The 576,716-nt window shown below is 40.9% G+C and overlaps 17 protein-coding genes across 28 annotated transcripts; 8 read left to right on the top strand and 9 right to left on the bottom strand.

Moving 5' to 3' along the window:
* Nucleotides 1-26,380: 26,380 nt before the first annotated feature.
* Nucleotides 26,381-106,073, top strand: LOC137290239 (potassium voltage-gated channel protein Shaw-like). The gene is made up of 3 exons (XM_067820996.1): nucleotides 26,381-27,387; nucleotides 87,098-87,363; nucleotides 100,632-106,073. The coding sequence occupies exons 1-3, from the start codon at nucleotides 27,081-27,083 to the stop codon at nucleotides 101,703-101,705; spliced, it is 1,647 nt and encodes a 548-aa protein (XP_067677097.1). The 5' UTR covers nucleotides 26,381-27,080; the 3' UTR covers nucleotides 101,706-106,073.
* A 15,190-nt stretch (nucleotides 106,074-121,263) lies between these two features.
* Nucleotides 121,264-138,667, top strand: LOC137290692 (very long chain fatty acid elongase 4-like). Of its 3 annotated transcripts, none has more exons than XM_067821772.1 (8): nucleotides 121,264-121,610; nucleotides 129,995-130,072; nucleotides 130,837-131,024; nucleotides 131,701-131,781; nucleotides 132,673-132,729; nucleotides 134,672-134,786; nucleotides 135,389-135,516; nucleotides 137,189-138,667. In XM_067821772.1, exons 2-8 carry the CDS (start codon nucleotides 130,009-130,011, stop codon nucleotides 137,381-137,383), a joined length of 828 nt encoding a protein of 275 aa, XP_067677873.1. In that variant the 5' UTR covers nucleotides 121,264-121,610; nucleotides 129,995-130,008; the 3' UTR covers nucleotides 137,384-138,667. The 3 variants fall into 3 exon arrangements, with proteins under 3 accessions (XP_067677873.1, XP_067677874.1, XP_067677875.1); XM_067821773.1 differs by having other exon boundaries at nucleotides 121,586-121,797; XM_067821774.1 differs by lacking the exon at nucleotides 121,264-121,610 and adding an exon at nucleotides 124,111-124,245.
* A 9,954-nt stretch (nucleotides 138,668-148,621) lies between these two features.
* LOC137290238 (potassium voltage-gated channel protein Shaw-like) lies at nucleotides 148,622-197,977 on the bottom strand. The gene is made up of 3 exons (XM_067820995.1): nucleotides 197,659-197,977; nucleotides 164,278-164,543; nucleotides 148,622-149,767 (listed from the first exon to the last, which is right to left on the bottom strand). Exons 1-3 carry the CDS (start codon nucleotides 197,975-197,977, stop codon nucleotides 148,694-148,696), a joined length of 1,659 nt encoding a protein of 552 aa, XP_067677096.1. The 3' UTR covers nucleotides 148,622-148,693.
* An 11,863-nt stretch (nucleotides 197,978-209,840) lies between these two features.
* LOC137290240 (potassium voltage-gated channel protein Shaw-like) lies at nucleotides 209,841-264,286 on the top strand. Its single transcript, XM_067820997.1, has 3 exons — nucleotides 209,841-210,835; nucleotides 250,114-250,379; nucleotides 261,722-264,286. The coding sequence occupies exons 1-3, from the start codon at nucleotides 210,517-210,519 to the stop codon at nucleotides 262,781-262,783; spliced, it is 1,647 nt and encodes a 548-aa protein (XP_067677098.1). The 5' UTR covers nucleotides 209,841-210,516; the 3' UTR covers nucleotides 262,784-264,286.
* An 8,960-nt stretch (nucleotides 264,287-273,246) lies between these two features.
* Nucleotides 273,247-281,921, bottom strand: LOC137290491 (nuclear inhibitor of protein phosphatase 1-like). The gene is made up of 7 exons (XM_067821466.1): nucleotides 281,842-281,921; nucleotides 280,438-280,498; nucleotides 279,108-279,261; nucleotides 277,823-278,043; nucleotides 276,909-277,047; nucleotides 274,877-274,941; nucleotides 273,247-274,212 (listed from the first exon to the last, which is right to left on the bottom strand). Exons 1-7 carry the CDS (start codon nucleotides 281,883-281,885, stop codon nucleotides 273,865-273,867), a joined length of 1,032 nt encoding a protein of 343 aa, XP_067677567.1. The 5' UTR covers nucleotides 281,886-281,921; the 3' UTR covers nucleotides 273,247-273,864.
* A 3,508-nt stretch (nucleotides 281,922-285,429) lies between these two features.
* LOC137290237 (CAP-Gly domain-containing linker protein 3-like) lies at nucleotides 285,430-338,172 on the top strand. Of its 2 annotated transcripts, none has more exons than XM_067820993.1 (13): nucleotides 285,430-285,705; nucleotides 308,141-308,411; nucleotides 309,669-309,924; nucleotides 310,452-310,595; nucleotides 311,752-311,951; nucleotides 312,519-312,654; nucleotides 312,871-313,008; nucleotides 329,285-329,410; nucleotides 329,894-330,017; nucleotides 330,225-330,313; nucleotides 330,906-330,960; nucleotides 331,693-331,787; nucleotides 332,901-333,891. In XM_067820993.1, exons 1-13 carry the CDS (start codon nucleotides 285,524-285,526, stop codon nucleotides 333,191-333,193), a joined length of 2,109 nt encoding a protein of 702 aa, XP_067677094.1. In that variant the 5' UTR covers nucleotides 285,430-285,523; the 3' UTR covers nucleotides 333,194-333,891. The 2 variants fall into 2 exon arrangements, with proteins under 2 accessions (XP_067677094.1, XP_067677095.1); XM_067820994.1 differs by lacking the exon at nucleotides 285,430-285,705 and adding an exon at nucleotides 290,062-290,264 and having other exon boundaries at nucleotides 332,901-338,172.
* A 216-nt stretch (nucleotides 338,173-338,388) lies between these two features.
* Nucleotides 338,389-395,548, bottom strand: LOC137290235 (dedicator of cytokinesis protein 7-like). 3 transcript variants are annotated; one of them, XM_067820988.1, is made up of 48 exons: nucleotides 395,467-395,548; nucleotides 392,733-392,880; nucleotides 391,783-391,958; nucleotides 388,985-389,053; nucleotides 387,389-387,506; nucleotides 386,837-387,052; nucleotides 385,607-385,692; nucleotides 385,350-385,416; nucleotides 384,258-384,407; nucleotides 383,126-383,191; nucleotides 382,156-382,351; nucleotides 381,440-381,639; nucleotides 381,121-381,214; nucleotides 380,546-380,708; nucleotides 380,305-380,422; nucleotides 379,388-379,458; nucleotides 378,027-378,171; nucleotides 376,769-376,870; nucleotides 376,470-376,556; nucleotides 375,443-375,659; nucleotides 374,542-374,697; nucleotides 373,338-373,511; nucleotides 372,920-372,999; nucleotides 371,930-372,025; nucleotides 369,972-370,112; nucleotides 364,263-364,376; nucleotides 363,656-363,972; nucleotides 362,902-363,211; nucleotides 361,562-361,738; nucleotides 356,234-356,518; nucleotides 354,808-354,955; nucleotides 353,668-353,770; nucleotides 352,974-353,073; nucleotides 352,288-352,422; nucleotides 351,228-351,380; nucleotides 350,434-350,592; nucleotides 349,652-349,828; nucleotides 348,960-349,076; nucleotides 347,207-347,350; nucleotides 346,677-346,808; nucleotides 346,263-346,397; nucleotides 345,771-345,860; nucleotides 345,031-345,121; nucleotides 344,297-344,442; nucleotides 343,677-343,820; nucleotides 343,023-343,132; nucleotides 342,463-342,621; nucleotides 338,389-341,598 (listed from the first exon to the last, which is right to left on the bottom strand). In XM_067820988.1, the coding sequence occupies exons 1-48, from the start codon at nucleotides 395,508-395,510 to the stop codon at nucleotides 341,544-341,546; spliced, it is 6,681 nt and encodes a 2,226-aa protein (XP_067677089.1). In that variant the 5' UTR covers nucleotides 395,511-395,548; the 3' UTR covers nucleotides 338,389-341,543. The 3 variants fall into 3 exon arrangements, with proteins under 3 accessions (XP_067677089.1, XP_067677090.1, XP_067677091.1); XM_067820989.1 differs by having other exon boundaries at nucleotides 386,837-387,049; XM_067820990.1 differs by lacking the exon at nucleotides 356,234-356,518.
* A 3,313-nt stretch (nucleotides 395,549-398,861) lies between these two features.
* On the bottom strand, nucleotides 398,862-403,402 carry LOC137291233 (cyclic GMP-AMP synthase-like receptor). Its single transcript, XM_067822530.1, has 4 exons — nucleotides 402,842-403,402; nucleotides 401,466-401,682; nucleotides 400,511-400,729; nucleotides 398,862-399,397 (listed from the first exon to the last, which is right to left on the bottom strand). The coding sequence occupies exons 1-4, from the start codon at nucleotides 403,400-403,402 to the stop codon at nucleotides 398,862-398,864; spliced, it is 1,533 nt and encodes a 510-aa protein (XP_067678631.1).
* Nucleotides 403,403-407,143: 3,741 nt separating this feature from the next.
* On the top strand, nucleotides 407,144-437,140 carry LOC137291731 (uncharacterized). Its single transcript, XM_067823224.1, has 9 exons — nucleotides 407,144-407,286; nucleotides 409,090-410,075; nucleotides 411,030-411,143; nucleotides 413,885-414,062; nucleotides 415,467-415,584; nucleotides 416,661-416,878; nucleotides 417,530-417,727; nucleotides 432,621-432,789; nucleotides 434,511-437,140. The coding sequence occupies exons 2-9, from the start codon at nucleotides 409,108-409,110 to the stop codon at nucleotides 434,816-434,818; spliced, it is 2,271 nt and encodes a 756-aa protein (XP_067679325.1). The 5' UTR covers nucleotides 407,144-407,286; nucleotides 409,090-409,107; the 3' UTR covers nucleotides 434,819-437,140.
* A 6,747-nt stretch (nucleotides 437,141-443,887) lies between these two features.
* LOC137291232 (uncharacterized) lies at nucleotides 443,888-459,947 on the top strand. Its single transcript, XM_067822528.1, has 8 exons — nucleotides 443,888-444,052; nucleotides 448,351-449,055; nucleotides 449,426-449,530; nucleotides 450,419-450,524; nucleotides 456,322-457,542; nucleotides 457,735-457,975; nucleotides 458,138-458,365; nucleotides 458,830-459,947. The coding sequence occupies exons 1-8, from the start codon at nucleotides 443,949-443,951 to the stop codon at nucleotides 459,327-459,329; spliced, it is 3,210 nt and encodes a 1,069-aa protein (XP_067678629.1). The 5' UTR covers nucleotides 443,888-443,948; the 3' UTR covers nucleotides 459,330-459,947.
* A 3,817-nt stretch (nucleotides 459,948-463,764) lies between these two features.
* LOC137291363 (uncharacterized) lies at nucleotides 463,765-470,082 on the bottom strand. Its single transcript, XM_067822678.1, has 5 exons — nucleotides 470,033-470,082; nucleotides 466,903-469,773; nucleotides 465,833-466,058; nucleotides 465,254-465,493; nucleotides 463,765-465,122 (listed from the first exon to the last, which is right to left on the bottom strand). The coding sequence occupies exons 2-5, from the start codon at nucleotides 469,276-469,278 to the stop codon at nucleotides 464,611-464,613; spliced, it is 3,354 nt and encodes a 1,117-aa protein (XP_067678779.1). The 5' UTR covers nucleotides 469,279-469,773; nucleotides 470,033-470,082; the 3' UTR covers nucleotides 463,765-464,610.
* A 1,829-nt stretch (nucleotides 470,083-471,911) lies between these two features.
* On the bottom strand, nucleotides 471,912-481,781 carry LOC137290241 (F-box/LRR-repeat protein 12-like). 2 transcript variants are annotated; one of them, XR_010957200.1, is made up of 5 exons: nucleotides 481,468-481,567; nucleotides 476,040-476,200; nucleotides 473,750-474,657; nucleotides 473,295-473,386; nucleotides 471,912-472,723 (listed from the first exon to the last, which is right to left on the bottom strand). XR_010957200.1 is itself a non-coding variant. In XM_067820998.1 (3 exons), exons 1-3 carry the CDS (start codon nucleotides 481,563-481,565, stop codon nucleotides 473,954-473,956), a joined length of 963 nt encoding a protein of 320 aa, XP_067677099.1. In that variant the 5' UTR covers nucleotides 481,566-481,781; the 3' UTR covers nucleotides 471,912-473,953. The 2 variants fall into 2 exon arrangements, 1 of the variants encoding a protein (XP_067677099.1); XM_067820998.1 differs by having other exon boundaries at nucleotides 471,912-474,657; nucleotides 481,468-481,781.
* Nucleotides 481,782-481,804: 23 nt separating this feature from the next.
* Nucleotides 481,805-508,779, top strand: LOC137290922 (fatty-acid amide hydrolase 1-like). Of its 4 annotated transcripts, none has more exons than XM_067822126.1 (18): nucleotides 481,805-481,920; nucleotides 487,884-488,099; nucleotides 488,809-488,922; nucleotides 489,492-489,548; nucleotides 490,792-490,881; nucleotides 491,221-491,292; nucleotides 494,688-494,749; nucleotides 496,181-496,387; nucleotides 497,158-497,198; nucleotides 497,750-497,874; nucleotides 498,243-498,368; nucleotides 500,043-500,140; nucleotides 500,686-500,785; nucleotides 501,428-501,471; nucleotides 502,440-502,479; nucleotides 504,726-504,837; nucleotides 505,046-505,194; nucleotides 506,091-508,779. In XM_067822126.1, the coding sequence occupies exons 2-18, from the start codon at nucleotides 487,884-487,886 to the stop codon at nucleotides 506,202-506,204; spliced, it is 1,767 nt and encodes a 588-aa protein (XP_067678227.1). In that variant the 5' UTR covers nucleotides 481,805-481,920; the 3' UTR covers nucleotides 506,205-508,779. The 4 variants fall into 4 exon arrangements, with proteins under 4 accessions (XP_067678227.1, XP_067678226.1, XP_067678229.1 ...); XM_067822125.1 differs by having other exon boundaries at nucleotides 481,822-481,958; XM_067822128.1 differs by lacking the exon at nucleotides 481,805-481,920 and adding an exon at nucleotides 485,029-485,126.
* LOC137290923 (cyclic GMP-AMP synthase-like receptor 1) lies at nucleotides 508,714-518,388 on the bottom strand. 3 transcript variants are annotated; one of them, XM_067822131.1, is made up of 5 exons: nucleotides 518,267-518,388; nucleotides 514,216-514,464; nucleotides 512,620-512,845; nucleotides 511,911-512,138; nucleotides 508,714-511,377 (listed from the first exon to the last, which is right to left on the bottom strand). In XM_067822131.1, exons 2-5 carry the CDS (start codon nucleotides 514,462-514,464, stop codon nucleotides 510,869-510,871), a joined length of 1,212 nt encoding a protein of 403 aa, XP_067678232.1. In that variant the 5' UTR covers nucleotides 518,267-518,388; the 3' UTR covers nucleotides 508,714-510,868. The 3 variants fall into 3 exon arrangements, with proteins under 3 accessions (XP_067678232.1, XP_067678230.1, XP_067678231.1); XM_067822129.1 differs by having other exon boundaries at nucleotides 518,207-518,300; XM_067822130.1 differs by lacking the exon at nucleotides 518,267-518,388 and adding an exon at nucleotides 516,074-516,089.
* A 2,792-nt stretch (nucleotides 518,389-521,180) lies between these two features.
* On the top strand, nucleotides 521,181-549,780 carry LOC137291521 (vitamin D3 hydroxylase-associated protein-like). The gene is made up of 18 exons (XM_067822886.1): nucleotides 521,181-521,246; nucleotides 527,921-528,136; nucleotides 529,859-529,972; nucleotides 531,153-531,209; nucleotides 532,293-532,382; nucleotides 532,551-532,622; nucleotides 533,242-533,303; nucleotides 534,702-534,908; nucleotides 535,679-535,719; nucleotides 536,028-536,152; nucleotides 536,760-536,885; nucleotides 537,419-537,516; nucleotides 539,038-539,137; nucleotides 541,339-541,376; nucleotides 542,445-542,484; nucleotides 544,106-544,217; nucleotides 544,303-544,445; nucleotides 545,906-549,780. The coding sequence occupies exons 1-18, from the start codon at nucleotides 521,223-521,225 to the stop codon at nucleotides 546,020-546,022; spliced, it is 1,782 nt and encodes a 593-aa protein (XP_067678987.1). The 5' UTR covers nucleotides 521,181-521,222; the 3' UTR covers nucleotides 546,023-549,780.
* Nucleotides 549,781-558,084: 8,304 nt separating this feature from the next.
* LOC137290287 (uncharacterized) lies at nucleotides 558,085-564,334 on the bottom strand. Its single transcript, XM_067821089.1, has 4 exons — nucleotides 564,231-564,334; nucleotides 562,492-562,641; nucleotides 561,672-561,999; nucleotides 558,085-560,972 (listed from the first exon to the last, which is right to left on the bottom strand). Exons 2-4 carry the CDS (start codon nucleotides 562,621-562,623, stop codon nucleotides 559,564-559,566), a joined length of 1,869 nt encoding a protein of 622 aa, XP_067677190.1. The 5' UTR covers nucleotides 562,624-562,641; nucleotides 564,231-564,334; the 3' UTR covers nucleotides 558,085-559,563.
* Nucleotides 564,335-571,478: 7,144 nt separating this feature from the next.
* On the bottom strand, nucleotides 571,479-575,426 carry LOC137290571 (uncharacterized). The gene is made up of 2 exons (XM_067821607.1): nucleotides 575,362-575,426; nucleotides 571,479-574,441 (listed from the first exon to the last, which is right to left on the bottom strand). Exon 2 carries the CDS (start codon nucleotides 574,434-574,436, stop codon nucleotides 573,195-573,197), a length of 1,242 nt encoding a protein of 413 aa, XP_067677708.1. The 5' UTR covers nucleotides 574,437-574,441; nucleotides 575,362-575,426; the 3' UTR covers nucleotides 571,479-573,194.
* Nucleotides 575,427-576,716: the final 1,290 nt, after the last annotated feature.

Below are 576,716 nucleotides of genomic sequence, written 5' to 3'. Positions count from 1 at the left end.
ACTGCTGTGTATGAGTCATATACTCTTGTGAACTGGTCGTGTCATCACTCCTGTGTACTGGTTGTATCATCACAGTTGTGTATGAGTCATATACTCTTGTGAACTGGTCGTGTCATCACTCCTGTGTACTGGTTGTATCATCACAGTTGTGTATAAATCATGTATTGCTGTGTACCAGTCGTATCATCATTGTTGTATACTGGTCATATCATCACTGTTGTGTATCAGTCATCTACTGTTGTATACTAGTCGCATCATCCCTATTGTGTGTAAGTCATGCACTGTTGTGTACTGGTTGTATCTGCACTGCTGTGTACTGGTTGTATCATCACTATTGTGTATAAGTCCTGTACTGTTGTGTACTGGTCTTATCATCGCTGATGTGGACTGGTATCATCATTGCTGTGTATAGGTCACGTACTGTTGTGTATTGATCATGTCATCACTGTTCTATAGTCATAAACACAGTTATACTCTTACAGCCAAATACCATTGAACATGGAACCTAATTAATGGTTGCTTAGTGATTTTCGCTGTTTTTAGTTATGTTGATAAGATAGGACACTGTACATTTTGTTAAATAAAATACTCTGTTGTCTGATTACAAACCGTATCAAATACGGAAATTACAAAGCATCGATATCACGAAAGGAGGCTTTTGTCTATGCAACGACCGTCCTTTTCCAAATACCGGGTTCTGACATTTCCTTTGCTTCCAATGAACCCATCATGCCCCATCTCACGTTTATCATTTAACCCTCCACATGTTCCTCATCAGCGGGGTCTGATTTTAACTTCCCACCGTACGGTACGCATGACACTGTTTCTTCACTCCCTCCTAACCAAATCATTAGCCCAACTCGCGTTGTCGCCTCGCCACCCACTCCTTCCGACCCTCCCTCATTAGATCCTTTCCTCCTGCTGCAAGTTCATCTCCCGAGTCATCTTTAATTCGTTGACCAACTAATGTTTTATGCATCTTCTTCGCAAACCAATAATCAGATCCGCCTTTGCTCATCAAATAGAGGGGTCATGCTGTTAATTATTCACGAATCCGCAAATAATTAATATAAATAAGACATATGTCGCCAATGTTTACGTTAGAAACAAAGTTGATTGCTATGTCAGCCTCAGATGCTTGTGAATCATCAGCTAAAGTACCGTTGATCATCCAGGTTCCATTAAATATGTAAAGGTTCTTCCATTTAATGCGAACTTTTGAAACAAAGAAACACCGTCAGCTTTGTATAACACACGATTTGCAGTCTTGATATATTATTGAAGTTTCAACATCTGGCGTAAACTGTAGCATGACCTTGGGAGCTTTGAGTCAAAAGGGTTAAGTGAAGCGTGCTCGAAACGTAAAACCTTGTGTTCACATGAAGTATTAATGGTATGAAACTTTAAAGTTCCATTTGGGAAATCTGCAATTTAGGAAGGATGAACAGCCATCTTTACTGGAGATATGCTGACGGGAGGCACGTGGTCTTCTATATCATGATAATGTTCACGCTAGACTGACCACGTCTGCTGACGAAGTTATAAATATAAACGTATACGGTTTCAATGCAGGTGGGTTTTTTTAGTTTTTTTACCGTTGGAAACAAAGTTGTGTAGACGTTGGAAACAACCAGGTGTATAAACACATATATCTGCACCTGGAAACAAGTTAAGCACCCCGTGTAACTTTTACAAATTGTTTTTCGGATATGACCCAACCCAATTCACCCGTTTGGCCCCAAAATGATACCCATTACAACTATGGAGCTTGAGAGAAGATCAGGCGACATGGAATGTGTGTGATGAGACAAAAACGGTCATGTATAACCTCACACCGCTGTACAATCAGTAGGTAGTGTCCCCACCGGGTTTGAATAACTTTCTGTTCATTACGTCGCATAACCCCCGATAGTTTTGTTGCAGTGGAAACTGTCTCCATTCTGCTTGAACAGGTGACACTCGTGCAACTTACCGTCGCCGGATGAAGTACCAAATGTGCTTCAGGAAGTTTAGGTCTGTGTCACTGTATTACTCTTCTTGTCATCCATAAATACAGGTCTTATAGTAAGAGGATGGTTAGCAAAATGTGGAACAGCAACTGGATCCATCACTTCCTAGATAGAGTGATCACACCGCCAAATTCCCTTTGTGACCAAGTCAAGTTTAGTATCAAGAGAGACACATCCTCACACCAGAAGAATCTCCATCTAACAGTTAGTTGAATGTTTCACTGCCTGAAAACTCTCAAGCGTCCATCAGTTCTATACAGAAGGAATTGGCTGTCATCAGACCAATATATTCTTCCAAGTACTCCCGTATAGAGACCCTGCGATAGGGTAACAGAGGTGCGTCAGAATAAAGCTTGTGATGAATGGTCTCAGCGTCTTCACCATCAGACATCACCTTCGGTCGTCCAGAACGTGGGAGATCCTTCACATAATTGGTTTCCATGTATTTCCTGACCAAATACTGACAACTGTGGTGGACGTTCCAACCAACTGCTTTAAACTAAAAGACAGACCAGAGTTATACATGCCAATAATTTGGTCGTCTGGGCATCTGATTATCGTCTTCCTACCACAGTTTCAGAAAAAAATGATTGAACATTATACAAAATACTGATTGAATTATACCAACATGTGGAACGTTCACAAGGTGCACTTGTGAGGTTTTTTGGATTTGCACGCGACATGCTCCACAGGGTGTGTTTTGGTGACACTTTCCGGGAGCATAATAATATAATAATAAATAATATATTAAATAAACATTGTTATCATACGCATCACCATACAAAATAAACAAGCTGGACGTGGCCCGTGAAGGTCCCGGGGTAGAATAGGCCTTCAACAACCCATGCTTGCCATAAAGGCGACTATGCTTGTCGTAAGAGGCGACTAACGGGATCGGTTGGTCAGACAGCTGACTTGGTTGACACATGTTATCGGTTCCCAATTGCGTAGATCTGTGCTCATGTTGTTGATCACTGGATTGTCTGGTCCAGACTCGATTATTTACAGACCGCCACCATATAATTGGAATATTGCTGAGTTTGGCGTAAAACTAAACTCACTCACTCACAATCTGAACGTGAACATGGTCCCCTAAGCGGTCAACATATTTATCATTGCTGAAGTTTGATGAAAAAAGAATCATGTCACAATTCAAAGTTGCTAACTTTTCGACACTGAAGTGAGACTGGTGATCTATTTTATATGGAAGTCAGAGACTTGTTTCTGAACTAAAGTCATCAGTGTTTCCATAATGTTTTTTGGTTAAATTCAATTTACATTTGCCCGGCAGTTCGGAACGGCTGAGGGATCGACTGGAGTAAAACTTGGCTTTCAAGAGCCTTACAATGTTATCAAATCACGTGACGTCATTCAGGGAAGAGTGTAAAGAGATATATGTTGGGTGAGTTTAACGTTTTGGTGGAAACAAGAGAACAAGAATTAAGGAACCAAGCAACCAAGAGAACCCATTCGTAGCTACTCGTGTCATTTCGGTAAGCCGGATGTAGGTTACGGAAAGAGGCGAGTAGTTACGAATGCAAGACGACCATGCAAGCCATATTTTAAAGCATTGATATTTGAGATTTTTCTTATTTGAACCAACAGCTGGTTCACATTACACACCAACTGACGTAAATGTTTCACTACGCGTCTTTGAAGGGCCTGGCACTCATTCTCCAACAATCTAAAGAGTGAGTGAATTTAGTTTGACTCCGCTTTTATCAATATTCCAACAGCAACACGGCGGGAACATCAGAAATAAGGTTCACTTTTTGAATCCATATGTGGAATCGAACCGGGTTTTCTACGTGACGAGCGAACGCTTTAACCACCAGACTACTCCACTGTCCCTCAATCGAAAGAAACTAGTGCCCGACTGTTGGCAGAGCTTTTATTCCTGTTTAAAATTAGGTTGTCCCAGTAAGCACGTGAAACATGCTTCATCAGAGATCTGGATGTGTTTACATTCCGCAACCCAATTGAGCTCCCATGAGACTTCTGGAGTCGTATACGGTGATAAAATTTCCATTTCATCAAGTCAGTTGATCATGATTTGAACAGCATCGAACCACCAGGGACCCATTTCTAATGAGATAGTGGCGTATCATCACAGCACATTGGTAGTTGCACGTTGAAACGTGCATAAAGGATCCGGGTACTGTATAACACTGTGTTGACTGAGTCAGAAAGGGTCATCACCATGGTTGGATGGGATTCTCTAATACATAGAAGGCAAGCCTACTTTGAACTAGAGCAGAGTGGAAATGTGCTGGCGGGTTTTGGTTCATATTGTTCCAACTATTATTACGTTCTATTTGTGACAATTGCTACATAGAAGCGAACTCTTGGGATTCATTGTTAGAAGAGATCCCCTTCGATCTATGTTGGTCGCAAGAGGCGGCTTAATATACTGAAAAAATAAAGAAACGCAATTTTCGAAACACGGTAAGGCAAGGTAAAATTAAGAACATTCGCACTTTTAATTTCATTTTATTTGATCTGCTTTTTGTTTAAAATGAAATTCGTCGGCACGTTTTCACTACAAACAGACTATAGTTGGATTAGGGTCCCCTTGCCTGGAGTTCGGATCCTAGATTCGCATTATGTCCAGTGACCTCAGAGCGTAATATCTGGGGTTTTTTTTCTGAGGGTGTGGATGAAATAGAAGATGAAGGATAGAATTGGTCTTCAGCAACCCATGACTGCTCATGCTGACACTTACTAAGATGTCTGGATCAGACTCTGTCGTCCAGAGACCGCCACCGTATAGCTGGAAGATGTGGCGATAGCTTACAAACAGGCAGGTATTGTTTTTGGTTATTTCAGCTCTACGGTTTGTAAGTACTCGAGTTTGGATCAGACAGCTCATTGATCAACAGCATGAGCAACTATCTACGCATGGGGGATATGATGGCATGTGTCAACCACGTCAGCGAGTCTGACCACCTGATCCAACTAGCCGCCTCTTACGACACGCATGGGATACTGAAGATCAGTTCTAATGGGGTCTTCACGGGTTTGACCCAATGTATTGATTTTTATGTTGTAAACATACTATTTGATACAATGTATTACCTTTCGGATTATTTTTATAAAATGTGTTTCATTTCAGTAGGAAAAGCAACACGGGCGGCAGTACATTATCAATGTTGTTAACCGAGACTTATCCTGAACTACCCTCGAGGCGTTCTGATTGCGACGCCGATGTAACTGGATTGTGAAAGCTGCAAAATGGCGACTACTCTTTGCAGAGGCGTAGTCCCACACGACGATGTTGTTATTAACGATGCGGAGCACAAGTCTCTGTTTTTTAAGCACAGTTGTTTGAGAGTGTTCCTGTGCTTGCCGTCGAGATGTCAGAGTCAGTCGTGTTTTAGTTTCATTTCAATCCTGTAATCGCCGCCACAAAAGCCTTGAGTCTGTAACAGCTTGGGGCAAATCAGATGCTCTTGGCATTCCCGTTAGTCCTAATATCGATACGAATGATTACATGGCCACTGCCACATTACATACCATCACAACGAAGGCCAAACTAACAATGTGAGGCATCTGGGTAATTGTCCTCAAGTCAGGTTGTCACAACAAAATGAAGCAGGCATTTGGTTCGTCATTTGAAGTGCACTGAGTAAATTCGTCGCTATCACGACGTCGCTGGGATAGTTGATGTTTTGAAGTCTCCGTTACCGCTCCTCAAGCGACACCAATGCAGGGACATCAAGCCTTGGCTTTGTATTATCCCCGAGAGGTGTAAGGATCAACATCGAGCGAGCATTTCAGCCGGTTTCTCGGTAATGCGCAATTGTTGTGCTCTTTACAGCCAACAGAATCAGATTCGGCAGATGATCCAGGTCGGCTGTTATGTTGTTGGTCTTTTAGATATTGATGAAAAAATATGCTTTGACCTCTAGACAACTGCAGGCTCTTCATCGACAACGCCGACGGCGTAGACTTCTTACCCTCATCTCCACTACGGATGCTTCTAACTGTTGTATCTTCTGCCTGTTGTTACCAGTAGTTATTTGGCGTCCATTGTGACTGTTCCTTTTACTAGTAGTGAATTGACGTCTCCTGTAAATGCCGTTACCAGTAGTGAATTAGCGTCCATTGTCACTGTTGCTGTTACCAGTAGTGAATTGGCGTCTCCTGTAAATGTTGATATTCATAACAGTTGATTGGCGACTCGTGTCACTGTCCTTATTGCTAGCAGTGAATTGGCGCCTATCCGTGCTGTTAATAGTAGCTATTAAATGGCGTCAATCATTGACTGCTCTTGTCAATAGTAATTCTTTGCTATTACTGTAATGATTACCAGTAGTTGATAGAAATTGATTGTTACCATGTCTGTAGTTGCTTCTAAAAGCTAGTAAGTATTTATTATCTTTGTTAGTTTCACAAGAGGTTAATAGTTGATGTACTGCTTCATCTTAATCAGTTCCAATGTGAGACAGGACGGACGTCCCAGAGACTCTCCTCAGGGGTGCTTCTTGCACCCGGTCCTCCATCCAGCTACCCTAAGCTACCAGCTTCATTCAACCAATGTATAATTTACGCGCTTCAACCAGCCTCATTCAACTAATGTACGACCTGCGTGCCTCGACCTGAAGAACCCCATTCAACCAGTCTATGACCTGCGTGCCTCGACCAGCCTCATTCAACCAATGTATAATCTACGCGCTTCAACCAGCCTTATTCAACTAATGTACGACCTGCGTGCCTCGACCTGAAGAACCCCATTCAACCAGTCTATGACCTGCGTGCCTCGACCAGCCTCATTCAACCAATGTATAATTTACGCGCTTCAACCAGCCTCATTCAACTAATGTACGACCTGCGTGCCTCGACCTGAAGAACCCCATTCAACCAATCTATGACCTCCGCGCCTTTCCGTGCACTAAGAAACACGAAACATCACAATGCCACCATGATACTGCTTCAGCAATTTTATAGCTGTTCAATTTCCCCACTGTCATGATTAAAATGAAACATACTTATTCACATAATACCCTCATAAAATACTTAACGATGGCATAACAGACAGCTTTGCTTCCTGGACGTGAATACGCACATTTGCCTGATTTCCCAAGCTCCTGTAAAATTACGACATTACGGCGTCCAATCCGTACTTATTTTCACATTCATTGTGTGATTCCATAACATAGAAAAACACTTCTAGCTCCCTGCCGCTAAATCTGCCGGCTGCACTCAGAGGCACTACAAATAAAGTTATAACCCTATCAGATTCGCACTTTCATAAATATCCACTTTGCTTTTGAAATTTCCATTTCGAGCCATCAAGTAGAGAACCAAAATTGATTCTGACCTTTCTCGTAATCTCTGTTATCATTATGGAGCTTACGGCATGATAAAGAAACCTTCAAAGACTTATATTTGTCTGTTTTTAGAGTTTGTTGTTATAACATCATTGATATACTTCTTACGGAGTCTAATCGGCCAGCACAGTCACGTGGCCTGTGACTTAATCCTGATCCGCAGTTGAGCCATCACTGCATATAATTCACTGAACATGGAGACCCTTCGACCTTTCTGGCCCACATAAGAAAAATACTGTCCAGCGAAAAATTCATAATACAGGGTCATATCTTTTATTCTTGCTTTTTTTAGTATCGTCGTGGTTATTGTAACGTGACACTAATTGTAAAAGGTACCTTAAACCGCCGTGACATCCGACATTTAATGCTGCTTTTTTCAATCAGAACGATCCTTTCCAGATGGAGGTATATCTCTGCTGCCGTGCTGCATGTCAACGTTCATCTAGTTATGTAGCTGGATGTCAAACTGGGTGTCTGAGCGGAGCGCTTGGTCATATAGTCTGGTGTACGAGACGGTGGATCTGCTTGCTTTACATTTATCCTTCGTGATCTATGGCTTGGCTCTCATATAATTCTCTCTTGTCTTAGCGACTCAAAGAGACCGCCGGGACATAGAAAAGGGATACACAGACATCTGACGATATTCATACATTTTCACAATAAATTCTATCCATTCTGTGTTTTACACATACGTAACTTCCCAAGATTTCTCTTTGGAAACATTTAAACAAAATGGCCATACGTAGTGTGCTTTTTGTGGAGTTAGGTCACTTTACGCTTGCTGGAGACATATCAGAGACAAGCACTGTCTTCATTTACACAACTATCGTAAAACTCCGTCAGTCCTCCGTCCATGAGAAATTGTTTGGAATAACACATTTTCGATTTCAAGAGTTTGTCTTCTTTAACGCTTTATCATCAATGAAACCAGTTAAGGAGTCTTCACACACAAAGCTGTACACATATCCAAAAAGCATCCACAAAGAACACCAAATGCTTTGTCTTCACAGCCAATGTAAGGGGACATATCTCTACAGGCATTGCAGTGATAATGTATTCTGTTCATGGAAATGGACAAGCAAGGATAGGAAAAGAAAAGGAAGGAAGGAAAAGGACAGCAGAATCCGGACGAATTCGAGAGCATCAAAGATGATCCAAGATCAGGAAGGTTTCGGCTGAAACCACCGAGGAACGTTTTGGTAAAATACAAGGCATCATCCATAGTAGCTATAGTCCATGCTGTAGATAGCTCGATGTCAATAAGTTTTGAGCCTTGAGCATTTTTCATACCCAGGTGTCACAGCCTATGGTACGACATTGAACCTTGGGGTGTAGGTGATGTGGTATGTAAGTTTTGGTATCCTAGTCTCAGAAGTTATTGAACAGCTCACATTGACAGAAAGAGACCCCCCTCACGGCAGTGAAAATGAATAAAATTGAGTATAGAGCAGTAATTAAGTTTTTAGTTCTTGAAGGAAACTTGACGAAGAACATTGAAGAAAGGCTTTCAGCAGTTATGGGAAGTCTTCCCCTTCATCTGCTACCATCAAACGATGGGTCAATGAATTTAAGCATGGTAAAGAGAGTCTTGATGATGACCCCCGTCCAGGTCGCCCAACAACAAGCACTAGTAAAGAAAACATTGACAGAGAGCATTGACTTGTGCTGGAAAATCACACTCCACGAGTTAGAGGAGACCACAGGCATTTCACACGGACCCATCAAGACAATTCATCATGAACATCTCGTCATGTCTAAGGTGTGCGCAAGAGGGGTGCCAAGAATGCTTACAGATGAAATGAAGCAAACAAGGGTCACCATACTCCATGCTAACCAGATACAACAAGAATCCAGAAGATTTTCACTTTAGGCTGGTAACCTGTGATGAAACCTGGATCCACCACTATGATCCTGAGAGCAAACAAGAATCCATGGAATGGAAACATGTCACTTCTTCCCGGACCAAAAAGTTCAAAGCCTCCAGATCAGTGCAGAGGGTATCTCGACGGTCTTCTGGGATAGCAAAGGCGTCATCCACATATACACCTGGAAATTAATCAAGCAACACCCCAATTTTTTCTATTGGAGCAACTTTGAAGTGTTCTGACAATCAAAATATGCCGGGTTGATATAGTTTGACACTTTTTTATTCAACAGACGATCTCTGACAAACAACTTAAAGGGAAAAAGTATCAAGACTTTGCTTTATTGCAACGAAATCCAAATTCTTAAAACTGTCTTAAATTCATGAAAAAATGGACACAATTTACTATTCATCCACAGACGTTGTTGTCAGGTGTATTAACACAAATGTCACATGGAAAGAAAGAACAGTCATCTGAGAGTCTGCACACCGACTTTCATCAATATCTAGTGTGTCCTCCCTGCGCACGCACCACCGATTCCAGACGCCTCCTCATTCCTTGGATGAGTCTCCGGATCTGATTCTGGGGGATCCTGTTCCACTCCTCATGCAGGGCAGCCGTCAATTCGTTGAGATTATGGACTGGTGGGTCTCTCTGCCTCACACGACGGCCAATAAAGTCCCACAAATGTTCAATGGGGTTGAGGTCAGGGCTCATGGCAGGCCATGGAATTCTGTCAATTGCATTTTGCCGCAAAAAATCATTTACAGCATGCGCCCTGTGAGGTCTAGCATTGTCGTCCATAAATATGGGTCTCGTTGCCAGAGGATGGTTCTCAAAATGAGGTACCACAGCCCTGTCAAGAACCTCCTGTTGGTAACGAACACCGTTAAGGTTGCCACGGATGGTAATGATATCCAACTTGCAGTTCATGGAAATGCACCCCCATACCATAACGGAACCTCCCCCAAAGGCCACAGTCTCCTGGATGTTCCGTGGAGCCATTGCTGTGTTCCTCTGCCTCCAGACCCGAGTACGACCGTCCACCATGTGCAGCAAGAACCGGCTCTCATCTGAGAAATGGACCTTCCTCCAAGAGGCAATGTTCCAGTGCAAACGGTCATTACACCAGGCCAGTCGGGCTGCCTTATGGGCTGGAGACAGTCTGGGTCGCTTGATTGGCCTCCTTGCCCGGTATCCTGCAGCTTTCAGACGATTCCGAACAGTCCTGTTCGAGATGGGTCTCCCTGGAAGCCACTCCTGTCTCAACCGAGAGCTCGAGTCGAAGGACCTGCGCCGTACAAGTCTCAGTAAAGCTCTGTCCTCCCGGACTGTGGTCTTCCTGGGTCTTCCTGGTCTAGGCAGGTCTTTAACTTCATTAGTGGCCCGGTATTTTTTCAAAAGTTTTGAAATTATGGAATGATGTCGTCCGATTTGAGTCCCGATTTGTCTTAGAGACATACCAGCATTCCTCATGCCGATTATTTGCCAACGAGTGGCCTCTGATAATTTCCTACGTGCCATGACATTGAAATGAATGAAAAACCGAATGCAATCGACAACCTGCGCTTGTAAACACCCCAGGGAAAAAGTGCATTTTTCGAAAGTTGAGGTTAAAGCAATGCACGTGCGCTGTGCAAGCTTCACGCGCGTCATATCAACCCATGAAAAGCTCATGCTGTATGTCAATACATCAAAATTGAATAATCAATCATCAAAATTACTTCGTTAAACTTTGTTAAGTTTTTATGTGTCTTTGAATTTGGTGTTGCTTAATTAATTTCCATATGTATAGATTACTTACCAAAAGGAAGAACAATGAATGGGAAATATTACGCTAACTTGTTGAGGCAAGTGCGACAGTCAATCAAGGAGAAGCGCCGGGGCAAGATCAGACGTGTTATTCTTCTACACCAAGACAATGCTCCAGTACACACCTCTCGCGTTGCAGCCGCTGCTGTCCAGGAATGCGGGTACGAAATTTTGCCGCATCCCCCCTACTCTCCAGACCTGGCACCAAGTGATTACCATCTGTTCCCAAATCTCAAGAAACATTTGCGTGGTCGTAGATTTCAGGATGATAATGAGCTTATTGCTGCTACTGAGGCTTGGTTTGAGGACCAAAATGGCGCCTTCTACAGAGATGGCATCAGCGCCTGGCAGAAAAGATGCAACAAGTGTCTTGACTCCCAAGGGCACTATGTTGAAAAATAAATGTGGTTCATACCAGTATTTTGTGTTTTTCTATGCAAGGTTCAAACTTATTGACATCCCCTCGTATGAGTTAAGGTCATCCAGAGGATTGACCTCGATGACGAAGGTTTTACCACGGGGTTTCAAAGACTTCTAATTTCTGATCCGTAACGCTTCGGGTTCTTGTACTCTCGTAAGATCCGGGTTAGAATTGGTCTTCAGCAACCCATGTTTGTCGTAAGAGATGACTAACAGGATCGGGTGGTCAGATTGTTATCGTATCCCTGCTGCGTAGATCGCGGCTCGTGATGTTGATCACCGGATTGTCTGGTCCAGACTCGATTATCTACAGACCGTCCCCATGTAGCTAGAAAACTACTGAGTGCAACAACAGCAACAACAAAATGTTATATTCACTGGATTGGTGCGGTTATTTCGTTCTATTACACTTTTTAGCATTGCGTTAAGCCCGAAACATATTAATCAGTGCACTCGAGAATATCCAAAATATCAACCTCTTGAATGAGGCATGTGTTCCTTGTTTGAGTATGCTGGAAGCAGACAGAATGTGATGTAGGTATCCTGTAGGCCACGCAAATACGTTGGAAGTCAGAGGCTATATTTTCGAAGCTGTCTTAGCACTAAGATAGATGTAAGTGCTACACATTAACATTGACTTACGATTGTTTTAACACTAAGACAGCTTCGACATTATAGGCCCAGTTCACCTCGAAACGCTTTCAGCTATTCTCTTATCTTCATACAACCTTCCAGCAACAAATCTACAAACCAGTCAAATTAAGTAAAAGTAGATGATACTCTTTGTTTTTGACGAAGGCTGTGGACTTTTCAGACACCCCCATAACTGGAATCATTGGCTCATTCTATACATGATGTTATCTTTACAAAGAGACTCTGAGAATTATTGCAAAAAATCAACAATGAATACATACACATTTTCCTTTCACCATGGCGACGACAGGGACTCATCAGCACTAATAACCACATTGTATGACGTGAGTGATCATGTCCTCATGGGCTCTGGACGCAGATTAAAACAGCCACTCTTGAACAGCCACACATAAATGCTTGGCAGAGTGTAAACCAAACTTAATCGGTAATGTGTAACTTATATGTGCTTGACGGTCTGCAGCATTGAATCTGTATGCTTGACGGCCTGGAGCACAGAATCTGTATGCTTGAATACGAGTATTCCACACATCATGTGCTGAAAGGCAGATTCTGCGCAAGCGTCATGCACGATCATGGAATATTAACCTGTCCACACATTATAGATTGTTGCAAGGTGGCGGATATATACTGAAGGAAACAAATAAGTAAACACCACTTCACGACAATGTTCCTGTATTTATTCTCAGATCTCCTCCCTCTGCGCTTTTAAAAACCTGGTGATGGAAACTGTGAAATATTGGAAGATCAAGGTTAGAACTGGTCTTCAGCAACCAAGCTTATCCTTATAGGCGCCTAACGAGACTGCGTGGTCAGGCTCGCCGACACAGTTTTTCTTATAATCATCGTATCCTGCCACGTGAAGGTCCGAGGTAGAATAGGTCCTCAGAAACCCATGCTTGCCATAAAAGGCAACTGTGCTTGTCGTAGGAGGAGACTAACGGGATCGGGTGGTCAGGCTCGCTGACTTGGTTGACACATGTCATCGGTTCCCAATTGCGCAGTTCGATGCTCATGTTGTCGATCACTGGATTGTCTGATCCAGACTCGATTATTTACAGACCGCCGCCATTTCAAAACTAAATTCACGCAGTAATCTTATCCCAGTGGTGTATATCGATATTCATGAGATCAGTCACAGAGTTGTCTGATCCAGATTGGAATGCTTAGCAACTACCCCCGGTTGCAATATTGACTGCGATGTTAAGGAAGAAGCAAGAAAAGCGTATCGTAAGCTGTTTTAAAAGCTGTCTCGAATAGTCACCTGTATATGTGCCATCATGTAACTCTCTGTTCTTGGAGTATGTGATAACAAAGTATTACTTTTAGGTAAATATATCAGTAGAAACTGAGGGACAAACTGTCGAGATAGTTGAGTATATGACCATCTTGGTACATTATATCCATGGTTGTTGCCAACCTGCACAGATTAATATTCTAATACATGTTATATTTTGGTTGACAATTTGTCAGTAAAGTAAAGATTCTAGTAACATTGTTTGGTCGCGTCCCACCCCGAGTCCACCCTTAGAGTCAGACACCTAATCGCTAACACGCAAAGTCAGCGATCTGCCCCATTTAGCCACTGCGGCTTTCATTGGACACTATTTTCTTCAAAACTGCTCGTGGTCTGCAAGTACTGAGTAAATTTGAGTGACGTAGACACCATAAAAATAAAATAATACAGTAAAAGGTAAGTATCGTTGAAGTTATAAATACACTGTGGAATTAAAGATGTCTTAAACAGTTTAATGGTTACAGTTTGCGCTGAAGAGACACTACACAAATTACGACATTGAGGAAAATTGAATTTGTCCAAATAGATACTTAATAAACACAGAACGACCTTAATACGGGTGTCTTTGGCAAACCAATAGTGTTCTTAGGATAAATACAGCGGAAGAAAACAATATCCGTTGGGGTCATATGCGAATATGAAAGGTCAATTAGGGACTACTTTCACTGTTGACAAACAAAAATGGCGCCGTCCTTGTAGAGTCAGACTTATCCGTCGGGAATATGAAGAGACTGTTGCGGTAAACTTTATCATTATCTCACTAATAAAATAATCGTCTTAAAAATCGAAAATACGAGTCTAGCTGGCACCTAGCAGAAGCATGTCACACGTTTGGGCAAACAGTTTGCAGATATAAATTGCGAAACAATTTAGCGGGGACTCTAGCCAGGCAGAGTTGAGTCAGTATCTATGTTTGTAGACATGGGAGGCTTGGGTCTTTTCCCCAGTTTATAACAGCAAATTTTGAAGATAATAGGGGTCATCTAGGACGCTTAGGGGATTAGCGTAAATACAGTACGCTTTAGAGATGAGCGCAAACTAGGCACGCTCTAGACATGACAGTGTTTAATGCACGCTGGCATATATTTTCGACAATAGTTTGGCATGTATCATACATTGTAGGGCACATGCACTCACTGTATTTCCCCAATAATGCAGTGAAATACTTATTATCACTTACGAAGTGCCTGAGATCGATAATCAAAACGAACTAAGAACAGCTTCCAAACGACAACGCGTTTGAGAAAAATGAATTATTTATTTTTAGAGAAATATAGTGTGACATAGTACCTTTAAGTTACACATTTCTTAGTAGAGTCATGATCTCATATATACTGGGCAAGATAATCTAGGGATATTGGTATTTCCATGTTTCATATTTTATCAGCGTGTCAATGAATGAATAGATCATTACTCAAATTTCAGAATTTGCATATGTCTGTATTTTTGTCCAGTATACGTAGTCTTCAATAGTGATGTTCTAATAATCATTATCATTGTCGTTTATGCTATTCGTTATTAATAGTACAAATATTTTAAGGAAACGTCACAAACGTTTATGCCACATCATTTGTCAGCATCATCAGCTGGTTCCTACCGAAAAGTATGGACAACGCCTGGACTGATCATTTCGATAATAATCACCATATTGACGTTAATTGGCTAACTGTCTTTTCACAACCATCACGTCCGTCATTTGTTTCCACACTGCCATGAAAATGACATTGTTTTGTAAATGAGACTATTTCGTACACTTTGTCAATAGCGATGTATATTTCATCGTGTTTAGTGGAGTCATACTGGGAAAAACCTACGGGATGAAATATGCAGTATGTGTAACGTATGGGCTGGAGTTTTGCCAGTCAATATTAACCTGACGTGGGAAACTCGATCCTCTGGGTCATTACTATGCATTGTTTGTATTTACATAACGGTTCTTTTCAAAGGAGATAATTACAGGTTAGGTGGAATTTGTCATGATGTATTTTCGATGTCACGATTTTTCTTATTGCAGCTAATATGAATATAGCGTTATTGTCATGACCCCAATTTTTATTATATTTATATATGTATTGAGAAATATATTAACCTTCTCTTTTCTAGGAATAACAGGTTATTTCTGTTCAATCTGATTAGGGAAAAAACACCATTATTTCTCCTGCTTAGAAAAATACCATTATTTCCCAGCGTCAGTTTGGAAAACAGCCCTCTACGCGAGTGCTACTGTGCGGCATGTAGCAACATGCAGATCCTCTTTTGGTTAGCCGTAGGCGCTACCAGAAGGACACTGCCTACCCTTTTCACAGACACCGTGTCATTGTCTATCGGAAGTGGATATTTTTTTCGCTGTAGCTGCAAAGTCATATGCCTTTAATTGAAACTGTAAGTCGAAACAGTATTGTGGAAGCATCTTTCAAAATACTCATTTCTTGTGGAAGACAATTTCTGTGAGTTTCATCAGATATCATTATTTTAATCGTGTTTTCATTATCAAGTTTTCGTGCATTATTTTCAAATATTAGGAAAAAACACTACAATCAGTTCCTGTCAGCATTGTAGAGGCATTTACACCTTGTATTGATGTGCTTCCAATGTGCAAGTTCTGTAATAAAGTCTTATTGCTATAGTTTGTTTGTTTGTATCTTGTTTAATGCCGTACTCAACCATATTACAGATATATAACGTCTGTAAATAGTCGAATAATCAAATTTGAATCAGACAATCCCTTGATTGACATCATGAGCATCGATCTACACAACTGAGATACAATGGAATGCATCAGCGATGTCAGCGAGTCTGACAAACCGATCCCGTTAATCGACTCACATGGTTTGCTGAATAACAATTTTAACTCGGATAATACGAATACATCTCATAACTGTCTTATTACGTTCTGTAATATAATAATGATCATCTGTGTGAAGATAATGAAGGCCATTGCCGCCCCGTGTCACACACATTACCCCGAAGTCACATTCTCTCACTATCAAAATTATAATTCTCAAATGACCGAACGTTCGCCATATTCTAACCATACTACAGACCAGGGCCCACTTGCACAAAGCGATTTTAGCGCTACAACTATCTTAAGCCTATGTTGGAGAATGGGGGTTACAATCATTGTAGCGCTAAGATCGCTTTGTGCAAGTGGGCCCAGAGGCTTCTCTCACGAAGTAACCCTAACTAAGGTTAACCTTAACTTCCGTTGTTTAACATTTCACTAAGGTTACCTTAGTGACTTACGATCACCTTAATGCTTCGTGAAAGGAGGCCCTGTGTCTTCCTTCACCCAGCAGCATTTGCTGAGGTTAACCTTACCTCACATTTTTTAACATGACACTAAGGTAACCTTAGTGACTTACGATCACCTTAGTGCTTCGTGAAAGGAGATCCAGTGTCTTCCTACACCCAGCAGCATTTGCTGAGGTTAACCTTACCTCACATTTTTAACATGACACTAAGGTAACCTTAGTGACTTACGATCACCTTAGTGCTTCGTGAAAGGAGATCCAGTGTCTTCCTTCACCCAGCAGCATTTGCTGAGGTTAACCTTACCTCACATTTTTTAACATGACACTAAGGTAACCTTAGTGACTTACGATCACCTTATTGCTTAGTTGAATAAGGGCCATTTGCGAGTAGCCTTGTGGTTAAAGCGTTCTTGATGAAAGTGCGGGTTCGAATCCTCCTGGTAATATATGTGAGTCCATTAATGGTGTGCCTCGCAAAGATATTGCTTGAATATTGCCAACAGGGGACGTAACATCATGCTCATTTACTTCTATTCTTTTTAAGACCAACTACAGTCCACCCCTTTATAACGCTTACATTTTTCCAACTGAGGTTGGGTGTAACCTCTAAATGAAACAAGTCTCTATTTCATCAGGTCTCCCCGGAAATCCTATTCAGTTTAAATGGGTTTGTTTGTTACTTTCTAAATTGTATATATTCACAGACTAAGCGTTAGTCTAGAATCAAACCCTATATGTGAACAGTATATTTCAGTAACCTGCCGGTATGACTACGCATGAACATTTTGCTAATTAGCGCAAATGACGCACCAAGAATGACGAAGTCGTTCATGCCGCTGACGTTGCGTGTAACACCGCTGGCGCCCTGGCCTCCATTAGACAATAGCGTGTAATGAGTGACGGGAAGTAAAGAGGCTGGGATTCCTCGCAATATTTCTCATGGATCGTTCGTGTGGACATTCATGACGCCCAATATTGCACAATAAGCCGAGTACTGGAAGAAAGATTATCGTTCAACTATTGAATTTCCTTCATAAAACGTTGGTTTTATTTCTATCGCCTGAAGTCATAAAAACATTTCATATTCCAATCCTAATCCCATATCTCAAAACATGACATGTTATTACAGTTATTGTTATTGTTATTATTATTACATGTCCTGACGTCAGAGGCATTCAAGGTTGGCCGCCCTTTTCTACCAACGATTAAATGACATATAATTGTTATAGGACATGTCACAAATAGTGTATAACATAAATAATGAAACTTTTATAGCCAGTTTCTTGCAATATTCATCGGAATGTTCGGAAATTAAATGGTTTTATTTGGAAATTCATACAAAGAAGTCAACTCAGCAGTATCACAGACTTCAAAAGTTATACAGATTTCATCGGCTAGATCCTTGCCTAGCTTGACTTCCTTTCAGGAAATGGTAATGAAATTCCACGAAGAATCACGTTTGGAAGGTACCTGACTTTCAATCAATAGTTGTTGCATGTGAGTTCCTCATATAAGGAAGAAGGCAGTACTTGAATAAGGCAAGTAGCTGTCAACGACTGTATGCCACAGGATTTAACATGTTAATACACTCGCGATAGGTTTTGTGAATAAACATTAAAGTCGAATGAGCTACAGTAAGTCGGAACAATATTATAAAATGGATCCAGAATATAGAAGCCGTGGCATGTCATTACTGTTTAGCTGTTCTTAGTCATGGGGAATTCCTGCTATGACTTGATAGCTGACCAGATGACCGACCGGAAATGTAGACATTAACTGAACATCCGGTCACTTACTGTGGACCGCCGGAAGTAGCTCACTCTGTCAAAGATGGCGGTTTATGTGCACAAGGAAGGCTCCAAGAATGAAAACATCACTTAGGCCAGTTTCCGGCTGAGGAGGACTTGTAGTTCGGTTGTGTCAGGTATTTTTAGAATACAGGGTTCATGCGATGTTATGTCAAAAATGCCTTGGTTAAGAATTTTGGAATCAGACGGGGGTACCGAAATCAAGTAATTGGACAGACCGGTGTGTTTGTGGCTTGTTCCGCTTAATCTTTGATTTGTTTGTCATGGCATTTCCAAGATAGTACGAGAAACGAAAGTCAGGAACAGCCAGATGAAACCTCAGCCAGTCGGCTATTGGCCTTGAATACCGTCTCTTTCGAAGACACTCCCGCGATTCGTGCTTCATTATCAACGCTGTAAGCCGTTGGATAAGATTTTTCCAAGGGCGTGTGCAGCGTCTTATGTGTAAAGGGTTCAGATTATGGTATTCCCTTTTTCAGACTCAATTTTCTCACAGGAAGACAGCGGTCCATACAAAGCAGACGCCCGGCGCGTCTGTAGATTGTCTGTTATCTACAACCGGTCATATCTGTCTGCAGAAGTTCTTGAATGTCACCAGAGGAAGAGGAAACGTCTGAAACTTAGGGATAGTGTGATTCGACCAAGCACCTAACAGATAGATTGGATTTGTCTAAATCTACAGATTGTTTCACCTGGTCATGATTGACTGACTAAAAGCTATAGCGTGTGTGTGTGTTTGTATGTGTGTGTGTGGGGGGCGGGGGGGGGGGGGGGGGGGTTCACTATAGGTGTTGGTGTTGATGTTGGTGTTGGCGTCACTAACATTAACAGTCTGTGTATTTGTCCCCGATTCTCTGTTACGCAGGACATGTGTGAAATACGTACTGTGATTGATGCAAGGGCCCCACTCAGATGAGTTTATAACTCATAACTCAACCGAAATATTGTGTGTTTGATACGCTGTCAGATAGCCATTCTCGTTAGTCAGAAATAAAATTTCCTATGAAGTGAGTGAGAGTTATCAAACAAAGCCATCTAACGGCGCTTTGTTGACATTATTACAAAACATGTCTGGTTATAAATGAATATATTTTGTGGGTTGATTGTCACTTATCCTTTGTATGTTTTCTTCTGCAGTCTCTTTGATCAGAGCTGTATCGTTGCATCGCTGTTTTGAGTTTTTTTGTTTTGTTTTGTTTGGAACAGAGCATATAAACACACGAGATATACTAACGTCATGCGTATACAGACTCCACAGACATTTCATGTACAAGTGGCATTATTCTTCAGACTGTCTCATTTGGTGCGGGATGAACTAGAGGTAGTAATGACTGGTCGCTAGGGATGTAGCATCACCTGTAATTACGGCGTCTGTATTGGAGATATGTGATTTTGTCTCCAATACTCTGAGGGACAATTGCGATTTTCTACCATTGTATGTTAAATGTAATGTTGTGGAATAATGGTGCTTTTTATGGTGTTTCTTCTTGTTATGGTGCAGACGATGATCAGTGGATAGTCTGGTCCAGACTCCATTATTCAAATGCCGCCACCGTAGAGCTGTATTACTGAACAGTGCGGCGTTAAACAACAAACAACATGTTGTAGTGTTAATTACATGTACATGTACAAGTACGTCACATGTAACACAGACGTGACAGACGTTGTATGACCTTATGTTATATAAACATCTGACGCTCTCCACGTAAAATATGCACCTGGCGATGCATTATAAATGCCGGAGGTGTATGTGCAAAAGACGTCACAGATTTGACATGTAAAACTGACGTAAGTACAACGGACTCTGGATGTAGTACTGGCACCCTGTCATGTGTACATTATGCGTTGATGGACAGGTACTAAATGTACAGTGGGCACCACAAGCGTATGTAACACTGACGCTACATGTGCAATAGACGTCACACAATACGTGGCTGACGTTGACCTTGCTTTAAGCGTTACATACGGTGATGTTATCTCTACAACAGGTGGTGCCATCATAGTACATACCACTGACGGTATGTGTTCTACGGCACACTCACATTATGGCTACGTAACAGTGTAACAAAACTGACGTAATGCGACAGGACAGGCATTAAACGTACAAAGGACGTTATGTGTACAACTGACGCATCATGTGCAAACGTTGTGAGTGCAAGGGCCGTTATAAGTAAAGTGAACGTTACAAGTACACTGGACGTGATTTATACAATGAACGTTATAAGTGACGTTATAAGTACAATGGACCCCATAAGTACGATGAACGTTACTAGTACAACTGACGTTATTAGTACGATGGACGTTAAAAGCGTAATTTACGCCATAAATACGATGGACGTTACGTGTACAAAAGGTGTTGCAGAAATGTGGTCTCCTGCCTAATTTAGTAACATACTGGGATCTAATTGGATCTTACACCAAACTGACTTCCAATATCCATTAGATATATTTGAATTGGGTAGATTATCTACTGGGAGCACACACCTGGTAATCGCCAGTCGGGAACACTCTGCGACTGATGCCGGCGTCAGTTTTGGGCATTAATTACCTGTGACATTAATCACATTGTTTGCACGCGGACCTGTCAGTCACCACGCCACCACTAACTTCGATCGATTTGTGGCCAGGAAATTACTGGGTTGACTGATGAAGCCTTGAAAAGGTAGGTCTGGGCAAATAGAAGACTTTCCCGAGGCCAGGTAACGTATTCTGTGTGCGCACGATTGTATGACTTATAATGAATTATTCACAACGAGAAAGTTCCATTATGAGATTTTTGCATTTGATTTGATTCACATTTTGGTGTCGTGATTTGATTCACATTTTGGGGTTTCACATTTCGACTGATATCTTGAAAAGGCAAATCGATTCACATTTTAGGGCTGTGGCTTGATTCGCATCGTGGGCCTTTGGTTCGATTTGACATTTTTGGGGTAGTTGTTCGATTCACATTTTGAGTAGTTCGATTCACATTTTGGGGCTGTGGTTTGATTCACATTTTTGGGTAGTTGTTCGATTCACATTTTGGGTAGTTGTTCGATTCGCATTTTGGGTTTCTGGTTCGTTTCACATTTTGGGTTGTGGTTCGATTCACAGTTTTTGGGTAGTTGATCGATTCACATTTTGGGTAGTGGTTCGAATCCCATTTTTTTGGTGGTTGTTCGATTCACATTTGATTTTGTACATTATGGGTTGTGTTACGATGCATATCTTGAAGTTGTTGATTTGATTTAAGTCTCAGACTGTGATTCGATACATTTTGTTACGGTCAAGCACGACGCACTCCTTGTGGTTGAGGTTTGATTAACATTATTGCTTGTGATCTGATTCTTACTTTTGGATTATGATTCGATTAATATGTTGCTAATGTAATTCAGTTCGCAATCCAAATGTATGACTCGATTCACAGTTTCCTGTTCTTTATTCGATTTACCATGAAATATTTTCAACAACAAATCTCTCCCTCCATACGACCAATGGAGCAGAGTCAACGTAGGTTCTTTCGTTTCTGGTATTTGGTATGCGATTCAGTCCTGGTATTTACTCTTTACAATGTACATCGGCAAGAAGACATTTAACGTATCGATTCCTTCAGTGCTGTTCGCAAAAGTGCGCCAGCGAAAGCAGACATATGTTTTGTGCAGACTCTGCATTGCCCAACAACAATTTCTTTTGTCATTTCATGTTTTGAGTTAAGAAACAATTATTTCGCAGCACGTCAATGCTTCTGGTAACTTCATCATTGTCCTGGAGCCGTGATGGAAGGTTCAGACATTGATACAGAACTCGAGTTTGTAGGGATTTAGGTAAAGAATGGCAACCTGCATGTACAGCAAGAAGTTATTTGATATAAAAATCAATATTAACATTTAACTGTTTTCTTTAAGAGCACCATGACATTTGTCTGGGAATGCGGAGAATCCGCCGGTGAACGTTTTGGTACATTTTAGTATAAATCGTCATACTGGTTTCATGTAGTTAGGAAACTTTTTTCCAAGCTTGTATTGTTGATGGAGTAGTTCCGTTTTAAGTGTTTAAACTATGTAACACCCTACGTCACAGTCACGTGGTCGTGACGTGATATCATTCAGGGTTTGATATGTTCACAAACATGCAACAGTCCCTCACGTCAAAGTACATATGTGTATTGTAAGTTGTAGACTGGTCACGAGGGAAACATTAACAAACATCGAGGGTACCTCAACCCATGGCCCACGAGGCACCAGTGAAGAAAGTATTTATCTTACCGAACACCCAAATGTTAATTTTGAACTGTTTGAAACATGGGTATCGGAGTGTACTTTTCGGCCAACCTGTACGAATCAAACGATTCAAATCTTGCATCTTCCTGTTTTTCTCCAGCAGGCGTTGTGTTAGTAAAGTCTCCGCGGTGTAATTCCATTTCTTAATATTCACAGGGACTACATTTGAACGTTTTGTCAAAATTTACTTATTGGAAAGAGACTCAAATGTTTTCGTAGCCATCGCTAGATTTTGCGGACGACACAACAAAAACAGATTTAGAGTTATCTCCCTTCCATCGATTTCCATTCGCAAAATACCGGTAACTGTCATGAAGTACCGAATGAGTTGCTATTGGCAGAGGGGGGGGGGTTAAGGGGGGGGGGGGGGGGGGTTAAGGGGGGGGGTAAGGGGGGGGGGGTTTGCAATGCACCTCACTTGTACACAGGGTACATTGAAATTAATAGAAGATCGTTCAGCCAGTCGGACAGCGACATTTATGAGTGAGGTAAGATGTTACCGGTCGTCCTTCGTCGTAAGTTTGTGCAGTTTGTGCCACGACGTCATGTATATATAATGTATACCGTCACACAATTAGCATCTGTGTGGTCACAGTCACCAGTAAAACTTCATGCAAGGGTATGGACCTGTAATGGGATAAGCTGACCAAGTCAATAAACACAACTGCCTCATTTCTTACTGACTGGGTTCGATCCTATTGCGCAACATATAACAACAACCAGTCCAGATTTTTTACAATATCTAATTCAACTCTATATACAGATATTTATTAGTGTGATGTAGTACATTCAATCACTTGCATATTGCAACACGTCTTTCCTTCTAATGCCTGCAAACAGATGGTGCAGCGTGCTCCGTTGTACAGCATGATCCCGCAAACGGAAATCTGAAAATCGTGGAAATCTCCAAACGAGGCTCGGACGCTGAAATGTTTGGTGGTCTGGTACGGACTTGATATTATATGAATTACATTGTATGTTACAGAAAACAAACTAAATAACCGCAAAGGACGCGTAACATGTGCAACCAGTGAGCAACATTTATTGTGAACCATTGTATAACCTCCTCCAACAAGACGTCTGTGACGTCATAGTTAACGACATGGTGTCTAACCTCGACATAAAATGTAGAAATACCATTTTATTAAACTTTAAAATGTAAATTAATTTCTAAATGCCATATTTCTTATGAAGCAAGAAATTTGAATTCGATGTAACCATAGTTGTTTGTAGCGTCTGTTTTCACTTTCACTCGAGAAAATTTGGATCTGCTGAAAAGTGGACTGGTTACTGAGACTCATGTTTCGGTTTGTTTGAAATATTCTGTGAGTGAGTGAGTGAGTGAGTGGGCGGGTGGGCGGGTGGGCTGGTACCTTTACCACGAGCATGGGTATTTTGTTGATGTAACAGAGCTAGAATCATGCAATATATGAAGCGGAATCATAGTCTCCTGGTGAGCACAAGGGATGCAACTCTGCACATCCTTACACTACCCGTACCCACCATGATGTCATGGTATTTCGCGTGTAATATATTATGCTGTAGGAGTGAGCATAAATTCGTAATATGCGTTTGTATCTGAATATTGGTCTGCTATACCATTGAAAATATTGTTATAATGTAGCATTGTTGATATGGTTCAAGTCCCACAGTGAAAGAACCACATTAGTTTCCTTCCTTTCGGCCCCGCTGTCCGTGCCACCAGTCTATGCTTGTCTGATCAGGATTGGGTGGTGAGTCTCGCTGACTTGGTGGACACTTGTCATCTTATCCCAACTGTGTAGATCGATGCTTATGATGGTCACTGGATTGTCTGGACCAGGCTTGATTATTTACAGACCGTCACCATACAGCTGCAATGTTGTGTTTGACAATGTGTCCAGTTATCAGAAAGCACCACTACGTAAACTCGTATAACAACAAACAACACTCTCTGTCCAGGGCCTCTGATTGGAAAGTTTTGCATGAAGTCTAGATGTTCTCACGTTCCATTGATTCCACACTGTCACCGTGTCTCCTTTCCACGGTACTCGGGACTAGTAATAATTGTTTCTCTCAGAGATACATAATACTTGTAATGTATTTCTTTTTTTGCTTTGGTACATTTATATCATTCAAACACAACACTGTTCATATGCATGGCACAATGAAACTAAACACGATAGAGATTAAATGAGATAGGATAGGTTATGTAAATAGGCTGTGGCGTGATGGCCAGAAGGTTGTAAACTTGCAGTATTGGCATACAGTGTACGCATCGCATTTGGCTTTGAGACTTTCAGGGGTTAGACGTAAGACGTATATTTCGTAGTTTAAGATAATTCCTTTCTTATGATGAATATGAAGTTGAACACCGTTGCGTTTGTCATGAACGCTTCATTACATATTTTCAGAAGCTGAGTCTTAGGTAGATATACCCTGAAACAATTATATCCAATATAGGCAAATCTAGAATATGTGGTAAGTCTAAAAAAGCGTTCCAGGAATTTGAAATATAAGTCTTTTGGATTTTTAAATAATTATTTATGAATACAATTTAGTTAACTATTTCGTAAGATATGTTCATTTGAGAAACTAAATATTAATCTAAGCGTTAGTCTGTAGAAAGAGATCTCGGATCCACGGTATTCAATTTTCCAAGCGGTTGACATGGGTTCTCATGGCACCGGACAAAGACAGAAACTCTGCCTCTAGCGTATTTATTTCGCAAAGCTATCACGATAAGCATTCCTCATCGGACCATTAGGCACGGTATATTCCCCACATGTATGTCCATCGTCGACGATGTCGTTAGACCCCCTTCCCCGCTTCGTGTGTCCCCCTCCCCTACTGTGTTTGCAGCATCAGTGACTGCGTTAACTCCAGGAATTCTGCCCATGACAACAGTAGCGCTGATTACTCGAACATTTCAAGCTGTGGTAATTAGTTTTCATGGCAATTAGTCTTATAGAAGCGGGCAATGGCATCATCACATTTTGGTTAGCGGTTCCTGGAAGCTGCTTGGTACCCTGTCAGCACGTAAGTGTTATATCCTGATCCCTTCCATTGGCAGCTAGTATTATCAGGTTTATCTCAACAGGATTATATTCTTAAAAACTACAACATGCAGCTCAGATTTTGATAAAACACAACGACCTCAATTACACAGCGCCATCATAATCCAATAATTTGGGATGCCATCTTTGTACTTGAAGTTTGAGACGAACTTGACATGAGGGAGGAAGGCTTTCTGGTTGTAGGTACTGTTAGTCAATGCTGTAAAAATCGATACACATTGTTTAGATACAGGGAAATGTGTGACGTCATGGCTGCAGCGTGAAGGTTCGAATGCCTGGGGACCCTCTTTGATCGAAACCCTTCGTACATGTGGTAGACTGGAACATACCTTCTGTCATTGATCTGGAAGGTTCGGCCTTGTGAGGAGCGTGTCAGCAACATGCAATATTAATGTATGATCAGCAGAAATGATGTAACCACCATTTATAATTATGCAATGGGGACATGCCAATTACCCCCTCACCCTTTCCACCCCATCCAGATCCCACACCTGACTCACGCACCTCCCGTGGGGCTCCATCTCACCCAACGTCGTGCACAGCTTCCGGACATCGTCAGCTGGTGGCCGATCATGTAATATGTTAATATGCATTATAACTCGGCGATCGTTGCCGTAACACAAGACCCCGATTCCACCTACCAAACATATCAAAAGGAACGGGCGACGCTACTTTGCCTTCCTTGTTACCATAGCGACTTGGTCGCAGGAATATCCTTGTATCGACACTGATAGGACGATGGATGTCCACATGTATGCGAGGATACAACAGCAGATCGAAGCGGTCGGCATTACTGTGCAGTAGCCATACCAGATAGCAGCAGGCTAGAGGGAGAGCGATGCGTCGAACTGGCGCCTGACAGCAGTGATGTGCGTTAGTATAATACAAGCTGCATTGTTCCAGGTCCAGCGTTCAGATGGCAGCACGTGTACCCGTCAGTGATTTTCTGGACCTACCATGTCCGTCAGCGATCGTTTAACATGTGGATATGTGGATACACTTTTCGCTCTGGTCTTAGGACAACGGTGTGTACAGTCAACCGTGTTTTAGATCTTGGTTTATGTTTTATTTGAAACAAAACAGAAGGCTTGGTGTATGGGTGTGTGGGTGATCATGGATGGGGACGGGCCTCCGTTGCTTTCTAAATGTGTAGCAAGTAGCGTTAGCTGCCCCCCTCGGGTGCTCCCCGCCATGTTCCGGTGAGGAGCGCCCCCCACCCCTCATCGTGTCTGCTGTACAATGAACAATGCTCTGTGTTAATCTATTAATCCCCAGCGTATGGAATACCGTTGTGACCAAACGCCGTGCACAGATCCAGCATGAGCGACCCCGAAACGGACGCACCCCCCGACAGCGACAGTGCCGCTCTTGTTGTCGACGACGACGAGAACAATCAAAATACACCCAAGAAATCTCGGAAGAGGTTGTCGGGGGATGATCAGCGGATCCTGCTAAATGTTGGAGGGGTGCGACACGAGACGCATGTGTCTACTCTCCGCAATATACCAAACACGCGCCTGTGTCGCTTGGCGGAAGCGCACATCCTTTCTGGGAATGGAAGACAGGAGTACTTCTTCGACAGACACCCTGCCGTCTTCAACAGCGTCATCGACTTCTACAGGACAGGTAAGGACTCCACCTGTTGTACAATAGGCATAAGTGCTTCATGTGAGTCATATGTCATGATAATGGTGTGCATAATTGATGTTTACAGTTTCGTACATTTTGGCACATCTCTGAGGTCTGTGAAAGTTACTTCTCTTTTGGGAGAACCAAAGCTTCGGAATACCATACAAGAGAGGTTTTTACATTGCCTAAACGGCACCATGTTTTTGTAGCTTTTCTTGGCTGTAGTTCAAAGGACCCTTGGAGTTTCTTCGACACAGTTCCGAGGATTTGTTTAGATACTGTAACATTTACTCATAGATTTCCTTAAACATTATGGTTTATTTTAATGCATGTTCTTACATTCTGTACATTTTAGTTGTAAATTGTATTAGATTCGGAACCATTTACTCGTGGATCTCAGAAACAATACTACAGTTTTCACTGATGGATTTCCTCAGAAATAATCCTGTAGTGTTTTCTTGTTAATTTCCTCAAACGAAATCCTACAGTTTTTTGCTCGTGCATTTCCTTAGATACAATCCTATAGTCTTTACTCATGGATTTCCTCAGAAAAAAATCATATAGGTTTTACTCGTGGAATTCCTTAGATACAATCCTTTAGATTTTACTCGTGGGTTTATTCAGCTGCAATCCTATAGTTTTTATTCGTGGATTTCCTCGGATACAATACTATAGTCTTTACTCTATAGTCTTTACTCATGGACTTCCTCAGGAAAAAAACTATAGTTTTCACTGATGGATTTCCTCAGAAATAATCCTATAGTGTTTTCTCGTTGATTTCCTCAAACGAAATCCTATAGTTTTTCGCTCGTGCATTTCCTTAAATACAATCCTATAAAAAAATTTCTCGTGGATTTCCTTGGATACAATCCTATATTCTTTACTCGTGGAATTCCTTAGATACAATCCTATAGTTTTTACTCATGGATTTCCTCGGATACAATTCTATAGTTTTTACTCGTGGTTTTACTCAGATGCAATCTTATAGTTTCTATTCGCAAATTTCCTCACACACTATACTTCTTACTCGTGGATATCCTTAGACACTGTACCTTTTACTCTTGGATTTCCTCAAATCACTGTTTCTACTTGTAGATTTCCTCTGAAAGTGTAGCTTTTACTCGTTGATTTCTCTGGATCCTGAACCTGTAATCAATTTCTCAACTATAATAAATCCACCTTCAGTTAGAGCGATGTCTCCTAAAATGCAATGATACGTTTTACCCTACTGCATCTCCAAGCCCTGAACCCACCCACACAATACCCACACCCTAATTACACCCCACCGACCCTGAGATTATGTCACAGTCTCACTTCATCGTGTATTGATCCGTGTATCTGCATAACAGAGAATGTCATGTTTAAATGTCAGCGTCACCTTCGTGGGAAGAACTTTAATCTGATTATAATAGCTAGCCTCCAGGGTCTACCGAGAGAAGAATTCTGTCACAACAACACCGTTCGCCATTAACGGAATATCAAAATTTCTCCATCAAAGCACACCATCCATAGGGGACGGGATGCTAAATTAGACTGTGTGTGGGGTGGTTGAAGAATTTTATCATATGACCGTCAATTTGTATCGCCGCGTGTCTCCTGGTTGATTTTCTTACGCTTGTCTAACGAGCCCCCGATGGCAATGAGAGTCGTGATTAGGCCTCCGTCACAGACGACGGACGCGCAGACAGACGCTGCAGCGCCGTAGGGTGTTCTGATCTCGTGTGACCCCCGCCAAGCTCCCAATGTCATGAAAAACAAATCCTATTTAGACAAACATGATATTGTTGCTTGCAACCATTGATCAATAGAACCACACAATGCCGTCTTGTAGTGGGGCATATGTCCTGTGAGGTACTCGTGTTGTTGGTCTGGATAGGGTGAGTGAGGTACTGCCCCCTCAATGTTTGAGGAAGGGAGTGGGTGGGCTGGGGTGGGGTGAGGTGGGGTACAGGATGCCGTCGCAGGTTTTGGATGAGGCGTCGGCCACAACGGGTGTTTTGGGGGGACTGAGAGACTGTTTGAGTGATGGGTGGGGCAGGGTAATGTCCTAGACGTTTTCACTGGAGATAGGGCACGACAGGTGGTTACTCAGGGGTGGGGCAGGGTGGTCTTTCTCTTCGTGACAAATTTTACATAACGTGTACTGTGTATTGACTTGACTGAAGATGAGTGGAATGGAGAATGAGCGGTGTGACTACACGATGGACTACCTTAGGAAGAGTGGGGCGATGTCACAACAAGAATGGATGATTTTGGAATTAAGGAGTTGGTTGAAAACTAGCTCTAGTATATGAGATATTTCTGGCGCATGGACCTGTTGCTGACTGGTAACGAAGGCCGTTTGAAGCTATGAATCAGTAAGGCTGAAAGACTAGCTCGACCTCGAGCTCAAGACGAGTCGGCTAGCGGCAGTTCCAGTGTCCATTTTGTCAGTAATATATCGGTTTGTTTATTGAAACGGGAACTGGGGAGATCATTGAGTCACTACAACAGTTGATCATCCAAGATTGCAGTTGTTTATTTCCGCTGCTACTTACTCATACTAATTCACATTCCGACAGCTGGTGCATGGTTTTGTTTGTGTTTGAATTTCTTCTGTTCAGGGCGCATTTTGCTAACATTGCCAGCTGTCAACATATACGGTTTCCCTGGTGACTCGTTATTCCAATGTTGGCACGCCGGCGACCTATATTCACATAGGGCAAACCAAATTCCTGATAAATATGTTAGTGTCACCGTTCTAAGGTGTCAACATAAATGGATGTAGCATGGGTACCCGGTAGTTATGCATACCGGTACAGTACAGTGTATGTGTGTGTGAGAGTGTGTGTGTGTGTGTGTGTGTGAGAGAGAGAGAGAGAGAGAGAGAGTGTGTGTGTGTGTGTGTGTGTGAGAGAGAGAGAGAGAGAAAGAGAGAACAGGGTTCAAATATCATGATAATGACATTTAAAACGATGTGTTTTTGTGATGCTGTAACCTGGCGACATGAAGCTGAGAGGGCGATTGATAATACCTGAGTGCTTAAACTTTTACTCTGCCATCCGGTAGTTAGGGTTCGATTCCAAATGTGGGCACAATATGTCGTCACTTTTGGTGTCCCCGCCGTATTTTGCTGAAATTGCAGCCTGTCCTTTTAAGCCTAACTCGTTCTCTCAGTCTATGAAGACATTTCCTGGAATTCTGGACCATTAAGTCTTTGGTATATTGCACTGCCTTTAAACTACACCAGGCGCCATTGTGGACAAGTGCATCACTCTTTTGTATAATGCATGTGTTGAATGACACGTAATGGAAACAATGTGAGCATAAGGTCAGTGTTTCATTCAAGCGTTTCTGCATCACGACTTATTTTAATTCCAAACTATTCTTCCAGGACGTATATACTTAGGTCATTCTCTGCTGAGGCTACGTCACATCAGAAACAATTTTCTTCATCAATCACATGTTTGTCTGGTTTGTTCACCGACTGCCGTTACATGGTGTGAGTTATGGGTGCAGGGTCAGGCACAACTACTTCCAGTTTTGACATACTGCGTGAATCCCGAGTAGGGCAGGGCATGTTAACCCCTGGTGCCAACACCTGATTTAGAATTTTGTTGTTGTTTTTTTGTTTGTTTTTGTTTGTTTGTTTGTTTGTTTGTTTGTTGTTCTTTTTGTTTCGAAGATAGTCAAGACTAGTAAAGTCACGTCCGGCATTTAATATACTGAAATAGACATTTACTGCTGATTCGCTTGTCTTACTCGTTTATGCAACTATCACATTAAAATCTGACGCAGTTGCGACCTTATTCTTTTCTTTTTCATTTAAAAGAATTGTGCAAATAACTTTTGAATTCAATTGCGTCTTACATGTAAGACCATGCCTGTGATAACCTAGCTAATCATAAAACAGACATTTTTGCTGATTCCCTAGTCTCACTCGTTCATGCGACAATCATATTGAAACAATACAATCTGACGTCAGTCGTGACCTTAACTAAATTTCCCCCTACTTTTAGGAGAATTGTTCATACAACCTTTGTACTCAATTGAGTTTTACATGTTGGGCCATGCATGTGATACCCTGAAATAGACATTTATTCTCGATTCACTAGTTTCTCCCGTTCACGTGCCTATCAAACAATGCAATCTGACGCCAGTCGCGCCCTTTAATAAGGTTTGCCCTGTTATTAAATGTATATTGCATTTTTACCATAAAACTGTTGTTCCCACACATCGACCCTGATATGTAATTATATTGGCGACATCTGGTGCCAAATACCTGACAATGCTATCCAATACCACGATTCCAGCGTCACGTATTACGTATTAAAGTTAAACAGAACATGGTCCAGTGGACCTGCATTCGCCAGATGGCAACGGCGGATAAGGTAAATGCAATAAGGCATCATTGTCACGTACTGCACGGTGGCCCAGTTGAATCTCCTGTACTAATCCAGTGAGTTATGGACCTTTCTAGATTGTATTAAGCTTTAAGACTGTATACGCGGATAAGCATGCTTCCATCGTTTCATACTGCATCGAGACCAGTGCTTGTGTGAATCGTAACCCAAGATAACCAGCTTAGGCTTATTTTTGACAGCTGACAACAGCTGCTGAGTGACCGTTATGACCATTAGTATTTACAGTCCATACCGCCATTGTATTTGTAGACATGTAGCTGACCATGCTCCAAGACTGTACTGACTGCTACGCCCACTGATGTCTAGAACTACTTTCCTTTGATAGAGGCAAATCTAGATAGGGAAGACCAGTCTGTTATTATTTATAATATATATATAATATATATTTATTATTTTTTTAAAGAAATAATTATTTTAACTATTAAGCATTACCTTGGAGCATGTGAAAGTCTCTTGTATTGTGTATTCCGTCGTAACTTAGCATTAATTCGTATTGAATAATCTGTTAATATTTTTTAAAATATAATTCCTTTATTTCTTTGTTATATTTGGCTTCACTCTGAATTATTTTGCTAAAAACATTCTCTTGTTAATTTGACACGGAACATTTGACACCAGTCCCTTTATCTGGAAATAAGCCTACGCCCCACGTGCAATACGTTGTGTGTGCAATTTCATTCTTAAGTCAGTGTTCATATATTTAGAGCCTTTCCGAGAAGTGAACAGTGTTCACTAGTTCGTGTTCAATTTGCTGTCATCATACATTGTGACGTCATTACAGAGTACGCCCAAACTATTGTGTGTATTACGTCAACAAAGATGACGTAAGTACGCGAGCGGTTTTGGCTTTATAAGCTCGCTCACGTGAACAATATGCTGGTGGAAAATACAGTGTCGACAGCATTTTAAATGTAAAAAAATGTTCTGTGAAGTCATACATTGTTATACATTGTCTTAAGATTGACGTCAGTTTATTCCAAACTCAAGCACATCCTGCTTTCGCAATCTTCAACCCTCTATGGCTGTAGTATTGTATTGATGTCCGAGTTATACAAGAACATATTCGAATGCAGTCATAATTCGTAATAATGCAGTGTCGCAAATCATGTGAATCAGTATTTATCTCAGTGTTAGCCCAAGCCTGTAGCTCCATCTTATATATTTGCAGCAATCCTTCGCACCAGTTCAGTGTGACAACGGTGCCATGACTACTATTCAAAAGGGCGCTGGGGTAACCTAATGGTTAGAGCACTCGCTCGTCACGCAGAAGACCCGGGTTCGATTCCCCACATGGGTACAATGTGAGAAGCCCATTTCTGGTGTCCCCCGCCGTGATATTGCTGAAATATCGTTAAAGCGGCGTAAAATAATGTTCACTTACTATTCAAACTCTATGTCTTAGTGTCAGCTCCCTGCACTGCCATATATTGGAGGATGGCCTTTCTACGCGGTCCTTGCTGACACACATGTGATACATATTATCCGGCTACCGAAAGATGATCACACCAAATGCCTTCCAGTCATTACCAATTCATAACACAACACGAACGAGGTTATTACTATGGTCATCAGTTAGGTCTAGGGTGGCTGTGGTCGTCACATAGACAATCATTAGACCTCTAAATGGCATCAGCAAGCTTTCTTGCATCGGTTTGTTTTTGTGTTCGTCAGTGATATACTCACTGGGAGATGCAACCTTAGACCGTCGACCTGTACAGGCGCCGTCAGAAGTATTATAATACTTTATGATCATTACACCCACCATCATCATCATCCTCATCACCGTCCACTCCACAACCATCGTCATCACCACCACCATCCTGCTCTTCCTCATAATCAACACCACCACCACTATCATCATCATCATCATCATCACCACCACCACCACCACCACCATCCACTCCACCACCATCGTCATCACCACCACCATCCTCCTCTTCCTCATAATCACCACCACCACCACCACCACCATCATCATCATCATCATCATCATCATCATCATCATCATCATCATCATCACTACCACCGGCAGCAGCAGCATTGTTATTTTTGTTGCTGTTGGTGCTGTCGTAGTCAACGGCATCTTCATCATAACTTTATCATTGTTGCTGAAGAAGTCGTCATCGTCTCACTACTTGCTCCAAGGTTCGACCATACCATGTAAAATACCTTGCCATCCCACTCCTTTTCCGTGTCACCTTTACATATATCATTCCTCGACGCTATGATATTCGATCCAAGTCAGTCTAACTTAACAATAAATGGATGGAATATTCATCAGGAGCCAAATTATTCAAACGCAAAGCGATATATATTCTCTTTGATGTTTGTAGAATCCAAAGTCGCGTGTTTTTAGAAGAAGGGAACAAAGGAGTTCCGGACGAAAGGGGTTGAATCAAAAATGTTGGTGATACAATTCCTCAAAGTTAAACTATTTGTTTTAGTTAAAAAATGACGCATAATCCCAAACACCCAGTCCACTGGACTCGAGTAATAAATCAAAGGATCTGATTCCATTTATATGTCTGCATGACTGATGTGCTCATCCCATAAAAGTTTGCACAGGTTAAAATGTCGAGAGAATACATCAATCAATTCAATGCAGTTGGCGCATGGTAGTGTACATATGTTTGATCTACAGGTCCATCAGTGTCGTTCTCAATACCGTACTGCTATCGCAACACGTTTTTCAGTAATATTTAAAAATATCGGTTGTAAGAAAATCCTTTAAGATGCAGTTTCTGCAGCCAAAAATGTATTTTTAATGACGGCGTAAGTGTCCAGTTCCCGATAGCCCCTTCAATAAAAAAGAGTATCCTCTCCTTATTTCCTCCTGAAGGTCGACATGGGTGACCCCCGTGGGTTGAACTCACAGATGCCGGCCTTTTCACAGCAGAGCTGGCGAACGGAAACTGAACGGAGCATCAATGTGCGGGCAACATGCCACTTCCGGTAAACAACATGACTGTATATGCGGGTGGTTACCAAAACATGGTTACACTGGTAGTTTCCTATAGTACAGCATCTTAGTAGTGGCATATGTGTTCAAAACCTATCAATGTTTGGTGAAGACTTTGAACCGCTCCTGTTCATGAGTGTTTTGCTTTATTCACGGGTTTTACACATTGGTGTGAGTGAATGAGCTCTAAGTGTTTCTTTTAAACACCGCTTGTAAATGTACACTCAGGTTCCATATGGCACCCCCTGTTCCTGCGTATGAAAGATTATGAATGTGTTGTCAGTCTCCATATCCCCAATGCTTGCCAGGCTACCATCTTGTGCTATAGGCCTTGACTTGGTTCTGCCCCACGCCAAATTCGTGCTGACGTCAGCAGTTTGAAGGCCATGCCTTGACAGTGTACGACGGTATAATATACTTAATACGAGTGATCAAATCCTGTGTATTGTAAAGTGGATGTGATTTTGTTGTTGATGTCTTGCAATCTCATTACCACTGTTTATATTAAGTAGAGCTGAGCTTTGTGGTCTGCCCTTATTTCTACAGTGGGAGAGTTACCAGCCCACACCCCCATACCAACTATACGACATTATGATTACTATTCGCCTCCACATATCGCCACCTCTTCTGTAAACTGCCAGATCACTCAAGATTGACGTAATGAAGCAGTTTCCAAATGATTGGAATTAGAGGTCTTTGGATGGTCCGATAACTGAGGTCGATATATTGTACTGGTAGCAACAGGAAACTACTGCAATGACTAGATACCTTTGTGGTAGGACTGAAAAAAGAAATCTGTTTTCGTTATTGTAAGTTCAAACCCGAACTTACGGTTGTCTCGAAATAAGAGCTTAACCCTTGTGTATACTTTCTTTATTCAGCATATATAGTGTGGTGTCGAACCTCTGCTAACTCGATGCCACTTCAACAGTTTTCTTCTTTCAGAGGAGTGCCGTAGTTCTTACTGAGTCTGTACCCTTCTTTGAAAACCTCAGGTATCACGCTGAAGACCCGGGTTGGATTCCCCACATGGGCACAGTGTGTGAAGCCTCTTTTTGGTGACCCCCCTCCGTGACATTGATGGAATACTGCTAAAAGCCGCTTACAACAACACTTACTCAGGAATATCGGGGGAACCAAAGGGAAAGAAGAACTACAGCGCATCAGTGACATTCATGAATGATCACACACCAGAATGCATTGGTGGCAAAGTCAGCTGACTGCCTTGGCATTAACTGTCTTGTAATGACTTAACGACTAGTTCCCTTTGGCAGCTGCATCAACCTAATATTTAATCGAAGTGTGTGTTTCTTATTGCTTCAATATTTCGTTCATAACAGAACACCGTTGAGAATGTGATTCATACACACTGACGCAGCCCTGCCTCCCTCAACTCTCGTCAGGCTCCACTTCAAGCGCACCCAGGACTCGTCAACCAGTCCTTTACTATTTTCACTTATTTCACAATCCCCTCGACTCTTACACCAAATTACCTAATAGCTTTCAACGGAATCTCTTTATTATCTATTTTTTCCTTGTTGGTTTGAGCTGTGGATTGCGTTCCACGTTCGCTGGTTCCATCATGGCAGGAGTATTCTAGGTCCACCATGGAAGGAGTATTCTAGGGCCATCATGGCAGGAGTATTCTAGTTCCATCATTGTAGGAGTATTCTAGGTCCATCATTGCAGGAGTATTCTAGGTCCATCATTCAAGGAATATTCTAGGTCCACCATTGCAGGAATATTCTAGGTCCACCATTGCAGGAGTATTCTAGGTCCATCATTGCAGGAATATTCTAGGTCCACCATTGCAGGAATATTCTAGGTCCATCATTGCAGGAGTATTCTAGGTCCATCATTGCAGGAGTATTCTAGGTCCATCATTGCAGGAGTATTCTAGGTCCATCATTGCAGGAATATTCTAGGTCCATCATTGCAGGAGTATTCTAGGGCCATCATTGCAGGAGTATTCTAGGTCCATCATTGCTGGAGTATTCTAGGGCCATCATTGCAGGAGTATTCTAGGTCCATCATTGTAGGAGTATTCTAGGTCCATCATTGCAGGAGTATTCTAGGTCCATCATTCAAGGAATATTCTAGGTCCACCATTGCAGGAATATTCTAGGTCCACCATTGCAGGAGTATTCTAGGTCCATCATTGCAGGAATATTCTAGGTCCACCATTGCAGGAATATTCTAGGTCCATCATTGCAGGAGTATTCTAGGTCCATCATTGTAGGAGTATTCTAGGTCCATCATTGCAGGAGTATTCTAGGTCCATCATTCAAGGAATATTCTAGGTCCACCATTGCAGGAATATTCTAGGTCCACCATTGCAGGAGTATTCTAGGTCCATCATTGCAGGAATATTCTAGGTCCACCATTGCAGGAATATTCTAGGTCCATCATTGCAGGAGTATTCTAGGTCCATCATTGCAGGAGTATTCTAGGTCCATCATTGCAGGAGTATTCTAGGTCCATCATTGCAGGAATATTCTAGGTCCATCATTGCAGGAATATTCTAGGTCCCCCATTGCAGGAATATTCTAGGTCCACCATGGCAAAAGAACCAATGTGCGTGTCGGTCACTCCAGGACTCTGTATAAGAGTATTGCATGACCACAATCTACATTTGATATGTGCTGATGTTGGCCTCAAGCGGGTGCCTGCAGGTCGTGCACCGGAGGGATTTGGTTATACCACTGGTCAGAACAGGATCCCTCGGCCAATGGTGCGTGAACATGGCAGTGGACGATAACGTTGGCCTCAAGCGGGTGCCTGCAGGTCGTGCACCGGAGGGATTTGGTTATACCACTGGTCAGAACAGGATCCCGCGGCCAATGGTGCGTGAACATGGCAGTGGACGATAACGTTGGTCTCAAGCGGGTGCTTCTATGCAGAACATAGGAGAGTATGGTCATCACAGAGGTCAAACCATGATCCTCTCCACGCCAAGTTGCGTGGGACACGACATTGGGCAATAGAGTTCACTACCTCAGCTAAAATTATACTAACTTCCAGACTCACGCTCCATATCCCTGCATTACATGATTGGCCGGAGAAAACAGAACTCTACGACACTCCAGGGACGACCAACGCAGAAGAGGCCACGTGCGTGTGTCCAAATGGACAGTTCCTCTCGCCCCTCTGACACCGTTGAGACTGATAGGCCTCGCTAGCATGTTGAACGGTGTTGCGAGCCTGCTGAAATCGGGAGTAGGTCTCTAAGGGCTTTCGAGTGACGTCATTACCCTGTGATACGATCTGCACAAATAACGACAGCCAGTTGCTCGCCATGAAAGCCTGGTGATGAATTGTGACAAAGTGGTTGGTTTCTTGGATGCTCGTTGCTCTGATGGCTCACACAGAGGTTTTGATGTGGTTTGTTTTAATACAAATGTCCCGAGGGACTGGGAAATGGGGGAAAGTTCGACTTGTTTTCTAATGAGTTCTGATCAACGATGCCAATGAAACTCATTTTGGACAGTTGTTGGAGATTACTAATAACAATGACCCGCGACAAGCACCAGCCTCATCTGTCTTCAAAACTGTGGCACATCCTCGATCCATGGAAACCAGTCATCATGGATCTCATCATGAAAGTTTTTATTTGACATCATTTTGCAGAAATGGTAACAAAATATCTAAAAAGAACTCTTCGACTTTCATGAAGAAAATCATTATTTCATGTTTTTGCTTCTTGGTATATTGAATATGCCTTTAGAAAGGGATGATAGCACACAACATCTGTTTGTTATAACCACAGACATTGTAATTCCATTAAATTAATTATCTGCAATTTCAACGAACAAAATTTCATGTTATTGCATTCCCGGATATAACACGGATTTCATTAATGATCTGTATACAAAAGTTCAACGAGTACACTCTGTCTGTCATGCTATGATGCGTCTCGCTCTGTTACCCCCATGCTGTTTACATAGAGCAGCGCGTTCTACCAAACCAATTTCGCAGCCATAACGTTGTATGGCTTGGGATATATTACGTGTCTCCTAGCAACTGTATAAAAGCGTTTTCATTCATGATGTCTATATTGCGTATTTGTAAATTGCCAACGAAGTGTGTGAAAGAATTTACTTCTCTGTGCTATCATAAACTGTCAAATCTTGCTGATATATCAAAGAAGATGCGTCTTATTCCTCTCGCGAGGAAACAGTTAGCAAGTCAGATGATGACATCGGTTTCTGGTTTCTGACATTTATGGTGATCTCTGGACAAGAAGCATCTTAAAGACACGGTGTCCCTATTTTGCTTATTTGCCTTCACTTCCAGTCTGATGGGATAGGACCCGTGAAGGTCCCGGGGTAGAATAGGCCTTCAGCAACCCATGCTTACCATAAAAGGCGACTCAGCTTGTCGCAAGAGGCGACTAACGGGATCGGGTGGTTACACTCGCTGACTTGTTTGACACATGTCATCGGTTCCCAATTGCGCAGATCGATGCTCATGTTGTTGATCACTGGATTGTGTGGCCCAGACTCGATTATTTACAGACCGCCGCCATATAGCTGGAATATTGCTGAGTGCGGCGTAAAACTAAACTCACTCACTCACTGATGGGATAGATTACCCTCAGTACATATACTGAGGGTAATCTATCTCATCAGATTGGAAGTGAAGGCAAATAAGCTAAATGTGGATATATAATATATATGTTGTATTTGGCTTGGCGTTGCGATACTACGAAAGGGGTGAACGACTCTGCTTATGGATTGTGGCGGTCAGGTTTTGTTGAGGGTGGGCTTGGGTTAGAGTTGTGGAGGGCTGATTTCATTTGGGCAGAGATTTGGATCAGTGTGAAAATGTGCTCCAGTCTGAGAACGAGAACAAGTTTTTAAGAACTGGGTTAGAGAGTGTACTTTGGAGGATGTGTGGTGGGGGGGGGGGTGGGGGAGGGGGGAGGTAGGGGGGATATATTGAGAATGTTAGGTTGTATGGAGTGATGGTGAGGTTGGAATCGATGAGGTTGGATCATTTGCATTTTATCTATGCTGTAAATCCAATATCCCATACTTTTTATAATGGTATGTGTCATAAAGGTGATGCAGTGGGGTAGCTGAGTGGTTAAAGCGTTGGCTCGTCGAGCCGAAGACCCGGGTTCCAATCCCTACGTGGGCACAATATTGTGATGCTCATTTCCAGTGTTCCCCGCCTCCATATTGCCGGAATATTTCTAGAAACGGTGTAAAACCATACTCACTCACTCACTCACTCACTCACTCACTTGGCCAAAGCTGACACAGTCACAGCTACAAATCACTCAGGCGGAAACCTCCTCGAATTGGACTCCACTTAGGAAGGAATCCATGAGACGTATCTCTAACAATATGCTACCAACCGGCTCATCGACCGTCTTGAAGGTGGTGTGCAACGGAACCCGGATCCCACGGGTGCTAAGTATCGGCAATTTGTTAAGCGTTTAGCACTGGTCTGGTTTCAGTGAGTGTCTGGAGACCAATATACAAGACAGACAGTTGCCTTCCTTCTGGAACCTTCCTCGGACAGTCCTGCCCAGCTGGCACGAAGGCTGAGCCAAACGGAGCATAGTTTTTTCATCGGGAACATGAAGGCTGCAATGTAGACAGGTCCTCAGGGACCTGTGACCCCCATCAGCCCTTAACCATCATCAGATCACGTCCACTACGTTCAGGACAGGTTTACATAAATAATCATTGATGGCTGAGCCACTCTGTGTCACTTGATGCCTGGGTGAACTGGCTCTTCAGAGCCTGGGGACGGAGAATTAATACTGGTGAATGCAGATCAGCTTAGAATGTCCTGACCGTAATAGCATCTTTAGATTATTAGATGCCATTGAATTGGGAGGCAGGTAGTTTGTAGCTGCTGGTGGTTGTTCGATATGCTACTGATGTTGAAGCCATTGCTGTCGTTTCCTGTGTCGTCATTTAGCGCTGGCTGACTTATATGACGAATCAAGGACGCACTGGATGCCCCACGCTGGTTTAATGGACGTAGTCAACGGTATATCGTTTATGATCAGTGGTGCAATGAAGGTGGTCAGTGGCATCACCCAAAGTGATGGTCGGTGTTTTTGACCATAATATTAGCACCCCACAAGAGTGTCGGTGTGTTTGACCATAATGTTATCACCCCACACGAGTGTCGGGGTATTGGAATATAATGTTATAACCCGCCATGATTGTCAGTGTGTTTGCCTATATTTTTATCGACGGACCTGATTGTAGATTGTTTGACCATAATTTTATCACCCTACATGATTGTCAATGTGTTTGACCATAGTCACCCCACATGATGTATTTGCCCATGTTATTATCGACTCACCAGGTTGTCGGGGTGTTTGACAATAAATGCATCGCCCCATATGATTGTCACTTGCTTGATAACATTTTCAGAACCTACACCGAAATGTCGCTCTCACTGTAATGAAGACGTATTGTTTTCCGTCCCCCGGCTGCAAAGAAGTTATAGGACCTGTGCCCAAAACAGCCTTTTAAACCTGTTTAAACACAATGACCTGTTTAAACACAATGACCTGTTTAAACACAATTAAAGTATATGATACTTTTTTCATTCCAGTTTATGACAATCGACAGAAACCCGCCTTGGATGTTTTAGCTGCTATCGTAATTCCATACATTATAAGACACATGTCTTTTATGATGGTAACAGGTGTGAATGCAAAGGTTGTTTGCATACATTTTATGCTGAGGGTTTGCAATATTTAAGACATCGCCATTGTCTCTTTCACTGTTTTGTTAAGAGATTACCAAAAGCGGCGCAAAACTAAACTCACTCTTTCTTTCACGGAACACGATATGGTACTGATAAACAAGGTTATATTTCAATATCAAAAACAACCGTCCACAAAAACTGTCGGTCTAGTTAAGTACGAAACCTTCAGATTTTACGAGGTTTAACAATAATATCAAAAGTGTATCTTTTCTATCAAAAACACACGTCACTGTCCTGATTAACGAGGTTTCATTTAATATCAAAAGCGATCCCATCAAAAAGCTACGCACTCCCCTCGGGACGTAGGGGCGCGATTCTCGAGCCAGCCTCAAAACTAACGTGCCCTCCAGGCCAATGAGTTTGCGCTGGTGAACGTCATTCCATCACAGGAGGGAACACCAACGACAGCCGCCTCATCATCGTTACCTAATGCTCATGTCTCTATGAAGCAACATAGACGTGAGATATTGATTTATCAATAATTGTTTTGCTTGGGATTGAAATGGGAAAGTCGTCAGTGGTTAATGTAGCAACAGTCGTAGGTTACAGAATGGCAATTAATAGTACTGTCTCAGATGGGTTATTCATGTCTGCTGATCACTACACGAGCTAATGTTTGTTTAGCCATGAAGGGTCACAAATTAGGAACATTCCAGAACATACAGATCATTCTAGAACATACCAGAACATTTCAGAACATACCAGAACATTCCAGGCATGACAGGTAACCAGACGGTGTGAGCGAATACGTTGTTTGTGTTTATTTGTGTTCTTTGTTCTGCAGATGTGACGTTAAATATTAACTCACTCACTCATTGTTCTGTATGAAAATACAAGTACAATCATCTTACTTTGGGGAAACTGTTCTTTAAAACTGCAAGACAGGACTTTGTTGTATGGCTGGGTAATTCTGCAGTAATATTCCTAGTCTGTCGTACAGACCCTGAAGCAAATATATCAAAGAAAGCCCACGCAGGTCTAGAAAATGTGGCAAGTCTAGATTAAAGTCTCAGGGCTCCATTTCATTGTAATATTATATATGTTCATTTCAGAGACTAGTTGTTAGTCTATCCGGCTACATGACATCGGTAAATAGTTGAGTCTAGATCAAATAAAACAGTGATTGACATCATGAGCATTGCACTCAAAATGTAATACTTCTGAAATGTTGTTTTAAACGGCGAAATACAATATTTACTTACTCCACCTATCGGAATGGCATTACTAATAAGGTCGTAAATGAATTTAATATGGCTAAATAACCATGTACAAAGTCATGCCATTATTTATATGCGGCGTCAATGGGTGATACTGTTTGTTTATTTGTTGTTTGTACGTATGCCACATGTTGTTTTTGGGATTGTTTGTTTCATTCTCTGTTTGTTAGTGAACCTTTTTTTGACAAGCCAGCGATTTGTATGCTTGTTCAAAGCGTCTGTATCTGGTTTGATTCCATTATTGTTAAAGATACGTAAAGCCCACAGTCGTCGTCTCCCACCGCGAGTGTAATATGCTAAGGTGATGTTCCATCAATGTTGTGACACTCAAATATTCCAAAACCTTTCAGCTAAACTAACTAGCCTTAACTCCACGTGAGAAGAATAGCCAATTTAAAACTTGCGATCATTAATAAACGGTGAAAGATTATACAAATCCGATTAATGCTCATTGTAATAGTTTACTACTAATTAATAGACACACTCGCTTTTGAAAACCGTTCTAGGGGGTTCGTATTATGGCGCAACGTCAGAACGCTTCAAATCTAGGCGCTATAATGAGTCATTTACAATGATATAACGATGCGCTGTGTAGTACATGTAACCCTGAATAATATTACCACGTGATTGGCACTCATGGCGGCAGAGCCATTGCTCTAATGGTGCCGTGTTGAAAGCTGGAATAGATATTAGGTTTGCTTCATTATTGAGTGTTTCAGCGGATTCTAATCTAGAGCTATTGGCATCTGAGAAGAGTAATTGGTGAAAAGGTGATTGCTTGTTATAAGGACATGCGCATATCCGTTTGCTCTGGCTCACTTCCGGTTGATACAGCACCGCAGCTCGTTTTCGTAACACATTGGGACCAAATTGAAGCTGAAATCTATTATTACCGCACTGTGTGATTTCCAAAACAAATTTGGGCAGTTTATAGTGTTTTCGTACGCATAATGATGGAATTAATGTGAACTCTCATCATGTAGAGATCCTGCATAACCCGTCTCGGCATATGTGTGGCAGTGTGGCAGTGTGGCAATATGGCAAGGACTTAACCTCGTTTCAATTACCAGTTACAATTCCCCGGAGAATAGCAATACAAATTTGCTATTAGATATTCGAAGAATTCTGCTTTTTGTACAAAAGTTGACTGAGAATTGACCGTCCCGTACATTATTTTCCTTTCACGTTATTTGAATTGACAATTTTCTTGCACTAAATTCTTCATGTGGTTGCCTAACGTATGATGTCAAAGAATATTCCTATTTGTCCTTCTAAACACGAGTTTGCGCACTGCGGTGTATAAGTAACCAAGTTTCCATCCTTGCATTGAGACCAGGCGGGACTCAGTGGGAACGTATGTTTTAACTCGTGTCGATCGATTGTTCACGTGATCAACGTGGATAGAAATCAGTTAGGAACTCCATGCACAGTTGTTATGGCTGTGTACACGCGCTGCGCGGAGTTTAGTGTGGTGTCGAGGAGGAGTCTGCAGTGAATACGTGCGTGTGTGTGAATGTGTGTGCTCGCATGTCAACGTGTATCGAAGTGTCGAACTTAGGTCGAAGTATACAACTATGTCAGATTGCAGGTCAAGTTTATGGATATGTCGAAGTATGGTTATGTCGAAGCTAGAATCATATCCAACTGTACAATTGTGTTGAAATATACAGCAATGCCGAGTGTACGACACGATTTTGAATGTTTAAGCACACGGTTATGTCGAAGTAGTCTCGTTGCCATTTACGATTGCCTACGCCGCTTCGTTGACGAACCTCTGGTGACAGTAATATTAATTAAATACACGTTTCAGTGGAATCGATCCACATGTGTCTCCCAGTTTTGCAGGACTTGTTAGAACGAGGACCTGTTCACCGATACAAAGTTCCACACAATGCGCAGTCATTAGTTCAACACACATGTTCGCCTCACCCCAGACCGGAACATCACACAGATTCAAAGTCAGCAAATAAAAGTTGAATAGGAAATATAATTTAATAACAGTCCACAAGCTTTTACAATTTACCAGTGACTTCTCACAACGGGCTAACACTGCCATTATTGTCGGGTTTGCAGTTATTTTCCCATATAGTACCGCCATGGTAGAATAAATAAACATATTCTACTCTGTTCATTGTAACGTAATGAACATCAGGCCAAGCGCCATGTTGAGTGTGCATATCAATATTTGCGTCAATAAATTTACATTAACGATCTCGCTAAACATTTGCAAATGGTTTCCAGAGTCGCCAACGGGCCGTGACAAGCTCTTCTTCCGGTTCCAGAGTGCACCGCAGCTGTTACAGCTCCGTACAGCGTGATGGTGACTCCCAAAAGATGTCTACTCTGCAGCCGTCTTTATTAGACGCTGAATCAGAGCTGCTAGGGTGTCTCATTGATATCTCGCAGCTCTCGATCGGACACGCCTGACGTAATAAGTATAAATAGCAGAAAAGAACAAATTAGAGTTATTAGATAGTTTAGCGCAGAGCTTAACGAAGCGAATAAAGACGCCCTTGTCTGGTCAACGAATCACTGACGACTATAATAGTAACTGTTATAGGTAATTGTTCAGAAGGCGGACGATGACGAATACAGTGTCTCCCATCTCGGCTGACACTGATGGAGTAGCCGTGACTTAAATAGAAACGGGATAAGAGTTTGGTTAGTGCGTACGTGACACACGTGACACTGCTACCCCAAATTTTGCTACTTTTTTATTTTAAAAAATCTTTATATAATTATATTCCTGTCATCACAGAAGACACGTAAAATTTACAAAAATATAATAGCACAATTAGTGATGCAGTGGAAAGAATGAATGAACGAAAGAATGGAAGATTCAGTTCCAGAAAAAACAGAAGCATTTATTGTATGTAACTAAATTTGTACATAGTGGAGGTGATGGGCCTTCACACATTGTGGGGAATCGGGCTCAGGTCTTCGGCGTGACGAGCGAACGCTTTAACCACGAGGCTACCCCACCGCCCTCTATGTTAAGGCATGGGAGTAACGACCACTTTTGGTCTAAAACAGATTTGCACAACGGCACACTGCTCGCTGTATGTGGTTGAAGTTTCGAATTGTATGTGTCTGGTGTTTAACTTGCATTCCCAGCTGTATTCTGTTCCTCGGATAAAGGAGACGTGTTATTCTCTGGAGTTGACTTTTATATATTTTAATTCTCAACTGAAAATTGCAACACTACAAACATTAGATATCAAACGTTTAGTTATTGACGGTCATGCTCGGATGGTTCTACTACTGAAGGCCCTGAGCACAGCCTTGCGGTTGAATGAATTGACAGAGCAGCGTTTATGTTGTTGTGTTATTGACTAGAGAGACAAACAGCTGTTTTCCCCAGGGCGTTCCCTCCAGCTGCAGTTGTTGTATTGTGTACCTCCGATCAGCTTCACTGAGCTCTGTTTGTATGTTAGTGCAGGTCTCGATAATACATAACGTAAAGTTTTCAAACCAGAATTGAACGTTTAGCGAAAATGGCGGTAGGTTTAAACGATAAATTATAATGGTGATGGTGGTGGTGATGGTGGTGGTGATGGTGATGGTGATGGTGATGATGGTGATGGTGGTGGTGATGTGATAGTGATGATTTGGTGATGGTGATGGTGGTGATGGTGGTGGTGATGGTGGTTATGGTGGTGGTAATGGTGATGGTGATGGTGGTGATGGTGGTGCTGATGGTGGTGGTGATGATGGTGATGGTGATGGTGGTGATGGTGATGGTGATGTGATGGTGATGATGTGGTGATGGTGATGGTGGTGGTGGTGATGGTGATGGTGGTGATGGTGGTGATGGTGGTGATGATGGTGATGGTGATGATGGTGATGGTGGTGGTAATGGTGATGGTGATGGTGGTGATGGTGGTGCTGATGGTGGTGGTGATGATGGTGATGGTGGTGATGGTGATGTGATGGTGATGATGTGGTGATGGTGGTGGTGATGATGGTGATGGTGGTGGTAATGGTGATGGTGATGTGGTGGTGATGATGATGCGTGTGCGTGTGTGTACGTGCTCTTCTTTGTAAGAACTCTCCGCAAATCTAAACTCGAACCGGCATAGTGAGGGACTTTAACAAAGTACAGTCCACTTAATGCCAATCGGTCATGAAAAAAATAGCCTGTTGCTGACCGACAGAAGTGGAATTTAGTTGAGAAGAAGAAAACTATCACATTTTAACCTTCGGAAACTGTCAGTATGTCGAACTATTTGATGTCGAATTTCGAAGTGTTATTGTTTGTCGGTGTTGTTGAGCTGCAAGAATACATCCACCATACAAACACATCCACTACCGGGAAACTTTGTGAACTGCTGTTCCTGTTTATGAAGTCGAGAGTTAAAAGTCTTCAAAATGAACACTGTTTCACTGCAAGTCTGTTCTTGAGACCAGGGCCCACTTGCACAAAGCGATCTTAGCACTACAATGATTGTAACTCCCATTCTCCAGTATAGGCTTAAGATAGTTGTAGCGCTAAGATCGCTTTGTGCAAGTGGGCCCAGTTCCACCTTCAAATAACTTTTAGAAAATTACACCGTTGAAATTTGTCAAATTCGAAATATTTTCCCACGAAAATACATAATTATTTCTGCTCTCTGGTTTACAAGTCACAACGCCTCGTCGTCTTTGACCAGTTGCAACACTAAATGGTTATGTATAATTATTATCAACACCGGATTTCGTTCAATAGATGTACAGCCTATTATTAAAAACTGCAATCAAATATTTATAAGAACATGCATCGAGCCCCAACAATATAAAATTTCAATTTGACTGACTAACCCCTACATGTCAAAATCGAGCGTTTAAAGTATATTTGCCATAAGATGCCACTAATCCTTGTGTAACTGGTGACGTGACGTCATCAAACTGTGGGTACTTTATAGTTACGTATTCAGCAATGCGTCACCAGTTTTTGTTGTAGAGGCATCAGGTCAACTAAAATGATTGGACAAGGGCAATCCTGGTTTTGCTTGGTGCCGCATGGTTTTAATGTCAACGTGCACTGGGAGTAAACTGCAGCTCTTAAATCAAATCCTGCCAATTAACGAGTTAATAGTTGGCCGAAAATAAAATATTGAACACACTAAACACATATTATATCTCTGAGCGCTTGCTTTGTGCTTCAGCGAATGTTATACATTATTGAATTCTAATGTGAAATAATGTGTCGACGAGTGAAAACATCCTTTGTTTGATCGTGTTTGAAATTCTGAGACAGGATTCGGTACTGTTTTTCTGTATTGCAGTCAGCGATGTCCCAGGTGAATTTGTGACCGCTGGCGTCAGGCGTACAGGGAACGGCAGCTCCAGTCGCGAAGACAAGTCACCGAAAACTGATTTGAATATAATTGTCATAGCCCAGTTGTAGAACTGACATTTAAGTCTTTACATTTCCTCAACGCTATCCTAAGGGGACGAGTTTTCTGCATAGGCGAATGTGTTACAACGCATTCCAGTTTTTATGACGTTTCGGCGATTGATTGACAAGTCTATATGCATCGCGCACAAAATCAATACAGTGTGTGTTTCTTAAGTAGAAATGGTAAAACTTTAATATCCCTACACGGCATCACTGTTGCTTTCCGCCTGCAGCTAGGCAGGAATATCAATTCTCTGGAGATCACATGAGGATTCCAAGGTCACCGCTGTGACGTTATCCCCGTTGCCGTCACGTTCCGGTTATGGACGCACCTGCGTAAATATTTTAAGGCTGTTATTAACTTGACGCTGAGGTAACGCGTTATTAGATATTCTTGTGATGGGAGGGACAATGGAGGAAGGCCATCCGAGGAAGGTCAAAAAGGGAACAGGAATGGTTTATTGAAGACGTGAATTAGTGCAGAATTTTCAAGGTCAAGGTCCTTGACTTATTGCGGTCATATATGCAGCAGACCACGAAATGTAATAAATGTAGTCCTTGAAGATCAGGATCAGAATTGATCTTCAATAGAGAGTGATCTTCAGTAACCCATTTTGTCGTAGGAGGCGACCAACGGATCGGGTGATCAGGCTCGCTTACTTGCTTGACACCAGCCATCGTATTCCATTTGCGTTGATCGATGCTCATTATGTTGATCATTAGATATACAAATTCATAAAAAAATCAAATCTTCTTTCTATAAATATGGCATCAGAATAAATATAATGTGCCTGCAAGTTCTGAAACCTCTATTTCTGCATGTCCATTTTCCAGGGATGCCTTCATATCACAGGCGACAAACGTCGCCCGCCGTCACCATTACATTAACGTTCTCCTCCCCGGAACAAGTACAAGGGCGGGGAATAATGATACAATATTGTCTTATTTAGTGTACTACACGCTAGCGGACGTGCATCCCAGCACAATAGCGTGTGCATATATCGGATCGCCATGCATGTCAGCGGATGGAGATCGATTTCTCAATACCCGGGGACTTAATGCATTGGAGTTAATCTTGGCGGTTAATGGCTCTTATGAGAGAGAGAGAGATAAAGCGACTTATCTTTTCGAGTCCAGAATCCGCACGTAGTTCTCAAATATCAAATATCAGGCTTTGTTGTTGCAGTGTGTTGTGGCCCTGTCGCTAAGTGGCTGTTCATAGTCGTAATAACATCATCTACCTTGATTCACGTCATATGTATGCAATGGGAATTAACTATGACAGGGCGTGGCGATGCTTAAAAGGGCGATACTCTCTTCATGATCCATGCTACACATGCAATATCCACAATAATCATTAATTACCCTGTCTGCAAAAGTGAGTGAGTATGCTTTTACGCCGCTCTAGCAATATTCCAGCATCACCGTAACGGAGGACACCAGAAATGGGCATCACACATTATACCCACATGGGGAATCGAACCCGGACTGCTGCATCAGTGACAAGAGATGCCGGATACCGATTTTGACAGAAACCAAATGTTCCTTTGTTTTGTCAGGTGAACAATTGACTACAGTTACATATGTCAGTGACGGATGTTACCAATATGGCAGGATAGGTTCACCTTTAAGCGAACATCTGTTACCGTTATTATTAGTGATACATAAACAGAGGTTCAAATTACAGTCGGAATTGTAAGTCGACTCCGCGTACAAGCGTCCTTTTGCAATGGAACAGTATGCAAAATTGAGTGGCTAGCAGAAATCCAGTCGGGTCAGTAAATCTCCACTGGGATTTTCATGGAGTCATTTTGTACATGTATAGCTCTCCCCAACTTGTTTAGTTATGATATATTTATAAATCATGCAAGATGGTGGTTTGATAAAAACGTACATCATGTTAGTCATTTTAATGATGAAACTCGTGTTTACATTCAGATTTCGGGCTTGTGAAGTATTTTGTTGGCTAGTATCTTTCAAGCAACGCTAGCCCTACTGGCTAGCATAATTTGGAAACTAATTTGCACACAGCTATGGGAAGGTTTTAATCCCTTCACTTAGACCACTATGGCTAAACCCACTAGTATACACTCACAAACCAAGAACCGGAATTCGAAGGATCACAGGCTCCTGGTCTGCATAATGAAAGTAACTCAGCATAGTCACATTTCCGTCATATTGAGTGACACATAGCAAGTGCAGGTGATGTATTCAACTTACACATTTTCTTGAATGATATTAATTTATCATTTGGTCTCTATCCAAGACCACAAAGGTCCACCAATCTTGCAGACATCTGGAAATCATTCACCCATCTTGTGTAGGAGTCCAGTCACATGACTTATTTCCTCCCTGAAGCTATACACCTGTCAAACCGTTCATGCGCCACTAATTCATGTAACTGAAATGAAAATATGTTTGGATATAATAATGTTAAAAATTAAACGTGTATTATTTCGTATTCAGTTCATGAAAACTTCTTAGAATAACTGTTATTATTCGTAATATTCATTTGCAAAAAATACAATTTCATTCATTCATTTGTTCTTCCATTTTTTTCATTTTGTTAAAAATACCTTAAAACAATGCTGCGTTAATAATGTACTGTTAAAACCATAACAGTAAATATTTTTTTCGGTGTTTGCATTTGATTTTTTTTCTAAAACATTAATTGAGAATACAAGCACGGATGTAAAGCTTCTTTCATGATAGCATGTTTAATCAAGCCATCTTATATTCCTCTTAACACCGTTATCACTGATGATAAAATGTTTCCGAAACTTCAATTACAAGGCGCAAGTGGTTCACAGGATCTTCGATTCACGTCTCGTGCTGTTGTATCAAGCTCGCATGCTGATGACTCCGACAGGACGTCCCAGAGGGGTCGTCACTCAGCTATAAGTAGTTGTTCAAGTGATGTCTAGGTATCTTAATCTTCGGAGAGTTTGGACCTCATTATCAGCAGTTACAACTCTCCCAGAACACTGATATAACCCCAACTAAGGAGCTTTTATATCGAGGTAAACGAGCCCTTATCTGTTCCTAGAGGATTACCCAACGCTTTCCATGGCTGCAATTTACGTAACATGCGTGTTTTCATCTCAGTTTGGTTATTTTTACTCCAGACTTTGAATTAGTGGCCACCGAATTTCACACATACCCTGTAAAGTCTCTCCTGTCTTAACGTGGTGCAATCGCCGTTCTCTTTCATCATGCCGTGAGTATATCACGCGATTTAATAGTGTTTCGTAGCCTCTGTTGGACCAAGCGTATGAACGACTCCCACCTCGACTCCCACTTCGACCCCCACCATCACGCCGCCGTCCCTGCCGACGTCTCCCAACAGCTCAGCTCTGCATGTGATAACCTCATGTCGCTCTGGCTACCTTATTTATTACGTGATCTGGCACAGTTCGTGTCTTGGAAGGGGACTGTAGGTATTATTAATCAAACTGTTAAACCTGCAATGTCAATCAATACAAACAGAATGCTTGTTGGCTCTGTCATCAAGACTTTGGAATAAACCCCCTACGTCTTATCCTGCCGGGGTTAAAGAGTATTAGAGAGTAGAAGGGATTGCCTTTACCACACCCTGACGCATAACTATGCCCCTTGAAACAAACCTGTATCTTTCCTTGAAGCATATCTATATCATCATTTGAAGTAATTCTGTATCATTGCTTGAAACCTATATCATGCATTGAAGCATACCTATATCACAGCTTGAAATATACGTATATCTTTCCTTGAAGCTTGTCACTGTCATCCCTTGAAGCATGCACGTATCATTCCTTGAAGTTTATCTCTGTCATCTCTTGAAACATGCCTGCATCATTCCTTGAAGTTTATCTCTGTCATCTCTTGAAGTTTAACTTTATCATCCCTTGAAACACGCCTGCAGCATACCTTGAAGTTTATCTCTGTCATCTCTTGAAGTAACTTTATCTTCCCTTGAAACATGCCTGCATCATTCCTTGAAGTTTATCTCTGTCATCTCTTGAAGTTTAACTTTATCATCCCTTGAAACACGCCTGCAGCATACCTTGAAGTTTATCTCTGTCATCTCTTGAAGTAACTTTATCTTCCCTTGAAACATGCCTGCATCATTCCTTGAAGTTTATCTCTCTCATCTCTTGAAGTTTAATTTTATCATCCCTTGAAACATGCCTGCATCATTCCTTGAAGTTTATCTCTGTCATCTCTTGAAGTAACTTTATCTTCCCTTGAAACATGCCTGCATCATTGCTTGAAGTTTATCTCTCTCATCTCTTGAAGTTTAATTTTATCATGCCTTGAACATACGTATATCATTCCTTGAAGCTTAGCTATGTCATTTACTGAGGGATACCTATATCATCCCTTGTAACATACATATATCATCCCTTGTAACATACATATATCATCCCAAGAAGTAAACCTATGGAAACGTATCTATTGATATACCGTCAATCAAATATATATCCTCCTTTGAAGCACATGCATAATAATGTTTCCTTGAGTCACGTCAATATCTTATTGCATTCGATTGAAAATATATATGTGACCTGTGCATGGCAACAATATACTTCCCGACTTTGATCAATCCTGGATATTTTGACTTCGACACAGCCGAAGTGAACGTTGCTTTGGCTGTGAATGAGCAAATACTTGTATCCCCTCGCTGTAGACATCAGCTGTTAGTACCAGATGTCTGCGATCGATACCTATGGCATTCTCTACCGTCCATCTCCCCCTACTGATTCCCTCAGGGGTATTTAAATGGCCATTGCAGTAATTAATGTCCAGTTGTCTAAGCATTTACTTAAGGGTCCACGGCAACGGGATTAACATCGCCACGATTGCGACACAACAGCAGCAATTGTAGCCACCATTAGTTCTACACACCGAAACCTCCTTAATATAGACCCCCATTCACTGTTTCATCGGCGAGAATTTAGGGCCATATAGAAGGGATCTTTCTCGGTAACGGTTACACGTTAATCCGGATTATGGTGATCCTGGTGAATTCGATGGGTGCGGACCCGTATTATCAGGAATCCTCTTGATCTTAGGTTGTACGTGACGGGTCCATCTCACGTGTCTACATGGTTACAATAATATCACATTATACAATATAATATCAGCATGTCCAATCTTGAACAAATGCACAGATAGCATGCATGGCGGTTCATACAGGAGAGGGAGAGGACTTGCTCGCAATGGAAAACAGACAACATATAAAATGTTCATGACAAATTACACATGTATCCTCCTTCCGCCATTCTTAACTAACCATAGTTGATTTGTATGCCCTTGACAACGTATTGTATAAGCATTATAACTGTATATGAATAACTATATAAAGTGCACGTGATGCCAGCTTTAAGTGGTGTGCTTATATACCCCGTTACTAATATATACACATATATTTATAAGGGAATAACGTGATGTAAGCATTATAACTATATAGAATAGCAGTATCGAGTGCACGTGATGTAAGTAGTATACCTGTAAAGAAATACCGTGATGTAAGCAGTATAATTGTTCATATCAATAACGGTATCATTTTCCCATGGCGTGAGTAATATAACAGAAAACTATTAACGGTATCAAGGATGCATTGCACTGCTGACTGTATAATTGGTTCTGGTGTACTGCCAGTATTAGGTAGCCGTGGTGTGAGCATTATAACAGTATGATATTAACCGTATCATGAATATATTGCACTGCTAACGGTATACTGGATCTCGGGTACTGTCAGTATAAAGTACCGTGGTCTGATTATTCTAACGGTATAGTATTAACGGTATCACAGATGCATTGCACAACTATATATAGGTATAACTGATTCTAGGGTACTGTCAGTATAAAGTAACCGTGGCGTGATTATTCTAACGGTACAGTATTAACGGTCTCATAGATGCATTGCACAGCTATACGCATAGGTGATTGATTGTCGAGTACTGTCAGTATCAAGTAGCCACAGTATGAATTATAGGCATGCTGTTGCAGTATGCCGTGTGTCTGTTGTGTGGTCAGCTGCATGTTGTGGCTATATCCCGTGATGCCACACCGACTGTTGAGTGTAAACAGCTATCTCCAACAGCCCGACTACTCCCAGCTGCAGTGATATTTACCCAGCCAGTCATCGGGTTGAACAGATCACAGAGCGGGGGTGGCGATATTGTGAGGATAACAATAGGATGTGTCAATATGGCGGGTCTGATGTGTACCACGTGTCATCTCCCTCCTCATCCCCCTCGACAGCACCTTCTCTAGTGCGCGAATTGCATGGGCTTTGACTAGCCGTCATGACGTTGTGAAGCGTTGACGTCGTATGCCGTCACGTCGCCGTGTTCAACTATACGCCTTCCACCGTACATCTGTTTATCCCTCTCCCGTGCCGTAAAAAATAAACATAAAAATGAAGATCAAATCTAAATTGACATGGCAAGTCTAGAGTGCCTCATAATTCTTCTTGGTTCCGTCTGGGGTGTATTTTTGAGTGTTAACTGTGCCCCCGCTAAACTGGATTTCTTTAATCAAACATCACCGAGTTACCGTTGGTGTTTACTAAATCTGTTTACGACCACTGTAACTGATTATGGTTACTGTTTACCGTTGCTGTTACAGTTACTCTTCATGGTTACTGCTACGGTTTAGTGTCAATGTTTATAACTCATAGTTGCATCACTGAATGAGGAATATAAAATACGATACGTTGCTGACAATACGATTATACAATAATTATTACAAAATATGATTATGAGCAATTTCTGATATATTACACGATAAATAAATAAAAACATAAACGATCCAACAAAGCCACAGATAAATAAATAAATATAAATAAATAAATAAGAAAGAAAAAAGAAAGTTGGAAAGAAATTTAGAAAGAAGGAAACAAACTTGCGATTACATACAGAAAGAGATAAAAATGAAACAGCTCCGTTTCTATAGATGGGCCCACTGACATTTGACCTTTAGCGCGCCATGCAGCGGTGCGGGGAGCGACTCTTCTCCCGCCATAAATATTTGATTGGCATATCTAAGCTCCAGGCAATGTTTTTTAGTTGCACTATTTTTGCAGTTTCCCAAAGTGAATGTAGGGAAAGTTACAAAATTTATATAGTTCGCCATGTTTAGGGATAAACTAAACCATCATTTCACATTAAAAGGTATTATCGCCACAGCTGAACCAAACAAGAAGCTCACATTCCATGAACATAGAAAAACGTGTTTGTTAAATAGCTGCACTTACCGTCGACTCTGCACAGAGTTTCATTACAAATCAATAGATGAGGTCGCTACCGGTGTGGACGATGTACCCCCTAAAGCAGCCTCGTCACGTTTACCATTAACCATCTATTCAATGCACAGTTGGTCCGTTCCAAGCAATTTTTTTTAAATTTCATGAAGGTTACGAGGCAACGGCCGCATCCTCTGACAACGAGCATATTATAGTCAAGTCCGATAATGTGATTAGACCGAGCCTCGTGGTGCTTGAAGTATTACATTTCGAGAACGTGTACATGACAAATACTAGATGTATTTTCATTTTAAAATTCATTGTGATTATTGATTGGTGGGTAATCTGAAACGCCTATCCCAATAGCCTTTGGTGGCATGGCGCTGTATTTGTTTAATGATGTTACATGTTGTATTATATAGCAACAAAAACTCAATTAAAATATTGATTGTCCTTTATAAGTGATATGCGAGTTGAAGGATTCACGTTTACCTTGAGGCTCAGTAAAGAATGTGTGTAATTCGTGTTGAATGTCAACGAGGGAGAGGGTGACACACAGCATTACAAATATTATGTCTGCTAAACTCTATCGGGGGCGGAGCGGTAATGATTCAAGGTAATGATTGGATACCTGTAGTTAGAGCTCACCTGGCCTTTGCTGCGTTCTTGCAAGTCATGAAGTGCTAGTCTTGACTGTCAGCATTAGGCGAGCATGGCGTGGTGAGGTGAGGTGAGGTTATGTCTGTATGGTTGGATGAGTTATGGTGAGGTGAAGTGGGTCGATTTGGGTGAGGTGGGTCGGTTTGGATTAGAGTGAGGTGGGTCGGTTTGGAGTGCGGTAGCTCGCTGTGGGTTAGAGTGATTTGAGGTGGGTCGGTTTTGGGTGAGGTTGGTCGGTTTGGGTTAGGGTGAGTTGAGATGGGTCGGTTTGGAGTGCGGTCGCTCGCTGTGGGTTAGAGTGAGTTGAGGTAAGGTGAGGTGGGTCGCTCTGGGTTAGGGTGATGTGAGGTGGGCCAGTTTGAGTTGGGGTGGGGTGAGTTGGACCGGTTTGGGTCGGTTTGGGGTTAGCGTGAGTAGAGGTGAGGTGATTTGAAGTGTGTTGTGTTGTGCTTTGATGCGGCGTGCCCTGCCGAGACATAGAGTCAACTCCACAATATATCATAGCAGCATTAGAAATGACATCAGAGCACCACAGTAATACTGATTCATGGCATCAAGGTACCACACCAACATAGATTCATGACGTCTAGGTACCACACCAACATAGATTCATGACGTCAAGGTACCACACCAACATAGATTCATGACGTCAAGGTACCACACCAACATAGATTCATGACGTCAAGGTACCACACCAACATAGATTCATGACGTCAAGGTACCACACCAACATAGATTCATGACGTCAAGGTGTGACAGTGTTTCTCATACACCCTACGCAATCGAACCAAGACTATTTGCTTCATACGCTCAAATTTAGGCGATTGAAAATAACCTATTGAGAACAATTAACACACTTTATCAAAGTTACCTTTAGAAAACAGATTCCCAGGTCCTTTCAGTACATTATTAGTAATTAGTATTCCAATTTACTTAAAAAGAAAAAAAATATCTGCTACGTCAATCCATACCCAATTTAATCCTCCTTTCCAAATGGCGCCGCAGATTCAATATCCGTTTAGATTATGGAACTGATTATGAAACCATTTTATCCCTTAATCATCAATTTGTTGGCTACTGCGGATATGTGTAATCAGGCCTAGTTAAAAGACAGGTTAACAGTGCATTAAGATTTCCTAAAATGTGTGGTGGTGATACAAGTTTGTCGAACTGTTGTGCTGATGAAAGATGTAGAGTGCCCGTTCGAGTTTTCAGCCGAGTGCCAGAATGCAAAGCTACAGATTACTGAAACGAGTCTATTCTACACACATACACAGATGAAAAGTTGGTCTATTTACTGTTGGCTGTGGCCTATATTACTAGTCAGACTGCCAGATCCTGGCTGTGTACGGGAGACCACTCACACGAAACATCACACCCAAAGATCGTCAAGGTGTCTGTGATACCCAAGTCCGAGACAAAGGGGTCTTTTGTGGTCAGAACTCTCGTGACCTTTCATAACCTAATGATGACCTTTGCGGAGTGTTTATCTGTGGTGAAGCAGATGACGACACCGTCATGGGCGTCTTCACACGTCAACGTGGACGATGTCTCGCACTTACAGGACTTATTTTCACCCAAACCGAAGACCAACCTTACGTGGAGGATTGGACATGTGACATGGGGTGACATGATAGGGGTCTGTGTTTTTGCTGGATTGTGGAGAAATTGGGGAGGGGGACTCATGGTTGAGGAGGGGATGGAGGAAAGTGAGGAAGAATTAAATTTGGAGGAGGTAATAACTGCAATGTGTTGTTAGAGGGATGGGCGAACTTGAAGGTATTCTTCAGTATGGGTGCCGGTGACATCTAAGTATAAAAGAAACACGAACAAAATATTGAGTGAGTTTAGTTTTACGCCGCCTGTTGCCTTTTCCCGCAACATCAGGGGGGAAAACAGACATGGGCTACATACATTCTACCCATGTGGAATCGAAACGGGACTTCAACATGACGAGCAGACGCTTTAACCATTAAACTACCCCAAGTCCCTCCATGAACTACCTCTACAACAAGAGTCCTGGTTATGATTTAATCTCATTAAGACGATCAACAGGCTCACTGCTGTAGCAGTGTGCGAGGAGATCATCAAAATGCGTTAAAAGATGGTGAGGGATTAAGGTGATAAATCGAAACCTGTATGTATTCTTTAACCTTCTGTTATAATGAACCTATAATTTTAGTTCATCATAACCGTAGTACGTGTTACAACAACATTTCAACAACAGGGGGACAGGGGACAGAAAAGTATTCCTCATATCCGTCGTTATTAATGTGGTTTATTCCAAAATAATTTTGAACGCGACATAGTGTGCGCAGGATTTTTCAAAAACACATCAAGCTCATGTGTCCTATGACCGATAGTGAATGTGTTAAATCCATAAGCATACATGGCCGTAAAGCATTGTACCTGAAGCCAATTACTGTCTACCTGGCTAAGAAAGTATTTAAATTTTCAGTGAGGATGAGGTGGTATAATATTCAGAAGCCTGCCTCTATGTTGTATCAGTGTATGTATGTTCCCTGTGTATGCGTGTTTATCAGTACGCTGATTGTTTCTTGTCATGAAATCCCATTCTCTCGATCCTCGTTACTTGGCTCGATATAGCTGAACTTCGATTCTCCGAAAGACCTCGTGAATTATTGATAATCATTGGTGCGTTTCTCTGTCACAGTATTCCCTATTCCGGACATTTCACCACAGTGAGGGGCGGAGGGGTAGCCATGTGGTTAAAGCGTTCGCTCATCTCGCAGAAGACCCGGGTTCGATTCCCCACATGGGTACAATGTGTGAAGCCTATTTCTGGTGTCCCCCACCGTAATATTGCTGGAATATCGCTAAAAGCGGGTTAAAACTAAACACAGTTACTCATCATTGTGTTAAAAGCCATCCTGTCTTATTTCGGGATGTCTTCCCACATTGAGCAGACTCATGATGATAAAACTGGAATACTGTCAAAGCGGTGAAAAGCCAATCTCACCCACTCACTCACACATTCAGCTAACACACCACGAAAAGCTAAACTACCTTTTAGACCTTATCCTTCCGCACTTCACTATTATATGTGCTGTGAAGGTACCAGACAGTAAGCTTGTGAATGACTTGTCTACTACCATAAACGCAAACTTAGTTATCGGGAGTTAAACGTAACATCCATAAGTGAAATGAGCATTACCGAAATGTTCTACTATACAATCGTTCGTGTCTCAATACAAATATTTCCTTTATCGCGCTGAACGTCTTCGACTGGGCATTGTAATACTTGCACAATCAGCAAGAAGCCGATCACTCTGATCCTCCTCTGATTAAAGAGATGTTAGTTGATTAAATCTCACACGTGTTGCTTCTATCCTTGACGAGCCCGTGTCTGACATAACTCTCAAGTTAAATGAGAGAGTTGGTTGTATGGTTGGCGTTAAAAGCATCACTCAGCCACATTCGTACTAGTGAGTGAGTGAGTGAGTGAGTTGAGTTTTACGCCGCACTCAGCAAAATTACAGCTATATGGCAGCGGTCTGTAAATAATGGAGTCTGGACCAGACAATCCAGTGATCAACAACATAAGCATCGATCTGCGCAATTGGGAACCGATCCCGTTAGTCGCCTCTTACGACAAGCTGACAAGCTTTTATGGCAAGCATGGGTTGCTGAAGGCCTATTCTACCCTGGGACCTTCACGGGTTCATTCGTACTACATGGCGGCGGATTGTAAATATACTGAATATTGGTATTTTCATGACTGATATTTCATCAGTGTGTCAATGAATTAATACATCGTTATTAATAATTTCAAAATTTACATATATCCCTATCTATTTTTGTCCAGTATAATTGAGTCTGGACAGGACAATCTAGTGATCAACATCAAGAGCATCGAAGAAAACAGAGGCTTGAGATCAAGCCATCTCCTCCATGTATATTTCGTGCACCTAATTAGCAAGATATATATATGATTGTTTCTCTGGAAACACTTTAATGTTCAGTGTTCAGAAATAACAGCTGTTTTGGGCACATGGTCACACAGGCGACTCGGACTTGAACTGAAAAATACTACCCATCAAAGGTTTAGACTCACTTATAACACTTACTATATGCTATGTATCTATAGGTGGTTATAACGAAGATGAATTTCTCCACTAACTTGGGGGAACCAACGGCAAACTGTATGCAAATGAACTGCCCCAGGATCACGCATCAAATTGCTGAAAAGAGAATATCGTGCAAATATCATGCATGTGAATAGCTGCATCTTGGTGTAAAGTTTTGGTAAGAATTTGCCAATTTTGACTGATTTTCAGTCGCGGTGGCTGAACGGGCTAGGCGGCTGACTTTGTGTGCTGGCGATTAGGTGCCTGACTCTGAGGGTGCGGGTTCGAATCCCGGATGGGACCAAAAGAAGTACTAGAATTTGTACTTTACTGAGAAAGTGAAATCCAAATATGACATATGTTGCATTTACTGAACTCATGACAATCTTTTCAACGTTACGCATTTGTTTTACAATAAGTCAGTTCATATGTAGACGATGAATTTAAACAACATGGAATATTGTATAAAACAGCTGACAAAGTAAAATGGCACCAGTCTAAACTTTTGATGGGCAGTATGTGTGGGACATCACGCATTGTTGTGTGACAGGTAGGTTTTAGTGGTTGTCAAGTAATCGTGATTCAGGCTTGTATATGTCAGAGTGAAATATTTCAGGTCACGTCTATAAAAAATTCAGGATTCTCAGAGACTTTCTACCAATCTTTTTCGAATCAGAAACAGTCGACCATGTTTCAGGGTCGATTGTTACAGTAATCATTCGACATAGACGTTCCAAACGGATCTGTCAGTTGGTCGGTGAGGTGGACGGTCGCAACTGACCTGTGACGCGTATAATGTAAACGACTTTTACAAAATGAGTAAATGAGTATATTTTTACGCTGCTTTATTCCATCACTATCACTATCATTGTATAGGCTTCACACATTGTACCCATTTGGGGTAATCAAACCTGGTGTCTTTGTCCTGACGGTTTAACCATATGACTACCACTGAAATACATTAGTGAACATGCCAGAATGCCAGATGTTAGTAGTACACGCTTAGTAACTGCATTTAATATACCAAGCGTGAATATCTACTGAATGTTCCACCGGATAGTTGTAATCCGTTGTTTATATTATCGACCACTGGTTTATCTGTTCCACGTTTAATGGCATCACACATCGCCAGGACACACCTGTGATATTCACGAGCTTGCAGAATGCCTTATCCTATTCAAATCATACAAAGGCAGCTACACTACTCCGCGCGAGGCACGACTTGATAGGAACATTAGGCTTTCAAGATAGACGTTGTTTTGTGATGGGATTCCTAACAGCGAACTCCGATCACTTGCCGTACCCTTCAGACTAACCGTGTCGCGGCGGTCGGCGTCCGAAGATCAATCCCCTAACTTCAGATCTGATGTACAGTATTGAAAAGAATTGATGGCAGGATTACACAGAGCTAGACAAGAGGTAATCCGATTGTCTGTTAGGTTACGGCCATGTTCAGACGGCCGTCAAGAAGGGCACATTACAAAGTTCAAGGTCATTAAGAACGCACGGTGGATAAAGACTAATGTGCACAGCAACATACAGTCGAACACAGGAAACAATGAGGAAACACTGCCTAATGCAGGAAAGATACCGCACCACCAGTTTGTTTCCTTTGTGTAAAAAAACTATTAAAGTGAGACAAAAATTACGTGCAAAGATGAGAATCCACCAGGTATCAAATCAAGGCATGCTGTACAAACATACACTTTTAAGATAGTGAGTGAGTGGGTGAGTGGGTGTGGTTTTACGCCGCGTGTAGCAGTATCCCAACAATATCATGGCAGGGGACATTTGGAATGGGATTCACGCATTGTACCCATGAGGGAATGGAACTCGGACCTTCGGGGTGACGAGCGAACGCTTTAACCCCTAAGCTTTACTACCGCCCCACGTTACTGGGAAGAAATCAGTCGTCAAAACATTGCGAACTTAAGGTCCAAATCAGACCTAATATATCCCATTACAACACGACGTCACCGAATGATATTTCTTGTGTTTCATATTAGTCAACCGGAACATAAGTTGTGTACTTCATTTTGGCAGGTAGTATGTGTTCTGAACATTGTCATGAGTGCTGAATCTAATGTTTTGCTGGGGTTTTTTTTCTTGAGGAGACGTTGCCAGTATCGACCGTTTTGACAGGTTCAGTTACGACCTGCGTTGCGTGTATGTACCGTCACGTGAGTGAGTTGAGTTTAATACTTATTGCACAGCGTTCATCCCAAAGCGAGTGTCGTAACACGGTAAGAATATAATTCAAAATCTCAAAAATTGGTCAATTAATGGTTCTGCCGAAAGACGGCCACTATGCGTTCACGTCTGAAAGAACATTTGTCCTTGAACATATACCTGAAGCTTTGGCGTAATTTCTGTATGCATATGGTTCCTTCGAAAAGAAAATCGTGAAGAAATCTAAGAGCTTCATGGTAGGCCTGATATTCGAGCATTGTTCTCCAGGGCGGTGGAATTCAGATCTTCAGACATTTTTATGTGGGAGTAATTCCAGGTAATGACAACGCCCGTACCTCACCCATCATCCCATCTCCCAGTCCCAAAGACAACACCCAGGACACACCAACACACTCGCAGGAAACTCGACGACAGAGTATCCATGCACCTCAGCCCTCAGTTCTCTTCGTGAGAAATCGTGTTCTCCAGAGTTTAGGAACCGTCGACGGAGTTACTCCCCTGTTATCCGGTTAAATCAGGTTTAATACTGAAAAGGTTCTGTGTAAACTAAGCTTTTCTAGTCTGGAAGCAAACCCCAGAAGCAAGAACCGATTGCTAATCAAAGATACCAAGCAGATACCATGGCGTTACCATTTTTCCTCTCGACTTTGCAGTATTGCACGTTTTCCTCGACCTCACCCCCGTCCGAGAACGGAATGGTGCCGCCATCGACAGAAAGCTCCACGGCAACCGTTTCACTCGACATGCCTCGCATGTTTCCAATGGCTGTCCCAATTCATTATTGATATTATACGGAGAACCTTTATTTTATCAGTTGCAATGATTCACTGGCTCCACGCAACATGGGTTTTCTTCTGTTGCATTATTGAGTAATGTCTTGTTGGAAAGTAGATTTCTGAATTTAGTTCTAACATTCATATCCGAGTTTCATTGTGAAATGACCGACGCGTGGGACATTGTCGGAGTGAGTGAGCACTCAGCAATATTCCAGGTATATGGTGGCGGTCTGTAAATAATCATGTCTGGACCAGACAATACTATGATCAACAGCTTGAGCAGTGACCTGCGCAAGTGGGAATTGATGACCTGTCAATTAAGTCAGCGCCTGACCGCCCGATCCCGTTGGTCGCCTCTTACGATAAGCATGGGTTGCTGAAGATCAGTTCTAACCCGGATCTTCACTGGTGGGCCATGTCGGAAGAGGAACATGAGTGATCCAAGCATCTTTGGCGACGATAGTCGCTATGTGAACTTGGCATGCTGTGGGATTACAGTCGTTGCTTCGGATCCCAGTTTCGTATCCATCATGTTTCCAGGTTTTTCAAGCAACCTATCGCCAGCACACTTATCAGAGAGACACACAGAGTCCGTGGTCAAGACTCTCACTTGTCCAATTTTCATTATTTGTAGAAGGCGCGGTGGATTAGGTGGCTGAGGGTGTGGGTTCGTATCCCGGATGGCACATAACCCAACAACTATACTAGAACCTGTACTTCAATGAGAAAATATAACATATGTACATTTGATCACTTTCCAAATGCCATTGTTTATGTATAGAATGGGGTTTTACGTCTCTATTACCAATAATCCGTCAATACTATCTCTAGGGATCATGTGCTTATTATCCATATGGAGAATCAAACCCCTAACCTCTGACGTAAGTATCAGTACCTTTAACCACTGGGCTACCTTTGTTGCACGTAGTAATTCTTTCCAATACAAAATACGTATCTGGAGTCAAAGGTCAAGCGAACTGCCTCGTCATCACCTTTTCCCATCGTCCTTACCGTCCTCAACGTCGTCGGCGGCGACCTTGTCATACCAAGGGATCAAGTGGATCAACTAAGTCCAGGCAACACAATTAACTCCGTCCCTGAGGATGATAATAATCCACAGATGAGGGCAACCCGTACACGAGTATGGGCATATCGGCAGTACCTAGGATCCTGAAGGGAGGAGAGGTGATGGTGACGTAAGGAGAGGACTTGTTACAGGGTTGATGCCGACGAGGGATGTGTGGAGCTCTGAGCTGGACAGATTCCATTAGCTTCAGCAGTTGCCTGAACTTCATCGTGGTAGAGACGAGGTGATGAAGTCCACGCCGCCTCTGCTCAATTATCTACAGTTTGACTGTCTCGCGTCTCGAAGAAACGCCAGCAAGAATAAATGGCAGTGTTCAGCAGACACAGATAAAACGCCTGGGGTTGTGACATATTGTACGTTAGAGGTCGATGTTAAGTGGAAATACAGTTTGTCCGGTCGGCTCCATAAGACACTTGTACAGAAAGGTACTTGTGGGGTATGTAACGGGGCAGTGAAAGAAGATAGTGGCCAAAACGTGGTAGATGCCTGGTTTCCTTTTCATAAAAGAAGGTTTTAAGCCTGTTAATGCTGTCCACGGTCAGGTCTTATTGAAAGCAGCGTAAAACAAACCTTTTAATTCCTAGTGGAGAATTCCCAGCCGAAGGAATAGAGACCAAGCTGGCACCGATATTGTCCTTGGTAATCTCGATAAATATATATGTATATAATATCTATAAAACATGCAGTTTATATGTATAAAACGCACAAATATGTATGAACATATATACCCATATTCATCTCACTAAATCACTCACAAGATATATGTATAATATATTGTCTCGGAGACTAGCGGCCGTTGGCAACACCCCACCTCGACCAAGGCGTGCGTCGCCGGCACACCAGCTTGGGGAACACAACAGCTCGAACCTTCAACATGCAATATTATAATCAAGTCTCTCTCTAGACGCAGACAAGATCGATATTCCTTCGGGTACGTATCCTGACGTCCGGTAATCGCCATTGCCGACCCACATCCTACTAAACGAAGCACCGTCTACACCAGTCAGTCACAATGCGGCGACTTAGGTCGACTACAGGTATAGTATTGACATGACGAGGTTGAACCCATAACTGTCGACCTGCACTTGGTTATACACGCTGTGTCTGCCTTTTTTGTATAGGCGGGTTATAGCTAATCTATAATGGCACTCGTTTCAAGGAATCGCATACCATTGTCACAATTACCATCACAAGCTTTAATGATTTTGATTTGCACTTCATGTAACAACTGTGCTTTGTTTGATTAACTTCGATAAACATTCTGGCAACGTTCTACTTTGTGTATCCCTGTTGACTAGAACGAGATTAATTCCCATATACATTTGATTGTATATTTTTTCTTCGTCATGTTTGTAATGAAAAGAAGATTTTTTTAAATGATTTGTGTGAACAACTGATGGCCATATTAATGAGTGTATTGACATTATTTGTACGGACCACGCAGGTCTGGTTGATGTGGGAGGAAAACCCGAAGTAATACATATCTTACAGGCTGCTGACAAAGCTTTAATCGGGATGAAAACAAGATTCGTACTCAAGCCAATAGGATATTCTAATTCTCAGGGGATGGATTGGCCTTTTTGTAGTATGCGGGACGGTGAGATAGCTTAATGTCAAAGCGTTCACGCCGAAGACCACATGGGTACAATATGTGAAATCCCATTTCTGGTGTCCTCCGCCGTGATATTGCTGGAATATAGCTAAAGCGGCGTAAAACCAAACTCACTCACTCACCCTTGCGGTATCCCCCTCGTTGCATGGACAACTGCGCTGAACGTGGGCTTGAAACGCACGCGCAAATACATTCCGTTACCAGTTTAACCAAAATGTATGTCACATCGGAGTGTTTACATTAGGCTAGCTTTGAATGAATTGTGATGAATAATATAAGTCACGTGGTATAACCATTTGACTCCCCTGGGTATCCAAGATGCGATCGGAATTTGTCTTGGGTATACAGTATCAACTCCTGTAGGAATTCCTAGTAACGATTGCTTCCTACCAACCTATGTCTTTCGAATACCGGGTGGTCAGGCCGGGACGACTTGCTTGATTGCTTGTCATCGTTCCCCCATGTGTTTGATCGATGCTAATGCTATCAACCACGGGTTTCCGGGACTCATATTGATTAGGGCCGAACTGTTAAGGATTCATCGTGTTGTTTGAGTACTGTGCAGCATAGTGGTTGAGGTGTTCAACGTCCTGGTGTAGACCCGGGTTCGATTTTCCGTATGGGTACAATACTAGAAGCGGCATATAAAACAAATTAACGCACGCAAGAACGCACGCAAGCACTGACTCACTCCGGCAGAAACTGGTCACTTTATCTAACATCTATTAGCTCACTAGACGCTGTGTGTGTTGACTGGAACCCTATCCATATGAACACTTTCCCAACCTCATTGTATAATTAATGGCGACGTGTATACGGTTTAACAATTGAGATTGGAAATTATGCTACAGTGTTCATGTGGTGTTCTATTGCCCTCACTTCCAATTTCAAAACGCACTAGTATATTTGTGTGAAAACCCTAAAAGCGAATTACCATCGATCGATGTATAGTGAAAACATCGCCAGTGTATAATGTTGGAGGCCGCGTATGGCATCACCAGCTAGCGACAGCCGTGCTGTAGTCGACGTACGCCGCCAAGTTCATTTAAAACACAATTTCTCTCTGTAGACTTTTAATACCGTTACTAACTATGGCTTTTGCATAATATTTACAGCCAGGGTTGACGGTTGTGAGTCGAAATCTCATTTAACGTTAACTAGGATGTTGCTTAGGAACGGCTTTTACTGGGTTTTAATATACTCGGTATAATTGGCACCAACATCTTCTGGGAAGACATGTCTGTGGGGTCTGAATGGTAAAAGTAGAACTTAGCATTGCCCTCCAAGAAATCAATTACTTACAAACATACACACATATAGTGTGGTCCTGTGTTTGCGAGATAGCAGGCGGTTGCATTGATCGCAGCTCACAGAGGAATTTATAGCTTTTCTTATCAAATATTTGATACTGATGTTATTGTCTTTAGCCTGGTTCCGTAACTAAAATAGATTCGTTTAGTTAACATCCCCATACCACATGTACAGGAAAGTACATTTCAAATACCTTGATGTGACGTGAAATGCTTGTCGTATCTTTTTTATCAAATCCATTTGTACTTTGCTGAGACAAGTACAATATCACCCTGCACGAAATGAAACTGACGTGGAAGAAAGTCTCGACCAAGACACTTTGATTATAATGAGGCGATGTCGTGCTTGTTCCCTTAGTGGTTAGACGTTTGTGAAGTTGATGAAGTTGCTCTTGGAGACAGTGAGTTCAGTGCATGTAATCTACGAACCTCTTCCAAACACGCATGCTGATTCAAGCATTTACCATTTATCTGTAGCCAATGAATTACGAACTAATAGGACTTTATGACGATCACAGGTTTTTCTGTTATACATACATACATACATACATACATACATACATACATACATACATACATACATACATACATACATACATACATACATACATACATACATACATACATACATACATACATACATATGCATGCTTGCCATGTCTCCACAGAGTTTTCAGCAAATTGCCCCAACAAATAAAACCAGTTTTTTTTCACAAATCCAGAACGTGACCTACATTACCTTCCTTGCGTCCGGGTCTCACCGCCGTACTTGTAAGTCCAATGTCAATAGCTCTGATTAGATCCAGTGCAATTAGTCACCTTAACAGATACGCTTACAGACTGAACACTGACAATTAGGAAAGTCCCAGCTAACCCGTAATTAGCGTTGGTCAGACGCCAGAGACGTGTTACTGACGCAAAGGTCCGGTCGGTTTCCCAGCTAGAATATTGAGGAAGGCTATTGGTGCCTGTGATTGCAGGTTATTTCTTGGGTGGGCTGGCAGCATTTGCTTGCCATACCCACAACCTGGGGTCGATTCTTGATATGGTTATCAGTGTTTGTAATTGCAGGTTACAGCTGGGGAGGGCTGGCGGTTAAAGCGTTCGCTTGTCGACTGAATCCTTATAAGGGTTCATTGCGGGTCAAGCAGTTTCTGCTTTTTTTTAATTGATTCTAAGGGTCGTAAATCGATACTCACTCACTAGCAAGTATTCCTAGCGGCACGATCGTCGAGAACCCTTATTTAACCTTGAGCGTAACGGACTTAGCGCTAAAATAGCTTTTTGCATCCTGGCCCTCGGTTAATGTGTGTTGAATGATCTATAGATCACGTTTTACAACATCACCATCACCGTGCATGCTCGTCATCGACTCCAGTGAATCAAGGGTTGATAGAACGAGCAGCAATGACATCCAATCCACAAAGTCACACTGTAAACACCCGCTCTAGTTAAGGATCGATAATATGTTTTTTCTTAATCTGGTTTTCAAAGGATAGTGTGCTCAGGAAAGTAGAGAAATTGCACTTTGCTTCAGGGTTTACAGCAAATGAAATACTTTTCTTCAGAAAAATGTAATGCGTGGTCACAAAGTAAAGGTTTTACCCCTTTCTGTTCCACATTGAGAAACAGGATCCTTTATGAGACGTGTATGAACATAGGCAGGAAGTCTATATTCTTCATGAATAAACCGAGACATTGACATTTATTGATTCTTAGTTCTATTATATATTTGGTTAAGGTTAAATATGTTCATATTGAGTTATTCCTATCAACTTTGAGGTATGGTCAGAGAGTTCGTTTTACATTTGCGTCCTTATGCGTAAAAGGAAGCTATTGGTTTGAGAGGTTATTGGAATACACTCAGTAACATATTGATTGAAAACACAGCTGATTTGCCCGCTCTCCGTCACCGGCATGTACCTGTGCGTTCTTTCAACTGCAACGCCGCACCTATTACCTCTAGTGTCAAACATTCAGCTATCAGTGCCTCGCCCAGTCATGGCATATATTTAACTGGGAGTGCCTCGCACACCCCTGTGAAACAGTCAGTCGTGAGTGCCTCATGCAAGCCCATGCATGTCGCACTCAAACATCGTGTTAGGCGTTTAAAGCAAATGTGCCTTACATTCTGTTATAACAGAAGTCATTCACGTATATTCTGTTACAGAAGCAGTCATACTAGTACTCGTGTATTCTGTTACATTAGTAGTCATACTCGTCTATTCTGTTATGGTAGTAGTCATACTCGTCTATTCTGTTACGGTAGTAGTCATACTCGTCTATTCTGTTATGGTAGTAGTCATACTCGTCTATTCTGTTACGGTAGTAGTCATACTCGTCTATTCTGTTACGGTAGTAGTCATACTCGTCTATTCTTTTACGGTAGTAGTCATACTCGTCTATTCTTTTACGGTAGTAGTCATACTCGTCTATTCTGTTATGGTAGTAGTCATACTCGTCTATTCTGTTATGGTAGTAGTCATACTCGTCTATTTTGTTGCGGTAATAGTCATACTCGTCTATTCTGTTGCGGTAATAGTCATACTCGTCTATTCTGTTATAACAAACGTCAAACTCGTTTACGGTGTTATAGCAGTATTCATACTCGTTTATCTGTTTTAGCAACACAAAACCCATTATTCTGTTACATCAACAGTCATAATCATTTATTCTGTTATTGACAACAACATTGGAACATTGCTTAATATATTTTGTTAGCAACAGCAAGACAATGTTTTTGCATGAATGAACGAACAACCGCGCGTAAAGTTGCTGATTGCGCATTGGATGATGCAGCATGATTGGAAATAATTATTTTATACGACTAAAACAACATGTAACCTTCCATGGTGTAATGAAATTTTATGCCGCAACTGTGTTCAGTGTGTCCCATAGACTAAGATGATTTGCCTCATTCTGAAAAAATAACTGTTCGACAAGCAATATGACGAAATAAATAAGCTATTTCACTGGAAAATACAAATTCAACTGCATATACCACGCTTGTACTGATGACTGTTAGAAAGAATAATCCGTCTTTATAACCCAGTGCTGGATGACGTGATAAGACGCACGAACAAATCGTGTGTATTTTATCGTGTATTTCAAGTACTGAAAAGAAAATTAACCAATTACTACAAGCACGATCTCCATCTTTAATTACCTGTGCATGTCTGCACAAGTATTGTCCATCTGATGAGGCCAAACTTCCGTTTAGTTAGAATTAGTTGGAGCGTGCACATCGTCAGTTGATGAGGCAACGTGATGCATGTAGAAAATTATGTTAGAATATACAGCGATGACGTGCACTGCTGACTCAAATTGAAGATACGTGTATTCCGTGAACGAATTAACTGGTTCGTCGTGGTCTGAAAATGTCACCTCATAGGGGGCAATTGTATTTTCCTCATTTTCTAGGAAAGTTAACTGTTATGAAACAGTAACAATATCTCATCAGTATTACCGTATACTGTTCCTGTTGTTGCAGTTCTTGGGGAAGTTTAGTAAGACTCGGTCCCCACATAGGTACAATGCGTTAAGCCCGCATCTGTGTACTGCGATGTGAAATTGCTACAGGCGGCGTAAAACAATACCCTCTCTCACTATTAATCCTATCGATATCGCCAACATCGGTGTCACCATTATCAATATCAAAAGGAAATGAGCGTATTCCTAAAGCTTGGGATCCTTTCCCTATAGTCTGGTTCAGCCTACTTACGGCAGGCAATTGTTTCAGAAGAACTGTTACAGACCATGCGGATGAACATAATCCTTGGAGTCATGACGTAACCGCCAGGCAGATTCCTTCGAATAGACGGTGTGGAACTTCCGACTGTCATTATGTCTTTATGGCCTTGAGTTATATCGAGTGTTATTGGACCGCTCCACACCCAGCCTCCACAGACATATCCCATCTACATCCCAGAACATACACACGTCGAATAATCACCTAAACGCGTTTCATCATGAGAATTGAGATTATACATTGTGGACATTATCGTCATGCAGCCCTGTCACTCTTCGTCTAGCCGTCTAGACGAGATTCGGTTACCGAAAATGGAAATGGTTCTTGTTGGAGATAAACTAATATTTTGAATATGTATTTGGGTTTTTTTTCGCCGGACCCATAGATCGCTTTTGGTATATGGCATTCTCCCACTCCCTTTTTCATTGGTACAGGTAGAACTACAACCATGTATTGCTTTATTAACGACGAACGCGTATCTCAGTCCTCAGTTTAAGACCTTAGCTTGGCATCATTCATAAATAAGCACTGACAGATAGTTTATGGATAATCGGATACAAACGATGCAAAACGATACATAATTAGTTAGTGTAAGTTCATGTTTTTCTAGTTTGTGTTAAATAAGGCATAAGTCGTCTAAGGCGCCGTAATTCGCTGTTCAGAGTTACGTCCCTTGGCACATACGAACCTAAAAATCGTTGGTTCGATTCCTATTTAGCCCCGATAATGCTTATTAGCACCATAGCATTGTTCAAGGGTTTCACTTGAGTGCGGAAATTCTTAGATCTACAGAACGTCGGGCTTCCCTCTCACTTTAGACAGACACGCATGAATATAAGTGGAATTCTGTTAAAACGGCCGTTGACTCCAACTTACTCTTATTTGTTTTAGGATATGATTTATCAGACAGTATGCGATGCAACGTAAAATACAACAAAGGGAGCAAGCGTGTGTTTCTATATTGAATCGTATCAACATTTATATCAACATTCCAGATAGACAGACTACAGTGTATTCATCCTGAAACAAAACTTATGATAATGAGATACCCTGCTTCAGTTTTACAGTTAATCCCATACTTCCATGAGGCCAAGCGCAAGGCATGGTAACAATAACTATCCTCCTTAAGACATAACACGACTGGGGTCGATACACCGATCTTAAGTTCTGCGGTCAGACGATCTTCCCTCTTGATCACTGAGGCTACCATAGACTTAAGGCAGACTGAAACAATACATTTCCTTGATAGTGTATACCCTCAAAGGATTGAAAGGTCTAGATTTGATTAGACACCATTCGGCATCATGTAGCAGGGTTATTTCTGCGAACGACCTGAAGCATGGAACAACTAATGTACCCAAAGGTAGTTTCAAAATCCGATTTCCGTGTTGCAGTGAATCAGTTGGTGATTTGGGTTTAGACCGCTTATAACCATATTCCTTGAACGTCAGGGAGGGGAACACCAGGGATACACTTCATGACTAGAACCCTTTTGGGGATTCGAACCCGAGAATTTGTCGTGACGAATGGACCACAGGTGACCACACCGGCTCTGTGTTGTAAAAGTCGTAGCAATCTGGTGCACTCAAGCTGGCAATGCTCTTGCTCCTCCTAAAGTGAGTTGGTCACCACGGGAGAGCTTAAGAGCTGAATCTAACTACAATGCGCCGTGAATCAATTCATTGTGTGTGAAAGGGCGTTGGATGAACCGAGATGATCTTCAGATGACTTCTCTCACTGTAAGCGTTGGCTGATTGCCCCTGCACCATTGAGTCATAATTCCTGACTTAGCTCAATAATTCAGTCTCGCTCTCACGAGAAGTTACGAGAGATATTAGTCTCGTTCTCGCGAGGAGTTGTTGGAAATATAAGTCTCGTTCGGAATCTAGGCGCGTGATTCATCTTATCCTTGCAGGGTCTTGTACACATGGCACTGTGGCAGAGCACGTCACCCTAACGCGTACAACGTTATAGTCATGTTAGTATTAATCTGATATCTACATATTGGGGAATAAGAAACCAGAATAATTCCTATTATTATCTTACTGTGCTGCAAATACATGCTCAAAGACGTGACCCTATTACTAAACTCATACTCGAAGTCCCGCACAGATGCACACTCTTGATTAATAAGACTTTACCAATGACCATTGCCTTTATATTCTGGCACGTCTCAGTGCAAACAAAAACCGTAAATCTTGTCCCTTACATTTACATCATGTTTGACCCATTTTAGGCGTTATGGGGCTCTGAAAGAGACGGCGTTTCTCTTCCCTGACTACTTACACAAGGCACGTGGCAGAGCAAATTACAGACTCTCTCAAATAGCACTAACCTATAATAATGAAACACAAATGAGATATGTTCTTGGGTGCTCAATGTGCTTGTTCCACCGCCCTCTGTTATTACTTGCTTTCGTGACTTGTAGCATTTGTTGAGCGTGGGAGTTAAAATTTTGTATTAGTATGTAACTTCGTTTTGTTCAATGAGCGTTTCGGTGTAGATACTGAAGTGGTTTGCAAACAAACAAGTGATCAATATCAGGAGCATTCATCTACGCTAATGATTGGGATACGATGACACGTGTCAACCAAGTCCGCAAGTTTGAACAATCAATCCCGTTAGTCGCTTCTTAAGACAAGCATGCGTTGCTGAAGACCAGTCTGAACCCCCATCTTCACATATTTATCTTTACTGAAACGTAACATAATAAAAAAGAGAGAGTAGTGCACTTTACCGGGTGCAATTTTTCCGAGTTTTCTTTTCGGATGGATATACTCGCACCAAAGGTAAGCCAACCCGAACCTTTACTCACTAACCCTAAGGATCTAGAAAGGGGGTGCCCAAGGGGTAAGGATCTAGAAGGGGGGTGCCCAAAGGCAAATGATCTAGAAGGGGGGTGCCCAAGGTCTAAGGATCTAGAAGGGGGGTGCCCAAGATCTAAGGATCTAGAAGTGGGGTGCCCAAGGGCTAAGGATCTAGCAGGGGGTGCCCAAGGGCTAAGGATACAGCAGCGCGCTCATTAGCAAGCGCTCGTTAGTCCCAAGGTAGCGCGCCCGGTAAACTGCACTCTAGCCAAAAAAGATTCACAGTTGCATTTTTGCAAATTCTTTTGGCCAGATTTACATAAATATCTGATATGATCGCTTAACGCTGGCTATAATAATGGCTCACTCTCTGTAAGCCAGACGTGAGGACTAATAACCTGACTAGCTATTCTCGAAACGTTCGTAGCCCTACGAACTTCTTAAGCCCATTCTTAACACACTGGCTACGATCAAAGTTAAGAATTCTTAGGGCTACGAACGTTTCGAGAATAAGGGTCCAGTTTCCCCCCAAAGAACATATCAAAACAGCGTCTAAAAATTGGTGAGTGAGTTTGGTTTTACGCCGCTTTTAGCAATATTCCAGCAATATCACGGCGGGGGACACCAGAAAAATGGGCCTCACACATTGTACCATGTGGGGAATCGAACCCGGGTCTTCGGCGTGAACGAACGTTTTAACCACTAGGCTACCCCACCGCCCCTAAAACTTGGAGGGTGATATCCCTATTACATGTCTCCTATAAAATAGCTTTTTCAACAATAGCAACTAGAATCAAACCAGTATTACCCGAAATAATAAACGAAGACCAGAAAGGTTTTATACCAAACCGATAAGAGAAAACACAAGACTCATTTACGATGCATATTTATATCCACTACATTAATGACATAGTTGACAACGACGGAAATTATCTCAACCTTTTTCCCTTCTGAAGAAGTACCATATAAAAAACTTCCTTGAATATCGCAGCATAATTAAATAAGTTGACTCTGTTGTTAAACGCAGACGCATTAAACTCAAATCTAAGCTTCAAACGCCAATTCTGACGTACTTAATCAAAGAAGTATGTGAAACGCAGAAGGGTTGTAGAATATTCTATGACACTTTAAACACAAACATTTTCGATTAAGACCAGTACCCAAATTCGAAAATGGGAGAACAATCTCAGATGCAATCTGACTGAACAAGAATGGAAACTCATACATTACATACCCTTCCACACACATGCAAACAGCAAACTACGGTGGTTTCAATACAGCATCATTTACAGAATACTACCCACGAACGACCTCCTACATGATATGAAATATGTGGACAACAATAAATGCGACTTTTGTAAAATTGACACTGAATTAATAACACACCTCTTTAACGAATGTACAAAAGTTAGTCATATGTAGAGGAAATTAGAAGAATGGATCAAAGGGAAAACAAGACTAAAGCTAGATTTTACCAAGCAACATATCCTTTTTGGCTATCATGAAAAACGAAATGATGTTAATCTGATCAAAAATACAACTAACTTCAACATCTTGCAAACTATCAAAACGACCGTCATATCTCCAATATATCAAAAGAGACATAACCAATAGATATAATATAGACAGATATATCTCATCCTTTACTTGTGGTTACACCAAATTCATTAATAAAATTTATAAATTCATTAATAATTCTGCCTATTTACCTGAATTGTTATACCCATTTTGATTAGATACTATGTGCATTGAGCCATGAACTATAGAGTTATTGCGAAACATGTACCGATGAAAAGATACACAGAAAAGAAAGGAAAAGAAAGGAAAAAGAAAAAAATGTTGCATATTCAGTGTACCCATCGTCCTTTACAGACTGTGTAAATTTCCGTCAAAGGATGTACAGAAATATGTCTACTGTACTGGTGTCGCTACGTATTCCTATAAGTAGAGTTACTTCCCCTGTTCACTCCATGTCATGACCAATTTTGTCAGTTTCTGCTGTTGAGGAACATCTCTGTGCGTTCCTTGTGTGTGTGTGTGTTCTTCAAGTCTCTTGTCACGTTCCTCTTCGACGGTAACAGAAAGAAAATGAATTATTGATTATGCACAGAAATGTTGCTTAAACTGGTGTTGGGTCTCCCTCTTTCAATTCCTGCCAAGCTGGAGCCTAGTCAGGACTAGGGTAATTGTCCGTCTGTCACCTCACGTGTTGTGTTCATGTAACCCATTTACAACCTAGTTCAGCCATCTATCGGTGGTGGAAAACACACTTCTGTTTGTCTGAGACAGTAATGCAACCTTAGATGGTGTCACAGACCCACTTACGAAAGAATGCTTCCACTTACTGGAGTCGGAAACCCACTCTTGTTTGTCTGAGACTACCTAATGGTAGGATAGAGTACCTGCGTTAGAAGGACTTCGCCAACGGGTGACATTTCTCTGTGTGTCTGTCCCTTATCAAAACGTTTTTCGTACGCTTCCACGTAGCACCAAAAACTTACTTCTCTGGTGACGTAGCCATAAGAACCAAAGAAACATGTGCAGAGAGTTTAAAAAGGCAGCAGTTCCATATTCAAAAAATATACATATATCACTGGTGTGACATCACAGGCAGAAAAGTAGAGGTTAGGCAGCCGAAGAGTAACTTAAACAACGCCCCGACGTCTCCACTGCTGAGCTGTCACTGTTCCTGGAAGCCATTACGTTTGTTACTCCTTTTCACGTCTCTCAAGATTTCACATTTATTTTTGAACATTTAAATCGATTATGTTTTGAGACACTGAGAACATCAGAGAAGGTCCGATTCTTCGTTTTCATCATCATCATCATCATCATCATCTTCTTCTTCTTCTTCTTCTTCTTCTTCTTCGTCGGCGTCGTCGTCGTCTTCTTCTTCTTCTTCTTCGTCTTCTTCTCCGTCTCCTCCTCCCTATCCGTGTTTAAAGACTATTACACGTGTTATCCTTGCCCAACATTCTGCAGAAAGTCCTTTCAGTTCTTACACTGTACCCATGCTTTCGTCCGTCCTAAGTCTTATTTTAGATTTCTTTACATGCCTAGTTCTACGCAATCCGAGACTGAGAAATGAGGAGACGATTGTGCATTGATTCCCCGTGGCATTGTGTAAGATAGTCAACATCGTCAGTTGGTTTTGTGAGCAAAGCGCTACTTGAACATCACGAACAGATATGACTCTTCCTTGGTATTTCAAACCAACGGCTTCATCCGAGCAAAAGTTCATCTCCAGAAATAAACACACATTTTACGCCATTCATTTATATAAGACCTTTTGTTGAGCTGATGAATACTTTAACATGGTGAGATTCCTATAAATGTCATCTGAAAGCATGTGCTATCCGAATAACTGGATGGATTTTTGAATTTCAATAATCAAATTAGGTTAATATGAGTTCTAAATATGGAATGTGAACCAGTCGACCTGATGCCGATTGATTGGGGGTAAATACAGTGAAAGGCAGATTAAGTCATAGAGAGTATCTTCTGAAATAGATGGTTATGATCGTAATAAATACGTACCTTCACAGTTGCCAATCGATAAGAGGAGGGGGATCTAGGATCGGTTGTTATCTTGGGTCTGTCCAAGTCCGTGAGAAGTGTCTGTGCTCTGTTGTTGCAGCAACACTCGGAAGATCTAGGAGTGTTTCTGGGATGCTTCGCCAACAGCTTCAGTGTCATGTCGATAATTGGATGGATTGTTTTCTCTCTGTCATACTGGTGGATTAAATGCCTTGTAAAACTGCGAAACAGTTTTTTTCTGCCTTCGTCGCCGTATCTAATGTCCTGTACCTGATATCCGCTTCCGTCATGATATTGTCACACCCTTTAATCATGATGGAAAGGTTACGCGCCTTAGTTGCGCCAGGATCTGCTGTCTTTCAGATGGTATAATCGCCTCTTTTGGATTTTTGATCTGATGTTATTACTCTGTCCTTTCAATGATCTATGAGGCCGTCAGTTTTGACAGCGCTTGCTGATTTTGATAGGATCGAGCGCTGTCATTGCGCTACACGTCTTCCGGCGTGGCGTAACAGCTACAACATTACATTCAAAGACCGTAACACCCCCACCCCCATCCACCCCCGCTCCAATATTGACAATATTGTCGCATCACTATTAGCTGATTAAGAGACAAGTATGTTGAATATTGTGGCCGTTTTGCATCGCTGGTCTATTAGTGAGTGAATGAGTTTCAGCAAAATTTCTGCAATATCATGGCGGGAGACACAGAAATAGGTTTCACTGATATTTTACCCATGTGGGGAATCGAACCTGGATTTTCGGCTACCCCACCACCCCTTGGTCTAAGAAGCAAAACATGCTCACTTTTGTATTGAACACTTGGTGCCATAGTTTATTGTTCAGTGGATCCATCCCTATCTTTTATCAGGTTTCTCTATACCATGAGAGATGGTGGAGTAGTCTAGTATTAAGAGCGATCGCTCTTTACGTCAGAGATCCGGGTTCGATTCCCCTAATGGGTACCATGTGTGAAGCCCATTTCAATTGTCCCCCGTCGTGACATTAATGGATTATTACTAAAACGACCTAAAACTGAACTCACTCAATCTATAACGCTAATGCATACACGCTTTACACCAGGATACCGATTTAACAGGTGTCTACAATCGTTTAGCACAAAAAACGGCCCGAAAGCCAACATTTGTTAAAATGCCTGGTCAAGACAATCAGTAACATTGGACAATGGGCGCATTTAAAGGGTGATTTAGGCCCGGTTTGAGAAATCAGTCATAGTGCTGAGATGGTGAGTGAGTGAGTGAGTTTAGTTTTACGCCGCACTCAGCAGTATTCCAGCTATATGTCGGCGCTGAGACGTTGAACACTGTAACTTTCATAAACATTTAAGAAGGTCAAAGAGCTGCAAAGGACTGATTAGTGAAATGGCCTCCTGAGTATCACTGAGTAGCGTTCAGGGTCCAGTTTCATTAAATCATTCTTCATACCGCCAGTTCTTTAATACAGATTTACGACAATCCTAGTGTAAAGATGGCTTTGTGAAACAATCCCAGGGCGCCACAGCCAGGCGCTGTGCAGCAGGTTATGCAGTTGTTCGTGGCGATCGATACATCATCATGGTGTCTCAGTATGAACATACAACAGTGTATAAACTAGATCATCTGAACGTCCTCGTTTTGAAATAATTCAGATAAATGTCAAACTCGCTTCATCGTGAGGGTTCTCCAGATTCGTTTGCTAGAGTCCTGGATAGTTTCTCTTGAACGTGTGTACTTGATCCTCAACCGGATCAGATAAGTGGTTTGTTTATGACCATCGTTTTTCAATTACGAGTTTTGTAGGTGAAGAATACGTTTACTCGGTAGTCTGGACAGCTAAATGATCTACATCAATATGGCAGTATGGAGTGAAGTTTGATCAATAACACTTTATGCGATACTCCAGAATATTTTAACAATATATGGAATATTAACTGAATCCAATTTAGGCTGTTTGTCTCGACCTTTTCTCGCATCCATAACAAACGTGGCAGATAACTGTATTTGTCATAGCACATTAAAATTATTAATGTTTTGTGTATAATTTTGTGATATGTGTGTATTTTTCATAATTTCAGTGAGTTGCACCAGCGTGACATGTAGTTTGGACTGAAACTAATTTGAATCACACCATTCGTGTTTGAACATACACGTTGGTCAAGAGGAATAACACTGACCACATGTCCAGGTCTTGTTATATATTTGATTAATGTGGTCCCACCTTAGGCAAGAGAATTCATTCAAAATTGCCTCTGTTCGTCCAGCAGAAAATGGGTACCCGGTGGGATACATCATGTCAGTATCAACCGTCTTGTGCCTCACAAACAGACTGGATTTTCCGGAGTAGTCAGGTGGTGGGCTTTGCTTGTTGGCGCTATGAGCATTCACAGAGCGGATGGAGTTTGGCGCTTTATAGATTTATAAATTAGCAATATTATTATTATTATTAAACTACGCAATAATGAACATACATCCAGGTCAAGTATAATAACGATGAACAATGCTTCAGGTCAGATTACACAGAAGTGATCATTTCTGCAGGTCATGCGTAATGTTGAGCGCTGATCTAGATGAAATTGCACAATGTAGCAGACAAATATTGTCTATAAAACCGATCCGAACTGTACCAGGTAGACCAGCTAGGCGAAAATTGAATCTGTGTCCGATAGCATGAACATCGACCCGCACTGGGAACTAAATCTAAGTACTAAATCTACCGACTTTGGGTTAATCTAGAAGGTCACTCGGTCATTAGGTTCTACTCAGCTGGTGCAAAACGCCCAGGGACCAATTCTGTCTCAGAGCTCATTTTATTTCCGGCTTTTCAAGTAAGGCTTTTCAAAAAATATTTGTTTCTCGTTACTTTAGGAAAAAAACATGATATGGAAGACGGAACGGATTTGGTTTGGAGGCTTAGAAATTTATAAAGGTACGATTGATTGTTATGTATCAATTTTTCTTTGATTTCTGCAGCTCGAAGTGTTGTCAGGCAGAAACGTAAGTTTATCTGGCTGAAATCGCAACGTCCTGCACAGAGAAATTACTTTTTGCGGCAATCCACCTTTCTGCCTGAGTGTTAATTGCCCTATGTTACGGGGAATTGAGGTGCCTGGCCTGTCATATTATGTCGAAGTGCCGTTAAATATCTACACACAGCTGAAAATGAACGAAGGAACTAAATAAGGCATATTTGGGCTAAAATATCAAACCCATATTTCAGCAAGCCGGTTAACTTGTTAACTATTTCTAAAGACATATGCATGTTTTATTACATACCACACAGTTACATGCCCGCCATATGGAGGTTGGTTGGTTGGTTGGTTGTTTCTCGCCGCGCTCATGTAACATTGGTCTGGGTTGTCGACTCACCACGAATGTGTAAGAGTGAGTTTAGTTTTACGCTGCACTCTTCAATATTTCCAGACAGTGAGTGACTGAGTTAAGTTTTACGCCGCACTCAACAGTAAATAATCTAGTCTGGACCAGACAGTCTGTGTGATCAACAGCATAACCATGAGAAATGCGACACTCAAGACATCAAGAGGACTACAGCCGTCTCTTGATCTGCAATGACTGTATATCAGAGCACAACCAGAACCTGGCAGCCACCCAGGATCCGTATTGTCAAACTCTGGAGAGAACCACGTAACATTTCAGCACCAATCCTGATATTCGTGTCGTTCTGGCGTGTATGTGATCGTCATAGACTCGGCTTCCTGCATGCCACTTGAAGTGATGATGAGATATTCATTGTTCTGCCTTGTGTTTTCTAAATCTGAACCGAACTACTGTAATTTATTCCATTTTGGGGCTCTAGACATGTTTTATGCAACTCCTGGTCTCGACGGTATCCGCTGTGCAGATGATAATCTCTAATGTATGTTTTATTCAACATTTCGTCTCTGCTGTATGTTTTATTCCACTACAAATGTCAGTGTTAAGTTTTATTCCACAATCCCTCGGTATGTTTCATTCAACATTTGGCATATATATATTGTTTATTATTCAACATTTGTGTATATACTATGTTTTATTCAACATTTGGTGAACATATAATATTTCAAGATTTGGCCTATATGGTATGTTTTATTTTTCTTTGAAACACAAAGCTATATCTTATTATCAGACAATGGGTAGTGTTCTCGGCAGGATTAAGCCAACGGATATTTTCGGTATCCGTTGGGGTCATATATGGATGCCGATGCAAATTAAAGAGGTCCTACGCAAATTTTAGGGACTACTTTCACACGGGAAAAAACATGGCGTCACGCCCATCTATCGGCGATCGTGTCCAGATTGACTGCCGTGGTTACGGTACTGTGAGTGACTTGATGGGAGAAAATTGTTGTCTCGTAATGAAAGTTTAACTGAACTCTTCCCAATTCCACACGTGTTTTGTCATTTTTCAAACTAAGTTAATATCTGTTGGCAACAATACGCTCTTTAACATAAAAGCTGACTGGAAACTACATGACGTAACGCTGTCAAATGAGTGATCAGAAGAAACTGCTCGCCAAGCCTCGCTAAATAATGTTTAGTCCCAGTGCAGGATATTAACCATTCCGAAACACACTAGCGTGATAACCTATATTCACAAAATCTGACCTCAAAGTATGTTTAAGCCTTTAGTCTCTATGGCTTAGTCAAATCCGACTTTATACCAATGTCGATTCATTAACATTTATGCTGTCAGCGGTATGTTTTCCACTCGTGGTTTACAGCAGACTTTTTAATTTCAATTCTCGTCCCAAAAAACATCTTCTTTCCAGTCCAGATCTATATATTAGTTACGTTTATGCCATGACTTACTTTTCATTCAACTGGTGGCGGTGGGTTAGTGGTTAAAGCATTCGCTTATGTTGCCGAAGGCCCGGGTTCGATCCCCACATGGGAACAATGAGTGAAGCTCATTTCCGGTGCACCAGATTATTTACAGACCGCCGCCGTATTGATGGGAAACTGCATTAGACAACAAACAAACAAACAAAGTATTCTGCTCTAACTTGGTTTCTAAGCAAATATTAAATTTAGTTTGATTCCACATTTCACTCCTTTAAATGTGTATTTTTCCTCTCTTGGTCTTGTTATTTCATGCGTGTTGTTGAAAATAACGCTCATTCGCCTGTACGTCAGTGAGGTATATTTTATTCAACGGGAAACATCGAAATAAGGATCAATGATGTTTCCAAGTACCTCATGGGATTTGTATTCCACAGATTCCCGTCTGGTCTCGGTACACTCTTATCTGAGTAGATGTTTGACATACGCCGTTATGCAATGCGCGCTTACAGTCATCAAAAGTAAAGAGACATGTGAAGTTTAAACAAGTTTGAAGTGCCAACGGATCCACATGCCAAATGTGGCGTTTAAATAACTTTGAAGTGGTAAAGTCTCTATTTGCCAATCCACCAGATACTGCGGGAACGTACAAGGCTGGTATGACCTTACTACACCGAGTTACTCCAAAAATACAACTTATATTCGCAACCTTGGGATGTACATGTATACCCATCATCCCTTTGGACTTAGAAAACAGCGTTTACAAACATTGTCATTGCATATATCAGACTTTGTATCATAGGCCCGTGGCCTCTCCTCTTCCGTACTGGAATAATGGCAGAGATAGTTGTCTTTATCTGCTGTCGACTGTGAAAGAGAGTATAGTTTTACGCCGCACTCAGCAATATTCCAGCTATATGGCAGCTATCTGTAAATAATCGAGTCTGGACCAGACAATCCAGTGATTTAGAAATTACTTGAGCAAAATTATCATGCTAGATGACCTCTGTTTAAAAAATGGAAAATATGTATGTGTTGGTAACGTTCGAAAACATATGGCGTTAAACATGTACAGGCGCTTAACTATTTTCAAACTATTTGTTGAGGAGGGAGGGCTAGTTTCTTCATAAAAGACATCCCCCAAATTCCATTATCATACAGGATTATTTAAAAACTTCATTTTCAGACGGTTAACATCAGATATTCAGTGTACCAAAAATATTTGGAGCCGGAAAGAAATCATGACATTTTCATAAGTATTCCTTGATTCAAACGCAAATGGGTAATTGTATATTCACAACCGTGTAAAACAGATGCTTACTGTGTTTAGAAGAATAATACTGACGCCTCCGACGTCGCCTCAACGTCTGGGACGGCACTCCGACGTCGCCTCAACGTCTGCGACGGCAAAACGCGTTAACTACTTAGCACATGAGGATTCTCAGTCTGCCCTGTACAACATAACCTAAACTGTCTCGAGCTTCAGTCCCTGGTATATTGAATACAGATGGAAGTGGCATCCCATGAGACGTCAGTGGGAATTACACTGTTCAACCTCCGGAATCGTCAGCCTCGGCAGTTTGATGTCGCTATCTAAAATGGCAGATGTTATAAAATCAATTTTTATTAAACACGATGTGGCCAGTATCATGACCATAGTACATATAGTATCTTGGTCAACAGAAAATCGATGGTTTTGGTATACGAATGATATCGACTCAAATGTCAATCATGTGTATGGCAAGATGGCATACAGTGTGATGACACGACCTTCGAACTATTTCAGGGAATAATCAGAGAGTTTAACAATCCAGTACTGAAGACGTTTGGCATTTTCAATCATGTACGTGGTTGATTTTGAAGTTCTGTAGTAATGGAAAGTTCCAAACAAGTTTGTTGGCAATCAACATAACGTGATCTGATAGCTGGACGGATCTACAGTATCTTAGCACATTTCATTCAGGGATCAAGGTCACCAGAGACGATGTTATCAACAAGGTGGGAATACCCATTACAGCTCGCTTGGTTACAGGGAAATGTTTAATCATCGACCATGAATTATTAACCTCTCCATCAGTTCTTGAGAGATAATTCATTTTTGTCCAATGTCAAGGCCGCCGTCAAGATTATAATCGTCTCAAGTCGGACGCGTGGTCACTTGGCAACGAGAGTATCCAGGACAACGTCGTATCCCACCTAGACCAAATGGTGTTTGCTTTTTATCATTTGGAAGGCTGGGAATTTTAAAAATCTGTTTGTGGTGCTATTCCTACCACCTATAATTCCTGTCACTCCTACCAGCCGTATGAAATCGTAACATCAAAATTCATACCCCATAAATCAAATCCATACCCCATACATCAAATCCATACCCCATACATCAAAATCCATACCCCATACATCAAAATTCATACCCCATACATCAAAATTCATACCCCATAAATCAAATCCATACCCCATACATCAAAATCCATACCCCATACATCAAAATCCATACCCCATACATCAAAATCCATACCCCATACATCAAAATCCATACCCCATACATCAAATCCATACCCCATACATCAAAATCCATACCCCATACATCAAAATCCATACCCCATACATCAAACTCCATACCCCATACATCAAACTCCATACCCCATACATCAAAATCCATACCCCATACATCAAAATCCATACCCCATACATCAAAATCCATACCCCATACATCAAATCCATACCCCATACATCAAACTCCATACCCCATACATCAAAATCCATACCCCATACATCAAAATCCATACCCCATACATCAAAATCCATACCCCATACATCAAAATTCATACCCCATACATCAAAATCCATACCCCATACATCAAATCCATACCCCATACATCAAAATCCATACCCCATACATCAAACTCCATACCCCATACATCAAACTCCATACCCCATACATCAAAATCCATACCCCATACATCAAATCCATACCCCGTACATCAAAATCCATACCCCATACATCAAAATTCATACCCCATACATCAAAATCCATACCCCATACATCAAAATTCATACCCCATACATCAAAATCCATACCCCATACATCAAAATTCATACTCCATACTTCAAAATTCATACCCGATACATCAAAATTCATACCCCATACCTGACCCTTTAAACTTAAATGAAAAAGGTGAATGTTAGTGATGTTGGTTCCCCACATGGGCACAATGTGTGAAGCCCATTTTCTGGTGTCCCCCGCCGTGATATTGCTGGAATATAGCTAAAAGCGGCGTAAAGCTAAACTCACTCACTCACTCACTAGTGATGTTGGTGTAGTTGGGTAGGGCACATGCCAAAGATAGATATTTGTACTACCCCTCTCTCCTGACCTGGTGTTACCTGTCTTTCCGGTCAGTTTTGTTTTTTTCTCGTTTATTTTCCTTTTTTATATTACTATTGCATTTCATTTACGTGGTATTGCCCGATGCTGGTATTATCCGTTTCCTCTATTACTGGGTGTTTCACTTTTTCACTTGGTGTTTCCTTTTGACTTGGAGTTTTTCAATTTTCCTTTCACTTGGAGTTTCCCGGGTTTTTTTCCGTATTTGGTGTTACCAACCCTTTCTGTTATCCGTTTTCCTGTTACTTTTTAGGTATCTGCTTTCCTGTTACTTAGTATTATCCTCTTTTATGTTACTTAGTGTTATCTGCTTGCTATTGTTACCTTGTACTATCCGCAGATCTGTTACCTGGCTAGCTATTCTCGAAACGTTCGTAGCCCTACGAACGTCGTACGCGCATTCTTAACACATTGGCTACGATCAAAGCTAACAATTCCTAGGTCTACGAAGGTTTCGAGAATTAGGGCCCTGGGCCTAGATTTTTGAAGTTCTCTTAGCGTTAAGACAGTCGTAAGTGCCATACGTTAACATTAGCTTACGACTATCTTAGCGCTAAGAGAACTTTGAAAATCTGGGCCCTGGGCCCCGTTTCACAAAACTCTCGTAAGCCTAAGATCTCGTAACTTTTCTAGTAGCATTTGTACCTGGTATACTGTAACATAGCAGGTGCAAATGCTACGAGGAAAGTTAAGAGATCTTAGGCTTACGTGAGTTTTGTGAAACGGGGCCCAGGGGTTTTAAGTTTTCCTATTACTCTTGTTACGCGTAATTTGTGTTCCTGTCACTCGCGTTGCTGTACGTCGAGTATTTTGCCAGACGTAGCTGCATTTACTATTAAACAAGATCCACTCATGACTGAAAATGATAATGACACCAGATGTTCATCAAAGCCTTCGTTTAAATATAAACCTCCGCACGCAGTGTTCAATGACCCTCATAAACAGACCCTGAAAATCCATCGACCGGACAAGAAATAGTTCTCTTTCAAGTAATTGCGGATGAGGACATTCTCAAAGTGTGACAAACCTCTAAGGCAAATTGAAAGTTGTATCCTTGGGCTCACTTTGATTCTTAAAATAAACTTCATAACTTATCCGAAACGCAGTTGAAACACCCAGGGCATTCAATGAGCAGATGACTACGCTTCGATTGTCCATAAGTTGAAAAACACTCCTTATCTTCTCACGAATACAGGCGAATAAAATGAACCTGTCGCCCAAGCATCTCAAGGAAACTCTTGTGGGAATGCAGCAATGGACGAATTATCACCATTTTCATTGCAATCATATTTCGCTACAATAAAGAATCTCCACTGTGGGCGTCGATGTACACGTGCTGCACCATACATGTCATAGTTGTCGTGCCTAATCAAAATCTATGGCTACTACAGATTTCATTTAGCGGCCTAATGTCATATCATTGAATTAGGTGTCACGTGTGTTCATGTCTGTAATAACAGAACCTTTTCATGTTTAGGAATTATACGATCAATTTGAAAAAAAACAGCAACAAAGGTACGCTGGCAGATGATGGCTTTGCTTGTTCAACAAATACTAGTTACCGAAAGACGATCAAATTGATTATTAGTTTATCGTTGGTCCAATGAGTTTTGTATTTAGTATTATAGCACAAGATCCCATTCCCGGTAATAACACCCACTCTCACCCACCCACAAACACAGAAATACCACTCCTTTATTTCCCCAAACGTTAAATGATAAGTCCCTAATATCATTTTTACGACATTCCAAAAACGAATATCTCTTCCGTTTTAGCTCTCTTATCCACACATCGTTCTTACCTGTTACAGGTGAGCTGCACGTGCCCCTAGAGGTATGTGGAGCTGTCGTGAAGCGCGAGCTGGACTTCTGGCAAGTGAACGAATATGAGATCCGAGCCTGTTGCTGGCGCCATTACCGCTCCTACATAGAGAACCAGAGGATCCTTGACTCCTTCAATCACTCCCTCAGGAAGGAACAGGTGAATGTGGACCTGAAGGCTCTCACCGGCTGGACGTATTGGCAGACCAAGATATGGCTCATCCTAGATCATCCCCGGACGTCCAGGGCAGCTATGGTAAGAAGACAATTAGACTGTAGATAAAGTGACATGCAGTGTGATGTGTTTCGTGTAGATATGAAAATGTGTATTTAAGCGTTTAGGTACGATGATATGCAGTGTTTTTTATCTTCACGTGTTAATTGAAGGCACGAAAATGTGATGTTAAACGTTCGTTACGATGAAATGCAGTTATATTATCTGCATGGTATTTGCTGCCAGAAGCTTCGTTACGATGAAATGCAGTTTTATGATCTGCGTGGTATTTGCTGCCAGAAGCTTCGTTACGATGAAATGCAGTTTTATGATCTGCGTGGTATTGAAAATTACCATGACATGCAATGTTTCCAACTTATGTTGATGAAGTCATATGTCGATGCGCGGTCAGGAATGTTAATGTGCTGTCAGCTATGAAAGAGAGAAATGTTAGGACAAGACATTTACTACTATCGTGTTTGAAAATGAAATGTTATATTCACAATGGTTTCAAAGATGTCTTCCTTTACAACGTGACCTAGTTAGTCTATACTTGCCAATACAAACAATCGTTTGAATTGCCAAGTGTAATTAAAGGACATTTTCCCGACCTCCTTTCTTATGTAGCTCAGATCTTGAACTTTAAGGCATTCAATGAGTGATGCTTTAAAAGATGTCTTCTAATATGATTACCAAATTGCAGCTGAGCTCCTGAACCTGAAGGCGTTTCAGATGAAGTTGCAACTTTTAACCTCACTGAATTAAATGGAGCTTGGGTGTTTGTTCTCGATTGTACGCTGCCAACACGGCTTCAGTGACAGCGAACTGGCAGCGCATCACAGAAGAGATGCCAACGTGAAAGTGACTGCACGAGACATCATGTCTTTGATGTCGTACCGACGAGGCGTCTATCTCACACCTCCTCTGCAAGGGCAGATCGTTCAATATTTGATGAAATATCTGCAACCGAACAATTAGCCCCATGCCGCAAGGCCGCTTTCTGCACACAAATCTAAACGAAAGCTGAACTCTCAGTGGGCACAGCCAATCACCTTTGCCTGTCCATCATTCTAGAACCTCTGCACTCCACACCAGCACTCCTCCACATCAGCACTTGGTACCATTGTTCCGGTATGACCCGCACACGAAACCAAAGACCTGAATCCTTGATTCTTGAAACCATTTTGTCATTAGCGATCAAAGAATATTAAAAAACATGTTGTAAAGGGCTAAAGCGAAAGATAGGCCAAGCGTTTAAACACTTAAACGGTCGAGCGATATCTGATACCCTTCTCAATAAAGGAAGACGTCGTTAATCGATGTAACCAGACAATGATGAGTGCAAGAAGGTCACATGCAATACCATTACTGAGAAGTAGGATGATTGACTGTCCACTAGTAATTAGCGGACACACGGTAAACTCTTATCAGATTACTGTCTGGGAAAGATTTGACTTAACCATATCCAGTCCAATGAAACTCTATTTACCTAACAGGTGGTGTATTCAGTTCAGTTTTGTGGCGAATATTTAATAACTGTAGCTGACAATGTCTCGTGTTATAGCTATAATGTGAATCTCTAGGGCCACAGTCATTATGGTGAAAGGCTTAAATCTGGAAGATTGTAGAATTAAGGGGAATTCTGACCAAACAAGACCTTATACTATTATATCATATAGATAGTTCAGGGCTTGTGTTGCTCACTGACGTTGAATGAAGATATGGTCAATATCCCATTGCCTAATGCTGAAAAGCCAATCGTGTTTTTTCCGCTTTACTGATGTGGTTAGATTGAAACAAGAAAAGAGGCGCTCTGAATCAACAATTATAATTCCGTGCAATTTTCCGAAAGTGATTACTGAAAATTGGTTGAGGTTCGTTTTTGGCAGCAAAGTTTGGCATTGATGGAACGTTGCACGTTGTCTATCCCTCTACAATAGGCTCTTTTTACAGACGACCAAGATGGACAACCGTCTGACAATTATTCAGATACGTTCTCGCAGCATCTCGCGGGGTTATGTGATCTTGAAAGGTGGTTAGGGAAGGGAGAGAGAGGGAATGGAAAGGCGGAAAGATGTCAGTCAGAAGTGCTCGTCTGGCTGTGACGTTCAACACCACGGGAACACGTTGAATAATTTATGAACACACGCATTGTTATCTATACGCTTTACCTTTCTTTAAGGACAAATCCAGATCGTAGGTTACAAACACACTCTCCATGCAGGTTACAGCTTAAAACAGGCATTTGAGCTCTGTGACTCACTCGCGGTTCCGCTTGCGCTGGGTTCTAATCCCAATTCCTTTTTCCGGTGTTTCATTTACGTGGTGTAGGCCTACTATCAGAATCACTGAAGAATCCCTTTCATATTATAGTATGTATAGTATTAGTATTATCAACCGAAGATCACAAGCAGGGCAAATTTGAGATTCGAACCAGGGTCACCTGGTATACAGGATGCATCAGATTACATATCGTATACTAGTATTTTAATATGCTCTTACAGATACAGACTAGAACCGGTCCTTAGTTGCCCATGTGTACCAAGAAAGGTAGTCAGGCTGATACATACCATCGTATTTGAAATGCGTAAATGTTCATGATGTCAATCACTATTTCGATACAAAGGATTAGTGACCGTTCTGACTTATCACTGGCTGAAGGTTCAGGGTGTTTGTAAAGGATGTATTTTCCTTTCTTCACAACTGACTTTCTCTGTTGAAGACTGTACTTAGGTTAGCATATGAACAAGTCAAGGCGTCTAATACTTCGGTCTTCGTGTTCTTTGCTTTCTTATGCAGTCTCCTCTGCAACCCTTTACAACGAAGGCACAGCTGCCCCCGTGAGATGGATCAAATGCCCAATAACATGGGTGTCTTAATGGACGCGTAGCTATTGAGTATCTCGTTTGGGCATTGGACATGACTTCATACAGGTTGTCTGGGTATTTTTGAACAATTTCTGAGGTTTGAATATAGGCTTTTAATCTGCACGTCTCGGAACCACTGATGGGAGTATTGAATTGGACGGATTTAGCCGAGCCATGCCCGCTTGTTCGTTGAGCCAGTTTAACCGATGGCTACAATCTATCCTGCCTTGCCTCCAAACTGCATCACTTCCCAGCTAACAAATCGCAATTCGTTACACTCCCCTCATACAAACGGCCAGATATCGATCTCTTGTCGTCCAAAATACCAACTTTCTGGAAAAAAAGGAAAGATTGACGATATTATAAATAGGACGAGACAATACAAATAAGGGAGCATCATTAGAGGACGTCACACACTGGAGATTAAATTGTAATATGTAGCTGGGTGAATCACCACATAACCTTTCACGCTCGGCACCCTCTTCATCTTGTGTCAGTGCACTCCACACTCAACGAACACAAGTGGATGCGAAGTGACTGATGTTATTAATTAGTGTATAATGCGATTTAATTAAAAATCCCGTGGATCCATCACACGGTGTGAAATAGGATACGAGGGATTTTTTTAAATCTCTAGTCGTCCATTTGGTGATATTTAGAAATTTAGAATGGTCTCAAACTATACAGTGTTGTTTTTATTAAAAAGAGCAATTGTGTTGGACTGCTTGCTTTTTTCAGTGTTGATCAGTCGGGCAGGTTCCATGTTGATTTCAAGAAGCGAGAAAGGAATTGCTCTTTGCTTTGTCGGTGTTGCGTGAGGTATTAGGACCATATCGTATTTAAAGGCACCTTTACCGTTCCTGATTGTTGCTCCTGAAACAAGTTTCAAAGACAAATGGGTGGCTGTATGAGGCAGTGTGTTCCGGTAGCTGGAAGGTAATGATAATCATTGTGACACTGGACACATACATGTGCTTCAAATTGGTAATGTTATTAGGTGACCTTCCAGGTGACCATCGTGTCTTTTTTGACATTCCATGTTTTTTACAGTGGTCAGTAGTGGCACTCACTGTTGTTCAGGTAGATCAGACTTGTACAGGCGGGTCTGTGGTGGCACTCACTGTTGATTAGGTAGATCAGACTTGTACAGGCGGGTCAGTAGTGGCACTCACTGTTGATTAGGTAGATCAGACTTGTACAGGCGGGTCTGTGGTGGCACTCACTGTTGATCAGGTAGATCGGATTTGTACAGGCGAGTCTGAGGTGGCACTCACTGTTGATCAGGTAGATCAGACTTGTACAGGCGGGTCTGTGGTGGCACTCACTGTTGATCAGGTAGATCGGATTTGTACAGGCGAGTCTGAGGTGGCACTCACTGTTGACCAGGTAGATCAGACTTGTACAGGCGGGTCTGTGGTGGCACTCACTGTTGATCAGGTAGATCAGACTTGTACAGGCGGGTCTGTGGTGGCACTCACTGTTGATCAGGTAGATCAGACTTGTACAGGCGGGTCTGTGGTGGCACTCACTGTTGATCAGGTAGATCAGACTTGTACAGGCGGGTCTGTGGTGGCACTCACTGTTGATCAGGTAGATCAGACTTGTACAGGCGGGTCTGTGGTGGCACTCACTGTTGATCAGGTAGATCAGACTTGTACAGGCGGGTCAGTGGTGGCACTCACTGTTGATCAGGTAGATCAGACTTGTACAGGCGGGTCTGTGGTGGCACTCACTGTTGATCAGGTAGATCGGATTTGTACAGGCGAGTTTGTGGTGGCACTCACTGTTGATCGGGTTGATCGGATTTGTACAGGCGAGTCTGAGGTGGCACTCTCTGTTGATCGGGTAGATCGGATTTGTACAGGCGAGTTTGTGGTGGCACTCACTGTTGATCAGGTAGATCGGATTTGTACAGGCGGGTCTGTGGTGGCACTCACTGTTGATCAGGTAGATCGGATTTATCCAGGCGAGTTTGTGGTGGCACTCACTGTTGATCGGGTAGATCGGATTTGTACAGGCGAGTCTGAGGTGGCACTCTCTGTTGATCGGGTAGATCGGATTTGTACAGGTGAGTCTGAGGTGGCACCCACTGTTGATCAGGTAGTTCAGATTTGTACGGGTCTAAAATTATAGTCTGAGGTGGCACGTCATCTTGTACAGGCGGGTACACATTTTAGAACTGTACAGGCTAATCTAAGTTGGGATTGTTCGCCCATGTTTTATATGCCTATTTGGCCATTCGAAGTTTGATACGCGGGTCTAATTTGACATGCAGTGTTGTTGCATGTCTCGATGCCCTTTCACATCCGTCCAGATGGTTTTGGTTATAGATGCTGTCTCAGGCCCCCACTGCCTAGCGTCGCAATCACGTGGTCTATATTATCAATGATCTGTTATAGGTTACCTTAATGTCCCTTGCCACCAAATCATGTCAACTGGGACGGTTTCAAATCTCTCGAGATCCTCCAATTATAAGGACCCGAACGTGCAAATCCTGCCACTGTGACGTCATATATTGTGGCCATGATTACACGAGCACCGGTCTGATGCAATACGGCAATCTCACCGCAGGTCTGGGGCGTTATTTGATTGCTTTAGCTCGTAATTGATCGTAGTTTTATTACTTCACCTCTCACAACCCACCTCCCAACATTACTTCTTTTCCCGACCGACCTCGTCCCTCGATTAGTCTGCATCAATACCAGCTTTCTTCATTGTTTCCCAGCATTCCTGACTGAAAATGGGGGAGAAAGGACGAGCCTCACATCAGTCCTCACTTGACTTGAACGGCCTCTTGCAATGAAATACTACCCACTATATTGACAGTTTGATAAGAACTATCTTCCCTTGTCTGTTATGTCCAACTCAAAAACTGAAAGGACTACCACTCGATGGATGTGCTTTATTAAAAACATCCTTTACCGAAATGGAAACATTAACATCTGGGATAAGGAACATTTCCATAAATAGAATGGTGTGAATATCATGTTTGTATGCGTTTGCGTGACCTGGTTGTTCAGAGAAGCCAGAGGGGTTTAGAAAGGTCAGCGAAACGAAGATTCCATAAATTATTCATAAACTCATGGAACTTGAAAGGTCATTTATCAAACCTACGAAGGAAACGGTACTTCAACTTGTTTACATTTAGACATTCGTGTTACCGACAACGGAACTAGTAATGAGGATCGATTGAAACACCTGTCTTGAACGGTTCATTCTAAAACCATAATCACCTACGCAACCATTCATATAGCCATTTTAACATGGTGCATATTTTGGACGCACAATTACAATCACATGTAATAACTGTTTTAAAGAAACTTGTAATCTCGGTAGAGTGGTGGTAATAAATGTTTGACAAAAAAAACGTGTTACCTCAAAATATTAAGGAGAGTCTCTTAAATAGACTAAAGCTCTGGATCCCGATACACAGCGTGTTCGTAGCGTCATGAGCTATCGTAACTATTCTGAGGGACAAAATAAGGGATCACATGAAGGCACAGGTGTCCCCTTGTTTTCTTCCAGGTTTCTTCACAACCTGTGCGATGCAAACCTTGTGAAGAAACGTGGAAAAAGTAAAGGAACACTTGTCCTTTCATGTGATCCCTTATTTTCTTCCCTTAGTATATATGTTTTTTCATAAGCGTACGAACGGCGTAGTGCTACTAACACTTCGTAGATTAGCTCCTATTCTTAGAATAGGACATTGTGTTTCACAATCCGTATACACTTATTATCATACATCAATATGAGTTGGATAGCACAGTGGTTCAAGCGTTTGCCTGGTAACCCACGTGTTCGGATCCCTTACAGGTACGTTTTCAGAACACTACTGATAATGGACCCCGTTGCGTTGCGGCTGAATACATAGCGTAACAGACTATTCTATTCGCTTCTCATCCCCCAAATGGTGACATTGAGCGATACCCACTGGCTCGAAGACTTAACTTAAGGCGTTATTTGATACATCACAATTAAATTCACTTTCTGTAGACGACGCCAATGTTATATCGATTGCTACATCTTAATTTAATCTATCACTCAAAACCAAGACGTATTTATCGAAATTGATTGGGAATTTAGTGAATTTAGTACAGCACCATTGTTATTTTCACGTATATCAAGACAGCCATCTTGATTTTTTACGTCATGCAAATGCGGCTGTTAAAGCAAGTGTCATTCCGTTATTATCTTTTGTTATTTAATATCTTTTACAGGGAATTTGTTGTCGAAATCCTTATTGATGACTGCATTATCTAACCAATGAACATTCAAATTAGGTCATTCACTGCAATGTTAAATTTAGTAAAACTGGACCATCTCAAGCAAAACAAAACACAAATACAAACCCTGCCTTGCGTCATATAGCAAGGGTTATCACTGAATGAGCCATCAAACATCTGATATCTGTCCTTTATTACGTCATGCGTGCTAGTTACAATGTTGCGACGTCATAGGGCGTTTACTTTTCTGTACGAAATGTACGATCTTTCAAAAGGTAGGTCCTTTACGCAGGATTTGCAACCATCTGCTTACATGAAGACAGTGTGTAATAATTGTAATCATTTATTTCTTTGTTTGTTTAATACCAAATATATTTATTTCTATACACCATATTTGGGTACTATTTATCACTACAGCCTGAAGTTGTTGTTGCAATACTGGAACTGGGGATTAAAATCGTGATGTCAGGCTCACTGACTGGGTTGACACACGTCATCGTATCCCAATTGCGTATAATCGATGCTCATGCTGTTGATTACTAGATTGTTTGGTTCAGACTTGATTATTTACAGAGCGCGGTCATATAGCTGGAATATTGCTGAGCGCAGCGTGAAACTACAACCAACCAACATAAATCCACAATCAACTGTATTATGAACTTGTGTTCAGCAACACATACAGAGAAATGGCTTTTGGACCTGGTGGACAAATTCGTGACCTCCATACCTGCGTGTCAGTGTACTCTTGTAACTTTTGACATTCCTGATATCAACCGCTGTTTCGTTTGCTTCTGCCGCAATTCTCCAAGGAATATATGAGACCCGGCTGCAAGCAGCATGTAGCACACACAAACACTAACCAGACATGTCGACTAAACAGACATTAACCAGTACGTGCCAAGGGAGACCTGTTTTCAGTTCTCTCCTGGCTCTCACCTAAATTAAAGTTATCAGTACCCTCCTGGTACCCACCTACATTAAACTGATCAGTTCCCTCCTGGTACCCACCTAAATAAAAGTAATCAAGTCTCACCTGTTACCCACCTAAATGAAACTGACCAGTGCCCTCCTGGTACCCACCTAAATTAAACTGATCAGTACCCTCCTGGTGCCCACTTAAATTAAATTGATCAGTACCCTCTTGGTACCTACCTAAATTAAGCTGATCAGTACCCTCTTGGTACACACTTAAATAAACGTAATCAAGTCTCTCCTGTTACCCATCTAAATTACACTCCTGGTGCCCACCTTAATTAAAGTCATTTTCCTGCCCTAGGACAACCTGGATTCCCGTATCGCGATTCAGCACAAGGCTATAAGAGGCGCTCAAGTACCACATGGTCCATCTTTGTTGTGTCCCTGTATCAGTCACAAATAATACCTTACAACAGATGTGTACAAGAACCTGCCTCCTTATGGGAGGCCTCTGTGGAGACAGTGTATGTGGTCTGTCTGATAGCAGGTGTTAGAGTCAGATTAAAATACAGGCCATTATTCCGGTTGGAGCCAATGGCATACTTACATACTGACACCACCTCATTCAGAGTCATCTTTCGCTGGCGGGGTTACAACCTAATGTCATTCGGACGTGGAGATGTATGTTTTGTATTTGTGCTGGCTCCGAGAGAGAATTCGCGGAAGAATTCGCGAATATATAGATATATCTGGCCTCAGAGTGCTGGGATCAGTATTTGGATTCCTTTATAAAGTAGGACATTGTGTTAGACAATGCGTCCTTCAGAAAGCAGTGTAGTTAATATATACCACCAATCAAAAGATTAGACTCACTAGTGTAAATATAGCTACTAGTTAACAGTTCTAAACTAGATTTCTGCAAAATATTCCATACTGTTTCAAGGTACAGTTTACGCATGAACTGATGTATTGTAAAACAAATTGATAAGGGACAGATTATTGTCCTGAATTCAATAAATGATTAAACACAGTGAAAATTGGCCAATTCTGCACAAAGTTTAACCCAACACGCAGCTGTTCACATGCACGATATTTGCACATGCGTTTCAGCAAGTTGTTGCATTATGCTCGTGCAGTTCATCTGCATAACCCCCACACACACACACACACACACACACACACACACACACACAAGGTAGTGGAGATATTCATCTTCGATGTAACCACATATATCTACACATCATACAGTGAGTGTTTTAAGTGAGTCTAATGCCCGTGGTCTTGAATGTCTGGTGTGCACTTAATGATAAACAGATCCAGATCATTTCTATCATTTGACAGATTACATTACATATATGAAGCAAACAGGGTCCGGGTGATCCTGGCACAGCCAGACTGGATAGCCAAATCATGATCTTGGGCAGGCAGTCCAGACAGCGAATAGAATCTCCACAGAACCTTTCCCAAGGACTGTTCGGAGAAAGAGAAACATCATCATCATCAGCAGCAGCAGCAGCAGCAGCAGCAGCAGCAGAATGATCTATAACCGTTGTTTTGGTGTGAACCAAAGCCTAGGACATTCTGGAGTTTGTCGAACGCGATCACCCACCCACCTATACTCCGCCGCCGGCGTCGATTAATTCCTGATTTGCCACCCAAGACAACACGGTGAGTAGTACCACTGGGCATGTCTGGACAGCTAATGTCAGTCATATCTAGATGCTTCAAATCAGACAGGTCCACGGTGAATCAACATCTGTCTGAGACCCAGAGGATGCCTGTCCGGCACAAGCAACTAAACAAACCTTATCGAGTCAATGTAAACAAGAACCACATCAACTTATATCTTTCTTCGTGATAAACATCAGCCGGTTGTAAACTACACTGACCGTTCACACTTTACCAGCAACTGAAGAGATATGTATCTTATGATGCACGCCAGTCTCTTAATGTGTATGTAGGTCTACGTTATGTAATCAATAAAGCTAGACATACATCACTTGGCGTATAAAGGATAGAAAATCAAGTCAAGAGGGTGATAAGATTCTATGGAAGTGGATCCAAACTGAAATATGACAGTCCATAAATCAAGATGCACAATATTGGTTGATGGAATGAATAAAGAGATCAATAATACACTATCAAAGTAATATACTGGCTATATTAAACATGCGATTGATACTTTGATCAACATTTCAAGCAGATAGTGCATGATGCAATGAACCAGTTCATCGAAAATTATCCCCAAGATCTACGTAGTCACTTCTCACAACATAAGTCTGTAGACATCTGTCAGATACGATTAAACTGCGATAGGCAACAGCAGAGAGAGAACATTTCTGAAAAGGAGGTACAGTTGGAAATCTGTCAAACAACGGCAAACATGGAGCATTAACGTTGGAAATCAAACAAGAACAGACCGGAACTCTCATGTGGAGGAAGTAACGACGGAAATCTCCTTGTCAACCAACAGCAAACATGCATTTATGTGAAGAAAGTAGCGGTGGAAATCTGCCTGTCAAACAAGAACAGACTGGAACATTCATGTGGAGGAAGTAGCGCTGGAAATCTGCCTGTCAAACAACAGCAGCCGTAAGACATTTGTGTAAAGAACATAATCCTGTGTCAAGTCCATTCTGTCAAATACAATTAGATTTCAATGAGATGACATCACGACGCTGAAAATATGATTAGAGCGAAGAATTCAACAAAATGCTAAAATCAGGTACATCCATCTTTCATTCGTTAACAGTAAGCTCGCAGCGAGGAAAATTAATTTAGAACATTAAGACTTTCAGTGAGATTTAGTTGGCATTCAAATCAATCCTCTCGAGAGCACGTGCTCCAGATTATGCACAAGCAAAAAACAAACGCTAAAGAATTCAGCGCACACATCAAAATCCTCCTCATTTGCATAATCTCTTCTTATTGACTTCATTACATCGGCAATATTTTACAAGCGGACTTCCATTGTTGCCATGTGTCTGGATTCTCCCAGTAGAACAAATATCACACATCATGTTATTTATAGCCAATCAACCACAATCCCATGAGAGGTTCAGACAGAAGTAAGTTGATAGCACACCGACTGTTTCACTTGATCACGATACCATGCAAGCTGCAGATGAACATAATTTTATTTCATTTTGGAAAACTGGTTTCCATCACTTTGCTGAAACCACTTGCATTTGTTTACAATTGATGTCATTAATTAGTTAGATGGAGGTGAGAGAAGCGCCTTCTTATGGCTATTTCTTTGCTGTGCTCCTTGTGACTAAGAAGGTTGCAACAAGGGCAGGCTTTGACCTAGAGTTTAAAACTGACATGAGTCATACTTGAAATGTATCACTGGCCCTTTGCACGCCTTCTCCCGACAATCCGGCTTCATATCTGAAAAAGGAAACTTTTATTTCCTCGTCTCAAATTCCATTAATCAAAATTGTGTCTGTTCCCGGCGTGGCTGGTTTGAATGTACGTGCACTATGTATCTTTAGGATCTGCTGGTGGAGCTAATTTGTGATCAGGACACAAGAGATGAGTGTTTCGCTCTGTGCACACCCCAAGCGCCACGATGTCGCGCATGGTGTCTCCCCTCCTTCTCCTCATGCCTCCCCACAAACTAACCGTTCTTAGAGGATCATTCCCCAGCCAGCCTTAACATTGATCAGCCAAACTGTTCAGCATATTTTTGATGGTGTAAGAGGGGAGACCCGTGTTAACCCACTGTAGCTAACCCGAGGCAGGTGGACTCTATGAATCTCCTAGCGTCAACAAGGCGAGGATGTCAATATCGTTTATAGGAAATCATTGACGGTCGGTTGGGAGACATGTTTTAGGGATTATTTCTGTTGACTTAGAGCTCTGTATTACGTCTTTGATTATTTCTGTACTCTATTGGAGTTGTCAGCAACATATGATTGGATCACAGCCTGCTTGCCATTATGAGTGGAGAGAGGGCACAGAGATGGGCGATAACTCCTGATATTCCCTTTGTGTACTCAAGAATATGCTTGTATAATTCTGATGTGTCTATTTTGTTTGATTGGTATCTAACGTGGTATGAGAGCGACCTGGAAATCGAATTTGAACTTGCCAAACCGGTGATCGATACTATCATCAGCGTCCAAGACGTCGACGACATACAGATAACTATGCAGCCACCCTGATCACCTGATTATCACCATCAACTGTCCTCTACATCACCATCACCCATCCTCTACGTCACCATCACCCATCCTCCACAACATCACCATCACCGTTCTTCTACAACGTCATCACCAATCACATACAACATTGCCATCGTCCATCCTCTACAACATTACCACCACTGTGTTACACGGTGTCTCTGCTCCACCTTGACACCTTGACACATCACGCCCTGCAGCCATGGCTCCAATCTCCCAGACACACGTTCCCTCAACGTAGCCTAGTGACTACTGTATCATATGTAATCACGCAATCGATACCTGGTTACCGATGGGAGTTTCTATCGCGTGTTGGGCAACCATTTATCTTAAACATCCGTTTTCTTCAGCATCTCAGAAAGCATGTTATTTCCCGCATAATTTGAATTTCGATACGCTGTTTTGATCTTAGCCTGGCTGCGCACGCATCTTTCACTGGCTCCCTCTATCGAGTAACGGTGACTCTAATCTACAGAGTGATGAGTTTGTGACTCGCGGCGGCGCCATCGACAGACTTGACTTTGATGTCAGTTCGTCAGAAGTTCGCTGTCTGTGCAACATCTTAACCAACAGCTTGAACGCTCTCGCCCAAAACTCCGCGTTGACCTTTACCGCACAAATCCGGCAAAATAATCATAGCTTTCTGATGTTTGCAAAGCGCTTTTCAGATGTGCTTCTTGGTCATACAGATCCAATTAAAAACCAATCTATACTTTTGATCTGAAGTAACTGCATTTTATTGGGTGTTACACTACAACTGCATGTAATGATGAAAAATGACACTATAAAAACAGCTTGTATGTAGTCGGTTGATTGAACTGCAATGTAACTTGGTTGATTACGTTGATTTCACCGCAAAATATTCATATGTTTCGGTTACGTATTATCTTTGTTGATATCATTATTATTTGTTATCTTGTTGCTCTTCTACATAGATTAGTATGTATGCTACCCTACTGGTTAAACTGTTTGCTCGTCACGCTGAAAACCGAAAGACTTTTCCTCACATGGGTACAATGTCTGAGGACCACATCCGGTCTCCCCCGCTGAATTATTGGTTAAACATTGCTCAAAGTAAACCACATTCATCATTATTAACCCTGTTGTTTTCTCTCTGGCAGGTGTACGGTGTGACGTCGTTTCTGTTTGTGGTGACGTCAATCGCGGGATTCTGTCTGGAAACGCTGCCGGGACTGCGACCTCGACTCAACGTCTCCCAACCGTGCGACGGTCAACAAGAGGGCATTGCAAGCGTTCTCAGTTCCCACGAAGCCCTCAACGTCTTGGACGTTATCTGCACCGTCTTCTTCACATTGGAACTCATACTCAGGTTTATATTTGCCCCCAACAAGCTCAAGTTTGTTCGGTCAATGATGAATATAATAGACTTGCTGGCTCTTGTACCCCTGTACGTTCAAGTGATATTCCAACACTCTGCTCTCCAGGCGTGCTACCTGAACGAGCGCCTCGTCATTGAGATCATGTTTATATTGCGCATCATTAGGATGTTTCGTATCTTCCACCTAGTTAAACATTACCAGGCTCTCAAAGTGCTTGTTTATTCTTTAAAGGCCAGTTTACAGGAGCTTTTGATGTTGTTTATATTTCTTCTTATTGGAATGCTTGTCTTCGCCACAATGATTTACTATGCAGAAAGAAAGGATGCTACTAGCCCGAGTGATACTTTCAACACAATACCAGTGGGCTTTTGGTGGGCTATCATAACAATGACGACAGTTGGGTACGGTGACGTGTACCCCAAAACACCTATTGGGTACATCGTAGGGACGGCTTGTTCAGTGAGTGGCGTGTTGTTGGTGGCGCTTACTATCCCCGTCATATCTAATAACTTCACATTGTTCTACCGGCATGTTCAGTCGCGAGGGGACTCTCACAAGGACGCAGACGACTCCTTCACAATGTTCAATGACAGTTCTCACACCATCGTAAGAAAAGCCTCCGCAGCCTCTACCCTGGTGGAACCTTACATGAACGGTTCAGTCGGTATCCATGACAATGAGCTAAAGGACAAGTCGTCTCCAATTTTTGTTCCGATTGCCAAGTTTTCGGATGCCAATTCCATGACGGACATCGTGCTCCAGAAGTCATTGTCAGATTACAGCCTAAGAAGGGATCCCTCCGTGCGCGCGCATTCCGACGACGGCGTAGGATATGAAGGGGAGACAATCCTGTAAGCGCCACTGTGTAGGATCAGTTAACACGGTAGATTCAGCTCTAGATACAGGCAGTCGTAAATTCGCTTTATTTCAATTTCTATGATGGTGGTGCGGAAACGGTCATGGTTTTGTAATACGGCTGGTGAAATGACCAGCAGCCGCTACTGCCACAAACCACGTTGCGGGTTTAATGTCGTCACTACATCTCCGTGAACAAGTGACATATGCACATTCCGTATCAGTCAGAATGATTACGTTACCGGAAGTGATTACCCTAATACAGCGCCATCTCTGCGTAAGAGGGTCAATATAATTGACCACTTGTGACGGAAGAAACTAAATTGTTCGTGGAACGTAATCTATGACACTGGCAATAACGAAATATCTGTTCTTAATTCTTGAAGAACAGCAAATAATCGTGAGATGCACGCCCACGACTGATCAATGGACTAGCATATTGTGCATGACGTCATCGTAGCTATATGTAGATCCTGTCAATTTCAAAATTCTGGCGGCGAGCGCCGGAGATGTATATACCAGCCATATTATTCTATGCGATCCACTTTTTATGCTATGCAAGTTTAATGGATTTCACTTAAAGTGTTGCTGGGGTTTTGACTTCAAGAATTTCACAACCATTCTGTTTACGTGGAATGACGGATTAACCAGTTTTATATAATGCCAAGGCATGGCATTCCTATACTGAATGCTTTTGTATTGGTAGGCGTAATAGAAAGGTTTGTGATATGCAATTGCAAATATATGTACTGTGTTTCTTGCCTTGACGGTAGCATTCCTATTATCCGAGATAATTGTAGACTAGACTATCGGGATTCTCGCTCACCCTTCGTTATTTCGCTTCAGTTCACATGCAAGTCTTAGAAAACCATTATTTTGGAAGGTTTATGTTTAAGAAAGGCGGAAACATTCCTGAAAGGTTGAGAGCGTTGGACTGAACGAAAAGTCGGAATAACGATGATGACCGAGTTTTCCCGAATGTCACGTTGGTGAAAGTAGCTAATTAATATTACTTACATGCCAGCACGTTCTTCACGTTCTAGTGCACATGCGCACATTCCTGAAATAGACGTGAATATGTATCAGTTCACATTCACTGAGAAGGACTTCTTTATCATTAGATGACGTGTTGTGTTATGACGTAGTTCCAGCTTATGCCATCGGTACCACTCGTGGGTACACATTCAGCACACACCGGTGAGATTTGTACTCAAGGCGATAATTTGAGTGTAGTTAATGTATTCTAATAATAGCGATAATTGTGGAGGGTTACGTGCTGTCAATTAAAAACTGATATATTTGTCTCTTTTAATCTTGACGAGGTGTTTCTGTGTGTCAGCGTGTGTTGCAGTGTCCGATGCAGTGTCCGATGCAGTGTCCGATGCTTTAACTGCAGCCTGTGCCCATTCAGCATTCTACCCATACGAACAGTGCATGTTATCCTGTGGACGTTATACATACTCCTATTGACTCTTTGGCTTATATTATACTTTAATTGATCTGAGAAGCAGCAAAAATAATAGAGAAACAACTAGTCCTTCCAGTGTCTGTATCTACTTTCTACTTAGTCCCGATTCACTCTGCTCACATCCCTTCCTTCACATGCCACAACCATTGCTCCACCCCCTCCGCTCTCTCTTTCCCCTCTCCCCACTTTGTCTAGTTTTAGTCCCAAATCACAATCACTCTTGTTATGGCATAAGGATGCCATAGATGCTTTTATGTACGGAGTTACGGACCTTTCTCGTTTCAGGACCTTTTACAGGATTTCCACATTGGGATAAAGGTTTAAAACTTGCGCCACCATTTGACTTTCTTCCATGACAAAGCAAATTACATAACTAAAACGTAGCCGTAAGAAGACACGCCATTATCCCTGTTAGTATTTCGTCTTCACTCCTTCCTTCTGTATTCCATAAACTTACACCGTTTGCATCCTCCCATCTTGCAACCTGGTTCACTGACAATGTTTCAGAATGGCGATTGTAAGGAAATAGTGTCTCCGGGAACTCACCATGTAGAGCCAGAAAGTGTTACGTTTTCATAAGGGAAACTTTGAAGACTTCATCTAGCCGTTAAAGTAGTAATCGTTACTGAAATGTCATATGGGGAACCTTGAATGGTGTCAGTTTGGCCGTTTGGGTATCACACTGTCCAGAGATCCGTCATAAGGTTTTAATTTGGTCGTGAAGGTAGCAGCAGTTCACAAAGATGCCATGCAGGAAACGCTGAATTGTAACTTTGGTCGTTCAGGTAGCAAGCTGCTGAAAGAGATGTCATCCGTGAACCATAAATGATGTTTATTTGGTCGTTAAGGTATCATGCAGTTCAGAGAGACGTCTTAAGGTCTGAATCTTGACCACGTTTTAGTTTGGTCGTTAAGGTAGCAGGTTGTTCACGTAGATGTCATGCGGGGAACTCAAGTGTCCATTTGGTCCTTAAGATACCGTGCTGTTCGGAGAGATATCACTAGGGGAACCTTGACCACATTTCAGTTTGGTTCTTGAGGTAGCAGGCTGTTCACGTAGATGTCATGCGGGGAACTCTGAATAGTGTCCATTTGGTCCTTAAGATACCGTGCTGTTCGGAGAGATATCACTAGGGGAACCTTGACCACATTTCAGTTTGGTTCTTGAGGTAGCAGGCTGTTCGGAAAGATGTAATTAGGTGAACCTTTGACGTTTTAGTTGGTCATTAAGGTACCATGCTGTTCAGAGGGATGTCACACGGTTGGAACCTTCGCAGCTGTTTGGCCGTTAAGGAAGCAGGCAGTTTAGTCAAACGCCGTCAGGGGAACCCTGAATGCGTGTTATTTGGTCGTTAAGATTTCTTCCTGTAAAGTGTCATTCTGGCATCGTCCAATTCTTTATCGTCAAGACACCAAACGCTTTTCTACAATGACCATCTTTTGCTGGATACGTCAATGCACGACAGATGAGTGAGGGTGTTTAGTTTTAAGCCGCGATTTGCAATATTCCAGCTATGCGGCGGCACGACAGATGGATCTTCTGGGTTCATTCTATCACCGGAGTTTTACCAGGAAATTTATGGAAAGGTGAAAACGGACGTATCCTCCGCTTGAAGGTCATAGTTATAACTCATTCAGGTCTGCCTTCGTGGACCTCTGTCGACCTTCTGAATCATCTGCTACACTGTTATTGCTACGGGACCATGGGAAGAGGACTTTCTGCCAAAATCAACTTCAGCATCCTTCAGTGGTTTCTTCAAATTGTATTTTTTACCTCCCAGTTGTACACCTATATATATAACTTACAGCGGTGTAGTATCTCTCATCGAAGCACTTCATCATATGAAGCATATGCTAACATGGCAGCTTTTTCTTGCTACGTAGTTCATTTTGACTAGTTTAATAGCAGTTTCCAAGTAGTTTTTTGCAGTTTGTATCTTAAGATTATCTGATTGACTTGTTTTTTATTATAGCTCATCGACTACTAGTACGTCTTTGCCACGTTTACTTTTAGAAGTTTGTCACTTTTATGAAGACACTGCATTCCATCTCATCCTTGTATTGAATACTTGTATTCTTCCCACCAGCATCATCATTTCCTCACCCACCCACCCACCCACCCACCCTCTTTATAGTCTAGATCCCACCGTTTCCACCTAGACATACGCTGTAAATCAAGTTGAAGACATGAGTCGAATTATGTGTATATATTATACCAGTGTATCAGAAATCATGTGCTAGTATGTTTTGTTATTGCTGATTCTGTTCTTGTAGATTATATTCAAGGACAAACCATGTTTCAGCTTGGACCAAAATTGTCTTTTTCCTTTGGTGCGGGTTCACCTTGTTTTTTTTTCTTTTTATATTGCATTTGGTTAGCTTATGTTTCAGTTGAGTGTCTTCCAATCATGCTTGTCACCTGATATCGCTGTCATGCAGCTAACAGTACTGTATATTTCCCATTTGTCTTTCTGCACTACTTCCCCCGTATACGAGAGTTGTATACGTGAACCATACATCCCGCCCAGTTGATTCTGATCAACAGCAGGCTTCAGTAAGGGGAGATAATTGCATCTTCTAGTCTCCAACAGGGGAGACTACTCCGGAGATACTTTATATAGATCCGTGTCTTTGCGATGACATTACGCGTGTGCACTGTGATTTTATCTACTTCTGGTTTGCATTTTGCTGTAGTTAGGCGTTGACGACCACCTTCAGCACGCGCGGAGTCAGATCGCGAGTGACGTCAGTGTGCACGTTTTGTCTTGCCGCCTTCAGTTTGTATTCTTGCTCAATACCAACTTCGTTAACTCTTATGTTTCCTATTCCCGGGAGGAATGGACAGCAGACATCTTGTCTCGTCTGCAAACCGTTAATAAATTATTTTCTTGAACCACAAACAGTGTTTGTTGAAATATATATATACTGTCTTGAACTCGGATGTGTCCGAACAGTACGGTTGTCTCGAAGTCAAAGTAAAAGTCTTCCTGGTTTAGTCATCCTTAAAGTTGTGTCTAACCTCGGATAGCTCGAAGGGACCTTGACAGTGATGTGTCTCACACGTTCGATGCCAATATTATACGTAGTGACCCCAGAGTCTGTATCAGGTTTAAATAAGTATATTGTGTGTCACTATGAAAAAAAGACCTGCAAACGACATCGAACTGAAAGATCGTAAACATAACGTCTCATTGCATGTAGCTGTTTCGGTATCCTCGGCGTCACTGCTCATAGAAGCTATCTATATTATCTCTATGTCAATATAGCCACCTATAATGTATTCTAATACAGGTGCAGTGGAACAACCACAAGGGAACAATTGCATAATTTCCCTGCTGGGGTATTGATTCGCTATCCACGAATACAAAGTAATTATGGGGACAGGTAAATATTGCAGCAAAGGTACGTTCAATATTTACAACCACGAACTACTGCCGTTTTGTGAGCATAGTGGCCATTTTGAATAGGGATGTTTACATTGCTTTTTCGTTGCTGACGACGTGCACAGCGTCAATGGCATCAACGACTGATGCTTCACAGAGGAATGCTAGTGTGGGTAATGTGAAACGATTTTGTGCACATATAAATTCTAATTTATTTATACTGGGGATATTTTTCTAAAGGTTAACAGCTAACAATGGAGATGTTAATTAATAATTCCAAGTGCTAAAGGTTAGTCCTGTCTACAGTTTGACAACATGTTAGCCTTTAGAACATAGTCAAACACTGACAACATGTTGGCCTTTAGAACATAGCCAAACACTGACAACATGTGTACACCTTTAGAACATTGTCCAACACTGACAACATATGTACACCTTTAGAACATTGTCAAACACTGACAACATACGCAGACCTTAAGAACATTGGCAAACACTGACAACAAGTGTACACCATTAGAACATAGTCAAACACTGACAACATATGTGCATCTTTAGAACATTGTCAAACACTGACAAAATGTGTACATCTTTAGAACATTGTCAAACACTGACAACATATGTACACCTTTAGAACATAGTCACACACTGACAACACATGTTGGCCTTCAGAACATAGTCAAACGCTGATAACATGTGTACATCTTTAGAACACAGTCAAACACTGACAACATATCCAGACCTTTAGAACATGGACAATTAAAGTCATGTGTGCGTACGAACGAACTGACGACTTGAGTACACCTACGTTCACAGAAAACATGTTCCGTGAACCTACGTAAGAGCCCTTTATGTAGACATTTACGTAGACTTAGATACTTTAAATTTGAACGTACGTACGTAGGTACTAACGTGTCAGGTATTTATGACCGGCATTTTGGTATTTATCACAAAATCATATCATAGAGTGCATCATGCTCGTGAGAACGGCCAACCCTCGCACATAAATGTCCGTTTGGTAAAGGCTTTTGTGGTTAACGTGTGTAACGGTTGCAAGATCAACAAGTCCTCCACGTCGTTCACGCCGTGGTTCCAAGACAGGGCGTACCTCTGACACTCGTCAAGGGTCCAAGAGCTTAGTCACGATGAGTCACAGCTGTGGCGGAGGATCACAAAGAATAAAATATTACACGTAAGCGGCTTGTCAAGTTCCCTATGGTTTTACCACACGCAATGGGGCCATTATGATCGAGAGGTTAGCTGTGTGGGCAATAAGAAGCCGTTGAAACCGTTTGCGACACACCAAGATTCCAACAGAGTATCCATTAATAATTAACATTTTAATTTGAGAAGCGCTTCCTGGTTCATTTAAGCATTAGGTTAAGGTCAATTTGTTACAAGGTGTGCCTTTGATGTTGTGGTCGAAGTATTCTGTTCACATATTCATGTTTAAGCAAACTAGCTGCTATGGCAGTAGATAGTTTCACTTTGAGTGCGAAAAAAAAGTTCGTAGCTCTGCTCACACAATGACATGCATAATTATTGAGGGTTTATATCGAACTATTATTTACGTCCACTCTCGATTGCAGAGATGAATACCATGTTCAGTACATCGGTACAATTTTGACTTAGCTGTATGACATTAAACGTAATGACATTAGGATCATAGATGATCTTACCATACAAAGGGCAAACCACTACCAACACAGTTAATGACAAGGATAGTATCTTACTCGACAGAGGTATTCACTGTCAAGGACAAGGTCATACCCAGCACATCTAGGATGTATTGAGCTGGATAGTGTCTAACTAGGTGTATTCACTCTCAAGGACAAGGTCATACCCAGGACATCTAGGATGTATTGAGCTGGATAGTGTCTAACTAGGTGTATTCACTGTCAAGGACAAGGTCATACCGAGGACATCTAGGATGTATTGAGCTGGATAGTGTCTAACTAGGTGTATTCACTGTCAAGGACAAGGTCATACCCAGCACATCTAGGATGTATTGAGCTGGATAGTGTCTAACTAGGTGTATTCACTCTCAAGGACAAGGTCATACCCAGGACATCTAGGATGTATTGAGCTGGATAGTGTCTAACTAGGTGTATTCACTCTCAAGGACAAGGTCATACCCAGGACATCTAGGATGTATTGAGCTGGATAGTGTCTAACTAGGTGTATTCACTGTCAAGGACAAGGTCATACCGAGGACATCTAGGATACATTGAGGTGGGATAGTGTCTAACTAGGTGTATTCACTGTCAAGGACAAGGTCATACCCAGGACATGGACTGAGTGAGTGAGGTTCGTTTTACGTCGCACTCAGCATTATCCCTACTATTTGCGGCGGTTTATAAATAATCTAGTTTGGACCAGACAATCCGCTGATCAACAGCATGTGCATCGATCGAACCGATGACATGAGTCAACCAAGTCGGCGGGTCTGACACCCCCCTCCCCCGTTACTCGTATGTTACGACAGGCATAGTCGCCTTTTCTGGCAAGCATGAATTCACGGGTGAGGACATGGTTGTTGAATAGACAGGGGTATTCACCGTCAAAGTCTGGCCAGACTTATGCATTATGCAATAGCAGGATTCATAGACACAGTTGAGGTCAAACATAAGTATTCAAAGTGCACTTTCAATAGCTCACATTAAACTTCTCCAACTCTCTGACAGTAAACAAAGCGTCTCAAGGGAACAAGTTCTCCACTTGCAGCTAAAAACAGAATACTTCAAATACGGCAAGATTAGAGGAATACCCGTCATGTTGAAAGCACGGTCGGCTGTATATCCCTGGCTTATGGGGAGATTACCGGCAGTGTGACCGTAAGGCAGATGTGTGCTTCTGTGAAACACACAAAATGGTAACCTTGCGCCTCGTATTTGAAATCACGCAAAATCTGTGTAAATCATTAATAATGACATCTCGCACATATCGCCCTTCTTTATTCGCTGACCAATACCAGTGCTGATAAGAAGACAGTTTAATACCATGCACATGAATTTGATAGTGTTGCTGACTACTGTTTTTCAATGACAGGGCTCATAAACTTGGGTTCGTTGAGATAAGTTGGTGAATCAATATCTGTGATCAATATAGCGTAGTGAAATTAGAGGCAACGGCAACACTCAGACGCAATGCATTGGATTATTTGTGGAGAGTGTTAACCAACTAGAAAGCTAAGAACATTAACAGAGCCATGAATTCAAATAAAGGCAAAGTCAAGGCGTCGTTTTTTCCACGACATACGTCAAACGCAGACAGGACCGTATTAAGGATTCCATTTACGTTTTGTGTCATTCAGGCCTTCTCACTACCACCCAGGACCGACAATTCAATCCGCCCCAAAAAGAAGTCCAGTACTAGGATGCTATTGATTACAAGGAAGTCACACTTTCACTTAATGAAGACGAGTTTTTCTCCCAATAAATTAACGAGTCGTAGTGGACGCGAGGTTACTGTAAAGACTCCAGTGAGATCGCAAGTGGGTAGGATAAAAAAGCACAATTAGACGTGATCTACGGGCTGTGATGCATTACCCAGTAATGAAAGCTATTTCTATTTGATTACAGAGCATAGCTTAGCGCCCCGGGTGCCGTTGTGATCTTAAACAGGAATTTGCATTTTCATCATCTCAAATCATGTCAAATCTGAACAATTAAAAAAGTAGAGGAAGAGAAATTATTCCTTTTTAACGGTGCTTATCGCGTTAACATGCTAATCTGCCAGAGTATGAAGGAACGCCGTTAATCTGTAGTGCCACAAATATTTTTTGGATTTCTTTGAAAAAACAAACATGAAGTAAACGTGAATGGAACTTCTATATATAGTTACATCGAATAGTTCATTCGTTTAGAAAGAAATAGGAAACTAATATCATCGCTAGAAATTAAGAAAATTGCCTTGGGGCACCTTTGGTGACGCACCGGAATTTTTAAAGACACTGTGTTGTATTTTGTGTGATGCACTAAGACGGAGAGTTTGTGTGATGCATTATGGAGTGAAGATTGTGTAATGCATTATGGAGTGAAGATTGTGTGATGCATTATAGAGTGAAGATTGTGTGATGCATCATGAAGTGAAGATTGTGTGATGCATTATGGAGTGAAGGTTGTGTGATGCATTATGGAGTGAAGGTTGTGTAATGCATTATGAAGTGAAGATTGTGTAATGCATTATGGAGTGAAGACTGTGTGATGCATTACGGAGTGAAGATTGTGTGATGCATCATGGAGTGAAGATTGAGTGATGCATAATGAAGTGAAGATTGTGTAATGCACTACGGAGTGAAGGTTTTGTGATACACTGTGGAGTGGAGGTTGTGTGATGCGTTATCAAGAGGAGATTGTGTGGTGCGTTATGAAGTTGAGGTTGTGTGATGCATTATGGAGTGAAGATTGTGTGATGCATTATGGAGTGAAAATTGTATGATGCATTGTGGAGTGAAGGTTGTGTGATGAGTTATGAAATGGAGTTTGTATGATGCATTATGGAGTGAAGATTGTGTAGTGCGTTATGAAATGAAGGGTGTTCGGTGCGTTATAAATTGGAAGATTGTGTGATGTATTATGAAGTGGAGGTTTTGTGATGCATTATGAAGTGGAGGTTGTGTGATGCATACTGACGTGAAAATTGTGTGATGCATTATGAATTGGAGGCTGTATGATGCATTATGAAGTGGAGATTGTGTGATGCATTATGAAGAGGGGATTGTGTGGTGTGTTATGAAGTTGAGGTTATGTGATGCATTATGACGTGAAGATTGTGTGGTGCGTTGTGAAGTGGAGGTTGTGCTATGCATTATAAAGTGGAGGCTGTGTGATGCATTATAAAGTGGAGGTTGCGTGATGCGTTGTGAAGTGGAGGTTGTGTGGTGCGTTTTGAAGTGGAGGTGGTGTGATTCATTATGAAGTGGAGGTTGTGTGATGCATTATGAAGTGGAGATTGTGTGATGCAATATGAAGTGGAGGTTGTGTGGTGCGTTATGAAATGGAAGTTGTGAGATGTATGATGGTAGTGAAAATTGTGTGATGCATTATGAAGTGGAGATTGTGTTGTACGTTATGAAGAGAAGGTTGTGTGATGCATTATGAAGTGTGGGTTAATGATACATTATGGTTAGGAGGTTGTGCCTGATGCACTATCATTCGGAGGTTTTATGATGTGTTAAACTCTGTGAATTGGTGACGGCAGGATGTTGTATTGTATGACGACATGAGTCAGTATGACGTCATGGCGGTATGCCGCTTTACGGCAATGTGGTGCACATCCACAATATGGTTGTATCACATGTTTTACTGGGGTGTCAGTGAGATTAAGCTTTAGTTACTTAATGATACACCACGCTTAAAGAAGCTGCGTAGAGTTGCCTTTTGTCATCGTGATGAGGATCTGCATGATGATACAAAAATCACCATGGTTATCTCAAGGAACCGTATGGGGACACATTATGACTTTAAGACCGATTCAAAGACATGTATGATAATACCTTTTTACTTTATGACTGTGTATGACACTTGTATGGTTCTCATGGACCTGTATGACGATACATTAGGGACCTGTATGCGGCAGTATCATTACAAATGCCGGTTCCGTAGACATGTGTAATATTACATTCTGACTTCATCTTCTGTCAAGGACCTTTATAACGATACTCTATGAATTTATGACGCTGACAGGCCGCGGTAAGTTGAAGGCTCGCGTCAAAGAGATGCAACTGAAGTAATTCTTTGTGAATTAATTCATTACATTAACATGGTAAGAGGCAACTAACGGGATCGGGTGGTCAGGCTCGCTGACTTGACACGTGTCATCGGTTCCCAATTGCGCAGATCGAAGCTCATGTTGTTGATCACTGGATTGTCTGGTCCAGACTCGATTATTTACAGACCGCCGCCATATGGCTGGAATATTGCTGAATGCGGCGTAAAACTAAACTCACACACATTAATATGGTTTCCTTCTCAGTCACTTATAATTCACAAAGTATGCTGAGATGTTGTTACCAAATTTTACGTACATGTGCATATAATAATTGTGTTTACCCTACAGCATCAGCTCAATACTACTAATTCATACAATACTGAGGGATGGCGAACTAAATGGATCTGCTAATAATGGACGTTTCTCATGATATCACCCACTGGTTTGTCTGTCGAAGACACACATGCCCACCTTACAATTTATTCAAAATCACAGTAAAAAAGTGAGTGCGTGTGTATGGTTTTACACCGATTTTAGCAATATTCCAGCAATGTCACGGGGGACACCAGACATGGGCTTCACACATTATATCCATGTGGGAATAGAACTGGGGTCTTCGGCGTGACGAGCGAACGGTTTAACCGCAATGCTGCCATACCGCCTCAAGAGTGAAAGTAAAAGCAATATATAATTATTTTACGTCCACTTCAGTATGCACTCTGCTCCCACCGATCCCTATGTAAGGGAGGTAATTCCCAACACCTTCCTGCGCCACATTATTTAGATATTTCTACAACGCTACACATATTTTGGCTGCTGTGTCTTCACCGTAACTATTTATTCTGAACCCCTACTATGCGAATGGATTTGGTATTAAACATTGAATTATTTTCTATTTGACTGACTTTTTAGAAGCTGCTGAATGAAAAGAAAGGTGTGATACGTTTATGGATAGGAACTTACCTACCGATTTACATACAATACTAGTATTATTTCTCGCGTTCTCAAGTGAAGATCCGGATCAGAACTGATCTTCAGTAACCCATGCTTGTCGTAAGAAGCGATTGTACCCATGTGGGGAATCGAGCATGTGTCTTCAGCGTGACAAAGCTTACAGCTAGATTTTCGTAATATAGATATTAATAAATGTATGCACTGTATATAAACATTGACTTAAAAGACTCAAAACTAATTATATCAACAACAAAAACTCTCGGCCACAAATCAGATTTATGAATTGAACACATAGTTTGCTGGAAAATCATATGACCAAAAATCAGCATAATCATAACAATTTGCCCTCAGCGTGTAGTAGATGGTTAAATATGGCAGCATGTTAAAACTCATGTTGTACGTGGGGTTCACAGTAATACATGGGATTAGCGATCACAACGTGTTGCTTGCTGAAGGCGACGTCTTTAGCCACGCTGCGCAGTGGCGTTCACGTCCTCCCGCCAGGGAGCGTTTTGAAGCGAGAGAGATTAAAAAGTAAGCATGTGGGACCACGGACATATTTCAGTTACTCCTGTATTAGTGTCGCCCACGGTGTCTATTTTGGATTGTATACGATGAGATCATGAGGTCATGAGATCATGCACGTTCTAGCATGATTCAGTGAATGTTTCCTTTGAATTTAGGCATTCATGGTAATCGTGAAGCCAGCTTTTTTTTTGAAGTCCAGAAATGTCCATTTCAGAGTCATGCTCATTATAATTCACATGATATTGTGACGTCATACCTTCTTACCGACATACGCGAAGATCGGGATTAAAATTGAGCTTCGAACATGCTTGACGTAAGAGGCGGTTAATGGTGGTCACTGTCAGATGTGGTTAATGCATGTCACCATATATAAATACATGTTGTCACTGAATGGTCCGGTCAAGACTTGACCTTTAGCAGACCGTCATATACTGAAATATTGCCGCTTGAGTTTCAAATCCGAAATGCTCACTATTTGTTTGTTTAAAAGTATTTGTTTATCGACTTTTGAAGTAAGACGTACCACCATACAACTCGTTTTACTCTTTCGGCTCATGGTGATAAAGATTAAACGATACACACTTTGCTGGAGATAAATATAGCCATATGACAACCGTACGTAGTTACACGGATGGTACTCACGTGATCAAAAGAACATGGCTATGTTTGTCAACAGCAAAACGGATATATCTTCAAAAGCGCCCTCTGCAATATATGTAGTGAGAGAGTGAGAGAATGAGTCTATATTTATCGTCAAATCTGCAATATTGTGACGAGAACAAGTAATAATTACATTGTAGATCAAGCAAATAAGAAGCTAAAACCCTGTTGTAAAACAGTAAGAACAGTAAAACCACTCATATGTGATATATGTAATTATTGTAAATAATATTTCATCACCGAAATGACTTGTTTTAACATTAGGAGCATTAGTACACATGGGGCTAGCGTCTTCAAATAATCATCGCGAGTTTTCGTGACTATATTTCAAATCGTCAAACTTTTACATCGGCAACTATTACACAAGAGAAGGGACACTGATACACGTCACAGAATGGTGTCGTGCTTTTGTATAAACTCCAACTTTCAGCACAACATCACAAAGATAGCAAATATGTAGGACTCGAAACCATGACCGCAGTGATATGTCACGGCCAAGGGAGGTAACTTTGCGATGCAACGATTGCCGTGAGAGCGTATCCAGGCAACATACTTGTTTTACGATAACGATGCAAAGAATAAAAACAAACAAGGAAATCGTGTTGTGTACATTAAATGCCGTTACCTCACCACAGATCGATAGCAGTCACAATATGCAAACAAAGGTGCTATAACGGAGATGATAAAATCTACATTAATGAGACCGAATATAACGCAAGGCCTCAAAATACAAGGGCCCGGGATGGAATGCAACGTCAAGCCTGACCACGTAACCCAGATGACAAGCCCCCCACGACAAGCATGGGTTTGACCCGCATGTTGTCAGATTACAATTCTGTGCCATCTGGAATGTTCCAATATATGTGTACGAACGTAAAATGGAATGACAACAGAGTCATGAATTATTCATGTGACCCCTGACATACGTATGTGAATATACGAACGTGTGTATTAATAATATCATACACTGTACATGGATACACAATGCCATTTAGGAAGTTGTGAAATGTAACATCTGTTTGGGATTACATTTTCTCCGGCAATCGAACTTACACCCACGTTTTCAGCTATTGGAAGACAATAACGAACCATAGCCCAACCCTCCCCGTCTACATCATAACAAGAGCCCAGTAGGGCCTACATAGGAACAATGCCTCAACCCTCATGAGCTATACTGGAACAATAGTCCAACCCTCATGAGCTATACTGGAACAATGCCTCAACCCTCATGAGCTATACTGGAACAATAGTCCAACCATCATGAGCGATATTGGAACGGGAGTCCAGTCCTCATGGTCTACATGAGAAGAATGATAAAGCCAGCATGACTAAGTGAACGAGTGAGTTTTCACAGCGTCCTGTGAGTGAGTACGGCATTATGCCGATTTTAGTAATATTCCAACTATGTCATGTCGGGTGACACCTGAAATGGACGCTAAATATTAACTCACTCAACTCACCGTATCAATGTAAAACATGAACTAGACCGCATAAAAAATTAAATGTTTCTCGTACACATTTTTTTCAAAAGTTACGAAGGTGGTAGAACTTTATTTTCAATTTTTCATGGAAAAAGAAGTGACAAGGGAAGAAGACATCTGTATTCTTTTCTCTCGGAAATACGGCTTGGGACGTTTAGCACATGTTAATGAGTAGATTCAGTGACACTCATGAAAGACCCGACATCCCCCTCGTACAGGACCTCTGCGACTACGTCACGAATACCTGGGTGGACGATGATGCCTTGTTCCATATGTCCATGTGGAACCAACATGGTAATGCCTGTTCCCGCACCAATAATTACTTGGAGGCATGGCACTCTAGATTGAACAGGTCCCTTGGCAAGTCCCACCCACACCTGTTCGACTTTATCAGCTTGTTGAAGGACACTGAATCAACAGAAAAAGCTGCAGTTTTTTTATGCCTCCGGCCATCGTTTGAAATTGAAATTGTAGACTGATGATGGTGTTAATACAATTATAATAGCGATAATAGTGACAGGCAAACATGAGCAAAATGTGTTATATCTGTTATACAAATGTCTCTATGTCATATTTATCATGTGATCTACTATAAATACAATATGAATACATCAGTATTGTGTTATGTTATTCTCATGGGCAATGCCATTTCTGAATTAAGGGTGGCCTGATTTTTCTCATTCTGCCTACTCTTTTATTATGTCTGTAGACAGAATGAGAGTAAGCCTTCTTACAGGCACTCATTCTTGTAGTGGACAAATGGATGATCGGGACGCGGTCAAGTGATATTTTTTTTTAAAATGACAAAAAAATTGTTATGCACACAAATAAAAGTGACGCGCCGATGCCCGAGAAACATTTCACTTTTTTATTTCGTCCTATACTACAAAGAAGTGGATTGATGAATTAAGACATATAAATTGGTGCATTCTGAGCGTCTGTACTATCAACATACAGATTGTATTGTTCATTAGACTTTCAAAGAATCATTAAAAACGGCTGTATATCTCTAAATAATTTTGTTTCGTGATTGTGTCAACACATTTAACACAAGCGTTTTTCATCACTTCACTCAGACAAGTAGCATAGTGAGACAGCTAAAAATCACTTGAAGATTAGTATTTATTTTTAATCCTAATAAGCCGGGTGCATTTTATGGGCCTGAAAACTTCACAAAGCACAGGAAAGGCGGGGTCAAAACCAAATCCATTTACACAAAGTGAAACAGTTTCCAAATATCCAAGAAGCATACAGCTTTGCACGAACCAGTCAGATTTCGTCCCCTCAAAGTGAGGTTGAATTTCATTACGAAATGTTAGATCAACATATGACGGGTATGTCTACACCAAGCAGGACAAAGATGTGTGGTAGCTACTCGTATGTAGGGGCTGTAGGGCAGCCTAGTGGTTAGAGCGTTCGCTCGTCACGCCGAAGGCCCGGGTTCGATTCCCCGCACGGTCATACCATCCAGATATGTCTGAGTCATTTATATCATGAACAGAAACAATGTTGAAAGTGAGTCGGGTACTAGCGAAAGTACCCTTTGATAATGGAAGCGAATTTGAAGGACTTATAAAACACGCATAATAAAAGTGTGGCAAAGGGTATGTTTTTACTTAAATTTAGATATTTTTTTCTGGGTTACATCTTTTTATTCTGGACTACAACATTTCAGGGCTTGTTCTAGTCCCATCATAAGGGCCATGGGGTGTTGTCCAACGAACCAAATAACATTCTATGGACCGTAAACACGCTTAAAAGTTTCTTTTTCTCTGAAAATAATTAAAAGCCAAATTAATAATTTATTATACATTTACCTGAATGTTTTTAGAGAGTTTGAGAATGAAATCCTTGCGTTCTTCACTGAAATAACACTGAATGCCATTTGAATAAAGCTCTGTTTGAAAGTGACAATATTTCAGTATACGGTATTCCGTTAATTTCAAACGAGATTTATGTGAGTTTGAGGTCCGTCAAAGGTGCTTTTGTAGCCCAAACCTGTAGCTTTACTTCCTCTAATCGATTTATATGACAAACTTGTTAAACGTTAAATATATACTATTTATCGACAATTGACTATTATTCAAAAAGTGGAAAGTTCTTTTTCATCAAGTCGTGGAATTTCATGTTTATGGAATGAATGTATCGATTGCACCATGTTGTCATAAAAAGACACACCTGACAGTAATTACCAGTAAATGGAGTAGCCTAGTGATTAAATCGTTCGCTCGTCATCCTGAAGGCCTGGGTTCGAATCCCCACATGTGTACAATTTGTGATTCCGGTGTTCACTGCAGCGATATTGCTGGAATATTGCCAAACGTGTCTCACTCACTCACTCACTCACTCACTCACTTAACTGAGCTCAATATATCAATAATTATCTTTTGTATAACTAAATTAATCATGTTGTTTTATGGTGCTTATATTAGCTGTGAAGATATTCGGCAATGTCTTTCGTTTGTCAAACAAAAGCTTTACTTGATAATCAGTATACAACAAAAGCCTAAATATATACTGACGCTATAGCTGCCAACATTAGTATAACAAGTCAGGTGACCTCAGTAAATGTGTTAATGCCTGAGTATCACTTGGACATATACACATTTTACTTAGCGTCTACGTACAGTCACACAACGTTGTGTTGCAGTAGTCAGGACTAAAGGGAAAGTTCGACTTATCCGAGGGTTCGACATATTTATCAACATAGAAATGACACATCGAGACAAAAGGGTGCATTTGTACTTATTAAGGACTTGGGGTACCCTAAAAAGAGTTTGAAAAACCCAGAAATCGACACATCTAGTTCGGGACACCAGGTTAAAAATATTGACATATACAAGGAAATCGACAGGGACCGAGAGATGAGTTCGACACAAGCGAGAATTTGTCTCAGCCTAGTTCAAGATGTCTCCCACTGTAACGACATACATATCCGAGTACATAGAACATACATTTAGAAGGCACACTTACCCGTATGTAGACAAGATGTGTACCAGTACATAGAACAGAAATGTCCATACATGTAAGGCAGTTGTTATTATCATACAGAACAGTTATTCATCTGTATACAACAGATATCAACACCACAGAGAACAGGTGTATGTAAGAAATACGGCCTAGAATAAGGGGATATATGTTTCATCATGTATGACAAATATCGCCAAGTATCAATGGCACGCATGTCGCAGTATATAGAACAACTATCACAAAGTATAAAGGACAGAAATGTCACTGTATATACGACAAAGTACCGCCAAAAAAAAGGTCACGCATGTTGCAGTATGTAGGACAAAGTACCGCCAAGTATAAAGGTCACGCATGTTGCCGTATATACGACAAAGTACCGCCAAGTATAAAGGTCACGCATGTTGCAGTATATAGGACAAAGTACCACCAAGTATAAATGTCACGCATGTCGCAGTATATAGGACAAAGTATAGCCACAAAAAGGTCACGCATGTTGCAGTATATAGGTCACACATATTGCAGTGTGTAGGACAAAGTACCGCCAAGTATAAAGGTCACACATGTTGCCGTATATAGGTCAAAGTCCCGCCAAGTATAAAGGTCACGCATGTTGCAGTATATAGGACAAAGTATAGCCACAAAAAGGTCACGCATGTTGCCGTATATAGGAAAAAGTACCGCCAAGTATAAAGGTCACGCATGTTGCAGTATTTAGGACAAAGTCCCACCAAGTATAAATGTCACGCATGTTGCAGTATGTAGGACAAAGTACCGCCAAGTATAAAGGTCACGCATGTTGCAGCATATAGGACAAAGTACCGCCAAGTATAAAGGTCACGCATGTTGCAGTATATAGGACAAAGTACCACCAAGTATAAAGGTCACGCATGTTGCAGTATATAGGACAAAGTACCACCAAGTATAAAGGTCACGCATGTTGCAGCATGTAGGACAAAGTACCGCCAAGTATAAAGGTCACGCATGTTGCAGTATGTAGGGCAAAGTACCGCCAAGTATAAAGGTCACGCATGTTGCAGTATGTAGGGCAAAGTACCGCCAAGTATAAAGGTCACGCATGTTTCAGCATATAGGACAAAGTACCACCAAGTATAAAGGTCACGCATGTTTCAGCATATAGGACAAAGTACCACCAAGTATAAAGGTCACGCATGTTACAGCATATAGGACAAAGTACCGCCAAGTATAAAGGTCACGCATGTTGCAACATATAGGACAAAGTACCACCAAGTATAAAGGTCATGCATGTTGCAGCATGTAGGACAAAGTACCACCAAGTATAAAGGTCATGCATGTTGCAGTATGTAGGACAAAGTACCACCAAGTATAAAGGTCACGCATGTTTCAGCATATAGGACAAAGTACCACCAAGTATAAAGGTCACGCATGTTACAGCATATAGGACAAAGTACCGCCAAGTATAAAGGTCACGCATGTTGCAACATATAGGACAAAGTACCACCAAGTATAAAGGTCACGCATGTTTCAGCATATAGGACAAAGTACCGCCAAGTATAAAGGTCACACATGTTGCCGTATATAGGACAAAGTACCGCCAAGTATAAATGTCACGCATGTCGCAGTATATAGGACAAAGTACCACCAAGTATAAAGGTCACGTATGTTGCAGTATGTAGGACAAAGTACCGCCAAGTATAAAGGTCACGCATGTTTCAGCATATAGGACAAAGTACCACCAAGTATAAAGGTCACGTATGTTGCAGTATGTAGGACAAAGTACCGCCAAGTATAAAAGAGACGTATGTCGCAGTATGCCGGGCCTTTGCCTGATACATTAGACAGACATGGTCCTGTGGATGCTGAAGGGGGTTATTGATGCAGACCGAGTCAATGTCTTTGTAAAGCCGAAGTCAGGGAAAAGCTGGTGCAATCTGCGCTGTAACATATGGGAGATTAAGTACTGATGTCGTTTTGATTCTTTAAAGATGTGGGAACAAAGGCCGACAATATTCAGGTTACAGACAGGTCACATGGTTAGCGGGAAGGAAGTGCATGAAAATATTATATTCTAAAGTAATTTTATTTGCAGCCGTTACCAGGGAGGGAACGCAGAGAGAGAGAGAGAGAGAGAGAGAGAGAGAGGGAGTCATCTTTGACCTCATCACAAACAGCAATTATCTTTACCCTCATCACAATAAAAAAAACACTGCCATCTTTACCCTCATCACAAACAACAAAGGTATCTTTACCCTCATCACAAAATCAGCATCACGAGTGCGTTTTCACTCATCACTAATATATTGCACCAATCGATACCCATGACTGAAAACCGTCCACACATCTTCAATTCACACACGGGCAACACTTACTCTAGACTAACGCTAAGTCTCTGAATGCAAATAATTTTGAGAGCAACAAGTACTCCCATTTTGATTGACGAGAAGCTCCAGTGAGGCGACAGATTCAGAACCTGCTCTTGCTTCATTTAGGGATTTAGCAGTGCAGAAAGAGCTGGACAGCATGGAAAATAATGTGTTTCAGGGACTGTGAGAAAGACTACACCCACTCCAGCAATAGAATTGTTTAGCGCGATCAGCATCGATGCACAACGCATCCCAACAGCGCGGGTCGGTCGCTCTCAGCTATTGACTACTTGGACAGGCCGGCATTCGCCACTGGCGACACGTTGTTAGAAGCTGCGGGCGTCACATACAACCAACAGCATATCCTGGCCTCTGACCCCAGCCTAACCTCCCGGACTATCTCCAACCAGGTAAAACTTCATTGATTGCAAAAGTATTTTCTGCGCGTATTCCTAGTATTGATTGACGCCAGACATGGAAGTATTTGTATCCAAGGGCTACCGTCTAGAGTGAAGCATGTGCGGTATATCCATCGCGTTCATTATTCGCTGGAGATAGAAACCGCTGGTGTCACCACAGCTTGGAGAACAACATCAGGTAGGTAACAGCTAGTATGGAGGATACATTAGTTAGCCATGATAACACAATACACGTCCGTGTTAAATGTTGATGTGTTTACCTGATATATGAAAAAAATCACCAGTTCTTAATGTGTCGAATGGCTGTTTGTCAAACGAGATGCTGCTCAAATATGTTTGGTACCAAATTCCATTGTTTCATTGTTTGGGTTTTTAGTAACCGTTGTGTGTTCATTGTGAAGTAACAGTTGTGTATTCATTGTGAAGAAACCATTGTGTTCATTGTGAAGTAACCGTTGTGTGTTTATTGTGAGTAGCCAGCAGGTGCAAAAACATCGTCCACAGTTAACCTCTATCGGCATCATTTATTCATAATTAGTATCATCGCCATCCTTGATTACTACGTGTTGCGGTCATCATTTAATACTACTAGTATCATTAGTAGTACTACTAGTATCATCATCATCGCTATTTTCATCCATATATCAACTTCAACGGTTCATGTACATTGCGGCCATTAGAACAGCACACTGCTCCATGTTCTGTTGACATCACTCAGTAACCTATTTGTGAGTCAGTGTGCTTTAACTCGTCTCTAGTCCGACATCAGCACAGATGTTGAGTGTCGTGCATAACGCTGCGCCATGGGGATTACGAATATATATATAGCCCACATCTCCAGTATTTGTCGGGAGACACTAAAAATATCCCCTCGGCCTCCCGGCGCTAATTGGCCAGTAATTATCCCCCTTTGACATGTGTTTGTACATTGTGTTGACTGAGCCGAGCAACTCGCATTGCAAAAAATGCGAACACGCCCCAGATAGATGCTGCTGAACTTCTGTTTCAATAAGCAATTAGTCTATTCACAAATGTCCATATTTTCCATGCGTTTTGTGTCAGGAGTGATAGTTGACACAGATCTCAGTATGAGACAGTCATTACAGAAATGTCGATAATAGTATTGATATTCTGTACGCTATCTGTACCGTGTCACATTTGGGTGGCTTTTGTATTCAGCGTGTGACGTTTTCAAACGTTTTAGTAAGGACTATCGAACTAAAATTATTGACAAAACTTCCTTTGAAACTCAGACAAACAGACAGACATTTTTTTTATTTTGTCTCACTTCTGTACTTATAGATTATTACACGTGCAATTGTGCTATACGGCTTATACGCAAGGAGTGTGAAACTGTGTATTGCCCGACCGGGAAAATGAACATTTGAGCAATAAACCCGGTAAAAGTGTGACGGTCCTCTTCATTGACGTCACTGGCGTTTAACGACACAGACGACAAAATTACAGAAACAATGGTTGCTAGGCAAAAGTCATATGTGCTCATACGATATATATGGCACTGATTATGTTTCACCATATTGGTAATAAAACATTATATAATGCATATAAGCATAGAGCATAAATACAAGTACAGAACCATTTAATATGAGTCATGACAGACAATAGTCATTTCAAAATCTTATTTTATATTTCCCCGTACATAGATATAACATAGTACATGCACGAAAAGGGTTAAAAAAATATGTAAGAATAAGAAACAGATTTTGGCAAACAAGTAAAACAATATCAGCACTTTTGACACAACAAAGAATTCTTGTATTCCATTTCTGTCTTGACGAATTCGAAGAGTATTTTGCGTGGCGAGCAGACAAAGCTGTACTAAACCATTTTTTAAAAATCTTTTTACACTGCAATAACTCCAACTTCACTCTTATTCCTATTTTAACGCCATTTGGCAATGGAGTAGACTAGAGCTTACATGGTTCGCTCGTCATCCTAAAGGCCTATGTTCGACCCCCCACCTGTGTACAATTTGTGATTCCGGTGTTCCCTGCAGCGATATTGCTGGAATATTGCCAAACGCGCCTTAATACTCACTCACTCACTCACTCACTCACTCACAGCGCGACGTGGTAACCTTGTGTTAAAACGCTAGCTCGTCACACCAGCTCGTCACACCAGCTCGTCACACCAGCGGCCAGGGTACGATACTCCACACGGGTACAGTGTGTGAAACCTAGTTCTGTTGTTACCTGCCATGATATTGCTCACCGAGAAATAAAACCACTAAATGTTCACTCTGAATGATTTGCCAGCAGTGATATGTATTTGTACATTAAATAACGATTTGTATACATGATGCATGAAAGACGACACGTCGTCTAGCTGACAGAGTGATGTAGTGGACGGTGTCCCCGACGGTGTCACGTACACATATCCATGCGTGTGGTAAACATATCTGTGAACGAGGTATGATGTTACCATGGAGACAGAATACGTGAAATTTGATTTGAGCTCGTTAGTATGCAGTATAGTGCATGTCGGTGGTACAAGAAATAGGCGTTATATATTATACACGGAAACGAACTAGGCCCGTCATCTTGACTAGCGAATGCTTGCTCCATTACACCTCTCACCTGGCTGACTAGTACGTGACAGTGAGTGAGTAAGTATGGTTTCACTTTACCAGTAATATTCCAGCCTTATCACGAGGTACACCATAAATGGGCTTCCCACACTAAACCCATGTACGGAATCGAGCCCGGGTCTTCGGTGTGACAAGCGAACGCTTTAACCACTAGGCTACCCACCGCCCACAAATTTGCTTGACACAGAATACAAGATGGCAGTAACACACCATGGCAGGTCAAACAGAAACTCTGATGTTTCCATTTCAGCTCTGTTTATACCAAGCTATCCCTTCATTGCAACTGTAGAAATTGGATAGATTGTTAACCAGCGGTTTCTCGTTTAGCGTGGTAGACATTTGGTAGCTTTACGGCAAACAATCCCTTGATTCCTGTAGTATACGGGAAGATTCATAACAAGCAGTCCTGTGACCGCCATTGCAGGTATTGGATAGATTTACTGATATAATAGATAATCAGTAGGTATTTTAAAAGTTATCCTTGGTGTGCATGGTAGATACTGGTAGACATATAACACGATATCACTCGATGGGCATGGTAGATTTTGGTAGGTATGTAACAAGATATCCCTTGGGTGGCATGGTAGATATTTGTAGGCATATAACAAGATATCACTTGATTTGCATGGCAGATATTGGTAAGTATGTAACAATATATCCCTTGGTGGGCATTTTAGATATTGGTAGGCATATAACAAGGTATCCCTTGATCTGCATGATAGATATTGGCAGGTATATGACAAGGTATAACTTGATGGGCATGGAAGATATTGGTAAGTATATAACAAGATATCTCTTGATCTGCATGATAGATATTAGTAGTTATATAACAGGGTATCCCTTGATCTGCATGGTAGATATTGGTAGGTATATGACAAGGTATCACTTGATCTGCACAGTAGATATTGGTAGGTATATAACAAGATGTCTCTTGTTGAGCATCGTAGATACTGGTAGGTATATAACAAGATATCGCTTGATCTGCATGGTAGATGTTGGAAGGTATATAACAAGGTATCTCGTGATGGGCATGGTAGATATTGGTAGACATGTAACAGGAGAACAAGCGGAAGCTTGTTGTTCAGACAATATAATTACTCGGTCGTGATAATTCTCTGCACAAAAGGTGATTGCGTTATTATTATTGGTCCAGCCGAAAGCAATTCACGGATTTTTGGTGATGCTTGTAGTTCAATTAAGCTAAATATATCAGTGAATACCATGTAACAGTCATTTCCACTCTTAAGAATTTAAGCAACTCTTTCAGATTTTATTACAGAATCATATCACTAGGTGATAACATTTTTTTCTAATCAATATGCGCATGTCAACAAAATTCATGTATTATTCGTATCAGCATGGTTTGTACACACATTTTGCTCTGGTTCAGCGTCAGGAATGCTGTAAAACACCTGTATATTTTGGATGACAGAATATGTTCCCTTGTGTAGAAGAATTTCAGGACATTCATGGCACGAAACTTTTTTTCTGGGACTGATGGAAATGCCAACCTGTTACTGGCACAGTATAACGTCAGCTTTGTATTGTTCTGTTTTATCGAGTCAATGAATTGATACATGTTGAATGGCTTGCCGATTGTTGCCGATTCCTTAACGTGGCCTTTGGGGGTCGAAGTTGTTCACATGGCACGTCCTTTGACACATCCCACGGTCTAGACTGTCCATACCTGCATTTTCAAATTATTGCAGACAGTACGGTATGATTTGAAATTAATAATTAACACATCATCACCATCATCATCATCAGAGATTTCGGAATTAATTTTATGCAAACCAGAGCGTTTCTGATTTGGCAATGAACATCGTCAGCGGTACCGTTATATATCATTACAGACATACATTGTTCACTGTTTAAAATCCAACTTACTATTGTCACTATTTTGGTAATATTCCTACTATGGGATAATCAAGTATAGACCAGGGACTCTAATGAGCGTCTATCTACGCAAATGGAATAGGGTGATATGTGTCATCCAAGACAGCAAATCTGACCCCTGATCCCACTTAAAACAATCAGGGGTTGCAGGAGATGATTTCTAACCCGGGTGTTTGCCTCTCAAACACGGGCTTTAGACCGCTCACTGCTAGTCAACCACTGAAACAATATTCAGCCGACTGGGAACGTATGGCAAAAGCATGTAAGATGTCTCCTGTTTAACATGGTAGATACTGTGTAGGTTAATAACGAGTAATCCCTTGATCACCGTACGTGTAGTAACTAGTTAAAGTAAGCAACCTCATGACTGGCGTACCTGTTCTAAATAGTTATAGCAGCCAGCCACTTGGCTGGCGTTCGTGTTCTAACTTGATAAATCAAACAGCACCCTGATTGACGCACGTGCACTAACTAGTTACAGCAAGCAACCTCGTGATTGGAGTACCTGTACTAGCTAGTTAAGTCAAGTTTGTTTCAAAAGTGGGTAAGTCTTAGGCCCAGATCGGTGATATATATATGAGAGACGTTACCATTGATGAAACATCACGTAACACGATTATGTCAGACATCTAATTACCATCTACTTAACATTGGAAAACTCAGATAATAACTCAAAAAAGATTCGACGTAGCGTTGCGATGATTGTCTGCAGAATAGACTACTGCAATAGCCTGTTTATCAATATTAACAAAGACCACTTAGAAAGACTTCAAGCCATTCAGAACTCTGCTGCAAGAATCATCTTCAGATTTTCAAAGTCTGACCTTATAGCATCGTTTCTGAAAGACCTCGAATGGCTCCCTGTGGGTCCTCGCATAGACTTTAAAATTCTTCTGACTGCTGCAAGTGCTACAATGATCTGTCTCTATCTTACTTGCTGCACGCATACTCTCCATCTAGATCCGCTCGATCTCAGCAAAAGCATCTCTTTATAGTGCCAAAGTATAAGACAGTCACATTGGGTAAAAGAACATTCGCCTACGTTGCTTCGACCTGATGGAATGTGCTGCCTACATCCCTCAAAATGGCTGAATCCCTTCCTTCAAGCATAAGCTAAAGATTTATCTCTTTCAAAAGACTTTTCTCAACATTCGCCTTGTCTGAGCAGCGCCCAAAGCATACTACAATGTGAACAGATGGGCTTTGGAAATGCATTCATTAGTGTTTATCATGATTTCAGGCAATGAGAATATTTTGTCTGACAAGCAGTGCTTTGTATACCTAGATAGTTAAGTTGATAAGAATAGTTTCATTATTTGTGGACATCAGTATTGCAAATTTGTCATATGATGGATGGCAAATGTAATTTTTTTCGGGTATACATTTGGTTTAATTTCTTCATAGGCACTACAAATACAAATGAAATGATATTCATTCTAGATATAGCCTTTTTTCAAACTAAACAACTAGCAAGCAGTCCCTCGAATGGCGTACTTGTATTAGCTAGTTTTATCGAGCAATACCTTGACTGATGTACAGTAGTGAGTGAGTGAGTTTAGTTTTACGCCGCACTCAGCAATATTCCAGCTATATGGCAGCGGTCTGTACATAATCGAGTCTGGACCAGACAATCCAGTGATCAACAACATGAGCATCGATCTGCGCAACTGGGAACCGATGACATGTGTCAACCAAGTCAGCGAGCCTGACCACCCGATCCCGTTAGTCGCCTCTTACGACAAGCTGAGTCGCCCTTTATGGCAAGCATGGGTTGCTGAAGGCCTATTCTACCCCGGGTAGACCTTCACGGGTATCGTAGTACAGTAACTATCACTAGCTACTTATAGCAAACACTCCCCCATTGGCGTACGTGTACTAATTAGTTATTAACAACGCCTTCACTGATGTGGTAACTAGTTACAGCAGTCAACATGGTACGTTATTGGGCAGGTTTGAAACAGGTAGCTTCAAGATGGGTGTGAGTGGTTTGGGTTTTGCTACGCTTTGAGCAATATTTCAGCAATATGACACCCATGTGTACACATCTGGGGAATCGAACCCTGGTCTTCCAACATGACAAGCGAACACTTTGACCACTAGGTTACCCAACATTGGCGTGATAGATATTGGGGGGTTTATAGCAAGAAACTAGTTGAAACCGATCGATACTTCAAAATGCTAACAACCATTATCTTGTTAAGGATGGTAGATTTGGGGGTGAAATATTAACAAAGAGCTCCATGGCAACGTATCAGCTAAGATGAACTTGGAAACCCCTGAAACCTGCTCTGGTCGTCATCTTCTATCAACCTGACACACCATCAAACTCTTCACAAGGGACTCACTAGATCACTAGAATTGCAGTGTAGAGCGGCTCCTTTTGTGATTATCCGCGTGCGATTTTAAGATAAAATATGTTTAAATGCATTTGCTGAACTACAAAGGATTGACGGTGTTCAAACACTCAACTAGTGTCGACGGACAAACCATTAAATAGGCATTATATCCACTGACCTTGAGGGAAAGGTTAAGGACACCGAGTGGTCTGAGCTTCACGCAAGCTTCGAACAAAGGCGTTCATTCGACTGTGAACAGTGCGCCCATCGCGCTCTGTTGATGTAGTATACACGAGGAGAGAATGGTTGTCGGCAACACGTTCACATATGCAGAGGAATGTCATCATACAATTTTATTAAATAAGTGCATAAAAGTTCAGTCTGCGTGTTTGTGATTGTATGAACATTTTAAATAATGAAGCTCGTGTCATCGATTTCATTTAATTAGATTTTCCTGTGACTCGGCATTGTGAATATAGTGAAATATTTAGACCTGAGACCATGTCAAGTACAACCAATTCAGTTTTAAAAAATCAAGCGCAGATCCTGGCGCGGCTAATGGACATAATTCTTCAAATTACGATGTTGTTCACGATTGTTTTTCACTTATGCACCACATACCATGCATGACATTGTATCCCAAATGGTAGCAGATATATTACGGAATCAAGCAACTGTATGACCTTTTCATTTTGACATAGGGGCGGTGGGGTAGGCTAGAGGTTAAAGAGTCTGCTCGTGACGCCGAACACTCGGGTTCGATTCCCCACATGGATACAATATGTGAAGCCCATTTCTGATGTCCCCTTTCGTGATATCGCCGGAAAACTAAACTCACTCACTCATTATGACATAATATGTCATAATATACCCTAATCCCTTTCACCTTTCAAGCTAGGTTTGAAAATGTTGTTGACGTCAACACAGTTATCTCCCCCTATAGCTAAGCTCACATAGAATGTCGCTTGTGTGAGTAATCTGATTAGACGATACGTGACATTCCAATCGGGCTAAAAAAACAAAGAAATGTTGGTGATTGGGCCAGATTTTTAAAATAAATAATAGCGTGGAGATATTATGCCCTGCGTAACGTGGATGACTAACACTTTCAGTAGTGTACATTTAAAAAACAGGTTTTTGTATAGAAGTAAAAATTACAGAGCCTGTTTCTCTGAACTAGAAATATTGTGTTACTGAACGTGGTAAATAATGTTTTTCACTGAACACCGAAAGTTTCGAAAAAATGAAATCTTATGTAAGTAACTTTTCATGTTTATGTACTTTATTACAAACTTCACAAAAAACAGTTACGTTTCTTTTGCTTTTCAATATATTTACGTATCTCTCTTCAGAGATTCAGTTAACAATTGTTTTCTATCGCCAAGTTTTTGAGGCTCACTCACTCAGATGAGGCTTTTTATATGTCATTTCCGTCTTGCTTGTAGTCTTGATGCAATATAAACGTGGATAAGAACGCTCCTTCAAATGTAAGAAAGGTGAAAATTATACCTAGCACCTGTGTTCTCTGTCTTCAGTGCCAAGCTTCATCATGCTGGTCCAGCAGCTGCTTGAGGATGTGCAGGGATGGTACAACGACTCTATGGGAAAAGCAGGTACGTCGACGTTGTCTGGCAGTGCCACGGGGACGACAGAGACGTCGTGTGCTGAAATGCACGACATATACTGAACAGCAAAAGAAAGGCAATTCTGTTTTGAAAAAGTTTTTAGATAGACGACGTAAGCATGAAAGCTTACTTTCATGTGATTTCAATTTACGAAACTTACGAGCGTTTCTTTTGCTGCTCAGTATACAAGATATTCATTGGACAGAAACAGAAGCGTTATGTAGTATTTTCTTTGTGTTTTGGTTCTTGTTGTTTTCGTTGTTGTTGTTGTTGTTGTTGTTGTAGTTGGTGGTGGTGGTTTTGGTGGTAGGAGAATTCAGTTCCATGACGTCATCATACAGATGAGTTTTGGCGTTATAATAAAAAACAACCTATACAATTAACGTATACTGAGAACTTATTTTTGTTGATCACTGGATTGTCTGGTCCAGACTCGATTATTTACAGACCACCGTCATGTAGCTGGAATTTTGCTGAGTGCGGCGTAAAACTAAACGCACCAACTATAACGTTGAGAATCTTTTCTACGCGATTGGGATAGGATGCATCAAATATGACGGATAGCTGTACGTCTCTCTCTCTCTCTCTCTCTCTCCCTGTGTGTGTGTGTGTGTGTCTGTCTGTCTGTCTCTCTCTCTCTCTCTCTCTCTCTCTACACCTTTGACATATCTGCATATGGATAAAATGTCGGACTGGTTGTTTTGGTATTTAATGGAGGCCGATATCTGAGGTTTTCTTCTTTGGTCTGTCAGACCCCAGGGCTGTTGATCTACCACTCGCCCAGACCCCCGGGCCCATTCTCTCCATCCTCCTCCTGTACATCCTGATCGTCATCCACGGGCCCCGGATGATGGAACAGCATAAACCTCTTCAGATAAGATGGCTCCTCATCGGCTACAACTTTTCAATGGTGGCCCTGTCCTTTTGGATATTTGCAAAGGTAGGACTGAAAGTGAGTGAGTGAGTGAGTGAGTGAGTTTAGGAACACGAAATACCTCTGAAACGTTTACGAAAAGAGCCACCAGAGCAATAAGCTATTGGTATAGAACACCTGTAGAATTATCCTGTTAATATTGCCGCTAACAGTATCTGATGGGCCAAGTGTAAACAGTAACGAAAGTAGAGTTCAGAGCGAGTTTGCCACTGTGGTTGTGTTTAGGATGTTTAGGGTAAAGATGACACTATGTATGTGATTAGGATAGGTCAGCGAGCCACAGTCACAATCCAGTGATCAACAGCATGAACATCGATCTGCGCAAGTTAGAGTCGATGACTTGTGTCTACCAAGTCAAGCGAGCCTGACCACCCGATTCCGTTAGTCGCCTCTTACAACAAGCATAATCACCTTCTGTGGCAAGCATGGGTTGCTGAAGACCTATTCTATCACTCACTCGCTCACTCACTTAGTAAATATATGCGTGAGGAAGCCCGATGTTAATAGGGGGTTGGCTGGCAATGGCGAAAAAACAGAATAGTTTGTTTCATGGAACTTTTTGCAACATCAGAATTGTATTTATAGAATGGATTATAGATTGTATGATGGTGCATAGCAATAAATTTCACGAGGATTCTATTTTGGAATAATGTTTTGTTTAATATGCGCAATTATATTTCAGACACTCACAGCGGCGATCCGAGGTCGATTTAGTTTGATATGCCAGCCTGTGGACTACACAGATAAACCAGATGCTGTAGAGGTGGGTGGGAGAGTGAGTGAGTGGATTTTTGCACGCCGCACCCAGGAATATTGAAACAAAATGGCGGCGGTCTGTAAATATTCTAGTCTGGAGCAGACAACCTAGTGATCAACAGTATGAGCATTGATCTACGCAGTTGGGATGCGATGACATGTGTCAACCCATTTAACGAGCCTGACCACCCGATCCCGTTAGTAGCATTGATTACTGAGGATCAGTTCCGATGGTGGGTGGGCTACACAGTTCATTTTCACAGTTTTCACGAGAGTGTCAATGGTCCCTGCACCCCACCTCTGGATCCGCCTTTGCTACACGAATGTCTTGTATAGGGTACCAGTCAGCTGTGTATTGGGTATTAACCAGCTGGGATACTATGTCGCAGTTAATCATGAATGCTCTGCTGAGACAAAGTGTACTGACACAAGCCACCTTTGCTTCATCATGCCGAGCGCAAGGCAGGGTGACATCAAGTACCATCTTTTAACGTGTGATGGTGCGACACGAAAGGGGATCAACCCCCGACTTGGGAAAAAGAAAAGCTCATTGGCGATGTTTGTATTCAACAACGTGGTTGTAGCAACATTCATCTGTGCTTTACATGAACTTCGTAAACACACATACGCACATACGTACATACACACATACGGATTTATTCGAAATATTCTAATTCAAGAGGAGTCATTTTGTACTAGTGTTCTTCTAGTGTTCGAACGCATAAAAAATGACAGCGAAAGAAAAAACAGTTTTGCACACCAAATGTCTTCTGTGTCCTGGTATTTTGTGCCCGGGATTTGCTGCCTTTCTATTCTTTCAGACTGCTGACTGGCGCTTCTGTAGACACGCTTCCGCCACTGGTAAAACTGTGTCTCATCTTAGCAATCTTTATTTCAGGCTCTATATACAGGATGGCTGTTTTTCTTTTCGAAGATTCTAGAACTTGCAGATACGGTAAGACATATATATTTTGAGGGATTAAGGATAGTTTAGCAGATAAAGAGTTAGCTCATCCCGCTGCAGGCCCAGGTTCGATTCCCCTCATGACTATACAGCTCTCAACACATAATATTTCTCAAAAGCGTAAAACGATTCTCAAAGCATATCGTGTTGTCTTTTTGTGGGGTGGGCTCCTAAGGGTAGGAAGGGATGGGGTTGTTTTTTCTGTAGTTATTTTATTTATTTATGTTTATTTATATATAACGATATTTAACATATAGAAATCACTGTTGGGGTGATTGATCAGCACCCAACAGATATTTCTACAGACTCTACAGTTTCTACAGAGTTTCTATTTTGATAAATATATTTCTGTCTTAAACTTCTAAATTCATGAAAACCTGCATACGAAACATCTGATAATGAAGATTGTATAACTCCTTAAAATCAGTGCCCATTTCGGTGTTCCCCACCGCCATGCTACTGGAATATTGCGTAAATATAAATTCATCCACTCAAGAATCACTATTTTTTTTTGATTATAGCATCAATTTTCAAAAATGGTTGGGTTGTTTGTTTGCAAATTCTTCTCTGATCCAAAGCAGTCTTACCCGATATTACTCAGTCGCAGATTCCTGTTTACTAACTGTTGCAGAAAACAGTGATATATATAACTGAAATATTATATAGAGATCATTCGATCTTCAGTTTTTCAAATGTAACTTTTTTTCTCACTGTTTTTTTCCTTTTTGCACACCCGGAGTAGACTAAGGTCCTGTTAATGAAATTGTGATGCTCATGTTGTTAACCACCAGTTTGAATGACGTGGGGTTGTTTAGTGCAAGTCGGTGATCGATATGACTGTTGCGCCTGTGGTAGATATACAATATTGATTCATTCATCCATCCAAAACTTTAATTAGGAGCTATCAATTACTGTACCCGCGAAATATAATTTAGTGTCAGGTATATTTTGTTGTACGTATTAAACTAGCTGTTGATTTTTATCAAAATGAAACAAACACATTTGATTCATTTCACTCATTACAGAGTATTTATTCATCCCCAAATGGTACAACCACATTGGAGAATGTGGTGCATCTATTAATCGTGTAAGAGATTAGTGGGATTTTCGTCACTTTAATGATATTCAAGAAACGGGTCTGGAAATGCCAGATTTGCAATAACCGCACAATTCAGTGATATTAGGATTCAACAAGCAAATGCTTTAACCACTACGCTAACCAGTTTGACCTTAATTGTAATACGCCAATTTGTACCTAAAACGCCGATGCTACTATTGATTTTATACATTTATTAGGTCTCCGAAAGTCAACGTATGAGAAACTATGGCAACACGAAATCAGTTTCTCGTACGCGACAGCTGTCACCGTTGTCAAAGTCGTCAAAAAAACCGCCATTATTGCGGATCCGTACACATCGACGTATAGCGAGAGCAGACTCACCTCGCCTGTTGCAAACTGTCAGCCAATCATTTGGCGTTCAGCTATAATTCAATTGTATACATTTATGATTAATAAAACCCACGTGTCGACAAGAATAGCATGTCATAGAGGCAATAATTGGAATGACATTGTGTCCCACTTGTAGTCTTTGTAAAGCAGACCTTCCTTAATGAAATATGGACCAGGCCGTTGTGTTGCGTTCTATTGTTGCAGTTTTGATCAGGACTTGTTTTTGCTTTTTGTTAATACTCAATTTTCACATCGAATACATTTGACAATAAACACACAAGAAACCTGATGCTCTGTAATGAAAAAAAGGCCCTTAGTTTAAAATGAACCTTTTTTCGTTTGTTTGTTTGATTTGATTTACTTTGTGACCTATTTTCTAAAGAACAGTGGAATATATTCCTGCAATGTTTATTATTCTAGGCAATCTTGTTCCTATTGCTTATGTGTATCAACTACATGGTTGTTGTTGCTTTTGTTTTACAGATATTTTTCATTCTACGAAAGAAAAATTCCCAGGTGTCGTTTCTACATGTGTATCACCATACAACCATAGTAGTGGTCACGTGGTCAGGCATGAAATTCGTATCAGGAGGCCAAAGTGAGTAGTCGCTTCGCGGAAAAGACAATCATAAACGTATTTATGTTAAGTCAGGGTTATAATTAAGTGAGAAATCTTGTTCGATGTTTTGGAAAATGTTCCTTGTGGAATAAAAGGATATTCCTTGTCCTAAGACACTAAATCTAAACTGTCTAACGAGTATGAAACAAACTGAAGAGGACGCCTATTTAAACGCCACGACACTAAGTATGGGAGATGCAAACACAATAAAGAGCTCCAGAAATTATTTGAAACTTAATTCATCAATGTAAATCTGGAGTAGCGAGTGGCCAGTTGTAGCCATGACGCTTAAGAGCGCGGTGGGGTTACCTAGCGGTTAAAGCGTTCGCTCCTCACGCCGAAGACCCGAGTTCGATTCCCGATAGGGGCATAACGTATGAAGCCCATTTATGGTGTCCTCTACCGTGATATTGCTGAAATATTGCTGAAATATTCCTGAAAGCGGCATAAAAACCGAACTCCCACACTAACACTGGCGAATGGTCCCAGGGTGTATATCCTCATGGAGTAGAGATATAATTCTCTGCATGGCTGAGGATGATGGTCCTTTTGTGTAACTCTGTTTCACTTCTCTATGTCAGGTTTCGTGTACCCGTTGCTCAACTCGCTGGTACATGTTGTAATGTACCTATACTATGGCCTGTCCGCCATCGGTCCAAGCATGCAGAAGTACCTCTGGTGGAAACGCTACCTCACTATATTCCAGCTGGTAAGTATCACGGCATTACGTGCTGTAGTCGTCACTCCTCGCCTATAACCGCAAAGTCTTCTCAATTTGATCATTAATCGGTCCCGCAGAATACAGAGTAATGTTAATCCACAAAGAATGAATTGGCAAGTGTGCACTGCTAAAATGCTAACAATATGTTTGTCTCCTTTTAAATCTTATGCTTTAGATGTGTATTTGGAAGTAGGATAACTATTTCTAGCCAAAACATCAATGTGTTTGGATGATTCAGCTACTTTAAACCATGCTTTGCTAACCGCTCTCTGATGTGGACGACGTTTGCCATGGTGAATGCTTGTTCCAGTAGTTTGGTGGTGCCAACAGTCATAAATTGTTGACATAATTTATTCAGTTTGCCTAAGTCTTTGGACGTCTTCTTGACCAGTTAAACATAGGTTTGTAGCGCAGAGTTGGATAGCTACAAAGGTTTTCAGTTCGTGAAGTCATGATTCTTGCTTGATAGAATTTCAACTTCGTCAAACTGTATGCGATGGCTGAGTAACATTTCTTGGTGATTTGAGAGGACTTATTTGTTGTCTGCCTTGGTTGTTGATATTTCATGCACTTTTATTTGGGTATCTAGACGGGAGGTTTTACCTGTGTAAGAGACATCCCAGTCACAATTAATCGTGTCGATCACTCCTTCGTGGGCCTGCTTTTGGAGGGTTTGTAACGACCATTAGTTTGAAGGATGATCCTGAGGGACAGAGAGCTTGTTAACAACGTTTCATTTTTACTTGACTGTATTAATATCCAATATCAGTATTCAACAGCACAGCATATATCTGGCATTAAAATTGTTTGAAGTCATATGTCCATCTGAAATGATCTCCGATTTTCTACCGTAACACACGGCAAAGTTACACTCTGATGTGTCCAAACGTACACAAATCATCACTGACCTTTCATACAGTCTTCAAATCACTTACCAATGCCAAATTGCTCTGGACAATGAAAATCAGAAGCCTTTGTTCGCGTTTATCGATATATTAATTAATGTACGCGCAATATGTTACCCGGAAACCGTTGGGAGCTGACCTACATTTGGCAGCGACTGGAAGTATAACATGTACAGCATCATCGTAACCCTCCTCGTCCTCGGGGTGAGCCACAGCGGCGTCTAACAGGATTCGCCTTGAGAGGCGACTTACGTCAAGTTGACTGGGGTTCATTTCCCAACACGGGAACAATGTATGAAGTCCATTTCTGACGTCCTCAGCCCAGACGTTGCTGGAATATTGCCAAAAGCGGCATACGACCAAATGCATTCACCGTCCTGATTTTGTCTTTAGGTTTAACTGCGCGAACACATGTTCTTTGGTTTCACAAACGTTGTCAACGTCCAGATTTCGCCAGACGTTACGCTTATACAGTGTAGCGTGACTGAACATCTTGTGCTAAATGAACACGTTGTTCTTATTGTCGAAACCACAACCCATTCTCTTTATCGATCAGACTCGGTTCACCGTTTTGGTGCCACAACTGCATGGATCGATTCTCATCATGTCAGTCACGATATTGCGATGTCCCGATTATCTACAGAAAACCGTCACTTAGCAGGGAATATTACTGAAGACACGTACATTTTGTAACTTTTATGTAATTGTACTCGATTTTTATAGTCACGTGTTTGTGTTGGTTGTTTCTATTCCAGACCCAGTTTATACTCATGCTTACTCACGCCGCCGTCAACTACTTCGTGGAGTGCGACTTTCCCAAGTTGTTCGATAAACTACTCTTCATGTATGCTGGCTCGATCATGGCGCTGTTCCTTAACTTTTACTTCAGAGCATATATCCAGGGCAAGCGACCAGTCCCTTCCGTCAGCAAAACCCACAAAGACAAATAACAACGAAATCTTCATAGCAGCCAGGTTGTCTGGGAATGACTGCAAAAAGTCAAGTGTTTGGGTATTTTTCTTTCTTTTTTTTTTTTTTTTTTTGCTTTTTTTTCATTTTTTTTTTATTAATTCCTATGTCCAGGGAACATGCAGGTGTAAATGATGTGCTCAAAAACATATTCTTCCATGAGACAAGAACAGTGTTTTCCAATCTTGAAATAAACAATATTATCTTACTTGGGTTTACAGAAGGGTGAACGTAGTTTTGTACACACTTGAGCACCCCTGTGTTCCAGCATTGTTACTTGATAAACCGGCAATGACAAATACGAACGCCATCATATGTCCCATGGCCAGAAAAGGGTCCGAAACATAATTTTATTCAGTGATATCCCGTTATTTTGAGTGCCATTAATTAGGTCCCCGTGCCGATATTAGACCATTAATTCTGATGTTGAGCTGGAATAACGATATTGAACCGTATCTGCATCAAGACGCCTGTTTGAGAAGAGAAGGAATCCCTTTTGTGACTTTTCGTTTTGATTTTCGGTGGCATGTCGCTCAGAAATGACAAAATATCCAGAGCAGTATGGTGAGGCGACGTTATTATTTGACATTCGGAACTGGTCGTTTAATTCCGTTTTCAACAGAGTCCTTCACTCTCTTGTACCGAAATCCCAGAGGCTTCGACTCTGGTAAGAGAGACTAAGAAGGAAATGTTTGTTAAATCAGCAGAGAATGATCCGGTATGTTTGAAAACCTTCATTAAATAAGACTAAATTCAGTGCATGAACAGGACGATATTAACGTCTTGACGCCATCGGGGTATTTCAGGTATTGTATGGTATTTGTGTATTCTGCATTAACGTTTTACTATTGCTGTTGAGATCTGCACAGCCTACAACTGTCGCTCAACTTCATCTCCCTTTAAAGGACTGTCCATGTACATTGTAATGAGAATCTGAACTGTGTTTAAAATGTTTAACGTCTTAAAAGACACTTTCATCGCATATGGGTATTTTTTATATTTTCTCACTTTTCCTTTGTCATATTTATTATTACCTGTGACGCGTGCGCATATGCACGGCATGTGTGTTGCGAGAATGGAATATGTAACGGTCACCCGTACGTCAAAAGTCAGTATGGATGTGTATATCAATCAGGTTGCGAATGTCATATGTAAGCGATATCTGCCTTGAGGCAGCCTGTATGAAAGTGTATCGTCATAGTAGTGAAGGTTATGTGTTTATTAGCTTTTGGTTGAGTATATTTATGAATAAATATATTTCAAGTGATTCAGTGGCATTTTCATTTTGGACGAATAATTAGGTCACGCACCATTAAGGAATAGCTTAACCTCATTGGTTGAAATTAAAATGGGTGGGCTTGTGTTGAATTTACGCATTGAGTGGTGTCGAGGAAATTTGCATTGTCTGTGTTAATTTATTCCCGTGAAGACCCGCATTTAGAACTGATCTTCAGTAAGCCATGCTGTCGTAAGAGGCGACTAACGGGATCGGGTGTCAGCCTGACTGACGTGGCTGACTGATCGTATCCCAACTGCGTTGATTGATGCTCATGATGTTGAGCACTGGATTAACTTTTCCAGCCTCAGTTATTTACAGACCGAAGTAATACAGCTGAAACACTGCTGAGTGCGGAGAAACGTTCGTCTGTTACATGCGCTAAATCCGAGACGTTCCAATTTCTTCGCTCCGCTCCTAACAATCATGGCGTTTTGAAGTGCCATTAAGAGGTGAACCACTAAACCATATCTGTTGTGTTTTGGCAACATGTACACAATGTTTATACTTTTCAAACATTTCCGTCATTTCTTATTTTAGTTTTGGGTGAGTTTAGTTTTACGCCGCACACAGCAATATTCCTGCTATATGATGGCGGTCTGTAAATAATCGAGTCTGGATAGGAGACTCCTGTGATCAACAGCATGAGCATCGGTCTGAGCAACTGGAAAACGATCACATATGTCAAGCAAGTCAGCGAACCTGACCACCCGATCCCATTAGTCGCTTCTTACAAGCATAGTCGCCTTTCGTAGCAATTATGGGTTCCTGAAGACCTGTACTATCCCGGATCTTCACGGGCAATAGGTCGATAACCTACATCTGTCCTCTGTTCTGATAACAGAAGATTGAGTTGAAATCTTCAGGCCGATCCTTGTAGGCTTTATGTATGGCAAATGTATAGATCACCTATTAATATACGAACATATGTATACATTAATATCGTGTTATCCCCTTCTTGTAATTTATACATTCTCAGATATTCTTGAAGCATATCACATCTTTCATCCACGAACACGACTACTGTGGAAGCTAAAAAAACCAGCATCTGTCCAAGTTGTCAATAGCGGCATCTGTCCAAGTTGTCAGCACCAGCATAAATTCTCAGTTCCACCCTAGGCTTGTACATTTGTCACCAGCTCTACAATCCAACACTGTCTAAACCGGACCATTTATTCCCCCGTCACGCCCAATACCCTGGTTCGATTCTCAGTATGGATACCATTCGTGAAAGTAATTCATGGTGCAACGGCTGTGATGTTCCTGAAAGCTTACTCTGTTATCGAACACATACTCGTCAATCAAATGTGTTCAGCCAGTGTATCACTATGATCAACATGTGTGTACTGGCGACCAGTACCAACAATAGACAAACTGGATTTTGTTCGATTTAGTGAGTGCGCATGCATGCGTGCGCTTGCATGCCAAGGTTTTTTCGTAACACGTGTTTACAGCGATCGGCCCTTTCTGATCACCGAACCAAAACGTTCCACGATATTAAAAAAACAGAGGCGTTCAGCCAGGTACTTGTGATATAATTCTGTGAAAACTGGTGTTGATGCCACACCGTCTACATGGGCGGAGGTTAAAACAACTGTTCCTCCTCTTGTGTAATGGCAGGTGGGGCTTTGAATAGCCCCACGGTTAAAGCGTTCGCTCCTCGCGCCATATCAATTCGTCGCCGAAGATCCAGTTTGGATTACCAGTGTGTTCAAAATGTGTGCAGTTCATTTCTAGTGTTCTATTACTAGGACAGTGCCAAGAGCGACGAAAAACACTACTCACTGACTAGCTGTTATCTTACGTCAACTTAATCATATATGCAGTGATGAATGAGTTTATCTTCAAGCCGTTTTTAGCCATATTCCAACAATATCACGGCATGGGACACCAGGAATTGGCTTCACACATAGTACCCATGTGGGGAATCAAACCGGGTCTTCGGTGTGACGAGCCAACGCTTTAACTACTGTGCTACACCACCTTCCCGCATGAACTGGTACCTCTTTCGAATGTGAAACTCTCCCACTGGTGCTGAAAATCCTAGAAACACTATCAGCGGATTCGAATCCATAAATATAACACTCTGTTGTCATTAACGATCTTCGAGTATTTGAATCAATAAAAATTTGCATAATTTGCAATGTCAGTTACACCTGAAATTAGATCTTCCCCGAGCAGCAGATGTTAGTGCTATAATGGAGACCTGAACCCATGCATGACCGGTGTCACCAAAACACGCCGAATCAATGACACATGCCAGCTGACAACCGCCATTCTTCACAAGACACAGAAACCTTACAGTCATAATGCTTTTACCGACGTTTCATGCCAATCCAGCCGTGCGCCATTGACGACCTTGGTCTTCATGTTGCCCGTACTGAAAATAGCCAGTGATCTGATTTGGCTGTAAAGAAATTATGTAAATAAAATTGCTGGTTATGTAGATTGTTCATTGTGTTGTATGTGAGTAAAGTAAACAATACATTCTAATATAGGTGGAAATTCTCTGCAGATTTTGCCTTGGAATTGCATTGTCACGACATTTACTGCTTCCGAAGACTCTTGGGGCGGTGGGGTAGCCTAGTGGTTAAAGTGTCCACTCGTCACGCCGAAGACCCGGGTTCGATTCCCCACATGGGTACAATGTGTGAGACCCATTTTCTGGTGTCCCCCGCCGTGATATCACTTGAATATAGCTAAAAGCTGCGTAAAACCAAACTCACTCACTCACTCCGAGGACTCTTTCTCTCAAAATAGTAGTTCTGACACCTGTGTCGAATTTTGTAGCGTTATCTGTTGGTTTGGAATACGTACATACTCTTAAAGCGGTATTAACAGTCCGCATTGTTGAATTCGTCATGGCACGAACTTGGTATGTTGACCTCGTTACATCCCCGTGCCCCTTATATTCAGCTGATACCCAGACAGTAACACAACTATATAGTTTATACCCTGGTATTATCTTGGTGTTACACGCGCATGTTGTTTTGTCGTATTACTGGTTTTATTTGAAGGTATCTACTTTTTATGACTATCGCTTGACATGAACGGATCAAATTTGTATGCAAACGCAATATAATAACAATTCAAGTAGAATGTACCAGATGGTTTCTGCTCCAGATGACAGATAATGCAGTAAAGCTGCCTCGCGAACGCTTTCCTGGATGATAATGAGTGTTGCGGTCTTGGGCCCAGTACATGAAGGGAGTGGAAATCGTTACGGAAGTAGTGTATGGAGCGAGTGTAAATTGTCACGGAAGTACGGGGCGAAAGTAAGCTATCACGAAAGAAGAGTTCAGAGAGAGTTTACTGTCACCGCACACACCGATTGCATGTGTGATGTGTTGGGTAGAGTTAGTGTTAACCGTTGTTGTTGTTGTTGTTTTAGAACGAATGGATGTTGTTGTAAAATAATCCAACGGATTAAACTTTTTTTTTTATCTATGTCAATCATTTATAAGTCGAAATCCCTCATTCCTAATTTTCAAGTATCCTATTTACCTTCCACTAAACAGACGAGGCCATTTGGGTAGCTTAGTGATTTAGGCGTTCGCTCGACACCCAGTTGAAGACCCAGTTCGATTCCCTTCATGGGTACAATGTGTGAATGCAGTGGGTTTTGCACTGTAAATTTCAGGCTAAATCACTTGATCTGTAAATATCAGACAACCCAGTTATAAACATAATGAACGTGGATACGAGCGTACTATGATACATATCAACCAGATAGCCTGATAATCCCATCCAATAATTTTGCCTCTTTCAAGAATGCATTGTTGAGGTCCAATTCATTGTGGATCCAGTTCATGGTTGATCGATCTCGTTGAAGTCGATCTTTAAAATAAAAACAAAACGTGGATTTGTGTTTCAAAGCATTTTCATTGCATAGCATTGTAGAGGAGCAAATAAACATCCCGCCAGACGGTAACCCATTCACGTCGGACCTAGAGAATTCATGAGGAAGTCTCGAGAGCAGAGGCACTTTCAATAATCAGATAGTTCTTTTAAGTGATCCTATATGGAATGTCACAAACATGTTTGAGTGTAGGGATACTTCACACAGTCCATAAAGTGAGCAGACATCGCCGTTGAACATTAAGTTCAACCAGCTTTGTTGTAGCCGTTATACTGTTAAAATATGTCGTAATTTCTGTCCTTCGTTTTAACTTTGTATTTGTAAGTGAATAGATCTGAGCCGGAGATATATGTGTTGCGTATCATCACAATAGCATTTCGGATGAAAATTTTATCTTCGACGATTCAAGGAAATGTCAAGGCGGTTAGCCGTGACTTGTACATGGCGCACATTTACTTCATTCCCTAGCTAACCATTGGAGCAGGTTGTTGGAAAAAGGAAGTCACTGAGAGGATGTTAAAGGTGAATTGTTCCTGACACTGCTTCAGGGCATACATCTTCCCCTGAATGAACTTCTGTTTATCTATTACCCCTGTTACCAATGAATATGTTTTATAAATGAGACGAGCAATGTTCCTTGAATATGCCCGAGTGATTATATCTTAATGACCTAGCATTCATTAGTGGGAATCTCCCGGATTTACTCAGTTGATGTCTTTGGATTTTCTTTTCATTCGACAGAGAACTGGATATTAACGCCCAAAGTTAAAAGCTGTTGGGTTTGTATCAGTAAGAGGCACTAGGCTATTCGAACCGTCTGGTGGGAGCGATATGTTTATAACAGTTGTCACCAGCCTCATCTTCAACCAGTAACATGTCAATGCTGTAACAGAGTGGAAAACTCCAAAAAAATCATATGATCAAATTACAAACAAGCATAAATATCAAATGAGTCGTTGTGTCAAAGACCCGCCGTACACATAGCGCAAGACACACCGCGCAGAAGGACGTGGGCAAGGTGGTATACTTTGACGTCCATGTTGCAGCCTATATCCACAACTAACACATCCTCACGACAATGACTTTACAATGCGTACATTGGCAACTGTGAAGGAAACAACTTGGCACCATGTTGAAGAAATGCACTAACATACGTCAGTTGGGACTATCTGTGATGTATACCGCTCAAAATTAGTGGGTTTTTTTTTCATTAAACTGTTAATATGTCTGAACTGCCAAACTAATCGGACATGTCGTGACCCAGTACTTGTAGGGATATGGATGAATCGGGTTTTCTTTATGGCAATATGGAAGAAACATGTTTTCCTTGATTTCTTTTAAGTCCACATTTGCGGGGTCCGGATTAACAAGGTCTGGGTTGGTGGGTTCCAGATTAGCGGAGCCTGGATTAATGGGTTTCAGATTAGCGATGTTCGGATTAGTGGAGTCCAGGTTAGCGATGTCCGGATTAGTGAGGTCCAGATTAGCGGACCATGTTATTTGGTCCATTTGTGTTTAGAAACTCTTTGTCAGGACATATATGTACATATAAGGGTGATTCGTATTAATAAATGACCAAATGTTCTGTAGCTCATCTTGAAACTCTTGCTTAATAGAGACGAAGCTGTAGTTAATGTGATGCAATATTTACAGTCAATTATACCATTTGAAAATTTAGATGGACAATAAGACTCATTAATATACAACATATTCTAAATGGATGAAAAAACTTTATGGATGGTCCACTTATAGAAACATGCTTGAAAATGATATAAGAATCTATACCAAAACGTCGCCATTGTTAAAATGCAAAAGTTGATCATCCATAAAATTTTGTCACCTCTGTGCCACCAACATCTAGAATGCCATTCAGACAAATATTCTAAAGGGCATGCAATCCATATACTGAGTACATTTTACAAAAGGTTTCTGCAGTCACAGCCGTTTGAAATGTCACCCGTATCTTAACATCTTATCAACTGATCGTACCGACACTAACATATAGAATTAAGTAATATGCGGCACCTTCACCCAATAATGAACCCAATTGTTATCCCAATATAATACAAATGAATTACAATCGCCAGTGCATTCATACGTATCCTGATTCTAGAAATATACATGGTTTACAGCAAAGTTCGACGGCATCACATGCACATATTTTAAACAGATCGATGAAAACATACATTAATTGAATATATTTGAGCTATGTTAAGAACACCCACAACTGGAAGGCTGAGTGTCGTAACGTCAAGAAGCCATGATATATTAACAAGTCGTTGGGTGTTCTTCTTTGAGTAGTATAATTTAACTCCTGAGCAGATGGATCGTTGTTGACGATGCCAATTTGATGTCAGTTGAGTAAAGTAATCATGTATATGAATATTTTGGGCTCAGATACTGATCTCTACAATGGGTGTTGAGCACGACAAATATGGACTAACTAAGCGGCGACACCGTTTAATCAGGTGGATCTTCATGCACATCAATGGGAATTCCAAGGTGGACCCTTGAAATGAACTGATCATGGTCTTCGTGATCTAAGATCCTTAGCACTTATAGAATTTCAACAATTCTGACCGGTTTGACACTGCTGATGATAACTACACCTTATCATTGCCCTAGAGTCATAATCAAGTATATAGCTTCCACGTGATAATACTGGTACCAAAGCAGTCTCTCTCACAACTAGATATCTATGAAACCCAGGTTGTGGAAATAATCGGCCGCCAAACTGAATGTTTGTTTGTACGGTATGATGACAATCGAATACACAGAAGTTATAAAACGTCAACACATTTCAACTGTCAGTGTCTTTTTAGAAAGCTAACATCTGATTGATTTAAGTCGCATCAAGTGCTTTGATTGGATGGTCAAAGTTTACCCAGGGTTCACCTGACGCGACCTCAGAGAGAAGTGTCCTCAGCCCTTTGTGCAGACAGGTTTCGGATTTCAGATCATCACGTAAAATGCTGTTACAGATCAGTATCCACAGGTGGTCGGGAATAGTATTTGCGGGAAATACGAGAAGATATTTTAACTTGATATGGAGTGGTAAATAAATGCCTCTGTCACGTCTGACCCTAGAACAATTGTGGTGTGAAAGAATGATTTGCCTCAAGAGAAAGCCCCTTTCACGTTTAACACATTGTCACATGAAGAACCTGGGCGGTCGGGATATATAGAGTGTGGGGTATCTTCAGTGTCGGTTCAGGCAAGGATACATAGCCTGAGAGTACAAGGTGGCTATATATCAAGTGGCTTTAGACTTGGACATACAATGCGGGGTATGAGCTGGGATATGTGGTAAAAGCTGGGATATGTGGTATAAGCTGGGATATGTGGTATAAGCTGGGATATGTGGTTTGCTGGTTCAATATTTGATGTACAACGTGAAGGAGCTTACCTTAGTGAAATATTTGATAATAAAAAATGGTAATAGAATCCGGATTCTTGCGCTGAGTACGGGGTAGCACAACGATAATGTCACTATCGGGGTGTAAATGGCGGTGCTGTTTAGTACAGCAGTACTCATGATCATGCAAGTCTTGAGTCTGTAAAAAACATACACCACACCCAACTTCTTCATCGGTGCCATCCCCACCCCAACATCGCGATACACACAGCATTAGCGTAGCCTACAGTCATACCAACACCCAGGGGCGGATACAGAATTTTGACAAAGGGAGGAGGGTGGGGTGGGGGTGGTTGCACACTCTTGAGAAAGGGATGGGGTGGGTTTGCACACATAATTTTCACGCGATTTTCAAAGGTCGTTTAATAAACTGAACACACACACATACAATTACACGCCTGTTTTCAAGCATTCGTTGACGAACAGCTTCATTAAAGGAATGCGGAAAAGCACCTGCTTCATTGAAGCAGGTGTAATATAATGCACAAAGACCACAGTCACAACACTGAGATCAAAAGCACTGAAAGTGGAAATGAGGTTGTACATGGGAAACAAAGGCGCACTCACGCACTAGTGGCTCATAACGGACCTTTCATTAATATCCTCTCAGCTATGATGATGACTTTGATGGCGATTCACATTTGACACGAGTATTGGTTCATTATATCACAACGTCAGCTGGATGGCGATTGACTATGGTGGATAAAACAAAGGGAGACGAGCAGGATAGATCTGCAACCGCTCTACTGGTTTGATGTTTCCATGAGTAATCGGTACCATTCGACCCTTTCCGTAACTTAACGTAACCAACCGGAAAAACACGAGAGGTCACGCATATTTCGTACAGATTTCAAAGAACTTATACAGGTTTCAGTGGAGTTAAATAACAATTAACTAGTCACGAAAAAAGGGGATAGGGTGTTTTTGCCTGAGTTTTTAAAGGGAGTATGAATTGGCATGCTTTCAGAATTTAAACAATTCCATAAAATAAATTACATACATGTATCACAATACTTGAACAAAAAACAAATTTGTTTCCTTTTCCAAACTACTTTTGTAACGCATAGCAGCTGAAACCTAAAATGTTACATGAACGGCATTTTCTTTGCTTTTGTTGATTTAAAAGGAATATATTGAAGTGAACAATATAGCCAGTGAAAAGAACATTACTGACGACGACCGTGTTTTTTCACCTTTTATAGTAGTAGTAGTAGTAGTAGTAGTAGTAGTAGTAGTAGTAGTAGTAGTAGTAGTAGTGAGCGAAGGAAGAGGAGTAGTTATATTAATGGTAGTACATTTACAGAAGTTTTTGAGATTGAGCATTACAGATCAGAGTTATCTCCCTTCTACTATCAAGCTTCAGTCGGGAACATGGTGACGGGGCGATCCATACTCTTTCATGTGTTTCCAACTACTACCAGCCGGAGAGAGGGAAGTGAAAATTGAAACTGTCAACATTTTTGTACAACGATAACGCTACTGCCGAGTGTAACATAGTTATTATTCGAAATATCAATAAGATCATGAAATGCTCACCACGAAGCGCCATTAAACTGCCTATTCTATGTTTTGTCAAACCAGGATAACAGATATATTTATAACATCGAAGTGTTTAAATTGTTTTAGTTTTATAAAATCATTCATATATAATGTGTTAATAATTCTATAGATTTCACAGTAAAACGTCTCATGTCATATAGACATGTAATGACAAATATGGTATATAACGATATGAGCTTCGGTTTAACCACTTTCAATTTTAAATATTAACTCAGGTGTTATTGCTACTGTGTATCTACTGGGCTGTTATTGCTTGGGAGGTGCATTAGGGAAAGCGCCTTTCATGACAACTGTTACTATTGCATCAGACTGGTCTAACCTGAGAAATGAGTAGTGAGGGAACGAGTTATCTGAGAGCATGAACACACCCGTTGTCAATGCAGGTTCGTTTCAACTACTTTCTTCCACTACCATATAAGGTGTAATGTCCCTGCGTGGTTCAGATACTATTCTAAACCAACCAAGCAAGTCAACCCTTTCAGCCAAAGAGAAGCCAGGGATCGTTATGCCAATCACCGTTCAGCTTACAAAGGCAACATGTTATTTCCAACGTGCGCCATGGCCTTGAAACCTCTGCTCCAAACAGCGTTGAATATTAAGCGTCGGTAGGGTTTAAAGAAAGGCCATGGTCCTGCACGGAGTTTTTATCCTTTCTGTCCGTTATTTTATTTCCCGATGGAAATAAGACGCGCGTTGCATGACAAATACCGCATATGTAATATGAGCGCTCAATGGTGTCAGCTCTCAACAGCATGTGCTTCACTGGAACCAAGCCTTGGCTGGTTCAACATAACATTCACGAGTGAAGGCAGCTGTTGCTTACCCGTCAAGAACCAGTGATGGAAAATACGGATATATCCAGTATTGATTCAGCTCTGTACGGCCGGCTAGTTGTCGCCCTTCGCACTGCAGAAAGCATCGAATTCACATATAAATCACAGAAAAAAAAGCTGAAAAAGTAGGCAACAGAGTCCGTTGTCACCAGAAATCATATAATCAAGTACATGGTCTCTGTTATCACACTGCTGTCGGAATATGGACTTAGAGTTCCTACAGGCTTGAGCACTAGGTTGAGATGCCACTATGAATAGGGAAACGGTTCATCTTACTTCTCCAAATCACAAGAATTCCAAACAGCGTCACGTTTGACACCAGCGAGTCATGGCTGACACACCAATGCGTCATACGTGCGTCTCCCCTTGACACGATCCTCCATCGTCTGAGCGTGTTTTCGTGGAACCATTTTGATGTAGGCTATACGAGGAATCTATATTCTTCATTATCACGTCGCTGATGGACCCGTTTCGGGACATTCTGGAGACAAGGATCGGACTTGTCTTATCACTGCCTTTGTCTCGGGCGTTACCGTTCATATATGGTTCTACCACTGTTGACGCTACCGAAGGGGGGCGATCAGTTGCAGAATAATTAGGCATTTGTTTAAGGGGTATAAGTGGGTCCTTAGACTCTGCTTCCACGCGTCTTGGTGCTTGCGATCGGGACCTGACGTGAGTATAAAACAGACTGAAGTTATTGGATATTACCGGAAAGGTCAAGGCCACAAGCAGTACACCACAAACAGAGCAGGCTGTTCCCACAATGTATCCGATTGGAGTCCGTGGATAGATATCGCCGTATCCTACCGTTGTCATGGTGATGATGGCCCACCAGAAGCCCACGGGAATTGTGTTGAAGGTGTCGCTGGGGTTGGTGGCGTCTTTCCTCTCCGTGTAGTAGATCATGGTGGCGAACACAAGCATCCCGATCATGAGGAAGATGAAGAGCATCATCAGCTCCTGGAGACTCGCCTTCAGGGCGTACACCAGCACCTTCAGCGCCTGGTAATGCTTCACAAGGTGGAAGATACGGAACATACGGATGATCCTTAGGATGAACATAATCTCAATCACAAGTCTTTCGTTGAGGTAACAGGCTTTCTGGTCCGATTTTTCAAATATAATCTGAACGTACAGAGGGATCAGGGCCAGAAGGTCAATTATGTTCATTGGCGAACGTACGAACTTTAGTTTATTCGGGGCTACCGTAAATCTTAATATCAGCTCCAGTGTGAAGAAGACGGTGCAGATCAGGTCGATGATGTTGAGAGCCTCGTGTGAGGTGACGACGCTGGATATGCTATCAACGCCGTCACATTTGGTCGTCACGTTGTTCGCTCTCCTCAACGACGGCAACGTCTCCAAACAAAAGCCGGCGATGGAAAGAACAACGAACAGGAAGGACGTGATGCCGTACATCTGAAACAGAGAGTAGATAGTGAGAACCCGATGATATGAGTAATTTGGTTTGGTATGAGTTTAGTTTAACGCCGCATCTGTAAATAATCGAATGTGGACCAGGTAATAAAGTGATCAACATGACCACAGCCCTACACAATTGGGATGGGATGACATCGATTGCTGAAGACCAATCCTACCTCGGCTCTTCAACGGTTGATACAGTGAGTGAGTGAGTGAGTGGGTGGCTGGGTGGGTGAATGAGTGAGTGAGTGAGTGCGGCGGTTGGGTGGTTGGGTGGTTTTGGTAGAGTGGGTTGTAGGGTGGATGAGTGAGGATTGATGTTTTCTACTTAAAACAACTTGTCGTTCACTAATCTACCCTACGCCTGAAGCTACTGATCTCTATTGTTCTCTAGGCGTGCAGCATATATTTCACCAAGGTTGGATCATTCCCACTGAATAATGGGTACCAGTGACGCATAGTATACTCCTAAGCGTAAGTAGGAGTTTCAAAGTGAGTGAATGAGTGACTGAGTTCAGTTTTACGCCGCACTCAGCAGTATTCCAGCTATATGGCGGCGGTCTGTAAATAATCGAGTCTGGACCAGACCAGATCAACATCATGAGAATCGATCTACACGATAGGGATACTATGAACCAAGTCAGCAAGTCTGGCCACCCCATTATGCTGGTCGCACCTTACAGGCATGGGTCTGTGAACTACACCAATTCTAACCTGGAATTTCACAGTTTTTTAACGGAGTACGGAATAACGAGATATCACATGCAGAAAAGGGCTCAATAAGCAAAGATAGAAAAACAGGACCTATGAGGCTTCAGATGAAATCCAGCTTATGCTTAAACAAAATCATTCGTTATAAATTCAATGAAGAGTATTCGAAAAAGTAACACGTCGGCTCACTCTAAGGTTTTCATCGGAATACTAGGGTTCCTGGGTTTGACTCTCAGAGTTGTTATAATCTTTACTTTGGGTGTGCCATCAGGTAGGTTGCAGCAAAGTAACAAGTGTCACTCCGGGATTCCCTCCCACATAACGCAGACACGCCACGATATAGCTGAAACACTTGATTTCGTATGTTCGTTCCAAATGCACTGTCTTGTAAAGCAGATTTGACCAATAACAAAACAAACTTTATCAAATTCCAGCGCCACACATATCACCTTCAAATAACTATTTGTTTCATTTCAACAATCATCAAAGAAAGATTTATACTTTCTTTTGCCTGAATGGGTGCTACGCACCTGTAAAAGTGTTCTGAGCGATAGGGACAAGGAGGCGGTGGGGTAGGCTAATGGTTATAGTGTTCGCTCGTCACGATGAAAACTCGGGTTCGATGACCATATGGATACTATGTGTGAAACCCATTTTTGTGTCCCTCGCGGTGATATTGCTGGAATATTGCTAAAAGCGGTGTATAACGAAACTCACTCACTATAGCGGATAATTTATTAAGCCTAAATATAAAGTGAAATGTTTCTCTGGCATCGGCGCGTCACCTGTATTTGTGCTCGTAACAATATTTCATTGACATTTTAAAAAAGCAATTTAGAGTCGGCCACGTCATCATACATTTGTCCACTATAAGAATGAGTGTTTGTTTGAACAAATGTGACTGAATCTATAACTCATTAACACGTGCTAAACTTTCCAAGCTGTATTTCTGGGAGAAAAATATTATAAATGTATTCCTCCCTCGTCACCTTTTTCTATCAAAAAGTCCTACCGCCCTCATAAAAAATGTGCCCGAGAAACATTTATTTTTCTTATGGAGCCTAATACTGTCGAGAATTGGATACTGGGATATGGTGCTAGTCAAATCAATGTGATGGCCCAAACTTTCTTCTATCACACCCCGGGCGTCCTGACCCAGTAAAAAGTAACTGGAGAGTTCGGCTTCATTACAACCACATCACCAAGTATCTCCTCCATGAGTTTCCAAGGTCCTTTGGAAGTCCAAGGCAGATGAGCCGTAGTCATGCACGAACACTGAAATTGGCAGGCTGGGTGATTGCTTTCCAAAGCCGCCAGTCCAGATGTAAGTCGGGCTAATCTTGTAGAACGAAAGGATGGAACAAAAGCTGATGAGACTGGTGATAGCGGTCGGCGCGAAACGCTAGAAACGTAGACAGCGGGGTAATTGCAGGGTAACGGGAGCTTACATACACTGGGGACGTTGTCTGACATTATTCCGCCTTCGTGTCACGATCGACATGGCCCCTTATGAAGATTAGCGTCAATATTCATAGACTTTTATGCTTACTGCCAACCTATATCTTGCGAAAGGAGCGGGTCGCCCAGTCGTCTAAAACACAAGTCGCAACGAAGAGCTACCTTGGCGGAAACTGAGACTGTTGGATGGAATCTTAGATTTTTCGTAATTACGTTTCCAGGTTTGTTACCAGTCACTTGGGTGTTAAAGGTTTATGAACTGCATCACTTCTGATTTCCTTCTTCATCAATGATTGTTAGCAGTGTCAACCTCAAGCGAGGATAGGGCTAGAATTGGTCTTTAACAACCTGTGCTTGTAGTAAGAGGCGACGCGATCCGAGGGTCAGACTCGCTGGCATGGTTAGCACATGTGATTGCATCCCATTTGCGAAAATCGATGAGGTCAGACTCGATAATTTTCAGACCCCTGAGTTCGGCGTTAAACAACAAACAAACAAAGAACTAGTATGCTAACATCAAGTCGACAAGTTTTAACCAATCATTTATTCTGTTAGTCCACATGACCAAACCTCTGCCCACTCATATCGTCCTACCGCCACAGAGGGACCAACACAAGGAACTCGGCACCACATGACAGCCCCGGATTTCACATGGAATTGAACTGAATTAAAGACTACAATGTCATGTCTCAGCGGAAGAAGTTACAAGGAGTCTGATGATGTTTACAGACCGGTATGAAATGCACGTCTTATTAAAGTAGCTAGAATTCGGGGAATGGCAAAAATTCCTTAAAGTACATAAAATAAATTTACAAAAAAAAGAATTCTTTCTGATGTAGAATAATCAAACCATTGCATCACAGCAGAACATATATCGATCGGAAATATCTTAAAATAACATTGTTCAAATGTAATCAATGCCGCATGAAGCCAAACGCCACATCCCACTGACGTCGCCGAGTGCATGCGACCGGGCGTTACAATCCTAATGAGTCAATGTGTGATGCTTTAATTGTACTGAAACACGATCGTCTACACTTGCACTATAGAATCAGACAGTCAGGTCCATGGCGAGATGGTATCAACGTCACACAAGAACGATAACACCCATAAAAGTCATCCTTTCATCACACACCAAACCCCACTCAGGTCTCATAATGACCGTTTCCGAAAAAGAAAACAAACAAATCTAATATTCCGATCCATAGTCAGAAATGAAAACAAACAAATCTAATATTCCGATTCATAGTCATACTATTTCGCCCCTGCGTCCATTCCCCAGTGCCCAGTTTTCTACTGAAGTCTCGCGAGAACTGCGATCATGTTTAGACACCCGGAGTCTCTCTGCTGGAACCCAAGATGGCTTCTCTAAAATTGGTTTCAACCGTTACAGCTTCCCGTGTCTACCGGCGAGGCTGTGAAGTTTTTATTGGAGAAATAAGAACAGTGTTTAGTTCTACTGTAGAACTGTCGTAGAACAGGACGAGGGAGTTAAGTGAATCTTGCTCTACTACTTAACACCGAGCTGTCTTCAAGAGATACACCAGGCGCGATTGTAAATGGAAGGGAAATCTAATTTTATGACTTCTTTTCTCTTAAACCAGAATCCGAGGCAGTTAGACGAACTTTTATGACATCATTGGGAAAACTGGTGGAAATTATATTCGACTTCTGTATACCTCTAGTAGTAATTTTCATGAATGACTGGATATTTTCGACGAACTGAAGTTTAACTTAGTGCTAAAATATCCGAGAATCCAATCGAATGCTCCTAGCATTTTTGTCATACTTTATTTTACATGTGAATATAGCCAAGAACTCGGATACTGCTGGACGTATTTACAGTAATTATCACTGACGATATTTTTGTCAGTAATTCACTAATTTGTCAAATTTAGATGTTCTACCTTGGTTATTGTTTTGTTAGGTTGACGTTATCTGAAGGTTTTCACGTAAATAACTGAAAATAACTGACCATTAAACGATTGTGTATGACGTCTTGCAGCATTAGGTCTGTTCAACTCATGGCACCACGTGAGTGAGTTGGATTCTACCCGCTTTTCGCAATGTTCCGGTATTATTACGGTGGGACCTCACACATTGCACCTTCAAGGTGACGAGCAGACGCTTTGACCATTAGGCTACCCCACCACACTCCAGCACATGAGGTCAGCAAATAAGGGTCGTGAACTTAAATCATATTCACGAACCTACATTTTTCTTAAATAGTTCAAAGTACATTTCCCAAGAAAATACATTTAGTACAGCCCGAGCGTTAATGTTAATGCGATGCGTCACAGACCATCAGCAATTCCATGTTGAATTATTCACTACGTCAAGTACTGAAGAAGTAAAGTGGTACTAGTGCTTCCTTGCTCTACTCTTTGAGGAACAAAGAAGACATTCATCAGCCGAATGGGTCGGCTTTGTTGTAACAATACGCCAATTGTAATACATGCCTTTTCGATATTAACCTCCTTGCTCTCAACATAGTCGTTCAATACCCATGACAAAAACGGCACATGAAACAAACAGGTAAAAATATCCACCTCCAAGACTCAACTTAGAGAAAAACATGTGCTAGAAACTGTAGTGATTGCTTTGTAAGAAATTCTGACCACGTATCATGCACTCGACCAACCACAAAAGAGCCAGTCATGTATTTTGAAGAAGTCTATTGACTATGTAATCCTACAAATGGGACCATCAATCCTCAGGATAAATCTAGCTCATAAAAAAGACCAGTCGTAACATACAAATTAAGCCATTATGCAAAACACAACGCGCAGCAGATTTCCAATTTCTATGGTGATTTCACGAGTGTTTAGGGAGCGATGTTTTCGACCTGTCAATTCGACTCATTTGCTTGATATGCGTCAGACCATTCTTCTAACTGCCAGTTGACGGAAGCGTTTAGAATAAAACATCTCATCTAACTCTCATAAATAATTTATGGTTAACACGTCTTTGATTTTCGGGGACGTTCAAGCCAACATGGCCTTGACACAAGGCTGGCAACAGATGGAACAAGGCGTCTTATTCGGAAGGGGGGTGGGGGAGTAATTCTGAACACTTTCTATTAATGTCTAGTGAATGCGGCACATATTTTATTAACATATTCAAAGAACTGTCAACTGGCTGCTCTGTGCTGAAGTACACAGCACCCGTGGGCAACAGGGACACGTCTCTAGCTCTCTGCTGACGAGAAGTTTTCACTTTTGTTTATTCGTTTTTAAAGCGGCAATATCCCAGCTATATGTCTGTAAATAGTTTAGCCGGGACCAGACAATCAACAGTATGAGCATCAATCTGTTCAAATGAGAATGGATGACATGTGCCAACTAAGTCAGCGAGTCTGACCACCCGATCCCGTTAGTGGCCTCTTACGACAAGCATGGGTTAATGAAGACCAATGTTAACCCGATCTTCACAGGTGGGTGTGATGACAGTTTCAGGAATATCGGGCACGATATCGTTTAATAGCTACGTAATCGACAGTCATTGTACTAGCTGATGCTGTAGCAATAAAGATGCTATTTGCGATGTCTTTTCAAACACGCTGCGATGGTACTACGCCAAGATGTCGCGGAACGCCGCTCATGATAGTGGAACCAGTCTACAATGACACGTGAGAGTGTCTGATTGCGTCTGTTGGTAGCGTTTTTACAGCCAGACGAATGAGACACTTTCTTCGAAAACTGCTATCTGTAAACTGTCGTTAAGACAGAAATAAACACGTCGATGTTGTTAATACATTACGTTGTGTAACTGGCAATAACACGGTAACACACTGAACATGAACGGCGGGTGACGAAGCCGGTCGATGGTGATTAAACGTGAACATGCACACAGTCTTCATGCATAAACATGAGCACTATTACCGGCAATCCATCTTTGTCTCTGAAACACAATTGATTCACTTCCTCCTCCGCTACCGACACTCTGACATGCCAGCGTCATCAACAGGACTGGCTTTCTCCTTCCAGCACGCCCACGCGAACACATGCACGCACACACAGACGTGGTGAATCATTAACCAATAATAATTTGCCTTATCGGAGTCGATTTGTCCCAAACTTTGTCTTGTTCTCCTCAGTTTTATCAAAACGCAAAATATCCTGACATTTATAACTACAAACCAAGTATTTTTCAATAACATGGATTCTTGACCGTGACCGTGAAGCACTGGCCCGTGAAGTACCGACTCGTGGACTAATCCGTGAATGGGTCCACGTTGAAGGGGTCCCCGTGAAGAACTCATATAGTATTGACCCATGAAGTACTGGCCAGTGTAGAACTGGTCACATAGTACTGACCCATGAAGTACTGGCCACAACTAATCATATAGTATTGACCCTTAAAGTACTGATCAGTGAAGAACTAGCCACTGAAGAGTTAATCCGTGAAGATGTAAACCACGATGAACTAGCCCATGAAGTGCAGTCCATGGGAGGGAATGTTCATCCACAACCCTAGACTGTACAGAAATACCATGGCCCGATGTTCATCCACAACCCTAGACTGTACAGAAATACCATCGCCCGATGTTCATCCACAACCCTAGACTGTACAGAAATACCATCGCCCGATGTTCATCCACAACCCTAGACTGTACAGAAATACCATCGCCCGATGTTCATCCACAACCCTAGACTGTACAGAAATACCATCGCCCGATGTTCATCCACAACCCTAGACTGTACAGAAATACCATCGCCCGATGTTCATCCACAACCCTAGACTGTACAGAAATACCATCGCCCGATGTCCATCCACAACCCTAGACTGTACAGAAATACCATCGCCCGATGTTCATCCACAACCCTAGACTGTACAGAAATACCATGGCCCGATGTTCATCCACAACCCTAGACTGTACAGAAATACCATGGCCCGATGTTCATCCACAACCCTAGACTGTACAGAAATACCATGGCCCGATGCTCATCCACAACCCTAGACTGTACAGAAATACCACCGCCCGATGTTCATCCACAACCCTAGACTGTACAGAAATACCATCGCCCGATGTTCATCCACAACCCTAGACTGTACAGAAATACCATCGCCCGATGTTCATCCACAACCCTAGACTGTACAGAAATACCATCGCCCGATGTTCATCCACAACCCTAGACTGTACAGAAATACCATCGCCCGATGTTCATCCACAACCCTAGACTGTACAGAAATACCATCGCCCGATGTTCATCCACAACCCTAGACTGTACAGAAATACCATCGCCCGATGTTCATCCACAACCCTAGACTGTACAGAAATACTATCGCCCGATGTCCATCCACAACCCTAGACTGTACAGAAATACCATCGCCAGATGTTCATCCACAACCCTAGACTGCACAGAAATACCATCGCCCGATGTTCATCCACAACCCTAGACTGTACAGAAATACCATCGCCAGATGTTCATCCACAACCCTAGACTGTACAGAAATACCATCGCCCGATGTCCATCCACAACCCTAGACTGTACAGAAATACCATCGCCCGATGTTCATCCACAACCCTAGACTGTACAGAAATACCATCGCCCGATGTTCATCCACAACCCTAGACTGTACAGAAATACCATCGCCAGATTTTCATGCCATCGCCGGTTGTTCATCCACAACCTAGCTAGACTGTACAGAAATACCATCGCACGATGTTCATCAGCCATGTCTTACTGTAATAACCTATCCTTGACAATCTGTCCAGCACAGATAACAACGGTACGTATACCAATATATGCATACCGGGTCCTACAGATCCCTACATCCCCACACTCGTCTGGGGACAAAATGCTTCTTCGTCTAGGTCTTGATTGGAACTGTAAAGTTCTTCACCGAAGTTTCAATCTGAATTCATTTTCGAGGTCCTTCCTCTATTTTGGGATCAATCAATCGATTTACCGCCTATCACCCTCCCGATTCTCGTCTTCCCCTTCATCCGGGCACCTATTTCAGACGACATCACGACAGGCGCGTCTCCTTGAACAGAGAGAGTTATTCAAAAGCTGGCAAGTTCTCCACAAGAGTATCATCCCATCTTGTAATGCGCCATTTATTCCTGTCAGTAGTCAAGTTTGACCAACCTATGGGGATAGACCAAGTCCTTTAGTGAAATAAATTGCATTAGTTGGACAAAATGGCTGATGAATGTTTAGATGAATACAATGTCCATGTTCACAAAGCGATACGTGACGTTAAACACACTTCAGGTCGTGTGACCTCACGTCATGTGACTGTGCCTCCCATTCGTTGCTGGCCAGACGGCAGCCGACCATTTTATTGATGAGTGTGATCTCGGAAAAACAATTCATTTACTTACAAATACATTACTAAGGAAAAGAAACAACACAATAAACATTTGTTTTAAAACCGACCAAAACCTGGATGCCATCCTAATATGGCTCAACAAATAAATTATGAGTAGTCAAAAACGATCTATCTTAGATTCACTGACTCATCTTGCTTTGCAAACCCTGGTGCCAAACCAAAGCTATATTGATTTAAACCTGTTCATGCAATAACTAAGCATACCCTGTCACTAAATCTAGCGATCAATTTTACCTGGATTCCCTCCCAGTGTCCAAACAACGCGAAATCACCTTGGTACTGCACGAGATGTCCTCGTTACGAAATGTACTGTGCATTTAACAGCCCCGGGCAAGGGAGGCATGCGGAAATACTCGGCTTTTGTCGGCAGCGATAAAAATACCCATAGATTTTTAACACATATGTGTGCTCCGATGTGGAGGATATCACTGTGTCAATACTGGGTCATTACATATCCCCCATGAACGGCGACGTAGCCTAGTGGTTAAAGTGTCGCTCGTCACGCGGAAGACCCGGGTTCGACTAGTCATGAAGCCTGGTTAGCTTCAAACAAGGAACCTCGTTAGCCAGAAAAATGAAACTCACCAACAATACGCAATCTCGCTTTCGCTGCTTTCACAGAGCGACAAAACATACCATCTGTTCGAGGATAGCCTCACATCCCCTTAAGTCTGTCGACAGACAACTTTGAAGAGTTCATTGTTACTGTTTGCTGTCTATCATCGGTCATGTCATCACTAAATGTCTATTTGGTATTCAATGAACCGATCCATTTTCTAGCATAATGACTTAATATTCACAAACCTTGTATAAAGAGTTAGCTTTTATCCTTCGGTTTACGCAATCGGAGCATGCCCAATGAATAATGATGCCTCGGATTGAATGTTTCTTCTGTAGTTTCCCGAAATAATGTCACACAATATGGGTTCTATTCAACATGCAATTACTTTTATTCTTTCGGGGATATTGGTTATCCGAGACTCTGAATACAAAATAATTGTCAAACAATTGTTCGATTTGTTTCTCAAATACATTAACTCCACCCAGTGAGCCTTTCATTTTATGCGGATGTCGATTTAAGCCACAGAGCAGATTTATTCCTATACATTATCCTTAAAATCATGGACACACATAATGATTGCCCTTCATCCCGCAGAAATCAATTTAACGTGGAGAAGGAATACATGTCACGATTTCATCAGACAGACTGATTGATTATGAAAGTAAGGGCGCTCTCTATATGTCAATGGATGCATGTACTTCACCAAGGTCCCAGGCACTTCGCCAAGGCCACATAACCTTTATCCAGGTATTATAAACTTCACTATACTTAACTCAATTCACCAAACCCGCATGACCTTCATCAAGGTGTCGTGCGCCTCATCAAGGTATCACGCACTTCACCAAGGTATCACGCGCTTCACCAAGGTATCACGCACTTCACCAAGGAGTCATGAGCCTCACCAAGGTATCACGCACCTCACCAAGGTACCACGCACTTCACCAAGGTGTCATGTACCTCACCAAGGTACCACGCACTTCACCAAAGTATCACGCACTTCACCAAGGTATCACGCACTTCACCAAGGTATGATGAATTCTGCCGAAGCCGCATGCACGTCATCAAGGTATCATGCACATCGCCAAGCCTGTACGACCTTCAGGAAGGCCTCACATACTTCACTTAGGCCTAATGCACTTCACCAGGGCCTAAAGCACTGCACCAAGTCCGAATGAACTCCACACACTTTAGCAAAGCCTCAAACACTTTACTAAAGCCTAATGGACTTCATCATAGCCGCGTGCTTTTCTCCAAGACTGTATGAACTTCAACAAGGCTGTATGAACTTCAACAAGGCTGTATGAACTTCAACAAGGCCGTGTGAACTTCAACAAGGCCGTATGAACTTCAACAAGGCCGTGTGAACTTCAACAAGGCCGTGTGAACTTCAACAAGGCCGTGTGAACTTCAACAAGGCTGTATGAACTTCAACAAGGCTGTGTGAACTTCAACAAGGCCGTGTGAACTTCAACAAGGCTGTAGCTGTGTGAACTTCAACAAGGCTGTATTAACTTCAACAAGGCTGTATGAACTTCAACCAGGCTGTGTGAACTTCAACAAGGCTGTGTGAACTTCAACAAGGCTGTGTGAACGCCCTCAAGGTATAATGAACCTTACCAACGCAACACCCCAAGGCCACATGTACCTCACCGAGCCTCGCCGATCTGTCAACTCGCTATGCAACGACATGAACTTCAACGATCTAACCATGAACTTTACTAAGGCCACATGTACTTCACCAAGACCTCATGCATTTGTCGAGGACGGACGTACTTTACCAGGGTCGCATGTACTAGATTTGTCAACTCAGTATAACCTGAGTACTTCAACGATTCTAGCTTCGCTGAATACACAAATTCACAGCACGCTAAGTTCCTGATTCCTCTCACGTGGCGATAGACCAGACTTGTTGATTAACGTGGCCTTCCCCGGGGTAAACAAGTTATGGAAACAGCTGGTGTAATAACCAAATAATCGACACACGGATAGTATGTAATATTTATGTAACAGAAGAGAATCGGTGAAATTATAATGCTATTTACCAGGAGCCTAAAGAAAGGTAAACAGCCTCACAAAATATGTCACACAGAAAGGTCTAGCAGGACGAGCCACTGACAATGATAAATGTGATTACGTCTCTAATTAAACTCAGTATCGCGTTGGATTTGAATACGTTGCAGACACAGCCGGTCCGCGTTATACCGATATCACAGGTGCGATCAGGGACTTAGCTTTGAAGCATTCGATGACTGTTTTCAGTCCTCGTTTTGATCATATATTTTTCATTCCAACATGATTTCCAAGTGTGTATTTGTTCTATCTGATAGCATGATTACAGTGGAAGCTGTCTGATCCGGCACGCATTGGGACTGGGGAAACAATCCGTTTTCGACAATGTGCCGGATTGCAGAGCTGATGATAGATGCACAAGCCACGGAAGATACTTGGATTTTAAGTCGGGGTTGACAACTTGCTGGATTAGACAGGTGCCGGTTTTGACAGCTTCCACTGTACAACCATCGCTTGAAACCTGGCATGAAGATGGATGGAAGGCATGAATATAACAATCTGCCTAAACCACCAGCAGTTTGGGTGGGAAAGTACAGACGACTCCCTAGATCACCAAAAGCGAGCGAAATCATTTGGGAACACCTATTCTAGATATACGTAACCTTTCAGTTGTTAAGATGTTGCCCGTAACTAATAACATCAGTATCTAAACTGTAGGTTAACTATTACGTTTCGTTTACGTCAGTAATTTTCCAGCTGTAAAATGCTGACAATTTTAACTGTCCCACCCAATTAGTACGTTCCTATTACATTGGTCTATAGTGTAAGTTGACGAACCGTTAATACATAACCGGTCACAACTGGCCTTAAAACCTTAAACCTACTTGATCATGGTCAGAAAAAGCCCGAAAAAACAACAGCACAAACTACAAACACTGTTTTCGGTATAATGCTTAATTCATTAGAAAGCCAAGACATCGCTATTACTCACAGACGCATAAATAAAACCTATGCATTAATCATTGCCTTGAAGTGCGGCTTATTGATCAATAAAACATATGCATCTTTTAGAGCGCTGCAATGTGACTCATCAATCCACATACATGTCCGCGAGACACGTTAGCACTGTCTTGTAGGGAAACAACGGTATTCAGAGGAACATATCTGGATTAGTATTGCAACCACCCGGCGACCAGGCCGGATTTGAACACTGACATAGGTATTGTTATTAGGGCTGGTGTTGAATATTGATTAGCTATTGTTAGTGAGGTGATTAGGACTGGATTTGAATGCTGATTGGGTATTGGTTAGTGAGGTGGTTAGGACTGGATTAGCACATTGATTTGGTATTGTTACTAAGGTGATTAGGGCTGGATTTGAATATAGATTACGTATTGATTAGTGAGATGATTAGGACTGGATTTGAATACTGATTGGGTATTGGTTAGTGAGGTGATTAGGACTGGATCAGCACAATGAATAGGTATTGTTAGTAAGGTGATTAGGGTTGAATATTGATTGGGTATAGGTTAGGTATTGCTTAGGTATTGGTTAGTGATGTGATTAGGGCGGAATTTGAATTGTGATTAGAGCTTCGATAATATGGTGGTTAGGAACTGTTTAGTGTGGTGATTTAGACTGCAATAGCAGTTCTTGGAGCAGTGATGAACTTGTCTTGGGTCGTGAGTTAGTATTTGATCATAGGTGGATTTGGGTAGTGATTAGGTTGGATTAGTAGAGTTGGTTATAACTAGTAAATATGGTGGCAAGGATTGGAATAGTATGGTATAGGCTAGTAAGGGGTGGCGGTTTGTTTATCGATTTCGCAAATTAGGTACATATCAGGTACAGTATACGATTACATTTTCCAGTAAGTGAATTTCTGCAACTATCCTTTTGCACGGAAATAAATTAAGCTGCAGGCAGATTCAGTAGTCTGGTCATAGTGAGTTCATTCTGTTTTATACAAAGATTCAAGTCGCTAATCTTACGACCAGTAATTAAATCACATGACAAAGTAATTGGAAATTAAGCGTCTCACAGTTGCAACATTTATACAAGATAATCATAATCGCAGTGTTTAAAAGAGAGTGCTGCCAAAGAACGCATGCTTTGACCACAAAAGTGCGCATGGCTGCCATTGCACAAAGATTAATGTATTTTGCGGCAATTACTCAGAAATAAATGAACATTGCTCCATGCCGACAAAAGGGTATATTCGATGATCTGAATGTATTCTGTGGTCACTCAAGTTTTTTGGTTTCAAAGCGACCAATGCCTAACAAAGATGTTTTTGCAACTGGCAGTATATTGCCACATTCAGAAAATGTAAATAACCGCTTAGGGCAGCCATATTGAAAATGTGATCAAAATCATAAACACCAGGTGTGCTATTGTCATCAACCACCGAGATGACATCTTGCTTGAGATTAGTTTCAGAGGAAACGATCCGTAATTAGTCAAAACCACATGCTAAGGAAGAAAGCTCGCGAGACTAGGCTTTCAGATAAGCTAAAGTGAAAATTGCTTTACATATTCATAGGCTTGTTGGTGAGCTGAGAGTATACATTCTCAAGCGTTAATGTCAACCTAAGACGAACCACTAGATTCTCAGCGCAGACTTCCGGGTCAGACAGTGTAATAGTATTGATAAGGCAAGGTGATTGGGTTTAGTCTTATGTAAATGCATGGAGATACAATTTTGTAATTATCGTCTATACATGTACTGGGGTCTTTTTTACAAGGCTGAGCTTAACGAAAGCACTCTGTTACAACCTTGAATCTCGACTACCCGGCCTACCATGAGCCTAATATGGATCGAGATACGTTCAGCCTATAGGGCGACAAGCTGCTTAATTGAAGTAAGCATGAAGAGCGAGCGACTACTGATTCGCTCTGTTAGATGCTTCGTCTGTTGAGGCCATGTCTACATCCTTGTGTCGTGTGAAAGTGTGACTCTCATGGATTAGACTTTGGAGTGAGTGAGTTCAGTTTTACGCCGCTTTTAACATTATTCCTGCAATTTCATGGCGGGGGACACCCGAAATAGGTTTCCCTTATTGTTCTCATGCGGGGAATCGAACCCAGTTCTTTGAAATGGAGGCTTTGACCACTAGGCTAGTCCATCGCCCTCAGACTGAGGAAACATTGCGTTTAGTCCTATCACGTTGCTGGTGCAGTAGTGAGTGAGTTTAGTTTTACGCCGCGCTCAGCAATATTCCAGAATGGCGACGGTCTGTAAATATTCGAGTCTGGACCAGACAGTCCAATGAGGAACAGGATGGGCAACGTTCTGCGCAATTGGGAACCGATGGAGCGCATAGATATAGTGGTTATAGCTGGTGTGACGCTATTTGCTAGATGTCCTCATGTAAGCGAGGACCAGCAAATCAGGAACACCTGCTATTGAGCTGTATACACCACTTACCATAGCCAGACGAGAAGTTCTCGGATGGTCCAGAATCAACCAGATTTTTGTCTGCCAATACTTCCATCCTGACAATAGGTTCAGGTCGACTGTGAAGCTTTCCTTCTGGAGCGACATATCAAACGAATCAAGGATCCTCTGGTTCTCTATGTAGGAGCGATAATGGCGCCAACAGCAGGCTTTGATTTCATGCTCGTTCATCTGCCAGAAGTCCAGCTCGCGCTTCACCACAGCTCCACACACCTCCAGGGGCACGTGCAGCTCACCTGTCAAAAAGGATTCGCAAAATGAATGCAACACGAAACAGGGTAGACATGTTTGAGTATCATTACTTTGTGGTGAGGACCTGTGTACAATGAGACATATCGCCAAGACAGAGGCAAGACTGATTTGGAACTACTGCTTTTGGATGTGACATTTCTATAGAGATTCCGAGATAGGACTGGTTCTGACGTAAAAGCTTATTTCAGGCGTAAAATGTCACCTATAAACTGTACACACCATTACGTGGTGTGTGTTAATTGTGAAATGTCCACAATCTATTGGTATTAACTGTAACCTGTCCATCGTTCCTGATTTTTACTCTTGGTTTTTCCCTTGGTTGGTATCGCAACACCAACATGGCGGTAGACAGTCTGGCCCAGACAATCATGAGGAATTGCGGTACTGGGATATTTAATGTCATAATACATCAAACAAGTTGTCGTGTCTGATGATTCAACCTCTTTAGTCGTCAACACAAACGGACCAATTCTAACCCGGATCTTGTCAGGTTCTTGTCGTCGCGTTTGGCATAATCATTGCTCAGAGTCGGGACGGTTCTACATTTTCAACTGTGGAGGATCTGTCTGAACCGTAATATCAATGCTATGGAGAACAAGAACCATTTCAGACATTTTTTAAATTCTTATTTATTTTTTTCTCATATTTATTTGAAACACATGAATCTGCGAGAAAGATATCTCCCTAAACTGTATGGATTAAATTTGCTGTTGTCTTCTTGTATTGACAATACCCTGGATAAATATCATTCAAATAACCTTAGGTAAGGTAAAACTGTTCCGTGTGGCACTCATTTGATGTATAAACCACGTTTCTGATGCTTATAGTTTGACCAACTCCGTTCCGTGAATTCAGAAATAATCATTCTTCTGCTATTCTATTTCCATTTTGATCATCCACGCCGTATTTATTAACGTAACAGGCTAATAAAATGTCATATACTTTAATCTATATATACATATGATATATGGTTCTTTTACAACTACACATATCACGTGGTGTTTGGAAAATACGTCTTTATCAGATTATATTACAATACAAGTATATAACCGATATTACCTTTTGTGATACAACTCAACTTTCCTTCCACAGACATCAAGCCTGGTCGGTTTACAAACCCAATATCGACTAATGTAGCGAATACGAGGAGAAGACGACTTAATAAGGGAGATATAAAAGCCAGAAAGAAAATCAAATATCAATCATTCTCCAATGATGATACACACACAGCAGCAGCAGTGCCTTCTGTGCTATTAAACGCTGAAATCTTACTATGGCAGACTGTGTGATGGAGGTTTGTAAGGAGAATTGGCAGGGCTACTCATGTTGGCTCTCTGTGAAGCCTGGTTGTTACAGAGGAATGACGTCATCAAGGCCTCATAACACTGATCATCCTTTGGTATGTCCCCCAGTTATCGTTAACTCGAACTCGAATCGTAAAAAAACGCCATTTCTCCTGCGATTGTCACAGTTTTCGGGCTACGAAAAACGTCCAGACCAGCAATAGTGTATGCTGAGGGGATTTGCTTTGTCTGGTAGCAACTTCGCATTCATGGTTAACTTCTGATATCATGATATTCTATAAACATGTCTGCGTACGTATTTGTTGGGTCGGGACTTGTTTAGATGGGCTCAAGCTATGAATGTAAGTAGTGTTTTTTTACGCCGCAGTCAGTGCATCCATATTCTCCATACACTGAAGGTAATGGTCCGTACGCTCGAAACCTCAATACACATAATGTGGTCCGTACGCATTGCCTCTCAATATATTAAAGGCGGCGGTGGGGTAGCCTTGTGGGTAAAGCATTTGCTCGTCACGTCGAAGGCTTCGGTTCGATTCCCCTCATGGGTACATTATGAAGAACATTTCTGGTGTCCCCCGCCGTGATGTTGCTGGAAAATTGCTTAAAACGGCGGAAAACCAACACACTTACTCACTCAATATGCCATATGCTGCCTGGACTTTTTCTTTCTCCAGTTTTTCTATCCGATACATGTGCAGTATATCCCCGATCACATTCACAGAATAAAAGGCCATGCTTACAAGACACATCTTTATTCTACTCCATACTACCAGGAAAAATCCAGTCCTGCACAACGTGAGCTGTAATCGATTCTCATCAATCATGTTTTCTGTTGGCCTCCTCTATTTTCACTCATCTCCCAAATGTACCAGTCTTTCTTTTTAATGACTCTCATTGCAACCAATACAATGTAACTATGTCTGCCCGTAAACGTGCTCCGACTAGTCTTAATGGTGCTAGTATTACATCATCTCCAGTCTCATGGAAACAGGAGTTTTTGCGTCTGATATCGACGGGATGGGAACCAGTGGACGAAAATAACCCGTTCTCTCTTGAAGTAATGTTTCAACTCACATGAAGATATGTGTGTACAACAGACAGTGACGTCACCGCTAATGAAAGCAGGCTATAGCCACATGAGTGTTACCACGATATGCATGTAAAAAGTCAGTTGACAGTGGTCCTGTGGACAGAGCTCAGATGCCGAATCAGCAGAAGATATTCAATGTCGTGGACAGTGCTTGGATTAGTGACTGTGTTTGGCTCCTGAGAGTTTCTAGGAATTCAGTCCTGCCCAACACACCTTAGGAGTGAGTTTGTTTAAAAGTGCCCCGTTCACCCAGCATTAAACGGGTACCCGGTGGGAAAAGTCACATGACTATAACCTGTTACCGTCTAACAGGCAGCTTGGGTTATCCGTGGTAATAATACTTAGATTCTGATTATGTGGCGCGAGCAATCACTTGGTGTTTGGATGGTATTATCAAGTCGACATAAACCGATATTTCATGTGTATACAACACTGAGTATCCGTGACATCCTTGACTGATAAATTGCATAACAAGATCAGCTGCGTCTGGTGGAAGATCACGTAAGTTTCTCACAAGAGATGTTGAACAAGAGCTTTTTCTGACCAGCAGACCATCTTGTTATGCCTGGTCCATTCATCAGAATGGTCTTCACCCTTCCACAGGTTGTCTCATGTATCGGCCGTTTGTATCCTGGATCACCTGTAATCATATCAGTTTGGTGAAACATCGTCCTTAATGCTAACAGATGGTAGTCGCAATGATCGTGGGTCGTCTTGGAGGCTCTTACACCCAACCTGCAAACTTCTCAACCTTGGCAAAGGAACATCATCCATACAGCTGACACCTGCAGACTTTTGTTGTCAGCATGTGCTCGTGATTCAGATGCTGAAAGGTACTGAGAGGTTGAGGAGGTCAACGAATTTACTCCCATCACACTTCTACTTTATGATAAAAATGAACACCATGACCGAGGGTCCATGGAGCGTATGATTGATGTAGGAAAGGATAGCTATCCGTCGTCCAGTATTAATTGGAATAAATATGCTTTAGTGAAGGCTCTGACTTTAGACATATTGTCACCTATTTTGTCACTGTTCGGCAATATTAATGCATGTTTCGCTGGACCGTTTCACAATCATTAGTAAAACATTTTTGCTTAAAATATCGATCACTGGATTTTCAAGTCCAGTCACTTATTTATAGGTGTGTCTTCAAATAGCTGGAGATTTGGAACCGTAAAAACAAAATGACGAACAGTGAAACCAGAAAATTACGTTTTAATAATGTAGTCAAATTTGGTTAGCAGTATATGCTTATAAGGACACATTTTAAGCTTGAAATAGAACAAGTTGTTTTGTCGTTTCATCATAGCGTTTACTAGAACACATGCTTGATTTACTTAATACCCAATAATCTATTAACGAACGCATAAATAATGATGGGAATTGCCTGCAGCTCTCGCAGACACGCATCATGGGATAATTAAATAACACAGATAAGATCGGAGGCAATCACCACGGCCTGCTCTGCCTTTCGGTTGGAGATCTAAAGATTAAGATTCAAGTCGTGAAATCCCTGGCAGTGAATCATGCGCCACACAGGCTCCCGAGTTGCTCAATTCATCGTTGTGGAAAAAAGCACCACAGTCCCGTGCAGCTCGAGATCAATGTATACGCACGTGCTGCCCGTGCAGATGATCAACTGAAGGACATAAGACTAATTTCCCTCTTCAGCTTGAGGGATGGGAGTCAAACTGGCAATCTGGATTGAGGGTTATAGCATAATGATGATGATCAAATTGGTGTTACGTTACAGGAAAGTTATGTATTACGTTGTAACGGGCTCGTAACGTGTCGTGCACATTTGAACATTAAGTACGTGCAGTTATTGTGAAGACATTTTATTGAATTTTAATTCAAAGTCTGATATTTCGCCTCATTTAGGTCGATTAGACTTTTTCTCAGCTTCATTTTACATAAACCTCTGTCAACGTGTTAGAGTTCACGCCGTCGGGGATGTTGTTGACGATGCTACAGTTAGATGTCAGACTTTGCAGGTTAATGTTTACTGCTTCAAGCGTGGTCGAAACACGATAACGTACACGTCATAGTTTACACTCCATAATAAATATATTTCTAGACCTTGGTAACTGATCGTCTGTGACCTTCCCTGAAGGAAATATGACACATGTCAGTCAACGGGGATTAGCTACGTGTGTAAACTCTTACGACCACTTTCAGCAATATTAAAAAAATTCTGCAGCGAGTGAGTGTGGTTTTACGCCACTTTAGAATTATTCTACCCATATTACACACATTGAAACCACAAGTTTCAGTCAAATATGTATTTGGAATATCCGCACGGGACGACGGAGAAAACTTTACATCTTGTCTAAACGTATTAATCTTTAGCTAGTGTTGAGTGGTATGAATAAACTGTATCTGCATTGTTTTATGAAGATGACGGAAGGTGTATCTCTAGAACATGGAAGAAACACCACCATCTGTTATGTTGTTCAGTTCTGCCCAAATGCTTAATGTTTTAACTGAGATTGGCTCAGCTCTGGGCAAGCGTTAACCGTAAAGGAACGGAACCTGTTTCAGGAGATAATCGCCACTAGTTGTTCTTTGTCGTTGACGATTAGCCTATAAGCAATCTACATATTCACTCTATACTGATATATTCTGATATATACACTGATACAGTCAGAATCAACTGAAGAATAGATCAACACATGGCATGAATATTCCCGACGAGTCGCCATCTTTAAGTGAGAAAATGGGTGATTCGGGCAAAATCACCAGAAAGGGATCCACACTTTGTACCCAAATGGGGAATAGAACCCGTGCCTTTGGTGTGGCGAGCGTCCACTTCACCCACTAGACAACCGCTTTGTTCAAGACATGTTTTAAACCCTATCATCTTTCCAAAGGAAAGCAAGACAGTTTGATTTGATTTTGGATGGAGCATCCTCAGTCTAGTTCCATCTTCACGGTGTACATGGTTTGAGGGGACAGGTCATAGGTGTAGTGAGTGAGTGAGTTTAGTTTTACGCCGCACTGAGCAATATTCCGGAAATATGGCGGCGGTCTGTAAATATTAGAGTCTGGACCAGACAATCCAGTGATCAACAATATGAGAATCAATCTGTGCAACTGGGAACCGATGACAACCAATCGGTGTCAACCAAGTCAGCGAGCCTGACCACCCGATCCCGTTAGTCGCCTCTTACGACAAGCATAGTTACCTTCTGGGTAACGTATGTATGAATGTATGAATGTATGAATGTCAAGCCAGAAAGCTATGATAGTATGATCAGCACGTTTGAAGACATTGTCTCTGATTTTCGTTTGTTTTGATGAAATATCTGTTTCTGGTTCTCAGCCGATATCAAGCAGTGTGATATAAATGATACATATTTTATGCGTTGACAAACATAACTCATTCACTCTTGATAGTGATATGGTGTAGAATTGCTTTTCTCAATCGTGATCATCTGTGTGCCGGGTGTTCCAGCTGGCACGAGTTGTCGTTCTTGGTCTTCACCTTGGCTCTCCTAGAAAAGATTCCCTCAAGTCGATACCAGCGTCTGCATGAAGGTAATTCCATTTATGCTGGTTCTGCCATCAGCCAAACTAGGTGTTAATGAGCCGACAACGCCGGTGTTAGTAGGACAACGTCCACATCGACCCTGCAGCTCATGTCGTCACACCTTTGGCGACGGAAAGTAGAGACGGAGTATTGAGCAAACAAAATCGTAAATTTTCCGTGGAGGTTGTGGCTTACAGTGAACAATAATTTCTCTGAAAGAATTTGACACTGTTCTTCCCATGCTGAACCGACAGAAATGTTTCTGTTTCCTCATTGTCATATTCTCACTCATTGGGTGGCTACTAGCCCAGTTGTTAAAGCGTTCGCTCGTCACGCCGAAGACCCGGGTTCGATTCCCCACAATGTGTGAAAGCCATTTCTGGTGTCCCCGAAGTGAGTTTGCTGAAAAATTGCTAAAAGCGACATAAAACTAAACTCACTCACTTATCACTCATTGGGACACCCAGTGTTTAAATTAATTACTCCCTATACCGGAAGTCATACGATTCACCACATGAACACCTGTTTGCACCCTCGTCGTGCTAAGGTGTCACGAAAGTACCAGCCTCATAAACTACGATTATTCTTTGGTTGTACAGAAATGAAAAGAATGATCAACAGCTCTCGATTAGATCAAAAGAGCATCTAAAATTGTATAAATGGAAAATCAGTGATGACACCAGGTGTTCGCATAAAGGTGGTACTCGTCACTCACACGATTTGCATAAAACGTGAATGCTGCATCCTCCAAACGGCAGTGCTCCTGCCATGCGACCTCGCAATATAAACAAATCAGACAATCCAGTGATGAACAAAAACCCTGGACACTTAATGATTTTGTTGGTACTAGAAACGGTGCGTACATTTTGAATTAATCTTCTTTGAAAAAAATTCTGCCACTCATGAAAGAAGAAGAAATGGGGTGTAACAGTCGCTGTAAGAAACATGTCTAATTACCGCCTAAAGGACGACGCCATTCCACCAGCAGAAACATCGACTCAGTCCATTTAAATATTGAAGGTGAACGCCAGAGAATAACCAGTATCGAAACAGACTCAAACTGTAGACGAGACAAAGTGACAGTTATCGGAATGGATCACGATGACGTCTATACAATGTAAGGTGGTGCTTGACGTGCTTGGACCTGGGTGCTCGGCGTGCTTGGACCTGGGTGCTCGGCGTGGTAAGCAAACGCTTACCCACTAAGGGTTCCACCAGAGCCCCTCTTTCAACTGACTTCCCGTCTTCCCCCATGTTCTCACCATCCTTGCATTGCATCTAATATCGTCATTCTATTTATTTTTCTCTTTCCTGAATCTTTTTCGTCTAACGGTTTCATTTTTGTGTCATCATCCCACGCCATTGTTCTGTCTCTTCTTCCCTCATCATCTTCTTTGTCTCGTCTTCATGCTCTCTTCGTGCAAAGTTCATGTACTGGTATTTGAAGTACTTGGAGGTTCTATAACACCACTCCTCCACTCCTATCTCAACTCATGGCTTGGTGCTGACAAAACAAACCACCTGTCGCCCTGGCATGACGAGCCACGGTCGTGTCCCTTGCAAACAAGATGTATCACGCGACTGGCAAGGAACCGCATCAAGGATACACAATCTGGATACTTTCTATTGATTATTTCCAGAAAAAACTCGGGTTTTCATTATGAGCGAGCTTACACTGACAGGCTCGACATATTTGCCCACAATATCTGGCGCAGGATCAAGGAGCATCCCTCATCTCGCCCCGCCGAGCCTTGCCTGAATTATAGCCAAACTGCTCAATCAAATTTGTACAGCATAATTGAATTCTAACGACACGTGCCGAATAAACCAATCAGCAGATGGTTAAAGGAAAAACCTCCATCAAATATTGCACAGTGAGTGAAGGTGAAATCGACCCATAAGTGTCAACTTTGACGTATAATGCATGGCTATATGACGTGTTAACGACTACGCAGCGTATTTTTCTAGTTTGCTTGACCATATTGGCATAAAAACATATACACTCCAACATCACTGAGTCGAAATTCAAGGCACCTCTGTAAATACCACGAGTTAGAAGAAGTTTGAGACAGCCTGAAACAACGAAAGAAAGAACACAAATGTACACAAATGTACCAAACTCTACATCGCGACAACGTTAGTTAGACACGTCAGTTTAACACAACCGTGTTTGACAGTATCCCCCAAAATGTCATATGTTACTTTAGTGGTTGCTTTCCTCTTTCGGAATGTTACATACAAATAAAGATACCGACAGAGAACATTGACATCAGTGTTGTGGGCATGATCAATACAGTTGCCCAGTAGGTCGGAAAACCAAAGACCCAGACGTTATGAGTCCAGTTCACAAAACAATCCATTAATACTAGTTCCCCTTCGCCATCCCGCCCAAAACAAGGCATCGACTCCATCAGACGTGGATGGCTAAATATGAATCGAATCCCGTTTATGTGATTGCTGTTTCAATGTCAGTGATCCCGAAACCAGGGTCAGATTTCCCAATGGAGGTGGTCAACTGACTTAGGAGGTGAATGATCCAATTTCTCGTGGTTATTTTAGTTCGAGCCTACAATCTGACCACTGTTTTGACTTGTCTTTATCTGGTCAGTCTCAGGGCAATAACACTGCTAATTTGTCTGATGGCCAAATCAGATGAACAAACACTACTTTAGAGGATCAAGTCTGCTAGACAGCCGTGGCGCACTATTGTCCTAGTCTATTGTTTACGTTAAAGCTCGGCTGAAATAATGAAGGACAAATCTTTGAAGGGCATTAAGAAGTAGAAGGCACAAGAAAAGCCAGATTGATGGATGTCAGCTTATTTATTGTGGATAACACGACCTTTCAGAGTGTATGCTCCGAAACGTTGTGTCATCCACAATAAAGAAGTTGACATCCATCAGTCTGTCTTTTCTTAAAATGAAGGATAGTAAGACACACGTATTCATCCGTCGCAGGATGTTCTGGCTTGAGGTCAGTCGGTACAGTTGTGGTGGACACAATGTCTTTGGCAGTATGAAACTGGACGGATAACGGTTCCAAGACATACATTTTTCTTTGAAATGACAAACCAAAGAAAACTTCACAAAACATATTTTTCAGGACATCCGACTCTTTCTCGAAAATAGTTTCATCAACATTACAAAACAAGAAAAGCGCCGAAAAGTTGTACACACGCTTTACAGCTGATATATATGCGACATTACCAAATGCGAAGCACAAGTGACAAACCTGGTCTGTACCTGACCTGAATTCCTGTGCCAGTAATGAAATATTTAAAGCATTCGAAAATGCACATTATTTTAAAAAAAATTACAAGAATCAGGATTAAACCTCTTTAATTAGAAAACTGGTCTATAAAATGAAAATTGAAAATTACAAAAACATTTACTCGAATGTGAATGTGAACTATAAAGTTGACAGTCTAATTATGCAAAATACAAACTATTGTGACTGACTGACATCTAAGACAATGAATAGCCTCTAAGGAGAGCATTTAGAGCGTCAAAGTCTCTGCATTCTAAACACCCAAGAATTAGATCCAAATTTAAGTCCGTGGGCTAAAGTTTGCGTAGGCCTAAACACGGGAATTCCGAGAAATAAATGTTGTTGTTTTTGTGAAAAATGCACTTGCCTTTGCATGTATTTGTAGTTGTTACCACTGGAGGGGTACGGTAGGTCATATTTCCCCGACACCTAATCTCAGTACCATTAAATAGTGACTAATAAACACTCATGTCTGAATCCTACTTTTTTATTTTTGACAAGGGTTTTGTTTTTTGTGTTTTTATGTAAGATTTCCTATGATTTCGGAAATGTTTCTGGCGGGTTTTTTTTTGTTCACTCATATCTTTGTGTCATGTATGAGTTAGGTGGGTGGTGGGGTTTGCTTAATGCTCAAGGGATCCACTCGTCACGCCCAAAGCCTGGGTTTGATTGTGTACAATGTGTGAAGCCCATTTCTGGGGTGCCCCGCCGTGATAATGCTACAATATTGTCAAACGACGCGTAAAACTCAAATCACTCATGATCACTCTATGATCATTCTTTGAGTAATGATCGCTCTTTCTTTCCCTATAGTTTAAACACGTGGACTGGACCATTTGATAGTGCAACTGACCACTAAGACCGCAAGTGTGGATGCTTGAAAAAAGGTTCTGAAACCGTTGATTTGGGCCACTGCGAGGGAAATGGCCCCGTGTGAACTCCGATGAAAGCACATGCTGGTCTTTTGCTTTGAATAAAACACTTAACAATTGTCCTAGGTTCATTGTTATTTCCGGTATCATGGGATTATCATCACGATGTGCTGTTTCAATGTCAGGTTTCTCACCGCAGCGAAAAGATGTAATGAGATTTCATTTGTAAGAACAGGGCATTGGTTGTTATGTCAGGCTATCTGATTGGCTAACGAACCCTCATGCAAAACCCCTCAGGCTGGTCTGTTGGCATGTATTGATGTTGTGATATTTTATATTAAATTACACATTAAATATTAAACACGCTTCACTGTGTGAACCAGCATGTGTTGCTGTTTAAATATGTTATGTGTGCAAGTCACCACGCGCAAGAGTTGAATGCATCGTACATTTGAAGTTGAAGAGCATATTACACATCACCAAGGATTAATGCCGAGTGCTAACTCGTACACCTAAAATTAATGCTGAATGCATCCTTGTACACCTAAGATTAATTCCGAATGCTACCTTGTACGCCTAAGATTATTTCCGAAGGCTACCTTGTACGCCTAAGATTATTTCCGAAGGCTACCTTGTACACCTAAGATTATTTCCGAAGGCTACCTTGTACGCCTAAGATTATTTCCGAAGGCTACCTTGTACGCCTAAGATTATTTCCGAAGGCTACCTTGTACGCCTAAGATTATTTCCGAAGGCTACCTTGTACACCTAAGAATATTTCCGAAGGCTACCTTGTACGCCTAAGATTATTTCCGAAGGCTACCTTGTACGCCTAAGATTATTTCCGAAGGCTACCTTGTACACCTAAGATTATTTCCGAAGGCTACCTTGTACACCTAAGATTATTTCCGAAGGCTACCTTGTACGCCTAAGATTATTTCCGAAGGCTACCTTGTACGCCTAAGATTATTTCCGAAGGCTACCTTGTACGCCAAAGATTATTTCCGAAGGCTACCTTGTACGCCAAAGATTATTTCCGAAGGCTACCTTGTACGCCAAAGATTATTTCCGAAGGCTACCTTGTACGCCTAAGATTATTTCCGAAGGCTACCTTGTACGCCTAAGATTATTTCCGAAGGCTACCTTGTACACCTAAGATTATTTCCGAAGGCTACCTTGTACGCCTAAGATTATTTCCGAAGGCTACCTTGTACGCCTAAGATTATTTCCGAAGGCTACCTTGTACGCCTAAGATTATTTCCGAAGGCTACCTTGTACGCCTAAGATTATTTCCGAAGGCTACCTTGTACGCCTAAGATTATTTCCGAAGGCTACCTTGTACGCCTAAGATTATTTCCGAAGGCTACCTTGTACGCCTAAGATTATTTCCGAAGGCTACCTTGTACACCTAAGATTATTTCCGAAGGCTACCTCGTACACCTTGTGGAACATTGCTAATGTACCATGATTAAATATCGATTTCTGATTGAAAGTGTTATTTCATCTTCGGTGCTTTCTTCCCCGAGGCAGCTGATCGGTTGTTGGTCGGCTGTACAAGAAACTCTCATCTGAATCACTGAATAATATACAATCATTGTTGTTGGTGATACATGAGTTGTGAACCACATAAACAATAGGCTGTACAGTACAGTACAATACAATACGAAATATTCTGTAATATATTGCAAAACTATAAAAGAAAAAAAAATCATTCGAAATGCAATAGTCTCCTAAAAACAAGTATTGTATCGTGGAGAGTGACACAGTGCACTTGGTATTGTATTTTCTATGTGACAGTAATCTCAGTGTTTCAAACAAACACAAGAATATGAATGATATTTACTAGCCGACCCGATTTCTGATTGATACGATACTTTCTTCCATGAAGCAGCTGAACGGTTGTTGGTCGGTTGTACAAGACACTCTCATCTGAATCACTGGATAATATACAATCACACTGGTGATAAATGCAGTGTCAACTATATACATTACAATACAAACTATTCTACTTGTCAATATTTTAATAAAATAGAATAGTTATTTGAAATACTGTATTCTCCCCAAAACAGGTATTGTGTCGTGGAATAGGGCGCAGTGCACTTGGTTACATACAAATAATTCTGCTTGTTTAAAACATAAAAGAAAATAATCATTCGAAACATATTTGTTCTCCTATATTTTTTATAGCAAAAACAATAACAAATATTCGTTCTCCTAAAACCGATGTTGTATAATGGAAGGGGACACAGTGTAGCCGGTTATATATTATTGTGTTTTCTGTGTGGCAGTAATCACGGTGTTCAAACAAATACAAGGATATATAATTAATGATATTTACTAGCTGACCCGATCTTCATAAACAGTTGTTAATTTTGATGCTATTTTAGAAAATAAGAATATTTCAGCACAAATTCTAGAAAACATGGTTCGTGTCCTAGCAATACAAGAGAGATGCAACCTGCCACACACTGGTATGACAGGGTTTCAGACCAGCACTAGATGCAGAACACAGAGAAATATTTGTAGACAGATTAGGAACTGCTAAACCAGGAATGATCCTGACGTGTATTTTGGGTTTTTTTAACTGTGGATAGGGGTAAAGTTGAGGGCTGTTTGTCTTCAAACGTTGTCTGATATTGTCTGATGTCAGAATACATTAAAACAAAATAGGTTTTCACAATACCAGTACCAGAAGTCATGTGACAATCTTCAGTACACGAGGGACGTGTCACTGTGACATTAGCTGGAAACAGAGTATTAAAAAGGTCACTTCTCTGTTAAAGAAGACCCGGATAATTGTATCTGTAGTGACACTAAGTGGCACTTACCGTTATTGTTACCTCGACGTTTGCCAGTGGCCGGTAATCACGTTATGAGAATACACCGTTAAACATTAATGCCCCGGTATTGTTACAAAACAATGGATTATTCAGCTGTTATCTGTCATTGGAAATCAGTGATTCCCTTTCAGCCAAACACAGATACAGCACCTAAGTACGAGTGCACTTATTGTATCATGGCATAGTGAACCAGTTTAGACTGGATTTAAATCTCTTTACGAGCTGAACACGAGAAACTTGTCTCCCTCGGTCACGTTTATCGGACGAGTTTGGAACTTCCAAATATGATAATAGCCATAAGAGATATTGTCTGTTAGGGTCATGGACCGTACAACACAGTTTGGTCTGGAATAATTTGTGATACACTCCCGTTTTATGTCTGGGATACGAACAGGCATGTCTTCTGTAAGTAAAAACTTCAGCTACAGCCCTGATGAGAAAGTAGCTTGGGTATTTGAACTCACGTTTGTGTCTTCCCCTGATGACGGTCATTATGGCTTCTGCATCAGATACAGGAAGCATTTAGTGAGGAAGGTGGTCTGGCTGGGACAGCGGAGGAACTGGTCGGGAAATTGAATGATTAATTACCACGGGGTGACGTCATTAGCTTTGCTGGTACTGAGAGAATCTGCGTCACAGCTATCTTGTAATATTGGATGTACATTGTCGAATGGATTAGGAAGAAGACCTTGGTTAAAGATGCGATTGTTCCCCAAACACTTATCAATTTGCATTAATCACATTGATCATGGTATGCACTACTTTCAGTCATCCTGGTGGTCATCGGGTTCATTTGAGAAAATTGGGTTTCGACGAGAGAGAGAGAGAGAGAGAGAGAGAGAGAGAGAGAGGCAAGAGAGAAACAGACAGACAGACAGACAGACAGACAGACAGAAAAAAAGGAAAAGGAGAAAACTAAATACAGACATGTTAATCCTAATCAGAAAATACATGTCATACATTACTGCATGCGGGACTCCCAGATCTCGCCAGATCAAGATTTGGCATGTCCAAAACATAGCTGCTGTACAGGGGCCGCGTACTCTTGCAACTACACTGGCTGCTTTAGCAGTTGGGATGCGAAGATATCTGTCAAAAAGCCACCATGACTGATCCCATTAGTTGCTTTCCACAACTGAGTTGCTTTCCAGCAACAGGATTGCTGAAGATCAGTTCTAACCCGGATCTTCATAGATGCCTAGTTTACTCGCAATGCATTGCTTGGGTTTGATAACTCAAACAAGACCGGCGACATTTGTTGACCGTTGTTTTGTAAAGGCCGGTCGAACACTTTGGGAACGCTGAATACCCGGACATGGGGGCTATGCATGAAGCCCATTTCTTGTGTCCTTCGTGGTGATAACGCTTGGGTATTGCTAAAAGCTAAATACCATATTCATTCACTCACTCAGTGCCAAAGAAACTGAACGAATATCTGTTCTAGTCAGCCAGTTCATGTCTCTCTGCTCATCACCAGAATCGTGCAAAAGAGTCTTTGAGCTGGTTCCATGCTAACAGATGCTTGATATGAAGAAGTACAATGAAAACATAAATAGAGTGAGATCAAGCTTTTGACAGAGGGTTATGGAAGTGGCTCGAGACAGGTTAAGACCTGGAAAGAGTAAGATATGTGTGTTTGTGTGATAGTTCCGGAAGCAAAGGACCAGTCATGTAATTGTTACTACCGCCTTAGAATACGCTGCTGCAATATGCACGAACTCCATCATCCACTGGTCACTCACTGACCACCTAATCAGCACAAGGAACAAGGGTACAATCAACTGCTCATTTACACTCATACATATCGACATCCAGGGGCCAGCCGTTGGCTGTATACGTTCATTATGGCCCATATTATATGCGCCATTCAGATCAGAAACACTGGCTATTGAGTCTTTGCAGAGACACAGATCATCGATGGATGACGTCATAATTGTTTACAATCTCACACAGGTCTTGTAGCCATCGAAGTATTGTCAGTCCGCACGGCTTGGACAGTCGGCTGTGAAAGACAATGCCAAGATCTGGAGCTCAACGTTTCCTCAAAACATCGAACGTATCTAGAATCTGACCACACTGATCCAGCTTAGGGTTAACTCCAGTCTTGGCGATCTCGTTGTAACTGTAGTTGTAATGAATTACGTGGGTTTTTGGCTTATTCTAGCGGAGAAGGCGCCATAGTATGTTTGCCAGAGGGTCTGGGGATCTGTAGGTAGCTTTGAGATTAAACATTCGCCACAGAGATAGTATATATACACAGTCAGGCCAGACGAGTAGCATTAGATCAGAAAGCAACCATCGACTCACAAGCTGTAATCTCGTTAAAAGAAGAACTCAATTTCCAGAATTGTTAGGCAAGAAAGATGGAACTTCGCGGATTCTCTGGGTGACATGAGGACTAGAAAGGCATTCGAAGTACAATAGAGGTAATGTAGAAGAATATTTATTGATTATGTGGAGAACAACGGAGATCTGATGTTTCAGTAAATAGATTTAGAACACTGAAATCAAGGACGGACGTGGCCGGAATCTTCTTCAAAGCTATCCATAGCACCTGCTGCTGAGGTGAGGTGAAGATGTCTTCACATTCAATATCCGAGTCAGTAATTCGTTTAAGAGTATTTCTGCCTAAAAGCTTCGTGCCTATCGATTTCATCTAATGCAGTTTAAAAAGAGCTTTGTGTGATCTATCATGCTATTTACTGCTGCACATCGGACATGACCAGCCATAACGGTTCTCAACAGGCGCAATCAGTGGAAGCTATCTCCAAGGTCGTCGACATATCTGGCAGAAAGGATGATGTTCCTGTGAAGTGCTAAAACATTTAAAAGTTCGCCAAATCATCAGATATATTACTAACACTTCGGGCCTCGGGTCAAGACGTGAAACACAATGGGCTGATTGAATGCGGGGGTTTCTAGGTTAATCTTTCCCGGAAAATTGAAGATTGTGAGTAATTGCACCACCAGTTAGAAGAGAAAGGAAACACTTGACTACGGATCACAAAGCTTGCTGAGGTTTGTTGTTCTGAAAAAGCAAAATCCTACTTGAACAATCCCATAAGGGCCATATTGGCCGCTAACAGATATTCGGTGTAAAATATATCGCATTCAGATCTGACAATGTCAAAAAACCACTGGCCAGGATCGGAGTTGTCCCCCTTTGGCTTGAATCGCTGCTAGTGTTATCAACCCCTGGTCCAGGCCCAATCATTGGCCGTTGTCATTTAGCTAGAGTATTGCCGCCTACACAATTACTCTGTGCCCATATCCACAAAGCGGCCATACAAGTTAAATTCCTTAACCATTAACAAGGGATATTAAGCTTTCGGTAGTTTTGTGCAAACGATCCCTGGTCAGGAGAATACTTTTTGTGATGAAATTATTATGTAAATAATATTTCGTCTGTATGACGACAGCGACACACCTTTGTCACATTGAAACTCTCTTTGTCTCATTGAAACATTGACTCTCGCTTTCCGCTGAAAATGCTTGGATTAACAAATGTTCAGATAAATGAACCATGGTTACGAAGTGACATTACTATGCCGTTTGTATCTTGAAGGTTGGTCTTTCGGATTAACAGTGTTCTGATTGTGGAGGTTTCGCTTTATCTGAAAAGTCATCATAATGGCTTTGAATGAGATAAAATGTACTCGCAAATTGTACCAGAAAATAAAACCTCTTCTTTTGATAGACGGACAGCGGAAGTTGACTTACCTGTTGATTAAAGTTAGCCCACCATAAACTTGCCTGCCAGTAGCAAGGGTATATCCAAATACAATACAGTAGTATGATCTCATTTGAGACAACGAGTATGTTTACAAGTATATTTGTGGTATCGCAAGAGATGACAGTTCCTGAGTAAACAGATAAGGCAGCTCTAGCCACCGTAAAATATTGCTACAGTGAGATGTTTGGACTATCTGCCTGATGAACTCAACGCCGCAGTAGGTGCACGTGTAATGACTTCTAGGACGAACAGGGAGTCGATTTCCTTGTTCATGAGTTTAATAGCTATACATCTTCAGAAAAGATAATAGAACCTTGTAGAACAGATAATAGAACCTTTCTGCCTTTCTGTACCAGACAATCTTACTTCCACCGACACCATTACTGGGTTCCTTGGGGTGAAACGTTTCACACTGAGGAGGTCCGAACTGACATAAAATCTTAAGTGTTCTTAAGTGTCGTAGCCCATAACACCTGCACTGTATCAGCGATTACGTAATGGAAGGTTTTTCTAGGAATAAGAAACAAAAGAACGTCTAAAATAATTATAGTGACTTCACTGGCAAGAACAATTTGATATTGACCATAATAATCTATCAACATTAAACAAGTAGACCTAAAAACTAACAAATTAAGATGCGGCAAGGGAAGATGGAAGTCATTAATAGAGTCTGCGACGGAGCGGAGATTGTGTCGTAATGGAGGAAAGCGCCCGATCGATCCCTAACTCTGTGCAGAGAAATACACCGGAAGTGGCGGACAAATGCTTTGCAATAGGTCACGTGGGTGATTGATTAGATTCATCATCACGATGATAAAGACGCATTTATGGTTTAACGGGATCCTAGCGCAGGGGTTCAGAGCCTACAAGTCAAACTCCCACCGATCCTGTCGTCTGATAGGTCAAAGGACCTCTTCTAAGTGTCTGTTTAAAATATTAATTGTATATATTCGTAACAGGCACAGTTACAGATGTATTGATCCTTCAATTAGACTCGATACAGGACATTAGAGAAGATGTTGATCTCAATGATGTTTCTGGGCGGATGAGTTCTGAAAGCTTCTCCCAGTGCCATAGATTTGCGTGTCTCTTGTGTGCCGTCATCTTTATTCATGATGGTGACTTACGTCAGTCACTGTTCATGGAATCTAGTAAGACCAATTCCAGCAGGGAATGTGCAGACGTCAAGTCATGGGTTTACTCTCACGGGGATTCTGACACATACTGCATTGCAAACGTCGCACACCACTTGAAACAAAACCTACTAAAGGCGGTGTCAAGAGGAGACAATCGGAAGTGATGTCTCATATATTGGTGACACCCTGTAAAGACATTCAAATACCTTCCTAACTTACTCATCTCGCACTCTATGATTGTTAGGCGTTTAATGATTACCTGCTGTTCCATTGCGAGGATAACATATCGTAAAGAGCTTTTAAATGTCACCTTGGCTTATTTACGTCTTTCAAAAATAGATTAATGTGAATTGTCAAATGATTATCGGTCGTTAAGCACTATACAGTTTCCTCTCGTTGATTAAGTTGATTATATCAAGGGTTTGAAATAATCACATATCGACATGCCTTCAGTGCATCCGCTTCTCCCTTTAAACGATTTCCACACAGGTGTTTCTTTCAACCGAGCGATAACGAGCCTCCCGATATGCAGGGACAGGAGAATGTTAAAAAACGACACCATCAACGACATGGTATTCCAGAGAATAAGAAACCTTATAACCTGTATTATACTTCTTCCCCAACGGCGCTGTTTTGTCACAATATATGGACTAGTACAGGCAAATGTCAATCCGAGATAACATGGAGCCGATGCACTTGAGGTGTTACAAGACAGTAAGCAAATGATATTTTACGCCGCAGCAGTATTACACTTACACAGCAGTGTCTTGAGAAGTATAAACTGACATCATGGATGTCAAATGTGTGGTGATATCATTTGAAATCGGGGGCGTTTGGTAGCCTAGTGGTTAAAGCGTTCGCTCGTCACGCCGAGACCCGAGTTCAGTTCCCCACACGGGCACAATGATTGATGCCCATTTCTGGTGTCCCTGACGTGAAATTGCAGGAATATGGCTGAAAACGGCGTAAGTCTAAACTCACTCACTCACCGTGTGAGGACAGCGGTTTAAGACGTCTAACCTTCTCTAAAGAGTGTCCAATAAGGGTTTTGGACACGAGTGGAGTTCACATACAGCGCAGGATACCTTACTGTGATGCTTTCATTTATGATAACCGTGCATACAGTGATTAACTAAATGTCACAAGTATTTCAAAATTCACAATAATACGTAAGACAAGTAATTTATCACCATGGCCTATACTAAGATACAATTATGGGCTAGTGTTTTTATACGTATTGATGCGTTACGTATAAATGATTCACGTAATTTGATCATGAATTGACGGGGAAAGGTCACTTGAGATGATTACTGCGCGTTCATTCAATAATTTGTCATTTGGAATAATACCGATTTACATAAAATGTGCCTCTGTTGTTGATAGAGTCGACATATAGGTAAGCAATACTAATGTAACCTTGACCTTCAGTACGCAGAACGTCATTTTGTTGACGCCAAGGATCGGGCCAGATCTCAGCTCTAAGGGTGCATAGCACCGCGAGTGTGCCGTTTCCAGCAATGACAGCTAGCAGAACGCTGCACATTTATTGATTAGAGAATCCACCAAAATGGCATCATGAAGAACTGCGATAGAAAAACTTCATTCCCTCTGTGGATCGCGCGTGACAAGGGACTAGCGTCGGTTTCTTCAAATGAGGCAATACAACCTGTCGCTTGGCTTGCCTGACGGCTTCGAATAGCTTTTACGTGGTGGCAAAGTCATTACCAACCCAAGCACCTCTCCGAGCAAATTAACACTGCCCTTAGTTGTGCAGGCGAATTCGACCCTGCCATCAGTACTGGCCAAAACAGGAGGAGGTTAAACTGAACTCTGGTGAAACAATGATGAAAATGAAACATTTTAGGACAAATAAAGTGGCGGTTTTGGCACTGATTGTTGATCAGAATATGATAAAACTCCATAAGGAGCCTATACTTTGAGATTGTCTCTCGATCTAATCCTTAGCTAGTATGTCGTCTATATCACGGCTTGTCTGCATTATGTGGGAGGGAATCCCGAAGGGGATATATATATATATCAGACACACACACGCACGCACGCACGCAAACACACACCGTGTGCTGATGGTTACCATGGGAATGAGTTTAGTTTTACGCCGCCTTTACCAATATTCCTGAGTCAGTCGCTGCAAAGTTGCTCAGTATGACACGGTTGTCAGTGATGTGTTTGCTGCTGACGTCACGGCTACCCACCTTCAGATCAATCACTGCCGCTTGTAAATAAGATCAGACAATCCAGTGATTGATGATGTTTGCAACGATACATCAATACAATCAAACATCTTAGCGCCTGAACGACTGGATTGCCTCATTCTACATATATTATTCAATATTATTACAGGAAACATTTAGGCAGTCTGTTTTCCATTCTGATAACATAACATGATTTGTTAATCATGATATATAACAGCTAGACAACAGAGACCGTTACAATTCACCACAAGCGGAATAATAGGCCGCAAAGGCTGCCGCTATCAAATATGAATGGCGTCATGAAGATTCCCCGGACTAAACTAACAGTATAGTTGTTAATTTCACTTGTGGAACCCAGTACCTGGAACTGACATCGCTGGTCCAGCGAGACGATTGTGCCAACACACTTTCCATTATTTAACAGAGTAAATGGAGTTGCAGCCGTTGCTGTCGTTGACGCAACTGTTTGTCCGTGGAGCTGTTGGCGTTGACAGATTCCACGAGGAGGAAACAGCATCCATACTATAGAATACGTACAGCCAATCTAGAGATGGCTCAACACACTGACAGAGTCATTCTTCACTCACGACAGCAACACATTACATTGCTACTCCGGTTTGTATTACACTACATAACTTAATTGCTGAGGTAATAGAGAACTGTTGTTTGGGTAAAGTATGGATGTAAAATATTGAGCCATAAGGGATTTTTTTACCCCCAAAAATGTGAGAGAGCATCTATGATATGTCTCATTTAGTACCTTATCTTGGCACGGGTACATGTTTTTCTGCAAAAAAAATGAAGAGGTGATATGCAATAAATCGAAGCACCGTGTATGTAACCAGCAAACAACAATCGTTCTAAATATCAGCCTTTAGTCAGAAAAAGTGACCACTGTTCAGAGAGATAGCGAGAGAGAGAGAGGAAGGGAGAGTGAGAGTGAGAGTGAGAGTGAGAGAGATTAACTAAAAAAACGAAGCCATGGGGCCCAGCAATAATCAGAAGGCAATCATTATGCTTTTTTTTATTGAAGTCGAATTCATTAATGAACACATAATGAAAATGTTATTTTTTTTATATAAAATCCATCATATGTGTGCGATTATGGTGATTATATTTTGATTTTTCTGACATTTTTAGTGCCATGGAGTACAAGTTTTGGGGATAACTTCTGTCATCATTGATCATGCGTTTGACTCTCTCATTCATTCATGATATATCTGTGTTTGGCAGCACCTACCCGTGTTTGTAAGCTTCGCAAAACGAGCGAGTGAGTTTTAGCTGAGCCACTTCTAGCAATATTCCAGCAAATGGCCTTCACACTTTGTGCCCATGAGGGGAATCGAACAAGTGTATTCCGGATGATGTACGAACACTTTAACCTCTAGGCTAAGAGGAAGAAACCAAGGGACGTTGTCCCTACACCAGGCAGGCACTGACGGACATGACTGAAATTCTGTCCAAATCGGCTTACTCAAAAACATGGCTCACATCTTACATGCACACTGGAAAATAACGTGTTGTTTGTTTGTTTGCTTGTTTGCTTGTTTGCTTGTTTGTTTGCTTGTTTGTTTGTTTGTTTGTTTGCTTGCTTGCTTGTTTGTCTGTTTGTTTGCTTGTTTGTTTGCTTGCTTGTTTGTTTTTGTTTTCTGCTTGTAAAGCTACAACCACCAATGCTCCTGCTGTAGGACCATAAACGTCTGCACCAAACAATCCAGTGATTTACATTATGAGCATGGACCTACACATTCTGAATAGGCGAACACACGTCTACTAAGTCTACTAAGTCAACATCAGTGCCCATTCGTACCGTTAGTCGCCTTTTTACAGTGAACATGGGTTGTTGAAGATCTGTTCTAACATGGATCTTCACAAATCATTTCGACCAGTAGTGAAAATAACCACATACGACCATTAAGAGCCTGTGTTGATGACGTCACTAACGCATCTCATGTTCAAAGGAGATGCTAACAAGCAGGATGAAGGAGAACGCAGAGGAAGATGAAAACATCATCAAGAGCTATCAGACCTTCAGTGGTATGTATAGTCCAGGAATAGTCATGATGCCGTGCAGCATCTCTCTTGTGATAACCCCTCACGGCAGTGGTTGGGGTGTAAATATAATACTGAACGCTGGAGGATAATCATCCTCCCTGTGACTTACGGGTAAATATTAAATAGTGGTGAAAGTGAAACACCACGCGCAGAAAATCTGACGACACCATGTGTTCGGAACTTAAACTACCACAGTGTTCTTGACGGCCACTGAAAATGGGTATCAGTTTGAGTCGGAATGATGGCTCCCTCGGAATGTGCCGACAGTCTTTTTTTCAAGACTCTTTAACAACCAAACAGTGTTTTGGCCCCGGAACATACCCATCATGCCCCAACTCCCCTTTCAGATAAATCAATATCATTATCATCATCAGCAACAACAACAGCAGCAGCAGCAGCAGCAAATCAAACGACATCCTTTTTTCAGTTACATCTAATGTTGTGTTGCAGATTTAAACTGTAAACAACACATCACATAAGCATAGTTGGCGTCAGTGGCGAACGTTCACTACTTTGTGTAACCAACAAGCACGGTGTAAAAATAACTAGAAACATTACTGGGGCGTACCGGGGCTCGAACCCAGGATCATAGGTTCCTGGCGTGCATAAGGGAAGCAACTCTGGTCACGGAATCTGTAAACTGCTGGAACATTCGTGCTCCCTCCAGTGAGAGAACGTTTGGCACACACTGTCTACGTGAAGGATCGGGTTCTTTGTCATTTCCATGAACTGGACGCCATGTCAAGATGTCTGTTTAATTTATTTCCTGATATCAGCGCAAATGATGCCTTGACGAAAGGTGAAATCGATTGGCGAAATCCACAAAGGAGAACGATCGTGACGAGAACAAACTACAACCAGACTGCAACTGAAAACATGTCAGAGTAGCTTTATGATCGTCAGAATAGTCTTTTATGAAACCACAGGACACAGTGGTCATGTTGGTGACAAAGGCGTGCACAGGAAACAGCGTTGTTGATGATTTAAAGGGAGATTAGGCGATGGTTAAATGGCAGTCCCAGCACAGTTTGAGGCAAACAGTAGGGAATACAAACACTTCGTAAGAAATCCCTACAAAACTCAGAGTCCAGTGTACATTACAAAAATATGTGACTACGATCCCTCATGTTACTATTATGTATCACTTTTGTGAAAGTAAGTGTTGCTTGTCTGGCTACAGACAAGTGTCGGATATTTCAGTTGGCTTAATTTCATTACACGAGTCAAAAAATCGGGTTAAAGATCACCAGAAGTATACATAGATACAATGGTTCAGCTCAAGGCAACAAACGATACAAAGACCTAATTGGAAACATGTCACGGCCTCTAAATCAAAGACCCCCTTTAAACACGAACAAGTGTAATAGTGAGTGAGTGAGTTTCATGCCGCTTTTAACAATATTCCAGCGATATCATGGCGGGGGACACCAGAAAATGGGCCTCATACATTGTACCCATGTGGGGAATCGAACCCGGGTCTTCGGCGTGACGAGCGAACGCTTTAACCACTAGGCTACCCCACCGCCCCACAAGTATAATAAGGTAAACGAGTGTGATATTTCATTTTAAGGCAAGTTTAGTTACTTTGCCTGTAATACACAATGTTTATATCAGAATCCTAGTGTGGGCAATATGTCTAATATACCATCTTGTACAAAAATTAGGTCAGTTTTACGCCGCCTTTAGCCACGTATGCTGCAATATCATGGTGGTGGGCACTAGAAATGGGCTTCACATATTATACCCCTGTGAGGAATAGAACCCCGGTATTCGGCGGAACGAGCGAACGTTTTAACCTTAAAGCTACCCTACCAGTAGTATAGAGGCCTATACTGCTCCCACCGCTGTGTTCGTAAAAACACGTACTGTTCGTTCGCTGGTCAGATAAATACACCGGTTGACATCAACTTCGTTTGATTACAAAAAATGCTCCAAACTTATATTGTTTTATTATTGTTTTGTTGTAACAATGTTCCAGTCTCATTCGCAGTAATTGAGCCGCCATGACCGCACGTATCGTTCACACAGCTGTAGATAGCCAACACTGACCCGACCAACAACTTCCGTTCCACAAAGTATACAGAGCCATTAAATACAATAATAATATACTGTTGTTGTTTCAACAAACCAGATATGACAGTGTGAAACCACAGAGGTGAAGACAAACATTCTGAGTTGTGTCTGCCAACATCCCCGCGTCATCCAGCGTGCAGCAATATTTTTCTGGGGGTGAAGTGTTTACATCAGCCGAGCCTCAAGATGAACGTCAATCGTGTGCAGACGAGACGCTAACAACAGTTATGTCTGTAGGTGCACGGCTGCACAAAACGACCATAGTGGTAAGACAATCGTATCTCCAGTTGACTTCCGTCAAGAATTGAGCTTAGTTTCACGCCACTTTATCAATATTCCAGCAGTATCACGGCGGTGGCCACCAGAAATGGGCTTCACACATTGTACACATGGCATGGGCAATCGAACACATCTGTGACGAGCGAACGCTTTAACCACAAGGCTCTGGACACCAGAATGACCTTCCAATGTTGTATTCCTGTGGACAAAGGAAGCAAGCCTTCTGACGTAACTAGTGAACGTTGTTCCACCAGGGCACAAAACTGTCCAACCTTAGGACTGACGGCCATGACTGGTGCTGGGTGTGACATAGGCTGGTGATGTCACTGTTTATTATTATTCCCTTAAAGCAACCATAAGTCAGCTCCTCTTTCTCCTACACTTTGAATAGCTATGTCACCGAAGCAATGCTGTTCATAAACACTTCTCGGCTATGACAATTCATGTACACAGGGGTGAGAATTATCTCTGTGTTGCTATGGCTTCATGGGAACTACATCACGGAAATAAGCTTATATACACCGAAACCTGTGATGTTTTACTCACTACGCTACAACTGAAATGTGGCTGGTGCAACTGGGTTCTTGTCATAGGTTGCACCCGGTGCAAGTAGGATAGCATCGCTTGAATTCAGCCCTCCATATTCTCTTGGAAATGTTAAGAGCATTCAGTTGTTACCTTTTTTTTTTTGATTACAACATGTAACATGTGACCTGTACTTTGAAAAAATGTGCAAATAAGAAAAAAGAAGATACAAAATCGGAACTCTTTGTGCGAACACCCGATGTCATCAGTTTTCATTGGTCTGGTTCCCGGATCCACAAAGCGTTCATAGCGCTACGACATTCGTAAGCCTAAGGTCAAATGAAAAATGTTCTGTGTCTAACAAAATATTGCATAAAATATAAGTTATTTGAACAGTTAAAAGAATAATCCCAAATAACAAGTAGCAAAGCACTTTGCATGAAATGCCATGTCATGTTTCAAGTGTGGCACGTGCACTTTGCGAACAATGAGCTAACTCACTTCTTGCATGCTCGTTCACACTTGATGTTCACACATCTGACATTGAAAGGACGATATGGAACCTACTCATTGATTTTTTGCCTCTGAATATTGTACAAATACGTTTTTCAACCTTAACTGCACGTACGCCATGCCACGGCTTATAGAAAATCAGCGTCTCCGTTGAAGACGGAAATGGGCCAAAATGAAGTGGCCAGACATCGGAACACGATTGCATCTATAAGGAGACGTTCTCAACAATTAAATACTGATGAAAGAAAACGCCACAAATCATATTTTGTTTTTACATTAGAAATAGCATAACATCAAATAATGCGCAGTTATTTTATTCCATTAGTACACAGCATGGGCCACTGCAGGTGACAACACTTTCTTTTCATGACAGCCAAATGTCATATAACGTGCAGGAAATACAATTTCTAAAAATGAGATCTACGCGAAAATAATGTTGTAATTAATCTTAATGATTTCCCAAAGCACAAATCTCATCAGATTATTTCTCTGTTCGCTTCACTAATTATCGACCTCCTCATCAACGGCATCATGGCCACAAACAACACGCAATGCTTATTGGAACTAAATTTTCAATATATCAAGGCATGAAGGAAAAGGCGAGTTTAGGGTTGAAATAGATATTCTCCGCATGTTATATTATAACCATTAGTCACAAACAAGAATTCGTTACTGGCAGCCTCCACTGGGAATATATCGATCGATGATTTCATATGTTTTCAGGAAATTTAGTTACATGCTAATTCTCTAAATGAGACAGTCGTGTGCAGACGCGTAGCAAGGATATACAGTTCAAAAACATATGAATCCCAAAAGGCAACAGCAACAGGCATGTGTAAGCCCGGGTGTTTTCAATAACGGTAGCTACGCTCCTGGTTTGTGATCTCTAGAAATGATACAGCTGTTTCGATAGAGTTGTGAAGAAAGGTGACGACAATACAAGTCTGTGAAAGTCGAATGTTAAGCCACACACCGGTGTGAAAGGGTGACGGCAATACGAGTCTGTGAAAGCCGAATGTTAAGCCACACACCGGTGTGAAAGGGTGGCGACAATACGAGTCTGTGAAGGTCGAATGTTAAGCCACATACCGGTGTGAAAGGATTGCGACAATACAAGTCTGTGAAAGTCGAATGTTAAGCCACACGCCGGTGTGAAAGGATTGCGACAATACAAGTCTGTGAAAGTCGAATGTTAAGCCACACACCGGTGTGAAAGGGTGACGACGTGAGGATGTGACAAGAAAAATTAACCCACAGAAAAGTATGAGGTGATGGAAACACGAGATTAGTTCAACATGATTAAACATATCTGAAAACAGTAAGCAAAACTGTAAATATTATCTCTACTGAGTAAGGAGCTGATTACAGGGGTCGGAAATGCAAACAGTGCCAGAAGAATGAGGGCATGTCATGGCATCCTGATGGTACAGGACCATGAAGATTAGAACTGGTCTTCAGCAACCCATGCTTGTCGAGAGATTCGACACACTGTGGTCAGGCTTGCTGACTTAGTTGAAACATGTCATAATTGCTTAGATCGATGATCATGTTTTTGATCACTGCATTATCTCGTCTCCATTGTTTACAGACCGCCGCCATATTGCTCTGTTTGAGGTAAAAGAACAAACAAACATACAAAAACTGATACATTTAGCCACAAGTCTGGCTGGTCCAGGAGGAGATTGCATCATTGCACGAAGTTGTATTTATTATCGAGTACATATCTGACTGACAAGCACTTGGCAATGTACCACAACAAATGTTCTTTTCCAGTCAAGGTGAACCGAAAATCAATCACCACCAAGCAACGTAAGTGCAGGTGCTGTTTTCTCTCGTGGTTTAATAAGGTCTTTACACACTTCAGGAAAGAACAGAAGCAACTAATCAGTGAGCAATTCTTGCATGTAATCTATTCATCAAGCCCATCTTAGAAATGTATGGGCAGTATGAAAACAGTAAATGACTGCAATGAAATATATTAATTTATAGGTAACAATGATTTTGAAAAGATAAGACTGGAACTGTACATGTTTCTTTTTGTTTGTTTGCTTTTTTTTCTCGAATAAAAACTGGTATTTTGATCCGTACATGAAACCCGGGCTAGTTTTGCAATATTATGGTGCGGCTCGGTTACCAAAGTGACAAGGGTGCTTGTCCGGATTTTACCTGTTCTTGTGGAATGGGGTTTGCCACATTTATTAAACACGTGTCACCATGAAACAGCGACACACAGCCACATTTAGGGTAGTCTGTTCTCCACGACCTTCGGGAACAAAATGGCTCCTTGTGGCTGTCTAATAGTCCGACATTATTAACCAGTCTGACTCCAAAAACAACGTTATTGCCACGTGTGTTGTAGAGGTGCTGACATCCGGTAATGAATAAGTCATGTTGACTGTCGTGTTGCGTCGCTCTTATCAAACTTGTCATGCAAAGTACCAGGGACAGCCGCTCCTTTAGCCTTCATCTTCTTTATCATGTTTGCGTCGCGTATATCTTTAGCGTGTTTTTGGACTATCATTAAAGATGGCCGACCTGCCGCCATATTGGATCCTGCACATGCTGAATGTCGGTATTCTGTATGTTTTCACGTGTTTAATGGTATAATATTATTTAAATTTCATCTCTTTTATTAGTTCTGTGATTTCATGGGGGTGGTAACTGTTATATTCTCGGCTGGTAAAATATATTCAATATTAATGAGAGGCCCGGGAACCAGTATGGTGTGGAGCCGTATCACATATCCGATAGCTGTACTTGGTGCCCACATGATGGAGGAAATATCTTCCTTCAGGACTTCATAATGTTAAATTGTAGACAAACCTGTGGTTGATCTCATGAACACCGACCCTTGGACAAAGCCAAATGACAGTGTAATTAGATGAAGCAATATCTCGAACATATCGTGTTGTTCCAACACCAGTAAATCCTGTCGGGGCCTATGGGTAACTAAGCGTGACTTAAAGCGTAAACTACCCTCCGAGACCGTTGTACTTTCAATGTCATTTAAGGGTCATCTCAACAAATAATTAACATCTTAACAAACAATTGATCTTCATATACCGAAGACTCAAACATTTCTGTTCTTTAAACATATCGATACTGATTTATAATGTTTTTCAATGGGCAAATGTTAAGGCTTTGTTTTAACGGGATGGAATTTATCGTTGCTTAAATAATTAAAAAAGGCTGTGTGCGCATTAAGTCAGCAACAAACAATGACAACAATTTCAAAAAGTATGTATGGAGCAGGGTGTTTTTTAACATTTAGAGCACAGCATCATATACCTCTGTTACTAAAAATGTAAACTTTCTAAATAACAGTTGAAAGGGAGAAAAAGGGGTAGTCATCATATTGGAACAAATAAATAGATGTAACTGTGGATCCTCACTCTAGAGAGAACGTTTACACAAAACCACCAGATCCTGGTGCCCATGGGTACACAACTCTGCAAAACGGGACTTGCCTGCGAAGATATTTGGCAACCCGAAATAATCCACGATAATCATTCGCAACAACAAGAGAACACGCTTCACGGACAAATGAAATTTTGTATTATAAGCGACACAAGACACCATCTGACAGATATGATTCTAAAAACGTCTTTCATCGATAACGTATTGTGACATAACAAAACGTTCCATTGGTTCTTAGTGAGTGAGTGAGTGAGTGAGTTTAGTTTTACGCCGCACTCAGCAATATTCCAGAAATATGGCGGCGGTCTGTAAATAATCGAGTCTGGACCAGACAATCCAGTGACCAACAACATGAGCATCGATCTGCACAATTGGGAACCGATGATATGTGTCAACCAAATCAGTGAACCTGACAACCCGATCCCGTTAGTCGCCTCTTACGACAAGGCCTGTTCTACTCCGGGTAGACCTTCACGGGTCCCATTGATTCTTAATCTCTTTATATCTCAATGTTTGTATTGGAGATACACTACATTAATCGACATTTAAACAACATCAAAATTAAGACAAAAAAATAATGCCATTACGCTCGAATTGTTCGTCTTATACAATACTTTCGTCTTCTAATCACAGAAGAAAAGGGATATTTCAAGTAGGAATATCATAGTGGCATTTGCCTTGCCATCATTCAATCGCCTAAGTCAATTTCTGTGGCGCCCAATAACTCACATGGGTTTAGTGCGCAAACCTGAAGATTAGTAGGCAATAACACCGAGATGGAATGGTCTCGTTTGAGTAACATTACCGAGTCAGCAGCGGAATATAAATATATTCTGGCGCCTGTCAGCGTTGATGAAGAGAGGGAAAGATTTAAGAACGGTATTGCTGCTACAAGACGGGCACTTCAGTTACAGTGTAACGGCACCGGGCCGGTAGTGAAAGGGCGTTATTCAGGAATCCTGATCGTCCAAAGCATAACCCATATCTCCGTCGATTGTAAAATCAGAGGTCGTAAACATATTTCAGATAAACATATAAACATATACAAGTAGCGTTTGAATCGAGATGGATTATTGGTTCTTCGTCAAGCCATATCTACTCTGTTGTATAGATCATCTTGACACCCACAGTGTCCGTTGACAAGCCATATCTACTGTTATATAGATCATCTTGACACCCACAGTGTCCATTGCCAAACCATACCTACTGTTGTATACATCATGCTGACACCCACACTGTCCTGTGTCAGACCATTCTGCTGTTGTATACATGATCTTGATACCCACACACCTCTTTGTAAAACCATATCTACAGTTTTATAGATCATCCTGACACCCACACACTCATTCGTCAAAACATTTCTGCTGTTGTATACATCATCTTGACACCCACACACTCTTTAGTCAAACCATATCTACAGTTGTATAGATCATCTTGACACCTAGACTGTCCTAAGTCAAATCATTTCTACTCTTGTATACATCATCTTGACAACCACACACTCTTTCGTCAAACCATACCTAATGTTGCATACATCATCTTGACACCTATATTGTAATTCGTCAACCACATTTACTGTTGCACAGATCATCATAACATCAGCACTCCCTTCGTCAAACCAAATCTACTTTTCAACGTATCATCTTCTCCTTTGTCAAACCATACTTTGTCAAACCTACTGGTGTGTATACATCATCTTGACACCCATACTGTCCTTCGTCAAACCATTTCTACTGTTGTATGCATCATCTTGACACTGCATTGTCCTTCGTCAAACAATTACATCATCTTGACACCTGCACTGCCCTTTGTGAAACCATACCTACTGCTGTTTACATCATCTTGACACATACACTGTCCTTTGTGAAACAATACCTACTGATGTATACATCATCTTGACACCTACACTGTCCTTTGTGAAACAATACCTACTGCTGTATACATCATCTTGACACCTACACTGTCCTTTGTGAAACCATACCTACTGCTGTATACATCATCTTGACACCTACACTGCCCTTTGTGAAACCATACCTACTGCTGTATACATCATCTTGACATCCACACGTTGTGGAAGTAACACAGATCGTAATCGGCATAGTTGTTAAATAGTCATGCTCATTTAAACCCATGTCTCCTTATACGTAGCACCCAGCACTTCCACAAAACACTTCCGAATATTTTAATCTTTTCTGGATAATTGTAGGAACGAACAGTCAGATCGCACGTTAACGTATATTTTTACTCGGATATTTCTACATGACGTCGGTCTGTAAGTAGACGAGTCTGGTCCAGACAACCAACTAGGTGTGTGTGGTATTATCAGCAAGTGTCCCGAAAGCAGGATTTCCGGACAAACGAGGTGTCACTGTATGTCCATTGATCACCTTCTATTCCCTTTCAAGACAAACAGTGGCATGTCTAACCACACACCGCGAAATGTAGGTTTGTCAGTCACATGTTAGTCTCGGCGATACACTCATGGACCGATTGTAGAAAACAGGACATGAATCTAATGTTTCGCTTACCTAGAATAATGTTAACACGGACGATTCGACTGGGAACGGCTCTAACTATGGTTTGCTGTACACATAACAGCTGAACTATGTTCTACCTTCCATATCGTAACACAATCACTCAGGGGAGTTTCAGCCAGAAATGTCTTTGATTTGATTGTCAAGCATGGAACCGATCAATATTTCCTTGCACAGTTTTTGTGCAAGAAACAAGGAGACTGGACACCAACGAAATCACCATGTTATACAAGCATCTCGGTACCATTAACCACAAAAATGCACATGGAGGTGCAAAGAAGGTCCCCTACCCTCTGGAATTATCCCTGGAGTTGACGACCCCTGACTGTCAAAGCCAACATGTATCATATACAGCAGAGAGATCCAAGCAGTTGTAATTCCACCACTCTTGAACCCGAAAGCTGCAATGTTGGCCGCCATTAACAAGGGGAGGTTAACATAAAACGTTCTCACTTTATCTAGGATATTTACAGAGCTATCTATTTATAACTGGGTTGACAAAGCAGTTATTTAGGGCTGTGAAGATGGGATTAGAGAATCTCAACAGTCAATAATTGCCTAACCTAAAAACAGCTCTTTGCAATATTTTAAGAAAACGTAATTTAAAAACCCTGACAGAACTGTCACCTCGTTGCAAGTCTTGTGAATTGTGAGTCTCAAACACGTGTCCCTCCCATCATCACAAGCTTCACGACGGGATTAGGTCGGGACACAGACATCATTACAGCCAGTCTCGCATCAGCTCGCTATCATTGCCTCATTCAATGTATACAGTCTTTGTACCTGGGCGTCTTGCGTGATGATGTACAATAAACACGGAAAAATCACATCTCCAAACTCTCACGGTATTGATTTTAAATATGGTGGACATGTGAAGATATACCTCTTGTCATGCGGACATCCTCAGGATAAATACATATGATAATCATTAACGTTTACTGAATAAAACCTGCCTATAACCCAGTGCACCACCAGCTGTGGGTATTTGGCCTGCCTATGTGCAGTGTTATAACACACTGTGAAGAGAATGACACTCGACGCCTATCACACACAGTGGATGCTTGGTGAAGGCCGTAACACATGCAATGTATTATAAATCGTGATTAAACATAACACTTTGTAGACAACCAACCTTATGTTTCCCAATGGCGTCCATGTGCATACTTAAAATGTTTACTACTTCGACAAGCAATGGCAACCACTGTACATTTTACCCAATTTTCAGAACCAAGTGAACACAAATATTATATATATATATAATATTTGTGTTCACTTGGTTCTGAAAAATATATATATATATATATATATATATATATATATATATATATATATATATATATATATATAGATAGATAGATAGATAGATAGATAGATAGATAGATAGATAGATATATAGATATATAAAGAGATATATATGTATGTAAAGAGATGGATGACCATGGTATCAAAGTTCCTCACTTCTGATCTGTATCCTAGATACATGGGTGGATCGAGTGTAGGGGTGGATACGAGCCCTATTACATTGTCACCAACGAGCCCTTGGTGGTTAGAGATGTCCGTCGGGAAGAATGTGTATGAATAATTTAAATTTATAATTCCTGCAAAGACAAGGAGGATCATGACACAAACTTTCCATACTTTTGATCTGTTTCCCCGATCCAGGTGTGGGTAGAGTGGAGGGGTGGATACGAGCCCTAATACATCATTGTTACTTACCTGTCCTGTAGAAGTCGATGATCGAGTTAAACACGGCTGGGTGTCTGTCAAAGAAGTATTCCTCTTTCCCGTCACCCAACAGGTGGTTCTCCGCCAGACGTGACAGGCGCGTGTTGGGCACGTTCTGCAGCGTGGACGCGTGCGTTTCGTGCCGCACGCCCCCCACGTTAAGAACAATCTCCTCGTCATCAGTCAACGACTGTCTGCGGACTTTGAGAGGGGTGTTCCCGACATCGTCCTCGTCCACAATGAAACGTTGAATATCCTTGCCTCCTCGAACATACGCACTCATGTTTAAAGTTGCATGGGTGATTATCATACTTTGCCATAAGGGATATCAACTTTCTCCAGCCCTCTACATCTTCGGTAGCCCCCTGCCATTCTGGAGCCACTGACTCCAAACAGAACTGGAAGTAGAGTTGTCTGCTTCTGCTCAAGCCGTCTGCTACTGCCATCCAAGCGGCGACATTCCATTCATTGGCAACGGCAACAAGAAAGGCTGTCTTACATGCTCAACCTGTATGGTTGCGGCTTTTAATAAAACATAACTGGTCCTACCATCACGGCCAATGGGATTCACGGGTTATCCGGAGGTCACGTATTGTATGATGCAGAAATCCACGAAATATTCATCCTGTTTTTTAAAGTCCACTTCACTTAGACAAAGACAAAACTCCGTGTGTGGGTAGCTCGGCACTGTACAGCATAACGCTCAATCTGCCACAGCCTGCCGCCCGACCCTCCGTTTCTGAACACAGCTCTTCGATCGGAGAGCTACCGTCTGAGCGAGATGAGACGATCCCATGTTGCAGCACTGTTGTAATAAAGCATGGTATGTGGTGAAACATTGAAAATTTTACAAAATCGTCACCATGGCTACTGCGAGTTCTTGCAGACTATCATATCACACAGTGCTAACTATTACCTCACAAAACCGATCAGTACAAAAATGCCCTTATAGTTAGGAACGTCGACGTCGATGAAGACTAATTATATCTAAGACATGACTTCCTCTGGCGGCAGTCTTGTACATGCTGCAGGCGACAAATGACGCCCTAGACTTGGCGCTCTTCCGACTTGACGACAACAGCTGAACAGCAATACCTATTCGGACCAATGTGCCGTTTGACTCTTGCCTCTCAACCATGACAGTTGGTGTAGTACCCAAGCAAGGACATCCTCGTTTTGCCAGGCTGTAGGACACAATGTGATTTTTTATTATTTTATTCTTTGGTTCAGTTTGAGTAATTAATATACTTTCTGTATTTATGGTGAATTTGAAATTTGTTTAAGTCACGATATGGTTTAAGTATCGCCCATGTGACTTAAGGTGTGACTGTCTGTGACTCACTTCTTGTGGTCCGGGGTGGGATGTGTCCCCAGGATCTCATTGCCAGTCATAGGGGCCGCGTGATGAATGCGGGTTTGAATTTTGTACTGAGCAGTCGTTGGTCGTCGATGAAGGCGTCAGAGTTGATCGGGTGACCAGTCAGGTTGACTCGGTTGATGACGTGGCAGCGGATTGTGCGAAGGGTTGCCCATTAAACAGTGAACTGTTTGGTCCGGATTCGATTTTCACTTGCCGCCATCGTTGAGAGTGATGTTTGTGACGTTGAGACACACGCTCGCGCACTCACGCTCAGACGCACGGAAAGACACAGAAACTGGCACTCACTTTAGTGTATCCTCTGTTTCATGTAGTACGATTTCACTTTAAATGAAAGCAGCAACAATTGGACTAACATCGACGAACATTTCAGGTATATCTTTGGTTAGTATGGGTGGTAGCCTAGTGGTTCAAGCGTTCCCTCACCACGCCCGAGTTCAATTCTCTACATGGGAATAATGTGTTAAGTCCATGTCTGGTGTTCCCGGCCGTGATATTGCTGACAGATAACTAAAAGCGGCGTAGAACTCAACTCACTCACTTATATGGGCTAAAATCTTTACATTATGAAAATCATCACTCATCTGAATGGTTTAGTATATATCGTCGTTCTCAGATATTTGTGTGAAAGAACATAAAGCATAATACTACCTCTATCAAATACCTCATGTGTTCCATTACTTTAACTGTGTATGTAAACGAAACGTAGCAATACTTGATTGGAAATCCACTAACAGTTGGTGCGTGCCTTCACAGGGATCCCCAGGTCAATAAAGAATGTATTGGTGAAGAAGTTCCAGATGCAGCCTCAGCGGTAGATGTAGCTTCCCTTTCAAGGTTAGATTGACCTTGAGCTGTTTCTGGTTTCCACCAGATGAGTTTTTCTCATGTGAAGGCCAAACTGATTTTCTTACGATATTTACAAATCGATATCATACTTCGAGATTGATATCACCCTCTTATACAATGCAGGCGAGCGACACGATACATATAACAAGAGCCTTTGAACAGAAGTGGCTTCCAGAACAGATTAAGACTTGTCAGTGAGGGGACATTTTCTGCATTTGGTTGTCGATCTATATTTATGTGGTTCTTTCAGCAGTTGCAATATAGGGTATGTTGTGTTCTTGTTGTGTTTCACAGACGTCATTGATATTTCACGGAGGGTGAACATTTTACTACCTCTTCGCTCACATTTTCAAAGTTTCAGTGCAGCAACTTGCTTTCGTTTTGTTTCACCCACTTGTCTTGGTTTTGTTTCTCCTCCTTTCCACATTTTCTTCCACCTTACTTTCAGCCCACTTTCCGGCCATTTTGCTTCGGTCGTTTTGTTTTGTTTCAACATTTTTTTTATCCATATTTGACATTTTGTTTCACCCATATTCCACATTTTGTTTCACCAATTTTTCCTCAACTTTTCCACATTGTTCCCCACTTATACAACATACAATACAACCGGAACTGTCCACGGACACACACGAATGGTAAAGAATACAACCACATCGGTAACATATCAGCGCGATTCCTCCCATACATCCACTTCCCCCAAATACCTTCCCCACCCCAGCTGGCACACACAGAAAGACAGATGCACGCACGCACGCACATACACTCACGAATACATACCCACACACGTATATACACACAACAAACACGCCATTCTTTGGCAGAAGAGGTGGGGAGGGGGGGCTCCGACACGAGTTTGTTGCTGGCGAAGATACCTCACCCCAGCAGACAGGCAGATAGACAGAAAGACACACATATATACTCTCTCTCTCTTTCTCTCTCTCTCGCACAAACACACACACACACACTCACTCACACACTCACACACTCACACACACATGCACATATACACACTGTCAAAGAAAGTTGGTCATGAAGTTCTGAGAATTTTTGTCTTGGTGATACAAAAATCGTTCAGATCATACTGTAACATCAATCATTCCCATATTTTTGTGCGTTGTATTTTTGTATTTATCTAAGTTGGATCAACATGGCGTTAGCCATCCTTGTCGAGACAGATAACCAGTCCATCTTTCCGTAATGAACACTCGACAATTGACAGTATGCTCGGAATACGAGAACACAATTACTGCAATCTATAATAGACGAAGCTCAGTCGTAATCATAACTCCTACATGCAACGTAAAAAACGTGTAATATGTAATACGATAATATTTCTTACAAAGAGATTTATTGATTCCGACCGAAATCAAGGTGTCTGCCATCATTAAAGAAACATTCTCAACAATGTATGTTCATCACAGGAATTTTTGAGGAATGCTATATTTTGTAACATTAATCTCGGTGCTGTTCATATTTGTGTTAGGAAGACTCGTTTTAAATTACGAAAGAAATGCACATAATTTAGAGCCGTCTCGGGGTCTCTTCTCTGAATAAACAAAGTGCCTCATATGTCAAAGAAATTCAGCTGAGCTAAAACAAAATATTGTAACTACTCCACACCATCGATCAGACTTGCTAGAAGATCTCGGTTTTATATTAAGTCAAATTCTGTTTACTGCAATAATTATGTAAACACGACGCAAACGTGACAGGCATACAAAACACAGGGACAGTGTCGTAAGCAATGATTCACTGAAACCAACTGTACATCGTCTTCGTGAATGAAAGTACACCGCAGTGTCGCAATGTGATCAGATTACTGTCGTTCGAAAACACCGCAAATCTTCAAAAATATTAATAAGCATCAATTCTACTCGGATCTATTTCGGAGCTGGCATCGAATTCAAATTGCGCAGTACTCTTGTCCATAATTAATGTATCTTTACTGAGCTGTATCGATCTAGCGGTAAAGAGGCATTGTTATTTACCATTTCTAACATCTTCTTCCATTTGTTTTGTCTCAGTTTCCGAATTATTTTCTATTTGATGTTTTAGAATCATGGCATGGGGAATTCTAGAAGCGATATATTGCTTTGTGTCATTTTTAGGGTTGTTTTAAGATTAAGACTAAATGCACGCAGGTTAATGTCACGGTGTTATGCTGGTGTCAGTCAACAAATAACCGTTTTGACCGTATCGATGTATGACTTGTCCAGTTAACTAAGGAGTCGCCATCTATACTAAGCTTCAAAAGAAACGTTACCCACCTACCTTTATGAATCACTAAAAACCTATCATAGATATTTTAGAAGGTACATGTATTAGTTTACAAGAAAGCTGAACAACACAGTTTTATGCAAATCACGAAAACAAATTCTCATGTGCATTCATATTTACGAGAAATGCGTCTTTTTCAAACGAATTTCAAACGAACTATTTTCGACCATGCCAAAATAAGCCAATAACAGTGATTTAGATATCAAAAGGAAATGTTATAATGACATTTTGCTTTGAGACAAAGATAAGCCTTTTAAAGTCACCATTTTCAACTATTAAAACAAGAAACAGCTGTTGTAGATTGTGTAAAAGTAAGGAATCATTCCTATGATTTCAGTCTCTGAAAACATTTTCTGCCGATTTGCATAAATGAAAACATGTAGAACGTGTATTTGATATTATGAGAAAGTGTTCAGGAACATCACTTCACGTGTATAATGATTTTACAGGGTATAACGACTAGAATGCATGGTATTGTTACTACAGTGTGTCTTCTGTAACTTGTATTGTTATCGATTTAGTGATAGTTATTATTAGGTCACATGTCGTTTTACGGTAATAATATTTTAGTGGCACGCCTTTTAAGGTAGCGCTCTAGAGGTGCCTCCCCTAAGGCGCTCTTCTGCATATGAGTATTTGTTTTTGACTGTTGGTAAACACAGGCCAATCGCGAAGCTTCGATACTTCGCTGGAATGCTCAAGAATCAGTGACTGTGTATTTATAAGGCTGGTTATTGTGTTGACCACACACACACGGACATTTACTGAAGTTGTCAGTTTTGGCCTATTCTTCGTCTGTGTGCCTCTTTGTGTGGTTGCCAACACTGACTTAATCTAACATCGCCGTCTCACATTCAGTATACCCGTTTCTCACTCTCAAATCAAGACTTTGGTGAGCTGATATTATATTTGTGACCCATTATTTCAGATTTGACTCTGCTGTATTGTACTTGAAAACCTGTACTGTAAATCTTTGTATCTTGCTTGTTAATTTAATTTTGGAAATGTTAGGCTTGAATTTTATATTTATTTTTTTTGTATTTTGCTGGTTCTGAGGGGATTACTTATACATTTTTGGCGCGCCAACTTACTCAGCGTAACAAAATGATACCCATGTAGGAGAATTGTGCTACGATTTACAGCTGTAGAGAAAGAGCCACTGGAATGATGCAGCATTTAGTGTGTTTGAGCCTATGACTTACTTCTTTCTGTTATGTTTCTAGGTTTGTCACGAGATAAACCCACGTTTGCGGGTTTCACCAAATAGTAACATCTGCATTACTTGGGACTTAACAGCGTAGGCTCATGGGATTATCTCGTTTAGAACAGATTGGTAACTGGCCTCTGCCGTGTGGCAGGGTACCAACGTGGTAAAGATCTTAGGCCTTCATCATTTTGAGCTTTAACTCACTTAAACTCATCCATCGTGATGTAACTGGTATTGTGTTCAAAACAACGTTAAACAAGCTCACTCACTGTTTCTGGTCAAGTGGTTGATGGCATGAGAAAACGTTCACGAAATGGTTCACGATACACCATAGTAAGGCTTCGTTAAACAAGCTCACTCACTGTTTCTGGTCAAGTGGTTGATGGCATGAGAAAACGTTCACGACATGGTTCCCGATACACCATAGTAAGGCTTCGTGTCCTCTACATCCAATTGTAGTATTTTACGATAAGCATTTCGAATACTGAACATCAATTTTGCCCGAAACTCCAAACATGAACGGGCTAAATGAATCTTTGTCAGTTTTTCGGATTCAGTATGTGACTTCTAGCTTATGCAGGTCATAACAGGACAGTTAATGGATCTGTAGTCGGGTCGTTTGGTGACTGGTGTTCACAGTATCAATCACGGGATTGTTCAGTAGGCCCAAGCTCCCGATTAGGTCTTTCCTAATATTCTACCCGTGTCCGTGGATTTCATAGCCGCTGGTTTGTCTTCTGTTGGACTTCCTTAACCGAAATGTTGTTCAAAGACTCTTTGAACCGTACATGTGATAGTGTCATTGAAAGAAAGCCATCGATCGATACAGTATTCCCTATAGTAACATGTGACGTAAATACATCACGGGAGAATTCCCCATCTGCAAAAAACTAACACTGTAACAAAAACATCGCCCAAAACGGAACGAAATTTTAGGATAAGGCAATGCTGAGAATGGATACTCGATGACTGCCTCGGAGGCTGGCAGGCCTTTGCTTGTTTGTTTTGTTATATTCCCTGAGTCCTCCTTTTATATTCACCCATGTAAGAAACATATTGGTTTTTAATACCCGACAAACCGTCCCGGCAACATAGGCGCCTTCCGGTCTGTGTATCGATGCTTCAGTGAGTCGACAAATAGAACATTCAAGAAAGGTCAGAAATAATTTAATAATTAATCACAATGAATTGATCACAGTGTCCATTCATCCTACTTAAATGTTGACCACATGACCCAGCTATTATTGCAGCTACTCAATCGACGTTGATAAAATCAATTAATCGTTCCAGAGCTGCCTCAAAGACAGATGCCTGTCTGAAAGGCCAGATTGTAACGATGTATATTTGCTGTCTTTAATGGTAGTATCTCAACGGAATGAATATCCGTCAAAGTTAAAATGGAACTGATATTTCTTCATTTGTTCAGATATGAGTCATTGTGACCCGAAAAGCAAAGTGCGACTTGCCTTGTCAAAGAAGCAAAGCCTATGTTTACAAAATTGGTTCAACAGCCGGCTTTCATTACAAAACATTTCAACTGCAGTATATAGGGTCATCTGAAACTGAAAATGGGTGAAAAAAGTGACCCCCCCGCTTTTCAAAAATGTAAAATGTGCGTAAAAGCCAACACACACACACACACACACACACACACACACACACACACACACACACACACACAAACAAACACACAAACACACACACACACACACACACACACACACACACACACACACAAAGAGGTGTGTCCGCCCCAAATGCAGACAGCATTAGCGAACATTTTCCATAGCGTCTGTCAGAGGTTGCAAAGTCTAACAAGCTGAAGCTTTAGTAACAGATCGTTATGTAACGAAGGCGAAATTTATAACACGGTGTAGCTTACGTCTAACGTTGGTGAGTGAGTGGATGGGTCAGTGTGTCAATGGGTCGGTGAGTTATGACCATCTTGTATACATGATATCCATGTGGCAGAGAACGCAAATGGCCATCGTTACCATCTGGACTTTTAGAATGACATCTTCTTGACATCACATATGGAAAGATTAATTGTTTTAATCATCGCCAATTTTACCACCTCACAAATAAATGGTCCATATGATCAACATTTAAGTAAACGTTTAAATGGGATGAATGATCAATTCACTGTGATTAATTATTAAATTATTTCTGACCTTTCTTGAATGTCCTATTTGTCGACTCACTGAAGCATGGATATACAGAACGGAAGGCGCCTGAGCAACGAGGATGAGATACCGGATATTAAAAACCAATATGTTTCATCTCACTGATGGCTATAAAAGGAGGACTGAGGGAACGCTGACTTTCCTAAATGCTAATTGGACGCCGTTTTGGGCGCATATACAACGGAAGAGCTGAGCAGAAGAGAACGCGAGTGTGGTGTATTTACATCATGTGACACTTTAAGTCTTCAAGCCTTTGGGTATTGATCAATGACGTCTTGAAATTATTTGCAGATTGTCGTGACAATAATATTGTCGCGAAAGAAAGGCGTGCATGCACTCTAAATCTCCAAAGGGCTGTAAAAAATGAAAACGAACTCAGACATCCTTACGTCGTGTTGTTGTTTTTTTCAAAAAGTAACGGGACATTAAGAAAATGCAAATGGAATTCCCTGTCTCGTTTCAATGGGTGTCTTAGAAATGATATATACGCAGGTCTTTTTATCGCTAGATCGATACAGCTCTGTAGACATACACTAAACGTAGGCAGTATTATGTATTTCCTGCTTCAACCATAAATTGTGCATTTCCAATAAGGAAAATTGCGGCTATATATAAAAATATATTTTATTTCTTACGAAATACATAAACCTGATCACAATGCGCCACAGCGGTATGTTTCCCTCACAAAGACACAGTGCAGTTGGATTAAGTGGCTCATTACTTGTGACACGGCCCCTGTTATTTTGTACGCCCCTCAGGAATACAAAATTTCAGTTGATATTAAACCGAGATCTTCTAGCAAGTCCGATCGATCATGCGAAGTAGTAACAATATTTTGTTTTGGCTCAGCTGAAATTGCTTTGACATAAGAAGCACTTTATTTATTCAGAAAAGAGACCTCGAGACGGTTCTAAATTATACGAATTTCCTTCGTAATACAAAACTAGGTTTTTTCACTCCCACAAACATGAACAGCGCCGACTTTAATGTTACAAAATATAGCATTCGTCAAACATTCCTGTGATGAACATACGTTCTTGAGAATGTTTCTTTAATGATGGCAGACTCCTTGATTTCGGTCGGAATCAATGTCTTTGTAAGAAATATTATCGTATTACAAATTACACGGTGTTTTTACGTTGGACGTAGGAGTTATGATTATGACTGAGCTCCGTCTGTTATAGATTGCAGTAATTATGTTCTCGTATTCCGAGCATACTGTCAATTGTTGATGGTTGATTAAAGAGAGATGGACTGGTTTCCTGTCTTAACAAGGATGGCTATCGCCATGTTGATACAACGGAGATAAAAACACGTCAGAAATATAACGCACGAGAGAGAGGGAGAGAGAGAGAGAGAGGGAGGGAGGGAACGTGTATACGTCTACCCGTCTGTCTGTGTGCTGGGGCGAGTTTGTTCAACAGCAACACGTTCTTGACGGAGGACCCCTGCCAAATAATGACGAACGGATGGACGGCATTGGGAAGTGTCATTTCTTGGAGTGTCTTGATGACGTAGGGCTCCCTGCCCTTTAACACAATGCCAGTTACCTTGACGCCTATACAGAAAATGGATTACTGTTATTAAAAGAAAATATCTTTACCTGATGGGAGAAGGACTCATCGTGAAACGGCAAACTTACAAGGTTCGTTGATGTCAATCTAATTGTTGTGTGTGCGTGCGTGCGTGAAATATGTTGCAATATCGGCTGTACTACAACCTACACTAGCCTAGTGGTTAATGCATTCGCGCGTCACTCCGAAGGTCAGTTTCGATTCCCTGTATGGGTACAATGTGTAATGCCCATATCTGGTGTTGCCGGTCGTGATGTTTCTAAAATGTTGATAACAGCCGCGTAAAACCACACTAACTTCCTCACTGTGACACATGCTTCATTTCAGTGGGTGAAACAGAGCGTGGAATAGTGGGTGAAACAGAACGTGGAATAGTGGGTGAAAAACTTTTAAAGGTGGGTGAAACCAAGCGCGGTAAATTGAGTGAACACAAAATGGTAAAGTGAGTGAAACATGTGTATGCGAAACAAAGGTTAAACAGCAATCGAAGAGGCAGTAAAATGTCTACCATCCACAAAACATAAATCGAATACAGTGTGTCTAGATCCTGTAACATGACAACAGAGCGCGTACTGAACGAACTACGTAATTAATTATCGATCTTCATCTTTCGCTGAGGCTGTAACTGTGGCGTCTTCGCCGATACAGTCTTTCACCAGTTCTGAAGTACTAGTTGTAACTGGTTTCCACTCATAACTACCTGTTCGTCCAGTCTTCATATGGGGAGGCGTTAGCTCTTCACAGCGAAGACCTGTGTTCAATTCGCCACAACGATACAGTGTGTGAAGCCCAATTCTGCTATCTATGGAGGCATTATTATTGCAAGAATATCGCTAAAAATAAAACTAAACACACTTACTAAGTCTAATCTTAATACTCAGTACTGAAAGTAACCGAAAAAATGCGGCATTAATACACAATACATTAACACATCGTAATAATATGGGATTATATAATACGCATGGTAATGACAAAATGAAATAAAACACTTAATCAAGAATACACCGTTTCAAAAACATTCAGACAGGAAGTCTTAATAATAAAAAGTGAAACAAGTTATTATACAGGGAGGACTGAGTGAGTGAGGTTATTTTAACGTCGCGGTTATAATCATTGCGGCGATATAACGGTGGGGGACAGATTTGGCATTTACACATTGTTCCCATGTGGGGAATCAAACCCGGGTCTTCGGCGTTACAGTTCAGGGCCTAGATTTCCCAAGCTCTCTTAGTACTAACTTACGACTGTCTTAGCGCTAAGAGAGCTTCGAAAATCTAGTCCCAGAGAGTGAATGCTGCATCAAGCCGCACATGACACCTTCGGAGTTACAGTTCAGACAGTGAATGTTGCATTAAACCGTACATGATAGCCCGCGGTATACCATAGTATCGGTTCATTCAGGACCAACAACATCTTGACGGAGGATCTCGGATTGATTAATAGATGGATGGATTGCTCAAGGTACTGCCAGCTTTTCAGAGAGTCCCCATACATACACTGCCCATCGTGACCACACGCTTAGCCTCACTTAAAGTACTCACTTGATGTTATGTTTATAATAATAATTATTATTATATAATTGTGGTTAAATCGAAAATTAAGTTCTCCACTAACTTTGGGAAAACAACTGGAAACTAATGCAGAGTAATAGAACAAGGATCATGCGTCAAATTGCGTGAAAGCATGTGAACAGCACCGTTTTGGTGTAAAGATTTGTTAAGAATTTCCTTTTACGTTCTCATATATTGAACTCATGACAGCAATCTTTTCAACGTTATGAACTTGTTTCGCAGTGCATATAAGTCCATGTTTATACAGTGCCTTGAAACAGAATGGAATATTTTGCAAAATCTAGTTCAGAATTGTTGACTGAAGTAAGTGGCTACGTTTATCACTAGTGAGTCTAAACTTCTCATGAGTAGTATAGGCCTTTTCAAACACTCTTACACCGCACTCAGCAATATTCCAGCTATATGGCGGCGGTCTGTAAATAATCAAGTCTGGAGCAGACAATCCAGTGATCAACACCCGATCCATTTAGTCGCCTCTTACGACAAGTATGGGTAGCTGAAGAACAGTTCTAACCCGGATCTTCATGAGTTTAATATTGATGAGAACGACCTAATGAAGTAAGCTAAATTAGCCCAATCATCGTGTCCTTCTGCCTGACAGACCCGTGAAGAACTGAGCTAGAACTGGTCTTCACTAAGCCGTGCTTATCGTAAGAGGCGAGAATCATGTGGTCAGGCTCGCTGTCATGGTTGATCAGCGTTCGAAATAACCTCTAGTCCGGTAGCCCGATGCTAGGTAAAACTTCAACGGGCTAGTAAAATTAGAATCACGGTAGCCCGGTTTGCTAGTGATCCTGAAATATTATTTCATACACTGCTCTTGATCGCTAAATTATCTAGTCCAGATTCGATTATTTTACACAACGCCGCCATGTGGTTGGAATATTGCTGAGTTCTGCGTTATAGAACCACCAAGCCAAACAGCTTGCCACAACAAGGCTGTTCTTCTTTAGGCAGTACATCAACTGTCAAGGAAGACAAGCGACAGACAAGCTGCATATTGGTCCGAATAGGGCTTGCTGTCACACTGTTGTCGCCAAGTTGGAAGAGAACCAAGTCTCGGGCGTCATTTGTCGCCTGCAGCAGGTACAACGCTGCCGCTAGAGGAAGTCATGACTATAGGCTATAATTAGCACACATTCACATCTACGTCCGTCGATGTAGGCATAAGTTTTTTTACTGATCGGTTCTGTGAGGTAATAGTTATATTAGTTTGGTATGTATGTCTGCTAGAACAGGCCGTAACTATGGTGATGGTTTAGTTTAACTTTCAGTGTTTTAACGGACTCCACGTTTCATCCAACAGTAATGCTACATGGGATCGTCTCATCTCGTTCAGACGGTAGCTCTCCGATCGAAGAGTTGTGTTCAGAAATGGAGGGTCGGGCGGCAGGCTGTGGCAGATTGAGCGTCATGCTGTACAATGCAGTGCTACCCACACGCAGACTTGTGTCTTTGTTTTACGCCTCTAAGTGAAGTGAACTTTAAAAAACAGGATGAATATTTCATGGATTTCTGCATCATACAATACGTGACCCCCGGATAACCCGTGAATCCCATTGGCCGTGATGCTGGGACCAGTTATGTTTTATTAAAAACTGCAACCATACAGGTTGAGCATGTAAGACAGCCTTTCTTGTTGCCGTTGTCAATGAATGGAATGTCGCCGCTTGGATGGCAGTAGCAGACGACTTGAGCAGAAGCAGACGACTCTACTTCCAGTTCTGTTTGGGGTCAGTGGCTCCAGAATGGCAGGGGGCTACCGAAGACGCAGTGGGGAGGAGAAAGTTGAAATCCCTTATGGCAAAGTATGATAATCACCCATGCAACTTTAAACATGAGTGCGTATGTTCGAGGAGGCAAGGATATTCAGCGTTTCATTGTGGACGAGGACGATGTTGGGAACACCCCTCTCAAAGTCCGCAGACAGTCGTTGACTGATGACGAGGAGATTGTTCTTAACGTGGGGGGCGTGCGGCACGAAACGCACGCGTCCACCCTGCAGAACGTGCCCAACACGCGCCTGTCACGTCTGGCGGAGAACCACCTGTTGGGTGACGGGAAAGAGGAATACTTCTTTGACAGACACCCAGCCGTGTTTAACTCGATCATCGACTTCTACAGGACAGGTAAGTAACAATGATGTATTAGGGCTCGTATCCACCCCTCCACTATACCCACCCCTGTATCGGGGAAACAGATCAGAAGTAAGGAAAGTTTATGCCATGACCCTCCTTGTCTTTGCAGGAATTATAAAATTATTCATACACATTCTTCCCGACGGACATCTCTAACCACCAAGGGCTCGTTGGTGACAATGTAATAGGGCTCGTATCCACCCCTACACTCGACCCACCCCTGTATCTAGGATACAGATCAGAAGTGAGGAACGTTTATACCGTGACCCTTCATCTCTTTTGTGTGTGTGTGTGTGTGTGTGTGTGTGTGTGTGTGTGTGTGTGTGTGTGTGTGTGTGTGTGTGTGTGTATTCATCCTGACTCTAACCACTTAGTGTTTGTTGTTATATTATTTTATTTATTATATTTTATGTTTATATTTGTGTTCACTTGTTTGGAAAATTGGGTAAAATGTACACTGGCTGCCATTGCTTGTCATGCACATAGAATGAACGCCATTGGGAAACATACGATTGGGTTTTTTTTCGGCCGATATTATGTTTAATCGCGCTTTAGAATACATTGTATGTGCGACAGCCTTCGTAAAGCATGCACAGTGTGTGTCGTTCTCTTCACAGTGTGTTTGAACACTGTACATAGGCAGGCAAATGCCCACAGCTGGCGGTACACTGGGTTATAGGCAGGTTTTATTCCGTAAACATTAACGATTATAATATTTATTTATATTGACGATGTCAGCATGACAGGAGGTATATCTTCACATGTCCACCATATTTACCGTCAATACAATGAGAGTTTGGAGATGTGATTTCTCCGTGTTTATTGTACATCATCACGCAAGACGCCCAGGTACAAAGACTGTGTACATTCAATGAGGCAATGATAGCGAGCTAATTCGAGACTGGCTGTAATGATGTCTGTGTCCCGACCTAATCCCGTCGTGAAGCTTGTGATGATGGGACGGACACGTGTTTGAGACTCACAACCGTGTCGCATGACCCTGTCCTTGTTTCTTTAAATATTGCATTGAACTATTTTGAGATTAGAAAGATACTGACTGTTGATCTTGCATAATAGAATCTGCACGGATTACAATCACTGCTTTATCGACCTAATTTGAAATCGATGGTTTTGTAAACTGCCGAAGTGAAGTTGACACCTTTTTAGGTTGTTTTTAAATGTTGACGTTACTTTTTGACGTTGGGTCCAACGTTCCAGCTTACAAGAGAGGTGGAAATGTCTTACAACTGCATGGATCTGTCTGTTGCATGTTCCCTGTACTTACGCAATTCACGTTGAAAAGAACAATATGGAGTCGTAAAGATGCCTTCAGAGAAAACAGACCAAAGCCACTTGCTAACTGGGATAATGGCCAGTTGGTAGTACAGCGTCTTGGCCCGCGGCACGTCCGTTTTGGCGGTTATCGGTACCGTTGTTTTTTAATCAGTTGGATATGTATTCAATTTGTGACAGGTTTCCTTGTCTCTTGTACAAAACCTGTACAAGGAAGTATCGATCAGCTCCATGGTAGACAATCAGATCAAAGAAATTTCCCTGAGGGTTTTGTCACGAGTGATTCTGTCTCGAACTGATGGTAGGACATAGTTCAAATGTCCCATGTACGTTTAAACCTGGTTATAGCAGGTCCCAATGGAATCGTCACTCTTGACATAATTCCAGGTAACGAAATTATATTTTTCTACAACGGTCATCGAAGTTATGGCTGAATATGGTTGCACGTGCTTGAGGTTGTCCTGAAGGGACTAAAGGATGGCAGTGATATATGTAAGCGTGGATGTTACCAGTGGAAACAAATGTTTTCCGTACAATTACTGCTAATAACAAGCGCACTTGTTGATGCCTGTGACTGTGTGCCAGATTCGTGGATCAATGCTAATTTAGTCAATCACATTGTCTAGTCCAGGTCTGAACTACATACAGTTCGGTGCCATGTAGCGAGTATATCGCCGCATATTTGGTTAAATATCAAAGAAAATGAGTGGTAACGTCCTGATTAAACCTGTTTCCCTATCCGTACGAGCCACAGCTGTGCTCTGTTTTATTGTGGGGCATTTGTGGGGTTTGAATATTGGGTTTATGATATATGTGTCTTTGTCTCATGGAACATGCCACGAATAATGTAGAGGACGTTGAAATGAGTGTGACGCTTCATACAATGGTGCTCAGTGTGTACCTTAACGTATTGGTTGCACCCCATTTTTAAATTACTTTTAGAACCTGCAACTCTTTTTGACTAATCAGGGGTATGAATACAATCTCCTGCATGCGGGTAATTACTCCGTCACGCACAATTAATTGCATATTCATCAAGCTAACGTGAAATTCAAGGTAATTAATACTTTTCTATACTTAGTGAACTGAGTGCTTGCAATGGGAATACACGGTGTTGCTGCAAGCGAACGAGTTAACTGTTTGAGTACTGAGAAAATTCATTTGAATTGCATTGTTGAGAAACTTAATGTGTTTGACTGAGAGTTTTTGTTAGTAACTGAATATTGTATGGGAGTATTTTTTTATAATTTGCATGCATGCAAAAATGTGACCACATTTTCAGAAAGAGTATAGTAGTAATACATGTAATAATTAAAGGTATACTGAAGATATTTGGGTTTTAGAGTTTCTGAATATTGTATGAATTGTATCATTTGAAGTCATGTGTACCAGCATGTGACCAAATTATCAGAAAACACATACGAGTAATACACATAACGATTAAAGGTATGCTGAATATTTTTGAGGATGTTGGCTGAATTTAGGGGAGTTACTGAATATAGTATAAAATTACATTTTATCATTTGATACCCGTGAAGATCCGGGTTAGAATTGGTCTTCAGTAATCCATGATTGTCTTAAGAAGCGACTAACGGGATCGAGTGGACTTTGCTGACACGTCATCGTATCGCAAATGCGTAGATCGACGCTCATACTGCCGAACATTGGATTGTCTGGTCCATACTCGATTTTTTGCAGATCGCCACCATATAGCTGGAATATTGCCGAGTGCGGCATAAAACAACGAATGAAACCAACCATTTGAAGTCAGGTATACCACCATGACACAACAATACCAGTTAGAGGTATAGTAGAAGCCAACAGCCACTTTCCTGTCGTGGATAGTGAATAAAATTTTACGCCGGCATAGTAGTATTCAAGATGTATCGCTAGAAAGGTTTGAGGAATCAAAGGCAAGCCTTCTGCGTGTCTACCTGTGTTTCACACCATATGAGTTTCAGATAAGACCAAGTTACACGTGAAGATCAAGGTTAGATTTGATCTTCATTAACTAATGTTTATCGTTATAGGTCGTTTGAGGATCCTTTGATCAGGGCCCCGTTTCACAAAGCTCTCGTAAGCCTAAGATCTCGTAACATTTCTCGTAGTATCCGTAGCTCCTGTGTTACAACATAGGAGGCACAATGGCTACGAGAAAACTTACGAGATCTTAGGCTTACGAGAGCTTTGTGAAACGGGGCCCAGGCTCGCTGACTTGGCTGGTGCATATCATCGTGTCCCAATTGCCAGGGTCGATGCTCATGATTTCGATCACTGGATTGTCTAGTTCGGACTCGATTGTTATATGCCACCTTTCAAGTAACCAGCAAACAAACAGAAGGTACGAGCCATTACGTGAGGACTACCAGTGGGAGATAGTTGGTACTGTGGAAAGGATTAGCAGAAACCGAGACTGCTAGACTTTGTTTGTGTTGTCATATGGGACAGGTAGAAAATACACTACGAGCATGGAAAGGTGGAAATGAATGTTTGTCGTTATACGTCATATCAGCGATATGTTGGCGGTCTGTAAATAACCCAGTCCAAACCGGACAATACAGTAATTGACACTGTGCGCATCGATCTAGACAGCTGGGACACGGTGATGTACACCGGCGAACCTAACCTCTTGATCCCGTTAGTCCGTTCTTACAGGTAAGGCCTACTGAGGGGGAGTTGTAACACGGATGGGCACGGCGTCTGTAGGTGCCCCTCTGAAAACTCTGTTGGAGGTAGGATGATGCATGCAACAGTAGACATGGCTTTAAGAAGGTCAGTTTTGGAGTCGACAGGAATACAAGACTAGATATATTTTCCTTTACGCTTGTGTTTACCCTCAAGATGCATAAAGCGCCAGATCTGACTTTGAAAACTTGTAGATGAAGTAGGTAGTAAACGACAACGCAAGATTCTCAAGGACGTTATTGTATCTGAAATCTGTCTGATATTACAATCAAGGCAGTCGCTGAAGGGTAAATGGCCGATCAGGGGCTCCTCTCACAAAGCAACCTTCACTAAGGCTGACCTTAACCCTCATTCCTCAACATTGCACTAAGGTTACCTACATCTAAGGTAGATTTAGGGCAATATTAAAGAATGGGAGTAAAGGTTAACCTTAGTAAAGGTTGCTTTGTGAAAGGAGCCCCAGGTGCTACATCTTCCATAGCGTCTTTACACGGCATCACGGTACACTAAAAAGCTGCCCGTCTTGCAGCAGCGATGTTGTGCCATACCGTTGTTAAATCTTTCCCTGCATCGTGAATGTTACGAAGACGTCAGAATACATGAATATTCCAGTAATATTACTTAAACGAGGCCATTCCATCTCGCTGTTATTGCCTACTAATCTTCAGGTTTGAACACCCAACACATACCAGGAATTGGGCAACACAGAAATTGACCGAGGTGATTGAATAATGACACGGCAAATGTCGCTATGATATTGCTGTTGGAAATATCCCATTTCTTCGGTGATTTGAAGACGGAAGTGATATATCACACGAACATTTCGAATGTAATGGCAGTATTCTTTGTCTCAAATCAATGTTGTGTGAAGGTCGATTTTCTCACACTCAAATGTCACGCGAGGAGGGTACCTGAAATACAAACGTTTAAAGTATTTAAAGAGATTAGCATGCAATAGAACGTTTTACTATTTAAATTTCACAATACCTTATCGATTGAAGGCGTTTTCGGATTTACATCTATCAGATGGTGTCTTGTGTCATATATGTTAAGATTTTTTATTTGTCCATGAAGCGTGGTCTCTTGTTGGTATTAGCTATAGTGGTTATGGATTATTTGGTTTTGCCAAGTAATATACAGGCAAATCCCCAGCCATGTGTCCCCAGGGAACTTGAATATACTGATTTTGTGTATATGATGATTTTTATGCTTGGTGTATTGGCACAGGACATGTGTTACTGTGTTTTTCCAAAGCGGTTCATTAACGACTCGCCTAACTGTGGATCTATGAAGATCAGGGTTAGATTTGGTCTTCAGGAACCCGTGCTTGTAAGAGGCAACTAACGGGATCTGTTGGTCAGGTCCCCTGACTGGGTTGATCCATGTTATCGTATCCCAGTTGCGTAGATCGATGCTCATGCTGCTGATATGGTCCAGGCTTGATACAGACCGTCTCAATAAAGCTGGTATTTTGAGTACGGCGTAAAACTAAACTCATTCACTCGCCTAACTGTAAACAGCCCTCCACTGTTGCATCTATGTATTCGTTATTTAACCTATTTACCATTTCAGGGCCGTTGTATAAGCACACAGTATATTTTTCTGGGTGCCGTTTGACTCGTACTTGAAAACAAAGTTGTATTTGTAGCGAACGGACCCGTGTAGTTATCAATAAAGATCAGATATATACTGAGTCAAAAAAGAAATTTCACAAAACGTAATTTTTAAAAATGATGAAGATGTTTTCTCTAATGATACATCTATGTATCCGAACTGAGATCACTATCTTTCGACTCTAGATAAACGTTAGCAAAACCCACTCAAACCCATCCATTCGTCGTGCAAATTACGTTAGTGCCAAATCAGATCTTGCACGTGCAGTCGATCACGTGATCTTCGCATCGAAGTTTTCTTCATTTGCACGTGTTTGCATTGGCCTCAAGAATTGAACAAACACTTTTAAACCACGGTTTTAACGGTACTTTAAATGCCGCAACTGTCAAATGTGCAACGTGAAAGTGCCGTTGGCATGTTCCAAGCGGGAAGATCAGTTATTGACGCCGCAAGAGCAATGGGATGCAGCTGTCGTACTGTATATGACTTGCGAGGTCGTCTACAACAAACTGGCACCACTTCTGATCGCCTAAGGTCGGGTCGTCCACGTGTGACGAGCAGAAGACCGTCAAATAGTCCTACGTCACCTACGTGACAGATACCTGCCGGCTACACGAACCAGGGCTGAGATGATTAGAGGTCGACTGTCCTCACAGACCATTCGAAATTGGTTGTAGACTGCCAGTCTCCATTCTCAACGTCCATATCGTGGACCAATACTGACTCCGTTTCATCAACTTCAACGTCTGCTGTGGGTCCAACGTCACCTCCGATGGACCCAGAGAGACTGAAATCGAGTTGTCTTGAGCGATGAATCCAGGTTTACCCGCAGATTCGCGGACGGCAGCCATAGAATCTGGAGACGACGTCGTGAATGGTATGCCCAATGTTGTACACGAAGTCGACAGATTCGGAGCCGGAAGTTGCATGGTGTGGGGTTCTTTCTGTGGGAACAACCGTTCCCGACTTCTGGTCATCCGTGGAAACCTCACAGCTGCTGGTTACCCAGGTTACCCAGGTGCTCACCCCTGAACCAGTTCCTTTCATGGCGGCTCATGGCCCAGGTCTACAGTTCCATCATGATAATGCTCGGCCGCACATCGCGATGTTGAGATTTCCTTCAAAACGCTGGAATCAACGTCATGGACTGGCCATCGAGGTCACCTGACTTTAATGCAATAGAGTACGTCCGCACATACGTGTGGGATGCACTTGGGAGAAGGCTTCGTGGTCTTCGGAACCAAACTGAGAATTTGCAGGTGCTGCCTTGCAAGAGCAATGGCGCAGAATTCCCAACCACGTGTTCACATGCATCAGGCAGCCGATGAGGAGACGGTGTTTGACAGTGGTGAATGCACGGGGCGGCCATACACAATACTGAACTGAGAAATTCTTGTGACTTGACATTCTGTATACCCATGTTTTTGGAACGGCGGTGTAGCCTAATGGAACTGATTGTGGCACTGTCAGTCTATCGAGTACATCAGACAGATCTCAGCAATGAAATGATAACAGTTTGACCATCTTACCATCTCTTGTTCTTTTATAGTGCCCTGAAGAAAGAATGTGAAGTTTCTTTTTTGACTCACTATATTAATATATGGATTATTCTATGTGTGAAACCCACTCACCGACTAACTATGTAACTTTGCTACGGGCCAGTGAGTAATTTTTTTCTGGGAAATTTCGTCAGTTTTTATTTTAATTAATACGATGTCAGCGACGTGTACAAGAAATTATTTCGTAATTATATATTTACAATATGACGCCAGACATGAACGACAATATGTATGTCTGGTGATCTTTTGTTGTCAATATTTATTGTTAATTTAATGTCCACACAGCCCATTTGCAGTATTTGAGCAACGTTTTTTCCCACCTGTTAAAAAATTAAGCTGTATGAGCTGTCACATGGAAAACGTAATCAATGAATATCGATATATATTTTAAATATACAAATGTTTGTCTTTGGCAAATATATACTATGTAATTGGATTGTGTTCACATATTTGTGAAGATGTTCCTTTAATGACAATGGAAGTGTATCTATCACCGGAATACGTTTAAATTTTACGTCTAAATCGTGTTTAATATTCTATCTGAATCAGTTGCTGAAAGAACACGGGGATTTAATGGTTCGTCTAATTACTTTCTTTGTGTGCCAAGGTCGATGTTCATTATATCAGTCACGTGTTTACAAGGGATAATCATTTCTGGACTTGCTCTAAGAAGACCATCATGGGAATGTTATGTCCAGCTATATATATGTAAGTAACAGAATGGAATTACACACTGGAATTGACTTGGGCGTTTGACGTATCTTTTAAAGATAAGGTGGCCTCTTTTCCGTTTCTTACCTGTTTAGTGGTGACTGTTTAAAAACCGTAAAACAGTTTTGCGCAGTTATATAGCTATTATTCTCCGCCCCAATGAATCTTCTCCACCTACCTATGCTTTTATGAAACAGCTAAATCCGTTTGGAATGGGTGTTCAGTTGTTTTATAGAAGAACCCTTGAAGATCCCGGTTAGAATTGATCTTCAGTAACCCAAGCCCGTCGTATGAGGTTACTAATCAGATCAGTGGTCAGGTTCGCTTGGATGACAAATGGCATTGTATTCCAATTGCGTAGATCAATGCTCATGCTATTGATCACTGGATTGTCTGGTCCACACTCGATTATTTACAGACCGCCACCAACTAACTGAGTGTGGCGTAAGACTACATTCACTCGTTTTCCCGTTGATTTTAAGTTTATTCCGCTGACTAGCCAGTAACAAAGTATGTCGGTATAATTTCAACGCTATCCCGTTCTGTGTATTCATTGTACAAGGGTTACAAGTTACCCTACCGTTGCATGTCTCTGCCATCTGTCGTCTCTTGGAGAATCCTCTGTGAGGTATTACCTCGCGGGATGCTCATCTAGGGCAGGTGTACATTCTCAATAATTAACGGAGCATCTCAATTACAGAACTAACGCTCAGCATTGCCATGATTAATAGAAAATATTGATTCAAAGGGCAGTTTACCATACCACACAAATATATGTATCTGTGTGCACATGTGCTACCGAATTCAAGAAAACAGAACATGTTCTTTTCTCAGCCAAGAATATAAAACATGAAAAAGCCACAATTTATAGGAACACAACTAATTAAGAGGATCAAATAAAGAAAATAAAAGACTACTAGTACTATTGCACCATTTAAGATAAAGCATATAGTCGTCAGCAGAAAAATAATTCAAAATGGCGGCTGTGGGCCACCTTTAAAAATACTCTGTCCCTGGTGAGATCAGAACACCCTAGAGATGCATGCAAAGAATATGTAGATGACGGCTCAGATAAAAGTCATCATGTGCACAGCAACGTTGGTGAAGGTGACAGTCAACATGACTTATTCATTACGGCAAGTCACCACGTCAAAGGACATGCAACGGCGACGTTCCCGGGCCCAGACCTGAACAAAGATCTCACTATTAAATAGTGGAAAGGACCTGTATTGTTCCAGATGGCCGTGGTCACTAATGCATGTACTAGACCAGCGCCTGTGGTTATGTATTAAGGGACAGTGTCTCACTTGCTTTGAATTCTGAACTTCGTTTCAGCGCACCGCCGCCATTACGGAGGGCCATGAGGAAACAGCGAAGCTGTATTGCCAATAACGCCGGTCCCACAGCTCCGAAATACAGACTGCAGGTGCCAACCGCGTCTCTTGAATTCTCAGTACTATCATTTTTCATTCGAGGCTCACTGCTCACGCCTGCCTCCCGTAAAGAACTTAACACCAATCTCAGAATCGAGAAAAGGCTGCGATTTGAAATTGAATTAATGAAAAAATATTGAGTTTAGTTGCGTCTCACGTGTAACGCTAGTATGTTATGACTGCCCATTTGAGAAATTTCAGTCCTTGCGTTAACTGGTCACACATATTGTTGCGAATCGAACAGTTTCCAGTTTTCAGACTGCCAATACTTTTCGAAGCTTGGTGTTATGAATAAAGGGCATGCAATCATGTCTCACCGATTTGTTGCTTTTAATCTTTCCTGCAGTGTGTAAAGACCTAATTAAACCACGAGAAAACAGCACTTGCACTTGCGCTGCCTGTAGGTGATTGATTTATAGTTCACCTTGACTGATCATCTGTAGATGGACATTTTCAGTGGCTTGGCCGCCCATCCATCGCCGAAAGCTACGTTGTAAACGTCTTCAAAGAAACTACATACGTAAATAAGCAGGCTTGGGTACATCTCCACTAAGAAGGGACCGTGATTGGTTTTAGTTCCCCTGAACGTGATTGTTTTTCAATTACTTGACTGTTGGAACATGACTGTTGGTGTCCCTCGTGGATATGATTGGTTTTAGTTTATTGGTTGTGACTGGTTTTATACCACCTGGTCATGGTTGGTTTATCTCATTCAACAACACATTCAATAACAACTTGTGTTGTGAGTGAGTGCGTGGATGGGTGAGTTTGGTGTAGGTGGGTGAGTTTGGAGTAAGTGAGTTATTTTCGGGCAAGTGAATGGATAGGTGAGGGAGGGAGTGACCACTGAACGCAGCTGTCAAATATATTACTGCCTTTTTGCTGCGTTCTTTAATCATTCATGTCTGGACCAGGCCAACTCGGGAATTAACACTTCTTCACGCTATACTGAATCTAGTTGCACAGCATGGTGATCAGGCTCCTGTAATACCTTCGTTATTCAACATTCATGGTTTTGGATCTAATGGGTTGTCAGATATATTTCATCCTGTAAAACTAAGTACTGTTTCTACGTTTGGAAGTGCAACGTTTGTCGCAAACACCGATGAATCTCGTCAATTTGTAATGGCTCACCTTACCGCGATTTCTCATATACACGTATATTCTGGGACTTTTGTCTTAACATTCTGATGTTGACACCACCTCACTCTGTTCTGTAGGTTGAGATTTATCCTCCCTACCTCGCGTTGTCGTCACCTGTCATAGTATTGTCAGAGTTAATATTCGCGTTTCAAAGACTCGTATTCCAGTCACCTTTCTTCACACATTGATCCTTCAAAACTCGATATTCTGGCACCACGAAGAACTTGCTATCAAAACATCGCTTTCATTTCAAGAGAACACAAATGTCTGTCTCACTTAAAGATTTAGCACATGATTGAAATTCCAGGACACAGATGAAGTCATCGATTGGGTTCATCCCAATGGAGGTTACGATGTTAGCCAACTATTTTTCTTGTCAATTGGGACCCGTAATGGTTCCAGGGTAGAACAGACCTTCAGCAACCCATGCTTGCCATACAAGGCGACTATGCTAACGGGATCGAGTGGTCAGGCTCGCTGACTTGGTTGACACATGTCATCGGTTCCCAATTGTGCAGATCGATGCTCGTGTTGTTGATCACTGGATTGTCTGATCCAGACTCGATTATTTACAGACCACCGCCATATAGCTGGAATATTGCTGAGTGCGGCGTTCAACTAAACTCACATACTCACTCACTCACTCGTGTATATTGGTCATAATGTAACGCGCGGAAAATAGTTTTCAACCCAAATTCGTGTTTCGTTCCCCATCACTGTTGGTCACATAGAAACATTTGCTTGCACATATGCTCCAGTAAGTCTTGCGTGTCTTCAGTGATTGGGATGTCGTGTGTGGTTGTGGTGTCGTGGCGGGCCGTCGTTGATGATGGTTGGTAATTAGTGAAACAAGAATAATGTAATCTTCCTGGGAAGTGGAGTGGAAATCATTCAGATTAATTTCAACTTTGATCAGGGTCCCGATGCACAAATCGTTTGTAACTTCACCACCTGTCACCTATATTTTATCATAGGCTTAAGAATGACGTAGCTCTACGAACATCTTGTAGGACCTTGGCTAACTATTCTCGAAACGTTCGTATCCTACGGACTTCTAACTTCTTAAGCCCATTCTCAACACATTGGCTACTGTCAAAGTTAAGAGGGCTACTAACGTATCGAGGCCCATGGGCTCGTAGCTCGACGCAGTCGTTAAATCTCCTCTTAACGTATGGTTAACGAACGATTCAGTAACGTCGGTAAAATAAGTAAGTAGTGTATCGCATAGTATTTGCTGAACTATCCTCAAACGCTTGGTAGGCGTTCCTTGTGAAAGCGTAATTCGAAAAATTTCTCGTGAACGTTGCTTCTATTTAATTTAAGAGTGTTGTGACATGCATTACTTTGCATGAATATCAAGGTTCTGGGTTTTTTTCAGCTGTTAAAAGCATAGGGTGAAATCATGACAATTGAAATATTTTGACAGCAGGTCGTTGCATTCGCAATATTTACGAATTTGTTTCTTGTTGTGTTTTGTTTTACACGTTGCTCTTTCCTGCTGAATTTTCGTTGATTTGCATCTTCATTGTCATCGTTTTCATTGTCATCCTCATCTTCATTGTCATTGCTTTCATTGTCATCCTCATCTTCATTGTCTTTGCTTTCATTGTCATCACTTTCATTATCATCCCCATCTTCATTGTCATCAGTTTGATTGTCATCCTCATTTTACTTGTCATCGTCTTCATTGTCAAGTTCATCATGAAGGAAGTGGTGGGCCATTTTCAAAACAAATATCGTGGGTAGCCGAGCCGTTGCCAACTACTATTGTGCAACATTTTGAAGGTTCAATTAGCATGCACCCACCAGATTTGTAAAGACAACGGAATCTCATTTTCCAAATGCCGATTGACCTTTCACTAGTGTTTTACGCTGAGAGATGTAATACCGTTATGCATTTGGTCTGGAAGGACTCAATAGTCATTAGCCAAGGAGCACATGCGCACCGACTGTTTCCTAGCAACCAACTATCTCCCACCAAACCTTCTTCAGATAAATGCTTCAAGCTGCACATATTCCACACATGAGCATCGTGAGTGGCCTTGTGCAACCATGTTTGGGATTTGAAGTTGAGCCCCATTCACATTTGGAACATTTCTGCCACAGTATCCTTCCCTAGGCACAAGCATGTGTTCATCGTTTGTTGGCGCTTTGGGACCATGGAACCGCCTTAAAATCCAAGTATATTCTGAAAGTCAACTGTTTGGTTGAAATCAGCTTTCATTTCCTGTTTTTCAACTTGTGTTTTGGTAAAATGAAAATTATTATTGGCATGTTTGCACAACGATGTTGAGACATCTTGGAGCTGTCATTTTTAACGAGCCTTGTCCAGTTGCATAATAACTCCCAGTTGCATAACACGAAGCGCTGTCACCACTTGTAGCGACGCACTACGGACATTTGGCCAACATGTAGGGCGTGCAAAACCATCTCTGATTAAATCACACAATTAAAACATTTATGGTGTGTTGAGTTTGCGTCTTGTTTATATTTCACCATCATTCAAGTCGCGGCATACACTGCTGACGTTACGGATTCTTGATCTGTTCCCTTTCTCACGTACAGATAAATTGCCGTTATAATACACTGATATGAATTACGACCAACGTGCCTTGAAATATTTCCTAACTTTTAGGGTTGCTTCGAGTTACACAACGACAAAATCAAGTAAGTTTAACGATTATCCTTAATGAAAGACAATCTCAGGACTGCTTCGAGTTACGAAAACCAGATTCTTGAAAATCAGTGATGTCATCAGGTGTTCCAAAGGTTTCGGATCCTGCTTCACGGGTTACAGTCACGACTCACAGGTTCTTGTAGTTGCTCAGCACTGTTTTCCACATCGTATTTGGAATAGCGTGCCAAATTACATATTTGGGTTGCTTTAAGGTAATGTCTTTTCTAATAAAACAGAGTTTTCCAGTGTGGTGGTAGGGGATAAGTGTCATCTAGTTACGGCAAAGAATCGGTTTAGGTTTGCTTCTATGTGGATAAGGTGAGGATGCAATTCCGGTGTCATCGCGTTGATATCCCTGAACTATTTCCATACAGGCACAACATGATATTCACACTTTTGGGACTGAACACCATCTCAACTCAAAGGTCGCTTTGTGACCTTAGGGTCCCGTTCCACTAAGCTATGACAGAAGTCAGTGGAAGGGACGACAGTCTTAGCACTATGATCGTTTTGTGCAGCCGGGCACCGACAGATATGAATGTTGTTAGCGTCTTGCCAGCAGGCGACTGGCATGCAGCTTGAGACTCGGCTGATGTAAACACTTCACTTCCTGACACATGTTGCGGCACGCTGGATGGCGCGGGGCTGTTGACAGACACAACTCACAACGGTTTCCACTAACATTTACAGACTATCATATCCAATTTGTTCAAACAACAGCAGGGTATTATTATTGTATTTAATGGCTGAGTATATTTTGTGGGACGGAAGTTGTTGGTCGGGTCAGTGTTGGCTCTCTGCAGCTGTGTCAACGATTCATGCGTTCATGAATTATTATCTAAATGCTGATAATAATGAGAATGTTAATAACGAAGTTTTTCTAGGCTTGATGTCATGCTCAAATCGCACAATTAAAGTGAAGGACATTCGGATATTGGTCATGAATATGTCGCTCTCTCGAATAGAAGGTAACTTGTTTTCCGTGTTAATTTTTCGAGGCCTGAGTTAAGCATATAGTGGTTATTCTTAACGTTTAGACATTAGAATTACACACTTATATTGGAGCATGGACTTACATGTGTATAACTGACTTAGCGGTTATCAGTCATATCTAGCCTCTACTTGTGTCTCTCTATCTCTCTCCCTCTCTGTCTCTCCGAGCGCAACACAAATATTCATTACATCATAGTCAAAATATTAAAACAGCAATATGAGTTGCATGCAGGTATTGTAGTTTCACATGTATGCATAATTCAACGTAACCGATATGCCAGCCTTACCATCGTACAGGCTTTTACTTATTTGTTAAATTATCGATCTGAAATGTGCACTACCAACATATTGAACTACCCACGCACAGACTGATAACACCTGTTGCCATCAGTGCTATGGTTTGCTGCCCTCATATAACATGGTTATCATAGAGATCTTGTGGTGTAACTGGAACCCACCATTCAGTAAGATAATATTGATGATAAAGATTTAATGACAGACCAGTCGGCCTGTTAAACCACATGCACCTTATCACAACTGGCAAGGGCATCTTTTGGCCATTTTACTTCTTTTTGCAAAACAGCTTTATGAGGTTTATGCCGCTTTTAGCCATATTCCAGCAATACCACGGCGGGTGACACCGGATAGTGGGAAAGGATTGCTCACGATGAAATTATCTGTTAATATTATAGATATACACCTTCCTTATGAGAATGGCCATCGACAATACAATGGAACTTGTGGGAACGTTAACCCTTGCCATTGTGTAGACGTAGGCTGTCCACCCCACACACATGCTATAGTGTTTTATGCTTGTTGTCCTGTACATTTGCAATACATTTGCCATGGCGTTTGATGTGTATATGTTTTTCTCCTACATGTGCGTATTGCTCCTGTCTTGATGTTTGAAATATAATGTTCAGACTTACACGCAATGTTCTTGCAAAGGGGCATGACATACCTTTTCCTCACTACCTCGTAAGTCAAAAAGGATGGTATATTATTTATGTTGATCTGTGTAAGAGTGAGTAGGTGAGTTTAGTTTTACGCCGCACTCAGCAATATTGCAACTGTATGGCGGCGGCCTGTAAATAATCGAGTCTGGACCAGACAATCCAGGTGATCAATAGCATGAGCAGCGATCAGCCCAAATGGAAACCGAAATCATGTGGCAACCAAGTCAGCGAGCCTGACCACCCTATTACGTTAGTCGTCTTTTACGACAAGCATGTGGTTACTAAAGGCCAGCATTCTAACCCGGACCTTCGCACGTCACTGGTATAAGAATGCACTATGGCGTGACGTTCTCACCTGAAAGAATCGGCTAGTCTTTATCGTCCTTTGAGTCATTAGATTGAATGCCGTTTGTGAAGGGTGCCACCGACGTGACTGCATCATTATAATTTGGTTGTTTTTGACTGTCAGCCAGTCTAAGTAAACGTAGCCTCAGTACTTTTCGTCACACTCCACTACTGAGACTAATAAAACCTTTGAGATTGACCAATCAGAACACAGCTTACGGAACTGAAGAAATAATCCAGTTTAGACAACGTGCCGGATAGTAGAGCTGATGATAAATGTTCAAGCCAGAGACGGAACTAAGATTATATGCTGGTGTTGACAGCTTGCCGGATTGGATAGATGCCGGTTTTGACAGCTTTCACTGTATATACAGGCGGACTGTAAACAATCGAGTCTGACAATGTAACGTCTGACGACAAGCATGGTTTGCTGGGGATTAATTCTAACCTGGATCTTCTCGTTTCCATCATATCGATACATAACAGTGGCACCAGGGATCATAAAGACATGATTCTGATAAAGTACAGAGTTGTGTAGGAACCTCTCACGAAGTGCATACTTTCACATCTGTTTGCTTCAAACATGTGGCGAGTGTCCCTTTAAATCTCCCGTCACTGTATAGCTGGAATAATGCCAATGTGACGTAAAGCCTAACTCAGTCCTTTAAATCATTAACAACTCTCTTTCCTGTGCACGCCATTGTCACCGACATGGCCACCGTGTACTGTGGTCTCAGAAATGACTATTCTTACGATCATAAGGCTACTCTGACATGTTTTCAGTTGTAGTGCCATTATAGTTTTGTTCTCGTCACGAACGTTCTCCTTTGTGGATATAGCCATCGATTTCACCTTTTGTCGAGGCATCGCTGATATCGGGAAAGAAATTAAATAGACAGTTTGACAAGACTTCTAAATCACTGGGACGAAAAAAAATATGACAAAACTGTTGCGAGTTTCTGTGTTGTCCTATTTACTTTGGCGTTCGTTTGAGTCACGACGTTTTGTTTTTGGGGTAGAGCGCAATTCATTGGGAATGTTATGATTCAAACAGACTCGGGCTTACTCATCACGAAGTGATCATACTATTGTCTTGGCATTTGTAATGTAATTATTTATCTTTCATAACTGTGTAATGATAATCACACGTGTGTGATGGTTTCCACAGATCAGTTATCATGACATATAAATTATTTGTTCCTGGGTGTATTCGGTGTCCACAAAATCTATTTATGTAGATACGAATCAATGTGATTATTATTTCCTCAGGGTGGGACCCTTGAAGGTCCGGGCTAGAACTGATCTGGAACCCATGCTTGTCGTAAGAGGCGACTAACGGGATAGAATGGTGAGGCTCGCTGACTTGACTGACTCATGTCATCGATTCCCAAATGCGCAGATCGATGCTCATGTTGATCACTCGATTGCCTGTTCCAGACTCGATGATTTACAGACGGCCGTCATATAGCTGGAATACTATAGAGAGGCGTGTTAAACAACAAGCAAACAAACCAGTTCTTTAATCTTGCTAAGTGCGTTTCACGTACCAATTATGGAAATGTTATGCGTGATACTATGGGTGTATTGTTGGATAAGCATATTGTAAAGCGGGATAGATACTTTTCGAAGGAAAAGTGATTAAGCAATGAATATTGTATTATCCCCCGCAACAACGAAGTTCCGGCGGATATAGAAACGAGTTCCGTCCATGCATGCGTCCCTGCGTCCATCCGAGGCATATCTCCCACACTATTCGTGATAGCTTAACCAAACATGATTCATATGTCAGTCGTGATCCCTAGATGTGCCTTTTGGGAATTAGACCAAGATATGAATGTTATTTTTCGCTGACTTGGGCTGTGACTATGAGGATGTCATTTTGTCCGGAGCAGATCTTCCGAGCTACACATGCTAGTTTTATCAAACTTGGTACACATGTCAGGCATGACCAATAGACGTGCCATTTGATGGTTAGACCCAGATATGATTGTATTTCTTTGACTGACTAAGAAAGTACTAGGTCATGATATATATTTTAAACATTCATAGAGACAGAAGTATAGTTTCCACCGATTGTTAAGGATGAGCGTGTATATCTAAAATTTATAAAGTTTCACCAAAATTTGGAAAACGTACTTTAAGGTAATCCAAATTGACCGTCACTGACCTGTGGCATCACCTATTGTAATTTCTTTATTACCATGTCAAAGTTGGCACATCGGCGGGGGATGTCGATGACTTGTCTTTTGTTTCAAATTACAACTTCTGATTCTTTTTACGACCTGACGCGTTCAGAAAAACGTTTATTCTCGTAGTAACATAATTCTTACTTAGTCCAAGCATTTTGACTCAATCCCGCAAAGTCTCATATCCAGGTTGTGGTTGAAAGGAATGATACATTAAACCGGCGCCATGGCTGTCAGAGGTACGCCAAAGCATCGTACACAGTGTGTGGGTGAAATCACCAGACAAGCAGATTCATTTGGATGACGTCATGGGATCAATTCAGCGGTCCGTGCTTACGTAGGTTTTATCCACCTTCCCATCTTTACCCCCCCCCCCCCCCCCCAACCCCCCCCTTCCTCTGTCCCTTTTCCTGATCAAACATACTAATCTAATCATATTGTATAGAATAACCATTTATCTCAACTTAATCCAGAAAAATAACATCTAATTGGCAAGTCGGGGATTACAAACGTCGGTCGTTTTCCGAAGAAGTCGAATTCAACCTTTTACACCTTCCCTAAGCTCTGTACTTGCGCGGCGTCAGCCGTTTTCCGAAGAATTAGAATTCAACCATTTACACCTTTCATAAGCTCTGTACTTGCGCGGCGTCAGCCGTTTTCCGAAGAATTAGAATTCAACCTTTTACACCTTTCCTAAGCTCTGTACTTGCGCGGCGTTAGCCGTTTTCCGAAGAATTAGAATTCAACCTTTTACACCTTCCCTAAGCTCTGTACTTGCGCGGCGTTAGCCGTTTTCCGAAGAATTAGAATTCAACCTTTTACACCTTTCCTAAGCTCTGTACTTGCGCGACATCCGTAACCAGACGTAATCGTATGTAATGCTAAATGACAAAGTGGTCTGAGAGTAGATATACAACAATTCTCTTCTATTTTGCGTGAAAAACTCAATTCTAAATATTTTACATCCATACTTTACCCAAACAACGAGTGTCTGTTACCTTAGCAATCTAGTTAAGTGGTGTGATACAAACCGGAGTAGCAATGTAATGTGTTGCTGTCGTGAGTGAAGAATGACCCTGTCAGACCCATCTCTAGATTGGCTGTACGTATTCTATAGTATGGATGCTGTTTCCTCGTGGAATCTATCAACGCCAGCAGCTCCACGGACAAACAGTTGTGTCAACGACAGCAACGGCTGCAACTCCATTTACTCTGTTAAATAATGGAAAGTGTGTTGGCACAATCTTCTCGCTGGAGCGGCGACGCCAGTTCTGGGTTCCACAACTAAAATTAACAACTAATCTTCTTAACACCATTCATATTTGATAGCGGCAGCCGCTGCGGCCTATTATTCCACTTGTGGTGAATTGTAATGGTCTCTGTTGTCTGGCTGTAATAAATCTGTCGTTAAAAATTCATTTTATGTTTTAAAAGGGAAAAAATATAGAATGTAAGTATGTATTTTGTAAAAAACACCATCTGATAATACATGTAGTACATGGCATTTGTTGATTTCGTTTTTTCGTGAAGGATCGTTTCAAATATTGACACGGGAGAAGGGAACGAAATATGCAAACATGTTTCAAGTTATAGGTGACTGGAAATTGTAAATATCACAGACTAAGCGACCATGTTAAACTATCTTAAATCTGCCACAGGTGATAATTATTATCAGACATAATCCGAGATCAATATCCCTTGAGCTGTATCGCTAATCACCACGCTTGTTGCAAGCTGTTGATCACTGGATCGTATGGACCAGACTCGCTTACTTACATATCATCGCCATATAGCTGGACTATTGCTGAGTGCGGCGTAAAACTAAACTCACTCTCTCACTCACTCACTCACTCACTCACTCACTCACTCACTGACCCTAACCAGCTTTACTATGTTTGGTCAGTGTTTGGTAGCAAGGTCAAATTCGACTGCACTACGAAAGTCAGCGTTAATTTGCTGGGAGAGGTGTTTGGGTTGCTAATGGCTTTTCCACCATGTGATAGTCATTCCATGCCGCCAGGCGAGCTGAGCCTCAGGTAGTATTGCCTCATTTGAAGAAACTGACCTTAGTATCTTGTCACGCGCGATCCACGGAGAGAATGAAGCTGGGTTTTTTTTCTATCGCAGTTCTTCATGGTGCCATTTTGGTGGATTCTCTAATCAATAAATGTGCAGCGTCGTGCCAGCTGCCGATGCTGGAAAACGGCACACTCGGTAGCTATATGCCCTTATAACAGAGACCTGGCCCGCTCCTTTACATATACAACACCAACGCCAATGATACATGTCGGTTGTTTAAGGTCGCTCACGGCTATATTCCAACTATCTGACGGCAGCCCGTAAAACAGTCTGGAAGAGACAATCTAGTGGTTGATGTTATGAGTATCCATGTAGGCAACCGGGAAGCGATGACATACGTGGATTGCTGAAAAATAATTCTAACCCTAAGCTTTACTGAGTCTGATATACATATGAATAGCCGATTACTGGTTTGTATTGATAATCAACATATTTGATGTTTACCGGCTTTAATCGATATGTTATCATTAATGATTAAATTAATGCATTAGTCAGTTCAAGTGGCCGTTTTTTCCGTCCAGTTTTGATCAAATTACACGAATAATGTAATATATATACACACACATGAATTGTAATACATAACACGTGTTGCCTTTAACCGTGAATACTAATGTAATCGTAACATTTAATTTAACACTGGATAAAAGGTTATCATAAATGAAAGCTACTCGTGCCACAGCCCCTTAAGGCACATTCGTAGAGAAGGTGATCAGCTTGTGACATTTGTGATCGCTGTCCTCAAGGAGCTCAAACAGTGAGTGAGTTTAGGTTTACGGTGCGTTCAGTTATATTCCAGCATATTTCACGGCAGGGGACACAAGAAATGGGCTTCAACCACATTATGCCCATGTGGGGAATAGAACCCGGTCTTCGGCGTGACGAGCGAACGCTTTAACCATCAGGCTATCCCGCCTCTACGACCTCAAACATCATCATCTGTGCACATCATCTCTCCACAACAAACGATGTCACCACACCTTTGACTACCACAGTGCCAGCTTACACTTCACAAGACATGTTTGAGAACGCTACTCGTGCCACACCTCCTTAGGGACATACGCAGGCAATGTGGTCTTCGCAGGCAATGTGATCTTCGTGTGGCGTTTGTGATCGCTGCCCTAAAGGACCTCATGAGTGAGTGAGTGAGTTTAGACATACACACGGCGTCCTTGTGTAAGTGTGATACTGCTGCGGCGTAAAATATCATTTGCTTACTAACTTGTAACTCCACAAGAGCATCCACTCTGTTGTATCGGATTAACGTTTGCCTGCACCACAATCCCCTACTACTGTGACACAGCAGCGGTGTTGGGAACGACGTAAACAACAGGACCTATATTCTCATGGAATACAATGTCTTTTGTGATGTCGTTTTTATCATTTTCCTGACACTGAATACAGAGACACTTGCTATCCCCTAGTTGACAGATACATCTTATTGGAAATTACTTGGAGAGAGAAACATATTTGAATATGCACGGATGCGCTGGAGCCGCGTCGATATCTCTGTCGACACGAGACAACTGGGACAGAAACGACTTAATTCAACGAGAGGAAACCGTATAGCACTTAACGACCAGTAATCATTTAAAATCACTGAAAATTCCCATTATTCTATTGTTGCAAAGTTTACGTAAGCCAAGTTGACATTTGAAAGCCCTTTGCGATATATTATCCACGCAATAAAAAGGCAAGTAATCGTTAAAGAGGTGGAGTAAGCTAGGAGGATATCTGAATGTCTTTGCAGGGTGTCACCAATGTCAAGGAGGCATTACTTCCTGTCGTTTCTTCTTGACACCGAGGTTTCATTTCACGTTGTGCACGAAGTTTTCAATGCACTGTGTGTCAAAATCCCGCGAGAGTAAACCCAAGACTTGTCGTCTGCACATTCCATGCCGGATTGGTCTTACAAGATCCCAGGGAATAAAGAGCCGGCACACAGGAGACAATCAGATATATGGCACTGAGAGTTGCTTTCAGAACCCATCTTGCTGCCGCCAAGAAACATCATTGAGATCAACATCTTTAATGTCCTGTACCGAGTCTTATTGAAGAATCGATACATCTGCAACTGTATCTGCTATTAGTATATACAATTAACATTTTAAACAAGCACTGAGAATAGAGGCTTTGAGCTATTAGACGACAGGGTCGGTGGGAGTTTGATTTGTAGGCTTTAAACTTCTGCACTACGAACCTATTAACCCATAAATGCGCCTTTATCATTGCGATCGCCAAGGTCATAATGTGGTGATTTTGTCTGTTTTTGAGATGAAGCGTCTAATCAATCACCCACGTGACCTATTGCAAAGCATTTGTCCGCCAGTTCCGGTGTATTTTACTGCACCGAGTTAGGGATCGATTGGGTGCTTTCCTCCATTACGACACAATCTCCGCTCCGTCGCAGACTCTATTAATGACTTTTCTTGTCGCATCCTAATTTGATCTTTTTTAGGTTTATTTAGTAAATGTCAGTTGGTGGGTTAATGTGGTCAATGTCAAATAGTTCTTGCTAGAGGAATCATTATAACTATTTTAGATGGATGCATTTCTGAGGATATTTTTCATTTCAGAAATTCCTAATGCAATGCATTTGTAAAAGACTATGATAGTTATGTTATCATTAATGTTTTATGTCACGTCGGACCTCCTCAAACTGAAAGTTTTTTATCGTAAGGTAGTTCCGTGGAAGTCAGATTGTTTGGTTTAATCAGGTCCGTTTATTCTCTTCTGAAGCTGTAAAGTGTCATAGTCAGTATGGGACGATGTGTTAGCCTAGTGGATAAAGCGTTAACTCGTCACACCGAAGACCGGGTTCTATTCCACTCATGGGCAATCCCACAAATATAGCGGTAAGCATATTCATTGTCTGAACTGTTGCTATTTGATCAACTTATTGCATTGCGTTTGGATGCATTCGCTACTAGCAGTTGAGGCTATGGTACATTTTTGTAGGCAATATTTCAGCAACACGTAAGTCAGCCTCCGCTGGGTATCCATGGATACAACACATGGTTTGCTCTGATGCAATGTTCCAAAAAACGTGTGTTCTTACCACACTCTAAGTCAGAATGATGATTTTTTTTTCAGAAAAGGTGATAACCTGGCACGAATAGGGCAGGGAATGCACACAAAGTTAAGTCAAGTCAAATGATTGTACAACATGGACGTTTGTGAATCCAGGCTGTTGCTTGTTCCACGGGTAATGCCGTTGTCATAGAGACAAAACAATTGTTACCTGATCATTTTGTCCCAAAGGGTATTTTGGTGACCAGGGATCGTAAGCCTACGTCATGTTAAGGCATTCTATTTGTGCGCTAGAGTGAATGAGTGAGTGGCAGTGCTCCAGCTATGGCATATGCCCATAATCGGCCTGGACTAGTTAAACCAGAGGTTGATACCATGAACAACGATTCAAGCCAAAGGGGGATAACTCAGATCCTGTTCAGTTGACTTTGGACATATTCAGATATTCATAGCATATCATGTTACGCTGAATATCTGTTAGCGGACAAAATGTACATGTGCGATTGCGTGGGATTTCGCTGGCACGAAACTTCAACGACATAATCCAATCCATCGCAGAGAGCTTGTGATCCATGTTGTTTTTTTCTCCTCCGTCTGCTTCTTCAGTAACACACAAACTTCATTCCACGAAAGATGAATCAATCAGCCCATTGTACTTAACGTCTCGCCCAAAACACGTGAGGCACGAACTGTCAGTAACATCTTATGATTAGACGTACTTTTAAATGTTTTAGCCCTGGAGATGAACATCATCCTTTCTGCCAGAAATGTTGACGACCTTGGGGAGGGCTTTCACTGATTGTGCCTGTTGAGAACCGTTATGGCTGGTCATGTCCGATGTGCAGCGCCAAATGGCATGCTCGGTCACACAAAGCTCTGTTTAAACTGCATTAGATAAAATCGATAGACGAGAAGCTTTTAAGAAGATTCTGGCCACGTCCATCCTTGATTTCAATGTTCTAAATCTGTTTACTGAAGCATCAGATCACTGTTGTTCTCCACATAATCACTGAATATTCTGGTATATTCGATATAGTGTCCCTTTTTCAACAATTCTTGCTTTCCTTCGAGGACCCACCCTTCTTACGTAACAATTCTGGAGCAGGCCATTGAGTTCTTTTGACGTTGATGTGCCCTTCTAGTTTAATGCTGCTTGTCTGGCATGACTGTGTATATATACAATATCTGTGGCGAACATATAATCTCAATGTCCAATACCCAGACCCCCTGACAAACACACCATAGCGCCGTTTTCACTGAAATATGTCAACAACTCTCGTAATGCGTCCAGCTACAACGAGATCGGCAAGTCGAGGATTAACCGTAAGCCGGATCAGCATGGTGAGACTGGGTCTGTGAGTGTTTTCGATGTTCGGAGGAAACGTTGAGCTCCTCGTCTTGCCGTTGCCCTTAACAGACGGCAACAAGGTACGAACAGACAATACTCGATAACTTCAGGACGTGTTTGGTTGTAAACACCCATGATGCCATTTATGGATGAGTTGTGTCCCCTGAAATGACGCAATAGTCAGCACTACTGACTATAATGAACGTTCTCTGTCAACAGCTGGCTCGTGGTGTCGACATGTATGAGTGTAAATGAGCATTTGATTGTGCCCTTGTTCCAGTTGCCTGACCCACGTTCTGACGCTCGTGATGATAAGGTGGTCAGTTAGTGACCGATGGAGGATGTTGTGGTACTGTATCTCAAGGCTATAGCTTGCAGAAGAATCACGTCCATTTCACTCTTTACCAAAAGTACAAATCATGAACTGAGAGTGAATAATGTACTATAGCAGCGATCACACACTGAGCACGTGTCCTTGCTTGCAGAAGAATCACGTCCATTTTACTCTTTACCAAAAGTAAAAATCATGTCTATTTTCAGTCTGAACAGAGAACTGAGAGTGAATAATGTACTATATTGGCTGACCGGAATACTGGGACAGATGTGTTTTAAGGCCCATGTTGATGTATCCGAAATGTACATATCATGACGACTGGATGTTACACACCGCCATATAGCTCTCTCTCTCTCTCTCTCTCTCTCTCTCTCTCTCTCTCTCTCTCTCTCTCTCTCTCTCTCTCTCTCTCTCTCTCTCTCTCTCTCTCTCTCTCTCTCTCTCTCTCTCTCTCTCTCTCTCTCTCTCTCATTAATGCAAATATATAAGTGTTTGGGGAACAATCGTATCTTCAACCTTGGCCTGCCTGTCTTCCCAGTCCATACCATATCACGTCCCATCCGACAATGTGCGTCCAATATTACAAGAGAACTGTGACCCAGATTCTTCCAGTACCGGCAAACCTAAATGACGTCATCCCGTGGTAATTAATCATTTAATTTCCCGACCACTTCCTCCGATGTCCCAGACAGACCACCTTCTCGCTAAATGCTTCCTGTGCAGAAGCCATAATTACCGTCATCAGGGGACGACACAAACGTGCAGTTCAAATACCCAGGCCAATGTGTGTGGCCAAAGCTGTATCTGCGGTACAAGGTGCAGAAGAGGTGAGAGGTCGTATTCTCACCGAAGCGGCCTTCTGGTTTTGCTGTTTGGCCCATAAACCTGACCGACATTGTCTTTCATGATTGTTATCCTATTCGGAAATTCCGGACACTTCCGATTAACTTGACCGAGCGAGACATGTTTCTCGTGTACAGCTCTTAAAGAGATTCACATCCACGTTAGACCGTTTCACTATGGTGATACAGTAAGTGCGCACTTAGGTTCTGATGTTGTGATTGGTTCAAAGAGAATCCTAAATGAAAACTATCTTAATATTTCACTGAGCTGTATTTGATGGATTACAGCTAAATAATCCATTGTTTTGTAACAATACCGGGGCATTAATGTTTAACGGTGTATTCTCATAACGTCATTACCGGCCATTGGTTAACGTCGAGGTAACAATAACGGCGAGTGCCACTCACGATCACTGCAAATACAATTATCCGGGTCTTTTCATCGAGAAGTGGCGTTTAAAATACGCTGTCGCCAACAAATGTCACAGTGACACGTCTCTCGTGTACCTACGGAAGATGACACGTGATTTTTTATACTGCTATCGTGACAACTTATTTTGTTTTATGTATTCTGACATCAGACAATATCTGATAACATTTTAAGACAAACAGCCTTCAACTTTACCTCCATCGACAGTGAAAATACAACAAAATAAATCAGGAACATTCCTTGTTTAGCAGTTCCTAGTTTATCAACAAATATTTCACCGTGTTTTGGGTCTAATGCCAATTTGAAACATTACCATCCAAAAGGGTGACAGGTTGCATCACTTCTGTAGTGCTAGGACACGAACAATGTTTTTTTTAGAATTTGTGCTGAAATATTATTTTCTTCATCACAAATAACCAACTTTTATAATATAAATCGGGTCGGCCTGTAAATATCATTCATATTCTTGTGTTTGTTTGAAACACTGAGATTACTGCCACACAGAAAATACAATCCCAAGTGCACTGTGTCACTCTCCACGATACAATACTTGTTTTTAGGAGACTATTGCATTTCGAATGATTTGTTTCTTTTATATTTTTGCAATATATTACAGAATATTTCGTATTGTATTGTACTTTACTGTACAGCCTATTGTTTATGTGGTTCACAACTCATGTATCACCAACAACAATGATTGTATATTATTCAGTGATTCAGATGAGAGTTTCTTGTACAGCAGACCAACAACCGATCAGCTGCCTCGGGGAAGAAAGCACCGAAGATGAAATAACACTTTCAATCAGAAATCGATATTTAATCACGGTACATTAGCAATGTTCCACAAGGTAATCTGGTGACAGTGCATTCTTGATAGTATTTACACTTGACCACAGATTTGTAGGGTTAATGCCCGATCACCTTCCCCATCACAACATAGGGCGTCAAGGACGATGTGCAGGCAGTATTAACCCTTGACAGCCCATACAGGGAAACACAATTCATTAACCCTTGATGATTCACACAATGAGGCAACCGGTTAAAATCTAGCTTAATGGTTTGATACATGCTTGTCGAAATAGGCTCCTAAACAGTTGGGGGACTAGGCTCACTGACTTGATCCATGCATGCAATCGTATTGCAGTTGTGTAGGTCGATGTTTATGATGTCCTGAAAATTTACTCGACATTAATCCTTTGTGTATCTGGGCGTACTCGGCATTAATCCTTGGAGTACTCGGCATTAACCCTTGATGTGGAAGTATGCACTCGGTATTAACTGTCGGTGTACTTAGGTGTACTCGGCATGAATGATTGGAGTGCACGTTTACTCCAAACTAACTGGCAATCATTATCAGTACGTACTGGCCCATGTAATAGGGTGCTCAACTTCAACATATGAAGCGTTCAACACATGCACTTTGTGACTCACTTACAAGGTATATTTAACAGTAACACATGGTGGTTCAGACAATGAGGCATATTCAATAATTAATGTGCAATTTAATATAAAATATTGCCATGCACAAAAATGCCGGCAAATCATCCAAAAGGTTTATTAGCCAATCAGAAACTATCACAACACTTTAAACCACGTTGCTCCAAATTCTTTGAGCTGTCTTGAAAACACTTGACATTGGAACAGCACCTCATGTTGAGAATCCCATGAAACCGGAAATAACAAAGAACCTAGGACAAGTGTTAGGTGTTTTATTCAAAGCTTAAGACAAACGTGAGCTTTTAGCGGAGTTCACACTCAATTCCCACGCTGTGACCTTTCAGAACTTTTTATCAGGTTTCTAATATGAACTTAGTATTCAAGGTTAATCGATTTCACGTGTTTAAGCTATGAGTATGGGGCCATGGTGAAAAGGATACGTGAATAACAGCAAATAACAATGTTTCCAAACTCATGGGAAATCTGATGAAAACAAAATCCCTTGTACGATTTTGACAACCTCATGAGTGCTTATGAATCACTATCAAATGCTACAGGTACAAGGTATTCACGAGATGGTACGCCTATCCTGTCTCACCCGTTACACACGCCACAAATGCATGCAAAGGAAAGTCAATTATTTACCTGAAAACCTCAGGAACAATTACAGTGGAAGCTTTATAGGGCGGTTTATCCAGCTTGCTGGATTGTAGAGTTGGTGATAAATGTACAAGCCACGGGTGGAACTGAGACTTTATGCTGGTGTTGACAGATGCTTCGTGAAATTGGTCCTCCTGTCAAAGAAATATATTTTAAAGCATTTAACGAAATATCTTGTATGAATCCCAGCTCACACTTAATGACATCGGATTCGTGAAGATCCGGGTTAGAAATGATCTTCAATAGTCCGTGAAAATCGTTAGAGACGACTAACAGGATCGGGTGATAGGGCTGCCTAACTTGGTTGGCACATATCATCGTATCCCAGTGCGTAGATGGATGCTCATGTTGTTGATCATTTGACTGTCTGGTCCTGACTTGATTATTTACAGACCACGGCCATACAGATAGAATATTGTCGAGAGCAGCAACAACGAAACTAAAACCCAACGACAATGTGTCCTCCACTGTACCGACTGACCTTCAGCCAAACTTCATTCATGTCCTCTTGTCCTTCATTATGTAGCCCGAGTTAGAGCGTTCGTGTTAGACAAAGGCAATAGTGTGTCACGGCTCTCTGACAGATATGATCCTCTGAGGTAGAGTTTGTTAATCTGATTTGACCATCAGACGAATAAGCAGTCCAACCAGATTATTGAACATCAAACGGTGGTCAGATCGCAGGCTCAGGCTAGAGAAGCAAGGGAAACCCCCGAGAAGTTCTACCATTCCTTTAATTCCTGATAGGTCAATTGACCACCCACCTCCATTGGGAATGATTACCCAATGTAATTGACAAATGACAGTGTAACAACAACAATGATAGATGTATTTGGCCGGATGGTGAAAGGAAACTGATATTAAGTGATTTCTCTGGGACCTTGGTCCGTGACCTCTGGGCACATGGTAGTCCGACGTACTGGTCAGCTGCATTGACCATTTTCATAAAACTAACTTCGTCTCTGCTGGGGTGTCTATATGCATATACATCCCCGAAAGAAAAAAGCAATCCCCAACGTAAAACATGTTTCAGTGATACTGTTAAACATCATTGTGTCGAATTAACGTTGTGTCGAACTTCGGAAGTAAAAGCTCGGTTCATTGTACTTCCTGTACTTAAGAATCTGGCTGTGTCGAACTTGGAATTGCTCGACGTATTTACGAGGTCCTTCGTGGATTGTATGTATGTTATGCCGATGAGATAAGGTTTTGATCGGAGAACGATGGCAAAGAAAGTGGTCGTTATGTATTATATGTATTACGATATTTATTATCAGTCAAATTTGGCATTTAACGGTCGATTTCATATAGTCATCTTCACTCTTTGTGCAATATTTGTGCAGGGGTTTTTCCTCTAACCATCTGCTGATTGGTTTATTCGACACGTGTCGTTAGAATTCAATTATGCTGTACAAATTTGATTGAGCAGTTTGCCTATAATTCAGGCAAGGCTGAGGGATGCTCGTTGATCCAGCGCCAGATATTGTGGGCGAAAATGTCAGCCTGTCAGAGTAAGTTCACTTATAATGAAAACCCGAGGTTTTTCTGGAAATAATCAATAGAAAGAATCCAGATTGCCTGTCCTTGATGAGGCTCTTTGCCAGTCGTGTGAGACGTCTTGTTGGCTCGTCATGCTAGGGCACAGGTGTTTTGTGTTTCCTCAGCACTAGCCTTGGGTTGACTTGGGAGTGGAGGAGCGGTGTTCAGAGGCTGAAGAACCTCTAAGTACTTGAAGTACAAATACATGAACTTTGCACTGAGTAAGCCTGAAGAGGAGACAAAGAAGAGGATGAGGTGAGAGTGGGTGAGTTTAGTTGTACGCCGCATTAGGCAATATTCGGCTGTATGAAGGCGGTCTGTAAAGAATCGGATCTGAACTAGACAATCCAGGGATCAACGGCATGAGCACTGATCCACGCAAATGGGATAACATGGCACGCGTCGATCCAGCACTGTGACATGCGTCGACCGAGTCAGCGAGCCTGACTACCCGATCCCCTCTGACAAGCATGGGTTGCTGAAGACAAATTCTGACCCAGATCTTCATGGATGGATGGGTTAAGAGGAGACAGAAAGATGATGTGGGAAGATAAAGCAAAGATGAAAAGGGGAATATTGGAGTGAGGATTGCGAGAGAAGACAGTGGAATGGTTAAGTGCCACTATGGCCCGCGACCTGTTACGGCTGACTGAATACACGATCCAGTCTGGGAGTTGGTAGAACGAGGTGGCCCAATCTGGGAGGTGTGACACTAACTAATTAAGGAGAGCCAATTAAGCTAGAGAAGCAATAACGAGATTAACCACTTTCACACTATCCATGCTTGTAAAATCATTTACTCCCGCTTCTGAAGAAGCAATGAGGATGTTAAGTTCACTTATATGGCTGATGTTATTGATGACTTATGTTCACATGTAACATGAATTTCTAACTGTTCATGTTATTGTCTGTTCTCTTTGTTCAGTATTTCACTATGCTGTAATGGAGTCACGGTCCATAGTGGAATCCTTATAAGGAGGTGTTCCATACTGGAAGCCTTATAAGGAGGTGGTCCATAGTAGAAGCCTTATAAGGAGGTGGTCCATAGTGGAGCTAAGAGCAGAATCAATCCAAAAAAAGTGTGAAAACAAGTCGGTCATAGTGAGACTGGCCATACTAGGAAGTTACCGGTGAAATAGCCCAGTGGGTACGCGTTTGCCTGTCACACCGAGCACCGGGGTTCGATTCCCGACATTGGTACAATGTGTGAAGCCCATTCCTGGTGTCCTCCGTCGTGATAGTACTGGAATAATGCCGTATAAAATCAAATACACTCACTCGCCGAAAGAAATGAAGAATATCGACAGTGAATGATTATGATTATTGCCCATCTAAACTGTGTAAGGTTATATCTAAATCTGTCAGCTTTATGTGCATGTTTTTCATGACCTGACAAATGCACCGGACCGTGCACACTTCACTTTGTCTTGAGTCAGCTACATGGAACATTCAAGAGAGGTTATTCCTTTGTGTTGACGGTTTATTTAGCTGGGCTGAGTGTTGTTCCTGCTGGTGGACTGACGCCATCCTGTAGTTTCAATGGATTCTAACAATATGCTGATTCTTGTTTAAAAATATTTCGCCGAGATCTTAAAACGTTCTTCCACTGTTTTAGGAAATGAACTTATTTCTTTAATGTTTTCGTTACTTAGCTAAAGCAGAAATTCTGCACGTGTTAACGGCAGATGTAATTCAATTGGAAATGCCGTTTTTAGTACAGTGAAAGTGGTTTTTCGCTGCTTTTAGCCAAGTACCTGCAATATCATGGCCCGGACACCCTAACACTCTGACCACCCAACTTCCAAACCGCAAATCAGTGCGATCTTGGAATATAGAAGAGGACATGAGCACTCTTTTGTGGCACAGCTCTACAAGGGAGAGATTGGCGATGTCATGATGTCAATGCGTATGGCTACACAACTAGAAGCTATATTCCAGCAATGCAACAGCGGGGAACACAAGTAATTGGTTTCACCCATTTGTCGCCATTGCACTAAAGGTTTTAATAGCTTTTAATAGCACTAAAAAGTGGGCTAAATATTCGCTAATGCTAAAAGGTGTTCAAGGAGTCGAACCAGAACTTTCATCGTGGTGGCCGAACGTTTTAAACAATAGGTGTCCCAGTGATTGAGTGAGTAAGTTTTGTTAGCAGTATTCTAGCAATATCACGACGGAGGACGTTAGAAATGGACTTCACACACTGTAACCATGTCAGGAACCAAACATGGGCGAACGCTATAAACTACCCCAGAGAGTGAGGGGTAATGACAGTGGACAGTGAGAAGACAAAATCAGTTTCCATTAGACAAAAGAATGCCTAATACGGAGCATGTCCGCTGTAAGCCACAAACTACCTAACAATTGGACATTTTTACGATTTCGTTGGCTCGATACTCCATCCCTACTTTCTATCGCCAGAGGTGTGACGACACCAACTGCAGAGTCGATTGGGACGTCGTGCTGCTTACATCGGCTTTGTCGCCTCATTAACACCCTGTTTTGCTGTTCGTCGAACCAGCCTAAATAGAATTACCTTTATCCAGACGACGGTATTGACTTGAAGGAATCTTTCCTAGCTAAGCCAAGGTGAAGGCCAAGAACGACAACTCGTGCCATTTGGAACAGTCACCATCAAATGACCCTTAATGATCTCACTCAACGCTTTTTGTAGAGTGTATAAAATGGACTTTATCCGTGATTCCCTGCACATTCGTTTTTTTTCTGGAGCAGGACATACAAAACCGTCCAATATTACTTACCCAGACTTGGCACATAGATAGATCTGGCGGTGAACTGGTGCCTTTTCGTAGTTTGAGTTTGCGTTTCCATGGCAACAACTTTGACTTCAATCGGTGGTAGTGCACCTCTCCGGAGCAGAACCTTAAAACCCATTCAATACTCTTCTTCCGTTTTGCTTATTGCTCACCAAAACATTTGACACAATCATAACTAGACGACATTTGAGATTGTTTTGCCATTACAAGATATTTAGTGACCTGGTCTTCCTGTTAATTTTAAATCTAAATATAGATTGTTTATTGGTGGGTGAGTTTGGTGATTTACGAAACATCCATCGATATATCAGTTATATCACATCGTTTGATATCGGTTGAAACCCGGAAGCAGGTATTTTGCCCGTAAGAACGAGCATGGCTGTCAGAAACATAGAACACACTATCTCTTTTTTCTGGCTTGCCTGTCATGCTGCCCGTAAAACCAATCAATCTTCTTTACTTCCATGGCCTGTTCGGACGACGTGAAGTTTAACACGTTGATTGGGGTTTAAGTGAAATTGGAGCTGAAAAAAAATCTAATTGGCCTAAATGGGAGGACCTCAGACGTTGAATCAAGAACGACAGAAGAGTGTGAAACAATGAATCTATTTTAATATCCCCTCGGTCAATAAAATAAACTTATACCCTGTTCCGACTTACACGACACGTCATGGCATCACAGCAACGTATCGACAGTCTAAGCATCATCGTAATCGCATTATCAATGAGCTTCCACTCAGATTACCAGTTTGACTCATGCTGAAGAGAAAAATTAGTGTTAAGTCCCCCAGTTAATCATCTGCACGGGCCGCACGTACGTATATGTTGGTCACGCGCTGCACGGGATTCTGGTCCTTTTCGCATGGTGATGAATTTTTGCGGCTGACTAGCCTAGGTGGCGCATGAGTGACAGCAAGGAATTCGACTCGAATCCACAGTTTCAAATCTCCAGGCAAAGCATTTGTCTAGTTATTGGATCGAGCCTTTTTAAATCCTCCTAAGATGCCGATCTACGATTATTATTTTTACGTATAGTTATATGTCATTAGGTATTAAATACATCAGCTTTACAGTGTAAACAACAAAACAGGTTCTTCTATGTCAAGCTTGAAAAAAACGTTGTAAAGAATGTAACCTTTAGCTCAATGATGCAATTGTGGCTTATTTGATGGCAATTTTTATTTGAAGTAAATATACCAGTCTCGACCTGACAATCCAGTGATCGATGTTAGTAAAAGTCCACCCAGATTGTACCGCAGTAGATTTGACAGGACAGATGATGACAGGATAGATGACAATATATCTAAAGGTACCATCTTTAGAAAAGCATGTTGAAATTTGTCCTTGGCAAAGGACAAGTCGTCTCGTAGGCGTATTGTGCCCTCCTCCACCAAGTACTGAACAGTTAGTATGCGATTAGTACAGTAGGGTTCATCATTCCATACTTCCTCGGAATCAAATATGCAGCTGGTCAGCAAATGGCCTTTAGGGTGATGTTTTCTTGAGTATTAAGAAGTGACCACGGACACGTTGAATGTGAGAATCTGAAGATGACCCAAGATCAATATCATCTGCCACCCTTAAGGAAAATGTTTGAGAAATACGAATTGGTCATGGAGCAATGCTCTATGGTTGGAAGGATTCGAACAAAAACAAAACATTGAAAACATTCGCTCTAACGACCCACTTGTTCAAGCATGATGTTGTCTGGACAATACGTGCAGTCATGCAGTATGCACGGAACACGTTCTGAAGTCTGTCCTGAAACTTATCACCTTTCGGTCAAGCTTTGATAGAAGGCATCCATGCCTCGAACACTGTGAACCAAGGTTTCCGGAAAAAGCTGATCTGAATCGCTTCATGTTCATAAATTCTGTTGAGAATTTTGTAGCAGACGCAGCTGATTGTGTTACATGATTTGTCAGGATGAGTCATGGAATCACCACGCAAATCAGAGATTAAACAGCAGGCAAAGTACGGACACAATGTAGAGGTGGTGGCAAGGTGATGGTTTGGTTTTCTGGGATTTCAGATCAATCAGATCAATTCAGATCAATCCGGAGAGAACTGAACAAAAAAACTAATACGCCGCACTCAATATTCCAGCTATGTGGCGGCGGTCGGTGTATAATCGAACCTGGGTCAGACAATCCAGTGATCAAAGATATGAACATCAATCTACACAATTTGAACACGCCATCCAAGTCAGCGAGCCTGACCACCTGATCCCGTTAGTCGCATTTTACGACAAGCATGTGTTGCTGAAGATCAATTCTAAGCCGGATCTTCACGGGTTTCTATTAATTTAATGCATCCATATATTAATATCAGATGAAGTATTACTTTAGGAGAGAAAATGTTATCTACCTCCGCCGGTTCCCTCCAGACTATAACAGACTCTAAATCCCAATGTCCATGAGACTGGAGACGATATAATGTCATTGCCACAAAAACCCTCCCCTCTGTTTGTGCACTTGTGATGAGCATATATAGTTACGTAGCCCTGGAATCAATGAGAATCATAAAAACAGTATTCTCAAAGACGGGTACATTTGGGAGGTACGCAAAAATAACTCTTCGAGGAGACCAAAAGAAAACATGATTGATGAGAATCGATTACAGCGCATGTTGTACGAGACTGGATTCCTCATGGGCGTATGGCGAGTAGAATTAAGATGTGTTATAGAGACATGGCCTTTGCTTCCTTGACTTTGATAAACCATGTCTGTGTCGGGAAACTAAGTGAACTGGTTAACAGCTCCAGACTATATTCATTATACTGAGATCCTGACGTACTGACCACCTCCTGTGTACTCAGGATTCAGGCGTTCAGATCACCGTCAGCGCACTGAGGATTTAAGGCGTACAGACCAGTCAGTGTATTGAGGTTTAAGTGGTACAGACCAGAGTCAGTGTACTGAAGTTTAAGGCGTACAGACCAGAGTCAGTGTACTGAGGTTTACGGCGTACAGACCAGAGTCAGTGTACTGAGGTTTAAGGCGTACAGACCAGAGTCAGTGTACTGAGGTTTAAGTCGTACAGACCAGAGTCAGTGTACTGAGGTTTAAGGCGTACAGACCAGAGTCAGTGTACTGAGGTTTAAGGCGTACAGACCAGAGTCAGTGCACTGAGGTTTAAGGCGTACAGACCAGAGTCGGTGTACTGAGGTTTAAGGCGTACAGACCAGAGTCAGTGTATTGAGGTTTAAGTCGTACAGACCAGAGTCAGCGCACTGAGGTTTAAGGCGTACAGACCAGAGTCAATGTACTGAGGTTTAAGGCGTACAGACTAGAGTCAGTGTACTGAGATTTAAGTCGTACAGACCAAAGTCGGCGCACTGAGGATTTAAGTCGTACAGACTACGTCAGTGTACTGAGGTTTAAGGCGCACAGACTAGAGTCAGCGCACTGAGGTTTAAGTCGTACAGACCAGCTTCAGTGTACTGAGGTTTAAGTCGTACAGACTAGAGTCAGCGCACTGAGGTTTAAGTCGTACAGACTAGAGTCAGCGCACTGAGGTTTAAGTCGTACAGACCAGCTTCAGTGTACTGAGGATTTAAGTCGTACAGACCAGAGTCAGCGCACTGAGGTTTAAGTCGTACAGACTAGAGTCAGCGCACTGAGGTTTAAGTCGTACAGACTACAGTCAGTGCACTGAGGTTTAAGTCGTACAGACTAGAGTCAGCGCACTGAGGTTTAAGTCGTACAGACTACAGTCAGTGTACTGAGGTTTACGTCGTACAGACCAGAGTCAGCGCACTGAGGTTTAAGTCGTACAGACTAGAGTCAGCGCACTGAGGTTTAAGTCGTACAGACTAGAGTCAGTGTACTGAGGTTTAAGTCGTACAGACTAGAGTCAGCGCACTGAGGTTTAAGTCGTACAGACTAGAGTCAGTGTACTGAGGTTTAAGTCGTACAGACCAGAGTCAGTGTATTAGGTATAGACAATGCTTTATTACCTTAAAGGGAATTCGTCTTTGATCATGGGGCTTGAGAAAATACATATGAATAACAACATAAAATGTGAAATTGCTAAAAACAGTAAAAGGAATAAATATGTACTTAAAAAAGATAATCAGATGAATGATGATAACTGGTAATCGACATTTGCTTTAAAATGCAATACTTAGATTTACAAAAGACGTTCTTGGTGACTGGTGCTTTGTAGCGGCGGCCAGACGGTAAAAGCTGATAATCTTGGTTTAAAAAAATGTATTGGTCATTGATCACTTTTTTAACATGTTGAAAGTACTTGCCGCTCATACCGAAGTGAAGATTATCGAAAGTGACCACGGGTATCTTATTAGCTGAATGTGTAATTCACATTCACAATATGTTTTTAGGCGTAAAGACCACCTTAAGTGTATTGAGGTTTAAAGCGTAGAGTCCGCATGGGTCTCATTGAGTGTTTTGAGCCTTTTTCGCGGGGACTAGTTTCATCGTACTGGGGTTCCAGACGAAGAGAGCACCGTACGTGTGCGGACCAGTAGCTTCAGGGCATGAAGAGTATGGATGTAGTGACTGCGGCATAAAACAACAGCATTCAAAATCATAGTACTGACCAGACGTAAAGCAGGGTAGCGCTTCCTAACAAATACATAAGCAGGCGTGCCTTTAATCCATCATGAGAAGTCAGTCAAACAGCTTGCACAGCTTAATGAAGTTCTTACCCAACAAACACCCAGCATGACTTTACCGCCATATTGGACTGACGGGAGTTATAGGCTACTAGCGGGAACGGGTGATTGAACTCGCTGACTTGGTTGACATATGTCATCGTAACCCACTTGTGTAAACCGTTGCTCATGTTGGTGATCACTGGATTGTCTGGTCCAGACCCGATCATATACAGGCCGCCGCCATACAGCTGAAATATTGCTATGCACGGCGTAAATTAACAAACCAACGCCAATCGTAAACGTAGTTGTGTTTTAACAATGCCCGTCAGTCAAACAGAACGTATCAAAGCACATCAATTATTAAACACGTAACATATCAGCCGGGTTCCTATGGGGTTAGTCTGTTACGGTTTACGAACGTAGAGGATGCTATAGGGACAAGAGGATGCTATAGGGACATGAGGTCATGTGATCCCGTTCATGACGTCATTCCACTGTAACAATCTTCACAGAGAACTCGTATCAGTAGGTCTGTCAGTTCCTGCTACAGCCGTTCCGTCCCCATCACACCGCCTGCAATGGGAAGCCCTCAACGTTTAATAGCGTCAATGAAGAAACACCACTGCTTAAGTATCGTCATTGGAGAATGATTGATAGTTGATGTTCTTTCTGGCTTTTGATGTCTTTCTTATTAAGTCGTCTTCTCCTCATGTTCGCAACATTAAACCAAACTTCTTTGAGAGAAAGTCGAGTTGTGTTAAAATAAAGCCAATTACGGATTCAATAGACTTAGTATCTGATGACAGATACTGAGTGACATGCGTGGCGTCCAAAGAACTCAAATGATACCATTGGCATACACAGACTGAAGACCCGTGAAGGTCCCGGGGCAGAAGAGGCCTTCAGCAACCCATGCTTGCCATAAAAGGCGACTATGATTGTCGTAAGAGACGACTTATGGATCGGGTGGTCAGGCTCGCTGACTTGGTTGCCATCGGTTCCCAACTGCGCAGATCGATGCACATGTTGTTGGGCACTGGATTGTCTGGTCCAGACTCGATTATTTACAGACCGCCGCCATGTTGATGGAATATTGCTGAGTGCGGCGTAAAACTAAACTCACTTTACTTGCCTTACTTTATTTGCCTACTAACGTCAATATATACGACCTTCAAATCATGTTGTGAGTAGAATAACAGAATATTGTTTGTTATTGTTTATATTCCGCGGACACGACAGAAAAATGTGGTTATAGTAAACAAACAGTAGGGGTATAACATGGTTACTGACATGATAAATGCACATAGCATGCTATTATCCCCCGCAACGCAGGGGTGGGGGATTACAATGCACTCCGTCCGTCAGTACGTGCGTATGTCCGTGGTAGTGTTCTTTTCCGGAGCAGACCTTAAAAATCACTCACTATTTTTTCACCAAACCTGCAAACCTGGCAGAAAAATAAACCGGGTGGGGAACTGGTGCCTTTTGGATTTCTGAATAATATCTTTTGTGTTCCCATAGCAACAAGTTTTTCTTCGCCTGATATTGGTGGTAGTGCTCCTTTCTGCAGCAGAACTCAAAAACCTGTCAGCACTCTCCTTCCACCGTGCCATAAGAACACCAAAACATTTGACATAATCATAACTAGTAGACATATTCATGAAGCGACTTTTGCGATTGCGGAGAATATTGACGACTTTGTCTTCTTGTTTAATTACTTTTACATGTGATGGAGACATGCACGAGTCAAATTGAAAAGGTGTCAAAACATAAAGTGCGTGTGTTTGATAGATAGCTTTCTCGTAAACCACTGTATTTAGAACAAGTAAATGCTAAATAGAACTCGTCCTGAACAGCATCACGATTACTGATCAAATGGGCTCTTCGTGGCTTGGAATAATCTTATACGGTCCCATTTCTGTGCAAAATGAAACGAAACCGAGAAAAAAAATGGTTAGAAATGGTCATCTGTTGAGCCACAGGTGCAGCAACAGTCAAGCAACACGTGCATGTAAGAAATGACTATCCATGTAGTAGGAGGCAACAGGCGGAAGTGGCGTTAGACAGGCTGATTTTGTGGCTTCATCCTGTCGTTGTATCTCATGATGTCAGTCGCTGTTCGATTATTTACAGACAACTGTAGACATAAGCAACTGTACAAACTTACAAATCAAGAAAGAACGACAACGTACAAATCAAGAATAAGGCACAATTTACGATCAACACGTGGAAATAAGGAACACTGTACAGGTTACAGTTGATGTCGACAAATCTGGGGCAATTCACAATTGCTATGCTGCACGGAGGAATCTAGAAGTAATGACCTCCTACGCCAGAAATGACTTCTTGTGAACCAGTGTGTCATAGGGCTACGACATTCGTATGCCTATTATAAGTTGAACGAGACCCAGTCGTGTATTCTAATCCCCTCGAAAATGTAATAGCTGGTAGCTGTAGTTCGAAATCAGACTGGGTTCTGTCTAGGAGGTATGTCTCATAGCACATGACACTCAAAATAATTGTGGACACTCAAAGTAAGTGTGAACATGTCTAGCCTGCATTCATTTTGCGAATCCTTTTTGACAGGTGAGCTGCACGTGCCCCTGGAGGTGTGTGGAGCTGTGGTGAAGCGCGAGCTGGACTTCTGGCAGATGAACGAACATGAAATCAAAGCCTGCTGTTGGCGCCATTATCGCTCCTACATAGAGAACCAGAGGATCCTTGATTCGTTTGATATGTCGCTCCAGAAGGAAAGCTTCACAGTCGACCTGAACCTGTTGTCGGGATGGAAGTATTGGCAGACCAAGATCTGGTTGATTCTGGACCACCCGAGAACGTCTCTACTGGCCATGGTAAGTGTTACATCTATTGGCGAGAGCTGGTCCTCAACTTCCCGAGAACATCCCTTCTGGCCATGGAAAGTGTTGTATCAACTGCCGATAGCTGGCTTTCGGTCACTATTGGCCATGGTAAGTGTTGTATCAGTTGCCCACAGATGGTCCTCGGTCACATAAGGACATGCCGCCTGTCCATGGTAAGTGTTGTATCTATAGCACACAGCTGCCCGTGGACATCCCGTCTGGCCATGGTGAATGTTGTATCTATTGCCGACAGCTGGCCCTCGATCACCCGAGGAATCCCCGTCTGGCCATGGCACGTGGTGCATCTATTGCCGACAGATGGCTCTCGATTACCCGATGAATCCCCGTCTAGCCATGGCAAGTGGTGCATCTATTGCCGACAGATGGCTCTCGATTACCCGAGGAATCCCCGTCTGGCCATGGCAAGTGGTGCATCTATTGCCGACAGCTGGCCCTCGATTACCCGAGTACACCCCGTCTGGCCATGGCAAGTGGTGCATCTATTGCCGACAGATGGTCCCCGATCACCCGAGTACACCCCGTCTGGCCATGGCAAGTGGTGCATCTATTGCCGACAGCTGGCCCTCGATTACCCGAGGAATCCCCGTCTGGCCATGGCAAGTGGTGCATCTATTGCCGACAGCTGGCCCTCGATTACCCGAGTACACCCCGTCTGGCCATGGCAAGTGGTGCATCTATTGCCGACAGATGGTCCCCGATCACCCGAGTACACCCCGTCTGGCCATGGCAAGTGGTGCATCTATTGCCGACAGATGGCTCTCGATTACCCGAGGACACCCCGTCTGGCCATGGCAAGTGGTGCATCTATTGCCGACAGATGGTCCTCGATCACCCGAGGACACCCCGTCTAGCCATGGCAAGTGGTGCATCTATTGCCGACAGATGACCCTCGATTACCCGAGGACACCCCGTCTGGCCATGGCAAGTGGTGCATCTATTGCCGACAGATAGCCCTCGATCACCCGAGGAATCCCCGTCTGGCCATGGCAAGTGGTGCATCTATTGCCGACAGATTGTCCTCGATTCCGCTTGGCCCATGGCAAGTATCAGTTAGTACCAAGGTTCCTCGTCAACATGTAGGTAGATAGATGAGTCACATTGCAGCGCTCTAAAAGATGCATATGTTTTATTGATCAACTAGCCGTCCTTCAAGGCAATGATTAATGAATAGGTTTTTTTTATGAGTCTATGAGTAATAGCGGTGTCTTTACTGTTTAAGGAATTAATGCATTACTGTTTGTAGTTCGTGCTGTTTTGTTGTGCTGGCTTTTTTGATAAAGTAGGTTTTCTGTTCAAAGGTCAGGTGTGACATGTTATGTATTAACACGGGTCCGGTTTGACAGACAGACATAGGCCAACTTGATAGGGAGGTGCGAATTATATTAGGCAGGTAAAATAGTTTGTATTTGATCGAAAGTTGAAAATGTTCATTACTTTCCAGTTTATTTGTCAGATAATTCTCTTACTATGTACGAGCTAAATTTTATTACAAGGGGCGCTGTGGTAGCATAATGGTTAAGCCCTCGCTCGTCACGCAGACCCAGGTTCGATTCCCCACATGAGTATAATGTGTGAAGCCCTTTTCTGATGTACCCTTCCGTGATATTGCTGGGATAGTGCTAAAGCGGCGTAAAACCACATTCACTCACCCACTTACTGTCATTGTCATAGGCTTCCTGTAGATGTAGACCGCCGTCATATAGCTGGAAAACTGCCAAGCGTGGTGTTAAACACAATACAAATAATCAGGTGAACCTTCAAATTGTCTTTCCTAATAACACCGACCGTTTTCAGCGATTTAGGGAGTCGTTTGTAACTTCATTCTCGCCCAAATTGATGCTGGATCAGGTGGATGGTAATATATGTTTCTTCCTCCATCCAACTTGTCAGCTTCGAGTGATGACTGTATGTAAACTGTCGGGTAAGTGAGATATTAAAATATGCACTTGAAAACTGGATTTGACCAGAGACAATATATGGTCTGTGATCTGACCAAGATAACAGAGGTCACCAGAATGTTAAGAGACCGAAAACTAGCCGAATACTACGGCAAATGTCCTAAATGCAGTTGTGTTACCCATTGCTTATGGTGTACAGCCCGTTTGATTTCATATGAGACCGATGAAATGCTCACTAACACAAATCGGCGGTGGGTTGGGAGTTGGGGGAGAGGTGTGTTGTCAGTTGTCATATCTACAGCGTATTCTAAACCAACGTGATACGAGATTTAACGAGATATTATCATATCTGCAGGGTATTCTGATACATGATGATGTCAGTTGTTGAAATCCCCATGTCATACTGAGTCGACAGAGGGAATACGTCCGTCCTCGATGAAGTGCTTGAGTTCTTCGTGACGTACCCGTGGCCTTAGTGATATGCATGCAGCCTTGGTGACGTACCCGTGGCCTTAGTGATGTGCATGCAGCCTTGGTGACGTACCTGTGGCCTTAGTGATGTGCATACAGCCTTGGTGACGTACCTGTGGCCAGAGTGAAGTGCATGCAGTCTTAGTGAAGAGCATGTAGCCTTGGTGGAGTACATGCTGCCCTGGTGAAGAACATGTATCAATACACATATAGACAGCGCCATTGCTTCCAGAATCAGTCCGTCCTCTCAGTGAAATCTTGACATGCATTCCTTCTCCACGTACAATTGATTTCTGTGAGATGTAAAGCAATCATTATATATGTGTTTTCGTGATTTTAAGGGTAATGTATATGAATAAAACTGCTCGGCGACTTAAATCGACATCAGCATAAAATGAAGAGCAATCTGGGTGTTGTTGTATTTCAGAAACAATCGAATTAGTTATGACATTTCCTTTGCATTCAGAGTCTCGGATAACCAATATGAATTAAAAATGTAACTGCTTGCTGAATATCAGACGATATCATTTCCCGAACTTTCTGCGCATGCGCATACAAAATTACACAGTCCGAGGTGTCCATTTAGAATGTCCCAATTACGTAAACCTGAACGATAAAGGACCCTCTTTGTACCAGATATGTGAAAGGGATTTACAGGTATTTGTCATTATACTAAAAATCAGGTCGATCAAATGGAAAACAAATAGATAATATTTAGTTACAATATGGTCGACGCTGTATTTCTTTCGTGCAACAACAGACTGTAACAATAAGATCGTGAGACGCTGTGTTTATCGACAGATTGAAAGTGACGTTACGCTGTCGTAGAACTGCAGATAGCGCCATATGTTTTTCTGACCCCCAAGAACATTACATTTGACGTGTTCGAGTTTTCATTTTCACTTGTTTGGCGAGATTTCACGATTTGCAGTTTGCTAGATTCTGTGTTTCTGGAAAATAAGTCTTCAAGACGGTACAGAAGCGTTCATATTTGAGACTGGCGAGGTTTCATAATGGAACTGCTCAGCCATTGCTAATTTGACTTCTGCACATCGGAATATAATATTCAGTGCTAAACACAATCTTCTGCTTATGTATTACCACTGCCGAATCTCACCTTGCACGGGGCAGCTAAATGCTAAGTGAAGACATCTCGTGCTGTACTCGCGTGATCTCATGTTGTTTGGACACTGGGAGGGAATTCAGGTAAAATTGATCACTGGATTCAATGGACAAGTCATGCTTAGTTATTACATGAACAGGTTCAAATCAATATAACACTGATTTTGCACCGGGGTTTCCAAAAGAAGATGAATCAGTCATACTGAATCTAAGTTAAATCGTTTTGGGTGCTTATAAATTGTTTGTTTAGCAATCTTGACCTGGTCTCTCATACGGAGGCTTGCTGGACTAATACGGTTATCGTTGCTGGACTGTGGGTCCTAGTGCCAAGGATCTGATCCCCAGCAGTATATGATGGTTGTCAGAGGCCACCAACTGGATCAGCTCGTCAGACGCCGTGTAATCGTGTCGCGGTGTTGAGCATCGTTGCTCACCATATCAAGACTGAAGATATGTGGACTGTGATTGTGTGTGCGTGCGTTTGTGTACAGGAACTGGTGTGGCGCTGACGATGTTGATGATGCTGGCATTGTGAGAGTCGAAGGAGGTGAATCAATTGTGTTTCAGAGACAAAGATGGATTGTTTATGCATGATCGGCTTCATCAACGCCTATCTTCATTTTCACTGTGGTACCTTTTTATTGCCAGTTATACAACATAATGTACTTATAACACCGATGTGTATATTTCTGCCCCAACAACAGTTTGAATTTATAGATGGCTGTTTTCAAAGAGAGTGTCTCATTCGTCTGAGTTGGAAAACTAGCAACATGCACAATCAGACAAGACAAATTATATGTTAAAGTAGAATGGTTCCACCGTTGTGGGCGGTGTACCGCGACATCTTGGTGCGTTCGACAACCTGTTTGAAACGAGCAGTTTCTGTGGTCACGCAAACAGCATTCTCACTGCAGCAACATCAACCACGGCTGTCGGTTACACAGGTATGAACGACATCGCGCACGACATCCCTAGGAAACTACTACCACCGTAGCGCTTCAGTGGAGAGCAAGTGTCGTGCATTTGCGGAGCGTCGTGTTATGCAGTACATTGTAACCGGTATAGAGAGACGTACTGCCAATATGTTAATGAAATAAGTGCGGCATTCTCTCCACGTGGACAAACAGATGATGGGAAAATGAAGTTATAAGAAAAAGTTAATAAGTTCCCTTTCCCTCCCCAAGGGTGTGACGTCTTGTTTAATACGTTGCCGGGCCATTTGGGGGGAAAAGTTCCCGAAAATCAAAGGTGTGTTAGCAATAAATTATTTATGAGAGCGAGATGAGATGTTTTATTCTAAATGCTTTCTTCAACTGGCCGTTAATAGAATGGTCTGGCACATATGAAGCAAATGAGTCGAACTGACAGATCGAAAACATCGCTCCCTTAACACTCATGAAATCACCATAGATATCGGAAATCTGCTGCGGGTTGTTTTCTGCATAATGGCTTAATTTGTATGTTACGACTGGTCTTTTTTGTGAGCTAGATGGCGACGCATTCATCATGTCCAATCAGGAGCTATCTTGGGGATTGATGGTCCCATTTGTAGGGTTGCACAGTCAATAGACGTCTTCAAAATACATGACTGGTTCTTTTGTTGGCGGTCGAATGAGGACCATACATGCATGATATATGGTCAGATCCTCTTAGAAAACTATCACTTCAGTTTGAGTCGCAAGTTTTTCTCTAAGTTGAGTCTTCCCGGTGGATATTTTTACCTGTTTGTTTCATGTGCCGTTTTTGTCATGGGTATTGAACGACTATGTTGAGAGCAAGGAGGTTAATATCGAAAAGGCATGTATTACAATTGGCGTATTGTTACAACAAAGCCGACCCATTCGCTTTGAAGTAAGCCTCCTTTGTTCCTCAAAGAGTAGAGCAAGGAAGCACTAGTACCACTTTACTTCTTCAGTACTTGACGTAGTGAATAATTCAACATGGAATTGCTGATGGTCTGTGACGCATCGCATTCACATTAACGCTCGGGCTGAGTTGAGAACAGCCACATCCTTCATTTGATCGTCGCTTCTTAGAACCATATTATATTGTCGGACACGTGAAAAACCGGCTTGGAATTGATCTTCAGTAACCCATGCTTGTCGTAAGAGGCGACTAACAGGATCGGGTGGTCAGACTCGCTGGCTTGGTCGACACATGTCATCGTATCCCAACTGCGTAGATTGGTGCTCGTGCTGTTGGTCACTGGATTGTCTGGCTCAGGCTCGATTATTTATAGACCGTCTCCATGTAGCTGGATATTGATGGGTGCGGCGTAAAAACTCATTCATTCATATAATATATTGCTGGATGTATTGGAGAGGGTCTTTGCCACTAGGGACCACTGTCCAGCAGCGGTAACATACCAAGTGTTCCTATGTACGGGGTTTCCAACAGAACCTGGTCCAAACCATAACACCTCGTTTGGCAGAGTAGCTTCCCCTTACCGTTGGATCAGCTGATCATGATACGCCATGATTACCTCCCTTCTGCGGATCATCATCTCGCTTCTGCAGTTTGGTTTCGATTCATTAGTTAATGAAACTTTCTGCAAACATTCCGGTTTTGATTTCAGGGGCGGCTGGTATCTCAGTTGTCTAAGGCACGACCATGCAGAGCTGCGTCCCTTAGGCTAATTAGGATCCAATATTGAGGTTATTAATTCCTGTTTCGCATTAATTTCTTTCTTAGTCTCATCAGCATGCCCATCGCCAGTGGTGTCCTTCCTTGAGAGTTTCTATGAAATTATGTAGACACTCAAATTTACAATAGGAAAAATGTTTCTAATAGGGGCCAAACCCACTTCGGACAATGAAAGAAAATACAAACTTACTATATATCATCTAATTTGTTTTTTATTGAATAGTGATCTACATCTGTTCACAAAGCGCATTGAAGTAGTTTCATATTAAAATACTGAATTTGTATTAAAGCAAGTAAGCTACGAATTACAAAGGTTTGCGGATAAAATCTAGCAAGTGAATTAAGTTAAATTAAATATCCAGCCTTTATGAGATTGTTTCTACTTGCAATGTAGCAAGACTTCATACACAATATTTCAAGGTTCAGTTGATCAAGTACTTTTCAATTATTCACGACAAAACAATAACAAAACAACCCAAAACAATAACAACATTTAAAACAAAGTTGTCACTTACTGACGACAAAACTTACATTCAGTGAGAATTACTGTCAATACTTTCGCCTCTGCCTAAGTCCGACTATTGATCATATGAAAGGTAATATTTTGCATTAGTCATTGTTTAGAAACAGTTTATTGGATAATGAGATCACGGACATTCGAATACTAAGTTAAGGTTCGATGGTTCGTCAAAAATATCCAGTCATTCATGAAAATGACTGCCTGAGGTACTTATCACGTAAGTTGAACGAGGTCATTATTTCCACCAGTTTTAAAACTCACGTCATAAAAGTTCGGATTCTGGCTTGGGAATGAAAAATTCATAAGATAAAAATTCCGCTTCATTTACGCCCGCGCTCCGCGTATCTCTTTAAGAGAGCATGATATTAAGTGGTAGCGGTAGATTCACTTTACTCCCTCGCGCTGTAATTGACTCTGACAGTAAAACACAACACCATGTTGACATTCCGTCAATAAAAAAACTAGAATCCCATTTTCATCAATAGTCACAACCTGCCGCAACAGCTCAAACCAATTCTGAGAAGCCATCTTGGGTTTCAGCACAGAGACCCCTGATGTCTAAATCATAATGGCAGTTCTCGCGAGACCTCAGCAGCAAACTGGGCATTGGGGAGTCGACGCACGGACGAAACAGTATGACTGGGGAGCGGAATATTAGATTTGCGGGATACCGTTTTTGTTTTCTTCTGGCGGAAATGGCCGTCACTAGCTCTCAAGGGGGTTGGATGTGTGATAAAAGGATTCTACCGGCGTTATCTTGCTTGTTGCGCCTATCTATCATTGCATGTTGATACCATCTCGTCACGGACCTGCCACTGACTGATCCACTAATGCAAGTGTAGACGATCATGTTTCAATGTTTCAGTACAATTAAGGCATCATACACTGAGTCATCAGTATCGTAACGCCCGGCCGCGTGCTCTCGCTAACGTAAAGGTGATGCGGCGTTTGGCTTAATGTTGCCTGGAGTACATTTAAGCAATGTTAGTTTCAGATATTTCTGAATAAGCTATCAGCGATCAATATGTATTTAGGCGGAGTATGACAACGGTGTGGTTTTATATGCTGCTTGCTACATTTCCACGTCTTCAAGGAATTTGGTCATTTCAAAAATTCCAACGATTTAATATGGTTGTCATTTAGTAAAGGTATACACAAGGAACTTAACTAAGCATCCCCTGTATTTCTGCAGTGATAAAACTTAAAACTAATTGTGGTGACCACGATGGAAAAGCAGAGTTTTTCTGATCCGTATGATCCCTTGATTCATAAAAACATGAATGGAATCCATGTTGATGTTACTATGATAACTGCTCATTTTAAAAAAAAATACAATAAACGCTAATCTTCATACAAAATCGTGTCTGTACAAGCATGTCCAATAATGGTTAATGCTGAATTCACTGGTGAATGTGAACATTTAAAACGTCATTTTGGCGTGTCTTACATGAGTCAAGGTCAATACCTGGTATAACCTCCACGAGACTGTATGACAGCCAGGTCTCTCCTCATCCACCCCGTCAGCCTTCTGGTCCTGTGAAGAGGCAGGCTACGCCATTCTCCTTGAAAGCGACTTCCAGTTGGGATAGGTTATGTGCAGGAGGACCCCTTTTTCGCACAAGAGGACTATGATATCTTCCAAAGGGCTAAGATCAGGACTCATTCAATCGTGAGACGTGTCCGGGGGTGCTTCACTAAGTACTTTGTGTGTACTTCCCGGTGATGATTCTGTAGGTTCCGCGCTGGCTTCAGTATCTGGTAGATTCTATGGAATTTCATTCCCATTGGAAAATCTAGCTCACTCATCTAAATGCTTGCCCAGTTTTGCCGATTATGTGATCTACAGTGGAAGCTATCTAAACCGGCACTCACAGGGACTGAAGAACCAATCCGGTTTAGACAACGTGCTGGATTGTAGAGCTGATGATAAATGTACAAGCCACGGATGGGAAAGAGATTGTAAGCCAATGTTGATAACTTGCCGGATTGGACAGATGACGGTTTTGACAGCTTCCATTGTACATCCAATGTATCTGTGACTTTGGTAAACTCTTAGAATACATCGTGCACTCAAAGTGAGGTGACAGTCTGACCATTGTGCCAACAACAAAATTTATACACACATATGTTGCCTCATGCTGTTTCATGGATGAAGTTCTTGTTTCATATGAAACTGTGTCAAGAGACGTCATACTTGATAATCATGCTTTCATGTTCCATTTAAGCAAATCATTCTCTTTTACCAATTATCGTCCACTTTTACTTTTAATGGATGCAACTTTTTATGTTTCCTATTTAAAGCACTGTTTCGAGTCAAGTAAAATTCATATGCGCTGTGCTAGTGTCTGGATATGATACTGAAAACTGTTGGTGACAGAGCTGGTGTACCAGACACTCTAACGCATTAGTTCGAACTCGCCATCACACAGTGTGCATGGTTCAACCTCATAGGGCCCGTAAGAAGGTGACGGCATTTAGTAACTAGATCTTAGTAATGTCCAGTGACAAACAACGTTTCGAATGGACTCAGTCAGCTGACAGAGGAATCGATACTCCTTGCAGGAATGATAAATTTCCGGTGTAACCGTCCCCAAATTAGTCAACTATTACGACTGTCAGCAGCTGTGACAACCAAGGGTGGTTGTACGTTTGATCTGGTCTAGTAAAGTCATATCTGGCGTTCGCGCCATTTGAAACCAGAATTGGTTCGTGAGCATACGCTTGTCATCGGAAATCTAGTGCTAGAAGTAAGCTGGGCCCCGTGTCACATATCGTTAGTTGGCGCGCTCAAAGAGAAACTGGAACCAGCGTCGTACCGGAAGTAGCGCCTCGGAGAATTACAGACCTTGTTAAGGATGTTCGGAGTGATGAAGTTCGGAGGCCTTTTCACCCTTGAAGAGCCCTTTTCACCATTGAAGATCCGGCTTTAAAATTGGGTTTTCATCACCCCATACTTGTAAAAGGTGGCTATCGAAATCGGGTGGTCAGAGTTGCTGACACATGTCATCGTGTCCCAACTGTGTACATGAATGCTCATGATGTTGATTAGACTGCCTGGTCCAGATTCAATTATTTATAGACTGTTAAACAACAACCAACCAACTGTACACCTTTAGCACGTTAGCCCCAGGTTGGTGCTAACAAATATTGGAACGTAATCACACCAAATCTAAGATTCTAGCCAGTGTCATTCTTTCCGCCATACTAGCTCTCGTTGCGACTTTTACGGTGTTATAGACGACTGGGCGACCCGCTCCTTTCGAAAGATACAGGTCGGCAGTTTGCATAACAGTCTATAAATATTGACGCTAATCTTCATAAGGGGCCATGTCGATCGTGACACGAAGGCGGAATAATGTCAGACAACGTCCCCTGTGTATGTAAGCTCCCGTTACCCTGCAATTACCCCGCTGTCTACGTTCATAGCGTTTCGCACCGACCGCTATCACCAGTCTCATCAGCTTTTATTCCATCCTTTCATTCTACAAGATTAGCCCGACTTACATCTGGACTGGCGGCTTTGGAAAGCAATCACCCAGCCTGCCAATTTCAGTGTTCGTGCATGACTACGGCTCATATGCCTAGGACTTCCAAGGGACCTTGGAAACTCATGGAGGAGATAGTTGGTGATGTGGTTGTAATGAAGCCGAGAGTTCGGCGTGATCAGCTACACTATCCCAGTTACTTTTCACTGGGTCAGGACGTCCAGGGTGTGATAGAAGAAAGTTCAGGTCATCACATTGACTTCACGGTGTTCGATATAAGTCATCTGTTTGATTCAGTTATAGACAGAGACTCCCTTAGCAATATTCCAGCAATATAGCGACGGTCTGTAAATAATCGAGTCTGGGCCGGACAGTCCAGTGATCAACAGAATGAGCACCGATCTGCGCAATTGGGAACCGATGACATGTGTCAACCAAGTCGGCCAGTCTGACCATCTGATCCCATTAATCGCCACTTGCGACAAGCATAGTTGCCTTTTATGGCAAGCATGGGTTGCTGAAGACCCATTCTACCCCGGGACCAAACGGTGCATTGCCCTCTAGAGTTGAAACGGACATGGAAACCTTTCTAGAATAGTTGTCTCTGGATAGGTTGGGGGTGAAGCTTCGTGGACGGGCTTGAGAAAACGTCTTTCCATAGTTAGTCTATCTCACACTCCCTCAACTGCAATATTTTCTGTAATGCGAAATATCTTAATGCAGCAAATCGAAAATTATCCTCAGGTTCTGTATCTCCCATTACTTTGAGGCTCATTTATAATCTAAAAGGGATTATGTGTTTCTATTAAAATGATAAAAATTCAGAGAATACGCGTTAGTCTATCAAACTACAAGATTGTATGTAACACGTGCCAACCGCTACCACACACTCGCATACACACTCATCCATACAACCAACTCTCACCTTATTCACCCATCCCCGCACCCAACCAACCTCACCCCCAACACAAGCGTATCACACGCACCAGCATACCCACTCGTCCGTACAGCCAACTGCCGCCACTCACTCATAGATTCGTCACGTATTCACCCACGCAACCAACTCTCGCACGTACGCACGTACGCACACACACACACACACATTCTCTCACTCATTCAGTCACACTCACACATTCACCGAGTCACAAACTCAGTCACTGCTCTTTGTTTCAGATGTACGGCATCACGTCCTTCCTGTTTGTCGCTCTATCTATCGCTGGCTTTTGTCTGGAGACGTTGCCGTCCCTGAGGCCGATGACCAACGTGACGACCAAATGTGACGGCGTTGATAGCATATCCAGCGTCATCACCTCACACGAGGCTCTCAACATCATCGACGTGATATGCACCGTCTTCTTCACACTGGAGCTGATATTAAGATTTACGGTAGCCCCGAATAAACTAAAGTTCGTACGTTCGCCAATGAACATAATTGACCTTCTGGCCCTGATCCCTCTGTACGTTCAGATTATATTTGAAAAATCGGACCAGAAAGCCTGTTACCTCAACGAAAGACTTGTGATTGAGATTATGTTCATCCTAAGGATCATCCGTATGTTCCGTATCTTCCACCTTGTGAAGCATTACCAGGCGCTGAAGGTGCTGGTGTACGCCCTGAAGGCGAGTCTCCAGGAGCTGATGATGCTCTTCATCTTCCTCATGATCGGGATGCTTGTGTTCGCCACCATGATCTACTACACGGAGAGGAAAGACGCCACCAACCCCAGCGACACCTTCAACACAATTCCCGTGGGCTTCTGGTGGGCCATCATCACCATGACAACGGTAGGATACGGCGATATCTATCCACGGACCCCAATCGGATACATTGTGGGGACAGCCTGCTCTGTTTGTGGTGTTCTGCTTTTGGCCTTGACCTTCCCAGTAATTTCTAATAACTTCAGTCTGTTTTATACTCACGTCAGGTCCCGATCGCAAGCACTGAGGAGGGTGGACGGAGAATCTAAAGACCCAGAACCCCTTAAACAGATGCCTGCAACTGATCGCCCCCCTTCGGTAGCGTCAACAGTGGTAGAACCATATATGAACGGTAACGCCCGAGACAAAGGCAGTGATAAGACAAGTCCGATCCTTGTCTCCAGAATGTCCCGAAACGGGTCCATCAGCGACGTGATAATGAAGAATGTAGAATCCTCTTATAGCCTACGTCACAATGGTTCCATGAAAACACGCTCGGACGACGGAGGATCGTGTCAAGGGGAGACGCACGTATGACGTACTGATGTGTCAGCTGTGACGCACTGGTTAGAATTCCTGTGATATGGAGTTATTAGAATAACCTTTACCTTTTCACGCCTGTATAACCAACGCTGAGAACTGTCCACATTCTGACAGCAGAGTGACAATGTACACCGTTTGCCAACTTACGAGATTTTAACTTTTCTTCTGTGATCTATGTGTGAATTTAACGCTTTCTGCGGGGCGGAGGGCAACTAGACGACTGTTCCTTACGGTCTCAGTACGGGATATTTCCGTATCTTCCACCAATAGTACTTCACGGGTTAGCATCAACAGCCTTCCTCCATCACCCATGAATATTATTTTTAACCAAACAAATGTTTGGTTCGAGTGAACCAATGATGTTGAAAGCTCACAACAATGAGTGCTAAGATAACATTTCCCATCATTCGTAACTGTTCGTGTCATCCCGGCAAGCCGAATGGCTTCTTCTTGTAGGTCAGGGAATCAGCCGAGTAGTTACTAATGCATTTCCCGTGCAACGTGCGTCAGATTTCGATTGGGTAATATAATGAATGATGTAAAACTGAAAGAAATGAGCATAACTTCATTCATGACCTTTCCTTAAGTCTACCATTACCTTATACTGAACACTGTTTGGAGCAGAGGTTGCGCGCACGTTGGACGAGGGATATTGCCTACGTAAGCTGAACGCTGATTGGCCAGACACTCGCTGGCTTCACTTTCACTTAAACGGGTGACTTGATTGGTTAGTTAAAAATCTGAACCATAAAACGATTTGACACCTTCCATGATGCTGGTGGGAAGTAGTTGAAACAAACCTGTGTTGACGATGGGTGTGTTTATGTTCTCAGATAACTCGTTCCTTCACTACTCATTCCTCAGGTTAGACCAATCTAATGCAATAGCAACATTTGTCATGAAAGGCGCTTTCCCTAATGCAGCTCCCATGCAATAACATTTTAGTAGATACGCCTAGTCAGCGCCAGTTTAGCAATAACACTTGAGTTAACATTTTCAAAAAAAAAATCATTGAAGCTAAGCCCAAAGCATCATAAACCGCATTAGATATTTTCCAGTTCTTTAGTGTAAAATCGCTTTAGTGTAAAATCTCTAAACTCCTATAAATCTTAGAAGGTTTACATACTTAGATACATAAATAAATCTGTGAGAACATAAATTTGGGGATATCAATACAATTCCTGATATTCAAAAGTGAATAGATTCGCCGTATATCTGCCTCAAATTTAGGTGATTTGATATATTTAATAGTTTGGAATACGACAAAATGTATCATTGATCTGACAATGTACACAATACGGCGTTTAACAACGGCTAGTGGTAAGTGTGGTGCCACATCTTGAAGGTCGTTGTCGTTCTGGCAAGTTCACCGTTTGTTCTCCCACCGCCTAGAACTTTCATTTCCATGGGAAACAATCAAACGTTTTCATAAATTTTTTTTTCACAAAAGTCCAGTTGTGCTGAAAAAGTGCTAATACCATTTCTCAATAATAAAAATCCTAGTCATCTTGATCTTCCTTCAGCAATGTTCACTAATTATTCAAATCAGGGAAAATATCGACGTAACGAATCCGTTTGAACTTTGGTTCTCCAGAGCTTACTCCTGTCATATCTTCCTACGTCACGCAGGAAGATATAACAGGATTAATATCTGTCGGAAGGGACTGTGGTATCATGGTTTACATGCCATAAACTTTTAAACACATAGTCAGAGAGAAAACGTCTTTTTAATAGTGTATTTTTATTTCATTTAGCCTGGACGCTTTCTGGTTGTAATTTGTGATGAGGAATATATAAAAGTACAGAATTCGCCCAGTAGCAATGTTCCATCTAAAGCCAAATAGACTAAGGGAGGTAACTCTGAACTGTAACGCTTGAAATCCTCACAGCCGAAGGCTGCTATGACTACTATCCCTAATACTGTGCGTTTGTTTCTGTCATTGGCAGTTTGTTCTTAAATAATGTGAACGAACCTACATTAGCTCATATATTTATATGAAAGTATTCTTTTCAAATTTTCAAAAATGATTCATTTATGCAACATAATAAGTGTTCAGCTGTTTAAAAGTAACGAAAGGAAAACTGCCGAAAGCTGTTTCTCTTGTCTTACCTGATGGACCATGTCAGTTTGTATGGACCCAGACTCGACAGGTGAAAAAAACACTTGGGTATCAAACCCTTTACACCTTTATCTAGTTCCCGGAGTCTGCTGCGCTAATGCTTCGACACATAAGCGTTAGCGCAGCAGACCCCGGGAACCAGGCTGCTACACATTTATCCTGATTGTCTCCCCTTGTTTCAACCAGCCACTGGTGTCCAAGGGACATTGTGATATTACGAACCAATACTCATGTTATCATACTCAAATGGCTATAATGATATTCATCATACTGACGTCTTTAGAGATTGAATGCGCCCAGTATACAACTACATGGAGTTGTGTAGGGGTGTGGTTGTATGGGATAGGGCAGACGGGAGGGCGTGTTGCTGCTTGAGGTGAAAGCTTATGAGGAAACGTATCGCACAAAACATCCCACGAAACTGACATGAACTTCAGTTTGGATATTATTACTTGTATCACCATTGCTATGAAACGCTGTACTCTCCCAAAAATCACACCAATTTCGTTACCACTTTGTAGCATTCGCTGTTTGATTATGGTTCTCCTGGTCCATGTTGCAGTTCTATGTCCCGGCCTGACACCCTTCATTTTGTATCCCAGTTTATATCCACCAACTATATATTCCATTTTAACACATATCCAGCTTGAATCACCGCACTATATATGCTGCTTCGATCTCGCACTGTATATCCAGCTTGGATCTCACCGCACTATGTATGCCAGTTTATACCTAAAACTATATATCCAGCTTGAATGTCACACTATATGTGGCTTGAATGTCATGCTTTTTATCCAGCTTGTATATTGCACTGTATATAAGGCTTTAATCTCTCACTATATATACCCCTTGGATCTCGCAATATATATCCAGCTTGGATCTCGCACTATATATCCAGCTTGGATCTCGCACTATATATCCAGCTTGGATCTCGCACTATTTATCCAGCTTGGATCTCGCACTTTATGTCGAGCTTGGATCTCACACTATATATCCAGCATGAATCTCGCACGATATATCCAGCTTAGATCTTGCACTATATAACCTAGTTTAAGCTCACTTTCTCTATGTATTAGGTACATAACCCTGCACGCTAGCACGCTTTATTCCTACACTCAAAATATCTCGGGCGACCAGAGCATTTTACGTGACGGGGAGTTTTCTTAACACAAATAATTGTTTGCAGGCACATTCACTCTGCGGATCAAACCTAGTGTATCAAGTGACGAATATGGTTTTACTTCAATAGCCCTCACAGCCAGATCTTAAATTCCGAACAATAACAGTATTTTCGAAGGTCTGAGAACTCTTCTATGTGGTGGTCACATGAGGTGAGGTGAGCCAACCCTGATTGATCACCCAATTAAAGTACACATTCGTCAGTTCTTTAACCAATCAGATGTCAGCTTTTTAGAACGATTAGGCTTCGTTACGTTACCACATCGATCGGGAATTTTGTGAAATAATTAACCCGGAAGAAATATTCCTTTCTATTTTGCTCGACAGCTGTAGACTGTCGAACGCTGAAAGATAGACCACATACAGAACCGGTTTCTCTATTTCTGAAGTTCAGAAATGACATGTTCTGCTCCTAATTCTGTACTTACTGATAAAACAGATCCCTCATGCTGACTGGCTGAGGATAGGTTCGCCTGACGATACTTAGTATGGAGGTGTCTTCAACCAAACAGCTATCGTATCTTAATGAAATATCTAATTGCACTGATACTGGTCTTGAGGCAAGTTGATTGCAAGATTGGCACACAGGAAAGTCTTCGATATTTGTTCGTACACAACGTAATCTTTTCCCGAAAAGTGGTGGAGGAAATCCTTATCAGTCTCGATGACTTTCCTTTGTTCGTGTGTTAATAGATAGTGCTAGAGTTTACATAATTCACATTGTTGTTCTTGACTATTCAAGTGTACTTGACTATCACTCCATTGATAGGACTATTATAAGATGTAATTATAACTAACACAAAATATTTTTAAAAATGACTTAATATGCATCGAGTTTTCAAGGTCAGCAAAACAGGAACCACCTGAACATATACTACGGTTTCCAGTATAAGGGACAGATTGCAATGTTCAGCATCAACATCAACAGCCGAGTTGTTATGGAGTAGCCGTTAGTTGAAGATTAAAGAACAACTTTTGTTCTAGTTTGTCCAGTCTAGGTTACGTTAGGCTCAGTATTATTCGTTACACTTGATACAACATCGTTGAATATTGACAAAAACGCTACAAAGAAGTGTTTTCTTTTCCTTTGGTTTGATTTGTTGTTTTTTAATTTTTTATTTTTTATTTTTTTATTTTTTTATTTTTTTTATTTTTTTATTTTTCCCGTTGTTGTTGTTGTTGTTTGGGGTTTGGGGAGGGTAGGGGGTGATTGTTTTGTTTTATTTCATTTTTTTCAGAGATTCATTTCAAGGATTACTCAGGACCTACAGCAAAGGTGACGTAACTATTTCCCTCTGGTGCATTTACAGTATAAATGTGCTGATATTTCATAACTTGTATGTATTAAATTATTACCAAACCATACAAACAACATTCAGTTTGATGGTCAGTGATTCAACATCTCTTTATTCATAGATGGATGGTAGTGAGGGATACCGTTTTGGTACCAATATTATGTCGTGCCATCTTTAACCCAATCACATCACAACAGTGTTTCTTAGCCTCCACTCTCGCTTGTTCTTTCTTTGCACCAAGGCCAATATGTGGAGTTCATTGTTGTGTCACCCGTGAAGGTCCTGGTTAGAATACTGGCCATACGTAACGCATGCCTGTCGTAAGAAGCGACTAACGGGATCGGACTCGTTGACGTGTATGACACATGTCATCGGTTGTTCATGCTGTTGATCACTGGATTGTCTGGTCCAAACTCAATTATTTACAGACCGCTGCCATACCACTGAAATATGTCTGGGAGTGGCGTAAAACTAAATTCACTGACTCATTGTCATGTCGATCATTGTCATTACCTGTCATTGTATACCTGTCATCTATAGTTTGGAATGAAAGAAGCGGCTGCTCCACGAAAAGCATAACTGGCGATGTTTATGCCATTCTATATATTTTCTTGCATTGTCGATCACGGAAGTTCCTCTTGCCTTATATATATCTCCACCTTGTGCGTTCTTTGACGTATATTATCAATTTGCCAAAAGTCCTTCACCTTTCACCTTTGAGGGCGATTATATCCTCCTGTCAAGGATCTTTATCCTTGATCGTACTTCATGGTATTGTTTTGGTTATGGTTCTATATTTTTCTAATTGAACTTTTGAATTTATATAAGGATGAAAGTGATTCGGCTTCAAGAGTGTTTTCCAGGGCCCACCTGCTCAAAGCAATCTTAGCGCTACGACTGTCTTAAGCCTATGTTGGAGAATGGGATTTACAATCGTTGTAGCACTAAGATCGCTTTGTGCAAGTGGGCCCAGGTAATGATGTTCAGTGTTAAGTGTCGATGGCTATGGCGTTTACATATTGAACGAAGTACAGAAAACTCGCATCGAGTTAGGCAAACACGAGTTCTTCACTTTCAAAGAAGGTTGTATATCCAAGTCCTTTTAGTTTGCCTGTCCAAAAACGCACCTTATCATATGACGAAGGAGTTGCATTTTGCCGTCCGTTGGTCTGTTGCACAGTGAATGATCTAGTGATATATAGCTGTTTGCTAAGTATTGGCATATGCCAGGACAAAATAAGTTAGGGATAGTGGTAATTTTATGACTGATATTTTAATCAGTATGTCAATGAATAAATACATCATTTTTCATAATTTCAAAATATGAAAATATCCCTAACTATTTTTGTCCGGTATATATTACTGTCCTCAACTGTAATAAAAACAGGCATCGTGTATTTCACATTCCGTCGTCTTTGGAACGCTGCTACTCAAATAAGTTTGAAACCCGACATTTTTTCCTGACTTGTCAATCTATCATGGCTTGTTGGAGTTGCAATTCTCTGACTTCCAGTATGTAGGCATGACGTGTATTTTCTCTCTAGCTATTTAAACATTATATATGTCAAAGTACCTACTGTTCCTGTAACCAATATTATAATTGTATGAATATACTGGTGTTTAAATTGAATTAACTTTGCTATGGTGGACTTGCGGTTGTTTCAATGACGGTGGTCTTTAACTGCGTCACCTATTTCTATATATACTGAACAGCAAAAGAAGCGCAAGTTTCGAAAATACAAAATCTCATAAAAAGAATCGTTCATGTTTATGTCTTCTAATTAAAAACTTGACTAAAAACAGTGTCGTTACTTTTGCTGTTCAGTTTATATTGTCAGCTGTGACCATAGCGGTCACAGTCACTTGGCTGTGACATTTTATTGATGGAAAAATAAAATATTAGCTGAATCATAGTTTATGCCCCTTAAGACCTTTGAAGATTCGGGTTAGAACGGATCTTTAGTAACCCATGTTTGTCGTAATAGGCAACTAACAAGATCGGTGGTGAGGTTCGCTGACTTTGCTGACACAACTCACTGTATTCCAAATGCGTAAATCGATGCTCATGTTGTTGATCACTGGATTGTCATGTACAGACTCAATTATTTACAGACCGCCGCCATATAGCTGGGATATTGCTGAGTGCGGCGTAAAACTAAACTCACTCTTACTGTATGATACTGAGTAACGTTACCTGAACTTCCGATGGCATCACCACCTTTTAATCCAGTTATACACCGCTATGTCGAATGTGAAAGGATAGAACGTGCGTACTTACCCTAGGTTCGACACAGCGGCTGACAAAGGAATACACAGAGACAAAGGATTTAGTTTCTAGGCAACCTTACCTTCGTCACAAAAGCGTTTAACTGTTTTAACCGAATGATGCCTGTAGCTTTTCTGTGTTAATGGTATAAAGTATACTGCCCATCAAAAGTTTAGATTCACTTGAAGCGCTGCAGAATCTTGTTCAGAACAGCTGAAAAAAGTAAGTAGCTATATTTACGCTAGTGAGTCCAAACTTTTGATATATAGTGTAGTTAAAAGGTAACCTACAGAGTCCTTTCGCTTTTTCCAGAATACCACCGCTTGTCAGTATTTATCACGAATAGTCCCCAGCAAACTGTTCATGTGTCATTCTTGAATTCGTTCAACATGGTAACAAGTTGTTTTCCTTCACAATTGCCAGTGTACGCATTGCAAGGTCGTGGTCGTGAGGATGTAAGATGTTGGTGCAGTTGCAACATGAACGTCAAAAACTTTACGCCTCACCAACGTTTCTGTAAGTGTGTCTGCCGAGCTACGTTCTCACGTAAATGGCGAAACCTAGCGCAGGCGCAACAGACCCATCGAACCAGACTGTTGCCGAGCGTCATGGTTACGGCGGATCTATGACACTACGGCGCTTTCACTATTTACGCTTGTTTGTGATTTGATCATATGATTTCTCTGGAGTTTTCCACTCTATAACAGCATTGACATGTTATTGGTTGAAGATGAGGCCGGTGACATCGATTATTTACATATCGCTCCCGCCAGACGGTTCGAATTCGCATAGCTGGATCTATGGTGCAGTGAAATCAAACCCTATAATCCAATTCTTGGGGTGCAAATGTCCGCTTCTCTGTCTCATTAAAAGAAAAGACAAAAATCGAGCACTCTTCTGGAAGCGCCTCACCGGGGAATCTTGAGTTCTTAAGACATAGTATACTTGAATATATTGTAGAAAAGTGTTTGTCTCTTGTTTTGAAACAAATTACCTGAAACCGACGACCATTAAATGTAGTTTAAAAGTTCATTTTTACATCGGAAATGCCATCTTGACATAGATGGTTAACACATCTTGATAACTTTTTCATCTCCATGATGATCCCTTTTACTTCCTAATATAAAGTTTAAAACTTGAGACAAATATTATAAGACACGGTGGAATAAATACTCGGGGTAGCCACGACTTGTTCGATCTTTATCGACCATCTTTCCGGAGATTCGCGAAAGCACCGCTGTTGTGAGAGTTGTCAAGGTTACCGAGGTCTGGCATGAATGGGTTACCGTCTGGCGGGGTGTCTATTTGCTCCTCTACAATGCTATGCAATGAAAACGCTATAAAACATGAATCCACATTTTGTTTTTTGTTCAAAGATCTTTGTAGATGGCGTCAATCATTAAATTATCTGGTCCAGTCTGGTTACAAACAGATCATCGTCGTAAAGCTGGAATATTACTGTGTGGGAAAGAAACAAACGAAAACTTAGTTATGTTTCATCACTAGGGAGGCAGTATTACATGTATCACTGTTTATTTGAGCAGAAACTATCGGGTACATTCTACTTGAAGTGTTATAACACTGCGTTTGGATTCCATGATTATACACATATTCACAGCCTTCTCAAATTTTACATGTATCGTGTGTGGCTAAACTGCAACCTATACCTTGCCAAGGTCGCCAGTAATACAACTTTCTGACTCGCCATACGCATGAAAATACAAAGAGCACATTTTAGCTCCGCCGCACACATTCATTCCTGTGATGCTCAACTCAACAAAGTGGCGCAAAAACGCTTACGTTTCTAGAACCAACACGCATTTTAGATGTAAGTATGTAAATCAGTGGTACATCTGTTCTAGCTTCCACAAGTCCCTTTAATGATCGTTCTAATTTCCTGTGCACTAAAACATAATTGTCAGGCTCCCCAACTGGATGTGCCCCACCTGCACGTTATGCATTGCCAGACTCATCTTTAAATGGCTTTCTAACGCAGATATTTTCTGACTGGGTATGAAAAATTAAGACTTTATTTCATGACCATCTGGTGTTGGCGAAAAAAGTGGCCATAAAAATATCGGAATTTAGTGGATTTAAATATATCAGGAGATCAGGGGCCCTACCCACAAAACGTTCGTGGCATTACATCATTCGTAAGCTAATGATAAACTATAGAGTTACGGTAAGTCGTAACGAAGCTAATGATAAACTATAGAGTTACGATAAGTCGTTACGAAGCTAATGATAAACTATAGAGTTACGATAAGTAGTAACGAAGCTATAGAATTACGATAAGTCGTAACGAAGCTAATGATAAACTATAGAGTTACGATAAGTCGTAACGTTACGAAGGCTTTGTGGACCTGGGTCTAGATTTTCGATGTTCTCTTATCGCTAAGTTAGTCGTAAGTGTCATGCATTAACATTAACTTACGTCTATCTTAGCGCTAAGAGAGCTTCGGAAATCTAGGCCCAGCTTATCTTGTTCCTTAAGCATGGCACCACAAGGCTGATTGAATAATACTGCCTTCTGTAACAGCTAACTTCACTGGTCAGTAGCAAGCGTCTGATGTCTGTGTGATTCCCTTATTAGTCCTGGGCGAGGATTTGAGGTTACGTCAGTGACGTATTCAAGCCGTGTGCATGAGCAGTTGCACGAGCTGAGGAAAAGGTTTAACTCACGACTAATGACCTGTTGGATGGCAAAGAAATCTTTGAGTGAGTTTTCCGCCACACTCAGCAATATTCCAGCTATATGGCAGCAGTCGAGTCTGGATCAGACAATCCAGTGATCAACAGCATGATTCGATCTGTGCAATCTAAAGTTGTATGAAAATCTAAAGCTTTTTGATGTGACGACAGCCAAAACAACAAGTGATTTCCTAATGCCACCCTCATACTTTCAGTCACGGCAACCATGTCACGTGACTGTCCTCCCGGGCCCATTCCACAAAACGATAGTGGCGCTAGTGGTGTGATCATACTCTTGTGACTATCGACTATCGTTGCGCTGCAATCGCTTTGAGGAACGGGGACCAAACCAGGGTGCCACTGTACAAAGCGATCTTAGCACTAAGGTAACCGCAACTCCCATACCTTAACATAGACTTATGGTAGTCTAGGTGTTCAGTCCATTTTGAACAACGACACCCTCAAAAGTAACAAGCCAAAATAACACTGTCTGCTCCAACATAACTATGGGCCACCTCGAACACCTCGCCTAGTCTCCAGTTGCCAAACCAAGCCAAATCATTTGTTGAGGTGCATGACAGACATTGAACTGGAATTCAAATGAAAAAAAATACCATTATTTCTGTCAAGTCATAGGATTTATTACTTTTGAGGAAGTAATTGTACTTATGAGGTCATTTGTCATCTAAAGGGAGACAAGGCTTAGTGTCATCCGTAGCAAGTCAGTTGTAAATTGATGATTTTTGACAAGCAAAAAATACCCTTCAGCACTGTGGTGAAAATAATATAATGCTGTTCTTTAATGAATCTTGATCTAAAATGTCACAGCAATTAAGGTATGTCTTGAGGTTGATACAAAGGAACCTTCATTTTTGAGAAGAGCTAAAAATACAACAGATAAAAGAATCTCATTCCATCATGATGTTTAATGAGACATTTGTACAAGTGAGATAAGAGCTTTCCAATGACATTTCCATGATCACAATATAGCGAACAATGACCTTGACCTTGACCATTATCTGACCCTGATGGTCCAAAAGATCAAAAGACACCTGCATCTTTAACAACGTCTAACATAACCAAATACTTATAGAATCGTCTACTGCTGCACTAAATCTCTTAACTAGAACCTGAACATATAGACCAAAACATCTGACAAAATATGTTGTGATTGAAGACCCAGGTCCACTACAAGACATGTCTAAAATCAACATGAACAAGGGGCTACATAATCAAATAATCTCTAAAAAATGCAAGATATTTGATAAAGCAGTTCAGCAGAAGATTACTTGCATACCTTCAAATTGTGCGGTACTCATGATTTCAATTATAAATATCCATGTATGAAAATGGTCCACCCACCCTCGTAACTGATTCAAATATGTACCCCATGTTACACCTAACCCATTCTAATCAATCAAGTTTTCATACAAAGTCCCTTACCCCTCCCTCCCTCCCTAAGCCCACCCAACCATAAGCCCACCCTACCATTACCCCCACTCACCCCATAACCCTTCCCCTATCCTACACAAGCAAATTGTGAGTGTGTTTCCTTCCTGGCCATGCTTCTTTTGCATACTTCTTCTTCTTGGGTTCCTTCGAAGGTTCCTCTGGTGTGAAACCCACAACTGGTGCTGCAGTGACCTGTGGCGCCGCTGTGTCATGATCTATGTCTGGCGCCAGGTTTGGCACAGGAAGCCCTAGTTTTGTGGCGATACTGTAAGTGCTGCTGAGAGTTGACCCTGCTGTGTTCCCGCCCACTGCAGGAAGGTCACCATACAGGTTTGTACCATAGGAAAAGTTTTGAAGTCTCTTTGTGATATTTTCTGTCATGCTGCCTGATGGCTGTGCACTGCCATCTAATTTGGCTCTCTGAAAAACAGATGTTCAAAGTTATAGATTGAGTATGGCTTTATGTCTTTCTAGCAATATTCCAGCTATATGGAATTGATCTTGAGTTTCTTGAATGCAAACCCTTGTAAAAACTACATGAGTGATGTTTTATTCTCCTTCTACCAATAATCCAGGATGTGACACAAAATGGGCTTCAGACATAACCAGTACACCCAAATGCCATGCAAATGCTTTAACCATTTAGCTACCACAAAGACCTTATTTAAACATTAACCATTTTGCATATATACACAGTCTGTAGCTTTGAGCATGTTCAGTTTGTTCTGTCAGTAAAACTGTTTCATTGACTGACATGCTGATTGTAGACGTCCTGTAGAGATTGACTCAACTGAAGTGAGTAATCTACAAAAGTCATCAGTCTCATTTGCTGTAAGTTGTGTATAGCAATATTCCAGCTATAGGGCTGCGGTCTGTAAATAATCACCTTTGGACCAGACAATCCAGCAATCAACAACATACACATGTCAACAAAGTCAGCAAGCCTGACCACCCGATCCTGTTAGTCACATCTTGCAACAAGAATGGGTTACTGAAGATACTAGCCCGAATCTTCCCAGGTCATTAAGTAAAGAGTGTGAGTGTGCAGCCTGGAATACCAACACAATCAGCTGTTATCACATACCTTCGTTGGGATGATGGTTGTTTGTACAAGATTCCTGAAGCGACCGACTGATGGATCAATGTCCTCTGTAATATAACAAATATTCGTGAATTCTAGAACTGTTTCAGACAAGAGGATATGAAACATACCGAGAGTGAACATGCAGGTCATCAAATTATGAGGGATTTTCTGCATTCTACACAAATATATATTGTGCGTTGTTTAACATCACACTTAGCAATGTTAAAGCTATTCATCCAGTCTCATGTAAGAATGTCGAGTTTTGATTGATTCGTGTGAAATTGATAAAACATCATGTACACCAATCACGATCCGCAAGCAGGGTCAATAATAGTCATGTTATCCCACCACGCCTCGGTGACCACGCAAAGTGAGAAAAGCATGCATTGCCAAGCCTTTAGTAATGTGTGCTGCATTGAGGTAACCAATCAGCTGGTGTCAACATGGCAGCAAGGAAACATTTTGCCACAACAACTGAGGATGAAATTGAAGCAAAAAGTAGATTCAATGTGTGTTGTTTTCTTTGATTTAGTAAAAACATTTAGCCTGATATATGCAATATCACAACGTGTCTTGGGGAATACAGGGTTTTATCAGTCCCCAATATGGTTGTGTTCCCTGAGCCGGAGGCTTGTAGCACCAAGATTAATTATCAGTCAACCTTTCTGTTCTCCATAATCCATTTTGCTTAGGTGGGGAAAATGCAGAACCTGTTTACAAGCTTCATCTTTACAATTTTGTGAAAAATTGGAATTCCTCTGCTTTTTTTTTTCACATGTAAGGAAACAATGTAATAATATCCTTTTACAAAATATGTACTCCCTTTCAGAGATGCGAATTCCTGTGTCCTGTATGCATAAAAATTAACAATGGACACAACAATATTTATTAGCGTGTCCACAGTGATGCAGAAAACGTCCAAATACTTTTTGTAAAAATTCAATCAAGTAACAATCACTTGTCATTGAGCCATTTATAGTATCATTTGCAATCTAATTATTGCAATATGATGATGATGATGATAGACAATACAATAACAGTAACTGAATTACAACAGTATTATGACATATATAACAATAATATTTACTTGTCTGTGACCCCCATTTTGTAGCCCAAGACTCCTAATAATCAAGAGAGTGTGAAGGAGTTTAGTTTTATGCAGCACTCAGCAATATTCCAGCTACATGGCAGTGGTCTGTAAATAATGAAGTCTGGACCAGGAAATCCAGTGATCAACAGCATGAGCATCGATCTGCGCATCTGGGAACCAATGACATGTGTCAACCAAGTCAGCTAACCTGAACACCCACTTGATATATATATTTTCATTGCAAACGGAGTTGTGTCCCTTCCTACAGAATTTCTGCAATATTATTTTCAATTGTGATTTGTTTGCTTGTTGTTTAACGTTGCTCTCATTAATATTCCACCCATGTGGCTGCTTATATATAAATAATCAAGTCTAGTGATCAACAGAATGAGCATCAAGCTGGAATGCGATGTCGTGTAAACAAAGTCAGGCTGCCCTATCCAGTTAGTCGCATCTTACGACAAGCTGAAGTTGCTGAAGGCCACTTGTGATACAGATCTCCACATTTATTTTCCATTATCACAACCTTAATATTCTTCCATGCAAACAAATTCCCATTTACATAAATTTCAGCAAAATGAAACAGAACATACAGAACAGGGTCAGAAACTATGACCATATCTTTTATAATTATTAGAAACTGTCAAGGCTTTGCATTATATTGCTAAAACTGACAATTCATACAATAATGTGGTGACCATGGCAACAGTGGACAAACTCATATGACAACCATAAAAGTGATGAAGTTGGATGATAAGCTCAACTACATAACTGCATCTGTAACACACAAACTCACCTGGGCCTCCTTTCACAAAGCACAACGGTGATCATAACTCACCAAGGTAACGCTGTCTAAAAACATATGAGCTGAGGTTGCTTTGTGAAATGAAACCCTGGGCAATAACAAACATAAGACCAATGAACAATGCTATTTATAGTTACCTGGATTGATAACCTCCTCTTCATCATTAAACACAACATGACTTGACTTGTGTTTCCGCTTCAGAGGATTGGGGACATCTGCAACTTCCACTAAGGATGCTATACGACGATTGTGAGCTGTGTTGAATTCTGTGAGATTCTGTGGAGAACACAATGTATGACAAAGTTTTGTTTGTTGCTTAATGAGACAAAACAAAGACATGTTTGAATCCATGAACATAGGGTGCTGACTGGATGCCATCACACTTTCTTAGTAAAGTACAGATTCTAGGACTATCATTGGGTTGAGTACCTACTGGGATTCAAACCTACACCCTCAGTGTCAAGAACCTAATCCTCAACACAAAATCCGCAGTCTAGCTTATTTCACCATGGCAGAACATTGGGCAACTGGTAGTCCTGAATAATCCCCTCCACTCTAATAAGTGTTAATTTGCATAACTCATAGCCAAAATCTATGAAAACAGAATGCCATTTAGGAAGTGGTCAATTGTAATGCATGCTATATTTTAGATTACACTAGTTACACTTTCTGTATAGCTCAAACTCTGGGGACTACTGACATGTAAAATCATACACGTCCCCAATTTTAGATACCTTAATTGCTTTAAATTATCAAGTCAAAATGTAATTACAGAAAGTCTAATGGACCCAGGTTTTCCTGTCAAGCTTTGTACTCTTTCAGCATTTAGAGTTAATTTCTATCCATGATCAGTAGGCGCAGTTCATCTTAACTTTTACAGAAGCCCTTTAGCCGACATGAGTAAATTTGGTTTAATGCATTATTCCAGCAATATCATGGTGAGGGACACCAGAAATGGGCTTGACAAATTGTGTGGGTGACTGACCCCCACCACTAGACTACCCCATGCCCCTTATGCAGCATAAAGTACATGTGATTGTTGGGTACTAACATCAAGCTCTGTTTCTGATTCTGGTAAACCTAATAAGCTGCCTTCATGATCTTCTATCCGTTTTCCATCTTTGTCTTCGTGTGGTTGGTTTGAGATTCCCTGTGGACGTTCACGTATAATATAGATTCTTGTTGAAGCACCAAAATGAATTTCACTGTCAATTGGGACTTGCTGAGGTTTCCGTTTTTCAAGTCGTATCTGACCAATGAACGTTCCATGTGCTGTAACAGAACAGTATTCAGCAGATGTAGAAAAATATCTCATTTACCGATGAAGGAAATATTTTGAAAATTACACTGAATTATACGTCAAACATTTTTCATTCATCAGTATAAAAGTTAATATCATCCCGGTACAACTAAGGGATTTAACCAATTATACTGGATCGTCTATGTCCCATGACAGGTCAGGCTAAAAAATTAACTGGGGTCACTTTAAGGATATCCAGTCTGACAGCTTGTTCACAGTAAAATGATAGTACTGGATTTTAAGAACTTATAAATATTAAGACTGCCTTGTACATGCATTCATAACACATCAGAGAAGAAGAAAAACAGCCTCAAAGTACAAGGGTAGGTAACTCTTTAACTTCGGGTGACTGTTGAGGAGGAAACAACTACAGCAATAGCTACAGTCAACTGAAAAATTGCAATAGTTGTGTCCTTGAATTATCTCACTTAAGTCATTTCCCAAATGAATGTATAGTTTAAATGAAATAAAAACAAGTTGAAGTTGTTTAAGTCTCTTCTAATAACTGACAAGAAACTTGAAACCATAAATAAAACAGTTAACACATAAAATCAATCATGATGGAGCTGCAATATTTTGCACTGCGCATACATTTATCAACTGAAGTCACTTGTTAAGCCATCAACAGTCACACATACTATCAATGCATCGATAGTTTTTCATTTCTACCATGGATTAATTGCTGTTGGAGACTCAATGATTGCAATCCATAGATAGTTTGACACATCGTTACTGCCCTATCTTTAACACATGCTGATGCTAAGTGAGTGAGTTTACTTTTATGCCACATTCAGCAACATTCCAGCTATAAGGTGACTGTAAATAATTAAGGCTGGACCAGACAATCCTGTGATCATCAGCATGAGCATTGATCTACGCGATTAGGATACGATGACATGAGTCAAGTAAGTAGGACCTGACCACCCAATCCCATCAGTTGCCTCTTACGACAAGCATGGGTTGCTGAAGATCAGTTCTAACCAGGATCTTCACGGGTTACTGATGCTAAGAGTTATTAAACTGTTGATATACTTACTGCTTCCAAGATCCATAATAAATGGTCTGGAAAGATGTTTGTGCCAAACAAGAGCTGCATGTACACGAGAACAGGAGGCATGATCAATACAGAAGTCACAAAGCTGCTTGTTACGCCCAAAAAAATAACATTTCTTCTCATCTACCATTAATTTCTGAAACACAAAGGAAAGATACAAGATTAGATTGCTACAAATCATCCAATCAGTATCAGCCAAGTTTAACATACATGATATACATTGCATAAAGAAGATTTGTGCTTGGAGCTTAGCTGTGTTGCACAAAGCATTGTATAACCCAAAACAAATTTGCATGTGTTTATCTTTTCAGGACTTGATTTAAATACATAAAACACCTACTAGGACAGCCTGTTACTGCAAAAGTGCAACCTAGTGTTCATGACTACCGGTACATCAACATAATATTTTTACTAATCCGTGTGTTTTCACATAATGTCAATCTTTGATCACACTCAATCCTTTTTAGTCTTGTTTATCCTATGACACTATGAACCCCTAGGTTAAGCGTAATTTGTCATACTTTAAATTGTACATAAACTCATTACAATGATACAAGATCAATTCTAATTTCTACTTGTACTAAAAGCAATCTGTAATCCTTGTTACTATCCTACAGTGCATTCTAGCTGTCTGATGCAACTAGGTTTTGATGTGACCATTCACGTACTACCAGACAGATCAAGTAACTCACATCAAGCTTGACTCAGTGACTGTATTCATGAAATACATTTAACTGTGGGTCATATGATCATGATACTTCATCAGTTGAAAATGTTAGACGACTAATCATGCTGATGGCAAGTAAATCCTGGATCTTTCAGAAAGGGTGGTTAACTTGACAATATAACCAGGCTTTTCAGTAGGACAAAACATTTTTGTTATTATTTTTATTTTCATTATTATTATTTTTACTATTGTGGGGGTTATCAGTACTATCATAATTACTAGGCCTAGTGAACTGAAACATAGATCATTTGTGTGAGTTTCTTTACTGTCACAAATTAGCTGTAGCACTGCATCAACACACAAATAGGCACCATGCATAGGAGTTCTGAGTGACCAGGCATCATGTTTTTATTATTATTTCAGGGAGCATGTATGATGTGATGATCTACTCCATTCAGGGTTTCATTATTGAGCATATGAATTAGAGTTAGTTTTGAAGGCTTGTACATAGGGATCGCCTTATGAGTGAGGTCCCTATATTTTTGGCAATATAGAGTATTTAATTCTTAAAAGGGTGAGATGTCAAACCTTCTAAATCATACCTGATTCCACCACTGAAAGAAATAACAAACTGGTCTACTTTACCTGAATCATTTTGCCATCTTTTGTGACATCCAGATGTAACCCTGGCTGAGGTTTCCCTGCCCTGAAAATGAAATCTAGAGTCAGTAAAGCGGGAATAATGAAATAAGTAGTTAAGACTAAGGATCATATTTCTTATTACTTGTGCATACTAATCAGGCAATAACCAGCCTTGAAACCAGAAGTCAGTAGGTTAGGGATATTGTAAAACTATACTTCACACTTCATTGTATGCTTGCAGCCATAATGATGACTTTTAGTTTATCAGAATGACAGACGTCTGTTGGTGGTGACAAAACATGGTGGCATCTGAAAGCTTATTTTATTCGTACCTCTAATAAAATATAACAGGCAGTAGAATTCAATGGTTGGTGGGTAATCGCAAACACATCATTTCTTTTTTGGGCTGTACACCACATTATCAATGATTATATTTCATAGGGAAGAGAGGTGCATCAACAGTGATAAATTCATTATACTTTTCACACTTACACTACATTAGACTTCAGGGTATTGTGAGGTGCATCAATAGTAATGACATCATTAATTCTTGGGTCATCTGTTACAAGAGTGGCCAGTGTGGATTTGGTGTACTCAGAATATGATCATTATCTGCATGATCTGTATTAAAATTGAGGCAACACAGGTAAATATGTAGAAAAATGCCAGAGCCTTGTGACACTACTCAGTACTTGTGTGGATATATGCACACTATAAATATCCTGTAATAATGATGAAGAGTTTGAAATAGAATGTTGATGGTTGCGGTACATGTTATACATCTATTAAGTGCAAACACTGTGGTAATAAGTACAGTTTTCTAGGATTAATTATTCATGCATGTTAAGCATGTTGAAACGCAATACTTCTTTCTGCACCAAAAGCTCAAATCACCACGCAACTTCCTATGGGGCCCTTCCTATATATATATCTATCTCTCTCACACACAAATGGAATGTGAAAACAAACATGGCAGAAGCATAATTTGCATTATAAACGTATTACTGAAACACCGATTACTCAGAATTACATGTACTATGATGCAGTTGCAGTCTCGAAAAGCCATGGTGCTGAACAATCTTGTTCCTTATCAATCTGAACAGACTAAACGCATAATCTGTCAAAATTCTTTGCTAAATAATGTGCGTATGTACCTTCTCTCATTGTATGCTATAGGCCTGCACAAAATCACAGACCAAGACAGCGATAGAATAGTAAATGTTACGATACATTTGGTCAATCGTCGTTTGAGAAACCTGATCACCTACACACATTTATATGGGGTAATTAGAGCATCTACACAGTTTGTCACTTTAGAAAATAAAAACAAGTACATCGTTATTAAATCAACCATTCCTCAAAGAATCGATTTATGTGCAACAAGCTGCTGTTTGCTAATGAACATACCAAGTTGGAACCTCAAAATTGTTCGTAAGTTTATCCGACGCCATTGTGATTGTTCTGCCCCCTGTGAATGACAATCGCGGGCGAGTAACTCTAGTCCACAACCATCGCGTACCGCTAGAAAATAATATATCGTTTGGAATTAATGTCTTGTTAAATAAACAAAATAATAATACGTTCTCAAATCGGTTATTTGGTTGTTCATATTTTCAAAGTTATTCAGTCTCTTCATACATATGTTTACTCATGTTTCACATCAAAAACACAGATTCGAATTCTCTGGTTTCCCCGTTCCCATGGAAACGAACACAATGATAGAGTTATTTGGCATCTTTTTTTTTCCAAAATAGCCAATGCAGAGTTAGAATGTGGTTATAGTATTAATTATTGTGCATATGACGAAAGTCAAATATCATGCAAATCACTTAACTGAATCTGACAAAACCTTCTGCAACAAGAGCTGATGAATATGGTTCAAGGTCTGTTTTTTCACTATGTCGAAAGGAGGTGCGGTCATTTGGATTGTGAAAATGATTAAGAGAATGGAATGCTTTCTAATCGAAATTTCATAAATGATTTTCACCAAAAGATCAACAACTCAAATAGAATATATTAGAGACAGAGTGCATTTCTAATATAAAGCAATATCATGAATATTTTCATTAAACGCTCCACTTAACACATTAGGACTTCGAGAATGATATATGAACATCGCGTGACAATGGTTTCATTAAACATAACCGAGGTTGTGTAAGTAATAAATACTGTGTACATACACTGGCCCAAAAAAGCAACGCATAGGTGAAAATCCAATGTTATGAGAGATGATTTATTAACTTAAATTGCACAAAAAGTAATGGAACTTGAGCAATGATAATTCACACGGGTATTAACAAATGTGTGTCAAGACATATACAATCATTCACAGTGGTATTAAGCGTCTCTATTTTCCATGGCATAGTGAGAAAGTCAGTATCTGGTGTGACCACCACGGGCATCAATCACTGCTCTGCATCGCCTGGGCATTGACTGTATAAGACGTCGTATCCGCCTTTGTGGGATTCTTCTCCACTCATCTCGCAACGCATTCACCAACTGTAGACGTGTCTGTGGCTGCGGCTGTCGACGTCGTAACCGTTTACCCAATTGGTCCCATAAATGTTCAATTGGGTTCAAATCCGGCGATTTTGAGGGCCATGGAAGAACTGTAATGTTGTTGTTGGCAAGGAAATCCGTGGTAATGCGTGCTGTGTGCGGTCTTGCATTGTCGTGCTGGAAAATTTCCCTTCTAGCGTCAATTGTAGGAACAACATGACGGTTCAGAATTTCATCCCGGTAGCGTACAGCATTGAGATTCCCTTGCACATGCACCAACTGTGTCCTGCCGTTCATAGATATGCCTCCCCACATCATTACACCTCCACCACCGTGTCTGTTGACCTCACGAACGCACTGTCGAGCATATCTCTCATTTCGACGTCTGTAAACACGCATCCTTCCATCATGTCTGTACAGCAGAAAACGTGACTCATCGCTGAACCAGATCCTCCTCCAATTCAAGAGGTTCCATGCCCGAACGTTCCTGCACCACTGAAGACGTGCACGACGGTGATGGGGATGCAGAACAGGTCCTGCATAAGGTCGCATAGGTCGAATTCCATGCTCTCTTAGGCGATTCCTGATGGTTTGTGGAGAGACTCTACGCAGCCCAGGAACGTGATCAGCGGTATACGTAGCAGTGACGGCCCGATTACGCAGATGAAGCACCCGGATGTAGCGGTCTTGTGCTGGAGTTGTCACCCTTGGTCTCCCACTCCTTGGACGGTCTCTGGTCGAGTTGTGTTGCGTGTATCGTTGCCAGAGACGGGAAATCGTGCTCTGCCTCACATTCAGACGTCTGGCAACTGATGACTGACTTTCCCCAGCTTCCAGACGTCCAATGGCTCTATTTCTGTTTTCTTCATTTAACCTTGGCATTTTTCGCGTCGCATAGAAAGAAATTCGAAGAATGAATCGCAACAGGACCTGTCCCCTTTTATAGCCATCATAATCAAGATTGAGATCCTGCATTTGCACGTGCATAATGCTTTCAGATTTTCCCACGTGCAGATTATACAAAGCGTTTTCAAGGTGCTGTGGTGTGGCGAATAATCACCAGAGGTTGTGTTTGTTTGTCTGTTTTGGTTGTATTGACTATAAAAACACTTAATATTTACATTAATTGTCATTCCATTCCATATTTTCCGAAAAAATCTACTTTAAAAATGAGATTTCAGCTATGCGTTTCTTTTTTGGGTCAGTGTATAACACACGGATATCACAAATATTTGGATGTAAACCCAAATTATAACCCAAGTAAACACTCTCTCATGGAACAATGTAATATCACCAATATTTGAATGTAAATTGAATGTAAACCCAAATTATGACGCAAGTAAAATCTTTCTCCCCCCCCCCCACCTCTCTCTCTCTATCTCTCTCTCTCTTTCACTCGCTCGCTCTCTCTTTCTCATAGAACAATGATGTAATCCAATAGTCTCATTTAAAATTTAATCGTTCACTTAAAATCACGGCGTCACAGTCAATAATTATTGTTTGCATAAATTTACAAAAGGGAGGTGGATATACCACTGTGTCGTTGTTCCAGCGACAAGGGGTGTATTTTAATCTCAACTAAAGATGTCAAGGACTGTGTTTACAATCCACCAATAGTGTCTGACAGTATCATAGGCGCAATGCTCCACACAGACACCATTTTCGTTTTATCACAATGTAAAATCAATATCTTGAGTGAGTGGGTTAGTAGGTGGGGCATAGCTCTGTTCAGAGATTCGAACCCACGACGATGGGATTCTGGCATACCCAAGGGATGCAATTCCTCTCAGTTTTCTATAGAGCATGAGAGTATTTCCGTATCTCATAAAAGACATGATTGTTTGTTTAACGGACAGACAGTGATCAACAAAATTGATCTCAATCAGGATACGATGATTTCCTGTCGACCAGCGGGTCTGACCATCCAATCCCGTTAGCGCTGGTTCATGAACACCACTTTTCACCTTGATCTTCACGGGTTCAATTATTGAAGAGGCATGCATGTACACTCATTGAATATTCTTTCAGAAATAAAGCCCTGCCTCACCAGGAGTTGCATTGACTGGACGAGCTATCTGAATAGACTCCTGCAATAATACTTGAGGACGGGTATGAATTTGGGTAATATAACAGACATAATAATAATCGCCACTGAGAATTTCACACCTCAGAGAAAGCAATCAAGAGAACGGGGGATCCATTTTGGAAATGTCGCAAGTTTTCACTCATTTGAGGGGACGCTCATCATACTCAGTAGACATCCAGAACCTTGGTGAACACAAATATGAGGATTTCCATACTACTGCGACTCAACGGAGGATGCCATGGATAATATGGGTGTTGGTGAAGAGGACACATGAGTAATGGCATAATCTGTAAATAATGCAACATATCAGCCGTTATCCACGTCGAAGGATGCGGTCTTACGTTGTATGTACTGTTATCTATAAGTTTATCAACATGTGAAACGTACACAGATAACAGTTTCCGTGACTGTGGGCGACGCACGTCGCCGTGGTTCTTTTCAAGTCCTTCTGGCCTCTGCAGAAGCCTAATGAGCTGTGTTTACAAGTAGGACCTAGTCTCAGCTATGGAGGGGGAGGGCAGTGAAAATGGAGACTGGGGGGAGTCGGTGGCTGTAGAGGGAAACGACGACATCGAGTTGACTTCCGACGATGAAGAGGATCTTAAAGCGTTCGAGTTGTGGATGCAGGACCCAGTTGCAATGGAGTCAGACGAGGATGTAAACTCGGAGATACTGGACATGGACCAGTGAGTTGATTTTTTACCATATGATGTTAATTCTTCTTATAAATTTCAGTGCTAGTAACATAGTTGCGTAACCATACTCGTCTGCACGCGAATCTGTCCATATACGACAAGAAGGCGGCAAAGGAAACAAAAACTTCACCTCGATGACATGAGGATGGCTGCTATGTCGTGTTCGAGAACAAAGTGACGTTAAAGAGAAGAAGTACAGTCAAATCTAACAATATGATATCATATTTGGTTAAATATCAGGATGAAATATCCTAAAACATGAAAATCTGGGAGAGGTGGTGAAGTTATTCGCAACTCCCGTTTCGGATAGTAAACAAATATAGTCTGTGCAAACAGGGAAATAACTAGTGCGTGAATGAATATACTTTTTACCGCCTGCATTATACCACACGAGCCATATTTGTATGTTCCTTCCATTTTTAAGTGCGACTGGCGTTATCTTTATTTACGATGATACTAACACTTAAGCATGATTTTGAACAAATGCCATCATTTCATCCTACGTTAGAGAAAGTCGAGCAAACATTGTAAGTAAATGGCCTGTACACAACACAGTGATGATCATCATGATAGTAAGGGAGTTCTATTTTTACGCCGCTTCTTTGCAATATTCCTGCCAAATCACGACGGGGGACACCAGAAATGGGCTTCACACATTGTACCCATGTAGGGATCCGAACCCGGGTCTTTGGCGTGACGAGCGAAAGCTCTAAACGCTAGGCTACCCAGTCACTTTTAATGTTGTAGGTTGTAGTGATTTTGATAATAATTAATGCATGAACTGACGTGTTACATCATAAGGTGCAGCAATCGCAGGGTAGGGTCTGAAGTCGTATTTCAATAATCAGTGCAATATCTCCAGAGACAGTGCACGTTCCATGTTTATTTTATTATAACCTACGTGCACTTACTCATTTCTGGCGAGACAGTTGCCGAGCTTTGCCCTTTCCTTGTTCCTGTAATGGCGACCCAAATACGCGACCTAGAGGGTTTGTCTCGAGCACTAATGTAATTAGATTCTAAGATTCGGTTTTCGCATAGCTTTCCGCGGCTGACTTTTTAGTACTCATTAGTTATAACTTATACATGCTGAAAACATTCGAACCATTTCTGAACTGATTTAATTTTTGTTATCACATTTTGACTGGACTGTTAGTGTTATATCTTTGACTAGATACTTTGTGTAGTCGACCCGTGAAGATCCTGGGTTGGAATTGGCCTCCAGCCACCAATGCTTCTATAAGAGGCGACTAACGGGATCAGGCTCGCTAACGTGGTTGTCACACAGATCACTGAACTGTGTGATCCAAACTTGATTATTTACAGACCGCCTCCATATAGGTGGAATACTGCTGCGTGCGGCGCTTAACAGCAAACCATTCTACCGGTCAGGAGATATTGATTGTCCTCCATCGACTATCAGCCGATTTAAAATAGAATGTCTTCATCATCGTTGGTCCATCAGAACGGTCAGAAATCGTCTATAATCGGCAGAATAGAGACGAGTTATCAGCCCTCCAGAACACGACTAGCTTCGTTTCATGCCCGACGTCACTGGAATTTGACGTCATTGGGAAGGGTCTGGTCCGACCAAAGTCAGTTTATAACTAATGGCCGAGCTCGTGCACCACATGACATTTTGAAGCAGGTACCGTTTGGCGGGTGTGGATGTGGCTCTCACATGACCCTAAACATGACCTTCACCAAGGTCTGAATGGACAGTCATCACTGAGATCGTGATATCATACACAGAACCAACTCCTGAACACAAAGTCTGTCTGCATGGACGACAGTGCTAGGCCATAACATGAATGTGTCGATGTTTTACGTCAAGACGCGGTAGAAGCCTACCTTGGCCGCCTTTAATACAGATCTCAAACCCATAGAGCATTTCGGGACATTTTTGGTAGCTGGATACGCCAGAGATATCCCCCAGAACTAAAATATTGACGTATTGGTATACAACTCCTCATAAAAAATTCAAAGTCTAATATGTCAATGACGAGCATCGATCAGGGTTGTTATTACAGGTGGCGCAGGTTACACCAGATTTTGTCATAGCTGTGATTTCTTGTTGACTGTTCGATAGAATCTGGAAAATGGTGGCTCTTGTCAGCGCCATTCGCCATAGTTACCAGCAATGCAAAATGACTAAAAGTTTGCCGCGTTCGATTCTCTGCATGATTTCAGATTTACATACCGTTTACCTTTCGATTTGACTTTTTTTATATATTTCCTCGAGGGTCAGTTCAACAAGATAGGAACTAGAATTGAGGTTTTGATAAGTCTCTATGTTATGATTAATGGTAATATTTTGTCACAATGAAAGTATGGTTGTTGCGATACAATTGTCCATGTGTACATCTCAGGTAGACTTAAAGGCTCAATAAACTAGGACAAACAACCCTCAAAATATGTCACAAAAGCGTTGATAACTTGATTTTACATAATTTCACGATATTAACATAACACATGGGTTAATCGGAGATGGATAGGACACAAGAAAATCGAGTTGCGACTTTTCAGGGAAGTAAACTAGCTTCCAAAAGAAACGCCAGTAAACAGTTTTCTCCACTAAAACACAACAACAGCAAATTATGGTAGCAAGAAGCGCTGTGTTGTAAAACACAACCATTCAGCAACAGTTCTTGAAACATTCCAGTTAGAAAAATAAAACAGTTCGTGTTCTGAAGGCACGTGGATGACACAGGGGTGCAGTGTCCAGTATTCGATCACCAACGCTGAATCCTAAACTGCCCTGAACAACACGGATGATTCAGTATCGTGTCTGATCACCCCTAGCAGTGATGCAGGCTGTAACGTGACGTCGAGTATACGAGCCGTCTGTCGTCGTCATCGAGGATTCCTTTTGCAGAACAACTACCAAAGCGTCCCAAGTCAATGGCGACTGTTGACGTTTCCGAATACGTTGCCCCAGTTGGACCCAGCGGTGTTCGATTGGAGACAGATCGGGTGATCTCGTGGGCCACTGTAGCAGGTTAACGTTGTTCTATTAGTGTTGAGGAAGTCATAAGTGATGCGAGCTGTGTGAGGTGTGGCGTTGTCCTTTTGAAAAAGTCAGAGTCCCTGGGTGACCTGGCAGGTAAGACAGCACCACAAGCCGTAAAATCTCGTCGATGTAACGACGTGCGGTGAGATTTCCGTAGTTGATGACGGGATCTGTCTTCTGTCCCCACAAATTCCGCGTCAAACCATAATGCATCCACTTCTTGGATGCAAGCGGGTACCGTCCGTCCGCCCTGACGTCGGTAGATTCGAACACGACCATCAGATTTGAAGAGCTGGGGCCTGCTCTCGTCACTGAAAAGCACTCTTTCCCAGTTTCGCTGCAGCCACTGCATTACGATCCTGGGGTACGTCAGTCTGGCACGTCGGTGTCGGGGCGTTAATAACGCCATGCCCGATGACCATGCTGACGGAGTCGTCTTGCTACGGTCTGTCTGTTGACTGCATGTCCAGTGTTATTGTTGCTTGGAGACGTCACAGTCACGTTGCGTAAAATTGATCTTGGGTCTGCCACTTCTGGGTCTGTCGGCAGTGTGTCTGTGACAAGTCTGGCGATGGTGGATTTACACGCACGCACTTGCTAATGTTTTGCGCCCATCTGAAGCATACCGATTGCTCTTTTGCTCTTTCCCTCTGTTCTTTGGTCAATCGAGACGTACATTCATTCATTCATTCATGTGTACGAATTTATTTAACTCAATAATCTTCAATGATCATGCACTTGTTCTCTGGGAATAGGACCCGTGAAGGTCCGGGTTAGAATACGCCTTCAGCAACCCATGCTTGCCATAAAAGGCGACTAGGATTGTCGTAAGAGGCGACTAATGGGATCGGGTGGTCAGGCTCCCTGACTTGGTTGACACATGTCATCGGTTCCCAGTTCTGCAGATCGATGCTCATGTTGTTGGTCACTGGATTGTCTGATCCAGACTCGATTATTTACAGACCGCCGCCATATACTTGAAATATTGCTGAGTGAGGCGTAAAACGAAACTCAGTCATTCACTGGATACGGGGTCAGCATGTGCATTTGGTGCATTTGGTGATCAACCTAGATTTTTAAAAATTGTTTTTGTTGTATTTGTTGTTTTCAACAACACTCATAGTTTTGCATTTACGAGTTCGTTTATAGATCTGTAAGAACAGGAATCACTTTGCTGCAACATCTTACTTGTGTATTGAAGGGTCCGACTCGTGATTTGACCACGTTGAAGCAATCGGTGAATATTCTGGATAAAGTTTACGGTTAAACGCCCCAAATAAAGTCTAGCCGGTGTTTTGCATGGAGCAGCGAGCCACGTGCTTCACGAGAACGAGGTTGTTGGTATATATTCTACTTCCGGTATGAGATGAGCAACGGGACGAGACAAAAGGCTGCTGGTGTTATTTGTATGTCTGTGTTTTGCCGTCCGGTTTTCAGCATGATAACAGATTTCTAGCAACCGCACCCACACCTGCCTGGATATGCATGTGTTGTGACTAACACTAGATCAATAACGGTTGCTGACGATTGAAGGCCCGAGGTAAACACTTTGACATTTCTTGAATACTGCTACGTTCAGAAACAACAGTTGTTGGCACAGGAGTAGTTGATCCTGGGGACGGGCGATTTCCAGTGTACATTCAATAGAAATGACAGTGGCATATGGACAGATATAGATAAATGATTGTCATAATATTGACACATTAGTCAATTATAGCGAGAAACATTTTGAATGCCGAGAGAATGTCTGAAAAAAAAAAACCCAACCAAACACGGCGGGTAACTGTCAAGATCAAAAAAACAACTTTGCATGGATTGCAAATCGTTTAATACTAATATGTTTGTTATGCTGTTTACTTGTACACATTTCCTTTCTCACGGCATGCTTAGTTTAGATTTGACCATCATGTTTCCGTTGTCAACACAGACTAACAATGGCAATGAGACACAATGGTCTTGATTCCAGTTTCCACAGGCATATATTTGATATATTTTGTAGTGTGTGTTTATGTTCTTGCTACATACCTGAAACATTTGTCTGATCAGAGACCATAGATAATCTATTATATGGTCTCTGGTCTGATCAAACCACATGCGCCACATTTCCTGGAATGTGCAACAGATGGATCTGTGATATCATTCGTTGCATTGTCAGTGCCATTATCAGCTGGTAATGTCAAATTGATACACAGTCGTGCCACTCTAGAGTCTGTTTGGTAGAATTGGTGTACCGAGTTTAAACAGTCATGAAAAGGCCAGAAGGGACTGCACCAGAAAATGTGATGCCAAAGTTTCAATCTCTGTCGAGACATTGTAATTAATGCCACATGTGAACATGAGACACAGGGATTGGGAAAGGCAGGGGCCATGGGCCATTTTGCACATTGGAATTAAAAATGTCCCATTAAAATTTTTAAATTTACTTCTGATACATGAGCAGTTGCCCAGTCTAAATACAGAAAATGGCTAATAATACTGAAAATGCCCCACGGTCAAAGTTCTCTATCCCAATCACTGGAGACATTGCCTCTTTGCATGGGTACTTGTAACTATTCTGGAGTCATTGAAGGGCTTTTAGAAGTGATACACATAAATGCAAGAGTTTTTATGGATAACAACTTCTTTATGGTGAAGGGACACAACGTTTGTCCTTGTACATACAACTATGAGGCCCACTTCCATATGTTTTCTCACCATCTTGTTATATGCCATAGCTATTACCTCGTCGATTATGCCAGGAATAACACTCCCTGGCTTCCATCTGTCCATTCTAACTCTATCCACTCACTCAGTGCTAATTATACCCCGCTGGCTTACATTTGTTTTTCTTACCAATCATGCCTGGATTAAAACCCTCTGGCTTCCATTGTTGTTCGTCCACTTAACTACTGGTTTCCTTTGTCATATTGTTGTTGTTTCAACATGTACATATATAGCTGTCTGTTCGAAATTGTTTCAGTCCCCTGATGGAGTGAGAATATACTTTGCAGTGTTGTGACCCTTCACAATTAAAGGGGCACTGATGCGGAGCATTTTCCGTGGACTGGTGTAAACTTTTGTTATTGTTTTTCTCCCGTGAGTACCCGGATGATATCCCAGAATTCGTGACTGGTTCGTGACCTCTGCTGCGCAGTCCGTAAGCGCAATTGATAGTTTAATTATAGACAGATCAACTGAGGTGAAGTCAATTGTACTTCATTACAAATGTATTATGAAAACAAATGAAACACTTTGAAGGTTAATCATCTGCCAGTGGTAGAAATGGTAAAAAAAACTATTAGGTCGGAAAAATAACGAAGCCAATGTACGTCTCTATATTTTGTCTCATAACCCTAATTAGTTTATTGTCATATTTGTATGATTCTGAAAATTAATAAAAGAACACACGATTTGCTTATACTCATAGTAAATTTCTAACATAACAGCAACATTTATACATTGTATAGATTGCCAATGTGGATCCTATTTCACATACATACGCGATCTAGTGTGTGTTTTCTGTCATAAAGATTCTGCTGAATGCTACAACAAATAAATTAAAACAAAATGCAAACAATGAACGTTAAACAGACTAATTTTATAGCAACAGTGTCAGGCTACTACCTTGTTCAGGAATGTATCCATCAATATCCACGTAAAAGAAATCGTATTCCATTCATCTGCAGCTGGTAAATAATCCTGCTCTGTGTCGCGTGTCTTACAACTGTCTCACTTGCGAAAAAGTAACACATCGTTTCACGTCTTTCGTTGGTGAAAACTAGATAAACCTCTCATTGGTCTCCCAAGATAGCACACCTGGCAACTAATTGTATGATGTCCACTATTCTAAGTAATTTAGTTGACCAATATTGAGCAATCAATCAATCAACGCAAGGGTGGTTAATTCTTTGAAGGGAGGATGTTGTTTTTGCACTCACTCTTTACGACAGGGTGTAGCCATCTACACACACTGCCTTTTGACAAATCCGCTAGAAGATAAAAGTAATTAATCAATCAGTGTGTTATCGGTTAATCCTTTGATCGATGTTTGTGTTTGTAACTCAGGTGATAAACCCTCTTGCATCACTTACATGCACATATTACATAACATACAATACATTTGCCATTACAGACCTTAGTTTATACTGTTGAGTATTTACTCCAGACAGGAGAAATGCCACATGGGAACCTTTGTTGAGTAACCGAAGTGGTGTTGCTACTAATTATACCTGTTATAAATTCATGAATTGACCATCAAGAGAATGATGACACGTGTAGGTTTACACCATCAAACGCGAGTTACAGCAAGGAAGATGTAATCTCTGTGTCGCATGCAGCCTGAAAACACTTATGGGCCGAAACTGTTTTGAGGATACCAACGGAATTTCGTTACATAAGGAATACACACAGGCATTTGGTGTGTACTTTGGTAAATAAGTGAAATAAGTTTTTTTTACGTAAGACAATTTTCAGATTTCTCTACCAAAGCCAAGGTCATTGTTTTTTTGTTTACGAATTCAAATAAATCAACTGTGCGTTTTATTATCATAAATAATAAACCATTGTAGCTACCATAGCTACCAAAATTTACGTATGCTATTTGCTATCACAGCTCAACCAACACTCAAAACTACCTAAATATAAAGCTTTGCAATCTTCCGTACTGAAACAAATGGCTTGCTACGTTCCTGTAGACATCATATTTTCATGTAACATGATTAAATATCGAGGTTAAAAACACAGAAATAGGATCAAATTGGATCAGTAAGTATACCATCCAAGCATCCGAAAAGAACTACACTGCTGGGATATATGGTTACGATCAGACAAGGAATACCATGGATGTTTTTAAACAAATGGCATGTGATGGGCATCCGGCCTCCTGACTGTTTAAGTGAAGAAATTTTGCTAATATGGACAGGAGCCCAGTTCCTTTGTCCGTCACGGTCGAAGGAGTGGGCGCTGACCAATTTGCGGTCTGCTTTCGTAATTAGACCGTTGGCGAGAAGCATTATTCGCTCCGCATCAGTGCCCCTTTAAGTTGTCATCCATTAAAACAATTGTCTTTACTGGAGTCAATACATCATCATTCACATGTATCATGATACTGAATTTAACAGGCTAATATAGTCAATTTTAAATGACCTGAATCCCACTTGCAAGGAGTGGAGGTGAACTGGTGCCGATCTGGTCAAGCCTAATCCAGGGGCAGATACAGCTTTTCAAGAAAGGGGTGCATGCTTCAGTTTCACACACGTTTCAGTGGTTATTTAACAAAATTTCAGGACAAAGGGAATGTGCACCCCCTCCTCTGGATCTGCTTATGTAGTCCCTCTTTAATAAGTTTGTGATGTGAACTCCACATCTGTCAAATATGTAATGCAAAGGTCACTGCATCATGTCAGTGACTGACTGTTTCTTTGTCACGTTCACACTTCCTGTTCATTAATGAATGTCGCATGCCAACATTCCAAATGTGGAACACGATGGCTGTCGACGATTGATGATAATCTTATAATCATGCTAACAAATACAATTGGTTGATTGACGGGTTTTGTAATTAGTTGATTACCCAGCTCCAGTGCAATGACAGATTGGTAGAATCCATAATTAACTGATGATTTGTATCAAATGTGTTTTAAAAAATCATGTTCTTGTTGATCAGGGAATAATTACACATTCCTAAATTATAAAATCTTCTTATGGACATGTTTCCAAAGGAATCGTGAGTTGAACTACAGCTATAATAGCAGTCTATTAAACATTATGAATTATTTGGTTTGAGTGAATCTATGCTAATTCCTAATGCCATGTTTGCAGAAACTGTTAAAAGTTCAATGGAATGTTGACTAATTTACTCTTGACAAGCCTATAAGGTTTTCTTCCTGTTCTTATGCAGAATAAAACTACAGGACAAAGTGTTTGGATGTGACAGCTATATATTTGTCATTTGAACAGTTAATCAATGTTCATTAATACAGAGTGTCTCTGAAATCATTGTCTCTGAAATCACATCACAAAATATATTGTGATACTGAATTACAGGATTGGTATCACAATACACCTCATGAAATCATAAGAAATAATGGACTCACTGAAATACAACTGAAAGTCTGAAATTTAGTAGATGCATCTGCAACTTCATTTTCCACCATGCTAACAGGTGGTGCTACACCATCACATGACCTTGCCCTCAGTGAAAATGATTCATGACCCACGTCTGTACCAATCCTGCAACAAATACATTTTGAGGGAAATACAGAATGTTTCACAAACACAAAGTATTGAATACAAATATTTATTTTTTAATTACTTAACATTTCAAGTCAAGGAATTAAAATAACAAACATGTCATTAATCAGGTTGAAACATTCCAGTGATATTTTCTGTAAATCAAAATACCCTAATGACACCGCTGTATGGACTGCCTCAGCAAAATGGCACAAGTTATGCTACAGCATGGGATATTTTACGTTTTTGTATCTCCCTTAGATAAACAAACTAGTTCCAAGCAAAAGCATTGTTGTTGTTGCAAGTATTTCATCTCAGTGACCAAAAATAATACATTGATTTCCTGAAGTTACACAGTTTGATTACTGAATGTGGGAGTGATTATTTGGAACACTACTCTTCCAAACTCAGAAATCTCATCTGTATTTGTCTCGGTTGTGTCAGTTTCTGTGTATTTGACACAGATCATGTGTCATCCTGATAGCTACACCTTCTGCCAATTACCTGTGACCAGCTGATGAAGATGGGTATCATAAATGTATGTCATAAACAGATCCTGAAAATATATATATACAGTCAAAAACCGTTGTCTCAATATTTACTGGAGCAGGGCCCCAATTTTTTAAGCTCTCTTAGCACTAAGATAGCCGTAAGTGCCATACATTAACATTAACCTACGACTATCTTAGTGCTAAGACAGCTTCGAAAATCTGGGCCAGGAAAAAATATCGACTGAACGAATATCAACACATTTCAGTTTGGCATATCATCACATACCAACATGACAGAAAACAGTAGATTGCATGTCTGTTATTTATTTGTCCCCACTGTGATCACAAATACACATGGTAATCTTGATATTATGGAATATGAAAAATTTCAGGAACACTGCTGTTCATGAGAGAACACAATACTTTTAGCTAACTGAGTTGGCCAAAGGTCAAGACTTGTCACTTGCCATTGTTATGTCTATGACATGCTCACTTTGGAGGGACAACTAGAGGTGCTATAGCTTTTTCTTCTTTTGGTGACGACATCTTGATCTGATCATAAGATTTTAGTATTTTGAAATATTGACTAAATATCCATGTGAGCTATACTGCATTTTCATTCAAAGGTAAATTTATGTACTTCAAGTCTTCAAGCTTAAGAACAGGTTGGTTTCCCAGTAACTAACAGTTACTGAATACTGGTCAGGGATTACCACAGCGAGTGACTGCACACCGAGACATGGGATATTATATACAGGTACAGGCATGTTACAAACTTTCATTATCTTGGGGTTTTTTCTGACTCTTTTTATTTTTTGTGTATTTCAGATTTTGACCAATAAGACAAAAAAAATTGTATCAGAATAGTTTCTGTATATTTTCAGAGTTGTGAAATTAGAACCAAACCCTTCAATGATTAAAATTCCTTTATCAAACATTAATTGATGAAGTAATGTGTTTGTATTAGACATATTTCACTGTTCAGAAACAAATGGATTGATCTCCCTGTCTCCCTCAATGTTGTATATGCTGTCTCTGTCCATTGCAAATGTCAAATAGACACCAGAGCTTTTGTAGAAACAAACTCAAACCTAATTATTCCCATGCTATGTACAAATACCACTCTAATTGCACTGAAACAGTTTAAGTACTCTTCTCTTTGATCCAAGTTTGTGGAAAATCAAGTAGGCAAATACAAAGGGTAACTGACCCAGGACTGAGGTTTATTTAGGCATTGGCAAGCTGTTCTGAAAACCATAAATATGCTATAATATAATCTTGGCTAAAAGTGTGTCATTGCATTTGATGTGTAAAACATTTGCACCAGAGAGAATGCACCAGACAGCATGGTAACAGTGAAGTATTTAATTGCACATGTCTTGGGTTTAACTTTGCATAGTGTGAAATCAGAGTTATCTCCCTTTTACCATATTTCCCTGTAGACTTGTTACCCATTGGCCTGATAGAACAAAGAAGCATTGTAAACCAATATACCGGTACTCAAAATTGGTTTGTGTTGTTGACAGTCATTTTACAAATAAGTATTGGTAACTTAAAGTAGATCTGAATGGTGACATGCTTCAACAAAATTTATCCTCTGGAGCATGTTTAGATCAGTCATGAAAAATATGGATATACAGTATGGTTCAAAATTATTGAGAATAGCTAAAGCATTTCATATTATTAAACGACAACAAATCAGATAAAATTGAATGTATTGTGAAAGTGAACTGACCTTTTCATATTGTGTAGGTAACAATTTAATATTTTATCAAGTCTCCTTGAGCTTCACGGCACAGTCTAAGACGGGTAGGCATACTTCCTATCAGAGAGGTTAGTGTCTCGTGAGTTATGCTGTCCCAGTATCGGACCACTTCTCTCTTCATGTCTTCAATTTTTGTCAACCCATTCTGATTCACACATTCCTTCATCATCCCCCAAATGTTCTCAATGGGATTTAAGTCAGGACTATATGCAGGAAATGGTAATGCAGTCACATTTTTCTCCTGAAACCATTGCTTGGCATGTTTTGCGGTGTGTTTAGGATCATTATCTTGCTGCAAAATCCAGTCATTTCCATAAAACACATGTGCACTTGGAAGGAGAAAATTATCTAATATGTTAGTGTAGCGTTGACTTGTCAGATTTCCCTCAAACACACACTGCGGGGTCGTTCTTAATAAGGATATCCCTCCCCATACATGAAACTTTGGGCTGTATTTAGGTCGTCGATACAACGGTGCTGACGCAGACTTTGTCCATATTTTCACATTATTGGGATATACCCATATTGAGCTTTCATCAGTAAAAATCACATTTTCCCAGTCAAAGTTTTCATGTGCCAAACACCACTCAACACGCCTGTCTTTATGTTTTTGTTTCATGAGAGGAGAAGGAATTCCAGTCTTTTTCTCCCATCCAAGATCAATCAAATTTCTTCTAACTGTAGATTTTGATACAACTGTTGATCCCCTTTCTATCATTTCATACCTGATGTTGGAGATGCTTGCCCTTTGCTTTTTAGACGCTAAAATTCCCAGCCGGACGCGATCTGAGAAGTCCAATTTTCTGGGTCTCCCTGCTCCTTTCTGGTGCCCAAAATCCTTTCCCTCTTTAAAATTCTTCCTAATCCTATACACAGTAGAAAGAGGAGTTCCTGTTCTCTCTGCCAATGTATTTACATCATCAATTCCTTGATTACACAACTCAAAAATCAACCTTCTTTTATCTTCAGCAGACATTGTTGACAGTGCTGAGGAAAATGACGTCTGCTACAAATTCAGGGGAGGTAACTCTAATTGTACTATACTCAGTAGGCCAAGATGAGTTATCTCCCTTATACCATTACTTAGTTTTAAGTATCAGTGAATCAGTTGAGGTGTTAGGATAGCTCAAAGTAAGAAGAAGAATTCTCAATAATTATGAACCAGACTATATATACTCTAGTGGAAGATCACGTAAATAACTATGATTAATTTTACCAGAATGTACTGGTTTAAGAAATGTTAATTGGCATCCCTCACTTTGAAGACACTGATCCCTCATGTGTGACTTTTTGAGGAAACACTGCAGTGATACATATTATGTGTCCACATCTGGTGATATGTTTTCATAGTGGTGATGATGATGATGATGATGATGATGATGATGACATAAGAAGAATAATACCAATCAGTAAGATTTATTGTTTATTTTCTCTCAGTTGCCCCATAAGACGCATGAAAAGATGTGTGTGTAATCAGAGACTTTATGTTGTATTTGTTTATTATATAGTCTCTGGTGTAATACATTCCCTAGGAATTATGCATGTTAAGGTTTGTTTGTGTGTTGTTGTGGCCATGGTTTGTTGTTTAACACTGGACTCAGCAATATTCCAGCTACATGGCCATGGTGTCTAAATAATCGTGTCTGGACCAGACAGTCCAGTAATAAACAGCATGAGCATCTATCTATGCAAACTGGTTTCAATGACATGTCAACCAAGTCAGCAAGTCTGACCACCTGATCCCAATAGTCACCTGTATCTTTAAGAGTATATCAATTAAGGAACCCTGTTCACTGATAACAAGGTCCATGTTTTCTGAAACACAGATATGTAATGGTTTGGCCTATGGTGACCAGTTGATGTAGACTGACTCTATCTGCATCAAATTCCTTTCTAGTTTAACAAGTAGGTAACCCACATGCTTACTTACAAAGTGTTTCTACTCACACAGCGCTCTTTTTGAGCCAGTGAACTTAAAGCCACAAGATATCACGCTTACTGGATATTGATAGTTTTCTTTAGTGTGTGTCTGAGGGGTTTACAGGTTATGGGTTTGGTAGACATTGTTTATAGGGTAATACAGCTTAGCAGGTTTTTTTCTGTTCCTGTACTGGACATAGTGTGTAACATATTTTTCTTTACCTCTCATATTGTTTGGGCATCGTCGTTGTCATCATCATCATCATCATCATCATCATCATCTAACTGCTGTTTGTGACCCTACCTCCTCAGGCTGCCTAAGTTGTCACTTGCCCACTGCTTAAGTCCAGGTAATATTTGTCAATTCTAGACAAAAGTTCTACTGATATCAGTCTATAGAATATAACTGGAAATGATGCTAACAGTAGGTTATGAAGTGAACACAAGTCAGATCAGTGTTGTTATTGTTGATAGAGGCAGCTGTATCTTTGTATCCATCCCTGACAAACTTAGTTATTGTGTAGATATATCATGTGTCAAGACAAAAGAAATTCTGTCTACACTCCATGAAGTAAATATGAACTGATCTATTAACTGTTCAGCATTTAATTGCCTGTCATCTTAATTACCATGGTAACAATGTAACATTTTCTATGGCTGTGAATTATTAACTTAGTGTTAACAAATTTGATACACTTTTTGCATGAAAAATTTATAATATGCCAATATTGATGTACAATGACGTCAGTAGCATTTGAGCTGAAGGCAAAAATTGCTGTCGGTTTCCCATCTTACCTGCATTAGCATGTTTAAGGGATACTCTAACACCACATTTCCGTAAACGTTTTAGGTGCTGGAATTCATTGTGCATTGTCACCACCCTGCTTCCTGTCAGGAAGAAAATTTCCTTTTCTGTTGCTTGATTTGTCAACATGACACTGTAGGCTTCACCCAGTTTTAAATTTCTATGACGTGCCACTTTTGGATTTCATCACATGGTTCTGTTTATCGCTTCAACTGAGAGGCTGTGATGTGACGCAAAGCTACACTTAACTCTACTACATGCATTAATGCACACACCTGCAACAAAACAGTCCATTGATACGTCATCACAGCCTTCTAAGTAGAGCACAATGGTCCCATTGTTGTCATGCTTTGGCTATTGACTAACATCAACAGGTGGTATGTAACTTGTAAAGCCAACAGCTGATCATATGGCATATAAATCCATAGCTGTTACTCACTTGGAAACAGTAATTTATCTTGATCAGGGAAAAACAGCATCAATGCTGTAATCATGGTGATAGACAGTGCAGTATTAAGTAAGTCCAGACCAATTTTATTTCTTGTTTTATGGATTTTTGTCCTCAGAAAGCCCCAAGGCAGGAGGTGAAAGAAATAAAAATAAAATCACCAATCAACATGATCAAAGTAATATTCCATTTAAGTACTCAAAGTATTTTACTTTTTGCAATTTATGAAGTGTATATGTGGCAAAAAAACAATCTTTAAAAAAGATTTTCTTTTTAGTTTACATTTTTGGCCAATAAAACGAAAGGATTTTATTTTTGAGAGGGAAAATATACTGTTTTGTTTTCTTATTCTAGGAAAAATATGGCAGGCAAATTCATAAAACAAGAAATGACATTGGTCTGGCCTAAACAACTAATGCAGTGAATGATTAATCATGTTTTTAGTAATTGAAGAACTAAGTATTTCTGTCATTAGTTTTAGGAAAGGATTATTTTTGTACATGAGTTTTCAAGGAGGGAGAGTGAGTGAGTGAGTATGGTTTTATGCTGCTTTCAGCAATAGTCCAGCAATGTGGTGAAGGACACCAGAAATGGTGTTGCTCATCATGCCAAAGAGCTGGGTTTGATTCCATTTGTAAATACATAGCATGAAGCGAATTTCTGGTGTCCCTCGCTGTGAGATTGTGCTGGAATATAAACCATACTCTCTTACTGACTGTCGCAGCCGCTAGATGGCTGCTGTAATCCCATACAAACGCTGTATGTTATGTACTACCCATCAAAAGTTTAGACTCACTTGTCTAAATGTAACCACTTACATCAGGCATGTGTTCTAAACTAGATTTAGCTAAATATTTCATATTGTTTAAAGGGATTGTTACCCACATGAACTGATGTTTTGTAAAACAAATTGATAATGTTGAAAAGATTATTGTTGTGATTTCAATAAATGTTGAAAATAAATGTAAATAAGCAAAATCTGAACATAACTTTGCACCCAAATGCAGCTATTCACATGCATGCTATTTGTACTTGCTTTTCAGTAATTAGATGCATAATCATCATGCAATTCATCTGCTTATGGTTTGCAGTTGGTTTCCCAAGAGTTAGTGGACAAATTCTTCTTCAGTGTAACCAGATATATTTGCATAACATATTTTCAATGCTGTAAGGAAGTCCAAACTTTTGATGGGTATTTTATAATAGAATATATTTTAAACGCATTTTGTTGTGAGATACATTATCAGTTAATGCAGTCTTGTCAAGCAAAGACTTGGCTCAGTTCGTCACATTGGTTAAATGTGTGAAGCCTGTTTCACTAGCATTCACTGCACATCAACTGATACCAATTTCCTGGTTAGAACTAAAGGTTTTGTATTGATGACATGCTCCATTTGTAAACCTACTCATCATTTACCTGAATAAGGCTTTATATATTGATCATGCTGTAAGAACTCAATATATATTGATTAGGATTTCTATTCTAGGCAGTTGTTTCCCAGTCCCCTGCCATTGGTCAGCCCCTGGGTAGTTGGGGAGAGTAGGTCCCCCACGCCGAAACAGGGCCCTTCACTAGTCCCTTGCACTGTTTGTTGAAGGACCTCAAGTTTTATCTACAAGTCAGTCAATCACATATTGATACCGGGCTGGCCTGTTTTGTTAGTACAGTCATAAAGTGCCACCAGGAAACGTGCTAACAAAACAATTTATTACGGTTTCATATGGGACGTGAATGGCCGATCACTCATCCCTCAGCTGTGTGCCTTGGGACTTAGATAGCCGAAGTGCTGTACCGTTGACAGGGAGAGTGGACCCGATTGTCACAGAACTTAGATCACCGTCACTCTTTACTTAACGTTTCTGTAAACTGTAAATATCCTTGATAAATAGTCTGTTTTGATCATGACTGCACCACATGCAACTTGAGCACAGGATGCTGTGGATTAAGAAATTCCCTTCAATGTAAGTATATAGCTTTCAGTCTTCAATATTCATGGCTAATCGATAACAGCTTCATGACCTGGTGCCTATTGTTGCTTTGTTCTTGATATTGTAATCAATACCATAAGTTCAAAGTAGACTTATCGTTGAGGAATGAGTTTTTTCTCTTTGTGTTTGATAGATAGACATAAATATATTCGAACTTTGAAACTAAGAGTGCAGTATATCAGGATCTTAAACATTTTTGTGGGACAACATATTAAACTGTGTTTAATGTCCCCTTAGCGTAAGATGTATTGTTAAAACTGTCAGCTGTCAAAATGTAAATTGTATAACACAAACAGTCTCAGAAGTTTTTAAACAATTTATGAAATTTTACATGTATCCATCACCATTATGAAATAATGCTACCAAGCTTCACTGGCCATGAATGAAGTCTGCAAAGATACAGCATTGTATTTTAAGCCAAGTGGGATTTGTTCCGATTTTATTACAGGTTGCATATTGTAGATCAGACTTTTATGTATGCAGGATGTGTGTCATGAAAGCACTGCATATCAGTACAAATAAGGCCTGTGTATATTTGAAACTGAGGTTCAATTTTACAACTGCATGTGTTTATCTGATTGTTTAATTGACATACAAACATAAAGATTTTTCCTGTATTCTTGAAGATTTTGGATACCAATTGGGATTCAACCCAACAAAAGAACTAGAACTACTCTGCTAAGAAAGTATAATCCCAAATCTAACCTATTTCACACGTGGTTAAAGCGTTTGCTTTACACACAAGCCCCAGGGCCTATTTCCCATGTGGCCAGAACGTGAAGCAAATCTGGTTCCCTCCATGATATTGCTGGAAGATTGCTCACAGAGCAATAAAAACCAACTCATTCACCAAACTGTGCTTAATATCTATAAATTTAATAGCTCCCCCCCCCCCCCAATATGAGCCGTAAAGTGTTAATTTGATGTGCTAGTTGTCAGGTGATATATGTGCCAGATGTAATAGAACGCTCACTAACCTCTTTTATTTTAGTAGTAAAGTTTATTTAAAAATGTGTAATGTCAGAAAAAGAATTCCAATGAACAGCACAGCAAAATAAAATGTCATAAAGCTGAAGTTACTGTATTAGAATCTCACGAAGATAAGGTGCCTTAATTTCCATTACTTCGCTCCTAGGGCTAAAATCAGATTAGCGTCTTCATAAGTGTTTATTGTCGACATCCCTGGAAGATGTCAGGTTTATGTCAGCTGAACTCCAGATACATATATGAACTTCTTTGTGGTGGTTCTCAAAGAATATTCAAGTTTTGAATTTAAAAATTTACATTAGAAAGTGCTTATTATTCCATGTTTTATTTCCAGGTTGATACATAAAGTAGGTTTATGCAAGCTGTCTCGCACGGAGTGAATTATTGGGCTGCATGTTGCTGACTGCTGTTGCACACGCTACTCTTAGTTTAACATTGGAATGACCCTTTAACATATTGAGGTCAGCGTGCTATTTTACTAATGTCAAGAATTGATGGAAATTATTTGAGTTGTAATGGTACAAATGTGGAAAATTAATGAATTGTTAAAACTTTGTTTTGTGATAATTTATTTATTAGAAATGATTTTATTAGGATTGTGTGTGTATAGTGAAAATTTAGAATAGTGTTGCAGCATTTATCAGGGTGCAGTTTCATTTTCAATTTACTACAAGGTTGTTGCAGATGTGACAGAAAAAGAATTGTTGGTCTACATGTTGAAAATAATCATGTTTTGTGTTAATTGTATGGAAATTGTTCGAAAATATTTATCTGCAGTGTGAAAATTTAGGAGACTAACGTTCTGTGTTGGAAAATGAGAGGTATATGATGAGAATATTATAGCACTAAAAACATTTCTCCCAAGTCCCATGCCACACTATAAAATTTAGAGCTGTTATGATTTTGTAGGATACACCTCTCATTTTCCAACACAATGTGTTTGCCTCCTAAATATCATTGGCTTTCTTTGCTGATAAGTGTTACTGGTTAAATGGATGTTTTTGTCAGATAGTGTTGGTCAGCAAGTGGTTATGATCTATGGTATATGAATGATAAAGAAGGTGTAACTTGGTGACTTCAATTGCAGGCCATTATCAATAATGTAGAATAGTGCTCTTAATACTGATGTCAAAATTTGTAGTCCACACTTGGTTATTTACAAACCAATATAATATGGCTAGCATATTGCTGTCTGTATCGTTGAACAAGACAGAAAGGAAAAGTTCTCTGTTTCTTGGTAGATTTTGTTCTATAGCCGATTGAACATGTTCAACTTTTGGTCATGAGTCTGCCAGTGGTTAGGTTGATCTTTAACTGCTTGATTGGCACTGAACCTGAAAGTGTGCCATTTGATGACTTGAATCAGAAATACTCAGACTGCAGTCTGATCTCAGCATAGTAACTTAATATCCCTGATGAAGTATCTAGGAAAAAAAAGATATGCATTAAACTGACAAGTGCCCCAGATTTGGTTTCAGCGATTCAAATATGGCATCATTCTTAGTTGACATTAGTGTTGTTATATGGACTTTTCGTGGTCGGTGACTTTAGACACTAGTCTGAAGCCCGAGTCAAGGAAAATTCTGTGTGGTCTAGTGAGCTCTGATGACAGTGGTGTAAACTATATATAGCAGTAAATTCTACCAAAACTGATGCGAAGTAGTTAAGTAGCAGAGATTGAAACATTTTTACACTGACTGTTGTTGACTTAGCTTTCAGGACTAGACAAAGTCTTCTAGACTTGGGCGTGGACTAGAAGCCAAACTGACAGATTAATAGGAAACTTCAGAAGTGACTTTCTGTCGAAGAATGTTGCCACTGGTGAATACTCAGTGCCTTTTAGGAGGTAGACAAATGTAACGTTATATTTGGGATTAGACATTCCTTGTGAAGTACAGGTTCTAGTACTGCTAGAGGTTGTGTGTCATGTAGGATTTGAACCCACAATCTTAGAGTGATACACAAAATTGTTAAGAAACAAACCACAGCATTTTGTATGCTGGTGATTAAGTGCCTGACCCTCAGAGCGTGGTTTTGAATCCCGGATAGGGCTCATCCCCACAAAATATTATTTGTAATTCCAAATATAGCATATATTTTGTTGCCATGGTGACAAATGCTGTCAAAATTCATGAAAAAGCTATATCTGCTCACCTGGTTGATACAGAGAGTAGTTGCTTGATGTCATGCTGCTACAGTGTGTACTCCATTTTATCATCGTACTGATTGTATACATTTCATAACTCCCAGTGTGATAACAATACCTAGTGTTATTACAGCTGGTTATCATGTAACATAACCACCATGTCCCCTGCTTTGCTTAAGCTGATAATATTCAAGGATTATGTTCTCTGGACTGAGAACGCCAAGTGATCATGAACGCCACTGACTGACTACCTGTGGCGATTGTTATGGAATACAATAGTCTAGGTATGAGTTAATTATGCGCTCAAAGGGGGAATTCCTTACTGGTTTGTTGGGAGTGTTTTATTGCAGTACGTGTCCGTGTTCTTACTAGAATGACCCCAGCAGCTTGACTGACCAACCCATTTGTTTGCTTTTTGTCCTGAACTAATGACTTGCTTAATTAAGACTTGGAGATAGCTTGCAATGGATGCCTTCCATTTACAAGTAGCAAAGGTCCGGTCTCTTAACCCGAAATCACCCAGAATGAGGTACCCTGATCTCTCAAGATTATGCAAACGATGTCGGTAAGGGATGTTTATTTTAGTTTTGTGTTTTTTGTGTTTTAGTTTGACATGGAAACTGTCTACAAGGAGTATTTTGTAAGTGAATGCCATATTGTTTTTTTATTCATGTATCATTTATATCAACTTGTGTGATATACAGGTCTTGTCTGTGATCTAGCTGGCAATGTGTTGAAGGCACATAAAGGGCAACTTAGCATGTGTTATATGGTATGTGGATTAGCATTGTGTCGACATGCTCAAATAGGATTATTTGATATTTTATCCTGAAGATATTGAGTATAGGACTATATTACTTAGGTGACATTGTTTGCAGTTTACGGATTCGATAGACTTTTGTAGAATGCATCAGTCAAATAGTTATAAAAATGTGAAATGTAAATTTTGTTTGAGAAATTTGTTCTTTGGAGACTTAAAATTGAAAGCTTAAAAAATGTCTACTTTTTCTATTAACTTTGTATACTTTCTAAATAATAATGTAGGAACTGCATAATGTGGCTCACCCCTGCTATCTTCTGTAGAGAGTCATCTTGGAAGCAAGTCTGTGTATATGTATGGATATGTATGTGCCACATATATACTAAATACATCTTACTTTTACCAGTGTCAGCATTTATTATTTTCTCCACTTCTCACACAACTTTATGCAAAGTAAACTAAAAAACTAGAATAGTAATAGAAACATATTTTCCTAAGTGAGTGTTTGGTCTTATTGGAAAACATATTTTGTCTCAAAATCATGTGTACATTAGTCTTTGTTTAATCCCAAATATCCATATATGAGTTAGCGGACAAAACAATCAGTCAACTTTTGAACTTTGAAATAAAACTTTGACTAATATTGTGGGCATGGTATTAGGTTCTCCTGCTGGCTCAGCTCCTGAAATTCACATTTATGTTATTTTTCAGTTTGATTAGGACTAGATAGAAACACTCTTTAATTCTTTCAGTTCATAAAAGCTGAACCACTACTTTCCAATTTAAGCTGGTTCATACTGATGTATTTGAAACTTATGTCAATGTGTTTGCCTTGTTTTGACAAATCAGATCTTTTCAAGTCAATGCTCCAAGTAGTATTGGACCGGTGTTTGAACCTCACTGTCTTTTACGTCTTAAACTCAAAAGTGGCATTCTTGAGAGTGGCTTAAGTGAGCCAGTGTTTGTTGACAAACATTCAGTTGTGTTCAGATGGCCGTGTAACTCCACGTGACATTTCGTCTTGTGTCCAGTAAGTCAAGTCAGGCTGCTAATCCATGACCTCCACCTTCAGGAGGCCATTAACAGCTAGCCTCCCTACATGTCTTGTCCCTAACGACATCCCTCATCCACCATCATCGGTATCTACATGTAGGCATGTTGTGGTGTAATCTGTGTGCAGGCCAGATGGTCAGGTCGCGTGGTCACCTACTTCACATCTCACGTTCATCTTACAGTTCATCTTGTGGCAAGGGATGCTGAGTCTTGGATCTTGACATGTTTGTCATCCTCTTGGAAATCACCATTTGGATTTAACAGAGATCAAACAGTTTTTTTACAGCAATTTAATGTTGAAGTATTTTTTTTACAGTCTGTAGAAATACTCGTGATTGAGTGAAAAGAAACTGCAGATTTTAGTCTGTGTGAAAAACTTCTTAATCTACTACTGAAATTGTCTGTAAACAGATTTTTCTGTAGTTTTAGGGATGATATGTTATTGCGTGAACATACCGGTCTCAACAAAAATATGTTATACTTTGTTTTAGATTAGTTCCTGAAACTGAGTTTTTGTGCTTGATGATGATAATTTTAACAGATCTTGCAGGTTTGCTAAGATAGGCTACTAAGGCTAGTTGGATTGTTAGACTGAAGATGTGGGTTTGATTCCCAAATTGTTTTTTCAGTAATACTAGTTGAAACAAATTTTTGTCTTTGGTCATCTGTGGAATATAGCTGTTTTGCCAATAAGATGTATGTTGTATTTAATCATTCACAGTTGCAGGGAATCTCCCGTATCTTTTTTGTCTAGCTTCCTCATGTTGACAGGTTAGTCTGCAAAGCAGATGGTTCCTGGTTTTATTGTATTCTCACAAATAATTATTCCATTGCCTTTACAGGATGACCCTTGAGGAGGAGGAGGACCCCCCAGGACGAGCCCTGCCCCCTGAATCTGACCCCCCTGTCCTCATCAAGCCAATGATTCACCCGTGTGTGGACCCCCCACTCTGTGAGTCCTGCCATCGACAAGAGTTATCTTTCTTTGATCCCGGTTGTCCAGGATGCCGGGAAATATTGCTCAATCCAAATACGTCCGCACCAGAAATTTTTGCCGTCCTCCGCCAGTGGACACCCCAAACACAACAAAACCTGGAGCTGCTTGTGGATGAGGTAAGCCACTCCTGCAATAACTCAAAATCCCAAATGCCTGTAATTTTTAGCCATACATGTGCAGGGACTGGTTTATTACTCATTCAGATGAGCCAGTGGGTATTCGTCACATTTTACTGCACTTGACGTGTTCTAAGTTTTAGTTTGGATATTTGGGAAAAGGAACTTTCATCCCACATAACAAGAAATGACCAGTCCCTAAGTAGGTCAGCATGGGTAATGAAGGTTTTCTCATTTAGGGTAGATTGTTGGGCTACCTTAATGATTAAAACCTTCATTTGTAACGCTGAAGACCCAGGTTCGATTGTGCGTGGATAGTGTTCTGGTGTCCCCAGCCATGATATTGCCGAAATATTGCTGAAACTAAAAAAGTGTCATTAAGCCATCCTCACCAATTCCTCGAGATTCGATTCTCAACATGGGTGCAATGTTTGAAAACCATTTCTGGCGTTCCTCTGTGTGAAATTGCTGGAATATTGCAAAAAGCAGCATAAAACCCTACTAAGTCACCAATCCACTATTACTTTACGAATGCTGTACAGTTAAAGAGTACATTTTAATTGTTTTTGTTGCCATGTAATTTAATAACATGTTTCAAGGAAACATTGCAGGAGGCTGTCATATTAAATATTCAGTTTCAGTGTGTAGTTCATTTCCATTCATGAGCTGGCCTTGACAAGTTAGTGAAGAGTGACTGAGTTATTGAGATAAATCCCCCCAAAAAGGTGGTGAAATGCCCAGGATATTTAAACAATAGGGCTGCAATGATTCACCCAGACCTCAATATGTTTTGAGTTTTGATACTGGACCCTTGATTTAATCATTTTCGATTCAATTTTTCATACAAGTAATAACATAGATTTCATTTAACGCTCAGATTCGGCTGTTATTTTTGCATGAAATCCATTGTCAACTTAGCGATATCTACCAACAACAATTCTCTTTGGAAATTGGCCCAGTGTCCAATCACATTTCACTTTATTTCTCAGAGCTTCTCGAGCTGGAGTTAAAATTACATTATGGCATGTGGAAATAATTTAAATAGGTATTCAAATACAGAATCAAATTAGTGATAATGTTTATCAAAACTCGTAAGTAAGAAGTCAGATTCAGTTTTCAAGATATGGAATCGAATCATTGCAGTCCTATTAAATATCACAATGGAAATTTCATAAAAAGGAAAAACTGTATTTATTGCACTTACATTTTTAAAATTAATTTTCCTACAAACAATTGAATAAGATTTTAATTTTTCAGATAACTAAACGTGGAGCCAATATCAATGATCGTGATGGCTTAACAGACATGACACTACTTCATTATGCAAGCAAAGCAGGGGCTGCTGGGATAGGTGACCCTGAACTTGCAGCCAAGGTCGTGAGTTCCTTACTGTCTCAAGGTGCTGATGTCAACATCCGATGTCGGTGGACGAACATGACAGCGCTACACTATGCGGCCTACTTCGATGTGGTGCCAGTTATTAAAGTATTATTAAAAGCTACTAAGGCATTAGGTTAGTGTGATCTCCTTCATTTTAGGGGGCTCTCACTGTCCTCCATTTTATGTTGTCATGATCTGTATATTGACATGAGAGTGATGAAGAAGCCTAGTGATTAATCGCTCAATCAACCACCGAAATTCTATGGTTCTGTTTTCCACAGAATTGTATTGTGTGAATCCTGATTTTGGTGTTCCAGTTCGAGTATTGCTAAATAATATTCTCAGTCAATAAAATATTCAATTCGCTAAAAGTTCATAACCATTGCTTGTATTTAAGATAGGCCCTTGAGATTTAAACAGTAAAACTCTCTAATGAGAGAAAAGTTCTTTTTTAGAATTAACAAGCGCAGTGTAACAGTGTGATATGGTCCACTGTTCAGAAAGGCTTACTCATCTGCCATGGGTTTTAAAGAAACTTGTTTTGGGGGAAACAATGTATATTTTTCGTTGTACACCTTTTGTTCAAATTATTATTTTTTGAGATTTCAAAAGTCTTCTTTTGTCATCTTCTCAGAATATCCTGATGTACATTTATTTCAGACATAGACAGCACATGTTCCGAGTTTGAACATGGCACAGCACTACACATAGCTGCATCCAACCTTGCTCATGAAGCCGTGAAGGTCCTCCTGCATAATGGGGCCGACCCCCAACTCAAGGATGACCTTGGAAACATGCCACAAGGTGAGGAGAAAATGTTACACATCAGACCTGTACAGAGATATAGCATAGGAAAATCACAACTAGGTTATGTCAAACTGGACACTTCTAATAATAAGTATTGAGATTTCCAGAGTAGAGTTTGTGCCATCACTAGGTTCCTGTAAAGTTAGCAGCTGGATACAACTCATGCATGGCGTGATAAACTTTCGTAAGGGACTGTTCATAATTTATGGCTAGTGTGTGTGTGTGTAAGGGGGGATGTGTATGTGTGGCTGTGAGTGTGGGTGAAAGGGGGTGTATGTGGGTATGGGTGTTTTTTTCTGGAGTTGCATGTACGATGTGTCTGTTAGGTCGGAAAGGGAGGCTCCTGATGTGTCAGACGCACAAAATCAATAAACCCCCATCCAGAACGTGTGTGCAAAATTGTTAAATCCTAACCTCCCAGAACAAAATGGGTGATCCCCATTAAAATCAACAAATCACCACCACCACCACCCACCACCAGCCATAAATTATTAACGGTCCCTTCCCATGATTCATTTGTGGAAAATGCAATAAATTTGACTTGAATGATTCAGAAAATATTGTTCAACCCCATGTCTACCAGTGGCACTCTCAGTCATTTCCTTAACATGAATGTCTCCATTTTGAATGAAGGTGGACATAACAGGAAATCCCATTTTGGATCATTATGTAGTTTGTGTTTTAGTTTATTGGTTTAGTATATTTTAGTCCAGAACTAGTGACATTGATTATCCAGCATCTAATATCATCATGGACCCATTCACTACCTCAGCTTTCTGTTGATGCTGGTTTATATTACACTTTGCTAAAACAGATATTCAGTCAAATTACACTCGATGTAAAAATGTCATGGTATCAACTTTTCCATACATATTGTAGCAAATAACACAAATTGTCTTGTAGCAGTTTATGTTAAGATTTTACTGCTCTAAATATGCCTTATGATTCAATTAAATATGCAGAAAGCATGAGTGTATGAAACTGATTTTTAATTTTGGTCCATGGTGAACTTATGCTAAAGGGATTTGCACTTTAGTGATAAGAGAGATTGCACTAAAGACAGCAGTTCCAAAACGAGGCTATGGTAGTGAATGTGTTCTGACTGCTGATCGGATAGAATGGAGGAGCTACATTACTGTGGCTAATCCTTCAGATTGTGTCCCGGATCCTGCTGGTTTCAACCAGGACACGGACATGGCCAAACTAGTCAACAAGATCAAGAAAACACTCCAGGAGGCGGCACCACCATCCCCGAAACAGCCACCTCCCAACTATGACCTTGTCCAGAGTAAGGTTACCCTCCAAGCACTAGGACTCCGTCTCGGTGACAAGGTTCTTGTTGGAGGCTGCAAGGTCAGTGTCTCTCCAGGCAGAAGTAGGGAATACGTACAGTGGAAGCTGTCTAAACCAGCACTTTTCAGGACTGAAGAAACAATCCAGTTTAGGCAATGTGCCGGATTGTAGAGCTGGTGATAAATGTACAAGCCACGGACATTACCGAGATTATATGCCAGTGTTGACAACTTGCCGGATTGGACAGATGCTGGTTTAGACAGGTTTCACTGTATATGTTTCAACTGTGATGGTGTGTAGTTTGTGTGGTCCTGTGGATAGAATCCAGGTCACAAATCAGTTAAAGTTAGCAACACTGGATGGGCCGACCATGTTACTAACCTCACAATGAAGAATGTGTGATACATATGGTCTCACCTTAGGCAAATGAGTTTGTTCAAAATTGATTGGGTTCACCCAGCAGAAAATGGGTACCCAGTGGGATAAGTAATGACTATTAATCTTCTAGCAGATAACAGGCAGCATTGATTATCTGTGGTAATAAATATCCATGCCAGTGGGGTGGGATGTGTGGGCGGGGATCAAGCTGGATCAACAGACACTCATGTACACATTATCTGGTTGTAGACTGGCACACTCCAGTACTGTGGACCGGCAGAGTTTGCAACAGGGGTGTGGGCAGGGATCGAGCTGGATGAACCTGCTGGCAAGAATGATGGCAGTGTCGGAGGAATTTCATACTTCAAGTGTCCACCCAACTACGGTAAGATCACTTGACACTGTGCATCAATTTGTCTTTTTGTTTATTAATCAATAAGAGATTTGAAAATATATTTTACTGCATGTATTGTGATATATATTGCAATATAGCGAAGCTGATAGCGATTGACACTGATTGTACACATAGATACATGTAGATACAACAGGTATATCCTGCGCTCATTGCTGTTTTTGATCACGGAATTTGTTTTCTTTGCAGGAATCTTTGCTCCCGTCAGTAAAGTTACGAAGCCTGGCCAAGTTCTGGCTTCAAGGGTATCACCAGGCTCCCCAAGCAGAACACCTATCAAACCAGCCACAGTCAAGGTCAATCACGTGACAGCAAGGGTTGATACAGGTACGTATTACATAGGACACAGTATCTTACTGTGATGACTTTGGGGGTTATCTTGTGAACAGCTGTTCATTCCATTCTAAACACCTAATTTATAATAGGTCAGCAGAACTCTGTTGTGGATCAGAAGATGAGCAGTGTTCAGAATAGCTGTCAGCCTGCCTGCCAGTCCAGTGTGGCTTTCAGTTTGAAGTTAATTTCTGTAAAACTGGTGTAGCTGTCCAGCTCAAATCTCTACAGGCATGGTAAGGTAGCCTGATGGTCAGAGTATCTGCTCATCATGCAGAAGATTCGATTACCCACATGGGTACTTTGTGTGAAGCCCTTTTCAGGTGTACCCCAGCCTGTGATATTGCTATTAAAAGCAGCATAAAACCATACTCACTCACTCACTCTTTCAAATTTCTAGTCACTACATATATATATCTACTAGTCATCAAGACAGTTAAGATGTCATTTAGTGTCAAAGTATGTTACCATTTGCCTTTGTGTTGAAGCTTCTCAGACAGAAGCACAGTAGTAAACTGATTTGTGTTGTTCACATATCAAGATGGATGCATTTGTTCAAGGTTTTTTAGCAATGCATGTTAAAAACCACTGAAAGACAAACATATGTTACCAAGCAAGCCAATTGGTTTAGCCAGTGCTTAGTATGATGGTCTCAAAACAGGGGCCAAATGTCGTCCGATACGATGACATGTGTCAACCAAGTCAGCAAGTCGGACCACCCAGTCACACTCGTTGCTTCTTACACTGCTTTTCAAAACCATCTGAAGCCCTGCCCAGTGTGGTGGGTAAGTGGTGCTGTTGACAAGGAAGGTGTGTCAGAGTGTTGAGTGCCAGAGCCTCCATGACGAGGAGTTGAGGAAACACCACTCTGAGACGATGATATATCAGGTGGCTATACATACCAGCATGTCTGCAACACTTCATTAGGCACTTGAACTGATAAAAATTACCCGAATTTAAGTGGAATATCCTGTCATTGAACCAGGTATTTAATGCTTCTGCAAGTCACACATTTCCTTTGGAATCTGTTAACCACATGCTCCCAGTGTTTTTGTGATTTCAGCATGATATTATCCATGTAATAACAGAAGAATGAAAAATGTTTTGAGAATGAGAGCCAAGTTTGGGCTAGTGGAGTCTAAAGAATCAACTCATACTGGCTGCCACTAGCGTTCATTTCTATAGTAATGTCTGCAGCAACATAAAACGGACACTGTTGAGATGGTACTTAAGGAACAGTAAAATTTTGACATTTTTCAAATGCTTCTTTTTGCCTATGTGTAAGAAATGTCAAATTGCATTTTTGTGACAGCTACGTTTATGGCCATGTTATAAAAACCCTTGGTGTCCATAAAATTTGTGGCTGACATGTTGAAACAAATGATCTCATTATGTTGAAATCCTTCTTCATGCACAAGGGGAAGTCTAATGGACAAGGAGTAATTCTGTTGTGCAGAAATGTTAAGTATCCTCTTCAAGTATTTTATCTTTTATGATCACGTGCCTCATTGTGAGTGTGTTGGTGTGAAACATGCGCCCATGCAAGCACACTCAAAAAAAAAAAAAAAGAGAAAAGCAACTTACGCTTGAATGTGTACTTTAATGAAAGCTGTAAGCCAAAATATAGCATGGCATGAATTTCAAAGATTTTGTATTTTTTATGCTAGTCTTCTGGAAGCTGTGTGTGACCTGCAGAACCTCATGTTTGAAGTGTTCAAATTTTCATGGTGTTCCTGAACTAATTATTAATTTCTTATTGAGGGAATGTGAGAAATAAATAATGCTGATACATGGGTCAGTGTGTGCCCAAGGTATAAAACTTTAGGCATCATCATGACTCCTAGGTGTTATAAGAGGGAGTCGTGGACATGATTTCGGGCGCCAACGTCAGTTTGGAACTTTCATCAAGACATCAACTGTATAGTAATAACAGAAAACAAGGTAAGGCAGGTCCGGCATTTAATCAACCATTAGGCTGGGTCATCACACAGAAACTGAAGTTTAAATTATCTAAACTAAGGATGCAGTAGCATTGCGGCAACAGTGCCACCAGCTTCTAAATTCACTGCGTATTTGAGATAATATGCAAGTTTTCTGCATTATGGCTAACATTGCTAGGTAATGCTTTCTTATTCCTTAGATGACTTAATACTTCTTTGTCATTCTGCATCTCCTTGCTGAATTGACATGGTGAGGGACTTGCAAGATGGTGGGACATTGTATTGTTCAGCTAACCATTGAGGTGTGGAGACAGTCATGAACAAAATCACCTGTGGATGACAGTCTGTGAAGAGTTCAGATATCAGTGATACACTCATTGAACAGTTCAGCTGCAGACAATAATTGATGACCTCAGGCTGGTTGACAAATATTGAACAGTCCAAGGGTGACTGACTGACATTTCAAATATTAGTTTTCATAGATTTTGCATTAGTGCACATTGAAACATTATTGCCATTTCTGGCTTTTAAAAATGTTTAAGGTTCTCTCCTTGTGACATTGTTGGGAAAAAATCAATGTTATTCTCACACCAGTACAATGGGAGCTGTTGGAGCAGGTGTGTAAAAGCTAGCTGTGACAAATGTTCGAAGCTGTTACATGTCACGTTGTTTGATCCATCTTCACCTGCTGTCATCTTATGCTCTCAGTAGGTCAGGGTCATTCCTTACAGCAGTGTTTTATTGGATAACTGTTTCGCCAAGTATATGGGTTTCACATAAATTTTCAATACAGAGTTGTCTCTCTTTGCTCTTGCCCAACAAACATTGTACAGAATATTCCCTGCTAGGATAATCCAGACACTTTGCCTTACCTGTCCAAAAACACCAACAGTCCTGTGAACATCTCGGTATGTCTTCAGTAACCCATGCTTATCCTAAGAGGTGACTAAAGGGATCAGAAATCCAGACTGAGTAACTTGGTTCTCATGTCATAGATTACAAGCTATCACATCGTGTCGAGGGAAATACAGGGTTTTATCAGTCCCTCGTAAGGTTGTATACAACCTTGAATACAGCCTTACGAGGGACTGATAAAACCCCCGTATTTCCCGAGACACAATGTGATAACGCATTTATCTAGCTGAATGTTTTCACTAAACCAAAACAAAACAACTAAATCAAAACAAAACAACACGCATCGACTTGCTGCCATGTTGACACCAGCTGATCGTTTGACCTCAGTGCACCACACGTTACCAAAGGCTTGTCGATGCACACTTTTCTCACTTTGCATCGTCACCGAGGCATAGCGGGATGATATGACTTTCGTATCGGGAGCACACGACTTTTATACTCCCGCTCGCGGATCGTGATGGATGTACATGGTATTTTATCAGAGTCACGTGGACCAATCAAAACTCGACATTCTTACATGAAGCTAGATAATGATGCTTATGCTGTTGATCTGTGGATTGTCTGGCCCAGACTTGATCATTTACAGACTGTCGCCATATGGCTTGAATATTGATGAGGGTGGCATTAACCACCATCCAACAACCAATAACACCAACAGAATGTTATATAATCACGATGACTTACTTGATCACAGGATGTATTAAGAGGAAGACTCCACTGAATGGCTAGTACAGAGGACTAGTTATAGAAATGTATGCTCAGAACATTTTGTTTCTTTATTTTCTAGAAGATCTGGGTTAAAGTTGAATGAGTGAGTGAGTTTAGTTTTATGCAACAATATTCCAGCAATAGAGATGCAGGTTTGAGCAGTGGGTTTAAATTGAACTTGGAAAAAAATTAAAATGATTGTTCACATAATACACATGTAAAAGCTGTTGTCTACAAATGCATAAGACTATCAGTTCACAAGTTGTAAGGTATTCCTGAAACACTTGATCTGAAGATGAGGTTTAATCAAGGTCTGTTGCAAGTTGACGATTCTGTTTGACAATATGTGAAGGTCTGAGAAGGTGTTCCTTTTACATGGATTAAGTATCACAGTTAACAACTTCTGCTTGTGGTAAGACATCATCTTGTGTCACTGAGCGGTGGCGTAGCCAACTTGTTAAAGTGTTTGTTGTCACCCTAAAGTTTGATTCCTGACTTGGGTACAGTTCTTGAAGCCAATTTCTGGTGTTCCCTGCTGTGATAATGCTAAAAGTAGTTAAAATGGTGTAAAACCTCTCCGATTCATTGTGCTACCTTCCTCAGCCTTTGTCCAAGAAGTGTGCTATTTTCGCACCCAGGAAATGTTTACCTATTCAATTTGTAGTGTTGAAGTTAGCATTTTGAATAGGATTGGATAAAACTGTCCATACATATCTTCAGATGCTCCCTTATTTCCAGACATATCCCACCTATATTTATGCACATGAGACATACATGGTGGTGAGATAACAATGTTATCACGATGCTGATGTCATGCATTACAGGATACAGCGCATCAGCAGATATTCAGCAGGATGATTGAGGCGGATAGAGCAGCAGGTCCCCTGGACTAACGTTCAGTCCTGAAAAGTCATATTGTTAAAAACAAATTTTCCAGAGGAAGTAAACTAAAAATGGAGCCCAGAACAATAGTTAGTGTGTGAAAAAAGTTACAGTCATTGTGAGAAATAGACAATCGCTCTATATCAGTAGGATTTGGTTCAGTTCTCTGCGTGGGTATCCCATGCTGTGGTAATGTATGAATATTGCTACATGCAGCCAGCTGGTTAGATGTTGTTTTGGAAACGATATTTTGGGAACATGGGGGTTTTTTTATGTTACTGATAAAATTTTATAGTCACAAATGTTGAAGCCAGACAACAAATTGATAATCAGTAAACTAAGCATCCATATATATTCAAGACTGTATGAGGTACTGATTAAAGGACTATATGTGCATTAGCATTATATTGTACATATATTTTTGATGCACTAGTATAGTCTCTGATACATGACAGACCAGTGAAAATCCAGGTCAGAAATGATCTTTGATAACCCATGCTTGTTGGAAGAGGAGACTAACAGGCGACTCAAAGTTGCATACCGGTAGACCATGCTCGTTCTGTTGATCACTGGCTTGTCTTTTCCAGACTTCATTATTTACAGACCACCGCTATATAGCTGGAATATTGCTGAATATGATGTTAAACAACAACAAACAAAACAAAACTGCATTATTACAAGACTTATGCCTCATGAAGAAGTCTTGGTACAATTCCCTTGAAGAGATGCACTGACACTGTCTCTCTGACTTTTAATGGCTTGGTTTAAACAACGTCTTTTTCCTCTGATTACATTTCTGCATAACTGTACAGGATTTTAGGGGATTTACAAACAGGCAAAATTGCCTCTTAATGCCTCTCCCCACATAATACAGAACATAAACACTTAGGTGTCATACATTAGTTAAGGAATACAAAAACACTCTCATGTTAATGATGGGTACCAAATGTCTTCAGAATGCTGTGTCTAGTGTAAATGTGGAACCTAATTATTTTTCAAGGTCTATATCTCAGCTAGAAATGTGAAGGTTTTGTGGCTTTGCAGGGAATAATCGGATTAATCTCTGAAGAAATATTTCATCCTTCACAGTCATCACTAAGTCCGCCACGACCAGTGGGAGTGACAGTTACATCATCGTCCTAGCCACATCCAGTTACTAAGCAGGGTCAATAGCGTGTGAAAAAGTATTTCTAGGAAGATATTTTCAGTCATATTTTCACTTATATCATAATATGTTGCTTCATATTGATGAAAAAGTTGATGCTAATTGTTCCATTGTTTTCTGAGTGCTTCCTTTGTAACATTGTAATTTCTGCTGTGACCCACTTGACACATTGCCCTTTCGTCATAAATGAAGATGATATCATCCAGTGCTTGATCCCAAACTATTGAAGTGTTGCTGTTGTAACGCTGTGCACTGACTGAGCTCGTTTCAGTGTCTTGAATAAAAGTGTTTCTGGTTACACGTTTCTCACCGAGACACAAAGATTACAAAAACAGTAATTCACTCAAAGACAATAATTAATGTCCTTGTATCTAGTATATATTCTTTCCTCCATAAGCATGTAAATACTTCTGAAACACAGATGTAGGATGTTAGTATCGCAATACTCGCTGAGTTAAAAGTTGCACTTGAGAGATCCCTGCGAGAAATATTCAGTTACGACAGGCATTGCTCGAGACGAAGGTTTGCATGTGTGACAAGTGTGAAGGGAACAAGTATGTTATTTACATATCAATACATATATCAAACAGCTGAACTACAAACATGAGACATATGACATTTTCTTAGACACCGTAAGTTGGTTATTTTAAAAATGTGTTTCACTTTAAAATACTAAATTATTTATTTGCTCCATATGAAATTGAATTTTTGTCACAGATAAGACAACATCAACATTGACGTTTGTTTAAGATAGCAGTGTAATGAAATATATTAGTCGTAACACTTGCATGGCTCAAATGTTGTAAAACGAAGCGTGAAACAGTATGGAAAAAAACCCATAGTTTTTAAGTACAGATAAATACATTTTTTCATAGTATATAAAAGAGCAATATTCTAAACAAAAATCAGTCAAATGTTTTGGATAAACATGCTGCTTTTTTTGTGTCAGTGTTCATGCAAACATGATGCCTACACTACAGACAGTTGGTAGTTTTGTGAATCCTATAAAAAGGTGAAAAATTATGCATTTCTTCATTTTTATTCTTTATTATGAGGACATTGTGTTCCTCATAATATAGAAGATGATATCCATAAAGTTCTACCTTTTCTACCAGTGTGACACTTCCAAATGTTGTTTGAAGATGTTGCTACTGCTCATGCATAATGCATAATTATTATCATACACACACCATTCCCCCAGAGGATTATCATTCACACGTAAGTTGAAATGTTGAAAACGAATAATGCCCTTTGGCATGATGTTTTCTCAAGTTAAACTGACCGCGTGCTGAGTTATTTCGCTAAGCTCACATGTACCTGTGACAGTAATTGTTAAGATCTGTCCGGTGGAACAACAACCGTGTGATTTCCACATCTTGACTAATCCGTTATGTTGCTCCTAGTGGACGGTGCACGAAATCGGTCAGCTTGGGCCATCTGATTGCATTTCTAAAGTCTAGTTTGAGGGTGAACAGGGATGTTGGAAGGATAAATTAATTGGGAACTATTAAACATATGCAGAACGCTCAACCTTTTAAAAGCTATGGTCTGTGTGTTTTTGTTTGCGCCGATCGAATTATGTCTTCAAATGTAAACAGTTGAACATGCCGCTTGTATAGCCTTCGACCCCTGTTGAAAAAGTGGACTAGCCCATGGAATGAGGTTGCCAGTTGCGCTATAAATAGTTACAATACTCTCCGATAGAACTGCGAGAAAGCAGGCCAAATAGAGACACAAAATGACTTCCGATGTACAAACGAAACTGAACGAAGCTGAGAGGGCGTTTCGGAAGGCATGTGAACAGATTGTACAACTAAATAGAAGATTAGATGAAATGGCGAAACGATACGACAAGGCTAGCAAGGAAAATCACCGGTCATTTCGCTACTCGTTGAGACTGCGCATGGCGGTGACGGAGGGTGTGCGGAATATGTACTACGAATATGCATCGAACAAAGCAGATGAAATAACAACATTACGGTGTCAAGTGTTACATGACTCTGAAATGGGATCTAGTGACGATGAAAATAGTGATTATGCTATGGACGATGACGAGGATGAGGACGATGAACATGGAATTGATTTACTAGACGACGAGGAAATGGAGGACGACGCGAATCCTGGCTCTGTTGTTGAACAAGGGTGTTGAGTGGATTATGAACAGTCGTCATGAGAGACGATGGCATATGAGTCGCTCGGGGAATCGCTAGTCCGTCCTGAGCGTGTATTCATAAGGGAATTGAACCTTACAGCCTCGAATGGATATTCGTAGAGTGTTCCTTGATTCGAAAGGAAAAGGGATGGAAGTTCGTACACTTGAGTTGTCAGACAGGGAGCAGCCATTTTCCCTCTCAACTTTGAATGAATGAACGAGGAAACCGCTAAAATAGTGGCAACACCGGCGTGCTTGAGTGATTCAAGGGAAGTAGGAAAACGACCAAGAGCACAATTAGTTTTAATATTGGATTGTGTGAAGTTTAATCTTTAAGGGCAAGTGAAGCCATACTGACACCGAGTGAGAGAAAGCGTGCAGATGTGAACAGTGTTAAAAACAAAGCAAACGGATGTTCTATAACGTACCGTGTGTACGCTGGTCTTGTAGTAACTGTGCTATGACATATACATTGTTAGAAAACTTTTAACTGGCCGGAATAAACTTTATTTCATATTGTTATCAGTCATCACCGATTGGCTTGTTATTTGTGTGATTGTGAATGAAATACTTATATCACATATGTACATAAACGTAAATTATCATGAGGAAATCTTGACATGTGTCCGTCACAATGTATTCATTTTGTGAAAATACAATATATTGAACCCACTGTGTTTTAGATGATTATTTTTCCACTCAAATCTTCAGAGGAATTCCAATCTTGCTCATAGTTTGACATTGAGAGCTAGATGTTAATTCCTCCCAAAAGTGTGTTAGGAGAAAACAAGTATGGCGATTATCAAGGGTAATATGCACCTTGTCATAATCAAACGTGAAACTTCTAGAAGTCATAACTCGCATGCACACATTTAGTTCCAGCCTGGCCAAATTCAGTAGTTGTTTTTTTTTTGAGACCCAGGAATGCAGAGACATATAATATGTGCATAGCGATGTATCTAGACAGTATATGTCAACTAGTTTTAGAGAATTCTTGCAAGTAAAAATGTGTTCAGAGCAAAATTATGAAACTACTAAAGATCTTTAAGTACCTGCTTGTGTATTCAGTTCACATTGTGTAGTAATACTGACTTAGTTTTATGTGAAATCCATGAATTTTGCAGCTGTATTGTTTGAATCTAGGGACTTGGCATTCGGCGAGATGTGACAAGGACACCAAATGTCATGCTGGATTTCAGGCATTTTTCTTAGAAATCGTTTTGTATCTTACTCCTGGCACACTGAATTTAGATGTTGGCTGTATCCTTTGATAGTCCAGGTTTACATCACAGCATACTAGTATAGCAATACTGTATGGGGCTTTACTGATATATACAAACCAACTGACCTTGGAAGGGTATATTGTAGTTAAATAGGCCTGACAGTCAATGCTAAGGAATAAGTTATCCAACATGTATAATGTTGGACCGTGTTTTCTTTTTTTTTTTTTTTGTCAACGAAAGTATGGATTAAGTTCTATGTGTGTCTGATATGTATGGAAAGCTATTTATGTCAGTTTGTCAGAACTGCCAAGGGTGATACACTTAAACATAACCTTGAAAGTATACATGTGTTTAATTTTTTATAGCCTGTCACTTTTGTAAGGGGAAAACCCAAGTTAGTCTTCGTAAGTCAGATGCTAGATTGAAAGATCTGCATACTTTGTCAAAATTTTATTCAAGAGATTTATGTGTTCAGAATTACATCCAGTCAATAGGTTGGGATGTGCTAGGAAGTCATGTGTTTGTCATGAGTAGTGTTACTCTGTGTTGCTGTCAGCTATAGGGGCATTTTAACCTGTGTTTCAATCACATCCTTATTGGTTATGGCATTGATGAAGTGAGCTGTTTGAAAATGTGTTTCAAAGTCAAACTTAAGTGTCGTTTTTAAACATGTTAAATGAGAGAGTTCAGTTTTATGTCACATTTAGTAGTATCCCAGCTATATGACCACGGTCTGTAAATAAATCTTAACCAGTTAGAAAGTGGGATTTAAGCCTGTAAATTGAATGAACTATTCTCTGTGTTGTCACAATGTCCTGAATCAGCATTTTTGAACCCTAGCGATAGAGTGAAATGTATACACTGTTACATGTATGTTCTGCTAACCAGATTGTGTCTGCTTTCATGGAAGCAGTCTGCAAGAAAGATTTGAAAATGATTACTTCTATGTATTGCAATGGAGTTTTCTGTGTTGTGTACTTCTATGTATTGCAATGGAGTTTTCTGTGTTGTGTACTTCTATGTATTGCAATGGAGTTTTCTGTGTTGTGTACTTCTATGTATTGCAATGGAGTTTTCTGTGTTGTGTTTATTGTGTAGAACTGTAAAGTTTGGGGAAATTGGTTAAAGTACAGTTCTCATTTTTTAGTAAGTTGTATTTTTCAATTCTAGTAAGTGTTACTGATAGCTAGTTGTACTATCATTAGTAGCATTTGTTTATACACCAGCTGTCTATCATAGTCACCACTCACATACCTGAAAGAGTTTGCTTAATCTCAGTCTCATATCTGCCATGTGATGTCTCACACTGATCAAGATATTTCTTGTGCATTGAGAACTGTAGGATATTAGTTTAGCCTTGTAAAGCTAGATATATTTGTTTTGCATTGATTTGCATTCAGTATTTATTTATTTCTCTAGTGTTGATGAGCAGGTAGTGATATACACTAATAACATAGTTGTTAAAGCCTTCACACTTCACGCTTAAATCTTGGGTTTGATTCCCCAAATGGGTACCGTGTCTGAAGGCCAGGGCCTAGATTTTTTAAGCAGTCTTTGCGCTAAGAATGTCGTAAGTCAGTGTTAAGGTATGGCACTTAGGAATATCTTAGCACTGCGGGAGCTTCGAAAGTTTATGTTCAGTTCTAGTTTCCCACGCTGTGATATTGCTGGTATATTGATAAATGTGACGTCATACTACACTTCCTGATAAGCCTGTACGATTGCTTGTCCGTGGAAAAATATGATAGCCCTTAGAAGCGTCATAAGACATGCTTTGGGCTTTAATGTGAATCAAAAGATACTCATGTCACTACAAGTCTACATTATACACCACACCTCAAGCTTGCTAAACGACCCAGTGGTTCAAGCATATTATAATTCCTTATAATAGAGCCAGTGTCACTTATACAATGATAGTTCTATGGCAGAACGGATTTCCTGTTCATTCCAGAAGAAATGTGCACAACCAGCATTCAAGATAACCGCCAACAGTTTCAAATATTGGCAGGTCCTAGTGGCTTTTAGTAACTTACATCAGAGTTCTTTTTCGACTGGAATCTTTCCCATATTTTTTTTCTTTATTGACATTCAGGAACCCATCTTGTTACAATAACTTACAGTGACTTCCTGGTCTATCAACACATTACACGTAGGAATGCCATCACTAGTCTTTAACAAATAAGATCTACTCTGTGTGCCATATGTGCTAATTGATTTTGTAGAAGCAGTCTGAAACTGCACAATCTTGTTTGATTTTGATTTTTTATTTTGGTTTTGACTTTAACCAAATGGGCCTGCAGATTTAAAAGCTGCAGGCGACAGCAGGTCCTGATTGCCAACTAGCAAATTAAAGGTCACATGCAACGTAAAACACAACTTTGCAGATTCTGGTATCTTTCGGCATGCACTTTCCGAAACAAATCATAAAAAATGCCAATTCAACCTATAAAGTTGAAAAAAATGCGATGAAAAAAAAGCCTGCGAAATCGGAGTTCAGACGTTTCGCTAAATTCCCCCCAGCGCTGGGGGGAAAACTGGTTTCAACAGCTGTGCTGCGCTGCGTCCATAACGCATGTGCAGTGAATAGGTTCGCGGAGCTTGAAACAGTATGCATGCCCAGCGTCTGAGGTCGTGAGCAGTAGTCTAATCTTGGTTGTGTACACAAACAAGTAAATAATCTACTTGTTACGTAAAAACAACTTGTTGATTGTGGTAAGCAGTCTCTTTGTGTCTGGTTTGTTCACACCTATATGTCTGCCTGCCTGTCTTTAGTACACAGCTTCAATCATTGACCATGTGCAATTTGAACTTAACACCTATCAGAGTATACGACATACAGAAAATAAGTTGATTTATGACTCGTGCACCCGAGTCCCGTCTCTGCCACATTATGTAATTAGGCACGTGTGATACACATGACATGTTTTTATGTCTGTGGGTTGCAAACCAACTATATTCACTTTTTTCGGATGGCTGGATCTGACGGAAACTGATGCAAACTCTTGTCAGTTTCAAGTACTGCTTTGTACTTGGACGAATGACAGATTCCAGCCACGCAGTAGTTTACCATCTCTACTGACATGATTTTTTATTTGATCGAGCGCAAATTCAGAGAACATGTATTTTCAAAACCCAACATCTCTATATACATTCTTCATGGATAACGACTTGTTTTAGTGTGTATGATTTTGTTTGACAACAGTATATGAATCCATACTGAAACGACGCATCAAGTGCACAAAAAGAAGTTGTTATCCATAAAGAATCTTACTTTCTTGTGACTGGCTATACTTCTAAAATGCCCATCAAACAGATCATCTGTCTGTACACACAATGAACCCTCAGCATATCAGCAAATAAAACAGCCAATCAGAAGCCGTCGTTACACTTGAGTGCACATCCAGGTGCTAAGACTGGGTTCGGTCTCCCGAGGGCTTCGTTTCGGGGAAAGTAAGCCCAAGTACAAAATATTGCACTTTTAAATCGCAATTGTACGCTTATAATTTTGTTTTTGTTTTTTTAAAAGCAACAATGTATATTATATGTCATGAATAAGTGATAAATGTGTTTTAATTATGTTTGATTTTTTGGTTGCATGTGACCTTTAAAGTATTGCTAACTCTGTGCACAGCGATTATTTTGGGAAATAGGGTAACACTGATTCATATTGGATTATGTCAAGGACATCTGTGGAATATATTAAACAGAAGGAAATAATGCAGGGATGCTCTCTCGACAAACATACTTCTACAGTTTTTAATGACGCTTGCTACAGTGCATGCTTGAGTACATCAATTACTTCCAGATGACTACTTAATAATAAAACAGCCAGTTTCTCTACTAAGTGTCCTGCGCCAGTTTGATATGAAGTATGAGCCTATTTGTGGATCTTGTATCAACCCTGAGGCAACTGTTAGGTCAACAGTTGACTCCGTGTAATGAGAAGGTTGACAGCAGTGGTGTTGCTAGTAGGCATCCTCATTCACACAGGCTATCACTAGTCAAATTCAGTGCATTGTCTTCTGTTTCAGTTCAGATTGTGAAATGTTAGTTTTGCACTCAACATTATTCTGACTCTGTGATAGTGATCTGTAAATATCTGAGCCTGGTGGAGTTTTTACACTGCACTCAGCAGTATTCCAGCTGTATGACAGTGGTCTGTAAATACCCAAGTCTGTTTGTATGTTAGTATATGAGACACACATTCGCCTTTGAGAGTTGGATCATTTCATGGTGATGGGATCGAAGTACTTGCTCTTGATGTTTGAAAAAAAACAACAGTTTGTAAGTACCACTTCCTAGTTGATTTAGTTCTGTGTCAGAAGCCTCATCATACAGTGGCTTGTGTTCGGATGTGGATTTGTCTCATTGTCCATGGTTTGGGTGAAGGTCATTCTTAGTGTTTTAACTACTGGTATAGTCCATTTGGCTCAAAGGCGCATCAGTGATTTGCAGTCTAACTTGAAAACTAATAAACATAAAATACTCAATGAAACGCTGGTCATAATCAAAACATCAGACCAACTGGGTGAGATTTTAGCAGAATTTTTGTCATAAAAATCAAAACGTTTACCAAACTATCATTAAAATACTGACACACCTCACTGTTACAAGGGAGGTGCAGGGAAACAGACAACCAGGTGTGCGAGAAGCATGTGCACAAGTGCCAACAAAGTTATTTCTTCTTTTTTCTATAGTGTGCCATCTCCATCCTATCTAATGAATAGGGGGAATTACTAGAAAATCATCGTCTATTTTCAAAGGAAAGTGCAGGCCACCGACACTAAGCAATGAGTTTCCTTTTGCCTATGGGACCTTGTCAGTCATTACTGTATGCCATGATAGCTAAAATACATACTGAACTAAAACAAGACATGACATCTGACAATTGGAATGGCTTCGGTCATGTACTGAACACCAAAATCTACTGATGGTATCATATTTGGGGATGATGTCATGTGTATCAATTCAGGAGACAACAGTAGCAGCTCAGGTGATTTAGCACACACCATATTGCAGATAGAGGTGAAGCGAACGCCAAGTGCAGGGTTTGGGCTGTAGTCACATGCTCTGTACATTCCTGCATGTTTCACTCACATCCAGACTTCTTTCAGATATTCCCAAATCAATGTCCATCAAACATCAATGTTTCATTGATGATGTGGGATTGGTAAATCAAGGGACCGTATATAATTTATGGCTAGGAGGGGTAAAGGTGATTTTAAGGTTTGGGATGGGGTGGAGTGGGGGAGTTCACCCATTTTGTTGGGGGTGGTCAGCAATGTTGTAGATGAAAATATTAAATATTTTATTTAATAATGCTTTAAAGTTATTGAAAGGGGGAGCTGTGAGTCACTTCATACGTAAACTTGATGGGGGTCATTCACATTTTACATGCCTCTGCATAAAGTTATCATCATCTCTCTCCTCCCCTCGCCATAAATTATGAATGGTCCCATAAGTAGGTGGTTTTATGCTGCTTTTACCAGTTATAATCAAGCAGTGTGATATGGAAGTCAAGAATGGGTTGTGCACTTGGTAACCACATGGGTAATCAAACCTACTGGTGGGATAAGCAAACACTTTAACCATGAGGCTACCCACCTTCCCTGTTTGGCTATGGAGGACTCCATGATGTACTGGATGAAGCATATGCCAGTAGAGTGGAGCATCCAGGTGTAAACTCCAGGACTTGTATTATCCAACAGTATTAAGGATGGTACTTGTGATACTGGTGGTGCTAGGCCTTCTGGGAATGCAAGTAAGACTTGCTGCCATGGAGTCCGTGCAAAGTGTGGTAATTGGTTATATAGTATTCCCAGAAATTATTGAGAATCATGTTGCGTCATGTAACTCATTACGTTTATTAACTTCTGGCGTTTTACTTACATAAACATGTTAAAACATCATCTTTTTACAGTCTCAGTCTTGTTTTAGTACTTTGTTAGACCTCCTCGCTCAGCAACGCATGCCTGAATACGCCTAGGCACACTACCCATCAAAGTTTGTAGGTAATCGTGTGACAGGGTATCCCAATATTGGACCACCTCGGCCTTCATATTTTCAATATTTCTCAGTCCCTTTTGGTTTATTCTGTCCTTCATGACTCCCCACACATTCTCAATTGGGTTTAGGTCTGGGCTGTAACTGGGCCAATCTAAAACTTGAACATTTTCGCCCAACAACCACTGTTTTGTGTAGCGCGCAGTGTGTTTTGGGTCATTATCATGCTGGAAAATCCAATCATCTTCATACAGTGTTTGTGCTGTCGGAAGAAGGTGACCATTTAGAATGTCAACGTATCTTTCTTTTGTCAAGTTTCCCGTGAAAACACACAATGGCGTCACTCCGCGAGCCGATATGCCACCCCACATGTGAAACTTCGGGCTATGTTATGGTCGCTGGTAGATAGGTTTGACAGTATCTTTGGTCCAAATTTTCACACAATTAGGGAAAAGCCAAACAGAACTTTCATCCGAAAAGAAAACATTATCCCAATCTTGATTTTCATGAGCCCGACACCAGTTTAAACGTTTTTCCTTTTGTGCATCTTTCATCAACGGCGAGGGAATTCCACGTTTTTTCACCCAATTAAGTCTCTGTAATTCCTGCCTAACTGTTTCATTGCATACCTGAGGACTTCCTCTGCTAATCATTTTATTTCTGATGTTCTCAACACTTTTCAATTTGCCCCTACTCACAATCTGCCCAAGTCCTCGGCGATCCACAACACTGAATTTCCTAGGCCGACCTGCCCCTGCTTTGTGCTCTATCCCGGTTCCTGTTTGAATATTCTTCAAAGTTCTGTATACTGTAGACAGAGGAATACCATGTCTACAAGCTAACACTTCAGCATCAGCCTCACCCCTTTCAAAATGAGCTTTGTTTTCTCTCTTGCTGTAAATTGTGCCATGTCAACACAGGAAGCCGTCTGCTCAGACAAGGGAGGTAACTCTTGACGTAATGAGCTGCCTTCTAAGCCTTCAAGAGTTGTCTCCATTATTTAGTATGCTTAGTGCATAGTGAAAGCCCTTTTTCCAATCTTAGCATCATTAGAAGAAAAACAAAAATTTTCTCAATAATTTCTGGGAACACTGTACGTGATACATGTACATGGTGAAAGTACCTCTGTCTGCTAGTTCAGGAGAAACAACATAAGTCACAAATTGCATGCAAATTGCACTATCACCACACACCACAACACTTGAAAGATGTAGTTACTGTCAGTGTGCTTGTGTTTTCATCTTGAAGGTGCAATGTTGCAATCAACGTGATTGTGTTCCAGGCTTGAGCAAGTCCAGGGCATCATCAGTGGGAGACTTGGGGGACATAGAGGTCGGTGATCGCGTCATTGTTGCTGGACAGAGGAAGGGCACAGTCAGATTCGCAGGAGACACCAAGTTCGCCCCAGGTATTATATAGTGGAGAAATGGACAGAATATTGTTGGGGGTTTATTACAGCTTGTGATCATGCCATATCACAGATTTAGTCTCTCCTGACATTTAACGGTGCCCAGGGTAGTAGGTTATACTTGTAGGCTTTTGTAGTGTCAACAACTCCAACAGGTTTTCCATATTCAGCACTATGCGTCTTCACATCGTTTTTATTGCTTTTTACGGTCTGGTTGATCCAGTGAAAAGGATTCCAAACAGGAAATTTGAATTCTTTGATTGGTATTCTAGGAGTTGAGTAGATGAAGAATGAGCACTATTTTTATGGACATACAACTTCTTTTTAGAACTATGTTTAGGAAATCTGAAGCCTATTTTGATCCTTATTCAGGCTTATTAAGAAGGAAACGTAGAGGAAATTGACAACCTTGACTCATATTTCCATTGAGAGAGTAATCTGACTTGTATTTGCACGTGACATCACTAATGTCTCTCTTTACAGGTGTCTGGTATGGGATTGAGTTGGACAAACCAGCAGGCAAGAATGACGGGTGTGTTAATGGAGTCCGCTATTTCACCTGCAAGCCCAAGTTCGGCGTCTTTGCACCATTGTCAAGGATACAAAAGTAAGAAAAGGAAATGTAATGATGCATTGTAATTTTATTACACAAATTGATGAAAAATTCTGAAAAACAAATTACCCACCAAAATGAACTTTTATCTGAAGAATATATTGATCTTTTCTGAAATTATCTTGTAAGCCTGGAAGAAAAGACCAATTTGTATAGGTTATTTGTAATCATTTCCTTGTACTTATGTTTGTCTTGTTCCAGACTTGGTGATCGGCGGTTTGACTCTGACGAGTCCCTGGACACCATCAGCTGGGGAGCAGTGTCCGAGAGACTGGACAGGAAGATGACCGGTGAGGAATCAGTTTGACAGTACCCCTAAACTCTGCTGTTGTTACTTAGTCAGGATTGTTGTGTAGCATATCATTAGGAGCAAATTCTTGTTGTGTTGAAACAGTGGAACTCAGAGTCGGTAAATCATTAAAATATATAACTCAAACATGCCAACCTCTACGATTTTATCATAGTCACTACAAATTTTAGCCTCAAGCTACACCAATACAATTGCAAAAATTTTACAAAATTTTGGTTAAAATTCCTTTAAATTTGGATCTATGGACAAAAACATTTTTTTGTTGATTAAATAAATTTTTGCCAAAAAGAGATGACAAGAAGTGTAACGCTGATAATTTGGAAATCTGCTGTTGGAGGTATGTAAAATAAACATTTAACTCTTGATTAGTGTCATATTAATCTTTCTCACAATCCATCATTATTACAGTTATAAGCTGACTACTAATTTTACGGTCAAACTACCAGTTTTGATCCTTGAAACTGCTGTTTGCAACTCTTTGGTGTTGGCATTTCAGAGTTGAAGATTAGGTATGACTTCGACTTTAATTATCAGTATGTCCCCTGACTGAGAAACATGTATTGTATTTCCAGCACCTACTGTAGCTAGTCTGCTGAATTCCACACCAGTGAAATCCTCTCCAAAAACGTAAGTTCACATCTCAGAGAAGGTTCCAAGCTGTTAATTCCTATGTATGTTCTCTGTAGATAAGGATATAGTGACAGATTTCAACTGAGCAAGCCTGACCACGTCATAGTGTTAGTTGCTTCTCATGGCAAGCATTGGTTGCTGAAGACCAATTCTATCTGTTATCTTCACAGGCTAACCCTTCACTCAGAAGGCTAGGGTTTCAGTGTCAAAGTAGTGGTTTGTGTGTTCCATGAATGGAATATTTTCCATATGCCGTTGCTGCACGACAAAAGGTATGAAAGTAGTAAAAATTTGTAAAAAGAGCAGCTATTTGACCATCTGAAAAGATTCAAAACCTTCAAAACCTTTTGAACCTTTGTGAGTTAGTTTATGGACCAAGGACAAAGGAAGCAGAACTATTGTTACAGTCACGACAAGTCTTCAAGTAATCCATCTCTCAATTTATGGGTTTACATGATGTTTACTGATTTTTTGTACATTAAATTGAAATGACATAATTCTTTTGATGTTTTAAGTTTCATTTGATCTTTGAAATGTATGGGCATGCACTTAGGCTCACCTTAGTTTCTGTGCATTGCCCTATGGCACCCTTAAAAAACATGGTATTTCTATCCCATGGTTTGATTCAACGCAGTTGTGCAATTTTGATGTTCTTGTAACCATGGCCTTGCTACAGTTGACAACATGTGTGAAGTGAAAGGCTGTATGTGAGCTGTGTTTGTGTTGCAGTCCACGGTCCAGCATGAATATCCTGCGTACCCCAGGGTCCAGTTCCAACCTCAAACTGGAGCCAGGCATCAGCGTTCTGTGTAACAATGAGATGGGTTAGTAACTCGTACCTGGCCTTTACCTGATCTTCTGTCTGTCCTCATACCTGGCCTTTACATGATCTTCTGTCTGTCCTCATACCTGGCCTTTACCTGATGTTCTGTTTGTAATCATACCTGGCCTTTACCTGATCTTCTGTCTGTCCTCATACCTGGCCTTTATCTGATCTTCTGTTTGTACATATACCTGGCGTTTGCCTCATCTGTCCGTTCCCATACCTAGCCTTTTTCTGATCTTCTGTTTGTCCTCATGCCTGGCCTTTACCTGACCTTCTATCTGTCCTCATACCTGGCCTTTATCTGATCTTCTGTTTGTACATATACCTGGCGTTTGCCTCATCTGTCCGTTCCCATACCTAGCCTTTATCTGATCTTCTGTTTGTCCTCATGCCTGGCCTTTACCTGACCTTCTATCTGTCCTCATACCTGGCCTTTATCTGATCTTCTGTTTGTACATATACCTGGCGTTTGCCTCATCTGTCCGTTCCCATACCTAGCCTTTATCTGATCTTCTGTTTGTCCTCATGCCTGGCCTTTACCTGACCTTCTATCTGTCCTCATACCTGGCCTTTATCTGATCTTCTGTTTGTACATATACCTGGCGTTTGCCTCATCTGTCCGTTCCCATACCTAGCCTTTATCTGATCTTCTGTTTGTCCTCATGCCTGGCCTTTGCCTCATCTGTCTGTCCTCATACCTGGCCTTTCCCTCATCTGTCTGTCTGTCCTCATACCTGGTCTTTACCTTATCAAATGTCTGTCCTCATACCTGGCCTTTATCTGATCTTCTGTCTGTCCTCATGCCTGGCCTTTACCTCATATCGTATGTGGCCTCTTGACCTGTACCTGTATATTTGACATATTTTGACCATGTTGACAAGGTTAATGTCTCATGACAATTGCAAGTGACCACATAACTGTCAAATAATATTTGTAAAAACTGCAAATCCCTTTTGAAAAATTCATAAATAATCAATTTCAGTGATCGTGAATGTTGGTTTGAAATTATGAAGGGATATGGTTTGATTCAATGAATGCACAGGAGTTTTCAAATGACCCTTGTTATAACATATGTTTATGTTTCATTGAAGTTTGTAAATCTTCATTACAGGTGTTGTGCGGTATGTTGGTCCGACAGATTTCGGTGAAGGGGTGTGGCTGGGCGTGGAACTGCGGGCAGCCAAGGGGAAGAATGACGGCAGTGTCCAAGGAAAGAGATACTTTACATGTAAACCAGACCATGGGCTTATTGTGAGGCCAAGCAAGGTGTTTGTACGAGGAATAAACGGAGCAAAACTAATGACTGACAGCCATTCTCCTCTAGATCTGACAAAGCACAATGGTGATCATCGAGTAACTGGGGACAATCGCACCAATGGAGAAAGTAGCCATCACAGTCATTAGGAGATGGATAGGACTGCATATGGATTACTGGTTGAAAGAAGTTTAGTCACAATTGTGTCCCATGACTTCATTGACTGTCTCGATGCATCTAAGACCGTGCATACATACACTTTCAATGTGGCTGATATCTTTCAACGAGCAGTCAGAAAATCAAGTTTACAGATGAAAGTGTTTGGAGCTTTTATGAATCCGGTGTCTGCTTTTATGCTAAAAGTCTAAGGGAGCAGTGCAGAATTCTAATGCAAGATTGAAAAAATAATAAAAAATCCCACAAAGCGTAAGCCCAACCCAATATGTCCGTTTACAGTTACACCCTGCCTCGTTCATATTACTGACAGCTCTCAACAGCACACATCTAGTGAATCCTATTTCCACATATTTTGTACAGCTGTGATGCAGTAGAGCTTTTCAAGTACCTGGTATCCCAAGCTGACTTTTATACCTTGACTCATTGTGTACCCACAGTGAAGATGCTGTTGAGTATCTAAATTGAACTTTCGGTCACCTGAAAATTGGGCTTTAACCTGCTTAAAAAACGTACTTCTCAGAAATGCAGTTTATGTAGGACGGCTCCTACAAAGGACTTTATCATCTTTGAAACTGCTCTCTTAGCACTGAGCTCATGATCTTGTGTAAAGGTCACTACTCGCTTTTCAAGAGAACCTTTTCTCTGAAAGAAATGCCTTCAAAAACCATCATCTGGTGCCGATGACTTTATGGTGTTTATACAGGGTATGAGTTGATGACACAAGTGTGGTCACTCATGAGCTGTTTCTATTCTCCACAACGTGTGATCAGTGTCTGATCACGACGACCTGCCACAAACTCCACCATGCATTCCATCTGTGTGAACCAGAACCACAACATCTTGTCCATAGAGGTGCTGTTATTTAGAACCACACAGTGTGTCCACATTCTCTCATTGAAGATCATACTGAGTGAGTATCAACTGAGCCGCCACCAATTACTCTGTGTACTAAATCTCCAGTTTATCATGGTAACACCATAGGCCATTCACTACCACAGACCCGTTCACCAGCATAGAGTCATTCACTACTATAGTGTTGTTACCAGCTCAACTTCTCAAACACAAACTTACAACATCACTATTTTCACTCATAACTATTTACAACCACTTGAAACTATACTCACTCGAAACTGTACCCATGGGATTCCAGAGTAGAACTGGTCCATAGTGACTTCTGCTTGTACTGAAAAGCTGGCGATGTGGATTGGATGGTTGGGCTAGACATCTGCATACAGTGTGTCATTGTACCCAAACAGTGTGTGATGGTACCCAATTTGTCAATCACTAGATTGTCTGGACCAGAATGGGATATTTATAGGCAACATGATGTGGCTGGAATACTGCTGAGTGTAACTATTAATAACATACATTCAATGCTGGTGAATTAGAGATATTTTTTCCATGTAACTTTGCCTTCGCGTTGGCTTATATCAAAGCATTTGAAGAGCATTTTGCTGAATATTTTATCAACACAATATATTTCAAAAACAAATTACTATTCTGTTCCCGTAAATGTGCAGCCATTCACTTCGCGTAGTCAAGAGTTTGAGAAAAATAAGAAAAATCATCTATTGCTCCTGTAGTGTATCTATATCGCACCTATAATGATTAGGCATGCATTTGCATCTCGCCACAGTAGAACTGAAATATTGTTTGTCACTGTTGTGTTCAGTCCAAAACTGGCATTATAATTCTACCGAGCAGCAGGGCCTGTGGTTGTTTTGAATGTGATGTATCAAATCTTATTTTTCATCCTCTCTCTTAATCTCTTTACCATATATAGCCAATAAGACATATTTTGTCATATATTGCTAACATTTTCACATCTATTTTAAGATATTTCATTGTAATGTAATCATGAATGTTTGAATACAAAACATATTTTAAATATATATTTTTAAAATATCAGAGCAAATTTTATTGAACTGTTAATGTATATACTTTATAAGATCCTGTATATGTATTACAGGACATTAGTTGAACTGTTGAAGAAAATGTGTAATTGATAGCTTTACCACTATGAGTGAACCTCAGTAATCTTGACCCTGTCCTTTCCAACCATTTAGATAAATATTGCTCTGTACATGTTTATGTACAAGTGAAAATATTCTGTACTCAATCATTATTTTGGGTATTTGGTAATGATTAGTGGTGATAATTTACAAAAATTCCACTGTCCAAATCATCAGGATTTCGGTGTATTTTGAGAGATTGTACCCTTGTTGATTGTTTGTAATAATGACCCTGATATTTCAGCCTGCATGTATTATGTTTAATTGGTTTATGGGCGTGTGTGTCTCACTGGTATAGTCACAATAACAGTCGGAATATTTTGAATAAGTGTTTCAGTTCAGTTTTAGTTGTTTCATCAAGTCCACAGACTTTTCCCCCTTTGTCTTGCTTTTGACCAATGGTATTAGTGCCATAAATTGAATATATTTTTCTGAATCGCAGAAATAATAAATTTAAGTGTAGGTTATGTCATAGGTTATCATTGGGGTTATCCCCGGAGTCTTGTCAGACGTTCGCATTGTGTATGTCAGAGAACCCTATTTACGTCAGTGAATCATCATGTTTGATACTGCCTACAGCTGAACAAGGCTTGTATTTTTCTTAAATATTGAATGGATAATCAGGTTTCTGGATCTGGATATCTGAAACATTTGTTGCTGATCTGAGTTACCTCCCCTACTCTACCAAGGCATGGAAACACTCAGATTTTTAGTAGGGTCCACCAACTGGTTGCCAAAAGGTCTTAATTGAAAAGGTTAGCTGTAGGTTTAGTTCTCACTCTTTTCCGTATGATCGTTGCAACAAATTGAGTATTCTTTACATTGACTAATGTCCATTTTTTATAAATTATATCTGTGAAAAAGACTATTTCCTACATAAATTTATGTAGTGTTAAAGAAGTGGTTTACTTTAATTGTTCTTTATTCTGTGTAGTGTTGTTACAGAATGTACATTTCTAATGCTAATGGCTTGTAAATGAAAATGTTGTGATGCAAAGGATATTACTGACTTATATCCTCATCAGCATTAAATCTCAGTCACACGGATGTTATAAATGATGGAAATAAGTATTTTATTTCACCAAGGATCTCAACGCAACTTGATATGTATTTGTTCAGCTCTCACCAATGTTTTGCTGTCCTGATTTGTTCACATAAGCGTCATGTGTGCATCTAGTATTTTATTGTAGCTCTGGCATCTTTTTGTTTGTATGTTGTGTTTCATGTGTTTTGTTAGAGGTAAACCTCCAAATGTTGTAATCACCTTCATTCTTATCCCAAGTCCCCAAACTCTGTCAATGTACAACACTCACACATTGCGGGGATCTTGTATGGTTGCGTCAACGACCATGCAACGTCTCCACGATGTTGTGAGGTAGCACAGTAGCAGATGTCACAAAACCGGCATCTGTCCAGTCCAGCAAGGTGTCAACACCAGCATAAAATCCAGCACGTCTTAACTGGATTATTTCTTCAGTCCTGATGAGTGCCAGTTTAGACAGCTTCAACTGTAGATATTGACTTCGTTATTATCACCTAAGCAATTGTTTCAGCTGCTTGTGGGAAGGTTTTAAAGACTTGATAAAATACGGTGGATGTATTCATCAAACAATGCATACAAGGATTACTGTTTTGGAGAAATTTGATTTTAGACATCAGTTATTCCAAATACTCTTACTGGGGTTTGATTTCATAATCCTCATCAAAAGACGTATGCTCAAATATTTTGCACAAGAACTACCATATTGGCTCATAGACAATCTGGTCATGAAGGTAAATTGTCTAAAAAGACCTTCTGTATTGAAGTGTTACGGTGGCAATGTGTACACTGGGCTATGCATAATTTGAATCCAAGTCACTATTATATATTTACTAGATTTTCATCCCAGCCGTTTAAGTGTAGCTTTAGGTACTTTGACACTTTATAATATTCTCTAACATTTTGATCACCAATTGGCATGTTAAGTCAGTCTATAGGTACAGGTGCTTTTCTGGCTGCTAAATATTTTGTATAGACATTGTTTGGAGTAGTCTGTCGTGAAAAATTCACTCTAATACTGGTTTCAGTTCATGACATCTGGTGGCTGATCTGTTCAGTGGCCGGAGATCATACACAAATTGTTTGATGAATTATTTACAAGGGAACAGCTGCAACTGTAATTCCTTATAGATGGTAAAAGTACTTTTATTTTCATATTGTTCACTCAGGGTGTGTCAGTTGTAAACCATACACATGTAAAAATAAGACTTTCTTGAAATGCTCCCCTGGGGGGAAGAGTTTATGACAGGTACTGCATGGTTGTCATGGTAACCAACATCTGCTTGCAGTGGGGCTGACAGGATGAAAGTCTAATAAATAATTTACCATAGCCTGACTGTTTAGTCACAGAGGTGATTCATACATACTGATGGAAAAAAGTAAAGGAACAAGTCTAGTGATTTAGATGTTAATTCACGTCTACCAGATAACAAAACATAAAATTCTCAGACTTTGTTAACATACTGGTTGTCAACAGTTTTTGATTCATGTTCCCTTATTTGTTGACATCAGTATACATGAGCATAATCTTGTGTGCAGCACTTCTCTCCATATTATGAACCATGGACATCTTACTGCCATTCTGTTTAACTTGACATGTGAGCTCTTTGGGTTTTTTCAGAAGTGAAGAGTCTATTTCATCTGAATCAAACTACTGAAGTAGTCCCGTATTTGATTATTATTTCAGCTTGAATTCAAAACGACACACTTAAGAGGTCAGAATCAAACTATCCACCTGCACTAATTTTAAAAAAGCACCTATTTTTTGTCCGTTTCTTCTAAATCTTGTTTTCCTTGTGAATGTAGATTGTCCGTCCCCCCCTGTGATAATGTGACAGCCTTGCCCTCTGTATACAACTGTCTATCTGTACAGTTGGTCAAATAAAGTGCCTTACAACTACTTGCAGCCTTGTTTCCTTGTCATTCAGTGAGTGAGTTTAGTCTTATGCCACTTGTAACAACATTCCAGCAATATCACGGTGGAAGACACCAGAAATCAGCCTCGCACATATAGAAAATTTAACCCTTGCCTTGCACATGATGAGTGAATCGTTAAGCATTAGGCTACCCCACTTCATGTACAGAACTGGGACAGGTCAATATAATCAAACAACAATATTGTCGTACTGTTTATTGTACAAAGTATGTATACAAAACATTGTCCTTGACCATCCTCAGGAGGTGGGATGAAAAAAGTACCTCTGAAGAAAGCATGTTAAACCTTCACATTTTCTTTTTATGATTTTGGTCAAAATTCTTTTGATTAAGGAAGTGCCAAAAACATCGAAAGCTCATCACATCTCAGTCTTCAGATCTCTGTGTATATAACAATGAATGCATGCATCATACCAAAAGGGTACTGAATATTCTCATTCAAAACACTACATAGTGAAAGTATGTAGAACTGGTCCATGGGTTAACAACAGCACAAGACGTGCAGGCAAAACAGGTGCCCTGATTAACAGTGAGACAGTTGACACGGAACAATGGCAACAACAACCTGGCACCTGCTTCTTCAACATCAACCTCCATATTACCCACAGGTTAGACAAACCTCAAATGAAGCTAAGGAACACCCCATTTTTTAACATGTATTCTTTGGGATTATGCTACTTTTCTCAGTATCTTTCTGCTTGAGATGCTTTTTGGTCCTACCTAGGATTTCAAACCATCATGGATGTGATGCAACTCAAGAAACATACCATGGTCCTTTTTCTCGAAACATTCATATCCCTAAGAATTCTTACTTTTGATCAGTGTGTCTAGAATAGGATTAAGAAGTTTGTAATATCAAAATACACCATCTGTTACATTTGACCACTGTGTAATGGTATTGTGTCCATTTACTCCTCTTTTTATCATACGACTGTAATTAATGGCACAACATATTGGCCATGGTAGTTGATGGCACAACATATTGGCCATGGTAGTTCATGGCACAACATATTGGCCATGGTAGTTCATGGCACAACATATTGGTCATGGTAGTTAATGGCACAACATATTAGCCATGGTAGTTGATGGCACAACATATTGGCTATGGTAGTTGATGGCACAACATATTGGCCATGGTAGTTCATGGCACAACATATTGGCCATGGTAGTTCATGGCACAACATATTGGCCATGGTAGTTCATGGCACAACATATTGGCCATGGTAGTTCATGGCACAACATATTGGCCATGGTAGTTCATGGCACAACATATTAGCCACGGTAATATGACGTGAAAGAATTGGGTATCCTTAATTTCTTTTAAGTCTTATTCATTATGAAGACATTTTAACACCTAACGGTAAATGATTTCAGACATGGAGTATCTTCCACTATGATGAATTAGTTCAGAGGCATAGGGCATCAATAAATACATGGGAAATTAAGTTACTATATACAAAATGTTATATATACATGTGATTTTTTGTAAAGAAAGACTAGCCTGGACTATGCAATGGTAAAAATTTCGTCTCATTGCTATTCTTCAGTTTAGAATTAAACAAGTATTTGAGAGTTTTGGACAATCTCCATGTCTCTATAATATTTGCATTTATCGAATACTGGCTTTTGATTTCAGCTATACCCTTTGGGTTTGTTTAAATATAAATTGTTTATGTAGTTCTACCCTTCACACAGGACTAACACAGAAAAAGTTACTGCTTTCAGTTGAATATATACTTTGTTTCAAAAGTTTATACTCACTAGTGTAAATGTAGCCACTTATTTAAAGCATCTGTTCTGAACTAGATTTTGCAAAATATTCCATTCTGTTTAAAGGTACGGTTTACATAGAAACTGATGTATCATAAAACAAATTCATGATGTTGAAAAGATTATTGTCATGAGATATACATGCAAAACAATTAGAGAAAACTGCGGAATTCCTAACCAAACTTTACACCAAAACACAGCTGTTCACATGCACGATATCTGCACAATTTGATCCATGATCCTCATGCAATACATCTGCATACGGTTTGCACTTTGTTCCCTCAAGTTAGTGGAAAAATCAATCAATCAGTGAAACCATATACATGTATATACATCAAAAATAGTGCTAAGAGTGAGTCTAAACTTTTGAAACGAAGTATGTTAGTATATTAAAGTCAAGCCATTATATGTCTGTTAAATCCAGCCTCAGCAATATTCCAGCTATATGGCATCAGACTGTAAGTAAACGAGTCTGGATCACACAATCCAGTGATCATAAGCATCAATCTACACAAATAAGATATGATGACGTGTCAATCATGGCAGCAAGCCTGACCACCCGATACCATTACTTGCTTTTAACAACTGCATGGGTTTAGAGTAAATAGTTTTAGTTGAATTACAGATGTGTATGACTGGTTTCCTTCAAAATATTCAAATATGTTAGTGAATGTTTTATATCTGCATCTAGAAAAAGCATGGTATAGGTATTACATGGTAAACATTCTGGGAATACCGACACAGCAATGAAAGTATTGCCAGTAAAGGCAACACAGAGACTATAATGTCGACAATATTGCACATTTCCTTTCCTTAACAGAAGCAGTTGATCCAGATAGAGGGAGCATGGTATTTCACCGCACACCTTTTGAAAACTTGACCAAATGACAAGAACGGCTAACAGCCATCTTTATGGTATTCCAGGAGATTCATCTGCATCCCTACAATCATTGTCTATTTGAATCCAACACACTGAAGCACAGAATCCTGCTTCTGGGACACATGGAACCCAAACAAATTCAAACTGTGAACCCCTTTTCTCCTCAGATGCCATGTATCTGGCTCTGGTAAGCATGTTGTGACAGAATGTCAGGATGGAAGTGGTGCAATGGGCATGGCAGGTCAGATTAGGTGGTTCAAGTTTTTGCAGAAACATACAAACCCTTCTGCAGAAGTTAGACTGTGTAATAATACCAATGACTAGTTCCTGTGTAAGCTAGAAGGACCAAGCACATCCCCTGCCATACTCCAGCTCCTAACATCTGAAGGGATCTGTTGTGATGTTCATACACTGAAAGCTGTCAATGTGGATATAAAGCTGGCCCCATCTGCTGTGGATATCTTGATGATCCACTCAGATTGTACGAGTCATTTTGAAACAGAAGTCCATTGTTCCATGTTTGAGGATTTCGACTTGATCCATACATAAAATCTTGACCAGAATGTTGAAATGACAATGTGGCCCTTTGACTACCGTATGAGGTTCGGTCAAGCCAAAAGGTGAAACTAGTTTTCTGACTAGTCTGGAATCAGATCTGTGTGATAAAGATTCCAGGACTCAGTAATTCAGCACTGGGATGTATTTGCCTCTTGACGCTTCAAACGTTCCTTAGCCTCTTTACTGAAATGAAAAACTGATGTCTACAGCACACATAATCTCAAACATATTTAAGGAAATACTATCAGACAAACATTGAGAAACTTTTGTGTTTAGCTGTAACCATCAACAGTCCAGCGATCATAAATAATGAAGCAACTGCACAGCAAACATGTGCATGACTGTTTGTTTCAATTCTGCATTTATCTGAATGCGTAGTCTTTTACACCACTCAGCATTATGCCAACTTGATGACTGCAGTCTGTAAATGTGACTCTGGATCAGACCCTGATTGATACTAGGAGAAACCTAACACACACTGTCATGACATCCACCGAGTTGTCAACACTCACAACCAGATATGACGTGAGGAACCCCATAAATCAAATATCCAAGGTAGGTGAATGAGTTTAGTTTACGTCGCTTTTAGCAATATTCCAACAGTATCATGACTGGGTACACCAGCAATGGACTTCATACATAATACCCATGTGGGGATTTGAACCTGGTCTAATGCATCATGAGTGAAAGCATTAACTACTTGGCTACCCCACTGCCCCTACACCCAAAGGGGAAAGCAAGGTATGCTAGAGATCTATCCTAGAATCGTGAAAGAGGAATTTTGCATTTGCATTCTGACACATTCATCAAGCATTAAGCAATGCCATCAGAAGTACCTCCATATTCCTTGTCTGATAAACAAGCAGTCACTCATTTTAGAATTCAAATTACCTCCAGGCTTATATCTTGTGGCATGTTTGTTTAACACCACACATAGCAGTATTCTAGGCATGTGATAACAGAGTATAAACAATCTAGTTTAAGCAAGAATCCATGTTATCGGGTCCTTCTCTATGGGAGCTATAACTGGGAACTGAGTACACTTACTTCTTGTGGCGAGATCGTTTGTTGAGGGAGACAATGTTGGAGCAGATCATTGGCTGCAGTTTTTCTTTGAAGTTGTGGTAGTTCCGCTCCAGCTCTCGCTGATATTCCTTCTGCTCTGGGGGTATGAGAGCCTTGTTGCGCTGGAGTGCATCACTGCATCTGTTAGATGAAGCAAACACATCACCAATCTCATAAAACCACCATCAATATTTTACAGAATAGATCATGGTGTCGTAGGAGTAATTAGAGCTGCACATTGTTTATTACACGACTACAGTCACACGGCAACTAAGTGACTGGAACACACAGGTTGATCAACAAGCAGTCAAACCACAATCAATCATCAAGTAAGTCAGACAGCAAACCAAGGACCCCAAATACCAATGGACAAGAAAAGAATACACCAACAATGGACAACAAGTGCTGCATTAAACTAACTCACTCACTCACTCCACTTAATCCCAACAGAACAGTAACTCCAATGTCCCTTCAGCGTTACATGCATATCAGTTACTGATACATACCATCGACACTACAGTAGTGATACCAGCGAGTCTTACTTTTTGAGGAAGTCCTTGAAGCACAGGCGGAGCTTGTTGTGGTGTTTACTGGGGAGTTGTGTGCCACCTGCTACATCTGCCAGGAACACTAGCGCCACCTCCAGGGGACCCTGTAGATGAGACAACTCTGACAATCATGGCCTAGATGTAACTATATATTTCATCACGCACGCACGCACGCACGCACGCACGCACGCACGCACGCACGCACGCACGCACGCACGCACGCACGCACGCACGCACGCACGCACGCACGCACGCACGCACGCACGCACGCACGCACGCACGCACGCACGCACGCACGCACGCACGCAAGCACGCACGCACGCAAGCACGCACGCACATACTTTTGGTTACATGGATACTTTTGAGTTTGAGTTTTATATTTTATGCGGTACTGGACAGGAAGCCAATTCAGTGAGTAAAAAACAGGAATAATGTGGTCTGATTTCTTTGACTGAGACATCACTTTGCTTGTAGTATTCTGCCTCTTCTGAAGCTTGTGTATAAGATAATTTGGGAGACCCAGGAGCAGCGCAACACTTCCATGGGTTAATGGTCTCGCTGTGACTTCTGTACCTGTCTGGTGTCAATGTAAGCTCTCAGTGTGAGTACTGTACCTGTACAGCATAAGTGAATAATTTGGGCATGTACCTGGTTGACTGTTGTTCCAATACATCCCTGAAGGACCATCTGCAAAATCTTCAGATCAGGAGGCTCCTGGCTTAAGGCTAATGACAGTTCACGTGTCTTCTTCTGTACATCCTCTATAGCCACTTCCACAGGCGACAAGATTATCTACATACAGAAAACGCATACAGTGACCTCAAAGCATGGAAACAGTATTATGAGAGATAGAAGAGTGTTGAGAGAGTATTACCTTGCCTCTTATGACAAGCTTGGGTAACTGAAGATAAGGGTGTCAGATAAGGGAGGAGTAGAGTATTAATCAGAGTGAGTGAGTGAGTGAGTTTAGCTTTATGCCGCACTCAGCAATATTCAAGCTATATGGCGGCGGTCTATAAATATTCGAGTCTGGACCAGACAATTCAGTGATCAACAACATGTGGAACATGGGAACCGATGACCTGTGTCAACCAAGTCAGCGAGTCTGATCACCCGAACATGTTAGTCGCCTCATACGACAAGCATAGTCCCCTTTTGTGGCAAGCATGGGTTGCTGAAGGCCTATTCTACCCGAGGACCTTCATGGGTCAGTATTAACCAGTGATGACATCCCTATTATATGATTGTACAATATCAATATCTCCTACCTGTTGCCGTTCTATGACTGTCATGCGTGTCTTGACATAGGGGAATGTGTGGGTGGTTGTGAGGATGGTCTTCCGCTTGTACTGCTCATGAAGTTCACCGTGGGCGCGACCGTCCAATGTGAAGGGGGTGGCGTACATGAACCGTTCTGACAACATATAGTAGAGGCATAGTGAGGATGTGAGTGAGTTTAGTTGTACGAAGCTTTCAGCAATATTCCACCAATGTCACGGTGGGGGACAACAGAAATGGGATTCAAACAGTGTGCCCATGTGGGGAATTGAACACAGGTCTTTGGCATGATGAGAGAACATTTAACCACTAGGCTACCCTACCGCCCCATGAACCAATATATGTTAAGTAGACATGAGAATGGGAACGAATGAAAATGAGTTGGAGGTCTTTGGGGTTGCAGGTTTAGAACATTCACAAGAATGACCCCAGCATGGTTAAATCCAAGGACAATTGTCATCACTGTGATAGTCATGATGACAGCCTCACATCATGACTAGTGAAGGCAGCCATGTTACTAATGAAAGTCACTCATGAAAGTCTCAAGTAGTCAGTCCTGAAGCCAGTCTGAGCACTGCTCCAAGCTTAGAGTTTCGCATATTTCCCTGTTTGTTAAAACAAATAAAAATCTTGGGCATGAAAGTTAGCATTCTGACCAGAACACCATGTTACAACCATGTAACCATGAAAGTAACAACTCACAACCAGGTAAGTAACAACTCACTGATGTTGTAGTTTTTGTCAAAGTAGGTGATCCTGTCTCTGAACTCGTACATGTCGAAGTACGGCTCAACATAGGTGATCTGTATGTAGGCCTGCAACAAACAGCAGCACAACACCACATTGTGGGATTGAACAGTTCAGCAATATATGAAAATACTTTCTGTATATCCTGACAATACTTCACACATATCCTGACAATATTTCAAGGATATAATGACAATACTTCACGCATGTCTTGGTCATACTTCATGTATGTCGTGATAGTACTTCACATATATCCTGTAAATATTTCACATATATCCTGGCAATACTTCATGTATATCCTGACAATACTTTTTGTATATCCTGACAATTCTTCAATAATATCTTGACAATACCTCAGGAACATCCTGACAATACTTCACTTATATCCTGATAATACATCATGTGTACCTTTACAATACTTCTGACATATCTACAAAACTTCAGGTATATCCTGACAATACTTAAGGTATATCGTGACAATACTTCAGGTCAATCTTAACAATATCCAAATTACACACTGATATCATGATAATATGTTCGGAATACTGAGAGTATCAAAGTTTAATCTTGACATGTATATGGTCTTTTCATGACAAAACTACAGCAGAATCGGGGCAGTATTGAGTGGCGTCAGTCATTTTTCAATGTTGGAAGAAAGACTTATATACATTACTTCAGATGCAATAACATAAATATATGGAGTAGTCTCTCTTTTACCTTAGCAGGATCCAGTTTTTCCTTTTCCACAGTGTTGGAATCCTTCACAGTTGTCACAACGTCATAGCCAAACCGGTCACCATAGAAGCTCTGCAGCAGAACAACAGGAAATAACAGTGTCGGTATCCAACAAACCACAACAACTACATTTGACAGAGAGGTACTCCTGGCGACACACAGTGAGTAAAAGTGACATACAATGGCTACAGGTGACGTACAGTGACTCTAGGTGACACACAGTGACTACAGGTGACCTACAGTGACTCTAGGTGACACACAGTGACTACAGGTGACACACAGAGACTCTATGTGATACACAGTGACTACAGGTGATACACAGTGACTCTAGGTGACACACAGTGACTACAGGTGACACACAGTGACTACAGGCGATACACAGTGACTACAGGTGACACATAGTGACTACAGGTGATACAGTGACTCTGGGTGACACACACTGACTACAGGTGACACACACTAAGGGTGACATACCTCAAGTCTGTGAGATATTTCTGGGAGCTTTGTGATTGCAGGTTCTTTGTAGATAAACTCCTCCCCATCCAAGTCTCCAAACAATGAGCCATAGAACCCTACACGGAAATACGTCCCAAATATCCGCTTTCCTTCCTGAAACAGAGCAACTTATGTGTACTTATAGTTCACATTTTTTAATACCTAGCGAACATGTCACTAGCTAAGTGACTGAGTATATGAATTTCTTATCAACAACAAGAACTATATACAGTATGTCTACAACAATGGAGAACAAATCATCACATTCAGTTGACTTGAAACAAGCCTGACAACTCCCACTCTTCAGCCTCCATGAAGTAATGTCAAAGGTATTGGACCCTATTTAAGAAGCGACAAAGTGGTAGTGCCTGCCTCCAAAATAGTGAGGCTCACCATTCTGATGACATTGTTGAAGGACTCCTGCAGCTTCTGGTGGATGTGGGCCAACTTCTTGTAGTCACGACTTGCTTCGTGGATAGGCAGCAGGATCTTGTACACCTCGTTCACAGCCTCGTACATACCAGCCTGACAATACATACATTAGTGTAGACATCATAATGAGTGTGTGAGTTAGTTTGGTTCTGCACCGCTTTTAGCAACATGTATTCCAGAAATATTATACCATGGGACACCAGAAATGGGCTTCACACATTGTCCCTACATGGTAAATTAAACCTAGGTGTTCAGCATGACAAGTGGATACTTTAACCATAAGTCCTTCCTACCACCCCTAGACATCATAATGACAATTGACCTTATAAGCATGTACAAACTACTTTAAAAAATAATCTTCACTTTTCTTCTGAACATTTCAAAATTCAAGCAGTGACACGTACAGGCACCATCATTCACACAGAACTACAATTATAACAAGTGACTCATCATCATTCAAGCACACAGAGAGGTTTCACCTCTTGACTCACCATCGTGAAGGAGCTAGCAGTCTGCTCCAGCAGGCCCACAAGGCCATTCTCTGTGAAGTACTTCCCAGAACAGATGCCCTCCTCGTCTGGCGACACCACATCATCCGAGATGGCACTCTCCTCTAGCACATTCCAGGTAATTTTCTACAACATCGTCAACAAGACAATATCATCAGAAGACATCCTTTTAAAAAAATCCTCCTCAATATTAACACTACCTTTAGAATATAAAGCATGACAAGAAACCTGGAAAAGAGTACAGGAACATTTGCTCCTTCGTGTGTTCCTTTATCCATTTCTCTGAGTATATATCCAATGAGAGAAAAAACTTGTAGCCCATAATAATAATCATACATACCAATTTCCAACTGTAAAATGTCTTATACTCAACCAAATACACATACAATACCCAGACACCAGGACCCTGTTCACAACACTATCGTAGCACTATGACTGTTGTGCCACCTATACAGCTGTTCATAAAGCTATCATAGCCCTACTACTGTAGTACCGCCTATACAGGGCCCTGTTCATAAAGCTATCATAGCCCTACTACTGTCGTACCTCCTATACAGGGCCCTGTTCATAAAGCTATCATAGCCCTACTACTGTCATACCGCCTATACAGGGCCTACTACTGTCGTACCTCCTATACAGGGCCCTGTTCATAAAGTTATCATTGCCCTACTACTGTCGTACCTCCTATACAGGGCCCTGTTCACAAAGCTATCATAGCCCTACTACTGTCGTACCGCCTATACAGGGCCCTGTTCATAAAGCTATCATAGCCCTACTACTGTCGTACCGCCTATACAGGGCCTGTTCATAAAGCTATCATAGCCCTACTACTGTCGTACCGCCTATACAGGGCCCTGTTCATAAAGCTATCATAGCCCTACTACTGTCGTACCGCCTATACAGGGCCCTGTTCATAAAGCTATCATAGCCCTATCATAGCCCTACTACTGTCGTACCGCCTATACAGGGCCTGTTCATAAAGCTATCATAGCCCTACTACTGTCGTACCGCCTATACAGGGCCCTGTTCATAAAGCTATCATAGCCCTACTACTGTCGTACCGCCTATACAGGGCCTGTTCATAAAGCTATCATAGCCCTACTACTGTCGTACCGCCTATACAGGGCCCTGTTCATAAAGCTATCATAGCCCTACTACTGTCGTACCGCCTATACAGGGCCCTGTTCATAAAGCTATCATAGCCCTACTACTGTCGTACCGCCTATACAGGGCCCTGTTCATAAAGCTATCATAGCCCTACTACTGTCGTACCGCCTATACAGGGCCCTGTTCATAAAGCTATCATAGCCCTACTACTGTCGTACCGCCTATACAGGGCCTGTTCATAAAGCTATCATAGCCCTACTACTGTCGTACCGCCTATACAGGGCCCTGTTCATAAAGCTATCATAGCCCTACTACTGTCGTACCGCCTATACAGGGCCCTGTTCATAAAGCTATCACAGCCCTACTACTGTCGTACTGCCTATACAGGGCCCTGTTCATAAAGCTATCATAGCCCTATCATAGCCCTACTACTGTCGTACCGCCTATACAGGGCCCTGTTCATAAAGCTATCATAGCCCTACTACTGTCGTACCGCCTATACAGGGCCCTGTTCATAAAGCTATCATAGCACTACTACTGTCGTACCTCCTATAGTGTAACAGTATGACAGTCACTGAGCTAAGATAGCTTTGTGAAATATGGCCAAAGTGATGGCCACTTTACTTACCTGGAAGGCCACACAGCCAACTGGAAGGTAGGGTTTATCCTCTAGCATATTCAGGTACTCCGCCACTAGTCCTGCTGCATGCACCAGACACTGGGCTGCCTCGGCATGGTTGCTCCGCTAGCAACACAGAGGAAACATCATACGTTTTGTGAGTGAGTGAGAGAGTGAGAGAGAGAGAGAGAGAGAGAGAGAGAGTAAGTATACTTTGACACTGCTTTCAGCAAAAAACAGGGCGGGGGCACAAGAATAGGCTTCATACATTGACACTGCTTTCAGCATTATCCTAGCAATATCATGGTGGGGGCACAAGAATAGGCTTCATACCCTTGTAGGAATCAAATTGGGGCCTTCAGCGTGACTAGCAAATGCTTTCACCACTTGGCAAACCTCTCAGCTCCATGGCTTAATTGGTTTGGGTTTAAGAAACAGAAACAAAAAGAAATTCCTTGGTTAACCATTCAAATGCCATTAAATCACAAGCAATGACAAACCATAATTTTATGCCGCTTTTAGATGCAATTCTGCAGTATGGCGGCTGGGGACGCCAGAAATGGACTATTCACAAGCAATGAGTGACCATAGTTTTATGCCGCTTTTAGATGTAATTCTGCAGGATGGTGGTGGGTAACACCAGAAATAAGCATATCACAAGAAATGTCATTTTGCAACATGGCCGAAGGCCTCTCCCTTACCTCGCTGTGTTTCTGGGCCATATTCTGAAGCCAGGTGAGTCGGAGGTCTGGGGAGGTCTGGTAGCCCTTGGCAATGCGGTACATGAGGTCCAGCAGCATCTCGGGGTCATTCTGGTACTCCTTCATCTTGACAGTGTCAGACAGGATCATGTGAAGGTTGAACACGAGGTCTCGCACCTGGAACATCCATGCAGCATAAACAACACTGGCATCAAGCACATGAAAAACAGTGGATATTCTTTATCTGCTAAACTTTTTATCTCTAAATGAGAATTCACAAGCTAAAACCAAGACAGTGGGATGTTCTCGTTCACTACTGAACACTTGTCTTCACTTCAATAATGGCTGTATATAAAGCATCCATTTCCACACACTTGTGCATGATCAAGGTACCAACACTTTACTACCCAAGGTGCCAGCGAGGTATTAGAAGGTTCACAGTCGTGTGACTCATCCTACTGGGTACCCATTTTCTACTCTGTGAACAGTGGCAATTTGGAACACACTCCCTTGCCTATGAGGAGGCCACATGTATCATGTGTGCCTCATTGTGGAGCAGGACTGAAGTCCTAATGACACTCAGGAGTCAAGCTGCCAAACATGGTCACCCGTCCAAGGACTGTCCACAGTCAACGCTGTTTAACGTCAACTGATTTGTGACTTGAGCTTCAGACATAAGACCACTAGTGATACACATACCCAGTCCTCACATTAGTATTGTAAGAAGGATCTTTTCCTTCACACCTCGTCTTGGCCACTCCGCATCTGTGTGTTTCACTCACCTGCTCTGGGAAGGAGGTTTCCTGTAGCTCATGGTCGAACTCTGCATATGTCAGTATGGTCTTGAGGGATTTGCGGAGGTACTCCTCATTGAAGTTCTGATTCTGTCCCACAAGTGATGACAGAGACATTGTCACCTGCATCTTCACCCGAGCAAAGTTCTGGCAGCCAGAAAATGGACAAACATAAAGTGAGTGAGTGAGTTTAGTTTTACGTCGCACTTAGCAATATTCCAGCTATATGGCAACGGTCTGTAAATAATCGAGTCTGGACCAGACAATCCAGTGATCAACAACATGAGCATCGATCTGCGCAATGGGGAACCGATGACATGTGTCAACCAAGTCAGCTAGTCTGACCACCCGATCCCGTTAGTCGCCTCTTACGACAAGCATAGTCACCTTTTATGGCAAGCATGGGTTGCTGAAGGCCTATTCTACCCCGGGACCTTCACGGGTCACAAACATAAAGACACAAAGGTAGAAAAGAATGACCTACAATTATACTGATATTAACAAAAGGAATATTCCCACTGCATACCTTCAAACAATTTATTAACTTTTCTCTTTATTTATGATAGAGTTCATGGAAGCATTACAGTAATATACTGAACAGCAAATGAAACGCAACTCTTGTTTGTTGTGTCAAACTTGTCAAGAAGACATAAACATGGATGCATATGTTAAAAAAATTTCATTTTTTGCAAAACTTGTTCTTCTTTTGCTGTTCTGTATATTTCAGAGGAAAGCCAAAGGCTGTTGTGAGTGATGCCTTGCAGCTCGTCTGCCATTCTTACATTTCCCAGTTCGAAGTTGTGCCTCATCAGGAGGTACAGGGATGCAGAGGCCTGAGAGCGGGTGTTGCTGATGCAGGAGCTGCAGTGCCGCAGCAGACGCAGACACAAATCAGCACACTGCTCTGTCTCCTCCTCAAACAGCAAGTCCAGGAACTGTCCACAAAGCAATATGCACAAAGTTAGGCATGTCATGAACAGAGTATTATGTACATGGTCTCAAGTCACACAGATAAAAACAGATTTGCACACTTTTCCTTTCTGAAATGTGGGAAATCAAAAATCAAAACTGAGTGTATGACTGGCTTCAACATAATTCTTTTTCTGGTAAATATAGTTTTGAATTTTACTGCCCAATGTAGTTGTTTATGTAATCGCGAGCAAAGGACAGGCAATAGCACTGATGGAACAGCTATTATGAACATGAAACAATTTTCTGATGCCCTACAAGATAAAAATGAATGAAAGGGATGCATTCAGCTTTTCACAAAACTGGGCCAACTCACCCAATGATTACAGGAAGTGGGCCAGCAGTTATCTGAACGAGCGCCATCATGGTTTAGGACTATTAAAATGTTTGTGACATCATGTTTTGAGCACTCCGGGAATAGGCAGTCACATGATTATACTCACTTGTGAATTCCAAGAAAGCAATCAGAATGTTTTACTTTGACTATGGATATTTCTGAATATTATGACATGTAGTGCTGGTCATTGTTTTCAATTTTTCAAGATACAGTTTACAGTATATAAATAAGTAATAGTAATAAATAAAATGTTGAACACACTATTACAATTGTTTAAATAAATATCTTGCACTAGGTCATTAATGTGTGCCAACACAACTTCAAATCTGGCAATGATACTTCAATTTGCCAACGTAATGTCAGCTAGATCAAGCAATGCCCTGGCCCAGAAGCGTCCCTGGAATGCCTCATGTGACATCATCCTTCTAAGTCTACCGCATTTGACACTGCGCATTGGTGATCCAACTTAACACTGTCGAAGCAAACATCCTTCATCTCTGAGCCTAACTCATATCCCTCTGTGGATGTGGCATTACCTTGGTGACAAGTGCCCTCTGTGTGGAGAAGAGGTTCTGCAGCACCAGCATGCTCTGGTTGAGTCCGAGCATGTGCAGAAGGACACGCAGACCGCTGCTTAGGAGGGGCTGCATCTCGTCAGAAGTCTGTGCAATCTGGGGACAGCAGAACACTCAATAATGTCATGATGTCATGGGAGTAGGGAGAGAATGCTGATGACAACTTGGACAAGAAAGGCTCGTGAACCACACACAAAATAATGAAATAACTTTCTGTGAGACCATCATGTTCAATCAACAAGTTTCAGAAGTTTCATAAATTTTGATGAATCTATCTTTTCTTGAAACTGCATAAGCTGTTTCCAAAAGCTAAAAAATAAAAGCATTACAGAAAATTCACAAGAAAGTTCACATTTCAAAAATATTTCATTATTTTCAAGTACACAAATTCTCACAAACATTTCACATTTTTTCATCAGTCCTTCAAAACTAACAATTTGTCCAAAGTTTTCATTTCTCACAGGTTAATATTTTTACATGTAATTATTTTAAAACATGAACAGTGTTCACTGATTTGAAGTGTATTTCATTTATACAACAGCAGTACTCTAGTAGTACATGGAGCCACTCCAGAGCTACACAGGCAGTCACTCTAGCAGTACATGGAGCCACTCCAGCAATATATGGACACAGTTACGGCCACATACCTGCATAATGAGCTCCAGAGTGTCCAGTGAGATCATGCTGACCTCTGCAGCCAAGCTCCCCTCCACATGTGCGTCAGACTCAACGTCACGTGGCTTCATGCTGTAACACCAATGTTCAGTGTGAGAAATATTACTGGCAAGGTGGGTAAACTAGCCATAAAAGTTACTAATCAGCTTAAAAGTCCTAAAAGCATATTTTGAGTGAGACCAATAGTTGAGTGAAGGTTCAAGACACATATCCTGTGAGTGGATAAGCTTGCAATTACAATAAATAAAAAAACACTGTCACTCAAGATAAAGGGGGATAACTCTCAACTTGCAAAATTGATTAATTACCAGGATCATTTGTATTTTTTTACACAGGCATATTGAGTTACAGAACCTGGTAAATCGTTCAACGTCTTATTATATAAGAGGAATGTATAAAGAAAGCTTAATGTGCAGGCAGGTGTTTCACGCATTACCCAGCATCGTCATATAATAAATGAAGGATATCAATCCTGGTCAAATACCTTGTATATTTCATTGTGCCTTGATAAAATTAAGGTTTCTATAAATGGTGCATGAGGGTCAGTTACTGATCCAAGCTAGAACATAATCTCCGGAACAATCAACTTTAAGATTCTGGGTGAAATGACAAGAAGCAAATCTGAAGACAGGCTAGGATGAGGAGACAAGTGTGCATGGAGCTGACCTGTCCTGTATCTCCATTGAGTGCCGCCACTGGACCTGGTCCTTCCTCCACCGGAGCCTCATGGAGCCACCTTCTGGAGCCAGCACAGGTGGAGTCCGGTCACCTGTGGGGGAACAAACATTAGTTGAAAGGCCTCACTGCAATCATCACAAGTCAAGAACTAACTATAGGTAGTACTAGCCGTCATAGATATGCTTCTGTGAGATGGAACAATGTCCAATAGCCACATCATTAAGACACTACATAGATTTGCCTTAACTCACCAGATTCACTACACAAGCATCTTGAACTTACCAGCTTCCTCAACTGATCAGGATTGCCTCAACTCACCAAACAAACTGATTCAACTCACCAGATTCACCTGAAAAGTTGCCCCAATTCACCAGACAAACTACTTCGCTTCACCAGACTTCAAAAACTCACCAGACAGACTTACATAACTCACCGGACAGACTTACACAACTTATCACACAGACTTCCACAACTCAACAGACTTCAACAACTCACCAGACTTCCACAACTCACCAGATTTCACACAACTCAACAGACTTCCACAACTCACCAGACTTCAACAACTCACCAGACAGACTTCCACAACTCAACAGACTGTCTCAACTTACCAGACAGACTTCCACAACTCAACAGACTTCCACAAGTCACCAGACAGACTTCCACAACTCAACAGACTGTCTCAACTCACCAGACAGACTTCCACAACTCAACAGACTGTCTCAACTTACCAGACAGACTTCCACAACTCAACAGACTTCCACAAGTCACCAGACAGACTTCCACAACTCAACAGACTGTCTCAACTCACCAGACAGACTTCCACAACTCAACAGACTGTCTCAACTTACCAGACAGACTTCCACAACTCAACAGACTTCCACAAGTCACCAGACAGACTTCCACAACTCAACAGACTGTCTCAACTCACCAGACAGACTTCCACAACTCAACAGACTGTCTCAACTTACCAGACAGACTTCCACAACTCAACAGACTTCCACAACTCAACAGACAGTCTTCCACAACTCAACAGACTGTCTCAACTCACCAGACAGACTTCAACAACTCAACAGACTTCCACAACTCAACAGACAGACTTCCACAACTCAACAGACTGTCTCAACTTACCAGAGAGACTGCCAGAAGTCCCACGTCGACGCATCATCATCTCCGTGCGAGCATTACCAGTGCCTAAGATGGCTTCCTCCAAACGTGACTTCATGTCAGTGCTCCGCTTCAGCGTCTGCTGGGAGTACTGTGCCAGCATCTTTTTGCCCTGCCACATGCATACAGAGCGTAAAGTAGACATATGACACAGCTTCTTTGTCAGCATCACTGGACGATTATCCCCATACCCTGAATAACTGGATCTTCCCTGCAGAACCTCATTCAACTGATACCAACAAACTCGGGTCATCCTTAAGTAGTTGTCATTTTCCAACTCTCCATATCCCTTCAAGTTCATAATAAATTCATAATGAAACATCAATCCAATCATACATGAAAACATGTCCATATATATTTATTTCTATGTCATTCACAACCACAAGTATCAAAGACTTGCTGGCAGGCTTTCACAGGAATCTCTCAGAACCTGGGCCTCCTTTCACAAAGCACTAAGGGGATCGTAAATCACTAAGGTAACCTTTGTGCAATGTTAAAGAATGGAAGTTAAGATTAACCTTAGTAAAGGTTGCTTCAAGAAAGGCCCCCCTGATCAGTATCTCATCAAGGCTTATTCTCCACTAACGAACAGTACTCCCTAACTGACCATACCATAACTTGCCCCTCTTCACTTCATCCTGGTGCCTGTGGGCGTGGCCAGCTGGCCGACAGAGTGAGTCAGTCTTGACATGCCTCATGCCCTGTGCTCGCGATTATTACTAGTGGGCATAAGGCCCCTCCTAGGCATCCCAGTGTGTTAGCCCCGTCGTGGGCATACATGGGTAGGGTATATACTGGCATCATGCATGTCAGTTTCCACTAGTATAATCAGTATAACACTTGGAAAGTGGCAAATTTAACAGTTACATAATCTAAACAAATCACAAATCAAATAAATATACATCAACTTCCTCTAAAGAAAATCACAGGTTAAAAAGGAAACGTCTGCTAACGACTAACAAAAACAGGAGAAAGAAATATCACACAACTGGAACTTCTGGTAACGTATAAATCTCTCATTATCAGCAACATTTGTGAGCAAGATGCGACTCCCTTTAGGAGTTTATAAGATGTGCTTACAAAATGAAAATGAATTTACGAGTTAATAAGTTTATCATGTACTCAAATAGATAAATCATTATAAATAATCCAAAAATAATGGTTCTTGCCACTGTTCATGTATGTTAGAGCCTCCCTGGGGTTGACACTTGCTTACAAATGCTGACAAATACCCATCATTCTTCACAATCTAGCTTCAGGTCTTAGTCTACAGCTTCAACTCTTGAGAGAACTACAAATAAGTCCTTGCTTCCTGCACAACTGTCACGTTTCTACTTCAAGAAATGTAAACTGGTCGAGGTAGGTGAAAGTTGTTGCCATGGTTACGGACCTGTACCTGCCCTGTGGGATCATCTCGGGAAAAGCTGCGATTAAGCAGAGTTCCCGTGCCCCGAATAAAATCCTGCGACTTTCTCTGAATTCCCTCCCAAAGCTGCTCGTGGAGTGATTGAGATTTGGGCAGGGTGTGGCTTTTAGGCCGCTGAGTGTGAGGGGGGCTATCACCACCGTTACTGCCGCTGCCCCAATCTTCCAAGGTTTCTTCCGACGATGACAAGTTCGGACGCAATAGTCGTAATTGTGTCAGAAGGTCATAGTTGATGATTGCCCATTTGGCCTACAATACAACACTGGACAGTGAACACAGGCAAGCGATAAAGGACAGAAAATGTGAACGTTTCCTCCATTAGCGATCAACAGCCGGGAGCAGGACCCTTGTTTCATGCTGGGGTTAGCTCATCTCATCAGACATGCAGAAACGCAGGGATGTCTGCACAGGGTGATCTCGATGGTCACCATCATCTGCCTCATCCTTGTCGTCATGGCAACCAATCTGGATTTTCTCATCATAAACATCTTCATATCAGAATCGCATAGCTGCTTCACAAAAAGGGTTTTCTTGGCTGTTTACAACCATGGTGTGTCAGGACTTTAAAGCTATTCTGTTTTCATTTGCAATTTCAGGGGTGTATGACACTGAGCGGTGGTGAGTGTTTCTCGGTCACCCCATGCGAACATCCCCTATCTGAAGCCGATGGCATGCACAACACATCCCAGTCAAGGTCCATCCTCGCTGTCACCACCACCGCTGACACGCACAGCAGATGGTATGTGTCCATACACATAACAGCAAGAGACAAAAGCATAAAGGCTTGCTGGTCCCCGCAAAGCCACGTAACATTAGATGCATGCAAAACAAACATTAGTATAACAAAATGCATACATAAACAGTAAAGAATTGTTAAACAGATGTTCTTTTCAACAAAAGCACATATAGAACACAACAATTAAAAAAGCTTATTGCAAAAATGATTAGAAAATCCTATCAATTTTTAAGCACTGAAAAAGAGAAACAAAAATATAATTTTGGTATCTTATTCCAGAAATGGCTTTCATAAAAACAAAAAAAGTTTAGGTAGATCCCCTCACCAATAGGAAGTTGATTATGTACATGAGAAGACAGAAATTATTAGACAAAGCTGATTATACAGAAACAATAGAATGCATAGGTCTGCTGCCTCAGATAATAAATTCCATCTGGAAATACTGCAGAAAATAATTTGCCACTGACAATATTTTTCTTAAAGAAAAAACCCCATGAGAATTAATTGCGTGAAACACTAAATTAAACATTACTCAAAAAGCAAATTTAAGTTGTTCTTCAGCTTTACAAGGTAACATTAATACTACGAGTCATACAAAACACAATAAAGTACAAATATGCTTTGGTTTTGGCACAAAACTGTTATTGGTGAAACAAACTATGATACAGTCCCATTTGTATGAAAAGACAAAATTACTGACCAGCAATTAGTAGATTTATAAGTTTCCAAATAGAGAATCAAACAAAAGAAAAAGAATGATTTAACATGATACTGTGTGAGAATAATCAGTGTCTCGTGTACCAGAGCCAGAACATTGCTTGTACATCTTCCTTCTAGTGATTGAGGCTACAGACAAATCGCTTCTGCATCTACATCTACAAGTATGCAAGGAAGCCGTAATATTACTACTACAGAGAGCACAGGGTTACAGCAGGCAGTGATGGTGGATGAGAGATGACCAAGACAGACCCACTCCACACTCAGCCGACCACACCCACGCCTAGCAGTGAGGACACTGGGGACGGGAGACATCCCAGCCAACGCATCCAACAGGTACGGGGAGAGGCCGGGCATACAACTTCAGGACACCATGCTATTATGCTAGGGGATTGACATACAACTACGTGACAGCACTACTGATAATTGTGATGGGCATTAAGAACACAAGCTTCAAGGATCCTCTAACACCTACAACCTCAAGTACTGGTCAATCAGCTGCTTAGGTCATCTACATGTATTGTAGATAGACTAGCTATTTAATACACCTTCATCTCCACAGGGTCATATAAATAATGTAAGGGTATACAAGATGCAAATGACACATATATTTTGGAACATTTGTTTTCAACCAATAGGAAATGTTAGGCACAGATCTAGTATTTGTGGATGTCTGGTGGTTGAACTACCTGAATATTACCGGAATTCGTGCGCATGTTCTGTTCCACAGGTTGGTGAACTATTCTCTCTATTTCAGCTACATAAATCTTGTAATGTTCACACTTATTTATGACGTATTGCGACAAACACAGCTTGCTGCAAACCTAGACTGACCTACAGTATGGATTCCTGGGCACCTACTGTAACTTCGATTGCTCAAGAGGAGACAAGCACAGGTAGCTGGGGATTTATCTTAGCCCTGATTCCTCAAGAGGAGATGAGCATATATTGCTGGGGACCAATTACAGCCCTGATTCATAAAGATGAGACAAGCATATATTGCTGGGGACCAATTTTAGCCCTGATTCCTTAAGAGGAGACAACCATATATTGCTGGGGACCAATTTTAGCCCTGATTCCTTAAGAGGAATCTTATGAGGTGATAACACAGGATAAAAGACTAGAGCAATACATCCCCAAATGAAAGCACAAAATTCTGAGGCCTAACCAAACAAATTGACAGTCTGAAATGTGCACTACATTTCTTAGTCCCACAAGAGTCTTGCGTTATTTGATTGACTTAAGACCTTTGAGTCAACAAATTAGAAATCTCACAAACCCAGACTATGCTTAAAGTACATTTAATTTCAATATACCGCTATTAAAGTGATTCATACCATATTTGAAATTTTACTGTGTGACGAACTGTAAAGGATGCTTCAATGTATACCAGACTAGTGACCGTCATCTTTATGTAGGTTAGTTAGAAACAAGTCAAACAAACATTCAAACTCAACAGTCATGGTGATGGAAAGGGAGGCAACATCTAAAAGGTGAAAGGCTATCACCATGACAGCCGTTTCTCAGCATGATCTGTGATGATGTGGACCTAATGACCCAAATCTCGACATGCCGGTTGTAACATTGTAAAGGAAAATACAAATTCTACACTTATGCTACAATGCTCTATCCAAAGTCTTGGAAAGAGTTCATAAATTGGAAACTGAACCATAATAAACCCATGACGCTGAAAATCTATTGAAATTTGCAGTTTCTACAAAAAATGTGCCATAAAAGATTCATGTTCATATTTGACAAAATCTCCTTCTCACATACCAGTAAACAGTTTATCTTATCATGACACATCAAAACTGAACTGAAATCAACTTGATTTACACTCTAACCTCGTTCTGCAGCAAAATCAAAATGGCCATAGTCTAGCATCCTGTCACATGATCACAGTCAAGGTGAGATAATGCTATGAACGAATGAATGATGCTCATTAATGGTTTTGTTAGAAAATACAAAGCAACTTACTGACATCATGTTTGCATCAAAATGAGTTTCTAGCCAAGAAAAGCAAAACTCATACACCTGATTCTGTACAGCGCTACAGACATGGAACAGCCGACATCCATAATACTGGAGGGATACTTCTCGTATCTCTGGTAACTGTATGCCTGCTGCTACTGCAGCATGACTAATCTTTACTTCACGCTTCATTACTAGTTAATACTAGTCCTTAAAAAGCAGGTACTATTTTTAACGCTGTTGGTACTGCTGTTCGACTAATCATAGCTTTATTGATTGTTACTAGCCAGTGCTAGTCCTTAAAAAGCAGGTACTATTTTTAGCACTGTTGGTTCTGCTGTACCTATTGTCTGCACTCTATATTACTAGTTTTTCCTAGCCTTAAACAAGCAGACACTGATGCAACCGTGACTGATACTGCTGTTCAACCTCTATTCTGACCATAACTACTGAAGTCAAATTAAACCCTAAAGCACAGTAGCACTAAAGCTTAGACAAAGTGCTTCAACTCGTTCTCTATGCTTCAGAATACATACCTCCATGTTAAAGAATTTTAATTAAGCAGAACATCATGTGAATAAATTCTGGTCAGAAACATATATTAACAGCAAAAGAAAAATGCAACTGTTTTTGGTTTTTTTTCTTTCAGGTCAAGTTTATAAACAGAAGATATAAACATGAACGCATATTTTTATGAGATTCATATTTTTCGAAACTTAAGTTTCTTTTGCTGTTGAGTAAAGCTTTACTGTGAACGCAGTGACATTATTCCCCAAACTGATCCAGAATGCAGGGTGTCCAGATTAACAGGGTTCACGTAAACAGTATCTCTGTTGCACTACTGAGACATCATCAATATACTTTTCAACTGCTGGAATAAAGCCACAGCAAGAATACAACACGCTGAAGCTTACAAAAGGCCTGCAAGTTTGCAATGCATCTTAGCACCAATGCTATTGATATTCATAGTTTAGCTGTCACAACAGATCCAGTGCTAAGACAGATAAGTGGAACAGAATCAGCTTATCACTAAGTTGCCTTGCTGCTACCATAACTACTGGTGCTAAGGGTGGATATTAATTGTTTGTGGATATTATCTGCAACACAGCAAAAAGTAGCCCACGATCAGGTTACATTAGTAGACATGCTCACAGTACACGCCTTGAGTCGAAACACTGGATGATGCAGTTATAGGATGAATGTTGAACATGTCACCATGGTTACTGCTATTAACAACTCTCATTAGATTACTTTTGGTAAGTGTCAATGAGGATATAATTTATACACATCAAGAAACAAATTAAGATTAAGAGGAATTCAGTTTTGTAAATGTTATGCTTAGAATTGTAGCCAGCTTATTAAAATCAAACTTTGATCACACAAAGATCAACATCTATCTAATGAAAAGTTTTGATGATCAAACTGAACGCATCATTTCTTAGTACTAACAAAATGACTGAGATCAACAACCATATTTCACCAAATACTGCAAGTCATGACATTAACGCAAGCAGGGCCTAGATTTTCGAAGCTCTCTTAGTGCAAAGACAGCTGTAAGTGCTATACCTTAACATTAACTTATGACTATCTCAGTACTAAGAGAGCTACGAAAATATAAGTCCATTACCTCTTACAAAAAACATTTTCAATCACATGACATGAAGAATTACTTTGTAAAATTGTTAAAAATGCATTATTTTTAGTATAAGAAAACTCACTGCATTTCAATGGGTCGTTATTGGCAGTAAGGACGATATTATTCCATTGCCAATAATTTCATGACTTACAGAATCTGGACGATGTAATGAATATGAGCAGTTAAACACGGGCAGCAGGTGCCCTTCAGAAAGGATTAGGGTATTGAGAACCTTGTACTCGAAGTTGGACACGCAGAAGTAGACGACCTCCAGGAGCTTGTTCAGCTTCACCATCGGCAGGTCCCCCCACCATTGCTTCAACAAGGAGTGTTCAGCATTCTTCAACACCCACAGGAAACAGATGAGCAAGTTCCTTGTGGTTTCCATGTTCAGAGGACATTTCCGAATCTGGAATTTGGTAAAACCATCAATGGGACATCAAATCGCCAAGTCTGTTCTTGGCACATCTGTCATGAAAGTTCTGAGTACTGGATGGTACTGGGACACTGTTAACACCTGTAAGTAGGCTCTTACCACAAGCGTTTGGGAAAAAAACTTTATACTACTTTACATTTATGGACAAGATCATCACGATATGGGTTTGTGTTTATATCTTCACTAGAATCTCTGCACTTCACTCAGATTGTGTGACTCAAATATAACATACATTGTGCATTTATGTTTATATCACAGTTCTCTCCAGGTATAACATTACCAGTACCATTTCTTCATGCCAGTACCATTTCTTCTGAAAGGGATGGAATATGTAAAGCAAGAAAAGATGACTTGTTTGAGTGGCCTTTTAGAAGTTGAGGTGTACAAATAGGACAAATTGTATGGATAACAACTTCTTTATTGCGTGATAGCGACGTTTCCGTGCAGATTCTTGTACCGTTGTCAAGTATGACTACGTTTCGGTGCAGATTCTTGTACCGTTGTCAAGTATGACTACATTTCGGTGCAGATTCTTGTACCGTTGTCAAGTATGACTACGTTTCGGTGCAGATTCTTGTACCGTTGTCAAGTATGACTACGTTTCGGTGCAGATTCTTGTACCGTTGTCAAGTATGACTACGTTTCGGTGCAGATTCTTGTACCGTTGTCATACTTGACATACTTGTCATACTTGACAACGGTACAAGAATCTGCACCGAAACGTCGCTATCACGCAATAAAGAAGTTGTTATCCATACAAGAAAAGATGAATATTATGATTTCAATACCAAACATAATGACACTCAAGGACTCGGTTCGCCCAGTCTAAGGTTCTGCAATTTGCAACGTAGAGCTGCCTCCTTTTGATATGCCAGAATCCTATGATGATGCATGAATCCATGTTTGCCATAAGCATTATTCTATGTCTGTTAGCACTATCCATGCTTGTGAATTTCACCAAAATTGTAGTTGTACAGACTGCATCACTCTTATCCCACATCGAGCTGTTACACTGTGATACAATGGAAATACTGTCTGCAGCCACGCAAAACCACTCCCCTAATGACGTCAGTCATATCATTTGCCTAGCTGATCATTAGCTACACTCATTAGCTCATTAGCTACACTGATCTTACCTTCCCTGATGGCTCATTTGGGTCATATGGCGCCTCTCCACTGGCACAAAAGGACGCACCAGCAATAGCCAGGGCTAGTTTCTTGCTGATCTTGTCGCCCTCTTCATCAAAGTTGCTTGATTCTCTGTTCCGACCTTCAGCATTTGGGTCATACATCTGGGGTAGTGCCTCCATCACAATCCCAACAAGAGGCAGGTACATGGCAGCCAGACGACCTTTCACTTCTGGGTTGGTGTAACGAACATCCAGATCATGGTTGTACAGCAAGTTGCGAACAACATTAACAGCCCTCTGATGGATGGATGGGTTGCTGCAATAGAAACAATCCTTAAAAAATTTTGTCAGTACTAGTAATATCTGTTCTTTTACTCTCACAAGACACCAAAATGGAAAGAAAATCTACAATAATGGGTTTCCCTATCTCAAATAGTTTTTGAGAAAATCTGTACCCATTGGTAATACAGACTACTAAAAGCCATAACTCCATTAAAAATTGTAACATGGTTGTAACTCCATCACAGCATCCATGTCCTGAAGACACATACCAAATTTGGTTTCTCTGTCAAAACAGTTTTTGAGAAAATCTGTCTCCATCATATCGGAAGAGCAGACGGACAAAGCTTCTAACTAAATCCGACTCCCACTTTTCACACTCTCCAGAGCATGTTATGTTCTAGAATACAAAAGAGTACCAAGTTCAAAGGGATTAACCAAAGTTTGTTTTCAAACTGAGAGACCAATATGGACAACTCACAATGTATCAAAGGCTGCTGAGAGATCAGACAACACGAGACCCACGAGGAAGTGCTGCTGTCTGAACTCTGGTGTCAACTCGAGGAACACTCCCTTGTCTGTCAGAGTACTGGTGGATGTGTTGGAAGCGAAGGAGTGGTGTGAGATGGCGCTCCCGGAGCTAGGGGTGGGGCTGGATGTACCTGAAGGGGTTAGGGGGGTGGCGAAGGGGAGGTTGAGGGGGAAGTAGTGTTCGTGAGAGCAGATGATGCGGATGAAGTCCAGGCGAAGCAGGATGAGGCTGGTGGAGTCTGACAACTGAGACATGCGGCCTGCAATCTGGAAAGAAAAGCAGGTAGATGTTTAGTATGTATCTGAGTCAGAATGTGATGCTTGACACATGGTGTATGAAAAACTGCTGTTTACAAATTCCCATAAATGATTAGTGAATGATGTTTAATGTTAAAGAGCTTCTGAGATGCTAGAGAATATCTGTGATAACTTTTAAATATGAGAACTGTCAACATGTTCAGATTTTATCATAAAGGTAATGAGACAGACCCATTTGTCTGTGGACTTCTAACACTGTATTCCCCTAGTCCGCAGATTGTGCTTTGCTGTGTACTCACCGTGCGACAGTAGGTGTGGATGTATGTGAAGATAGTGCCTCGGTCCATCAGACACATCAAGTCGTGGAGGAAAAACGCTAAGCTGGTGTTGAGGCTCTTGATCAAAGGAGGATCCTGCAACATGAGAGAGTAAGCCTCATTTTATTCAGCATTCAGCAATTTCCTAAGTTCATGGTCTCAGTTTGTAAATATTTGAGTCTGGACCAGGTAATCCTGTGATCAACAGCATGAACATCAAATTGGGAACTCATAACATGTCAACCAAGTCATCAAGCCCGTTAGTCGCCTGTTATGACAAGCATGGGTTACTGAAGGCCAACAATCTAACCTACACAGATCTAGACCTACACAGATCCCTGCAACATCACAATATAACATCAATACTGGAAACAAAATAAGAGGGACAAAGTGAAGTTTAATTAATAACAAAACATACATATTTCCATTTTGTAGACCTTGAGTTGTTCAAACACAGCCTTTGAGACAATTAGAGTATTCCCATTACCTACATAATAGTATGCAAGTTTACTGTGATTCCTTAAGACAGTTTCCTGATGTGCATAAGGGAGAGAACTCCGCACAATGAACTGAATGCTTTTAGAGAAACTACATAAAGAATTACAATTCTTTGACTACTACCAGATTAAATGTCACACAATCTACTTCTTACTCTGTGAGTGATGGCAGTCTCACACAGCTTGCAGTTTTATTTCAGCAAAATCACACTGCGTAAAAGAACTTTATATTTAGTTTATATGAAATGTCAGTATTTTCAAGATCCTTCCTAAATATGAACATTGTTTTTTAGGACCTTCCAATAAGACTCATAATTTTTGATTGAGCATGCGCGAGACAGAGTAGACGTGTTTATGTCGGCTCTCACAATGGGTATTTCTCTATGCCTATATCGAATGAAAATTGGCTGCTTTCTTCAACCTGACAGGACCAAAAAATCATTCAAAGGCCTAAAAGTTGATGGAGGTAAAGTGTCTTTGTGTCTAAAACTTCTATTGCTACTTAGCGTGCTGCTTGTGACGAGCGGGTCGGTGGAGGTAAACCCAGGTCCACGAGGATCTAGGGCACACCAACAAACTCTTTCAGCAGACAGTGACGGTGCCCTCAGAATCGACAATGAGTCAGGTGAAGTAATCTCTATGTTGAAGGACATAAAGTGCGATATAGAAAACATGAACAGAAACTTTGAAACTCTGAATACAAAGGTCGCCAACATGGCGGCCGACATCACCACACAAATGGATAATTTGAGAATCGAAAACAAAGACTTGAAGAAAAAATTAGCAGAAGTCAGCGACCGACTAGAGGATCTGGAGTCGCGAAGCCGAAGAAACAACCTTATATTTCATGGGATTGAAGGTGAAACAGGTGAATCCTGGGAAGTGACAGAAAGAAAGGTAAAAGACTTCATGAAACACGCCTTGAAGTTTGATGATGATTCTGTCAACAACACTGTTATTGTAAGAGCGCATCGCCTAAACCCACGCAAAGCCGGGTCCCCAATAATTGCTAATTTCCTGAAATCAACTGAGAAAAGTGGCATTTTTATGGCAGCAAGACGAAATCTTCCTCGAGACAGTGGGAAACGCGTGACTGAGGATTTCACTAGCAAAGTGCGGGAGGAGCGTCGTCTGCTATCACCTTATTTCGTGAAAGCCCGGGACAGTGGGAAGAGAGTCAAGATGAGACAGAATAAACTTATAATTGAGAACTCTGTGTTCATCTATGATCGGGTGAAGGAGACAATCGTCAAGATTTCTGGTAAACCCAAGGATTTACCACCAAATTCACCTCCCGACTGCCAGCGGGCAACGCCCACAAAACCACGTGGTGATGTGTTTACATCGAATGCTAAATATAGCAGTGATGTGACAGGGGACGTAACTCTAAGTGCATGATGCGGCGGCCAGGGCCAATGTAAACGCTCACTTTCCATCTTATCTTGGAACATTGAAGGTTTGGCAAAGTTTAGTAATGACACCAGCTTTAAAGAGTATTGTTCTATGTATGACATTGTTGCTTTTGGCGAGTCATTTGTCAGAGATCATAAAGATTTTTGTGATTTTCTCACTGGATACAGAACGTTCAATTGTGTTCGCCCTAAATTGCATACACGAGGTCGTTACAGTGGTGGTGTTACTGTATTTGTAAGAGATGGTTTAGTGATCAACAGCTTAATTAGCAGACTGTATGACAACTTCTATAACTGTGTCGTTCTTCTTCTCCGTTCATCGTTACTCTCATGGGACTGTGATACTGTTTTGATATTACCGTATTTGTCTCCAGAAAACTCCCCCATCTACAGTAATCATGGTGACTATGATGGTATGACAGAACTGAGTGATTAACTGTTTACTATTGTTTGTGATCATCCTGACAAGGAGATATTCCTAGCTGGCGACTTGAATGCTCGCATGAAGGACTTTATTGACTACATTCCTGATGACAATCTATCTCTTGTATATGACTCTAATGATTATCCATGTGATACTTTTGATACCCCAAGATCAACTAAAGATATTCATGTTCATAATAATTATGGTATTAAGCTAGCAGAATTATGCCGCACATATAGTATTCATGCTTTAAATGGTCGCCTGTTTAATGACACCAGTGGTGAATTTACTTGTGTAACCCATAATGGTACCAGTCTTGTTGACTACATGCTGGCATCAACAACCCTTTTTCCCCATATTACTGATTGGAACTGAGGATAAATCATGCCATTTTCCTCTTTACTGTACACTGGATCTTGATATTGGTTTTTTGTCTGAACCAGTCAAGCAGCAATCTTCACCACAGAATGACACCCAAAATGATGAAAGTGTCACATGGTACAAATACTTATGGCACAGAGATTCAGACAATAATTTCCTACATAAATTATTAAGTAATCTCAATGCATCTCTCAATACACTATGTGATCTTATAACCACTAACACAGACCAGGCACTATCCTTTTTAGTGAATGTTATACAAGATGCAGCAAATCATACAAAGCAAGTCTATAAAGGTATTACCACACAGAAATATCTTACACAGCCACCATGGTGGGACGAGGAATTAGAAAGAATTAAGCATGATAAATATGCAGCACTACGTGCACACAGGGACCATAACCATGACATTAACATTTACAAACAATACCGTAACACTTTCAAGCAGCTATTTAAGAAGAAGAAAAGGAAATATTTACAAACACAGAAAGATAAATTAATTTCAGCTAGATCTGATCCTAGACAATTTTGGAAACTTATTAAAATGAACAGAATGTCCAGTTGTACTTCCCAACAAATAACCTGTAAACAATGGTACGTTCACTTCCAAACACTACTCTCTGCAGACAACACGAATCAGCTCCAACACACTGAACAGTCTACTGATACTCAATCCTCTACAGGTACACTCAACCAGCCTATAACCCAGGAAGAAGTTATGTCTCACATTAAACTGTTAGCAAACAATAAGTCACCCGGACCAGACGGTATTGGAAATGAATTTCTTAAAGTCTCTAAAGACTATATTACACCTATTCTTACAAGATTATATAATCGCATACTCAATACCGGTCACTTTCCAAGTGCATGGGGACACAGCATCATATGTCCATTATTTAAGTCAGGTAACAAATCAGATACCAACAACTACAGGGGCATTTCCCTCATTGACTCACTGTGTAAAGTATTTACTTCATTACTGAACAGTAGGCTGCAGACATGGTGTGATGAAAATAATGTGTTAGGTGACTTTAAAGCAGGTTTTAGACCTGGCTATTCTACAGTAGACCATATATTTACCCTTAATGCTATTGCAACAAAATATTCATGCAAAAGAAATGGAAGATTTTACTGTTTGTATATTGACTTTAGTAAAGCATTTGACACTTTAAACCACAATATTCTCTTAAATGCATTGAAAGATGTTGGTGTGTCAGGCAAATTTTTCAACATTGTATCATCCATGTACAACAGTCTGTCTGCCTGTGTGAGAACAAGCACTGGTTTGTCTCAATCATTTGCATGTAATATCGGTACTCGACAGGGTTGTATCTTAAGTCCTCAGATATTTATCATATTCATTAACCATTTGTATACATTATTGGAGGATGTAGGTGGCAGAGGGGTGTTTATTTCACACAATGTAGATGACTTGTATGCCCTAATCTTTGCAGATGATGTTCTGCTCTGGCAGATAGTTGTAACCAGTTGCAGTTAAAGATAAATGCACTAGAACTATTTTGTAATAATACAGGTATGTGTGTAAATTTGAAGAAAACTAAGGTAGTTGTGTTTAGACAGGGGGGTCCACTTAGGTCTTATGAGAAATGGTACTACAAGGGAGATCCTATTGAAGTAGTTTCATCCTACCGTTACTTAGGTTTAACATTTACTCCGAAACTTGTATGGAGTAAGGCGCAAACAATACTAGCATCCCAGGCAAACAAGGCAATATTAGCAATTAATGGTTTCCAGAGGAAAGTTGGTAATATTTCCTGTCCAGACCTCTTTAAGATATTCGATTCAATGATTACCCCTATTTTATGTTATGGTTCAGAAGTCTGGGGATTATCTTATTGTAAAACTGTCGAGTCTGTTCATCTTGCTTTCTGCAAATATTTTCTTAAAGTCAACAAATCCACTTCATCAAATATGGTTTTAGGAGAATGTGGTAGGTATCCACTACAGCGTGTGTACACAACAAAGGTTATTAAGTATTGGTGTCACTTATTGCAGCTACCCAAAGATAGATTACCATACCAGTCCTACATGATGCTTAAGGCACTTGATGAGTGTGGGAGAATTACATGGGCTAGTAAGGTTAAACATTTACTATTCCAGTTTGGTTTTGGTTATGCCTGGTTAAGTCACAATGTTGGAGATTCAAAGGTTTTCATATCTATGTTCAAACAGCGGTTATGTGATAATTTACAGCAGACATGGTACTCCTCTCTAGAGTCTTCACCCAAATGTTACCTCTACAAATCGTACAAATCTTTGTTGGATGTTGAAAAGTACCTACGATGTGATTTACCTCTTTATGTAAGAACTGCTATTTCTAGATTTAGATGTTCAAACTTCAAAATTGCCATAGAAACTGGAAGATACACTAATACTGATAGACATCTAAGAGTGTGTAGCCACTGCAAAAATAATAATGTAAATGTCATTGAGGATGAATTCCATATTTTATTGGAATGCCCACTATATGCAGATATTAGAACGAAATACCTTAGTAATACGCTAAAGAAACCACACAACCTCATGTCTGTTGTTAACATTTTTAAAGATCCCAACACAAATACTCTCCATAATGTTGGACATTTCCTCTTTCATGCTGAAAAGAGGATCCATTTAAAATATGCTCAGCGACTGTAATTGAATTATGTTTGTATTTTGGGCCTGTGGCCTTTATACAGAATAAAATATGTCTATGTCTATGTCTATGTCATAATTTTTGGTGACTCTCCACTGATTGTTTCTGAAAACTGCTGTCCACCTCCGTTTAATGAATTCCCAGTCCCTTGGTGTTTTTGCTTGACTTAGAAATGTAAGATCTCAGTTTTCCAAGTAGAACAAAGACAAAAATGATTCCAACCTACTAATCTTGATGATCTTTCGGTTGGGATGATCCACAACCAATTTCAAAGCCATCAAGTACTGAACATGCTATATTTGCTCTCAGCTTCAACCATACCCGGATATATCTGTCGACGATGTCTCTGATGAGGGTGTTGACGAGGGAGGATATATCATCCAGGAAGTGGCCAGGGAAGCGCATCTGTCTTGGAGCAGTGAGTTGATCTGTTTGACTCAGATGCTCAGCCATACTCTTGACCTGGCAAAATATTCAAATCTTCAGTATTCTGGATCACAATGGATGGCCACACAATCTGGGGGAGATAATCACAGTAAGGAAGACGGACATCAGTGTCATCAATACACAGTGTAGTAAAGTACTGTTGGAAAAAAACCAAACTGTTTTCACACTGTTACTCTGCATCCCAAAGATTTACCCAACTGCAAATAGCATATGTCAAAATAACCCACTTCAGTCTAACTACGCATACAGTGGGATTCCTAAGAGGATATCCAGAAAAGCCTGTTTACTTGTAAAATTGGGCATAAGATTGACAAAATCACAAATATCTGCTGAAAACAACAGATCAGACAATAGATGGCAATTAGGTCGCTCAGTCATGTGTGACGACAGACTGTCAACTCACCTGGCATGACATACATGTGCTCCCTATAGGCACAAGGGGTCATCTCAAAGGTATTATATGCTTTTTCATGTGTGCTGAATATGCCTTATCTATTGATTACCAATAGGACCACCTGAAGATCGACAGGACTGGATATTATTTGTACATTGTTATTTCATGTCATGTACTTCCCCAGTCTAATTCTGCAACTACGCTTGTTGTAAGAGGCGACTAACAGGGTCGGGTGATCAGGCTCGCTGACTTGGTTGACACATGTCATCGGTTCCCAATTGTGCACATCGATGCTCATGTTGCTGATCACTGGATTGTCTGGTCCAGACTCAATTATTTACAGACCACCGCCATATTGCTGGAATATTGCGGAGTGTGGTGTAAAACTCAACTCACTCACCATTATAATTCCCCTAATGGCTTATCATATCTTAGCTGATATATGTATCCCCCAGCCCCATCCCAAACATCATCTGTGACACCCATCCTGCATTTGCATTTGAGGCGACCCCTCCTGTGTTTCTTTCTATAGTGACAATGAGATTCCATGGTAGCCACATCCTTAATAGGTTCAATATTAAAGTTATTCTTTTTTTATGTCAATTATCATTTATAATGAAGTCTAATTTCAACATGGGCATTTAAAAAATGTCCTTTGTAATACAATATGATTGCTCACTATCTGCATAAAGCCATAGTTTGTTCCAAATAAGCTGCTTTGGGTTTAGACAAAAAAGGCATTGTTCATTCCTGCACTAATCTCTCCTCAGTTAAGTCCATTTTTTACGTTTCCTATCTCCCTATGACTGGAACTGTAGATAAGCTGAAATTAGTTTAACAGATATTTCACTGTCACATATCAACTACATCAATTATAACAATAACTGTGAAAAAACACTTTTTTTTCTATTTCCGACAGTAATTTGGTGATAATTCTGGGGTCTGAGGATGACTGGCTGGGGAACACGATACACACACATATACACACAAATGAAACTACATACAATGAGATATCTATAAGTGAAGCCAGATGTAACAAGATTGCCATTCAACAATTGCAATGACTTAATGGACAGAACATGAGAAATAGTGACACACAGTTAACTTTCTTTATTCTATGATGGCTTGAGAATCAGCAATGCTCTTTGTCAAAGAGACAAAAATAGTGCTGTGTATTCTCATAATGAGTAACCATCCTCCATAACATGCACGGTCAACAACACACACGTTACTGTGTCCACAATAGAGAATGGTAACTTACATACCAAAACTTAGTACACAATGTCTCTCTGGTCACAATAAATTGTCCATGTTTAACATTCTACAAAGTCACTGTGGTCTAAATGACTTAGTGACATACATGGCACTTGTCAACATCAGCCAAGGAAAAACTAAATTACTTAGAAACATATAACTGACAACACACAAGAGGGCTTACAATAAGTTCGAAGAAGAACCAGGCATTGGCGAGTGCTGTCTCCCTCATTGAACCACTTGATACAACCCACTGTAAAGCGAGCTCTTCATGGACCAGCTGTAAACAAAATTGTAAACCAAAAGTTACTGTGTTCTGTAATCTGACTGGTTGAAAAACATGATTAAATGGTATTAGATTCCCGGAAACTGAAAGACTGTTCACCGCGTATTGACACATTAACAATTGTTTTGTTGTGTCATCAACAGTGGTGACGTCATGCAAATCATATTGTGATGTAAAGTTAGAATGACGTCACAAATGAGCAACTCCAGATGCTACCATGAGAACCAGCTGAAACGGCCAGCTGATGACACTTCACTGCTGTGTCCGTATTCCATGTAAACGAGTGCAGACAGTAAAACCCCTTTGGTTTACTTTTGTGTTTACAATGTCGATAAACATCATGTGTTGGCCAATATCCGGGTGTTATTGAGTATTTGAAGCACGGGAATATTTCATTTGAAACCTCCGGCTGACAGGATTGAGTGAGTTACAGCTATACATTCCTGGTACTCTGCCAAGACACCTCGGTTCAAACAATGGAAAAGGAATCAGTAAGTGGACAGTAATCACATATACAGTAATGTTAGCGCCTTTCATTTTGACATGCCTGAATGAGACGAGCAAGTGATTGAAAGAATGAACACCATGTACACCGTCAGGTCACGGTGACATATAACTATAGCTTACATACTTTGCTGCTCAGCTTCCATGTGTGTGATCACACAATGCTACCAGTTCAACAGTCTTTAATAAACAGTGCACTGTACCCTCTGTCACAATGGCTGATTAAGTTAAAAGCAATACTTAGAAGTTTCCATGAGACAACATACAAGAATTTTAGCGATAAATGAATGAACACAATAGCAGTATCTGTTTATGGCTTTTGATGTAGTATTTGCTTGACAACTCTTTCTGTGTGGCATGGCCGTCATTCAGAGAGATACATACTTTCTTCCCTCTCATCTTGGAGAATCCCTGGGTTCCAATCTCATCCATCTTTACACTGCCTCCACGCTCAAAACGCCCAGCTGGACCAACACAGAGAATTCATACTGACTTCAGAAGTTCACTATTAAAGGTAGCATATCTTAGCATCTCAAACAACTCAGATTATAGTATCCAGATCATATGAAGGCCTTTATCATATTTCACCATGGTCATGTAAAGGTTTCAGTACTTTGTTTTATATATAGCTTAAGGCTTTCAACACTAGTAATTACTTTATGTTTAAAGCTACCTTCAGCCCCGGAAACTTAACAAATTTGTTTCATGCCCCAAGAAAGCTAAACAAAGCTGGAAACTTTGAACAGGTTTATCAAATATTGTCACCTTTACCAAGGAAATAACACCATAATAAACTCTGTACCGTTGAAGCCAAACACCTCAGCATCCGGGGAGGTTGGGGTCTGTCCGGCCAGGTCTGGATTACTGGTACTTCTCATGTAGGACTGTTTGGTGATAGGCAGGGATGACGGACGCCCCAGAGTGTTGTAGCCTCCCTGGGAGTGCATGGTGGGGCTGCCTAGGCTTTGAGGGGAGTCTGCAAATATAGAGCAATGAAGCTGGCTGATAACTGTTGGAAATACCCCTGGCATTCCTCCTTATTCGAATGGGGAATAAACACTGAAGTTCTTTCAATATCTATCATGTATAAGATGATACTGAAGGATTCCTACATAGAGATTGAATGATTCCTACAAATGTCATCAAAGGATGTGTGAAAAAGTGAGTGAGTGAGTGAGTGAGTGAGTGAGTGAGTGAGTGAGTGAGTGATTGAGTGAGTGAGTGAGTGAGTGAGTGAGTGAGTGAGTGAGTGAGTGAGTGAGTGAGTGAGTGATTGAGTGAGGTTTCACTAAACAGTTTCCCAGCTATATGGCGGTAGCATGGAAATAATCAAGTCTGGACCAGACAATCCAGTGGTCAACAGCATGGGATCCAGTGACATGTCAACCAGGTTAGCAAGTCTGACCACCTGAACTGACTACTCGCCTCTACTGATAAACATGAAGATCATTTCTAACCCGGATCTTCACAAGGAGATGAGCATGAGCACCATTCCACAAAGTCATTGGAGCGCTAAGGTGATCATAAGTCAGATACGTACAAGTTGCATAGCACTTTGTTACCTTGCAGAGTGACGGATTATCAAACTTGAAATAGTTACACAATCAAACAAGAAAAAATAGAGATATTGGTGCATATTAGAGCATGAACTCACATGAAACGTTCAAATATGCCACAAACTGCGAAAAAGCAGCAAAATACACATATTGGAATCTGACTGATCAGAGCTATGTCAGTACACAGATCTAACAGAAATGTGAAATAATCCAAGAAACAAAGGCACCAATAACTGTTATTACAATGCATAACAGCAACAAACCGTTTTAGTGAGGACATTTTGTGTGTCTGTGAGGAAATGCGTTTGACTGGCTGTTTGGAAAGGTACAAATTGGATTCTTGGTGTATCTATCACATGTTTGGTGTATTTGGTATATACACTGGTGTATTTATACCAAATGTTTTAAGAAAGATGTTTCTTGTGTGTGTAAAACCTTGCTACTACGTACTCTGTGATGAGGGAGGGCTTGGAATTTTACTGCAGTACTGGATGTAGGCAGCAAGGATTGAGTTCCGGCCATTAGCATCATTCTTGTCTTCCAGGAGCTCTGAGCACTGCTGAACTATCTGTGCAATTGCCTCGAACGAACTCTGGCCCGTATTTACTGCAATTACAAGATGTAAAAATATTAACTGAATAATTTAAAAACTGTGAGTGGTTGTGTTTCAGTGTATGAGCAAGGGGGAAAAATAGCACCTTGGTACAACCCACAATCAAGACAAATGAGAGATATGGACCCAGGAATCAGCAGATCCTAGCAAGCATGGAGGAAGCACTGCAGCTCCCTAAACCACACAGACATCCATGCCCCTACACATACCTCTTCAAATGGTCATTTGTTGTCAGCTGTCAATAAGAAACCATTTGCAATCTACCCATACCCAAATTAGCTGTAACAGCCAGGAATGCTTGTACACCTGTCCTGCTGGTACAGACAAGCCAGTGATAGGAATCTTGAATACAACTGAAGTTGTGTAGCATGTGAACTTACAATCACCAGATCCACCCATTTACTCTCCTTGCAATAGAAGCATTGAGTGCAGGAGACAAATCTCCTTGTGAAAGTGAATGAATGAGTGAATTTAGTTTTATGCCGCTTTTTGCAATATTCCAGCAATATCACGACAGGGGATACCATAAAATGGGCTTCACACATAGTACCTATGTGGGGAGTCGAACCAGGTCTTCAGCATGATGAGAGAACGCTTTAACCACTAGGCTACCCCACCGCCCCTATCAAGTAAAGTCAACACTGAAGAAAAAATATTACAAATCAACCTAAGACAAAACACATACAATAACAGAATAACGGATTCATTATTCATATATCACACACACTGTACACTTACAAATGTTTCCCCCAATGACTGGTGGTCTTGCCATCAGCATGATCAGTTTGTCCAGAATGAGGGGCAGGAAGTGGATGAGGTTCTCTCCCTTGGCCTTCACAACATCCATGATACTTCGCTTCAACTCATTTTCAAAGTGAACTTCTGTCATGCGTGGTGGGATCTTCTGTTCGTGTGCTGCGTTGATGTAATGCAGGAAGCGATCGATGTGTTCATCCTGAATCATGAAGTGAGTGTGACTGAGAATGACTGCTTGGTTTCTTGTTTAAAGGCACATTCAGCAATATTCCAGGGCCTGTTTTCACTGAATCCCCTGATTCAAAAATCAACTTGGGACTAACACCTTTAAGAAAGTCTGTCAATAAGAGAGATTGTCATAAATACACATGAAAACTTCAGATTCTCCCTTGTTTTAGTCTCCCAGATTTGTTTTGGTATAATAGGGGGTAATCATTTTATATACTGGTACTACCTCTTTAAATAAATGTGGGAGAAGATCAGACCACATGAAAGTGTAGGGACAAAGTGTGAAAAGCGGAGATTATGCTGTTTTTGTAACAACGGGAAATAAGCATCTTTAGCCAAAGTGAGACCTATATGAATAATTTCTAAGGGTATGTAACTCTTAGCTCCAGTGCTCTCAGGAAACAGGACTTCAATTAACTGTCCTCAATGCTTGCTCCTAGGAGCAAATCACATGGTGTCATGGAGCGACGGCACTAAATCAACAAGGCATTGATCCTGATTACCCAACCTAAATATGATGAGCACAGACTGGTGTTGACCTCCATCAACTGGAATCCACAGCCTCAAAGTATTCCAGTCATTTGTTGTATCAGCTTACTGTGTGAGTGAAGTCAAAGAGTACCAGACTGTCAAGATGTTAAATTAACACTTAACTCACAAGCATGGGAATCCTAATCAGATACACAATGGGATTTCAACCCATAGTCATACCTACTTTCCAGCAAACTTCCCTTATAATAAGTCCTGATAATACCAAGGCCACACACAGTTGTGGACATACCTGAGAATGAACCGATGAGACAGCTTTGATGTTGACGCTGAACACACATTTCTGGTTATCTACCCACTTCATGTTGGGCAGCTTGATCTGTACACAGACAGAGATTAATCAATGAGAGAGATACATGAGGCAATGATAATTCTTAATGACTGGTTGAAAACTTTTGATGAAAAACGTCTTTGACAGATATATAGAAATTGCACTAAGTCTTTGAAGTTATTTCAAAATTTCAAAATTGGAAAACTCCCCAGGAACAATTTACATGTACAAAGAAATGATGGCTTGTCTCTCTCACTTACATCTGGATGCAACATGGAGAAGCGAGGAGGTGGCTTCTCCACAGAGACGGGCAGTGAGAATTCTCCTGTCTGCAGCCGTCCGTCTTTCATCAACGGCAACCACTGAAACATGGACGTTGTTGACAGTGAATATAACTGCACACTACTTCCAGCAATAATGCAGTGGAGCACAACAGATATTGGCTTCACACATAGTACCTATGTAGAGAATCAAACACAGGTCTTTGGTTGAATAAGAAAACACTTAACCATTAAAACCTGTAAATAATCAAAATCAAAATAATCAAAACCACAGAAATCCATGGACATACTGATATAATGCAAGCAAGCCATCAAACCTGATGATACCATCTATTTTGTCTGTCACCATATACATTCTGAAGGAATATAAGATCACCCCTCAGCTATCCTATGTTTGCCAAAAACTGAAGCTGAATGGATCTGGTGTTCATATTCATTGACTGGGTTTACTGTTTGTTACCCCTACAAGATTGTGTCGCACGTTATTGATCACCAGATTGTCTGGTTTAGGGTTGTGGTTGTTTATTGTTGTTAACACTACACTCAGCCACATTTCAACTACATGGCAACAGTAAGTACATAAATGAGTCTGGTCCAGACAATCCAGTGATCAACATCATGAGTATCAATCTACACAATTGGGATATAACATCATGAGTCAACCAAGTCAGTGAGTCTGACCACCCAATCCCATTAGTCACCTCTTGCAAAAAGCATGGATTGCAGAAGACCAATTCTGACCATGATCTTCACAGACCTCATAAGTATTATTCATAGACCACCATCGTAACCCTGATCTTCAGTGGTATCAGGATTGTGACGCAACTGCTTACGGCAACTGCTACATAGGTGGAATATTGAGACAGAAAGATTGAGTATGGTATGTATATTTGTAGTCTCTTGTTAAAATATATGGCCTTGTATCCATAAAATAGTGCTATCAATGTACAGTTGATGCCTTCCTCCTAATAAAAATGGATGGCCATATACTTTTAGAGTTTACTGTTTGGAGTGAGTGAGTGAGCGAGCGAGCAAGCTGTGATCAATGCCTTGTTCAAGTTATACTATGTCAAGTCAGCTTCAGCTTTATATAGAAGTAAGACATGAAGTTGAAATGGCCTAAGATGTTTTGGTGTAACTGAAGATAACATTGACAAATACAGAAACATAATTGAAGCCAAATAATACTGAAAAAGTCTATGCAGGTAAGTAAGCTGAAAATAACTTGTATACTTACTGTGTAGCCAACAGGTATCTCCACAGGTGTAGGCTCATTCTTCTTCACTTGGCAGCTGATGTGGTACACTGTGAACATCAGGTGGTGCTGCTCATTCAGTCGTCCTGGCAACCGAATCTTGATCTCCTCATAGAAGTCTGGCGATCTGGAGACAGTCAAGAAATGATAAACTACTCACGTTAAACAATGGAGACTGCACAGTAAAAACTCGAACAAACCTGTAGAGGTTGCAGATTCTTTGAATAGAGTCCTCCTTGGGGTACTTATAAGCATTTAAATGTTCTTTAAATTCTTGCAACAGCTGTAACCATATTTTTGAATAAAAAATATGTACAAAACAAAAAACATTGTTTTGTCTTGTGAGACCACCCCTACTGGGAATCCTGGACCCGTGACAGCCAAGGGCAGGTAACCCTCAGGCTATAGCCTCAAGCCAAACACTTCCTTTTCTGTCGCCCGCCTGTACCCCAAGGGGGATCTCTATCAAAAAGAATCCTAATATAAATGTGATCCAGAACATGCTGATATCACACACTGAGAAATTGTTTTGAGTATTCATTTTTTTTTTTATCCCCATGTGGTCAGTGCCTTTGAAATTCTTAAATAAATTAATTTAAAACAAAACATTCCACCCCAGGGTGTCAGACACTGCATGAGCCCACAGTAGTGATGTGATATACGGAGAGTGAGTTCAATATTCACTGTTGGAGATTTTGAGAATTAGTGAGCATGGTGTAATGCCATTTTAGCAATATTCAAACTATATCATGGTGATGGGCACCTGAAGTGGGCTTCACACATAGTACCCATATGGTAAATACAACATACGTGTTTGGTATGAAAATCACTCAGATGTCCCACCACACATGAACTGGTGATGCCAGGATTTGATCATCAAATAAAGATATGTATTGACTGTTTGTTTGTTTTCTAATGCCAAACTCATCAATATTCCAGATATACGGATATATGTGGTAAAATAATCGACTCTGGACCATATGATCAAATGATCAACAACAAGAGTATCGATTTACACAACTGGGATACGATGACATGTGTCAACCAAGTTAATGAGTCTGAGCACTCGACCCCACAAATTGCCTCTTATGACAAGCATTGGTTGCTGAAACCATATCTCTCTTGGATTTTCATAGCCAGGTCTCAAATGAAATACAGGCACACAAGCAAAAAGGGACAACACTGGTTACACTGTAGATATTTCCAATTTTCACATGCACACTTCAAACAACTCAGAAAGTCAATTCAGTAATGGTGAACTAATTTCTGCATCTTCTTCCAGTTTCTCTGAACTTCTGCCATTATTCTAAGAAATGTGTAAAATTGTAGGTGTGAGTACTGACTTGTTGTGGTAGGTCACTGCTGTGTAGGCTTCTCGGGTCAACTCAGGACAGCTTGACTTCCCAAATATCACCTGAAACAACCATGGGCAAATAACAGCAACAAGAGTATGACATCTTGGAATCGCTCATCAGGGTGTTTAATTGCAAATTTTAAGACAGAATATGGAGATCAATCACCCTTAGGCATCAGCTTCACATATTGTACCGGTGCAAAGAACCAAACCCAGGTCTTCAGTGTGGCGAGCAAACACAACACTTCAACCACAGCACCGCCCCTCAGATGTATGGACAACAGGATGGTGTGTAACTGTAGAGGACAACAGGATGGTGTGTAACTGTAGAGGACAACAGGATGGTGTGTGACTGTAGAGGACAACAGGATAGTGTGTGACTGTAGAGGACAATTGGATGGTGTGTGACTGTAGAGGACAATTGGATGGTGTGTGACTGTAGAGGACAACAGGATGGTGTGTGACTGTAGAGGACAACAGGATAGTGTGTGACTGTAGAGGACAATTGGATGGTGTGTGACTGTAGAGGACAACTGGATGGTGTGTGACTGTAGAGGACAACAGGATGGTGTGTGACTGTAGAGGACAACAGGATGGTGTGTGACTGTAGAGGACAACAGGATGGTGTGTGACTGTAGAGGACAACAGGATAGTGTGTGACTGTAGAGGACAACAGGATAGTGTGTGACTGTAGAGGACAACAGGATAGTGTGTGACTGTAGAGGACAACAGGATAGTGTGTGACTGTAGAGGACAACAGGATAGTGTGTGACTGTAGAGGACAACAGGATAGTGTGTGACTGTAGAGGACAACAGGATAGTGTGTGACTGTAGAGGACAACAGGATAGTGTGTGACTGTAGAGGACAGTTGGATAGTGTGTGACATATGATGGTAGGACACCTACTGGTATTGCATGCACCTCTTCTTCTCCCACCATGTACTGGACCTTCACAGCCAAGTTACGAGCCGACCCCTGGCGGTTGGTGAAGTTCAGGGACTTGGGGTACACGAACAGGAGATTTCTGAAGAAATACAGTGAGAGAATAAAATAACATATCAAAGAATTATTTAGGTGCTGACCATTTGATATCTGTTACTCCTGTCTCCCTTTGGGTCTTCGTAGTTTGTGCTGTATTGAGACTTACTTGTATGTGCAGTAAGGCATGAAGACCTCCTTGGCAGGGAACTCAGTAATCTCCTTAGTGGGGCGGCCCTTGTCGTCAGGATAGGGCTCCACCTTCCACAATTCGGGGGTGAGGTTGTAGCGAGGCTCCTCTGGGCAGGGTGACACATCAAGCTTTAATGTGGCTGGAGAAAACAAATCAACATCAGTGAAACTGAATCACTGCAAAAACAAAGGAGTGAGTGAGTTTAGTTTTATGTCGCACTCAGCCATATTGCAACTATATGGCAGTGGTCCGTAAATAATCACATCTGGACTAGACAATCCAGTGATCAAGAGCACGAGCATTGTTCTCTGTCATTGGGAAGTGATGACATGTGCAAACCAAGTCAGCAAGCCTAACCACCTAACCACCTTTTATGACAAGCATAGTCGCCCTTTTGTGACAAGCATGAGTTGCTGAAGACATATTCTAACCTGGATCACCCTGAGTTGCATAAACAAAGGAAGAAAGAACCAACAGTTAGACAAGGCTGCAGTCACATCATAGCAATATGTTAACGAGTTCATTTTGTACGAAATTGATAGATGTCTCACCAGGAATACATTTAACCCTCTTCAGAACTGATGATGGACGTTTGAGGTCAGCTAGGAATTTGTACAGGTCATCGTCACTCAGCTTTTCGCTCTCCTGGATACACAATAAAACACTGACAACAATAATCAATGAATCAAATGTCAGCAAGACGATATTCCAGTGTATCTGAGTGAGTGAGTGAGTGAGTGAGTGAGTGAGTGAGTGAGTGAGTGAGTGAGTGAGTGAGTGAGTGAATAATTCATTTCAGTCCAGTCTAGATGATGACGATCTAAATAATTTTTCCTATTAATAACTGAATCACAAAATGAGCACACTCACCTGCTTGAAGAAGCTGGAGACGGTGAGTGTGACCGGCCTGAAGTTGTCTAGACTTGCTCCATAGCTCTCTGGTGACCAACTACGTCGCTTCTCATAACCAGCTCGACCACGGTCAATGGAGCCCCTACGTCCAGCTAAGAGGTCATCTTTGGACTGTTTTCGGAATCCCGAGAACTGACCTCCAACTCCACTCCGCCGATCTGTGCAAACAGTATTATGTATTAATACCTGCTATCTGTACCAGATGGTAGATTTTCTGGATTAACTAGATGTTGACATGTTCAGCATATCCTAAAAATCGTGCTACTGTGTCGGTAGACTCTAGAAACATGCTCCTGCTTGTTTGATACCATACATTGCCTTGAAAATCACCAGGCACCAAATGTTCTCATTATCTTTATTTCAGGCTACTTATTTTCGGAGTTATTTTAACATAAAGCATCTTCCTCTGCATGTGTCAGTGAAATACAACACCCTTCAACCAAGACATCACCTATCAAGTGACTGATATCGTGAGCATCTTACCTTCACCATCAGAGCAAACTAACAAGACACTAGAGAGTCAAAAAATCTTCATCAACCTAGAACCTATTATGGGCTGTTTCTCCATGAGGTTTGAACATAAAACTGTTCACACACAACATGACAAGACACAGCACAGCAAACTAATCTTGGCCATTTTACAAAAATGATCCTGTAAAGAGAAGGTTACTGACCCAGACTTGCTGCTCGGGAAGAGGGAGACTCATGATCCACGGACTTCTCAACGGAGGCCTCCCTTTCCAGGCTGTTGCTCTGTCCCCCTACAATGTTCATCAGATAGATGGCCGTCCAGGCGAATGGCATTCGATATTTGCCGAGACGATCACAAAACTGGCCAGCCTGTGCTCGGTACTTTTCTTCTTTAGCTGACTGAAACAGTTATGTACAGCTTAGCCACTCTCGTCTTCATCAAACTTCTGCACAGTAATTGGTTATTGCTAAATGGTATGTAAATGTAGCACAAAGTGAGCAAGGCTTATCATCCTTCATTTTCATTATGGGTTGTCTGATTAATGTGAACAAGTGAGTTGGGTTTCATGCTGCTTTCAGCAATATCCTCCAGCGGTAGCACAATGGTGACACCAGAAATGGCATTCACACGTTGTACCCACTGGGGAATCGAAACCTGGTCTTCAGCCCAATGAGCTAACACTTTAACCACTAGGCTACCCAACTATCCCTAATGTGGGAGAAGGTGAATTGATGTACGTTGTAGCAGTTTGTCACGTCAGTGAACAAACAAGCACAGATATGGGACTGAAAAACCTTGACCCCGGAGTATATGCAAACTTAATCCACAGTCATGGGTTTCACAGCAAGGGATGATGCACTATACAGCATATTGCAGCACCTTAGGCCCTTGCCCCAAATACAATTCTGAAATTGCACCATTTGTCTCCAGGCACTTATATTAAGGCTGACGTTGTTCTGGCTGATGAGAGTCAGTGAGTTTTACACCACTTTCAGCAATATTTCAGCAATTTCACGGGGGAGGGCAGCAGAAATAGGCATCACACAATGTACCCATGTGAGGAATGAGACTCATGTCTTAGTGTGATGAGTGAATGCATGAATAACTACCCTACCCTACCGTGTCCCAGGCTAAGGGACATTACATCTAGCCACCTCGTTTCTCCTCCTTACCTTGTCCTCCTTCATGTAGGGCTCTGCACACTCACTGATGTCTCCCTGCTGCAGCACCTTCTCCAGCTGTGAACACAACATGCACAACATCATCAACACAACACACACAGCATCAGCACACAGCATCGATCCAACACACTACATGAACACAATACAAAGAGCATTGACACCAAACACACAGCATCAATAAGACACACAAAAACATGCCCACATCAGTTTCACTTTTGCTCACATCATCAACGCAACCATCTTCAACAATCTCCAAGGTACCTAACATTTCAATAAATCTTCACTACCCTGGATGCATCTACAGACTGGCCTGATGAGTTTATTACCTCCCTTGGCTGGCCTCTTATCCAATTAAGTGTCTATGCTGCGAAGTTCAACATACCAATCACAACCCACTTTTGCTAAATTATCTAACCGATTAAACTTGGCAAAACAAATGATGCTGAGGTTCACTGAAAGCGGTAGAAGGAGTTCATGTACATTTAAGTTTCAGACCTGTCTATTTGTTTGAATACTTCCCCCACAAATCTGAGTCAAACTGCAAACAAATATTCACGTCTGCAACTGCTATCTTCGTTGACACAGGCAGCGTGGTAGTAACGGCAGCCCAGCTGATTGGCTACTGTAAGAATGTGGAGCCAGCAAGTGGAGGTAGTAAAGCATCCATGGTAGCCGCAGCTTTGGTATAGTGAAGATTGCTCATAACATATACCTTGGAGATTATCGAGGACGCTACAAAACACAAGCATCAACAACGAGGAATCTTGATCAACTTCAGTTTCAATCAAGAACATTACATTTCTCTTTTCTATCATCTTGGCAAGGATTTAAATTTTGTTACAATGAAGTTAGAGACACATACAAGGACAACTGAGCATGTGTTCATTCCAGTGATGTCTTCTATCATCAGTCTCTAACATCGGTGAATGAAACAATTACATTTCCCACCATTCGCACACCATTTACTCAAACATCAAAATGTTTCAATTGCACGTTTTCTCAACATTCACCATAGTTTTCAGTCTCACCATACTGTTTATTCCTTCAACAAGAAGAAAGTCTAATGCTCAATCTCATCTGAATTGGTCACGTGTTATCCATCATAGATGAAAGTACATGTTACCTTGACAACCAGGAAGACATCATTGGTAGGGTAGGTGATGCTGAAGTTGCAGCCGCGACTGAGGGTGGATATGTCCTGACGTGGAACATGCATACTGATCATTCGTTTCAGGTGGTCCGAGTTCATGTCGAAGTGGAATGTCTCCGAGATCTGTAAACGAAGAGTACCTGGAGTATGGGACCTTGTGCTCGCTAATCAGTATTGAATGATGACATTTTAAAGCATGCTGTGTTTGTTTGTTTGTTTGTTTGTTTTCTTATTACCAATATAAAGACGATCTGCTCAAAGGCGCGATGTTTTCCCCTCTATCACTGGATGTCAGTCTCAATCAGCACAATTATCAATCTCACCTCACTGAGGATCATACAACTTATGAAATATTTTAGCTGTGAGATGGAAGTCTGTAAATAACGGAGTCAGGACTGAACAGTAAATTAGGCAATGTTTTGAGCAATGATACAGTCATGGTATGCTTTCAACCAAATCACATAGCCTGGCCTTCTCCATTTTTCAACAATCAGTTTGCTTGGGATTACTTCTGGCCTGAGGGGTGGTAGGGTAGCCTGGTGATTAAAGCAGCCACGGGTTCAATTCCCCATATGGGTAGAATATGTGAAACCCATTTCTGGTGTCATTTGCTGTGATATTTGCTGTGATATTTGCTGTAATACTGCTAAAAGTGGCATAAAACCGCACTCATTCACTGACTGACCTGATATCCACAAGGTGGGCATGCTGTGACTGAATTTTTACTGTTTTTTGTGACTTGCATTACAGGGACAAAAAACCTTGTTTCACTTACTGTTTTGTGTGACTTGCATTACAGGGACAAAAAACCTTGTTTCACTTACTGTTCTAGTATGGGGAATAGAACCCAGATTCTCAGCATGACAAGCCAACACTTCAAAAACCAGACCCCTCCATTACTCAAACCATACCTACTCAGATTTGGACAAAGAATGGGTTCTTGAAAGAATAACCTACTTCATGTTTTGAAACTTCCACATAACTGAACCTTGCAAACATATATCACCGATCTCGATGCTGACATACTGACTAAAGGTAGATAATCCAGCATTAAATACTACTCACCTTCTTCCTCTCTCTAGCATCATACAATGCGAGTGAAACAAAGATGGGTTCGACCTCCATCTCCAGACTAAAACACAGTAAATGTACACAAGCTTTAGTGTCATCGAAATCATTAATCATACCTGATATTCCAATAATTATAAAATTATAAACTTCAAAATTATTTCAATGAATCATTGACAGTTAAGATGTATTTCACCAGTAGAATTCTCTGTAATAAATTCTAAACAAGACTAAGTATGAATAAGCAGACTTACGACAGCTGTAGACATTTCACGTGTATTCGGTGTCCGAAGTGCTCTTTGGGAGTCTCCACTGGGACTCGTCTCTCAATGCACTCCTCCTGATAGTTCAACACAGATCAAGCTATAATATGCAGTATCTAAGAAAGTTAATTCAATGTGTAATAGTGATGGGAGCTGACCTGACTAATGTATTGCAATTTACAGTGGAAGCTGTCCAAACTTGGCGCTCATTGGAACTGAAAAAATTAATCTAGAGCAGACATGCTGGATTGTAGACCTGACACTCTTACTTACAACTAGAACTTGAACCAGTTTTGTCGCTGTCATTTACATTGTTGCAGCCTTTGGTTCTCTCTGTTACTAAACACACTGACTCAACTCACTAATTACATCTACAAGTATACCCACACTGAACTAAGATTAAATAGTCTTTGTCAGCAACCCATGTAGTTTCAACTACGGCTGGGTCTGAGATTCTATGCCAATGTTGACAACGTGCTGGATTGGACAGCAGCTGATTTTGACAGCTACCACTGTACTGCAATAATGATTTAGGTAGTGCAATATGTACCACAAAGGACTGCATGTACTCTGTCATCTGCAGATCATGCATTAGGCTTCCTATACACCACTTCAAAAACTTTGTTGTCCACTACTATGTTTGACATTGTTACCAACAAAACACCCACATAATGGACACAAAAAGATGCTCAAGAACTATTTTGCATTCTCCATCAGAAATCAAGTTAGAAAGTTCTGACTTTCATAATTCTAGTTTGATCTAGTTTTAAACATTATCATCAAGAAGAAAATCAACACGATTTAATAAATTGCAATACGCTGGCCTTCACCAAAAGCATTGTGATATATATCACAACATTTTAATTCATAATTTTTGTTTAAAAATCAGCAAATGCAGTAACTTTGCAATCAATACAGATTAACATTCCTAGATCGTCCGAGATTTCAGATAGACTGACAACAATGTCACTACATGTGTATTAGAAAAACAATAACAAAATGAGACAGCAACAAAACTATTTCAAGATATATCTTCCCCTTCTATCATCCTGCAGCAAGAGTGTTATATCAATCACTGATCGTTCATACCTGATGTTCAAGTAGCTAACACTGTCTACATTTCAGATGCTACTTCCAACAATCAAACCAATTACTTCTTCAATGCTACTATAGCTACAAAGGGATCAACAAGATTTGAACAAGTTATCTCCACTGTCTCACCTCATCTTGTGGTGGATACAGACTGAAGATATTGTCCTGCCTGTTCTGTTGGCGCTGATTCTCGTTGTTTCGGTCAACATCGTCATATGACATACGTTCAAACAGATTTGATAGGAGAGCATCTGCCTGGCTCTGTTTCAGGTCAAATATACTACTTGCCCAGCTGCCACGAGGGGTCTCGTTCAAGTGGAGAGACTGTCGCTTGTTGCTCTCCTGCTGTAAAAGTCATTTGCAGGTTCAAAATATTCTTGAAAGAGTGCATGACTGAAACCTGTACTTACTAACCTAGTGAACTTAAACTCAAAGCCACAAACAATCATTCATGAACAAAACTCCTCATAAATCTAGCTGGTAGGAGAGCTACCAGCTGGTGAAATGCACTGTGTGGAATTCAATACATAAATCAGTCACTTGTGATGTAAAAGATGCTGATGCGGACATTTTCGCATTTTCACTCAAAGCAACTTAGTCAATATATCATGGATATTTAGTTAATGAATACTGATCTCATTGATCGATATTGGCCTCCATACATCACACTGGAGATGTTACCTTCTCGTGCTCCATAGGCATCTCATCCATGTCATCGATCTCATACTCTTGATGTATAATGCCATCACGGTCGGCCAACTTCTCCTTGCTGTGGAAACTCGAGCTGTACCTCTGATATCTACATATATACAATACAAAATACAGTGGAAGCTGTCTAAACAGGCACTCAACTGAAGAAATAATCTGGTTTAGACAATGTGCCTGATTGTAGAGTTGATGTTAAATGTACAAGCCGTAGATGGGACTGAGATTTCATGTCAGTGTGGACAATTTTCCGGATCAGACAGATGCTGGTTTTGACAGATTCCACTGTAAGGCCAAATGATCTGATCAAACACATTATGATACTGTCATCTCATTTTGAAAAATGTGATGTGGAAGTGAGGATCTCTTTTAACATGCGACGTTCATGAAATGCATGTACTGAAATGTGCCCATAATGGTGGTCACTGAACATGCTGGAAGCCTATTGAACAAATATTTCAATGTTAATGTCATTATTTCATGTTAATTACTTGCCTTACTATTCAGTTTGATGCTTAAACATATTTCAAACCATAAAAATGCATGTAAAGTCTTTTCTGTTTATTTTGACCATCCTGATCATATTCAATTACAGTAGAAGCTCTCAAAACCAGCAACCCTCCAATCCGGTATGCTCTCAATACCAGCAGTAGAAACTGGTCCCGACTGAAAGTAGTTATAACTTTTTCATTTATATGCCCTCTAATCCAGTGTCAGTCTATTCCCTATTCCTGCACACCAAAAACCGCACAATTAACTCTTTGTACAGTAATTAACACTCTCTAATTTAGTCTAAACTTGCATCCGGGATCTCTGCTATCCTGCTGACTGGCTGAACATGTATTAACAACAAAAAGGATTCTTATCGACATTAAGCTCATTCGTGTTGCAAACTGGTGACATGTCACTTATAATGAATTAATTGTTGAGTCATAATTTGTCAATCGCGCTACGTGTGAAGATGGCTGGACCAGTCAAGCGGGCTAAATTGGCAAATTTACAGCATATGGAAGATCATTTTCAGGTTGAAAAGGGACAAGTTCTCTTAACCGGCACATGCTTTTTGGTCTTTCCAACAAATGACAGTTTAAAGGGCTTCCACTGTATTAAGTCCCAGCGTCGCCAACTGATATGTCTGTAACATTCAGGAAATGAGGTGGATGGGTAGAAAGTGTTTCTTTACGTACACCTAGTTTCATATACCTTGAAAAATTGATTCCTAGATTTTCACCACTTGAAGCTGATGCTTCAATTATATTTAGACAGAAAATAAATCTTTGTAACTGTAAGATACAGTAAGTTAATTTTATGATCCACTCAGCAATGATTCTGGTCTGTAAATAATCAAGTCTAGACCAGACAACCCACTCATGAACAGTATGAGCATCAATCTGCGCAGATGAGAACACATGACATGTGACAATCACGTCAGTGAGACTTACTACCCGATCCTGTTAGTCACCTCTTACGACAAGTAGTTCTCTAGTGGCAAGCATGGGTTGCTGGAGACCTATTCTACCCCGGGTCTTCACGTTTCATGTAAGATATGTAGCCAGAAAGTATCTCTCTTACCTGCGGGTAACAACAGTGTAATCCGACGTGTATCGCTGCACACAGTCCTTGACTATTGGATCCAGATCACTACAGAAACAAAAAAGAAACACACAGTTTGCAACAGCATAACGAAGGAGAAGCTGATGGTACTGTTAACACTTAACAGATACTTGTCGAACAACTGATGTTCATTGTTTAAATGCGCACTCAGCAATTTTTCAGATGTAAAATGATGATCTGAAATCAATCTATAAATCAATCATGAGCTGGACAATACAACGACTGATATCAGGAGCGTGGATCTGCTCAAATGGGATATGATGGCATGCATGAACCACCTGACCACACTAGACACCTTCTTTTAGTTTTACAAGCAAGGGTTGCTGAAGATTAATTCAAACTACTGAAGCATTATTTGTGTTTTACTAGCGTAATATTGATGCAATATTTATGCTCTATTGGTTCAATGTCCAATCAGTCTAATTCTGATTCCAACAGGAGTATAATCAGTGTAACATCAATGTAATACTGGTGTAATACTTGCATAATGCTGGTGTAAGAGTGGTGTAATACTTGTATAACACTCATGTAATGTTGGTATAATACTGGTGTAATATACTGAACCGTGACCTCTCAAAGACAAAGCTTTCTTCTTATAAGGTGGCGTTTTCACTATGATTGTACCATTTTGTTAACTTTTTCAGTCCAAATTGAGTTATTACCAATGTCAGTGTGTTTTCTGGTGAAAGGCATACCAACCAAACTCACCTAAAGAGGCAGACTTAGTAAAAGGTTCTGTATGACATTCAGGAAAATGCATGTGCATATCGCGTCAGCCCTTGGAATGAATTCATGAGCTAATTCCAAACTCGCCAGAAATCATTCATGCTTTGACACAACCGCCATGCCATAACTAATGAGAGATCAGAGGAACCAAGCCATTGGTCGACTGCAAGTTGGCCTGACTGCATGGAGGATAGCCTATCATTTTAATACCAGTGTAACACTGATGTAAGACTTGTGCCATACTGGTTTGTGTAACACTGATGTAAGACTTGTGCCATACTGGTTTGTGTAACACTGGTGTAAGACTTGTGCCATACTGGTTTGTGTAACACTGATGTAAGACTTGTGCCATACTGGTTTGTGTAACACTGGTGTAAGACTTGTGCCATACTGGTTTGTGTAACACTGGTGTAAGACTTGTGCCATACTGGTTTGTGTAACACTGGTGTAAGACTTGTGCCATACTGGTTTGTGTAACACTGGTGTAAGACTTGTGCCATACTGGTTTGTGTAACACTGGTGTAAGACTTGTGCCATACTGGTTTGTGTAACACTGGTGTAAGACTTGTGCCATACTGGTTTGTGTAACACTGATGTAAGACTTGTGCCACACTGGTTTGTGTAACACTGATGTAAGACTTGTGCCATACTGGTTTGTGTAACACTGATGTAAGACTTGTGCCATACTGATTTGTGCAACACTGGTGTAAGACTTGTGCCATACTGGTTTGTGTAACACTGGTGTAAGACTGGTGCCATACTGGTTTGTGTAAAAACTGATGTAAGACTTGTGCCATACTGGTTTGTGTAACACTGATGTAAGACTTGTGCCATACTGGTTTGTGTAACACTGATGTAAGACTTGTGTCACACTGGTTTGTGTAACACTGATGTAAGACTTGTGCCATACTGGTTTGTGTAAAAACTGATGTAAGACTTGTGCCATACTGGTTTGTGTAACACTGATGTAAGACTTGTGCCATACTGGTTCGTGTAACACTGATGTAAGACTAGTGCCATACTGGTTTGTGTAACACTGGTGTAAGACTGGTGTCATACTGGTTTGTGTAACACTGGTGTAAGACTGGTGTCATACTGGTTTGTGTAACACTGGTGTAAGACTGGTGTAATACTGGTGTACAGTTGGTATCACACTGGTGTAACGTTGATGTAACACTGGTGTAACACTGATGTAACACTGATATAAGACTGGTGTAAGGTCTGTGTAATACTGGTGCAATGCTGGTGTAAGGTTGGTGTAACACTGGTGTAAAGTTGGTGTAACACTGACGTAATACTTGTGCCATGTTGTAAGTGGTGTAATAGTGGTGTAATACTAGTATAATACTTGTGTAATACTGTTCTACCACTGGTGTAAATATTGGTGTAACACTGGTGTAATGTTGATGTAAAACTGGTGCAATGTTGGTGTAATACTGGTGTATAACTGGTGTAATGTTGGTGTAAAACTGGTGCAATGTTGGTGTAATACTGGTGTAATGTTGATGTGATACTGGTGTAGCACTGGTGTAATACTGGTGTAACACTGGTCTAATGTTGGTATAATACTGGTGTAAGGTTGGAGTAATACTGGTGTAAGGTTGGTGTAATACTGGTTTAAGGTTGGTGTAATACTGGTGTAATGTTGGTGTGATACTGGTGTAGCACTGGTGTAATGTTAGTGTAATACTGGTGTAATGTTGGTGTGATACTGGTGTAGCACTGGTGTAATACTGGTGTAACACTGGTCTAATGTTGGTGTAATACTGGTGTAAGGTTGGAGTAATACTGGTGTAAGGTCGGTATAATACTTGTGTAATGTTAGTGTAATACTGGTGTAATGTTAGTGTAATGTTTGTGTAACACTGGTGTAAGGTTGGTATAATACTGGTGTAATGTTAGTGTAATACTGGTGTAATGTTAGTGTAATACTGGTGTAATATAATATCAGTGTACATGCATTTTCTTCACGCAACTGAAGGCACAATTCTAGACATTCTACACACGAATTTCGAGAGAGTTAAACTGACCTTGACTCAGGGACAATTGGTGTGACAGTACGACTTGTTTTAGGGACTGTATGGACATCAATATCATCTTCTGGGTATAACAGTAGGTCCTTGAAGGGATCTCGCTCAATGAGGCACTGGTTTTGTATAACAAAGTCCTCAAAATCTGGAGGTTCAATGCCATCATTCGCAAGTGTCTGTGAGGGAAAGAAAATGCATAGGATTAGATCTGTTCTCATTGTTATCTGACTGAATACCATGTCAAATTCATGCAGATGAAGACCTGTATATAGAACATACTCGAACACACAGTCTGACAACCTAAATCAAAATGATTTCATGTTGTGCTCTTACTGTCACATGTTTTCCCATTATCAAAACATTCTTCAAAAAATCATTTAACTTCTGTTTACTACATCAATCAGGCATTTAGTTCTGCTTATGACAACTTGCTATTTCATACCAGCAGCAAATGGGCTTCCTCACAATCCTGCATTGCCATTGGTTAATAATAATGCACTCAAATCAGTACCTAGCAATTTCACAAAGCGGTATTATGACGCTTACTGGTTTCAGAACTGTATCTGTTATCTAATGATGATGACCGCCAAATTCACATCGTGAAAACTTACAGGAATTTATATTTGAAGCCAAAACAGGACGTATTTCACATATAAGACGTGTTTCAACACATAACAGATCAAAACAACACATCATTTATTTGTACATGAGAAATTATATCAGCTACAAAATAAACACTGATAAAGTGATATTGATATTGACAGGATCCTATCTTGTCAGTTGTAAGCCTGAAAATTAGTGAGTCACTGAGTGTTTCCACCTGCAAACATCCTATATTCTAATACTAGATATTCCAGTGACAATTACAACAGCATCAACACACACAATACTTAACACTTATGAAGCATGCACTAACAGAACTCTCACTAACACAAGCAACAATCACTCACCCCAGTTGTTTGTTGAGTGTGGTGGGTGATGAAAGTGCTGCCTGTGCTACTGTGAGAGTGGGTGGTGCTCTTAGCGCTGGAGTTGGAAGGTTCAGGTGCAATGAAGATGGTCGAGGACACCTGTCTGCGCACCTCCGCCGCACCTTGTCTACAAGAGATGACAACAATGAAATCTGGTTTGAACTAGAAATATTTGTTAGCTAAAATTAGATTATTGTCTCTTGTACTATCTTCGAAAAAAAACTTCAGTATCTCCAAACAGAATCATTCATAGTTTTGCCCAATTTGACTGGTAATCTAAACAACATGATTGAGCTAATTATTGTTAATGACACACATATTGGGACCATTGTCCCTGGATTTATAATATTACACGAGACAAGTGGTTCTCATAATTCAATGCAGATACATACTATACTATGAATCTTACATCAAAGTCACTGTTCACTTCAGAATGTTACAATTATGTTATTATGCAGTTTCTTGATTCTTGAACTGATTTAGTGATTATGATGACAATAATGATGGTGGCATATATAAATAATAATGTACAGCATCATGTATCATCATGTAATGGGTTGTCAGATACTTAAGAACATTCACTGTTTTCTTCAAATTCTTGCAAATCACATTATAACTTAAAAGCATATCACGTATCAAAAAGACAACATTATCTTCAACATAAGCCATGACTGGAGTACTTAAAATGTGTGTCCAGGGACTCAAAAATCCCATCGCCTGATGCCAGGGACAAGTCAGTTTTCTTTCAGGCAATCAAATAATGGTATCTTACTTGTTCGCAGACTACTATATAATGTCTGCATACAGTTTCAAACTGCAAATAACCTTGGATTTCACTTCATATCTGCTCAAAATTTATTTTTTAATTTTTCAGTGATAACAGTGTAGGGTTATCTTTCTTTGTTATTTATCACTTTTCGATAAAAAGTCCAGTAAACATTAACACTCAATACCATGTTTATTTATAATTCTTTCATAATGACATCATCATGATTATGACATAAAAATCTGGGCATGTGGAAAATTTGTCAGGACAAGTCACATTTTTCAAGTCACTTGCCCTGTGACAAGTGGCTTTTAAAAATATTTTTGAACCCCTGGTGACACAACACACCTGGACACTGTGTTAATAAATAGTGCTTTCTGCAAGATATGATGTCCAAAAATATATAATGCAATGACATATTCTTTACTCTGCCTTTTCATTACATTGCCTGTAGTCTTAAGACTGTATCATATTTTCTGACCTTACTCCCTACCCTAGCCGAGAGCCGCGATGCGGTCCTATACAGTCAAGACATGACCCTGCATCGCGGCCGAGAACACCACCTTCATAAATCCTATTCAGATTCTAGCGGCCGATTACCCCTCGTATTTTCTTGAGATTTTTTAAATATACTTCCCGTGGGTTTTTGACTGAAAAGTCGATACCGATCTACTCCCAGATAATTTCCCTACACATACACGTAACTGTCATGTTTTTATGACCGTACGTTTATATATTAATGGGCATGTTACCCATAAACTTCGTGTTTCAACGATAGCCAGCTGACATGTTGACATACTATGCGCATGTGCCAAATTTCCATAGTCTGCATTGGAAGATGTTCTGCTTTAGTGGTACGCAAAACTCACTCTCGTCTCCTGTTTCGCGCACTCGTACTTCAGTTACAATCACTCTTATGTATAACGTATTTATCTGTTTTTGTGCCATGATTCATTGCTTTTCTTTGCAGAGAGGATTCCATTCACATCCAAACGGAAAAGACGTTTAGTTGGGATCAAGCACATTTATTTTTGTACAATATAGTGCTCAGGACACTTAAGGAAGCATGATCTTGTCGTTTTCACTATGATTTTTCACTTCGACACATGTCCAAGAATTTCAAACAATCTCCAAATTTACATTCTTGTATTGTTAACAAAATACAAGCAGGCCTAAGTGTAAGATAAGAATTTTATTACTAGTATTAGTTTTTACACTTATAAATAATATTTTGCCGGATAATATGGATGTTTGAACTTAATCTGTGAGTGAATTTGATCGTGTTTGTGCAGACGTATTGCTTGTTGCAAGGTAATTTGAATTCAGACGTCATTACATTTTTCTTTTAATCATAAAAAATGAGGGTGTTCTATTATGCATTTTGTTTAGTACCGGAATATTTTTCTATCCATTTTATAAGGTTGTGCACCCGTGAAGATAGATTTAATTTTCAGCATCACATGTCTGTCCACATGTTATATCCATTTGATTCATCGTTGTGGTGACTCTCCTTTTTTTCTGAGCTAGTTCCCCATGAATCCTCACCACTCTCCATCTTCCTCAACGGGCCCCGATTCATTAACAAATGAGAGGTCTGATAAGGTGAGAACGTCCCTTACAAGACTTCACTTCAGATCTACTTGCAATAGAAATGTTTAGATAAGTAATTGAATCACCAAACCAAAGTCAGTAAGTTCGATCACTTGTGGTTCAGTCATTGGCGTTCTGAAGTCAGATATGTGGGGCACACTTGTTTTACAAGACAGATCTGAGATGTTACTCCCGGCCCTGGTGGAAATCATTGTTTGTGACTCATTTTGATAACACACATAACTTTTTAGACTGATGCACGTGGGGCGAAATCCTGTTAAAATAAACCTAAAAAGTTTAGTAGGTAAATTCACTGGGTCAAACAACCATTAATTCTCACTGTTATTGCATACTTACTTGCTTAATTTCTGAGCAAAGGCTCTCTGGCCCGTAGAGGCCATTTTTCCTGTTATGAGTGAGTACTACGTCATCGAAGTATGCGTTCTGGGTGCGTTTTACCAAGCACTCCTTTCAACCGTCGTTATCGTGTTCTACTGCGTGTCGGGTTGCTTTCGCAATTTCTACAGTATCATTGGATAGATGTGGTATGGTAAAGTATCGCAAACACATACTGGAACCAGTTTGAAGGAAAAAAACATCCGCTGTGGTTTCTTTGTGTTTGTATTAGTGTTGAAGACAGAACGTGGTTCTCAAAGCATGTCTGCTTGTCAACGCGACAAAACCTGATTGTCAGGAATAAATATTACTTTCTCAGTAAAGTAAAACTTCAGGCAACATTAGGAGGTGGGTCCCATATCAGGAATTCGAACAAACACGCCGAGGGCGCGGTACCAACTTGCCAGCCCACAAAATACTATACAGTTCATAATTTACTTAGAAAGTGTAATCTCAGTTTGGCTGAAGTGGTCGTTGTCGGCACATGAACTACATAAATGTACTCAAGGTATCTTTCTGTATACAGAAATGTACCCTAGCCAAAGTAAATGTACAGAAGCGTACCCCCAGGACGATCCCATTCTCGTCTGCCATTTTGGTTACCAGGTACGTATCTGTACATTTACTTTCGCTAGAGTACATTTCTGTACACAGAAAGGTACCTGGGGTACATTTCTGTAGTACCTGTGCCGACAACGACCCCCTCAGCCTCACTTTATAACATTTGTTACACTCGACCACTTTCTAGTGAGTGAATGAGTTTGGTTTTACGCCGCTTTTAGCAATATTCCAGCGATATCACGGCGGGGGACACCAGAACGGGTATTCGGCGTGACGAGCGAACGCTTTAATCTCTAGGCTACCCCACCGCCCCTCGACCACTTTCTAAAAGACATTGTGTATGAATTCACGTACAAGGTGAGTATATAGTTGCAAGTCGTTTTTAACAATATTCCAGCCATATCACGCGGCGACGTAGTAAATGGGCTTCGGTGAACTGTACACATCTATGGAATCGAACCTGGAACCTCAACTAGAAGAACGGGCGCTTTAACCACTTGGTTACCTAACAGCCCTAACCATCTCTGAATAAACACAGGCAAATACTAAACTTCTTGGTCATACAACGGGTGCGAGTCTTCACATTTTCTCCATGATGATTTGAACAGAGCCTTCAAAATATCAACTGACCCGCAAGCCGAAAGCTAGCTGATTGTGAATAGAGCCATGTTAAAATTATCCAGACTGACTCACTTAAAATCTCCAGAAAACTTGTGTTTTATTTAATGCACATTAATATGATAAAGTCAATTATTAAGGTGTTAAAAGCCCGTCCGCAAAGGTTTCGTGATTGCTATTATCTCTTGTCACACCAAGATCGCTGCATAAAAATGTCAACAGTGTTGCGCATTTTGCTGCCTTTTGATACTGATATTTTGCACGGTCAGTGAGGTATGGTTTGGGTTGTCCAGCCCCTCTGGTCAGTTAGCCCCAGTGGTCACTTAGCCCGTGTTATTCGTTATGTACCTCCTACACTGGGTCTAACAAAATCTAGTAGGAGGTCGCGTCAAGTAACCTCTGAGCGACCTATGACCGTCCTACTAGGTTTTGTTAGACCCAGTGTAGGAAACAAAGGCGCTCGTGCCATTGCAAGGATTAAAGATTTTTTTAATGTGAAAATTTTGAAATGACCCCCCGACTTGTTTCCAACGTTTTAAGTGAGATAAGATTTAACGTCACATCGGCTACATTCCAACGTCTTGATGTTAAGCACATATTAAAAACACTTGTTCTTTGTTTCTTTCTAAATATCTTTCCTGTTTATCATTCAACAAAATGCTGGTGTTATTTGATTTATTGTTCATGTTGCATGGCAGCGAAGTTTATGGGTAAAGGGTATTTTGCTCAAAGTCAGATTTGAATGGACACAGTAGTCGCAGTTATATCTGTTTGGAGCTAACTGCTCATTTTTCAAAATAAATGAGAAATGAATTTTATGCATGTTTATTTTTATCAAAATATTGTTTATTCTGTGATATTGATGGATGTTTGAGGTTTGAACCTGTTTGTGAAGGGTATCTCGTCTCAGTGTAGGCTAGTGTAGCTGATTTCATGACTTAAAAACTCAATCCGATGGCATACATACACCGTCCATATCATCATGTAAAGTTTATCGCTTTGAGTTTGGCTTATAATATGTTTAGTTGAAAACGTGACATTTAACAACCTTCTGCTTCAGAAGTTGATGTTTTACAAGTGCATGTCTAAGAAATTGTTTACCTTTGTATGGAGACACGTGTCTTGGAGTGAGTGAGTTTAGTTTTACGCCACACTCAGCAAAATTCCAGTTATATGGCGGCGGTCTGTAAACAATCGAGTCTGGACCAGATAATCCAGTGATCAACATCATGAGCATCGAACTGCACAATTGGGAACCGATGGCATGTGTCAGTCAAGTTAAAGAGTCTGACCACCCGATCCCGTTAGTCACCTCTTACGACAAGCTTAGTCGCCTTTTATGGCAAGCATGGGTTGCGCAAGGCCTATTCTATACCCCGGATCTTCACGAGTTACACGTGTCTTGGAACAAAAATAAGGTTAACTACCATTGGAGTTGACACTGTTGTGACATATAACAAACAGTTAAAATTGACTATTTCCGTTGTTGTTATTGAATAAAAGGTTGTATATTTTCACAACAGTACCAGAATGTTAACACTGAGTTATACCAACATTATGTATATGAAAATCGCAAAATAAATAAATAAAATGCATAAATAAAATAAAATATTTTTTAAAAACTCCATTTTTTCAGAAATGCTAAAAATGTAGTTAAGCCTCTTGTTATTCTAACCCCTTCAATTGAAAACATATAAGCAAAATATAGAAAGGCTCATAAAATATTATTTTTTTGATATACAAAAAAGCATAACAGAATGTGTGAGTATAGTGCTGAAGGGGTTAATTACACTTGTCTAAGGTGAATATGAGTCGTTGTTCGAAGATTATTTCTAAAATTCATAGAAAAGTGAAAATAATGGTGGTCATCTGAGAAATCACATTCAGCCAAACATGTGAAATACGGCTGAAGGAATTTAGTTTTACGCCTCAGCCCCCAGCAATATTCCAGCTATACGACGGCGGTCTGTAAATAATCGAGTTTGGACCAGACAGTCCAGTGATCAACAGCATGAGCATTTCGACGTATCCCATTGCGTAGTTCGACGCTCATGTTGTTGAGCACTGGATTGTCTGGTCCACACTCGATTATTTACAGACCGCTGCCATACAGCTGGAACATTGCTGTATGCGGCGTAAAACTACAACAAAACAAAATCTTAGTCAAATGTTATTCCTCAGAGCAGTTTTTCTGCAACACAGGCCATTATATACAGGTACTTTCTCTCAACCGGAGACACTCTAGCCATGATGTCACAATTGGGGATGAAGAAATGGTCCATCGGCAGCTCTCCTGTTAACATCTTCTTCAGCTTGACAATGGTCAGTTTCAGCCTGTTAACCAAACTATCATTCCTCCACATATGATCCCCTGGCGTGACCACATAGAACTCGTTCCACATCAGTGTCCGTAGCTGATATGTGGTGAAGCTGTGTTTGTCCACACAATACACATGTTCCCTTGTGTATTGTGCAGCACGACGAAGGTCCGAGGAGATCTCCTTGCCCTGAGTAGCAAGACTCTCGTCTATTCTAGCTGAGCCCTCGCCCTCCTTTGCAATCTCCAGTATTCTCTTCAGGATCCGTAGCACTTTCTTCCTACACGTCTGCTCACTGTTTCCAGTACATCCGCTGAGGTCAGCATATTTCGTAATTGCCATTTCAGCTGTTGAAAATGAAAGGCGCCAAAGAAGATTCCTGTCTTTAGCATCAGCTGTGAAGAGATATATCCTCAGTAAATAAACTTTGCTGTGACAAATACATGACATATTTTGGCAATTGAATAACCCCTAAAACCAATGTCAAATGTCATGTTTGTCATATTTGAGATACGTTTCCCTTCCTAACCACAAATTGCTTAAATTAGATCTAATGGTATAAATTAATGGCATTTAGAAGTGCCATTCAACATACAAATACATCAGAACTCCATAAGAACGTTTCGAGAATAGGCCGTAGATATTTTCTTAAGAATTCTAATCTTTTGGCGCTACCAGTTTAGAATTCGTAGCTCTACGAACGTTTCGAGAATAGCTGGCCAGTTTAGAATTCGTAGCTCTACGAACGTTTCGAGAATAGCTAGCCAGTTTAGAATTCGTAGCTCTACGAACGTTTCGAGAATAGACTCGCTGAAGAAGGAGAAAACATATACTGGCCATAGGCCATGTTATTCACAATAAAGAAGTTGACATCTATAAATCTTGATTTTCCCACAAACTGCTTGGTGCATGATAGATTACAAACAAGAATTTGTTTTGGGAGTGAGTGAATTTAGATTTACTCCGGTTATAGCAATATTCCGGCAATATCCGGATGTGACACATTGTACGCATGTGGGAAATTGAACACAGGTTTTCGTCGTGACGAGTATCCGCTTTATCCACTTGGCTATTCTATCGCCCCTCATTGTTTTGGAATTACCCAAATACAGCTAAAACTGGAAATATTCTCTGAGTCAAAATAAATAAATAAATAAATAAATAAATAAATAAATAAATAAATAAATAAATAAATAAATAAATAAGAAAAGAAAAATATTAGTTAATATGAAGAGACAAATCAGCTTTTTGAAATACTCCAAAAGCCAAATGGATTTGAAAATGTTTGTATATTGTTTCACGCCGCAATTTTTTCAACTGCAAATATTCGAGTCTGAACCAGACACTCCAGTGACTGACTTTAACGATTTTACGATGATGTGCCATGTAAGTCAGCGAGCCTGACGACCTAACTCCGTTAGTCGCTTCTTACAACAAACATGAGTTGCTGAAGACCAATAGTAACCCGGATTTTCAAGGATGAATTTGAAAATGTATAAACATAATACCTATGTCACACTCTTTTGCTACAACATGGAAACCTTTCTTTGAGATGTCCTTCAGTCTTTGAGTACAGCTGCTAATGTCTCTCGCCGTATCTGGCCACCCAGGGAAGTAGAGAGCAGGAACCAAGTCAATGGAGATGAGGAAGTTGCTGTCGCCGTCTTTTAGACCAGTGTCGTAGATGATCCCAAATGAAGGAGACGTAGGTTCCACAGTAGTGTCCCCTGCAACAGAGAATGGTAAACATGACCAGGTACACTTCCGGTTCTGGTGGCTATGGTTTCATTTGAACATGACTTGATGTTGAGTGAGTTCATTTTTACACCGCCTTTCGTCAGCACTTCATGTACATGTCAGAGGGAGACGCCACCAGAAATGGGCTTCACACATTGCATCCACATGAAGAATCGAATCCGGGCCTTCGCCTTTAATCACTTGGCAACGCTAGCCCCGTGTATGTGAAGAGAATTAATAACTTCTTTGATGGGAATTTTTTCAACTTGAGATGATGACGAATGATAATATTATATAGATATGCAACTTTTTCATTTTGTGAATTGTTTGACAACGACATTAGAATGTGCTTACATATTGCCCGATCTTACATTGATTGCAACGTATCCATAAAATAACCACCATTCTCGGTGAAGAAATAAGTATAGAATATGAAGAAACATCCATCATGTTTTATGCGTTTGCTTCACAGTATTCCATATTTAGTTTAGATCACGATGGGGAACACCAGAAATGGGCTTCAGATATTGTACCCATGTTGAGAATCGAACCCGGGTGTTCGGCATGAACCACTAGGCTACCCTACCGCCCCGTAGAGTATGTGAAGAAATACAAGTTTGAAATATGGTGATAAGAAACTTTTAAAGTAATATTATATTTTAATGCGTTTGCTGCACAGTAACCCGTATTTTCTTCATTGGTTTACATGATTATTTTCACACTTACTCGTTATTGGTCCGACCAGAATGTCTTCAAGACATCTGAAAATATACTGTTTGAATTTGGTGGAACTGATGAACTCGTCCTGACAAAGATCGGTTAGGTCCTCCTGCGGCTGTGTGACTTTCACGTAACAGAAGCCAACGGGGGCTCCGCATGTAGAAACTTCAAGGTTTTTGAGCTTTGCTACAAACATGCAATCCATCTCATCAAGGGTAGATACCTGAAGCATAAAGAAACAGTTCTTTAAGTGAGTGAATTTAGTTTTACGCCGCACTCAGAAATTTAACTTTAGCGATATGTGTTTCTATGCAGTCGGCATATGCACTTGTATATCATATACATGTATCATAATCATAACAATCGATTCAGGACCATTCAGGTCACTAACGTACGCCATAATCACTTATTCATCGGTACAAGCTGCTGCTCATTTGACAGTGATAGGATCTGACCAACCAATCCACTTTTCTTGCATCGGCAAAAACATGAGCTACAGGGAACTTATTCTGGTTACCCAGGGGTACTAGATAGAATGGGCGTACGAGAGCTGGTCAAGAAGTACTGAGCCTACATAACTTCAAGACTGGTGACACCAGCTAAACGTAGGGATGTTGTTGGACAGTGTTCTTCATCAGTATTTCCAGTTATTTTACTCTAATAGATCAACTAGTTCGAAAGCAACAGGTCCTTGAAGCATACTGCGGTATACAGCAGATTTGAGCTCGTCATTACTTGCATAACGATTTCCACGGAGATGCTCCTTCAATTTTGGAAATGTAGGTGAAAGTCGCTTGGAGCCAGGTCAGGTGAATATGGAGGATGAGTAAGTTCCTCGAAGCCACATTGATATACTGCAGACTTTGACAATCGAAGCATTGTCCTATAAAATCAGAACTCCAGCCCGCAACATCTCTCACGTTGTACTCATGCATACCCCAGTATGCTTCAAGCACCTGTTGCTTTCGAACTAGCTCATCTATTTAAGTAAAATAACTGGAAATGCTGATGGAGAACAACACTCCTAAGATTAGTTGGTGTCACCAGTTTAGAAGTTTTGTAGGCTTAGAACTTTTTGACCAGCCCTCGCTGAATAGTGGCATGATTTTGTATACAGTGTGCTATCAAATATAGTGTTCCCCAACGCCCAAAATGAAATAATCATGGTAGTATTGGCAGTGTTAACTACCAGTTGGCAATGACATGTCAAGACATTCATTTCACGGTGTACTGTTGTGTTGATCCACACGCAAACTGTAGCGCAAATTTGGTTGCGCAGCATAGAGACTATGACAAGCCTTCTTATATGCGAGCGAAGACTAGTATTTGCCCCTATGCTGCGCAACCCATTTGCGCTACAGTTTGCCTGTGGTTGATCTTACCTTGGTTCCGTCATAGCTAGACCCGGATTTCAGGCCTTCCCATTTCCACGAGGTCTTTGCCTCCAGGTGACAGATCACTCTCTGGACTAAGGGATTGAAGAGTTCCCGAGCAGTTCCTATCTGATGCTTTCGCACCTGAACTTGCTTTCCAAAGAATTCACCAATATTTCTTGTATTCTTCGTCTCTATTATTTTCTTCTCAAAAATATCATTTGCAAATTGTTCCAGTTCTTCTTTATCAGCGGATGACAGAACAGGCTTCTGCCTATTGTATGTCATTACGGCGACACGCTTTGATTTATCAGCGGTGATATATCCCCATGTTCCCCCGTTGGAACGCTCGTCACTGTTTTGAAATTTCTTCGAATCTCGGTTTTCTTTTTTCCCATCGTCTTCTTGTTCCTGTTTTAAGGACGTAACTTTTGATTTGGCTGTGATCATCGCACCACCTCTCTTTTGACATTTGGTATGATTTGCCAGCGATGCATATTTTCTGTGACAGTGATGGCACGTTTCTTCGAGATCTTGGAATTCTTCTTCCTTACCCTTATGTTTTGCCATGTATATGTTTTTCCTTACAGTTGACATCGGAACCGCTTCTTCGTTTCACACACTTTGTCCAGTGTGTAATGGAATCAACCTGACTTTAACTGCTTGTTTGTTGGCTTGATATGCTGTCAAAATGTTTTGTTGTTTTTGTTTTAATTGTTTCAGCGTGTGATTTCGTTTTGAGTTGCTTGCAGTAAATATACAGCCTCTAGATATCTGAAAGGAAACAGTTTCTAATGTCATGTGGAATTGTGAAAAAATGCCCTGAGACACTCATATTTCTGTTGCTCTAACTTTAACAAGTGGTCTTGTTTTTCTTATTGGTTGAAGCGTCCGCGGGTCACGCCAAGTCCCGAATTCAATAGCGTACAGTATGCGAAACCCATTTCCTGCCCACGTAACGATGATGAATAAAGGCGGTGTTAAAGCATGACTACTCTGTTACACAATGAACCCTATAAAAGTGGAATAGGGGTGAAATTGGGATTTGTGAAATTATTTTTTACTTATATAACGACTTGCATGCGCGCGTGTCTTCACGTTACACCAGTCTAAGTCGGCTTACTCGTGCAAGACCTTTGACGTACCCTGACTCAGCTGAACAAGGATGCCCATTGAGAAACTGTACACTGTAAGGGAAACTACAACCGCATCCCTTGTTTTAACCCCAATGTGTAAAGCTCCAATCGGAGTAACAGGAGAACGCGTGTAACACTAGAGAGTGAATTTAGTTTTACACCATATTGCTGTCTTTTAGCAATATTCCAACCACATCACCAAAATTGGACTTCTCACATTGTACCCATAGGAGGAATCGTACACGGGTCTTCAGCAAACATTTTAATCACTAGTCTACTCCAGCATCCCGACTATAGTTCTCTGCTGGACCATGGAGACGGTGGAGACGGTGCGTCGCTATGGACAATTGAAGAACATATCAGACGACGTAAAGTAAGATGTCACGCCTCCCGTCAGGTGTGGAGATCAGCGTTATACAAATGTTATCATTATTATTGCTATTGATATATTTCGCCGTCCCTGTCTATCTGTCCAATAAAAGGTTAGTCTAACTAAATGCACTCACAATATGTTATGTATGTCTTACACTCAGAAGGTGAACCAGTCATTTCGTGAGACTAATAGGGTCAGTCATTTCGAGTTATCTTGTGTAAAAAAAAATCAAAATAATTTACTTCAGTCATTTCGTCAAATTCAGCCACATCTCACAAACCCCTGTCTACCACATGTCTACCACATGTGGTTGACAGGGGTTTGTGAGATGTGGCTGCTCCGGACACAGCAAGTGTCAAACAAACAGGTGTAAATGCTTCAAAGCCAAGATGAAGTGAATAGTTGTTGTCACAGTAGTTTTAACTGTTTAAATACGTGATGTTGAAATTGCGATCCACTTTTGTAGATTAAGTTATTAAATGTAATCTATATACATTAGTTTACATCGAAAGTGAATTTCTACACTAACTTGGGAGAACCAACTGCAAACTTTATGCAGATGAACTGCACGCAGAAGGATCATGCATCAAATTGCTAAAATGCATGTGCAAATATCGTGCATTTAACAACTGCGTTTTGGTGTAAAGTTTCGTTAAGAACATGCCAATTGTCACTGATTTTATCATTTACTGAACTTATCACAATATTTTCAACGTGACCAATTTCCTTACTATGCTAAAAGGCAATGTAGAAATACGAAATATGTTACCTCCTTAAGGCCGTATCTCTAAACTTAAAAAAAATATATAAAAAATTGGCACAGATAGTAAACAATCTATCAGATTTATCATACATATTCAAGTAAGATTTATATTGATGCTCACTGTGTTGTGGTCTCCCGAGCAACTCTTTGCAGGTGCTATGTGTCCTTGCAGGTGCTATGAGGCCAGTGTAGAGTTGTCGATATACTGGACTTGTTGATATCCTGGATCTGATGTTACCGCAGCATTTGAATGCAGTAGATTGACCTACATGATACTGCAAGCTGGCAGGAAAAGCTATGTTACTGACTCATATTTACTGAAGAGTATGTTTGTCTGAACCACTATTGCCCGTTCCAAATCAGGGATAACATACAAAACACGCTTTATGGGTTCTGTCTAAAGGGTTGTATGAGTGCAGGTACGCGTTGTGTTTATAGAGATGTATGTCTACAGTGTACATGCAGTACTGTGCCCTACATAGTAATTATAATAATAATGAGTATTTTTATAGCTCTGCTCCAAGTGCTTGCACGGTACATTATTATCCTGTATAACTCAAACTACCTGTGAGGCGCTACAAGGTTATACTCGGATAACTTATCCCACCAGGTACCCATTTTCTGCTGGGTGAACAGGGGCATGTTTGAACAAACTCACTTGCCTACGGTGAGACCACGTGTATTACATGTGTTTCGTTGCGGGGCAGAACTGAAGTCCTAGAAACTCTTAGCAGTAAAGCCGCAGAACTCTCGGTCACCAATCCAAACACTCTCAGCAGTAAAGCTGCAGAAAACTCGGTCACCAATCCAAACACTCTCAGCAGTAAAGCTGCAGAACACTCGGTCACCAATCCAAACACTCTCAGAACCCATCGCTGTTTAACGGGACCACATGTACCCGTGAAGATCAGGGTTAGTCATCGTACCCCGATGTTCATGCTATTGATCACTGGATTGTTTGGTCCAAACTCGATTTACAGACCGCCCTCCCTAGAGGTATCTGGTACGTCTACTGTGATATACGTCTAGAGTGTACAGTAAGTATCCTACCTACAGGTATGTGTTATGTCTACAGTGGTATGCTTACAGTATACCATCAGTAACCTTCTTACAGGTCTGTGTTGGTATCTACAGTGATAAATGCCTGCAGTGTATACCACCAATACCCTTCTAACAGGTATGTGTTGTTTCTATAGACACAGTCATACATGCCTGCAGTGTACCACAGTACCCATGTCTTAATATTGTGCTTGAACAATATCTAACCAAATTTACAAAAAGTGTATATCACTGAACATTAAGATATCGCGTCTGGACCAGACAATCTAGTGATCAAAAGCAATGACATCGATCTGTCCAATGACGTGTCACCGAGCCTGACCCCCTGATCCCCTTAGTCACCTCTTACGACCAGCATAGTCGCCTATTGTGGCAAACTTGGGCTGGAGAAGACCTATTCTATCCCGAACAAATATATCTTGAGATACATCTTGAAATGAGGTTTACCAATAAATCTTATCAAAGTATGTTTTACTTTAGAAAGTCTTCATGAAAGAATGATAATCAAGATCACACTGAGAAACACAAATTCCGATCAGAATGCCTTTATGCCTGCATGGGACGGTGAGGTAGCCTTGTGGTTGAAGCGTCTGCACGTCACACAAGCGCAGATGACCCGGGTTCGATTCCCCAAAGAGTTCAACGTATGAAGTTCATTATGGTGTCACCCGCCTCGATATTGTTGGAATATTGCTAAACGCGGCGTACAACCAAACTCACTCCCTCACCTTTAATGACTTAAGAGATTATATCTGACGCAAAATGTTTGTCTGAAATACATACACGGGTATACATATTCGGCATCTCATCTACATTTCTATAACATTCATAGCTATATCCCGATTTGAAATATTGGTAATCTATATGAATTCTGTCGAAGAGGGATATACCGGGATTCGATCTCAATGTTTTTAAAAATTTTAAACATGCTGGAGAATCACTCATCCGGGAAGCCAGCCAGTTACCTCCCTTGCCAAAAGTTAGTTTCTAAACAGGGCAATGTGAAAGTAGGGGAGATGGTCCCAGAGGAAGAGGATAAGATGTTCTACTGTGGTGCCGTTTTAGCTATAACCCTTTACAACGCAGTAATTATTTCTGACTCTGCCGGGATCATCGGGCGAAGGTGAATATACCAACCTATTCTTGACAGATTTTAACTGCTACCTAAACTTTGACTGTCTAGTTTCTAAACACGCAGTGTCGTAATTTGACGTAAATATTGTTGTAAATTACTAAATATGCTGATGTCAGCTCTTACTGTTTGCTTCTTTTGAGTGTTAAATTATGGTTTGGTTCCGTCTGGTAGTGGTCCGGTTAACTGAAATAATCAAAGATTTGTCGCAGTGACTTAATGCCCAAGTATTGAGCAACATTTTGTTATGAATTGAACATAATAGACAGTTTTGGAACACTTGTTTGCATTAACACTATATTTCGCCTGGTTTGTTTTGTCGGTGTCAGTAGATTCATACTTCATAAGCAGTACAAGTTTGATCCAAGTCATGACAGAATTTGTCTTTAAGACGCTATGAAATTTACATTCCTGACATATAGATGTGATATTTTCAAATTCATTTTTATGCATAAAAAAACCAAACGAAGAATGACAGTGGAAGCTGTCTATATCAGCCCTCATCGGGACTGAAGAAATAACCTGGTTTAGACAGCATGCTGGTGGTACAGTTTGTTTTATATTATTTCATTTACATTGTTTTATTGATCACCTGTATCAGTCGCTGCACATACTGACAATAAAAATCACATATTTTACATAATTTACAATCCTCATGAGTTACAATTTTCACAGATACCTTATACAAGTATACCCATACTGAACTCAGATTAAATTATCTTTTTAACCATGTGGATTCAATGCAGAATTAACTGGTGATAATACACATCCAGCTGACTCCACACCACATGCCAGATTAGACAACATGTTGGTTACTGTACATAAACATTTCACAGATCAAAAATTTTTCAAGTGTGCCTCATGGGTACTGTTGTGATAATTTAAGAGTGCCATTTCAATTTCAGGTGTGCCATAAGTTCATGGTCTTTTAAACTAAGATTCAATACATTACACAACTTGAAGTGAATGTTCAAGTTGATATTATAGTATAACATTACAGATTAATCCATGAGTTATAAAACAATGCTAGGTATGTATTTTTGTATATTTACTGACCTCAAATTTACTGACCTAAGACATTGATGATTAGCTGTCTGACCTGTGCACTTTTTCATTAGCCATTGTTCACGGTGTCACTCATGTCATCGGTTCCCAATTGCACAGATTGATGCTCATGCTGTTGATCACTGGATTGTCTGGACCAGACTCGATTATTTAACGACCGCCACCATATAGCTGGAATATTGCTGAGAGTGGCGAAATACAAAGCTCACTCCCTTGCTCATACTGTCACTATAAATCATGAAAAATAATAACAATGAAAACATACATTAATGCACTTTGGCAAACAAATCAAGTGTGCCATTAGGGCACACAGGTAAGAATTTAACTGTGCCCTTTCAATTTTATCCGTGACATCAGAGCAATGGCGCTAATAATTTCAATCCCTGCAATTATTCTTTCTGCTCATTTCATAATGAGATCTGGAATTGACGGCGGACGAATTACAGAGCTTGTAAATGATGATAAATGTACTAGCCAGGGACAGGACTGAGATTTTATGATGTTATGCCCTTGCTGGATTAGACAGCTGCGAGTTTGAACAGCTTTGACTGTACATGTTTTTCTTATATTTTTGTGTTATCATTTAGTGTCACATTTTGGGACTATATTTATGATTTTTTATATTCAAAGGAAATTTGAAAATGTTTGTTTAACCATACTGAATCACACTTGGTAATAGTTTGTGTTAATAAGAACACAGTGAGTATATAAAGCCATCTTTTCTTACAGTGGTCAGCAACGCGCATCATGAGTGTTGTGGTAAAGGAACGGTGTCCAGATTGTGGTAAGACTTTCAAGAACTTATCAAACCACAAAATCTGTCATAGCCGAGGTTCAGGGAAACATGCAGATAAATCTTTTATGGTCGAAAGGCAAGTGTGTCCTGATTGTGGTCGAGATTTTGTGAACCTAGCAAATCACAAAATATGTCATGGAAGAGGAACTGGAATCAGGCGTACATGGCAACTTGTGCCATCACCGATCGACTCTGATTATGGTCTTATGAATACACCACCCCCTACTACCGGACCTTCCTCCAGTGTGAGAAGGTCTCCTGCCCCTGAGCCCCAACCCTCCAACAGAGAGAGACAGACACCTGGCCGTCTGCCCCAACCCTCCAACAGAGAAAGACAGACACCTAACCGTCTGCCCTCTCCTGTACAAAGACAGGGACAAACACCAACCCCTATGCCTGCTTCTCCAAGCAGACAAACACCTTCCCCTACACCAGGTTCCTCCCAAACAGAGAGGTGGACATCACCCCCAATATTCCCTCCTTTACCCATAGAGATACCATTGTTACCCATCTGTGTCCCTCCCTCCTACACAGACAGACTGACACCACCTCCTACTCCCCCACCTTTGCACAGAGAGGGACCAACACCACTCTTCAACATCCCTCCCTCCTACACAGACAGACTGACACCACCTCCTACTCCCCCACCTTTGCACAGAGAGGGACCAACACCACTCTTCAACATCCCTCCCTCCCACAGAGATAGATTGACACCTTCCCCAACTGAACGTCTCTATCCGTCCATTCCAACATACCCCCATGAGGACGAGAATAATCATGACCAATCGCACCAGCAATGCAGGCAACCATGTCAACAACCCCAGCACCCTTTGAGGCAGTGGGAAAATCAGCAACGTGACCATGCCGACTATCGACCACACCTGCATGGTGCTTTCTCAGACTTGTTGGAAGGGCAACGGTAAGTTCTATGTTTAAACAATGTCATTCTGGTTAAGGTTCCTATAGCAAAGTCAAATAACTTTCCGAGCTACCTCCTCCGTAGATTTCACCCAAATGGTCAAAATTATGTCTTCAAACAGGCCTTAGAGAGTTTCTGAAGACTTAATGTCAAAATCAAAACAGTTCCACTAATGTGCTGCTTTAAAAGTAAAATAACACTAAAAAAATACCAGTAGTGGTCAGTGCAACTCATACATTTATACATGGTCAAGGAAATGATATTATCCATTGACGAACACTGTAAACATCTGCATTGGCTTTGGTTGAGGAGTTCAGTCACAATACAACTAAGACACTTGTTGCATTAATAATCCTGCAAGACGGAGAAACAATGGGGTGTAGTAAAGGTCACTAGACATGTTCAAATGTCTGACAATTAGCTGGTTGTCTTTTCTACAACTAACAACTTACTAATATGATGAAATACTTTAGACATTAGTATTGCAAAAATGAGTGATGACGAACAACTTCTTATTTCTAATGAGTACTCTGGCTGTGGCGAATGTTGGAACTTAGATCACATGTTTGTATGGATCATCTAATACAATTAGCCTTGGTAAATGGTTTGTGTTCTAATATCCAAAATCAGTTCCTAGCAACGTTTCACATCGGCCTTTCTGACATGTTCTACAAAGTTTGCAAACCCAAACCTGCAGAAATGAGGTCATATAAACACAGTGTTCTTAATCATCTGGATAGCATGGATGTCCCAGTTATCTATGGCACCACATTTAGTTGTAGAGTTATGTCCCCTTGGCAGGCAAGGAACTGGTGATCTTGGGTTTGAATTACAGTTCACATCCATTATCTCCATACATTGTCATTACCATGCTTTTCGTTTTTTGTTCATAATACACGATTATGTCTTCACTTTAATGTAGTATTCAACTTTAGGGTGATATTTGTATTACAGAAGTTGGCGTGGTGGCAACAGCTACAACGGTGATCTCAGTGATGAGGATGCTCTTGCTGTTGCTATTGCAGCAAGTCAGAACCTAGAGGGGGCAAATCTTGGAAGTTTATTCAGGTCAGTTTATTCTTATCCACAGAAGGATTGTTTTGTTTGTTGTTTAGTGCCACACTCCAATATTCCAGCTATATAGCTCTAACAGAGTAAAGGACAACACAAAGAGGCAGGATGTAATTTTAGTACTCGTTTAATGGCAACAGGTGTATGACAAGGCTTGGCTGACTGGGCAGGACCGCTGCTACTGACTGCTGTTCTGTCTCTGGTTGTGTCTCTTTGGCTGAACTGATTCGCCTCTCGTTTCAGTGTGGCCGTATTCCCTTATGGATCCTCCTGGTCAGTCTTTATGGCTGGGTGTAATGTGGCATTGATTACCAGCCGCTCTTGTGGCCTGTCATTTCTGTGTCTTAATTGATCACAAAGGACTTATAAATACAGGGGCTGTATACCCCTGTTTACCTGTCCATTCATGGTCTGGCCAGGGACTGACCCATGTTGATGGGCCATAAAGGATTCATAAGACCCTTTTTTACCCTGATATTCATGAATTAGAAACATTGTCTACAAAGGGCAAGCAGGACTATGAAAAGTGTCTATAATTTTTGGTTTTATTCTCTCTCTTTGACTTGACGAACGAGTGGAAACGAAAAAACCCTGTGAACCTATCTTGGCCTTTAGTCCAAGCACCTGTCATCCATGTTACCCTCCTCCTTGGACCTCTTACTGTTATCTCGTGAGTGGCATAAGTCATGCTCCCCTGCCTAGTCACATGACCATTCTCTTGTGATCATTCTCCCTCTGGTCATTGATCAGTGCAGACTTAGGAGACTCTATGAGAAGACTCTGTCAGGAGACTATGAGAAGACTCTATGAGAAGACTCTATCAGGAGACTCTGTGAGAAGACTGTATCAGAAGACTCTATCAGGAGAGCATGGCCCATCAAGTAGCAAGGGAGATCCCACATGCCATCATCGGAACCAAGGGATGATTTTGTGGACACTTCTTCAGACTCCTGCTTGCTAGAGAATCTTCACATTTTTTGGGTGAATGAAGATGGAGATTTATGGTACTGATCATCTATGTCTTCAAGACTTGTGGTCATAGATAGATATGATGGACCAGAGAGGAACTTCGGCTGCATCAGATCTACATTCAAAGTTGTCACAAGAACCTTCACCATCAGATGCGATGAACCTACCTATCAGTGATCCTATGGTACTTTAATCAGTTTGTCTATATCATATCAGTGCCCTGTGATGGGATGAATCTTTCACCACCTGTACCATCGATCGTTTCAGTGGTTTTGGTAGTGCCAGTGAAACCTCCAGTTACTTTCGTCAGACATCAACAATTGACTAGCCATCATTCATAAAGAATCCAATTGCTATCAAAATGCAGGAGTTCTCACCATTCCTCATCATCAAGGTTGCATTCGAAGGGATTTTCAGAGAAATCCAGTTCCAGGGTTTCTGTGGACCTTATGCAACTTCAGAAAACCCAGTTGCAGAAAGCTCTTTGTCAACGTAAGTCACCAACTTCACTCCATGTAACTGACTTGAGGGAGACTTTTTGTCTCCAAAGAGGACGTAAGTCATCCCATGGAAGCTGCCATCCAGAGTGTTTGTGCCCACCATAGGGATGTAGGATCAGTGTTATGATCTGTGATGCATAACATTTGAGGGTGTAGGTACCCTAGTGCCTGTTGTTGGTAGCATAAATGCTGACAAATATATTGATACACTGGATTCCAGTTTGTGGCATGCTATTGCAAGACACTTTTTACAAAACATTTGTGTCTTCCAAAATGACAATGCTCCTGTTCATTGGACCCACAGAGTGAAAGATTATGTCAAAGAAATTAAATTTCTTATCATGGCTAGAACACTTATGGACCCAAATATCAATGAGAATGTTTGGCTAAAATTGAAACATTGGTTTCAGAACACCAAAAAAGTCATTACTACATTACTACAGCTGATGAACTTTTTGACAAATTCCATACCACATGGCAAAACATTTCCACAGATTATGTGCAAAGTCTGTATTTGACAATACCAGTCCATATTATGGAAGTAAGAAAGATGAAAGGACTTTTACCAAATATTAAAGATCAGTCTTTATAATGAACCCCTCATATTAATCTTTGACTTTGCAGTTGCCAATGTAAACATTACAAATTGAAAAAAAATAACCGTAAGACATCGAGATGTCCAGGAAGGAGGACAACATGAAGGGTGGGTGTTTGGACTGGTGGCCGAGATAAGCTCACAAGTTTTTTCGTTAGGCCTCATTTGTTGAATTAAAGAAAGAGGGTACCGTGCATGAGATATAAGTATATGGATGTACACTTTATGGTTAAAATTTTTGGTCTTGTCCTGGTGGTACTTTCCACTGACTTGTCGTTGAATGTTATCGTGGGGTTTGTGGCACAACAGATGGCCTTTGAGCTTGAAGATCCGCTGCATGTACACTTGTATTCAAGTTGTGTAGTATCATCCCTATATCAAGTTGTGTTTATGGTGTAGGACATGTTTATGGCTACAGAAACAGATTGGAATACAGAAGAACGAATACATTCTGCCGTGTTTGAAATCAACTTTTGGTGATGTTTTGGGTTAGGGTAAGGTTTAGGATTTAAGGTTTAGGTTAGGGTAAGGTTGAGGTTAGGGTTTAGGTGACATGACACTAAACAGTATGATTAGTAGATATATTCTGTAGACATACCGAGAAACTCTGCATGTATTCTGCAAAAAGTTGTCTTCTTTTCTGATAACAAGATATAAAGATTTTATTGCTACAGAGATGAACAGGATATCAGTGCGGTACCTACTGGCTCACAACGTCTTGTCAATGAACACCTTAGTCAATGTAGGGAGTTTGGAGCCAACCGGATCTCCATCAACAGAGACAGTGTCTGGTCCAGCAGTATGGCCTTCTTCAAGGATGTTCATATATCAAACACGGCTAAACAGTTAATGGTATGTACAGATCGGCATGTCACATGTTCAAACGGTGATTATTGAATCAAACTTTTTGACATCATTTTAACAATTCTGCTACTGTACAGACCACGATACAACTGAAACACTGTTATAAATGGCTATGAGAACAACTCACTTTTTTTCGTACTGTAATGCTCAGATATATTCCAGCTGTATATCAATGTAAATAACTGAATCTAGACCAGACAACCCAGTGATCAATGCCATGAACATCACTATACACAACTGTGAGATGATGACATGTGACAACAAAGCCAGCCATCCTGGACACACTATCCTGTTAGTCGCCTTTTACGCCAAGCATGGTTTTCTGAACACCAATTCTTTATGGGTCACTCTTGCCATACCATTTGTAATCAATACACGATGACTCTTTATGTGCAGGGCAGTGGGGTAGCCTAGTGGTTAAAGTTTTGGCTTGTAACGCTGGGTTTGAATCACCACATTGACACAATATGTGAAGCCCATTTCTGTTGTTCCCAGCAATGTTTTTGCTTGAATATTGCTAAAAGTGGCATAAAACCAAACACAGTCGATCTGTCTTAATGTGCCTTTCAGGATCGCATGGTTTTGTTACGTGTATTCATCTCAAGTTAAGGTACAATTAGGGGCCATGTTGGGTCGTCCCTTTTACAATTGCGCATCCCACTTTCCATTTCTAAAACTTGTACAAAGTGTATTCTACATGACTGTTGTTGCTGGTGGAAATCAAGTGTACAAATAAACCCATTCCATGGATTGAAATTTATTTAATTTTTTTTTTCCAAAAATGGGCACTGTCATAATCATTTTAATTTGAGTGTGCCATTTCAATTTCAGGTATGCCATAAATTCATGGTTAATTAAACAGAAATTCAAAACATTACATGACTTGAAGTGAATGTAAAAGTTATACTTCATGAGTAATAACACAATGCTAGGTATGTAGCATACTCATACTTGACATTGATGAGTAGCTGGCAGTCTGACCTGTACACTTTATCATTAGTCATTGTTCATAGTGTCACTTTAAATCATAACAGATAATAACAGTTAAAAGGTACTTCAAGGCACTTTCGGAAACAAATCAAGTATCATGAGGGCATGCATGTAAGAATTTAACCGTGCCATTCAATCTTGGCCATGCCGTATGTACGGTGGCACTAATAATTTCGATGCCTGCATTCACTTACTTATTGACTGTCTAAGTAGGTGTCCCCTGGAGTTAAAAATCAATAATGAATAAATCCCTTGTAAGAAATCTCCTGATGTCGAAGACCTTGGTTTAATTCTGGTGACCCTGCTGTGGTATTTAAAGAATACTGCAAAAATGGGTGTAAAACTAAACTCACAAACACTGTCACCTGCGAAGTCAACATCGATTTATTCCTCATATGGTAGGTGGCTTTCACTGATTCTGAGGATAGACGCGAGGAAGGCATTGACACAGGGGGACCACGTCGAGAGTATCTACGTCTGCTGCTGGAGTCCATCGTTGCTGACAGCAAGATGCTTAACGGTCAGTAATCAGTATGATTTGCTATTTTTGTTGGTCAATGTTGGTTGATTGTTGTTTAACACCGCACTCAACAATATTCCAACTATATGGCGGCGGTCTGTAAATAATGGAGTCTGGACCTAATTAACAAAATGAGCATTGATTTACTGGGATACAATGACGTGTCAACCAATTCAGCAAGTCTTGACAACCTGACCTAGTTAGTCAAACATGGGTTGCTGAAGACCAGGGCCCCGTTTCACAAAACTCTCGTAAGCCTAAGATCTCATAAGTTTTCTCGTAGCATTTGCACCTCCTATGTTACAGTATGCCAGGTACAAGAGCTACGAGAAAAGTTACGAGATCTTAGGCTTGCGAGAGTTTTGTGAAAGGGACCCCTGCTCTTACATGGATCCTCACAGAATTGTGTAACGCCACACTGAGCAGTATTCAAGCTATATTGCTGTGATCTGTAAATAATCGAGTGTGGACCAGAGAATCCATTCAACAATCTATGCAAATGGGATACTATGACATTCTCATGATAAACGTGGTTTGCTGAAGACCAAGTCGAACCCAGATCGAATGTTCTCAGTTTGAGTGGTTTGCAGGTGGCTTATGGTTTGAGGGTTTCCTTGTCATTCAGGTTCTAGTCCTCACACAGGTGTAAAATATGAAAAACTTGTTTCTTGTCCCAGGACGTGTTACATGTTAATTGTTACATGTTACAGAAAGCAGCGTAAAACTACATTCACTCATTCATTTATTTTTTGACCCGTGAAAATCCGGGGTAGAAGAAGCCCTCCGCAACCCATGCTTGCCATAAAACGCAACTATGCTTGTCGTAAGAGGCGACTAATGGGATCAGGTGGTCATACTCGCTGACTTGGTTGGCACATGTCATCGGTTCACAATTGTGCAGATTGATGCTCATGCTGTTGATCACTGAATTGTCTGGTCCAAACTTGATTATTTACAGACCGCCGCCATATTGCTGGAATATTGCTCAGTGCGGTATAAGACTTAATACACTCACTCACTCACTCACTCACTCACTCACTCACTCACTCACTCACTCACTTTGTATATTTCAACAGGGGACAGAAACCAAGGATTATTGATTCGGGCCAACATATCTGCATATTCAAAGAAGCACTTCCGGGTCTTGGGGGTCATGCTGGCCACTATAATTGCTCAAGGTGGACAGTCTCCCACCATATTTGCACCTCCTGTTGTTGATGCTATACTGGATAATGATGAGCTGCCGTCTGTGGATTACGTGCCTGACACACGAACAAGAGAATCTTTAAAAAGGGTAAATAACTGCCGAAAGTGTTACCATTGTCAGATGTTTTGATTGGTTTGACACTCATGAAGTATACCTATAATGTTCAAAAGATAAATTATTTGATGCCAATAAAAAAGAATTTTTGGAAATTTAATACATGTTGGCGTGAACTGAGTAGTATTCAGATCACCAGCTTGTTGCTAGTCACCAGCCAGGCCAACAGGAACACAGAACAAGCCAAAATTAACATAGGGTATAACAGGTATACATGTTTCTGTACATAGACATATTTTGTAACAACTGGATACATATTTTCTGTCCCTGTTTCTGGACCTGTTTATCTCTGAATGGAAGACGCAAACATGTTTTTTACCACCTTAAAGTCATCCAGAATGTGCAGCTGACAATTTACAGAATATTTGGGGCTGTATTCATTTTCGGGAACAATTTAATTAACAAATTAATTGTTATATGCCTCAAGGAGAATTCAGGTAATAGTCCTACGAGTATTGTATTCTTGTGTTTGTCAGGGTGGTCAGGTAGCCTGGTAGTCAAAGCGGGTTTGATACCCACATGGGTACTATGTTTGAAGCCCATTTATGACATCCCGTGCCACATTATTGCTGAAATATTTCTAAAAACAGCATAAAACTAAACTCACTCTTGTGTTTGACCCAGGTGTCAGAGGCTCGAGACATGACAGAGCTAGAGGAGGCTCTAGAGGAGTGTGACTGGAGATATGACCTGGACGGTATCCCCCCTGTTGTTACCATGGATAGTAGAGATGAGTTCCTCAGAGGATGTGTCCAGTATTTAGTCATTCTGCAGAGCAAACCAATGCTTGACCAGATGATTGAAGGCCTGCGTCACTGTGGGGTGAGTTCCTCTTACTTCTGAGACATCACAGTTTCAGGTAGTATCACCCATAAGACTACCTCACCCACAAGAATACCTCACCTGACCACATGCTGCAGGTTAAGAGACAAAAACTGGGTGGGCCTCAGGTGATTGTAATCCAACATGTGGTATTGTCAGGGAACTATTTTCTCCTGGAAGTTGTAATGCTCAGTGAATTCCAAAAGTTCTTTTCATCTATGGAATGGGTTTTTATTTTGTTGAGTAGTATAGGGAATGATAGTCCGAAAACACTTTTCAAAAACCCCTCTAAAAAGCCTCATTTACTAAATGAGGCTTTGGTGGGACCATTAGCTCTTGCTATTATTGCCCCTACTACAAAGCCACGCCATCACGTTTACCGTGACTTGGCAGGCGGTAACACTGTGCCGTACGGTACGATCAATAATTCTTCTCTTACAAACCCCCTACCCGGCCCATCCCTCAAGTAGTACAAGTTAGGTTCGTCGGCTTTCATATCCACTTTATCTATGTTGTAAGTTTTGACTGACCATATAGGATCGGTGGCTCGCTTACGGCTATGTTATGTTTATATCAATGAAACAGTTTAACGTGAACCGCCTATGATCTCTTTGGTGTTCGTAATAAAGGCTTGTTGGGCTTTTTGTATCCCCTGTTCTATGTACTTTTTTTTCTCATCCTCGCTGATAGCAGACTTACGAGACTTGGACCGAATATCTTGTTTCATTCCATTATATTTTGTGAGTTCAGATAGGATTGAACGAAACTCCTCTTCTGAGATCTTACTGTCAGAGAGTGCCGTGGAAATTCGCTCACTCACTGTGTTCAGCTTTGCTTCGGCCAGAACCCTAATCTCGTCGTGTTTCAATGCCTTACGATGCAGTCTGTGTGATACCAACTTAAGCGTCAACCCTAACACCCCCGCTATCCCAGCTGTTATTTCAAAACCTAGCACTATAGGTGCAGCCACGATGGTGGTTAACAACCCAACGCCTGCCGCCCCTAGTCCCATGCTGGTTGTAATAAGGATAGTGTCAGCCCCGTCTACGATATTGAAAGCTCTATTATATTTTTTACATAGTGCTTTCCGCGTGTCACGGTCTTGTTCTAGTTGGCGTTTCACATCACATAACTGCCTCAAACGGAACCCATCTACGGTTTCCAGCGTCTTCGCTACTTCCTCTATGACTGGGTACAGACCCATCCTATAATATATATTTTGAAAGATTTTTTAATTGGGTTTCAATTAAAAGTCTATCAATGAATTTGAAGTCTACAAGTTCTAGACCACTAGTCAGGGAAATAGGTGAGAGGTAAATAAAATCTCTTGTTGTAACATAAACCCCACTGAGGTTTATTAAGTAGTTTATAGGACCCCGTGGGTATCCTGTTGTATAACAATACGACAATATTGGTTTATGTGTTCTTTAGCCCAGTGTATTGACACCCCGGGTAAAATTTGGTGTGATATTGGGAGGGTTCTATAGAAAGACGTAAAGAAGACTTCTATGATGAGGGTGGAAGGGGAAGATATTCTATCAAGATCACTACTAAATTTTAATTTATTGTCTGGATGAGCCCTTAACCCATTTTTTTCGTAACTAATAGATTCTGTGTTTACTAATGTATTCTCCGGAATGAAATCCCCGGGCCAGATACCGTTGTTCCTAATCTTAGAGATATACCCATTATTTAATATCATATTAGGTGAGGTGGGTGTTAAGTTGATCAGCCATTTAGGTTTTTTAAAATCTGGTAACGGCACCCGTCTGTACACGTTGTCTTTGAAGTGTAGGATGTAGAATTCATCTTCCTCACCAGGCTGATCGAACCCCTCTGTATCTCCCAGGTCGTTAAGTGTAGTGTTGGGATGATGACTGGTCATTATTATACTATTATGATATAATTTCCAACTGGTTTTCTGATAATAATTCAGGGGTTAACTTGATACCCATGAAGTGTATGTTGTCAGGCAGGAAGATATTGATTAGTGATATCTTGTTTTCCACGATCACGTTGACCCCCTGCAGACTGGTCTTGGAGTCGACACCCACCCGCACGTAAACGTTGCAAACTTGATACTGGTGTCGTTTCACCCACCCGAGTTTGATCCCCTTCACGATCTCGACATCATTCACCGATGGTTCCCCTAGGTAGACTTTGATGAATAGTGTTGAGTTTGCTGGTAGACTCTCTAGTATCTTGACCACGCCTTCGAATTCAGACACCAACTGCAATTTCACGTTTTGTATGGCTGGTTTACTCGATAGCATGTGGGCTGCTATAGTGTTGACTGGGCTGACGACTATGCTACGTCTCTGAGTTGGGACGTAAGCCACGAGCAGGGTTCCATTGTTCACGACTTTGTTTAGGTGGTTGTCTTTGTTATCCGTGAACACGTAAGGGGAGACGAGTCTAATATTGAGAAACCATTTGTTATCGGGTAACAACACCCACTTATCATCTTCGGTGAAGACGAGCATATATGGTTTGTTTTTGACGACGGTAGTGCTCTCAACATCGTCTAAGTCGAACAGTTTACCTCCGAATGATGGGTATATTCTCCAGTTGTCATCACCGGTGTTGACGAGGGCGTACTTAGTGTTGGCTGTTGCTCCTGTGGTATCTATCATATCACTTAGGGCTCCACCGGAGGGGATTTCAACGCGTTTGTAAATGTTGTTTTTCAGTTGCAAGGCGTACGTTTTACCATCTATTCCGGAAGCGTCGAAACCGCGTGTGTCTCCGAGGTCGGAGATCCCGATATTGACGCATTTTTTCACTCCGGGCCCTTGTGCGCTGGTCATGTTACGTGAAGCGTTAAGCTGAGGTATCCTATATTTACAGGATTATGATTTATATCTAACACCGATATTGTCAGCTCAGGTATGTTGCCCTGGGTTAATCTCTTATACTGCCGTGGTGAAAATGACTCGGTTCTACCGTCGTTGAATTTCTCAGTTTTCACCGGCACTGCTCTCAGTATAGTGGAAGGGTGGCCTCCTTGAATGTTATACGTTGTGCTCACCTGACCGAGATGAATGTATAGCTCTCGGTACGGTACTAGTTCGGGTAACTTCGTGCCTGTGACGGTTGTTGTTGGTTTTATCTCGTCAGGAGACATACCGAGTATCCTCGCTAATGGTCGGCCGAGCCTCAAGGAGGTTCTTCCGTTGTTGATTAACACCACTGTGCCGTTTGAGTCGTTCATCTTGAGTTCGGCTCCCAGGGGTTTGAAGACCTCGTCGTTTAGCGAGCACACGCTGTAGTAGCCGTCAGTTATTTGACTGCGAGTTCCACTGACGAACAGCTTATTGTTGCTGATATTAATGTTAGTCCATTGCGGTAGGTAGGTGATATCGCAGAGTGCGACTTCGAGTTGACCTGACGTGTTATCGATCGCGTGCGTCAGCTGAACGGCCTCACCGCTAGTTATTCCTGGAAGTGTTATGTACATATTATAATATATAAATTATATAATATAATATGGATTTAGCACACTTGAAAATCGTGGTGAATGCAGATGGTACGGGGTTTAAAACAACCTTTATTGATATCTTTGAAAAGTATGTCGTGTCCGTTAATAACGCGCAGGCGGTGGTAAACTGGAATCAAAACCCAATGCAGTTTTGGCAGAACCAACTCAACTTTGCTGTGTGGTGTGTGACAACAGGGTCGGGTGTGAAACCAGACTATGGTATAGACGAACTGAGTAAGGCGGTTATTTTGTTTCATATTTATTATCAAACGAGACGAATATTGAAGGAAATAAGTGCTCCTCTTCCCCAAGATAAAGCGTGGAGTATGACGAATAACCCCTATGATAGACGCGCTTATGAACGTATTTGTGGGGAGTTTGAGATTCCAACGAATAAAGACTTTCGCCTTCCTGGTGTGAACCATGGTCTCGGTATAGTTCTCGTGTACTTCTACAGGTCCGGAAAATATTATGCCGGTTCTAAAGATGGTTCATACAACCCAAACCGGCATACATTTACAGGCCCCACAACGAATGAAAAGATCCATGTCAGCTGTATAAAGCAAACCAGTCCTGATGCAGCCACAGCCTGGACTAAAATGATCTCAAAAACATCGAAAGGATTCACTCGTGCTGGTACAATACGCTTGAACGATTCGATTCGAACGTACGTGTGGGCGCTGTTGGGTGCGCAGTCGATGACGCGTTCTAACATCCTCGGTAAGGGAACTGCTTACGACGCCCAGACACAATTCGTTTCCAACGTTGAGGATGCTATCAATTCTCCAGTTGATCTCCCGAGGGCCATCGACCGTTACCAAAACGTGTTAGAATACGCCAGATCGAAAGTCAATTACGTGTTCGGCGTGGGGTTGTACATGGCTCCGAGTGATATGCAACTGAGAATAAAAAAAGTGGTGGGTTATAACAACAAAATAGTTATAGCCACGGCGGACCAAAAATTGGGTATCAACCCCGATATTAACACCCCACATATCCCACACATCCCACCACGTGAAAAGGGTATAGTGGCGCCACCTCCGGAGCCTAAAATTCATGTGGAGGTACCCCCCACACACTCTCATATTCAGGCTCAGCAGCATATTGATAATAAAACAGCCTTAGTGATTGGTGGGGTAACTTTGGGACTTATTTGGTTAAAGATTTCTTAGCCGCTACGTACACCAGACCCGCCACGGCGACGATGGCTGCCCACAGGTTTTGACTGAGCCACATGGCAGTTTTAGACAGAGCGCTCAACAACCACGAGACGATGCTACCCAGTATGCCGGGAAGGGCTTCGGCGGCTTTACCAGCCAGTTTAGCTAGGCCTTCCCCGAGTTTTTTAATCCAGTCTTTAACACCCCCACCACCACTTGGAGTTCCGCCGCCGGCACTTGGGGGTGTGGGGGCACCCCCCACCAGTGACACCACCAGGGTTGATATAATGAAACCCAATGCAGTCAGAATGCTGGCGATGGTGATCCCTTGCTCCCGGAACAATATCCGAATCCTGTCTGCTAACGTGGTGTCTCGGTGGAGGACTTGATTGATGGTTTCCCGTATACGGCTGACCTGGGATCTAAGCTTTTCTTTGTAGCCGGACGCTGTCTCCAACCAGGTCTGCCTTTCATCTTCCAAATTACGTATTCGTTCCTCAATGGTGGCTTTCATAGACTCGTCCTCAGTTTCACCGAGTTTTTTCTTTTCATAGGCGATGTGGTCGTCTATCTCACTCATTTTGGCTGTGCTTTTCCAGAGCTGACCACGAATGGTTTGCATCAACAGATCCAACCCCCTCAGTTCCCGAACGGTAAATTCGAGCCCCGGGAAGGGTTCGTTCTCGTAGTCGGCCAACATCTTTTTAATATCATAAGTCATGTTTTGATCTGATGTGGCGTCCCTGATACCTTCCAGACCTTGAACTAACTTCGGAGGATACTGCTTAGGTCGCGCGCCACCGTAATCTATGAAACCTAGTTCATCTTGGACCAACTGACTTCCATGTTTACCAGCTAATGTTGATAAAGCAAGCGGTTCTCTAGTGCGTTTATTCATGAGATCGATCTCCGGGCGAGACTTCAAACGCAGCGTGCCATTGCTGAGGGTAAAATCGGAATAGTTCCTTCCCAACGGCTTGAGTTTGGATTTATTTTCAACTGCGTTGTAATAATCATCGACGGCGTCCTTAAGGAGCTCGTCACCTTGCGAGAATGAGGTCTCCTGGTCATCATTGAATGCCTGGGCACTATCGTCCCACATATCATCTATAGGTATGTCTTCATCCATTAGTATTAAAAATATATTTCTTTTATATAACAATGTACGGTAGAAAATTAGATCCTTTCAGAAGATTGAGAGAGCCATTAGGTGCCAGAGCCGTGCGACAGTCGGTGACCATCACCAACAATCCCAGCAAGATAGACCAGAACCAAACTCTGCTGGTTAGATTTCCAAACCTTGGTGAGAATGACCTCATTGTACCAGGCACTGTTCGACTGGCGTTCAATATCACGTTGACCTCCGACAACGACAAACGCGAGCTAGTGCGGAACGTGGGTCGAGCTATCATCAAGAAAACGACCGTCAAGATCAGCGGTAACGAGGTACTGAGCATCGACGACAGCGACGTGTTTCACTGCTACAAGGATCTCTGGAAAAGCGAGAGAGAACGAGTCAACGATGTGTACCAGGGTATCAGCAAATCAACCCGGGCGCGCATAGGATACGTCTTCACGCAAGACCAACAAGACAAGCTATCGGACGGTGAAAAGGCTATCGCTCTAGCATACGGGAATCGATTCTGCGTGCCGCTCGACTTCGAGTTGCTCACGGGACACGCGCCGTTTTACCAGGCCGCGCTGGGTGATAGGCTCGAATACGAGCTCACGTTTAACGACTATAGCAAAGTAGTGCGTACACCGAACGGTGATGAGGCCAGTTATGCCATAGACAACATCTCTCTGGAGTTCGACATGGTCACTAGCCCGGAGCTGGCAAGGCAGGTTCGAAGTCAGTACTCTGGGAAGATGGCCATCCTGTACGATCGTGTACTGAGGCATAGATCAGTCGTGCGAGATAAGAGCGACACTGTATGGAATATCAACCTGAACGTGCCGGCGCGATCGATGAAAGGTATCCTGGTCGTCCCCGTGGAGGATTACGATCCATTCCGGAGGGACAGCGAGAAGTTTTTCAACCCCGAGATTGAAAAGGTGGAAGTTACCATCGAGGGCGTGCCCAACCAGCTGTTCAGTCATGGTATGAGGCCACACCAGCAGTGGGATGAGATAAAAAAGCTACCAGTGGGGGATTACATAACAAAGGACCTGGACCTCGGCTCCGTGCAGATCGGTGAATACCTGACCACCAAGTACGCCTTATGGTTGGACATGCGATCCACGGATGATGATAAACTGCACGGTAGCGGACGTCGTATAGATAACGGCAGCGAAGGGATAACCATCCAGATTACTAAGAAGGCTCAAACCGCTGGTAAGTTGAAATTATATCTGTACGTTATTATGGACGCGCAACTTAATATAGACAATGGGAGATTCGTGCAAGCCATCTACTAGTGGGGGAGACCCCCACACCCCCCGAGGGTACCCCCCACTACCCACTGACCCACACTGCGCTATCATATGCGGGCAGACTGGCTGTGGGAAGACCGTTTTCGTGTTGGATATGTTGGAGGGTTACTACAAGGATGTGTTCGATAACATCGTTATCATGTGCCCTACTCTGAGCATGAATAAAACGTACGCGCGACCTTGGGTGATGACGGACCCGGACGTACACAAAATCGACCCTGGAACACGCCTGCAGGACTGGTTGAAAGCTCTTCACGAGAAATTTAAAGGGGAACCGACGCTGTTTATACTGGACGACTGCAGCGCTAATCGCGAGATAACAAAAAAGAGAGACATGCTATCGTACCTGGCCTTCTCCGGCCGTCATGCAAATCACAGCGTCTGGGTGCTAACGCAGAAGTTCAACTCGGTGTTGAAAGACCTCAGGGAGCAGACGCGATGGGTGGCCTTATTTCACTGTAAGGACAGGGATTCGTTCGAGGAGTGTTTGAGAGAGAACGATGTGATGAGTAAATTAGAACGGGAACGGGTGAAGAAACAGCTCGCTGAAACTAAACACGCTAAGCTCGTTCTAAAGACCGACCAACCAGTAGCATATATAGTTTGCTAAGCAAAGCTAAGTAAAAGCTAAGCAAAGCTAAGCAAATGCTAAGCATAGCTATGATATTTGAAGTATTTGTCGTGTGCAACTTAACCTTCATTTCTCTGTGTTTTGTTTGTATCGGGTATTATATAGTTAAAACTAAATCTTACTTGTTATATTATAAGATGGAGTGTGAGGAATTGCTCGAACAATTGTCGCCCGCAGGCCCCACTGATGACAAGCGAGAGAAACTGGTGGCGTTGGCTGTTGGCGGCAAAGCCAAACATTACTTTGGAGACTACACTCCGGATAAAATTAACAAAATGTCAGCCGAAGAAATCGATAAGCTGTACGCTAGATACGAGTCCCGGCTCGGAGCAGAAATGACAAAAACAATAGGATCGGCTATGACCCAGATATACACCGGTATTGTATCACAATTCCTTCCCATTCCACCAGAGCGCCGACTTTACCTGTGGGAAGACCTCGAGAAAGACCCTTTTATCGAACACGCCGTGAGCTCTATCAGCTGCGGGCTGTACCACAAATATGGTATGTTGTTGGCTCCAGTGACGGCGGCGATTATCACAGCAAAACATTGCCAATTTGAGAGAAAGAATAATAATAATAGTATAGATGGATGCTGCACAGGAGGAGACCCCAGTGAGTCCCGAGGTGACGGAACCAGTGAGTCCCGAGGTGATACCCCCAACAGTAACCAGACAGAAGAATCCTAAGAGAGTAGCTGCCGGTAAAAAAAGGTGGTGTAACCAACATAAAGTGACTAACCCAACCCGACTGTTGTTGGCTGTAGGCGTAACTGCTGCCGTGGTTATAACATGGTTATACACCTCCCACAGTGAGCCACCACCCAACAGTGAGGTAACCCCCAACAGTGGGGGTATGGGGGTATCCCCCATGGTAGACCCGCATATCATGTTATAATTTAAAATATTTTATATCATATACATAATGTCTGAGGGGAAAACGTTCGTCAACGACGCATACCACGCCACAGTGGTAGCTAGCCTAGCCGTAGGGTACGCTCGGTTGACTAAAATGGTGCTTAAACAACCAACTATCAAGCTAGATTTCAACCTGCAGGATATGGGTATGCTCATAATGAATCTTGGTATGGCGATGGCCACAAAAGACATCCTAGTAAAACAAGGAATAATACCTGATAATATAATGAAATAAATATAGGGATGGCCACGATAGCTATGATGGTCGGTGGGGCGTTAGTGAATGCCCTGGCATTTTCCGGGAGTAATTACCTCTTCTCGAAACTACGAGATGATCACGCGGCTGAAATACAGGAAGAAAGGAAGCGACACGATCTCGCTACTGAGAAATTACAAAGAGCACAGGCCGAGTACGCTAAAAAACGCCTCCAGAGGATTGATTTTATTAACGAACAACTCAAGCGTGAAAACCATGCCATTAAAACATTCTACGATGTCGATGAAGCAATGAAAGAATACTACATACTAACTGGTAAACGATTGGAAGCGCTCAATAAACCCACACTCGCTCAGTACTACACACCATCCAAGGGACAAATGAATCGTGAACTGGGCTTCATAGTGTTGGGTATAGCAGCTACTGCGTTGGTTGCTAAGCAATTAAACTAAAATACCTATATAAGTAAACATGAGACCCGCTCCATACCGATGCGAATATATACTTATGGGGAAGACCGAGGCCTGTGGTAGGAAATGCAGGAATCAGGGGTTCTGTTGTTTCCATATGGGAAGTCCTAACTACACATGTTCTGTGTGTGGTATCGGGGTTAAAGGACACTACTGTTTATGTAAAGCTCACGGAGCGAACGTAGTCAGACATCAACTCATATACGAGAATAAAAAAGGCTACATAAAAGAACGTAGGCGACTGCTCAAGATAGACTCCAATTAGAGATTATACACACCTACGTATAGCTATGTCTGTGGAAAACATATTCAAATATGAACTGGCTTTATGGGGCAGCTTCAGATTTAAGATAATAGTGGACGTGGTATGGATTAAAGAGGGTGTTAAGTATACTCACCCCTTCGAATGGGAGCGGGATATCGCGTCTCAATACCATATAGAACGTTTTTCGAGTATAAGTGAATACAAGGAATACTATAACCAAGGTGAGTACTGGATTGAAACAGCCACACTATATATTTTACCAGGTACGTGGGACGATTTGACAGAATGTCTAGAATTGTACCCGGCCACCAGAAAATATTTTTTAAGAGTTACTGCCGACCAATTAGACATTGATTCTCTTAGGTGTAAACACTATGGCTACTGTGCGCGAGCTCAAGCGGGCCGCAAAGCAGAGAGGTGTTATCGGGTATTCTAGAATGCGGAAGCCAGCATTGTTGAGATTACTAGGTTTAGAAGTCCCTCCTACGGTAAAACAGTTAAAAGCTCAAGCGAAACAGCTTGGATACACGGGTTATTCAAAACTGGGGAAAGCCGGATTAACCGCATTGTTATCACATGCCCCAGTAGCACGTCCAACTGTAAAACAACTGAAAGCCGAGGCACACGATTTGGGTTTAGGCGGGTATTCTCGTATGAGAAAACCACAGCTTGTAGAATTATTACGACAGAATAGAGCTATTGACCTACAGTTTGTGCGCACTGAGCACGCCGTAGGCAATTATTTGAGAGGTTGGCGCATGCACATTGATAGAAACATAGACATTACAGATATTAAGCCTCTGATAGCTGATAAGGTCAACCAGGAACTAAATAACCTAGGAAGTATCAAGTTTCAGATCACAGAGAAAATGTCGCTCGATAAGCAGGTTGGGAGTACCACTGAGTATATTCAACCTTACTTCCGAGGTAAACAAGAGGTCGTCACACATGCAGAGACCATTGACACATCAATCGATAATAGTTTTCAGCAGATACGAGAATACCTAGAACGCTACACGCACATGGGGTCCGGGTGGGTTGTAGATAAAATCGATAATGTCTATCTAGATATAGCTAAATACGTGCCGTTCAGAGGTGGGTCATACCTAGCCTTGCCTCCCTACTATAAGAACAAACAAGCCATAGTAAACGTTAAGAATAGAGGAAACGATTGCTTGAGGTTATCTATCAGGTCAGCCTTATTTCCAGCTGCCACTAATCCGAACAGGCCTTCTAATTATCCACAGGACGATGGGCTCAACTGGGATGGTATAGATGAACCCACCCCAATATCCCAGATCACTAAAGTAGAAAAACAGAATAATCTGGCTATAAATGTCTTTGGACACGAAGGTAATACAACAATAATACACAGGGTCAGCCCGGTGAAGGATTGTCAAGTTATTAATTTATTCATGATTCAAAAAGGTGAAACGTATCACTACACGTGGATAAAACATCTCAGCCGGTTGTTGCACGACCAGTCGAAACACGTTGGGGAAAAACACTTTTGTGTACGATGCCTACACTGTTTCAGTCGGGCCGATTTATTAGAATCCCACCTGGAGGATTGCCAAGGTGTTGGGCAGACGGCCATACGAGTCGACATGCCTAAGGAAGGTGAAAATATCCTAAAATTCGACAATCACAAGAACCAAATGTCTGTGCCTTATATAATATACGCCGACTTCGAAGCCTTAGTGGTTGGGGAATCATCCACTAGTGGGAGTTTCACACACAAAACACAAGAGCATAAAGCCTGTTCGTTTGGATACATTGTCGTCCGTTGTGACGGGGAAACGAAAGCTCCGGTAGTGTATAGGGGTCCTGACGCGGCTGAAAGGTTTCTAAAGTGCTTGCAGGAGGAAGAAAAAATTATTAGGAATGCATTGTATAAAATCGCTCCAATGCGTATGACCAGAGCCGACAAGCTAGCTCACGCCAGTAGCACTAACTGCCACGTGTGCGACTCGCCACTTAACGGTGATTCGGTGAGAGATCACTGCCACATAACTGGTAAGTATAGAGGCGCCGCTCACAACGCGTGCAACCTCAAGCTTAAAATCAATCCTAAGACAATAAACATCCCCGTTGTCTTTCACAACTTGAGAGGATACGACTCTCACTTGATCATGCAGGCCATCGCGAAAATCGATGGTAATATATCGTGCATCCCAAACAACATGGAGAGATACATCTCCTTCAGCTTAAACGGACTTAGGTTCATTGACTCGTTTCAATTCCTCCTGTCGTCACTCGACAGTCTGGTCAAGGCCAACAATACCTTCCCTATCACAGATCGATACACAGACGCCGAGACTAGACACCTGCTCATGAGGAAGGGCGTATACCCATATGAGTACATGGATAGCTGGGTTAAGTTCACAGAGACCAGACTACCTCCTATCGACTGCTTTTATAGCAAGCTGAATGAGGCGTCCGTCTCACGAGACGATTACTCGCACGCGATTAACGTATGGAATAAACTTGGTTGTAAGAACCTTGGCGATTATCACGACCTGTACTTGAGGACAGATGTACTGCTGTTAGCCGACGTGTTCGAGACGTTTCGGCAAACATGTTTCAAGCAGTATAAACTCGACCCCGCATGGTATTACACCAGCCCAGGTCTGTCGTGGGACGCCTTGCTTAAAAAGACAGGAGTTAATTTAGAATTGCTCACAGATTACGACATGCACCTATTCATTGAGAAAGGCTTGCGAGGTGGGATTTCCATGGTATCCAAACGATACGCGAAAGCAAATAATCAATACGTGAAAGGTTACGATCCTAACAAACCAACCAATCACATTCTCTACCTCGACGCAAATAACCTGTACGGCTGGGCCATGAGCCAGTATCTACCTACAGGAGGATTCGAATGGGTACCAAACATTGATATTATGAGCATTGCACCAGATTCGAACAAAGGGTATATCCTCGAAGTTGACTTAGAGTATCCCAAGGCATTACACGCATCGCACAACAGCTATCCCCTTGCACCCGAACGTATGAAGGTTAACACAGACTGGATGTCTGAGTACCAACATAACTTGTCAGGTGGTCGTGTGGCGGACGTTGAGAAACTCGTGCCTAACTTAATGAATAAGACCAAGTACATAGTTCACTATCGCAACCTACAGCTGTACCTGTCATTGGGTATGAGGCTGACCAAAATACACAGGGTGCTCATGTTCGACCAGAGTCCATGGATGGAGCCCTACATCAGAATGAACACAGACCTACGAAAAAAAGCCACCAGTGATTTTGAGAAAAATCTCTACAAGCTCATGAACAACTCGGTGTTTGGTAAGACTATGGAAAACCTGAGGAAACGCGTAACCGTGAAACTGGTTAGATCTAGTGAGGAAGACAAGCTCAGGAAATTGATAGCCAGTCCGGCATTCAACCGTAATAAAATATTCACAGACGACCTAGTTGCCATACACATGAAGAAAAGCCACATAAAATTCAACCGACCTGTTTACGTTGGGATGAGTATCCTCGATTTATCCAAACACCTGATGTACGACTTTTACTACAACGAGCTCAAGAAACAGTACGGCGACAGGTGCGAAGTGCTGTACACTGACACGGATTCCCTGCTGATGGAGATTCGAACCGAGGACGTGTACGAGGACATGGGGAAACACCTCGATTTATACGACACCAGCGACTATCCTAAGACCCATACTATACACAGCACGGTAAATAAAAAGGTCCTAGGTAAGATGAAGGACGAGTGTGCTGGCACGCCAATAGCTGAGTACATAGGTTTGAGACCTAAGATGTACTCCATATTGAAAGCCGACAATAGTGAGATCCGGAAGGCTAAGGGGGTTAAGAAGTATGTGGTGAAACAACACATCAAACACGCCAGATTCAAGGAGGCTCTGTTCAAGACCCGTACCTTTAGGCATAAGATGAACACGCTTAGAAGTGATGGGCATAAGATATACGGACTGACTATAAACAAGACGTCCCTATCGCCTATGGACACGAAACGTTGGATAGCTATTGATGGTATAAACACATACGCGTATGGACATGAAAAAATTTGAGGCTATTTATTACAGCCCGCGTGGATATTGGAAAGGAGCTAGCGCAGTAGATAAGCTAGCTAAAATGGCGCGAGTATCACCAGAGAAAGCCAAAGCGTGGCTTGAAAAACAAGCCCTGTGGCAGATCTATTTGCCGGCGCCACGCTACGTACCTAGAAGGAGTTTCGGAATTAACATACCTAATAGCATTCACCAGGCAGACCTACTGTTCCTACCTCATGATAAGAGGTACAAGTATGCCTTAACCGTAGTGGACGTAGCCAGTCGTTACAAGGAAGCCGAACCCTTGACCACGAAAGATTCGGCCCAGGTAGCCAGAGGATTCGAACGTATATACAAACGCAGTCCGCTGACGTGGCCAACAGAGCTGCAAGTTGACCCCGGACGGGAGTTCATGGGTGCCGTTTCACAACTGCTAGCCAAACACGATACAAAGGTCAGACGTGGCACGGCCGGAGCCCATCGCAGCCAAGCTATAGTTGAGAGATTTAATAGGACTTTGGCTGAGCGCTTGTTCGGCCATCAATATGCTAGGGAAATGACAACCACTGGAAAACGATCGACTGAATGGGTAGCGAGGTTACCCGAGGTGGTGTCGGCAATCAACCATGAAGTAACCCGGCTCACTGGTAAGAAACCGGCAGACGCTATCAAACTAAAATCAGTGTTAGCAGAGTCGTCTGCTCCATTGCGTGGAAAGGAGAAACAGATACCAGATAGGGCCTTAGTTAGGTATCTATACCAGCCGGGGGAACACGAGGGCGATAGCCGTAAGCGAGCCACCGATCCTATATGGTCAGTCAAAACTTACAACATAGATAAAGTGGATATGAAAGCCGACGAACCTAACTTGTACTACTTGAGGGATGGGCCGGGTAGGGGATTTGTAAGAGAAGAATTATTGATCATACCGTACGGCACAGTGTTACCGCCTGCCAAGTCACGGTAAACGTGATGGCGTGGCTTTGTGGTAGGGGTAATAATAGCAAAAGCTAAGGGTCCCACCAAAGCCTCATTTAGTAAATGAGGCTTTTTAGAGGGGTTTTTGAAAAGTGTTTTCGGACTATCATTCCCTATACTACTTGTTGCCCAAGTTGTTTACCCGGTTAGTCCAAACAGCTGGGCTTAATTCCCACAATGGCACATCATCTATTATTCCAGAGGCTGTGGATGATGTGGCTTGCTATCGAAGAACTCACACTCAGGTGTTACGTGATGAAACATCATGGTATTTTTTTTTTTCTGTTTCTGATATTGTCAGATTCTGGAGCTCATCAGAAGACACTCCTTACGGGATTTGCTTGAGTATAAATCAGACATTGAGGTCACAGCTGAAAGGGTTATGGATCTGTTGAAACCAGATGAACATTGCCATGGCAATGAACAGCGGATCCTTGACAACCTTAGCAGATTCCTGCAGGCAGCTGAAGGTGAGAGGAGACTTAGACGAGTGCCAGAGTACCTGTATACGGTGCCTATTTCAGATGTCTCTATTTTTAGATCAGCAATGTTATATTGCCCAAAATATTGAAGCAAGTAAATCATATCCCACTCATAGAATTTTTACATCATAAATCTGGCCTATTCCCGAATTCTGATATGTATTATTGGATGATATCATTGTCTTCATCAGCCTGTGAATACACAAAGTTTATCTCCTTAATGAGTAAGTGAAACTGTCATGAAGGACATTGATTAAAGTAGCTTCTACTTGAATTGTTGACAAAACACCGGATAAAATCAACTCTCAGCAGGATTAAGACCGAGGTGATAAATTAGGACAATTTCATCAGTTCATACATTTCACAGACACTTTTCCTTTTACTGCAAATATTACCCTAACTCACTACATTTGTTTGTTGTTTAATGCCTCACTCAGCAATATGCCAGCAATCCAACAATCCAATGATCAACAGCATGAACATAAAATCCATGGAGTAGAGGTACTATAACATGTGTCACATTGTTTGTATTTATATTACCAAAACCTAATTGTAGACATTTATCTTATATGGAAAATGAAAACTATGAAATGATGCAAACATAATGTCATCAGCTTCGCAGAAAGGTGAATCAGTCTAATAACAATGAAGAAATACAAACAGTTTTTAGTTTTAGTTTTAGTTTTAGTTTTAGTTTTTAGTTTTAGTTTTAGTTTTAGTTTTAGTTTTAGTTTTAGTTTTTAGTTTTTAGTTTTAGTTTTAGTTTTTAGTTTTAGTTTTAGTTTTAGTTCTAATGATACACTGCCATATCTCTTTTTGCGTACAGTTCAGCAAAAATATCAGGGTATTTATGCAGAGTTATACTTGAACTTGCAGAAAAGTTATAACTCTGCAGAATAGTATTTAATAAGTTTTAAGGGAGCGAAAATATTAAATAGGTTATGTTTGAGAAATTATGAATGTAGAAAGGTTGTAGAATTTTCATATTGATGTATTGTAAATGTGATAAGTGGAATTGCTAAAGTTGGAAGTTTTACTGAATTAGGAAATAAGTGTGTGGAATTAGGAAATCTCTGGAATTAGTAAATAGGTAAGTATTCTGCATGAGGAAATAGTTAGGTGTGCAGAATTAGGAAGTAAGTAGTTTTTGATGATTTGAAAATAGATTAGTGTGCAAAATCAGGAAATAGGTAGGTGTTCGGAATTTGTAAATATGTAAGCATGCAGAATAAGGAATAGGTAGGGGTGCAGAATTATAAGATACGTAGGTGTGCAGAATGGGAAAGTATGTAATTTTGTAAGTATGCAGAATTTGGAAATATTTAAGTGTTCAGAATTAGGAAATAGGTAGGTGTGCAGTGAATTAGGAAATAAGTAGGTTTTCATGATATGAAATTGATAAGTATGCAGAATTTGGAAAAAAGCAGGTGTGTGAAATGTGAAAATAGATAAATTTGCAGAATTAGGAAATAAGTAGGTGTGCAGAATAAGTAAGTAAGTAAGTATGCAGAATTAGGAAATAGGTAGTTGTGCAAAATACAGAATAGGTAAGTTTGCAGAATTAGGAAATAGGTACGTGTGCAGAATTAGGAAAATGATCAGTGCAGAAATAAGGAACCTTTTAATATGATTCTGTCCATTATGATCATTGTGATAATGCAGGTGTTGTCCAATTAACTGAGGTAATTATACATATTTTCATCTTCCAGATGGCAGCTTGTGCAACATGCTAAGGGAGAGCCAATGTTTGACCCGAAATCAGACCGAGTTTGCAGGGGGAATAACTCCAGGAAGACTGCTAGCATTTGTCACCGGATGTAGTAGGGAACCAGCTGGCGGGTTTGTGCCCAAACCCAGCATTGCATTTAACTACAGCGCCACCTGGCGGCTACCATCGGCAGCTACATGCAGTAACCAGATCCTGATTACAGTGCATCAGAACTCACTGGAGTTCCATAGTTTTTGTCAAGCAATGATGACATCAATGATGAACGGAGAAAATTTTACCACTGCCTAGGTTTCTTTAGTTTTCTTATGGGAAACGAATTTAAAAGATTGTTCGCGATAGCATTTGTGTTAATAGAGATTCAAACACAACTTAATCTTGGTTCAACTTATGAGTTTCAAAACGGGAAAGAACTTGTTATTAGATAAGTCATATCCTGTAGGCGTGTGTGAAGTAATACATTTCTCATAGACCCTTAAATCAGGAGGACATATTAGTTGCCTTTTCTTATTGTCACAGTGGGACATTAATACACACAAACCAGCATACATTTCACTAGCCTGTCTATATGTCTCCACATGTTGTTGCTAAAGCCGTTCAGAGATCAATGGGTAAAGTGGATGATCAGTCGACTCACAGTCACAGTTGTGGCAAGTCTGGATTTAGATGTAAAAGATTTGAATTGCAGCTAGACTTAAAGTCATGTACGCCCAACATTACATTCCTGTATCCCTACTTTGTACACCCATCCTTATCCATTAATGCTCCCAATCCCGGAACCATTTGTCATTAAACGACCAGACCATTGATGTAGGGAAATCTCTAACAACAGAGGTTCAAAACCCTTGTTGAAGCTGAAAGCAAATATCAGCAGAATCTGTGAAAACAATGTATGAAATGTTGCACATCATCCATTAACAGCTATGACAAGTTTTGGGATTAGTTATTTTGGAACAAACTAGACTTGACACAAAATGTGCTCCCTAGCTAATGTGTTTTCTTATGATTCAGTATATTCCTCCATCCTTAGATGCTGTTGGTCGCTTCAAGCAGAGACTTGATCAGAAAATGCTTTGCCTTTTTATCTAGTTTATTGTATGTCTATATATTTGCTCTTAATATTTTTACCTTGTTTTGACAGTTGTTTAATACTCAAGCTGAATATACATACTATGTACATCTCATCGCCCTGTAACTGCAAGAGAGGGAGCTGAGGTATATATCTTTGTTTCTCATTTGTGTGATATATTTTGTTCTGAATAGATTGTTTTGTCCTTTTAGATGACATCGTTTGTTAGGTTATCTTTGATGTTATTTCTGACTGATGTCCGAACAAGCTTCAATGTCATCATTGTTTTGTTGGTATACAAGCTGGATTAAATCCTGTATTATGTTATTTCAATTTATTCTGTGTTTTATTTTACATGATTTTTTTATTATTTCTTTTATGTTTTTAGTAGTTTCATATTTTATGCTGTTATTCATTTTTTTTCTCAAGAAATGTGATATGAAACGAGTGCCATTTAAGGTAATGAAGTATCGTCTATATCCATATCTAGACAGCATTACAAGCAGACAGGCCAGTCAGAGGCCAGAACACAAAGTGGTAGAGCACGAGTAATAACACCAACAGAAGACTAAACCATTTTGTGACGGCAACATCATCAGCGGTGAATTTACTTGATCACTGTGTCAGTCGATGCCAGACCTAAGACACATGTAATGGGATGGTCAATCATGTTTGATAATGGATCCTTGTACTCCAGGGGCGTGGGGTAGCCCAGTGGTTGAAGCGTTTGCTTGTCACGATTTGCTTGCCTGGGTTCGATTCCCCACATGGTATAATGTGTGAAGTCACATGTTGGCACAGTTCACTCAGTCGTACTTGGACATCATTGATTATCATGGCAGTTTGTTTTATGTGCCTTAGTGTAGCTGAAATACTACCGATAGTATAAACAACACAAAATCAAACCATTCGCCTGAATCGTTGTTCATTACATCATTCACAGGTTTGTCAGGCCCAGAGACAGAGCCATTAAATGGCTGACATATTCCTGAATACACCATTATTATGAGGGTGTATTTTCAATAAATTGTATTGTTGATTAAGTGATAATTATCATTGTGTCACATTGTTTAGAGTTTGAGCAATAGTTATGGGTCACATTTTGTATCATGAATGTTCAGTGCTATTAGTATTTTAGCGGCAGGCCTTTAATGTTATTGTCTAGAGTTACCTCCCTTTGAAAATGTTTTGACTGAGATAAACACGTGTCTGGCCGAGACATTGCTGCAATAATGGCAATAATGGCATTTGTGCTCGAATATTCAAGAATCCGTTACTGTGTATATAAAGGCTGTTTGTCGTGTTGACTGGAGATCAAACTCCCTGCCTTTGTCAACACTCGACGTACATGACCGCTGCCTGACAACTCAATGTTATATTCAGTATAACTATTTCTCGCCCTCAAACTCAAACTTTGGTGAGTTGATATTATATTTGTTACCCATTACTTTAGATTTGACTCGGCAGCATTGTACATAAAACATGTATTGTGAATCTTTGTATCTTGCTTTTGTTTGCTGAATATAAAATAATTGAATATTTTAGACTTTTCTGTGTTATATTTTGCTGGTTCTGAGGGGATTTCTTATACCTTTTGTCACGGCAAATTGTAACATCACGAACAAATAATAAATATCACTTAGGTAATATTTAGGGTGGCTGAGTAGTCTCGTGGTTCGCACGTGACTACTTAGAGCCAGGTTCGATTTCTCACATGGGCACAATGCGTGAAGCACAGGTTGCCGAACAAAATACCCTGGATGCATTCAGAGGATCAATATGTTACCATCAACCAAAGGACGTGATTCAAATCACAGCTTAACTTACTATCCAAATAATGTGACCCTCTAGGAATAATTAAATGACAAATCTACGAACCACACGCTCTTGTCTAGTCGTTGAAGCTAACATGATAAAGAAGCCATTTTGTAATGCTCTAATGAGAAATATTGTTGCTAGCAACTGTGGTCACTTTCAATATTTTGGCAATAACCGAATACCTTGTGAATATCTGCTGAAACCTCTAACAATTAGTGCTCTTATGTCATGTTTGTTTCTCGTTGTGCTGTGTATACGAACAGTGTCCTGTATGAATGATATAACTGTAGCAAGGGAGAAAAGAGATAAAGGGAAAAAAGAGATAAAGTGAAAAAAACTCATGTGAAAGGCACCCAACAACCTAACCTATGTGATATTGGTTTAGTTTGGGTCCTTCTGACAAATATTTATTTGAAATATGACAGTGGCATTGTATTTTAATAAATCTAAGTAATTCTCATCTCCGACAGATCGGCAAGACCAAATGTAAATACTTATTGTGATTCTTAAGTGTTTTTTAAGATGTTTGTGAGTGAGTGAGTGAGCTAATGTTTAATGTCACATCGGCAATATCTCAGCCATATCGTGACGAGAACATTTAACATTTAAATGAAATATTTGCATGTGGTAAAATCTGTCAACGAAGGACAGTAAAGTCATCTTTGCTTTGGTCTGATTGAAGCTGGGACATCTCAACGTGACGTTGCACAACGTTTTAACGTTCACAGAAACACAATCTGGAGTTTATGGCAACGTTCGAGACCGCCCCAGATCTGGACGTCCTCCAATGACCACGCCCAGAAACGACAGATGGATCGTCAACACGCAAGGTTCCAACCTGCAACACTTACAGCTCTGACAGTTCCTGCAACAAATGGAGTCTCGGGCCGGACCATTAAGAGACGTCTAGCACGTCATGGGATGCGAGTCACGACGCCCGTCAAAAAGGCAGATTTTGACACCTCGGCGCCAACGTTTACGTCTTCAGCGTAACACGTTAAGAGACAGACACCAACCACGATGCCCCCACCTTTACTCAGTGAGGAACCAACGTCACCCCTCTCAGTCCCTCTCGCACAGAGAGATGGACACCAAACACGATGCCGCCACCTGTAGAGAGAGGGAGACCAACGTCACCCCTCTTAGTCCCTCTCGCACACACAGAGAGACAGACACCACGTCTTATGCCGCCACCTGTAGACAGAGAGGGACCAACGCCATCCCTCCTCACAGAATGAGAAAAAAGGGATATATAAGAAAAGTGTCTGAAAAGGAAATCAAGAACAAATTCTGGTACTTACCACATTGTCCTATTGTCCAGTCTAAAAGAAATACGACAAAGGTAATGATGGTTTTTTTATGCGTCAGCTAAATGTGATAACGTGTCTCTAAATGATGTTGTGCAACAAGGACTAAAGCTGCATAATGATCTGGTTGAAATCTTGCTAAGGTTTGGAGAAAACATCCAGATGAGATCATATGCAACATTGCAGAAACGTACTTAAAATTCAGATTCCCAAAGATGATCAGTCTTCTTTACATTTCTTTGGAGATCAATGAATGAGGCGAAAAAAACATGTGTATGAATTTTCGACCTCTCTAGTACAGTAGGCTACTCGTGAACATGGTAAGTCATGTGAGAATCATCTTCCTTTGGCAGCAGACAAAGCGCTAAAGCTTTATGATCAAACAAAAGAATTGTGGACAACAGCCATTCCATGTGTTTGGTGCTGTGATATACCTGGTAGTGGTTATGAAGATGGGATAAGTAGTGAGCTTGTGGCTTCAAAAAGCCATGTCGCGCCAATCGAAGCTGCCAGCGTTCCACGACTTGAGTAAATCACTGCTATTCTTGGAGTGAAACTGATTGAGGTTGTTGCAAAGTGTGCAAACATGTCACCTCATGATGCTAAAATCTGCTCCGGTAATATTAGTTTTATGATGGATTTAGAACCATGGCAGAAGCGTTAAGCCATTGGCGGCCAATCGTGTGGGTCACATTCAGGACAAAACCTTTTCAGTGGATGCATGTTCCATTAAAGCTGAGTGCAGCTGACATATACTCTTCAAACAAAGTAGGGGATAATGAACTTTCAGTTTGGGTAGGACGTGTAAAAGTGTACAAACGTTTCAAGGACAGACATCTTATGAAAGCACCACCATCTCCCTCTATCACCACCTCCCGAACACAACGCATGGTATGCACGCACACAACACACTAGCCCCATACGCGTGCATGGGGTCCCATTCATGATTTTGACGTTTTTGCAAGAAGGCCGAGAAATCACTTAGAACATTAATTCTGACATTCATCTTGCATCACACATTTGTTAGTGTTTGTGTCTAGTCGTTTGTTTTTAAAGGAAAGTCGTATACATGCAAATTAGATGCCATACACCAATCATCTTTCAAATGCAACTACATTCCAGATAGCTATGGTTGTAAGGAAGTGCAAATGGTGATGCACTCTCAAAACATTCAATAATATCATATCAACATTAATTCACTCCGATAAATCTCCTAAATATTTTTAATCGTAAATAAAAAGGAAGATCCTCTACTTTTTTGAAGAGTATATTTACCAAAGGAAGTAAACATGAAACGCTTGGGTCCTGAGTTTTTAGCACATGATGAAAACCAATGGCCGTTGTTCACATTGACAACGGTTTAAGGGAAGTAACTCGCGGACAACCACATTGATAGAAATGAACTTGGCCATGTTCTAAGGGAAACACCTCTGAGACAACTGCATCGATGGAAATCCAGATCACTGATTGGCTAGAAACTGTCCCCGTCATGTTCGCTTTTGGCAGAATAAATTAGTGGTAACTTCTCTTGATCTCTTCTTATTTTCTTCCTATATTCCAGGTAATTATGACCTTTTCGTATCCATTGTACTGTATATCTCCACGCCACATGTTGATGAACAGAATTGTATATATGTTCAGTAACATGAAACTGTGTGTACGGTAAATTTAGCGGTTTGGATATAATGCTATCTTACTGTGTCCTTTTCCCGCCAGTGGCAAGAAGGGTTATTCAGTAAATATTTGGAGTTAGAGTACTTGTATCATCAGTATATCACTGTAAATGTATTTTAAGATGTATTATTACTTTTCCTGAATGTATGAATCATTTGGTAATGTTGTGGACATACTTTTGTCAATTTGACGTAACCTGAATCAGCTAGGCAATGATGCATTCGTAACACCTTACCATACATTTCTATGCATCAAAGGGAGATAATCGGTGTATGAATGAATATGGTTACGGTATTGCTCAGACGGCCCAAAACTCGCCTGACAGCACAATAACAATTGTTTTGAGACCAATTATGGAAAAATACTACCATTCAGTAAAGAATATAGGGTTCATTATTATATTTGGATTCTGTACAAAGCAACACTTGTCACAGACCATTGATAACCTGACTGTAATACTAACTTTTTCTTGTGGAAATATTTACGTTGCACTCATTATCCTAGAACAAGGACACATTGCCACTACCCTGTAATTCTAAGCCCCGAACCATGTTCGCATAAGTGTGAACTTTATTGATATATTATCTGTTGCGAACGTGTCCAGGGACATGAACATGTGAGTACTTTTGCATTATGATGTTTGGGGGAGTGTCCCCGCCATGTTCGCTTTAGGGCGAATAAATTAGTGATCACTTCTATAGATATTTTCTACCTATATTCCAGGGTGGGTCACACAAGCAGTAATGTTGAAGCACCATGGCATTTAGATCCATGTAGGTTTTAAGCCAAGGCGTCAGCCAAGTCATCGAGCCTGTCTTTACCCAGAAGAAACATGATAGCAAACGAACAAAGGGAAACATTTCTTACAGAGTATGTGACACTGAAACAGAACAGGAGAGTAGCATCCAATAGTAAACTCATTGGATTGCAGCCTTTTCTAGATGAAACAGGCGTGATGAGGTTATATGGCAGATTTGGGGTTTACAGAATTACTGTCCTGTGACGGTATGTATCCCATCATTCTCTTCACGTGTCTTGCTATTCACGTGCTGTACACTTAGAGATTGCTTTCGGAATAGACACACATTCAGTTTTGAATTCCGTGTTCGAAAAGTCACATAAAAGAGAATGGCCCAAGGAGACTGTATCTGACAATGGCACAAATTTCGTGCATTTTTTGTTTGTTTGTTTGTTTGTTCGTTTGTTTGTTTGTTTTTGAGGTTTAATCCACCAAATGCTCCTCACTTTGAAGAAATACCCGAATCCATAGTCAAGTCAACGAAACACCGCTCACCTCTTAAACACCTCTCACCTATCACAGTGCCCACGTTCAAGATGATACTCCTCTCATCCCAAAAATGTTTCTACATGGTCAACTTGGGCGAGACTTCGCTGCAGAAATACATCCCACTTCCTTTGCTCCTCAGACAACTTTTCCCGTCGATCGATGACATCATCGGCCATGTCTGGAGCAGATGGATGAGAGAGTGCTGGCAGCCATGAAAAGTGCTTCATGCCATGCAGAGATTTCAAAGTTAATGATGTTATTCTCGCATCACAAGAAAACCCAAGAGAAACTTTGGGAAACCTCTGGGGAGAATAGTGAAACTTACCCGGGACGGATGACCACGTCAGTGTGGAAAGCCGAGGTCCAATCGACCAGTGACACAGTTTGGTCCTCTGGAGTACAGCGATTGAACTAGAAGATGCCAGTTCATAGTATTAAATCACGTTTACCACATTGATTGTTGTAAATAAGGTGAACACTTTAACGTCTATTTCGTTTCTGATTACACGTACTTGCACAATAATGATTTATGGACAAACGTTTCCTTGCAAAACCGTGTGTACCCATATCGGAGCACCTTTAGAATACAGCACTACAGCTTCTCGTGAGGACGTTAGGGTTAGGAGGTAGGTGGGCCTAGATATGGGAATATCATATTTCCTGAACTGAACGTACATCACCCAGTTAGGGCTGACCCCTCGAAGATGGTATCTTGCTGGGTTACAGACAGCAAAGAGGAATTCGATCTTCCACTTCCGCAGCCCAGTCAGCCATCCTCCGGTAGTAACACAAACCATACTGGAGATGGGACTTGCCCAAGGGTAAGGCACAGAACCCGACCAAGAATATCTTGCTCAAAACATCTCAAATCCACGCTTCCTGAGTGTGCGAAAGCGACAGGCTGGCCTGGAAACCCACGAATTAACGGCAAGTCACTAAAGCTGCATTGGTTCAATGCCATGCCCATGTATGCTTACCTGACGAAGCAGTATCTCCGAGACCTACCCCGGCGTCTTAAAAATCTCAAACGCTATGAGCCAGTTCAACCCACAACTGGTGCCCGTCAGGAACATTTGCAAGAGTATAATGCTCAAGTGGCAACAGACCTAAAACTTCTGATGGACGTCCGTGTCAACCTCTTTCCTCTTGCTGACGGAAACTCTAACGACAAAGAGCCAGTTGGCCACGAGATTTCTGACATAAACTCTTCTCCTTCCTCAGTTGCAGATCTTTCTGAAACCCCTGTTTACATTTTGTGTAGTTCTATTTTTCAGGAAATATTTTATTTACCTTGGGGAAAACAGAGGCCAATTAAACAATTAACGTTTCTTTTCCCAAAAATGAAACAGATTTACTAAATGAAGCCATCCTTAAAAAGTTTCTGCGGACTGTTCATTATATGAAGTAAATTGCTGTGTCTATGCTGCCACAAGGCAATCTTGAGAAAATTAAAGCTACAATACAAGACAACAAAAGAAAAGGTCCTTCTCCAAACTGTCGATTTCCTGAAAGGTCAAATGCAACCAAAACATCAAACATAATTAAGACATAATTACCACTTATTCATGATACATAAAATGCATTGCTGATAAAGAAAAAAACAAATAAACAAAACTGTAAGCGTGTAATCGCAAATCAAAAGTGCAAAATGTTGTACTTGGGTTTACCTCCCTCGAAACGAAGCAGCCACGATATCTAACCCAGTCAGAGTCGGTGGATATGCACTAAAGTGTAACGCAGCTTTTTCGCTGGCCGATACGCTTAGCCTAGACTAGTTGTCAAGGTGGAGTATAGAGGTGACGAGAAGGAGAGATATGATCTAGTTCAATGTCGGCAACAGAAAGGAATGGTTTAATTCGGAGCCCATGAGGCGGGACAAAAGAAGATTTCTTGTTGTTTTGCAGTATGACAATTCAATCACAACTGCAGTCTTCAAATTATCACACAACGGTTTCGTATTATCTGCTCCATTTATTTCATCCGGGTCTTATTACAAAAACACATACTCGCATGCGGAACGAAATATTCCGCATCTCACAATATGAATATGCAACACGACTTAACGATGGTGAACCTTTCTTTTCGGCGTCTCGGTCACGAACCTCATAGTGGATGGATTTAGGAATGAAAACAGTTAACTTAATTGTCATCTTCCGTCAAAACAACAGTTCTGCTGTGCTTTTCCCCGCTACAGTGTGGGGAGTTGCACGATACTGAGTGACATATACCTGCAATGCCTCCTTCCAGTTTTCCTCTGCGTGACCGATGTTTGATGTCTTCAATAGAGACTGGTTTTGTCTCTCCGCCTCACCATTAGCTTGGAGCCAACGAGGAGCTACTCTATGGTCTTCAATTCCATTGTTCTTCAGGTAATATCTCATAACCTCTGATATGGACTGAGGACCACTGTCAGAGTAGGCTGACACAGGCAATCTATGTCGTGAGAACATACTGTTACGAGAGTGCATTTTCTGTAAATTTTATTATTGATTAAGTGATAGTTATTATGGGTCACATTTCGTATCATAACTGTTCAGTAGTATTTTAGTGGTGGGCCTATAAGATAGTTCTCCAGGATTATCTCCCTTTGAGTATGTGTTTTGATCAGTTTTTGACTTCCGGGAGGCTATGAGAAGGTTCGAAGTTAATGGCGATGGTCGTATCGTGTTCGAACATTCGAGAATCAGACTGTGTATATATAATGCTGGTTGTAGTGTTGATGACAAGAACACACACGGTTAACTGGAGTATATCATTCACCTACCTACTGCTTGCCTCTTCGTCAACGCTTGACCTACATGACCGCTGCCTGACCGCTCGCCGCGTTACATTCAGTATAACAGTTTCTCACTCTCATACCCAGACTTTAGTGAGTTGATATTATATTTGTGACCCATTACTTTAGATCTGACTCAGTTGCATTGTACATGTGAATCTTTGTATCTTGCTTTTGTTTGCTCAATATAAAATAACTGAATGTTTTAGACTTGTCTGTGTTATATTTTGCAGGTTCTGAGGGGATTTCTTATACCTTTTGTCACTGAAAAGTATTAACCGTAACACCATGAACAAGTAGTAAATATCTCTTAAGTAATATTCATGACGGTTGAGTAGTCTTGAGGTTCGCTCGTCACACTGAAGAGCCAGGGTCGCTTTCCTAAATGGTACAGTGCGTGAACCACATATCTGTTGTACAAGCTAGATAGTGTATTTGATATATAAGGCCATTCGACCTACAGTACAAAATAGTACATAGTATAGATGCGTTATCCGATATGTATATAATATGGGTCAAAGAGGCAAATTTTACTAACAGTATTTCGGAGAGTACACTTGTTATAGATACATTGCAAGGTTGTTAGTCATGTTACATATCTGAGGACATTGGATGGAGATAAAGTGACCTGTTGTAGGTTTATATAGGACGGTACATTATATAGTTGAGTTATCAAGGAGACCATTCTGTTAACACTACGTCACAGAATAAACGTATTTCATATGTTTCACAGAGTTGTTAATATATTAAATATCCGAGAAGTATACAAAGACTTCAGGCAAAGACATATTTCCCACTTGATAACTTTAGCATTATACATCAGCAACATTTTCACTGACAGTATCCAGACCTTTTCTGGTTTGACTGCGTACCGAGTATTTTACACCCTTCTCTAAACACTGCAAACATGCCAATATATGAAATATTCTATAGTATGGTTGAATTTCCAAATGAGTATACAACATGGGTAGAAAAAAATGATTGTGCTAACACTACTATGCTGAATAAACACATTTCAAACAAATATGTTGTACTCCGCCGTGATATTGCTGGGCCGAGGTTATATGAAGCTCTGTTAGAACTACCACAGTCGCAAGTATTAATGTATGGCACCATCTTGACACAAGGGGAGTTACGATAGTTTCTTGGTCCTCAAATATTGCATAAAGTCGTGTAAAAGTAAACTCGCTCACTCATGAAACATTCACTAACGCAGCTCTGATTATTCCTGCATAAATGTTACATAAGGCATTTGGAGGCAATGTAGCGGGTGAAACGTGCTTGTAATCTTTTAATGTCGCCGTCACACACACACTTGAAGACTGTAGCATTTGAGCGGATGTTTAAAATGAGACATATTTGCTTGGTCTTTTAGCAGGCTCTTTTATTATGAAATCGTGCCGAGGTACGTAAAATTTGTAAAAAGCTGTGACCCATTTGTCAGATAAAGTGATGGTGGTCGGTGTGACACCTGCTCTTCTCGTGCTGGTGCACACTGTGCAACACATGCCAAGTTATCGTAGTTGAGGAGACGTGCAATGTTACAATTTGCGACTTGTAATAGTCACAATGACATGGCCTCGCTTTCTCTTCCGGCGCTTTCTCCCTCTCCCTCTCCCTCTCCCTCTCTATCCCGCCACTCTTCCCCGCACTCTTTCTCCCCCGAACCCCTTCTCTCCCTCTCTCTCTCTCGCTCGCTCCCTCCATCTTCTCCTTTGTTCGTTTAAAGCTGAACATGTCATTTTCTCACTCCAGGTTAAAAAAACACGTAAAATTAACTCTTTTCAAAACACTTCAACAAATTCACTCCTACGTATACAATGAATTCTATTCTGTGCACGTCAATATTTTTTTCCTTCAGCTAACACCGCAACGCGCAATCAGTAATCTAATTTCTAAGAAAAGCCCTACTTTCGTTTTGTGTTCCCGGTACCTGCTACATACAAACAAGTGGGGTTCATTTACAACCTGACACAACCATTGATAACACTGTGTCTCAGATACATAAACCGGGCCTGTACACCCGACCTGGCAGTGTGGTCGATATTCGTCGTCGATCGGCCGAGGCTAATGTGAGACTGTTCTTATTCGGAGTTCTATCGATTGGTGATCACAGCAAACAACAACGTATACGTGGCGCTACGCCGTGCACTTCAAACATCACTGGCATTATTTACCCAGAGGGAGGTAAGGTTTGTGATCCACCGTTACAATAATAAACGGTTGACGGAGTAACCGCCATAGCGAGATGGCTCGTTTTTCTTTTCTTCTTTTTTTTTCGTCCCACTCCCTCACTCATCGCGTCTCGACTATACAATCCAGTGATTTTTATTAACCTCGATAAACACTGGTTCAAGACGTGTCGCCTTTTGTATGTGTAACATTAAAAACATACAGTTCCATGTTATTTGTTGTAATGCTCAAAGAAAAATATTTAATCCGTTTAAAGGTCACATGAAACAATAAAATCAAACATACAATTAAATGTAATTAAAACAATATTATCACTTGTTCATGATATATAAAATGCATTGCTGATTAAAAAGAAACAAGTAAACAAAATTATAAGCGTAGCATGTATCAGAATCTGCAAAGTTGTGTTTTATGCATGTGACCTTAACTGATTTGTCCTAATGTCCCTCTAAAACAGACCCGTGAAGGTCAGGGCTAGAATAGGCCTTCAGCAGCCCATGCTTGCCATAAAAGGCGACTATGCTTGTGAGAGACGACTAACGATATCGGGTGGTCAGGCTCGCTGAATTGGTTGACACATGTCATCGGTCCCCAATTGTGCAGATCGTTGCTCATGTTGTTGATCACTGGATTGTCTGGTCCAGACTCGATTATTTACAGACCGCCGCCATATAGCTGGAATATTGCGGCGTAAAAATAAACTCAGTCACTCACTGACGAAACAAAAGCCTGTGGGGTTCTCCCAAGGTGACAGGAACTCTGAAATACATGTAGACATTGATTATATTAAAACTAAATATGGTAGAGGGCAAGGGTAAAGTAGTTTGTTCTTCCTGACACTTCTAGGGACAATTACGCTCATCTGACCTACTCCTGAAGTGGCTAGCCTCTTCATGCAGACCATCAAGTCATTCTGGAAACTACAACTAGACTCATCGGCGGATCCAGACTGGGTTGGGGTGGGTGGTTGGAGTGCGCACTCACATCCACCCCTTTGTCCTAAAGGGTCATTAAATGACCATTGTAACTGTCGTGAAAATACGTGTGCACCCTCCCTTCCTTACCCCATTAACCACACACGCACGCACGCGTTCGCCCATTGTGTAATCCCTCGGTCCAATATTACGTTGCCTGTATATAGCGTTGTGCCGTCACGCCAAAAGTCTAGTTTCGATTCCCAGGTGAGTATTATCTATAAAGTCCATATCTTGCGCCCGAGGGTGATATTGCTGAAAACTAAAAACGACTCACTCACTCACTCGCTCGCTAATGTTTACTACTCCTCTAAACAGTTTACATCCGGTTCGGAGATACCGGATCTATGTCTGAGACTTGTATATTGAAAGCTCATTTGGTTCACTTCCTTACTTAACACATATAATTATACAATGTGTCGACTTTATGATCTCCCTTCTTTTTCACTCACATTGTATTTCCCAAAGAGGAACCCACTTGAATATTCTTTAACCCATACTGTCGTCATAGATCATTGACTTGCCTATCTGAATTGCATCGAATTGTGAAAATAATTAAGTGGGTGTAACTATAATGTAGTTATGTCACGGCGTGTCGGCCTAATGAGCGTCAAAAGCCATCAACATAATGACGGACAATCAGGGTAGTATATTTTGAAGAGTGTACACTGGCAATCATATGTAAAACTTGATTAATTTACAAGTGTAAGTATTTTACTTTCAGTGTACCTAAAGGACTACCTAACAATATGAGTGAGATTTGTCCCCACTGTGGAGTGGGCTTTAAGCGTCTGGCATCCCACGAGTGGAGGTGCAAGGAAAAGAAAACAACCCCCAGCTCATCCTCCAACCTCAAGTGTGGTTCCTCATCATCAGCGGTTGGTCGTTCAGGATCTGGGCGACCCAAAACCCCATCAGCAGCTGGGCAACATAAAATGCCATCAGCAGGTAACAGTTCAGGAGCTGGGCGGCATAATGCGCCATCAGCAGATAACATTACCGGTGCCTGGCGACCTACCACATCATCAACGGGTAACAGTTCAGGCAACCGTGGACACCTCAAACCATCAGACACAGTAGGGAAGACGTCAGCAGTGCGTTCCAGTGTATCGGAGAGTGCAAGAAGACACAATGACCAAAAACCAACTGAAATAGTGGTCAAGATATGTCCTGACTGCGGCGCCAACTACAGATACAAGCATGAAGTCTGCCATGCTCGGGGGTCGGGGAAGCGGGATGATAAAGCTGCTTATGACGTGAAGACAGTGTGCCCCGATTGTGGTCGGTCGTATAAATTCAGCCACAAGGTGTGTCGAGGAAGACAGAAGTCAGATCCTGTCAGTCAACACCGAGTAATGATTCCAAATCGTCCAAATGATCCAATCACTCAACAATCAACACGCCGCAACTATACACCCAGACTTGAACAGTAAGTGACTGTTCCCTATTTGTAAATATAAGAAAGTATGGTTCGATGCTTAGATGAGTTCCTTATCTTTCTAAATTCGACAGAACTATTTCTGGAAAATAATTTGACAATTTAAATAGGCAAATTACAGTTCCTATATACAACTATAACACTACATTTCTTTGCAACTTGCTTGAAAAGTACAAACGTATAAGACTCCATACACCATTTTACAAGTGCAAATTCAAAAAATGATTAACCATTGATAAAGTTTGAATAATTGGAAATACATTGACTTTATTGCTTAGTTTACACTCGAGTAAATTTAGCATGTTTTGCCTGAACGGTGTTTGCAGTCCAGTGTAATACAAAATGGGTGTTATGTGTTCAGCGAGGGACGAGAGGCATATGGGTATGAGAACGACTTTGATGAACCTGAACGTCTCGCTGCTGCGTTTGAAGCAAGTGTGAATGTGAAAGAGACACATGCAAGACGGTGAGTTGTATTCCCAAAACGCGCATCTCAGACCTGTTCAGTATTCATGCAATAATGTCAAAACGTGGCTTGTTGAAGCTATTCAGTATTTGTGTAACGATGTCAAAACGAGGCTTGTTGAAGCTATTCAGTATTTGTGTAACGATGTCAAAACGTGGCTAGTTGAAGCTATTCAGTATTTGTGTAACGATGTCAAAACGTGACTAGTTGAAACTATTCAGTATTTGTTAATGATGTCAAAACGTGGCTTGTTGAAGCTATTCAGTATTTGTGCAATGATGTCAAAACGTGATGTGTTGAAACTATTCAGTATTTGTGTAATGATATCAAAACGTGGTTTGTTGAAACTATTCAGCATTTGTGTAACGATGTCAAAATGTGGCTTTTTGAAACTATTCAGTATTTATGTAATGATGTCAAAAAGTGGCTTGTTGACGGTATTCGGTATGTATGTTTCTCCCGGAAGGGTCGGGAAACATATTGTTTTTGGTTGTGTTTCCGTTGGCGTTGGCGCCCGACTTTCCGTTGTTTCCGGAACATAATTCAGCTTACTGGAAGAATTATCACCAAATTTGCTATTCTGTCATTCTTAAACATTGCATTCCGGTTACCATAGTTATACAATTTGATTTTGATTTCAGCGTTTCTTTAACTAATTATGGATCAGAGTCAACACTATAACTGAAAAACAATGTTTCATTCATGCTTTTCGAAATAGAATCATTAAGAATTCTGAATATTTTGTAAACTATCGTTTATTAAAACCTTGATTTAACGTCCAAGACCACTTGCGCCGAACTCCTCCATACCAAGGGGAAGAATGCAATTGTTTCCATTTTGTAGCTCAGCGGAGTGACGACTGCTTCCCCATTTCTTGTTCAATTCCAGCCACAGACACCGGGGGAACAAGGCCGTCTACTGTGGTGGCCTCAGTGAGGGAGACGCCCTGGCTGATGCTTTTAAAGCAAGACTGAATCTGAAGAAGGAAAGCTGGTGAGAACCACTGGTACTTCAGCAGCCTGGCATGTCGCCATGGTTACAGCTGTAAACATGGATTCTATAGTGCTATTCTATAGTGCTATAATATTATTTTCCCTCACAAAATAAAGGATGCCGAGCAACAACAGTATCGAAATACCCCGGATGTATTCAGAGGATCAGTATGTTACCATCAACCAAAGGAACTGTTTCAAACCACAGATTAACTTACTATCCAAATAATCTGACCCTCTAGGAATAATCAAATGACAGTCTAAGAACGAGATACTGTTGTCTAGTTGTTGAAGCTAGCATGACAAAGAACCCAATTTGTAATGCTCAAATGAGAACTATTGGTGCTAGCAAGTGTGGTCATTTTCAACATCTTGGCAATAATCGAATAACGTGTGAATATGTGCTGAAACCTCCACCATCTGCAATAGCACTCATGTGTCGTGTTTGTTTCTCATTGTGCTATGTATACGAACAGTGTCCTGTATGAATGATATAACTGTAGCAAGGGAAAAAAGAGATAAAGGGAAAAACGAGAAAAAAGAGATAAAGGGAAAAACGAGAAAAAAGAGATGCAGTGAAAAAACACTCATGTGAAAGGCACCCCACAACCCAAACCATATGATACTGGTTTGGTTTGGGTCCTGACGACAAACATTCATTTGAAATATGACAGTTGCAATGCATTTTTATAAGTCAAAGTAATCCTCATCTCCGACAGATTGGCAAGACCAAATGTAAATACATTTTGTGATTCTTAAGTGTTTTTTTAAGATGTTAGACTAGGATGGAACGATATCACAATGGATCTGATACTTTTAAACTTTTACCAGAACTGAAATTGAAGACTGACATCTGTCTGTATCATGGTCAGCACGGAGTTTGAACAATGACACCATTCTGTATCAGTAACAATGACTTGCGGGATCAGGAAATGTGTTCATTCTTCACTCAGTCTGTCCATGGGATTTCTAAGTACAAGAACAGACCCAAAGACCTTCGCTAATAGCATGGCTAAACATCACACAGTCTTTGTCAATGGTTCCTGTCAGGTATCGAGTAAACGGGGGCAATTTTGAGCCAACTCACACTTGAGGTGAGACAACTGTGTCAAGTGTTGTGGGGCTGGACTCAAGTTCAGAAAACTCAAGAGTCAAGCTAATAAACACGATTGACTGATCGATTGATTGATTGATTGATTGATTGACAGATTGACAGACGGGTGGATACATGGATGGATGGTTAGGATGGTTCGTTGGCTGGTTGAGTGGCTGGTTTGTTTGGCTGGTTGGTTTTCTGTCTGGCTAGCTGGTTGACTGGTTGGCAGGCAGATTGGTTCTTTGGTTGGTTGGTTGTGAGCTATACACCCAGTGTCATCAGGGAACAATGACTACCGAACCAAGTTGACTTGTCAGCTGTTGCTATATATCCTCATTGATGGGCTCTTAAATGCAGTAAACGACAAATATGTTCGACGCCCTTGATATTTTAACATGCTCTTACATGTCAGTGACTCAGTAAAATGTCAAATACATTCAACGCCCTCCTTTCTTGGATCACATTACGCTGGAGAGTTAGTGAAAGGCAAAGCCAGTGAATTTGTAATGTGATGTCGGCTCCGGCAAACAACGCTACATCGCACGTTCTTTCCAGGAATTCTATTTTCTCTTTCCTTTTTCTTTTCCTGGAAAACGCGTGAGAAATAATAGAGGCTAAACGTAATCTGTTTCATACTGCTGTCGTGACGCTTCTGTAGGCAGGTTCTGTATGTATCCGCCATTGTTTAATTTCACGTTTGTCACATAATGGCGGATACTTGTGTCCAAATCACTCCGTTATTAGACTCAACATCTGTTAATATATTATACAGCTATTACATTATTACAGCTTTACGTCTAATGTTGGATAATCTGACTAGAAATGGTTCAGTCTTTCCATAGATTCGTCTCAGAATGTGGTAGAATTCATTAATATATCATTAATAACATTGCCATGACGAATAAAGTGATTGAATTGATTTACATTTGCATATATTGTAGTTTAAAGATCAATACTGCCGTAAACGTTTATTACAAAGATATATTGTTCGTATGTGTATCCTACAGCAAAATAACGATGTGTTAAGCACCGTGGTCGTGTTGGTTCTTGGTCTTTTCAATGCTGACGGGTGTGTCGAACACTCGGATAAGTCGAACTTTCCCCTTGGACCCGACGAGTTCGACACAACGGGGTTTGACTAGTATAATCATTACAGTCTTATACTTTGATTATCTATATATAATCTAGTTAGAGTATTGCTTAACTATTTTATTTGCTATCGGAATTAGCGTCTCAAGTTAGAAAATGTTTTAATATATAATTGTGTGTGACTCGGATTCGGGGGTAGCGATTCATTTTATCATTACTTCGTCACAGACATCACTTCAAAGCCTTGGGATCACCCGAGAAAAGACAGTATTCGCTATTTCTTCTTCTGTCCGCTTTGTAATGACTTACCGTTTTCAATGTACTTTTATCAACATGGATACGACACACGTTCGGTAATATGTGGTGATTTTACCGAAGACTCTGAAACTAACAGAAAGTTAATCTCCTCTGTTCACCAATTTATCCAGTTTTCAAAAAGATTTAACATGGCTTAAGAAATTATTCATAAAGTTCAAAGAGCAAACATCTGGAACCAATGCATTCTATTTCTTTATTGGCAATTGATTTGTTGTAAATAGCTTCCGCAAATATGTGCACGTTCGGGAGAGGCATTTATATAAGCCCACTGAGCTTGTTTGCCAATGCCTTATCTTTCTCTTGAACTAAAAAATAATTATTCATGTGATACACTTCCACGCTTTTTTTTGTTGGCGCTATATTCAGTAAGATCAGGGTGTGGCGTATTTGCAGATCTATTCCAGGTGAAATACACATGTGTAAAACTGGAGCTGAATAATCATATCGCGAGGTATGGTTTGTATGATTCTTGTTTTACGCCGCACTCAGCAATATTCTAGCTATATGGCGGAAATCTGTAAGTCATCTGGACCAGACAATCCAGTGATCAACAGCGCACGACGTTCGGATACAATGACGTGTCAACCAAGACCACCCGATCCCGTCAGTCGCCGTGGGTTACTGAAGACCCGTTCTAACCCGGAAGATCACCTGTCTCGTGGTTTCATTGAAATGTGTCATCAAAAGCATCAAAGACATGAATTGCTAATTATTTTATCAGAAGCTTAATTTAATATTAGTTAAATGAGCTGCAGTCGTGACAGCAATACGTTCTTCAAACATCTGGTGTATGTTATTTTCCTGTGATTATGATTTTGTTTGGAGTGAGTGAGTGAGTTGAGTTTTACGCCGCACTCAGCAATATTCCATTCCAGCTTTGTGGCAGCGGTCTGTAAATAAGCGAGTCTGGACCAGACAATCCAGTGATCAACAACATGTGCAACGATATGCACAACTGGGAGCCGATGACATGTGTCAACCAAGTCAACGCGTCTGACCACCCAATCCCGTTAGTCGCCTTTTATGACAGGCATGGGTTTCTGAAGGCCTATTCTACCCCGGGATTTTCACGGGTCTAATTTTGTTTGGGAATCTGAAGGTGTTTGAAATGTTAAATGCTGCTAAAATGAATTCAGTTGTTAAAATTTGTGTACGCAAACACGCTATTCTGTCGCGCTGACTTCAAAACTGGAATAATATTCAGTGTTAAATAGTTTGACGACCTGAAAGCCACTCATGTTTAGTAGACCGTGAAAAGGAGATAAACGAATGGTTAGTTATTTGAGGATTGGTCAACTTAAAGTAACTAGTAGCATTACTCTTATGCTTAACGGAGGGGACCCGTGAAGGATCGAACAGGCCTTCAGCAACCCATGCTCAAAAGGCGACTATGTTTGTCGTAAGAGGCGACTAATGGGATCGGGTGGTCAGGCTCGCTGACTTTGTTGATGTCATGTCATCGGTTCCCAATTGCGCAGATCGATGCTCATGCTTTTGATCACTGGGTTGTCTGGTCCAGAGTCAGTTATTTACAGAAAACCACCGTATAGCTGGAATATTGCTGCGTAAAACTAAACTCACTCACTCACTCACTCACTTAACGTAGGGAAAACAATGATGATCGACTCGACGCTTTGTCCATTATACAATTTAACCGTTAATTCAGTGACATCACGGAATACATGAGGATAGAAAGCCACAAGTGATGCAGGGGATGGTGCTGACAAACGCATACACAATCAAGGCATTCATGACAGGTTCCTGGCGCGTCCAAGGGACGCAACTCTGCAAAGCGAATCCCGCAGCTGCAGATCACGTGGCTGAAGGGCCCTGAACCTGCATGTAGGACGAGAGAGATAAATCATTATAGTACTTTGAATTCACCCTCAAGTGGAGATAAACAACCACGGATCTTGTTAATGGATGAGAAGTCTATAAATAAAGTGTTATGTATATTTCCACAACGTGATCATCGATCTGCGCAATTGGGAACTGATGACGTGTCTCAACCAAGTCAACGAGTCTGACCACCCGATACCGTTAGTCGCCTTTTATGACAGGCATGGGTTTCTGAAGGCCTATTCTACCCCGGGATTTTCACGGGTCTAATTTTGTTTGGGAATCTGATGGTGTTTGAAATGTGTGAATTTCTCTGAAATATAGATTGCCGTTCATGGAATTCATTGAAGGCGGACATACCAGGACATACAAGGTAGGAGCTTGCTACTGCTCAGTCGTTCGTTCGTTCGGCTGATTGACAGGTTGGTTTTATTGTGAATCTGTCGGCAATATCGGTTGAATTTTGAATGCTTATCTTTGATGTATAAACTGAATCCTTTTTCACTTATACCTGACGTGATGTTTTGTGTCTTGACATTCTACTAAGACTGTTCTAATGACGGTCAGTTGCACCCGGCTATGGTCGACTTACGAGTATAATTGTGTGTCAGATACTACCTACTCATAGCTGATAACAGCGGCTGACATGGTCTGGTATGTGCATTGCGACGTAATAGGCAAACACATAAGTAGAACAATGTATGTGACTGTCAGAAATGCAAGAGTTGAGCCTTTTGTGCTCAGTTTTATTGTGAGTAGAAAAACCAAGCGTAATCGATATGTGTACTACCTCGGTGTACGTTTTGAAAGCTATGCTGAGACCTCTGATGTGATAAGGAGACTTGAATATAAATGCAAGTTAAGGGTTTAATTTGCCTGCAAATGTCTGGTTCACATTTAGCGACAGACAGGTCCTGTGTGTGGCTTTGGTAGCAGTTTTGTATGTTAGCCGAGATTACGATGCTGCTGTATGATTACACCCTGCCCTAGCTGCTGAAGATCGCGTTCACCGGATCTTCATGGGTGTGTCGTGTAGTACAGATTGACTGAGGAAGGTTTACGTCGCTTTTAGGAATATCACGGCGGAGGACACCTGAAATGAGCTTCCAATATTGAGCACTAGGGGGAATCAAACCTGGGTCTTCTACTAGACAACCACACCGTCTTTTAATATGGTCTCTTGGTACGACAAGACGATTCAATTTTCCCTATTTGTGCAGATGTTCAATCTACCAAAGCACATTGGTGGTGTAATTCAAAACCAGATGAATGGATTTGATTTTGCAGGGAACCTGCCATAATTGTGAAAAAGCTCAGTCAATTCTTTTCCAAAGTGAAAAGCATGTTTAATGTGATTATAATTTAACATTCAGTTCTAAAGTCAGCTATTTAGTCATTGTCTAATTTGTTTGCAGATTTCCATGTTGTACAAAACCCTAAACTACAGAAGCTGAAATACTGAAGGCCAAATGAAAGAGGCAGCTCCTCTCACTACAACCACTCACTTGGGTAAACCCACAATGCATCCCCACCAAAGATCCGTCAAACCCAAATCCGCTGCCAAGTCTGTCCCTGGGGCGGCAGGAGAAAGGTGTAGACCTCCAATAAAACCTTCAGTTTCCAAGATACCTCAAGTAAACTGTCCTTCCCAGTCAAAGGACCACAAACCTGGACTATCGCCGTCAAAAGACACGAAACAGCCACAAATAACAGCACCAGGTACCTTCAGAAAGGAAGAGAGAAGTGAACCTAGTTCAAAGCAATGCGTTTCAAAACGTGGCACAAATTCATCATCAGATACTGTCAAATATCCCAAGGTAACATATCCCCCCCTGGACAAGGACAAAAAACGTGAACAAGTGAAAGACACAAGTCATCCCCCATCATCATGTGCAAGACTCGGGACACTCAACAGGGACAGCCGAGGCACACAGAAGTCAAATCCTTTACATACCTCTCCCATAACAGAAGACACAACACTACTGAAAGACCAAAGTAGGGCAGCGAGGCATAGGCAAACAAAATCTATGCCTGTAGCTAAGTTAAATGCTTATCATTCTGAGAAAATTAATGAGGGTTCACCAACAAGGCCATCAAAGAAGACAGGGAGCGATGAGAATCAAATAAAACCTGATGGCGATTTAATAACAAAGGGGTCGCCAGAAAAGGAACATGATGAAGACATATTTTCAACCTCAGACCTGAACCTGAAAATGTCCATCATAAAGAATTCAGTTCTATGTAAAACTTTCAAAAGTGTTGGTTCATTTTGTTTCGAAAAGACATTGAAAATAATAGTTTTACTCAAGAGAATATATTGCCTTTTGCCAGAATTACCTTTCCATCCTTTTGCAGAAACAAATCGAAGGAAATGTCCTGACAAACCAAATTTAAGCCATTCACATGGTGAACACAAAGACATTACTATGGACACATCACAGATGGATGCATTGGTTGCTGAGATGGTAGATAAGCAGATCATTCGGAACTCTGACAATCCAAACCGGGACATCAAGAACTTCTTTGAGAAAGAGGTGAAAATGGAAAAGGAGAATATTGCCGTAGCGTTGGGGCATTTCAGACGGTTAAGAGGAAAGATCATAGGACTATTAAACAGTGAGATGACTTTTGGAACATGGACATTTTGCAATGCGGGGTCTCACTTCGATGGAACTAAGGTATTACCGCGATTAACAAAATCAAAATGTTGGCTTCTTCAGATTATTACAAACTCGGTTGGGTTTGTACAGAGGGTGTAAGGCTGAGACTACTCTAATAATGTTATATTTAAAGTGTTCATGATATCTAAAACCTCAGACATGAATACTACATGAATATCAGTCAGGTGTATAAGTTGCTTCCTTTCTCAGGTGGCCCGACCAAATGAATTTGACTGCACAATATTCCCAGATCTTCAGACCAAACTTGTGGCGGAGTTTGATGACACTTGCGAGGCTGGGGCATGCAAGGTGAAGGTAGTCGGTGATGTGAATGACCACGAGACGGATCTCCAGCTATTCCTTGAGGGAAGCTATGTAAACTCAAAAAAGTTCAAGGAATACGTCTTTGAGAAGCTTGAACGTGTTCTCCAATCTGATAGAAAGTTAAAGGGTTCGTTGATTTATCTCATGTGTTCAAATTCCCTTACGTCCCTGAATAATCTCTAGGTTTGAGTAAACACATTGTTTCCAAGACCCAGTATCAATTGAGAAACGTGACATTATCAAAGCCACCAGCTGAAATTCGAATGACTCGAGATATGTTTCATTTCAGATGCTCGGAAGTTTGCGTTTACCCAATCTTTCGCGGTGAGTTATGAGGGTATTCCAACTGAAGAGGGGATGAAAAGTATTGACATTGACTTTGTGCCGTCACTGAACATCAAACCCTGGCCTCCAAGGAACATTTCCCGTGACATCAACAAAGTCATCCCAGACAAGAGTAAAGCTACAGCCGTCCAGAGAAACGGCTTCAATGTAACTGCAAAACACTGGTATCATGGTTAGTAGTCAAAACAATTGATTGATTGATTGATTGATTGGTTGGTTGGTTGGTTGGTTGGTTGGTTGGTTGGTTGGTTGGTTGGTTGATGTTGAACGCCGCACTGAGCAATATTTCAGCTATATGACAACGGCCTGTAAATAATTGATCTGGACCAGACAATCAGGTGATCAACATCAGGAGAACTGATCTAGGCAAGTGTGATTAGCATAACCTGACTACCCAGTCCCGTTAGTTGCCGCTTCAGTTTAGGTTGCTCAAGACCAATTCTATCCCAGATCTTAATGGGTCAACCAAAATATGAAATATGTATGAGATCTATGTACTACAAACAAAACGTGTGTGAAGTATTTTATAGTCATATATAAACTAAAACGTTGTGAGGTCTGGACTGTTTGTATTGAACAGCAAATGTACAAATGTACAAATCTGATAAATTCTTTAAATGTTTTTCTTTTGAAAAGCCAATGATCCTCACCTCCTGTGGCAAGTTTCCTTTTCCTATGCTGAAAAGATCATCACCAAATATGCCGATAAAGTCGCTTGGAAACCGACACTTAGGACACTGAAAAGAGTCTTGGAAATTGCAAAAGGCAAGAGTGATTCTTGTGCCAAGAGTAACAATCCAGAGCTCTTGCAGATTCAAAAGGCAGTTCAGTATGTCCAGGAGCAAAATCTAGATCTGCGTTCTTCACGGCTGTCAACGTATCACATCAGAACCTTGATGTGGTGGCAGCTGTATGAACTTACAGTAGGGGAGCACGTGTGGAGGGAGGAAACCATGGCGACAAGATTCCAGGAATCTCTCCGGAAGTTCCAGAAGATGATGACGGGGGAAATAGTTGTGCCGCACTTCTTCCTTCCCCAGATTAAGAACATTTTACCGCATAGGCTAGCAAAGGAAAGGTTATTCCTCTATGTCATAGCAAGGGCAACTGAGGTAATATTCACCAAGAAGAAATGACTCCCAAAAACCTGGACAAACATTTAAACCATTGATAAGGCAAGGATATGTACTTATCGGTCCAAGTTCATAGGACAGTGAAGGGTGCGGATACAAACGTAACAGTTGTGTGATGCTGTTGCTGGATCGTCATTATCAGTCTTGTTAAAGTTAGGGGACTGTGGGGGTAGCCTAGTGGTTAAAGCGTTCGATCAACTTTCCTTGTAAAATTCGGACAAAGCAGACATTGAAAGGACAACCTCATGTACATTTGTATTGATGTAAATTTGATTTATTTATTTCCAGTGTAAACAAGCCAGTCATCTACGTCGATACTGATTGGCTAATATCTAGTCACATGACATGTCAGGAATCTATATAAGCGTGGCGCGAATTTCGAAAAGGGACTTGATCAGACCTCCCCAGAGGTACTACTTGTGTAACAGCTGATCTTGTCGACACCTCTAGAATATGATTTTTTTATTCTATTTGCATTATTGGTTCAATGCAGTAAGTTGTTATGCCGATCACTTAGCTTTAGGAATACTGACATGTCATACCTCTGATATCAAGTGCATACATACTGTAAGAAAGGACCACTTCTGAATATTCATTAAAAGTTTAACATTTGTTGTTAAATTCTGCCATGGTCTCTCATTTACTGACGCCTCAGGCTCGGGGATGTTACAGTTTTTTGGGGGATGTTACAATATATACTTGGAAAGTAATTAAGCAAACAACCCCACTATCTGATTTTAGGCCGTTTCACCGCGCATTAACAAGTCATATTGTGAGAACTGCTTCCATTTGACCACAATGATGGCGGGTCATAACAACAACAACAAACTTTTAAACCGACCGAAGATGTATACTTTAGATATAATTTCAGTATTTAGGATTCGCTGATGAAATCAGCTGGGGGTAAGACGCCTCGCCTCGGCTTTACATGTCTATCTTACTTTACATTCATGCTCCCACTTTCCGTGCACGTCTGTCTTCCTGTACACTGTATAAGTGTACACATCAATCATCTCATATTGCACCCACATATGGGGAATCGAACGCTAACCTTCCGCGTCGACCGAACATTTTAACGGGACAACCCTCGTTAATATAATGAGAACCTAGATGTACCAACACTAAAACGGGAATGCACACTAAAACTTTACATCAGCAAAAGATTAAAAACAAACAACAGCGACTAAAATAATCATATCAATAAATGGAACTGATGTAGTTCAAATAAAAGGTTTTTATCCATAACGTTTGCCAATGTTGTACTTGCCAACCTCCAAATTGTCATTCAAAGACGTTGAAATGATATATCAAAATAATGATGTTCAAGCAGCAGATCACTTGGATTGCGGCATCTGAGAATGTATGACAGTATGGAACTATATACCATGGTTACTATGGTGATGCAGAACATACAAACCCAAGGGGTACGGCATACAACCAGTTCCCACTTAGGGCGAACAATGCCTGGACATTCTTGACGCATCGGAGATAAAAGCATTTATCACCGAGATGATTCATACATGATTTAAACAACGCTCCGAATTCAGGCAGTCCGACCACTAAGTGTGCGTTCAAACCCTCCTAGAAGATATTGTAGGACCATTACAGCAGAGAGTAGAACTAGGAACTTGTATTTACACCTCTAGGTCTGGATTTTCCAAGCTCTCTTAGCTTCAGATAGCCGTAACACCAATCACATTTAGTTTAAATGATTTTAACTGGAAGCAGGACACTAAGTGTGCTTTTAAACTCTCTAACTGGTTCATAGAAGAGGTTATAGGACCATTGAGAAGAACTTAGAATCTTCCGGCTCTGGGAGCAGTGGGAGGGCCCAGCGGTTAGAGCGTTAGCTCGTCACGCCGAAGACAAAGACTCCGGATACGATTTCACATATGGGTTCAATATGTCAAGCCCATTTTTGGTGTCCCCAACCGTGATGTTGGTGGAATATTGCTGAAAGGCGTAAAACTAAACTCACTCATTCACTCTTATTTCGTTATAAAGGGGGGAAACATAGATATGGTCCGTTTGGTCATAATTCAGTCTTCAGAATGTTTATTGACAAACCCTAAACCATACACACGTCCACGCAGGAAGGTGTGTGTGAGAGAGAAATCTATTTAAAAAACTGGAAGATAAAGTTCAAAGTTGATGATACTTTAACAAAGAGCATTCATGAAACAATTTGCCATCTGACATCTGCTCATCCGTGCGATAGAATTAAAAGCACAAGAGAAGAAAGCGAATATATTTTATTTCCATTATGACACAGAGCTCTGAGCAGTATCCTTTTCATACTGAAACTGGTTGATTTAGGAGATAAACATCATGTGTTGGCTAATTTCCGGGTTTTGTTGAGTATTTTCAGCACGGGAATGCATTTGGAACCGACGGCGTCATCAGGGCCCGCTTGCACAGAGCAATCTTAGTTACAATCAATCTTAAGCCCCTACAATCAACTTTACAATCACCGTACAATTGCTCTAGTCCAGTTGCACAAACACGATCTTAAGACAGCATTGATTTAAGATCGCAATCTTAACCAAGATCGAACTCTTCAACGTTGGAGGTAGAAATTTCTTAAACTGGACTACAGTCTACAGGTGTCTTCAAGTGCGCATAGCATGCAGCGCAAATAAAACGTGGAACTTGTTCCCGCACGCAAATGACATTCCATCTTTAATCGTACCTTGCAGATTTTTCATGAAAACAAAACAAAACCAAAAGAAAAAAAACAAACCCAAAAACCCCAACCCACAAATCTTTGAAGGAAATGATAACGTTGAAGAAGGAAGCGATAACGTGGAAGGTAACATGTATAATCACTCGTACCTCAGGGGTTATTCTCTAATCTTTCTACATTCTAATTTTTTATGAACTAGGTATGTGATACTGCAACCACAGAACTATCATGTTTATGCAAGTATTGACATGCAAATACGTTAACAGATTGGACCTTGAGTTATTGACCTAATAATCATGAAATTAAAAGATAGCACATAAATAAAATTTCCTTATGATATAACACCTCAATGTACCATGGCTGTCAGTTGAACATAGTTTGGCATCGGTGTTATTTGGAGTAAAATCCCATATATATCCCACAAGCATTAGATTTGTAAAGATATGACAGTGTGACATGACTGTGGGAGTGTTTCTTAATAATTATTATTCGCTTTGTTAAAAAAAACGTTTCATGCAAATTTCACATACCCCAGCTAGTGTATTTTTCCCGTTTGAAAAATACTTGTATTATATTAAAAATGCATAGATTAAAACTCTTGTCTCTCGTCAGTAGAAAAAAACATAATTTTGTACTTTATCCAACTGTAGATTATTTCAGTGATAAAGAAAGACAAAATCATTAACCGAAAAGAAATATGTGGATATCTGTTTTGTCACAACAGAACATGCACTGTATTAATTTTGGGCATAGCAGATTTTACGGCAACGGCATGATATGCAAAGGGAAAACCACTCCCATCTTGCGTAAAAACTAAGATTAGCTGCCCTTGAGTTATTGAAAAGGTCATGGCCACTGCTAAGCGCATGCAGACACTCTTCGTTACTATCCTTTCCTTGTTTATCAAAAAGGTACAGTGTATGATGTTCATACCGTTTTCCAACACTGAATCGGGTGAGAATTGTACTCTATAATAATCGACTCGATAATGATGTTGTTCACTACCTCAAATAACGATATTTCTGACGTTAACTCGATGTTGCACTCTCCGTGTTGTTGAAGTGTCGAGGCGAATCATACAGCTTTATGCAGTATAAAAGCAATCCCCAAACCTAAAGCTAATTATTTGCGTGAAACTTACACCAACTTGAACGCCATTTTGCTACTGACTACAATGATCTTAGCTCCTTACAATTGGTTCCTACCAATTGTAAGTTTTGATTGTAACTTACAATGATCTTAGCCTACAATCGCTTTGTGCAAGTGGATGGCGATTGTAGCCGAAGCCTAAGATCGCGATCTTAAGGATTTACAATAATTGTAGCTCTAAGATCGTTTTGTGCAAGTGGGCCCAGTACAGCAGTGAAGTGTCATCAGCTGGCCGTTTCAGCTGGTTTCCATGGTAGCATGTGGAGTTGCTCATTTGTAACGTCATTCTAACTTTACGTCACAATATGATTTGAATGACGTCACCACTGTTGATGACACAACAAAACAATTGTTCACGTGTCAATACGCAGTGAACAGTCTTACAGTTTCCGGGAATCTAATACCATTTAATCATGTTTTTCAACCAATCAGATTACAGAACACTGTGACTTTTGGTTTACAATATACTTTTAACATTCAAATCTCCGCATTCAGTGGGAAATATTGTCACCAGTCCTTTTCATACTCAAATTAGATAGATCTTCTTTATAGAATCAAATTCCTGTCGTCACTGTTCGCAGACTTGAAATAACATACAGAGTTTGGTTGACAGATGGATCTCACGTTTATCAACTTGTGTTGATGTTTTTACAGCAAATGTCACTTTGGTCAGTGTCTATTAAACTAGTGCTTAACGGACAACTGGTACTAGTACCTAAAGGACAACTGGTAGAATAGTGGTTAAGCATTCACTTGATAATGATAATAATGATAATAATTCACTTATATAGCGCTTAGTATCCATCTGACTAGTATTACATTTTGTGACCCAGTGCCTTAGATTTTGTCTCACTTGTATTGTATTTGAAATCGGTATTGTGAAATTGACTTGTGACTTTGTATAACTTGCTCTCTTTGCTAATAATATAACATATGAATGTTTTAGACTTGTCTTTGTTCTGTTTTGCTGGTTCACAGGGGATTTCTTACATCGTTTGTCACGGCAAATTCTCAACCGTAACACTAGTTGCTCACTGGACGCTGCAATCAGAATCTGCTTAACATTACCCCGCATAACCCAAGCTGCCTCTTAGGCGCTAGAAGGTTATAGTCACAGGACTCTATCGCACCGGGTACCCATTTTCTGCTGGGTGAACAGAGGCAAATTTGAACAAACTCACTTGCCTAAGGTGAGACCACATGTCTCCCATGTTCTTCGTTGTGGGGCAGGATCGAAGTCTTAGAAACTCTCAGGAGTCAAACTGCCAAACACGCTCACCCATCCAAGGACTGTCCGAGCAAGACGCTGCTTAACTTGTCACTTGTTACGCCGAACACCCGGGTTCGATTTTCGTCATGGGTACAATGGATGAAGCACATTTCTCAAGTTGTGATTCTGCTGGAATGTTGCTAACAGCGGCTTAAATCTGAACTCACTCACTCACTCACTGTTTACGAGTATTGGTCAGTAGCTCTAGAAAACAAGATTTCCGTGGATCTGACCAAGATGTACATGAACTCCCTGTCCCTCCAACGCACCGTGCTCATCATATCACGAACTCCAGGCAAGAAGAAATGAGGCACCGTCATCTCGCCAGTCAGCATTTTCTTGAACTTGCCCAGAGAGAAGTGCAACCTGTTAACCTGAGTTTCATCCCTCCATACATGGAACCCGGCGCTGAGGTCGTACAACAACGTCCACATCAACGTCCTGATGTGGTAGGTTGTGAAACCTAACCGAAACGAGTCATCCCTCAAATAATGTTGTTTGGTGTATTCAGCGACTTGTTTAATCATCTGTGACTTTCCTGTGACAGAGAGGCCCTGTTGGCCCTTGGCAATCTCCATCACTCGTTTCATTGTTCGGAGGATTGGCTTCCAGCTGTCCGTGTTCCCGTGCAAAGTGAGTTTCTGTTCAGCGGAGGAGAAAGACATCTGCCACTGCAAGTTGTTTGGGTGGTGTACTGAAAGAAATATAAATGTTTAGGATTTGAACCGATGTTGGGATATTGTGCAAAGAAGATCATTCGATAGACATTTTCCGCTTGACATATTCAAATGAAGTCGTACTTAGAAATGACTGAGAAGACTTTACCAGGACAGCACTTAGTTGTAACGTTGAATCCTTTTTCCTTGATGTCGGAATAGTGAATGATATGGGCTATATCCTTGAGGTTTGAGCATTTGCTCAGATCCCGCGCAGTTGGAGACGGTGGCCACTGTGATATGTTGATTGCTGGCACGATGTCCACGTCGATGTCAAGGTTGCCGTGGGAGGTCTTGGTGCCGGTGTAGGTGATGCCGAATGAAGGGGAATTCTTGTGTTTTAGGTTCTCTGTGAGAAAGACATGTCATCTATACGACTTGACCAGAGTAATATGTGGCAGTGGAGTAACGAGGAACGACTGCTGTGACACAGTGTGAATGAACCAATACTTTCCATCGTTACCAAGCCGTTCTAATCAGGACGCTGAAACAATGATTAGTGGGCCTTATGAATTGAGAGGCGCCATTCCTAGGGTTAGAAGCCTAGTTCTGGAATCTTTAACACATAACAACTGATTACTATTACCAACAGCGCAGATCGATGCTCATGCTGTTGATCACTGGATTTTCTATTTACAGACGGCCGCCATATTGCTGGATTAAATAACAAACAAACAAACAAACTTACTCTTACACCTGGGATTTCCACTCACAAATATGCCCATCAGGTCAAAGAAATACTGCCGATACTTCACAGGGTTGATGAAGCTGTCGTCACATAGAGCTTGAAGAGCTGAAGATGTATTTTTAACTCTGACCTTGCAGTAGCCAGGATAGCAGTCCTCAAACACTGGTTGAAAGATGGAGTCAACTTCCGGCATGAATAAACAATCCATCTCATTGGGTCTGGACACCTTAAACAAGAAGTGAGTGAGTGAGATATATTAATATTTAACGTCACATCGGCAATATTTCAGCCATGTCGTGACAGGAACATAACACTGAAAAGGAATATATGTATATATGTATATATATAAAAACCTGTCGACAAAGTAAACAGTAACACAACTAGAATATCACAGAAAAGAATGTAAAACTACCTTAAACAAGAAGACCGTGAACTGAGCTGTGCATCTATAGGAAAACACGATTATAAAAGACCTCTTAAAATGTTCCGTGAAAATCTGGGATTGGATCAGACAGACACTACTTGCAATACCTCCAATGTCCATATGTTGGTGGAGCATGTTTGTGCACATACTAACTAACTTTGTAAAAAGCATACCCGTGAAGATATGTGTTAGGATGAGACAGACACTACTTGTAGTACTTTCAATGTTTATACGTTGGTGGAGCATGACTGTGCACATACTAACTACCTTTGTAAAAAGCATACCCGTAAAGATCTGGTATTAGATCAGACAGACACTACTTGCAGTACATCCAATGTCCATATGTTGGTGGAGAATGTCTGTGCACATACTTTCTACTGTGGTCAAAACTACCCGTTAAGGTATCCTCTGTTAGGATTGGTCTTCCGTTCCTCTTATCATAAGAGACGACTAACGGGTGGTCAAGCGGGTCCCTGACTTGGTTGACACATGTCATCGCATCCCAATGGCGTAGATCAGTACTCGTCATGTCAGTCATTTGATCGGTTGGTTCAGATTCGGTTATGCCGACATATAACTGCTAATTGCAACGTTAAATAACAAACAAACATGCACACAAAGAAAAGAAAAAGCATCGAACATTCACCTTAGTTTTGTCATAATATGAACCTCCCCGAAACGCCGTCCACGTCCAAGGCGTCATCGACTTGAGAAAAGTACAGATATCGTTCTGCAAGTCTGTGAAAATTGGTGCCACACCCTCAATTTCATTTTGTTTTAGAGTCACGTCGTGCTTAAAAAAATTGGAAATGTCACTTCTTGGATTTCTTGAATGTTCCAGTTTTCCTATACTGACCATGTGGCCAACAAAGTCTTCCATGTTTGCCAGGACCTCTCTGTCCATCACGTTTGAATGGGTGGTGTGTTGTCCGGCATTTGGGTTACCGGAACTTAAGAGCGTGGTATTCACACAGAGAGGCATTGTTGGGCGACTTCTACCATCACATTTCTTGTGGTTATTCAAATCCACAAACCACTTGTTGCAATCAGGACATTGCTCTTTGTCATCAGGTGACCTTTGGCTGGTTCTATTGCCTCTACCATCACATTTCTTGTGATTATTCAAATCCACAAACCATTTGTTGCAATCAGGACATTGCTCTTTGTCATCAGGTGACCTTTGGCTGGTTCTATTGCCTCTACCATCACATTTCTTGTGATTATTCAAATCCACAAACCACTTGTAGCAATTAGGACATCGCTCTTTGTCATCAGGTGACCTTTGGCTGGTTCTATTGCCTCTACCATCACATTTCTTGTGATTATTCAAATCCACAAACCACTTGTTGCAATTAGGACATTGCTCTTTGTCATCAGGTGACCTTTGGCTGGTTCTATTGCCTCTACCATCACATTTCTTGTGATTATTCAAATCCACAAACCACTTGTTGCAATCAGGACATTGCTCTTTGTCATCAGGTGACCTTTGGCTGGTTCTATTGCCTCTACCATCACATTTCTTGTGATTATTCAAATCCACAAACCACTTGTTGCAATTAGGACATTGCTCTTTGTCATCAGGTGACCTTTGGCTGGTTCTATTGCCTCTACCATCACATTTCTTGTGATTATTCAAATCCACAAACCACTTGTTGCAATCAGGACATTGCTCTTTGTCATCAGGTGACCTTTGGCTGGTTCTATTGCCTCTACCATCACATTTCTTGTGGTTATTCAAATCCACAAACCATTTGTTGCAATTAGGACATTGCTCTTTGTCATCAGGTGACCTTTGGCTGGTTCTATTGCCTCTACCATCACATTTCTTGTGATTATTCAAATCCACAAACCACTTGTTGCAATCAGGACATTGCTCTTTGTCATCAGGTGACCTTTGGCTGGTTCTATTGCCTCTACCATCACATTTCTTGTGATTATTCAAATCCACAAACCACTTGTTGCAATCAGGACATTGCTCTTTGTCATCAGGTGACCTTTGGCTGGTTCTATTGCCTCTACCATCACATTTCTTGTGGTTATTCAAATCCACAAACCATTTGTTGCAATTAGGACATCGCTCTTTGTCATCAGGTGACCTTTGGCTGGTTCTATTGCCTCTACCATCACATTTCTTGTGATTATTCAAATCCACAAACCATTTGTTGCAATCAGGACATTGCTCTTTGTCATCAGGTGACCTTTGGCTGGTTCTATTGCCTCTACCATCACATTTCTTGTGATTATTCAAATCCACAAACCACTTGTAGCAATTAGGACATTGCTCTTTGTCATCAGGTGACCTTTGGCTGGTTCTATTGCCTCTACCATCACATTTCTTGTGATTATTCAAATCTACAAACCACTTGTTGCAATTAGGACATTGCTCTTTGTCATCAGGTGACCTTTGGCTGGTTCTATTGCCTCTACCATCACATTTCTTGTGATTATTCAAATCCACAAACCATTTGTTGCAATCAGGACATTGCTCTTTGTCATCAGGTGACCTTTGGCTGGTTCTATTGCCTCTACCATCACATTTCTTGTGATTATTCAAATCCACAAACCACTTGTAGCAATTAGGACATTGCTCTTTGTCATCAGGTGACCTTTGGCTGGTTCTATTGCCTCTACCATCACATTTCTTGTGATTATTCAAATCTACAAACCACTTGTTGCAATTAGGACATTGCTCTTTGTCATCAGGTGACCTTTGGCTGGTTCTATTGCCTCTACCATCACATTTCTTGTGGTTATTCAAATCCATAAACCATTTGTTGCAATCAGGACATTGCTCTTTGTCATCAGGTGACCCTTGGCTGGTTCTATTGCCTCTACCATGACATTTCTTGTGGTTATTCAAATCCACAAACCACTTGTTGCAATTAGGACATTGCTGTTTATTATCAGGTGTCCTTCTGCTTCCTGTTTTGCCTCTACTATCACATTTCTTGTGGTTATTCAAATCCACAAACCACTTGTTGCAATTAGGACATTGATGCTTTCCATCATTCTTCTTCGACATGGCTGACCTAACTCGCTGCCTAATAATCTGTACTCAATATCTGCCTTCTCTATCGGGAGTTAGTTTAGACATTCTTGACAGTGTAGATTCGCAGCGTAGCTGGTCCGAGAAACTACCCGATCTTGCCCAGCAGCTTCGTGACAGTCAAGTCACATCACTTCTATAAATAACCAGCGTTAGATACCGAATACACTCATGGAAATGGCATTCAATTCCATGAGAGGAAACACATGTTCTCTGAACAGGAATAACGAGCTGGTTATAAAAACTCGGAAAGAGGCAGTGGATGTGAAATGTTAACCACCACTGGGCTTTCACGGTGGACTCATTGTCTACTTTCGTTACTGAAAGTTACCAGTCTTGATATATGACGTCACGTGTCATTCCGAGAAAAAGTCACCGGCAACTTCAACAGGTCGAGCGAGGCGTTACTTCGTTGTGGGCGTGGTCGAGGGTGTGTTCGAGGACTGCCATTGTAACCAACGTAGATCGTTGCTGACAACATCACCGACAATAAAATTAAAGATTCAGTATACATGGTATCTTTGCAATGTGTTATTGATTCATAGGCATTCCTAAGTCGTATCATAAAAGCTGCCTTCAGCGGAAATGTCGTATAAAGGGGAATACCGCAACGACAATATATGATACGTCTTTCTTGTTTATAGTTTGTATTCCCACACTCTCAGAACGACTAGTTCAAACTGAGGTGTCGACATGTACATGTCCCTAGCTCCTCGTTTTCAGTACTCACAGGTGGAGAGGAGCTTGTTCCCCTGCATGCCATGGTTCAGCACCGTCACGGAAGTAACTCGTTTATATTTCATACATTAAGTGCATATCACGTGACAGTGCATTTGTTGGAGCGAATTTCATCACAGGGAGATCCAGACGGGGGTGGGGGTGGGGAGTGCAGGGACGCGCACGATCCCCTTTGTCCTGAAAGCTTATTAAATGACCATTAAAATCCCTTTCACTTTCGCTTACGTTCGCAGGAAATCATTTCTTTCCAAAAAACAGGCTTTACCAGGTCGCCTAGTGTACACAATTGATGTTGCAAGTCCTTCCCCACAATACATAAGTCTGCAAATGATACGTTTTCAACAAGAAGGCAGACCTTTTGATTAGGCTGGGGAAAGGATGAGGGTGAGGTGAGGGAGGTTGGAGTTGGGAAGGAGTTGATCGCTGATCCCCCCCCCCCCCCCCCCCCCCCCCCCCCCATATTCTCAACCTCTATATGTACTGTGCAGTTTTTGTCATGAACTATTGCACCTACAGACCGAGGACGCTTGCACCGAGGGAGTCACCACTGAGAGTGAGTTTAGTTTTACGCCTCACTCAGCAATATCCCAGCCATATGGCGGCTCACCAGTGAGGACATCAACATCGACATCGGACAGCGTTGTAGCTGCTGTGACACGGATAGGGGTCTGTTTGTGATAACCCTGCTGTATGAGAGATTGTTGACATTATTTTTAACAGTATTGTCTTCAATGTGTTGCTGGGAATAGCAACAATCTGATCTAGGTCTTTATAAAGGACAATGAAGGAAAGTCGTATTTAACGGATATTGTTTGTTTTCAAGGTACACTGACTTTTGACGGGAAAGTTTGCATCGCTCGTCTCGTACTTCCAAAGGTGATTAGACTTTTCTCGACCTTCCACGCCATGACGTGTTTTGCCGGACTCAGTGTAAGCCATGCCAAACTATTCATGCCAAGTATCACCAGGGGACAAAACCAAAGAATCATGGCGCAGATCACCAAGACCTTCGGCAACACAGCGACCAAAATGAAGGGTTACCACGAACCATATTTTTCTGACCAAATTAAGAAAAGAGAGTGGTTTGAGAGAGTGCCACTGGGGTACAATATTTCGTTCCTGCCAAGGGCATCGTGGTGGCGCGTGATGTCTTCGCCATCTTCTTTCAATTTTGGACAAATCCGATGAAAAACTGGTTTTATGTCATAAATTGTTTGAACAGACAGAAATCATATCAGACATATAAATATTCCTGTCCAGTTTTTGTCCGCAGTTCATCTCAGAACAAATTTTAGTTCTCCAACTGGCTGCACCTCATAATCTACACTATTGGGATACGATGAGGTGTGGCCTCTCACAAGCATGGGTCGTGGAGGACATATTTATCCGGATATTGGAAGGCTGGGGGTTTGAGGTCCTGGCAACCGCCTCCGTGGTGAAGTGGTTAGAATGTCCACCCGGATGGAGGAAGGACACGGGTTCGATCCCCAGCCACGCCATACCAAACGTTAAAACATGGCCCCTGCCTGCCGCTTGGCATTAATGTGTAAAACAAGTGGTCAGTATACTGTGTCTGGGTGGGGTATTCATGTTTAAGAGTGGCGTGGTATCTCAGTGAGCCAGCACTACAAAACCAGCTTATGTCTGGGCCAGTGCAAGCAGTAACACATACACACACCTCATCATATGAAGAAATATTCTCAAGTACAAAATCCCATTTCCCCTCACCTTACCCGGTACCCCTGTTGCATCATACCTACGTTCAGTCATCCCTGTGTTGACCTCAGAAGACTAACATGGTTGCCCAAATAATCCATAGGTGTCCATGACCATTTTAGTCTTCAGTCCATGAAACATAACCAAAACTCAGATGATCTAAATATTGTATTTCAAAAGATAACCAATAGATATATAATCATTAAATATCTAAATAAATTTGTCACCACACAATAAATACATGCTGCCCTTCTTAAAATAGGTCCCTTTGTATGAACTACAATCTAACAAATACATCTACATCAGACATACAATAATGAACAAACAGGACTACAAATCACAATGATGACTGGTGGGGAAAAAAATATTCAACTGAGACCCAATAAACAAAACAGGGCCATCAATTCTCATTGACCACAGTGAACTCAGAAACATAACAGAAACATGAATACAAATATACACCTAACAAATCAATTCAACACTTTATGCAATATTTCATTACTTAATAAGTAACTGATAATAATAGACATTAACAGATATCACAGAGAAGACCTCACTTACTTTGAATATGTTCACTCTTTGTTCATGTACAAGTTTATTGAATTCATTCAAGAGAGTTCACAAATTTTAACACACTTCAACATTGAAAACAATTATTCCATTTCTAGTAGCATCACTACTGGTAAATTCACTGAGTCAGCCATTTCTTGAAATTTCATTTTTCAATGAATACAAAACATCTTTTTGTGGAGACTGCTTAGACACGGCAATAATATGTTGGTCACAGCTGAGCCATCTTATGTGATTATATGAGGTGTTACTTGGAATACCCTATGGTTCAGCAGACATCCAGCATCATTCTACTGAAGTATTTAACATCTTCGGCTGTTTGCCTTGCAGCTGAACATGATTTACGCATTTACATCGTCCTAGAACCATCCCATCCGTCAGTATTACGGGTGTAGACCTGAGGGAACGGGAATAAATTGGTGTAAATCTCTACAGTTGCCAAGACCTTTCTTAATAGCAAATGAATGGTGTTGGAATATGTGAACTGGCGCAAACCAGTCAAGGTCTGTTGAAACCAGTCTCTACCAGTCTGAACCTCTGTAAAGTAGTCAAGGTCATCATGACCAGTGTGAACCAGTCTAAGCCACTGTGACCAGTTTGAACAATTATAAACCACTGTAGGATATGTGAACCACTGAATTCCAGAATAGGCCACTGTGAACCACTGCATTTAAGAATAGGCCACTGTGAACCACTGCATTCCAGAATAGGCCACTGTGAACCAGTAAAGTGATAATCACTACATTGTTTGATACAGTTATCAAAATGATACTGAACTATGCAGACATTTTGAAAAACGGTCTGATCAATGTCCCAATACAAAAACAATAACCATATCACAGCAGCAAATTTGAACAAATCAGTCTATCTGAAGGCTGACGGACAGAATGTGATAAATTATAACATTATGTGTTCATATATGCATAGATGTAAAACTGCTGCTTAATGCTGTAATCATAAATTCATACCTTGTTTGAAAGAGTTGGTTGGATGGTGTTTAACGCAGCACACAGCAGTATTCCAGCTACATGGCAGTGTTACTTTAGGACTGTTTAAGTGCCTGTGCCAGAACATGGTTCATTTTAGAGGCTGGCTGTCAAAAGCTGGGCCCTATATCTATTTGTACTTGTTCAAAAAACGGAAGTACTATTATAGTTTACATAATACACTATACTGTTAGTTTTAGGCCAAGTCATAAGGATCTTCCACTACTGTTAAATATTACAAGTGAGAGGGCCCTTTCACAATGTAATTGCATTGCTCAGATAATCACTCTACTTCATGTCAACAGTTAATCAGTTGTTATACTGAGTAAAATGATTGGAGGGAGGGCACCCAGATGAATATATCTACGTGTTGCTGCATCATGTGTTTGTTTCAAGTACTACAAAACTGTACAAAAACAGGCACTTTGTTAACTTACTTTCCATTTTCATAATAACCTTTGAAAAAGAGGAGCATGTTGTTCATCCTTCTTTTGGCAATGCTACCATGGTAACTTGACCTCAGAATAGGATTTGATTCCCTCATCCGTACAGAGGCTGAAGTCCATTTCTGGTGTATGTGGTGGTAAAACTACAAAAAGCAGCATAAAACTCAACATACTCAGTGTAGACTACTTCTTTACCTAACTAGAATCAACAGTGGGTAGGACAAGGTGTACATTTTCTCCAAAGCTATCTTTAAGTGATTTTATGTCTGCTTCGGTAAGTTTGCAACCTTCCAGGACAAGGTTACACAAAGCAGGAGCTGCAGTCAGCTGGATGAGACCTTCCAGACTGACCTGTCTACAATATGAAAGATTCAGACTCTGTAACTCCTTCAGTGCCCCAGCTATTGTCCCGAGACTGGATTGGTTCATCTGCCCACATCGCGACAGGTTCAGATTCTTCAAGTGAGGTAGCTTACGGCACATGTGATGGATGGTGAGATCTGAGCAAGCAGTGTCTGACAACTCAAGATGGGTGAGGTTTGTCAGTGTGGTAACAATTTTCTCTAAACCTGACTCTGTTACTCGATAGCAGTGATTGAGGACAAGATGCTTCAAATTGGGGAACTTCTCTGTGATGTCTCCAAGATCCAAATTGTCAACACGAGAACATTTTGTGAGGTCAAGGTTGGTGAGGTCAAGGTCATTTGATGTCTTTAGCCAGCGTGGGGTCCATGCACACTGGTTCATTGTCAGCTGTTTCAAGGAACGTGGCAGGTTTTTGCTGTTTAGATTATCTGTGTTACACTTTACCAAGGTCAAGGACAGCATTTTAGGACATCTCTCTTGTAGATCTAGCAGCATTGCATCAGACAAAGAGTGTTTCTTCCATTTTGTGGACTCTGAAAGATGAAGAATATTAATAGTTACCATGGTTATGAACCTGTGCTTTCCACATCTCTAATAAAGTACTTGGCTCCTAAAACATTTCAACATATGCAGTCATTCATAGAAAATTCAGAACAATTCTCCCGTAGCCTTCAACCATGTACTGAGGGCATGTGTAGCCAAAATGCCTAAGGCACTACACTTTCGAGCAGAGACGCTTTCCAGGTTCACACTGGAAATGTACCTTTGTGGTCCGTTAAGCAACCTGCATCGGACATCATTGTCACATTCAGTTTGGAATGTACTATCATGTCAGCCACTAAACAGGTTGAAAGCGTCACTGGGAAAACTACAGAAAACTATGCCAATTTGTTCTTGGGGAAACATCCTGCTCAGTCACACCAATGAAAATGCATGGAACTCTAAAACAATATGCCATTCAAAACTGTGTTCACTTTGAAGCCGACTGATTATGAGGGGCCAAGTTCAATTTATATTTTTCATTTTGATTCCGACTTCTTTGAGTGGCGACCTAAGAAAGTCAAGGGAATAGGCCTTCAGCAACCCATGCTTGCCATAGGTGACTATGCTTGTCACAGGAGGTGACTAACAGGATCAGGTGGTCAGGCTTGCTGACGTGGTTGACACATGAGATCAGTTCCCAATTGCGCAGATTGATGCTCATGCTGTTGATCACTGGATTCTCTGCAGATTTACTGACCGCCGCCATATAGCTGGAATATTGCTGAACTAAACTCGCTCACTGACTCTTTGACTGGCATTCTAGAAGTTGGGTAGTTTAAGGATGAGGACTATTTTTAGGCATATACATGACTTCTTTATTCTGCATAAGCAACTTTTTCGACATAGAAACATCGTCTATACAGAACAAGGAAGTTGTATAGCCAAAATAGGTTTTTGATAATAAATTTACCCGTGAAGGTCCTGGGGTAGAATAGGCCTTCAGCTACCCATGCTTGCCACAAAGGGCGGCTGTGCTTGTCAGAAGAGGCGAATAATGGGATTGGGATGGTCAGACTCGTTGACTTGGTTGACACTTGTCATCAATTCTCAACTGCGCAGATCTGTGCTCATGCTGTTGATCACTGGATTGTCTGGTCCAGACTCAATTATTTTCAGACCCCTACCATATAGCTGGAATATTGCTGAGTGTGGCATAAAACTAAACTCACTCACTCAATTTTGATTCCGCACCACTCTAACTTTTCCGCTGAACCTACACAAACACATGGTCATGATATTGAAGTAGTTCCTGACAAGACAAACCAGACAACAATGCATGTTGTTAGAACTGGTAACATTAAAAGAGGAAACGTCTGAACAGAGGACTCCAGATAAACATGCTAAAGGGCTAATCATGATAATAAGCACTCACTTGGATCACAGAAGCCACCCAGCTTCATCGTCAACAGACACTCAGAGAAATGAGCCCTCATCACTTTCCACATCTTGTTGAGGCTGAGAACATATGGCAGCAGATCAACATGGCGCCACAGGGAGTTGTCTTGAACAATACGGCGCCACCTTCTACACACTCTGAAAATACAGTTGGATTTCACAAGCATTTTCATTATAATGCCAAATAATTTTTCAAGTCTCACATAAGTTGATAATTTTTTACACAAATTCCACGTTACAAGATTTGTCATATTTCCATGATTACAGGTTTCAAATTTCCATTGGCGCCGGTTAGCAGACTGAACTCAAGCTGTCTGGATGAGATGGGTGAGAATGATTTCACGTTGCTTTTAGCACCATTCAAGCAATATCAGGGCAGAAGACACCAGAAATGGTGTCAGGTTAAAACCAATTCACCTTGTTTGAGTTAATCTCATCCTTCATATTGCTTGACAAGTATTAGATGAGCCAGCGCAGCAAAGGTGTTTGTGTCAAGCAGGCAGGGCAAGTAATCTGAACGAATACATTTGGTTGCTACAGGTAGATTGGCGATAAAACAAGTGCAGTACATACTGACTGTGGCGTGAAATCAATACTGCTACTGTTTAACACTTGTCTCGTAGAGTGATTTAGTTCAGCAAAACACCATCACAACACGATTCACACGAGGAAATGGAAATTTTCAATATTTAGATGACAACCGTTTCCATCTTGTTTCAGATGGAATGCTCTGGAGGGCCTTCCCATATATGCAAATTGGGGTCATTTGTCAGGTCATGGCTCATCTAATACTTGTCAAGTAGTATATGGCAGCGTTTTGTAAGTCATTGAGTCTTAGCAAGACAATCAACAGCATGAACATCGATCTGTGCAATTGGGAACCAATGACATGAGTCAACCAAGTCAGCGAACCTGACCACTCGTTAGTTGCCCCTTGTAAATGCCAACACTCAAGGGGTCATAGTCAACACACATATCCTAAACTCAGTCAAAATACAGAAATGTACCTTGTGCCCCCAATGGCAGACAAGTCCATTTTTGGCAAACCAAAACTGTATGTAGTTGTTCAGCTGACTGCCAGTGGTATTTTGCACCGTGAAATATTTGATACCGTGTGTGGTCGTTTCTTAAGGTCACATGCAATGTAAAACACAACTTTGCAGATTCTGGTACCTTTCGGTATGTACTTACCGAAACAAATCATAAAAAATGCCAGTTCAACCTATAAAGTTGAAATAAACGCAATGAAAAAAAGCCTGCGAAATCGGAGTTCAAACGTTTCACTAAATTTCCCCCAGCGCTGGGGGGAAAACTGGTTTCAACAGCTGTGTTGCACTGTGTCCATAACACATGCGCAGTGAATAGGTTCGTGGAGCTTGAAACAGTATGCATGCCCAGAGTATGAGGTCGTGAGCAGTAGTCTAATCTTGGTTGTGTACACAAACAAGTAAATAATCTACTCTTAAAAAAACTTTGTTGATTGTGGTAAGCTGTCTCTGTCACAGAGAAAGCTCAGTGTCTGGTTTATTCACACCTATATGTCTGCCTGCCTGTTTGCTAAAGACAACATGCAGTACACAGCTTCAATCATTGGCCACGTGCAATTTGAACTTAACACCTATCAGACTATACGACATAAAGAAATTAAATTGATTTATGACTCATGCACCTGAGTCCTGTGTCTGCCACATTATGTAATTGGGCATGTGTGATACACATGACATGTTTTTATGTCTGTGGGTTGCAAACAGACTACATTCATTTTTTTCGGATGATTGGATCTGACGGAAACTGGTGCAAACTCTTGTCAGTTTCAAGTCCTGCTTTGTACTTGGACGAATGACATATTCCAGCCATGCAGTAGTTTACCATCTCTACTGCGATGATTTTTTATTGGATTGAGCGCAAATTCAAAGAACATGTATTTTCAAAACCTAACATCTCTATATACATTCTTAATGGATAACAACTTCTTTTAGTGTATATGATTTTGTTTGACAACAGTATATAAATCCATACTGAAACGATGCATCAAGTACACAAAAAGAAGTTGTTATCCATAAAGAATCTTACTTTCTTGTGACTGGCTATACTTCTAACATGCCTATCAAACAGATCATCTTTCTGTACACACAATGAACCCTCAGCATATCAGCAAATGAAACAGCCAATCGGAAGTCGTCTTTACACTTTGAGTGCACATCCACCCACTATGACTGGGTACGGTCTCCCAAGGGCTTCGTTTCGGGGGAAGTAAGCCCAAGTACAAAATATTGCACTTTTGAATTGCGATTGTATGCTTATAATTTTGTTTATTTGTTTTTTTTAAAAGCAGCAATGTATATTATATGTCATGATATAAGTGATAAATGTGTTTTAATTATGTTTGATTTTTTGGTTGCATGTGACCTTTAAATAACATAATCAAATGCATCTAATGCAAAGTATGACAAATTCGATCAAGATAACGACACAGCACGGAATGGTAGTGACCTTTAGTACGATTTTGTGCTCTGATTTTGACTTGGGTACATTTCTGTATACATTGTAGCAACCCAGTCAACAACAACCCCTTCAGCCCTAGTCGTGATCGCCATCACAATTGGTATTAGTTTACCAGCTTACCAATAAAGGAGATATGGGGAACTAGAGGATAAGGATTATCTCACTAACAGACTAAACCTCCACCCTTTCCGATCCTTAGCGTTAGGTTTGGGGGGAGTCTTGCACTCTACCAGGCGCACTAACCCAAACTGTACCCTAACCCTAAGAATTGTAAAGGAGAGTGCCCAAGGGCTAACTATCGTAAAGGCAGTGCCCAACTGCTAAGGATCGTGGTTGTAATGTATGTTATCGACTAGTACGTGATCTCGCCAGTTACCATACAGTGCCATGTTATCGACTGTAGACCTCGCACAATAAACGTAATGACAACGTCTGCCGAGTTGTCTAGCATGTGACAGTGGTAAAGGCGGGTCCACAAGGGATCATACAGTAGCGCAGACTCGCTATAGCGAGACACGCTGTGACTGCTGATTAACGAACATTCAGCGCTAGCTGGGCTGTGTCCGGTAAATCGCAATCTAGCCACCAAACACATTAAACTTTACGAACAGTATACTGGCGTCTCCTTTTCTCGCGGTACTTACGAAAATCGGCTGAAAAAATAATATAAACAGTTCTTTTCGTATGTATGCTTGTTGTTTTTAAATGAAGGGACCCCCCTCTAACATCTGCATGAACTACTTGATCCATCAAGTGTATTATCTCACTTGAGTTCGATGAAAAACATAGTCGTCGTCCGCCGCTGACTTTTCGAGGCATCTCCTATTCTCGCGGTACGAGAAAGGGAAAGAGTTCCGCCTGTACCCCCCCTCTTTTTTCAGTAAGAAATGCAGTCCCGGGGATTTATTCCCTGATGCATACTACTTTCATACGTCTAATGTTAGTGGTGTGAGCATTCAAGTGAACTACATAACTAATCTAACTTCACTAAGAATCTAACTAAATCTGAAAGAAACGTCGCTTTTGGGAACCGAACCCGGGTCGCCTGGTCGAGAGTCCTTCGTCTTACCTCAGTGCTACTGAGATTGGTGACCGACAGAGCTGAACTTTCAACTGTATTTAGACGATAGTTTTTAGGCTTCCCCGTGGGTTGTATTGTATTAATTGACTAATTCATTTCAGAAGTCTTGGTGGCTCCGAGGAACAGTGGACACACACTATGATATGAGCATGGCGAGTTCATGAGATCGAACCCCATTCCCCGTGAATTTTTTTCCATTACCGTGTTGACATATGGAGGTAATAGTGGCTTAACAACTAATTGTAGTAAAGGAATTTTGATGTTGTACGCTGTTGGTAAGTGCGAAATTTGAATGAGATCTAGACATCACCTGTTGTGCTTTTCCCGTGCATATGGCGATTTTGTTACGACTTGTTTGTATGTAATGACGTCCCATGATTTAATGCTTTTTGAGTAAAATATACATGTTGTTGTCATTCCCATGCGAGAGCCAAGCTGGGCATGGTACACATTCCCGGTGCAAGAGAAAGACAAAAATTAGAAGCCATGTCGTCATACTCTAGTTTAGATATTCCCCCTAACGTAGTAGGAGATCGTGAGCCCTCTTCTTCACCAGGTCCACTGTTGTATTTCTTTCCTCCGTTATCGGATGATGACATCGACCCAGGTCAGAGAGCGACTGACGACTTGAACAAGGACTCAGCGGGTTCATCAAGCGTCAGTGACCCATCAACTGAGCGATGAACGAGTGACAGTCAGCCCGGTAATTGTTCAGTGTCCAGCACAGGTGTATCTTTTCAACTTACTCAAAATATTAACACCAGCAATAATAGTACGAACACTGCTCCCGTATCTCCTGCAAATCCGAGTATGCCGTCTCCTTCAAGCACGCCCTAAACGCATTATTAAACCATCTGAAATGAGCCACCCCCATAAGTTTAACTCTCACCTCCATGCTCTCCCATACCTTCACCTGTCAATGCGGTGTCTCACCCCACACCCCTTCGTAATGTCTCCCCAGCACCCCGTCCAGCACCTTGGGTTGTTACACGTTCTGGACAATGCAACACACCCCCCTCCCACGAATGTTTTCTGTCTACTTTCACATTTAGGTAGCACCGAGAGCACTGTTTCTTTTTTGCCAGCGGTACGGGGTGTTACCAGCCCAAGCAACTTGTCCTAACTGTCAGCAAGTACTAACTCGCACTTATGCAGTTAATCGCAAGGGTAAGGTTCCCGACTATCGTTTCTAGTGCAACCGCAAAGTATGTTAAAACATATTGGACTATTTCATGTTTTGTAGAGAGGCATGCTCTGCGATGGTTGAAAAGAATGGTTTGGACAGAATCGGTGGGGTTGGCTTGACGGTGGAAATTGACGAAAATAAATTAGGGAAACGTAAGTATCATAGAAGTAGAATGGTAGAGGGTCAGAGGGTTTTGGGTGGTATTTGTAGGGAGACTAGACATTTCTTTCTTGTTCCTGTAGAGACGCGCGACCGACGGACATGACTTGATGTTATCTGTAGGAAAGTTGGGGGTAGTCATATTATTACGGACTGTTGGAAGGCTTATGACGGACTGTCTGACCTGGGTTATATCCGTAGTACAGTCAACCATTTAGAGAACTTTTAAGGTAAGTGCATGCTGTATAGTATATGAGCGCGAATGATTTGCAATTAATGCGCCATTTCCAGTAAAGATTACTTGTATTTAGTGCCAAATCCCACTAACGGTGTCTATACAACAACGGCAACAGGCAACGGGCAACACGCGTGGTCGTATCAGTATCGAATCGGAACCACTGTTGGCAGCCTGAGCCAACTATTGCTGTGCTCAGTAAAGTGCATTGTCAAGTAAGGGCAAATCTGTGTTCCTACCTGCCGGAAATACAGCGATCCTTGACGGGAAGATAAGCCAATATTTCCAGTATGATGTTATCCGGAAGTGAATTCATGCTGGCACAGGGGGCCGCCATTTTGAAAATAACATCACATGATCAATCGTAATGCTTATATGAACGCTTCCTGTGCTTTACATAAGGAGCGATGAGACTCAATTTAAATACAGATGTATAGTTCTCGAAATACCTTACCTACCAGGAATGTAAACAAGATTTTACAAAGTGAACATATTGTTTGGGTTTCGAATATATCAAATACCCTTTTAGTGTTGTGAACAAGGGAGGTAACTCAGGTGACACTCATGATAACATCTGCTTCAAGTGCTTGTTCACTTGCAGGTCAAAGTGCAGCTCTTGTGCCTGAACGGACATTATTTTCAGTCAGTGGAGTGTCATCTGATCAAAGTTCCAGCTGGTAGCAGCTGAAGCAGTAAAGTCTCATGTTATCAACAATGAATATATGCTAGTGTGAATATTTACACAAATTTGGCGAATATACTGTTATATTAAAGGGGCACTGATGCGGAGCGAATAATGCTTCTCGCCAACGTTCTAATTACGAAAGCAGACCGCAAATTGGTCAGCGCCCACTCCTTCGACCGTGACGGACAAAGGAACTGGGCTCCTGTCCATATTAGCAGAATTTCTTCACCTAAGCAGTCAGGAGGCCGGATGCCCATCACATGCCATTTGTTTAAAAATATCCATGGTATTCCTTGTCTGATCGTAACCATATATCCCAGCAGTGTAGTTCTTTTCGGATGCTTGGATGGTATACTTACTGATCCAATTTGATCCTATTTCTGTGTTTTTAACCTCGATATTTAATCATGTTACATCAAAATATGATGTCTACAGGCACGTAGCAAGCCATTTGTTTCAGTACGGAAGATTGCAAAGCTTTATATTTAGGTAGTTTTGAGTGTTGGTTGAGCTGTGATAGCAAATAGCATACGTAAATTTTGGTAGCAATGGTAGCTACAATGGTTTATTATTTATGATAATAATAACACACAGTTGATGTATTTGAATTCGTAAACCAAAAAACGATGACTTTGCCTTTGGTAGAGAAATCTGAAAATTGTCTTACGTAAAAAAACCCCCTTATTTCACCTATTTACCAAAGTACACAGCAAATGCCTGTGTGTATTCCTTATGTAACGAAATTCCGTTGGTATCCTCAAAACAGTTTCGGCCCATAAGTGTTTACACGCTGCATGCGACACAGAGATTACATCTTCCTTGCTGTAACTCGCGTTTGATGGTGTAAACCTACACGTGTTATTTGTTCATCATTCTCTGGATGGTCAATTCATGAATTTATAACAGGTATAATTAGTAGCAACACCACTTCGGTTACTCATCAAAGGTTCCCATTTGGCATTTCTCCTGTCTGGAGTAAATACTCAACATTATAAATTAAGGTCTGTAATGGCAAATGTATTGTATGTTATGTAATATATGCATGTAAGTGATGCAAGAGGGTTTATCAGCTGAGTTACAAAAACAAACATCGATCAAAGGATTAACCGATAACACACTGATTGATTAATTACTTTTATCTTCTTGCGGATTTGTCAAAAGGCAGTGTGTGTAGATGACTACACCCTGTCGTAAAGTGTGAGTGCAAAAACAACATCCTCCCTTCAAAGAATTAACCACCCTTGCGTTGATTGATTGATTGCTCAATATTGGTTAACTAAATTACTTAGAATAGTGGACATCATACAATTAGTTGCCAGGTGTACTATCTTGGGAGACCAATGAGAGGTTTATCTGGTTTTCACCAATGAAAGACGTGAAACGATGTGTTACTTTTTCGCAAATGAGACAGTTGTAAGACACGCGACACAGAGCAGGATTATTTACCAACTGCAGATGAATGGAATACGATTTCTTTTACGTGGATATTGATGGATACATTCCTGAACAAGGTAGTAGCCTGACATTGTTGCTATAAAATTAGTCTGTTTTACATTCATTGTTTGCATTTTGTTTTAATTTATTTGTTGTAGCATTCAGCAGAATCTGTATGACAGAAAACACACACTAGATCGCGTATGTGTGTGAAATAGGAACCACATTGGCAATTTACTATGAGTATGAGCAAATCGTGGGTTCTTTTATTAATTTTCAGAATCATACAAATATGACAGTAAACTAATTAGGGTTATGAGACAAAATATAGAGACGTACACTGGCTTCGTTATTTTCCCGTCCTAATAGTTTTTTTTACCATTTCTACCACTGGCAGATGATTAACCTTCAAAGTGTTTCATTTGTTTTCATAATACATTTGTAATGAAGTACAAATGACTTCACCTCAGTTGATCTGTCTATAATTAAACTATCAATTGCGCTTATGGACTGCGCAGCAGAGGTCACGAACCAGTCACGAATTCTGGGATATCATCCGGGTACTCACGGGAGAAAAACAATAACAAAAGTTTACACCAGTCCACGGAAACTGCTCCGCATCAGTGCCCCTTTAAGCAGCTGTAAATACTCACAAGTGTCATATTTCTTGACGATCTTTATTAAAGAGCAGTTGTGACATTCACTGACATTCTGTGATTAAGTAACAGCATACAAGGAATTTTTACTAATTTCCTCAAGACAAATGCATAAAGCAGCCAAGGCAGCCAGGGCAGAAGTGAAAAGGAATTATCCAAGTTATGTTTATCAGCAATAGTTTGTAACAAAATTATGTTTGTTTGACATTAGTGCACATCTAGCTTTAATGGTTTTAGAATGCATGTATGCCAAACAATCGTCCGTTAGTAAATTTTAATCAAATTTATTTTTGGCTTACCACTAATTTAATGGACCATTCATGATAACATCGATAACATTTTACCATGTTTATACAAGAATATTTTTTCTGTTATTTCATTCAGATTGGATTTATTTCAGCTTGATATTGAATCAGTACTTACATTAAGACAAGTTATGAATTCACCCACACATCAAAAGCCTATGTATCTACCCTGTAGAAACTAATGGGTTAGACTATTTAATCCCTGCCTCTCTACTGCTTGTTATAATAGACTGGATAGTGATGTCAGCCTTGGTGACTTAGCATGTCATCCAGTCTGAACAATACATGTGTGAAGATGCTTACTGACATCCCGTTCAGAGATGCTATAAGCATCTTTTGGCAATGTCATAAAAATCAGATTTAATGCCCGTCAGTTTATAGATATTTGGACACTTGTTCAGAAGGATGGTTCAGTTAAACAAACTTTGGTGTCCCAGTGTAATTGATGGATGCTTGGCACATCCTACCAGACTCCAGAATTCTCAACATTGAGAATTGTCATGCTCAAGATGCTGGTTCAATTCCCAACTTAAGTGCAATCTGAAGCCCATTTCTGGTATTCTGCCTCAGTGTTGTGGGAATATAGTGGCATGAAACTAAACTCATTCTCTTTGTTCTTTGAGGTATAATCTCTTGGTATAAGATCTGATTTGAATAAGATTTCCTCAAAATATATTATGACAAAATGTTGCAATTGCTAATTGATACTCATGATGTCAGTTGAGGGTACAGGTAGCCCAGTCATCTAAGCGTATCCAGTATAAGGAGTTGCCTCCCTTGTACACTCAAGAAGTGGATGATTGCAGGTTCAAATCCAGGTTTGTCAGCTCCTGACCCATGTTGGTTTCCCACATTTAGCTGTCGTGTGATTGGATAACTGGAGTACTATTCACCAGTAAACACATGAGACAATTATGCATAATATATATAATGATAAGTATTAGTTGTATAGATATGCAATTGTAAAATCTTAGTAGGTCATTTGGAAGTGGAATGCATAAGAAAAGCACGTTTTATGGATGTCAACTTTTTTATTGTGAGTAGCACACCATTTTGTAGCGTGTGCTTGCTCCTTCTTTGGAAGTTGACATCCATAAATCATGCTTTTCCTATGGAAATGTAATTGGAAATAACCATAAATTCCCCATATAATATAAGGTATTACTATTAAATGCTTGTACTAGTTGTATCTGTGCAGCTCCAATTTTATTCATGTAAAAGACAATCATACTGTGTATATGTCTCACAGTGGTGATAATCAGGGATCCGTCCCAGCTAGGGTTTTTATTCATTAATTGCCCTCATCAAATTTACAGTCATTTTACACATTTACTGTAACTTATAAACACAAATCTATTCATAATCAATATTCAAGTGAAATAGTTTATGTTGGAGTCTAAGCAGTATAAATAAAAATCACCAAGTACCAAACAAGTGACATCAAAACTTCATCTCATGATGTGACACAAAAACATTTGTAGATTTCCTTGTGAGATATGAAATTATAATTTATCCTTCCTGATCAGTGTGAGGCTGAGCTTTCACACACACTCATGTGTTTACAAGCAGAGCATAGATTGTGAAAAAATCAAGCTTTGTGAGATATCATCCAAGCAACATCCAATAACAGGCAACAGCCAGCCCTGGCAAATTGTTGATTAGTGTCCCTTTAATATTTTAAGCTAGTGACATTTATGTACGAGTGAGTGAGTGAGTGAGTGAGTGAGTGAGTGAGTGAGTGAGTGAGTGAGTGAGTGAGTGAGTGAGTGAGTGAGTGAGTGAGTGAGTGAGTGAGTTAGTGTATTCTACTGTTTTTAGCAATATTATGGAAACAGTATAGTAATATCTATAATATCTTATAGCAGTATCACAGCAAGGGACACCAGAAATGGTCTTTGCACACTGTACCCATGTGGAGAACTTGGATATTGGTCATGACAAGCTAACACTTAAACGACTAAGCTACCCAGCTGCCTAACCTTGTACTGAATGTCCATTTGATTCAGTGTTGTTGAGTTCGGTTCTAGAGATGTTGACATGTCGAAGCCCATGTTGGTCTTGGATGGAATTTCATTGTATAGCAGAATCAACCTGCTACCTTGGCTTGACACAAGAGGGTTTTTGACAATCATGGAATAGTGTGTGTTGTGTTGCACAGCTGCAAAAGCAATAGTTACAATTATCAAGCAGGTCATTGTCACATATACATAATACCATCACTGGCATATGTTGCTGCAAGCAATATGTACACACATATATTCAATAGATGAGTCAGTAGAAAATGAATTATTGTTAGGCTGTCATCAGTAGATGTCAGTTTGAAAAGTAAGTATTTAGCTCCACTGGATGAAAACTTGATACTCCTGTGTTAGAACTTGACGGTTGTGTATGGAAACTCGACACACCTGTGTGGGAACTTGACAATCCTCTGTAGGAACTCCACGTTCCTGTGTGGGAACTCGAAGCTCCTGTGTGGGAAATCGATGCTCCTGTGTGGGAACTAGACACTCCTGTATGGGAACTAGACGCTCCTGCATAGGAACGTGACACTCCTGTGTAGAAACTCAACGCTCCTGTATGGGAACTTGACAATGCTGTTTGGGGACTCGACACTCCTGTATGGGAATTAAACCCTCCTGTATGGGATCTTGACACTCCTGTGTTGGAGCTAGATGCTCCTGTATGGGAACTTGACGCTCCTGTGTTGGAGCTAGATGCTCCTGTATGGGAACTTGACACTCCTGTATGGGATCTTGACACTCCTGTGTTGGAGCTAGATGCTCCTGTATGGGAACTTGACGCTCCTGTGTGGGAACTCGACTCTCTTGTGGCGGAACTCGACACTCTTGTATGAGAACTCAGTGCTCCAGTGTGGGAACTAGACTCTCCTGTATGAGAACTCGAGTCTCCAGTATGGGATCTTGAGGCTTCTGTATGGGAACCCGACACCCCAGGATGGGAACTCAACACTCCTGTATGGGAACTTGACAATTCTGTATTCAAACCTGATGCCCCTGTGTAGGAACTTGACAGTCCTGTATGGGAACTTGACACCACTGTGTGGGAACATCGACGCTCCTGTATTGAACTAGACGCTCATGTATGGGAACTAGACCCTCCTGTGTGGGATCTTGACACTCCTGTATGGGAACTTGATACTCCTGCATGGAAAACTGACACTCCTGTAAAGAAACTCAACACTTTTGTTTGGGAAATTCATCCAAAAGGCTGTATCAAGACTAACTTACTTAATGGCTTTGCAGATTTATCATGTTTGTTTTATTCTTTATGCTTTAAATATACATCAGGATTTCATTCACCATCATTGTTACTTTTTACCGCACAACCAGTGACTAGTCTTATGGTATTCTTTTATTCCTATTTTTGTATACAGAGTTTGAGATGGATGGGGTTGTGGGATGGGAGGTGTGGCAGTGATTAAAATGAAATTTAGAAATTGCATTTAAACTTTTTAGTTTCAGCATTTTTGTAAATACTGGGACTGGTTTCAGGTTCCTGCTTTATTTTCAATGAAATATGACATCTGGAACAACTTCTTATCATCATCGTTACAGATGTGGCAGAAACTGAGAGAGTCAAGTATCCTGGCAGACCTCCCTAGCGTGGAGTCGCTGCAACACGCAGCGCCAACGATAGTGGGGTGCTGTGTTGCTGCATGGGCTGTTAGAACAGCATGGAGGAAGCATGCATTTAACCAGAAGCTAGCCAAGAAGAAAAACGAGTTGGAAGCTTCAGTGAAGAAATTACGACAGCAACTTTATCAATACCCAGTAAGATATAATTCCATTAGGTGGTCCTCGTCCATTAACTATACTAGAACCAATGTCTTTGATAAATTGTGAGGGTTATAAAATGCCTGGCTCAAAGATTTCTTTCTACGACAGGGCAGAGCTCTATCAGGATTTATCATTATGCTAACATTTAATCCATATGTCTGTCTGAGATTGAGCTCCTTGTCATGTTGTATGTTCAATTTCTCTCTTCATCATGCCAAAAAATGTTTTAAGAGATACTTTTTTAACCTAGCCATGCTCTTTACGTATAGTGGATGAAAGAGCAATCATAGGCAGATCCAAAGGGTGGTGCAGTTTATTAAATGACCATTGAAACTCTCCTGAAAACAGGGAAGATGAACTGTGCACCTCACTTACTGAACTGTGAACCCCCTTTTCCTGAAAAGCTGTATCCGCCCGAGATGACTGACTGGCTTTGTGTCTGTGTCTACTGTGTTTGACTAGGATGAACATAGAAATTTGCATGTGATGGAAAAGAAGAAGCAATTTTGGTCTACTTTGTTCCGCAGATGTACAAAAATCCAACATGCATCCTGATCTTGACCTTTGGTCTGTCAACAAATTTGTCCTAGTCTGTTTCACCAAAAACCAAAATTACTTTGGCTTGTCTCGTCTTTTAAGCTAATAGGTTTTGGTAAAATGAATTCTATAGAAACAGCCATAAACCTCACTCACTCACTCTCAGCTGAGCCTGACGACAAGAGAGTATATCTTGAGCCTTTCACTGACGGACCTTCAGCACAAGCTCCAAACAGGGGACCTGACAGCTATGGATGTGCTCCGAGCTTACCAATCCCGGGTATGTATGGAGTGGTGGACCTTCACTGGAACTAGTATTCTGATTGTAAGTAAGACTTAGACTTAGCTCTCACCGTATGGTGTTGTGAAGAACTGTCAAGTAAACTGACAATAATTTTGATTTTAGGAATTTTCATTGTCATAATTTGATTAGCTAATTTCATTAGGATGGAACAACCAGTGCAGCCTTTAGGTTTTGGCAAACATAGGGTCAGTGTTGATTGAGGCATGGGAAATGGGCAGTCAGGTTCACAGAATGTGGTTTTACAGAATGTGGTTTACAGAATGTGGTTTTACAGAATGTGGTTTACAGAATGTGGTTTACAGAATGTGGTTTTACAGACTGTGGTTAACAGAATGTGGTTTTACAGAATGTGGTTTGCAGAATGTGGTTTACAGAATGTGGTTTTACATAATGTGGTTTACAGAATGTGGTTTACAGAATGTGGTTTTACAGAATGTGGTTTACAGAATGTGATTTACAGAATGTGGTTTACAGAATGTGGTTTACAGAATGTGATTCACTGGAAGTGCTTTTTAACTCATCATGTTGCATGGTTATGTCTTCAGGCGCTGGAGGTTCATGAGACGTTGAACTGTGTGGTAGAGCCAATTCTAGAAGCTGAGGTAAGTGTGTATCATTGTCTCAGCATTGTATTTCATGTATCTTTGTGTCGACACCAGTCATGCATATCGTTGTGTAGACATCAGTAATGTGTTTCATTGTCAACACCAGCAATGTGTATCATTATGTCAGTTTCAGGTCGTGTATCATTGTATCAACATCAGTCATGTGTATCATTGTGTCGATATCAGTCATGTGTGTCATTGTCAGCATTGTGTGCCATGTATCATTGTGTGAGCTTTGTGTGTCATGTGTGTCATTGTGTTCACATCACTCATACGTATCATTGTGTCAACTTTGGTCATGTGTATCCTTGTGTCAACATCAGTCATGTATCATTGTGTCAACACCAGTCATATGTATCACTGTGTCAGCATTGTGTGTCATGAGTATCGTTGTGTCAACGTCAGTCATATGTATCACTGTGTGAACATTGCTCATTTATATCATTGTTTCAACATTGGTCATGTATATCATTGTCTCAGCATTCATCGTGTATATCATTGTGTCAATGTTGGTCATGTATATAACGTCAATCATGTATTCCACTGTGTCAACATCAGTCATATGAGTCATTGTGTAATCATCAGTTATGTGTATCATTGTGTCAACATTGGTTTTGTGTATCATTGTGTCAACATTGGTTTTGTGTATCATTGTGTCAACATTAGTTGTGTGTATCATTGCGTCAACATTTGTTGTGTGTATCATTGTGTCAACATTGGTTTTGTGTATCATTGTGTCAACATTAGTTGTGTGTATCATTGTGTCAACATTAGTTGTGTGTATCATTGTGTCAACATTGGTTTTGTGTATCATTGTGTCAACATTAGTTGTGTGTATCATTGTGTCAACATTAGTTGTGTGTATCATTGTGTCAACATTAGTTGTGTGTATCATTGTGTCAACATTAGTTTTGTGTATCATTGTGTCAACATTAGGTGTGTGTATCATTGTGTCAACATCAGTTGTGTGTATCATTGTGTCAACATCAGTCATGTGTATCATTTTGTCAATATTGGTCATGTATATCATTTTGTCAACATTGGTCATGTATATCATTGTATTAACATCAGTCATGTGTATCATTGTGTCAACATCAGTCATGTGTATCATTGTGTCAACATCAAACATGTGTCATTGTGTCGTCACTGAGCATGTGAACTCAGTACATATGTTAAATCCTCCCAGTCACCGTCCAGGAAACCCCTGACCTTATAGTAAGGGACTTAACTCTCTCTGCAGGAACTGGCAATGTTATGTGACTCCAAGACTGACTCAAAGGGACCACTTCATGGTATTCCAGTCAGTGTCAAAGAAAACATTCAGCTCAAGGTTGGTAGGCTATGATTGGACATTGTGCATGGTAAATGAGCTAAGGTTTAACATGCAATTTTACCCATGATTTTGTATGAAAGAAAATACTGTGACAATATTTATGCTCCATAATGTCTTTGAAAAGACAGACCTAGGCTCAAGAGTTTATGTTTCACAAGAACGACACATTAAGTTGGTGAAAAGTGTTGGTTTATGAAACATTTTAATTCATTGAGTTAAGGTGACTCTAAATGCTGAGAAAGGACAGGCTGGTTCTTGTTATAAAAGAGGTACATGTTATGAATATGTGTTTGTGTTAATCGCTTGAAATCCCACATGCTATTCTTGTCACTGCAGGGTTATGACTGCACTGGTGGCATGGAATACTACATCAACAAGCCAGTAGCTCAAGATGCTGTGGTCATCCAGGTAACAGCTGTATGACACACTACAGACAAGACATGTTTACTTATCATACACTTCATACCGGTCATGTTTAGTTATCACACACTTCAGACAGGTCATGATTAGTTATCACACACTTCAGACAGGTCAAGTTTAGTTATCACACACTTCATGCAGGTCATGTTTGCTTATTACACACTTCAGGCAGGTCATGTTTACTTATCACACACTTCATCTTGGGAATTCGCGCCACACTGCGTTTAGTATTCCCGGCTTGTGATAATACCTTGATGAAGACATTCAACTATTAACCTCCTTCAGAACGCGGATACTGTTGGAAGCATTTGCCATTCAGTCTGTCAGTGAGTCAGGACATTTTCCAACAACATATGAATGAGATCTTGGAAGGGCTTCCCGGTGTTGTCAGGATCACTGACGATGTGTGTGTCAGGTGAAACCGAAAGGGATCATGATAATAACCTCTTGAACCTTCTCATCAGAGCAAAGGAAAAAGGGCTTGTCGTCAACTCAGAAAAGTGCCTGATTAAAAAAGTCCATTCCCTTCTTTGGCAAGCTGTACACCAATACCGGCGTTTACCCTGATCCATCAAAGCTCAAGGATATCAGGAAAATGCCAACGCCAACCTCTGAGGATGACTTACACAGATTCCTGGGTATGCTCACATACCTGAGTGCTTACATGCCTAACTTCAGCGCCCAGTCGAAGCTACTGAGAGACCTACTGAAGAAAGATGCAATCTTCGTGTGAGAATCAAATCACCAGCAATGCTTTGACAACCTCAAGACTCTAGTAAAAGAAGAATATTGTCTCGCCTACTATGACAACAAACAGCCACTTACTCTGGAGGTAGACGCCTCAATGAAGGGTCTAGGAGCAGCTCTGATACAAGAGAAGCCTATTGCTTTTGCATCAAAAGCACTCACCCCAACACAATCAGCATACTCAAACATTGAGAGAGAAGCTCTTGCCCTAGTCCATGGTGTTCAAAGATTTCACACGTACCTATACGGATGCCAATTTCATGTCATCACTGACCACAAGACACTTGTGATGTTGCACCGAAAACCTATAAACAGAGTTCCTCCAAAGCTACAACGCATGTTTCTCAAGTTAAGTGAGTATAACTTTGAGCTGATCTACAGACCAGGTAGTGAAATGACACTGGCAGATACTCTCTCAAGACTTTCCCACCCGGAGAAATTCAGCTCTACACCAGGGTTGATGACATCAGTCTACATGACATAGAAGACTGCTCAATTGACCTTATCAACTTTGGGAAGACAAAGTGTGATCAGTTGCAAGCGGCAAGCAATGCAGAACCCACACTCAACATGCTAAAAGAAGTCATTGTAACAGGATGGCCAGACAAAATCAAAAGCACTTACACCATCTGTGAGGCAATACTGGTCCTTTAGAGATGAACTAGCAGTGGAAGGAGGAATTACCTTCAAGGGTAGACAAGTGTTGATTCCTGAGAGCCTTCAGAAGGACATTCTAACACAGTTGCCCTCTTCTCACCAAGGCATCGAAAAGACTAGAAAGTTAGCCCATGAGTCAGTGTATTGGCCTCGTATTAATGAAGATATTGAGAAACATGTCAAGTCCTGCACCTCATGCCAGGAAATGCAACATAAACAACAAAACGAGCCACTGGAACTTGATGACATACCTTCGTCCCCACTCGGAACTGACCTGTTCCAAATTCAGGACAAACACTTCCTAGTCATCACAGACTACTTCTCGAAATACCCAGTTGTGAAGAAGATTCCGTCTCCTATGACCAATGAAATCAAATTCATCTGTTCCCTGATGGGAAAACCAAACACCGTTGTCAGCGACAACGGTACCCAGTATAGTGGACATCCATTCCAAAAGTTTTGTGCTGACTGGAATATACAGCACATAACATCATCACCCCACTATCCATGTTCCAATGGTCTTGCTGAGAGAACAGTTGGAACTGTTAAGACAATAATCAAGAAATGGCTCAAAGTAAATCAAGACATTGACCTTGCTCTACTCCATCTATGAGCAACTCCCGTTTCATCAAAACTTACATCGCCGGGAGAAATGTTGTTTGAAAGACAGATTACAACCACACTTCCATCCAGACAGGAGATAAATGCAAAAGCTTCTGATCAGCGCAAGCACCTGCAAGAAGCACAAAAGACTATGAGGGCATACCATGATAATCTTCAGACAGGTCATGTTTAGTTATCACACACTTTGGACAGGTCATGTTTACTTGTCACACACTTCATACAGGTCATGTTTAGTTATCACATACTTCATGCAGGTCATGTTTAGTTATCACACACTTCAGACAGGTCATGTTTAGTTATCACACACTTCAGACAGGTCATGTTTAGTTATCACACACTTTGGACAGGTCATGTTTGCTTGTTACACACTTCGGACAGGTCATTGTTAGTTATTACACACTTCATACAGGTCATGTTTACTTATCACACTCTTCAGACAGGTCATTTTTGCTTATTCCACACTTCAGATAGGTCATGTTTACTTATCACACACTTTGGACAGGTCATGTTTAGTTATCACACACTTCAGACAGGTCATGTTTAGGTATCACACACTTCAGACAGGTCATGTTTAGTTGTCACACCCTTCACAGGAATGGCACAATATTACATTGGCGAAAAGTGTTGGTTTATTGAACAGTTACATTTTAATCCATTGGGATAAGCTGATTCTAAATGCAGGTCATATAGTTGTCACACGCTTCACACAGGTCATGTTTAGATATCACAGTTTAGACAGGTCATGCTTAGTGATTACATGATAGCCTCTTCTATGTATGATTTTCACTTTCAATGTTAAAATGTGTTTTATCCTACACTGACAGTTTTATAAACTCGCTGATATATTGCCCAGTGTGTGAGAAATCTCTTCACTTAGAGATAAAATGCTGACAGTTCCATTTTGGGTAATAGTTCATAAACTTTGCTGGCCATTTGAGCTAGCTATGTCTGAAAGTTACTATATCACAAAATAATTCACCAGGCTGAAATTTGAATGTAGAAGTAAAAGGATACAGACATGGATGAGGATAAGATATTGTCATCATGACGCAGGTTTCATCATTAAGCTGCTAATATGATGAAAATATTTATAAGGCCATACTCTTGCTTGATTTAAAAGTGTACTGTAATTTAACAAGTCAAAGAGAGTGACATACATGTATTTAAAAAACACCCCAATGAAAATTCACTAGCTGAAGAGCAATTGACTTTGGCGATTTACTGTCCCAGCTGGATTTTTGCTTGCCACAGGCTAGCTTGTCAGTGGTTAGTTCACAAACTAGAGTGTTCTGCCCAACAGTGTTCTGTATGTGATCTCTCCTAGTAAATTTGATGAAATGTTCTATATATGACAGGTGCTGAAACAACAAGGTGCTATTCCCTTCATGAGGACAAATATCCCCCAGACCTTGTACAGGTAAGCTTGATCTTGTTCAGTAAAACAGATCATACTATTTATTTTCCATCAGATTCTTCTAATATCAGTTCTTTGCTGGGCGAGTGCCTGCACGACACCTGTTGCAGAGATGCCAATCCAAAATATGCAATTACAATAGGAATAAAGTCTGCAAATTTTGTAAAACTACATTGAATATAATTATCAAATGGCATACGTACCATCGTCAATAAGTTTCAAATACATTTCATCCAGTATCAGGCTATATGTGTTTACTAAATGCTGATTAAAGTGAGTACTTTGTTAATGACAAGTTCTTATAATATCAACTGGTATGTATTTTTTATTGAACATTGAAATTCTTGGGAAAGATTAGTACTAATTTTGGCAAAAATAAAAAAAAATTGGTTATCAGGCTGGTTGGTTAACGGGTTGGTTATCAGGTTGGTTGGTTAACGGGTTGGTAATCAGGTTGGTTAACAATAATGACAATGCCACACTCAGCAATATTCCAGCTTGGTTTGTAAATAATGATGTCTAGACCAGACAAAATGTGATCAACACCTTGAACATCAATCTAGGCAAGTGGGATATGATGACATGTGTCAACCAAGTCAGTGACCGATGACCACCCAATGCCAATAGTTGCCTCTTAGTGACAAACATGGGTTATTATCTCTCGCCGCCCGTTTAGCACAAAGTCGGAGATATGGTATTAGGCTCTGTCCATCCGTACGTATGTATGAATTGGAATATCTTAAGAACCATTGACTGGATTCGTTTTATTTTGTGTATCTAGGTTTATCACAGTAAACAGAAGGTCTCAGTCAGGTTTGGTGACCTTGACCTTCATCTCAAGGTGACAAGGGGACTTTAGCGTCTTACCTTGTCAGCGAGATATCTCAAGAACCATTCCCCGGATTTTCTTCTTATTCAACAACAAGTTTTATGTAGGGAAAGTGCAGTGCCCAGTCAATTTTGGTGACTTTCAGTTAAGTTTTAAGGTCACAGCGACAGCGAGTTTCATACGCAGGTCAAGGTCTAAGTGGCTCTTCGAAATATTTTTGTGTTTGAACAACTACAGTGCAGGATATCATAAGAGTTTGAGAGTAGTGTGTTTGTTGACATTTTACTTCATCTTAAACTTAAACTTCACTTTCATTTCATTTTAAGTTTGATTTGATAATATGCAGCGGGGGATTATGTCACCTTAGTGACAATGCTTGTTGAAAACCTATTCTAACTCGGATCTTCATGGGGCGGCCAATAAAATGATATCTCAGTTGTTGTTATTATGCCTCTGAAATTATGAAATGAATTCTGATTGTCTTCCATTAGAAGACACAAAACACTTCATAAGCCCTCATCCCTAACAGAGTGAAAACTTCTACAGAGATTTTCCAATGTGTTAAATGTTTTTGCTGAGCATCTTAAAGATGTTCATATTTTCAGTTATGCTTGCTCTAATCCTATATATGGCGTGACAACGAACCCCAAAGATCCCACCAGGAGCCCTGGTGGGTCGTCAGGGGGGGAGGGTGCCATTCTTGGGGCTGGAGGCTCAATCTGTGGGCTCGGGACAGATATTGGGGGCAGTGTTCGAGTCCCTGCTCAGATGTGTGGCGTGTGTGCCCTGAAGCCCACCAGAGGGAGACTCAGGTATAATCTTCTCCATTTTGTCCTTGTAATGATAACACACTGCTGTGCAGTTATTTAAAGGTTGCTATCATATGACACCTAAAGGCTTGAAGTCTCCAAGTAACATGTGACCCAAAAATGTTGTGACAAAGTTTCCTTCATCAAAGGATATTAGGACTACGTTTTATAGGGATGTATATAAATCATGCTCGAAAGCATTTCCAAGGGTCACAATGTCGCAGTTTTCCACCTTTGTTAATGTGGACTGTAGATAATTTAGTCAGGACCAGACAATTCAGTGATTTGTTTTGAGGGTTACAGCTAAGATGCAATTCTCATTCAGCTCAACTGTTCTGACCAGCTGACCTGTTGTTCATATCTGGGGTTGCTGGAAACCAATTCTAAAATGAATATTCAAAGGTCCTACCAGAAAGTTAGTTCAGATTGTGTCATGTCCAGCTCAACTGCCCAGATTTACAAGCTTCCAAATTCACAAGTTCATAATGCTTAGTATGCTAGTATTGAATGATAGTCCTGATAGGAATTGCCTGGGAGGTGTAGTTGCCAAGTTGGCAATGTTAGTACTTAAATTAGACCATTTCTAACTGTTTGAAGAGGCAGTATACATGTCAGACTGCAAGAGACAAAAAATCTGTTGAAAATCGGTGATGAGCTTGGAAGAATAGTGGTTGTTAGGTTTTTAGCAATTCTGCACACCTGCACTGCGAAATGATATCAATCCACACAATGTCTGGTGCATGACTTACTGGTCAGTGAATGTATGTTTTCAGTCCCGAAGGCCACTTCACTGTGAATCCCGGACAGACGCTAGGTGAGTGTTACACCCATATATGACCAGAGGCATGCGTTCTTGTACTACAGGAAGGGAGCTGACATGTTTGGGGACCAGTCATTTTCTAAAATCAATCAAAGGCAATGGTACATTGCTATGTCTTTGTAATCATACTCTAATAATAGTAACAACTCTAATTTCTTGTTCATTCAAGTTCATTAATCTGTCATTTTATTATAACCATATTTCTTGTAAACGTAGTTTCCTGCAAACATATTTTGTGACAAAATTTGGTCTTTGTATCCGGGCAAAATACACATAGAAAATTTCCAATTACGCATTGAATAATAATTGTTGCACAACAATTACGCATTTAAAATGTTAGATACGCAAAACCTTTAAAGCCTATGTGTATAGAATATATTCATAAAAATCGTTTGGATGCATGTTTATGAAAAATCCATTCAGATTCAAGCTTTCCTATCCTCAGCTGAAAGTAAAGACTGTAACTTTATCCACCCTAACTCTCTGTTGAGATGAGGAGCATCTGTTATATGTAAAGGCTGTTACTTTATCCTCCCTGTCCACAGTTCAAGGTGTGGTTGGTCCCATGGCACAGGATGTGGAGGGTTTGGTTAAACTCACAGAGGCTCTCATGGTCCCTGAGATGTTCGCCCTTGACCCTCAAGTTATCCCAGTTGCATTCAGGAAAGAGGTGACAATGACAATTGTTTCTTTCCATTGTGTCCCCTGCTGACATTGCTGAAATATTGGAAAGACTCACTCACTCACTCACTCACTCACTCACTCACTCACTCATTTGCCAACACAAACATTTCATTGCCACAACTAGAACATGAACTGGCATTTGTATACCTGTCATAAAAGGCTGGTGTCATAGGGACTTTTAAGCCAGAATGATGTGACATCTTTGTGAAAATCCTCACTTCAAGATCATGTTAGACAGAAAAAGAATCCATTAATGTTCACAAAACACATGATGTATGCCGTTATACTCTTGCAACTGAAATAAAGTCTGAGTCCATCAGTCCTTGTGACCTTTACGTGATGTGTCCCTGACAGATGTATGAGAGCACACGCCCCTTGAAGATTGGCTTTTACACGTGGGACGGGAACATTCGTCCAGTTCCTGCTACCATCAGGGCAGTCCATGTTGCCAAGGCAGCCCTGGAAAAGATGGGACACAAGGTACAGCATTTTTTGTTCCAGAACGGGAATAGTATTGGCTCTTGATTTAAAACTGAATGGGGTTGTGAGATGACTCTCATGTGAATGGTGTTGACTCCACAGTCAGTGGTGTGGTCAGTTGACTCGACAGTCAATGGTGTTGTCAGTTGACTCAACAGTCAGTGGTGTTGTCGGTTGACTCCACAGTCAATGGTGTTTTCAGTTTACTCGACAGTCAATGGTGTTGTCAGTTGACTCCACAGTCAATGGTGTTGTCGGTTGACTCCACAGTCAATGGTGTTGTTGGTTGACTCAACAATCAGTGGTGTTGTCAGTTGACTCAACAGTCAATGGTGTTGTCAGTTGACTCAACAGTTGTCAGTTGACTCAACAGTCAGTGGTGTTGTCGGTTGACTCCACAGTCAATGGTGTTGTCAGTTGACTCAACAGTCAATGGTGTTGTCAGTTGACTCAACAGTCAGTGGTGTTGTCAGTTGACTCAACAGTCAGTGGTGTTGTCAGTTGACTCAACAGTCAGTTTTGTTGTCAGTTGACTCGACAGTCAATGGTGTTGTCAGTTGACTCGACAGTCAATGGTGTTGTCGGTTGACTCGACAGTCAATGGTGTTGTCGGTTGACTCCACAGTCAGTGGTGTTGTCAGTTGACTCCACAGTCAATGGTGTTGTCGGTTGACTCCACAGTCAGTGGTGTTGTCAGTTGACTCCACAGTCAATGGTGTTGTCGGTTGACTCAACAGTCAGTGGTGTTGTCAGTTGACTCAACAGTCAGTGGTGTTGTCAGTTGACTCGACAGTCAGTTTTGTTGTCAGTTGACTCGACAGTCAATGGTGTTGTCGGTTGACTCGACAGTCAATGGTGTTGTCGGTTGACTCCACAGTCAATGGTGTTGTCGGTTGACTCCACAGTCAATGGTGTTGTCGGTTGACTCCACAGTCAGTGGTGTTGTCAGTTGACTCGACAGTCAATGGTGTTGTCAGTTGACTCCACAGTCAATGGTGTTGTCAGTTGACTCCACAGTCAATGGTGTTGTCGGTTGACTCAACAGTCAGTGGTGTTGTCAGTTGACTCGACAGTCAGCTTTGTTGTCAGTTGACTCGAGAGTCAGTGGTGTTGTCAGTTGACTCCACAGTCAATGGTGTGGTCAGTTGACTCGACTGTCATAGGTGTTGTCAGTTGACTCCACAGTCAATGGTGTTGTCGGTTGACTCCACAGTCAATGGTGTTGTCAGTTGACTCAACAGTCAGTGGTGTTGTCAGTTGACTCAACAGTCAGTGGTGTTGTTGGTTGACTCCACAGTCAATGGTGTTGTCGGTTGACTCAACAGTCAGTGGTGTTGTCAGTTGACTTGACAGTCAATGGTGTTGTGTTTTCAGTTGACTCAACATTCAATGCTATTGACTTTGACTCAACAATGAATGGTGTTGTCAACTGACTCAGCAGGATATTGGTGGGGTTCTCCCTAGACTAGATAGTGAATCAGTTAACTTGACACTGATTGTCAGATTGTTCCATAGGTGCCAGAACTAGTAAATTTTGAGACTTGATCCTGCAGTCTAGTCTAACATTTGGACTATGACAGTCAAGTAGTGAGTTCCAAAATAACCGTATTCTCACTCACCCTCATGGGAGCAGAGCCAGTCTGTATATGGTTGACCATCACTCTGTTGCTTCAGGTTGTGAGCTTTTCACCTCCACGAATAGCCTCTGTGTTCCCGTCAATGTTTGTGACCTCAATGGGAGGAGATCGATGTCAGTCAGTCAGGGAGAGAATGTGAGTGCATATGTACATCTTATCAACACGCATTACATATCAACATGCATTTTACAATCTGCAAGATTCACACATGTAATTCCTGCTGACATTATTTTATGCTCTGCAAAAATAAAGCAGAATTAGCAAGAGAATTTGTATATGACACTGTACTAGACTCCCTGCTAATATTACTAACAGACTTCAGTCTTGATCTCAATACCAAAATGGCCTTTTTTCCTTTTCATCGACCCCCTCAGTTGCATATTTTGCTAATGGCTATAGTCAATCATGCAGTCAACCAATCTGCTATTGGTGTCATGACCTGATGAATAGACAAATGAGTTCACTTTACAATCACTTCTATGCTAATTACAATATGGCAGGGTGTTTGCGCCAGTGTGGATAAATTATACCAGTAAGTTGTTTGAAAACAAATTGATCAGTCTACTCACACACTATATCACTCCCAGGTGTATAATCCATGAAAGAAATTAAAGAAATCATTCTAGCATAGCTGGAAAAACACTGCATATTGGTCCTGTAATATTTTTGTCCTGTTTCAGGGTTAATGATAACGTAGATGAAAGTCTTCAGCTAGTGTATGCAGCATGTTCTATTCCCAAGTGGATGGTGTCCCTCATATCCAAAGCTCTTCAACCTCTGGTGAGTACCCTTATCACATTTGGGACAATATTTCTTTGTGGTTGATATTGACCTGTGAAGGTCCGGGGTAGAATAGTTCTTCAGTAACTCATGCTTGCCATAAAAGGTGACTCTGCTTGTCGTAAGATCGGATGGTCAGGGCAGATTGATGCTCATGCTGTTGATCACTGGATTGTCTGGTCCAGATTTGATTATTTACAGACTGCCGCAATATAGCTGGAATAATGCTGAGTGTGATATAAAACTATACTCACTCACTCACTCACTCAACGCGATATCACAGTGTTGTTTTAAAGTTGTTTTCCTCAGTTGGGGATATCACAGAGTAGTATACCATAATAGAATTGCTCAGCCCCTGATGTTGCAAGGTAGTATTTCTAAGAAGGGATATTAATGTGTTTGTTTTTTGGGTGGGGACTCTGACAGAGTAGATCTGGTATTCGTAAATCGGGATATTACAATGTATTGTTTCAGTAGTATAGGGAATGGGGGTTCTGGACCCCATTCCCTATACTACTGTTTCTAAGTGGGGAATGTCACAAAGTATTATTCAACATTGATCATATTACAGACCGATATATCATCCAGTCTTATCCATGGACAATGTACATACCTCCATATTTAATGATTTTGTCCTTTCAGGATCCTGTAATGGCAGAATCCATCCACAGGTTTATAGGAGTGAAGTAGGTAACCTGTTCATTGATCAAGGTGGACTTTTATGTTAAAGAGGAGTTTGACATTTATGGTAATGAAAATTGTATGATTAAAATAATAGGAGAAGAATAAATACTCACTCACATAAGAAACACATTTTTTTATCGAAACAGGAAAGAAACCCGGAGTTTGATATGAGTTTGTGGCATATAGTGAAGCTCGATCGTGTTGTCTGTATCTTTAGAAGGCCCAAGTGAAAACACATCAATAAAAGGAATCACCAAAATGCACCATACCAATGAACATATGGGCATTATGTACATTCTTCTTGTGAAAATAACCATGCACAAATTTTCACTACAATTGTTGGGTACAAGACTGCACAAAAGTTGGGTCTTTAACCCTTTTGTTCAACAATGCCACATTTAACTCAGATTGAAAAAAACCAGGCTATCGTATGTTTGGAAGCTAGAGTCTCTGTCCAAAACGCCTGCCGAAAATGTCTCCAGTATCGATACAGTGCTAGTACTGCTACACAAACCATAGATAACCTTCTTTGGATTGAAGGGTCACCGCAGCTTGACAACCCCTCTGCCTTTCAAAAACTTAATGATGTCATCAGACTTGGTAGTGAAATGTCTTTTCACTCAATTTTTATTTTGTTTATCTGACCCTGTTTGTTTTCTACGGAAGTGTATTAGGGCCACGGTGAAAAATTTTTTTGGTGTCACTATGTCCTACGTAGGACTTACTATCTCCTACGTAGGACTTATTATCTCCTACATAGGACTTACTACTTAGTATCTCCTATGTAGGACTTAGTACTTAACATCTCCTACGTAGGACTTACTATCTCCTATGTAGGACTTATTATCACCTACGTAGGACTTACTATCTCCTACGTAGGACTTGGTAGTGACACCAAAAACATTTTCACTGTGGCCCTGCTGTAGTTTTCCTTGTGCAATATTGCAAATTTTTTGTATATATTTTTCAGGTCGGTGTATGACTGGTTCAAGGTGGCCGTCAGAATCCAGGTGAGTCTTGAGCAGTGGATTGTTGTCAGATCAGGATTGACTTGGGGACATTGATTGATATCAGATGGAGATATTGATTGATGTCAGATGGAGATATTGATTGATGTCAGATGGGGATTGAGTTGGGAGACAAGTAATGATATCAGATGGAGATTAAGTTGTGGGCATTGATTGATATCACTTGGGAATTGAGTTGGGAGACATGGATTGATATCTGATGGAGATTGGATGAGATAATTGATGTCTGATGGGGACTGGATAAGATGGATTGATGTCTGATGGAGATCAGATGAGATGGATTGATATCTGATGGAGATCGGATGAGATGGTTTGATGTCTGATGGAGATTGGATGAGATGGTTTGATGTCTGATGGAGATTGGATGAGATGGATTGATGTCTGATGGAGATCGGATGAGATGTATTGATGTCTGATGGAGATTGGATGAGATAATTGATGTCTGATGGAGACTGGATAAGATAGATTGATGTCTGATGGGGATTGGATGAGATGGATTGATGTCTGATGGAGATCGGATGAGATGTATTGATGTCTGATGGAGATTGGATGAGATAATTGATGTCTGATGGAGACTGGATAAGATGTATTGATGTCTGATGGGGATTGGATGAGATAATTGATGTCTGATGGAGATTGGATGAGATGGATTGATGTCTGATGGAGATTGGATGAGATGGATTGATGTCTGATGGGGATTGGATGAGATAATTGATGTCTTATGAGTGAGTGAGTGTGAGTGAGTGAGTTTAGTTTTACGCCGCACTCAGCAATATTACAGCTATATGGCGGCGGTCTGTAAATAATCGAGTCTGGACCAGATAATCCAGTGATCAACAACATGAGCATCGATCGGCACAATTGGGAACCGATGGCATGTGTGAACTAAGTGAGCGAAGTTGACCACCCAATCCCGTTAGTCGCCTCTTACGACAAGCATAGTTGCCTTTTATGGCAAGCATGGGTTGCTGAAGACCTATGCTGCCTAGGGACCTTCACGGGTCATGTCTGATGGGGATTGGATGAGATGGATTGATGTCTGATGGAGATTGGATGAGATTGATTGATGTCTGATGGAGATTGGATGAGATGGATTGATGTCTGATGGGGATTTAATGAGATGGATTGATGTGTGATGGAGATCGGATGAGGTAATTGATGTCTGATGGGGATTTAATGAGATGGTTTGATGTCTGATGGAGATTGGATGAGATGGATTGATGTCTGATGGAGATTGGATGAGATGCATTGATGTCTGATGGGGATTTAATGAGATGGATTGATGTCTGATGGAGATCGGATGAGATAATTGATGTCTGATGGGGATTTAATGAGATGGTTTGATGTCTGATGGAGATTGGATAAGATGGATTGATGTCTGATGGAGATTTAATGAGATGGTTTGATTCTGCCCTGGGACCTTCACAGGTCATGTCTGATGGAGATTAGATGAGATGGATTGATGTCTGATGGGGATTGGATGAGATGGTTTGATTCTGCCCTGGGACCTTCACAGGTCATGTCTGATGGAGATTAGATGAGATGGATTGATGTCTGATGGAGATTGGATGAGATGGATTGATGTCTGATGGAGATTGGATGAGATGGATTGATGTCTGATGGAGATCGGATGAGATGGATTGATGTCTGATGGGGATTGGATGAGATGGATTGATGTCTGATGGAGATTGGATGAGATGGATTGATGTCTGATGGGGATTTAATGAGATGGATTGATGTCTGATGGAGATCGGATGAGATAATTGATGTCTGATGGGGATTGGATGAGATGGTTTGATGTCTGATGGAGATTTGATGAGATGGATTGATGTCTGATGGAGATTGGATGAGATAATTGATGTCTGATGGGGATTGCATTGGATTGGGGGAATTGTCAGATCGATATTCATTTGGGCGGTGTTGATTAGTCAGATGTTAACTGATGGAACAGAGGTCAAGGTTGAACACTGATAGAGACATGTTCAAGCAGGAATGTACATTGGGAGGGTTCATAGGTAATGGATAGATAGTGGTCAAGGTGGAAGCTTGGACTGAGGGTGGTAAGAGGAAAAGGACTTGAGGGATGGTGAAGACAGAACAAACATCCTCATTGATCTATCTCCAACTGAAGTGACTGACTGCTGTGCTACTCACGATCTGGCTTTACAGTTTAACTTGCATGTCTTATTTTCAGTCATAGATTAAAGTCTTTGTTACCATGGTTACAGAACTACAGGAAGGAGTTCCTGGAGCACTGGCGCAGACAGGACTTGGATGCTGTCATCTGCCCCGTGTATCCATGTCCAGCAGTAGTTCTCAGTGCTGCAGGAAAACTGACAGGTAGGAGGTCATGTCATCTGCCCCATGTATCCATGTTCAGCAGTAGTTCTCAGTGCTGCAGGGAAACTGACAGGTTGGTCAATTTGTCAGCCAAGGATACCTAAATGAAGTAGTGTGTTGAAAGGCTTCTCCAGTATAATCATGCATTCCATTAATGTTTGTATGTGTGTGACAAGTCATGGCTATGTTTGTCCTGTGTTGGTTAAAGCCGGTGGTTCCTACTGCGCACTCTACAACGTGTTGAGATACTCTGCTGGATCCATTCCTGTTACCACGGTGACAGAAGCAGACATACAGGAAGTGGTAGATCCAAAGGTGTACCCAGCTACTACACTCCTGGAAAAACTTATCAAACAGGTGAGACTTCATTTCTCATAATAAGTCTTATGTATCTTGCAAGCAGGAGGATCTTGGTCTCTATTTTCATTATGAGCGTTGTGTCTCCTGTCCAGGAGTCAAAAATAGTACCAGCTTGTGAGCCTGTTTGTGGATGCTCCATCACCAGTAAATATATTTCTATTACAGACCCCACAGCATATGTTAATAATGTATGACCCCCTAGCCAGTTCTCACACTCATTGTCAGCCATTGTAGAAACAAATGGTTGCTCTCAAGTATCCACTTGAAGGTGACTTCGAATACACAATGTCATTTAGAATGTGGTGAGATGTAACATGCTAGTATGTCATATTTGGGATGACAGGTACGGATTCTTGTACTTTTGTAAGATTGAGTCCTATCCAGGATTTGAACCCTTACAAGTCAGGCATGTAATTGCAAGTACACAGAGTCCAAGGTCTGACACTCTCAGCTACTGCAGCGTCCACAACACTGACGACAGCTTGTTCAGCTTGAGTCAGTGAGTGAGTGAGTTTAGTTTCATGCTGCTTTTAGCAATGTGACTGTTTTAACAATTCAGTTATAACATCAAATGATTGGGTTTTTTTCGGGAGAAGTTCTGTAACAAATCCCTGTATCCAGGCTTCGCATGAACTCAACATTAATGATGCCTCTGCTCCCCCATTTAATGAAGTTAGACTCAACCCGCCATTTGACACCATGGGTCATGCATATGTACAGTAGTTCATGTCAAGCTGAACAAGCTGTAGTAGTCAAGATCACATATACTTTGTGTACCCCGCTGACTGAACCCTCTGAGAACATTACTTATCTGGTCATACGTTTGTTAAGCGTTACGAGTGCTGCACACGTTTCCGTACATTTCGCAATATAGAATATGCTGTTGGTTGCAGGGTTCAAAGGGCAGCAAAGGATTGCCCGTGAGTGTGCAGTGTGTGTGTCTGCCATACCATGAGGAGCAGGTGCTGAGGGTGATGCGTGATGTTGAACAAGGACTCAGGACATAGTACAGCCCACAACCAGACTCGACGTCAGACATAAAGACATAAATCAGGAGACACCATAAGGACAAAATCAATAATGAGTAACTGATCATTATCTAGATGTGTGCAGCAATGTTTTGTGAAGATTTGGGCAGGATGACCTGTACCTACTTTTACATCGCAATCTTAGCTTTGATTGATAATCATCATACCACTAAGACCGTGTTGTGGAAGGTCTGAGGTGATAGTAACTCTGTGCACTGTGGAAGGGTCCTTGAGGCCTTACTGATGACATGGTTAGTGGTCTGGGGGGCTTGGTTTAAGTTTTTGAACCTCATTGGACCATGGCCACTATATCCAAGAACCCCATCACCTAAAAGCTTGAAACATCATTGTGCTAATAATCTTATCATAAAAGGTATTCAAATGATTAGCTGTGAGAACACAGTTTGAATTATCTTTCCAAGACAGATTGGTTTTTGGAGTCTTTGCACATGCATGTAACTATACTGAACAGCAAAAGAAATGCAATTTACAGAAAAAAACAATCTTATAAAAGTATGTGTTCATGTTTACGTCTTCTTTTTAAAACTTGACAAAAAGCCAGATTTGCATTTGTTTTGCTGGTCAGTGTATTTGCAACATGGGCGATGAACTCTAAACTAAATATGGTATGTTATAATTATAGCTCATCACAGACATTTCAACCAAAATATCCATCAAGCAATCAGTGCTATGTAAAGTTTGTAGTGTCTGTCAGTTTGTTCTGAACGTGTTTTGTACACTACTGTGCATCTGATACCAGACCTGAACACTTTTGCCTTTTGTTTTGAACTGGTTAAGATCTCATAATTGATAACTGGTTCATTACAACTGATCAATCATCGAAAGTAATTGGTCAGTGGTATTTATCAGATTTTCATGCTATGTTTGTTAAAGTACTCTAGAAACACACAAAAAACATGTAGTTCTTGTGGGTTTGTTTGCAAATTGCACAAAATGCATTTACAAATTTCACATCTTTAAAGAATCACTAGTATGCTAAGAACATACATTTCCTGAAGTCTTTAAGATGAATTCAATCGTGACAAGGAACGAGCTTGTAGTGCTTATGGAATGTAACAGACAAAAGCAACCTTGTGTTAAATATTGTTAATGCAAACAAGTGTTTCAGAATTGTTTGTGGTTGATTATGAGAAAATATGATATATTGCTTGGTCGGTTAGTCATTTTGACCATTTTGATTGTTATTACTCTAACTTGCCAGTGGTAAGGTTACCATGGATTTGCTTTCTAAATGTGACGAGGTGCAAGTGTGTTATTCATATGATTTGTGGAACTTTGAAATACAACACAGTGTGGGCATAATTATCATTAGAAGTTGATAAGTATATGTAGATTATATACGTTTGTTGAATCATAAGAAAACACATCCAGCAGTTGAACAGGATAATGTTTGAATTACCTCCCTTAGTGTCCTGGAATTGTGAAAGTGGTCTCCCTTGACTGGTTACCATAGAGTTAGGTCTAGTGATCTGTTACAATGTTCAAGGGGTTTCAGGTATGTGTTTGCTCAATTTCTGCCAATTTTTCTGCTACCACAATAACCAGAAACTATAACTGACTTGTTGTGGAAAAAGCTTACTAGATGTACAGTGGAAACTGTCAAAACTGGCATCTGCAAAATCCGGCAAGTTGTCAACACCAGCTTAAAATCTGTCCCATCCGTGGCTTGTACATTTGTTATCAGCTCTAAAATCTGTTACATTGTCTAAACTGGATATTTCTTCAGTCCTGGTGAGTGTCGGTTTAGACAGCTTCCACTGTATGCAGGTATCTGGTGTTGCGACCTTAAGTGCTTACAAACAGATGTCAAATTGTGATCATTTCATTCCTTTGCCAAAAAAGCCCAATCCAGAATGTCATGAAAACTGAGTTTCAAAACGTTGTGTGGACAAATGGAATCAGTACAAGAATATAGGACAGAATGTGAAAATGTGTCCCAGGCTGTTCCCATCCTCACCAGGGAAGTGTATCTCATGCTGTTATGAGTGAGTGAGTGAGTGAGTTTTACACTGCACTCAGCAATATTCCAGCTATATAGCGGCAGTGTGGAAATATTTGAGTCTGAACCAGACAATCCAGTGATCAAAAGCTTGAGCATCGTTTGGGATACAATGACATGTGTCAGCCACATCTGCCAGCCTGACCACCCAATTCTCACCTCTTATGACAAGCATGGGTTACTAAAGATAATTTCTAACCCCAATCTTCACAGGTATGCTGTTATGATATGTAACCTGGCACATTCACCCTTCGTCTTCCCCTGAGGTATGTTAGGTATGTCACATCTCAGTCTGTCCTATTAATCATTAAAAAGTTCTCTTTCCCATGTTTTTTATACAACTGATGTCCAATTTATAAATTTACTTAGAACAAAACTCTGCTTATGAATGGAATCTGTGGAATCTGTTTGGATAATTATGGATGTATGTGTATTGTTCTACGCATGATATTGATTCAATGCATGATACTGATTCAAGATATATTTATTCAGAATGTATTATTTACAAGACACTATCATATAGAAGTAGCTGAAATAGTGCAGCATTAAACAACAAACAAAAAAAAACAATTGTTAACATGCATTTTACAAATTATCACAATGACTGTTACAGTGTTTTAGGCGAATGATGTGCACATAATATGCAAATATGTTACAACAAAAAGTAATGATTGTTTTCACGTTACTTAATGAGTGTTCATAACCATGTGATCGATTTTTTTTAAAGATTTGTACATCATGGACAGATTTTTCAAATAAACCTGTGTTCATAAACAAAAGATGCTATTTGTTGTTACTGTGACCTTGTAGGGAGGCACTTCTCTAGTCTCACATTAAATAGTGAAAACACAGTATAAGTTGTATGCTTCTCTCAAGCTCAATAGAATCCAATGTACACCTTTAGCAGCGGTGTTCTCAATGTCTGGTTACCACATGGAGGCATGTATATCGGACCGTATTACCCTGGGAGAAGTATACAAGCACTTATCTCACTTCCATGTTAAGTGTACAAAGTATCATTTTATTTTGAAGATAACTATACTTTCGTGACATATATACAAAATGGTATGTGCCTCTCAACTAGATTTTTAAAATCAGTGAAACATATTCTGACAAGCTTAAAACTGCGATAGGAATGATTAAAGGTTACATGCAAGCTAAAAAACAAACATAATTAAAACAGTTATCACCTATTCATCGCATATAATGTACATTGCTGATAGTGAAAAAAGCAACAAAATTATAAGCCTACATTGCGAATCAGAAGTGCAGTATTTTTCACAAAGGGTTAATTCCCTTGAAAGAAGCACCCGAGAGACCGATGCCAGACAGAGCACTCAAGTGTAATGAAGCCATTAAATGGCTAGCTCACCTGCTGTTACACTGATGGCTCATTGTGTACATATACTGGCATTTCAGAAATATGGTGAGTGATGAAAAAATAACATTTTTTGTGGATAACAACTTCTTTTATTGTATATGATGTGACATTTTGAAGTGGATTCATATAATGTCAAGCAAGAGTAATAACAGTATAAGAACCCATGCGGAAATGTTACATCATATACAATAGAAGACAACGTTATCTATAAATAATGCATATAGAGAGGTTGGGTTTTGTAAATACGTGCTCTCTGTATTTGTATTTGATCCAATCAATAAATATACTTGACTGAAAACTGCCGTTAGTTTAAGTCCAAAGCAGGACTTGAAACTGACAATCTGAGTTTGCACCGGTTTCGTACAATCCAATCATCCAAGAAAAATAGATACAGTTTGTGTGCAATCCATAGGCATGATAATATGCCATGTGTACCTGTACAAGTATCACACCTGCCTTTTATATGGGTAATTGCATAATGTGACAGACAGAACCCAGGTGCACGAGCTAAAAATCAATGTATTCTGTTTATGGTCTATACCGTGGCAGCAGGTAATATTTTTTTCAGTTGTCACCCTCCTTGGAGGGGTGATACCGAACTTGTTAAAGTGTCATTGACCATTAAAATAATTTAAGTATTTTACGTGGATATAAGATAACAGCATTACCTGTTCAGTTCAGTGTGGTGAGGCACATGGAGCATTTTCTCAAACTCCCACCTCTCCTGGCTCTCTGTAACGCCTTCTCCCTCTCACTCTCATCTGTAGATCCCACCTCCCAAACGATGGTGGGATGTCCTTAGCGTTTTTATAGCTTGATCCCCAAACAAGCCCACGTGTCTTAACATTACCCATATACTTACGGAAAAGATCTTAAACAAACTCGAACCCCCCCCCCCCCCCCCCCCCCCCATAACACTGATGTTATGATGTTACCCAGTAACATTAGTATCACATGCAGAGACAGGTAACAGTGTAATTTCCTCTATAGCACGCAACAACTAAAAATGATGCTTTTGAAAATGATGCCAAAAAGTACATGTAAATTATATAAGTTTGCTGAATTATGAAACATCCAGTTAAACACATTTGAAAAGGAAGCAATAACTGAATTACCTCCCTTTCTGTCCCTGACCGGTAGCCATACATGGAGATAGATCTGGTAATCAGTTGAGATGCATTAAGTTTGCGTTTTAAGCAACAGACTATATGGACCTGGAAATGCAACACAAACTTGTCTTTATTACTCTGCTTCAGAAAACAGTATGTCAATGACTAAAGTCATGACGTACATAAAGTGTCTATCTTTCAGCCTTACAGTTCTCATGATGTCGCCCATTTGGGGCATAAACAGATTTAGAATCTGCAGCTTTCCAGTCAGCATAAGTCTAAAACATCTAAGACAGACATGAAGCATGTCTAGTGTGTCCCTATCCTGCCAGGATGTGTTCCCTAATCCCAAATTCTTATCATACATCAATGTCCACATCAACATCCTTATTGGGTACGTCCCTACGCCCAGTTTTCCATCACTGTCTGGGAATAAATTCTCTTTTGTGTACTTAGCTGCTTTCCGCAGTTGCTTCGTGACATTTGTCTTTGTAACATCTGTGTCACCTTTGGCGATCTCCTTAGCCCTCTTGATAATTCTTATGATGGGTTTCCAGGATTTCTTGTCTGCGTGTTTGGAGAGACTTTTTTCCGCATAAGTGAAGCTCATCTTCCATTGTAGTGCTTTGTCTGGTACATCAGCTTTAACAAACAAGTAATCAACTGATGTTACTTGAAAAACCAAAAACATGGTAAGCTTGTAAACATTCTATATCAAGTGAAATACAAAGGTTACCCTAGCCTTAATCTAGAGCAGGCCTGCAATCAGTCAATCAATATATGTTGTGTGATATATGAGGAATTCCACTACAACAGTTTTAGACGTTTCAGATCATCCTGCCATTCGCTAATGTTCAATGGTAACCTATAAGATGTGATAATGTGACATAATGATTATTCAACATCTGTACATGACTGGGTGGAGTTTTATGCCGCTTTTAGCAATACTCCAGCAATGTCACAGGATCAAACATGAGATTTCAACAATGTACCCATGTGGGGAATCAAACAAGCGAACGCTTTAACCACTAGGCTACCCCCGCTTATACATGAGAAGTTCTGGTAAAACATATTGTGAAAGGGTATTGGAACTGATCATACTGTTGTTTAGATCATGATCAAGAGCAAATAAGTAGTATTAAGCTAACAGGTGCACCGCTCTTCAGTAAACACACCTTTACAGTGCTTCATGACTGTAACAGATCCTTCCCTCATTATTTCTTCAGGATCAATCTCACGGGGCAAGTCCGAGGACAGTTTCTCCTTTAGGTTGTTGGCAAAAGGAAAGTCTGGCCACTTGTCAACATGGAGTGCTGCAACAAAGTCGATCTCAATGTTCGGCAGCTCCTGTGTTGTCGTGTAGATAACACGATAGGAAGGACTTTGTGGGTATGTAAGATCCTCTGAAAGGAAAAGTGATTGGATGAACAACCAAGAGTAAATGAACAATATTTCACGTACTCAGGGTTTAGTTTTGGAGCGAAGAGATGTAGGGTGAATGTGTTTCATGATATGGTGCCGACACAGAAACAAGCCCAGTGGATCTAGGAATCAAATCCTTACAATGGTACATTTTACTGCCAATGCCCATTTCAAGTTTTATTTTTTACTTTTAATTTTTATGTTTTCTTTTTGTTTGTGCAACAATGACCTCAAGTCTATGAGCTTCACAAACCAACCAATTTTGATAACTATATGTCAAGAATAGGGTAAATATAGCTTGCAGCATGTGGTTTCTGGTCATACAATCACGTGTGTTTGCTACAGAAGCGTCTCAGTCAAACGCAGTCGCCACAGTTTATTATACCCTGTAATAATTATAGACAATAGTAAAACAAACATGCCTGAATATCTTGATATATCTCCATATCTCAACAAACTCACTTTTAATTCTCCGTTGGCTCTGAAATTTTTCCATTTTGTCAAAGAAGTAACTTCTGAACCTGTCCATATTGATGCATCCTTCATCACATAGGGTGTGTATTGGATCATTTGTTTTGTATTTCACCTTCAGCCTACAGTGGCCAGGTTCACATCTTTCATAAATTGGTGTCACTGAGTCACGTAATCTTGGTATAAGTTGACAGTCCATCTCATTAGGTCTGGATACCTGTAACACAACGTAATCTCTGCTTGCTAAACACAGCTAAACACAGCTTGTTAAACAACGATATTGAAAGGAAGAATGCAAGTTGACGCTCCTATATGGGGGATAATCCGTTTCTGACTGACTTACTAGTTTCTTTAGGTGGCCTTCTTGAAGTTGGTATGATGAGGATGAAGACTTTTATGGAAAGACCGCATAAGTACTTTCTATACTTTAGTGAGGTTTATTTATTGTTTTCGAAATTGTTATTTTTTTCAAGTTATGTTTGAAAAAAGACGGTTTCACGATTTGGACTGTTGTTTCAGTTATTTCCATGTTGTGTATATTATTTTCTTGAAAATTTGAGGGATTGCCATAAATACTTTCATTAGTTTCTCCTTGGTCCAAATTCATTAGTAAACAATGAAAACAATGAGAAAACCATCAAAACTTAGAAAAAAACAGTATATGCTGAGATCTTCTAGATTAACATAAACTATTTATTTTGCTCCCAAACACAAAATGGCATCAATGTGTATGTAGGCTGACGGGATCTTAGCACTAAATAGAAGGGTGACTGATTGGTTGGTTGGTTTGTTGTTCAAGGCCTCACTCGCATTATTCTTGGAAGTGGTCTGTAAATAGTCAACTCTGGACCAGACAATCCAGTGATCAACAGCATGAGCATCGATCTGCGCAATTGGGATGTAATGACGTGTGTTATAAGGTGAAAGTTGGATCCGTATACAAGAAACATATTACAAATCCATTATTGAGATTTGCAGTTAGTTCGGCATAGCACCAATGCTATGACTGCTGGGTAATATATGAAGAGATAGAAAACGGGAAAACTGTCAAGCAACAGAACAGAATAGATTCATCAAGTAGCAAGGCTGATTCACCTATGAGAGTAGATGGAAATTTCCAATCATAGGGTATGACATGACACCAGGGAATGATGTAACTTCTAACGAATAGGAGGGATTGTGTCGGGTCATGTGACAAGGGTGGAGCAGGCTCGAACACCTTAAAAAGGTACTGTCAGCACTAAAAAGCAGTGCGGGTTGAAGAGTCAGATCAGTTCCATATCTGGTAAAGAGCTTGCCCTATCCTGTCCAGACCACATCAGCTTGTCCCATCAGGAATTCAAACCCGCATCCTTAGAATCAGGTACCTGATTGCCAGCACACAAAGTCAACAGCCTAGCCCGCTCAGCCACCACGACTTCTGCAAGAATGAAAGTCGGACAACTGGTAGTCTGGACTGCATACCTTGTGTACCCTCTGATAAGTGAAAACTGGCAAAGCTCCCACGGCTGAAAGGTATGATTCGGGTTCGAATCCCGGATGGGACTCAACCAAAAAAATGTTCCCTTTGAAGTATATATGAAATACCTTGGTTCCATCGTAGTAAGATCCGGCTGAAAATGTCTTCCATGTCCACGGAGTGACCTGGTTAAGATATTGGATCACATCAGACCTCAGTTCGTTGAAATGGTTTGAAATTTCACTGATCTCATCCTGGTCCAAAGTGACTTCCTTTTCTAAGAAGTCCCGTAGATTAGTCTTTGGTCTTTCGGGGTGGTGAATTATCCCTTTTCGTACCATTTCTTGTACAAAAGTTTGCATCCTCTCTGTATCCATCTGTAAGAAACACTACAATTTTAATATGGGATCATGTTCAATTCTACTGGGGTCAATATTCTTCAAGAATCTATTCTGATATGGAACAGTAGAGATTCTTGCTTTACACTGCATGACTAAGGTGACAGGAAATGCTGGAAGAGCCCTTATAATCAAACAATGTCAAACGGTCAAAATTAATATAACACAATGGTTTTAGTGGTCAAAATTACATAACACGTTATATTTGGGTTTACACTTTCTCAGCACAGATTCTAGTACTTTTGATGGTTTGAGTCCCACACCCTCAGTCACCACCTAATCGTCAACACACAAAATCAGTCATTTAACTCGCTCATCCATCTCGATACCGCCGTTGGTAGAGCAACTGCCTTAAGTACTAGAATACTATGTACCATTGTTAACACCAGGGATATATCTCTGTATAGTGGGAATATAAGAATGGGATTTAAGGTAAATCTTGGAAAAGGCTGTTTCATGAAACGAACTCCTGGACGTTAGAATTTCCACGAAATAACATTAGGGCTATGGTAATTGATTTGATAATTGTTGTAAAACTACAAAAGGTCAAAAGGGATTTTTCAAATTTAAATACTGGTAATAACACAACAGATAAACATTTCAAAATAGCTTGGAATATTCATTTTATATCAGTACCTCACTTGGCAACAAAGATAACAATAACTATGTACCTAGCCTTTTCTATCTCAACATTATCCCTTATCAAACTATAGAGTGTATGACTGAGTATGGTTTCACACAGCTTTTAAAAATATTCCACCAATATCGTTGCCAGGAACACCAGAAATGGGCTTCACACATTGTATTGACCTGTGAAGGTCTGGGGTAGAATAGGCGCCCCTGGTAGAATAGGCCACTGGCAACACATGCTTGCCATAAAAGGTGACTAACGGGATCGGGTGGTCAGGCTCGCTGACTTGGTTGACGCATGTCATCGGTTCTCAGTTGCACAGATCAATGTTCATGTTGTTGGTCACTGGATTGTCTGGTCCAGACTCATTTATCTATAGACTGCCGCCATATAGCTGGAATATTGCTGAGTGCGGCGTAAAACTAAAGTCACTCTCTCACACATTGTTTTGCCGGAATCAAACCACATGACTGTCGGTGTGACGAGCAAATGCTTCTACCACAATACAACACTACCACCCCTGTAACCCGCTGATCCGACTGTGGTAGGTTTAACCCTGCTCATGTTGCGATGTTTGAATGCGACAATGCAAAAATGTGTACTGGCTAGCTACCAGTTATCGCTGTGTAGCAGTTATCGCCAACACCTGGCTGTTGCACTTGTGCAGACAGCTTTACTTGTACTTCCATAGTATTTGACACATTGACACATAAAAAAAACAATAGGTTACAAGAGTTAAATTACTTTGAGTATTTTACGTTGTACACGTCACTGATATGAATCCCTTGGAGGACGAGACCTAAACACGTTGGGGTATGACCACGTGACCATTAGTGTGTTGACATGAAATTTCATAAACGATGAGAATTGAATGAAAATCATCCAGGCTGTGTTGTGAATCTATGACTTGACAATTCAGTCCATAAAAAGTACAGATTTTAATTTGTCTGAACATACCCATAATGCCAACATTCGATCACTTCACTTCGAATTGACCCAAATTTCCATCTCTGTTTTATGGACTTGACAGATACCATGCAGACGATCCTGACAAAATATAACTGTCAATTTTCACCTTTATCTCTTCGTGTTTCCCTGAGAAAACAAACATTGCAGAAATTGCAAACTACTACTCGAAATGTCAAGTTTGATAAGTTCAACCCCGTGGTGACATCTCCGTTTTCCCGTCAGGTTATATCAGCAGTTTTGGTCTTAAATTTTTTTAGAACAAATTCCAAATATGAAATTTCTTCAATATGTCAAAGTTTGAAAAACAATAGTTTTATTACCAAGTTTATGTCAAATTAGATGAATAACATAAAAAATTCAGAAATGGCGATAACTGGTCTTGTTAGTTGTTGGGAAAGCACGATCTACACTACCGCGCTTCCTGCACTTTGGAGAAACACGATCGGCATCGATGGCAATTGTAAACAAGCAGGAAACATCGGTGAATAGCTGATCTATCATGAAGATAAATTTCATTTCATTGGGTTAAGAAAAATGGAGCGAATCGTTAAAAACCGCTTAAAACGGCGATAACTGATCACTAGCTAGTACCAGGGATAGGTCACTCCACAACAGGGATAGGTCACTCGCTTGCTTTCTTTACCATTTGTACTAATTAACGTGTGCCTCATCATGCTCCAACGCACACAGTGACTTGGCTCGTTCCCAGTGCAACTTCAGTTGTGTTTAACCAGGGAGACTGTGTAGAGTATATACTTTGTAGACTATCCCTGGTTTAACAGACCTTCAGCCAGTTGGTGGAATCAGTCGGAATCAGTCGGAATACAATGAATGAATGAATTAAATTAAGAATTAAGAGCAAGAATTATGTGAATGAATGAAAGAAATAAAGAAAAAAATAAAAGGAAGAAGTCCATATGTGAATGAATGAAAGAATAAATGATACACCGAGGCCTTCCCTCCCAAAACATGTTAATGAAGGTAAAAGCATCGCGAGAACACGCGTTAACATCAGCTGTCCTTTTAAAAAATATACTTTGAAACATTTTTGTTTACATTAATGATTAATTCAGATATCTTATTGCATGTGGGGAACTGAATGGACATTAACAAAATGTTAACTGACACTGTCACACTGCCCTCAAAAATAAAGTGTAAAACTGTCATAAAGCGTTCTAAAACACCTTTCCAGTTTTGTCAAATAATAAGATGAACAAGAAAGAAAGAAGTTATGAAACTATAACCCTCAAGAATCAATGGCGAATCAGATCAGATCGGCAATATGTCATATTTTTCACACACCTCAAATACACCCTGACATTTTATTTTAGATTATGGAAATGTCACTATTACTTGCAAACACATTTCACCTGATAGTATATTCCCCTCATACGAATTAAAGGTGTATGTGAAAGATGTATTTGAAGTAATAGCTAGAAACACTCAAACAACGGCGTATAGTATTTCAATGGCGGATCAGAGCAGAGCGGCGATATGTCACATTTTTCACACACTTCAAATACACCCTAACATTCTTTTTTAGATCATGAAACTATCACTATTACTTGCAAACACATTTCAACTGTTAGCATATTCCCCTCATATGAATTAAAGGTGTATGTGGAAGATGTTTTTGAGGAAGTAACAATAGGAATACTAGAACAACGGCGTATAGCATTTCAATGGCGAAATGTCATATTTTTCACACATCTCAATTACACCCTAACAATTTTTTAAGTCATAGAACTGCCACTATTACTTGCGAATACATTCCAACTAAAGGTATGTTCTCCTTCTAAAAATTAAACGAATGTGTGAAAGAAGTTTTTATCGGCACAGTTTAGTCTATCTTCGCGGTGAATCGAGAATAGTAGCCAGTGAGCTTTAACCTACCGACTTGAAACTTTACTACAAATCTACTGTCCTAATACTGACACTAATACCAATTATTTGACTTAAACTGAAGCGACAGAATAGTTAACCTATCTTCTACATGTTGGATTTCAGTTGTCATAACACTCAGTGAACGTAATCAGCTGTAGAAAATAAACCGGGCTCAATCTTAAATACTACGTCGCCACCATATTGGCTACACTGATTACGTAACGACCCGAGACATACGTTCAGCGGCTTTTCGAGGAGTTTCTTCTCCCCCTCCATAGCCTCCCTGCCAGTACATACGTTTCAGTTGAAACGACTGATGACTGGTCGTTGTGTAGTCTCAGATTTTATACCCTGCGTCTGGTGGCTGTCTGATTATTCTGGAAGGATTATTACGTCATATAGGTTATTTTTAGATCCACGGGAATTACCCGATAGTGTTTTCTTAAAAACATGTGATCAGATAATATCGCCATGACCCCTAACGCCATCAATAAAACCACATCAGTTTTGTCAAAATCATCAAACAGTGTTGGAATGTTATCTTGAACATATTTTCTGATAACGTCATTCAAACTACTAACATTATATACTCGCTTCAAGTATGTCAAGTTGTAAATATTTATATTCGACGTTTGGTCTGCATTACCGTTTTCTCGTTCACTCGCCCTTCACTGAGATGCGGCTTGCGTTTTTAAGATATATGCATGGGAACCAGTTCAGCAAACACGAAATGTTTTGCGAATTCATCCTGGGTATCGACACCAACTTGCATATATACTGAGGGAAAAAATAAGGGGTCACATAAAAGTGTTCCTTTTTTTTTGAAAGGTTTCTGGACAAGCTCAGTTTCGAATACCTTGTGAAAAAAACTGGAAACAAACAAGGGAACACTTGTATTTCCATGTGATCCCGTTATTTTTTACCCTTAGTATATACATTGTATTTACATTTTAAATGTAAACTTGTGCCGTATTGACCTGTCTTCACCATGAGAGGTTAGGCAAATGATTTGAATTTCATTAAACAGAAGGAACATGTACTGTTTTGAATAATTGTCGAAATATTGATCACAAAATCTTCTCCTCTTACTAAAATCTCAGATTCCGAAGGTCCGGCGTGAAATGGCCTTTGATGGTATGTACCTACATCCCTTGATAATTAGTCGTTGAGTTCAAACCTCCACAGATCTCGCTGTATTCCACAAGCTAACAATCTAGTGAGATGCACAAAACGATAATCGATAATCTCTTGGGGAAATAGCCGATAAATCTCCGTTACTATTTGAGATTTTTCGGAACACATACCCAGGAGATAATCGAGGATGCACATATTACGGAGTTATCGTTATGTTTACGTTTCCACCAAGTTAATTACGTCGAAACATTCTTTCGTGTCACTGACTTGTTCCAGTTAGTTTTAGATGCATTAACATCTATTTCAGTGAATGAATTGTCTTCCAATTGTCCAAATTTCTGTCAGTATCTATGTTTGTATACTAAAGTGATGTATTTATATCCTGATTATTTTAAACAATAGTTTTAGGATTAGCATTTGCAATGTTATGTATAGGTGTTTAATGAAAGAAAACAAACTGTTGAACTGCATATGATGCAAAACAAATTTCCCTTGGGATAACCAAGAGTTATCTCATCTTATTTCATAAACAGTGTGCATAAGGTTATATGTGACGGAACAAGCCAGTGACGTAACAAAATATGATACGACGCCATGGTGTCGTCTGTATATTTCTATGATATAAGCTATCACCTCGCGTCGAGGGAAATACGGGCCGGAGGCGAGGGGAAAACAACCTTACTCGGGACTGATAAAACCCCGTATTTCCCGAGACACGATGTGATAACGCATTTATCTAGCTGAATGTTTTCACTAAATCAAAACAAAACAACACGCATCGACTCGACTTGCTGCCATGTTGACACCAGCTGATCGTTTGACCTCAATGCACCGCACGTTACTAAAGGCTTGTCGATGCATGGCTTTTCTCACTTCTCGCGTCGTCACCGAGGCGTAGCGGGAGGATGTGACTTTCGCAGCGGGAGTATACGACTTTTATACTCCCGCTGGCGGATCGTGATGGATGTACATAGTATTTTATCAGAGTCACGTGGACCAATCAAAACTCGACATTCTTACATGGGGCTAGATAGGACAGATTATCAAACAAGAGGTAATGATGAGATATTCTCGTGTCCGTGTGATACAAGTCACATGGAGTTTATACCAAGTCATACCTACTATCATATATTTCTATGCTACAATGTACACTAGCTGTGACAAATACCATGCACTTCGTATTGTGATGCAAGCACTTTTGATATTCTTTGTTGGTGAAAGAATGACGTCACAGCCTATTGTTACAAGCCACAGCGTAATACAAGTATCTTAAGTCCTCTGGTTAAACTACTTGACTGACAAGGGAAATATTTCCTTATGGAAATGAAAATTGAAACCCAGTGTAGTCTTCCTAGACTAAGGCTTAGTCTCTGAATATGTATAATTTTGATAGCAACAAACAAACCCATTTTAATTGAAAAGGAGCCCCAGAAAACCTAAGGAAAACTAGACTTGTTTAGCACGGCAGAGAAGGCTTTGCATTAGGCAAAATAATGTGGTTCAGGGACTGTGAGACACTCTATTGTCTTCCCCACAGTCCTTGAACTACATTATTTTCAGTTCCTCTTAATTCTTTTCTTAATGGTAAGGGGTGGGATCGGGGGTTGTGCTATCTTTAATGGGAACATTTTTATCCTGTAAAAAACATGGAGTGTTGCGATATTTTTGTCCATGTATGTAAATCACTTGGTTGGACAACTCATTGTCTTCAGTTTAGCTAGTACGTAATATGCACGTTCAGAAAAATAGGCTACTTTACAAAAACGTATTTACACGGTGTTGGCTTAACTAAGTAAATATACTCCAATTTTAGTTAAAAGCAGATATGTTTCCCGATACTTTACCGTTATGGGTAAGGTGTAAAATGTCCGTTAATGAATGTACGTGCATATACATACAGATTCATTTTTGTTGCTGATTTTCTCGCTATATATATTTATCTGTGAGGAACTTCACATATACTGGCGCAAACATTGTTATATGTGGTGCTGCCGGCGTGCAATATACACTCTCAATATTAAAACAGGGCCGGTGCGCACTCAGCGGCTCGAGAAACCAGTTTAGCAGGAGTCAAAGGTCGAAGTTGCAGTCGCCAATATTTGTCGCCGCGGGTTACATAATGTTCTGGATACCTGATGACGTAGTAAGTGTTGCACGATACATGACATGACATGAAACTGCTAATACACCCTCAAGCCAGTGATTGTAAACACAATAACTCGTCCATTTCACACTGTAGGCCGAGCCCGCCTAAACACAGGCCAGGGCTGCATGATCAATGATAAGCAGATAGCAAAACGGAAACGAAGTGTTCTGAATCGTGGCGACAAATTGTACAAATTATTGCAGTGTGATTACATAAGGCCATTTTTATGGAAAATGGTGTGTATGTGTGTGTGTTTGGGGGTGGGGAGGGTGTGTGTGTAATCCTCTAGGTGTGTGAATATTTAATCCATCTTCGTGTTGCTTTGTTAGTGTTGCCGTGATTCAAAACACTTTTTAAATTTTATGTGTATCTGAACATGCGTATCACAGAAAAATTGTCATATTTGTGAATTTGTGAATTACTATTTCGATATGATAACATAAATAGGTTACGTCATTAAATGCAGTAGATGTCCATTAAAACATGGTCAAGGGTGTGTTAAAAATGTGTCTCAGATGTGAGTGTCCATATTCAAAGATGCAGATGTCAGTAAATACATCCTATAATCATACTACTCACGTTTCTTCATAAGCAGATTCAGAATTCTGAATAGACTTAGTATATATTAATTTATAAATATTAGTTGGAATGGCAGAACAAGAGGAACTTTTACCCAAGCAATCATTGATAGCAATCAATATTCAGGATTTTCATTTTCCGTCAATACCAACGTACACTATGGGTTAATCGTTATACAACATAGGTCCAGTATCAGTTGTGTCATCCATAATGTTCAAAATATTAACCCTCATTAAAATATTGTCATTTGTAGCTGGCCTTGACATGTACAGACTGTACATATTTGACTGGCTTTTCTTTAGGGTAAGTGCCGTAGGCCATAGTGTTAGTCCCTCTAATGACCTCCTTAGCTTGTCATCTTGCTGACTGGGTTATTTTTTTGGTCATGTGGTCAAGGTGTCTGACCTCAGATCAGACAGTCTGTGGTTCAATCCTACCATGTTACATATAATAATGCTGCTTTAAGTTAATATGTTTTAACCAGCTCAGCCTGATGTTATTACCTCCCTTTGCTGGCTCCACATTCTCACAGTAACCAGTCAGCTAAGTCTGGTTACAAACTGAACTTGCCAGTGTCAACAATGAAAGTGGATTACAACTGTGAAGGTTTGGTTGCAGTGCGACTCGGATTTTGGGGAAATCAACAAACATATTGACAGGTCCAACATTTTAAAAAAATATGCAAAAACTCCTTCTACCTGTTTCAGAGTACTTCTGCATCATTTGTGTTTCCAGGTTTAATCGGTTAGATAATTTAAAAAGCGAAAGTGAGTTGTGGTTGGTTCGCTCAAATTCCCAGCGTAGACACCTGACTGGACAAACAGCCAGCCAAGGGAGGTAATAAATCCTTCGGGCCAAGCCGTGTATGGATGCAGGGTATAGTGGAGATTTATTGGAACATATAGCCTGGAGATTTTAAGGATGGGTAAATCCCTGATTTTAACCCAACTACTACCAAACATCCTGCCTTGCGCCATTTCCTGGTTTTTAGTCTCTTCCACACCCGAGAGCATATGTCTAATTTGCTCTGTCATGTTCATTCACACCCCAGAGCATATGTTTAATTTGCTCTGTCATGTCCATCCACACCTTAGAGCATATGCTTAATATGCTCTGTCATGTCCATCCACACCTGAGAGTATATGCTTAATATGCTCTGTCATGTCCATCCACACCTGAGAGCAAATGTTTAATATTCTCTGTCATGCCCATCCACACCTGAGAGCATATGTTTAATATGCTCTGTCATGTCCAGTCACACCCGAGAGAATATATTTGATATGCTCTGTCATGTCCATCCACACCTTAGAGCATATGCTTAATATGCTCTGTCATGTCCATCCACACCTGAGAGTATATGCTTAATATTCTCTGTCATGTCCATCCACACCTGAGAGCATATGTTTAATATTCTCTGTCATGTCCATCCACACCTGAGAGCATATGTTTAATATGCTCTGTTGTCCAGAGTTAACCAGTCTGTCACAGTTCCTAAGCCATATTATTTCCCTTCCAAGCCTTTACTGTAATATACGAAAAACCCAAGATTTTTCATTTTACTAATGCTTCTTGTCAGATCTACCAAGCTACCTGTTTCTATGAAAGTTACGTCTTTCAGGGACCCAAAGGGTTAGTCTGAGAAATTGATTCAGTTCCCAATCTGAAACAAATTGTGTACACAATCCTGAAACTGGTTTTGAAATTCCCCAATCTATTTACATATATATAAGAGGTGTTTCTAATGTTTGGTAATATTGCATTGACAACAGTCTTAAAGGCATTGTTAAAACACCTCTGAATCTGAAAAAAATATGAATTCGATGAAATCCAGTGTTGAAAACCACAAGGGATTTTTTCAAATTTGCCCTAAGAACCTATTGCGTCAAAGTTCATTCCTGAACTATCCTCATCCCCTCCCCAGCTTCAGTGGCCTTTTCTTGTCCTTGTCATCTCTGAAGCATGGGGTGTCCATTAATCCTTCTCTGTACTCAGGAAGAATTATATGTTACCTAACACTGAGTTTTATGTGGCTCTGAAATGTTCATCCTTGGAAACAAATGGAGAATGGAGAAAAAGTATATATTGTGCCCAGCGTGATGCCTCATAATATTCACTGAACCATTCTCACCAAGTTCTTGTTAAAAACGCAATCATAATGTAATCATAACATCTTACAGTAAAGTATACTACACTACTTTATGATACCCGTGAAGGTCCCGGGGTAGAATAGGCCTTCAGCAACCCATGCTTGCCATAAAAGGCGACTCAGCTTGTCGTAAGAGGCGACTGACGGGATCGGGTGGTCAGGCTCGCTGACTTGGTTGACGCGTGTCATCAGTTCCCAATTGCGCAGATCGATGCTCATGTTGTTGATCACTGGATTGTCTGGTCCAGACTCGATTATTTACAGACCGCCGCCATATAGCTGTAATATTGCTGAGTGCGGCGTAAAACTAAACTCACTCACTCACTCACTTTATGACATGTATTTCCAGTGAGTATTCTATTTATTCTGATCCCTGCTTTTGTAAGGCAAAGTAAACCCAAGTGGCTGAGAGGACTAGGCAGCTGACTGCAGCTGTGTGTTGGCAATTAGATGCCAGACTCTGAGGGTCAGGCTTCAAATCCTGAATGGGACTCAACCCAACAAAAGTACTAGAATCTGTGTTTTGCTGAGAAATGTAATTCCACAGAATTGATTTTTTAACAAATGCAGAGTCTTTCAAAAAACTGTCGAACATATCATTTATTAAATTTAGTAAAGTGCAGATTCTAGTATTTGTTTGTGGAGAATCACATTTGTGTGAGAAGTATGATCACGTTAACGCAAAGATCATTCTGTAGAATGGTGCCCAGTTCTTTTTGGATTTTTGTTTGTGGAGAGTTCTGTGTCAGTGACCTGAATATTTTGTAAGTCCCCCAGATCCCTAAATAATAGCCGTTGTGTGATTGGTTAAATCTATTTATTCGTCTCGAGTTTGATTGGATGGTCATTAGTCGCTCAAAGGTTACCTGACGCAACCTTCTACTAGGTTTCGTTAGACTCAGTGGTGGAGTGTAAGGAAATACACTGAGACTAAGTTTACTAAGACTGCTTGAAACCCAGATCAAGTTTGTCTAAGATATATCAGTTTTCAAATGAACGAATCTACCACTTCCTGTATTTTGCACTGAGCGTTCATTAACAGAAGTCAGTTGCTAAACTATTGGTAGTCAGACATACTATTGATGCAGCAATAGTTTTTCATTTCTGCCATCAATTAATAGCTACTGGAGATTCAACAACTGTAATGCATGGATAGTTTGATGCATTGTTACAGCCATGCTAGCGCTGAATGTAACAGTGTAGTGATATGATGAAATACATGTAATGCAATACAACCTGCTGTACAATACATAGACATGCAAACCCTGAATATAGTTCATTCAATTACAAGTTCTAATTGTGTGGAAACATGAATGTTAACAGGATCTGTTCAACAACCAGCTTGTTTAGATTCTCTGACAGATGTCACAGTCATATATTTGATATTTCCGAGCATTTACAAAAGGAAATTAAAATGTGTATATTCTCTGGGATCCTGCAGTGATAAATTCTTTACGTAGTCACTGGTTCTTAGTATCTGGTTTGTTTCCACCCAATCCATAGGCAGAAAATTAAATTACTACAGATTATGCTTTCATTCTTAATACAAAACACAAACATTTAATACTATTTTGAACATACATTTCCATCACATTTGTTAATAGCCAGTGTACACTGATGCCTTAAACTGTTTAAAAACATATATAAGAAATAAGGTGAGTCCTTAGATTAAAGCATAGTTAATGTCTAGTCATTCTTCATCTTTGTGTTGGGGCCCATGGATGACACCCATTGTTATGACAGTGTGCCAAAATCATTCTAATGCTGTGGTCCCTGGCTAGTAAAAATTCATCAGGACCACTTAAAAGTAAGATTGCAGTGGTCCTGGTGGTCCGTGAATTTTGTATTGATAGTTAAGTAAATCTACGAATGTTATTTTGGACCAGTAGAGTACACACAGGACCACAAATTGTTGTTCACTGATTGGTCTTGTGGGGAACTTTGAATTATGGGAAAATGTGACAATGTATTCCATTCCTTTGGAATGTTTCACTGGTATAGACATATATCCCTTTTTCTAATATACATTGGCTACTGGTATGCTCATTGGTATGGAAATATATCCCTTTTTCTAATATACATTGGCTACTGGTATGCTCATTGGTATGGAAATATATCCCTTTTTCTAATATGCATTGGCTACTGGTATGCTCACTGGTATGGACATATATCCCTTTTTCTAATATACATTGGCTACTGGTATGCTCATTGGTATGGAAATATATCCCTTTTTCTAATATACATTGGCTACTGGTATGCTCATTGGTATGGAAATATATCCCTTTTTCTAATATGCATTGGCTACTGGTATGCTCATTGGTATGGAAATATATCCCTTTTTCTAATATACATTGGCTACTGGTATGCTCATTGGTATGGAAATATATCCCTTTTTCTAATATACATTGGCTACTGGTATGCTCATTGGTATGGAAATATATCCCTTTTTCTAATATGCATTGGCTACTGGTATGCTCATTGGTATGGAAATATATCCTTTTTCTAATATACATTGGCTACTGGTATGCTCATTGGTATGGAAATATATCCCTTTTTCTAATATCCATTGGCTACTGGTATGCTCATTGGTATGGAAATATATCCCTTTTTCTAATATACATTGGCTACTGGTTTGCTCATTGGTATGGAAATATATCCCTTTTTCTAATATACATTGGCTACTGGTATGCTCACTGGTATGGACATATATCCCTTTTTCTAATATACATTGGCTACTGGTATGCTCACTGGTATGGACATATATCCCTTTTTCTAATATACATTGGCTACTGGTATGCTCATTGGTATGGAAATATATCCCTTTTTCTAATATGCATTGGCTACTGGTATGCTCATTGGTATGGACATATATCCCTTTTTCTAATATACATTGGCTACTGGTATGCTCACTGGTATGGACATATATCCCTTTTTCTAATATACATTGGCTACTGGTATGCTCATTGGTATGGAAATATATCCCTTTTTCTAATATACATTGGCTACTGGTATGCTCATTGGTATGGACATATATCCCTTTTTCTAATATGCATTGGCTACTGGTATGCTCACTGGTATGGACATATATCCCTTTTTCTAATATACATTGGCTACTGGTATGCTCACTGGTATGGACATATATCCCTTTTTCTAATATACATTGGCTACTGGTATGCTCATTGGTATGGAAATATATCCCTTTTTCTAATATGCATTGGCTACTGGTATGCTCATTGGTATGGACATATATCCCTTTTTCTAATATACATTGGCTACTGGTATGCTCATTGGTATGGAAATATATCCCTTTTTCTAATATACATTGGCTACTGGTATGCTCATTGGTATGGACATATATCCCTTTTTCTAATATACATTGGCTACTGGTATGCTCACTGGTATGGAAATATATCCCTTTTTCTAATATGCATTGGCTACTGGTATGCTCATTGGTATGGAAATATATCCCTTTTTCTAATATGCATTGGCTACTGGTATGCTCACTGGTATGGAAATATATCCCTTTTTCTGATATGCATTGGCTACTGGTTTGCTCATTGGTATGGAAATATATCCCTTTTTCTAATATGCATTGGCTACTGGTATGCTCACTGGTATGGACATATATCCCTTTTTCTGATATGCATTGGCTACTGGTTTGCTCACTGGTATGGAAATATATCCCTTTTTCTAATATGCATTGGCTACTTTTTTGCTCATTGGTATGGAAATATATCCCTTTTTCTAATATACATTGGCTACTGGTATGCTCACTGGTATGGACATATATCCCTTTTTCTAATATGCATTGGCTACTGGTATGCTCACTGGTATGGACATATATCCCTTTTTCTAATATACATTGGCTACTGGTGTGTTCGCAAATGGAATAACCTCTTCTTTTTGTAATGGTATATATCATTTATGCTGCTTTGTTTGTTACCAGACTCGATGGGTGAAGATGCAGCTACCCTGGTTCATTGATGAATGGGACTCGCTGTTCTGGCAGAAGGTGGCAGGTTTTGCCACCAGTGTTTGTCTTGGCTGGTATATTTTTCACAAGGTCTTGCGGAACAAGAAACTGCATGATCGCATCCAACAGAAGCAAGATAAAGTTAGAAAATCATGTCAGGACTTGGTGGAAAGACTTAGAACAGAAGGGGTGAGGAAAGAATTATTTAACATGTTGCAGGTTTTCTAACTGCGTATTATTTGATTGGTCGGTTTATTTGTTGATTAGCACCACACTCAGCAATATTTCAGTTATATGACTATGGTCTATTATTAATTAAATCTTGACCAGACAATCCAGTGATCATCAATCTACACTGTTGAGATACAATGACATGAAGGAAATAAGCTAGCCTGACAACCTGATGGTGATAGTTGCCTTCAACCACAAGCATGGGTCAATAACATGAGAAAGTAATGTTAAACACTTTACTGCATAGTTCAGAGATAAGAAGAAACTTTGGAAGTAATTGTTTGGTCGTAATTATTAATAAAACTGATCCACAGCAACCCATGCTGGTTGTGAAAGGCGGCTTGTTTGATTGTCCACTGACACCTAGCGGAACAGGGCATTCAGCAGCGTTCATACGTACCAACATGAGTCCCGATACTTTTTAATGCCATATCTCATGAACTGTTGTTATAATAATAATTACAATATTGAGGAGTCTTATCTTGCCCTAATCTCCATGCATCAAAGTATGCTCAAAGTGCTAGCACATTGATTATTATTACCCCAGATAGCCCATTTTTTGCAAATTCAGTGACAACGTACATTAGGGTATTAGACAGATTGATTTAGGTGACCTTGACCTTATTTTCCAGGTCAACATGACACTGAGCGCTTTTCAAACTGGTAAATACGATATCTCATGCACTGTTGTACTCAATGTCTCCAAATTTGGTGACAGCCTATATTAGGTTTTTATGCAAACACCAGTTGATTTTTGGTGACTTTCACCTTATTTTCAAGGTCAACATGGCGCTTTGACCACTTTTCTAAACTTCTTCTAATTACCATACTGTTACAACCTACATCCAAACATTGCCACTCTCTAGCAAGAAAGTGATGCATCCATATTGTTACGGTTAATAAATTGCAATGACAAAAGGTATGAGAAATTCCCAGCAAAACATAATGCATACAAGTCTAAACTATTCAATAATATATTGAGCAAACAATGAGCAAGTTACAATGAATTACAATACAGATTTCCAGTACAATGCAGTGCAAAGATAATGTGTCACAAATATATAATATTAACTCACCAGAATCTTGGAATTACAGAGAAAGAAATTAAATTCATAATGAAGCTTGTTTCAACAGTGAGCAGTCAGGTGTGGAGTGTCAGTCTTGGATGTAGTTTGTAGGTGGAGAATTAGTTGACAGTTGGTGATAGGCAGAGGCAAAAGTCTAGTAATTCCAAGTGTAAGTCCGTATGTGTTCTTCAACACAACAACCAGCCTTTATACACAGTCAAGAACAGTCCAGCAATGTGTTGCCCTCTCACCATTCATTTAGAACTTTCACTTAGGAAGTAAACAATAAATTGCCAAGGGCAGGTAACTCTGGAGTGCTGTCTAAAAAGGCCTGCAGCTAAAAAATACTATTGCTGTAATACGAAATGTGACCCACAACTCAAACTCAAAACACCAAACATTGTGACCCAGTGGTAACTATCACTTAATGATATTACAAAATCACACTCTCATAAGAATATATATTGTTATCCTTCCTGACTCATGTTTTAGTAATGCATTCTTAGGCTGTATGCTTATTACTTATGTTGACAGCTTCTACAGAGAGTTAGATTTACAACAATTTTTATTACAGACAAATAATTATAATTTTCGTTTATTTCCATGTGATCAGTTAACAGTACCTCATCGAGAGCGTATTCTGAGCCTGTCATTGGCTGAACTGCAGGCACAACTGCAGTCAGGGCAGCTCAAATGCATGGAAGTGTTACGAGCTTACCAGTCAAAGGTACAATCTTCTTGTAATTCTTTCAAAGAGACAGTTTTACAGTTAGGATATATTTAGAATTCCCTACTGAGTGCTCTTGCAAAGAGAACTGTGAAAACCAAGTAATAGCAAATGTTTCCAAAATTTCCGAGTACACTCGCGTAACCTTGATTCATGGATATAACGGCAGTGCGGTAGAATTAATATTTTAAATGCATGATTTCATTTTGTATACACACTGATTATTTTATTCAATGATTCAGTAAATTGAAAATGCTTAATATTCCACTCGTGAATGAAAGGTTTGTTTACGGTAGTCATTTGCAATCATCACCCATTCGTGTGCCCACAAAATGTGACTTCACCTTGTTTTTTACGTAGTGTAGTGGGTATCTTTATGTCACTATGTACAACCGCCCACTGCAAGAAGTATTAACACCAAGGTAGGCAGATGACGAGAAGTGAGAAGGTTGGGCATAACCATATCTTCTTTACATGACATTTTGTGAAAATAAAATTTAGCAATGGTGGTATTAGTGATCTGGGGGCTATTTATCTCAATGCTGAAAAATTATATTTATTGTACTTGCATGTAATGCAGATGTCAGGCCGGCATGGCTTTTTGTATGAACATCAAAAGTACCTCTTCGTGACTCAGTAGAGACTTATTTTATGAGCTGGCCTAATAATTTCCATGATCCATGAATCAAGGTTATTTCAGCATTTAGTTTTCGGCTCTGTAATGTGAGACTATGCATTTACTTATGTTACTCCTTCTCATCAGTGAAATACAGTCCCAGTTGCTGAGCCATTGAAATAGTTTTAACTGTGTTAGAATATATTAGAAACTGTTTCATTCCTTTTGGAAGTTTTTGCTGGTACTTCCATTCTTGAGGCTGAAAATGTATGAAAATAAAACACAAATAGCAGAGCATAGATATCAATGTATACACAATGCCATTTAGAAAGCAGACAAATGTAACGAATGTTATATTTCAGATTTAATTGCTTAATTTGTTGGAGAAGCATCGTGATAAACAAGATGCACAGAAGATATTGAATTGTACTGCAATGTGAGAAAGTTTCCTGACACAACTTCCTTGGAGGGTTTGTAAAATTTGAGGTGAAATTGATTAATAGAACTGGGTTTTTTCATGAGTCTGAAAAAAATAATGCCATGTTTTTTATGCTGTATGTGAAGGCGATGGAGATGAACGAGAAGCTGAACTGTGTAGTTGAGCCGCTTATAGAAGCTGAGGTATGTCATTTGATCACACCTATGTCAGTGTCAAACAACAACTACAATATGGTAACAATTCAACATTGTATACCAAAAGGCACTGTGTTCTGTAATCTGATTGGTTGAAAAACATGATCAAATGGGATTAGGTTCCCAGAAACTGCAAGACTATTCACTGTGTGTTGACACATAGAAACATCGCAAACAATTGTTTTGTTGTGTCATCAACAGTGGTGACGTCATTCAAATCATAGCATGACGTAAAGTTAGAATGATGTCACATATGAGCAACTCCAAATGCTACCATGGGAACCGGGTAACGGCCAGCTGACGACACTTCACTGCTGTATCCATACTCGATGTAAATAAGTGCAGACAGTAAAACCCTTTGGTTTACTTTTTTGTTTGCAATGTCGATAAACATCACAAGTTGGCCAATTTCCGGGTGTTATTGAGTATTTGAAGCACAGGAATATTTCATTTGAAACCTCCGGCATACGTCAAATACTTCAAATACTCAATAACACCCGGAAATTGGCCAACACATGATGTTTATCTCCTAATTGAGACTGAATGACCTTCAGTATATATGGATATTGGAACAGCCCAAATTTGTCTTGGATTCATATCTAAGCAACCTTCACCTTCATTTTTTATCAAGGGAAGGGAAATAACTCCTACATGTACAGTTTGTAAAACCTGTAGTTATTTATACCTTATTCAAAACGGAGTGCTCTTCGTGGGCAGAAAAATTGCTGTTTTGTTTTGTTTTGAGTTCTCATGTTCTTATTTTCTGTTCTAGTCTCAATTACTGACTAACAGATATGCACAAATTTATTCATGTTGCTATAATTTACTGTGAAGAGTTTTCTCACATGGGCAGAAAAGGGTATATTTGTGGTTTCCAGTGCTGCTTGGCCCATACCCAGTTTCCATTTAATTGTCTGTTACATAAGTACTTCTCCTAGCAGACTTTTACTCGACACATTCACTCACTCACTCACTCACTCACTCACTCACTCACTCACTCACCAGTATCAAACAGCAGTCAGTGAATTTATGTAGGAAAATAGGTACATTTAAAGGAATTTTCACTGGCAGGACCAAGCTGCTAAGCTGGATCGTCAGAGGGGAAAGAAAGGACCTCTTCATGGGGTTCCAATCAGCGTCAAGGAGGCTTTCTACGTCAAGGTGGGTTTTCATATATGGAATTACTCTCTGGATCCAAAGCCCAAAGAAATCATAATGTGAAAATAGTTCAGATAACATGTCGATACCAATATCATAACTTCAGTTCATTTATACAGGGTCCAGATTGTCAAGGTTTCAGTGTATGTGTGTATGTTTGTATATCCACAGGGATACGACTGTACAGCAGGGATGCAACACTTCATACACAAGCCTGTGGACCACGATGCTCCTTACATACAGGTTAGCCATCACACTAAACACCTTTTTGATCTTTTATTAATATCAGAGATATATGTAGGTCAAAGGGACTCTGACTAGTCTTGTGTCCTTGATTTCTGTTTATATCAGGGAGATATCTTGGTCTATCACCAAAGGGACTCCTTGTAATGAATCTTGGATATGAAGGCAAGTCTGTCTCACAGTCCCCGAACCAGATTATTTTCCCTAATGCCTAACCATCCCTGCAATGCTAAGGTAAATGAAGCAAGTCTAGATTTCCTCAGGTTCTGAATTTTGGTTTCCATGGGGCTCCTTTTCAACTGTTTGAGAGATTGATATCAGACTGTAATGTGTTAGGCAATTAACCAATACCAAGAAAAGTCACTGTAGAGTTTTTGCATGATATAAATACTTTCTGTACATTATATTTAGCTCAGTTATTCAAGAGAAAGAATTACTAACACAAGAACACCCGCTGTTCCACATTCCCAGGAGGGCAAGATTGAAAATCTTACTCGCTTGTTGGTGGGGTACATTCAAAATAATAGAAGAGATAAACATTTATGTGAGGTAAGGTAGCTCTGTATGTTGAGATAGTAAGGTGAGATGTGTCTGTGTTAATGTTGCGGGTTTGCTGCAGGTGTTGAAATCTCAAGGTGCCATTCCGTTTGTCCGCACCAATATACCCCAGACCATGATGACGTGAGTACTGCCCACTTTGACTTCCCTTCCCATTTAGATGTTGCTCAAGATATTAGTCACTAGTTTGTCTCCCACAACTTGATTATTTAGTGATTGCCATCATAAAACAGGAATATTTCTGAACAATGTCTTTATAAATAGAAAAATCAATTTTTCTGGGTTTTTTTACCTTTGTATCTTTTGTCTTTGCAAGGGTTGTCCTTCTTTGTTATCTTTGTTATGAAATGCGGAGGGATATAGTCGATGCCAAGTTGAAACATTTCAAACTTAGCCTCAAAATGGAGGGATGGGCTTCGTTTCCGGAGCAGAACTCAAAAACCTTTCAATGTTTTTCTGCCGATCTTGGTAGATATGTGTCACAGACCCCAAAATGGTGCCTTTTGCTATTTACAGGTTTTTGTGATTTCTTAGTTTCTCGGTTTCCATGGACACAATTCGGACTTTGTCTCAAGAGTGAGAGGTGTGTTTCGTTTCCGTAGCACATCTCAAAAAGTTCCTGGTATCTGTCTGCAAAACTTGGTAGATATATGTGGTAGACCCCAACGTTGTGCCGTTTACAGAATTTTGTGATTTCTCATTTTCCAGTTTCCATGGAACCGGTTCTGACTTAAGTCTCAAAATGGTGGGATGGGCTTCGTTTCTGGAGCACAACTTGAAAACTTTTTAATATCTTACAGCAAAACTTGGCAGATATTTGAGGCAGACCACAAGTTGGTGCCTTTACAGTGTTTTTGGCTTTTCAATTTCTCCCGGTTTCCATTGAAACAATTCTGACTTAGTCTCAAAATGGAGGGAAAGGCTTCATTTCCAGAGCATAACTCGAAAACCATTTAATGTCTTTCATTATCTTGGCAGATATATGAGACAGATGTTGAAGTGGTGCCTTTTGCTGTTTACAGATATATGGCATTTATATTTTTCATGACTTCCTTGGAAACTATTCAAACTTAATCTAAGAAAACATGAAGTAACCTGCAAATGAAATGTTCTTTCAAATATGTAGGGGCCTGGGGGATATGTCATCTTCTGATGACTCTTGGTTTATCTGCCTTACTGATTCATATGATGGTACTTTGAGATTCTGGGTAAGAGCACAAGTTTCAGCACTACAGACTTGTCAAAAGGATCAGATTATCTGGCTTGCTGACTTTTTTGATGCATGTCTGCTTATGTCATTTGTGTAGATTGAGGCTCATGTCATCAATCACCACATAATGAAGTCCAGATTAGATTATTTACAGGCAGAACTTATGTCTGAATTGCTGTGAATAACTGCCATGATGCTTGTACAGCATTAGCCAAAATTCGCTTTCTCACAATAGCTGGAATATTGTCAAGTGCTCCATTAAACAGCAAACAAAGAAGGAAACAAACAAATATATTGCTTATTTATTTCAGATTCGACAGCTCCAATCCTATTTATGGAGAGACTCTAAACCCTCATGATCTGTCCCGTAGCCCTGGTGGATCTTCAAGTGGTGAGGGGGCGCTCATTGCGTCAGGGGGGTCATGTCTGGGTTTGGGGAGCGACATTGGCGGCAGTATCCGTATTCCGTCCCACATGTGTGGTGTGTGTGGCCTCAAACCGACTGTGGAAAGACTTGGGTAAGTTAACCATAAGACATCTTGGGGTCAGACTGATCGTGGAGAGACTTGGGTAAGTTAATCACACAATATCATGGGCTCAGACCAACTGTGAAGAGACTTCCTCCCGACATCCATGTGTGTTTTGATGGATACAGTTATTTCACATATACAAAAGAGGTTGTACAGGGATTTACCCTGAGTCCTGTATTTAAAGATCCTTGAGACTCATGCTTATAATTTTCAGGGGACCTGGACAACAAACTGGGGATCCCAGATTATCGCATTTATTGTTCTCATTATTGCTGAATGTTGGTTTGTAGAAATGGAAGTCATTGAAATTGTTGAGAGAATTATTTTATTATCCTCAGCCAGCATGTAAGGTGGGCTTTGTTTTCGGAGCAGAACTGAAAAAGCGTTCAATATATTTCTGCAAAACTTGGTACATATATCAGTCAGAACCAAAAGTGGTGCCTTACAGGTTTTTGTGATTTATTATTTTCTCAGTTCCATGAACACGTTGCTGACTTCGTTTCCGGAGCACAACACAAAAACCATTTCATATCTTTCAAAAAGTCTTATCAGATATATGAGACAGATCTTGAAATGGTGACTTTTTCTGATTACAGATATATGGCATTTATATTTTTCATGATTTCCATGGAAACAATTCTGACTTGGTCTAAAAACACAATAAGTAACTGGCAGATGATTTGTCCTTTCAAATATGTGGGGCTGAGGGGATATGTCATCTTCTGATGACTCTTGTTTTCTCTCTGGTTTGTTCACAGGATATCAGGGATGTTCCCACTGGGCGGTGGTCAAACCTTAGGTAAGATATGTATGCTTACTACATATGGCTATTTATTGTATGTTAACATGTAGTGTTGTAGATAGTATTAGTTCATGTATATTGTTCCAAGTGTAAACGGTAGGTGCCCTGATTGCGAGTGTCTGAAATGATGAGGTTTCTGTGTATGGAGTGTCCTGAATAGGAGTGTCTGGACTGATGAGGTTTCAGTGTATGGAGCATCCTGAATAGGAGTGTCTGGACTGATGAAGTTTAATTGTATTGAGTGTCCTGAATGGGAGTGTTTTAACTGATGAGGTTTCAGTGTAAGAAGTGTCCTGCTGTTGCAGTGAAGGTGGCAGCAGGTCCGATGGCCAGAGATGTTGACAGCTTGATGATGTGTATGAAGGCTTTACTGGTCCCGGCCCTCAGCAGTGCATGGCCTTTGATGCAGATTGTGCCCTTTGACACCGAGGTGAGCATCCCAAGTATTGTGAGTTTTAGGGTCTTCATCTAAAGTTTGTCTGTTTGTTGTTTAGAACTGTACCCAGCAATATTCCAGCTATAGGACTGTGGTCTTTAAGTAATCAAGTTTGGAACAGACAATCCAGTGATTGGCATCATGAACGTCAATCAACAGAATTGGGATCTGGTGACGTGTAACCAAGTCACCGAGCCTGATCCTGTTAGTCGCTTCTTATGACAACCATGGGTTGCTAAAGTTCAGTTCTATCCTGGGTCTTCACCGATCCTGCATCTAAAGTGGCACTGTTTGTGGATGTACTCTAATAGAAAGTGTGTAACACGGTGATAGTGACATTAATCAGTGATAGTGTAGTGGATAGGGCATATGTGGAAGGATGCAGTTTGAGTCACACTGACCATTGATACTTGGATCATTCTAATTACATGCCCGTTTTAGTTCATAGTCAAGGAGTCTCAGCCCCAAGGCTGTGTCTGAGTGGCTAACACACCCTTTTGTCTGTATGAGCTTGTACATGGAAGATACTATGCAGTTATTCACCTTTTTTGGGTTCACTGGTGGAACTGGCTACTGATGTTTTACTGTATGCCTGTTTCAGATTTATGAGAGCAGGAAGTCATTACGAATTGGCTATTTCAAATCCAATGGTTTTCTGGAACCTGTCCCTGCAGTGGAGAGAGGTGTGGACATGGCTGTGGCAGCACTGAAGAAGAGAGGTCACACAGTATGTAGCTTGTAGGGTCAACACTGGGTGTAGGATCAAACTGGGTGTAGGGTCACACTGTCTTTAAGATCACACTAGGTTGAGGGTCAACGTGGGTTGAGGGTCACACTGGGTGTATGGCTACACAGGGTGCAGTGTCACATTGGGTGGAGGGTCACACTGAGTGGAGGGTCACGTTGGATGTAGGCCACATTGGGTGGAGGATCACACTGGATGGTAAGGCCACATTGGGTAGAGGGTCACACTGGGTGTAAGGCCACACTGGATGGAGGGTCACATTGAGTGGACGGTCACTTTGGGTGTTGAGGCCACACTGGGTGGAGGATCACACTAGGTAGAGGGTCACACTGAGTGTATGGTCAAATTGGGTGAGTGTCACAATTTGCATTACATTTGTCCACGTTGTGAAAGGCATTGTTTGTGTATTTAAGTTCCTCTTTAGCAATTCGCAGTAACACTGTATTGTCCAGCCTGGCTGTGACTGATAATTCCCACACTCGTGCCTAATACCCACAGGTGTGTTGATGTTGCAGGTAGTGAAGTTTGAGCCTCCACGGGTCAGGTACATGTTTAATGACCTGTTTGCGAAGGCAGTGTTTGGAGATGGAGGGGCAGAAACGAACTCCTATCTGTGAGTAGCCATTCTTGGAGATTCTCACATAGACAACCTGGACCATGAAATCAGTCAGTCAGTCTCATTGTCTCCCTGTTAAGTACCATGTGAACTTCAAAATCCTGTGCCTTGTATATAAATGTCTCCACAGTCATGCTCCAGAGTATCTATCTGAACTTCTTACACAGTACACCCCGGGAAGATGTCTAATATCCCCAAATCAGCACTTACTTACAGTCCCTAAAGTCAGACTTGTCTCCTATGGTCAGAAGACCTTTGCCTACACAGCAGTGTTACTTTGGAATTCACTGGCAGCTGATGTCAATTGTGCTGAATAACTGACGTGAACAAGTCCGTTCTAAATACCCATTACTTCTCCATATCTTTCCCTGAGATCTTTTCTTCCTTTTTAACTCCTTGTAGCACCTTGAATGAGCATTGAATGCAAGGATACAGGCACAGTTATAAATACCCTCTGTATTATTATTAGAATTATTATAATTATTAACAATGCCATGAATACATAACATTGATCAACTGTTCACCACATGTAGGACTTGATTCATCTTTGTCAATCATGTATATACATTAGTGTACAAAGCATTCCCTCTTCATCTATCAATAATTTTAATAAAAATGGTTACTCATTGTTTGAGTACTCATACGTAACAATTGAGGTGTTAACTCCCTTGGCTTGTCCTGAGAGTGAGAGCAGTGGAGGTGTTGGATGAGAATGGAATAGAGATCTAGATGACTAAGAACTGAAGACATACATCATCATGAGGAAAGCACTGTAGGACACAATTTATATATATGATCCATATGTTTGAGAGAAGAATGTGCTTGATTAACTGTTCAGGAGAAGGAACTGCGTTTGTGAACGCAGAATATTTGCGTGCATGTTTTGTTTCTGAAATACGAACATTCGTGCAAACACTATTGACTTTGCGGAATTTCACCTCATGAAACAGGTGGAGTTGAGCCTGCATGAGGTTTCCATGATAGCAGTTTTGATCAATATTGTTAGAAATTCAGACCTGAGCGGTCGTGTTTTCGATGACCCCTGCTGAAATACAGTGTTAGACTGGCGAGAGGTTTTATTGTTGACGGCCTATCGTTATATTTGATTATGACTCGCCGGTTGATAGGATGAATATGCAATACCCATTGATAGTTATTTGTTGTAGTCACAATAGGACTAGATTGTTGTGAACAGTGTTCAAACAGTATGCAAAGTGAAAATAGATTAGTCACAGTATTAAGAGTTTATTTCATAGAACACTGCATAACATTAACTATGGACAGTGAGATGCATATTGTATACAGACATTTTATTGTAATGTTATTGTTGCCATATATGTTTAAAAAGGTTCTGTATTCTGGATGAAATTATAAGTTCGAAAAGAGACCAGGCTTTGTGATAAATAACAGTTTCACTTGAAAACAAAACCATGTCATCAGTGTTAGATTACTGAGGATTGGCTAAGAAGTCATGTGACATTTTAATCTGGTTACCTGATTTATCTGAATTGTTCTCAGGGACAAAGATGTGTTAGACCCGTGCTGTCGACTTGGTTACTACGTCTTCAAGCTCCCTTACCCACTCAAGATGATTCTCAGCCTGCTGGTGCAGCTCATTGTGAGTACATACAGTGGTGCAGCTCATTGTGTGTATGTGAAGGGGTGCAGCTCATTGTGAGTACATACAGGGGTGCAGTTCGTTGTGTGTATGTGGATTGGTGCAGTTCATTGTGTGTATGTGGAGGGGTGCAGGTCATTGTGTGTATTTGGAGGGACATAGCTCATTGTGTGTATGTAGAGGGGACAGCTCATTGTGTATATATGTAGAGGGTTGCAGCTCATGGTGTGTACATACAGGGGTGCAGTTCGTTGTGTGTATGTTTTTTTGTGCAGTTCATTGTGTATATGTGGAGGGACACAGCTCATTGTGTGTATATGGAGGGGTTCAGCTTATTGTGTGTATATGGAGAGGGGTTCAGCTCATTGTGTGTATATGGAGAGGGGTTCAGCTCACTGTGTGTATATAGGGAGAGGGGTTCAGCTCATTGTGTGTATATGGAGGGGTACATGTCATTGTGTTTTATGTAGAGTGGTGCAGTTGATTATGTGTATATGGAGGGGATGCAGTTCATTGTGTACAAAGGGTGCATGTCATTGTGTGTAAACGGAGGGGTGCAGCTCGTTGTGGGCTTTGTGACAGGTGTACCGCTCATTGTGTGTATATGGAGAGAGGTGCAGCTCGTTGTGTATGTGGAGGGGTGCAGCTCATTGTGTGTATGTGGAGGGGTACATGTCTTTGTATTTTGTGTAGAGCGGTGCAGTTGATTGTGTTAATATGGAGGGGATGCAGTTCATTGTGTACGAAGGGTGCATGTCATTGTGTGTGTACGGAGGGGTGCAGCTCATTGTGGGCTTTGTGACACGTGTACCTCATTTTGAGCATATGCTTTGTGGAGGACTACAGGCCTTGAGTGTACATATGGTGTGGAGGACTACAGGCCTTGAGTGTACATATGGTGTGGAGGACTACAGGCCTTGAGTGTACATATGGTGTGGAGGACTACAGGCCTTGAGTGTACATATGGTGTGGAGGACTACAGGCCTTGAGTGTACATATGGTGTGGAGGACTACAGGCCTTGAGTGTACATATGGTGTGGAGGACTACAGGCCTTGAGTGTACATATGGTGTGGAGGACTACAGGCCTTGAGTGTATATATGTGTGGAGGAATACAGGCCTTGAGTGTACATATGGTGTGGAGGAATACAGGCCTTGAGTGTACATATGGTGTGGAGGACTACAGGCCTTGAGTGTACATATGGTGTGGAGGACTACAGGCCTTGAGTGTACATATGGTGTGGAGGACTACAGGCCTTGAGTGTACATATGGTGTGGAGGACTACAGGCCTTGAGTGTACATATGGTGTGGAGGACTACAGGCCTTGAGTGTACATATGGTGTGGAGGACTACAGGCCTTGAGTGTACATATGGTGTGGAGGACTACAGGCCTTGAGTGTACATATGGTGTGGAGGACTACAGGCCTTGAGTGTACATATGGTGTGGAGGACTACAGGCCTTGAGTGTACATATGGTGTGGAGGACTACAGGCCTTGAGTGTACATATGGTGTGGAGGACTACAGGCCTTGAGTGTACATATGGTGTGGAGGGATACAGGCCTTGAGTGTACATATGGTGTGGAGGACTACAGGCCTTGAGTGTACATATGGTGTGGAGGGATACAGGCCTTGAGTGTACATATGGTGTGGAGGACTACAGGCCTTGAGTGTACATATGGTGTGGAGGACTACAGGCCTTGAGTGTACATATGGTGTGGAGGACTACAGGCCTTGAGTGTACATATGGTGTGGAGGACTACAGGCCTTGAGTGTACATATGGTGTGGAGGACTACAGGCCTTGAGTGTACATATGGTGTGGAGGACTACAGGCCTTGAGTGTACATATGGTGTGGAGGACTACAGGCCTTGAGTGTACATATGGTGTGGAGGGATACAGGCCTTGAGTGTACATATGGTGTGGAGGACTACAGGCCTTGAGTGTACATATGGTGTGGAGGACTACAGGCCTTGAGTGTACATATGGTGTGGAGGACTACAGGCCTTGAGTGTACATATGGTGTGGAGGGATACAGGCCTTGAGTGTACATATGGTGTGGAGGACTACAGGCCTTGAGTGTACATATGGTGTGGAGGGATGCATGCAGCTCTGTGTGAGTATACACTGTTTTGGGAAGGGACTGTTGAATCTTGCTGTTTGATGGAGATGCAATAGCTACCAAGATGTCTCTGCTGTTACAGGATGCAGATGCTGCGAAGACGGTCAGATTGAGACAATTGTAAGACTCAATATTCAACTAATTTTCTCACTGAAATAGGGTACAAGATGGCCTATAAGGCTGAACTCACTGTGCTTAGTTACATCTGGTAAAAAAGTCAGCGCTTCGCATGTTTTAAACTGGATTTGCCTTGATCTTGAATTTGGACCTGTGACCCTTGATTGGATCATAAACTAAATCATCACAAAATTCATATTTGCCTGTGCAAATATCTTTTCCACCATTAAATCTTTCACACCCACTCACGCACTCTTGAGGAGTTGTTGACTAAAGTTAAACTCAGTCCACTGATTGTCCTTTTCTTGTTCTCTGTAGTTGAGTTGTTCAAGGTTCAACTCTTAAGTCTGGATTTTTTCAGAATCCGTAAATGTCCATTTGAAATGAGATATGTCAGTGTCAAATTTCAATGTAACAAATTCACTTTTTTGTATTCTGGCTAAATTGAACACAGTTTTATTTCCACCCTGCAGAACTTAAATAAATTGTCCCTTAAGTGATTTCTTTAAGGAAAACATTTAGACCTGATCATGTTGTGCTGTCAGGAATTGCAAGCACCTTGACTTGCAAGGACAACTATGCAGTTAAAGCAGATGAATGGAACATGTAAAATTTTTACCAGATAATCCTGCTGACTAGTGGTAAATTTAGACCGTGTCTCACAAAGTCCTTCTGGGGCTGTCGATGTGTCATCATGTACGTATATGGATGACAACTTCTTTCATTGTCAAGCACAAAGTATACTTGAAAAGTGATACAAGAATCTTTATCGAAACATTGTGCTCAAGAATTAAAGAAGTTGTCATCCATATATACTTACTCTATCTGACTTGTAACTTTTAAAAATGTCACTCAAACAAATGTTTCCTTGAGTTGACCTTGTAAGTATGACCAGTATTGAGTTACTTCTCATCACATGTTCAAAGAAATTGTTTCTTTCTCTTCATAGTCAGATATAGATTCAGTGTGATTCTGTGACAAGTCTGATAACAGGATTCTAGGGCATAAAAGTGTACTTACCTGGTAGTGTGGTTTGGTGTAGATTTCATGATTATTTACCATTCCTTGCAGAACTGTGCCACAGTGGTTCAAACTAGCTGAGGATATAGAGGTGAGATTGTGTGAAATGTCTGATGAGATAACAGAGCTTGCTATCTGCCATAGATGAGAGTGGAATAGCAAGATCTGTCTACCATCACTTAGAATAGTATAGCATGACCTTGATGAAATGGTGAAACTGAATTATGAAGATAAATTAAAAAAGATAGAGAATGAAATGAAGTTATGGTGAACAAGAACACTTGCCCCCATTAGTAGAAATGCTAGTTTGAAATCACTAATACAAGCAAAATTTAATCATTTAGTTTCTTCAATTCCATCACCCCCAGATGAAACGATGAATAAATTCCAACAAACATGTTTTAAATTTGTATGGAAAAATAAACCTGATAAAATTGGAAGGGATGTATTCACTGTGCCACCTGAGTACGGAGGAATCAGTGTTCCACTTATTAAGAACATTATTTTTGCATGTAAAATATGGATAAATAGACTATACTCTAGTACCTGTAAATGGAAAGCGCTAGCTGAAAATTGTATAATTACCTACAAGAGACTTTGGTTAGCAGACCCAGAATATATGGAAAAACACATAAAACCTTACATACGAAATCCCATGTGGCGAGGTGTCATCTCTGCATGGGGATTATATTTACAAAAGCAAAAGAAGAGTCTAAATTCAAGGTATATATTAAGTCTATGTATTTGGTTTAATTACATGTTTAATTAGGCAACGTGACACTTTGTATAAAAGAATGGTACAGTGCAGGAATACACTTTATCTGTGATCTAAGGAACCCTACCACAGGAGAAATGTACACTCATGAAGAGCTACAAAAGATATATCAAGTCAGAATAAGTGTTTTAAGATATTATAGTATCAAATCTTCTTTAACAGTCTGTTTAAAGAAAAGACATATATCCCTTCCCACAACAATACCATTTTCTCCAATACTACCTTTCAATATATCCAAACTAAATTTGAAGGTTAAAGGCACCAAAACGTTTATATTTCATTACTAGATTCTAACTTTAATAAATCATGTGCACATGAAAAGTGAGAAAGGGTCTTTGAAACACAATATGATGACACAATGTTATGAAACATAAGGACAAATCGATGTCGTATTTTGAAATGGCTACAGATGAGGATACTATATGATATTATACCTACAAACATCTTCTTAAATAGAATTAGACTAAAGGACACACCTATGTGTATGTTTTGTTCGAAAGAACTAGAAACAATTATCGTTCTGTTTTATGATTGTTGTCATGTTAGAAAGATTTTGGAAAACCTGGGCAGCTGGCTTGAGACTGGAACTCACAGCAAAATTGATTTTACACCAGAAAATATTCTACATGGGTTTAAAGGCATAAATAATAACTCTTTAAATGCAATATGTCTTGTAGTGAAACAGGTAATATATACACACAAAACAAAATAACAAGTTCCATATTTTAACCATGTAGTAAGGGAGATAGCAGAATACTAAGAAATCACTATACACTGTGCAACTACTTATACCTTCATTGATACTTACCTGTATGCACTACACATGTATTATGTAAATAAAGATGATAAAAATAAATAAATAAAATAAGAGCATAGAAGAACCACACTTCTCAGATAGCCCTGATCTTTGGATTACATGTACATGGTTTTGTTTCAGGCTTACAAACTGGAGTTCTTGGCAGCCATGACAAAACAGAAACTTGATGTCATTCTGTCGCCAACTATGCCACTTCCTGCCATTCCCCTTGGCAAAGCAGATGAGAGCACAGGTAGAACAGTTACTGATTACCGCCCTTTCCATAACTTTCAAAATCAATAGATCTCAGTTGCAATTTCCACCCTCATGTGTTTCAGCGTCTGTTACGTACACCACCCTCTACAATGTGCTCAATTTTCCTGCTGGCAGTCTGCCAGTAACCAAGGTTATTGAAGAGGACGAGAAGAAGTTAGAGGAGGTTTATCCAACAAATACCATTCACGAAAAGTTGACCAAAAAGGTGAGTACCTGTCTAGGGTTTAATGATATTGGTCAGTTCAACTGAATATTAACCATTGCTGGTTCAGTCTGGCTTCTTACAAATTCAATGAGATTTATCTAAAAAATCCAAACTATATGCCCTTTGATTGTGTGAGTTTAGTTTAATGTCGCTTTTAGTAATAATTAAGCAATATCAGCACTATTCACATGACAAGCGAAGGTCCTGTATACTGTAATCCAGATATTGTTTCAACATTTTTATCCCCCCAGGATGTAATGCGGGGGGATATAGTTGATCATCTGTCCATAATCATTTTGTTTGCGAAGCATAACTTGAAAATCATTCAATATTTATGGAACAAAATTGATAGATATAATAATCTGAACCTATGGTTGTGCCTTTTGCTATTTACAGATTTTGGGCATTTTGTGGGGTTTTTTTTGTTTTTCCATGGAACATTTTGGAGTTAGTCTAATGAAGGGGTGGGTTTCGTTTCCAGAGCATAACTAAAAAAATGTTCAATATTTTTCTGCTAAACTTGGTAGATATATCAATCAGAACCTAAAGTGGTGCCTTTTGCTATGTACAGGTTTTTGTGATTTACCTTTTGATATCTTTCAGCAGATCTTGGCAGATATATGAGACTGATCATGAAGTGGTGCCTTTTGCTGTTTACAATACATGGCAATTATATTTTTCAAGATTTCCATGGAAACGATTCAAACTTAGTCTGAAAAATTATATGTAACCTTCAGATGATTTGTCCATTCACATATGTGAGAGCCGGGGATATGTCATCTTCTGAGGACACTTGTTAAAATGCTGTATATGTTTTAAATGAATGGGTAAAATCTCTAAATCTCTTTCTCTTTGTATCCCCAAGGCATGTAATCTGGGGGATACAGTCGATGCCTCATCTGACCTTCCATCCATAATCATTTTGTTTCCGGAGCATAAATCAAAATCCGTTCAATCTTTTTAAAAAATTGGTAGATATGTATCAAACAGAGCCTAAAGTGGTACCTTTTACTGTTTACAGATTTTTGTCTTTTTTCTCTTGTTGGATGGGCGTGAGGCGAATCCTCACACGCCACCGGTGGTGAGGTTCCAGGAGTGTACACACCTCTGGATGTGCCCCAGTGGCTCATATGCATGTGTGGGTGGACAAGGGTGTATTGGTGGTGTATGCATTGGTGTCAGGGAGGGATGTACTTAAAAGGTATTTAGGGGAAGGGGCTGTTTGTATTTGGACTCAAAACTAAATGTTTTTTGTTTTGTCCTTGTACTACTGAGAGCCAACCCGAGCCACAACAAATTTAATATTGTCAAGCCATTTCTCATGATGCAGCATTACCAAATTGAGGATCTGATGGTCAGACTCGGGCCAAACATGAATCCCACCCAATCATGTGAGTCATTGTTGTTCACTTGTCACTGTTTGTGTACATGTCTGTGAATTCTCCCCTCCCCCCCCCCAGATGTCTAAAGGAACTGTTGGCCTGCCAGTCAGTGTCCAGTGTGCAGCCCGGCCCTTCCAGGAGGAGCTCGTTCTGAGGGTCATGAAGGACATCGAACAGGAAGTGAAGTACAAGTGATCAGCATTCTGGGAATGATCTTGCACACAGACGGACAATTTTGTACACTGGATCAAATGAACTCTGCAACTAGACCTGTCTAGTGGTTATGGGACTTGTGTCACTAATTTATCTTAGCACTAAAAGTTCACAACTTCATAACACTAAAAGTTCACACCTTCAATGCTTTGAAATAAGATTATTGATTTTAGGTGAAAGTATTTAACCTAAATGGTCTTGATCATTTCACAGAAGAGGACTCTGACCCAGTCTGGTAACTGACCAGTTGTCACCTTTTTCATTTTATTGAAATGATTGGGGGTTGCTTTTATTTTTGTATGTGGAAAGAGTCCAAGTTGAATTTTCATATGATGCAGTGATGTTGAGGCATAGTGTTGAAAACAGAAAGTTCTATTTGACTGTGTGCACAAACTATGACCATTGCTTCACAGCTTGAGATCATGTGAACCACAGTTAAATAAACAGAATTTTTAAAAATTATATCAGGAATCACTTGCTTTCAATGAAATGAATAAGAACAATTTGAACTAAAATTCTTTTAACAGTTTGCCGTGTGCCACCTGACATGAACCAAATTCATTCTACACATTTACCCATGATACTATTGAAATAACCGCTCATTAGTTACCTGGTTATTTGGTAGCTGGTGTTAAGTCCCAGTCGTCCTTCGGTATTGTGACTGTACTCAAACATCTCTTGATGGTGCTAGCTAGCTTGTTGTAGACCTGTGAAGATCATGGGTAGAATAGCTATTCAGCAACCCATGCAACCCGTCGGGATCGGGTGGTCAGGCTCACTGACTTGGTTTGGCACATGTCATTGGTTCCCAGTTGCGCAGATAGCTGCTCCTACTGTTGATCACTGGATTGTTTGGTCCAGACATGATTATTTACAGACCGCCGCCATATCGCTGGAATATTGCCGAGTGTGGCATAGAAGTAAACTCCTCACAATAGCATGAGTCTGGGTATGGATGTCTGGTGAATAATTAGCATGGTTCCTCTCATGTATAAGATTGGTTTATTGTGTATTCAGTCTAAGTAGACTTAGCCTCAGTACTTTTTATTACACTTTACTACTGAGTCTAACAAAACGTTATGGGACGTCGTGTCAGGTAACCTTTGAGATTGACCAATCAGAACACAGCTTACCAAATCCCAAAAGTGGACATTCTCAAATCCCTTTTGAACATTTTATCTCAAAAACGTTCGTACCCAAATGATTCCGAATGCTATTTAGCGTACGCTCGTTTCCGGGTGATGCACACTACAACCAAGACAACAGTGAGTAAACAGTTGCTGAAAATAGTGTTTTTAGCAATACTCAAGGATGTCCTCTTGCGGGAACATTAGCTAATGGTAACCATTTCAACAGAAACCCCAAAGCATATATACTGCAGCTCAAATAACTGTGTTATGTGCAGATGTTTGTTTGTGGAGAGATCTGTGTCAGTGACCTGAATATTTTGAAAGTCCCTCCTATCCCTAAGTAGTAGCCGTTGTGTGATTGGTTAAATCTATTCAACCGCCTCGCTATTGATTGGATGGTCATAGGTGGCTCAAAGGTTACCGGACATGACCTTCTACTAGGGTCTACTAGACTCAGTGGTGGAGTGTAACGAATAACACTGAGACTAAGTGTACTTAGACTGTGTATTTAGTTGTGTGAATGTGAATGTGATTTTAACCTGTAAAACTGGCCATGATGGGCTTAGTCTTTAGTATTAGTCCTAGAAGTAGTGAAAAACTAGGTGTTTCGCCAAACGTTTACCCATGTTACAAATACCACAAGTCTGATATGAACTGTAGACATAATAGATATGATAACATGTGTTGAGGCTGAATGTGAAGGATGTGTCTCAGACACAGGTTCAGGACTATCAGTCCCGAGCATCACTCATTTTAATTATCCATGGATGCCTTGTAAATGTCCCATTCAGATCTGTTATCTATTCTTGTTGATGTAACACAAACTAAAGTGTTCTGCGTTGTTTTTTTCTTTATTCATGGTAGAAGAAAGTCCCAAAACATTACTGCCAAATCAATATTGTGCTTTTTAACAAGTATTTGTAATTGTAATATTTAGTCATTTTTGATAAATCTGACCTTATTTTTGCCAAAAGTGTGTCCGAGAAACATATTTTCAAGGGCCTCCTTTCACAAAGCAACCTTCACTAAGGTTAAGCTTAACTCCCATTCTTTAACATTGGACCTAGGTAACATTATTGGAATGTTAAGGAATGAGAGTTAAGGTTAACCTTAGTAGAGGTTGTGTTGTGAAAGTAGGCCCAGCCTTAGTGTTTGGTATATTCTGTTATCGTATTGTGTAAAGTTGAAGCTAGTGGACATGTGACTGGTTTGTTGGACATAATATGTTTGTGATTTTGATGATCACATTATATGTGCTATGCACTTTGTTGACACCTGTTGTTTTACACTCTGACGTGCACTTGTTTTAACCAGATGTATGTAACCTGTTGCTCTTACTGGATATATCATTATATGCTGCATACATAAAGGATGGGTACACCCGAAAATTTGATGGTCATATATGAACTTAAACATGGCGAGGTCATTTATACTCTATGGTAAATGAAACTTGTTGTCATCCTCTCTATGTCCAGGGTATACATTCCAATAAATCTACAGCTCAGTCAGATAAATTTATTACCTCCCTTGGCTGGCTTTTTATCCAATCAGGCGTGTATGTTGGGAAGTTCAGCATACCTATCACAACTCACTTTCACTTTCTAAATTATTTAACTGATTAATGTTGTTGAGTATTGTCATGCGTCCGGCGGCAGGGCCGCTGCATGGATCCTCTTCTTTCTTTCCTTCAGCATTCTTACAATAGTTGTCCATTCATTACTTCTGTTTGTCATGACTTCTTTCAAGTCCCTGATAGAGCCAAAATTGCGTATGATTGAGAGTTCTTCGCAGTCAAAGAGGATGTGTTCTATAGTACCAACCAAGTAGCTTGGTACCAACCAAGCACCAATCATGGTTCAAATGATGAGATCAATGCTGTCTCTGAGTGGATGAAATCAACGAAGATTCAACAGTCAAGCATTACCAATAGGTGTCTACACCTGAGCCGCTCTTCTAGAGCACCTCTATCCTTCCAGTGGTATCACAAATCAATAGTAATTTAACTGATTAACCTTGGCAATACAACTGATGCAGATATACTCTGAAAGAGGTAGCAGTAGTTCTTGCATGTTTTGTAAAAGTTTCGGACCTCTTCGTTTGTCTGTATGATTTCCCTGAAATCTGAGTCTCATTGCGAACAATCTTTCACAGCTGCTACCACTATCTTTATTGATGCTGGCGAGCTCGGTTGTAACCGCAGCTTAGCTACTGTCAGAATGCGGCGCCAGCAAAGGGAGGAAATAAAATTATCAGGTTAAACTGTAGATGCTTCCAGGGTATTGTGGAGTTTAATTGGAATGACTATCTTGGGTGAAGTTTTATGTGATTATTGGGCACTTAGACAGCATGTTAGAACATGCAGTGATGCAAATGAATCTATATATAACAAGCTGCAACACGAGTCTGTCTCCCACATACACTAGGCAGTTGTTGGGGTGTTTGAATCAAACATGGTGTGGGTGTGTTTGAGCAGCCTTGTTTGTTACTGATTTCACTGCAAGTTCTATCATGGAGTTTAAGTGCCAACCAAGCACACAAAAAGTTTTATTTACCTCACCAATTTTAAGTTCATATACGAGTCTACTTGTGTTCCCATACTTTTGTTCTTAGCATAATTATGTATGAGTTGTGAATCATGAAACAGCTATTGATTTTCACATTTATGCTAATGAATTCCCTCAGTTTATGAGTGGTACTGTGGTGAAACAGTTGTCAAAGAAATCACAATTGGTTGTGCTGAGTAGTCTCCCTTAGTCATGCCAGAATCTTGTGATTCTTGGTTTGTCATAACCAATGTTCATGCTTATCACTGAAGTTGTGAATATCTACAATATGCATCAGTTTGAATCCCACATCACTCATTAGCCTCCCTCCAAATTGGATGCATGGTGCAGATGACAAGTATCTTCAACGACAGTGGATTCTCAGTTGTTCAATCCTGGCTGACCATTTCAACAGACAAATAAATCGTGTTAGGGCCTTGTTGAACAAATCAGCCTTAACACTAAGACTGTCATATGTCTATGTTAAGGTATGTGAGTAATGTTCACCTTAGCACTAATAGCTCTTTTTGTGTGTTGTGATTTGAAGGCCTCTTCAGAGCTGTCATCAGTTGTTCCTATTGTTCTCCTTGAGATCACTTTCATGGCTATGATGTGTCCCAGCTATTGTCTTTGTCACAATGCATAACCATTTAGAGATCTTTACTTTTGTTGACTATATTATGATTTTCAGTTCAAGGAATCTTTATTATGTATGAACACTGAACTGTGTAGTGTATCCAGCTTTAAACAGATAGTCTGTTTTATGTTCTGCTATTTACAGACAACAAACAGTCAGTTGCTCTGTGTGTCAAATACTCACTTATATCCCAATACAGCTGTGGTGTGTTGGCCTAGTAGTTAAAGCTGTCTCTCATCATTCTGAAGGTCTGGGTTCATTTCCCACAGTTAGTGAAGCCTATTTCTGGTGCGGGACACTAGAAATGGGCTTTACACAATATAATCAAACGAAAACCTGGGTTCGATTCCACAAAGTATGGAATCAAACCCATGTTTTCCAGGTGATGAGGGACCACTTTAACCTCTGGACTACCCCACGGCCCCCTGAAGTATGTACATCTGTATTTTGCTGTAAATGATATATGACACTGCAGGTTACATTGATGGGAATACATGAAAAATAACAGATTAAAAATGCTGTTAAAATTTTAAAAAACACATTATACAATTTCTCATGTATTTCTTGGCTGGTCATAAAAAAAATAACATTCTTGGTGCCCTCCACCCAATATGTTCTCACCCTAAGTTATAAACTGACAGTGACATCACTCTATTGTTTTTAGGGGACACTTTTTCTTGTAATATCCTTCAAATCTTATACAATCTCGCTTCCTCAGGCAACTGTCTAAACAGTGTCCCTCTGCCCGCAGATCTTCTGAGGAATAGCCCTTCACTTCGCATTATTACTCGCTTTGATGATGATGATGCTTTGTCTTGACACCACTGAATGTGATCTTAAACTATGACATAATTGACAGTTTTCAACATGTAGTGCCAACACTTGGTTTCGAACCCCCAGCCAGCGTTCGAAATAATCTCAAGCTGGGAGGCCCAGTATCGGTTAATATTGCATTGGGCGAGCAGTTTCAAATATCTGCAGGCCCTTGTGGCCTCCAGTAGATTACATGTATCTGTTCTTTTTCAAATGTAATTTCTTTATGTTGTTAATGTTCAGGAATCTTCCATGATGCTTCATGTTACAATAACTTACAGTTTCACTTCCTGGTATTTCAGGGCCTTACACAAAGGAATATCAACACCACTCTTTTTTAAATAATAACCTTTCTCTGTGCCATAGGCTTAGGAGCATTGTGAAACTGTATACAGTGTAGTCTATTCTATTTTATATTGGTACATCTTTAACAAGATGGGCTTTCAGATTTTATTCAGTGCCTGTAGATTTAATTGCCTGCGGGCAGCAACAGGCTCAGATAGTCAACATGGTCAACTGACAAATTAAAGTATTGCAAACACTGCTCCCAGCCCTTCGCTTACTAGCTTTGCAATGTTATTCACCAGGCTATGGAGGATCGCTGTGAAGAATGAGATTGTTTGTCGATATTTACCATGTGTTCCTCGCAAAATGGGTGGTATGTTCAGCGCACATGCAGGGCACGGGTAGCTCATGTGGAGCGTGTGCATTGCAAGGAGAAGGCATCCAGTCTTATCCCAGTTGATTTCAACAGCAAATACCAAATACTGAGATTATACTGAACAAAATAAGGTAGGGATATTGGTATTTTTATGATTGATATTTCATCAGTATGTCAGTGAATAAATAGATCGATCATTATGCATAGTTTCAAAATTTACATATATCCCAAACTATTTTTGTGCAGTATAAGTCCAAAAGGTCAGTGTATCTTCGGTAGTTTTATAAGGTGGATATAACATGACAGAAAAGTAAGCCCTCTTCTCTCAGGAAAATGCCTGCTGGCCATCGGCTCTTGCAAATTTTCCACAGAAAGAGGGCTCACTTTTCAATAACGAACCCATGGGTCATGTTATTTCCTACACATAACCCATCTGCAAGAGGAAAGAATATTAGCTTATGTTACACGAGAGCTGTTTCATGGTAGGTAACTCCAGGATTACGGTTCATATATAGAGACTGGCCTGTAGTATTGTTCTTTTATTTGGTGGTATTGACTTTGTTTGTTTGTTAATTGTTTTACAAGGCACACAGCAGTATTCCAGCTATATGGCAGCAATCTATAAATAATTGAGTCTGGACCAGACAATCCAGTGATCAATATTTGTGATTGAGATAGGATGCATTAAATTCAAATACTAGTAACTATATATGGTTGATGAGTGCATTGTCGCATACAACAGTGTGATCCAGTAGAATTTAGTAGCTTTCAAACCTACTTGTGAAGATCCAGGTTACAATTAGCCTTCAGTAAGCCTTGCATGTCATGAGGCAACAAAGGGGATCGGGTGGTCAGTCCTTCTGACTTGGTTTACACATGCCACTGTATCCCATTTGCGTAGATCAATGCTCATGCTGTTTATCACAGGAATGTCTGGACCAGACCCGATTGTTTACAGAGTGCTTATTGCCGAGTGAGGTTTTAAAGAACAAACCTACCAAACTTGAGTCCAGCCATGCTGTAACCTCTTGCTTTTTAGGGGCTGTGGGGTAGCCTAAAGGTAAAAGCGTTTGCTTGTCACACTGAAGAACAGGGTTCTGTTCCCCCATGGTGCAATGTATGAAGCCCATGGCTGGTGTCCCACTCTGTGATATTGCTGGAATATTGCCACAGTCAGCCATAAACCAAACTCACTAACTTTTAACAAACAATGAGTGTTATGGTGGACTGTCAGTAACCCAATATTTTAACAGGTTTTATATATAATATTTTACATATATTTTTCATATCATTAGCAAGAATTAATGAGTTATTTCTTCTATTAGCTAATAATTTCAGCTTTTTGGATTTGTTGAGCATGTGGATAGGAAGGAAAGATCGAGATATCCAGCTGTTAGCATCTTCAATCTTGTGACATGGATTTTATATTTAGAAGTGTATTAAATGATTAAAATATGCATAGAAATATCTGAAACTGTTTGTCTAATGTTGTGAAGTAAATATTTAGGAAACATTCGCAGAGTGTAGGTCTACCATTGGAGGTGAATTCGCTGAAAAATATAGGGATGACCCTCCAAAAGTTCAGACTAAATCATGTTTCCCTGAGATATGAAATATATACCTAGTATGAAAGATTGATGTTGAATTGTTATACAGAAATAATATTGTTGATTTTTAAACCCTAGCGATGTATGATTACATTTCCTGAAACTGTTGGAAGCCCACGTATAATCACCGCCACAAGCCCCTAGGCTAAGGTCGTCAGAAAAGCGCTCAGTGAGCGCCGCTATGCGAAAAGACACACGTGCGTGTTTCATTCTCTCACTGTCAGTCGCATGATTTGCTTCAACAACTTCACATTTCACAACAAATTCAGTCAGCTACGTTCTTACCACTTCCAATATTTAATATGACGATATACACTTTTCATGTTTTTTAAAAATTCTGATTGGTTTGTCATATGTTAGCCCATTACCAGCTTTGAGTGGGAGACGGGTCTCTTTGGAGGTTACGGAAAGGGGCGAGTGCTGACGAATGCTTTCGAGGGGGGGCACGAGTCGCTTCTCGGCTTCATCCGTAGCTACTCGTGTCATTCCCGTAGGTCACGGAAAGAGACGAATAGTTACGAATGTTCTCGGCTTGTCCCGGAATAACACGAGTTGGCCACGAATAGTTCCATTCGTCACCACACGCCCCTTTCCGTAACATCAAGAAGACTATTCGGCCTGTCCCGGAATAACGAGTTGGTGACGAATGATTTCGTTCCCATTAGATAAGACTGGGCATTTTGCTTGGTTGCGATAGTTTGCCTGTGTGCCCTGTTGTTAACGAACAAACCACACATAAGAAATGCCCAAATCCCTAGGCGATGTAGAGCTGTGAACATTGGCAGTCATTACAATCTCAGAGTGAGTATTGCACTCGGAGCAATCTCAGACACACTTTAACTGATCGAATGCAAGTTTCCATATTTTCTCATACATGCCAACGTACATTAAAATTAACCTTAAACAGATAAATCATTCACGTCTCTAACGTTTTTACAAATGTCAGAGAAATTGACAGAACGTAAGAAATGCCAGTTAAACTCGAGAGTAGAACCATGTAACGTTGTCAGCCGGTGTAACTGGTAGATTGTCACGTATAGCATGGAAGTGTGGCATCTTCTAACTTGTTATATAAAAAATGTCAATTTACACTCGAACGTCAATAAGCAAATAGCTTCTTAATTTGGAAACTTCAATACATTCGATATCAGGAAGTGACTGTTGAGTGATGTTAGTTTCACCTGATTCACTTGACTCGAGGAATGGATCAACAGGCTAAACCTTCATAGCAGCTACTGACACTGGTGACGTTGGCGACGTTGACGCGGGAGAAATTTGTAGAGTATTTCTCGGGTTTACATTCAGAAAGATTGCATTTGCTGTGTTTGAATCAAGTGATGTTTGGTGATCGTGAGATCGGTGGTAGAGAAAGCTCTGTCGGATGGTACAAATGAACCGGAAGTTCTTGCGACGAAGTCGCAATTCGCGGTAATAAGTTGTGTTTTTCCCGTCACCAGCCAAGGGCAAACGATTTTAGAGTTGACGACCCAGGCAGCTTGTTAGGAGCACACAGATCATGATATTCATTATCTGGCATTTTTCAGAAGGTTTTCGTCATCATCAATTTCGATTATGTCATCCAAGAGGAATGACATACCATTGTCATTCTCACAAAATTTGAACTCTTTGCTTGGCTGTTTGGGCGTTGTTGCTGGCGAATCTGTCTCTTCTTCTGGTTTCTCCTTTACACGAAAAGCAGGAATTTATTCTGTTGGATGACGCACACCTGATGTGCAAAGAACTTTTGTGGCGGACACTAGTGGCTTCAGCGCCACCACAAGGTACTCCAGCAAACTCAAGTGTTCATCTTTTAGATTCCGTCCCTTGTATTTCTGAAACATCGGGTCATGAAGCACAGCCACGATGTCTGTGTGGAATTGGGAACGCCCCAACATAAAATAGGCAGAATTCCAACGTGTCACCACGTCGGTAATGACATTTGGGGGAGCTTCACAAAGCCTCCTTGATGTCCTTTGAGTTCTTGAGTTGCCAGAGTTGACTTTGAGAAAAACGCTACCAGCTTACGCGCAAACATTAGCATATTCTCCATAGAGGGAGGTTTCAAACTGTCATGGGTTGCTAATTGAAGAGCGTTGGCGAAACATCTCACATGAGGATACCATGCTGTCTTTGCTGACGGAGACATGTTCGCATTGTCACTAATTAGCCCGACCACGTCAACAATTCCAATTCCTCGTGGACAGAATTTAAAACCAGTCCAATATTCTTGCCGGTATGACGTTCCTTCACACTCAGCGAACCCAGTGGTTAAAAACATTTGCCGTAACAGTATTATAGTCCTCTTTGGTTTTGCTTGTCCACATGTCTGTGGTAAGACCCCCATATGGAATAGCTTGATTTGATTTTAACTTATGCCAGTAATTGTGAAGAGTGGCTTAGCATGAGACTTTATAGTTAGAGTTTAACTCAGCATAGAAAGTACGAAAACCGTCACCGTTCACAGTGTTAGTTCATTCCTGAACATTGCTTTCTGTGTGACCTTTTCGCACCACTTTTTGTCAACAGGATTTGTCATCCCAAAGCTGCCAAAGGACCCCGGGGGGAGCAGCTTTCGCTTTGGCTGGTCAGAATTGGTGTTCGGATGTTTACATGACAAATGCTTGTTCGTTGTACTGGTTGTGCCAGTATAACTCAGTGATGATACCGCACATGCGACATTTGTTTTTTTCTAGGGTTTTTTTTTTCATTATCCAAATCGAAATACGCCCATACATTTGATTTGTTATCCTTTTCCATCTTTGTCAGTTGTCAGTAAGATGCATAATCACTTTAAGAAGTGAAGTCTCGATGTCTTTGTTTAGATGTTAACAGCCGCTCGTGCTTAGGTTCCACTACGATATATTAGAATCACATGCTTCCTGGGCTGGCACCGTATGGAAACAACTGAAAAGACAGAAACTATTGACAGCTATGATTGGATGAAATAGTGTAAGATGTTTTGCTTTTGTAGAGCACTTGCATCCAGTAATTAAAACTGACCACAATTTTCAGTATTTGGCTTTGTCATTTTTTATCACCATGACTTATATGTGAAAAGGTTCTTTCAGGTAGGTGACATTCGGTGCGAAACTGGGGTTGATGTGTTCCGTTTCGTGTACTCGGAAAATACACCGGACGAATTGGCCAGAAATTGTGCTTTATTGTACTTTAATGGTTTCACCGTACTCATGTTTACGTGGAATGGCTGTTGAAAACCTGGATGATTTTTGAAAAAAAACAAGGTTACTGTAGCAGTCTATGGGAAAACATTTGGTGTTGTGTAACCTTCAGGGAGCATGTAATTCTAACAAAATGTAGTGCAACCTACAGACTTAACACCAGCCTGGTTCAACAGGGTTCGTCTGTTACACCTGCGCTAACCAGGCAAATACCAAATACAAGCCACACAAGTCTAGAATATGACGCATATCAAGATTACGACAGTTCCTGTAAATGAAATGTTCTCGATTTCTTCTCATTATGTTTTATTGTTATGACTTAAGAACTCTCTTCCATAAAATGTGTTCATTTCAGAGACTGGGATTGGATGTCGGTCAGCTCGGTGATATGGGTGTAGATAAGATAGGTTGCGTTCACTAGCATGTCAGTGAACGCGTCATCGTATCTCTCACTCTGCATAACTGCGGGTACATAACGGCGGTCAGTAAATATCCGAGTCTGATCGGAATTATCCTGTGAGAAAAATCACATAATAATGGATCCGCGCAACTGGGATACGATGACATGAATTAGCCAAGTTAGTCAACTTTTAAGACAAGCATGTTTGCGGCCCTAACCCGGATGTTCTATGGTCCAACGGTCATTTCCAGTAAAGAGAGAAAGACTAAAAATGCAATAATCTCTCGTGTTAATCTTCCTGGTATAATTTTTTCACTTGAGCACCCTCTGCAAAACCTTTCTTCACAAGATCTAAACGATTCTCGATATTACAACCAACTCATTCAACCATTTCATGTCAGCAAAATCTAAATGGAGTTGAAGGCTGGATTTTTATTGTCCTGTCCTGTATCGTCTATTTTCCTGCTCTGCCACCTGATGTCACGTGACTGTCGTGTGTGTGAACGAGTGGCGTCCGATTGACAAAAGCGCCGTCATTTTTGAAAGTCAACAAAGCAAAGAGGAGGTGTTTATTCAGATGCGCGCAAGTATATACATGTTTAGAACTGCTGCAAGAACAGCCGCGTTTATGCAGTTCGGCTGGTGGGTTAAACATCTTAAATTGAAACTGGTTCTGTATCACAAACAGAAATTAAAGCGGCCGAAGTCCAAATTCACTATCTTGCCTCAGAGAAAAAACTCTTAGGATTCGTATTCAAATCTAAGACAAAGGTGAAGGACATCAGCTGACCACTCTTCAAGAATCTTCTATAATCAAAAGACGTGCCAGCGACCGTTCATAATTTATGTGAAGGGGTGTGTGTGTGTGTGTGTGTGTGTGTGTGTGTGTGTGTGTGTGTGTGTGTGTCGTGCGTGCGTGTGCGTGTGCGTGTGTGTGTGGGGGGGGGGGGGGGCGGGCGGGGGGAGAGTGTAGCAGAATGTTGTTCCCTGCCTCGGGTAAATAAACTGACGATCAATAGAAAGTTGTCACATGCTTGCTTTGGTGCTTTATAAAATAAAAACGGAACACCCAAGTAATGTTGATGTAAACAGATATTTATATGCCATTAATTTGTTATCAATCTTGCGCAATATCGAGGCGATGAACGTATAAAATCATTAGTGACAGTTTCTGTAAAACACTAAGGGTAGAAAATGGTCGATTTTTCGCACAAACTGGAACAGCAACTGTGGCCAGTAACGGTGAACCTTGTGACTGGCATCAATACCTCGTGTGACCTCCTCTGGCAAGAATGCATGCTTCACAACGCCTTCTCATGGATGACGTCAACCGTCGGATGACGTAAGCCGGTATGCGTTGCCACGTATCGTTTAAGGCATTCTCCAATTCCTGGAGATTAGTTGACTGGTTGGGACGCCTCCTCAACTCTCTACCAAGATGATCTCATAGGTCATGTCATGTCATCTTTATCTCAGCAACTTCTAGAATGCCTCTCAAACAGTTTAGATGATTTATCTGGAAACACTTTGACGATGCTGCTGTTTGCGGATCCAGTTGCTTGCTGTATTAAGGACTCAACACGCGATGGACATCCATCGCTATCCATTTGACTATAATCATAATAGTTCATTTACACTGCGCATGTCTCCATGAATATTTCATACTCTAACCGCACAGTCTAAGGGTTCACTGACATGACTCATCACAGAATGCTAGCATATATAGATGTGTTTTGAATCTGGGTTTAAACAGAGAGAAAGTGTCACAGTCTGTAGTGTATGTTGGTAACTGATTCCACTCAGTCGCAGCGGGCAAAAGAAAAGAATCCGATCTATATCCATATGAAACTGATTTGGTAACTGGGATAGTCAGCAAAACTTTGGACTTTGATCTCAAAGATCGAGCCGCGATATGTATTACGATACAGTCACGGAGATACTCGGAAGCATCCCCCGACAGACATTGGTACACGAAGCGTAGGGTCCTAGAGCTTATCCTTTGTTGTACCGGAAGCCAGAGGAGGGTACGAAGTATTGGGGTTATGTGATCACACTTCCTGAAGCAAGACACGATCCTGGCAGCCGTATTCTGAATGCGTTGGAGTTTGTGAATGGCCGACTTTGGAGCGGGTGTGTAATCATATATTCCAATATTTGACTGTTTTCTCCCGAACAAAACTAGACTATCGGGTAAAACCTACCCCCTCACCGTCATGGTTCAACTGTTCCAGAACATCACAGAGACATAGTACACTGTCATCCTTGTCCTTCACCTTGTCTTGAACATAACAGCACGGTATACACAGGTAACGGTCGTGCTTTCCTACCTTGGCACACCTGTTCCAGGATATAACAAAGCTTTTGCACAATTCCATCCCAGTATTCCTTCGGTTTGTCCAAAAGCAACAACAGTGTAATACAGTAGTAAACTGTATCCTTCCTACCGTGATTCATCTTTCTCCAGGACACAACAAAGGTATATCACAGTGTCACCCCATATCACTTCTACTTGTCCAAAGACGAAAATAGTTAAATAATTTACTATGGTAAATCTTATCCTTTCCGGCCATGGCTCAACTTTGCCTGGTCGTACAACTTCCTGAACTTGTCTCTGTCCGCCGTCATTTCCTTCAGCCTGTATTGGATGTTCAACAATTCTTCATCCTTCATGCGAATCTTCTCGGTGAGATCCCGTGTCCTCTTCTCCCAGTCTTGCTGGAACCTTTGTGCCATGGTTCTCTGGCTGTGTTTGGTTGCCTCATAGTCAGCCACTAGCATCTTCAACCTATTCAGGAGAGGTTTTCCTCGTGTGGTTCCTGGCTCTGAATCGAGGTTCGAGAACGTGTTTTCAGGAACAAGTTTTGGTAAATGGAGGGTGGGTACTTTTACAGGTTCTTTTGGTCTCTTCTTGAGCATGCCAGACTTTGAGGACGACTTAGAGTCAGTGTTGCGGTTATTAGCCTCGCCGGTATCTACTGCAGTAGTTCTGGGCAGATTTAATGTCACCCTCTTCATGTAATTCACACACTGGTCATATTCCTCTGAGAGTTTGACCAGCACCCCCTTAAGTCTGCTCAGATTGTCATCCACATCCACACCCTTTTCTATGTCATCTATATGCTGTTTGACTGTAAAGAATCCCTTAGATGTGTATCCCTGGGCTTTCTTTTGTAATTGTTTGATTCTCAGCTCTGAACGCAGCTTGTCCGTGAGGACAGTCTCTAGTTGAACGTATTCTGTGATCTGATGTTCTAAAAGACTGATACCTTCCATAACTGAAGAGATAGGATATGGGTCCACAACAAATGGCCGATCTTCATGTCTGCTGATGGAGGGTGTGGTGACCAACGGTGTTGATGTAACACTGCTGTTGACGCTGAGCCTAGTAGATGTAGGGAGGTACCTGGCAGTTGCCATGGAGGTATCTGAAGAATAGAGCTGGTCGAGGACCTGGCATCGGTCATTTAATTTGTCGCGACAGATCCGCAGCATTCGCATTGACTGAGTCCTCGTCTCCTTCTCTCTTGTCATCACTCTGTTGCGACCTTTTGACAAGGCATATACGTCATCCATCAACACCTGGAACAGATCTGTCGCCCGGTCTGGAACGGGAACCTGTGAAACCGGAAGTCGGTGAGTCTTCAGTATGTTTCTAACCCAGGCGTCACACGCTTTGGTCTGCGTCATCATTTCACTGTTGATCTCAGCAACGGCCTGGCAGTCATGGTGAAGCTTGTGGATCACACCTTGGCAGCGGTCGATCTCCGCCACTACATCAGTCATTGTGGCAGCGACTCTCTGGAGGAGTTGTTGATCTTCCTGATGGTTCTCGGCGATACACTCATTTCGTCCAGGCTGTTCTGGCCTGGGTTTGATATTCTGTGTTTCTATACCAACTCTTCTCTCCTCCTTGTTGAGGAAAACTTTGAACCCCTTCAACACAGAATCCAGTTCAGCATAGGCTGCAAAGAAAAGTGAGGGTTGACTGAGATCTCTATCACATTGGGAGTGCGGAGTTTTATGATGATATTTTCAAAATATGTCTCATAAATATGGGAAGGGTGTTCATTGTGTTTGTACATGAAATGCAGGATGGCAGGGTGGGGAGGGTGGGAGGTCATTTACTCAGCACATTTACTTTAGGTGGGAAGAGAGGGCGCACTGACATTGTACATGCTTCCACATAAAAGTCATCATCACCCTCCGAGCCATACATTATGAACAGTCTTTATGCATGCTAGAAACATTTGAACCTTAGTTCTAATTCCGATTTGCCCAGATAATGTTTCTAGGGCTTGCATGTGTCGTGTATGCGTGTACATGAATGTGAATCCGAATAGTGTGTGTGGGTTTTCGTGCGTGTGTGTGCATGAATGTGCCTATGTTGCTGCGTGTACTAGTCCGGACTGGTTTCGTCTTTACACAGCCAGCCCAGTAAGAGACCATGCCGCTTTTAACGATTCTTGTCGTATCCCCTTAATCAACTGATGTAGGGTAGCAATAAGTATTTTCAACGTTTCTGAGAAGCGGCACGTCATTCACCTCTCCGTTCACTCTATCACTAGTACTCACTACCAGACCACCGATGCGGTTCCGCCGAGTGGTTCTGAATGGACTTCTGATTCTGGAATCAATCTGACCACACCAACCACTCTACCTACATGTCCGCAATGCCTCAAAATCGACGCATCTCCGTTCCGGGGATCCCTCGTGTTCGGGTGTGGGCTCGTCTTCGACGTCGGGGTTCGCTTCCTCGTGTTCCTGACCTGCATCTTCATTCTCCAGCGGATCCTGGTTGCCTTGACGCATATCCATGACGTCATCACCCTCCGGAGCCTCGGTTTGGGTGATATCAGTGAGGAGGTCAGCTATACGGCTCTGGTCACTCTTCCTCAGACAGGTCAACAACAGTGGGTATGCGCGGTCAGTCCGTCTTTCGGTCATGGCGGTCATGAGTTCCTGGTTCCGCTCCATCGACCCTGACATTGCCTGCAGCACACAAAGGACATTTGCTTTTCCTTGAATCCTTGAACCGATATCGTCTAGTAGATGAATTTATTGCTTCTGAGGGTTTTTTTCACCCTAAATGGTCAGAAGAGAATCGGACCATCTTGGCACGTGAATACAATCTTTAAAAAATGTGAACAGGGCATCCAAAATATGTCTGCAGGGTCGTTTTTGGAAGTGAATCCTGATGATTCGAACAATACTTATCAGCAAAAGAAACGCATACTTGTTGGAAAAGTGTGCGTGTGTGTTGGCGGGGGCGGGGTGGGTTGAGATTTCATTTTGTTCGAAAACTTGCGTTTCTTTCGCTGTTCAGTATACAACTTTTGATACAAAATCTTAAGTTACACAAGAGATAGATAAATGACAAAGTCAGCACTCGTGCGATGTTGTGAAATCGGAGACGGATATACATAGTCATATAAGACCATCGTTTACAAGCAAATAACTGAATGAATTCCGTGGATACATCACCTTATACTTAGCGCTTTCAGCAGCGTCGATGAGGCTGGCCTCAAGCATGTACTTCAGTAGCGTCTCGTTGACGTCAAGGTCCGCGAGGACGGTGTCACGGTAGGCCTCGAACTTTTCCTTTAAGACGTCCATGGCAACGTCTCCACACGTCTTGGGGACAGAAAATGTGAGTCAGGGACCGTGTCAGTGAGTCATCATCATGTGAGTGTGAGAGTGAGAAAGTGAGTGCGTGCGTGCGTGCGTGCGTGCGTGCGTGAACAAAATATGTGTCGCGTTATTTTGGTAGGTACGAAGTCTTTAAGGTCTTAGGCACTTACTAAACCAAGCAATCACTGAAACAATCACAACCATCACAATCAAAAGATAAATTCGACATTTTCAGGAAACCAAGTTTGCGCTGTGTGTACCCAAGATTATATCGTTGTGCAGTGCTGTCGCATGTAATGACAGGCCAAAACAGACACCAAGCTACGACTCGCTACAGCATACCCATATGTAGTGGGGTAGCCTAGTGGTTGAGGCGTTCGCTCGTCACGCCGAAGGCCCGGGTTCGATTCTAGTCATGTCTACAATGTGTGAAGCCTATTTCTGGTGTTCCCCGTCGCGATATGGCTGGAATGTTGCCAAAGGCGGCGTAAAACTAAACTCACATTTGGTATCAACTCGACCTCACAATACTATGCTTAATTATACACGGGGGCTACTGGCCCCATTCTTCGATGCAACCTTAATTTGTACTAACACGGTCCCTCACATACTTCAACATGCACTTACGACAGTCCGAGCTCTACGACTAGGATTGCAACAATTCGGTTCGATCCATCGACACTTGAGATATCTGAATACATATTTAAGATATTTCCACGCAGGCAGATCGTAATTTTGACCCCCAACTCGAGCAGTTTCGAGCGCTGGATTAAGGCGATTGTGATTGGTTGAAGCCGGTCCACTTATCCAATGAGAATTGTGCTTAGCAAACATCGCCAAGTTGACGACAGCCTGGCTCCCTGGGTCTGATGCGCCTGCGCTAACGCTCCCACACTGAGTTGGAGCGTTAGCGCAGGCGCATCAGACCCAGGGAACCAGGCTAAGTTGACGATGGATTTCATGTTGAGAAAGCAGACTTTGAGGATTAAACGAAAGCGGATGTTCTTAATAATATGAAGAACTGAATCGAAAATGATCGAATCGGGGGTCCAATATCGAAAAACGAATTGAATCAAGGTCTGGGTGAAGCATTGCAGCCTTAGCTACGACCTTTCGTGAAAAGGGTCTCAGGACATTAGACGACGACCTATAAAGTACCTTGAACTCACACCGTCATCATCCAAATAGATATACATATTCCAAACAGGTATGATAGCATGAACTAAAAGAGGAAACAATTTCTGGAAAATGCATAGCACTTACCTATCTACCTGCATAGATTCTTACATCCCCAGTGAAAAATGCCAGTAACATATGTTTTAGAATAGTAGAACGTTAATGCCTATTTTCTAATGTTCTAACTTATCTCTCATTTTGTTTGCCCGACAGCTAGAACGAGCAATACTGATAATGTGTACAGTTGTACTGGCAACATGTTAATAGCAACCCAATGTGCTCTCTCTCTCTCTCTCTCTCTCTCTCTCTCTCTCTCTCTCTCTCTCTCTCTCTCTCTCTCTCTCTCTCTCTCTCTCTCTCTCTCTCTCTCTCTCTCTCTCTCTCTCTCTCTCTCTCTCTGTGTAACGCCTACTTACCTTTGTCTGTATAACAGCTGTAGTGTCGAATTATCCGCACCTGTTGTAATAGCACGTTCGTCGACAATATTCCTCCATATGTGTTCGCCGCCCAGCTGAACTGTGCCCAGTGAGTACCGTCAAGTGTGCCTTAGACGCCCTTTAAACGTCCGATCGTTCTTTAATCTCAGTCCTATTTGCACATACTTCTGATTGAAAGGATCGGCTTGGCGGTGTATTTACATAGTCGTTTGTTACCCTTTGACAAATGGCGTTGTTATTCCTGAACTGATACCAGTGAATACTTTTCTCAACCCTGCTACTACATAGATAGTAAACAATGGTTGTTTGTAGCCTTGCATGACAAGCTGACCGTCGTTCAGTTCAAAAGTAGCAGGCGTTCTTTAAAGTAAAATGCCTTCAGGTAAATGCCGGTCAGATCCAAAATACCTTCAGGTAAATGCCGTTCACATTAATAGATTAATTTTCTACGCCATTTTGGGAAATAATACAAGGCCTTCCTGTCCCCCACCGCAACACGGAATGTGGGACTATGTGTTCAGCAGCGTCCGTGCGGCCGCACGTACGTAACGCGATATTTTCAAGGTCACGATGACACTTTGACCATTTTTTAAACTCTGGTTAACGCGATATCTCATGAACTGTTGCGCCCTATGTTTTCAAATTTGGTGACAGTCTACATGGGGGATTACACAGACACCAGTCGATTTGGGTGACCTTGACCTTATCTTTATGGTCACCATGGCACTTTGACCACTATTCAAATTTATGTGAATGTGACCTTTCAGAAAACGTTGCACCCCCAATGTCTCTAATTATGTCAACAGCCGACATTGGGCGACTCATTTCAGGGTGACTTTCAGTTCATTTTCAAGGTCACATAATACCTTTCAAAATCTCACCCGTCTCGATACCCTAAATAAACAGGCAAACGACTTAGTATAAAATTAAAAGTCACGTCTCGTGCGTGGCACGAGCACTTTTTGCACAAACTGACTAATTTTTTGGGTGTCTATTTTTTTTTTCTTTTTGACATGAGAACTTCACACACCTGGCACTGAAAATAGAAGGACGTTTGAGCATTCTCCAACGTCTATATGTTGAGGAAAACGTGGTAACGTCAACCGAAACAGCGTATACGTCATGCCACGGCTTACAGAAATTCAGCTTCTCGGCGCCGTGGGTTTGCCGGAGACTGCAATGGCCAGGAATGAAATGGCCAGACATGTTGGTGTCCATCGAAACATGATCTCATTGCTTTGGGGACGCTTTCAACGACCCAGGACAGAACGTGTCCACGGCACGCCATTGCTGGTCGTAAGAGGCGAACAGATTGGGCAACCCGTTTGCCGTGGGTTGCGCCCCTGTGTCGGTGGAGGACGAGATCCTGGTGGTTGAGGGCAGTTGGAACCTGGATCAATGGTCCATTGCCCAACACACCACTTTGGCCCATACTTCACCTAGACTGGTGGTAGATTTGGCCCGATTCTATCAATCGGCTGGTCACACCATGCCCTGTATATAGACAGCATGTAGTTAACAGCTATTGTTCATGGCAGGTCCATCACACAGTGTTTACCAATGACCTTTTGATTTGTTACATTGCCTGGAGTCCAATGCCAGAAGGCGGTGGCTCATGGGCAAATCTGGATAAACGAACCTCTGAATTCTGTATTTCTTGGGAACGGTGTCATGGGCCGAACCCGCCTGGCATTTATTCAATGGAATTGTAGGGGACTAAGGAATAGTCTTGATGACTTATACACTTACTTATACAATATTTTAAACCGTCAGCATTTTGCCTACAGGAAACTTATCGTAAAGAAAATGATCAATTTGATGTACGACAGTATAATTCATACAATTATTATTCACCTCCAGGGCCAAAGACCACTGGAGGGTCTTCGATATTAGTGACACAAGACATAAAACATAGTCCTGTTCCTCTGAATACTGCCCTTCAAGCTGTTGCTGTTCGTGTGACCATGCCTATTGTTTTTACTTTGTGCTCAGTCTTTGTGCCCCCTTCTTCTCTCTTTCATGCTGATCTTCAAGAACTCTACGACCAATTTCCCAAGCCCTGTATCACCATGGGTGACTTGAATGGTCACAATCCCTTATGGGGAAGTACACATACCAGCTGTAAAGGGAAAGTACTAGAAGATTTTCTTTCTAACAACAACCTGTGTCTCTTTAATGATTACACATATTTACATCCTGGAACGGGTACATATTCTTCTCTCGATCTATCCACAACAGACTCTGATCTCCTGAATGAGTTTGACTGGTCAGTCCATGATGACCTGTGTGGAAGTGACCCTTTTCCAACTATTCTAAAAACTGTCACTCCGTCTGATGTTCCTCCGTGTTCCAGATGGAATTTCTCAAAGGCTGACTGGGCCTTTGTTTGAAATAATGTCATCTAACATATTACAACCTGACCTCTTCAGAGATGTCTCTGACCCTGTGCGATTGTTTTCGGATGAACTAAAAAGAAATTGCTGACGAATGTATTCCAAAGTCCTCTACACGTCCTCACATACGTAAACCGTGGTTTAACAATGACTGTAAGCAAGCTAGGAAGGCACGGAAGAAAGCTGAACACTATTTCCGTCGCCATCCAACGGTGCATAATTTGAATAAATTTAAAATTTTAAATGCTAAAGCCCGACAATCAATTAAGCACAATAAACGCCAATCCTGGCGAAATTATGTATCGAAAATCAATGCACGAACGCCTGTGTCCAAGGTATGGAACATGATACAAAGAATTGAAGGTAAAGGTACTACACCGAGCATCCACTATATTAACAATGGAGATCAATTATTGACAGACAAGTCCGATATTGCTAATAAATTGGGCGAAACTCTTGCTCAACAGTCTTCCTCCTCTAACTATGCCCCTCAATTTAAAAAATATGACAAACAAGAAGAAAAGAAGATTAGTAATTTCAATTCAGATAATGGACAGGATTACAATGAAATCTTTTCCATCATGAACTCCATGATGCTCTCGACCAAGCTCTCAATACTGCTACAGGAGCTGATAACATCCATTACCAACTCCTGAATCATTTACCAGAACCATGCTTACACACCCTGTTAAATATATTTGATGATATTTGGACATCTGCTTCATTCCCATCATCATGGCGTGATGCCATAGTTGTGCCCATACCAAAACCTGGACGTGACCATACTGATCCCTCAAATTATCGTCCTATTTCCTTGACTAGTTGCGTTTGTAAAACGGATGATCAACAATAGATTAATATGGTACTTGGAATCCAATAATATTCTTACAAATATTCAAAGCACTGTTGACCATTTAGTCCGCTTGGAGTGATTGTTAAAAATGCAATTATCAACAAAATGCAATTATTAACAACCAACATGCAGTGTCCATCGATTTAGGAAAAGCATATGACAATATATGGAAATATGCTATTTTAAAGGATTTACATGATTTTGGATTACGAGGCCGTTTGCCTCACTTCATATCCAACTTTTAATCTAACAGGTAATTTCAAGTCCGAGTGGGTTCAACCCTGTCTGATCATTATCATCAGGATCAGAGTGTCCAAAAAGGCAGTATTTTGTCTGTCACTTTAGTTAGCATTAAAATTAACAGTTTAACTCAAGTTTTAAATGATTCAATCGATGGTTCACTTTTTGTGGATGATTTCAATATTTCCTTTTGCGGCAAAAAAATGCATACAGTTGAAAGACAACCGTAGTTATGTTTAAACAAAATAAAAAAATAGTGTCTTGAAAACGGCTTTAAATTTTCTAAATCCAAAACGAATTGTATACATTTTTATAGAAAATATAAACAGCATAAGGACCCAGAACTATTTTAAATGGCACACCCATCAAAGTTGTGCCACTGTCACTGGATCCAGAACAATATCTTCTAGACTACCGGATAGCAGCTCTATTTTCACAGTGCCATATCAACGGCTCTTAAACATATTCAAAGACACCCTAACCTTAAACAATACATAATCTATTCAGACTCTCTTTCTTGTCTTCAGGCGATTAAAAAAATTATCATGTAAACATCCACTTTTAATCGAAATTATTGAATTGTATAATGATCCTGCTACTGGCCAATACGACATCGTCTTTTGTTGGTTACCCAGCCATGTAGGCATTTCATGTAACATGATGGCTGATCTAGCTGCCAAGGCAGCACTCCATAAATCTGTGACACTACTTCTTATTCCATACACTTATATAAAGCTACCATTAGATCTTACATCCGTAATCTGATGCAGAAGAAGTGGGACACCCAAGTAGGTATAAATAAATTACATGAAATAATACAGTATATTGGTTACACCTACTTGGGCTGTCAGTCCAGATTTGAAAAGGTTATTTTACGACGATGTCGTATTGGCCACACAAGATATACACATAAATATTTGCTGAAAAGTGACTATCCTCCGTTTTGTATCCCTTGTGATGAAAGAACAAGCATATCCTGCTTCATTGTGTTGAGTATTCCATCACAAGGGATAAGTATTTTAAATCACGAACTATGAAGGATCTTTTTAGTAATGTTAGTTACCATAATTTAATCATTGCGTTTTTAAAAGAATTAGATCTGTAATGTGACTTGTAACAGTTGAAGTTAGATTTAATCTTCCATTTTTTAGCCGTAGAATATGTGTCATTTTAAATTGTGGCTAATCTTGCATACATTCGCCAACAGCTGAGGGGATGGTGTAAATCCAGCTAGGGACCATGCAGGTAGCAGATGTACTGTAACTCCCCATGGTCCCTAGTGTATTGATCTACCTTCTGTTGTTGGCGATCTATAGCCTGTTTTTTATATTGTATTGTCTAAATAGTGATATTAGTTTTAACTTTCCATGCTAGTTTTATTTCGGATTGTGATATTCTAGTTGTGTAACTGTCCTCCGTTGACACATTTTACATGTTTATATTTCATTTAAATGTTAAATGTTCTCGTCTCGATATGGCTGAGATATTGCCGATGTGACGTTAAATATTAACTCACGCACTATAGCAATAATGAGACTCAATGGTAAGTATATCCTTAATAGTTTCATGAAAGTTATTAATTTTTACGTCAGCTATCGTCTACAATGAAGCTAATTCTAATTTCAAAATGGGCATATAAAAAGTATCCTTTGTTATACAATATTATCGCACACTAATTTGCAAATAAACCATGGTCTGTTCCAAATAAGCCGCCTTGGACTTCGAAAAAAACCTCCGCATTGCTCATTTCTACACCGATCTCTCCTCAGTACAGTACTTTATTTACGTTTCCTATCTCCCTGTCACTGGAGCTGTACTTAAGCCGAACACAGTGTAACAGATATTTAATACTTTCACATATCAACTGCATAAATTGTAGAGATAAATGTGCAAAAAACCCAGTTTATTTCTTATTTCCTACAGTACTCCAGTCATAATTTTGTTTCTAAAGAAATGTTTTCATCTTTGGAAGGTTGAGGATTTAAGTAATTCCAAAAAGCTGCCGGTTCATGTTTAGCTATAACCCTTCTGCTTGTGCCTTCTTGATATAAGCTGTATAATGTTTGTCTTCGGTGTTCTTATACAAACGGTTCTGTTTTCTCGTGTTCCGTCTGTCGTCTTCATTTCTGGTACGTTGATATCGCTACCGTACCGCTTAGTATGTTTCAAATTTTGAATTATCCGTTTAAAAGTTTGATTTAACACCGTAGCGGCATAATGAAAAACGCCACCAGAAGCAATCGGTCATTCTCTTCCCACAGTGGTTACTTGTCACATCTTCCAACGTAACCTGTGTTCTAATACGACCCTTTCATGGTGCGAGTGTTCAAGACTTGTGATTAGAGGCAGAGTGATCGTTCGGAAGATCTCGGTAATTTCCGGATGCATCGTGAAAACTAGAACCTCTACCAGAGCCCGATACTCAAATGTTTCTTCTAGACAGAACTCAGTCATGTCATTTTTGTTTCTCCACATTGCTTGCTTTTGTCATGTTGAATCTAAGCCGATGTAACACGTGTTCTGATTGGATAGAATAAAAGGGAGATAAATATGCTGCCATTTCTTTCGATTTTATGAGAGCCGCGAAACATGGCCATATTAGAACAGAGGTTCGTAGGAAAATATGACAAGTAACCTCTGTGGGAAGAGAATGGCAATCACTGAGATGTCAATGATCTTATGTCGGTCACTATGCACGCCCTGCACGATTGCATTATACAACGTCTGTCAATGTGCTTTGGTTAACATGTGACACAAATAGGTCCAGTTTGGCCGGCCCGAATCGACATGGGTCTCCACACTGTGTACATCTGAACGTAAATGACCTGTTGAGATACTGAGTTGTCCCTGTCAGTAGTTGTAAAATAATAAAGGCGAGTGAACGTCACTACAAAAAGAATTTAAATCGAGTAAATGAAAGTCAAACACTGGCAATTGCATAATCGGCGTGCGTGCGTGCGTGCGTGCGTGCGTGCCTGCCTGCGTGCGTGCCTGCGTGCGTGCCTGCGTGCGTGCCCGCCCCACCCCGCGCGTCGAGACATGTCATTTCGAATTAAATTATTTGAAACTGAATCAATATCGAGGAGGGATTCATATAGTCCAATGTGTCCACCAATAACAGTGTCAATTTTGCATAGGTTATCGTCCGCAAAGTCACCCGTCAGAATAACAGAATTATTGTCAGAATGTTGCAAATTTCGTTAAATAGTAGAAGGGGATGTTCATTGCGGGCATATTTTGTGTTTTTCAGCGGAACGTACACAAATCCAATAATAGTATCCTCGTCTGTATGACTTTGAGTCTTCTTAGCCTTGTCCACATCACAATATCACAATCAGTAGGTACTGCTGATACATATTCATTAACTGTTTCTTTAATTATTATACCAAGTCCTCCAGATTTTTACCGGTATACTTTCTGGGGGTTTTCCAGTTTTCAATTTCAATTTTATGTAAATGATTTGTTTTGGTTTCCGGTACATCTATAATATCACCATGGTTTCCTGTACACCTATAATATCACCATGGTTTCCTGTACACCTATAATATCACCATGGTTTCCGGTACATCTATAATATCACCATGGTTTCCTGTACACCTATAATATCACCATGGTTTCCTGTACACCTATAATATCACCATGGTTTCCGGTACACCTATAATATCACCATGGTTTCCGGTACACCTATAATATCACCATGGTTTCCGGTACACCTATAATATCACCAGTATTGACGAGTTCTGTAAATTCTAGGTATTTTATTCCTGGGTCCACACACATTTGTGGATATAATGTCCAAAAGTTCGCTGCACGGGAATTCAGCATCCCAATCATTGCCATTGCTATTCTCACATGTAATTATATTATTGTCCTCGTGTCGACTTGTGAGGTAGATAGACGCTGCACAGGCTGTGATTAGAGTAGAGTTCGAAACCTGGCGCAAGCTGTTCATCTCTTGAAATTCTGTGATTCCCCTATCGTTTAACACGTGTTGTAATTGTCCGATTGTTCAGAACCTGACACGAGCTGTTCATCTCCTGACAATTTCAGATTGTTCTATTGTTGAACACACGTTGTTCACTACCTGACACGGGCTGTTCATCTCCTGACAATTTCAGATTGTTCTATTGAACACACGTTGTTCACTACCTGACACGGGCTGTTCATCTCCTGACAATTTCAGATTGTTCTATTGTTGAACACACGTTGTTCACTACCTGACACGGGCTGTTCATCTCCTGACAATTTCAGATTGTTCTATTGTTGAACACACGTTGTTCACTACCTGACACGGACTGTTCATCTCCTGACAATTTCAGATTGTTCTATTGTTGATCACACGTTGTTCACTACCTGACACGTTCTGTTCATCTCCTGACAATTTCAGATTGTTCTATTGTTGAACACACGTTGTTCACTACCTGACACGTTCTGTTCATCTCCTGACAATTTCAGATTGTTCTATTGTTGAACACACGTTGTTCACTACCTGACACGTTCTGTTCATCTCCTGACAATTTCAGATTGTTCTATTGTTGAACACACGTTGTTCACTACCTGACACGGGCTGTTCATCTCCTGACAATTTCAGATTAACACGGGCTGTTCATCTCCTGACAATTTCAGATTGTTCTATTGTTGAACACACGTTGTTCACTACCTGACACGGGCTGTTCATCTCCTGACAATTTCAGATTGTTCTATTGTTGAACACACGTTGTTCACTACCTGACATGGGCTGTTCATCTCCTGACAATTTCAGATTGTTCTATTGTTGAACACACGTTGTTCACTACCTGACACGGGCTGTTCATCTCCTGACAATTTCAGATTGTTCTATTGTTGAACACACGTTGTTCACTACCTGACGCGTTCTGTTCATCTCCTGACAATTTCAGATTGTTCTATTGTTGAACACACGTTGTTCACTACCAGACACGGGCTGTTCATCTCCTGACAATTTCAGATTGTTCTATTGTTGAACACACGTTGTTCACTACCTGACACGGGCTGTTCATCTCCTGACAATTTCAGATTGTTCTATTGTTGAACACACGTTGTTCACTACCTGACACGTTCTGTTCATCTCCTGACAATTTCAGATTGTTCTATTGTGTAACACATGCAGTGATTGTCCCATTGTTCAGTACCTGCTGTTCATCTCATGACAATCTGTGTATAGTTGAACACATGCTGTAATTGTCCAGTTGTTCGGAGCCTGACACGTGTTGTTCATATGACAATTTCTGATTGTTCTATTGTTCAGTACCTGACACATCCGGTCTTCTTGTTCAACGCCCGGCACATGCTACGATTGTTCCACTGTTAAACATCTGACACATGACAAATAACCCCTTTTCAACTCTGACATCTCCATGTTTTGCTGTGTTACACGTGCTTAATTAACATCTAGAAAAACTGTTAAATCCAGATGGAGACCCCAGGAGACCGACCGGATCAAGCGTCTTCGAGGTGGCATGTCCCTGTCTCCTCCGAGTCTTCACTCGCATAAGGACAGGACTTAGACATCATGTTGTTTTGGACCCTCGGCCAAGCTGACGATGTTCTTCTCTGTTCATTCCTTATCCAACGTCCGACACTAAACTGACAGGACACCGAATTCCGTTTTAGAGCAAGGTCTGGCGTCGTGCGGGGTGAGAGAGAGTCAGCTGGCACAGTGACTTCGGATGTGATGTTTTTAAGGTTCGTTTCAAATGAGGCATTTTGAAGATCCAGTTCAAGTTGGCTGTTTTCAAGATCATGTACAGGTGGGGTATTTCGAAGATCCCGTCCAGGTAAAGTATTGGAAGGACCCCACTCATGTGGGGTATTTTGAAGATCCCGTCCAAGTGGGGTACTTGTAGCACCCTGTCGAAGTGGACCCGGGGTGCTGGTAAGAACTCGTCCAGCTGGGGTATGCACAAGACGCAGTTCAACTGGGGTCATTTTAAGATGTCGTCTATCTGGGTGACACAGCGCAAACGGAGAATTTGGAGGATCCCTCCTGGGGCGGATAGTTGGCATATTTTGTCCACGCGGGGTATCTGGACGATCACACCCAGGCGGGGTATCTGGACAGTCATGTGTATGCTTTGCGCACCGTCTGTATTGGTCACCGTGCAGACGAAGATCTGCAGGACAAAGGTTCACTTTCGGTGAGGAGGGTAGAGATAGTACGTCGGCCATATGTGGAGAGAAGCAGAAGTTGTCCTGGGGCAAAAACCTGCTGCTCTCACGCCGTTCCTGGGAGGAGATGCGTTCTACAGGGTACCTGGACACCAAAAGAAGACACGACGGCGCGCACAGTACACATGTAAGCATAAGGTATAAGGATACGGTCAGCAGATATTTTGATGAGTTGTCAGACCCAAGCACGGCGACGATGCGAACAATCCACTCCAGAAACTGGACAGTAGAAATGACCACACCAGCCCAAGCTACTCGTTTCATTTTCTGCGAATCTTCATGGGGCTGGTTATTCATATGACCGGAGCTTACAACATAGCTGATTTGGTGTTCAAACGAGTGCCTTGAACCTGAAGTAATTTTGCGGAGGCCCATTGCCAACACAGCCAGGGCAGGCATGCAGAAGACGAAACAGTCCGAAGTCACCAAAACGCTCATGTCCGCGATGTCACAGGCGAAGAGGCTGGGGTAACGGCGGTAGGAGGTCGACGCAAATAGCGGCAAGCTCGACATGACAGCTAGAACGAGGAAATGAGGCTTTGGGATATATCTGTACACTGATGTATTTGACATATGGCTTGAACGGTAAATACATGGTGCACTTCACAAAGCAACTGTTGAGTATTTAACCTTCTGAGTCATTGTTCAGAAGAAGACTATTGGTGCCGGCTGCTTTTGCTTTCAGAATTCAGAATATTTTGGAGAGAAGGAGTGTGATATGCCCAGTCTTACTCTCAGATACACTCACTCGCCTATCATGGCCACCCTAGGAAACTGCAATATAACTTGATATCACCCAATGCTCCTTAACCCTTCCCATCTGAAAAGCTTCCTATCACTGAAGACGCATCCACGTTTGGGTGAACGCGTTAGGCGTCCACAGCCACTTACAGTATAGTGAGTGAGTTTGGTTTTACGCCGAGTTTTTTTTCAGCCACATTCCAGCAACATCAGATGGGAGGTCACAAGATGGGCCCAAATGGGGAACTGAAGAAAGTCCACCAGAGGACGCCTTATCCATTCGGCTACCCAGTTACAGTGTACAACTCGCCACTAACATCAAGTGACAGATATCTTGAGCGACAAGCAACGCCGTCAGAGTGCGCTAGCGAAACCAGACACCCAGCTCGACCACCCAGCGATAGAGTCGCGTCGTAAGACAAGTTTACGTTGTTGGGGTCCCTACTAACATGGGATCCCTCAAGGGTAATAGTAACCATGTCGGCGAGTTGCTTTCCATTGACGTATCAGGATCCGCTGGAGATGGGTTTGTAGCCCAGATTTGCCTTATGCTTAAGCGCTGGATAACCACCTTCAACGCGCGGTACTTCTGGTTTTCCTCCCATATCAAGATGACTCGCCATCATATAACAATTCGGTGACAAACCTAGCCCACTCACTAACTCCAGATGGAGCTACGTAAAGATATACAACTCACCGATAATGATCCAAGCTATAGTCAGGACTATCAGAGCTATCTTTATCTCGCTCCTCGTAGTACGAAACAGACTGCAATACACACAATGAATATGAAGAAACTATCTATCTACGATGATAATTTACAAACTATATTAACTAGTGCTCAAAAGAAAGAACATGATGTATTTGACCAAGCTTGCAAAGAAAAGCATGTTAATGAACATCTTAGTGCCAACATCGTATTCATTTCTACAGCATACATATAAAGTCGAAAATACCTTTTGATTGACACCGACCTATACGTGCTAACATAGTCTGAACAAGTTAAAATGGCGTTATTTTTCTGCAAAATGTCATCCAATACGTGCTATACGTGCTACCATAGTCTGAACAGGTTAAAAAGGCGTTTTGTTTCTGCAAAATGTCACCAAATATTGAGTGTGGTCATCACTGGCTTCAATACACGCCAAACCATATCGACGCATTGTTGAGCGGAGACAGGTCATTTTAGTGGTTTTCTTTCCGTCGATCCAGGTAGTGCCTTTAGTGTGGCCTCAAACACGGCACATTAATTGTGTTCTTTATTACTACTTGTTCACTTGCCGCGTACACTGTTGTATACGCCAGGATGCACGTTCATTTCGTGTTACATTAGAAATGGTCATTTTGGATTTTTGATACGTTTAGTCAATTTGTTAAAGCTTACATTCACCGCAAAAAAACCAACTTTCCTGATTCGATACCTTAGCTATGAAGTTACGAAAACAAATGGTCAAAACTGCAAATTTAATTTATAAAGTTGAAAAATAAAGCGATGAAAAAACAACCCTTATTTTACCTCACACATAAATGTCGTTTCTTGATTGGCTAAGCTTTCTTCTATTATTTTCAGGGTACCTTACTTACAAGCGAGGTACAGTTCAATGTACCCAGATGCCAATGGCTACTCATTAGGTACATCAGAGTAATACTTCGTTGTCTCGAATAACGTTGAATCACGCATGATGCACGGAAATTACTGATGTTTTGCGTTTGCAATTCGATGGAAGGGGAATAACTCTAAATCTGTTTTTCTTGAGTCTGCAAAACTAAAAAATGGCGACGCTTCGGGCGCAGCGAACATAAACAAACATCGACGGTTCACCAACCCATGACCCCCACGTGACCAGTGAACAACATACAAGGACTAACCTGTTTTTGAAGAACATTGCAAATGATAGGTGGACAATCCCTCTCACCAGGCGTTGTAAAGCACCTTGGAGCACACATGCAACTGTGTTGCCAAGGGAGCACGTGAACATCGCGAGGCACGTGCAGAATGATGTCATTGTTGCTTGGACGATGGAAACTCCACACAGTATTTTCAGGCTAACA

Source organism: Haliotis asinina, chromosome 7, assembly GCF_037392515.1.
Source record: "Haliotis asinina isolate JCU_RB_2024 chromosome 7, JCU_Hal_asi_v2, whole genome shotgun sequence".
In the NCBI taxonomy this organism is placed as follows: domain Eukaryota; kingdom Metazoa; phylum Mollusca; class Gastropoda; order Lepetellida; family Haliotidae; genus Haliotis; species Haliotis asinina.
The sequence above is the reverse complement of the archived record's forward strand: the minus strand, read 5'-3'. Positions and strand labels throughout refer to the sequence as shown.

Coding starts and splice junctions, on each gene's coding strand:
- LOC137290239 (XM_067820996.1), top strand. CDS start 27,081: ATGAGCGACCCCGAAACGGACGCACCCCCCGACAGCGACAGTGCCGCT. Junction 27,388..87,097: donor CATCGACTTCTACAGGACAG/GTAAGGACTCCA, acceptor TACCTGTTACAG/GTGAGCTGCACGTGCCCCTA. Junction 87,364..100,631: donor GGACGTCCAGGGCAGCTATG/GTAAGAAGACAA, acceptor TCTCTCTGGCAG/GTGTACGGTGTGACGTCGTT.
- LOC137290692 (XM_067821774.1), top strand. Junction 131,782..132,672: donor ATAAACCAGATGCTGTAGAG/GTGGGTGGGAGA, acceptor TCTTTATTTCAG/GCTCTATATACAGGATGGCT. Junction 135,517..137,188: donor ACCTCACTATATTCCAGCTG/GTAAGTATCACG, acceptor TTTCTATTCCAG/ACCCAGTTTATACTCATGCT.
- LOC137290238 (XM_067820995.1), bottom strand. CDS start 197,977: ATGATAATCACCCATGCAACTTTAAACATGAGTGCGTATGTTCGAGGA. Junction 164,544..197,658: donor CATCGACTTCTACAGGACAG/GTAAGTAACAAT, acceptor CCTTTTTGACAG/GTGAGCTGCACGTGCCCCTG. Junction 149,768..164,277: donor GAACTTCTCGTCTGGCTATG/GTAAGTGGTGTA, acceptor TCTCTGTTTCAG/ATGTACGGCATCACGTCCTT.
- LOC137290240 (XM_067820997.1), top strand. CDS start 210,517: ATGATAATCACCCATGCAACTTTAAACATGAGTGCGTATGTTCGAGGA. Junction 210,836..250,113: donor CATCGACTTCTACAGGACAG/GTAAGTAACAAT, acceptor CCTTTTTGACAG/GTGAGCTGCACGTGCCCCTG. Junction 250,380..261,721: donor GAACGTCTCTACTGGCCATG/GTAAGTGTTACA, acceptor TCTTTGTTTCAG/ATGTACGGCATCACGTCCTT.
- LOC137290491 (XM_067821466.1), bottom strand. CDS start 281,885: ATGGCGTCGGATAAACTTACGAACAATTTTGAGGTTCCAACTTG. Junction 280,499..281,841: donor AATTTTGAGGTTCCAACTTG/GTATGTTCATTA, acceptor TTTCATTTTCAG/GGCAGGGAAACCTCAGCCAG. Junction 274,213..274,876: donor CAACCATCATCCCAACGAAG/GTATGTGATAAC, acceptor TCTGTTTTTCAG/AGAGCCAAATTAGATGGCAG.
- LOC137290237 (XM_067820993.1), top strand. CDS start 285,524: ATGGAGGGGGAGGGCAGTGAAAATGGAGACTGGGGGGAGTCGGTGGCT. Junction 310,596..311,751: donor CCTTGGAAACATGCCACAAG/GTGAGGAGAAAA, acceptor CTAATCCTTCAG/ATTGTGTCCCGGATCCTGCT. Junction 331,788..332,900: donor TCTGTGTAACAATGAGATGG/GTTAGTAACTCG, acceptor TCTTCATTACAG/GTGTTGTGCGGTATGTTGGT.
- LOC137290235 (XM_067820988.1), bottom strand. CDS start 395,510: ATGGCCTCTACGGGCCAGAGAGCCTTTGCTCAGAAATTAAGCAA. Junction 385,417..385,606: donor GTGAAATGTCTACAGCTGTC/GTAAGTCTGCTT, acceptor ACTGTGTTTTAG/TCTGGAGATGGAGGTCGAAC. Junction 353,771..354,807: donor GACTTCTGGCAGTCTCTCTG/GTAAGTTGAGAC, acceptor GTTCCCCCACAG/GTGACCGGACTCCACCTGTG.
- LOC137291233 (XM_067822530.1), bottom strand. CDS start 403,402: ATGGCAAAACATAAGGGTAAGGAAGAAGAATTCCAAGATCTCGAAGAA. Junction 401,683..402,841: donor CTAGCTATGACGGAACCAAG/GTAAGATCAACC, acceptor TTTATGCTTCAG/GTATCTACCCTTGATGAGAT. Junction 399,398..400,510: donor AGCAAAAGAGTGTGACATAG/GTATTATGTTTA, acceptor ATCTCTTCACAG/CTGATGCTAAAGACAGGAAT.
- LOC137291731 (XM_067823224.1), top strand. CDS start 409,108: ATGAGTGTTGTGGTAAAGGAACGGTGTCCAGATTGTGGTAAGACTTTC. Junction 415,585..416,660: donor TGACAGCAAGATGCTTAACG/GTCAGTAATCAG, acceptor ATATTTCAACAG/GGGACAGAAACCAAGGATTA. Junction 417,728..432,620: donor AAGGCCTGCGTCACTGTGGG/GTGAGTTCCTCT, acceptor TGATATTGTCAG/ATTCTGGAGCTCATCAGAAG.
- LOC137291232 (XM_067822528.1), top strand. CDS start 443,949: ATGTTTGATGTCTTCAATAGAGACTGGTTTTGTCTCTCCGCCTCACCA. Junction 449,056..449,425: donor TATACACCCAGACTTGAACA/GTAAGTGACTGT, acceptor TTATGTGTTCAG/CGAGGGACGAGAGGCATATG. Junction 457,976..458,137: donor ATCTGATAGAAAGTTAAAGG/GTTCGTTGATTT, acceptor GTTTCATTTCAG/ATGCTCGGAAGTTTGCGTTT.
- LOC137291363 (XM_067822678.1), bottom strand. CDS start 469,278: ATGTCGAAGAAGAATGATGGAAAGCATCAATGTCCTAATTGCAACAAG. Junction 466,059..466,902: donor CATATTATGACAAAACTAAG/GTGAATGTTCGA, acceptor TTCTTGTTTAAG/GTGTCCAGACCCAATGAGAT. Junction 465,123..465,253: donor TACAACTAAGTGCTGTCCTG/GTAAAGTCTTCT, acceptor TATTTCTTTCAG/TACACCACCCAAACAACTTG.
- LOC137290241 (XM_067820998.1), bottom strand. CDS start 481,565: ATGGCGGCCCCCTGTGCCAGCATGAATTCACTTCCGGATAACATCATA. Junction 476,201..481,467: donor GATCGCTGTATTTCCGGCAG/GTAGGAACACAG, acceptor CTGTATTTTCAG/AGTGTGTAGAAGGTGGCGCC. Junction 474,658..476,039: donor GGGTGGCTTCTGTGATCCAA/GTGAGTGCTTAT, acceptor TTCATCTTTCAG/AGTCCACAAAATGGAAGAAA.
- LOC137290922 (XM_067822124.1), top strand. CDS start 487,839: ATGAAATATGACATCTGGAACAACTTCTTATCATCATCGTTACAGATG. Junction 496,388..497,157: donor CCCACCAGAGGGAGACTCAG/GTATAATCTTCT, acceptor GTATGTTTTCAG/TCCCGAAGGCCACTTCACTG. Junction 497,875..498,242: donor CAGTTGCATTCAGGAAAGAG/GTGACAATGACA, acceptor TGTCCCTGACAG/ATGTATGAGAGCACACGCCC.
- LOC137290923 (XM_067822129.1), bottom strand. CDS start 518,245: ATGGAGGGGGAGAAGAAACTCCTCGAAAAGCCGCTGAAC. Junction 512,139..512,619: donor GAGCCAACGGAGAATTAAAA/GTGAGTTTGTTG, acceptor TTTTCCTTTCAG/AGGATCTTACATACCCACAA. Junction 511,378..511,910: donor AGTCATGAAGCACTGTAAAG/GTGTGTTTACTG, acceptor TGTTTGTTAAAG/CTGATGTACCAGACAAAGCA.
- LOC137291521 (XM_067822886.1), top strand. CDS start 521,223: ATGTTCTGGATACCTGATGACGTA. Junction 521,247..527,920: donor TCTGGATACCTGATGACGTA/GTAAGTGTTGCA, acceptor GTTTGTTACCAG/ACTCGATGGGTGAAGATGCA. Junction 529,973..531,152: donor TACGAGCTTACCAGTCAAAG/GTACAATCTTCT, acceptor CTGTATGTGAAG/GCGATGGAGATGAACGAGAA.
- LOC137290287 (XM_067821089.1), bottom strand. CDS start 562,623: ATGGACGTCTTAAAGGAAAAGTTCGAGGCCTACCGTGACACCGTCCTC. Junction 562,000..562,491: donor CTGAAAGCGCTAAGTATAAG/GTGATGTATCCA, acceptor TGTGTGCTGCAG/GCAATGTCAGGGTCGATGGA. Junction 560,973..561,671: donor TTTTGAGGCATTGCGGACAT/GTAGGTAGAGTG, acceptor TTTTCTTTGCAG/CCTATGCTGAACTGGATTCT.
- LOC137290571 (XM_067821607.1), bottom strand. CDS start 574,436: ATGTCGAGCTTGCCGCTATTTGCGTCGACCTCCTACCGCCGTTACCCC.